The sequence below is a fragment of the Acinonyx jubatus genome, chromosome B4, assembly GCF_027475565.1.
Source record: "Acinonyx jubatus isolate Ajub_Pintada_27869175 chromosome B4, VMU_Ajub_asm_v1.0, whole genome shotgun sequence".
Classification (NCBI taxonomy): domain Eukaryota; kingdom Metazoa; phylum Chordata; class Mammalia; order Carnivora; family Felidae; genus Acinonyx; species Acinonyx jubatus.
This window is the reverse complement of record NC_069387.1, coordinates 98,602,113-99,154,482: the sequence shown is the minus strand read 5'-3', so window position 1 is coordinate 99,154,482 and position 552,370 is coordinate 98,602,113. Positions and strand designations below refer to the sequence as shown.

Sequence of the window (552,370 nt, the reverse complement as noted above, 5' to 3'; positions counted from 1 at the left end):
CTCTGCTGCCTCTCCTTCTTCATTAACCACCAGTCTTTAATATTCTCCATAATCTAACTTCCATTGACTCCATTCTACCGAAACTTCATTCTCCACAATTATACAACTAACTGTAATAAATTATTTCTTATAATAATTGTGTTTTATTTGACCACTGGTTTTTATAGATACTCTACTTTTCTAGTCACATATCTGACAGCTCTTACTCTGTCTTTCCTTACTGAGTCCTTAATAAAAATCAACTCGACAAACAGTTACTGTGCATCTATCAATATATTAATGTTGTTTTGAACTTTTGTGGACTGATAATAATTGTGTGAGGGGAAGTAGATTGGAAGGAAAATTTGACGAAGCAAACATAACTTAAAATTTTCATCTGTTAAAATTGAGCTTTTAGATATACTATTTAAGTGATAATCAGTGGGTTTCAATTTGCTACAATATTTATATTCCACTGGAATTACAAGTGTGTAAACAGGTGGTTGGGTGGCTCAGTCGGTTAAGTGTCCAACTTCTGTTCAGATCATGATCTCACAGCTTACGGGTTCAAGCCACATGTCGGGCTCTGTGTTGACAGCTCAGAGCCTGGAGCCTGCTTGGGATTCTGTGTCTTCCTCTCTCTCTCTGCCCCTCCCCAACTCAAGCACGCACTCGCTCTCACTCACCCTCTCTCAAAAATAAACATTAAAAAATAATAAAAAGTGTGTAACCATTTCATGTAAAAGCAGTATTTATAATATGCTTAAAATCTGATCCTTCTGGAGATACAAGGAAAAATCAAGATATGGATTGTGGTATACTATATACAGAAATAATTCTGAAGAAATAATCAGTCAAAAATGGGTATGACGTACTGATGTTTTTACAAGTTGTTATTATGCAATAAGGTGATACATGGGACTCTGTCCTGACCTCCAAGTAGCTTATAATCAAGAAAGGCATTACCACGGCTTTAGTAGAGACAGTTCATAGACCCTATCTATATTCATATTACTGTTCAGTGGTAGAGCCTAAGAAGCCAGTTTTTCTCATGATTTTCCCTTTTTACTATGCTAGAATGCTTCCATGTGCTGTTCTTTTTTACTCATACTTGGCCTGTTTTGGGGCAACTAAATAGCCCACATAAATCTCTGGCAGATATAAACTTGATTAATTAAGTCACTCTTATTACCCCTAGGTATTTCCTGGGTCTATTTCCAAACCCTGGATTGTCTACAGATTCAGACATTTGAGGACTTTTTATATATTGGATTCTCAGAAATGCATTTGGTATAGACTCAGAGGAAGGATAAAGTGCACGTTAAAGGACTCACTGATAAATAAGGGTTCTGAAACAGCTTTCCCTCTCTCTCTCTCTCTCTCTCACACACACACACACATACACACTCTCACATATGAACATGAAGTATATCCAAATAATGAAGAATATCCCTAATAAAAATCAAATATTAGACCTGGGATGATAAAACGCACCAGCTCACTTTTTTTTCTATTTTTGAAACTGATTATATGTCATATTAAAAAAGGCAATACTGCATGTCAACGGCTCATGTTCTTCCAGTCTGAAGTTACTGAAGTAGAAAACTGGGCTGACCAAAGATAAGACATGAGAAAATGTCAGTTAGAAAAATCAAATTCTGTACCTGTATCAAATCACTATGTTGTATATGTTAAACTTACACAATGCTATAGGTCAATTATATCTCATTAACTCAAAAAATAAAAATAAAATTATGCATATGCTAATATTTTCAGGAAATTATAAACGTAGTTAATGTAAGATGCACAGTGGCTAATGGATAGTGAGGATGTGAAGACTGCTATGGAAAAAGACCCCACTAAGAGGCAGCATTGCGTTTTGGACATGTATACACAACTAGGCTTTTTAAAAATTATTATTCTCCTACAACTCTATGTTTGTATATTACAACATAAATCTTAATTAGAAAAGAACTGAGATTTAAAAACTTCATCAGAGCTTTTATATGGAAAGTTGTTTTAAGAGAATAAATGTCTAAAAAAGAGAAACAGGCAGTATTGTGTTGTAAGGGCTTGTTATGAAGTCAGATGGACCTGATTAAAACACTGGCTTCCCTCTGCCATGTACCTATGATTTGGGATAAGTTACATCAGCCACATAAGCATTGTGTAATCTCTATAAATGAGGTTAATAATAAAATGAAATAATACATGCAAAGTACTCGGCACTCAGGGACGCTATGTGTAGCCTCATCATTGACTGTGAGTTTTTTTTAATTTTTTTTAATGTTTATTTATTCTTGAGAGGGTGAGAGAGACAGAGCACAAGTGAGGGAGGGGCACAGCAAGAGAGGGACACAGAATCTGAAACAGGCTCCAGGCTCTGAGCTGTCAGCACAGAGGCCGACACAGGGCTCAAACTCATGAGCTGTGAGATCATGACCTGAGTCGAAGTCAGAAACTTAACCAACTGAGCCATACAGGCACCCCAACTCTGAGTCTTAAAGTAGCCTTACAAATCAAAATCTGATAATTCAATGAATATATATATATATATATATATATATACACACACATATATATATACATATATATATGGTATAAAACAATTGTGTTAAGAAAAGACAAAGTACAAAACCAACTTTAGAACAAAGTCTCTAACTTTATGCGATAAACAATCCTTAATAATCACTATGGCTGAGCTTAATCATCATGGTAGGCTCTGGATAGTCATATGTCAGGACACTTAGAATCAGGCATGTTGGAGAAAGAGGGATTCCACATCCAGATAGTTAAATCAATATCTTTCTCTCCAATTAAATAGTGACTTTAAAAAACTAGACATTTATATTTAGTTAGCAATGCTAAAACAAAAACAACAACAACAACAACAACAAAAACACTACTCTCCTGGTCAGTAATAGCTCCATACCTCTAGTAAACATTGTCAAAGTTTTCTCAAGTCTCTTAAGCATTCTAAATGGCAAGAGTACAGGGAAGAAAAATATATTTGATGTGGTTAACTTTTTCCATTTATAAATTATTATATACAAAAACAATTTGCAAAGTTGTTAATGGATCCTACTCCCCATTAGGCTCAGACTGCATAGAGTAGCTTTAAAAACACTAAAATTAATTCACTTTAATGAGGCTTGGAACAATTGGCAATGACCTGACAAAAAGGCATTTTTAGAGTTCTCTGAAGCTTACTCAGAGGAGATTTGAATCTTCAGGGCCATTCCAAAAGGCTCTTGGGAAGGGAGTGGGGAAAAAAAAAAAGTCTTAAACTTGTTTACTGGGTGGAAAAGGTAAAAGTAAATAGGAAGCAAAGATAAAAATGAGATATAGAAACAGCAGCAAATTTGTGCAAGTGGGTGTGTGTGCGTGTGTGTGTTTGGAGTGTGATAAATATTGGGCTGGAGAATCTGTCTTTGAAGATGCTGGGTGAACAAAGAGATGAAAGACAGTTAAGAGTTCATCATCATCAATGCAGTTGGAAACACTGATCAGCAGATGGCACACGTATCAGGAAGCCTGTTTCACTGCACAAAAGAATGGCTCTAAGACACTTTACAAATCTCATGGCATGTCGCATAGTGCTTCTTGGGAACATGGTGAAAAGATGCATACATGTTCACACATGTGTTACCTTCAGTAACACATTCATAAAATTAGAAGAATAATAGGATCTACATTAAGCATAAAGTGATGCTTAATAAAAATTATAGCTTCAGAATCTTGAAAAGGAATAATGAAACTGGAGGATTAACATTTTCTGATCTTAAGACTCAACATAAAGCTAAAATAATTGTAACAGTGTGGTACCGACACAAGGCCAAACAGATCAATGGAACAGAGTTAAGAGTCCATTAAAATCCAAATGATTTTTGACAAGGGTATCAATTGTAATTCAATGGTGAAAGGAAAGTCTTTCCAACATATTTTGCTAAACTATATCTGTATGGGGGGTGGAAACTGAACATGATTCATACCTCAGGCCATATGTAAAAATTAATTAAGTCTGGACTATAAACCTAAATGTAAAAGCCAAACCATAAAGCTCATTGAAGAAACCGTAGGAAAATATTATCTCTCTCTCCCTCCCTCCCTCTCTCTCTCTCATATATAAATATACATATACGTATATATACACATACACATATATATACATACATACAGAGAGAGCATGTGTGCATATGGGAGAGAAGGGCAGAAGGAGAAAGAGAATCTTAAGCAGGTTCCATGCTGAGTGCAGAGTACTGGGATCATGACATGAGCCAAAATGACGAACTGGGAGTTCAACCGACTGAACCAACCAGGTGCCCTAAAACTACAGGAAAATATCCTGTGACCAGTATGAAATGATTTCTTTAGAACAGAAAACTAACCATTGAAAAAGTATAATGAATACGACTTCATCAAAATTCTGCTCAACAAAAGACACCATTAAGAAAACAAAAGAGCAAACCATAAAATAGAAGAAGAGTATCTGCAAATCACACACTGATATTCAGGTTATCTAAATTATACCTGCAAATAAATAATGACGACGATGCTCAAACAAGCCAGTTAAAAATGGGCAAAAGACTTGAGAGTCACTTTAGAAGAAAGTGTATCAGAATGTCAAAAAACAAATGCAAACAAGCTCATCACAGTTATCAGAGAAACGTGAATTAAAACCGTAACAAGATATCTTTTCATGCTCATTAGAATGATTAAAATTCAAGAGGGGCATAGCATCTAATGTAGGAAAGAATCCAGAGCAACAGGACCGCTCAGGTATTATTGGGGGAAGCATAAAACCAATCGACACCCGTGGAAAATCATTCAGCAGGTTTTTTTTTAATTATGCATATACCTACCTTATAATCCATTATTTCTACTCTTAATGTATTTACCCAAAATAAACAAATAGATGTCTCCCAAATACTGAACACAAATATTCATGGTAATCTTATTCAAAATAACCTAAAACTGGAAACAGCTCAGACATACATCAATAGAAAGGACAACTGTAACTTATTTATAAGAGAATATTCAGAAATTAAAAAAATAAACTTCTGATCTACAGCAAATGGATTAATCTCAAAAATATTATTCTTAGGAGAAGCCAAACATAAAAGCATACCTAATGTATAATCCATTGTTGCAATATTCAAGAACAAATAGGGGCACCTGTGTGGCTCAGTCGGGTAAGCGTCCAACTTCGGTTCAGGTCATGATCTCATGGTTTGTGAGTTCAAGCCCCCTGTCGGGCTCTGTCCAACAACTCAGAACATGGAGCCTGCTTCAGATTCTATGTCTCCCTCTCTCTTTCTCCCTCCCCCACTTGTGCTCTGTCTCTCAAAAATAAATAAATGTAAAAAAAAAGGAACAAATAAAACCATTCTATAAAGAAAGAAATCAGAAATGTCACTGCTCTGGGGAGAATGGGATAAACTGGAAAGGCAGCAATGCTCTGTATCTTGATTGAGGTGTTAGATGGTTTATATATATTTATCAAAACTCATCGAACTATTCCCAGGATCTTGTAAATTTGACTGTCTTAAATTATACCACCAAAAAAAAAAAAAAAGGAAAAGAAAAAGAATATCCAGGGGCACATGACACCTTAGGTCAGAAATCTATTTAGGGGAAAAAAAGCTAATTTTTTAACACGTTATACTGGTCACTCTTACCTCTTCGCAACTGCAAATGCCACTCAAATGTAGGTGATTAAATCCAGGCAAGATTCTCTTTTGAATTAAATTTTTAAACAGACATTTCTGTAATAAAATAAGCATTCACCTTACTGCAAATTCACTCTAGTTACTGTCCTTATGCGTTGATGCTCTTTGTCCATTGCACTTACAGGACACAAAAGGAATGTCAAGGACTTCCTGCGCCATTCACAAAAAGGTATTTTTTGTGATGATATTTGATATCATCAACATAAATGTTACCTGCCTGCCTTTCACCAAAAGGCATCCAAAGTATGTTTACTGAACTTAATGTTATTCTTCATTAGACTTTAAATGTTATTGTGCTGAAGAGAGATGAAGTTGGGAAATATTTTCAAAATTAAATATTAAATATTTTCAAATGAAAAGATGTTTAAAGTAAAGAGCTCGTCAGAGAGCTGATCAGGCAATCCTGGAGCTAATTACAAGAAAGACAGAAATTCCAGGAATATTTAGATATTCAACAAAACTTCAGAAAAATTTAAAGAAAGGATAGAGAAGATCCCAGGGCCAGAAATCTAGCAATGAATGTCACTTAAAAAACAAAAACAGGGGTGCCAGGGTGGCTCAGTCAGTTGGGTGTCTGACTTCAGCTCAGGTCATGATCTCATGGTCCGTGAGTTCAAGCCCCACATCAGGCTCTGTGCTGTCAGTTGAGAGCCTGGAGCCTACTTCGGATTCTGTGTCTCCCTCTCTCTGCCCCTCCCCCACTCGCACTCTATCAAAAAAATGAATAAACATTAAAAAAAGTTAAAAACAAAGAACAAAAAAACATTATCTTATAACCTTGGTCACCCTGGTAAAGAATAAAAGAGAAAACTATTTTAATAAATTTCCTCAGCTGGATGTAAAATGCCAATCAGTACTCTTCCTATGTGTCCACATTTGTATCACTCTTCTGATTCTACTCCATTTCTAACCCCTCCTCTTAGGAAGGGTCAAGACTTTGTTACCTTTATATATGTATGGAGATATTTTATCTTCAATTATTAACCGCTTTCCACACATCTTAAAAGAAAAATTTGTTGATGGTTGTCAGAAGGGAAGGGGGGGCGGAGAATGGACTAAATGGGTCAAGGGAATTAGGAGATACAGGCTTCCAGTTATAGAATGAATAAATCACAAGAATAAAAGGCATAGCATAAGGAATATAGTCAATGAGGGGTACCTGGGTGGCTCAGTCGGTTAAGTGTCTGACTTTGGTTCAGGTCACAATCATGTGGTTCATGAGTTCAAGCCCATGTCGGGCTCTGTGCTGATAGCTCAGAGCCTGGAGCCTGCTTCAGATTCTGTCTCCCCCTCTCTCTCTGCCCCTTCTCAAGTTGTGTTCTGTCTCTCTCTCAAATATAAATAAACATTAAAAAAGAATATAGTCAATTATACTGTAATAGCAATGTATCAGGACACATGGATGGTATCTGCACATGAAGTGAACATAGCATAACATATAAACTTGTGAATCAGGTGCATACCTGAAATTAATGTCACAATGTATATCAATTATATTTTTAAAAAATCAATAAGGGGCACCAAGGGATACTTCCAGTCTTAATACTGAGCCAATTGAGAAATAAGATTAAGCCAATAAAGTCCAAAAATTATCATTTTTCCTATTGTTGAAGCTAACATTGGCAACCATGGCTGAAATGTAAGACTCAAAGTTCTTAATTGAAAGTTCTTACTGAAAAGAAAACCAAAACCAAGCAGTTTTACCAACTTAGGAACAGAGAGAGATTTCACAGTAGCAATGAATGAAGAAAAGTGGGCTATTAACACCCAGTTTTTCCAGAGTCACAAATTAACTAAATTATGCCTCCCACTTTCCCTGAGAAAATATGGGTAAGAAGGTAGAATGAAGCTTTGTTACTCTAATATTCCTTCCTCATGGAAGAAAATATCACCATTGGGCTGAAAGGAGAATATTTTTGTTTCCCACCCCCCATGCCTGCTGCATCCCTCCCCAATAACATAAAAGTATGTGGGGTCTTTTGTTTTGTTTTTTAATGTTTATTTGAGAGAGAGAGAGAGAGAGCGAGCGAGAGAGAGCGCACACACACACACAAGCTGCGGAGGGACACAGAGGGAAACACAGAATCTGAAGCAGGCTCCAGGCTCTGAGCTGTCAGTACAGAACCCGATGTGGGGCTTGAAGCCATGAACCGTGAGTTTGGCTAAACTGAGCTGAAGTCGGGCGCTTAACCACATGAGCCAACCAGGCGCCCCTAAAAAGTATGTGTTTTGAATTTTATCAGAAGTTCATCCAGACAGTGGATCTCCAGAACCTGTTATTTTCCAGAACCTATATTCTCCCTCCATCAGTTAATCTCCCCTTTCCCTTGTACCTCTGAGTTCCCTTCCTCCTCCAGTATGAGTAGCACATAATCTCTATCGTTAAAAAGGTTTTCCTTCACCCAGGAATCCTCTTATACATATAAATCCTCTCTTTCCAGTCTCAGTTGAGCTTCTGAAGAGCAAATAGTGTGATGTTCACTTCCACACTGCCCATTACTTATATGTCCTCTGTAATGCGGCTTTCCTCCTGCTGATATCTGAAATTACTGTATCTAAAGTCAGCAACTGCCTCTGGGTAACCAAAGCTTATGGGCATGCATCACCTCTTATCCCACTTGACTTCAATGTCAGTTGACAATGTTGACCATTCCCTCTTGAGCACGTCTCTTTGTTGTCTTTTCTGATGCTGTCTTTTCCTATTTCCCTCATACCTCTCAGGCTACTGCTTCTCTACTTAGCACTTGGTCCTCTTTTTCCACTGTGGTGTTCCTCACGGTTGCATCTCTACGTTTTTCTTCTCACACTGTATACATCTGCTGAGCAGGCTCATTCACCACCCTGGGTTGAACAATCACTTAAACGTGGGTAGCTCTTGGGCTATTTTGTTTTTTGGGTCTCTCTCCTGAGCTCCAGACTCCTAAGCTTATCTCCTCCAAGTAAAGCCATTCAACATGACCAGAAAGAACTCATCATCCTGTTCACATGTACTATCGCAGTGAATGTCATCAAACTCCACCCATTCAGTTCCCCTGAGGATTCAACCTCTCATGTATCTCATTTATCTCATCACTTCCAGCTAACACCAAGTCCTATCAAGTCTTCCTCATCTCATCCTATCCTTCAGTTTCCTCAGACCCTCTATTAGGGCCCTAACACTAATGGACATCTTCATCATCTCAGACTATTCAATATTCAAATATATCACTTTGGTAACACTGAAATTTAACAGAGCTAAATATAAAGTGCTGAATTCGGTTAAGGAAGGAAGGAAGGAAGGAAGGAAGGAAGGAAGGAAGGAAGGAAGGAAGGAAGGAAGGAAGGAAGGATCCAGAGCTAGTGAATTGCAAATTCACATGAGTTAACATTGAATAGTAACTGCTTAGCAGACTAATCCCATTACAGAGGGTAAGAATCTTCTGGATCACTCCCTCCTTAACAGACTTTGAAACGTCTTTACGTTTTTATTCCGTTTTATTTACTGGTAATATTTTTTTTTCTAAGAACAAGAGAACAGAAAGCAGAAAGGACAGGCAAAAGCAGTGAATGTTTCCCTAGGTGGTGCCTACTTTTTTTTTTGTATACACACACACACAGGTTAGGGGTTTAAGATGGGTAGCATTGGGGGTAAAGGTTGTGTGGTAAAGGTTATGTGTTAATTTAGGTGTGTCTGCCTAGAAGTAAACTAACTTAATGTTACCTCAGGTAATTGGTATATGTTCTTCAGACAACCATCTTGATATTTTTAAACAAATTGATCAGTTTTAATTAAATCCATTATCTGGGGTTTTATATTATATAGTTTTAGATAGGGAAAGTGCCCTAAAAAAACAAGCTAAGGTTTAAAGGGTATAAAGTTATGAATCAATTTCAGATGCCTTTGGTTCACAGATAAAATAATGCAAATTCAAACTATATGTTTTCTTAAAGTTTGCAATTACTTAAAAGATAATGAGATACTTAAAGAAGCTCAAAGGAAGCAGGACCTTGCAAGGCTCTAGAAACAGAAGCCAGAAAGCCTTCAGGAATCTGGGAACACTCTCTACATCTCTTCTCTTTCCTCCTTGTCCTTCTGTTTACTTCTGATCTCTCTGGGAGGAGACTTCTCTTTCTTAGGGTACCATATGGTATGAGATGGCTAAGGTACTGCTCCTGCTTTTTCACAACTCTCTTAATTCTAACCCCAGAAAGAGACTGATTAGAATCAAATGTATTTAAAAATCCCGAGAAAGGGAGAAGCAGAAGAAACAGACCCACTTGCATCAATTAAGAGTCATTAGGAAACTATGTGGAATTTAAGAACTTAACACAAAACAAAAACAAATAAACAAACAAAAACAGGCTCTTAACTATAGAGAACTGATGATTGCCAGAAGGTTGGGGGGGGGGAGGGGAGAGTGGGGGAGAGGGATTGGGTGAAATAGATGAAGGGGAATAAGAGTACACTTATGATGAGCACTGAGCAATGTATAGAATTACTGAATCACTTATATTGTACACCTGAAGCTAACACTGTATGTTAATATACTTTAAAAAAATAAATAAAACAAAACACTAAAAAAAGGGGAGGGGAGAAAACAGAAGAGAAAACACTTTTAAAGCATGATATTCCCAGGGCACTTGGGTGGCTTAATGTTAAGCACAGACTCTTGGTTTCAGCTCAGGTTGTGATCTCACGGTTGGTGAGTTTGAGCCCCACATCAGGCTCTGTGCTAACAGTATGGAGCCTCCTTGGGTTTCTCTCTCTCCCCCTCTCTCTCTCCCCCTCCCCTGCTCGTTCTTTCTGTCTCTCTCTCAAAATAAATAAACTTAATAAATAAATAAAATAAATAAACTTAAAAATCTTTGCTAATAAAAATAAAGCATGGCCAGTGATGACCTTGAGGTAACTCATTAAAGAAACACATTGCTTAATACATTCTATTTTCTGAATCAGATGTCTGTAATACTTAAGATTTCCATAGAAACAATTACTTTCCATTAAAATATGTTAAAGCAAGCATTGCAAGTTTAAATGTTTAAGCTTCAGTGGTGACAAAAGTTCATTTATCCATTCCTCTAGTATCCTGCATGGGTTAAGTATTCTGTTTCTAATCATTTCTCAAATAGTTTACCCTTTTTTAAAATATAGCATTATTGTTTTATGTCTGTTCCTTCCTCCTAATCTACCACTCCAATTTGTCCATTAGTTCTGTCCTTTTCTATATATAGTTTATGTATAATTTATTTATAAATCTATATTGCATATTAATTCCTTAAGATACAAGCAATATTGCCAAACCCTAACAGCAAACCAGTGCTGAGGCCTAATATCAGAGCCTGCTACCTCTCCTTCAAAAAACCATGTTATTTAGCAATCTTAAAGTTGCAAGAAAAACAATTCTAAACTTAATTTAAATCTGTTGGTGGGGGGAAGGCCTATTACTTGCTATGTAAAAACTAACCAGTGAGCAGTAAATAAAGAGGTTGGCAATATTACGGTAATACCACGGATGTTTTTTAAAAGACTTTATATTGTTTCTACTTTATTTTTTTTTTATATTTTTAATGTTTATTTATTCTTGAGAGATAGAAAGAGACAGCATGAGGAGGGGAGGGACAGAGAGAGGGAGACACAGAATCCGAAGCAGGCTCCAGGCTTCGAGCTCTCAGCACAGAGCTTGATGTGGGGCTCGAACCCACAAACCATGAGATCATGACCTGAGCTGAAGTCAGACGCTTAACAGACTGAGTCACCCAGGTGCCCCTATATTGTTTCTACTTTAGAGCAATGAAATTTACTTGTCACTTTAGTAGGTTGTTCAGACCTGAAACGTAGTTTGGCTCCAAAACACATCCATTTATGTATTAGTGACAGTGGTAGCAGCTGCTAAGGTTTACTGCAAGCTTGGTAACCGCTGAGCAATGCACGAATCACAGCAGTCACACATTTATCTTCTCAGCAATCCTGAGAAGGTGCTGGTATATCCCCATTTCACAGATGAGGCAATAAGGTTTAGTTTAGCCAAGCAACCTAAGTGCTCACAAGTGTCATCAGGATTAAAAGATCAATCCCTCTGCCCTTGACAGGCTACACAATATGCTGGGACCAGCAGAAAATGAAAATGTGGGGACCCTTATTCAAAGATGGAGAACTTTAAGATGGCAGCAGCAGAGCATTAAACCAAGTGTGGTCCCTTCTTTTTATTTTGTATGTATTTTTTTTTTTTTTTAAGTAAGCTGAATGCCCAGCGTGGAGCCCAAGAGGGCATTTGAACTCATGACCCTGAGATTGAGACGTGAGCCAAGATCAAGAGTCAGTCACCTAACCAACTGAGCAACCCAGGCACAACCCACCTTTTTTTTTTTTTTTTAAAGTGTGGGCCCATCTAAGTACACCCATGGAGTCAGCCCTGCCTCTGCTCCAACAGATCACAAAATATGTGAAATCCTATCTTTTTCATCTATCTAAATTACATTCTTCAAAGAATAAGTCTTTGTAAAATGGCTAATTAGTCAATTATAAACGAAGACTCAGATTTCATATTATAGGCTGGATCTAGATACACTCAATAAATATTTGTTGAATAAATAAACTTACTTCTTGGCCGCTAACTAAACCCCTCTCTTCAATAACTCAGGCTGAAAATGCCTTTGGTTAAATGTGGGGATGGATTAAGAAAAAATAAATGAATCATTAGGAATCCGTGCGCACCACTGGTGGAAATACTTCACGTTCATCTGTGCTGGTTTAGGAATTTTTATGGCTGTGAGAAATCATTTTTACAATCTAATTAACATTTCTATCTAGCTGACATTTAAATGCTGGGGCTCTAAGCAAAGCCTTCAAGAATGCACTCCTCACTCCCCTACTCCCACCTCTAATACATTCAATCCTCATCTCACCTCTACGTACTTAACTTTCCTTAACCCTAATGAACAGTTTACCAACAGACGAAAAATAAGTCCTTTCTCCTCAATCCATCCCCAGGTGAAGGATAACATAATCGATATTTGAATTATGCCTTTCAAAAGACATTAAAAGGTTAGGCTTGCAAGCCACACAAGAACAGTTCTGGGAAAAAGAGAGAGAGAGAGAGAGAGAGCGAGAGAGCCCACACCTTTCTAACCCTAGGAGACTGTGGGAAGAAAAAAATAAAATAAAATAAAAACCAAAATAAGATATGCAGTTGGCTCTGCAGGGGAAAGCGCTAAGGATAGCCTACCATCTGCCTAAAAGAGGCCATAGGAGGATACGGCCTTCTTGGCCCCCTTTGTAGAGGGAGGGAGCAACCACATCAAGGTGGTGCAGTCCCGTCCAACAAAGGATAGTCTTAAAGCCAGCATTCGGAAGCGGCTTCTCACATGAAGTGGATATGTTGAGAACCAGTCGGTTTACCACTGACCCCTTCTGGTGAGTGAGGGACTATGGAAACTCCCAGACCAAGGGCCAAATGGCAGGTAAAGAGAGGTCTTGAGGTCTATATTACTAGCTTCTGAGAGGAGTCTAGAACCATTGGCCAGGACCCATATACAGGACAGAAGAGCGTGCATCAACCCCATAAACTGGGAACAAGAACCTGGAGGTGACAAACTCCAGCTAGTGTACACATGTACACACAGACAAGCATGAGAGGGAACTTCACACCTCTCCCCACACCTCCCCACATCTCATAAGGCACAACCTTCCCAGAACACTCACCCCCTGACACCTGGATGTCACCACAGACACAGAAGTAGGTGAGAGGGAGGTAGTTTGAGCACATTTTTTATCTAAATGAGAGGCTGAAATTTACCTAAAAGGACCGTTTAAGTGTTCTAATTGGACAAATTTAAATTGTACTGGTGTGATGGTCAATTTCATGCGTCAACTTGAGCAGGTTAGAGTTCCCAGTTATTCAATTAAACACTAACCTAGGTGTTGGTGAAGGTATTTGGGGGATATAATTCAACTCCATGATCAGTAGACTTTAAGTAAGAAGAATTATCCAAGCTATTCTGGGTGAGCCTTTCAGTTGATAGGTCGTAAAAGCAGAGCTGAGGAAAATTCTGCCTTTGAACAGCAGCTTTAACTCCTCTTCAGAGTTTCATTCTGCCCTGTTTGAAAGCCTGCCTTATGGATTTGCCTTACTTACCCAGCCTGTCCCCACAACTGTGTAAGCCAATTACATGCGATAAATCTCTTAATACGTATCTCTGGCTGAACTCAGATTGATATAATCAGATACTCACAAAAAAGACCACAATAATGATGAAAGATATAAAATACTACATTTTTCTTCACATGTGGTTTGTAGCATGAATAATTTAGTATGTGTAAATAAGCCCTACATACCTGGAGGATTTCATGCATACTCCCTCTTTGCCTGGAATGCTCTTCTATTCCCTCTCCTTCCAAGTACCCATCTAAAGACCTACTTCTGCAGGAACGCTTTCTTGACCACCCATCAAATTCAGGTCCTGCTATTAGATCTGCTCTTGACACCTGTTCTTCTCCTGTAGCTCTTATTACAGTTGAAATGAATGTTTAATTATTCAACATTCATTCGTCTTCCCCTTTAAAGTTTAAGCTCTATGTAGACAGAGGCCAGGTCTGACTTGGTCACCAATGTAGCCTCATCATCAAACATACTGTCTAGGACATACAGTGGATACTCAAAAAATATTAAGTGAATGAATGTGTATGGGCATAAAAGAATATAGATTTAAAAAAAAAACACATATTCCAAAATTGAATATAATTTGAAAATATCTGCATTTGGTAGTTGACCCTTAGCTGTATTGTCCAAAGAAAACTTGTGTAGGATTTAGAATGTAAAATTGAGAGGTAAGAAATACAGGTATTATTAGCTTTGCCTGTGTCGGCAGCCCACTGAATATCACTGTGTTTGTGAGTTTGGGCTGTTATAACAAAATAACACAGACTGAGTAATTTACAAACAACAGAAATTTATTCCTCATAGTTCTAGAGGCTGGAAGTCTCTAGATCAGTGAGATCACACTGAGATCAGTGTGCCAGCATGGTCTAGTGAAGACCTTCTTCTGGATTACAGACTTCTTGTATCCTCGGATTGTGGAAGGGGCAAGGGATCTTTCTACGACCTTTTTCATAAGATTACTAATCCCTTTTAGGAAAGCTACATCCTTCTAATTTAATCATCTCCCACAGGCTCTATCCCCAATATATAACCTTAGAGGTTAGATTTCAACATATGAATTTCGGGGAGCAGGGGGAGAGATACAGTCAGACCATAACAATCGCAAACTCTTTTTTAGTTAATAGGGCCCAAATCACATGAACTAAGACGGCCTAAAGCCAACGCTGCAAGATGAAGACCTAATAAATCTGTTCACCAATTTTACATTTATGTAGAAACATAGATTTTACGGTTCTCTGAGACAGCTAAATGGCACAACATTTTATGACATTCTTAATAGTATTTTAAGATCCCTTTGGAAATAATGATTCATCTCATGACTTGGGATATTAATTTGGATGTTAAAATTAGGTAATGAGAATATAGGGAGTTGTAAATATGTTTAATAAAAGCCTATATTCACAATCTAAGGCTAACCAAATTCTTGTTCTTTTGACACAAAAGGTTGAAAATGAACAGCAAATACCATTTTAAAGAGCACAATTACATTAGGTACTGACTACAGTATATTAGAAAGGAAAATAGATATGAAAGAGAACTTGCTTAAAATTCTTCCATGAATTTCATTTTAAGAAATGAATCTTCCCTGGGGTGCCTGGGTGGCGCAGTCGGTTAAGCATCCGACTTCAGCCAGGTCACGATCTCGCGGTCCGTGAGTTCAAGCCCCGCGTCGGGCTCTGGGCTGATGGCTCAGAGCCTGGAGCCTGTTTCCAATTCTGTGTCTCCCTCTCTCTCTGCCCCTCCCCCGTTCATGCTCTGTCTCTCTCTGTCCCAAAAATAAATAAACGTTGAAAAAAAATTAAAAAAAAAAAAGAAATGAATCTTCCCTGATGAAATCCTTCCCATGAGAAAAAGATCTCCAACTACCTCATCACTTATTTCTAAGTAGCTTAATCTTAGGAGAAGCTGAAAACAAACACACCATACAAAAATACAGGAATAAATATTCACTTCCAAATAAATTTGATGCTGTGTGTGAATCAGATTACTTGGAAGGGTGTTCAATAAATTATCGCATCTTTAATATTCTCTGAGATAAATACCTTCATTGGCTCAAGAAAGATTTCATGCTTAAAAGTTGACATAGGAATGTGAAAATATATGTTATACTTTGGGTATAAAACAAAATCTTAATAGTTACCAGTAGTGTTTATTAATGCTTCTTCTTTCAATGAATCATAATAAATTGCTATTACAGCTATTAAACTCTGTTGAATCATTCATCCAGCACACTAATACAAGGCTCTTGCAATGCAATCTGATTGTAAGAGTAAATTTTAAATTCAATATATGTATAAACACTGAAACTAAAACTCATTATCGATGGAGTTTTCTTAATCTCTAAGAGAGAAACATCCTTCAACAAAAAGATGAGAAAAAAAATTATATTCCCAAGTGCCTGGGTGGCTTAGTTAAGCACGAGATTCTTGATTTAGGCTCAGGTCATCATCTCAAGGTTCGTGGGTTCCAGGACTGCGTCGGGCTCTGCGCTGATAGTCTGGAGCCTGCTTGGTATTTCTGTCTCTTCCTCTCTCTCTGATCCCCCCTAGTGTCTCTCTTTCCCTCTCTCTCTCAAAACAAACAACAAACAAACAAAATCAAGCTTCCTTTTAAAAACAAATTGATGTTCCTGGGGCACCTGGGTGGCTCACTCCACTAAGTGTCAGACTTGGTTTCAGCTCAGGTCATGATCTTATGGTTTGTGAGTTCCAGCCCCACATTATGCTCTTCACAGGCAGTGTGGAGCCTGCTTGGGATTCTCTCTCTCCCTCTCTCTCTGCCTCTTTCCCACTCATTCTGTGTCTCTCTCTCAAAATAAATAAACTTAATTTTTTTAATAGGTCGATAAACTAATATCTGATTTAGTAAGTGTAAAAAATGTTTTTAAAAATAGAATTTATATAGCAAAATATACTTGATTAATACTAAATATAAGAAAACACTTTCAAGTAATAACTACTCATTTGTACAAAGCTAAGAATCATTAATGTTCAAATACATATCAATTTTTTTAAAGTGGGGAAAAGAACAGGAAAAAGAAAAGGCATGCATTTTTTGGAAGTCTTTACTTTTTTTATTACCTTTCAAAATAGTCATAAAATTTTTAAATCCATTTTCACACTAACCACAACTAGTATTGCAAAATTCCTTGTGTCCTCACTTCACATGATCCATGAGAATGGAAACTTAACAAACCCTCTTTGCATTCTGAAAATTAAACTTGAGGTTATTATTTCCAAGTAACTCAGTACTCAATCCTCACAAACTCCATTTTAGTTTACATAATTTGTGCTTAATAAACTCTTCATGTGTACGATACCCTCATTTTAAGGTGACCATTACATATTTTGACTTCTTTAAGAAATTAACTAGGAAACACCCAGAAAACAAATCTACTTCCACGAAAAACCCATTGTTACCTAACCATGACAGTATAGAATATATTCAACAGAAGTATAATGAATCAAATCAACCTTACAAGAATTTCTTTCAAACAGAATCTATCCTCCTATCTGATGTGAATATCAAGGCAGAATTCTATATCAAACAAAAATCCTTAATCCAGACAGAATAAACTTCACAGAAGTACAATAGATATCTTTAAGTAAGAGGATTTAATTCATAATTCAATTTAATACTTTAGCAGAATATTTAGACTTACTTAGTACAAGCCATTTGGTCTACAATCTTTGAATTCAATCTCAGAATACATTAAATTGAAACTATCATTTTCTTGTGCAGTATATTCCTAACAGACAATATTCAAGACGTTTGGCCTCTTCAACACACAACTGTGTCCCTTCATTTAATGTAAGTAATCTGACTTTTTGTGCAATCTAAGCATTATAAATTCATTCATTAATTGTACAATTATTTGTTCTCTGTCTACTATGTATAAGGCATTTGGTTTAACAGAAGAGTTATTGATATCACAAATCAAAGACGACTGTTCTGCCAGTAATTTCAGAAGAAATTGTTAATGGGTAGTTTGAAAGACACAATAAAGAAGTCTCTTAAATAAACTAAGCATGCACGTGATAGGAGCCACCTGGGGTGTGTCTACATGAATATATATAAAAGAATATGGAAATTTGTAGAAAGAGAGATCATTAGAAACAAAAATTGTGCCTACGTTATGAGCAATAAATTATAAACCTAATTTCACAGATTCCTGTTTTTTTTAACTGTCACGTAAGATAATCCAAAAACTAGCTAAATATTTATTGAATAAATGAATTAAAGTGAAATTACAAGGACTTTGAGATATCATATGATGTATATTTCTTTTCTGACTTAAGAAATTATGAAAGTAACATCAATTCGGTAATTCTAGGCAAATCAGTTTAGCTTACAGTGGAATGTTTACAATCCGGGCCAAAAAAATCAGACAAACTGGCTGGGATCCCCAACTGTCCTCTGAGTAACTACTGATTGAGTAATCCTGGGATAGTTACTTCAACCTATCCTCGGTTACCTCAACTGCAAAATAGGAATAATCATGTACACTTGTAATAGACTGAATGTTTATCCCCCCTCTCCCTATTCATTTGTTGAATCCTAAACCTCAATGTGATGGTATTAGGAGGTGGGATCTTTGAAAGGTGGTTAGGTCATGTGGGTGGAGCATTCATTAATGGAATTAGTACCCTTATAAAAGAGACCCCAAAGAGCTTTCTTCTCGCTTCTGCCATGTAAGGACACAGCAAGATCGCTGTGTATGAGCCAAGAAGCTTGTCTTCACCAGATACTGGACCTGCTGGTTCCTTGATCCTGGACTTGCCAGATTTCTGAACTGGGAGAAATAGGTGTTTATTGTTTAAGTGACCCAAGCTATGACATTTTCATTTTAATAGCATGCACAGACTAAGACAATACTTCCAGGGATTTTATGAAAATGAATGCAATGATGTCAAAAATGTGCCAAGTATAAAAGACTGGCACGCAGTCGATGTGTAATAGTTAAGATTTATTTTACAACTTAATTTCAGAACATAGAAGATTTGAAAGATATGTGAACTCTAAACAGTCTTCATTTTCCCAAGATACTGGGATATTTGACCAATAACAAAGACCTCCTCACAACTTCCTGATAGAAAAGCAAATTATTTGCAGATAAGGAAAATATGATTCAGAAAGGATGCTATTCTTTTCCAGAGTAATACACAATTTTTTAATAAAAATTTTAATCCTCAGGGGCACCTGGGTGGCTCAGTCGGTTAAGCGTCTGACTTTGGCTCAGGTCATTATCTCACTGTTTGTGGGCTGGAGCCCCGCATTGGGCTCTGTGCTGACAGCTCAGAGCCTGAAGCCTGCTTCGGATTCTGTGTCTCTGTCTCTTTCTGACCCTCCCCTGCTTGTGCTCTCTCAAAAATCAACAAGTGTTTGGGTTTTTTTTTATTTAAAAAAATAAAAATTTTAATCTTCAAACAAAAAATGAATATGAAATGACACACATCCATAATGATTTGTTCCATCGTACTAAAAATGTAAAACCAAAAAGGCAGTAAAATTTCTGCGATACTGACTAAATACAAGAAATTGTGAATTACTGAAAAATGTCTCTGATTTACACAGAAATAGAATTGGGCTTCATAAAGTACTAAGAAGTATACTATGGAGTATGTCCTTGATTGAGCTTTAAGGGATCCAGTGATGTAAAGTGACGTAAAATTTTATATGCATGCATGTCTATATGCTTGAGAGGAAAAAGTGAAGGGTTTTCACACATTTCTTTCACAGATTTTCAAAAGGGTACACAAACCAACCACAGAACCTCAGGTATCCCCACTCCAGAAGTGCTGACACAAGTTACAACTGTGAAGTACAATACAGCACAGTGTTGAAAACCTGAATTCAGGAACTGTCACTCAATATTTTTCAGGTACAAAGATAATGTGTTATCAGACAAGAATCTACAGAGATCAACAAGATTTCAGGGTGCTTTTTAATTTTTGTTTTTTAACCTAAATAAACATATGTAAGTGGAGACAGTTAAGATATCAAATCTTAACTGATAAATAAGTTTGAAAAAAGATTCATCGAGCAATACAGTGCTTTACTTTTAAAGTTCAACAAAAATTATGAATTAGCAAATACAATAGCACTGTGAGAACAGTGTCATCTGTGACTTTAGCAGAGTACTATTAAAATAATATATTCTCACTAGATCATATTTGCCTTCATTAATGAGACTGTCAAATTACCTATTTCTTTAATATAATTACAAGTGCACATTAAAGGTGTCAAAAAGAAAAAAAGTATTTTAAACTATCCTCAAGAATTGTGAAGAAACACTGGATGCCAATCCACTATTTAGCCAACTCTTCTAAGGAAATAAAAGCAATAATATGTTAAATGGAACTTCATTGTTCACTGAATATCACAATTATTTGGTGCAAGCCTGGAAAATTACATGTTCAGCAGGATGATTTTCATGGGCATTTAAAAATTTTAAGGCTCTTACATTGCTAAAATAACTTGGATCAAAAACCTTCATTAAACATATTACTAGCTATTGCATGTATGTACTTTACTATTGGCAAGGACCAAAACCTGAATAATTTCATAGCTTGTCTATTTGGTTGAATTCATTTCCCATATGTCTACTATCATCAGACTAGCCAAAGGGTTAATTAAAAAATGGTTTACACAGCAGGAACTCTGAGAGATATTACATCAGAGCAACCAGATTTAATATCAGAGCAACCAGATTTAATAATATCTAAGATATACTAATCACTTATTATGTACCAGTAATTGCTATTCAAAACAGTATCTATCTACCTATCTATACATATACACACAGATATACAAGCACATGTATTCTGCATATGTATTGCATCTGTGTGTGCATACATATATACACAGGTATATATATGTATATAGGTATATACACATACACACATATCACATAGGGCTAAAGTGATAAACACATTTCCATCTTCATACAACCTGAAGAGCTAGGTACTACTATTATCTCCATTTTGCAGCTTGGAAACATGGCATTAAACATGGCAGTGTAAATAAACTGCCCATGATTACACAGCCAGGAAGCGACTGAGCCAAAATGTGAACTTCGGTAATACCATCCAAAGTCCTGGCTCTTATCTGTTGTTTACAGGTGCCTCTGGGAGCAGTGGCAACAAATACGTAAGGCAGGTGGTAAGGAGAAATGTGTTGGGAAGTAATGGTGACATGAAGGGATGTGTATCTGGTAAAAGCCCTTAAGTTAATGTTGATTATAGACTGGGTATCATATTAGAACACAGAAGGGATTGAGCACGGCTGTAGGTATACACCCATGTACTCATGGTGTAAGCTCATTCCACACACTTGAAAGAGATGTTGCTTCACAGGTAATACAAGCCTTACTTGTAGTTGAAAAAGATAGCTTTGTATGTTTTTGTTTGTGTTTGTTTACTTTTTCCTTTGTGTCCTTCATTTTCAAATTGATGCAGTTTCAGAGCTGACAAATTGAAAACTCCTTAAACTTGTCTTTGGCTTGAAAAGTGAGGTATATTTTGACATATCTCACATAGTCAGATTATGATGTATGTTAGCATTATACCAACTAATACTGTGTAGAAAACAGATGTTTGTGTTTTATGTAATTAAAAATCTTTAGGCACAACTTAAGAAAAAAAAAGATTATCTTAGTAAAATGTATGATGTTTAAACTAACTCAGGATGTTAGTTTAGGAAAGAAAAAAATCCAAGTGAATAAAAAAGATTTGTACTCAATGTATCCTTAAACAGTGTAATTTATAACATTTAAGTGAAAATTCAATAGATACATTGTTGCTATAAATTGCATATTATGCAATAAACGTGATAAGGCATAAGCATTTTTCTTTCATGAAATCAAAACTTGACAATAAGGAATTCATTCTTAATGCATTTAGTATTGATCACATATGGACTTAAAATGCTCACCTTTTTGGGAAAAAAAAAAAGTAAAAGGTGGCTCTTATCACCAAAATGCTCTTGGATAAAATAAATCTATCTTATTGCCAACTTGCGGATTTTTTTTTCTTTTTTTTCACATTGTCTCTTTAGCCTAGGAATGAAGTCTAACACAGAAAACATATGCAATCTAATTGTCATGAAATGTAAATATATAATCATCAAGCTTTTATGTAAATCTCATTTTTATAAAGCTAAAATACCTATTAAATGTAGTTAGAGAAACCATAATACTTTGGAGAAACATGCAAAAATCCACTCCATCATTCAGCAAGCACATATTCAACAATCAATCACTATGTGACAGACATGGGTATCTGTTCCCAAGGAGCATATACAGGCTATTTCTAAGAGACATTCATATATTTTAAGGAGTCCTAAGGGTTTGACGAAAAAATCTAGTAGGACATTTGTTCTATAATGTAGCAAATTTATAAGATACAAGATTAATGTAAAAAATCCATTTTTAATAATACAAAGAATCTGAATGTAGTTAAGAAAGCAAATTACTCACAAAAGCATTAAAAGAATAAAGTACTTGGGAATAAACTTAACAAAAATGCAAGACCTGTACCTGAAAACTATAGAACATCACTGAGAAAATTTTAAAAGACCCCTAAGAAAGGGAAGTATGCCATGTTCACGAATCGGAAGAATCAAGATCATGGATGGCAATTCTCCGAAGTGATCTCAGTAAAATTTAACTGAATCTCTATGAAAATCCTAGTAACCATTATTGTAGAAATTGACGAGCTAATCTTAAATTTTACATGGAAAGGCAAAGAACTCGGAATAGTTAACATAATTCTGAAAAAGAAGGTTGAAGTCAAAGGATTTATGCTGTTTGATTTCAAAAGTCAATATAAAGCTAGAGTAATCAAGACAGGATATTATTTTCATAAGATAAACATACACATTGATGGAACCAAATAGAAAGTCCAGAGATATATCCTCTAATTATGTCAATTGATTCCTGATAAAGGCACCAAGGCACCTCAAGGGGTGGAGAAAAATAAAAGCTTTTTCAGTAAATGATACTAGGATGATTGGATATTTAGATGAAAAAAATAAACTTAGATTCTAATTTCACATCATATACAAAAATAAACTAAAAATCTACAATAGGGGTGTCTGGGTGGCTCAGTCAGTTAAGCGTCTTCAGCTCAGGTCATGATTCCACAGTTCATGAGTTTGAGCCCTGTGTCGGGCTCTGTGCTGACAGCTCAGACCCTGGAGCCAGCTTCGAATTCTTTGCCTCCCCCTCTCTTTGCCCCTCCCTCACTTGCTATCTCTCTCTCTCTTTCTCTCTCTCAAAAATAAAAAAAAATAAAAAATCAGCCATATATCTGAATGTACAACTTAAAACTATAGGGGCACCTGGGTGGCTCAGTCGGTTAAGCGGCCGACTTTGGCTCAAGTCATGATCTCGTGGTCCGTGAGTTCGAGCCCCGCGTCGGGCTCTGTGCTGACGGCTCAGAGCCTGGAGCCTATTTCAGATTCTGTGTCTCCCTCTCTCTGATCCTCCCCTGTTCATGCTCTGTCTCTCCCTGTCTCAAAAATAAATAAAACGTTAAAAAAATTAAAAAAAAACTATAAAACATCTGGAAGAAATAGAAGAAAAGAGGACAAGTAGGAGAAATGCTTAGATGTGGGATCAGGCAAACATTTCTTACATGTTATACCAATGGCATGATTCATCCAAGAAATAAATTGTTAAATTGAACTTCAGCAAAATTAAAAACTTTTCAAAAAAACACCATTAGGTAGGTAAAAAGACACAAGCTGAATCAAAACACTGCAGCTCATATATCTACTAATTTTTTTCTATCTACAATATATAAATAACTCTAATAATTCAATGAATAACTCAAAGGAGGCGAAAGATCTGAATACACCTTTCACTGAATACAACATATAAATGGCTAGTAAGTACATAAAAGCATTCTCAACGGCATTAGTCATTATATAATGCAACTTAAAACTGCAATAAGATACTGCTATTCACAGGAGAATGGCTAAATCAAAGACTTATAACTAATTTTGTTGAGGATATGGAGAAATTGGAACTCTCATTCATTGCTGGTTGGAATGTACAATGGTACGCCCACTTTGGAAAATAATTTGCCAGGATGGGAAGGAGGACTGACTGCAAATGGGCACAGGGGAACCTTAGGCAAAGACAGATGTGCTCTAAAATTGGACAGAGGTAATGGTACATGACTGTATGTATTTCCTCCAAAGGGTCAAGCTGCAAATACAATGGCAAACTTTATAGTATGTAAGTTATTCTTATCAAAGTTGTTTGAAATAAATATCTTTAGAGCATTCACATAAACCTTACAGTATAAAAATGAGGAGGGGCGCCTGTGTGGCTTAGTTGGTTAAGTAACTGACTCCTTTTTTTAACATTTATTTTTGAGAGAGAAAGAGAGTATGCACACACACACACACACACACACCACACCACACCACACACACACACACACACACACACACACACACACACACACACACACACCATGCAAGTGGGGGAGGGGCAGAGGGAGGGAGATAGAGGATTCAAAGTCAGCTCTGCACTGAGAGCAGCAAGCTTGTTGTGGGGCTGGAATTCACAAAGGGTGAGATCATGACTTGAGCCAAAGTCCAAAGCTCAAACCGACTGAGCCATCCAAGTGTGTGGAGCCAACTAACTCTGAATCTCAGCTCAGGTCTTGGTCTCAAGGTTGGGAGTTCCACCCCACAGCTGGGTTCTGAGCTGCTGGTGTGGGCCCTGCTTGGGATTCTGTCTCCCCCTCTATCTGCCCCTCCCCCACTCATGCTTTTTTTCTCTCTCTCTCTCAAAATAAATCAATAAACTTTAAAAATGAGGAAATATTGAGGCGTTGTAGTGGCTCAGTTGGTTACATGTCAGACATTGACTCAGGTCATGATCTCATCAGGCTCCCTGACAGCCCCCTTCAGATTCTCTGTCCCCTTCTCTCTCTGCCCCTCTCCCACTTGTGAGAGCATGCCCTGCACACGTAAGCTCTCTCTCCCTACCTCCTCAAAAATAAATAAACATTAAAAAAAATCAGGAAATACCTAATCCATTTGAAAAATACAGAACTGGTTCACAGATGTGACTCTTTCCAATTTTCTTCCAAAGTCCCAATATTGTGATATTTATGATATCACAATATTCGACTTAAATTCAAAATGAAAAAATGGGAATCATCTTGGTAAAATTTTTCTATCCCATGCAATAAGCCATATCTTTAAAACGATGGTGATAGCTGACTGTAAAACTTCAATTAGACTTTGTTCCACCCATTATAAGTAATTTCTGATGCATTAATTTTATTTATGTAATTACCATAAAATAAGATGTCTATCGGACATTTCTTACTTCAGGCGACATTTGCATGGTTTTTCTTCACTCAGAAAACTAAAATTTTTTCCAATATACTTCCCATATAAATGCATATACGTGTTTTCAAACATAAAAATGTATGTATGTATGCATAAAGAGCTATAATGCATTTATGCATATGTATTTTGTACATATATTTTGTACAATAAAATTATGTTTGCAAATATAAAATATAAATATTTTAAGTATTAAATGTTATATAAATATATAATTTTTATAAATATAAAATATATACATTATTTAGTATTCAGACAAAAACACTACACCTATTCTCTGGCAAAAGTGCCTTCTGGAGGCTCCTCCCAGCAATATCCCATGTCAAGAAGAAACTCAAAACAAATGGTGCTATGACTTTTGTTTTACACATATCAATAAGGGTGTATGACTATAAAAAAGTTGGTTCTGAAGATATTTCTAATACATGAAAATATCAAGAAGTTTATACATTTTCAGTTAATCTAAATTTTATTATCAAATATAATTAGAAAATAGACTTTCCATTCTCAAATCTAATAGGACAAAGAGAGTAATTTTAATCCAGTTTTTAGTCAGCTTCCTCTTTTCAAATATATGTTAGATCATATCATCAAGATATTAAGTAGCCGATCATTTTTTTTTGGATGCTATTCAGTATTTATCAGTGATTCATACAGCCAATAAATACCCCATGAGTACTCTGTGTGTATCAGATACTAAGCTAGGTATCAGTGATAGAGGAACAGGGACAGCACCTGCCCTAAAGCAGCCAAGGAGTCCAAAACGGAGGGTTAGTATAAGTCCACCTAAGTATTTTGCAAATTTGGTACATAAGATTCTCAAGTCATGGTAGGGTTTGTTTTAGCAATGCTGCATTCTACAACCCTTTTCGAAAATAAACAAAATTAAAGGTTCTGAGTAGTCCTATAGTAAAGAGGACTTTCACCTTTTATGTTCTAGAGTTTCTTAAAATTTGACTATGAATTTTTTCAGCCATTAATCCTAATAACATCCATTGAGCACACTTTAAAAAAATACTAATACCTTGGAATTCCTCATATAAAATCTGTAACTCTTTCATAAAAGAAAAGCGGAAATTTCTAGCATTGCTTTCATTTCTCAGTGTCAAGCTGATTACAGCATTTGTGGCTTGACAAACACTGATTGCTTGCTAATGGGCTCTACTATTTTGCCAGCTGGTGTGGAAGTTACATTGAACAGTCTATAATCTCACAAATCATTCTTTTATCAAAGATGGACATAACATTTACTTTATCCTAGCCCTAAGGTTTATTTCTGATTCTTTTCTAAAATCAAAGATTATATTTTTGTCTCAAGTATTTGACTAATCTTTTAATACAAGGCCTTGAGCCTATGGTTTGGGGTGCCTTTTGATGGGTATGTGTTTTTTACTTGGTATTCCAGACACACATCTTTTTGGTGTTCTAGTTTGACTTTCAATTACTCCTATTAATTGCTCACATCTTGACTGCTTCTGACAAGACTGAAAAAGAAAAAAAAAAAAATTCAGAACTTTGGGATCTGTGGCCTAAAGACATTCATGTATTCAACACCTATTTATTGAGTACCCTGATAAAGTGGTAAACAAATTAGGCAACTGGATTTATCCTCACAGAGCCTACAGGTTTGGCTCCACAACCTACATACTAAATAATCCTGGGGAAGTATCAAAATTAATGTGTTAAGTGCCCCTAGCTGTAAATAAAGATAATTTTAACATGTACCTTATGGATTTAATGTGTATCTTACAGTGCAAGGATCTAGAATACTGTCTGGAACTTCAAAACACATATCCAAATACTACTTTGCTATAGAAGCTTCCATTCTTCACTGTATTCTGGTTACATATTCTTTTTTGAACAGATGCTCTTTTTATTTAGATCGTTCTTTGTTAGTCGAAAGGAAAGGACCCTCTTGCACTTTTCTGTTTTCCAGGAAGCAGTAAAGCTGGGTCAAAGCAACAGGCTCTGGGATAGGGCAGAGCTCAGCTCAAAGCTCAGCTGCCACCATTACTTGCTCTGTGAACCTGACCCACAATATTTAACCTCGCTCAGCTGTTATTTTCACCATCTGTAAAATGGGGATCACCTTACTGGCCTCTAAAAAAGATTGTAATATATGCTATTCACGAAAAATGTTACAATTTGAGGTTGTATGGAGTGAAGGAGTACAATTCAAACTTTTTCTTTATGACAGCTGTTAGAGGCGCTTGGGTGGCTCAGTCAGTTAAGCATCTGACCTTGGCTCAGGTCATGATCTCATGGTTTGCAAGTTCTAGCCCGGCGTTGGGCTCTGTGCTGACAGCTCAGAGCCTGGAGCTTGCTTCGGATTCTGTGTCTCCTTCTCTCTCTGGCTCTCCCCCACTTGTGCTCTGTCTCTCTCAAAAATAAATAAATGTAAAAAAAAAATTACAAAAAAAAATGACAGCTGCTAGAAGAAATACTACAATAAAGAGAAAGTTGACCTTACAGGAGTAAGCTCTCTGGACTTCGAAGCAATGTGGCAAGGTGTTGATGAGTAAATTCTCTGGGTGCCTGGGTGGTTCAGTCAGTTGAGCATCTGACTTCAGCTCAGGTCATGATCTTGGGTTTTTGAGTTCAGGCCCCACATAGGGCTCTGTGCTGACAGCTCAGAGCCTAGAGCCTGCTTGGGATTCTAGGTGTATCTCTCTCTCTCTCTGCCCCTCCCCCATTTGTGCACACTCTCGCTGTCTCTCCCTCCCCTCTCAAAAATAAACAAACATAAAGAAAAGAGTGAATTCTCTGTAATAAGATGGTCTGAATGCCACCTCAACCACTCCCTTAGCGTGACTTTAGGCAGGTTATTTAAACCTCTCTGAACCATAATTTCTTACTTATAAAATGGAGATGATAATGAAACCGAGTGCTTATTATTTGTTAAACACTGTTCTAAGTGCTTCTAGTTTCACTACTGTTAGCAACTCGAGAAGTAAGTGGTACTACTCTTCCCGTATTAGAGACCAGGACATTCCAGAGAGTTTAATCCCAGAAATCAAAGCAGAAAGCTACCGTTTTTGCCTTCCCTGTATCATTCTGCTTTCTTCTGGTCATCACACCCTCATTACTGCTTTGAAAGCCACTCTTTCCATACTAGTACCTGTCCAGCCACAGATAGAGAGCTGACTGAATACAAGTTAACTAGATTCTCCCTAAAGTTAGATTTGCAAGCCCTGGATGTGAGTTGTTAGACATAAAGCCCAGAGCATCTCTGACCCTTTCTTTTTCAAAGCCTGGATCTTCAGCTATTCCTTTTATTACATGAGCTACCAGACATCCTTTCCACAAATTCAATTTTTGTTTAAATGGCCACATTGTATTCTCTTGTATGTAACTGCAGTAGTCTAAAAAATAAATACCAGCTCAGCTGATACTCCAATTCTAGCCCCTGGAGCCTTAACATATGTAAGGAACGCTGGCCAACACTGAAGTGATAGTCACCTGTTCATATGCACATATACACCATCTAAGGATGTGGGTTCAGGAGGTTAAGGGCAAAGGCTTTCCTAATCAGAGACCCAGTTTCAGAGGTTTTTCTTTGGTAGGGGGGAGGTATGTGTATATTTGAAGGTATTTTAAAATCCCTGAGCTATAATATAATCTACTGCAATCATCGCCCATAAGCAGCAGTAACTATTAAAAGAAAAAGCATGGGAAAATATATTGGGAGTAGCAAACTAATCACCAACACAGAGGAGGAAACCCAAGAATCTATCATTCAGCACAGGTATGAAAGGATTAAGGGGTCACAGAGAAAAAAGCAGAAATTTTACTTCAGTATTTTTTAAAGTCAATATAAATATGATGGGGAATTCCCATGGGTTTTAATGGCCAAAATTTTTTAAAGAAATTGATGGAGCTATGTTTGCCAGTATGTAATTATGCAAACATCTGGGCAGAAAAGTAGAAAGGTCTTATGATTCATTTGACTCTAAGGTACTGTGGTCCTCTCAGGCATTCTTCAGTAAAATGTATCAGCAATGTGTAATATATTTGTACTTTGATGTGTCTAAGATGGGACCTGACACTTTTTTTTTAAGTTTTTGACTATTTATCTACTTATTTATTTACAGTGAAAGCATGAGCAGGGAGAAAGGCAGAGGGAGAAGCAGAGACAGAATCTTAAGCAGGCTCCATGCTGTCAGCACGGGACCCAACACAGGACTTGGTTCCATGAACCCTGAGATCATAACTTGAGCCAAAATAACCTTGGCCACAGCAACTTCTTACTAGACATGTCTCTGGAGGCAAGGAAAATAAAAGCAAAAATGAACTACAGGGACATCATCAAGATAAAAACTTTAGCACAGCAAAGGAAACAATCAATAAAACTTAAAGACAACTGACAGAATGGGAGATATTTGCAAATGACATATTGGATAAAAGGTTAGTATCCAAAATATAGAAAGATCTTATCAAACACAATACCCAAAAAACAAATGATCCAGTAAAAAAAATGGGCAAAAGCCATGAATAGACACTTTTTGAAAGAAGACATCCACATAGGTAACAGACACATAAAAAGAGGCTCAACATCATTCATCATCAGAGAAATACAAATCAAAACCACAATGAGACACCACTTCACACCTGTCACAATGGCTAAAATTAATAACTCAGACAACAACAGATGTTGGTGAGGATGTGGAGAAAGGGGAATCCTTTTGCAAGGTTGGTGGGAATGCAAACTGGTGCAGCCACTCTGGAATACAGTATGGAGCTCCCTCAAAAAATTAAAAATAGAACTATCTTATGACACAGCAATTCCAGTACTAGGTATTTATCCAAAGGATACAAAAACGCTCATTTGAAGGGGCACATCCACCCAATGTTCACAGCAGTGCTATCAACTAAGTAGCCAAATTAGGAAAGAGCCCAAATGTCCATGGACTGATGGAATGGATAAAGATGTGGTGTATGTATGTATGTGTGTGTGTGTGTGTGTGTATACACACACATATATATGTATGTGTGTATATATACATACATACATAGAATGGAACACTGCTCATCCATCAAAAAGAATGAAATCTTGCCATTTTTAACAACATGGATGGAACTCGAGTGTATTACGCTAAGCGAAATAAGTCAGTCAGAGAAAAACAAATATATGATTTCACCCATATATGGAATTTAAAAACGCAACACACGAATATAGGGGAAAGAAGGAAAATAAGCTAAAATGAGAGGGAAGCAAACCATAAGAGACTCTTCAATACAGAGAACAAACTGAGGGTTGCTGGATGGGAGGTAGGTGAAGGGTTGGGCTAAATGAGTGATGGGCATTAAGGAGGGCACCTGTTGATATGAGCACTGGGTGTTATATATAAGTGATGTCTGAAACTAATACTACACTATATGTTAACCAACTTGAATTAAATAGATGATAGATAGATGATAGATAGATGATAGATAGATAGATAGATAGATAGATAGATAGATAGATAGATGCAGTCAAACAAAACTGACTGAGCCACCCAGGCACCCCAGGACCTGCCACTTTTAATAACAGTCTTAGTTATCTGGATGAATTTCATCTAAATTTACAATGGCTGCTAAAAATTTATAAGAATATAATGTTTTCAATCCTCAGTGCTCTTACTCAATTGGGTCAGATCACTTGAAAACTGGTGGAAACTTTGGAAGCAGTGCCTATCATGATCAGTACGCTTATTTTCATTTTTAATCCTTTTCACTGGCCTAATCATACGTACTATGAAGGCCATCTCTATGATCCTTATTAGCTTGTTATTAAGCAATACCATAAATGAGAATTTTAAGTCATTAACTAATGCTTACCTATAACTGGTATCATCCTCCAAGAATATCTTCAAGCTTATTCTCCCCCTGCAACTAAATATCCTTTTACAAAAGTGAGTCACAATTTATGTAATTTTAACTTGAAGTAATAAGCCACACTAAACAAGTCATATCAAGGACATATAGAAATACATAATAGTTCATAACATATGACAAAATGTTCTTCTCTCCATCAGAGTTTTGCACTTAAATCTTTTCTCTTCAAATCATTCATTAGATTACTTCAGCATCCCCAGTAACAAGGTTTCCAGCTGTACTTGAAACTCAGCATCAAGTGAAATATCTCCTGACAGCAGAGGAGTGGCAATCAGAGATTCTTCTCATAGGGAGGGTTCTTTATTCTTTCCAATATTCATGGTTCAGCTTAAATGGTTTATCTTCAGGAAAGACTTTCTTGATCCACCCCTTTCTCTACAGCCTAGGGTAAGTTCCCCAATACACCTCTTAGTACACTTCATACTTTTTTCAAGATATTAAAACAAGAAATTAGGGGCGCCTGGGTGGCTCAGTCGGTTAAGGGCCCGACTTCAGCTCAGGTCACGATCTCGCGGTCCGTGAGTTCGAGCCCCGCGTCGGGCTCTGGACTGATGGCTCAGAGCCTGGAGCCTGTTTCCGATTCTGTGTCTCCCTCTCTCTCTTCCCCTCCCCCACTCATGCTCTGTCTCTGTCTCAAAAAAAATTGAAAGATACTAAAACAAGAAATTAAATTACTATATGTAATTAGTTATGTAAGGAACATTGTTTTATCATCAAATCCAAGAAGGGTTTGATTAACAGGTTTACTGCTGTATCCCTAGAATCCAACACAAAGCCTGGACTTAGAAAATAGCTAAAGAGGGGTAGAAACAGAAGGGGTTTTTTTGTTTTTTGTTTTTTTTTTTGTTTTTTTTTTTAAGAATCTCATTATTTAAATTTTTTTTTCAACGTTTATTTATTTTTGGGACAGAGAGAGACAGAGCATGAACGGGTGAGGGGCAGAGAGAGAGGGAGACACAGAATCGGAAACAGGCTCCAGGCTCTGAGCCATCAGCCCAGAGCCTGACACGGGGCTCGAACCCATGGACCACGAGATCGTGACCTGGCTGAAGTCGGACGCTTAACCGACTGCGCCACCCAGGCGCCCCTAGAAGGTTTGATATGAGCCAAATATGGAGGAGACACACTTACAAGACAGACAGGGTGGAAGGATACCAGAGCCATGCCACAGAAATTAAACACCATCTCTAATTATATCTGAACAAAAAGATCTTTGTTTTGGCATATTCCGGCTAAATGATTCATGAAGGAGCCCAAAGTGAAATAAAAGAGGAACTCAAGGTCATCTTGGTAAAGAAAATAAAACTATTGCAAGGGAAAACAAATGTGTAGACTGTCATTTTTAAAAGAAAGAACTATTAAACCATTCATTTTCAAAGGCATATGTAAAAATCTTTAGTCATACAACATAGAGCAGAGAGAAAATGATATAGGGAAAATGATCATGTTGTCATACTACAGAAGACCGTTCACATTCAGTCTATTGTAACAGTCATTTTTAAATAAGACTATAATAAGATCATATTAATGTATAGTCACAATGCACATGAATTTCGCTTTTATTTTAAAACTCATATTGAAAGTTTGTATTTATATTTCTGATTTACTCTGCCTGTATGTTGAATTGCACTTTGTGAATCAAAGATAATCCAAGAACTCAGCTGATAATGTGATGAAAACACTATGTGCTAATTTATGCCTTTTAATTAAACAAGATAAATTAAAACCTGAAATAATAACAATTGAACAAAAGATAACATAGCATATAGTGTATTACCACACAGAGGTTACACTTAACCAATTATCTCTCTCTTATTACTAACACTCAACATAGAAACTAACATATATAAATATCATCAGATTTTGAACAATCTAAGGTCAACAATAACCTATGTTTTGTTCACTAAATTGTCCTCAGTACTTAGAATGCCTCCCATATAGTAGGTGGTCAATAAATATTTGTTGACTGAATGAATGAACGACCTTCTCATTTCCTTTCTCAGTCCACTGTTGTGGCAATGGTCTCTCTGCAGAGCCACTGGTTTAAATAGGGTCTAATCCAAATTGTATTCTGAAATTTATTTAGGAAATTGGGGATGGAACAGCAAGGAGGAAACCCAGATACTGGGGATAATCTATGATTACAACAGATCATCTGAGCCTGATTCTATCTAGACCACCTCCCTGTAATTTCCTAGTTCCCGAATGGCTTACTCTATGACTTGCTGAAAGAATTAATGACCTAAGAGACAATTTATGGTGTAATCAGAGGATTTATAATCAACTCCAAAAGAAAAAAAAATGTATTTCCCCAGTAGACACCATAACCAATGAACCTTACAGCAAAGGTAGAAAGTTCTGGATGCTCACATCAGGGAAAGTAGAGCAGGTCTCGTCAGGTCTACCTTTCGTGCATGAGGCAAAGTAAGATAATTACTGAAAACAAACTGTCACCAAAAGTTTATGACATATATTAGGGGCCCTGATGGGTGTAGATTTCTACAGTTTCTTCATAACTGGATGAACAGTAGTGAGTTCAGAAGATATCTCTTCCACTGAGTGCCATGCTCCTACTCAAGAAGCAGAAAGGCTTGAATAATCACGTTGGCCCTGATCCAACTATTACCATTTAATAACCAGTCAGTAATATACTCTAAGACTCCACTAGCTGTGAAATATAAATACTACTATTAAGTTGCTTGTCTGCAGTGTTCACCACCTTTGATGCTTCTGACTTAAAACACCAACCAAGAGCTCAATTAATTAAGATTAGGGGTGTCTATGTATGTATGCGTGCCTGTGTATATTTCTGAAAAAGTAATAAGGATCAGGTCTCAAACTACAGCTGAATTATAGCATAATTCCAGATCAGATCCTGTTTGATAATAAATTCCAGCAGCTTCTTGGCTTTTATACTGTTCCAAAGAAATTCCTTTGAAATCAGGACTTACTTTTACCGGACAAAGCTGAAACACTTAATGTTATTTAGTATGCCTTTCCAAATAGGCATAATTTTTCAAATAGGCCAAAATCTCTGTTTGGCCAGTGATAGAGAGTCCGACATGAGGGAAAAATCAGGATCTGTTTTCTTCTCTTTGTTATATCATTATTTTTGAACAGCTGCCAGGTTTCTCCTTGGTTGTGGGGGCCCCAAATGTAGTATTATTGCATTCCCCCATCTGTTTTAAGAGAAGCTGGGATGTACACTGTAAATTAAGGTACAGAAAACCACATTTCTCTTTTATATGGCATAGGAAAGGTAGAGCTGTGCCTTTAAATCAAGCAATTTCCTGACTGCAGGCTTTATTTTTCTGCAGTAGTAAAACATAATACAGTAGTAATATTAGTAGGAATAGTGGTGTATCTATATTACTTCGTTCCATCCCTTAAAGTTAGTACAGTTTAACAATAGGACGAGCTATAAAATGTTAATAAATCACTTCATTTTATATCAAGTATAATAGAATCAGAAACAGCACTAAACAAGCAGTGACTTGATTCTGATCACGTGCCTTTTCAAGTGTTTCTAGAAGGATGGAATAAGGGTAAATAAATGTAGATAAAATCTCATGTCCCAAACTTTCTCAAATTTCTGAGACTTAAAAAAAAACTGTCTATCCAGTTTCAGCAAAGAAAGACGTGCTACAAGTCTACAGCTGGTTGCAGAACAGAAGACTAATGACTTCAGCTTACTGTGATTTTAGCTGATGCAGACACAGAACAAAATATAATTTGGTGTACCAGCTAAGACATTTAAAGCCTTCCTAATGCATAGAGGCGCCTCTCTCCCTTTACCAAAAAAAAAAGAAAAAAAAAAGTCATTCCCCTAATTCCTTTTTTTTACTGCAAAGATGTTAAAGACTTAGCCTTTTAACTCTTTTTATTGTATGATTACGCCATAATTTATGTATTCTCTTCTTGACAGCATTTAGATTACTTCCAATGTCTTGCTTCCACAATTGTATTTCTTGCCACAATTCATGGATAAATTTCTCTAAGATATATACCTGTATACAGGAATGTGTAATGATTATGTACCTATCCATTAAGCCACAGGAAACTTCCATTTTTGAAGTTTAAAAGCAGCTACATATCAGCAGGTTCAGACAGTTCAACCTAATAAAAGTGAAACTTGTGGGCCACTTCAGGATCACTGGGTTTTACCAAACTTCTCTCCAAAATGTTTTTGCAATTTATATTTTCTTCATCAGGAGCACTTTGAAGAAAGTTTTGTTTTACTCTAGTCTCCTTTGCAAAATGATTACTCATCTCCCACCAAGGAATTGCTTCTTTCCGTGTGTTGCAACGTAAGTCCCTTTCTCCTCTCTGCTCTGTCTCTGTGATTAGCGTTCCAAATACATCTTTTCTTTTGTACAGTGTACTTGGCAATTACAATCATCTGCTTCTCTGGAACACTTTAATAACATAATGTTTAGTTAAAGGAAACAAAGGAAGCATATCTGTACAATGGGGAAGGTGCCTGCTGTAAGAATCATCAACAAACCTTAATCTCTCAAGATGTGGATCTAAGAATTTAGATGATGGTCTGGAAGATGCTAAACAAGTACCTTTGCCTGTGCCATTCCTTCAGCCATGGGGGTTACTCTCAACTCGTTTTTATATAATCAGAGCCCCCTTTTGAATGCTTGGGTCAAACGGTTCTCCCAGTCTTTTTTATGCCTCCAGCCAGACTTAGTTTCTGCTTTCTGTCTGACATCCGAGCAACTGTGCATGCGCTGCATTTCTATGTGTGCAACTGAGGCTGTATATGGGGTGTGCAGGTAGGGAAGGAATTAACACTAAACCTAGAGTCTTGGATTTTGAGGCCACTGATTGCTTGTGTCAGTCAGACGTCATTTCCTTTAGGAAGCTATTCTTCACCTCTGACATGGGAGCTTATTATTCCTCCTTTCACTTCTCCAGGCACCTGAGTTATTTGTCTGCCATTGCACTTAACCACCTCTCAGTAAGATGCCTGTTGTCACACTGGCTTTCCTAATCCCTGTGGTTCCTATTCATCTTTACACCTGGCACTGAGCACCCTCATACTTAATAGATAAATAGTGATAGATAAATAGCTAAATAGCAATAGTAATGTCATTTTTCTCCTTTGACGTTGTCTTCATATCATGAGGCAGCTACTGTTCTGGCAGTGACATTTCAGCAATGAACGAAGTAGACAAATCTTCACCCTCGCTGAATTACAGTCTGGATGGAGGAGACAGTCCACAGACAAACTGGTAAATTTACAATGTATCAGATCATAAAGAATGCTACAGAGAAAAATAAAATGTATTAATAAGTAAATGGATGAATGAATCATTCAGTTTCTGCTTCAATGTTTCACTGTAAATTGCAAAAGAGCAGAGTGGTTCTATCCTGTTCATTTCTGAGTCACTTGTACCTAGACAGGTGCCTGGCATCTAGACTAAACTGCTTAACGGACTAAATTAATAAACGAAGAAATCTCGCATAGTCCTTTACACATGAAGGTAAACAAAAACTTGTTTACAGATCCTACATCTGCTAGAAATCCACATCCACACGGAGACATGGGATAAAGTTATCCCAAACTTTATCTCAACAGGGGTTTTCGCTGAATCTACCTCAGTGGTTCTAAAGTTTCATTGTGCCATATGCCCACCATGTGAAAAAGTTTTCACATATTTTTCATGTGAAAAAAATTGTTTTCTGAATATTCATACCATTACATCAATGACCTTTAAATAGAACTATGTGGAATATAGTGGAGGTAAAGAATATATATATTTATAGCATTGTTCCAAATCAATATTGTATCCTTTCTAGAGTATGAAAACACTGCCTCATAAGTACATTAAAAAGCAGGTTCAAGGTTAAAAATGGTTCTATTCAAATAGAGACACAAGATTAAACAAGCTCATGATATCTACAATGTAGCCATTGCAGACATTTCTATGGTGATGCACTATAAATATCACTGATTTTGTTGTTCTTTGGAGAGTTTTAATCTATTCAAGTATGGCGGCAAAATTATTAGTATATAAACATGTCTCAAGTTCAAAAAATAGTGTAAGAATCCTCTTAAGTTGCTCTATTTTTCAATCATTATTTTCAGAATATTGAGAAGGTACTTAGTAAATGAGAGAATTGCAGCTCATGCAGTACGGTCTCTAGATTCTGTTTGAAAGATTGAGCACGCTCATTACGCATGTGAGACCCATAATTTCTTATAGGAAGCAGACTCCCACACTACATGCAACAGCAAAGAAAAGGTATGAAGAAGAGAATAGGCGGGAGGTGGTAGTGAGCTAAAAATAAGTATACTACATAGATCCCTGGACTTTAAAGAGAATAATGATGTAGTAAAGCAAAGAACTATCCTTTCTTGGGGCTGGCAAGATGTATAAAGCCAAATTCCAAGAAATTGTCCTGTGCTTTCAAACAAAGCAGGAGAAACAATTCCCCATTATTCTTGGCAAGAGACTGCCTTAATGAAGTTTGGCAATTCATAAAAATCATCCAAAGATCCTATTATTTTAATTAATGCATTTAATTGGGACAAGACATTAATTTCTCTCGTAAGACTTAGCTCTGCTATGCTTTTCAATTAATGATCAATTGCTAAAGAAATCCCCATAGACAAGAAACATTACGTTCTATGCTCTAGTGCACAAATAAGATGACAAATGGCATCAAAGTATATACCACAAAGGTTGCTTTATGATGCAGCAAATAGTGTCTGTTGAGAAACTTTGACTTGTTAATTAAAATGTCAATTCAAAAATTTTCTACAACAGTAGTCAAATAAGGAAATACTATTTAAAAAGCTTGATTCTGCCCTATCACAGTATAATTTAAAAAATAATGACATTATTTGAAATTATAACTGGCATACATGAATTTAATAGAACATAGAACACTGTGAAATATATGCAATATATTTAAAATAAAATACTGACTGAACTATTGAATTAGGTGTTTGGAAGACACATATGATAGGCAGAATTCAGCACAGATTCTGGAATTAGCCTAGATTTAAATCCAATGGCCATACTTACTAGCCATATGAACATGAGCAAGTTTTTTTTTTTTCTCATTTTCTTTTCTTTAAAAGGGGGATAATAATACCTACCTCTTGAGGGTGAATAGGAGGATTAAATAAGTTAATATTTATTTTTAATTATTTTAATGTTTATTTATTTTTGAGAGACAGAGAGAGACAGAGCATGAGCAGAGGAGTAGCAGAGAGAGAGACACACACACAGAATCCAAAGCAGGCTCCAAGCTCTGAGCTCTCAGCACAGAGCCGGACATGGGGCTCAAACACACGAACCGCGAAATCATGACCTGGACCTAAGTCGGACGCTTAACTGACTGAGCCACCCAGGCACCCCATTTTTTTTTTAATTTTAGCGTTTATTTTTGAGTGACAGAGACAGAGTGTTAGCAGAGGAGGGGCAGAGACAGAGGGAGACACAGAATCTGAAGCAGGCTCCAGGCTCTGAGCTGTCAGCACAGAGCTTGACGTGGGGCTCGAACTCAGGGACCAGGAGATCATAACCTGAGCTGAAGTCAGACGTTTAACTGACTGAGCCACCCAGGCGCCCCTAAATAAGTTAATATTTTTAAAGTGCTTAGGACAGTCTCTAGACTACAGAAATTGCTACCTATCCGTATGATAAAAATGACTTAAAGTATCTGCATCTCTGAAAAACATTGTATTTCTGTCAATATTGTAAATTGCTTTGATTCTAGACTTGAATATCAAAAGCTGAAGAAATGTTACAATTTTCCTGATCATTGGGATGTTTTCCTGCAAAAATTCTAATAAATACTTAATCTTTACAACTGAAAGTAGCATTAATAATTTTTTTACATCCTGGTGATGGTTTAAATATTATAATTCTATAGTCAAGTTTTATCACAAGCATAATATCTCAAAGTCAAACATTTATAGAGTTGATTTATTTTACATATTAAATCTATTATGAGTCCCTGCATATTTATAAATTAGTAGAATATTTTTAAAGGAAAAGTATGTCACTATTTCTGTGGTAATTAAGTAGTAGAATAGAGGGCAAGAGGAAGACCAGATTAAACTAAGATTTGAGTATTGTAGCAGCATTATATTAATTCTGTAACTTTGCAAAGTTTATTTAATTCTCATAGCTTTAATATCTTTATCTTCAAAATAGGGATAGTGATTGTTCCTACTTCACACTGTTTTTGTTGAGAAGATTAAATGTGCTTAATTCAAGCATAGTTTTCAATCTCAGAGCCTAGAAAAATTTAAGTGTTCAATAAATGTTAGCTGACAGTATTCGTTTTTACAATCAAATGCTCTTTAATCAATTTTAAGGTGCCTCTTCAGTAAGTTAGAGAAGTTAATCAATCCCAACTTATTCGGAGGTACTAGGTAAAGTCACTGTTATGAAAGCTTATGGCATCTGAGAACATCCTTCATATTTGCTGTTGTTGTCAATGAACAACTGCTATTAACACAAAGCTGTCATATAAACAACTCAGGAGAAAATTTTATTTACATATATTTTCCCAACTTAAATTATATTTCTCATTCTTATAGAACGATTCCTCTCATTTAGAAGGCAAATTTATCCTTAGAATAATATTTGCTAGGGTTAGATTATTAAGATCACTGCTTATAAATCTTTAGATATGAAAGATTTTCTCATTTCTTTTTTTAGACATTTATTGTCTTAGTAAATTTTATCAGTCATAGAGATAATGTGTTCTGTTAATTACTGCTAAAGCCATAGAATGCATAAGAATAGAATAAACAGAATATTTTTAAAGCAAGTCTAAGATAGAAAAAAAGGTCACACTTATTACAAAATTTCACATGAGATTCATCTTACATATTAAAACATATTTTTGTGTACTTAAGAAGGCAAAATTTGTCGCTGATTAAAGGTGAACAAGCTGCAAAGAAAAGAGCATTTCTTTTTCAACATTTTTTATAACCATCTTAATTACACTAGTTGTGGACCCAAGTCAAGATTACTTTACAGATTGGTCCCCCTCATAGCAATGTTTATGGTATGACAGTGACTAGAACAAAGGATATACTGCTCGCGTTACTTCATAAAAGTATAAAAATCATCTATGCAAGAGCAATTAGCATTTAATCACAGATATTCAATAAATGCTATGTAAAATTAAATTGATCAAAATAGCAATGCATGCAACTAATGCTGAATGGGATGTTATATAGATAAGGACCATGCAGTCTGAAAGTGGAACCTCAGGTGATGACAACAGCCACTGTTCACTGAGGACTTGCTCTGCACCAAGTACCAGTCAAGCTCTGTAACAATATATCTCATTTTACATCTCTCAAAAAGTGATTCTTGTAAAACAAGCTGAATTAATAAGGAGATCTGCCAAGGTGGCTGGAAACAAGACTAAAATACACACAAAAAAGTAAGAAACAGAAGAATATTCCATTTACATAAACAACAAATCCATTAAACACTGAGAAACAAGTTTTATAAGACAGATGGGAATTATATGAAGAAAACATCAAAATAATTTAGAAGGATTTAAAACAAGATCTGGACAATTAGAAATTCATTTTATATTCTGGAATGGGAAGATTTACTATGAAAATGTTATGTTTTCAAAATAAATAAATTTGACATGATTCCAATTAGCACTCCAATAATACTGTTTTACAAATAGAAAAAAAAAAGCATATTTTACCTTATGTAAACATATCCTTAGAAATACGTAGCAAATGGAAATCGTTATCTTGCAAACGCTTTCATGAATAAAATAATGGTTTATATTTGAGATATTTTTTTTTTGACAGAACGTCATGTTTACAAGAACTACCTAACACTTTAAAAATAACGGCTCAATGCTAACTCCACAACTTCCAGCCTCGATAAGAACATGTTATTCTGGGATGCAAATTAATTTATTTAGTTTCTCCTTTAAGTTTTTTAAGCAGGTTATTTAACACGTGGAAAGTGCTTTGAATCTTTTAGATTTTATTTCTAGCATAGTGTCAAGAAAAATATATAGTTACCTTTGATGAACATTTTCTATGAACTTCATCAGAATTATCAATTTTTAAAGGAAAAATGACTTATTTTAATTTCTTCATTAAGAATACTTGATATGCAACAATTATAGATTATCTTTAGAAAATGAAATGCTATTCCTTATTAGGTATACACTGGCTTTAAAAATAAGCATTAAGAACAAAAGTGTTTAAGAGTCTAATTCCTATAATGGTGACAAATTCTTTGAACCCTTTTCTCTGCTTAAAAAAATATATATAGTTAAATAGTTTCGGATTCATAGAGTAGTACAATTGGGATCTGGACTTAAGATACTAAATGGAGATAACACAACCTTTAGGAATACAATGAGTTAATATGTGTAAAACATTTAACATACTGCCTAGCATATTATAAAAAATTGATAAATTTCACCTAATAAGTGTGTTTATTCTGATAGAAACATGTTTTCATTTCTCTCTGAATGAACCTCTACATCAAAATTGGAACTCTCTAGAAAAATAATTTTGTTCAAATTAGTATCATTATATAAAAGAAGACCAGTTGCAATGAGCTAATATTTCTGAGTGCTTAGTAGGTTTAATGCTAAATGTTAGTAAAAAAAATTTAAATTATGGGATATACATGTTTGTATTTCCCAAGATATATTCAGTATATTATTATCCAAAAACATTTCTATGTGCCTTATTTTAATATATAAGTCCTCTATTAAAGTATAAAACAAGACACACACAAATATAGTTTATATATAAAGCTTTATAGAACAGGGGGAAAGCTTTATATATTGCTCTTAAAAGTCTCTTCATTACTGGTAGGATAAGGGATGTACTTTAGATTTTTTTAACGTTTTATTTATTTTTGAAAGAGAGAGCATAAGTGGGGGAGGGGTAGAGAAAGAAGGGGACAGAGGATTCAAAGCAGGCTCTGTGCTGACAGCAGAGAGCCCCAGCGGGGCTCGAACTCATGAACCGTGAGATCACTACTTGAGCTGAAGCTGGACATTCAACTGACTGAGCCACCCAGGTGCCCCTAGACTTTTTTTCTTTGAAAGAGTCAGTAAAGATAATAGATACAATAATAAACATTTGACAACGATATATATAAATGTACGGAAAATGTACACTTATTATTGACTTTTTTACAAAGAACATCAAAAGATTACAACCCTTTCGAAAAAACACACATATGTTGCCATCCTTATTACAGTTAGATAAATGGAGGAATAACATGGTTAAGCTCCCAGGTGTTTGTCTTAATGGAATGAGTAGGATACGAAACAAATTTCTCGACTCCCAACACAATCTCAGCCCTTCCACAAAGCTCCAAATCACACAGGCAAAGCAAAACAGATCATTACTTGTGCACTCTTCTACATTCAATTCATGATCCAGCCAATGACTAGAAAAGGACAAAGTGTAACAATTTGGGGGTGACTGCAATGTACCAGGTTATACTGGCTATTTAGACAAACAGGATGTTTTAGTGATTTAGGAGAACAGAATAGGCCCTGGGCCCTGGTATACAATGACTGGCCCTATGACATTAGATGCCTTCCTTACTTGATCTTTCTGTGCCTCAGGGTCTCTCTCCTGTCTATTAAACTGAACTGTATGAAATTACTTTCTTTAAGGTCCAAAATGATCAATTCTGAGGTTCCACCAAATAAAAGCAAGAAGCCAATGGTTCTTAACTCATAATTATTATACCTTGATATAATCATGTACAGGGTGGTATACAGTAAGAAGCTATTCAGGGTTAATATTATTATCCTCACAATGAGGGAAGCTGGTGTTTCCAGTCCCAGCCTTAGCATATGGTTTTAGAATTCTGAGATTTTAGATTCCAAAGTCATTGCTGGCCCTCCTACACCATACTGTCAGCCACAGTGTCTGAGACTCTGCTGAAAATATCTAAGCTGCTTTTCTCTTCAGAAAAATTAACATAATGCAAATCCTGCTTTCCAGGGACATTTAATACATTAAAGCAACACATATTTAATCGCTATGAAATGGCCTTTGTTTCTTTCTTTATTTCTACGCCCCATGATGGATTACTTCCCTGGAGTTGCTATTTGCCAAATGGTACCCTAGTGTCCTGAAAGAGTTAAGGCAGCTTGTATATTTGCATAATTTACAACCAGGGAGTAGCTAGGGACTAGGAGAATCTGGTTCAGTAGGCCATTTAGAAACTCATTAAAATTCATTCATTCCTTATGCTTTTTCTGGTTATGACCAGAACCTGAAAACATTAAAAATATGATTCCAAAAGTAAAGCAGAAAATAACATAAAACCAACAAGCTTATATCCGTAACTGTAAACTCTTAAATTACCCCATTGTTTGGGGGCTTTTTCCTTAAACACAGAAACTTATTCATATATTCACATTAGGCAGTTAATTGAACAGAATTGAAGTTGCTATGGAAACAGTGTGGTATGCCCTAGTACTTAGTAAGGAAATGAACACTACTAATTATCACCAAATGTATGATATTTCTGCTTTTGTACTCTATAGTTTTTAATGTACAATCTGTTTAATGAGCAGCAAGTTGTTCACCCAGCATGCATAAGGTGAATGAGGCCTGAAAATGGATGATTAAATCATCAGGTGTGAATGTGCAAATTTTATTGAAATAAAGCAATAAAAGATGTATCTTTCTCCCATATATCTTAGCATGAATGATAGGCTTATTAAAGCCTAAAACCTCAAAGACCAGCAGTTAAGACAATTTGGAAAATGCGGTCAAGAAAAAAATTTGGTTTTTCCTCACTTTATTAAGATATTTCATACACCCAACACACTCAAAAGTCACGTATTAAGTGCTTGCTATGAGCGAGGTACTGGGGAGAAGTGGAGGCCTGATCTGAAGGTACATGGTTTTATCCTGTTGCAAAGCCAACTCTACTAAGTACCATAAAAGAGGGGGAAAAAGCAGGATCCTGGTAACACAGAAGATAAACAGATGAAATCTAGCCCAGGAGACCGATGCAAACGGTTTTCAGCCGGCATCTTTGAAGCGTGGTAAATCCCCCAGCGGACTGAGGTGCACAGAGCTGCCACAAGTAATGACTCACTCATCCATAGGCGCAGCCCCATCCCTGAACTCCACCAATAAGATGGTACAGACACTGAGTGAACAGGCTCCGTCACCATGAGTGAAAGGAATCTGGAGTTGGATGGCCTGCTGTTCACACTCTGAACTTCACAGAGTATTTGAAAGAGAATCTGGCATCAGCTTCCCTATCTAACCGTGACCCCCATCAGATGAGTCCTAGAGTTGTGTCCAGGTTGTGAGTGTTGCTTTTCTCTCATCTAGGTTCCATAACCTCCTATGTGAAACCTAGGGGGCTTCCTCCAACAACCCTTTCTGGAACCATTGTTGTCATGAGCTGGTCCCAACACAGACTCCCTTAAGAAGACCTTGGTTATGCCAAAATGGAAATTTTTAAGAATACTGGACAATGCTAGTACTATTGTTTGCAACTATCTGTCAAGCAGTCATTCTTTCTACAGTTTAGTTCCTCCTGTGTTCTCCCAAGCAGCTTTGGTCAGCATGGTACTCCTAGCATACCCAAAACTCAGAGTTAAAGCAAAATGTCATTTTAAGCAGAAAGGTGAGCTTTTAACTGATGTACAAAAGTTCATATGGCATATATTTAACAAATATAGTATATAATGACAGTAAAATAGAATATTACTGCATAAATAGCATAATACTTAGAAATGGAAGTTGGTACGTCCTATGGAATATTTAATGTTTGAAAATTTATTCTAGGGAAAAATGAGAGAGAAAGGTATTGCGACAGTCTAAGCAAGGGATCAAGAGAACCAGAGAAGAACCCTATTTACCCACAACTTTACAAGTGAAACTCCCAAGGTCCAATCACAACGCACATTAAATAATGTATATGGATAAACATTGGTAGATGATCCCGATGTTGTCAGGTCAGCTTCAAAATGTCAAACTAAAGGCCACTTACTGCAATTACAACTTAAAAGTCACATTACTTTCTGCTGTTTGTGTGATTCATACAGCATTCTCAAAATTTCTATTTTACTTCATTTAGCACATGAAGTTCATAATTAAACATTAATCAAACTGCAAATATTTATTGAATACTTCTATCTCAGCCACTTGGAATCTTGTGACAAGACTCTAAAGAAAGACAGTATTTATGAGGTTGAAAATAAGCCAGGCCTCATGTTTCACTTTATTATTTCTACGCTAGGATTAAATTATTACTAAGTACTATAGATATTAATAGAGATCTTAAAAACTTGTTTTATGCATTCTTAAGAACTTTCTTTAAAATGATAAAATTATTTTCAAACATATGAGCAATTAAGTTTTACTTTGTACATTCAATTTAGTACTCCCCATGAATTGAGAATGACACTAGGAAATTTAAAATCCTGGAAAATGCAAAAGGTACATTTAGATTTTGGATTCCTGAAAAGCAATTTTCAAAACAAGGAAAAAAACCCAGCAATGTGTAACATAATAATAGTTTAATGATACAAATAATAATTGAAAAATTGTGTCTTTTGCTGATATTGTGTTTCTTTTCTCAGGTTACAAATTTAAACCATGCTGTTAGCACCAATAATCTGATATAATTTCAAACTTTTTGTTTATGACTTTATCTATTGAGTCTGTTTTTTACTATTTTTATGTAGAGCTCTGTTTCAATTTTTCATTTGGCTTTTTCAGCTCATGGATTATTTGTTCCTTTTGTTTCTGAAGCTGCCTTTTTTTTTTATTTGAATCACTACATATCTGTTCTTGTCAGCAATAGTATTAACAGATAATAAGAAATAATTAACACTTATTACGAGCTTACTATGTGCCAAGCATTGCTCACAGCATTACATATGTAGGAAAGCACTAAATCCTCACCACAATCCTCCAATATTATTATTTCTAATTTACAGATGATGAAAAAGAGAGTAACTAATTTCCTTAAAGTTGCAAAGCTCATTAACAGTGATGTCAGCATTTAAACCCAGACAGTCTGTTTCTAGAACTCACACTCTTAACAACTTCACTATTATTTATACTTCATTCCCCAATAAAGTATTTCTTACATGCCTTTTAAACTTCATCCTACATATTGCCTATTTTACTACCAACCTATGGAAAACCAAAGTCAATGGTCAGAAAAATCTTCAATCTAGAAGAGGTCACTAAAACAGCCCTGAGGATTAGGGATGACTGCCTTGAGTAATAGCGCAATATTTGGAAAGGCCTGAGGAAGTTCAATCTGATAGAAAATGTAACTAAGTTAATCATTTTTATTTTGTAATACAGCGTTTCTCAAGTGAGCATCCCATAAATTGAGGGTAATCCCTAAACCTTCAAGTCTTGATTCTTCTCTTTTTTCTACCAGCCTACATTATAACCATCAACATCCCAAAAACTCTACCTTCAGCAGTCACCTTACAACTTTGTCCTTCCATCTGGCCCAGGTCAACCTTCATCATTCATCGGCTACGGTCACAGACTCTGCTTCCACTCTGGCCAGACCACAAAAACCACAAAGACTACAGAGTGATGCATTTGGAAACATTTGTCAGATTGCATCCCTTTTACACTCAAGATCCCCCAGTGGCTTTTAAGGTAACTCTGAATAAAAGCTGTTTTATGGGCTACCATGGAGTTCCTGCATGTTTGGAGCTTGGCTGCTTCTCCAACTTTATTTCTACAGCTTTCCCCTTGTTCTGTGGTCTCCTTACTGGTCCTCACCATGACCAGCTGTGCTTAGAGCTTTCACTAATCTCTGCTGAACTGTGTTCCCCTCACATATTCATTTGCTGGCATGTGTCCTTTTATTTAGTTTCTACTCAAAGTGTCACCCATTCAGTCCTTTCTTGGCCAGCCCATTTAAAGTAATGCTTTCCATCATTGCACTACCTGACATTATTTATTACTGTCTCCCTTATTATTATGTAAGTTCACAGAAGACATTGCTACCTGCTTCAATCCTAGGGCAGTGCCTGACACAACAGATGCTGAGAACACATCTGTTGAAAGCATGGATGAAGTCAAATACAAAATTTCTTCTCATAATCGTTTTTCTAGTGTAGAAGGGAATCCATCTCATTCGTTGTCTTCATATTTTCTTTAAGGAGAATGATCCTTAAACTTCTACACTAAGTTTTTTACAGATATTCTTATCTATAATTTTCCTCTGGAAAATGTCGATATTTAAAGGTTTAACTATCTTAATGTTACTGATAGGAATTATCCTGATTCTCTTCCAACAGAAAACTCAAGGAAAACCCTGGCATTTGAGTATTCTTTAAGGTGAAAACAAGTGCATAAGACCCCTTTGTCTATGGAAATGCTAGACCTTAATAATGGTGCACAGAAAAAAGCAAGAGTGTCCTGACCTTTCTCATCCCTAGTTATGCTGCCGAGTAGACCCTCCAAACCCCCACTGACTCTGTTCCGCCATTCACTGTAGGGCTATGCCTGAACTTGGAATGGAAAACTCTCTGTTCTGCAGGTGACCTCTCCTAAGGGAAGATGTTTCACTTTCCATATTTCCACAGATTCAATACCAGAGGCATTCCCAGGCATTGTAATAACTAAAAATGTCTCCAAACATTTCCACATGCCCACGGTTAAGAACCTGTGATAGATTACAAGACCTTGAGCTTCACTTTTGGCTTTCTGGAATATTCTCCTCCCAGTCTGACTTAATTCTGTTTCCTTTTAATCTATTGTATATATTATCATCAGATTAACCTCCTGAAGCGAATCTAATCAAGATGTCCCTGGTCCTCTGGTGCCTAAAAGACACTGGGTAAAAACAGACCTTTAGTATCTTTAAATTTATTGTTGTTATTTTATTTTTGGTCTTACAGAATTTAGAATTTAAAAAAATCGGTTTTCAGTAACAGAAAAGTACTATACTTTAATTTGAAAAGAACATATTCATGCTAATGTGTTCTGGCCTCAAAGCCCATCCTGTACAAAGACATCTAAAGGAGACATGTTGATGAATCATTCCTCTCCCTTCCTCAATGTTTGCCAAGTCACACTTCCATCAGTATAGTTTTGTATCCATCACTTTCTATTATGACACTGCCTAACATGAAATTGCATTACAAACATTATTGACTAAAAATCACGGTCAGTAAATCACATTCTCTGGCACATACAAATATGCACTTTTGTACCTATCTAGATGATAATAGAATTGCTACATCTGCATCTAAATCTCAGTATTGTTTATAACACCCAATAATGTGGTGGAAAAATAAATTTTTTAAACTTAATAAATTATAGATACACACATACACACACACACACACATATATATATATATGTATATATATATACACACACATACATACATATCATCTAACTTTGTTTCATAAATTCTCTATCTAAAACTTAATGTGATTAATATAACACAATGTGTCAAAGTCAGGAACTAAAATACAAGAACATTATCGCTTTTCTAAATATTCTGGAACTAGTACAACTAGCTGATGCATCATGTTTTCTCAGTGTTTGCATGATCATTTCTCCTCCAACTTCCAATGAAAAATTCATATGGTTGAGTATCATACAAAGCACAATGGACCTTGATCAATGTGATTTGGTGGAAAACCACTGAAGGCTTGAAATTGGGTGCAAGGGTCTCCTGCCTTCTCTATTCAATTTCCTGATCTTTATAATGAAATAATAATAATGACTGGGGAAAGCACTATATACTGCAAAGACAAGGGGGCCAAAATATTATTGTCAGCAGACTATGAACCTTAAATCTGAACATGTCTATCATTCCCCATCCCCATTGAAGCCTGTATATGGTATTCACCCGCATCTTATTTCTCTGGTTCTAAGATATAAAGAATAGTAACAGACAGTGAAATGTGTATTATGTGATTGTAATGGGGGGGGGTCATCTTCTTTTGATAAGCCTTGTTGAGCTCAAAGGTGGCATATGCATTGGAGCTTTGTGGCGAGAGCAAGAAGTAATGATGCTGTATTTGCATACTTCTAGCCTCCTCCTTAGGATTTAAACAAAATGATGATTATACCTGGAGGCTACAGTGGTTCGTTTCTCAGATTTGATTGGTTGTTCTATGTTTTGAATAGGAGGGCATTGCTTATATGTGAGAGTCTATAATCACAGCAACAAAATAGGGCCCAACAGTTGTAGGAAGACTTCTTAACTAACCAACCCCTAGGATTTTGTAGCAATTGATTTATATATATATATATAATATATATATGATATATATAATATATATATTAATATATATATATTAATCTATATCATATATATACACATATGAAACATATATGGAGTAATTTTATAAGTGATAAACTTGTAAATGAAAAAGATTATTGTCTGCTAATACATCTCACAGAGAGACTAAGTTTCAGAATGAACTCAAATACATCAAAAATCCAATCCTTCAAGAACAGCTTATCTATAGAGCCTTGAAAATCTGAGCCATCCATTTCACTCCTCCTCATTTTCTCCAACTTCTCTACCCTTCACGCTGCCACATCTGTGCCTGTTTCAAACTTTTATATGTCACTTATGTCTCTCAACTCTTTTAACTGATTCCAATATTTGATGACTTTAGGTTTTCATAATTTGCTAAATTTTCAACTGTTCAATTCTTTGATATAAATACCAAAATATTTTCCTTTTGTACTCTTTCAACAGCTAACTACCTTCTCCCTTTTTCACAAAATGGATGTTCAAAATCTGAAGTGTAATTTTGGAGACAGAACACAAGCACAAGTATACCTTTGTGTAAATGGATTCCATTTGTATATCTGCACTTTTGACTCAGCAACACCTGCTAATATTATCATGATTAGCAAAAACAACTATATTTATTGAGCAACTAACTACATATGATATTAACATGTGACAACCAGTCTTCATCAGCCATAATCTTCATAAAACCCCATGACAGAGACCAGAAAGATGAGGCTCAGGGAGATGGGGATAATCAGTAAGTTTCCCAAGGTTTCATAGCCAGGGAGTGGCAATGCTAGGAACAGGAGGTGAGAAAGGCTGAATTTCAGCTTTGGACTGTAACGTTTGAAGTGTTCCCAAAATTTATACTTTATTTTATGATATGGCCTAAAAGTTACTTCCTGAATGAGAAACACCCTTAATTTTATATTAAAAATTTTAAATTACAAACAGTAAAAGTAAATTCAGAATTATCTTTCACATCCTTTAAAAAAAATTCTTTACCCAAAAGGGATGTTTAAACATTTGAAAACTTCCAAACCAGATTAGTGTGTGTGTGTGTGTGTGTGTGTGTGTGTGCGCGCGTGAGTGAGAGGGAGAGAGAGAGAGAGAGAGAGAGAGAGAGAGAGAGAGAGGGAGAGAGACAGGAAGGAAGAAGCAGAGACAGGCTGACAGACAGACTTAGGACATTTTTCTTATCCAAAAATTGCAATTCCCTTCTTCCCTTAAAAACTCTTCTACTCCAAAGTCATTTTGAGAATGGAATGCCTCGTGTTTTCTTTTTAAAAAAGAGGTGCACATAAATAAAAGTGGTGATTTAAAGAAAGTAATTCACACCATGACATCTCTACTTACTCATTTTTTCTTTCCCACGTGTTCCCTGTGATAGCAAAAGTATTTATTCCTTCAATAGTCCAAAAACAATTAATGTCATACATCATGTGTGAATGCAGCTGACAGGAACGACACACCATCTGTAGCAACTGTGGAATGCCCATTTAGAAGGCTACGCACACCTGCAATCAAAGCTCAAGACAAGAATCTATGCTCAGATTCACAGCTATATTTTTAATACATGTGCTTTATTTACTTTACCACTAGAGGAAATTGTCGAGGAAGAGGAAATAACGAAATGCAACTGCTCTGGTCAGAACAAAGGACTAGTAGAAAAGACAATCTGATTTTCTGGATCTGTCTGATGTGGTTTATGTGCACTATTTTTAAGTATTTCAGGAAGCGTTGTGGCTTTTAATAGCATTCATAAACTTAAAGGGGTGGGGATAAGGACAGCTTTATTTTCTGAGGAAGCATGAAGAATCATGGTTGGCAGTGATCATGTTGTGCCAGTGTCATAAACCACTTTTTCAAAAGATGGCAAAGTATAATAAAACTCTTTTATAAAGGAAGTGTTTCATGCTAAGAGTATTCAATACACTACTAAACTGATTTATAAAAATGTATTTTCAATGATTATGTTAAGATTCTTATTTTGTGAGGCCATCTCCCGAGTAAAAGTTAATATTCCTTAGGTACCAAGAACACAGTTCTTGGTTACATAACACAAAGCTTAGCCTGACAATACAACTTAAAGACAGAAAAGCTGGGGCGCCTGGGTGGCTCAGTCGGTTAAGCATCCGACTTCAGCTCAGGTCATGATCTCACGGTCTGTGAGTTCGAGCCCCGCGTCGGGCTCTGTGCTGACAGCTCAGAGCCTGGAGCCCATTTCAGATTCTGTGTCTCCCTCTCTCTGCCCCTCCCCTGTTCATGCTCTGTCTCTCTTTGTCTCAAAAATAAATAAACATTAAAAAAATTTAAAAAAAAAAGACAGAAAAGCCTCTTTAACACTAGAAGGTACCTCTTCTAGGCTACCGACAATCGGTTTATTTAGACTCGATGTGCTTTCAATTCTCAATGGGTTGACAAGGGCTGATAATATTTACTGTAGTATCCTTCTTCCTTTTTTCTTCTGCCTGTATTTCTTTTAGGCATTACAAAATTAATGAATAAATTGTATAAAATACTAACATACAAGTAATATTCAACAATTGCAACCATTTTTAAGGGGGGATCTCTTCAAGTTATTTTGTTAGTATTATGAGAAATCCTATGAATACATAAAAACACATTACAAGAGTTTAAAGTGACTTTATTTTGATAGTTTACAATTGTTTAACATTTTTATTGTATAAATGCTTTCCATATATCTCATTTATTTTAAATTTAAAACACTAATGACTAATGATAAAAAAACCAATTTATAGAATCATTGTTTATAATATCTAGCACAGATAAACAAAAATCATATTCCATTTCAAAAAGACAAAATAATCTGCAGAGCACTTAATATTCCACCTGTGTTTTAATAGTATCTGACTATCAAGAAGTTTAAAATCCTTCCATAGGAGTACTATTGCTCAATATAACAAATGATCCCCAAACCTAGTGGCTTAAAACAATAAACATTTATTATTTGGTGGTTTCTGTGGGTTATGACTTTGTTAGTAGGTTAGATGAGCACTTCTAGCTCTATCTGTCATGATGCTACAGTCAAGGTGCAGGCCAGGGTTCACAGTCACTTGAAGTCTGACAGTAGCTGGAGGATTCACTTCCTTAATGGTTCACTTACATGGTCTAGACAGTAGGCCTCAGTGTGCTTCTCTCCACAGAGATACCTTGTAAGATGGCAGCTGACCTCCCCCAGAACAAGGGATCCAAAAGGGCAGGATGGAAGCTTATAATGAGTTTTACAACCCAGCATTGTTCTATTGGTTATATGAGTCATCCCTACTCCATATGGGAGGAAACTGCTCAAGGGCCTAAATATCAGGGAGTAGGAATTACTGGGGAATATCTGGAGGCTGGACACCACGATCACCTAATTTACAAGACGGTCCGAATTTTAAAACTATCTGGTCCACTCTGGTAAATTCAGTAGCCAGTTGTCCAAAGAGCTTCTAATAGGTATGGAACTTGGTGAGAGAATCTATGAAATGTGTCAAAAAAGAAAAGTCACAGATGTCCTCAGGAAGCTCACTAGAATGAGCAAGATACATGATTATTTGGAACTGTGTCAATGTTACAATGGATCCTAACTGTTCTTATTGACTTATAAAGTAATGAAACTAGTTACAAGCTCAAATAATCAGTAGTTTTAGTCCTTCAATAATAGCCTAGCATTATAAAATATAAAAGAAATGAAGAAAAGATATTGAACTGTTCTGCAGAACATCATTCTATCTTCATAGCTAATAAGAGGTCTTTGAAAATGAGGTATACGAATGCATAGAGCACACTTGAACATAACTGCATATGTAATAGGAATAGCAGGCTTTGGGGTCAAGTGGACCTGGTTTCCCTGCCCAGTTCTGACATCGCATCATCCTAGACAAGTAACACTTATGAGCCCAATTTCCTCACCTGCAAACTTGCCCTCACCTAATCCATGGGTTAGTTATGGGTCACAGAAGCCAACACATATGTTGGAGAGAGCACCATGTCATATAAATGTTAGGAAGGGGTATGGCTTGTTTTTGAATATTATCCTTGAATCATGAGGGCAGCTAAGCATTCATCAGCAACTGCCCAATGATGATAATGATGAGGGAGCATAAGGCAAACTGAGGGCAAAGTACAGGCTAACAGCACCTTCCCCCTCCCCAGGTGGGATATGTATGATATTGCTCAGACACTTCTGTTGCTCAAGAACAAAGGGAAGGAAAGAAAACAAAATTGTTGACTGATAGAGATCACAGTCATGCAGGACAGGAGTCTCCTTCAGTTTACAGATAACTTAGGAAACTGCAAGAAAAAGGCAATTTTATCCATAGCCTGATCTCCAGAAACCTACAGACTCCATTTTCTGAAGCCCTAATATCACCTTTATCAAGATGTAAAGGGGTTTAAGTGCTTGCCATGGTGATGTGGGAAAAAAAGGAAAATGAAAAATTAAATTTCCTTAATGCTTACAGTCCATTGACAAGTCCTTGAAAGAGGCAGAGTGACCTTCCTCTAGGAGCTCAGCTGCCTCGATGATGACACTTTGCTAGGGGCAAAAGGGAACATTGGCTTAACATTATCCTGACCGCCGCCCCCCCCCCCCAGGATCCTGTGAGTCTCATTAAACACCTAAAAATTCCTTTGCAAACCTCCTTTATTTTTAACCCCCAAGTATATGTTGGCAATTATACTCCAAGCATATGGTCCCTAATATATATCTAAAGGATCTCATGACTGAGGTTTTACTAAATGACATTTTCCTAACAGCTGGCTCCCTCAAGGTCCTGGAAACCTTGCTTCCAAAATTCTTTAGAGACTTACGCTGTCCCTAACCCTCTCCCAACCTGAAGGTGTATAATCAGCTGTTCTTCACAACCCCATTGCAGCTCTTTTTGCCCATGGGTCCTGCCCCCATGCTTTAATAAAATCACCTTTTTGCACCAAAGATGTCTTCAAGAATTCTTTCTTGACTGTAGGCTCTGAACCCCATCATCACCCCAACACCCACCAATTAGATCCCTTATAGGTTCACAAATAAATAAGGTAGCTAAAAGACAGAAAAACCTCTATCAGATGAAACCTACGCTTTAACATTATTTGTAAAGAAGCAAACAAAAGTAGGAAATAACCAGGCTCTCCTCAGTCTGTAACCCTAGATTCCCCTCAGTCTGAACCTTTAGGATTCAGAAGGAATATTATAATCAGATAAGACTATCATATCGTTCTCAAGGAAAAATAAAGGATTCATTTAAAATCAATACTTCACTGGTGTAAAGAACACTTGATAACACTTTTCTACTAGCAAAATAAACTTAGAAAGAGTTGCAAGCTGAGAAATAAAAGTTGAAAGAAATTACTGCATTTTGAAATATTTCAAAGAAACAAATAATACTCACCTGTTTCTATATCAGATTATGCATAAAAGAAAATGTAATACTTTTGCCAGCGTGCCCTTCACCCTGTTCTTCACTTCCTAATCTTTTGGCTGACCTAGATCTACAGGGCACACCTAAGGGTTTATCTTTGCCAGGAAGCCTTCTGATGTTGCTACCACCCCCGTACTCAGAATTAGGGGCTGTTCTCTTTAATGAGCACAGCACCCTTGATAATAATGCTGTTGATGCAGAAAATGAAAAGGTCTACACAACTAAGATATTTTAAGCACTTACTATGCATCAAGTACTGTTAAGTGATTTATATCTATGTTTTTGTTTAATTTTATTAGCAAGTATATGAAAGTAAATGGTACTACCATTTAATTTACGATTAAATTGAGATAGTCATTGTTGAAGATCATGTAGCCAGAAATGCTACAACCAGTCTTCGAACTCAGGCAGTCTCACTCTAGAGCTTAAGCTAAATGAACACTGCCTATATATTCATCAGAATACTCATTACATAGGACAGTGCTGATTTATAGAGGAGCTCATATATATACATATATATATATATTATATTTAAAATAACTGATTTGAAATATAGTCTACTGATAGATAATTGTAAATATTAATACAAAGTTGCTTCACACTAGTATACTCAGACTGAGGGCAAAAAGTTTCAAGAAGACAAAGGATTGGGGAACCTAGGTGGCTCAGACGGTTGAGAGTCCAACTCTTGATTTTGGCTCAGGTCATGATCCCAGGGTCATGAGACCAAGCCTTGGATTGGGGTCCACACTAAGCATGGAGCCTCTCTCTCTCTCTCTGCCTCTCTCCTCTGCCAGCACTTTCTCTATCAAAAAAAAAAAAAAAAAAAAAAAAAAATACATGGTGTTCCCAGCGTCACAATAAAGGATGACACTTGCATAATGACAGGCTATGTGTTTAAGAGGTACATATGCCCAGACTTACTTTCCCTGTTGACTAGTGGTTCTGAACTAAGGGTGATTTTGCTTCCCAAAGGATATTTGGTCATGACTGGAGACATGTTTGGCTGTCACAACTGGAAAGGTGATGCTACTGACATCTAGTGGGTAGAAGCTAGGGATGCTGCTGAACGTTCCATAATGTGGGGAAGAGCCACCCACAACAGCTCATTGCCCAGCCTAATATATCAGCAGTGTTACAAACCAAGCTAGTCTTGAAATATTTATCTCCTCCTAAACTTTAATACATTTATTAATATTTAAGGAATCTTCACTAATCTCCAAACTCCATACTGTTTTACATCCTAAGTAGTAGTAAAACTAAACATAGTTTCAAAGGGCAAGAGAGAGATAGCAATACTTTGGAAAATATGATCCCTGGGAAGATGAACACTGACCCCAGAGAACACTAGAACATAAAAATCAAAGGTTGATTGGAAGGAGAGTTATTTACTGAATACACCTATTTAGTTCAGGCCATTGGTAAGAAATGCAGAAACATCCCAATCAATATACTACAATGTTTTGTTCAAAAATAAACGGTCTTAGAAAGGCAAAATAGCTTTGCTGAGGTCCCAGGTTCAATAAAGTACAAGGCCCTGACTGCAGGAGCCTGGTCCAAAGCCTAGGCTCCCCTTTATAGGATAATACACTTAACTTATACAGAAGAAGCCTACAGCAGGAGGAAGAAAAAAAGAACCAGGCCACTTAGTTCTTTTGGACACCTATCAAGTGAATAAATAGCTATCAGATCAATTTTATTTGCAGTTAAATAAATGGTTTCTTTGAAGAAAAATCCTGAAGTTTCTAACACACAAAAAGACAACCCCACAAAGAAGTATTAAAACTTCAGCAAATTACCATATGAAATATAAAAACAAATGACAGTGTGTGTGGGTTTATACTGTGAAAAGACCATTTATTTTCCACAAACTACTCTTCCAGCCTCACCCACAAATACTGAAAACAATAATCCTTTTCTAACTTAAAAGTACTGGAAAGATACTGGATGCACTTAATACCAAGAATTTCCCTCTACAATTTTCTGTAAACATCAAATAATAGCAAAAGAAAAAAATGGGAAATGAAATGGCATACTTCAAGAACAGACAATCCCTTTTAAAAAAAAGGCTGCTTACCCCTCCCTGAGGCTAAAGGTTACTAACTCCATTTTCCAGACTTCCCTCTTTACTGCAATGTTCCCAATGCTCCCTAATTAGACACCAATTTAATCAATTTCCTTCAACACCAAAAACACCAGTAAAGGGAAATGAAAGTTATTGAGTTCCTTTTAAACAAAGAACAACTTAAAACAGTAGAAGACTCATATGTGCATAAAATCTACTCATTGCATTCTTTATAAGTCTATTCTGAGCAAAGTATGCAAATAACTAACCAATAAACAGATTAATAAAATCTACTTATTCTGCTCCCAAGCAAGGTAAGTCCAGTGGTCAATGAAAGATTGATCATTGCTGCTAAAGAAGTCTCCTTCAAATTGCAGAGGTGGTACTTTTAAAAATGAAAAGAAAGAAAATATTATTTCTGGAAAACTGTAATTGTATGAATAGGGTCGCATCAGAGAAAAATATCTCCTTGCTCCGAAATCTGTTGAGGTACCTTCTGAATCTACAAGTAGCAATAAGTTTAAATAAATGCATGTCCACGTTAAGCCAAATTACATTGGAAAAGTAACAATGATATAACTAAGGAGATTCCCAGTCTCTCCTACTGCCTCCCACATCCAGGGTGGGTAAGGAAACACTAATTCAGAGGACAAGAGACTGCAAAAGCAAGGGGAACATGACAAGGTCCTTGACCTGTGAGAAGGCACACACTATGCGCCTTCACATAACCACGTCTACCAGGAAGAAAGGCATAATGACAGACATTACTTGTTTATCCAACAGTGGATCAGATACGTAAGTTTCACTCTATTAAAACTCAAAATTGCATATTTTCTACAAGTGCAGATCGTGATTGGAGGCACTATCCACATGAGTGATTGAAAAGTGATTCTTCCTCAATGAGGGTCAAATATTGGCTGTATAACCACCCAGTTCACATAGTCCTGTATATTTAAAATAATACTATAATATGATATGGTTTCTCTATCAATTACGCTGCTAAAAGCCTGTCCATACTTTTTACTACGGGATTATGAAATGATAATGTCTAATCTTTTCTAATATCACCTAAAAATGATTTTTTAATATTTAAATAAGAATCAAAATAGAAATGTACAATGAAATCATATCAATAAATACAATCCAAAATATCTGAGATGAAGTTTCTGGGATCATTATCTCCTTAGCTCATTTACAGCATTTATGTACCTTTGAAAAGCCATGAGTGGTAGCAAATGTCTTTGAATAAATAAATAAAAGCTTCCTGAATCAACATTTTAAAATACGAAAAGAAGCTCAGTCCCTTTTCTCCCAATGGATAAAGTATTTTTAATCTGTTTGGGGTAAAAAAAAAAAAAAGTATACTTGATAAGTGATTCTCAATTATTTATTTCTCCTTTCATTTAATTATAACAGTTTTGTTGATCATTTTTTAGTATGCATTCTCAAAGTATTTCAGGAAAAATCAAGGTTTTGTATGGCATGATTCACTTTCTGCTGTATGTGTATGTGTGTGTGCGTACTACATAAATTGGAGGGATACAAAAAAAAAACCTGTTCACAATGGCTGCTTCTGGAGGCAGAACTGGGGCTTGACAAAGGATTTTTAAAAGACTTTTCATTTTATATAATTTTATGCACTTGCACATATTTCTTTTAAAATGAAATTTAAACTTCTTTAAAGTAAGAAAACATTTTATAGGAGGATAAATAGCTACTACTTATTTTTAGTATTTCACTTTCTTGCCAGTCTCATCAAACTCAATTGAAATTATAATTCCTTTTTCTCTGAAAGCAAATTATAAAAATCTATACATTGCAACTAATTTTCTCCAACTCAAGAGAAGAGCTTTCTGACACAAGGAAAAGATGAACAAAATGGAACATTAAAATAAACAGAAAATTAGAAGGCAAAATTGCTTGTCAAGAGGGAGACTTCACTGGCAACCATTGCCCTGCAGGATGTTCTGGTTAAAGTATTTTGTGTTCACTCTCTGATGTGGGTTATTAGGTATAAGACAAACGTTTCTCACACTGGCATTTAAAATGAAAAATTATTTTTTTAAATGTTTTTAAATGTGTATTCATTTTTGGAGAGAGAGAGGGAGAGAGTATGAGCAGGGGAGGGGCAGAGAGAAAGGGAGACAGAGAAACTGAAGCAGGCTCCAGGCTTGGAACTGTCAGCATGGAGCCGGATGTGGGGCTCGAACACACGAATCATGGAGATCATGACCTGAGCCGAAGTCAGATGCTTAACTGACTGAGCCACCCAGGTGCCCCCCAAATATTATTAAAGTACTCAAAATTACCAAACATGAATATTACTACAAAGCAGAGCTAAAAAATTTAATGACATTTTTAAAAATCATCTGAGGGGGATCCTGGGAAGATGGCGGCATAGGAGGACGCTGGGCTCACTGTGAGTCCTGCTGATCACTTAGATTCCACCTACACCTGCCTAAATAACCCAGAAAACCGCCAGAAGACTAGCAGAACAGAGTCTCCAGAGCCAAGCACAGACGAGAGGCCCACGGAAGAGGGTAGGAAGGGCGGCGAGGTGGTGCGCACTGCACGGACTAGTGGGAGGGAGCCGGGGCAGAGGGGCGGCCCGCCAGCCAAGCAGAGCCCCCGAGTCTGGCTTGCAAAAGCGGAGGGCCGGACGGAGTGTGTTCCGACAGCAAGCGGGACTTAACATCTGGAAGGTTATAAGCTAACAGCTCTGCTCCGAGAACAGGAGGGCTGGAGGACAATGGGAGGGAGAGTTGTTGAGCCCCTGATGACAGAACGCAGCTTGGCGGGGAACAAAGGTGCTCGCCAGCGCCATCTCCCTCGCCCATCCCCCAGCCAAAATCCCAAAGGGAACCAGGTCCTGCTAGCTAACTTGCTTGCACCAGGCAAACACCGAACGGCTGTGCTTCTGCAGATCCATCCCTCCAGCGGGTCTGACTCCCCCCCCCCCCCCCCCCCCCCCGTGCTGCAGGGCCGCTCCCAAAGTGGATCACCGAAGGAAAAGCAAGCTCAGCCTGCCCCTCCCGCCCCTGTGCACCTGGCTGATCCACCCGAGCTAATATGCCAGATCCCCAGCACCACAAGCCTGGCAGTGTGCAAGTAGCCCAGACGGGCCACGCCACCCCACAGTGAATCCCGCCCCTAGGAGAGGGGAAGAGAAGGCACACACCAGTCTGACTGTGGCCCCAGCGGTGGGCTGGGGGCAGACATCAGGTCTGACTGCAGCCTCCCCTACCAACGCAAGTTATTCAAGACAGCACAGGGGAAGTGCCCCGCAGTTCCCCACCACTCCAAGGACCATCCACAATGATGAAACAGAAGAATTCCCCTCAAAAAAACCTCCAGGAAATAACAGCAGGTAATGAACTGATCAAAAACTACTTAAATATTATAACAGAAAGTGAATTTAGAATAATAGTCATAAAATTAGTTGCTGGGCTTGAAAACAGTATAAAGGACAGCAGAGAATCTCTTGCTACAGAGATCAAGGGACTAAGGAACAGCCAGGAGGAGCTAAAAAATGCTATCAATGAGCTGCAAAATAAATGGAGACAACTACGGCTCGGATTGAAGAGGCAGAGGAGAGAATAGGTGAACTAGAAGATAAAATTATGGAAAAAGAAGAAGCTGAGAAAAAGATAAAAAAAATCCAGGAGTATGAGGGGAAAATTAGAGAACTAAGTGATGCACTAAAGAGAAATAATCTACGCATAATTGGGATTCCAGAGGAGGAAGAGAGAGGGAAAGGTGCTCTCTCTTCTTCAAGTATGATTTCTTGAAGAAATCATAGCTGAGAACTTCCCGGATCTGGGAAAGGAAAAAGGCACTGAAATCCAAGAGGCACAGAGAACTCCCTTCAGACGTAACTTGAATCGATCTTCTGCACGACATATCATAGTGAAACTAGCAAAATACAAGGATAAAGAGAAAATTCTGAAAGCAGCTAGAGATAAACGTGCTCTAACATATAAAAGGAGACCTATAAGACTCGTGACTCATCTCTCTACTGAAACTTGGCAGGCCAGAAAGGATTGGCACGAGATCTTCAATGTGTTGAACAGAAAAAAAATGCAGCCGAGAATCCTTTATCCAGCAAGTCTGTCATTTAGAATAGAAGGAGAGATAAAGGTCTTCCCAAAGAAACAAAAACTGAAGGAATGCATCACCACTAAACCAGCCCTACAAGACATCCTAAGGGGCATCCTGTGAGACAAAGTACCAGAGACATCGCTACAAGCATGAAACCTACAGACATCACAATGACTCTAAACCCATATCTTTCTATAATAACACTGAATGTAAATGGACAAAATGCGCCAACCAAAAGACATAGGGTATCAGAATGGATAAAAAAACAAGACCTATCTATTTGCTGTCTACAAGAGACTCATTTTAGACCTGAGGACACCTTTCGATTGAGAGTGAGGGGATGGAGAACTATTTATCATGGTACTGGAAGCCAAAAGAAAGCTGGAGTAGCCATACTTATATCAGACAAACTAGACTTTAAATTAAAGGCTGTAACAAGAGATGAAGAAGGGCATTATATAATAATCACAGGGTCTATCCATCAGGAAGAGCTAACAATTATAAATGTCTATGCGCCGAACACAGGAGCCCCAAAATATATAAAACAATTACTCACAAACATAAGCAACCTAATTGATAAGAATGTGGTAATTGCAGGGGACTTTAACACTCCACTTACAGAAATGGATAGATCATCTAGACACACGGTCAATAAAGAAACAAGGGCCCTGAATGAGACATTGGATCAGATGGACTTGACAGATATATTTAGAACTCTGCATCCCAAAGCAACAGAATATACTTTCTTCTCGAGTGCACATGGAACATTCTCCAAGATAGATCACATACTGGGTCACAAAACAGCCCTTCATAAATATACACGAATTGAAATCATACCATGCATACTTTCAGACCACAATGCTATGAAGCTTGAAATCAACCACAGGAAAAAGTCTGGAAAACCTCCAAAAGCATGGAGGTTAAAGAACACCCTACTAAAGAATGAATGGGTCAACCAGGCAATTAGAGAAGAAATTTAAAAATATATGGAAACAAACGAAAATGAAAATACAACAATCCAACGCTTTGGGATGCAGTGAAGGCAGTCCTGAGAGGAAAATACATTGCAATCCAGGCCTGTCTCAAGAAACAAGAAAAATCCCAAATACAAAATCTAACAGCACACCTGAAGGAAATAGAAGCAAAACAGCAAAGACAGCCTAAACCCAGCAGAAGAAGAGAAATAATAAAGATCAGAGCAGAAATAAACAATATAGAATCTAAAAAAACTGTAGAGCAGATCAACGAAACCAAGAGTTGGTTTTTTGAAAAAATAGACAAAATTGATAAACCTCTAGCCAGGTTTCTCAAAAAGAAAAGGGTGATGACCCAAATAGATAATATCATGAATGAAAATGGAATTATTACAACCAATCCCTCAGAAACACAAGCAATTATCAGGGAATACTATGCAAAATTATATGCCAGCAAACTGGACAACCTGGAAGAAATGGACAAATTCCTAAACACCCACACGCTTCCAAAACTCAATCAGGAGGAAATAGAAAGCTTGAACAGACCCATAACCAGTGAAGAAATTGAATCAGTCACCAAAAATCTCCCAACAAATAAGAGTCCAGGACCAGATGGCTTCCCAGGGGAGTTCTACCAGACGTTTAAAGCAGAGATAATACCTATCCTTCTCAAGCTATTCCAAGAAATAGAAAGGGAAGGAAAACTTCCAGACTCATTCTATGAAGCCAGTATTATTTTGATTCCTAAACCAGACAGAGACCCAGTAAAAAAAGATAACTACAGGCCAATATCCCCGATGAATATGGATGCAAAAATTCTCAATAAGATACTAGCAAATTGAATTCAACAGCATATAAAAAGAATTATTCACCATGATCAAGTGGGATTCATTCCTGGGATGCAGGGCTGGTTCAACATTCGCAAATCAATCAACGTGATACATCACAGTAATAAAAGAAAAGATAAGAACCATATGATCCTGTCAATCAATGCAGAAAAGGCCTTTGACAAAATTCAGCAACTTTCTTAATAAAAACCCTTGAGAAAGTCAGGATAGAAGGAACATACTTAAACATCATAAAAGCCATTTATGAAAAGCCCACAGCTAACATCATCCTCAATGGGGAAAAACTGAGAGCTTTTTCCCTGAGATCAGGAACACGACAGGGATGTCCACTCTCACCGCTGTTGTTTAACATAGTGTTGGAAGTTCTAGCATCGGCAATCAGACAACAAAAGGAAATCAAAGGCATCAAAATTGGCATAGATGAAGTTAAGCTTTCACTGTTTGCAGATGACATGATATTATACATGGAAAATCTGATACACTCGACCAAAAGTCTGCTAGAACTGATACATGAATTTAGCAAAGTCACAGGATACAGAATCAATGTACAGAAATCAGTTGCATTCTTATACACTAACAATGAAGCAACAGAAAGACAAATAAAGACACTGATCCCATTCACAATTGCACCAAGAAGCATAAAATACCTAGGAATAAACCTAACCAAAGATGTAAAAGATCTGTATGCTGAAAACTATAGAAAGCTTATGAAGGAAATTGAAGAAGATATAAAGAAATGGAAAAACATTCTGTGCTCATGGATTGGAAGAATAAATATTGTCAAAATTTCAATACTACCCAAAGCTATCTACACATTCAATGCAATCCCAATCAAAATTACACCAGCATTCTTCTCTTAACTAGAACAAGCAATCCTAAAATTTATATGGAACCACAAAAGGCCCCGAATAGCCAAAGTAATTTTGAAGAAGACCAAAGCAGAAGGGATCACAATCCCAGACTTTAGCCTCTAGTACAAAACTGTAACCCTCAAGACAGCATGGTTTTGGCACAAAAACAAACAGATAGACCAATGGAATAGAATAGAAACCCCAGAACTAGACCCACAAACGTATGGCCAACTCATCTTTGACAAAGCAGGAAAGAACATCCAATGGAAAAAGGACAGTCTCTTTAACAAATGGTGCTGGGAGAACTGGACAGCAACATGCAGAAGGTTGAAACTAGACCACTTTCTCACACCATTCACAAAAATAAACTCAAAATGGATTAAGGACCTGAATGTGAGACAGGAAACCATCAAAACCCTAGAGGAGAAAGCAGGAAAAGACCTCTATGACCTCAGCCGTAGCAATTTCTTATTTGACACATCCCCAAAGGCAAGGGAATTAAAAGCAAAAATGAACTATTGGGACCTTATGAAGATAAAAAGCTTCTGCACAGCAAAGGAAACAACCAACAAAACTAAAAGGCAACCAACGGAATGGGAAAAGACATTTGCAAATGACATATCAGACAAAGGGCTAGTATCCAAAATCTATAAAGAGCTCACCAAACTCTACACCCAAAAGACAAATAACCCAGTGAAGAAATGGGCAGAAAACATGAATAGACACTTCTCTAAAGAAAACATCCAGATGGCCAACAGGCACATGAAAAGATGCTCAATGTCGCTCCTCATCAGGGAATTACAAATCAAAACCACACTCAGATATCACCTCACGCCAGTCAGAGTGGCCAAAATGAACAAATCAGGAGACTACAGATGATGGAGAGGATGTGGAGAAACAGGAGCCCTCTTGCACTGTTGGTGGGAATGCAAATTGGTGCAGCCACTCTGGAAAACAGTGTGGAGGTTCCTCAAAAAATTAAAAATAGACCTACCCTATGACCCAGCAATAGCACTGCTAGGAATTTACCCAACGGACACAGGAGTACTGATGCATAGGGGCACTTGTACCCCAATGTTTCTAGCAGCACTCTCAACAATAGCCAAATTATGGAAAGAGCCTAAATGTCCATCAACTGATGAATGGATAAAGAAATTGTGGTTTATATACACAATGGAGTACTACATGGCAATGAGAAATAATGAAATATGGCCCTTTGTAGCAACATGGATGGAACTGGAGAGTGTGATGCTAACTGAAATAAGCCATACAGAGAAAGACAGATACCTTATGTTTTCACTCTTATGTGAAACTTAACAGAAACCCATGGGGGAGGGGAAGGAAAAAAAAAGAGAGAGGTTAGAGTGGGAGAGAGCCAAAGCATAAGAGACTCTTAAAAACTGAGAACAAACTGAGGGTTGATGGGGGGTGGGAGGGAGGGGAGGGTGGGTGATGGGTATTGAGGAGGGCACCTTTTGGGATGAGCACTGGGTGTTGTATGGAAACCAATTTGACAATAAACTTCATATATTGAAAAAAAATAAAATAAAAAAATAAAAATCATCTGAAAATTGGACATCCTCTATTCTCAAGAGTTTAGTCTTTACTTGTCTCTTGTTCTACTTTCTTGTCTATTTCTAAAAGTGTACAGATCACACACATCTTTGATCTAACATACTTGCCTCTTAAAATATTCTACTTTCCAAATAAAAAGCCAACAAGAGGTGCTTTTCTTCTTCTGAGTCCATGGAGACTAGGATCCCATTTCCAGTTCTATCTGCAGAACTTGACAAAGTTTTTCCATGCTGTCAGGAGGGAGGAAGCCTTGGTTCCAAGCACTTAGGAGATGTTCTTTGAAATTTTCCTCTGAGTCTCAATAAATGGAATCCAAGTGATTCCAGAAAGAGTTCTAGGATGAGATCTCAACCACAGAGTTACAGCTTCGTCATCCATTCTATCCGTGACCAGTGCAACTCTTTCCATCTTACCTGACTTCAGCCTACTTATCTGTAAATGTGAAACGGATTCCATGTCCTGACAGATCTCTTCCAACATTACAATTCTAGCCTTGAGTGAACTGTGTCAGTGATGGCCACTTTCTGTAATTTGTCCAGCAGCAAACAGACTGAACAAAATACCATATAATACCAAAGCTACTTACCTATCCAGATACCTGACAAAGAAAACACAGAGAACAAATGTAAGGTGTAGTTTAAAAGGGAGGGGGGCAGTAGCGGGACCATGGCCAAAAGATAACTTCAAACAAAATGTATTGTAAGTGATGGCACTTGAGGTTAATTAAGAGTGACTAGGAGAAACACTCTTTTTAAAATATAGGCAATAATTAGTGTATCTTAGAAATCAATAATTCAATGGCATAGTTTATCTTCCTGAAAATAGTATTCAGCAGGGCCTTTTAAAATTTTAAACAGAAATATTACTCCAAGAATGCCTTATTAGATTAAAAAAATGAAGCCATGAGCAAAAGAAGGAAAAAAAATGTGGAAAAAGAAATTTTCAAGTGGTTGACATTCATTCAAATATGTATATTGAATTTCCCTCTCGTGCAAATCATTGAACCACAGATATGGGGTTTTACGGAAATGAGATAAAGTTTCAAAGAGCTTACAATCTAAGTATAATCCAAGTATGGTAATACTGAAAATCAAAGCAAGAATAAAGTGTTGGCAGGATATGAGCCAAAGAGATCCCTTCTATCTGGGACTTCAAGAAGTGATCTATGAAGGCAGCATCATGATGTTGATGAACATGTTGGTAGGTAAAGATGTTAGTGTTAGAAAGTGGCATTCTAGGGGTGCCTGGGTGGCTCAGTTGGTTAAGTGTCCGACTTCGGCTCAGGTCATGATCTCACAGTTTGTGACTTCAAGCCCCACATCGGGCTCTGTGCTGACAGCTCAGAGCCTGGAGCCTGCTTCGGATTCTGCGTCTCCCTCTCTCTCTCTGCCCCTCCCCTGCTCATGCTCTGTCTCTCTGTGTCTCAAAAATAAATAAAACATTTTAAAAAATTTTAAAAAAAAAAGAAAGAAAGAAAGAAAGTGGCATTCCAGGGCAAGGGACTAGCATAAACCAGTGGTTCCCACAGTGTGGTCCCCAAACCAACACCATCCGCATCATATGGGAAATAATTAGAAATACAAATTCTTGGGCTCCAACCCTAAGTTACTGAGTCAGAAATCCTAATGTTGACAAGCCTTACAGTCTAAATTTTAATAATCACTCCAGGTGATTCTGATGTGGACTGAGGTTTGAGAATCCTAAGTAAAGGTATAATGAGGCAAAACCAGTTTTCAAACGTTTAACAGTGGATTCACAATGTCAGAATCATCTAGAATGGATTACAAAAAAAAAAAAGAAAAGAAAAAGAAAAGAAAAACACCTTTCAGTTCCATACTGAAGTTCTCAATCTGCAGAGAAAACTCTCCAGGTAATATTGCTATGCAGCAAGGTTCGGGAACTACTGAAGTAGAGGAGGCTTAAATGGAAACTTCAGTTGAGACCAGGTTGCTGACAGCCTCAAATTCAAGTTTGAGGTGTCAGACCTTAGCGGGGAGTCACAAAAAGTCATTTCAGTGTTGGGATTCTTTAACCTTTTTGTTGACATATAACATCCAGGTATAGAAATGTGCACAAATCATACCGGTGCCAACTCAATGAATTACTGCAAAATAGCCAGTATTGAAGATTTTGTGAGCAGATAAGGAAATGCTTCAGAAAGATTTATATGCCATTGGTCAGGAGCCCTGACTTATAGGAGCAGAGATCTGGGCAAAGGTACCAGATTAAAGGTTACTACCACCTGTAAGTGTAATATAGCAAAAGGACAGGTAGGATGTTTGTAGAGGATTCAGAGAAGGTGAGCTGGAGGACCTTAAGAGTAAGGAAAATGAGACCAAAAAGTGGTAGACGACTTAACCAAGGTCATACATCTCCCGGGTATATACCTCATCCCCAGTATTTCACACTACACATCAGAAAAGGAGATGGCCAGGATTTTCAAAGAAAGAACTGATGGTACATGGCCAGTGACTCTACGAAGAGAATAAAACAGAGAATTCCCAGTTTACTCTGCAATCCATAGGTCTATGTGACTACAGACATGCTACTACCAGCCAGGACAAATTAAGTTGGAGACTAGAAAATATCTTTACAACATACAAGAAGGAGTGACCTCAGCTGCTTAGCATTTTTAGACCCAGCAGGGCCAAAGATACTCTTTTTTTTATACCAGCATCTTGTTATGGCCCAACTCTGCATCTAAAACAAAGCAAGTATTTTGCATATAGTACATAAGAGTCTGTTTAAATTACCCAGAAAAGATAATACTGTCTCAACTGACACTTGTGATTAATTCTAATAAGGACTTGCTTTAGAAGGTTTGTGGCGGAACATTCTAAGCTGACAGTACACATAAGACAAGGACTTCGCAGTTTACAACAAATATGGGAACAATAATGACATTGTACCATCTTTCCTCCTTTCCCTGCATCTGCTTAAGAAAAATGTCTGAATAACATTATAGTCTGTCCATATCTCAACATTTTTACAGATTTATGGAAGCAATATAAATGCATTGACACACCCATACAATGTCTTCCTTTATTATCTATTTGTTTGAAAGTCATTAGAAACCTGGCATCAGAAAAGCAATGAATGTATTTTCAATGGTTCCGTTCCCTTTTAAAGCCTTTCAATAGTCTCCTTTCTTATTGGATCTTTTTCTGTGCATGTCAATATTTAAGTTTTAATCAGGGTTTCACAGCGAAAAAAAAATGTTAGGCAAACATTTTCACATCACTGTGGCCCAATCATCTTTGCCCCAATCATTGTGTAATAGATGATATGAGCCAATCCCCACAAGCATTTATTCAGCACCAGTTATTTACAGAGCAACTCTACAAAATGCGGAGTTAATTCCATAGAAAGACAAGACAAAGTTCTTGCTCTCTGAATGTTTACATTCTGTTTAGGGAGACAAAACATGCAAATGAAAACAGTTAAATGATACCGCAAGGCAATGTAGGAATAAGAGAAAAATGGATCAGACAATAGGACTTGCATGGGGTTGAAACAGAAGCAAGAGGGACTGCCATGGAGGCAGAGGCTTGATAAGCACACAGTCTACAAGAAGACGTGTGTGACTTCAGTTTTATATAAAGTTAGCACTACCACACAATATTGATTTTGGCTTCCTGGCTACAATCCCCTCTCTTAGACACTTCATTCATTCATCTATCTCCTTCAAAATGTAAATGCTCACACAAAATCATGTTTTTAAGAAATCAGAAATATCTGGCATGTCTAGGCAAAAATGTGAGTCTACAAAGTTGGATTCCCTCAATGTTCCCTGTCCCAGATTTGCCTTCCCTCATCTAGTTTTATATGAGTTTTATATATATAAAGCATCCCTTGTTGAAGGCTACAATTCCTCATAGATTCAAGGACATAGACTGACAGGAGTTGGGAGCAGTGAAAGGTTCTTCCTAAATTGCAGCATGAAGACAATTGCCCACTCTAATGTTTGCTAAGGTAAGTCTTGGATTTCAGGTAATTACATGCAGGCAGAAGTATTATGGACAGACTGAAATATACTTGTCTTAACAGGGGTGCAACTATTTTAAACGATTGAAGGGCGATATTCTTCAGATTTAAAACTTTTAAAAATTGTTTCCTTCCCCTATACTTCATTAAAATACACTAGAGACTTGGAAATCCATTAATTAATTGTAGTGAATTTTTTTTGATAGCTTTTTTTGCATTCATTTGTCCCCTGACTGCAGTTTTCAGGAGCAGAACACATAATCATGGCAAAGCCGATCAGTGTATTCTGTATCTGATGATAGTTACTGGTTCAAGGACAGCATGTGACCTAAAAGAGTCCAGTTGGAGTGAGTTTTAGGACTGTTCCTAGCAGTCTGGGGCAGACTATGTCTTGCTCTAAATATGGAAGGTCCCATGTTTCAGTCTTTTCACTCCCTGAGAGAAGCCTGCAGAAGACTGAAGTTTTGGCTTGGAGCTGTAAAGGGCCAAATAAACTGCAAAAAGAGGTGGAGGCAGTCCTAATCAAATTGGGCCTCAATTATTAAGTCAAATTATTTTACTGTTCAAGGCATTTTTAGTGGGCTTCCCTTTCCCTGCAACTAAAAACATATGACTAATGAATTCAGTAAATGTTCACTGAGCACATGCTCTGTGCTAGGTTCTAGGATTGCAGCAAGGAATGAGACATAATTTCTGCCCTGAAGTTGCTGATATTCTAGCAGAAAAGTTAAAAAGATAAAAAGACTAAATCAGTAGTGTTGCAGTGAATTAAGAAGGTAAACACTATAATAGGATAATGGAATGCTAAAACGGAAGGGCATCCATTCCAGCACTGGTTCAATAAAAACAAGTTTAAAAACTTGATATCCAAACATCAGACTAAACCCCATCACTGGTTTATGGATGACCATCTGCCAGTTAGCAGTGTGGCTAGTTGCTTTGCACTCAATGTGACATTCCTGTGGCTTAAATGCTAAATATTAATATTTTCACCCAATATTAGCCCCTTGAAATCACCAACTCATTATTGTGTGGCATGAAAGGACACTGCAGTGGACAAAATGCAAAGTACTGACTCTGAGGCCACAACCAGGTAATTTATTTTACCTGTGGTGTGTTTAAGAAGCAATCTCCGAGGACCTGAAAGTCAACAAATTCAGTGAGGCAAAAATTAACTGCTATTTTAAAAAGCGAAGGTGGTAAAACAGTTGGGTGTTAAAATACATTTCTGTATGACAGAAATGTTCCCTGTGGAGTCACATCCAATACAGGATATGAAAGCAAGTTAAAGATTATAAAGCACTCAAGACAAATGCTGGTTATTGCTATTTTTCCAGAGTGCGCACTTTTACAGTAATCAGAGTTTCAGGAAATACAATTATTTCATGCACCTACCTCTAGGCTAAGATTGTATCTTTAAACTTAGAGCACAATATGAACATGTTAAAGAAGTCCCAATACAAATTAATGTGCTACAATAAAGAACTGTAATACCACTCTTCTTATTTGGATTTGTACAAATATAACCAGTTTGGAGTTTTGCTCCCTTGGTTTTTTTGTTTTTGTTTTTGGTTTTTGTTTTTTGTTTTTTGTTTTTTGTTTTTTTTGTCATTGAGAAGGGAATATAATGAGAATCAATGGATTGCCTGACTGAATCTTCTAGTATAACCAGAAAGTGGGGAAGAAAACTAATATTTAGAGGTAATTATCACAGGGTGTTATTGACTATCTTGTTGGAATGATTATTCCCATTTTACAGATGATGAGGAGACTGAGACTAAGCAAGCTCCAATACTTGACCAAATGAATGACTATAAGGCATCTTGCTAGGCAGGATTCTAATTTATCTCATAAATTATTATAATTATTTAGAATTTCTGAATATAGAATAGCTATAGCTAGGAGACACTTCTACAGCAGAGAAAACTGAACTGTTTTTTAAATGATTCATCATTAGTGATGACACAGACTCTTCTCTCTTTCTCCCCTAAGTATTGACTCCTCAATCCATCTTTCATAATTTACATTATAACTTAACTTAAATACTAGGCTCTCAGTAAATGTTGAATAAAGAAGAGCAATATAGGTCAAATCCTAAAGCAAACAACCATTTTTTAAGTGCACAATCTGAAATAGTTAAACAAGCCTTTATTTATAGTTTAAAGGAAGAAAGTTTATGTCTACACATAGTGCACTGTTAATGTAAGAGTCTAGTTCTGTGAGAGATAGTAAATCTTCATAATATGCTACTTAAACATCCCCCAACCTACTTGGAATTTTACCAATAAGCACCATTTATAGACAGAGTTTAAACCTGTCTATCTAAATAAGGGCAACACAAACATAAATGAACTGAGGACCATAGCAGCACAAGCTAAACGGCCTAGTAAACACTCAACAGGAAGGAAATGTCATCAAAGAAAAAGCCACACATAATGCAATGCCCAATGTGCATCTCAAATGCATTCTAGAGAGCTATTTTTTCTCAAAATGCATCCCCCCCCCCAAAATATGTAAGAATAAATTTATGATTCCTAGAGGGAAAAAAACAGTCATTTATTTGAAGAATATTTATTTGTGACTTCTCTGTGCCAGGGACGGTTGTAGGTACTGTATTGACACCTCTGTTTATACTTTTACTAAGGTATCAGTAGGTATAGAACCACAATTTTCCAGCACTCTTGATTCGCTTTCTCTCTTGTCCTTCTGCTACAAACACTGGCCTGCATGCCCTGGAAATTGTTCTGTCCTGAATGCTTGCAATTGAAAGTGGTGCTGGAGAATATCATCTATGCCATTTGGTTGTAGGATGGTTTCTACCTCCATGTAAGCCAAGAGCACTGCTCTGACTCATCACTTCTGTCTGCACTGAGTTCTGCATCTCCTTACAGCCCCTTCACTCTTCTTAGGTTCTCCACTCCAACTGTCCCGTTTACTCACTTGATTAGCCAGCTTTCTAATTCACAGAGAAAAAAAAATATCAAACAGGAACTCTCCCAACTTATCTTTTCAAACTCCATCTCTAAACTTACCCATTACAGATTATTTTCTTACACCCTCTGCTCCTATCTTTCTTATGAAAGACTTCCTCTATATATTAAACATCTCCTTCCTGTACTTTAAGCTTTCCTTTGCACTGGCTTCTTCCTATCAGCCTGTAAATACATGTAAAACTCCCACACGGGGAAGGAACGCCTGGATGGCTCAGTTGGCTAAGCGTCCAACTCTTGATTTCAGCTCAAGTCATGATCTCTCGGTTCATGAGACTGAACTCCACATCAGGCTCTGTGAGGCAGTGTGGAGCCTGCTTGGGTTTCTCTCTCTCCCTCTCTCGCTCTCTCCCTGGCCCTCCCCCACTCACACGCACACTCCCTCTCTAAAAATACATAAATAAACTTATTAAAAAAAAAACTCTGACTAGAAATAAATAAGGGAAGGAGGAAGTCAGAAGGAAAAATATAATTCATTATAGATTTGCCCTCGATTCAACGGTCTATCACATCTCGCCCCCTTCATCATGACTATCCCTCCAGCTTCTGTTCATCAGCAAAATCTATGGAAGCATAACTTAAATTTTCTATTATCAGTTTTTTTTATTTTCATTAATCCACAGTTCAATGTGCATTACTCCCAACAATCCTTCAGCTTGTACTAATCCCAATGCACTAGAGTGCCTTTTGCTGAAATCACCACAGACTTCATGAATGTCATACTCCATTCCGTAGCTTTAGTTCTCACCTTATTTGATCTCTCATCAGCACTTCCTACTTCTCAACCACCACTGCATCCTTGCTTTTCACATGCCAATAAGCTCAAATTGTTGTACTTACAGGTGAACCTGAGGGCCAGTGCCAGTGAGTCATACTGAAGTCTACCAGCCTTGGAAACCACCATGTACAGCATCAGAAGGTCTGGGATCTCACAGCATTGATTCTTCCATTTCCTCAATGACAATAAATGGAAATATAACAGAAGGCAATCTCAACGTAACGTGTACATTCCCTGCTGGGGTGGACTCTGTTTGAGGAAGCTAAATGATAAATTATTGCAAGAAACTGAAAGATATTATATCATTCGATTCTCTGAATTGAGCACTAAGTGCTTCAAAATTTCTTAGAATCACCTGTTGCAGTGGTCTTTGCTTCCATGAATAAAATAAGCAATAGACTGAGGCCATGGATGAAGGCCACTGTGACTGGACCCTCAGATTTTGAAAGCTGCTTTCTGATAGGCAGGAGGCTACAGCGTAGAATCACTTTTATGGCCACAGTAATATGTGCAGGATATTGCAGATTGCTGTTACAGGAATAGTGAAATGGGTTCCACAACTCTGAAAGAGCATCCTAATGAGAATTCCTAAGAAGAATTCCTATCAGATGGTCTCATAGACACCTAAAATATCATATATCCAAATGGAACTCATTATTTCCCTAAATCTGTTCTCCCCTGTTCATCTCAGACTGCTATTAGTGTGGTCATCTGATACTCTGTAGATAAACTAATTGTACCTCAATATCCATTCTCCCTCTCTTCCTTTAACAATGAAACTCCCAATTTTTAGCTAGGTTCATGGCCATCCAAAATAAAGGCAACCATTCCCAGCCTTCTTTACTTCTAGAAATATGTGACTAAGTTGTGGCCAACGGAATATGAGGAGACTTCCTGGCCATGCCACTTTTCCCTTTGCTCCTTCCTACTTCATGAATTATGGAGGTAACTCTTGGCAATGAGACCTCTTCAACCACATGGATGGAGTTTTATCACCCTGAGAGAAGGGAGGGAAACCAACAAAAACATATCTAAATCCGTAATACCACAGAAGCCCATATTATCTCTAGACTGCTAAATCTGGAGTGTTTGGCTGAAAGAGAAATAAATGTATGCATTTTCTCCAATAATTCACAATTAAAAGTATGTATACTAAAGGTATACAACATAGAAATTTGATATATGTATACACTGTGAAATAATCACCACAATCAAGCTAATTAATATATCTATAACCTCATATAGTTATTCATTCTTTTTGTTGTTGTTGTTATGGTGAGAACACTTAAGAATGACCCTCTTAGCAAACATCAAGTATACAATATAGTATTGGTAACTGTATTGTTGTACGTAAGTTCATCTTGCATCGCTGAAATTTTATGTACCTTTACCAACATCGTTCCATTTTCCTCCCCTCCAAACCCTGGCAATCACCGTTCTATTCTCTGCTTCTATGAGCTTGAATATTTTAGTTGTTCATATATAGCAGAGATCATACCAGTATTTGTCTTTCTGCAACTGGCTTACTTCACTTAGCATAATGTCTCCTAGGTTCTTCCACATGGCTCCAAATGGCAGGATTTCCTTCTTTCTTAAGGCTAGAAATTTCAAAGGCACTGTTCCTCAATATACTTCATCCTCTACCTCTAATCATTTATCAAATCTTACTGATTCTATCATAGAAAAATATCTCAAATTCAATTCCTCTTTTCTAACTTCACAGACCCTGCTCGAACTCTAGATATAAAAGGGTCTGGCTTAGAATTTTCTAAGTCTGGTACCTGATACCCTTTACATTGTGGCCTATTCTCCAACAGCCAGTAAGTAACATAATCTTCCTATAAAACAAATCTCTTGATATCACTCTTCTGCATCAAAACTTCTGAAGGTTTCCCAATATGTACCAAATACTATCCTAATCTCTTAGCTTGGCATACACAGATCTTTGAAATCCTTCTCACTTGTTACCATTCCTCATGACATACCACATGCTCCTGCCACACAGAAGTCCCCATTATTTCCATAATTATTACAACCCTCACTATGCCTTTACTCATGGAGTCTCTTCGGCTGAAATGCCCCTTGCCCTTTCTTCTTAGTCATTAAAACACCTACTTAACCCTTACATCCCATTATAAATGTCTTATCTTCAATGAAGACTCTTTGAAATCTCCCACTAGTGATTATTGCTCTATTATCTGTGTTCTGTTATGTAACAGCAGCAATAAATCATATTTTAATTTACCTGTCTGTGTGTCTGACTCACTCTAATTTCTAAAGAAGAGAAAGCATTTCCGACTTACTCTAAATTTCTAAAGAATAGAAAGCATTTCTTATTCATCTTTGTAACTTGGTCACCCTGGCATGTATTGGACAATAATAAATATTTTGGAGTAACTGAATCAATCCTTCAATAGTTCAGTACATCTGCAAAGATTGATGTAATAAACATAAGGAAGCATCCTACCAGTATAAAAATGTACAGTGGTGAGAGCCTTCCCTTACATTCAGGTTGGACTCCTCCCATCATACTCTCTCATTCTGGTGATAAAAGGGAAAAGCATTAACTGAGACAGTGGCCTAAAAGTCATAAAGTGCATGCATGAGCGTTGAAGCCACAGTGCTTGTTTCCAATCCTAACTCTGCCACAAACCAGTAGCATGTCATTCACCGGGCCACATCACTTTACCTTCTCTGTGCTTCAGTTTCCTCATCTGCAGTCAGAATAAATAAGTTTTCTTAATCATATGGTATTTGTGAGGATAACATGACTTTGGATTTGTAATAAGTTATAAATATGAAAATAGATAAGTTTACGTACAATGCAGTTAAAACAGAAACCTCCACACTAAGCACTATAAAAGGGCTAGCTGTTATTACCATTTCAAAAAGAAAAGGGAAAAGAAAGCTAAGGAGGGCCAGGGTGCCTGGGTGGTTCAGTCAGTTGAGCGTTGATCGTCCAACCTCAGCTCAGGTCATGATCTTGCGGTTTGTGAGTTTGAGCCCTGCATCGGGCTCTGTGCTGACAGCTCGGAGCCTGGAACCTGCTTTGGATTCTGGGTCTCCCTCTCTCTGACCTTCCCCCATTCATGCTCTGTCTCTCTCTGTCTCAAAAACATTTTTAAAAAAATTAAAAAAAAGAAAGCTAAAAAGGGTCTTAGGCTACTTGAAGGAACAGCAAGGATGGCTAATTATTTGTATTTTTTTCTCACTATTATCTGATAGGGATACCTTTCTAAAACTGGGTAATAGTTACAGAAATAATCTATTCAGTTTTAAGGGTTACAGGATGGCTGGCAGAAGTCTGCCACTTTAAGGCCCAGCATATGCAAACCTGTAGAGATACCTGTAAAGATACTGGAAGCCAGAGCCCAATATCTGCTAGATGGATCCTGAACTACACATTCATCCCTATCTAAAGGTAATCTACCACCACGTGTCATGGGATAAACCAGAGTGATCTCCCTGGCCAAATTTCTGTCCTTTTCTCTCCAGTTCTGCCATCCAATGGATGCGTTTCTTTTACCTTTCAGTTTACATACTCATTCCCTGATCTATGATGCTTTTTTTCCCCCTTCAGAGATAATGCACCCGCTGGTTGCATTTCTGCTAAATTCTCTGGTCTCTGGTCTGATCTCCAGACCTTATCTACATTACGGCTTCCCCCCATCCCTGAACAGCCCATACCCCATTGTCCTACAAAATTCCTGCTTCACAGGTTGGATCTGAAGCTTGGGAAAGCCTTGAAGGTTGCAGGATTAATTAGAGAGAATAGACAGTTAGGAGGGCAGAAGGACCTGCTTTGGAAACTTCAGTGAAACAGAGAATTGAGATGTACTGGGGCAGCGATCAGTACTAGATCAGAAACAGAGACCCAGTACATCAGGAATCCTACGTAGAAAGCTGAAAGAAGATGAGAATGCCCAAGATAAGCTTTACCAATTCTGCCTAGAGCTGGCCTGGGTACTAAATATTTCAACACAAACATCAAAACTCTAGTTTTGCATTCCCTGGGGTAAACTTACACTTAGGCTGCATTACTTTGACCACATGTATTACACATTTGCTTAAGCATCAATGTTTCTAAATATATTCCGACAGCTAGTACGGCTACAAAGGAGAAGAAAATCTGTGATGTTGTGTAGTTTTTCAAAGATCTGACAGGCTTCTTTAATAATTAAAAAGCTGTTCTACCGGCTTAATGGCAAAATATTTCTGCAAATTGACTTTCTATTCACAGTGCAAAAGGACTGGACTTTAAACTGGATAATCATTAATGTGCCTTCCTGCTCTATATTCCTTAAGGTTTGTTCATATTTGGCTCCTTATAAACTAGAGACTAACCAGATTAAAAATTAAAAATTTCTCTCAAGTGTAAATCACAACATTTTATTAGAGAAGGAAGCCTGATCTGAGTCTTTTTAAAAATAATAGTTAATATGTTTAAAGAAATAAGAAAAGCTGAGAAAGGTATGAGATATGGAAAGTGATGATAAAAACAAGTGTTTAAAAAAAACTTTTAATGTTTATTCATTTTTGAAAGACAGAGAGAGACAGAGTACAAGCAGGGGTGGGGCGGAGAGAGAGGGGGACACAGAATCTGAAGCAGGCTCCAGGCTCTGAGCTGTCAGCACAGAGCCCGACACGGGGCTCGAACTCACAAACTCTGAGATCATGACCTGAGCCAAAGTCGAATGCTCAACCAACTGAGCCACCCAGGCACCCCAAAAACAAGTGTTTTAAAATATTTGAACAAAAATATGTGTCACCACTACCAAAACATTAAATATCCTATCTTGGAATGGTTTTCAGCCTAGAAAATTTTGTTTTGTTTTAGACTAATGAAAAATTTGGGGTATGCAAATTGTATTTTAGTAAATGGAATGAGCATTACCTTATAATTCACCTTACCGGTAAGTATACCAAATAAATTGTCCCATAGTAGAATATGCACAAGTCATGCTTAAATCTCACATCTGGATATATATCCAAAAGAATTGAAATCAGAATCTTGAAGAACCATCTGCATTCCATGTTCATTGCAGCATTATTCACAATAGCCAAGCCAAGGAAACAACCTAAATGTCCACCGGTGGATGAATGGATAAAGAAATTGTGGTATATACATACAATGGAATATTGTTCACCATTAAAAAAGAAGAAAATCTCACCATATGTGACAACATGGATGAAATTCGAGTACATGATCCTAAGTGAAATAAGCCAGTCACAGAAGGATAAATACTGCATATTTCCAATGATATGAGGTATCTAAAATAATAAAGCTCATAGAAGCAGAGAAAAGAATGAAGATTGCCAGGGGCGGGTGGAGAGGAAGGTGTTCAGTGTGTATAAAATTTCAGTTATGGAAGATGAGAAGTTCCAGAGATCAGATGTACAATATTATGCCATAGATAATGAGAATGTATCATGCAATGAAAACATTTGCTAAAATGGGCAGATCTCATATTAAGTGTTCTTAACACATAAACAAAAAAGGTCATGAGTCAACATTGGAGGTATGTTTATTACCTTGATTGTGGCAATAGTTTCATGGGTGTATGAATAGATACAACCTAATTCAAATTGTATACATTAAATATGTACTTTGTACAATATTACAATAAAGCTAATTTTAAACAAATTAATAAAATGTTATGCTTAAAATTGTTATGCAATTTCTAGAGACTAATTAGGCAAGGATATAGTCCTTCAAATATATGTATGCGTTATCACCTAATGATTCCATTTCTACAAATTTATCCTAAAAACAAAGGATATGTTGATATACTTAGCAGATGTTTAGTTATGAAAAATGTCAATGGTATAATACATAATTGTCACAAATAAAAATTGAAACCATCAAATTCCAAACAATAATGAAACGGTTATTAGATCGGGATACGTCCATAAAAAGAGGACTATTCAACTATTTAAAATGATACTATAGACTAACACATATATTTTTTAAATGGCCACTTTATCATGAAACAAAAATTTCCACTGACAAAATAGGAGGTAAAATAACATTCTGGAAAAAATGATTTAATTTTCCACAATGTATGTATGTGGCTATATAACTTACAAAAAAAATAAGCTATTTATAGGAAGATGGTATGATTTTTTATAAAACTGAAAGACAATGGTTACCAGGCATGCATTTCTTCAGTACTTACAGCCTTCCTCATAAATTTATCACATCTGCACCTATCTTGTTCCCACCTTTTCCCTTTCCTTTTCCCTTCTTCTACCTGGTCAGAGATGGGAGGAGGCTTTCTTCTTTGCCAAGCCTAATTCCAACCCAATCTGTCCCCCGCATACCCACCTGAAAACTATTATCTCGCTACTAGGTCAAATGTTACATCCTCTGTCAAAGTTTTCTGTTCCTCTCAGGTTAACTTGGACACAGCTTTATCTTACTGCATTTTGAACACACCTGTTTTCTTACTGTATTTCAATTGTTTGCATGCATCAGAAGGCAGAAACTGGAAACTATCTGAGATCAGAAAACATATATTTTCATATTTATATCCTGCCATTCAGGACAGCACCCAATACCCAAAATCTGTTCAGTGACTTTTGAACAAAAGTCATTAAAATTCCTCCTTGAAAATACAACTGAGTAACTCAAGATTCTCTAAAATGTAATCCCATACATAATGTCTATGCTCGCCAAAATCTTATTCAAGTGATTAAAAGTGATATTTTTCGTAGTATCACTGAAAATTACTAACCCTTGAAGATAAAGAATTTGCATATTTATTACCTGCTCTGTATACTGGAACTTTCAAAACTTCCTGCCTTAGTGGAAGAGACAGGAATAGAAACAAATCATTTCATATCATATGGCTAGGACTGAACAGGAGCCACTGCAATTTGATATGGGAAAACAGAGAAGTCAACAATAACATACCTCAGAAATGTCAAACTTACCCCATAGAGAACAGGTTGAAGAAAGTTGTCACTTTAGATCTTAAATATCATTAACACGGACTAATTGTCATTTCGGGGTTTTTGTATTTCATGTTACATATCACCATCTATCGTGAGCCCAGCAAATGCTCACCAATTTTAGACTAATGATGGACACAGATCTCTACCAGCATATTGCTCTTTGAGTTGAAAAAGTGTTCATCCTTCCACGTTGTTGAATTACAGAACAGAATGGGTGGTTGCACGGGGAAGAAGCCACGCCCACCTTGTCTGAGAGACCCTTCAGGATTTCATTCTTACCAACAACTGTATTTTCTCTCTCTCCACCCCACCTATCATCTTTACTTTCTGGCAAAGTAATACTGCACATGGAGGCACAAACACACCAACCTGGTTCATGTCTCTGCATCTTCAAAAACAACCATGACTGGGGCACCAGGGTGGCTCAGTCAGTTGGCGTCTGACTTTGGCTCCGGTCATGATCTCAGTTTGTGAGTTCGAGCCCCGTGTTGGGGTCTATGCTGACAGCTCAGAGCCTGGAGCCTGCTTTGGATTCTGAGTCTCCCTCTCTCTCTGTCCCTCCCCACTTACTTACTTTCTTTCTTTCTCTCTCTCCCTCTCCCTCTCTCCCTCCCTCCCCCCCTCTCAGTAATAAACATTAAAAAAAATTAAAAAAAAAAACAAAACCTCTGACTTGTATCCCAACAAAATAGCCACCTATGTCCACCCCTTCAGCAGTTAATCACTATTTTCTCTTTGTTACCTCCGTGTATTATACAAGCTTGTCTAGTTTCATTGATTACTCTATTAAATCAGTTTTCTCTCCTCCTCTCCATGTGTGTTGAAAGCTGAGAAAGTATCAATTGCATCCTCTGCTCTCAACGTCTAGTGCTGTATCTAAAATGACTGCTTCATGAGTAGACTGTTTAATCTTTAATTTGAAAATACAAAGACATGCTAAAATACTCTGACTTGCTCTATAGCCTATGAAACTGGAGTAACATGTAATGCTCAGAAATAAATCTGAGAATAAGATTTTATCCAATTTTACTTGGGATCTAAGCTGTGAATTACATATCTTGGTAGCATTACATTTAAATTTTTATTTTACTATTATTTATAGCATAAAATATTTATGATATAACATACCAATCAATAAATATTAAGAATTATTTGATAAAAGGCTACATTTTGATCAAATGAGGAGTCTTTACAAAATAAAACCAGTTTTTTAATCTGCTCAAGTGATCAAAAATATGATTTTTCAAGATGTTGCCATACATCGTGCACTTCTAAAGGCTTAAATGCATTGCCTCATTTATCTAACTAGTAACCATCCACGGATTCTATTATTATGCCCATTGACTGCAAGAGATTCAGAGAGATTAAGCCTCCAGTCTCATGCCAAATAACCAGGAGAGTGGTAGAGCTGGGATTTGAACTCAGACTTGTCTGGCCCCAGAGTCCAACCTTTTAGTCACTAGTTATAGGACTGAAATTACACATTGCTCAGAGATTCCCAGAATGCACCAAGTGAGTAAAACTATACATTCAGTGAATATCCAGTGTCGTTAAAGTAAATTTCCCCCTCCGTGAAACAAATCCTTTTAAAACTCAGTGCATTACCTTCATGTTCCTTATTATTTATCCGCCAAACAAATGTAGCTGTCACAGAGCCAATTAGAGTTATGGGAATATGACAAATATTCAAATTATACATATACCTAGCAAAGCAAATACACTTCACATTTGTAATATGACGGCTTATTTCTTTCACAAACTTTTGTTCGGCATGATAAAAGATGTGCTGAAAATAAATATAAATCATGGAGGAATTTGTTCAATAAGTATTCACTTAATAACTACCATATATCAGCAACTGGGCTACAGTATAAAAATTGGTAAGATACATTCTTACCCACAAGGCAATCTCAATCTACTGGGGAGTCCATCTTAGTAGGTACAATGAATTAACGACTGCAATTTAGAGGAATACAAATAAGGAGGTCATGCCAACATCCTACATTTGTGCATAGCACAAGGGACCATTTCCTTGGAAAACATTTTTTCTTAATGTCCTAGAAGAATATATATGCTACCACATGATCCTTAGAATTAAATAGACAACAAAAATATCCCTAGCAATATTTTATGGTCTGAAGCACAATCTGTAACTTATAGTCTGCTTAAAGAAATCAGATAGGGTGAGAGAGAACATACTGTGAACTTCTTATGGTTGTCAAAATCATACACTTAAGAGAATAACAACTAAACCACAAAAAGGACAGATACACACGCCAGGCGTGTCAGCCAGGAAACAAACCAAATGATGGTGTTTATCATAATCAGTACCACACTGCATTCAACAGTATCTAACATCACAGATGTATTATATTTTGTAAGTATTATATTTTATTTATTTTATCCGTGCTATCAGCACAGAGCCCAATGCAGGGCTTGATCCCACAGAACCATGAGATCATGACTGAACCAAAATCAAGAGTCAGATGCTTAACCCACTGAGCCACCCAGTTGCCCCACAAAGATTATATTTTAATGATAAATTATTCTTTCCCCCACAATTGGGTTTTCCTTACTGGCATTTATTAAAGAAACACTCCCATTTAAGAAAATGAATAGCTAATTACAAATCATATGAAGTAAAACAATTATCCTACTGTATATTTCCTGGTTTCCATTTTGAACTCTAGTCAGGAAGTCCTGGAAAACATGTCCTCTAACCTTTAGTCCATGTGTGCAAAGTGTTCCTTCTCCTCCTCATTTTCTTCTCCTTATTTCTCTTCTCCTCATTTCTTTTACAGCTTTACTTGCCTGTTGTCGTCTATGTGTTTTATGCCTGGTGCAGCCTGATCTGGCACTTTAGTGCCCTAAAACCCAATAGTGAACTTACTCCGGTTGGGGAACATTCCTTCCAAGTAAATATCCAGGCTGTTCTGCCAGATGTTCAACTAACAAAATCAATTACTCTACAGTATTTCTGTCCAGTCTTGCTGCCGGCAGACCATTATTGTACACAAGGATTTTTGACAAGTCAGTGGAAACTGGTTAAAATAATTGGGCACGTTTATTTAAGCACTGGAAGAAAGGCTAAGCTTTTTTTTTTTTCTTTCTTCTTAGCACAGATAGATGATTAGAGAAGATGATTATAAAATTCTGTGTGGCTGTTCTCTTTTCCATGACAATATTTTCAATAGTGTATACCAGCTACTCCCTCCCACCCCCTCTTCCCCTGTGAGCAACAGAAATGATTAAATAAAATGTCTGCAATTGTAAATGTGTGAGACAATACCCATAATTCCTCTTCTCAAAGACAAAATTTACTAGCATCTTTTTATTGTTGTTCCAACAGCAAGGGGACTTACTAAGATTTTCCTTTTATGAATTTGTTAGTCATTGGCATTAAGTAGATCTGCTGAAAATGAGAAGAGATAAAAATTATGTAAAATCTGTTAAAAAAATTAGTAACTAAACATGCAACAGACGCTGTGCCAGTATATATGTAAGTTTTGTGTGCTCAAGCTTACAAAGGTAGAAGAATCATGTGACGTTACAGAGAAGGTAAAATATTGAGAAAAGAGCATTAAGACATTAGACAATTTAAACAAGCTATAAACGCCTAATTTCTATTCCTCCTGCCCCAAATACTCCCTCCCCGCCAAAAAAAAAAAAAATCACACATACAAAAATACCTTTTGGCTTTTTGGGAGAGAGAAAGAAAAGAGAGGGGAAAAGAGAGATGGGGAAGAGATTAGGAAAGAGGGAAGGGAAGGCAAGGGAAAGGGGGAGAGAGACAGAGAGAAGTTAATGTGTTAGAATAAAATATAATCAGCTTTCTACTGTTTAAAACCTAAGGGATAAAAATATACACACATGCATACTCCACAGAGTAATGAGTGTTAATAGCATTGGTGTAACACTGGCATTCCTTTTCAAAAGATCCATTACTTTTAAAACTATAATCATTTCTAGACACCCAAGGGCGATTTGGGTTTCTCTTTTCTCTCAGAGGCCCAGTCTTGTCTGAAAGCTGGCTTCCATCCTCTTTGCAGGCTGGAAAAAAGCAGGGCTGTTTGCATGGCACCGCACCAAGCCCTTTAACTCAGAGACTCAGGCCATTTAGAAGCTCAGTTTTTACCACCTCCATCTGCTACCCAGGAAGAATTAGATCCCAATTGTGTAGGCCACTGAGAAAGGGTATTTGTAGAATTCCTCTGGCATTTCCCGAGCCCTCTGGGCTTTCCATTCAAATGTCAGCATTTTCTTTTCATTCAATAGGCTTTGCTACACAACACATAACACTGTATAAAATAGTCTGATAAAAGGAGAACAAATTCACAATACCCAGTATATGGGCAACCTGGCTAATCAACTGCCAGAGGAAATCACTCAGCCAAAATATTTAGAGGAATTTAGAAAAGTGTAGCAATTTAGCATTTGTAAATAAGCACAACATATGTCCTAGCACCAATCAAGATATCAGACCAAAGACTAGAACAACTGTTAGGCTCCAGGGCAAAATCTGATTATCTTCATTAAGGAAGGTCAGAAAATAAATCAGCCCTTAAGGCTATATTACAAAAGACATTGGGTGGGCATGGTGAGAAAGGGGAAGGATAGGGAGATACTTCAATTAAAATTTTAGAGTAACACAAAAGGAATCTGTTGATTCAGCTATAATAATATTTACATGAGATCAAAGAGTGACCACTCTCTCACTCCAAACCTTGTTCAAAATTCTCCAGATATAACATCTATCTACAACAACAGAACATTCTGAAAACAATCTATTACCTCTCTGGGGCTGCTTTAGAGCAGACACATTATGCAGCAAGTCCTAGGCAGCATTAGAAAGTCTTTCTCTGGGTGACCTTCAGTCAGAGTGTGGACAGTGCCCCATCTGCCCCCAGCCAGCCTCCAGTCCCATGTTGACTTTCACTAAGCTTCCTAATGACAGGCAGCAGCTGGCCTTCAGTTTTCTGATCAGAAAACCTGGGAGGAAAGCCCAATGAGCTAGGCAGGATCCAAAGCTGGTTTTAGAGCCAGACACCATGCAAAGCACCTGCAGAGCCTGCCCAACAAGAGGCCCAGAATGTCTAGTTTCTAACAACAACACAGCAATCTACCACTGAATCTTATTTCAGAAGACATGCTCCCACAGAATGAAAAATGTATATCATAATTCACAAAACATCTCAGAAATTTGTAACATTCCTTTTATGTTACTAAAAATTGGGGAGACTTTCTTATTAGTATTAATATCAAGTATGATGGTGTATTTATATGCATATGAATACATTTCAATACATACAAACACACACATACATATAGAAATAGACATATAACACACACACATAAATCCAAGCTCATATATATATATATATATATTTTTTTTTTAATATATTTTTTATTTTATATTTAAATAATATATTTTTATATAGGATTTCCTCCTGGTGCACTCAGTTTTAGATAGGCAAACCTAGAATAATTTGCTATATGTTTAAATGGTTTTGAAATCAACTGACACATTTGAATACGACTAATCAAATTGTTACATATAAGGCTTCCTGATCACTCAATTTATCTACACTGGCTGCTTCGAAAAGCTAGTAATTCTCTAAGCATCAGCTTCTTCCATCTGTGTAGAGTTTAATACTATTGACTATATATTTTATACATCTTCCTGGAATATCTTCAACTTCGGAGTTGGCACAAAATAATTAAAGAAGGAACATCACAAGTATTTCCCATGCTGTAAAGTTTCCCACAGGAAATAATCCTAAAAACCCACAGAGGAAATCTGGTGGATAAGACTTATCCCATTGTCCACAAGAGTTAATAAAATAGACAAATATCTTCCAAAGTGCTTGAGATGGATGAAAGTAACAGATTTCTAAATTAATAACCGCTTTCCTTTTAAGAAATAAGGTTTCAAATAGAAAATAATTCACTGAGGGACTTTGTTAAGAAGACAGTGATTTAAATGAGCAGCGAGCATCATACAACAGGACTTACATGGCCTGTCACCCTTATTATCACAACCACCTAACGAGGTGGATATTACTAAGCCCCCCTCTTCCAGATGAATAAACTGAGGCTAAAGGAGCTGCGACCACATGGAAAAGATGCAGTAATCTTGACACTCACATCCAGATCTGTAGGACTCTGCAACAGGTTGTTAATCACTGCAAAATCTGTCTATTCACAAATTCCACCTAAGCTTCTATATATAAAACCTTGATGATCAATCTCCATAAATGAGCACACTGATGTGAATAATTAAAACCACAAGTGTGAGGTCTTAACTTCATTCCTCCTGCTGAGGAATCTATTGTTGGGTCTTCTCATCTTAATCATGGAGGTCCCAAGCAAAAGGAAGGCCAGGAGCTTACCCTATCACTGTGGAACCATCCATGGTCCTGTCCTCCAGTTTTGCAGGTCCCGCCATCAGTTGACCTAAAATGCCAGATGCAGATTTGGGTACACAACCTCTTCTGGTAATTCCAATAACTGCCCTATAGTTAATGTTTTCTTCTCCATAGAGCTTTAAGTTTGTTTTAATCTTGTATCACTCAGGAATTATAGTAGCCAATAAATCTAATCTTTACTAAATGCTTAGTCTTTTTCCAAGTTTATGTGAATTATCTCTCTGAATGTCCTCAGCAACCATTTGAGGAAAGGCTATTACTGTCCCTATTTTGTAAATGAGGATGCAGAAGCATGAAGAGATTAAGCCACCTGATCAGGTTGATGCAGCTAGGAAAGAGCATAACCGGTGTTCACGCTCGGCGTGTCGGACTCCAAAGCCTGTGCCTTAACCTCTATTCTTTGTAAAACATACGCAGTAGATGACTAAATTCAGGGTCAGTTTAAGATGTCCTCTATTGTGGTTCTTCATACAGTTTCTGTGTAAAAAAAATAAACTGGGTAAGGCTTCAGCGAAGGACTTTATATGCGTTGATGGTAAACTTCAAACTCATCAACTATGTCAAAACTCTATTCTCCAAAGTCCACTGACCTCTTTGTCAGGGACAGGGTTTTGTGGCTCTTCTCAGTGACCTATGGACAATTCTCCTCTTCCATAATTATGGGACTTCAGCAACAGCAATCCCTCAACACCCTACACACTACTCAACTAAGAGTCACAAGAGTCCAAAAAATAGGAACAAAATTAAGTTCTCACCATGAGAACACCAGCACATGACTTCAAGAAGAGTATAATTTTCATTGTCGTTTGAACTATGACCCCCATATAAGTTAATACTTTTATATCTTAAGGGAGCAGAGTTTTGTAACATATGATATTTCTCTGATTATGAATGTACCTGTCATTTTCGGATATTCCCAACTGGACAACTATAGAGTGTATGTATGTGTATGTGTCTGTGCAGTATGTATGATATCTTTAAAATGTACTTTCTGGACAATGCAGTAAACACTCCCATACCACACGCACTCAAACACTCTGTTGATCCAAGCATGGAGAAATATTATTTGCAAATTTTAAGAAAGTATACTTTTGCAGACTTCTTTTTTCTATGAGGATATTCAATGTATGTGTTGGAACTCCTAATGTCACTTTTGTCATCTATACAATAAAGATAATAAAAGTGATTTAAAAAGAGCATCCACATTTTCCTTATTGAAGATGATGCTTGCTGACTAGTAGTCTCTAAGCAGGCTATGTCCTGGAAAGGGGAACTAACATTACAAACCCATTTTTACAGATGAAGAAAGTTGAATCTCACTACGGTTAAGTCACTGAACTAAATTCACAGATCTGCTAAGTGAGAGAGCCAGGATTTGAACTATTATCTGCCTCTTGTCAAGGCCGATGTTTTTCCTACTATTTCATGCCACTAAGACCTTTCTACAGGGGAAAAATTATGAAAAGTTTCTTCCTAAAGCAATCTTTCTTTCAGTTTTTAGATATTTTATCTCCAGCCTCCTGGTAACCTGGGCTACTTGATTTTGATGGGGCTTGATGCTCCTATACCACCTTGAGCCACTCAGATTCCTGGATGTTGGGCTGTTTACCTTAAAGCGCTGGAGTATCCCCCACATGGACAGTGTCTTTAGCTTGCTCCTACCAATCACCTCGAAGCTTTACTTTGTCGTACGCAATTCTAACTTGTAGCCCAATTCCCACCTCTTCTGCTTAGTGTCCAGAGAGCCAACTACAACTCCATTCCAAAAGGGATTTAAAATTTGGAATTTGTTATAGTTGGCTCTCCGGACATTGAGCAGATGAGGAGGTAATTAAAATTTGGAGAGGCGCGCCTGGGTGGCTCAGTTGGTTAAGCATCCGACTTCAGCTCACTCATGATCTCACGATTTATCACTTCCAGTCCAGCGTCGGGCTCTGTGCTGACAGCTCAGAGCCAGCTTTGGATTCTACGCCTCCCTCTCTCTCTCTCTCTCTCTGCCCCTCCCCTGCTTGCTCGCGCTTTCTCTCTCTCTCTCTCAAAAATAAACAAACATTAGGGGCACCTGGGTGGCTCAGTCGGTTAAGCGTCCAACTTCGGCTCAGGTCGTGATCTCGCGGTCTGTGAGTTCCAGCCCCGAGTCGGGCTCTGTGCTGACAGCTCAGAACCTGGAGCCTGCTTCTGATTCTGTGTCTCCCTCTCTCTCTGACCCTCCCCCCATTCATGCTCTGTCTCTCTCTGTCTCAAAAGTAAATAAACGTTAAAAAAAATTAAAAAATAAATAAACATTAATTTTTTTTAATTTATAAAATTTGGAAAAAATTTTTAAGTATCAAAGTTACTTAATTTTGTTTTTCTCATCAAACAGAAAACAATGCTGTGTTAAATCATAATTTTTCTTTTATTGATAATACATATTTTGGAACAGCACTGCCTGAAACACAAATTTAACTGATGATGCCCTTTGCTGACTAGGTAATATTTTACTTGGTCCGGTTTTAGTAAAATTTCTGTCCAAGAGGAGCTTAGGAAACATATGGCTCTGTTGATCTTATCTTTTGGCAAGAACACAATAAAATATATATGGCCGATTGAACTACAATATAAATGGACACAATCGTGATGTTAAATCATTTGCTAAAATGATAAAGACTACTATGCATGTATTTTTGCAAGTACTTTAAGATTCTTTTTGACCTCAGTACTTTTGCCTGGATGCTAATTTGTTGCCTGACAACCTTATCATGTCCTAAGATTTGAAACCATATTCAATTCCCCCCCGGGGTAATGGAAAGCATTTTTGGAAAGTCTTCATGTTGGCTCAGTAGTGAAAGTTTACTGTCAAATAATTTATTATGGATACTAACTTGTGATAATTCACATTTTTTCTTTATATAGAATACAAAACTGGTTATCCCACTCAGTGCTCAATGTATATTGCTTCTTAAGGTAAGGTGCTTTGAAGCAATCCATCTAAGCAAAAATAAACAAGATAAACAGTTCAAAGATAAACTTGGTAATTGGTCTGACTTTTAAGATCTTTGCAAACACTTTATTCTACTAAATTTATGGCAAGCAAAAAGGTTATTGACGCCTTTATCATTGTTCCTTTATCATGGAACAACAGTGGCTTCCAATTCCAATTTTATGCACTAAAAAGAAGAAAAAATGCCTCCATTACTGCTCTTGTTCCTCTGACAAGAAGTCTAACTCTTGGATTCCCCTAACTTCTTATTCTATGTTACATTCTAACCAGGACAATATTTCAGTAGAAATATTCAACAGAACTTTCTGTAATTATGTAAATATACTTTGTAGTAGGGTAGCCACTAGTCACAAGCAATGACTGAGCACTTGAAATATGGCTAGCGCAACTGAAGAACTGAATTCTTTATTTAATTTTTATTAATTTAAATTGTAATAGTTACAATGGTTAGTGGATACTGCACCAGCAAGCACAGACAGAGCATTCAAATAATTTTTAAGCTCTAGTTTCTATTTTGTAATAGCTGCTCTAACTTTACTTTCTCTTAGAATAATCCTAAATTTATATCAGGTGCTCTCTAAGACTTTTAGAAAAAACTCAACACTTCAGTTAATCAACATTCTATTAGAATTAAGTTCCTCTCCACAAAAGCCTATTTTTAATTATGTTTGTAAACAAGAGTATGAAAAGCCCATTATCTCTGAAAAAAAACAAAAAACAAAAAACTGTGCACTAATGGACTCCCAGTCTTTTTGAATACTGGAAAGAAACTAACCATATAAAACAAGCATAAAAAGGGATAATTATATTTTCTTATCCAGGAAAGTGTTCTCCTAACTGCTGAAAATAAGATCCTTCTTCAAGGAAAGATATTAATACTTTTGGCCAAATGATAGTATAAGAATTTACAGAATAGACTTCATGTACAAGGAGCTGGTGGCCAATATAAATTATAATATTACAGGAAGTTTTGAGAATGGACATGCTTAATACTACAGAGGTAAGTAAATCAACAAACCTATTAACTTGTGTACTTTATATAGTAGCATGGCTAATTAAAGAGTATTTTAATTTAGTTTTTCATATTTGTGTTTTCTCTTCCTTAGCAAGTGAACTGCTGGAAATTACCTTGGCGTCATTGAAACCGACTCCATCTAGGGTCCAAGGAAGTTCTACTAGAACCCAACTACCCAGCTAAAGAGTGCATAATCAAGCAAATTGTGTTTGTTGGTAGGAAAGGAAAATGGTAGCTGATGTCTACGGGTAACTGCCTAGAGAGGAAAGACCCTGGAAACAGATCTGACGCAGGGTCCCGGTGCTGGCTGACACCTGGGAGGTGAGTTTGAATGTGACCTGAAAGGGAGGAACGTCGAATACTACAGCTACAGAAGCAAAAGCACCGTCCAGCTTGGCCCTAGGAAGCAGGATCATATTCTGTCAAAAAACATCCTGAACCACCAATAGGCAGGCATTACCAGTTAGGCAATGAAGAAACACCTGTCAGCACCATCTGGCAGTAAAACACAAAGCCATAGACTGATGAGACTGGGGTTTATCTCTACTTGGGTGGGTAAGGAGGAGTGCCCCTACCCTCCTCCACTTTCAACTGTGCCATCAGAATTCTTGAATACTACTCAGAAGTTGATAACTAGTGTCTGTGATAATATGATAGATAAGGGCATTTATAATCATTTCAAAACTTAAATAAAATTTGACTATCCTTTTACCCTATGTTTGTGAGTAAAAACAATCAAACCTTAAATATTATCTAATGTTAGCCTTAATTTTTGATACTGCTTGGAGATTGTCCAAATATCACATAAGTACCTGTATTACCAGTTTTCAACCATTTTAAGTCCTAGAGATGCCATCTCTTTTGCTTATAAAATATCGTGGATTAACTCATAAACAAATAGCTAGATGATTTGGAATGAAAGTTGTTCAACTTTTAAGCCTATCATTTCTTTCATCTTCAAGAGCTAGAAGGCTTCAGAGAGTTAGTAGAAAATAAAGGAACTGCACAGAGTCATGCTTTGAAAATTCCACTCTTCCTTCATAGAAATAAAGATACAAGGGTGTTTAGGCAGATAATACTCAGACGCATTTACTCTAACCCAAAAGCCCTTGTCGTGAGTTAAAGTTTTCCTATTTTCTTATTTAACAATATACTAGCCTGAGAGCAATACAGGGATTTATAGCTTTCTTCTTTAGCTTTTTATCAAAAATTGTACCCCAATTTGATAAGTACTCATATAGATTTTTCTTCTTTGTTCCACAGCAACAGTTCTTGAGTTTGTATCACATGCAAGGTTTCCCACACAATGTTGACCAAGACAGACAGTGTCCCTAACCTAATAGAGGCAGATTATAAACAAGCAAGCCATTAAGTGGGTAAGGAGGAAACATTAAAAGGATTACTAGAAAGAAAATCAACAGAACACAGTGATGGAGTGGATGGGAAAGCACTTTCTGGAGGAAATTACATTAATACCCTATGCCTGAATGATGAGAAGTCATTCACGCAAAAAATAGAGCAATGAGTACTTTAGGCAGAAAGAGCTGTCAATGCCAAGGCCTGAAAGTGAGAAAATCCTTGATTGTTCAAAGAACTTACTGACAGATCACCAACACACCTTGGACAGAATGAGGGAGAGAAAAGGTGGCAGAGGATGACTTTGGGGGAAAAATGGAAATATTATGGAGCGCCCTATGGGCCATGTTAAGGAGTTCAGACTGTACTCAAAATGCACCAGAAGGTCACTGGAGGGTATTAGGAAGGTAAGTGATAAATCTAGATGTGCTAAAAAGAAAATTATGGCTATACCCATGGATATTCTTAGTATCGTATATTTAGCTGGAACACGAATTTAGCACCTGATAAGGATATGAAAGACATTTCTAAAATGGTAAGTATTACAGAAATGTAAAGGCACATTTTTATTTAACGTTATTTTGTACTCTTCCCCCAAAGCAATGTGGAAATCACTGCATCGGTTCATGATTCTATGAAAATATTTTACAAAGCAAAGCAGATTAAGACATTATGTTGTTTTTCAAGTTTAACCCTAAATCCTTTCCCAGTGTTAATTAGAGAATAACAAGCACATACAAGGTGTTGTTTATCTGTTATTTGCAAGCATTACAATTTGCCAAGACCAGCAACTGTTAAAAGATACAAGCCCTTCTTACCGAGACAGCATGAAGTAAAACTACTACATTGCACCTAACAATATCGTTTAATCAAGCAGCCAGTAAGAGTTTCAGAGGAAACACCTAATTTTAATAAAAACCATAAAGTATAAAGTTAACTATCAGCAGCAAAAAGTGGAAAGTATTCAGGTGAATTCATGTAGTTTCAGTCACATTCTTGCCTCAGAACTAAACGTGCCCATTTGGATTAATACCTTAGAGCCATTAGCATGTGTGAAAAACAGCAACATTAGGAAAATGTCATAACTGTAGCATTGTTGAAAGATATTTATCAAAGTAGAAAGTCAGAAGGGCCATTTGTATAAAACACTATTCTCATCTTCGTTTTGCATCAGATAAATCAAACACACTATAAATTAGATCCAAAGATGGGCAGATAACCATTTTTTTTAATATTCTCTCAAAAATGATGTAGATATGGCTTAAAATGGCTAGCAGGCGTATGTCTGGGACAGACCCCACTTCCCATTCATTTCCACCCTGGTAAGCAGATTCTGAATGTGAATGTGGTCCAACAGAACATCCTGCCTCACTACAGGAGAGCTCGGTGGCTTACATACCTGCGTGTACTCACATGTGTCATTGGCACAGCCAGGGGACCAGGTAGCCAAGCTTTGTGGGTTAGCTGGTGGCTGATGGGCTGGCAAAACTGAGAAGCTGAGAGGGAGTGTGGCCCCACCTGTGTAGACTGGCAATAATTTTTCTCCATGTAGCCTATCAAATTTAAATATGACCTGTGTCCCTTACAACATATTTTCCTAACAATTAAATGAAGCTTCCTAATGTGACTTAATGAAATCAGTCACCTTTAATAAGATAGATGGAGAACCTTGAGTGCAACTTCCCAAACGTGACAAGTCTAATGTGACTAAACCAGGTTATAACTGCAGTTCCCAAATCTGGACCCTCATTTTTCACATCTTTTCAAAGTCATTTGGGAGTAGCTCTCGAAAAACATCTGCTTAAAGAAAGTGTATCATACTCACACCCACCTAGAATAAAATTTAACATGAAAACAAAAAGTCTTCATAGATTTATATTTTTCAAACAGATTTTTAGCAACGTATCAATAAGTTACATGTTTTTGAAGCACCTGGGTGGTTCAGTCAGTTAAGCGTCCGACTTCAGCTCAGGGCATGATCTCATAGTTCATGAGTTCAAATCCCACATTAGGCTCTCTGCTGTCAGCACAGAGCCTGATTCTGATCCTCTGCCCCACCTCTCTCTCTGCCTCTCCCCGGCTTGTGCTGGCTCTCTCTCTCTCTCTCTAAAATAAACATTTTAAAAATCTTTAAAAAATAAAATAAAAAGTAAATCACTGAGCAAAATAAAAAGATGCAACCGGTGAGTTCTCTCATCTGAGACAAGTTCATTGCTAAAATGGACATAAAATTACTGGACCTAAAATTCCACTGAGTTGCGAGGGTGGACAGAAACACAAGTAAAAGCTCTTTGCAAACTACAGATTGCTTGCTATTCAGATATTAGTTAGGAGCCTAACCCACTTTTTTATGCAAAGAGGAGGTGATAGATACAAATGGATACATCCATTCATTAGTAATGCAGTTAACCAAGTAAATTGTATTACTGTTGCCTACCACAGAGAACTAGTAGGCACTCCATAAATACACAAATACACACTGAAGATCGCAAAACATCTCTTAAATCTGTGGTTGATTCTTTGATAATTTCCATCATCAAACAAAATATTATGCTACAATGCAATATATAGTAAAACAAAGAGCAACGTTACTAACCTGAATCCACTAACCTCCATCTCTGTCTCTGAAACAATGACTTCTCAAAACCTGATGAGTTATCAAAACCTGGAAGATAGCAAGCAATATGTAGAACCTTCTACCTACACTATAGAAGTATATCCATTGGGCGGGGGGGGGGGGGGGGGGCGCCTGGGTGGCTCAGTCGGTTAAGCGGCCAACTTCGGCTCAGGTCATGATCTCACGGTTCATGAGTTCAAGCCCCGCGTCGGGCTCTGTGCTGACAGCTGAGAGCCTGGAGCCTGTTTCAGATTCTGTGTCTCCCTCTCTCTCTCTGACCCTCCCCCATTCATGCTCTGTCTCTCTCTGTCTCAAAAGTAAATAAACGTTAAAAAAAAATTTAAAAAAAAAAGAACTATATCCACTAGGCACTAAGGAACCACTTTACCATTATGCAAAAATGCTCATAAGAAATTGCTTCTAAACAAGCAATGTAACATTGAACATTTTTAATGGATCTTTAACAAGTACATGCTCTGCTGTAATATGTGTCAAGAAACATTTATAAAGAATAATTTATTCCAGGGGCTCCTGCGTGGCTCAGTCAATTAAGGATCCGACTTCGGCTCAGGTCATGATCTCACAGTTCATAGGTTCCAGCCCTGCATCGGGCTCTGTGCTGAAAGCTCAGAGCCTGGAGCCTGCTTTGGATTCTGTGTCTCCTCTCTCTCTCTCTCTCTCTCTCTCTCTCTCTCTCTCTCTCTCTGCCCCTCCCCTGTTCGTGCTCTCTCTCAAAAATAAACATTAAAAAAAAAAAAGAATTAAAAAAAGCATTTATTCCATGAAATACGAAAAATTGGTCATAAAGAATGATTCTAAAAATGAGAAAAAGGTATTTATTTTTACTGTATTAATGCTTGGAATGGACATCTCCAGATTCAAATTAAAGCACAATAACTGTGCGTGTCTATGAAACATACAAATGATTGAATATACTGAACTTAGTTTTAAGTCAAGGAAAATCAATACATATGGGGATGGATCCTCTAAATGAGTTTTAAGTTAGTTGTTGAAAATTGTGAGTGCATTTCCTATATATATCATGTAAGAAACACTGCTTAGGACCCAGGCCAATTGGAAAAACTACCTAGTGCAGCTGAAAGACTAATAAAATAGCAGTCCTTAGTCTCCCTCTAAAAACCTCTAAGCTCCCTTGATCCCCAAGTTACACAGAGGAGGATAATCAAGCTCAAGGAAGTAAAGCACAGAAACTATACATATGCTACTAGAATGTTAATACCTTGATGGCAAACATCACTTATTAATATATTTGCCCATGTTGTCTTATATGTATCTTCAAACATACAGAAAAGTTTAAACAATTTTACAGTAAACACCTTTATACATACCACTAGTTGGTACGTATGGTTAACATTTTACCATGTTTGCTTCATCACATATCTTCATTATATACATTTTTACGGGGCGCCTGGGTGGCTCAGTCGGTTAAGCAGCCAACTTCGGCTCAGGTCATGATCTTGCAGTCAGTGAGTTCAAGCCCCACGTCGGGCTCTGTGCTGACAGCTCAGAGCCTGGAGCCTGTTTCAGATTCTGTGTCTCCCTCTCTCTGACCCTCCCCCGTTCATGCTCTGTCTCTCTCTGTCTCAAAAATAAATAAACGTTAAAAAAAATTTATATACATTTTTACACTCTCAAGCTCACATTGGTAATGAAAGAAAGAAAGCCTGCATCAACTGAGAATTTTCCTCAAGTTCAATGTTCTTTATATCCTCTTGAAAACAGAAACAAAACTCATCCTAAATATTTAGGATTTAGAAAATACTTTTTTTATTTAAAATGTACCATGAGCTAAGGATAACTGTATTTATAAATATGTCATGGCCAGAAAATATTTTGGTTTATCAAACTTGTCATCCTAAGAAAATTAAAGCCTTTGAACTCACAGACATCTTTTCTGACTGGCTCTAGGGTTGAACTCTAGTCACACGTAGTTAACCTGATATCCATACTTTCAGATGAAATTCCCTCGGTACCAACTATCCTCAGACTCTCTCCAGAAAACAGGCAAACTAAGCCTTGGACTCACATGAACTACTAACACCAAGTTTAATATAGGTCAAGAAACAATGCTCAGACCCACCACCCACCTTAAGCTCAGTGCATAATCCAGGATTGGTTGGTTCCACTTCGGTGTTTTTGGGAATAGGGAGGGAGAGTTTGTTCCCACTCCCTAATAAAGAAGCCCTTCACATTTTGGGAAGCCTAATGTTATGAGTGCTTAAATTGTTAAACACAGATGGTAGAGAGAAGTCTAAAATGAGTTGCTGTGATTACAACTAACCAGGAAGTCATTCAGGACCAGCATTGCCGGACCTCATAGGAAGTCAAGTGATGAGAAGGGAGGAACACTTGTGCCCATTAACTCACATTCTTGCCTATTCACATGGGAAAATAAACCATGCCCAACTCTTTAGTTCACCCCAAAAGCTACCAATTATTGAGTGTTTTGTAGGTATAAGGCATTGCTCCAAATGCTTTATATATAATTGTTTTAAATATTCTCATTTTATAAAATAACACAAATGAGAAAACTAGGAGAGGACAGAGTTGAGTAATTTCAGTAAGTGCCAGAAATCAAATTCAGGCATCTTATTCTAGATCCTTTGCTTTTCACTGTTTACTACACTACTTTTTACTAGATCCTCCCAAAGACGTTGCTAGCCTGATGGGTGAGGTCATGAGTGAAATATTGGGCCAAGTTTTATTATTGGGCAGTGTTTCTTTCTACTAAAGGTAAGATCATGGGCATCATCACTTTTTTTCCACTGTATTGCTCATCTGTGATAAACTCCCCCCACACGGTCCTCCTCTTTGGGTAGGTTCTCTGTCCATCTTCATCCACACAACTAACATAGTATTTTCAGGTCAGCTCACTGGAGCAGTGATCCAAGTTTTGAGGGTAGGAGGAAACCCACATTTGGCTTTTGGAACTGAAGCACCATAGCATCTAAGAGAAGATCTACTTTTAGGAGAGTTTGGGAGCATTTACATGCATGCTCTTTTCATAAAGCTAGTTCTTTGTTCCCACTTAGACATTGTTTTGTGTATATTTAGTTGCCCCAGCAAGGAACCCTAAAGGAAAAGAGGAGTGAATAGGAAGATTTCATATAAAAACCCATGCCAAACAATAGATTCAGTAAATGTCTCATAATTGTGTTTTGGTTTTTAGTGAATAGGTTGAAGAAGGCAATAGATGGGGAAAGGAGCTCACAGCTCCTTCAACAACTTCTTAGGACAATTTGTGCTGCAGAGGCTGTTGATAATGGGGTGGCAGTGGGGGGTGGCAGTGAGAGGTGGCAGCAGCTGTCCTGTGAGTGGGTCATCTCTTAATTGAGTGTTTATAAGTCAGGGCTAGCCATATTGTACAAGTGAGGGCCAGCACACCACCATTATCTGGGTGTGCACTTAGGATATCCAAAAATAAAATAGGAATAAATAAATGAGATAGAAGAATTCCTGAAAAATTTAAATTCCAAATAACTGTGTTAACTTAGAGTCCAACACTAGCTGATGGAAACAAATACACCATATTGGTTCCAGAACCCCAGATACAGAATGTCTTAGTTTAGGCTTCTGCCAGAGTAGAACCTGAAAGAATGATTCAAGTGCAAGTAGTTAACTTAGCTGATGATGCCAGGAAATACTGGAAGAGAAGTTGGGAAGGGAGATAGGAACCAGAACACAGAAAATAAAGGGCATCTTACTCCAAGAGTGGGTAACTAAAGCTTAATCAAATAATCCAGTGAAGAAATGGGCAGAAAACATGAATAGACACTTCTCTAAAGAAGACATTTGGATGGCCAACAGGCACATGAAAAGATGCTCAACGCCACTCCTCATCAGGGAAATACAAATCAAAACCACACTCAGATATCACCTCACACCAGAGTAGCCAAAATGAACAAATCAGGAGACTATAGACGCTGGAGAGGATGTGGAGAAACGGGAACCCTCTTGCACTGTTGGTGGGAATGCATACTGGTGCAGCCGCTCTGGAAAACAGTGTGGAGGTTCCTCAAAAAATTAAAAATAGACCTACCCTATGACCCAGCAGTAGCACTGCTAGGAATTTACCCAAGGGATACAGGAGTACTGATGCATAGGGGCACTTGTACCCCAATGTTTATAGCAGCACCCTCAACAACAGCCAAATTATGGAAAGAGCCTAAATGTCCATCAACTGATGAATGGATAAAGAAATTGTGGTTTATATACACAAAGGAATACTATGTGGCAATGGGAAAGAATGAAATCTGGTCCTCTGTAGCAACGTGGATGGAACTGGAGAGTGTTATGCTAAGTGAAATAAGCCATACAGAGAAAGACAGATACCATATGTTTTCACCCTTATGTGGATCCTGAGAAACTTAACAGGAACCCATGGGGGAGGGGAAGGAAAAAAAAAGAGAGAGGTTAGAGTGGGAGAGAGCCAAAGCATAAGAGACTCTTAAAAACTGAGAACAAACTGAGGGCTGATGGGGGGTGGGAGGGAGGGGAGGGTGGGTGATGGGTATTGAAGAGGGCATCTTTTGGGATGAGCACTGGGTGTTGTATGGAAACCAATTTGACAATAAATTTCATATATTAAAAAAAAAAGAAATAAAAATGAGATACCAAAAAAAAAGAAAAGAAAAAAGAAATCTTGCCATTTGCAACTATATGGATGGAACTAGAGGGTATTATGCTAAGCGAAATTAGTCAGAGAAAGACAAATATCATGTGACTTCACTCATATGAGGACTTCAAGATACAAAACAGATGAACATAAGGGAAGCAAAAAGAACATAAAACCAGGGAGGGGGACAAAACAGAAGAGACTCATAAATCTGGAGAACAGAGGGTTACGGGAGGGGAGAGAGGATGGGCTAAATGGGTAAGGGGCACTAAGGAATTTACTCTTGAAATTATTGTTTCACTATATGCTCACTAACTTGGATGTAAATTAAAAATAAAGAAATACAATATATTTAAAAAAAAAAAAGCTTAGTCCCACTGAGAAGCTCTCAGGCATGATCTCTAGGGCAGTGCTTCTCCAATACTGCTGTGCATTAATGAACCACCTGGATATCTTGTTCAAATGCACATTCTGATTCAGTAGTTCTGGTGTGGGGCCTGAGACTCTGCATTTCTTATACATTTCTGATTAGAATACTGTTACTGTTCCTCAGAGCATACTTCGAAGACTTGATGATTTTTTGCTTATTTCTCATAAAAATTGCCCAACTTTGCATATAAAACTGCCAGAATTTCTTATGTCCGGTGCTTTTAGAACATATCATTAAATCTGCTTTGCTTCATGTAACTCTTGTCCCAGGCATTTGTGTATTCACTGAATATCATGTCTGGGAGACATCTGGTCAGTCCCCAAGTAGGAAAAAAACAAAAAATGCTGCCACCCTGTCCTCGTGTGATTAAATCAGATGGCTCTGCTCACCAGCAAGTAGCCTGCTGTACAAGACACAAACCAGACAAGTCATTGCACTCCCCGTATCATCCCACTCCCAGCTCATGGCATCCCACTCTGACTCTTCTCTGCTTACACATGTTCTTGCTTCCCACTCCATTCTGGTGCCAACGTGTACTCTGATTTCATGATTAATCTCAAATCTTTGACCCGTGGAAATGAGCAAGTCCCCCCCCCGCCCCCGATTTTGATGTTCAGCACTTTTTAATGGTATTTTTATGTGCATTTATAGGTTTTTTGTCCATGTGGCTACCTCAGGGTAAGCTTTGTAGAATTCTCAGTCTACCCTCTTATAATTACCTGGAACCTCGAAGGAGGCAAGTGGACACAGGTGAACTATTGGTTTAGAATGACTGTGCTATGAGGTGCTTGGGGGGCTCAGTCTGTTAAGAGTCAGACTTCAACTCAGGACATGATCTCACACTTCATGAGTTCGAGCCCCGCATCGGGCTCTGTGCTGACAGCTCAGAGCCTGGGGCCTGCTTCAGATTCTGTGCCTCCCCCTCTCTCTGCCCCTCCCCCACTCACGCTCTGTCTCTGTCTCTCAAAAATGAACAAACGTAGGGCGCCTGAGTGGCTCAGTCGGTTAAGTGTCTGACTTCAGCTCAGGTCATGATCTCACGGTCCGTGAGTTCGAGCCCCACGTCAGGCTCTGTGCTGACAGCACAGAGCCTGGAGCCTGTTTCAGATTCTGTGTCTCCCTCTCTCTGACCCTCCCCCGTTCATGCTCTGTCTCTCCCTGTCTCAAAAATAAATAAAAAAACGTTAAAAAAATTTTTTAAATAAATAAACGTTAAAAAAATTTAAAAATCAACAAACATTAAAAACTTTAAAAAAATAAAATTAAATTAAAAAATAAAATGACTGTGCTATGTTCAAAAGTATTTATTCATATGGTCAAATGGAGGAAAGTCTCAATCCTTTTAGGAACATAATTTTAAAGAGAAACTGACAATGATATGATTGGCCATTCAAAACAGGCCACACAATATTATAATATCTGCTTTAAAAAGTTGTATGTGTATGTATACACACACACTAGATATGAACACATAAAAATATAATAATATATGTATTGAAAGGTAAGAGCAAGTCAGTCTATTGATGTATTCCAAGTTTTCTGTATTGCATGTGGTCACATTTTTCCAATATATTTTAGATGAAAAAATTAGTTTCAGTCATTCCTTTATGGAATGATAAAAGCCAGAATTCACATGTCAATACCAAAACAGAAAAAAGTATTTAAGAATAAACAGGAATTAAAACTTACTAAACTTTATATCTTAGTAATCATTATCATTGAGAACATAATTAATGACAAGTAATAACCAAACAACAACTAACATGTAATTTTGCCTTCAAAATGCTCAAAATGTGTATCACATCACTCAAGTATCATCCATCCATCTTGGGCCTGTTGTATCTGTTTATTCTTATGAAGATTGTGCAGTCATTACACCTGTTGACATCTAAAATTCACCAATCAGGAAACAGAACATGGTCTAGTTTAGAACCAAGGAGTAGAACCATTAAGCATGGTATACAATATTCACTTTTATCTATTACCAATTCTTCCTGTTAGCACAAATACTGTTTACACTGAGAACGTATGTGGTCAGGACCAAAAAGGCAAGTGGCCATATAAACTTTCAGAAGAGGTCTATTTGGGGACCACCTATGATATGATAGAAGAAGCTTTAAAAGAAGTTTTATCCAAGTTCACATCTGAGAGAGAAGTTTCTAGAATCACTGCTCAGCAGAAAAAGAGCCCACCTTATCTAATTCATTCTTAGAGAACTCCAGGTAAAGTGGCTGGGAGACAGCTGTTTGCAGCAGCTTTTTTAAGACACACAACAGGGGCAGAAATTAGGGGCAGTATCACAGAATGCCACAATTTCAGTACTAGTTTCTTTGTGAACGTGGCCTTCATATTTGTGTCTCCACATGGATTCCAGATTTATATAATATCATTGCCGAATACCTGCTCAATGAATTTCAAAAATTAAAAATTTGGCTAATCAGCAACCAGATGACTCATCAATTTTGTTGAAACCCACAGATAATCGATTCATATTAGCAGTCATGCTTCACATTGGATGATTAATAAATGATGTGACTTTGTTTCAGAAACCTCATGCTCCCTTACGGACCTTTTAACATATCTCAGACATACTAACAAAAAAGAAGTCAGGCAGATTTATGAAAATAAAGCACCATGTAATGAGTCCATCCTTCAAGAAGATCAAAGAATGAATGAAAAGCCTAGATCTATTCTAAGCCTTCTCTAGTGACTTATCTTCATATTTTCTCTTAAGAACACAGATTTTTAATCAGCTTCCAACATCAACAATTTCAAGTAGTTCTCAACACCTGTGAGGATAATCCCAATCAGCACACTAAAAGAAAAATAGTAAATGAAAAAGTAGGCTAGATTTAAACTGATAAATTATTTTTGCTCTATAAAGCACTGGTAATCATTGTGAGCAAGGTTTTCAGTAAAATTATTGGAGTAGCCTAACATAGTTGTCTGCAGTTATGAACCTGGACCACACTCTTCTGTTTGATGTCAACTGAAAAACAAACAAAACTCGTCTATGGGGAGAGACACTGATGAAGCCCTCAATGGCACTTGCAGATGATGCTTTTTCTAACCCCTATCTAAACTTGATTTTAAGTCACAACATCACTGGAGTTGCCCTTCAACTAGCAAGCTTTGTCCATATCAGCATCCCCTTTTCTATTAATTAATACAATCATTTCTCTCATTTTACATGACTTTCCACATCTCAGACTCCCATTCACTACACTCAGATCGTGTTACTTTTGAAGTAATTGCCATCTCTTAAGAAGACATGATGTGTTAGAATTTATCTCGAGCTTTTTGCAAGGCAGTGTGAAAATAATGCTGACTAATATGTAAAAGATATGATTTTAGGCAGTAAAATCATATGACATCAGTCTTAGACATTTCCATAAACGTAAATATCTCTGCATATATTCAGTAATACTCTTCATCCCATTCTGCTTCAGAGAACAGAAAAACAAAGTTATTCCAACAGGTCACTAAATATTTATTGCATTTCATTGCCATAATTTCAAAATGTGTGTCCCTGTTACCCTTTTCAGCACAACCTAGCAAACTGTTGACTATGACAAATGCTTTGTTTTAATACACAAAATATTCATGGACCAATAAAGCAGTGTCCCAGGGCTGTCTGAACTGCAAACTGCTGCAGTTGAGTGACAGTAAAACCTACTGAGCTCTGCTTTTCAGTTCAAGTTCACAATTAATTAAATAGAAGTGACGTTTGTACCTATTGGGCTTTCACTGTTCCAGGGGCTTCTGCAGAAAGAATCCCACAAAGCAATAAAATTAGTGGAAAGGAATATCCCGAACTCACTGGCACAAGGAGCAAACATGGGTCAAAAGGTCAAGTTTTCAAAAATAAAACACCTCATTATGGGCATTCAGGAACTTTGAGATGCCAGGATCATTTTCCCATCTGGGACATTCCAGAAAGAGAATGCCAAGTGCAGGATAATGGGCCAACGCTAACTGACCATTCTACTGATAAAAATCACAGGAATCAAAAAGAGAATTGAATTCCACCTACCCCTACACTAATCCAGGTTGAGTTGAGATTCTTAGAAGTATTCTCAGCTCCTATAAGATCCACATCTCCGGTTTATCCATAATGAAGAGTTCTTCAGATAGGACTTGTAGATATGACACCTTTAAACTTTATCTATGTTTTCCAGATTTAGTCAGGTGATGGGGCATTATTTTAAAGAAGCCTAAGGAGTCACACACATTTTGAAAGCTTTAATTTTGAATAATGGTATATATATTATTTTATTTTATTTATATTTTTGTATATTGTATATACATATATATTGTATATATATTTTTGAGGAACTTGTCATTAATTTTACAGGACCAAATTTCTTAAGGAGAGACGGAAAAGGTAAAACCACCTTTCATCTTTATAGAAAGACACTTTCTTCATGAACTGGAAAGGACCAAGCATGCTCCTGGTATAGTAAGCACTCCATAAATTACCTCTTCCCTGACATTCCCTACTCACCAGAGTCGCACACATACAAACTCATGTGCCCAGTATCCTAACGGTTTCTATTTGGAAGTAGAGCACACTAAGTACAAATTCATACATTTTAAATCAAGAACAAAAGCTAATGGGGTGCCTGGGTAGCTCAGTGGGTTAAGTGGCTGACTCTTGATTTCAGCTCAGTTCAGGATCTCGCAGTTCATGAGATCGAGTCCCACATTGGGTTCTGCACTCACAGCATGGAGCCTGCTTGGGATTCTCTCTCCCCCTTTCTGCCCTCCCCCAAAATAAATAAAGAAAAAAAAAGAACAAAAATCTAACGAGTTATTTGTAGACTGAACAAAAAAATCAGCGGGGCAGTGTTCAAAATAGGAGCCTATATTGAAGTCAGTTCCATGCGTCTTGCTTTAAATATCTACCGCAGGCCACAAACACTGGGAGAAGAACACATTTTTTCAGTAGTATCAAAAAGATGCTTCACCTCTGGATTAAGTCACGAGTTGGAATAAATGTATTTTATTTCACTGTTGTGAAACGCTGTGCCTGTTAAATTAATTCATCACAAAGGACTACAAACACTCGAAGTAATTGCATGAATGATTTTATAATCTCTGTTGGCAATTGTGTGGTGGCAGGGCTGTGCCCAGAGTTTAGTCTACGAAGATGTATGATGTTACGTTTCATTTTTCTCCTCAATGCAGACTCAAAAAACTGTCATTGAGACTAGGGGTTCCTGCTAACACTTCAATCTGAATCTTAAGTCCTTATCAATTAATCGATCAACATCTGAATTTCTAGCTGACTCAATGTGAATACTCACACAAATCGGACACCCAGGAAATCATTAGTATCCCATTTTCTGTCTTGATAATGCTCACTGAAAATGTTCATGCCTCCTCCCATCTCCCTACCGACTAGAAGGCTACAGTTGAATGGGGATTCTCTTGTTCCACACTACCACACTGGTCTTTTTAATTTTCCCACAGAGCCATGGCTCTCCATAGTTTGCCTAAACTCTATTACTATTATTTATGAGCTGAACAGTCCTTTGTGAACTGGCCTGGGAAACTAAGCCTCATTAGAGACCATTGGTTAAAGTTTCATACAAGGAATTTTCAGAATTACTTGAAGAATTCATTCCATTCGTCAGCTTGCAATCCCTTCTGTGTTTGCAGAAAGAATCTCTTATTCAGGAAAGAAAATGATAGCACCTGCAGGGGTGCTTTTCTTTCCCGCCAGAAAAGCAGGGCTTCCTCCAAAAGTCAGATTTCTGTATTATCAACCGCTTACCTATTACTTGCTTCCCTCTTAACCAATCTAATACAGTAAGCAAATTACCCATCATAGTTAAGGACATTAAAAAAAAATGTAGATAGAGGGGCGCCTGGGTGGCTCAGTCAAATGAGCGTCCGACTTCGGCTCAGTTCATGATCTCACAGTTCCTGAGTTCGAGCTCCACGTTGGGCTCTGTGCCCACAGCTCAGAGCACCTGGAGCCTGCGTATGCTGTGCCTCCCTCTTTCTCTGCCCCTCTCCCGCTTGCACTCTCTGCAAACGTTGAAAAAAAAATTTAACGTTGAAAAAAATTTTTAAATAAATAAAAATTATAGATAGAGAAAATGATAAAATAGCCCCTCCGTAGTTAAGAAATTTCAGAGCATGGTTTAGATGGAAAATAATCTTGCCATCTATTTGGAATAACACCCTTAGTATCAGCGGAAGAAAAAAATGCTGAACACTTGAAACACCAACAACATTCCTGGTAACACACTTATTTGTGCAGAAATTCATATCCACATTGAAGTCGAAATTGACTCTAGGCATCTTGGATTTTATGCTACTTAGTATTTCCAAGACTTACTTATACTGCAGGTAAACCCAATGAAAGAACCAGTTGGGCATAAATAATCCGTCCATTTCTGCCCGGATTGATGCACAGCAATCACTGTGGCCCCTCATCTAGTGGCACTCGTCAAAACGTCAGAACAAATTAACAAGCTATTGTCTACATGGCCTCTTCGAAACTTCCTACCTCCAAAACTGCAAAAGAGCTAGTTGTCTCCTGGGAGTACAAAAGGACTAGTCAACAAATTTCTAAGACAGATGTAAACACAAACTTTAATCATGCCCTTAGATCCAGGTGTAACTAAAAATATCCTTTCTATTATCTCATTATTCCTTGATTTTGTGACTTAGCCACTGGGTCCCCACACACCTCTCCTATACTAATGGAATCAATGAAAGCACCACAAAAGATAATATATTTTATTAAGAGTGGGATTTCTCTCCTGGTACCATCTTTGACCCTTCTAGTAAGTACTCTCTGGATGATTCTCACTATAGCACAGCAGTTTAGCAGGTAAGAATTTCTAAGAAGGTAGAAAAATGAGGTTTAAGTGCAAACCTCAGATTGAATTCCCAGCTTCTCACTCAGAACCTCTCTAACCCCATTTAAAAATAAATATTACCACAGAACTATTTTGATACTTTCCATTAGTTCCTTTGACATCACACATGAAGAGTCAAACCAAAGCTCACAGCTTCCTCATGACTCTCTTTCCAGGCCAGCTGTAAAAATGAGAAGGCTTAAGTTGATGTGCCCCAAGGACATGAAATCGGAGAATTTCACATGCCAACTACACCTTCTATTGGCAGCAAGGCAGGTGTTCTCTTTTAGGAGCGCTCTAACTTGCTCCATTACTCTAGCAATGCCCCATGACTCATACCTAATCCTGGATCTCAGAAAACTGTTCCACGAGGTCAGGCCAGCAGGTCACTAGAACACAGTCAAGAGTGAGAGAACACCACAGAATCCTTTGCCAACCTATTGGATGGATGAATTCAGAAGATTTCAGAAACAAAACCACCAACTGGTAATGAGATCCAGACCCAAAGCTATACATGGCTATATGGAGGGATTTATTTCCATGAAAAAGTATGTTATTTTATCTCCTAAACCACATTCATTTGCAATTCAGAAAATTCTCGCTAAGCATAAACAAAAAGGACCAAGCAAAAAGAAGTGTATTGCATTACCTTCTTCTGATCTTCTAGCTTGTGACTCACTGGATTCTTCCCATGTCTGCTCATCTCTGAAGAGACATCCATCACAGTGGGTTCTTGCTTTTCAAAATGGAATCTCTTCAAATAGGCAGCAACCTAATCCAAGATGCAATCACCAGGAAAACACTGGCATGCCACATTTCCCATCACACACTGTCTCCGAACTTCCTCAACTCCAAGGAGTGATTAAAAAGTCCATTTATTGAATGGAAAAGATGAATTTTGCAATGTACTCCCAGGACTTTCCAAATCAGCATATCGTTTTTAAATGTTGATGTCTCAAAAAGCAAAATATTCATCCAGGAATTTTAACTCCAACTGCTATCTTTTTCTTTCTTCACAGTTTTCCATTTTAATAAATAATTACACAGTTCCCCTTAACCTGTGATTAAAAAAAAAGTACACAGTTAATTCTCACCCCCGTCATTTACAGTATAATTAATGAAAAATTACCTAAAATGTGCAATTTAGAAAAACAATGTAGGCATGGATTATATTTCACATAAAAGCAATAGCTGGTGAAAGGCATTATTCTTTACCCCTCTGGCCTTTAAAATACCAATTACAACCTGACTCAAAGCAGAATATTAAAACTAGGGATTCACAGCACATCAAAGCTAAAAGTCAATAGGGAATACATATACACTCATCAAACATGTGTATATGCTCCATGGATCCACTCATTAATTTCAGTATTCACAGAACTAAAGAATTTAAAATGAGCCCAATATACTTAGACATGATGTTAGACTGACAGTTCTCATAAATAACTTAAATTTCAAAATGAATTTATAAAGTTGTTATTATTACTCTCTTTTAAGATGAGGAGACTGAGATGGTAAGCAAATTTTTTAAGTCTAGTAAGTAGTAACAGGACTAGAATTAGAATTCAGATTACTTTGAACCCAAACCCATTCTTTTTTTTTAATTTTTTAAGTTTTTTATTTTAGAGAGCAAGAGAGAGCATGTGAGTGGGGGCAGAGGAAGACAGAGAGAGAGAGAGAGAGAGACAGAGACAGAGACAGAGACAGAGAATCTTAAGCAGGCTCCACACTCAGCAGGGAGTCCAACTTGGGGCTCAATCCCACGACCCTGGGATCATGACCTGGGCTGAAATCAAGAGTCAGACACTCAACCGACTGAGCCAGCCAGATGTCCCACAAAACCCATTCTTTGTCCTAGACATAGATGTCTCAATTCATATTATATATTTTGTCCACAAGCATACCATAAATTAGTTTGTCAGGTGCCTTGCTGAATTATGAATGCACAATTTTCTCCTTTAAAAAGTCATATAAGCCAGTGGTTTCCAAACCCTGCTAGAAAATGAAATAATCTGGAAATAATCTTAATTACACAGATTTATTGGGTCCACCCAACATGACTAATGTAGAAGCTATAAAGGAGTGCTTGGAAATGTACATTTTTTTTATTCATTTCCTTGAAACACTCCTGATGTAGGAAACCACTGAGGAATTGAGACCTCCCACTACTGTAGGGCTTCCCAAACTTGTCTCCATTTTGGAGTCATAGGGAAGCTTCAAAAATTACTGATTCTTATGTCCCATCCCCAAAGACTCTTATTTAGTCTGTATATGGCCTGAGTCTTCAAACCACTGCCCTAATGTATAAAATCCCTTAACATAATTGACCAACCACTGCCCAAGTACATTACACAAGAGAAAACAGTTATCTTGGGAGGCAGTTCCTTCCATATGGAAGCAGTCTTTAAATTTCTGGCCTTGAAATAGGTCTTCCTAATTTGGAGATCAATTCTGCATTCCTAAATACTTCTGTATATTTGTGGTTATTTATGTCCTTGTAGTCATCAATGTACACAAAACATTTTTAATTTCCCCTTGTATCTGACAAGTCTTCAAGTAGCACCTTAGCCAGGTTAACCATCCCTACACCTTCACCAATTCCCCATCACCCTGGTTATTTACTTAAGAGTTTCACTTTTTACATGACTCATTAACTACACTATCAAGAGCTGAGCACCAGGGTTCGGCATGATGTATTCCTTTGAAGAACCTCACTGCCAGGTCCCACAAAACATGCCAGGCCAAGCATAAAATAAATGATAAACTAAATAGATAATGTCTGAAAAATCAGCTCCTGACTGCCTTTTGTACCTTTCCATACAGTTTCCTGTCTAGCCATTTTTCCCCAAGTCTTGTTCCTTCCTCAAGTCCTCTGATGTGCTGCAGAGGTACACCTAGTTTATGTACTAATGGGAATGTTACCAGCAAAGAAAACAGCATGGGCCAAGGCTGGGACATGAGAGAACACATGGCCCATATGAGCTCAGAGTAATTCGATGAGGAGTCACTGAAATTTCTTAAGAAGAAATGAAGCATAATAGAATTTGTGGTTTTAAAAGTTCATCTTACCTGCAATATGCAAGATAGATGGGAGGGAACAAAACCTGTGACAGAAAACCTTATAGACACTGCTTCAATCAAATAAAGAGACAGTAGCATCCTGAACTAGTGCAGGAGCTGATGAAATGGAAAGAATGACAAAACTAAGTAATATGATATTTTAAAGGTACAGTTGATGGAAATGGTACCTGATTAGACATGAGTGTGGGTGTGTGATGTAAGGATGTATTATTCCTATTAGCACAGGAAGGATAATATCATTATCTAAAACAGCATATCCCCCAAGAGAAGCACTTTGGATGGAAGAAGATAAAATGACTTGTAAAGCACATAAAAGATGCTTGCTAAAATCCAGAAAATTACAAGCTAATCTCACCGATGGACACAGAAGCAAAATTCCTAAAGGAACATGAACTGAATCCAACAATGTACAAGATGGATCATACACCAATTCCAAGTTGGTCCTATGCCAGGAATAAAGATTGGTTTAAGGTTTGAAAATGAATCAGTATAATTCACATTAATGAAATAAGGAAGAAAAATGATATGCCCATCTCTATTGGTGCAGAAATATAATTTGACAAATTAAACACTGATTCATCACGCAAACACACACACACACACACACACACACACACACACACACACCATATACACACACCCTTGGCAAAGGAGGACTAGAAAAGGATTTCTATAATCTTCCTTTATCTGATAAAGTGTATTCACAAAATATCTATAGTAAACATCATACTTGTAAAAAATTAAAGACTTTCCATCTGCTCAGGGACAGCACATAAATAACTACCAATGTAAATTCTCTTCAATATTGTAAATATTGTACTTAAAGTCCTACCATGCAGTGATACAAGAAAGTATGAGAGAAAGAGAAAGGGAAGGAGAGGGATACAGGCATGCAGTAAAAGCACTGGAAAGGAAGAAATATAACTTTTATTTGGAAATGTTATGATGATGTATACAGAAAATATCAAAGAATCAAGAGTTAAATTACTAGAATTAATAATTGAGTTTGCAAATTTCCTGGATACAAAATCAATGCATAACATCCCTTTATATTCCTTTATAATGGCAACAAATATTCAAAAAGATGAAATTTTAAAAAGATACTATTTACAGTAGCATTAAAAATATCAAATATCTTGGAGTAGATCTCATAAAAGATGGTTGAAAACTTTATAATAAAGCAATAAAACATCAAAAAGTCAAAATATAAATGGAGCACTATGCTATATTCATGGACTGTAAGATTTAATACTGCAGAAACACCAATTCATGCCTAAAAAATTTGTAGACACAGTCCATTACCAAACAAAATTCCCGGTTTTATTTGTATAACATCAGAAGATGCTTCTAAAATATATATGGGAAAGCAAAATACCAGGAAAATCCAAGACATTATGAAGAACAAGTTTCAACTATCTGCTCTGCCAAATGTTGAGAAATATAAACCAACAGTAAACACAATGGGATATAACCGATGCAAGGATAGACAAGTTAACCAATGGATTCAGAAGCCCAGAAACAAACTCTTAACACATATGGGTCACTTGATTCAGTGCAAAGGTAGGATTGCAAAGTGAAAGGAAGAAGTTTTCTCAATAGAGTTCTGGCTCAATTAGACATTCATGTGGGTACAAAGTGAAATTTGACCTCTGCTTCACGTCAATAATCAATTCCAGGTGGACTGTACATATACCTGTGACAAGATAATAATGCCTCTGCAAGAATATATTAATGATCTGAAAGAAGAGAAACAAGAGGTCATAAGCACTAAACATAAAGAAAACATGGTAGCTAAGATAATATTAAAATCAAGAACTTTTATTCATCAGATTACACCAATAAGAAAATATAAATGCAACCCAGAGTAGGAAAAGGTACTTGTTATACATATAACTACATATAAAAACATTTAAAAATTAAGAAAAGACAAAAAAAAAAAACAGACAAAAATATTTGAATAGGTGCTCCAAAAAGAGAAAAGTAACAGACATGGAGAACAGATTAGTGGTGGGGAGAAGGATGGGGAGAAGGATGTGTGATGTGAGGAAGCCCGATATTAATAGAATAATTCTATCTTGATTGTGGAGGTGGTTACATGAATCTATACATGCAATAAATTTATATACACACACAAAAGAGTGCAAAGCTGGTGAAATATGAATACGTTCGTATAACTGTACCAGTGTCAATTTACTGGCTTTGATACGTACTATGGTTACACACAGTGTTATCAACTGGAGAAACTAGGTACAGAAATAAAATTTCCCTGTACTTTTTCCCCCCACTTCTTATGAATTTGAAATTATTTAAAAATAAAAAGTGAGAAGAAAAGAGGATGCACAAATGCCAACAAGCATGAAAAAGTAAACACCCTCATTTATATTAGGAAAATGCTAGTGTAAACCAAGGTTTATGATTTTCAAAAATGGCAATACCCTCAACAAAGGTTTAGAAGAAACATACCTCAACGTAATAAAGGCCATATATGAAAAACCCACAGCTAATGTCATACTGAATGGTGAAAAACTTAAAGGTTTCCTCCTAAGACTAGGAACAAGACACTCTCACCACTTTTATTCAACATAGTGCTGGAATTCCGAGCCACAGCAGTAAGACAAAAAAAAAAAAGGAATAAAAGACATCTGAATTATCACAAAGAAGTAAAACTTTCACTATTTGCAATTGGCATGATACTAAATACAGAAAAACCTAATAATACCAACAACAAAAAACTATCAGAACTCATAAATGGATTGAGTAAGGTCCAGGATACAAAATCAATGTACAGAAATTCATTGCATTTCTATACACCAATAATGAAACAACAGAAAGAGAAATTAAGAAAACAACCCCATTTACAATGGCACCAAAAATAATAAAATACCTAGGAATAAACTTAACCAAGGAGGTGAAAGACCTGTACTCTGAAAACTATAAAACAGTGATGATGTAAGAAATTGAGGATCACACAAATGAAGGATATTCCATGCTCATGGATTAGGAGAACAAATATTGTTAAAATGGTAACAGTACCCAAAGCAATCTACACATTTCATGCAATCCCTATCAAAATATCAATAGCATTTTTCACATAACTAGAACAAGTAACACTAAAATTTGTTTGGAACCACAAAAGACCCAAATAGCCAAAACAATGTTGAAAAAGAAAAACAAAGCTGAAAGTATCACAATTTCAAGATAAACTACAAAGCTGTAGCTATCAAAACAGTATAGTACTGGCACATAAAAGAGACACACACATGAACAGAACCCAGAAACACCCCGTGATTCTATGATCAATTAACCTTCAACAAAAAAAGGTAAGAAAATGCAATAGGGAAAAAAGTCTCTTCAACAAATCGTGTTGGTAAAACTGGACAGCTACACGGAAAAGAGTAAAACCGGACCACTTTCTCCCACCATACCCAAACATAAACTCAAAATGGATCAATGACCTAAATTTGAGACCTGAAACCATAAAATCCTAGAAGAGAACACAGGCAGTAATTTCGCTGACATCGACTGTAGCAACATTTTTCTAGATCCGTCTCCTGAGGCAAGGGAAATAAAAGCAAAAATAAACTATTGGGACCACAACAAAATAAAAATCTCTGTGCAGCCAAGTAAACCATTAACAAAACCAAAAGGCAACCAACTGAATGGGGAAGATATTTGTAAATGACATATCCAATGAAGACCTAGTATCCAAAACACATAAAGACCCACACATCCCAACACTAAAAACAAAAACAAACAAAAAACCCACAAATAATCCAATTAAAAATAAGCAGAAGACATAAACAGACATTTCTCCAAAGAAGACTTACAGATGGCCAACAGGCATATGGAAAGATACTCAATATCACTTACCAGCAGGGAAATGCAAATCAAAATTACAATGAGAAATCACCTCACACCTGTCAAAACGGCTAAAACCAAAAACACAACAACAAGCATCAGCAAGGATGTGGGGAAAAAGGAACTTCCATGCATTGTTGGTGTGAATGCAAACTGCTGCAGCCACCATGGAAAATAGTGTGGAGGTTCCTCAAAAAATTAAAATAGAACTACTATACACTACTGGGTACTTTTTTAAATTTTTAAAAAATCTTTATTTATTTTTGAGAGAAAGAGAGAGAGAGAGAGAGAGAGAGAGCGCGCACGTGCGTGTGAATGGGGGAGGGGCAGAGAGAGAGAGGGAGACACAGGATCTGAGGCAGGCTCCAGGCTCTGAGCTGTCAGCACATAGCTGAACATGGGGCTCAAACTCACGAACCGTGAGATCATGATCTGAGCTGAAGTCAGACACCCAACCAACTGAGCCACCCAGACGTCCCAACACTACCAGGTATTTATCCAAAGAATATAAAAATACTAATTCAAAAAGATACATGCACGCTGATGTTTACAGCAGTATTATCTACAATAGCCAAATTATGGAAGTAACCCTAGTGTTCATCAATAGATGAATGGATAAAGAAGAGGTGGGGTGTGTGTGTGTGTGTGTGTATAAATATTCCATGGTGTCACACACACACACACACACACACACACACACAATGAAACGTTATTTAACCATAAACAATGAAATCTTGCCATTTGCGACAACATGAATGGAGCTAGAGAGTCTAATGCTAAGCGGTATAAGTAAGCCAGAGGAAGACAAATGTCCTATGATTTCATTCTTAGGGGGAATTTAAGAAACAAACAAAGGAAAAAAGAGAGAGAGACAAACCATGGAACAGACTCTTAACTATAGAAAACAAACTGATGGTTACCAAAGGGGAGGTGGGGGAGGGAATGGGTGAAATAGGTGAAAGGGATTAAGAGTACACTTATCATGATGAGCACTGAGTCATATATAGAATTGTTGTATCACTACATTGTACACCTGAAACTAATATAACATCATATGTTAATTATACTGGAATTGAAACTCAAAACTTAGAAAAAATGTTTTAAAATGACAATACCAACTACTGGCAAAGACATGGAAAAACAAGAACATAAATATGCTGGCCAAAATATAAATTTGTACAGTAATTTCACACACACACACTCAAAAATGGTAACAATTTTTTTAACCAAAAATTGTTAATTGCAAATCTAACAAGTTTGAAGATACACATACAGTATGGCCCAGCAGTAATACTCCTAGACCTGTAGTTTTCAAAACTGTACACATAGTACATGAAGAGAAATGTGCAGGACAGTTCCTTCAGAATAGCCAAAAATATGGAAAGAATACAAAAGTCCACATTACAATGGGTAAGTAACTTGTGGCACTTTTATACAAGAGATAAACATACATTAAATAAAATGAGAAAACTAGAGACACTTATCAATGTAAATATCAAAAATTTTAAGAATTCAAAGTCCAAAAGAATATATACTGCATGATTCCATTCATAGAAGTTCAAAAAATTCATAAAACTCAACTATGGGGTTAGAAGTCAGAATAGTGGTTACCTTTGGTGAGGGGGATAAAAAGGGTTTTGACTGGAATTTAACTGGAGTTGCTATTAGTGTTCCATTTTGTGACTTGAGGGTGCACTACATGGATGCTACCTTTGTAACAATTCAGTGAGCTGTAAATTTACATTCTGTGCAGTTTTCTTGATGTCTAGTATGTTTTGGGAGAAAAAAGTACACTGGGATAAAAAAGTACACTAAGAAAAAAATTCAGATACATCCTGTCTTTAGTATTCCCTTTAACGGCGCTCCCAATAAGGAACAAATAAGTATCCTAGACTCATGAAACCTGTTATTAGTGGGCATCATTCTTTTTTAAGTTTATGACCAACTGTTTGATTAGGGCATAGAATTTTGCCTGAGAACAATGTCAACCTTACAAATACATGGTCTATCAAGTGTCAGGAAATGTATGCATCTCTAGATTTCCAACATCTCTCCCATTTTCCTTAATGAGTTATTATAGCCTATTGACCATACTTGTTATGCACATTTCTTGAAATTGATATGAAATAATATTGCCAAAACATCACGAATGCTCTACATTATTCAAGTTTATCCACCTTAGCTAATATCTTCCCTTATAACACTAAAGACATATGAAAGACACATAGCACTGAGTGCCTAATATGCACTCAGCACAGTCAACTTTCAAATTCATCCCTTGTCTTTATGGAAATTACAGTTTAGTAAGGAGTCAGGTATAAATAAAACTAATGAGTATCAGCATACTCTTCAATTTAGTCCAACATCAACACTTTAGAATACTGATGATTTCATATCAAGGATAAAAATCAATTTCATGTGGACAGAATTAATTAATGGAATACTGTACAAATAAAAATTAGTTTGAATATGGCTTTGATTCATTTTAAATGCATAAAGAATATAATATGACCTCTTACTTTTGTGGAATAAAAAATATTTATTAAAAATTCTAAAGGAGTGGAGAGAAAAAGTGAATTTATGTATATTAAAATGATTCAAAAAGGTTATTCTCTTATATGAAGTTAATGGTCAATATATCATACTAATTCTTTGCCATTCTTACTCAATATAACTCAGTGGTTGGATTCGGTAGTGAAATCAAGTCTCTTAATGCCTAAATATAAATAGTTTTATTTTTCTAGAGAACTTACGGGGTTTCTGTATTGTCCGGAGCAACCGATGTATGTTCCCTGCAGCTGACGAGACAAAGAAGTCCAGTACCTAAGCAAGGTAAAGGGACCTGTGGCAGCAGGCTAGAATAATCATCTGAGAAGTAAACCACAGTCTTCTCTGATTGTAGATCTAAGATGTACAAATCTTAGAGACAAGATATGGAATTTGTGGTAGGAATGTTTGCCTGCATCTTTTTATAAAAGGGGCTCTGCTTGAAAGAATAATTTGCCAAGTGAGTGATTCCTCCAGGAGGCAGCTCTAGGCACCACTGGGGAAAGAAACTGAGGAGAGAGGTGATTACTCAGGTCAAGGCAGGGAAGATCAAAGATACCCTACAGTGAAATCTCAAGCAAATAACAATGAGTCAGTTTAAATATCCCCCCAGCCTAGAGAATGAAGCCACCTTACCACAGGATCAGCCAATAAGAAAATGTCTCTCTGTACCTCTCCTCTTCCCCATTTCCTACAGAGACCTTATTGTGCCTGGAGGTGATGAACAAAGGTCCTTTCCAAACAGCAGGAATGTAGTATTAAGAAGCACCTGTAGTCAGTCTTGGTTTGGGTCAAGAGGAAAAAGCTTTTGAAGAAACATATGTTTATAAATATATTGGAATAAATAGTGTAAATTGTAAAGTGAAGTTTTGTGACATAAAGTGATAAGAAACAACTGAAATTTGCATCCAAGGACAGAAAAACAATTGATTCTGCTAAGGAGTCTGAAGACATAGGAGAGGAGTTTGGAACAGAGATGTAGATTTAGGAATCACTGGTCTACAGAGGAGATGATGCATACACGTTACAGTAATAAAAAGCACCAAGGAAAGAACTCCAGGGAGAGGATCCAAATTGCCAAATACTGCCAAAATTAACCCCAATCACACCACTTAATTAAAATCTTCAATGCTTCCCTACCATCTAAAGCCAAAAAATAGTAATAAAAATAAAAATTCCTTAGCATGTCATTCAAAACTTTTCCCATCATGATCCCTTTTAAACTTTCTAATTTCAAGGGTGTCTGGATGGCTCAGTCAGTTGAGTGTCCAACTCCTGATTTCAGCTCAGGTCATGATCCCAGGGTTGTGTGACTGAACCCTTCATCGGGCTCTGCACTGAGCATGTGGCCTGCTTGGGATGCTCTCTATTTCCCTCTCTGTCCCTCCCCTGCTCTCTCTCTCTCTCTCAAATAAAAATGAAATTGACTTTATAATTTAATATATTAACACTTCTCAGCTTCTACATTTTGTTGTGGTTATATCATAAAACTAGTCCTGAGGACAAAATGCCATTTCATACCTTTAGCACTAACATATCTATACATGCTACACAATCCACTTTGTCAGACTTCTATTTATCCTTAAAAATTTGACTCAAGTCTATGTCTTCAGAAGGTTTCACTCTGTTTCACTCTTGCAGTGCCCCCAAGTCCACTGCAAACAAGTCAGGCACTTTTTTCCCCAATGTTCTAGGAGGCATTAAATACTTCCCCCTGCTCTCACACATCCCTAATTACTTATCCTCACTAGATTGTCAGCCCTGATATACTTTCTTAGAATCCCCAAGTTATAACACAACACCTGGAAGCTGCTCACCATTCATTAAAGGATTCATGTGATTCTGAAGAAAACATATGACATGCATACACACATACACACATATTCTAACAATCTCTTATAAACCTAAAAAGGTTATTCCAAAATTGTCTCATCCTATGAAAAAACATATGTATCACTTAGAAGGAAGAGTAAGCCCTTTCTGATTTTAGCCATACTCTTTTGTACTGAGGTATCACATGCATACAGTAAGTCACAAAAATCTTAATTGTAGAGCATATGATATACTGAGTTAATCACCACCCATATGAAGAAAGAGAAAATTTCCAGAACTCCAAAAGACCCCTTTATTCCTCCCTTCCTTAATAGGTAACAACTACTCTGTTTTATCACTGTGGATTTATTTGGTCTTAAATTATCATATTAAGTGTAATTATACAGCATGTACCTGTACGTTTTTTCCTTTTTTTTTTTTCAACATTAAATCTGGAAGATCCATCTGTGTAATTTTAAGTAGCACTAGGTAACTCATTCTTTTGCTCTATGGAGGGGATGGTTTCCTTACAGATCCCAATTCATGTAACTGACCAAAATAAAGCCCAATTCTACAGGGGGATTTCTAACTATCTTAAGCTCAGTATCCTAATTCAGGATTTCTGGACTCTTCACTTTTACAAATAGAAAAATAAGAAAGTCTGCTTTATTTCACATATTTTTCCCAGGCTCTGGAACCTCTATTCAAGTCCAAGAGAATGAAAAAGAATCAACAGTTCCTGTGCCAGACTACCGATGAAGTAACAAATCACAGATCCAGAAACCATTCAAAAAGGACTAGAAATTGCTTTTGGAATTTTAAGTATTAGAGGTGAATGGTCATTGTTTGCTCTTTAAATTCTGGTATTGAATTGTTACATATTCTTTACATGGCTAAATCAGTAGATCTAAAGTGTAAAGAAGAGGATCCAGGCCCAAAGAAAAGGATGGATCCTATAACCCTTCAGGGTAAAAAGTTGTTCCAGCAGAAGAAGATGTTGGGGTCAGAAGTTCTCCTTGCCCTTCCACTAATGTGTCCCAGACCAAAGACTCCAGTGTTACATGTACTAAAGGAATCCAGCACTATAAAAATAGAAACCTATTGGAACAATAGGACTCACAAAAAATGTTAATTGTTTGATAAACATCAATTCCCATTCATGATTAAAATATAAAAAGAAAATATAAATAGAAAGAAGTAGCTCTGACAGAGAATATCATACTTAATGATGAACTATGAGAAGAATACATAGAATGCTATTTATATGAAGTTTACAATTATTACTAGGTAGTATTTATAAATACAGATAAATATAATAAAAGTAATTTCATATATTAAATGATAAACCTCTCCAAGTTGCCTGCAGCAATTTCTCACTCAACACGTCTCTGGAGGCAAGGGAAACAAAAGCAAAAATGAACTATTGGGACCTCATCAAAATAAAAAGCTTCTGCACAGTGAAGGAAACAATCAGCAAAACTGAAAGGCAACTGACAGACTGGGAGAAGGTATTTGCAAATGACATATCAGATAAAGGGTTAGTATCCAAAATCTACAAAGATCTTATCAAACTCAACACCCAAAAAACAAATAATCCAGTGAAGAAATGGGCAAAAGACATAAATAGACACTTCTCCAAGGAAGACATCCAGATGGCCAATTGACACATGAAAAAATGCTCAACATCACTCATCATCAGGGAAATATAAATCAAAACCACAAGGAGATACCACCTTACACCTGTCAGAATGGCTAAAGTTAACAACTCAGGCAACAACATATGTTGGCGAGGATGCAGAGAAAGAGGATCTCTTTTGCCTTGTTGGTGGGAATGCAAGCTGGTGCAGCCACTCTGGAAAATAGTATGGAGGTTTCTCAAAAAACTAAAAATAGAACTACCCTACGACTCAGCAATTGCACTACTAGGTATTTATCCAAGGGATACAGGTGTGCTGTTTCGAAGGGACATATGCACCCCCATGTTTATAGCAGCACTATCAACAATAGCCAAACTATGGAAAGAGCCCAAATGTCCATCAATGGATGAATGGATAAAGATGATGTGGTGTATATATATACAATGGAGTATATTACTCGGCAATCAAAAAGAATGAAATCTTGTCATTTGCAACTATGTGGATGGAACTGGAGGGTATTATGCTAAGTGAAATTAGTCAGAGAAAGACAAAAATCATATGACTTCACTCATATGAGGACTTTAAGAGAAAAAACAGATGAACATAAGGGAAGGGAAACAAAAATAATATGAAAACAGAGAGGGAGACAAAAAAAAAAAAGAGACTCATAAATATGGAGAACAAACTGAGGGTTGCTGAAGGGAGGTGGGACGGGGGGATGGGCTAAATGGGTAAGGGGCAGTACAGAATCTACTGAAATCATTGCTTCTCTATATACTAATTTGGATGTAAATTTTAAAAAATAAAAAATAAATTTAAATTACAAAGTTAAAAAAATAAAGATAAAAAAATAAGATAAAGATGCCTGCTACCATCATTTCAATAAACTGCTATATTATAGGCACTTATTGGCATGGTATGGCAAAAAAAAATCAATAAATAAAAGGATAAGAAAGGAGGAAAAAGTTTGCATATAATATTGACTACAAAGAGCAATTAAGAAAAATTATAAACAAATCATTTAGACTAAACAAGATTATAATTTATAATGCACCAGCAAAAAAAAAAAAAAAACTTTAGATCAGCAACAATAAAACCAGTGACAGAAAACATAATTTCAAAACAAATTCCATTAGTAAGAAAAACATACGATACAATGTCCTCAGATAAACAAACTAGTAAACTATATTTCGATGTTTACATAGAAAATCATTTTAATTTAAAAACATGCAAACTATATAAATGGAGAGATAATACATGTTCATGTGTAGGAGGATTCAATATCTTAAGGATATCAGTTGTCCTCCAATTATTCCATAAGTTTATTTCAGTTCCCAACCTAAATGTCAATATATAACTTTATTATGTAACTTAAAAGCTGATGTTAACTTCATATGCAAGGACAAAGGGGTAAGACTAGCCAAGACAATTTTAAAAAATGGATGCTTTCAAAGATAACAAAATTGATAAAAAAACAATGACAAAGTAAGGGACAAGGAAAGTGACAAATAAATTACTGAGATAAAATATATAGCTTAGAAATAGATATGCCCACAAATATTAACATGCAATTCAATAAAAAAGACTTGACAATTTTGAAAATGATTTTGGAACAATTGGTTATGCACATAAGGAAAAATAAAGCTAGCATAAAAAAATTTCTTGTATAATATATAAAAAATATAAACTCTAATAAAGAGGGTGATAAAATTGACTAAAGCCATCTATGCAACAAAAAGTGGACATAGAAGAGAAAGGCCAGGGATTGGGAAAATATATTTACAACACATATGTATACGTATGCGTGTGTGTAGAAATGAAAACCAAAATTCTTACTAAAAAACTAAAAATCAAAAAGACAGCCAACCTAATAGAAAACAGAACAAAGTATATGAATAGACATTCCCTACAAGAGGAAATATGGATGGCCAATACGCATGAGAAACAGAAAGTGAGAAAATACAATTTTTTTAAAAAGATGCTATGTCCCACGTCACAGATGGTTAAAATTTTTTAAATGTTACCAACAGCAACTTATGGAAAAGATGTGATGATTCTAAAACTTACATGAATTGATGGTGGGTAGGTACCTGGTGTGCTGGTTTAGTGCAAGCACTGTAGTGAGTAATGTGGCAAAATCTAATAAAATTCAACTATGCATCAATTGAATTCCTAGGGAGAAACCCATTCACTAAAAGATCTGTATAAGAATGTTCATTACAGCATCCTTGGCACTGATAATAAATTAAAAATAAACTTAATATCCAGAACCAGATATTTAGATAAATTATGACATATAATTGTATAAGGACATAGTTTGTAGCTTTTAAAATGAATGAACCAAAGCTCTACATATCCACATAGACAAATCTTGGTAGCATACTTATGCACCAAGTAGGGAAATTATGCAGGAATAGAGTGTGATACCATTTATAAGAAATTTAAAACATATAAAGCAATACTAAATACCACTTAGAAATACATGCAAGTATGGTAAAAGCATAAAAACATGTTAAAAGTAATGAAGCCAAAATTAGAACAGCAGGTTTTTTCCTGAGGTGAAGACATGGAAATGAGGTTGGGGAGGATTACAAAGGAAGCTTTAATAATGATGCAGTATTCCACGTACTTAAAAAAAAATGTCTAAAGCAATATGTTAAAATGAAGTAAAGCTGGATGTTGAGTACACAAGAGTTAATCATTATTATTCACTTTGGTTTTCCTAACACTGAAAACAGTTCACAATAAAAACAAGAAATGTTTTTTTTAAAAAGACATTATTAAAGTATTTATTTATAATAGATAAATCGATCAACCAAACAAGTAACTATGGGACTATTGCCAGTAAGTTTCTGCAGAGCTATGACCTCCTCATACGTGGCATCTGACAATGTGGTCGGGGACAAGGGGTTCCTTTTGGTTGTCCCAAGAGTGCTGCTGGCATTTATTGGGAGGAAGGGGAAGAATGATAAATGCTTTACAATGCATTGGTACAATCCAGAGCAAAGAAAAATTGTCCCTACGTCTCCTGTGGACGGTTACTGTCACCATACCAAGTGACCCTGGAACATGACTGACTTGACCACAGTGTCAGCTCAAGTCCCTTCTCATGAAAAGATGGCCTCCTTCCTTGGTATGCTGGCTTTAATAACATTTTTTTTTTCTTTTCCCAGAGCTTCCTAGGTGTCAGAGATTGTTCCTGGACCAGAGAGAGAAAAGATGGGTGAGGTTCTGCCCTAGTCCCAACCCCTAAGTTGAATTCCCAGTTCATCCCCTCAGCCGAGGACCCCATCACATTAACCCCATGAAATCTTTAGGCTCACTTGATTCAGCTACACACAGTTAAACAGACTTGGTGCTACTGGTTGTCCCATAAATGCCCCCAACAAATAAATGAATCCCTTTTTGTGGCATCGTAGCGAAACCGGCAACCAGAAAGTCAACACTAATAGAACATAAATTTTGTGGGTTAGTTTTCAGAAAACTGCAACCCAATTATGTAAGACAAAACAAGCTTCTCTCTCGTGTACCAAGTATTCGGGGAAAGTGTTTAAAGAAACATAACTGCCTTGCACCCTTCACAAATGAAGTTCTTGTAAAATTCCATCTTTCTCACTTGAAATATGCAGAACAAATAAAAACAGCAGGGGAAAACATTATGTTCCTTGCAACATGGCTTCTCTGCTTCATTTCTGTACTGGAAATGGTAGGTTATTTGCTTTATCAGATGAATTGGCTCTGTAGCCCACTTTAAAAGAACATACATGGGTTTTCAGCAGCAGGAAGTTTGGACTTGATTAGTTCAAGATAAAAGTACACAAGGAGGGTTGAATATCATTCTGAGCCAATAAGTGTATGTGTAATGGAGATGAAACAGTACAAAACATTCATATTCTTAGGTACTAATGATAAGTAGGAAAAAAGCTTGCATCTTTTAGCTAAATTGTTTATTGTCTGCACACTCAAAGTAGTAATTCAAGGCCAAGTGACAGGAAATTACAGTTTCCTGGCTGACATCAATTCGATCTTCAGTAATAGTTCTGAAATGGGAGTTTCTAAGCCTTGAAGAGAAAGGAAACACACACACACACACACACACACACACACACACACACACACGCAATAATTCAGGTCATAACCCATATGATATGGCACACATTATGTGCATAAAATGATGACGTATGCTTAAAAATCCAGTGCCTTATTTTATAATTTTAATCAAGCTTTTTATTTAATCAGGTTCTTACATTTAGTCTGTACATGGACTCAGTTATTTACAGAATACAGGCTCGCCTAAGGGAGATGTGAAACAATGGCTGTTTCTGGTTACAACAGCAAATAGACAATCATTTTTTCTAGGTAATCATAAAAGTAAACATACTGAGAATTGGTGAGCTAAAAAAAAGTTTTAATTTTTTTTTCCAGTTTTCTTCTTGTGGAAGGTAGTTACCTACATAATTCCCCCTAGGCAAAAGGAGCATTCCTCATCTTTCCCACCCATGCCCATTCCATCGTATACATAATTACCTCAAACTATCTTGAGAGCAAAGACTGCTGTCATCCAAGATCCACTCTTTATTTATCCTCAAGGTTCTAACTGTAGGCAGCATTGTAACTTTCTATGCAGAAATCAGAGACTGCCTTAACCAGTTTACTTGGTGGCTAGTTCTTGCCGTTCTATGATGCTATGGTCAATGGAATGCAAGCAGAAATTGCACATACCAACTTTCAAACACGGACTTGAAAAGGATATTGCTTGTGTAGTGATTTTTCTCTCTTCTCCTTCCCATGGGCTACAATGTAATGTTGTACCAGTCAGACAGTTTCAGTCATGTGACAAGGACACCACCCTATGGAATGGTAGAGCAATGAAATGGAAGGAATCTGGGTCCCTGGAACAGAACCTCTAACCTGCCCTGGAACACTGACCTACTCTAAATTGTTATGAGAGTGAAAAATAAACATCAATCTTGTTTGAACCACAGTACTTTTGTTACAGCAGATTCTCCTTTACCCTAAATTCAGAAATCTTGGCCTTATAGAGAACATGATAGAGAACTGTTTTCAGTGAATATTCTCTCATCTCCCCTGTCCAAACACTTAGAATTTGTCCAAGTAACTGACTTTGCTCAAGAGAGAGAGAGCGAGCGCACACGAAAGAGAGAATTAACACAAGCAGGGGTTTTATGAATTTGCGTGTCACCCTTGCACAGAGGCCATGCTAATCTTTTCTGTATCATTCCAATTTTAGTATAAGTGCTGCCCAAGAGAGCACTGCAAGCAGAGATTTTAAATCAGCTTGCCTTCTTGCCTTCCTATAATCTTCCATGAGAAGAGCATGCCTCAGGTAGCCACTGGTCCGTGAAAAAAGGGGAAATGTAAGGGAGACCCATATCCATGTATCCAACCATGATGCCAAAACCACACGAGCCCAGATGAGGCATGGCCATTCCATTAACAAGAACACAAATGCTTATTTTTCTAAGCTATTGAATTTGGGAGGAAGGGTGTAGGGTGAAGTTGGGCAACATTATTGAAGCAACATGCAATACTGAAAAGAATACTGATGACACAGAAAACAATGTGGACTTCACAAACTGGGAATTAAAAGTTTTCAAAACTTTTATGTGTAACTCATCATGGTTTCAATGCAATTTTCTGATCTTCAGAATAAAAAAGGTACAATATACAACCTTCAAGGACACCTACAACTTTAATATTCTAAGATTTCATACACTGCCTCCTAATTTCTGCCACTTTCTTAGCCAAGGCTATCTTGATCAGTGCATTGCAACTTTTAGGACATTCTCCTTGCTAAGAGGTGTTCTGAGCCCTCCCTGATTTCAGATCATTAAAACCAGATTTGTTACCATTTTATAGCCCAATGGTCTACACTTTAATTTCTATAATATCCTATCTTTGGACACTAGTGCAACACAAAGGAACAGATGCTATCTTATTAAATATCACAAACTGCATGTTAACTAGAGAATCAAAAGTCTACCCAGCCTATAAAACTGTGGAAATTTTCTATTAGAGGGTCCAATGGAATATTTTGAACAGAGTTATCGAAGAAAGACCAGCACTCAATGGAGAGTCACTCCTTTATGTGATGAGATTTATAAAAGGATGGGAGAGAAACCCTTTAGTGAACAGTCAGTAGTATTTGGTGTCTAGTAAAACCACTTCTTTGTGCATATTTTTTCTTGATAACAGCAGAAAATTTTTGTAGCTCACTATTCGCAGTTGTAGAATCTCTACATTCACAGCAGTTTCTTCTCCTGTGATTACAGGAAGACCACATTTCACAGTCACAGGGCTGGGAATACATTGCTTAGTTTTCACCGATGCACAAGTGAGGTTTCACCTCTGGAAGCGGACAGTCCAAGATGAGTGTGAGTTCTGATCACTCTTTCCCATCCGTGCAATTGACACGGGAAGAGTTTGAATCCCTCAGTTTACAGTTGAAGAACAGTCAACAAGGAAAGTGGCCTGACGCATATCAGACGATGATACAAGTGAGGAAAAACAAACAGACAAACAAACAAACACCTGTGTTTTGTTAAGCCATTTGGAATTTCTGATCACCACATTATCTTGACAGATACAAGAAGGATACCTTGGCTCCATCATCCCATAGCACCACACACTACTCTGCTTCTCTACTGGAATGTCATCACCACACGTTGAAAACCTGTTTTGTTTTCGCATACATCAGTGAAATGTTGTTGAACTGGTAACATCTGAATAAAGAAAACACAATAAAAGTTTCGGCGCCTGCTGGCATATACAATATGCCACTGCACAAAGTAGTCAATAAACTGTATGTTTTATGCAGTTCATCAATTTTCTTTTTAAGTTTATTTAGTTATTTTGAGAGAGAGTGCAAGTGGGGGGAGGGGCCAAGAGAGAGGGAGAGGGAGAATCCCAAGCAGACTCCACACAGCACGGACCCGATGTGAGTCTCTAACCCACAAACTGCGAGATAGTAGCCTGAGCCAAAACCATGAATCGGACGCTTAACCAAATGAGCCTCCCAGGCACCCCGATTTTCAAACGACTTGTCGATTTTCAAATGGTCTAGTTTTACGTTGACTTCTAATCTCATTATGAAATAGCTTTCGATAAACTCTAATAATTCATTTTAATATGCTTATAAACGTTAGGTCTCAAGTCATAAAAAACACACGAAGATACATTCTTTTGTGTACAAACATTCATGATCCATTGAAAACGAATATTTTGAGAAACATGAAATATCATCAAATAAGTATATTCACAATCACTGCAGTACCTCTCTGGACAATGAGTCACTTCAGAAACAGTTAACACTACCTTATTTTCACTCTTCAGGAGTAAGTTATCTTAGCACATAGTTTAACGAATGATTGTGGAAATAAGGAAACGGGAAGGGAAAGAGGAAGAATACATTATCCAACAAAAGAAATTTAATAGTTATTTCTTTTGTAAAGGCCTATGCTACGCTTGTGTTTCTGAAAATATGGCTCTTCATGTAATAGGTCAAGATAATGAACAAGAAAGACTACCTGATAAAGGGGAAACAGAGTGTTTAAAAACTTTTGACTCACCATTAATTCATCCACATGATACAGAATTTATATTTTATAAATTAGAATTATACTGGACTTAATTTTTCTTTAATACTTTTAAAAAAGATTTCAGAGCAAACCAACAGTATAAAAAGTATGTTAGTAAGAACTAGCTGCTTCCAAGCACTTCAGCTACATGTAATCTGTTTACAAGTAATAAATGTGTTGATTACAAATGGTTCTTGTTATTCATAAAAGCAAGTCAGGTATTTCTTCATTCAATGAATGTGCACTGAGCACCTACTAAATGCCAGGAATTAACTTCACTTTATAAAGGCACAATAAAATGAAACGTTCTCAAATGTATTCTAGAAAAAAAGAGTTGAAAATGGTGAAATTAATTCTGATCCCGATTATCTGCATTAGTAACATTTTGGTAAAACCAGGGTAGTTTCAAATGAGAAGAAACCAAGGGAAAGTGTCCATGAAGACTGACAGACCTACAGCTTAAAGAAAGAAAAAGGACATTAACAAGGCTTGTAAAATGACAGCCTACCTGACCCAAAGGTTAAGTATTAGACAGTGTGTGTTGAGGGTGTGGGGATGTCAGGAAGGGTGCTATGGTTTTATTTTCTTGTTTTTTTTTAATTGTCACTAGGCAAACCATGCATTCTCAATTTTCCATAAGCCGGCTTATGCCACTTGCTATTGTCTTAAAACTAGTCATCCACACATTGATTATAATTACTTATTCTCTAAACATGATTGATGCACTTGACATTGCAACCCCTGACACAGAGAGCTAGAAAAAAGGAAAAAAGTTTCCAGTACAGGGACAGGGGCAGAAGGAATTATTTATTTGGACATCAATGGTGAACCTGTATTAACTTATGAATAAATTTATATCTACCACTCATTAAAAAATGAAGCCATCACTTTCCTCATTAAATGGCATGGGTTTAACCCTGACAGTCAAATTGTAGAGAGCAACTAGCATGATACAATATTTAAACAAAACAAAACAAAAAAACAACAACCAAAACCAGGTGACCTTGATGCTATTCTCTGGAGGAAAACACTGGTTCCAATGAGTAGTATATCTAATTGCAAACAAGAAACACTGCAGAAATATCTGCCTAGTTCTGTAAAAATATGAACACACATTCTACTTACATAAATGATTTCAGCAACATTAGCTTACATGGCAGAGTACCATTTTGGTACTACATACATTTTCTTTTGCTGGCCTTTCATAAAGGCAATTTCTCACTCAATTTGTTTAGCAATACTACACAAAATCTCTTTAGCTTGTCAATAAACATAATTCTGTGATTTGCTTCTAAGGACTAGTTAGTGTTCCTCCAGGACCTAAAAACACATAGTGAGCTCAAAGGAAGAAACATAAATTCTGACTGAAACTGTGCTTCAATGGTGATCCTATAGAAGAATATGTACTGTTGCCGCCAGTGGATGAGTTATTTTTCAGCCTTAAGTTCTCCTTTCAAATGGAATGGAGATTATAATAGCTCAAACATACAGCATTTTCTATAAGCCATGCTTTGTACCAGAAACATTACCATCTCACTGAAACCTGCGAATTTGAGATTTTCATTCTCTCCATTTTACATAGAAGGAAACTGAGGTCTACCAAAGGTCATCTGTTTAGTACACGGTACAAACAGGCAGCTTGATTCTGAATTAAAAGTGTGCTTTTATGAAATTGGAGAAGATATGTGAAAATGAAACACCCAATAAAGGATTAGTACCCAAAATATACAAAGAACTTCCAAAACTCAATGTCCAAAAAACAAATAATCCAATTAAAATGGGAAGAAGACATGAGATACACCTACAAAATATTACCTCACACCTGTCAGAATGGCTAAAATCAACAATATAAGAAACAGGAGATGTTGGTGAGGACGTGAAAAAAGGGAAACCCTCTTGCACTGTTGTTGGGAATGCAAACTTGTACAGCTTCTCTGGAAGAAAAGTATGGAAGTTCCTCAAAAAGTTAAAAATATAACTAACCTATGATCCAGCAATCGCACTACTAGGTATTTACCCAGTAATATTAATTACTAATGCTAATTAGCAATACTAATTCAAAGTGATACATACACCCTGATGTTCAGAGCAGCATTATCTACAATAGCCAAATTATGCAAACAGCCCAATGTCCATCAACTGATGAATGAATAAAGAAGAGATATATACATACACACACACACACACACACACACACACACACACAAAATGGGATATTAGCCATAAAAGAGTGCAATCTTGCCATTTGCAATGATGTGGATGTAGCTAGAGAGTATTATGCTAAGCGAAATAGAGAAAGACAAATACCATATGATTTCACTCATATGTGGAATATAAGAAACAAGTGAGCAAAAAAAAAAAAAAAAAAAAGAGAGGCAAACCAAAAACACAGACTCTCAACTACAGAAAGGAAACTGATGGTTAGCAGAAGGGCAGTGGGGAGTGGGGTATGTGAAATAGGTGATAGGGATTAAGGAGTACACTGGTTGTGATGAGAAGTGGGGGCTGTATGGAAGTGTTGAATCACTACACTGTATACCTGAAATTAGTATTACACTGTATGCTAACTGAAATTTGAATAAATTTAATTTTTAATTTAATTTTAATTAACTTAAATTTAAAATTTAAATAAAATTTTTAAAAAGCTTTTAAAATAGTTTACCTTTACTGAATGGTGACAGACAGTAGCTATACTTGTGGTGAATATAGTATAGAGTTGTTGAATCACTATGTATTATGTACAATGAGACTATTCTAACACTGTTTGTCAACTATACTCCCATTAAAAAAAAATCTTATGGGCGGCTGGGTGGCTCAGTCACCTGAGTGTCCAACTCTTGACTTTGGCTCTCAGGTCATGATCCCAGGGTCCTGGATTCCTCTGCGCCGAGTATGGAGCCTGCTTGGGATTCTCTATCTCTCTCCCACTTTTAGTCTCACTTTCAAGCAGACGAAGCATGGAAATATAAGTATGCACACCAACATACATGCACACATATATACATGCATCTATATTTATGTCTGCATTTTTCTAATTACTTATATATTAAAAACCATGAGATCATACTGATAGCTCTGATTCTCACCAAAACCATGGGTTCATATGAGGTGTCTCTTTTCTCTTTTCTATTTTCTTTCTCCAAGAAACCTGGCTCTTATTTATCCACAATATAGTTCTTCACTTACTCAGTTCTAATATACACATGAAGTAGTTCAGAATTTCCAACCCAGATGCCTCTGAGAAATGTCTCAATTAACTGCAGTATAATATTTGAATTATGTTCATTTTTGTCTCAAACCCTGCAGTACATAGCCAAATACTGTTTTCACAATTTGCCTAAATCTTTCCTTCCCCATCATCAGTGTAGTGATGTCATTCATCTATAATACACTTATATTCATTTGTTACTCTTTAAACTCCACTTTGGGTTCTCCCCATGTCCTGTTAATTGTAATTGTTTATCTCAGGGAAGATACATGAAGGATTACCATGTTTCCAAGACTCACAGCTATATAAAATCTATATTCAGAAACGGATCACTCTCATCTCAACCCTGTTTTCACTCATCTTCTGTGGGTAATAATCTCAGTTTCTGCTTTATCCTTTCTAAATTTATTTGGGACAAATAAACAGACACACTATATTTTCTTATACTCCCTATTTCTGATACAAAGAGTTGCATAGTACAGTCTTTTGCACTTTCTTTTCATTTTTGTTTTGCTTTCTGCAGTTGTATAGTGTTCCACTGGGCAAATATACCATTGCTTACTCAACCATTCTTGCATTTGTCAACATCTGGGTCATTTCCAGTGTTCTCCAATTCTAATTTAAGTTGCACTGAGGAACCTTGTATAGGTATTTCCAAAAAGCTGTAGACGTAGTTACCAGGGAGAGTCCTAAAAGTGCAGTTGCTGGTTCAAAAGGTAGTAGCATATGTAATTTTGCCAAGTATTTCTAAATTCTCACTCAGAAGCAATTTACCGGTTTACATTCCCATCAGCAATGTTTGAGAGCACCTACTTACAGTCTCACCAATGGGATAGGTCATCACACTTTTTCATTTTCATTCACCTGATGGCTCAGAAATAGTATCCCAGTACTATTTTATTGGCATTTACCAAATCATCAGTGAATCTGAACCCTTTTTCCTATGCCCAAGGGACATTTTTATATATTCTCTCTGCCCCTCCCTCACTCACACACTCTCTCTCTCAAATAAGTAAAAACATTTAAAAAACCACAATGAATTAAATCATGTAAGCACTTGTCACCTTTTCCTTATATAATATCTTTCTTATTACCTTAATAGATATATTTTCATGTGTTCATTTAGTATTTGTGTATTAGTCATAAAAGCTAGGAACCATGTTAAATTTGTATGCACTAATCAGTCAATGCTTTGGATGAGCCCAAACTACTGGCTCTGATATTATTGGGCCTGAGGAATATCATTTTATCATCTGCTATAATTGGCAGATACAGAAAGACTGCAGTCAGTAAAGTGACGGTGTATCATCTTAATGTAGTGACATAGGCCCCATGGGGGATAACAGCAAGTACAGGTGCCTCACTAGGTTGTGAGTTTCTTGAGAGTAGATGCTGTTGCTTGTTACTCATTTATGTTTCCCATTTTTTTATAATCCCAAACGTGGTTCCTAGAAACACCCAGCAACATCCCAGTATGAAGTTCTTGCATCTGTCATCAAGAGATGTAGTTTGTCTCATTTTCTAGGTTCTTATAATCCCATATATTTGCTCCAATTCCCCTTCCTGAAACTTCCGTAGAACACATGTAAATAAAAGAAAATTACAACAAATCCCTGCCTCCCCAAGGAAACTCAAAGTAATTTTATCAAACAAATGGTATACCTTCCACATCTCTGAAAAGACCTTTCCCAGTACCTGGTCTGAGCAAATTAAGGAGAACTAACTCCAAGCTGATTCTTCAGTAAGTAAGCATGCTCAGTTTTCAAAAAAAAAGTAACAAATGTTTTATTGATTCAAATACAATAAAGTAAAGGAGTTCTTTTAGCCAAGTTGGAGAAATAGAAGGTTTTATTCCTCTATTATTCTGGTTTTCAGATTATCATTTAATCTGGAAAGCAATATTTTCCCCTTGGTAAAGGAAAACCAAATTCAGAAAGGAAGATTATTAAAAGGAAAAGGCCTCAGAAACCAAATTCATGGAAATCAAACACAGAATCCTGAAAAGATGTTTTAGAATTCGACCTTGATGAAAAATCAGTCCTTTTGAGAGCTGAGAGAGTAAGATAGCTGCAGAGGAGGACCCTGGGTTCACCTCATCCCTCAAACACAGCTAGATAACTATCAAATCATTCTATACATGAATATCAAATACCCAAGAAATAGACCTGAGGACTCACAGAACAAACTGCACAACTAGAAGGAGAGAAAAGGCCACATCAAAGAAGGTAGAAGGGGAGACCTGGTTTGGAGGAGAAATGGATCACAGGTGCTATGGAGGGAGGGAAACCCTGGTCAGGGAAAAAGGTGAGAGCAAGTGTAGGGCACAGGGATACACATAAGGAGAACACTTACCCAACAAGCCATTGGCTGGGAAAGGAGTGGGTCTGATTTTCATGAGATTTTGCAAATAGCAGGGCTCAAAGACTGGAGTTTTGGAGGTCAGCAGGCTTGGTTGGCATAAAGCCCTGAGGACAATGACCTACACCTGCAAAGAAGGTAATAAAACAACCCCAGGACAGACACTGCAATCTGAGGTTTGCCTAAGGTGCACAAGGAAAGACTGTTCTCTCTTGTATCTGTGAGAGGTGGTTTTTGCAGACACCTCTCCAGGGATAAAGGAGTCAGTGGATGACATTCCCTAACCCCCCCCCCAACTCCTGTATAGGATCAGAGACACCTGATGAGGGAGGCTAACCTGGACACGAACTGTTTAGCCCGTTTTTTTTAAGTTTTTTTTAATGGTTTATTTATTTTTGAGAGAGAGACAGAATGTGAGCAGGGAGAGAGGAAGACACAGAATCTGAAGCAGGCTCCAGGCTCTGAGCTGTCAGCACAGAGCCCAACGCAGAGCTCGAACTCTTGTGCCTAGAGATCATGACCTGAGCTGAAGTTGGACACTTCCCCGACTGAGCCACCCAAGCACTACTAGCCTGCTTTGTTCCAAATTCCATGCCCCTGTGCTCTGGCAGGACTGTCCTTCTCAGTCAAACCTGCATCCATCCCAATGCAGCAAGATACTCTCCCAGAAGACCAGCACAGGGACCCCCACACCAGGTCCTAAAGTTTGGAGTATTAAAAGTCAGCAGACCTGGTTGAGACAGAGCCCAAATTGCATTGTGCTGCTCCAGGCAGGGAAGCAACCCAGAGACAGACAGCACGAAAACAGCAATCTGAAAAATGCCTGGGACACACAAATCAACCTGGAAACAATGGCATTGAAAGACACCACTGGACCAGACTTAACAGATATATGCAAAACATCCCAAAGCAGCAGAAAACACATTCATTTCAAGTGCACATGGAACATTCTCCAGAACAGACAATATACTAGGTCACAAGTCAGGCCTCAACAGGTACAAAAATATTGGTATCATACCATGCATATTTCCTGACCACAACACTATGAAACGTGAAGTCAACCACATGAAAAAATTTGGAAAGACTACAAATACACAGAGTTTAAACAACATCCTCATAAAGAATGAATGGGTCAACCAGGAAATTAAAGAATAAATAATGAAAATGAAAACACAAAGCTCCAAAACCTCTGGGATGGAGGAAAAGCAATCATAAGAGGGAAGTATATAGCAGTACGGGTCTACCTCAAGAAGCAAGAAAAATACCTCAAATATACAACTAACCTTACACCTAACAGAGCTAGACAAACAAAGCCTAAATCCAGCAAAAGAAGGGAAATAATAAAGATGAGAGCAAAATAAATGATATAAAAACTGAAAAAAAAACAGATAAATGAAATAAGGCGCTGGTTCTTTGAAAAAAATAAAATAAAATAAAATAAAATTGGTAAACTCCTAACCAGACTTATCAAAAAGAAAAGAGAAAGGACCCAAATAAATAAAATCACAGATGAGAGAGGAGAAATAACTACCAATACCACAGTAACACAAACAATTGTAAAAGAATATTATGAAATATTATATGCCACCAAACTTGCAATCTGAAAGAAAGAGAAATTCCTAGAAACATAAACTACCAAAACTGAAACAGAAATAAATAGAAAACTTGAACAGTTCAATAACCAGCAAAGAAACTGAATCAGTAATCAAAAATCTCCCAGCAAACAAAAGTCCAGGGCCAGATGGCTTCACAGGGGAATTCTACCAAACAATAAAAGAAGAGTTAATACCTATTCTTCTTAAATTATTCCAAAAAAATAGAAATGGAAGGAGAATTTCCAAACTCAAAGAGGCCAGCATTATGCTGATTCAAAAACTAGATAAAGACTCCATTAAAAAAGAGAACTACAGGCCAATATCCCTGATGAACATAGACGTAAAAATTCTCAACAACAGTACATTAAAAGAATCATTCACCGTGATCAAGTGGAATTTTTTCTGGGCTGCAAAAGTAGTTCAATATTCACAAATCAATCAATGTGATATACCACGTTAATAAAAGAAAGGATAAGAGCCACATGATCCTCTCAATAGATGCAGAAAAAGCATTTGACAAAGTATAATACCCATTCATTATGAAAACCCTCAAGAAAATAGAGACAGAGAGAACATACCTCAACATAATAGAGGTCATATAGGAAACCCACAGCCAGGAATCAGGAATAAGACAGGGATGTCCATTCTCACCACTTTTATTCAATATAGTACTGGAAGTCCTAGCCTCAGCAATCAGACAACAAAAAGAAATTAAAAGCATCCAAATCAGCAAGGAGAAGTCAAACTTTCACTATTTGCATATGACATGGTGCTCTACAGAAAACCCAAAAGACTCCACCAAAAAATTGCTAGAATTGATATACAAATCCAGTAAAGTTGCAGGATAAAAATCAACGTACAGAAATCTGTTGCATTTTTATACATCAATAATGAAGCAGTAAAAAAAGAAATCAAGGAATAGATCACATTGACAAATGCACCAAAAACCTTAATAAGATACCTAGGAATAAATTTACCCAAAGGTAAAAGATCTGTATTCTGAAAACTATAAAATACTGATGAAAGAAATTGAAGAGGACAAAAGAAATAGAAAAACATTCCATGCTCATGGATTGAAAGAATATTGTTTTTTTTCTTTTAATTTTTTAATGTTTATTTATTTTTGAAAGAGAGACAGAGCGTGAACAGGGGAGAGGCAGAGAGAGAGGGAGACACAGAATGCGAAGCAGGCTCCAGGTTCTGAGCTGTCAACTCAGAGCCCAATGCAGGGTTCGAATTCATGAATTGTGAGATCATGACTTGAGTCAAAGTTGGACGCTCAACCAACTGAGCAACCAAAGCACCCCATAAATAACAAATATTGTTAAAATGTCTGTACTTCCCAAAGCAATCTACACATTTAATGCAATCCCTATCAAAATACTACCAGCATTTTTCACAGAGCTAGAACAAACAACCCTAAAATTTGTATGGAACCACAAAAGATCTCAAATAACTAAAGCAATCTTGAAAAAGACAAGCAAAGCTGGAGTCATCACAATTCCAGAATCCAAGTTTTATTACAAAGCTGTAGTGATCAAGACAGTATGGTCCTGGCACAAAAACAGACACATAGATCAATGCAACAGAATGGAGAACCCAGAAATGGACCCAAAACTATATGGTAAACTCATCTTAGACAAAGCAAGAAAAAATATCAATTGGAAAAAACAATTGGTTTGGGGAAAACTGGACAGCGACATGCACAAGAATGAAATTGGACCACTTTCTTACACCATACACAAAAATGGATTCAAAATTGATGAAAGACCTAAATGTGAAACAGGAAACCACCAAAATCCTAGAGGAGAACACAAGCAGCAACCTCTCTGACATTGCCCATAGCAACTTCTTACTAGATATATCTCCCAAGGCAAGGGAAACAAAAGCAAAAAGAAACTATTGGGATTTCATCAAAATAAAAAGCTTCTGCACAGCAAAAGAATCAATGAAACCAAAAGGCAACCTATGGAATGGGAGAAGATATTTACAAATGACATATGTGATAAAGGGCTAGCATCCAAAATCTATAATGAACTAATATATTCAACACCCAAAAAACAAGTAATCCAGTTAAAAATTTGGCAGAAGACATGAACAGACATTTTTCCAAAGACATCTAGATGGGTAACACACACATGAAAAGGTGCTCAACATCACTCATGATCAGGGAAATATAAATCAAAACTACAATGAGGTATCACCTCACACCTGTCAGAATGGCTAAAATCGACAACACAGGAAACAAAAGGTGTTGGCGAGGATGCAAGATAGGTGAACCCTCTTACACTGCTGGTGGGAATGCAAACTGGTGCAGCCACTCTGTAAACAGTATGAAGGTTCCTCAAAAATTTCAAAATAGAACCACCCTGTAATCCAGCAAGTGTACTGCCAGAAATTTACCCAAAGGATAGAAAGAAAGAAAGAAAGAAAGAAAGAAAGAAAGAAAGAAAGAAAGAAAGAAAGAAAGAAAGAAAGAAAGATTCAAAGGGATACATGCACCCCAATGTTTATAGCAGCATTATCCAACAATAGCCAAATTACAGAAAAGAACCCAAATGTCCAGTGATTGATGAATGGATAAGAAGACGTGATATGCATGTGTGTGTGTATACACATATACAATGGAGTATTGCTCAGCCATAAAAAAGATGAAATCTTGCCATTTTCAATGACGTGGATGGAGCTAGAGTATTATCCTAAGCGAGATAAATCAGTCAGAGAAAGGCAAATACTATATGGTTTCACTCATAAGTGGAATTTATGAAACAGAACAGATGAACATACAAGACTCTTAACTACAGAGAAAACACTGATGGTTACTGGAGGTGAGGTGGGCAGGAGATGGGCTAGATGTGTGATGGGCATTAAGGAGGGCACTAGTTAGGATGAGCACTGGGTGTTGTATACAAATACCGAATCACTAAATTCTGTACCTGAAACTAATATTACATGATATGTTAGCTAACTGGAATTTAAATAAAAACCTGAAGAAGAAAAAGAAGAAAAAAACCAATCCTTTTGAAATAATGGAAATTCCTTATTTCCAAGAAGTAATTCAATCAAGCGTTTACTTTTAGTAAGCTACCAGCTTAATGCTGGGAATAGTCCAGGTCTGCTGGCCTCACAGGATCTGGACAAAAGAATCTGGCAATAATTTAAAAAAATATTTTGCTACATCTTACTTGGGTCCAGGAATCAGTAAAAATTTTCAACAGAAATTTAGTTATTGTATAACAACTGAAAATTCAAAGTACATGATAATTTTACTAATTTCTTACAGGGTTTCAGTCGGAAAATTAAAATACAAGTAGACAAAACAATCACAACATTAAATGATATTTGGAGGAAACATTAAGATTTTTACTAAATGCTGACATATCTTACTGCAATTACAGCAAAAAATATAAATTATGATAGAACACTACTAAAACACACTTCGTTTTTAGTTGTAGTCAACCAAGCACAGATTTTTAAAGTAGGCATTAACAAAAAAAATCACTAATCATAAATTCTGGTTGTTCACTGATGTCATTTAATAGTCCCAAGCCACAAACCAAACTAACCTGTGAGTATAATTCATAATAAATCCAAATCTAAAAATATAGGGCTTTTAAAACCCAGGTTAGGATTTAAAATATTCTGCTATTACTTAAAATATCCTAAGTTCTGCCCTATGCCATAAACAAACATGGGTCACTGACTTTGTTAAAGACACACAAATCTTGTTTGCTCCAAAATTCTACAATGCAATTCACCAATGCTTTTGCAGTGTAGACTGTTCCCTTAGCATCATATTCCCCATTTCTCTTGTGTCTTGCCACCAGAGCTCAGTGCCCAGAACTGCTTCACAAGCGCTACATCAAACCTTATCATCACAGTGTAGAAACACACAAATTTAGTAAGGGTAAATGTTTAAAATAAATAGGCATGAGGAGAATTCATGGTATCTGGAATGGTATACTTGCATGGTGAGAACTTTATATTTGCCTAATGTACTGAAAAAAGTATTCAAGAACGAGTACTCATGCAGGGGCGCCTGGGTGGCTCAGTCAGTTAAGTGTTCGACTCTTAATTTTAGCTCAGGTCATGATCTCACAGTCCTGTGATTGAGCCCCATATCAGGCTCTGCTCTGAGTGTAGAGCCTGCTTGGGATTCTCTCTTTCTCTCTTCCTCTCTCCCTCTCTCCCTCTCTCTCTCTCTCTCTCTCTCCCCCTCTCCTACTCATCCTCTGTCTCTCTCTCTCAAAATAAACATTAAAAAGAAAAAGAAACAAAGACTACCCATGCCTACCCATGCAAAGGAAGGCTAGTCCTAGGAACAGGAGTTCCACTGAGAAAAGGCTTTTAAAATTATGCAGCCATTTGCATCATGAATCAAAATGAATTTCCCATAATCAATGTGATTCTTTTCCACACCTGGACCTAAACCTTCCTCCAGTGTTCTGCAAATTAGCATCGATGAGAGCCAAATATACTGAGAATGCTTCTCACATACCTCCAGAAGATAAAACCATTCATGCAAAGCATGAACTGAATGTGAATATGTTCCAAGGAGCTAAGTTAAGATACTTTAGATACTTTTGAAGCAAATGAAAGGTTTATAATTAAATGTCTGTATAGGGATTATCATTTTGGAAGTATCAGTAGCACCTAGAGGATCCCTTGAGTCATGTTACCTAGATCTGTCCTGGAAATGTTATGTTTCAGAAAATACTTTTTTTTATTGCCTGGACTATGTAAATGAACTTGACACATGCTGGGGCTTGGGGTGGAGGATATGGAGGGGCTGGGGAAAGGCGAAGCAGGTCGCAGTCTAGTTCTTTCATACCTTGCTCTCAGAGTTAAACCATTCTAAGGTTCTACTCAGTTTCCCCTCCATTTCTTTCAGAGGAAGAAGGAGTACACAGTACAAAGGAAGAGATGATGAGAATGATGAGGTAGCCTCCGTGCTTTTTAATTTTTTCCCACATATCCTATGGAAAATACTCAAGCTGTCTAAATGCAGTACCAAACACAAGCAAATTCTAAGTTTTTCCAACAGTTCACTGTCAATGTATGTAGCCATTCATGGTGTTTTAGGGCTGAACCCACAGAACTGAATACACAAGTCACTCGCCAAACCTGACCATCCAATGACAAGTCACAAGCTTCAAATGAATGCTCTGTACACAAGACTGCCAAGAACATTTAAGAAGAGCAACCTGATCTCTACCAGACTCAGAGTTTCTACTGGAGTCTCTCCTGAATATACCACCCGCTGAGGGAGCAGGAATCCAATTTTGTTTAAATTGCAAACTGTGACTATGTATAATGTGCTTTTATGAAGGTGTATATCTGCAGAAGAAACATTTATGTCTGAGAAATGGGACTAAAGGTGCTTTTATTTATAGTAACTTTCAAAGGATACAGAAGTAAAGCAAACAGTATAATGAATCTCTTTGTACCCAAAATTTATCATGGCCAATACAGTTTCAACTAGATCCCACTTCTTTTCTCATTTAAAATCATTTTGAAGCAAACTTCATCATTTATCATTTTCCTACAAATGCTTTTCATTAATTTTTTCTTGTAAATATTTCCCAAAGTTTTTAACATAACAATTTCTTTCTTTTATATTAGTGGAAAAAAAAAACAGTAAATGCTATCAAAAAAAATACGGAATCCAAGGCAGTACCAAGAGACCATTAACAACTAAATAGAAATTGTAAACCAATATTAATAAGAAATATAGTGCATGATTATAATACTTACTGACTTGGCATTAGAAGATCTCTTACTAACACTGCTTGTTTCAATTATCTTTCTGTTTTCAACTTGGGAGAATGGACAGGCCTTCCTCTGACAGTAAACAACACATGAAATAAGGATTAAAATACTGATTTCTTCCTCAATACCTGGCTGTTTAGTTTCCTTCTGTCTTCTCGGTTTTCCCTGTTTTGTATCACCATTAGCATCATTAGCACGTCCTTGTGCAATCCAAAAAGAATTCAAATGCTGAAGGAGTTATGATCTAACGTATTTACGTATTTAAAGACTAATGAAAATTATGCGCAATTCACAGTGTAGCTTCAAAATATGTATTTTGTTAAAAAGTGCTTATTGTTAATTGAAATATACATTATTTTTTAAAGGTTATAATGCCGTGACCCTTTTTTTAATGCTTATTTATTTGAGAGAGACAGAGAACAAGTGGAAGAGGGACAAAAAAGAGGGAGAGAGAGAATCCCAAGCAGCCTCTGCACTGCCAGCACAGAGCCTGACATGGGGTTTGATCTCACAAACTGTGAGATCATGACCTGAGCCAAAATCAAGAGTTCGATGCTTGACCAACTGAGCCACCCAAGCACCCCAGTGCCGTGACCCTTTTCATAATCATGTTAAATTTGTGATCTTAGGGGCGCCTGGGTGGTTCAGTCAGTTAAGCATCCAACTCTTGATTTCAGTTCAGATCATTATGTCATGATTCATAGGTTTGAGCCCCATGTCAGGGTCTGTGCTGACATTACGGAGCCTGCTTGGGATTCTCTCAGCCTCTCTCTCTCTACCGCTCTCCCACTCATGCATGCTCACTCTCTCTCCCAAAATAAACTTAATTTTTTTTTTTTTAATTTCAGGTCTTAAGCTGAAAGTAAAATGAGCTTTTACTTAAAACTACTATGTAAATCCATTATCAGCCACCTGTCGGAAAACGAAAGGTGATTTGTAGTAAGTAGGGTCCCAGGGAGGCCCATCATTCCAAATGCACCTTTGAAGACATGTGTTTTCACTGTATTCAATGGTATTCTTCCAGCTTGGGCCAACCTGTGTTAAGGGTCAAGTATGGAATATAGTAAACTGAGGTTCTTTTAAGATTGAAGGATCATGGGGCACCTGGGTGGCTCAGTCAGTTAAGCGTCCCGACTCTTGGTTTCGGCTCAGGTCATGATCTCACAGTTTGTGAGTTCGAGCTCCACATCAGGCTTCATGCTGACAATGCAGAGCCTGCTTTGGATTCTCTTTCTCCCTGTCTCTCTGCCCCTCCCCAACTCGCTGGCTCATGTGCCCTCTCTCAAAAGTAAATAAACTTAAAAAATAAAATTAAACTAAAAAGTGAAGGACCAAGTGGGATACATTAATAAAAATGAACATATTTTCTCCAAAACTTTGAGAGCTAACAACAAAAATCTGATCCCTAGTTTAATGCAATCAGTGTAATACAAACCACATACCCTTCTCCATAAGCAGCACTCCTTACCTGAAGAAAGGCTTGAGATGGGGCATCAGAAGACCTGACATGGGTGTGGTACCTCCCATTTAAATTCGTTTTCATCGGGTAGTTCCACTGTTCACAGTTTCAAAGAGGAATGAGCTTCATGAAATAACCAAAGATGCTTTCTAATCTAATCCTGACTTCAATTAAATACTCACTGAAATCCTACTATCTGCCATTTTAGAATTGTATCTTCTTCAGGCACTTGGGTGGCTCAGTAGGTTTAGCGTCTGACTGGCTCCGGTCACGACCTCACAATTTGTGTGTTTGTGCCACACGTTGGGCTCACTGCTTTCAGTGCATAGCCAACTTCAGATTCTCTGTCCCCTCTCTCTCTGCCCCTCCCCCACTCTCCTCCGCGCGTGCCCACGCTCTCTCTCTCTCCCAAAAATAAATAAAACATTAAAAAAAAAGAATTTAGAATCGCATCCTCTTGCCTTCTTTTTCAATCCAACTGAAACTATCAAAAAGTGACACTGCTAGGATTTCTAATTAAAACCAAAAGGAACCATTGATGAAATGTATGAATAACCCTCTCTGGAAAGACCTGTCTTGTCACTCATCTTCTGGATTATGAAAATACAGCTGTGTCACAGCCATGCTCCCTGTTGAATCAAACCATGAAACGTGGGTCTCACTTGCAAAGCTGCTTTTACATCTGGTTGCTGTCAGGCCCGGTTACTGATCATCATTCTGAGGTGATTCCATCGATCGGCTACCAGGCACGCACGACAGGCAGAGGTCAGTTACCATCACCACACATCAGCCAGGGACAATACAAGCAGCACATGTCCACAACATGGCCGTCGAGTAAAGGGCATTCAGCTACTGACCCCAGACCACCTTTATTATCAAAACCTGAATTCACATCACATAAAATAATTAAGAAGATCAGTCCTTACAGCTGGTATGCAAAACGACAGAGAAGCCAGAACAGTGGGCTATAGAAACACCTGTTTTATTTCAAGCCAAACAAATTCTTAGGTGGCACCATGTACAAGAGAGAATGTATTATTTATTGAACACTCATACTACAAGAAAGCAAGAGGGCAAAATGATGTCTTAAATGAAATAACAAATCAATAAAAATTCACTCCATTCTACTTCAATAAGAATCTCAGAGGATTGTTGCTTGATTCTGTAATAAAAAAGGTATATTGCTTTGTGCTAGCACAGCAATAAATAGTTTATCTCTATACTTCTTGCTATTTCAGTGGAAGGCAAAGGATTCTTAACATTTAAAAATGAAAATGATTCATGTGACGTCTCAGTTGCCAATGCAAATAATATAGCCACATTTCAGTTCATACACCTCCGTATTTTAATATTAATGTAAAATGGACATTAGTCCGATCTTGCTATGCCTTTGCAAATCTCATGATGCTTCAAGATAAAGTCTGATTTTTAAAAACCCTATATTTAAACAATCTTACAATCACATAAAACTTCTAGCATAGCTTAACAAACAGACATAAAAGTAAAACATTCAAAATAATATAGAAGTTGCCTGCACATAGTAATTTTTTTTAATAAAGTGCTGTCTTTGGTCAGAAAAATTCACAACCTACAAGTTTATTTCTGCTAAAGATGAGTACTTACAGACCTCTAGAGGCAAACTTTACTATAAAGAACAATGCTTTTAAGCTGGGAGTTGGGTAGCCTTTCCCCAAGAATGTATGGGTCTGCTGACAAGAATTTTAGTATTTCAGGGATATCAAATGTTCTAATCTCAGATTAGACTTCACATATCACATCAGGTACAATGACAATTCATCTGCCCTGAAAACCAACACCAGAAAGAACAATACTGCCTACATTCACGCATGATGTCTTTTTCCTCCAGGGTGAACAAATGTATTTCTTCATGCATAGTATTCTCAAAAACCTCACATATTTCTATTGTGCTCCAGCATTAACATTTTTAATTTTACTTTATTTATACTTAAAAAACCACTAACACAGAATACATATCAGACATTGTACTAAGAGCTTTACTGACCCTTTACCTTTATAATAACCCTATAACATAGATGATATTATCATCCCTATTTCACAGATGAGGAAATTGAGATATAGAGTCTAGTATTCTCCCAAGGTCATATGGCTGTTATGCGGCAAAGCTGAGATTAGAACCTAGGAATCTGACTCCACAAAAGAGAATTCTACGACTTTCTACTAATTATGAATATTGATGAGGTGCAGCCACTTCGTGCATCTTTTCAGAAAGCTTAGACTGAGAAAATGATTCTAAAATTCCCCTGAAGGTTAAATATATACAAATAGTAACAAACCTTCAGGAGAAAAAAAGGTGATGCTTTTCCCTACCAGGTGCTTAAAATACATGAGCATTTAGTATACAAAGATGATCATTCAATTCAAATAAGAAGAAACAACCCGATAAATGGTATAGAGGTGACTGGCTAGTCCTCAACCTGGGAAAACAATTTAAGATGTCTGGAATATTTATATCTGTCATTTTAGTATATTAAAATACATTGATTAAAACATGATATTCTCATACTCTATATTCTAGATTCTGCCAAAGCAGACAATCATACCTCTAAAAAAGTTTTACCATCAGAAACACAAAACACAAAACACTATCTGCTTTATACACCCAAAACAATTTCTTTTAAATAATCACTGGAGCACCCGGGTGGCTCAGTCGGTTAAGCCTCCAACTCTTGGTTTTGGCTCAGGTCATGATCTCACGGTGTGTGGGTCCAAGCCCCACTTCGGGCTCTGCATTGATAGCAGGGAGCCTGCCTGGAATTCTCTCTCCTTCTCTATCTGCTCCTCCCCTGCTCATGTGCATGCTCTCTAAATAAACAAACAAATAGACTTTAAAATAGCCATTAATTTCCTAAGTGCTCTGGTTGAGACGTCTAGTGTTACTCACATCTAATTCTCCACTCTTTCCAGGTACATATAGTTTGCTGGGTTAAGTGCCTGCTTCCAGCCAATGAGACAGAAAAACTCAATCACAGTGCTATGACGGAAAATGTAATATATCCCAGATGGTGCGGGTAACTAGCAGTAGGGCTCCATCAGCTTGGGTCATGGAATGGCTATGTGAAACACAGCACACTGCCACCTTCAGATAAAGTGCAGCAAGAGAAAAAAAAATACACTTTTTATTTTCATTGATCTACAGACTCACAGGTTTGGTTATTTATTCCTACTGCATAGGCTAATCCATCCTAATTAGTATAAATGCTAACATGGCAAAATAATGTACTCACAGGGCTAGATAAAAGAATAATAGGTCATTTATAAAGCCACAGTGGAATTCAAATGAACATTAGAGAAAGTAAGTAATAAATGCTGTAAAATTCAAATCAACAGCTATCAAATTTGACAGGCTTTCCAAAAATGTAAAGGAAAATTACAAAAGTTGACTACAACAAAGAGTTAATGATAAAATTAAAGATAATTTTTAACATATAGATGAGACTCATTATGGTCTTGATGAAGAGACTAAGACAAATAGAACAAATACAATTACCTAACACATTGTTAAACAAAGCTAAATAATGACCTGCAGGGTCAGTTGAAATGACTCAGCACATACACGTCAATAATAAAAGACAGAACAATGGGGCTGAGTTGGATAAAAGAATCATTCCAATAAAGATACATTCAAAGAAAAAATAAGAGCAATCTGGCCACAGACACTGGCTCTGAGATAATACATTCAACAGATAAGAAATAAATAAGAAGGATAGCAAATACGGCCTTGCGGCTCAAAACTTTAAACACTCAGCCAAACGGTATTCATAATGCAAGTTTTTCTAAAAATGAAAATATTCATAGGATTTATAGGAAAGGAAGAGTTTAATTGCTTTCTTTTTATGTATTTTTTGTCAAAAACTTTAAAGACCATAAACTCAGTGGTATCCCAGGTACCTTATAAAAACCTGAACAAAAAAAGAGATCCTCAAAAGAAAAATGATTGCAAAACTTGAGAACCTAAGATTCGAAGGGTTTGAATACTAAATCAGAGCATGGAAGAGCTTGTGTATGTAGGACACAACATTTATGCTCAACTTAGAAAATTGAAAGAATTATCATACATTTTCTTCATAACGTTTTTTTGATGCCACAGTAAAATTTTTCACAGCTGACAAGAAATTTCAAGATCGCCATCAGCAGCATGAAACACCTGAGTGAGATGAGTCTGATAGGCTTGGATTTATTGATAGAGACCTGATTTTATTTCAGAAAGTTCTCTCCATTGCAGTAATGAGAAAATAATTACTATGCAAAAGCCTTTATCAACAAATACTTCATTCAACAAGTACTTCCACCAAGGTCCTCTGTATATAACTGGTATGTAACAAATAATTATGCATGCAATAATTTTCTGATAGCTTCTTTACACATTAATGGGAATAGAAATAATTTCCAGCATATCTCACCTCCCAGGTCTGGAGTGTAAGTTTGTTCTAACTTTACATAATGTTTATCCTTGCCAGAATCCACACTCATATTCTATATTATAGATATTTTAATTGGTCAAAACCTTTACTAAATCAATCAATCAGGTATCTTAACAAGACACAGAAAGAATACAAGATAAGGCATTCCCAAGCGCCTAATAATGAAGGCAATAAGGACAGATCAAAAACAAAGACACAAGAAAATATAAGCAAAACCCCAACACAATTCAAAACTGACATAGCTATGGGGCAATACACAAGTGCCAAAGAGAAAGTTAATAATTGTTTTTTCAGTGACAGAAATCAGAAGGGCTTCAAGGAAGGTTTGAAAAGATATGTATGAATATTTTTTTAATGTTTGTAAATTTTAGCAATACTGACATAAAACTGGAAACTTAAGAACAAAAAAGATACATAATGCAAAATATATCACTTGGCCCATTCATGTTTATCTTCAAGTCCTAAAGATACCACTGGACTGGGAAGGATCCATAGGCATCACTCAATTTATGGCCATGACAGTGGCCAGCACCAACAGCTACACAGTTTTCCCTATCAGACACCTGTGCATTAATCCTGCAAGGCTTCCTCTTCCCAAATTACTATATCCACTTAATCACAAAGGCTTGCTGAGTCAGTCTCTTAAATTCCTCTTCAGCCTAACTTCTTTATGGCTCTGCTGCCTCAGACTGACCTTAAGCCCCCTTCGTTCCTCACAGGGATCCCTAAGAACTTTCCAAATGGTTTACCTAACCCTTCTGAAATCCCCTATTCACAGAGAGTCACCTTTGAAAGCAGATTCCAGGGGCACCTGGGTGGCTCAGTCGATTGAGTGGCTGACTTGGGCTCAGGTCATGATCTCGTGGTGCAGGAGTTCAAGCCCTGTGTCAGGCTCTGTGCTGACAGCTTGGGGCCTGGAGCCTGCTTTGGATTCTTTCTTTCTTTCTTTCTCTCTTTCTCTCTTTCTTCTTTTCTTTCTCTCTCTCTCAAAAATAAACATTAAAAAAAATTTAAATACAGATTCCATAACAGCACTTCCCTTTTTAAGTGGCATTCATTGGCTCCCTATTTGCCCCAAGATGAAATCCCTAAGAACGTTCCAAATGGATTACCTAACCCTTCTGAAATCCACTATTTCAGATGAAATCCCAACTCTGCAGTGTAACTTACAAAGGTTCTTAAGAATCTGGCACTGAGTATCTCTTCACCCTCATCACTGGTTACTCCACACCTTAACCTATTCCATCTCTGCTCCAAACACACTGACATGGTGAAATGTTGAATGCCAAATTCCCTTAACTAAACCATGTTGTTTTTGCCTTTTTTCCCCTGGAAACTCCCTATTCTATCCCTTCTTACCTAAATTCTGCTCAAAGGTCAGGCATTGGTTTAAATTCACTCCCTCCAGGTTCCTGACACTGACCTCTCACTCTTGGTGTGGTGTTCCTAATGCAACTTCGACAGCACCTGCTGCTTTCTTCCTATTATAGCAATTACATTATACTTCATATGTATTAAATGTGTCTCCACCCCTCAAATCCATATATTGAAGTCCCAACTCCCAACATAATGGCTTTTGGAGGTGGAGGCTTTGGGAAGTAATTAGGTTTAGATGAAGTCATGAAGCCCCAATGGTGGGATTAATGCCCTAACAGAAATACTAAAAGACAAGATTTCTCTCTCAGTACATTCCCCAACGAAAAGCTTTGTGAGGATATAACCAAGATGGGGACTTTTACTAAGAATCTGACCATGGCAACCTGATCAAAGATTTCCAGACTCTAGAATGGAAATATCTATTATTTAAGCCACCAAGTCTGTGTTGTTACAGCAGCCTGAACTGAAACATTGTAATTACTTGCATACATGTGGGAACCCACAACTGAAAAGCACACTCCATGGGCACAGGGATTTGAAAATCCGGGTTCAACACCATAGTCTTAGCATTGACAAGGTCTCTGCCATATCAAGAGTCAATAATGAAATTTAATAGGAATAGCAAGCTGGTGTGATATATTAATTAAATTTCCTAATGGAACCTTTGTTAAATACTGTTAAAACTCTGGTGCTTTCTTACATATGGAAAACACTTTAAAGTTTGGAGTTTACATTGTTACCCTGGAATAAATTTACCAAGCATAATGTTTGGAAAAGGAACAAGAATGGTAAGAGTAAAGGTTTCGAGAATAGAGATACACTACTATTTGTATACTTTCAATCAAAAATTAGGTTCAAGAGAATTTTTTCTTTTCTTAAACAAGGCATTATTAGCTTTGAAATGCTACCACATTTATTCCATCTTTGCCCACTGAGTAGTAAGTAAGGCAGATCATGGATCTGACTTCAGCTCCAAGTCTAAGAAAGAATTAGTATACATCAATCATGGTAATTCTATTTCCTCTACCAATAATTATTTTAGAGATGGACCTGGGACCCAGTTCTGGCCAATAAGATGGGAAGTTTCAAGAAAGGTTAAAAGTATCAAAGGAAGTGACTGCTGAGTATGAATGAGGAAACATGGCAAATGTACCATCTCGCTCCCCTACGAGAAGCATTGTGAGATGTCACACAAGGAGAAGTAAAAATCTCAGTGACCAAAAAGAATCTGGGCTGGGGCCCTAACTGAACTGCACCTCAAGCTCACTGTACCTTTGAATTTCCCTTTACATGAGACAGCAAAATTTCTTATTGTTTAACCCAGTGGTAGATGTGTTTTGCCACCTGCAGCCTTCCTGATAGTCACTTACTCTCCCTAGTCCACAGTTTTCTCTCTTAAGTGCTTGAAAAGATGAGCTCTAAACTGGTATTTTCTCAATGTGGTCCAACAACCACATGCATCAAAATCAGTTGGGCACATTTAAAAACTGCACATTGTGAGGCGCCTGGGTGGCTTAGTCGGTTAAGCATCCAACTTCGGCTCAGGTCATGATCTCGCGGTTCTTGAGTTCAAGCTCCACATAGGATTCTGTGCTGACAGCTCGGAGCCTGGAGTCTGCTTCGGATTCTATGTCTCCCTCTCTCTCTGCCCCTGCACTGCTCATGTTCTCTTTCTCAAAAATAAATAAACATTAAAAAAAATTAACAAATGCACATTTAGGGGGCACCCTGGTGACTCAGTCGGTTGAGCATCTGACTTTGGCTCAGGTCATGCTCTCACAGTCTGTGAGTTCGAGCCCCGCCTCGGGCTCTGTGCTGACAGCTCACAGCCTACAGCCTGCTTCAGATTCTGTGTCTCCCTCTCTCTCTGCCCCTCCCCTGCTCACACTCTATCTCTCTCTCTGTCCCAAAAATAAATATTAATTTTTTTAATGTAAATTTAGTAGGCCTCACATTTGACCTACTAAACCAGATTCTTCTGAGATGGGTAAGAACCTCCACTTTAAAGCAGCATCCCGGGCTCGGCACCAAAATTGGAGACTTGCCCAGATACAGGAGAGGTCTGAGTGCTTTTAACAGTTCTAGGATCTTCTGACTTACAGATCAAAATCATTTCTCTTCCAATTGTTATTCATGTAGGAATACACATGCAAAAATAATTGATAATTTAAAGAAATTATAAATTATTCTGATGAAGCAACAATCAAGTTTATACATGCATCTTATAAAATTACTATTATGAGGTTAGCAACATAAAAATGTAAAACTGGCACTTTTATCTTGCCTAACAGCTGTGGCAAGAGATCATTTTATGCCTATTACTACTTTAACGTGTCACTGGCAGGACTAATGTTAGCCTAGGGTTACTCTGGCAGACTTAAAAACACTCAGTACACCTGAATCAAATTTTCAGTATTCAATTTTGAGCTTTTTGTACCTCCCTGAAAAACAAATACAATGCTAATAGGAAAGATGTATTAAGTACTTAATAACTACCAAAACTCTGCTGTGTGTGGATGTGTGTGTATATCTAAAATGCAAGGTAATACAGAAAAGCAAATTGATGGTGACAGAACAGTATAACTTTTTATTTAAAAAAACAACACTTACTGCTATTTTATCATTATTCCAATTAAAAAGTATAAAAGCGGGGCGCTTGGGTGGCTCAGTCGGTTGAGCGGCCGACTTCGGCTCAGGTCATGATCTCGCGGTCCGTGAGTTCGAGCCCCGCATCGGGCTCTGTGCTAACAGCTCGGAGCCTGGAGCCTGTTTCAGAATCTGTGTCTCCCTCTCTCTGACCCTCCCCCGTTCATGCTCTGTCTCTGTCTCAAAAATAAATAAACTTTAAAAAAAATTAAATAAAAAGTATAAAAGCAAAAAAGATCTACACATTGAAGTCTGGTCTTCAACCAACATGCACTTCTTGGTTTTGGGTATTGATATCCTTCTCCTCTCTAACATGTAAGTGATAGGATCAAGGCTAATATCATCTCTGGCAATGAGAAAAGGAGGGAGAAACATGAAAACAAACAAACATACAAAACCTAACAGTTTTATTTTGCATGTAACATGTTGGAAAAGTTACCTGCTGTCAAACCAAGATTTAAAAATCCTTGGAAGTTTCATTTTTATTTCCTGCTTATTTCCAACTTCCATTCTATTTCCTCCCTGATACTTATTCCTTAACCAACATCCCTCATCCACACACACACACACAAAGTCGGAAATGAAAGATCATTGTATTATACTAGAAACCGATTTTTTTTTAAACTCTCCAAATGTCAGACTCAGCTTGGTTCAATGTGCTCTTGATTTAATGCTGCTATTGAATTTCTTCTTTTTGGTACCTGCCTAGACAATCTCTATGAAACAAGAATTCATCTTCACATCTTTTTATTTTTTAAGGAAAACAGAACTGAGGGCCACTATGTGTTCTAGAGAAGAGTTTATGATATACATTATCAGCCAAAATAGGGAAACTCTCTTTTTAAAATTTCACATCCAATGTAACTTCATTACATGCAATTTATTCTGGAGATATGTTGCTGTGTTCCTCAAATTGTGTTAATTGCCTGGGTTTCTCAATAAAAGCAGACTTCCTTGGTCCTTCTCTGGACCACTAATCAGTATGGCCTCAGAAATAGGATTCTTCTCAAACACAATTTATTGGTACTCAAATTAAGAATATACATACAACAATTATAACTTGAATAATCAAGAGGATTTCTTTAAAGCTTGTGGAAGTATCTTATAAAAGGTATACAACTTCTATCCACTGTCAATAGGTTGTTCATACCACTGTTGAGAAACTATGTTGCAAGAATATTTTCACGTTTCTGCACATTCAGAACCTTTTGAGTAAAAATTATTGGCAGCTAGGCTACAGGAAGCCTGAACAGTAACCACACATTGGAAGTTAGAGATAAATTTTTCTAGAGAGATTTAAGGGCTTATCTCCCTCAGAGCCACTTGCGTACATTTAAAGGGTAATAAAAATCTAGGGACCTTTCCCTCCCCTCCCCACACAGGACTTATCTCTCTGTGGGGGACTAAGGGCTGATATGCTTGCTGCCCTACATAAACTCTGAGTTTCATGATTTGGGGGGTTCCTTTCCTCTGGTGCAGTCCCTGCATGCACAGATACATCTAGTCTGCATTTCACTGCCCTATGGAGAATTGCAGCATGAGGAGTGGTGTTGCTAAAATGCTCTGTGAGGAAATGGTCTTCTCTCTCATTCAGAGGTATCGTGTTTCTGTGAGCATATATATATGCACACATTACCTCACAGGCAAACCTCTTAGCTTCTAAGGAGAGTGACGTCTCAGAACTGTACCATTTTTAGATTCAACAACTTCCCACCAATGCTTTTTATTCAGACTCACGATTTTCCACCTGCATTACTGCTGTAACCTTCCTTTCTTCCAGGGCTTTCTCCACATGATTGCTGCAATACCTTCCAAAAACACATCTCACATTCACCTACATTTCCCCTCTTTAAATACTGCCACAGAAAGCTGTCAAGCATTATATAATTTCAGAACAGAATCTTTGGAATTTGACACTATGTGGCTCCTAACCCGGCTCTCCAAGTCATCTGTTACGTGACATTAAATTACTTAACTTCCGGGCACCTTAGCTTCCTTGTCTACCAAATGGGAATAAGATAATATATGCAAATAACTTAATTCTTTGTCCATGGTTAGCCTTCAGTAAATGGCAGCTATTATAGTCACTGATAGCACAGTTCCTCAACACCTAAAGAGCAAATTATGAAGTGCACAGGATATCCCATTGGAGGGCACTATACTCTGGCTCCAAATGTTCTCATTTCTGCACCTCAAACTCTACACACACTGCACCTCTCATCATCCTCAAGGCATGATCTACTTTCATGACTCCAGGGCTTTACCTAAGGGCATTTTTTCCTCCCTACCATGGAAGAGACTGCTCATTCTTTCAATCCCGGCTCTACCATAATGACTCTGTTGCCTGTGCCTTGAGCAGAGTCCATCACTGCGTTCTCTTTGCTCCAGGACTGTATCTCTATCTGAGCTCTCTGTGCCCTCGCTGCGAGCACCGTTAATTGTTTAGGCATCTGTTTCCCCACACTAGATTGTGTGTTACTTAAGACAGAGTCAGTCTGGAATTCTACCTGTCCATCCATATCCAGTGTTTTTAAACATAAAGATATTACCTATTGATCAGACTTTCATAACAGAAAAATCTCCTGGATTAATAAGCATAGCAATTTTTACTTTCTGGCCGTTTCTCTATAAAGTAAAATTTTTCCAGCTCAAAATTTGCAGTTCTAAATTTTCATAATGAAGTTGTTACTCATATACCCTTTTTATTGTTTACCTATAAAATATCTCATTTTATCCAAGTTTCCGGAGAAAATATCCCTACCACCCACCATTAAAAAGAAAGACTCTAAATACAAGGTCATACCTTTTCTGTGTGCTCCAGATGTATATTTATTTTAGAATTTTTTGTGTGTGGTAAAGAAACACATAAAATTTACCACCTTAACTATTTTTAAGTATAAAATATTTAACTACAGTTAACTATGCTGTTAACTATATGCATATTGTTGTACAACAGATTTCTAGAACTTTTTCATCTTGCAAAACAAACTATGCCCTTTGAATAGCACCCCATTTCTCCCTCTCCTCCAGTCCCTGGTAACCACATTCTACTTTCTATTTATTTGAGTTTGACTACTTTAGGTATCTCATATAAGTGGAATCATGCAGTATTTATCCTTCCATGACTAACTTATTCCACTTAGTCCTCCAGGTTCATTCATATTTCAGCATATAAAAAGGCTTCCTTCCAATATTCCATTGTATGTATGCGTGTGTGTGTACACACACACACACACACACACACACACACATTTTCTTTATCCATTTACCCATTGATGGACACTTCTTGGACATTCTAAATAATGCTGCAAAGAACATGAGTGCACAAATATCTCTTCAAAATTGTTTCCAATTCTTTTGCATCTCCAGTAAATCTTGATTATATAAACAGTAAAAAAAATTATGAATGGGAATTTAGTAATGTATTGCTTGGTAATCAGAAATTTTACAATATCCATGTTTTTACCTGAAAATAGTACGCCAATTGTGGCAAAGATATGCAGTAATCGTGGCATAAGATTTTTCTTTACATTATGCACTTAAATAGGTCATAGTATACCTTCTTTTTCCTACCAATTATTTTCCAATTTCTAGGTAAAGCAAATACAAAAGTAGGACTATACTCACCTCCTCTTTCACTTTTATGTTGAGTGTCAGTGAACATAAATATTGCTGAACATAGCTGGTCGGACTAAATTTTTTGGCTTCTACCAAACATTATATCAAAAATTATAATAAGTTTCTCTTACAGCCACATGTAGAGTAGACATATATTAAACCCAAATGAAGATTTATTAGCAAAATCCGTCTTTCTCCTTTTCCTTCAGTCTCTGCTTCTACATCCTTTCACTCTTATGCATGTGCACTGACGTTGAAAAATATGTTAATTTTTGAAAGAGAGAGAGAGTGGAAGAGGGGCACAGGGACAGAGGGAGAGAATCTCAAGCAAGCTCCACTCTCAGTGCAGAGCCCAATGCAGGGCTTGATCCCACAACCCTGGGATCATGACCTGAGCCAAAATCAAGAGTCAGACACTTAACTGACTGAGCCACCCAGGCGCCCATGACGTTGAAAAAATATTAAGTATTTTTACTTAACTCCTCACTGTAACACTTTTAAATTCAAGCATAGCTGACACACAGCATTACATTTTAACATTTTGTGATACCTTATTGCCATGATTTGAATCCAAGAAATTATACAACACATGAATTAAAAATACAGAATGACATTTACATCCCTCTCAAAATATTCAAATAGATATGCATTCAAACTCTCTTTGAAAAGAATCTCAAGCATGGAGCCTTTATTATTGGCTAAACTCACTTTTCATATACACTTTTATTAACATGTAATTCACACACCATAAAATTTGCTCTTTTAAAGCATACAAAAGTCAGTGGTTTTTAGAATACTCATGGAACTGTACAATCATCACCAGTACATAGTTCGGAACATTTTCATCACTTCAAAAAGACAAAAACAAAACAAAACAAAACCAAAAAAAACCTTGTAACCATAAGCAGTCATTCATTCCCCATGTCCTCATCCCTCCGGTCTCTGGCATTCACCAATCTACTTTTTGTTTGTGAGCATTTGCCTAACGTGAACATTTCATATAAGTAATCATATAGTATGTGGCCTGTTATGACTGTCTTCTTTCACTTAGCATGTTTTCAAGGCTAATCTGCATTGTTGTACATATCACTAATTCATTCCTTAATGCCAAATAAACTTCCATTGTATGGTTCATATAATATTGTGTTATCCATTCATCAAGTGATTGATATTTGAGTTGTTTCCACTTCTTGGTTACTGTGAATAATGCTCCCATGAATATTCATGTACAGTTTTTTGTGTGGAAAATTCCTTTTGGGTATATACCTAGAAGTGGAATGGCTAGGTCACGTGGTAACCCTTTGCTTAACATTTTGAGGAACTGCTAACCTGCTTTCCAAAGTGACTGCACCATTTTACAATCCCACCCACAATATATGAAGGTTCTAATATCTCCACATCCTCACAATACTTGTTATTGTCTATCTTTCTGATTTTAACCGTCCTACTGGGCATGAAGCGGTATCTCCTTTTGATTTGCATTTCTCTGATGACTCATAACATATACAGGTGTTTACTGGATGTCTGCATGCCTTCTTTACAAAAATATCAAGTACTTTGCCTGTTCTCAATTGGGATATTTGTCTTATTGAGTTGGAATAGTTCTGTGGGAGAAAATACAGTAAGTAAAACACACTGTAGGTTGTGGATTCACTTTCTTGATGGTGTTTTTTTTTAAAAAAAACACAATTTTTAATCTTGGTAAGTCAAATTTATTTTTCCCTTTGTTACTTATACTTCTGATGTCATATCTAAGAAGCCACCACTTAACCCAAGATCATGGAAATTTACGCCTATGTTTTAAGAGTTTTATAGAAAAAAAATTGTATAGTTTTCACTTTGACATGTAGGGCTAATGATCCATTTTGAGTTAATATTTGTATATGGCATGAAACAACGTTCAAATTCATTCTTTCATATGTAGATATCCAGTTGTCACTGCGCCATTTCTTGAAAAGGCTCTTCTTTTCTCACTGAATTATCTTGACACCCTTGTTAAACACTATCTTCTTAGAGGCAAATGTATCTCCTTAATAGAGAGAACAAACTGACATTGTAACTGAGTTTTCTAATTATTTTATCAAATATATTTACAATTATAGTTCATTTGTATAAGATTTTTTTGTGGTTCTATCCCTAAATCTTCTATTTAAACTGGTAGGAACCCTAAAACAATTTTCATCTCAAAGGCAAGGCTTGTTTTAAAGTCTAATTTTTTTGCTAGGTATTATGCTAACCATAATATATTGACTCTTCACAACACTACTAGAAAGTTCTAAAACGCATGTATTCATTTACTTATAGGTTCTACTATGGCGTTGACTCTTTTAAAGGGGATCCATGAGCAAAAGCAGGACTACTTATGCAAAGCCAGATTGCCTTTAAGCCCTCCAATTAAAAACAAACAAACAAAAATGTCTCTTAAGAAGTTGCTGCAGCTGAGGTCACAGAGGTTGCTGCCCGTTTTCTCCTCTAGGATTTTGATGGTTTCTGGTCTCACATTTAGGTTTTTTATCCTTTTTGAATGTAATTTTGTGTATGGTATAGGAAAGTGGTCTCATTTCATTCTTCTGCCTGTCACTGGCCAGTTTTCCCAGCATCGTTTGCTGAAGAGACCCTCTTTTTTCCATTGGATACTCTTTACTGCTTTGTGAAAGATTAGTTGGCCATACATTTGTGGGTCCATACTATGGAAGGAGACCAAATGTCCAACGACTGATGAACGGATAAAGAAGATGTGCCATATATATGCAACAGAATATTACTCAGTGATCAAAAAGAATGAAATCTTGCCATTTGCAGCAACATGGATGGACCTAGAGTGTATTATGCTAAGTGAAATAAGTCAGAAAAATACAAAAATATGATTTCGCTCAGATGTGGAATTTAAGAAACAAAACAGATGAACACAGGGGAAGAGAAGCAAAAATAAGATACAGAGAGGGAGGCAAACCATAAGAGGCTCCTTAATAGAACAAACTGAGGGTTGCTGGAGGGGAGATGGGTGGGGGATGGGCCAGATGGGTGATAAGCATTAAGGAGGGCACATATTGGGATTAGCACTGGGTGTTATATGTAAGTGATGAATCACTGGCTTCTACTCCTGAAATTAATATGCTGTACGTTAACTAACTTGAATTTAAATAAATAAATACAAAACAAACAAATGAAACAGTATAGTGAATAGCTCTTGCCTTGAAGCTGTCTGAAAGGCATCTGCTTTGCTAATAGTATCTAGTTCATTTTAGGAAACAAGTTTCCTTCCCTATGTGATATTTCAGTGGAACAATAAATCAAGGTGATTCTTCCACTATGGACTCCCAAGGTATGCCTCAAGGTCTCATCATTGATTCTTTCTTCTTGCCATCTATATACAGGTAAGGTGTCAGGCAAACTAAAATTCTGTCTCTTAGACATTCACGTAAGGGAGGGCCACCTAGCTGGCTTAGTCGGTTGAGCTTCCAACTTCAGCTCAGGTCATGATCTTGCAGTTCATGAATTCAAGCCCCACATTGGGCTCACCTCTGTCAGCCTGTCAGGGCAGAGCCTGCTTCATAGCATCTCTCTGCCCCTCCCCCACTTGCCCTCTCCCCAAAAAATTTAAATCTTAAAAAAAAAAATTCACATAAGGGAGTACAAGGGCAGGTAAGCAGTTTAAGTTCACCTATACCATAAAGCTGCCAGAGAAAGAGGATTGAAATTTTGCTGTTCCCATGAGCCATATAAGTATGCCTGGTTCTATCTAAAGCCTGGTTTATACTATCACTTTCGATATTGGGAACTATACCCTAAACTTCAAATAAATGCATTTATTTACTGAGTTAACCACAGTAACTCACTGCTTGAAAAAAAAAATGAACCCTCATTTATATAGTTAATTCCAAAGGCATTACCAGCGATTTTGATCTTGTTTTCTAGTATGATTTCTCCATTAATAAAAACTGATCATCTTTGAGAGTCTGTTTAATAGCTGGGTTAAGACAAATTACAGAATTGCTTGATTTAGTGAACCTGTTTAAGCAGGTGGTTTCTAATATCATTAATATCATAACTTATCTCTTTATCTGGGACACACCACCCCACTAACTTTAAGAGAACTCTGTACATGTGTACATTACTTAGACACTTCTGATTGAAGTTAGCCAAACTGCTTTGCTAGCCCTTTTCAAGGGAACATTAATCATAGAGGATAACAAAACTAAGGGGACAAATGAATATTGGCATGTGTTTTCAATTTGAAGATAAGAAAAAATTTTGAGTTAACAAGTTTTTTTTTCCCCGCCCAAATACTGTGAATGGAGGCCCACTATGCAGGAACTACGACATTAACCTGAATAAGTGACCTATTGCCATAAGATTACAAGTTCCAAAGTTATTAAAGATTCAAATTCCTTACTTCCTGGAGCCACATTTCTACAAAAGAAAAAGAAACAATCACCACCGTATAGTAAACATATTCTATGATTACCAGTTAATGAAGTCCTCGAAGTTGACTTAATCCTTTAGAAAGTTTAGCTTCAATCTATTCATTTAGTTTTTAAATACAAGTACTAGTCTACTTGGGTTGTCATCACAAAACACCAACAACTGGGTGGCTTAAACAACAGAAATTCATTTTCTCAGTTCTGGAGACTTAGAAGTCCAAGATCGAGGTGCCATCTGTCTTGGCTTCTGGTAAGCCTTCTCTTCCTGGCCTGTAGGTGGCCGCTTTCTTGTTTCGTTCTAAGCTCTTTCCTCTGTGCATACAGACATAGCTATCTCTCTGATGTTTCTTCCTCTTTTTATAAGAACTCTAGTTCTATCATATTGGGGTCACCCCTTACACCTCACTTAACCTTAATAACTTCCTCAAAGGCCCTGTCTCCAAATACAGTCACAACGGGGGCTAGTGCTTTAACATACAAATTGGGGGCAGGGGGATAATTCAGCCCATAACATAATCTTAAAACTTCCATAGTGTTTTATGTCCATTTTGGTTCCTCTCTCATTTCATCTTTTCCATAAACTTACACTTGTTATATTTATCATATATTCTCACTACGTCTTATGTATTTAATTTTTTTATAGACCAGAGATATCACAACACATAAATGAGCATGCCTCCCTGGGGTGTTCACAATAATAACTCTGACACATCATTGCTTCTCATTACTAGTCACTGAACATATCTGTTTATTTAGAGAGATAACCACTGAAAATCTCTGCATTTCCTTAGATGCACAAACTTGTTTCCTAGTCTTCATAGCTCATTTTTTTCTGGTACTCCTTCATAAGAATTGACATTATTCAATACAATCATGATACAAACATTAAGTGCCCTGCATTCATTAAGTACCTATTATTTGTTAAACAATGAAGCAGAATGATGATGAACAAAACATATGTGATAACTTAAAAATATGGCTACAAATTACTTGACCCTCTTTTTTTTTTTTTTAATTTTTTTTTCAACGTTTTTATTTATTTTTGGGACAGAGAGAGACAGAGCATGAATGGGGGAGGGGCAGAGAGAGAGGGAGACACAGAATCGGAAACAGGCTCCAGGCTCCGAGCCATCAGCCCAGAGCCTGACGCAGGGCTCGAACTCACGGACCACGAGATCGTGACCTGGCTGAAGTCGGACGCTTAACCGACTGCGCCACCCAGGCGTCCCAACTTGACCCTCTTTTTATCAACGAGTGAATCTATATCCTCTTGCCTTAACCAATGGAGGGGAGAATATAGTCTCAGGCTCTGATCTCTTCAGAGCGATGATTCAGTCTCTGTGTGAGTAAGGACTTTGGGTTCATCCATGAGAGGACTTTCTGACCAGTGCCAAGTCTCAAAACCTAGTCCCTGTTGGTAAGAGTCACCTTGAATCTGAGTGGGATTGACTGCAATAGTCCCCAAAGACATGAACATTCCAATTGCCAAAACTTATAAATATGTTGTTATATGACAAGGGGAAATTCAAGTTGTTGGTGGATTAAGGTTGACAATCAGCTGGCTTTGAGATTGGTATGCAGCTTCTACTTTCTTCTGACTTGATCCTGGGGCCCTGAGAGGGCATGTAACATATCTGGCATTCTGAAGTTGAATCTCTGAAGATACCAAGAACAAACTGAGAGGCCACAGGTAGGCACTCTGGTTGACAACCCTGACTGAATCACATCTTCAAGTCTTCTCAGTCTGGGTACCAGACACATGAGGAAGGAAGCCTTCACACAATTCCATCCTGTACTCCCTGCCCTTCTAGTCTTTCTAGTTCATGCTTCAGACACTGTAGAGCAGAGACCAGTCATCTCCATAGCTGGACTATGCCCTGTCCAAATTTTTATCCATGTAAGCCATGAACATATGAAATGATGGATGTTGTATACCACTAAGTTTTAAGGGTTTTTTGCTTGTTGTAATAGTAACTGGAACATATTTGGGTTCCCAGAAGTGGGGTGCCACCATAACAAAACTAAAACATGTGGCAACAGATAACCAGAACAATAGATATGGTCTCATCTCTTACAGTCTATTGGGAGGTACAGACAACTAAAGACACAACAGCAGTGAAGAATAAAAAGTGCCACGATATGGATGAAATGGTTGCACTGGGTATGCGTAACATGAATACATAATCTTGTCTGTGTTGCTCAAGGAAAATTTCCTCTGTGCAGTGACACCTACACTGAAGGCCAGAAGGTAGGAAGACAGTAAACCAAAGGAAGATCATGCGTGAAGATGGAGTTGCCACATAGGCATGTAACATTTGAGAACATAAACTAAGTTTCTGTAGGCCTGGAGCTTAGAATGTGAGGGAATAAAAAGGGAGTCTGAAGCTGAAGAAACAGGAGGTGGTCAGGCCTCAAAACACTTTATACAACATGTTAAGTAGTTTGTGTCTTCCCCTAAAGGCAACATCACTGATGTTTTAGCAGGGAGATGGCATGATTATACATCATGCTGTCTAACGGAGAAAAGATCAGTTGAAAAGTAGTGGCAGAGAGAATCCAGAAAGCCGCTGAAACAATGTAGGGCAGAGGCAGAGGGCTGAATTAAGTAGGAGCTATGAAGACAGAGAATCTGAGCAGATTCTAGAATGAGTTAAGTATAGAAGAAAGCAAAGTAGGAGTCAAGGATGAAGCCCAGTTTTCCAACTTTGGGCAAGGGACTGAATGATGGCACCAGATCCCAAGAAAGGGAATCAAGAGAGCTGTTAACTCATACGAGATGTATGGCTCCTTCTAAATATAAAATGGAAAAAAATGTATTATAAACCTGAGATATTGACAGATTTTTCATACAGAATACAGTTCTTCAGGGGTGTTTTTAAAATAGGTAAAGAAAAAATTTAATAAACATCAAGTATCTGTAAAGATTAAAACATTTAAGAAATTCACTATGTAGGTAAGATATCAAGTTCTTCAAAAAAAAAATCAATCATGGCTATTTCCAGTTTTAACATTAAATACATAAATATTCACATCAGAAGGAAGAAACCATCCTTTAAGAGACTGCCTCTTCAAAAAGAAAAGATACCCAGATTCAGCTCTCTAGTCTTCCAGGAAATGGGAAATCAATGAAAATCTTCAATCTGGTGTGTTTGAAATTATTTAACAAGCCATCATGTGGCCAGTCAGCCAAATTATCTCTCATCTCACAGCCCAACCACCCTATACTGAGAGGCTAGATTAGTTATACTCATCGACTAAAAATAATCGCTTCCTTCCTTACCACAATTTGCCACTTAACTGAGCTGGGTAAAACAACACAATATTTATTTTGATTGACAAGATACTTTCAGATCTAATTATAATTTCCACCAGTTTCTAAATATGTTGTGTTTTCCATATGAATTCCGACACAATGGAATGATTTGGACATCAGTATGATTCTCAGGCACTGGTGATAACAAACGTCTGTATTGTTGCACATGCAGAGTAATAAATCAGTAGGATCAGTTTGTTTATTTTGTTACAGAATAATGTTAATAAGACCAAGGTTAAGAGCATAGACCCTTTTTAGGGAATTCAGAATTGCTTTCTTTATCTAGCACCCCTAGCAGAAGCTAACACGTCCATAAACGCATACCACTGATTATAAGAGCAGCCTTGCATCGAGGCTGCACTATGAAAAGTCCACTGACACTTTTAGGAAATCGAATCAATGTTTATGCCTGTTGACTGTGTATGAGGTGTTCTCATATTGGCCTACACACTGTTCAATCACCACAATGCAAAAAAAAAATGGTGTTCTAATACCCCAGCAGTTTTATGTCTTACCACTGAAGCGTTTACCTTAGTTTGTTTTTTGCCGCACTTTCTTATCTACTAATTCTGCAGACCTGTGATTTTCTGATTAGTTTCTGCATTTGAAGCTCCACTTTGACCCTTGTACCCGGCAGTCGGATCCACTTCTGCAGCTACGTCACTCTGCCTCGTTACACAAGGACCATTCAGACCCTCCTTCTCACCACTTGGCCTGCAGCCACCATGATTCCACATGCTATATAATTCAGCCTGGCACATGGGCCACTCAGTCTTGGTTCAAGCCTTCCTCACACTTCCCCATCAGCTCCGAAAGCAAAGCCAGCCAAGATCACTCTAAAATTTAGGGCTGAACTGCCAAGGGCCTATTTAATATGCTACTTGAATGTCTTCCAGGCATCTTAAGTTGGAAACTACATTTGGAGCCTATCCCCCAACTTCCCAACCATCTTGATAAATAATTCCTTCTTCAAAATGGTTGCTTACACAGAAGTATGGGAGACATGCTTGGAACTCTCCTTTCCCTCACCTCATCAAGGTCTGTCCCATCAATAGTACTTCCAAAACCCGGTAAAAGCACTCTTAACTATTCTCCAGTTACTTGTGAGATTTACTGATATTCTCCATTACTTCTATAAAAAGACACTGACGAATGGCCATGGCACATGGAATGTTTGCACCAGTACAAAGTTAATTTCTAGTATCACCCTACATTATTATTCCCTCCAGTCAAATGATATCAGTGCCAGAAGTCAGCTATACTTTTTTTCCAAACCTGCTTATATCAGTATGTACTTATTACTGAAATCATATATTCTAATTAAATACTATATAAACTGGTAAAACTTTAATTTTAAAGCGTTTAATTCCACAAAAACTATGTAAAATATTTTGAAAAACTTCCAAGAAAAATTATTTTATGAATTGTTTTTAAATCACACACTGGAAAAAAAATAGAAAGTTCTCTGTTCTCATCCTTGCTTTCTAAAGACATCTACAGATGTCTTTAAATTCTTGCTGGACCATCAGTGAACAATACCGGTAAATCAGAGGATATATCCACGGGTTTGCATCATACAAAACCAAACCAAATGAAATCAACTGAGAACTGCAATTCACAGATTTATATTCAGCAAATGATCCCAACACTACATTCAAAGATTAGCAATGAGTATTTGTATATTTTAAGTTAAAATACAGAATGTGTTTATGTATTATTTACTATTTTCCTTCCTTAGCCAGCTTTTTCAATTAACTAATCAACTAGTAAAATTCCACTGGATAACACAAATAACAACAAAGCTACCATTTACTGAACCTGGAACCCTGTACCAGACACAGCAACTATCCCCACCTTACAGATAATGGAACTGAGGACTTGGTCTGTGCATCTTGGCTCTGTCCACTTATGCCCATCATCACTTTCGCCACCCTTCTGTTACTTCCATAGCCTCTCTGCCAGTCTCTACACTTCCTCACACCTTCTCCAACTTCCATTAATCAATGAATAGCAGAGAAGAAAATTTTTGTTTTTTTTAAACTCTGGTGATGCCATCCCCTTACTTAAGACTCTTCAATGTCTTTACACTGGGGAAATATTCAAAACCTTTCCAATGGCCTCCAAGGTTCTTCACAACCCATCACTGACACACGTGTCCATCTCTATCTCATAAAGGATACTCTTCCTTGCTCACTGCATTCCAGTTTCCTGGGCCTTCTTTCAGATCTCACAATGGGCCAAGCTCTTTCTCATCTCTAAGAGTTTTCCCACACTGCTTCCTCTGTTAGGAGCATTGTTTTTTCTAGTTTCTCTTCACCTGTCAGATATCAACTTGATCACCAACTCATCTCTAAACTGCCAATCTAAATTACCTCTTCTTGCTAATATTTAAGCTCACAGCACCCAATACTTTTATAAGACTTATTACAATTGATAAATATGGATTCTTTTATCCGATTATTTTGCTCCCCTTTTCAGAAGGGCAAGGGCCATATATGTTTTAGTTACCTCTCCAGTACCTCCCACACTACCTTTAATTGAGTAGATAAAATCATGAAAAATCATTGAATGAATCAATCTGTCAACGTTCATATCCAACATAGAGAACAAAGGCAGAGCCAAAAAGTTTTCAAATAGTCATCTGACCCATAAAGCCTCCACCACCAAAGTGCTGGCTAAAAATAACAGACAGTAATTCTTGAGTTATGCCGTGAAATATCTCCAGGGAGAGGGACTCCTCCAGAACATGTATTATACCTGTTCCTAGTTTTAGCATAATTATATTTAAGATGTTTAATTTACGAATTCAGAATTCTGTTTCTCTTATTTACAGACTTAGCAAATCTACTCAATATATGTGTAATGTTCACATTTATACTCAAGTTCATCACTTAGCCATCTATTTAAAATATAAATCAGGGGGCGCCTAGGTAGCTCAGCTGCTTAAGCATCCAACTTTGGCTCAGGTCATGATCTTGCAGTTTGTGTGTTCCAGCCCCGCAATGGGCTCCGTGCTGTCATCACAGAGCCTTATTCGGATCCTCTGTTCCCCCCTCTTTCTGCCCCTCCCTACCGCACGGGCGCGCACTCGCGCACGCTCTCTCTCTCTCTCTCTCTCTCTCTCTCTCAAAAATAAAGAGACATTTAAATTAATAAATAAAGGTCCTCTGGTTGTATGTTAGATAGCATACCAGACATCAAAAGCTGTTTTTCCAGCAGAGCTCTCTAAGGGAGCTAATATCTCCTCTACCTACACTAACACCTCATCCTATGAACTGCACTTGAGGAGAAAACATCAAGTCCTTACTCAAGCTCTATTCTAGCATTATTTTAGACACAATTCCAGATAGCATGGCTTATAGTCAGAACTAACAAATAAAGAGGACTGGCTTTCTAGAAGTTAGCATATCGCCAATGGTAAGGAAAAACAGTAGACATGAGAATTCACAAAAAGACAGCTGTCTGGACTGATTTAGTACATGGTCAAGCAGAACTACATATTTTAATATATCCTGAGAACAGTGTTTTGTCACTGGGCAGCATAATAATAAAAATTTCTAATGATGACCCTGTATTAAAGGAAAAATTTATATTCACTGTACACTGCTTCAGGAGACAAGGAAAACAGGAAACATTAAAGGGGAATAAATCACCTTAAAAATATGTGTATCTAGAATACATCATTTCCTAACAACATGTTACAAAATCAAGGTATTACCATTTCTCAGAACTCTATATCATATACCTAAAAATAGACTACATAAGGGGCGCCTGGGTGGCTCAGTCACTTAAGCGTCCAACTTCAGCTCAGGTCATGATCTCATGGTTCATGGGTTCAAACTCTGCATCAGGCTCTGTGCTGACAGCTCGGAGCCTGGAGCCTGCTTCAGATTCTGTGTCTCCCTCTCTCTCTGCTCCTCCCTTTCACTCTCTCTCTTTCAAAAATAAATAAACATTTAAAAAAAATAGACTCTATAGGTTTCAAACATACAACTTACTTTCCTAATATTCCTCTAAAGAGCAGTCATAAATATGAAAACATAAATTACCAAAATAAAAGATTAATGATTCTAGTTCAGTGATTTTATCATTGTAAAGTGCCCATCTATTAAGGACATGACTAAGATTAACAAGGAAAATAAGAAAATAATACAGCATACAGTTTTAACAAGAATTTCCAAGGGAGGCACTTTAACCTGAAAACCTTGCAAAAAGATGAAATAGGCTGAAATAGTTTAACATTTCCAATTAATACAATATGACTAAATGATTTCATGCATGTATATATGTATATTTCTATTTGGTATTTGATCTTCATGCACAATACCTTTGGAATGTCTCAAAAAATACTCTTTACAAATTGTTGAAATAAGATCTCAAGTAAGTAAATGAAAACCTGCTAATCAATAATCCAATAGTCTAATTCAAATACTCTGATTACTAGAAATATACTTACCAATCAAAACCAAATAGAAACTATTAAACTTCAAAGACATGTGATTATATAGTGTTTACTATGTGGCAGATATTGTTCTACATAAGCACATTATCAAAAAGATCTCATTTAATCCTCAGAACAAGACTAGTGAGTAGGTACTATTATAATCTCGTTACAGTTGAAGAACCTAAGGCACAAAGATGTCTAAGTTGCTTAAAAATCTCACAGCCAGTAAATGATTAAAGTTGTATAAGAATTCTGAAAGCTCAGCTTCAGAACATACATACTTTTAACCGCTTCCAAAACATTATTAATGAGGACCTAATGCCTTTAAAAGACATAGCCTTATTTCATTTTCATAAAGTTATTAAGTTGAATAGACATAAAACTGATACAAAAGAAAATTTGTGAGAACACGTTTTTTGTAAAGTGTTTGTTATTACATATAAAGAAAGACACAAAGAAAAGTGCCAATGATTTAATATAAAATAAGGTACATTCAGTGATCTTCAAAAAAAAAATCCTCCTTCAGCAATCTCAAATATTTACTGATTTAAACAAGAGGTTATAGAAACAATAGCAGTATACTCTATTCATAAACTGCCTCAAATCCCAGAAGCCAATGGTCTATAAACAGTGAGCTACTGTATAAATTAACAACATAACACAGCATCATAACCAATGCTTTAGAATCAGCACAGTCAAAAGGCATGCATTAGAGATGTAAATGAGGACAGGGTAAATTTAATTTCTTCCAAAATCTCAGATAAATATATGTAAAAGCATTACTGCTTACAACAGACATATTTTGCCTAGCAACTGAAATACTGTATTTCCAGCTAACCAACTACAGTTCTCTAACAAATGGGAAGTAATATTAGACCAACCTTGTTAGCACCAGAACTCTCTTGGGCTGCAAATCTGCAAAAGATTCTCCAAGAGACAAAAGCCTCTCTCACTCAACAAGTCATTCAAAAGCACTCTCAGAGTGTTGGCTACTTTAGTTTTGCTTCCATATTTGATTCCATCTAATTATCTAATATCTTAATTAGGCAAGTTTTCAGACTCAAATATGAATTATTAAACTTCTAGATGATGTATGGTCTTTTCTCTTCTTCTACTTTCTGGCCAATTTGCCTTAGCAATTTCTAGTAAAATAGCAGAAAGACAAATAGAAGGATCAAAATTTAAAGTTACCCAAGTGTGATGATAAACACATTATTCTCTGCCGGAAATGCCCTTTTCCTGTCCTTGCCTATCTCAGTCTTTTTTTCGGACCTGCCCTATTAAACACCCCCTGATTCCGGTACCTTCCTGGAATTGAATTTAAATAGGCCACTCTTCTTGGAAATTGATGTTTTGATTTGTGAGCTCCCCAGGTTTGGACAGTTAGCCAGATTCTGGGCCAGACAAAGCAAAGAGCAGAATTACTCTTTGGAAGCTGAACTCACAGAGCACCAAGAGTGATGTGGGCACCTGACAGAATGACCATTCATTCACCACCTCCACTACTATCCCTACCCAGTTCCTTGGTGATAAAATATTTCTGAGCACCTTCGGAACATGCTCCCATATCTGAGACACAGAGAGCTCCCATATCTGTAGCTACCTAAGAAGGCTGGCCTCCACAGTTTGAGCACATTCCTGGAGTCCAACGGTCCCACTGTTTTTTTGTTTTGTTTTGTTGTTTTGTTTTTGACCTCCACAGATGCTCTGGATCTTAAGAACAAGGAACCAGAAATCAAAGCCGTCTTCTACACAGTGGCAAGCACAATTCTCTAATTCTAAGCAAAGGTAGCCTAGGGATGGCTGAGTAATAAATACAAATAAATAGGGCTAGAGCAATGTATTCATTCACTCACTCTTCTATTATTTTAACCATCGGCTCACTTGCCACCATGAAATAGTGCAAACATACCTGGCCTTGAAGCTGTATATAGTTGAGCTCAAATCTGACACTATAATTACTAAATGAATGGCATTGTGCAAGTTATTTACTTGTAAGCTTCAGTTTCTCCTTCTATACAAGAGAAACTATAATAGACCTGTTCAGGATGGTTCTGAAGGTGAGAAAAAGTTTTGCCTTCTATGTCCCAGTGACTCTGCCGAAAGTGGTGATATAGTGGACATGATCCCTGACGTTAGAGTGTTTGCAAAATGCCTGGGTGACTTTCATAACCACATGGTCTGGGTTCAATAAATGGCTGTTGACGCTGCTACTATTTTTGATATATATTAGTATTATTCTTGGCCCAGCCAAATGCTGACAATACTGAGCTTAGAGCTAAGCACCTCTCTCCAATAGGAATATATAATTCCATTTCTCTGTACAATGTGTCTTGAAATAAAGAAGTTTAAAGAGGGATATAATTATGAGAGAAGAAAGGGAGGTAACCACTGAGCAGACCCACTAGGACCCTACAAACATAGATACAACTTCACTGTGAAAAGCACCTTGGCTTTATATTAAAGATGCACAAGTTTCCCATTATGAGTCCTTATCTGGGCCTGGGGAAATTTTTCTCAACATAAGGGCTGACCAGAGAAAGGCTCTCTAACATTGCTTAAAAACCCTACCCTGTTAGGTCTGGTTACTCTTTATGCTTCTGTGACCTACCTTACTTTACCTCCACTATAAGATCTAGGATACAACTACTGCCTCATTTTTAAGTATTGATGTCTTAGTTCAGGTGACTGAGCTTTCCTAGGAAAGAGAACAAGGGGGCTATTCTGGGAAGAGAATATATAGCTATTCTGGTATACTCCTCCTGGTCCAAAACAAGCACACATTTGCCTTTGGGGACCCAAAGGGGAAAGTGGAAAGTGATATTGTTGTTGAGGACTAACCAAACAGGCCCCAAAGCAGTTACTAAAATTATCAGTGGAGGACAAAAAGTTCACAATAATCAAATATACATTGCAAAAGCTGTGACGCTGACTATACCAGATATTCCTGTTTTATTCACATACATGAGTAGGTACCACACAGAAATGGGGGAAACTAGTCATTACAAATTAAACAAATGAGGAAGGCACATTTGTGAGAGGTATTTCTATATATACCAATATTTTATGGAGAGTTAGAAGTTCCCTTAACACCCAATCAACTGATATTTATTGAATACACACCATATGTCAGTAACTGTCAAAGTCCAGTAGGAGAAAGCCCATCTGATTTGGAAATTAGAGATGTCTGGTGGCACAGACAAAATAATTTCAGCAGAGAGAATACAGTACAATTCAGAAAGTGGGTTAGAGATGGCAAATAAAGACAAAGAAGAGATGAACGTAACCTCTTGTTGGTTATGTTAGGTTTTAATGTGATACAACAAAATTTACCCTTTTAACCGATTTCTAAATGTACAATTTAGTGACATGAAGTATAAATGTAACCTCTGAAGAGATTCAGGAGAAGAATGAAAAAAGTAGAGATACAATCAGAGACAGAGACAGACAGAGAAACCATGGGATGTTAAGCCTCAAGAGACGTGTGTGTGTGTGTTCCCGAGAGTGCAAGAATGCATGTGCGTGCATGCGTGCGCACACACACACATATGGGCACCCGGGCACACATGTTCATTTTAATTTTTTTTTAATGTTTATTTATTTTTGAAGGAGAGAGACAGAGCATGAGTGGGGGGAGAGCAGAAAGAGGGAGACACAGAATCCGCAACAGTCTCCAGGCTCTAAGCTGTCAGCACAGAGCCCGATGCAGGGCTTGAACCCACAAACTGTGAGATCATGACCTGAGCCGAAGTCAGATGCTCAACCGACTGAGCCACTCAGGCACCCCCACACATGCTCATTTTAAAGCTGAGCCTTCTTGGAGAAGGAAGGAAGGAAGCAAACTAAGAGGAATTAACCTTGTATAGGAGAAGTCCTGCAGGTTTTTAACACATCATGTCTCTGGGACAAAAAATACAATTTTTTATGCAGGACTTTATATTATAAAGTGCACGGAGTAAATTAAACTGAAACACTCCCATTTTGAAGAACAGAATTCCATAAATGGAATGAAAAAATGTACATGAAAATTAGAGCTACCTATCTACTCAGTGCAAAATGCCATTTATGGTAGAGTGTTTTTGCCTTAGTGTTTGTATGAAACAGCGCTCACAGAAAAGCTTTTGTATTGGATTGCCCTAAAAATATATTCCTTTTGGTATAGGAATTTTCATCTTATATTAATATCTTCACTGTCACTTGTAAAAAAACTACCCAACTTAGAGTGGAATCTTCATGTGTTATGAAAATCAAAATTCACTTGATTAAGAAGCACTGTAATTTGTCACAAAAAGGATAAGATGTTTTAAGTAGGGATTTAAAAAAAAAGAACCACCCTACCGCACAGATTCAAAAGACATATTGGGGCCTAAATAAAATACAGGGGAATAAAAATGAAGCAGTCCATTTATCATATAAAACTAGGTTCCTCACTTCCCAAGAATAGGATACGGATAGGGAAAATAGTAACTTTTCAGTGAAGAAACCCTACAAACACTACGTTAGCCAAGGGATCAAGATTACTACACCACCAGGAGTAAGTCATATTGATGCCATGTATCTCCAGACACGAGGTGACCAGGAAAAAACTTCACCTCTCTGATATTCTTCCCCAACCCTCGTCACTCAGAGCTAATGACGATAAAAAATATGTATCAGAACAAACTAAGTTAAGGAATACTCTAAAAAATGACTGACCACTACCCCTAAAAGATGTCAAGCTCATGCAAAAGACAAAGGAGAAACTAAAAAAAATGTCACAAATGAGAAGAGACTAAGAAGACATAATGACTGCAGGCAATGGGGTAACCTAGATTGAAGCAATGGCAAAAAAAAAAAAAAGGACTCCATGGAAAAACCCTGAATTCCGAATAAATTCTGGAGTTTAGTTACTATCAGTGTGCTAGTTAATACTAATTTCCTAGTTTTGACCAGTACTTATTCCATGGCTAACCTTAAGGAACATCAGTAAGGGTTTAAGGAAACTGTCCACTCTCTTCACAACTGTTCTACAAATATAAAATTACTCCAAAAAAAAATGAAGTTTATTTAAAATTAAACTTACTGTTTTTAATGATACGAAAACCCCAATGTCTTTTTCCAAATTACCTCAAATCGCAGTTAAACTATTGGCAAGACAGAAGCAATTAGTCCCCAGTTAAATTATGAGAACAAAATAAAAAGTTAATTTTGAAGTTATAAAAATCTTGGATCAAAATTAGCAACATGAGATGTACTGTCTACATTGTGAAAACAATTCAGTTTACAGTTTCTGTCCTTCTGCTCTTGAGCTATTTTTGCCATTTTATTGGAATTAGTTTTAAATATCCTTCTGAAAATATCATTTTTTATTAACTGCTCTCTTCTTATGCATGCAGATTTTATACAAACTTGAGCCAAACTGCTATGCTGAATTTTCTCTTTACAATGTGAAGGCACCTTGAGCAAGGGCTCTACTATGAAAAACAAGTAGGCAATATTCAAAAACATAAAAACGATCACTTGATTCATCAAATGATACCATTCATTTCATACTTCCACTCAGTTCTAAAACATGTATTTCCTTTTTCAACAGCCTTATTGAAGTATAATTCATATACCATAAAATTCACCCATTTAAAATGCACAATTCAGTGGTTTTGGTCTATTACCAGAGTTGTGCAACCATTACCATGATCTAATTTTAGATCATTTTTGTCATCCAAGACAGAAACCTCATATCCCTTAGCTGCCACTGTTCATGCCCCACCCTACCCTCAGCCCTGGCAACCATTAATCCACTTTCTATGTCTATAAATCTGCCTATTCTAGGCATTCCTTGAGAAGGAAATCATACGACATGTGGCCCTTTGTGACTGGCTTCTTTCAGCTGTCATAATTCTTTCAAAAGTCATCCATCTTGCAGCATATATCACCACTTCCTTTTTTTTATTGCTGAATAATACTCCATCGAGTGAATATACCACATTTTATTTATCACTTGATGGACATTTGGGTTATTTCCAATTTGGGGCTATTATGAATAATGCTTCTGTGAACATGCATTTGTGAACAAGTTTTTGTGTGGACATATATTTTCATTGCTGTCAACAGTATACCTGGAAGTGGATTTACTGCACCAAATATTAAGTCTACGTTGAACCTTTGGAAGAAGTGCTGAGCTGTTTTCCAAAGTGGCTACACTATTTTACATTCCCATCAGCAATATATGAGGTTTCCAATTGCTCAATCTTCTCACCAACACTTCTCTCACTGTCCGTCATAAAACATGCATATTAATACTCATAATTTCTCTTGGTCATTTTACTCCCCATTAAAATTGTTCACTGTGTTTTACCCTCCTTCCCATGGACCTTCCTGTGTTGTCAAACAACTCTACCAAACACATTTTAAATGAAACAAAATATACTAAATCCATAATCCATCTTTAATCCTATTATTTTCTAAGTGTTCTACTTCATTCCCCTCTGACCTAATCATTATCCTTTTTTTCTTAATGATCACTTTAATATGACTTTTCAAAATATAAATTCCCACTGAAGTAATTCTTAGCAAAGCAACTAATGTGACATGCATGTGTAAGGATAATAGGAGCAAAATTAGTAATTGAGCCATGTTCATAGACTTCTCTCTTTCTCCAATAGAAGATAATTGTGTTAAGCGAGTTTCTTACTTCTGCCCATGACCCACTCATGAATCATAAAATCAAGTGGATGGGTCATAACCGAAATTTTTAAATAGGCGGGGGGAAGGGGATAGAGAGCAGGGTAAGGGTGTAGCAGAATGGACTGGAATAACATAGAAGTGTTAAAGCCACTGCACTACTTTCCAACGCTTTTCACTTATTATATGCAGTCAACAAAGTTTGCAAGTCACTGCTGAAATCACAAATTTGATTTTCCCTTACCTCTTTCCTAAATATAAGGAATTTTCTCCCAAACTGAAAGAACCAAAACAGAAGAGAGGGAATATTTTTAAAAGGCAGGTTGTGACAAGGAATTTGGGGGATTTGGAGAAAAGAGCTGTAAGAGAAAAGGGAAAGTGAATAAATTCCATGGGCTATATCTTTAGTTCTTTCAATGTCTGTTGAAGATCAGAGCAAGTTAAGCAAGTTAAGAGTAGAATGTATTGTTAATGATCCTGGGCCATACACTTTGTTTTATGCCATGCTGTTCGGATACTAAGGAATGGGTGTCTAAGTTATCAAGGGCCACATAATATGTGCATATTATAAAAATATGCTCACTTATATAAACAAGCATTTATTATGGTTGGAAAAGATGACTTACTAGCTCTCTGTGGGAAAAGAATTGGTCTTTTTCAAAGATGACAGTAGCTTATAGTTAAGAGCATAAACTTTAGAGTCAAGCAGACTTTAGTTAATCTCAACTTTACTTCTAACTATACATGGTACACTAGGAAAATTATTAAATCTCTATAATACTTAAATTTATTCTGGAAACACATTAGGCTGTTATAAAAATTAAAATTAATTAATTATAAGGCATATTTTTAAAATTAGGTACAATATCATAGGACCAAATAAGGTACAATATCATAGGACTAAGAACATAGTAAGTAATCAATAAATTGAAGTTACTTTTATTTAAATAATTGTATCACTCTTAAAAATGTTTTAAAGCAGATAATCCAAAGACATAGTCAACTTTAATCAAGAGAAAATAATTGGACACAAAAGAAAATATCACTGGTGTAAGCTGTCAGACAAGGACCGGGAGCATTCAGTAAGCTCATTATTACTGCCAGTTCACATAACTACGTTCATTATAATTTTTTAAATTGAGAGGTGACAAATAAAAGAAGCCACATCATTCCTTGTGTTCCAATTTCCAATAATTAAAGGTAATTTAAGCTGTGATCAACTATGTAACAGTCCACTAACAGCACAGAAAAACTCCAAAGTGTGTACCAGCCAGGTAAAATTATTTGGCAGCAAAACATATACAGGACTAGGATACTGAAACTCAATTAAAACTTATGCATTTTTATAACACTGATTAAACTATACCACACCTTTGAAAGGTAAGTAGACTGTCATAAACACCATTTGTTAAATGCAGGAAAATTGGGGGAAATGGAGATCAAAAGATTTGATCAAGCATGTCTAGGAAATCAACAGCAAAACCAAAACTTCAAACAACTACTCTGAATTCATGGTCCTGTTTTAACTTGGCTAGATCCTTTATAATCAGCTCATCTAGAAAATGTCACTGACCAAGGTCCTCTAATGCTTGTTCACACAAGGGAATTATATAATGTGAGAAAGATTCCACAGTGACCCACAATCATCCCCCAGAGCTCCCACCAAGGGTGTAATTTCTGAGACATCTCTAAATTATGTAGTAAGTTGCACAGTCTAGTGGTATTTGATTGTAAATAATTCACAGATATTATAACCAAAAGTAAATCTGCAACAAAAATAGTAGCTAGCCTGTTGTCTAGTACGTGTCAGAGTGTGTCTACTGGATCCAAGAAAACAGGCACAAGATCTACTGTCTTAAGTAACAACTATTTTATTTCATCCCCTAATAAACTCGTACCCAAATTCTAAAACAATGATTATTCCTTTAATTTTCAGGGGAAAAAAACCCACAAATATCCATGGCTTATGTACAAAGCTTTGTACTGAATATTAGAGCCCCATGCATTTAAAAAGAGATATAGGCATAAAGGTGCTATTAGTTCATAATAATACTTATGGAAGAAAATAAATAGGAAGGATAAAGAAAAAACAAATTAAAGTTAATTAGATACCACCAGAGAATGTTAAGGTACTAAATTATTTCTCATAGAATTAATGATTGAAGAGGAAAATTAAAATCTGTGCTGCTGATCTTGTTTAAATTCTATTTCACAGTAACCACGATGCAAATTCTATATAAAGGAATTTTACCTAATAAATGCAAACAGAAGAATTAGACTGCCAACATTTTAAAATATCTAATTAACTGATTCACACAATGCTCTTCAGTGAATGGTAAAACCATTAGATGCAAAGTTGATAGGAAAGTTTATAAGGAAGATATCAGGTTGTCACCTGTCACCATCCAAACCCAATTTAAGCATCATTAAAGGTTCAGCAACCACACATTGTTTACCACCTATATGATGAACTGTGAAATACACAGCACTAGTTATAAATATAATTGCAAAAAAGATACATAAGTCTAATTAAGTTGTTCTATCTAATATCTAGTTACAAGGGAACATGAAGAATAGAGGAATAAGTTAAGTACCTAGACAAAGGAGCAGTCAGAAATCTAAACTCCAAAATATGGGACTTTCTTTAGGACGACCGATGGCTTCTACAAAACAACAGAATGGGAGAAAGAGAAGAAGAATGAAATGAAGAGCGAGATGAAGAGGAAGAAGGGAAGAAACGATGGAAGGAAGGAGAGAAAATGAGGGATGATGGAAATAAATTGGTCTTTAGATTAAAAGAACCCAAAAGACTTACAACAGACAAAGGACATAACCCAATACAAAGAATGGATCTTGTTTGAAACCTGATTTGAAGAAATTATCTGCTTAAAATACACACATTTTTTAAGGTAAATAAATGTGATTTTGCTGTGAACAGAGCATGACTTTTATGTCTTGCTCATTTTATCTGAAGTGACAACTCAATTGTATTTAATGGCCTTAATAATGGTAAACTGATAGTTCTAAGTGCTACACAACTCTAAGCTAACTCCAGTAGATACAGATGGGAAGCTCCAAGAGTGAGGGACCACGTTTATTGTATTTACTGCTGTAATCCTCAATGCCTACCATAGCGTCCACACACTGAGCACTCAGTGTTAACCCAAGTACTGTAACTAGGATAGTGTAAGAGGACACCTCAGAAGACTGCTGAGAGTTTTAACAAATCAACAATAAGAAATACTTGAAAGCTTTCAAGAATATGCAAATTGCTTAAAGTAACTGGAGTTTCACCGCACATATGGCAGAAGAATGAGAGGTGTTGCTGAAGTAGTAAGATGGAAGCAAATCATAATTATACTCTACATGCTATGAACTTTGTATTTTACCCTACTGGCAGAGACCAGTCATCAAAAGGGTTTGACTATACATAAATTAGAAAGAAGTTTTAGTAACCTTCTCTAGAATAGTGTTTTCCAACATCTGCACTGCTGACATTTTGGCCAGGTAATTCCTCATTTTGGGGTGCTGTCTTGTGCATTGTGGGGTGTTCGGCAACATCCATAGCCTCTTTCAACTAGATGGCAGTAGCAAATCCCCAGGTGTGACAACAAAATAGGTCTTGTGACATTGCCCAATCTCACCTGGTGGGCAAAATTTTCCCCAGTTGAGAAGCACCACACTAGAAGCTTCATGAATCAGAAGCTGACTCAAGTCCAGACAACAGATCAGAATGTTACCACAAAAGAGGAAGCACTAAGTGCCAGAATTAATGCAGTAGCATGGGAAATGAAGGAGAGGAGGGACAGATTTGAGTAACATTTGAGAAGTAAACATAACTTGGCCAATCACGGGCAATCAATGAGGATGAACAATGGATCAAAGATAATCTCCAGCTGTCTTGATTGAGCAACTGGACGGTGAGACTTACCAATCAAACATGGACCATAGAGGAGAGTGGGCTCATTTACTCATTCATCCAACACCCACCTAACCACTCTCTAGATGCTTATGTGGTGAACAAGAAAACCAATTTCCTTCTCTTGTTGAACTTAGAAGCTAACTGAGGCAGTAGGTGAACAGATGCAGGAATAAGGTAACTTCTGAGAGTGGATTTGTAACTGCTATGAAGGGCTAAAGCTTGTGGAAATGTTTAAGGAAACTGGAAAGGAAATGTTTAAGGAAGCTAGAGACCTAGTTTATTAGCCTCATTTGGTGATTTTATCATGCAGCCTTGGAATTGGAAGATGTTAAATTTGATACCACTTCTGCTTTTAATTGGTTGTGTTATTTGGCCTAAGTCTCAGTGTCCCCAAACAAGGCAGGACAATAATACATAATAACAATTATTTAAGATGATTATTATGAGTTGTAAAGAGGAAGTAACGTACTTGTATTTCTGGGTCCCTATGTGTGCCCATGTATGTAGGTGTACATATAAGTTAGTGCATTGTCCAGTATATGTAAAGTCTCGGTAGTAACATTTATTATTATTATTATTATTATTATTATTATTATTATTATTATTGAGTAGTATGGGCGGAGGCTGACAGATAGTACCTAAAAGCCTTTCCCAAAGCCATTAAGCACTTAGGTTTTTCATGCTTCATGTCTTCCTTCAACAAGTTTTCATCATGTGCCCACTCTGTGGTTGATACTGTTCTAGAAGCCAGGGACCCCACAGTGAACAAGACAGACCAGGTTCCAGGCTTCGGAACCAAAAGCTGTTACTGGCAGCTTCATCCTCCTCAGCAGCTGGGTCTTTTCACTTCACAGCCTGTCTGGGCGGCTCCTTGATGTAAAATCACCAAAATTCCCAGCATGACCTCATAGTGGTCCATTTCAAGGGCAATATATAATAGCTAAAAAGCTACATCAGGGTCTGGGGGTAGAAAGAACATTAGACAGCTGTTTCATCCTCACCATGCTGCAATGACACTAAGTTTTGAGTTGTTTGAGAGAAAAATGGCTTGGCTCTATCGCAAGTAATTCTAGTCAATAATGGCAGCCAAGCTGGAATCTTGCTAAAACTGCATCCTGGGGCCAGTTGTGCTCTAAATAATGACAGTTACATCTTCTAAGTGGGAGCAATGGGAAGAACAGTTGAGAGCAGAGAACAGAATAATGGTGCAGACATTTGTGAACAATGGGTTCCAGGAAATGGACGGTTACTAACTGCCATCCCAGAGCCCCTTGGGAGTGATTCCACTGTCAGGATCTGCCACGTCGGTACTTCCCAACCTTGTCATACATTAGAGTCACCTGGACAAGTATTAAAAGTAGTCAGGCATAGGGGCGCCTGGGTGGCTCAAGCAGTTCAGCTTCCAACTTCAGCTCAAGTTATCGTCTCACAGTTGTGGGTTTGAGCCCCACATCCGGCTCTGTGCTGACAGCTCAGTCTGGAGCCTGCTTAGAGTTCTATGTCTCCCTCTCTGTCTGCCCCTCCCCAACTCAAGCCCTGTCTCTGTCTCTAAAAAATATATAAGCGTTAAAAAAAGAAAAGTAGCCAGGCCTAGGGGCACATGGATGGTTCAGTTGGTTGAGCATCTGACTTCGGTTCAGGTCATGATCTTAGTTCGTGGGTTTGAGCGTCACATAGGGCTCTATGCTGACAGCTCAGAGCCTGGAACCTGTTTCAGATTCTGTGTCTCCCTTTCTCTCTGCCCCTCCCTCACCCTTCCTCCTTTCCCTTCCCTGCTCATGCTCTCTCTTTTCTCCAAAATTAATAAAACAGAAAAAAAAATTTTTAAATAAAATAAAATTTTAAAAAGCAACCAGGCCTACCCCCCCACCAAAGATTCTGATTTAAATGGACTGGGTGAGGGGCGCCTGGGCGGCTTAGTCAGTTGAACATCTGACTTTATCTCAGGTCACAGTCTCACAGTTCATGAGTTCGAGCCCCATGTCAGGCTCTGTACTGACAGCTCAGAGCCTGGAGCCTGCTTTGGATTCTGTGTCTCCCTCTCTTTCTTCCCATGCCCTACTTGTGTTCTATCTCTCACTCTCAAAAATAAATAAAAACATTTTAAAAATTAATATAAATAAACAAACAAACAAACAAACAAACAAACGACTGGGTGAGGTCTGGGGATTAGAACTTTTATCAAGTTCCCCAGTTGATTCTGAAGTTTTTGTGAACCATGGGTCAGAGTAAATACTGATCAAGGTATAATTTAAACTGAAATGTTTGCAATAAGGGCAAGATATAAGAAACCCAATTTTATCCAATCCTCCATGAGTCTTCTTAAATTCAAGTCTTGACCTAAAAGTACTGATGACTGAACAACCCAAATTCAGTAACAAAAATTCAGAGTAAACTAATAACTATTTTTAAGAAGCTGCCTTATTTTTTGGTATATGTTACAAATAATCTAAATATAAGTAAACTATAATTAATAAATATAATTAACATAAATAAGAAAAGGAAATCCATTTTTTAAACTTCCTGAAAATAACCTTATCCTTCAAAATTTAATTTCGTTTCTTGATCCCTATCATCCCTCTACCACACTGGTAAACTGGATGCCAGGTTCTAAATTATCTTTTTAAGTTTATTGATTTTGAGATAGAGACACAGAAAGCAAATGGGAGAGGAGCAGAGAGAGAGTGAGGGAGGGAGGGGGAGGGGGAGAGGGAGAGGGAGGGGGAGGGGGAGAGAGAGAGAGAGAGAGAGAGAGAGAGAGAGAGAGAGAGAGAATCCCAAGCAGGCTCCATGCTGTCAGCACAGAGACCAAAGTAGGGTCTGAACTGTGAGATCACGACCTGAGCTGAAATCAAGAGTTGGACGCTTAACCAGCTGAGCCACCCAGGCACCCAATGCCAGCTTCTAATTTAGTATAGAATAGGTGCTCTGTATTATAGGATAATGTTACCAAAAGCAGTCAATTAAAATATATAAATAAATTTATATTTTAATTAGTGATTAAAAATATTTGGGGGGGGGGAAATAAGGAAAATAAGTCCTATATTTTTAATTGACCAAAAGTAAATCAGATATAAATTTCAGAGACATTTTTTTCTGAAAAAAAATGCGTGAAAACATTTATAAAGCATTGTTCATTTCTGATTCACTTAAAAAAAAATGATCATTTCCATTCCCAAGAATTCACACTGAATTTGCATTAGATTTCAGCAACTGCCCACTGTAGAATTTGACACCAGGTGTAGGGAAAGATGGCATCATTAAGCATAAGAGATGTTTGAATGGAGACTACTTTTTAAGATAATGATCAGTAAAGAGCTTAATAGTATACCAATTTTTGCTCTCGACCCAACTTTATATATGGATATCAAGCACTCTCTGTGTATTAGGACCATAAAGAAAAATAAGCTGATTAGTCACTGAATCCACAGATGACCAAATTAATGTTACTCCAAAGACCATATTAAAGATGATCTCACATGCAAAATGGCCACCAGCCCTAACATCAATTGATCTCGAGGTCCAGTATTATTTTGAAATCAATTATTGACCTTAAAATAAAATAGAACATACAGGAGATACAAAGGCTTTTGTTTTACCTAGAAACCTAACATTCTACAGTCCCAGTTGGTGCCAAGTAGTATTAAATGATAACTGTGTGACACTGTAATGCTTTACATAGTGTCGTGCAGTTTATATAAAAATAATATCTTATTACCTGACTTTACAGACAGTGAAAATAGAGGCTCAGGAGTGCTAAGTAACTCATCTAAGGATGTTTGGTTAGGAAAAGGTAGAGATGAAATTCAAAGCCAGATTTTCAAGGCTCCAGATAGAAAAGTTTTAGTTTTCTAAACAGTGCCACTGTGCCTTTTAAAGAATATCCCTAAGCATTTTTTTTTCTTTTAGCAAAAGGCCAAAGAAGTAGCTTTACTTATTTTATGGGATGGAAACACTTCTTAGTTATGGGACCAGAAAGACAACTTTGTTTTCTTTTATTTTCTAAGGGGGAAAAGTGGGCAGATTTGTCATAAAAATGACAGAATCTGCTAAGAAACACCATTTTTAAGCAATTTCATCATGCTTCAGTCACAGCTGTCCATGAAAATTAATATGAGGAGCAAACTCTTCAGAAGCACTCAAAAATATTTCATTATAAAATCCCTATTTTAGCTTCTTTCTTAAGTTTACCTAGTCAGAATCTTACAATTTTTCAGATCACCCCCCAAACTCCTTGAAACATGTTAGTGACCTTTACACATTAACCACAGTAGAAACCATCATCTACCAATTTAAATTAACCTAGGCCTGGCACAAAGTAGGTGCTTCTATATCTTTGTTAAATCAAGTTATTTTCTCATTACATGCCTTTGTGTCTGAGATGTAAGTTCACATTTGTGTGAACATTTAACCAGTCTTGAAACTAGAAACTCCTAAGGGCAGCACTGCACATTTTTCTATTAATATTTACATCCTCAGCACGAATATGCTACTTGGCACACAGCTGCTCCTCAGTCCTGTTATCAAAGATTACTGAATAGGAGTGTCTGGGTGGCTCAGTAGGTTAAGCATCCAACTTTGGCTCAGGTCATGATCTCACCAATCCTGAGTACGAGCCCTGAATTGAGCTCTGTGCTGACAGCTCAGAGACTGGATCCTGCTTCAGATTCTGTGTCTCCCTCTCTCTCTGCCCCTCCCCTGCTCGCACTCTCTCTGTCTCTCAATAAACATTATTAAAAAAAAAAAAAAAGGACTACTGAATATATAGTCCTTAAAGTAGTGGAACAGCTTCAGGCTAAAGTAAGCACCCTAAGCCTTTGCTGTCATGTTGTTTGCTGAAAAATGAGTACATCACTGGCAACCTTACCACAACCTAATGTGGCAGATAAAGAACTCTGATAGTCTAGATTTCACTAGCATCTTTTTAAAAACTTAGAGAAATAATATAAGCTGATCAAAAATACTTGGCAAGGATGTATGCTATAATGCCATCTCATAGGGATTAAATGAATCAGAGTAGGATCTGATTAAATAAGGGAGACATATCTAATCTTGGCAGTTCCTAAAATATGAATCAGATCAGAAACTTGAGACCATAAGGAGCAGACAAACCAGCCTCCTGGGCGTATCTCAGTCCTGACTAGCATCCAATTCCTTTCTTCAGCTTGGCAGATTGTGTTTTTCAAAGATCGTGGTAACGGTATCTTCCCACCAGCATGCTTTCCCTGCAATGTGACCTATTCACTCTTACACCAACAGGTGAAGTCTACTTCCCCTTCCCTTCAGTCTGAGCTGGCCTTAGTGATTTTTCTGACTAAGAGAATATGGCAGAAGTGAAGTTCTGGAACTTACAAGACCAGATAAAAAGTCCTGCAGCTTCTACCTGGGCTTCTTGGAACCACCCAGCTGAGCCCAGTCAACTCACAGAACCCTGAGAGCTGATTAATAAAAGGTTAATTATTTGTTAATAAGGTTGGGAAAGATTTATGACACAGCAATAGGTAACAGGTAAAACACATGCGACCCCTACAATATGCAGGTACTGTGCTAGCTTATACTATGTGCTACAAAACTACTTGGGGCAAGGATGGAATTCAGAGCTACCACAACTATTAACTAAAAGTGTCTGATGGCCCATGTAACCGTGATCCTCTTATTCTGGCATCTTGCAACCTACCAGATGTGTTGCTTATTTCCATGTGGCTCTTCTATAACTTATCTGGACCCTCTGGCTGGAATGCTCAGCTCCTCCCACTCCCTTCATTCAGCTGACCACTACTTAGTGTCAGACTTCTTACATGATCATAACATCCTGTCATTCTCCACTACAGCATTCATCACACTTCTAATTAATGAATTAGCTATGTGATTATCAGCTTACTAATTTATCCCAATAAACAATGAATTCATTGAGAAATGAGACCATGCACTTCTTATTACAGTATCTTCAGGGTGCTGTAATATGGCACAGTACTCTGCACATAGTTAAGATTTTTTTTTCTTCTAAATGAAGGTAGGAGAGGTCGCAGATACAGGCCATTGGGAGAAAGATGGCTCCTCTTAAATCCAAACCTTCCTAACTTTGTTTCTCTCAAAGATGACTAGTATGCTTTCCAAAGAGCTTTGACAGTTCTAATGAGGGCTGGCTGGCTCTGGTAGGTAAGTCTTTATGCAGTGAAGTATGGCTTGGTGCAACAGATCTGTAATACAATAGCCAACATCATCAACTTCCTCCCCACAAGCTGCCTAAAGGCCTCAGATGTCCAACTCAGCTACCACCTTACTCTAAAGGACAAGTGTGCAGTCTCTGGAATCAGAGGAAATCCGAGAGCTCTACAGTCACATTAGAGTTGTAGAAATTCCTAGTTCTGCCTTGTCAGATCAGGCAATTTATTTCTCCAAGCCTCTTTTTCCAACACATAAAAACTAGAGATAATATATTTTCATGAAGTTATGAAAACTAAATAAAATAATTTATGGACAATTCTTGATGGACAATTCCTGACAATTCAGCACATGCAGTACTGAATGAAGTTATTTCCCTCTCTTTCGGAAAGCATAACCACTATTCTAAGTGTTTCCTAATGGATATCGCACTGCAATCCACCATGAAAATTCAAGGAAAAAATGTACATCAGCCTCTCTTAAGATTACAGACAACTTCTCACTGAATTTTTATCTGTTTTACTATAGGTCACCATTAAAAACCTAAAGGAAACACTCATATGGTCATATGTTTAAGATGCAGGTAGGTGAGGTAACACCAGGCTAGCTGGAGGCTCCCTTCGGTAGTATTCTCAAGACACATCAGTTTTTGTCCATGCATTTTCAAGCTGAACCCAGGATTACTCTTCACGTTTGAAATCACAATTTAGAGAAGCAGCTTAAATTCCAGAGAAGAAAGAAATAATACTTCACACTTCACACTGACTCCAAACCGGAGGAAAAAGAACGACAGCCTCATCATCAATGTCTCAGCACCTGGAATTCACACATACCCCAAGAAGCTAAGTCATCCTCATCTTCCTTCCTTCCTTCCTTCCTTCCTTCCTTCCTTCCTTCCTTCCTTCTACTAGTTGGCACAACCATATGAGAAAAATGCTAATGACGCAGATACAGGAGGTGCCAGGAAGGAAACGCACGTAACTTTGATTTGAGTATTACCCAACCTCTACAAGCTCATCAAAATGTTTCTCTACACTCACAGCTCTCGTCACGCAGTATCTACTATTTTTTGACTACTTACCTAAGTCAACCTAAAGCTTAAGAAAAGGATAGATTTGAAAAATTTTAAATGTCAGAACATTTAAAATGGAATAAGAACAGTTAAAATACAAATTTCTGAGATATCAGAAACCATTTAAAAGAAGTGCAATCAGACAACACAAAGAAATAAAAGGCATCCAAATCGGCCAGGAGGAGGTCAAACATTCACTCTTCGCAGATGACATACTACTCTGTATGGAAAACCCTAAAGATTCCACCAAAAAAACTGCTAGAACTGATCCATGAATTCAGCAAAGTTGCAGCATATAAAATCAATACACAGAAATCAGTTGCATTCCTATACACCAACAATGAAGCAACAGAAAGAGAACTCAAGGAATCGATCCCATTTACAGTTGCACCAAAAACCATAAAATACCGAGGAATAAATCTAACCAAAGGGGTGAAAAATCTATACACTGAAAACTATAGAAAGCTGATAAAAGAAATTGAAGAACACACAAAGAAATGGAAAAAGATTCCATGCTCCTGGATAGGAAGAACAAATATTGTTAAAATGTCAATACTACCCAAAGCAATCTACATATTCAATGCAATCCCTATCAAAGTAACACCAGCATTCTTCACAGAGCTAGAACAAATAAATCATCCTGAAATTTATATGGAACCAGAAAAGACCCCGAATAGCCAAAGCGATCTTGAAAAAGAAAACCAAAGCAGGAGGCATCACAATCCCAGACCTCAAGCTATACTACAAAGCTGTAATCATCAAGACAGTATGGTACTGGCACAAAAACAGACACTCAGATCAATGGAATAGAATAAAGAACCCAGAAATGGACCCACAAACGTATGGGCAACTAATCTTTGACAAAGCAGGAAAAAATGTCCAATGGAATAAAGGCAGTCTCTTCAGCAAGTAGTGCTGGGAAAACTGGACAGCCACATGCAGAGGAATGAACCTGGACCACTTTCTTATACCATACACAAAAATAAACTCAAAATGGATGAAAGACCTCAATGTAAGACAGGAAGCCATCAAAATCCTCAAGGAGAAACCAGGCGAAAACCTCTTTGATCTTGGCCACAGCAACTTCTTACTCAACACGTCTCCAGAGGCATGGGAAACAAAAGCAAAAATGAACTACTGGGACTTCATCAAAATAAAAGCTTCTGCACAGCGAAGGAAACAATCGGCAAAACTAAAAGGCAACTGACAGAATGGGAGAAGATATTTGCAAATGACATATCAGATAAAGGGTTAGTATCCAAAATCTACAAAGATCTTATCAAACTCAACACCCAAAAAACAAATAATCCAGTGACGAAATGGGCAAAAGACATGAATAGACACTTCTCCAAAGAAGACATCCCGATGGCCAACTGACACATGAAAACATGCTCCGCATCACTCATCATCAGGGAAATACAAATCAAAACCACAATGAGATACCACCTTACACCTGTCAGAATGGCTAACATTAACAACTCAGGAAACAACAGATGTTGGTGAGGATGCAGAGAAAGAGGATCTCTTTTGCACTGCTGGTGGGAATGCAAACTGGTGCAGCCACTCTGGAAAACAGTATGGAGGTTCTCAAAAAACTAAAAATAGAACTACCCTACCACCCAGCAATCGCACTACTCGGCATTTATCCATGGGATACAGGTGTGCTGTTTCAAAGGGACACATGCATCCCCATGTTTATAGCAGCACTATTAACAATAGCCAAAGTATGGAAAGAGCCCAAATGCCCATCAATGGATGAATGGATAAAGATGATGTGGTGTGTATGTGTGTATATATATATATATATATACACACACACACACACATATACATACAATGGAGTATTACTCAGCAATCAAAAAGAATGAAATCTTGCCATTTGCAACCACGTGGATGGAACTGGAGGGTATTATGCTAAGTGAAATTAGAGAAAGACAAAAATCATATGACTTCACTCATATGAGGACTTTAAGAGACAAAACAGATGAACATAAGGGAAGGGAAACAAAATATAAAAACAGGGAGGGGGACAAAACAAAAGAGACTCATAAATACGGAGAACAAACTGAGGGTTGCTGGAGGGGTTGTGGGAGGGGGATGGGCTAAATGGGTAAGGAGCACTAAGGAATCTACTGAAATCATTGCTTTGCTATATACTAATTTGGATGTAAATTAAAAAAAATAAAGTTAAATAAAAAAAATAAAAAAGATAAATAAAAGAAGTGAAGAAAGATACTTGGAAAATGGTACAAAACGGTTCTGCCATTCACAATCAAATGTAGCACTTGGCTAAAATTTTGTGATGGATTTTATAGTACTCTTTGCAGGCAAGTTCATTTGAGAGGCAGATTTTGTTGGCATTGAATCCTAGGAAGAATGCATTTTGTGAATCCTTATATGTAAGGGGGATGTTGAAAATGAAATGAAAAAATATCTTTTGAATATGGGATGGGAAAACTATCTTTTTAAGGCCATTTCTTATAAAAGTGTTTGATGAAGACTAAAGACATACAGTAAATAATTTCATAAGTTTCAATAATATATTCCTTAGGATATAACCTGATGAAGAGGTGTCTGGGTGGCTCAGTCAGTTAAGCGTCAGACTTCGGCTCAGGTCATGATCTCGCGGTTTGTGAGTTCAAGCCCCATGTCAGACTCTAGTGCTGACAGCCCGGAGCCTGGAGCCTGCTTTGGATTCTGTGTCTCCCTCTCTCTCTGCCCCTCCCTTGCTCATGCTCTGTCTCTCTCTCAAAAATAAGTAAATGTTAAAAAAATTTTTTTTAAAGATATATGATTAAGAATTTACTGAACGCAAAGAAATATTGTCTGTAGGTACTTTTGACTTGTGATTTCAAGACACTAGGAATTTCTACTGAGTAAATTCAGAAAAGAACACAAGTAGAAGGGGTTTCTGTGTGTTACTTTTGACAGGGATATTTTTATGTCTATCATGATTACTTTAAAAAGAAAGGCTATTTGAATTGAAAAAAAGTATGAATATTAAGTCAAAAGGTTAATCCTTTAGTAAATTATATCAAATGTTTGATCACCAAATTGTTCTAACATGTGTTTTTCCTATTTGCCATAACTTGTAAAAGTTTCGCTACAGAATAGCACCAGAACACAGGTATTTGGGATCACTACCTCAGATAATTTTTCTAAAATCAGGGCCAGCTTCATGGATAAGTAGCCTGTGCAATCTCATAAGAGCCTGCATTCAGAAATACTGCCTAAAATACTGTGGGTATCCTGTATTTTCAAAGTAACCTACCTATCAGTACTTTCAGGATTTCGTTTCTAGTGAGTACCCAAAGAACAAACATAATACTATCCATTGGAAAGAGAGTAAAAGCCTTCAGAAACAAGAGAGGGAAGAGGCGAGCAGGCACTTTACCCCAAAACTGTGGCATCTGATTCCACCCAAATGAAAGGTCACTTCAGCTCTCAACAAGCTGTCAAGATGCCTTAGGAGAGAAGGCTCAAGTTTTTCTAAAGGAATAAAAGTAGGAATCACTCAAGTGACGAGCCCAGTACAAAGCTGAGCCTACACAGTTCTGTACCAGAGAACTCAAACAAATCTTGAATTGGGCCAGGAAAACGTTAACATCCTTTATTATCACCCCCCTAGCACACAATACCACCTCTTGAAAGGCCTGCCAGAACGAATTAGTCCCCAAAATGATATTCAAGTTGTCTTCCCAGCTGCACCGTTGAAAAGAATTATTTAATCTTATTCATGTGAATTTGGACAATTTATACGCCAGAAACAATAACCTACACTTGGCACCACTGAAGTAAAAAATGTTTTTCCTGAAAATAATTAACCAAAGTGTGGTATGGCTTCAGAGCAAATTCAATATGGAATTAAGCCCAGTGGGTTCCACTTATGAGCTATATGACCTCAAGCAAGAAGTCATACTTAATCTCCGTAAACCTCAGGTTTCTCTTCCTGTAAAATGGGTATAGAATACCTGTAGTTGTTAAAAGGACAGTTTAATATTATGGCTAAGAGCAGGGACTCGAGTAATCCTGGCCCTACAACTTAATAACTGTGTTACCTTTGTCTTGTTACTTTATCTCTGGGTCTCAGGGTGCCTACTCATCAGTTTTAAGTCCAAAAAACATGGCAGGTAGCTACCTCACAACTCTCACTAGTTCCCCTGTACTGGGTATATGTCCCAATACTATTATTATTCCAAGGCCATAGGGAATGCCATTGGGTAGTTCTGATCCTTCATTCTTAACCCTTCTTCAGATATTGAATAACATACCTATATCTGCTGATCTCAGTTTTCCCATTCTGCAGCACCCAAATTGCAGAATATCCCTTTAAGACACTAACCATGGACAAATTACTTAGCCCCACACATACGCATTCTGATGAAATACGATATCCCTGACTTGACTTGGGCTGCGTCAGATGTGTCTGGCATGTGACCTCCTCCTTCACTTCATATAGATCAATAGGCATGGATTAATATTCTTGTGGGACTGAGATGTTACATTTAAATTATCCCTATCTGTCCCCATGAGAGTATAAAATCCTTGAGGGCAAGGGCAGAGGCCTGTTCATCAGCTTTGTTCCACCAGTCCTCATCATACAGCACACCTACCTCTCATGGTCTATAGATTAAATGAAACCGTTTCTAAAAAATTACTAGTAATGAACTCGGCCCAAAATAGATCCTCAAATTATATCATTCTTTTCTTTTCCACAAAATAAGGCTGGGCTAAGCTTTTAGCCGTTTATTTTGTGTTAAATATTTTACTTGATTTTTGCCTTTGAACATTAAGTCATATATGATACGTGAATACTTCAGTTCTGCAATGTGTTGTTGTTGTTTTGTTTTTCAATTCAAGCCTAAAAGTGGTCACTAGAACAATGGTTTCCAAATTCCAAAATGGTTGCTTGATAAGCAGTTGATGGATGGATGAATGAATGCATGAATGATTAAGGGCTTTTCAATATGCTCTATCATCTCCTCTCCCCATCACTGTAAATATAGTTAAGAATTTAGAGCATACCAGTAGTTCTAAACTCATAAAGACCAAAGCACATACACACAAATGCTTCATTCCAAGTCTTATTCCCACTCCCAAATACAACATTGAGATTTCGCCTTTATGGTGCAATAAGAGAGGAAACTTTTAGTCTGGCAATATACGAAGTTAAAAGTCTCTGTCATTCCCCCATCTTCATTTAAGAGCTCAGCTTAACAAACCTGTCCATTAGATATATTTCACGTAAAGTAAGTTGTTATGACTCTATAAAGTCCTGAAAATTAAAGTCATATAAACATGAATAAGAATCACATAGAGCTATGCAAAAGTATGCTAATACTAATTTGCTTCTCTGTAAAATGAAAATACTACATAATGGAGAGTAGTTCACAAAATTTTATATAGCATGGATCATGTTTTACTACAGAGATAAATATTTTCTAAAACATAGTTTAACCTCAAATGTCTTTTGTCACAAAGCTCCAACTTCATAATACTTAATAACCTGATAAAATATGATAATGGGTAGTTTTCCACAAACAAAAAATTCCTTTTAATGGACATCAGCTAGCCAGAAAATGAATTTCTGTTGGAGATGTTTTCTCTCCCTCCTTTCTTCCTCTTTCTTATCTCTTTTGTCCTCTTAGAATTTTGGATATTGTAAATGAAATATTCAGTAATTCAAAATGAAAAACAGGGCTTACTAAATTGCCTGGAAGAAACAGAACACAATATTTAAGGTGATGCTTCCAACTTACAGGCTTTCCCCAGGCTACGGCTAAAAAGAGGGGAGAGAAACCAAAATGTGTTTTTCCACTTCTACGTTTCCCACAGCCCCAAGACGACCTCCTGGCAAAGCTGTCATATCTCATCTTATCTTACATTCCTGGATGCCCTTTACTAACCTCTTAGTTGGTTTTCAGCTGACAATCTGAAAAGCACAACTGCAGTTTCCAGTTTTGACCGTAATCTTTTTAACTCCAATCTCAACCACAGACTCTACTGTCTGATCATCTCCTTACCTGAACCCATTTGACACCAAAGTGCTTAGCAGCAAGCGGGACCACACATTCACCAACCACCTTCAATCTCTCCCCTCCTTTCCACTCAATGGCCAAGTCCCTCAATACCTTGACAGTGTCAGACAAGGCCCAGGGATACAGAATCAAATTGTCACAGACCTGTACTTTAAGAACACTGAAGCTGGGAGAGAATTTGTACCTTTGCCCAAATCACACACCTTGCAAGTACAAGAAAGAGGATTTGATCCCAAGTCTCTCTGATTCCAGAGGTCCCTACTCTTAACATTTTGTGCAATACTTCCTCTATCTTTAAACACATGTGAAATAGGAATTACATTTATTTTCTATATCTCTTGAAATCCTGACTTAACAATTAAATTAGTTTTTAGAATATAGTAAATATTTACTCAAGTAGAAGTCACCCAGTCATCTGTTAGAATTTGTTTGGATAAGAGACTAGTATCTTTTTTTTTACATTTTATTAATTTTTGATAGAGAGACAGAGCACAAGTGGGGGAGGGGCAGAGAGAGACAGAGACACAGAATCTGAAGCAGGCTCCAGGCTCTGAGCTGCCAGCACCGAGCCCGACGCGGGTCTCGAACTCACAAACCATGAGATCATGACCTGAGCCAAAGTCAGACGCTTAACCGACAGAGCCACTCAGGTGCCCTAGAGACTAGTATCTTAATCCTGAGAGATACTAGTCTCTTTTATATATTTCATTCTTTATATTTGCAAATGACATACTTGACAAGGGCTAGTATCCAAAATATATAAAAAACTGAAACAACTCAACATCAAAAAAACAACCTAATTTAAAAATGGGCAGAAGACAAAGAACAGACATTTCTCCAAAGAAGATATGGCCAATAGACACATGAAAAGATGCTCAGCATCACACATCATCAGAGAAATGCAAATGAAAACTACAATGAGATGTCACCTCACACCTGTCAGAATGGCTAAAATCAAAACCACAAGAAACAACGAGTATTGGCGAGAATGTGGAGAAAAAGGAATCCTTGCGCACCGTTGGTGGGAATGCAAACTAGTATAGACACTGGAAAACAGTACGGAGGGTCCTCAAAAAGATAAAATAGAACTATCATATGATCTAGTAATTCCACTACTAGGTATTTACGCAAAGAATATAAAAACACTAGAAAAAGATATATGCATTCCCATGTTTATTGTAGCACTATTTACAATAGCCAAACTATGAAAGCAACCCACATGTCCATCAAAAGATTAATGGATAAAGAAGATGGCAAGAGAATGTAACTCAGCCGTAAAAAAGAACAAAATCTTGCCATTTGCAACAGCATAGATGATAGTAGAGTATATTATGCTAAGTGAAATAAGTCAGAGAAAGGTAAATACTAGATGATTTCATTCATATGTTGAATTTAAGAAACAAAACACACAAAGAAAGAAGGAGATAAACCAAAAAACAGACTCGTAACTATAGAGAAAAGCCAATGGTTACCAGAGAGAAGGTGAATGCAGGGACAGGTGAAATAGAAGAGAATTAAGAGAACACTTATCACAATGAGCACTGAGTAATGTCTAGAATTGTTGAATCACTATATTGTACACACATCAGCGAAACTGATGTAACGCTGTATGATAACTACACGGGAATTAAAATTTAGAAATAAATATTTAATTCTTTAAAAATCCATGTCTGAGGTAAATATTTCAGAATCAAGCTTAAATGGAAAGTAAGATTCCAAGGCAAAGGAAAAAGTAGGGAAGAGGAGAAAGAAAATACAAGGTGGAAGAGAAGGTATTATATAAAGTTTCTCAAGAAAACACAGCCATGACTCCAGCATGGTAGAGAGATGCCCTCAGATATGGATACTGTGTGGAAACACAGCCCCTTACGTCAATCAGATAGGAGAGCATTTTGTCTACATATTTCTTCCAGTCATTTTTCCCTCACTGGTCTGAGTCAGCCCCAAGTCAAAACCCTCTAATATTTCCTGTTTCATTTATCCTGCCCTCTGCATAACTGCTGGAGAAGCCAAAACCTAGGAATTGTTTACATAGCACCTCTTCTAAGCCTGGAAGTTTTATGAGAACCCTCCATAAGTCTTGTTAGCCTGGACCCCGAAGTCAGACCTGAGTGTCAGGACTACTGTGGCCAGGCTTTATCCCAGCAGACTATTATGAGATAAAGTGGTGACAATGTGCTGAGACCTTCCATTAGGCAAGTTAACAAGGCCTGGGGAGGCACAGAGCTGCGTCCAATACAGCTGGTTAGACAAGGATTCTTATGCTCCCTCCAATTCTAATGGCCTTTGATACAAAACATCCCAGGGGGGTTAATAACCTGCTGAAGATCAAACAACCAAGTTAGTAGAAGATCAAAATATGAACCCCTGAGAGCTTATCTGGTGTTCTTTCCACTACAGCACAGCCTCCCTAAAACTCCCTAGAATCCACAAAATGTCCTCAGGGTCCCTTAGACATAGGTAGCAAATGCCCAGAGGGCCCATACAGGAACCACAAACTAATAAATTGTGCCAGCTATCTGGATAGTAAATCACAATGACACATCTTTTTATTTTTTGAAACATGTAGTCTTTTGAATTGTCTTTTATGTTTCCAATTTTGATGGAACAAAGAATAAAGAAGTATTTCTTTACTTTAAGAAAAATAATCTAAGTGTGATACGTGAAAACTACCCATGGTATTCTAGAACCAGCTCATACCAAACTGTATGGCTGTCTTCCCTATTCCTTGTCAAATGACATAGCATTGGTAACCTAAAATCCGCCATGTTGGAAAATCATAAAATGTTATAAATCAGGTTTTTTTATTTGTGAAGAGCCAAGTAGGACACATCAGCAAGCACACCACTACACACAGCCTCAGTTTTAGAGAAACTACAGAAAGTTATGGGGCATGTTCCCTTTAAAAATGGCAGTAATATTGGGGCGCCTGGGTGGCTCAGTCTGTTAAGCATCCAACTTCAGCTCTGGTCATGGTAGCGCAGTTCGTGAGTTTGAGCCCGCATCAGGCTCTGTGCTGACAGCTCAGAGCCTGGAACCTGCTTCAGAGTCTGTGTCTCCCTCTCTCTGCCCCTCCCCTGCTCACACTTTCTCATTCTCTCAAAAATAAACATTAAAAAATTTTTTTAAATAAATAAAAATGGCAGTAATACTGAGTTTCAGGAAAATATTGCCATGTAGGAATGCAGGCTCTGCATGGTTCATCTTCCAAGTCTTCTAGGAAGTCAAAAACCCAAGTATTTAAATTAAAACCTCTCATTTTCAACTGTCAGCTTACTTTTTTTCCCTAAGCATCTCTGTAAGACAAGCTGAATCTCTTGGCTTCAAGTTTGCAAATTCTGGTTTAAAACAAGTATGATCCCAAAGGGTGCCATCCTACACATCTTCAACTAAACACCAGTAAGAAAGATTTGGTTAGAATTTTCTTTTTCTGGAAAAGGAGCAAAAGATACTTCTTGGACTCATCCTACATGACATATCCCTTTAACTTAGCAGCAGCATTTGGTATTTACCTGGCTCTCAGATCTGGTGCACCGACCTAATAGGAGGGTGACGGTCTGATGTCTTACAGTTCCTCTTCCAAATTTCTTTGTTGGGCCAACTCTACTCATACTTCTTTACAAAGCTGCAGTTGACTTGCTGGCTGATTTTTTCTTCTTTTCATTTTTTTTTTTTAACATTTATTTTTTGAGAGAGAGAGAGAGAGAGAGACAGAGTGTGAGTGGGGGTTGGGGCAGAGAGAGAGGGAGACAGAATCTGAAACAGGATCCAGGCTCCAAGCTGTCAGCACAGAGCCCGACGCGGGGCTCTAACCCACAAACGGTGAGAGCACGACCTGAGCCAAAGTCAGACAGACACTTAATGGACTGAGCCACCCAGGCGCACCCCGCACTGCTGCTGATTTTAACATTAGCATTTACCTGAGTAAGCTGCCTGTAGGGTAATTGGCAAGACATGAAAATATTTATTCTTTTTAAGGAAATATCTTTATTATCTAAAAATGATAATAGATGGAAAATACTGGGAGGAAATCTTGTTTCCAAATTCCAAGTTATATTCTATTGGAAATGATGTCATTTGTTAAAAGAACATAATGAAGTTCCAGAATCTCTTATATGATCCACACACATTTAAAGACAGGCCCAGGCGGGTGGTCCCTTGCCTCGTGGCAGGAGCTGCAATTTGTGTAGCTTACTACGGTTTGCAACTTAGCTTCATAGACTCCTGGTGAACTTGAAGTTTGTTTCTTCCTTTAATTTGGCAAGAATCAAAGATTTCACTCTTTAAAAAAAATTAAACTGTATACATTTAAGGTGTACAACATGATGTTTTGATAGACATAGTGAAAAGATTACTATAGGCAAGCTAATTAACTTATCCACCTGCTTCAATCATTCTTACCGTTTATGTACGTGGTGAGAGCACCTGAATCTACTCTCAGCTAATGTCCAGTGGTGAGTACAGTATTAACTATACTCATCATACTGTACATTGTGTCTCTAGATTTTCTCATCCTACCTAACTGCAATTTTGTACCCTTTGACCAGTATCTCCCCATTGGCAACTATCCTTCTACTCTCTGCTTCTATAAATTCAACTTTTTTGGATTCCATATACAAGCGAGAACGTGCAGCGTTTTTCTTTCTGTGTCTGGCTTACTTTGCTTAGCATAATGTCCTCTGGATTTATCTGTTATTGCAAATGATAGAATCTTTTTTATTATTAAATTCAAGTTAGTTAACATACAGCATAGTCTTGGCTTCAGGAGTGGAACTCAGTGATTCATTACTTACATATAACACTCAATGCTCATCCCAACAAGTGCCCTCCTTAATGCCCCTCACCCATTTGGCCCATCCCCCCACCCACCTCCCCTCCAACAACCCTGAGTTTGTTCTTTATATTTTAGAGTCTCTTATGGTTTGCTTCCCTGTTTTTTATCTTATGTTTCCTTCCCTTCCCCTGTGATCATCTGTTCAGTTTCTCAAATTCCACATAGGAGTGAAATCATATGACATCTTTTTCTGACAGACTTATTTCACTTAGCATAATACCCTATAGTTCCATCCACTTTGTTGCAAATGGCAAGATTTGATTCTTTTTCATCACTGAGTAGTATTCCATTGTTCTTATATATACCACATCTTCTTTATAACACCAGCATTCTTCACAGAGCTAGAACAAACAACACTAAAATCTGTATGGAACCACAAAAGACCCTGAATAGCCAAAGTAATGTTGAAAAAGAAAACCAAAGCTGGAGGCATCACAATGTTGGACTTCAAGCTGTATTACAAAGCTGTAATCATTAAGGCAATATGGTACTGGCACAAAAACAGACACACAGAACAATGGAATAGAGAACCCAGAAATTGGCCCACAGATACATGGCTAACTAATCTTCAATAAACCAAGAAAAAGTATCCAATGGAAAAAAAGACAGTCTCTTTAGCAAATGGTGCTGGGAGAACCGAACAGTAACATGAAGAAAAATGAAATTGAACTATTTTCTTATACCATACATAAAAATAAATTCAAAATGGGTGAAAAACCTAAATGTGTGATGGGAAGCCATCAAAATCCTGCAGGAGGAAACAGGCAGCAACCTCTTTGACCTAGGCTACAGTGACTTCTTACTTGACATGGCTCCAGAGGCAAGGGAAATAAAAGCAAAAATGAATTATTGGGATATCATCAAGATAAAAAGCTTCTGAAAAGCTAAAGAAACAATCACCAAAATAAAAGGCAACTGATGGAATGGAGACAGGATTTCTTTTTTAAGACTAAATAATATTTCATAATATCTTTATTTACATACACACTAATATAGACATTTATAAACATTTCTATATCTAATAACATTCTAGATTTATATACATATATATGTCTATTCATATCTATATACTTATATTTATATAGACATATATAAACATTATAGATACACAGACATAATAGATGTATCACAATTTCTTTATCCATTCATTAGATTGCTTTCATACATTGGCTCTTGTGAATAATGGAACAATAAATGCAGGAGTGCAGGTATCTCTTCAAGGTACTCATTTCATTTCCTTTGGGTATATCAAAAGAGGCACAAAAAAGTGGCCCTCTCCCTAGAATTTATATTCATGCCCAGAGAGCAGGATGCTTCTTTAATTTCTGACTATATTCTTTTTCTGAATTATCTCTGGCTCCATAAAACCTACTTTGCTGGATGTCTTGCTGTCAGATGTTCTGTGTACATTTATAGACCAGAGGAACTTCACTAGTAAGCACAGCCATGGGGATGTGGAAGCATCGCACTGTAGGAAGTTAAATGGTTTTGAGTAGAACACGCAGGAAATATGGATGCAAGTATATGAGCGATTGGATACAGAAGAAACACTCCTTTAGATGCTACCCCAACTTTATTTAACTTAGGGTCAGTCTAAACCTGAATTCTCTTGAAACCACTCTGTCTGCCAATCCACAACCTCTTTGGACCTAAGTTTTTAAGTTTCTATTTATCATTCACATACTATCTAAATCAGTAGCATTCAGTTGTATCTTCCAACTTTGCAGTACCAAGAAACATACTTGTATTTATGTACAAGACATATGTTGCATATATGTACAAGTTGTATAATATAGCTGTGTATATATATATATATATACACAGCTATATATAATATATATGTATATAATGTATATAATATAGCTGTATATATATATATACACAGCTATATATATGTACGCTTATACATACATATATACATACATATACATGTATATATGTATATATACATACATATATATACATACATATATACATACATATATGTATATACATATACATGTATATATATGTATGTATATATACATACATACATATATATACATATATATATATTTACACGCACACAACATAGTTGTATATATGTAAATGAAGAGTTGGGAACACAGGAAAAAGTTACTTCTAAATTGTTAGTTACTTTTTAAAATATAGTATACTCAATACATTTCAACTCCTAGAATACATTTTGGGTAAGTGTCTCTAAATTTACATCGGCAGATACGATTGTTAATATGCTACGCCACATAAAATATCTGGAAACACAGAAGAAAAGGTAATTTTACTTTTTTTCTGATGAGCAATTGTTCAGACCTTGAGTACAATCAATATGTTTTTCCCTTATTCAGTGAAAAGAAGATTGGATAACTGATCACACAGTTTTCTGTCTCAATTAGAAGGAGAATGCCATCCTTAAAATTCGTTTCAGCCCTTTATCTACAATTGGACATGCAAAAACAGTAGGTCTAAAGCACTGCAAAATGCACACAAATCCAACTGGTTTGAGATACCACATCCAAGACCTTAGCACCATTAATATATTTTTTGACTGAGCTTGTAAGTAACCAAACACAGGAAGAAATAGAAGACAATTAATAAAATAAATGGGCTGTTTCTCAAATGCAAATATTTTGGCTGAAGTTGAAGCATCATATTGTTTCTAGACACACAATATTTTAAGACAACAAAGCCAATATTCTCTTAAAATATACCACATGCAGAGGAGAAAATATGTAACCTACTGAAATATTGAGCAGAAGAAAATCCTTTCCCAATGAATACAACCATGTGTATGAGGAAGACTAATAAATATTTTACTGTTGACAAGGTTACTGGAGAGAAATTTTTTCTGTTGGTAAACTTTATTACCCAGAATAAGATACACTGATTACCAACTTTCATTAATCTTATTTATTAAGATTCTTTATATTCTACTAAGATTCCATTTTCCAAGTAACAAGAAACAAACAAATCCCCACGGCATTTACTTAGTATCTTGAAGTAAAGAGGACATAGACAGGTTTTGCATTTTATGGCTTAGATCACCATTTAAGTTGATGCACATTACCTGGTGACATCAGGCTTTGGGACCAGGGGAAAAAAAACAGTTTCTGCTATGTCAGAGGTCAGTTATTCCTGTGTGCCAGGAAATGTGAACTTGTATACCTACTTTGTTATAATGTTCTTAAAAACCATAGACTTCATCAGCACACATTTTCCTTCTTGAAAGGCCAGATAGTAGCTAAAAATAAGACACAGCTTTATTATCCCCCCGGGACATTCAGTCAAATATATAAACGGTGGGTGGAATGACTGACATATCCATGTTATAGTAGGCAATTCAACATTGCTCCAACTTCCAGAATATGTGGAGTCTGTATTTCGAAAAAAGATATGCAGTTAGAAAAAATATATAAATAAATGACAAAAGAAAGAGCCCCAAATCAAGTCATCTTGTTGTACACCTTAAATTTATACATTGTTCTGTATCAACTGTACCTCAATAAAACTGGAAAGAAAAAAAAAAAAAAGAACTCAAAATGTAATCATGTACTTACTCTAAAACTTATCGGTTACAAATGTCTCTAGGAAGTTGTGGATGTAAGAAGCCAGGTCGATTAATGCTAAAAAGGAGCTGTAACAAGTTATCTACTTATCTTGTCTCTTAGAATCTTACTGCAGTGGTCTTAGAAGTACTACAGGCTAGAGAAGATTCTCATGCTTGTAGCAGGGAGGAAGAAGTTGATCAAAGTTTTGTTGAGAACTTTCAGTGCAGAGCTTCAGAACAATTTATTGAGATCCCGGATGAATTCCTTTACCAAAAGGAAGCAAACCAGTCTTTGCAATGTAAGGGAAAGGCCAATACTACTGAGCTTTTGACAGCAGTCTTCCTTTCTGTCTACTCTGGAGCACAAAGCAATTTCTGACTGCTCTTGCAGGAACTGTCTGGATTCAGACTTTTCTGGCTCTACTTCTAATACATCAATATTTGCTATAAAAAATATGGGCATCAGACCTGTTAAACGCCTTCTAATAAATCAACTTTCAAGCAGACTGTCCATATATCTAAATGTTGGCTTAGTTCAAACGTAGCAACACATTCCCCTTTCTGAGCCATTATTTATTCTACATACACCATACACACGCGCGCGTGCAAGGAATGGTCAGCAGGAGAAAGACAGTGATGGTGTTAAAGATGTTTAAACTATCAACCAACCCCATCTCCTTGTTAATGATTCTGGCCACCTTACAGTTAAATTCCTACCCATAGCCCCCATTCCATAAACCTATCTGCTTGAGTTACAGGAAAGGCCCTGACACATCAGCTTCTGGACTCCTTTGAAATCTGTCAGATTCAGGCATGGCAGCACTACCAAGGTGATGCGCACCTCCAAGACATTTAACCCCTGAAGATTTTAGTCTTGTGCATGTGACTGTGCACCCACATATTCAATGTGATTTCCAAACTTAACCCCTGCAGTAGAATCACAAGAAAGAAGGAAATTGCTATAGACCAACAGTGCCCCCCACCCCATTCCTATGTTGAAACCTAATCTCCAATGTCACATGAGGAGGTAGGGCCTAGAGGCGCCTGGGTGGCTCAGTCGGTTAAGCGGCCGACTTTGGCTCAGGTCATGATCTCGCGGTCCGTGAGTTCAAGCCCTGCATCGGGCTCTGTGCTGACAGCTCAGAGCCTGGAGCCTGTTTCGGATTCTGTGTCTCCCTCTCTCTAACCCTCCCCCGTTCATGCTCTGTCTCTCTCTGTCTCAAAAATAAATATACGTTAAAATTTTTTTTTTTTTTAAAAAGGAGGTAGGGCCTTTTGGAGGTGATGAGATCACAAGGGCAGAGCCCTCATGCATGGGATTAGTGCCCTTATAAAAGACCCCAAATTACACTCCCATCTCTTGCACCACATGAAGACACAATTATAAGACACCCATCTGTGAACCAGGAAGTGGACCCTCAATAGACATGATATTTGCAGGCACCTTGGTCTTTTACTTCCCAGCCTTCAGGACTGAGTAATACATTTGTTTTTTTATAAGGCACCTATCCTATGGTATTTTGTTATAGCAGCCCAAACAGACTAAGATACAATTACTGTTCCAAATCCGTTTCTCGTAATTACGACCATGACTTCAGCCTCTATCCTTTGGAGGTTTGGAGACAGATGCCACCTGAAGAGAGCTCATCAAAACCTCCTGACAGAGCTCTGCTTCAGGACAGCCGGCTTTGTCAGGTTGTGGGGCTTAGCTCCACTCTTGAATTTTCCCTTTTTTATCCTGTGTAATTTCCTCCTTTCTTCACTACTACAATGATGTCTACTACATTCTAATTCTTCCCAAATGGCTTTGTACTAGATTTCACTTCTCATCTTTTGATCTGCTAACTGGCTTGTCACTGTCCTCCACCTCCCTGGCAGTCTGTCCACACAACCTGGACCCTTGTCTCTACCCATTCCTCACATTCACACTACCCAATCCTTGGGCTTTGCTTCTTGTGTCTCCTTGCATGGGAGATAAAACCTTTGCTCTTGTTTTCATTTTCAAAAAAAAAAAAAATTGTTACCTCTAATCTCATTTCCAGCTCTTCACATATCTCACATTTTCTTTCATGATTAATTGATGTTAATGCTGGGATTTATTACAGTTCTCTCCAGCCAAGTCACCAGGGAGCTTGTATAATATAAAGGTAATCAATTAATAATTACAGATTGCTAAAAAACCTTTTTCCAGTCTCTGCAATTCAAATGCACTTACAAATGGGGAATTATTCAGAACAGGAAAAGGGAAATAAAGGGATAAAGACTTTAGCGCCTGACACCTCTTGCAGGAAACTGGAATACAGACCTCGCCTCACCCCAAATTCCATCAAGGTGGAACTATAATTCTGATTTATTTAAGTCAAAATAAGAGATTTTGGAACACAGATGATAGAACTAGAGAATTACAATTTTTCTCCCACAGGAAAGTTAGATTGAAAGCATATAGCTTACGCTAAATCAGAAATGAAGCATCCTGGACGAACTGAAGTTACTTTCATCACGCTCTTTGAATAGGTAGCCTTGCCAGAAATGTGTCATTAAAGAACAAAACTGTGGATCCCTCAGATAAGTTATGTTAATTAATGTGTCATTTACAAGTTATGTAAATACCTCATTAAAAACTGTAAAGGATTAAACAATTACTTGTCACATTTTAATGATGAATACAATATTGTAGAATGTCATAATTTAATTCGTTCATTCTGTGCATCAGACCCATAGACACCTAATTATGTATTTGTTATAATGTGTATAAGAGTCATCACAGCAGGCTTTCTAGCCAGTATCAACCACAGTCCTGATTTTAATTTCACCAACTTCAATTTACTATTTGGTCTCTTTACCTGAAGCAAATAAACACGCAAAAGTTCTTAACTCTTTTTGGTGGGGTGATGGGAGTATAACAATCCCTTTGAGAGACGAATAAAAGGTATAGACCCCCTTCACCAGGAGAAGTGGATGGGAACTTTTGCATGTACATATCATACATCCACATGAAGAATTTCAGCTATAATTTCAGGGATTACCCAGAGCTCCTAATTATTCATGGCCAGGGTAAGACCCCAAGGACACAGTATGACCTCAATAACACTGGGCCTATTCTGTTAAAATTTATAAACTTCCATCCTATATATGAAAGTATCCTAAGATTTTAAATGGAAACATACAAATGTGAAAAATGCCCAGAAACTGTACACTTCCGTTTTTAGAATATAAGAAAGAACACATTTTATTTAAAACACACACACATGTACCTTCACTGTCTAGTATAGTCACTACTAGCCATGTAGAGATACTGAGCACTAGGAATGCGACTAGTCTAAATGGAGATGCACACTGTTAATTGACCAGATTTCTAAAACTTGGTATAAAAAATATATAAAGTAGTTGACTAATTTTCATTTGATTATATGATGAAATGATGCTTTGGAAATATTGGGTAAAGTAAATTATATGACTAAAATAGATTCCTCTGTTTCCTTTTGCTTTTAAGACACAGCTACTAGAAGATTTTAAATTAGATATGTAGCTTGTATTATATTTCTCCTAGACAGTGCTGGTCTAGATAATGTAAATCAATAGCTATTCATTATATAGCTAATCCTACAATAGTATTGTATTGTCATAATCTTTCACCTACAGGCAATACGTACCTGACTTAGAGTGCATTTCCGATCTATGGATGTGAAAAACTACTATTACTCACTGCCTTGTTTCCTTCCTCCTCCATTTATACCACTAATGCTGCCTCTTCTGCTTTCCTGATGTGACCTTTTCTTCCATCACTGCCCCTGTCACTAATGTCCAGCACTGGAGACTGGAATACTCCTACCCCAGAGCCCCTTCATTCTGGGCCATGTGGCCTTTTGAAACAGTGTTGGACTTGGTATTTGTTCTCTCTTTTCCTTTCTTATTCTCTCTCAGCAAGACACAATTTGTATTATTGAGCACTGGCCTCAGAAAAGCTGACAATTATTGGGATTTTCTATGATCCCTGCCCTGAAGAAGTTTACCATCATTTATAAGACATTTAAATATAAAACATAAGACCAAATGTAAAGGAAGAATACAATCAAATAATGACATTTGTGGGATGGGCCACAACCACAAACCATAAAGATTTCCTTTAAAAACATAGTAAAAATTATTGCCTATCAAGTTTTCCATCCCAAATGTCACTGCTAGAACCAGAGTCAACAAGGTTATCTCTATATTGTTCTAATACATTTGACTAAAATGTGAAAAAAAAATGGGAAAGTAACAGTTTACAGAAAAACAAAAGAAAAATATTTGACTTAACATTTTGATGATTAGAAGCAATGCCTTGAATATCTCAGGTATCATATAATCACATACAAATTCATGATTATTTTTTTATTGCTTGCAAGCAAATACAATGTTTACATATGAAGGATTTAGATTCCTGAGAACTTAAAAGAATCCTGAGGAAACTTCAAAGCAGGAAACTGGAAACTTTTTATTTGATATTTAGAAGGATACAAGCCAGAGTTCAAACTGTTATCACCCTGAATGGTTGGAATATTTTCCCAGTATTTTGTTCGGTGTATCTTAAAATTGGTCAACTTATGTCAGTTCACAAACTTTTGTCAGTAATATGTATTGATCACCAACTATGTGATTGGTTTTTTTTGGTAATTATTTTTTAACCACCTTGTTTACAATTCAAAGGATAGCATTTAATAAGAAGGTATGTCTGCCTGTTACCACCGATTTTTAATCTTGGTCAAACAAATGTGTTCCGTGTAACAGAGCAAAGTTCACAATCTCTCCAAGTCTTCAATCTCCATCCTTTCTGAAAAATCCATATGTCATACAGTATTCTGAAAGCAATTCACTTTCCAGCTTAACCTTGGCCTTTGCCCATAATTATAAAAGGCCTGCATAACAGCAGTAATTTGGTTTATTCCTGTTCGTGTGGCAGGGCAATCGATACTGCTGCAGCATTTCACACATCACCTCCTGTTTTCACTATATTCATTTGGAAGTACCTGCAAGAGTCTGCACAGGATCTATATCTGTATACTCAGAAATGAAACAGTAGTTGTCAAGAGACATACACTAAAGCAACTGAAATGAAGGCAACAACAACAAAAACTCTAGACCTTGCAAGATAAATAAAAGCACATAATAAATTATTTCCAGTTTTTGAAGCCTATGTGAAATGTGTAGAGCAATATCATATATATACATACATATGTATATATATATATATATATATATATATATATATATATACACACACATATATATATATGTATATATATATTAGAAAATTGCTCGACAGGAAAATGTGACAGTACCATAGTACTTGTTACTATACACATGAATTCTTTTCTATATTCTGTGTTGCTGTATTCTAATTTCTGTATTTTTTCACATATAGGATATACCTGAAAGTATGTTTACTGTATTGTACACAAATCTAGAATGGACACACTGAAAAGAGTTTCAAGTAGTTACATTCCATAAACAGGATTTTATCTATGCTATACCTATCTGAACACAGGTATTCAGTAATTCTTTGTTGAATGAATGAATGATAAACAAATGCCAAAGTACAGGACTCTGGATTTTTCTTTAAATAGTGTTTATTAAAACTATGAATTATTTGTGCTATAGATTCTCACTGGCCTCTTTGTCCCCAGACAATGAGATGTGAAAATTTCCCAAATTATATTCAATTGAAGATCAATGGGTGAGAAAAGGTAGAAGAGACTGGAAGGGTGGAAAATTCATCAAGTCGGTTTGATAATATCTGTTTCCTGTAGCAACAATCAGCTCACTGGGCAAATCAGCCGTGGGTCTGTTGTTTCATTTTTTTAATTTAATGATTTGGAAGGAAAACAAATTTAGCATATGATACTTTCTAGAGACACTACAAACACCAGTGAGGTCACAAAAATAGAAAACTATAGTCAAGTATCAATAAGAAACAGATTGTCCCTCAACTGAAATATGGTTGAGGGGAATCCAAGACAAAGTGTTTGAGTCAACACAAATACATACATATGTGTCCACATACACACACTCACGGTAGCAAGAGAAAAATTAGAAATAAGTATGTATATAATCATGTAGTAAATCTTTTTTCTAATAGTGGTATTACTAAGGTATTCTCCGCCATTTCATTTAATCTACTATAGTATTACAAAATTAAGAACATGTCTACAAATACCTAATAAAAGAGGAACAATATTTGTGAAGAGTATACGTATCCATAATTGACCAAGTTGAATTTCTTTCCCAAATGTAGCTAAAGAAATATGTGGCAACGCTTCGCAAGCTTTTTCTTCTTCAGACAGCCATAACAAAACGAAACCGTTATTTCCCAAAGCTTCTTGGATTCTCTGCACTGGTAGAAAAATGGACTACTACTGTTTAATGCAGTGGCCTCAAATGATATTCCTAGTGCTTATTCATTCAAGGAAAATGGGTTCTTGTGACCCTTGCCTTTAGAAATTAAAATGACTAATTGGAGAAGTTATTATATAATTGAAAATCGTAGCATGTGTATTGGCAGCTTAACCACAGATAATTTCACCTTTCATTTACACCTCACCAACTCTCTGATGAACAAGTGAATTAAGGAACAATGATATAGAGTTTCATAAGATGCTTAATAATGACACTAAGAACTTTCCAGTATGGAAGACAAATTCACAAGGGAATAATTTGAGTACGATGACCTAATGGCTGAACTTCTGGGTTTGCCCTTGTTACAGTCAAAGTTTTACACAGGGAAATAGGCCTAAGTTTCTTCATTTTTATTTAGTTATCAGCAGGAGGAGAACCACATGAAAGGTTTTACCAGGATGGCTTTAGGCTTTAACTGGTCATTAATCAAGAATGTGGATCTGTGAGAATCTGCTTTGCTACTCTTCCTCTGGTAGAATAAAGATACTGGCAACCGTGTATCATGCTTGCCTTTTACCTCTTCATCTACTACTACTCTTCACATTTTTCTTGCTCTAGTTATTACATATTAAAATACTACCCTTTTTAAAAAATTTTTTAATGTTTATTTTATTTTTGAGAGAGCATGAGTGGGGGAAGGGCAGAGAGAGAAAGAGACACAGAATCGGAAGCAGGCTCCCGGCTCCCAGCTGTCAGCACAGAGCCCAACGCAGGGCCTGAACCCACGATCCGTGAGATCATGACCTGAGCCAGAGTCGGACGCTTAACCAACTGACCCACCCAGGCACCCCACTACCCTTTTCTGAAGAAAGCCACGATTGAACACTGGCTCACCAAGACCAATGCTTACAGTTGAACACATTAACAAATTAATATTCATAATCAAGTGTGAAAAAGTGGAAGGGATCTGGATCATTCTCAGCCATGGATAGGTAGCAGAAAAGAAGAAGGTGTGGTCCACCAAACAGACTGTGCACCCACTGCAGTCTGGGGTACGTCTACACAGATTTCCCATTTGTGGCTCTAATGCTCCTTCACCAAGTGCTACAGCGAGAAGTAGCCTGAAGGACTTGGCAAATCTTGGCAAGAACAGGGTTATGAAATATGTTTCCTTCTGGGTTGATGTAACTAGTGACAATTTATTAGGATCACGTCATGTATCAGGGACATAATATTCACTGAATCGGTAAAACCGAGCTACAATCCTATGAAGTAGATACTATTTGTTTTCTTATTTTACAGATTAGAAAACAGTCATAGAGAGGTTAAGGTACCTGATTAAAACCACACAAACTGGAAGTGGCATGAACAACCAAAAAGACCTCCTTTCTTTCAACACATACACGACCATCAAAAGTTAAAATTATACCAGTAAAATAATAGCTGAGAAGACTCAGGAAGGCAGCCTCAGGAGTGATAATCCCGTCTGTGAACAAATTATTCTTGTTTTTAATGTTTATTTATTTTTGAGAGAAAGAGAGAGTGTGCGTGAGCAGGCGAAGAGTAGAGAGAGGGAGACAGGATCCAAAGAGGGCTCAGCTCCAGCTGACAGCAGCGAGCCCGCTGTGGGGCTCGAACTCACAGAACCACGAGAACGTGACCTGAGCTGAAGTCAGACGCTTAACCAACTGAGCCACCCAGGCACTCCCCGAAATTATTTTTTTATATACTTCCAACATTCCCAGTGTAAGAATCAAGCATTGAGGTAGATTGGGTCCTTGCTCAAGCCAGACAGCCTTCTCATTCAATAAAGCGAATACAATGCATTACCTGGCATTATCAATACCCCCTCATAAGGATTTAGTAGATAGCATCAAAATGTCAAATTCAAATTTCTCAGGAATGAAAAGTGATGTAGATATAGTATGGTATTTTAGCAGGCGTGCAAAACAAAGAGACTTAGCTAGAATGAATGACAGTGGGAACTGGGTCAGGATGTAAGGCCACTTTTGGCAAAGGAGAAACGAGGATCTTATAGTAGCAGCAGCAGTAACAGCAGCAACAACTACTACCACACATGTTCACAGTCACAGGGTGCCTACCATGTGCCAGGCATTGCTCCAACAGATCTAAGTGAATTGACTCACGTCCTTCTCACAACAACTCTATAAATAGGTATTAATATTAGCCCCATTTCTTAAGATACAAAGTCACTGAGCCGGCAAGTCGTTGAAGCGGGGATTAATACCCAGGTAAGGCAGATTCTCTGCGTGTGCTCCAAATTACAACGACCATGCCCATATAGCAGTCCCTGAATTGTATGCGATATTTCCAGGTAGAGAACACAGAGGCCTGAGCCTTATTAGTCTATTCCTCCAAGCACCTCTCATAAGCTGTCTGAAGAAGCCAAATGAACCTATTAAATTTCCAGTGAATGAGTCCATTTCTATGTGTTATTGAAGGTTTCTGATGATAATCACTTGAATTATTACCCATGCAAAAACTATAGAGAAGTACAGTGTCTGAAAGTGTGTATATGAAGCAGAAGGGGCACACTTCAAAAAGAAGAGAATCCAGGACTGAGGAAAACACAAGAGAAATTAGGAGTATTACTACTGTTTCTGCCTTGCATTTTAAGAAGCCCTTCTCTCCAACTTACTCTAAAATCACTTTTTATGCACAGTATCATCTATTCTTTCATTTTTAGGGCCAGAAATAAAGGAATAAATACAAAGGAGTATACACTCAAGTACAGAATTAGCTTTAATGACACAGCAGTTTTACCAACAGTGAAATTAACTCCAGATCATTTTAAAGAAAAGTGCATGGGTAGTATGATTGTTTGAATGTTTTAAGCTGTGTCCTTAACTTCATCTTCCAAGTTTTTAGAAAACGAAGAGTGAGTCTATATGCAGCTAACTTGAAGGAAAAATAGAAGAAAACTAATAAATTACTAAGACAGAATGTAGAACTCTTATCCCTCAAAGCCACCATCTGAAAAGCATAATGAAGCATTCACATTTCTCCCAGAAGGCGTTAATCGCTTTAACTTCATTATGTTTAACATTTTTCCAACTCAAATCACAGCCATGAATCTTGCCACGGATCCTGGCTCAATATTCTCCCAGTCGTTCAGTGCTAGTCAGGTTTTGCACCTGCTTTCTGATTGCCTGCACCCATTTCCAAGTTGAAATCAATGAAACCCATTAGCATGTTCTCTACTCGGCACTTCAGTTTTGGATAGAGATGTATTATTAATGTAATCATCCCAGCAAGCCTGGTTTAGCACAGAAGTAAAATTGAAGGGTTTGCAAGAGAGAACGTTAATAAGAATACTTATTAAGTTGTATTGAAATCTAAATAATTGAATGCATATTTGATACAAATTTTAAATTGAAGTGGAGAGCACCAGAGTAGAGGGTCATCATTAGAGAACAGAGATCCTTTATACCTTTGAAAGACAAAGCATGATTACAACCATGTACCACTGCATTCATGATTTATAGCAAAGATCATTTATTTTTATATTGAAACATAAAGCCTCCTTTTATGTTTTTACTAGGCTGAGCATTTTCTATGCATAAAGCAACCCTCCTTCTCCAAGTCAGGTAAAGACAGTGTAGAATCTCTAGTATTTCTACCTCACTTCGGATCACTACATGCCAGGTAACAATTTCAGTCAGTAAAATGTAAAGATCCAGAAGAGGAAAAAATCAGTGAAGGTACTGATGAATTCATTCATTGCCCAAAAAGAGGAGAACTTCAACGTAACACTTAACAAATTAAAAGATACTTGGTTAAAGGCACTTGGGTGGCTCAGTCAGTCAAGCTCCTGACTCTTGATTTCAGCTCAGGTCATGATCTCATAGTTCGTGGGATAGAGCCCTGTGTCGGGCTCTGAGGTGATGTTGAGAAGCTTGCTTGGAATTTTCTCTCTCTTGCTCTCTCGCTCTCTCTCTGCCCCTCCCCCAACTCATGCACGCATGCACCCTCTCAACATAAACATTAAAAAGAAAAAAAAGAAGATACTTGGTCAATTTTTTACTCAATGTTTCTCACCAATTACCTTCCACTATTTGAAAATTAATGTTGCTTTTCAAAGTGTTTGCCTTAAGGTTAATATGACATCATCATCATAATTTTTTTCAATTTCCAACACACCCCATGTTGTTTAAACAATTCACTTTCAATATTCTAGGCACTTTTAACTTAAATAGTCACCAAAGCAGACATCGTAGAAGAGGAGCAACAGAAAGGTATTAACATAATGGTTGTGGTATACATAAGCAGCTGCCAGTGGCAAAGAGAAGAGCAAAGCCTACATAAAAATGTTTGTAAGTTTTGTTGTAAGGGGAAAAAATGCACTCAGAGTCACTTTACTGGGTCATGAGACTGGAGAAACCTGCCTATCTTCTGATTGGATTGGCAATTCGAGGCTAGAGATTAATGATTTGATACAGCAATCCATTCCACATAAAGCACCTGCCTTATAATAGAAGCATGTGCTTCTCCGCTCACACAGTTATAGCCATCTCTCATAAGCCTCATGGCTTTTGGTTTTTTCAACAGTCTGCCTCTATTGCTTCTCCTATACAAAGCATCAGTCACCGGAGGATACATGTGAGAGGTACCAAATGGGAAACACACTTGGAATGCTGTTACAATAGTTCAGGTAAAAAAAATTATGAGTGCTCAAACCAGGATAGATGTGGTGAGGATTATAAAGATACAGTTGAAATGGAATTGTAAGATCTGACTACTTCTGACGGACTTGTTACGGGCATGAGCAAGAAGGTGGAATCCAGTATGATATCAGGTCTCTAGTTTGGGTGAATCAACAGACAGTGCATTCCTCCAGTGGACATAAAGAACACTGGAGCATCTGACTACGAAGGTGACAGGTTCAGTCCGAGGCCTCTTCAGTTGGCCAGAAGGATACCAGCAGGGTTTTCATGCTTGAAACTCCATCGAGGGGTCTGGACTGGAGACAGAGATTTGGCAGCCATCAGCATCTTCTTGTGCTCTCAGATAGAAATATAATGCATCTCACATATGAAATTTCAAATTTTCTAGTAGCTACATTTTTTAAAGTTATAACATATTTATAACAAATAAAGTTATATTTTATTTTACCAATGTATCCAAAATATTTTTTCAGCATATGGCACTAGTTATATTTCAACCGCTAAGTAGCCATATGTGACTAGTGGCTACTGTCTTGTACACTACAGAATTGGGGGTGGTTGAAGACGTGAGAAAGTGTGTGTTACATGGAAAGTATAAACTGAATAAGAAGGGAGAACTAGAAGTGGATAATGCCAATAGAGATGATAAGAAAACAGCCTGTATCTCAGATGGGGAGGAACTTTCAACAAACCACACTAACTGGGAAAAATACAAACCAAAGCAAAAAGCTTTTCATGAAAAAGAGATTAATCAATAGTATAAAATACAAGGAAGCCCAGTTAGGCAAAACCTTAAATCCTGTAGTTACTGATAATGTTAGCAACCACGTTTCAGTAGTATTGGCAATAGAACTTGGGGCATATTCAGATCTTGTGGGGCATAAATATTAAGCAATTTTAGAGTCTCCTTTAAATGAAGAAAATTATGGACCCTGCTTCAGATTCTGTGTCTCCTGCTCTCTCTGCCTCCCCTGCTCATGGTCTGTCTCTCTCTGTCTCTCAACAATAAATTAATGTTAAAATTTTTTTTTAATTCTTAAAAGAAGAAAATTATGGGGCACCTGGGTGGCTCAGTCAGTTAAGCGTCTGACTCTTGGTTTCGGCTCAGGTCATGATCTCATGGTTTCATGAGTTTGGGGCCCCTCGTGGGGTCTGCACTGGCAGTGCAGAGCCTGCTTGGGATTCTCTCTCTCTCCCCCTCACTCTCTACCCCTCCACCGCTCATGTTGTCTCTGTCTCTCTCAAAGTAAATAAATAAACTTACAAAAATAAAAATAAATTGTGAATACACTATTGTGTAGGCCCTTATGAAGGCCTAGGTAAAGGCTCATACAAACAGGAGGCCCTGATGTTTAAGCTTTGGTAGTTTCACGGAAAATCTGCCTTCAAATGGATGCACAGTTTCAGTGAAATTTAAGAATATGGAAACTTTAGGGGCGCCTGGGTGGCTCTGTTGGTTAAGCGTCCAACTTCAGCTCAGGTCACGATCTCGCGGTTCATGAGTTCGAGCCCCACATCGGGCTCTGTGCTGACAGCTCAGAGCCTGGAACCTGCTTCAGATTCTGCGTCTCCTTCTCTCTCTGCTCCTCTCCCACTCACACTCTCTCTCTCAAAAATAAATAAATGTTAAAAAAAATAAAAAATAAAAGAATATGGAAACTTCTTTTAACACATTTTAAACAAACGAAAGAAAAGAAACCGCATGGTAACCACAGGTATATTCTGGTTAAGATGTAAGATCAGATAGAGTACCATTCAGCAAAAAATTTAACGTGAGCCGAAAGGTAAGGGAGTAGGGATGCCACAGAGGCAAGAACAGAGCTAAAAATATAACAATGTCACTGAAAGGCAGTCCATTCTGCACCTGCAGAATGTACTCCCTCTTGGTTATTCAAAACGTAAAAGAAGTCTGAGTGCTAGCTCATCTTTCCAAGTAATTTGGATTGTGCTTAGAAGTGTCCTCAAGTTTAAATTTCTTTAATGTCTAATTCTTTAATGTCTCATTTAAAGATTCATTAAAGAAAATGCAGATATCTAAGAATCCGTCAGCCTTGACCCCGGGCTCCTCACCATTTCTAGCCCATGTAACTTTCCTGCCATCCTTTTGCTCTTAGTTTTTCAGAGTTCACAAAAATAAGATGAAATAAAAGAAAACGTTCACTGCTCCTCCAACAGTAAATACAGGCTTACATCATGTAACTCCTCTGCAATAATTCATTCTCAGAATAAAGCCACATATCCTAATTCTGTATAATTGAGAAATCCAGGCAAGCATAACCATCTACAAATTTCTGAGTAAAGCTTCTGGGGACTCACATGAGAAAATGAATGAGCGATTAAAAATGAAGATTCTTTACAGTTTCAAAGATAAAGCTTTCATTTAGAGTGGTCCTTTGCCATATGGGACCACCTGGCTGCTTACAGCAAAATCATGTCACCATGACTACTGAGCTCAAACTCTCCATAATGTCTTTGGGATTCTTATGACATCCCCCAAAATAAACTGTTAAAGCTACACTTCACAATAAACTAGTCCTACCCAAAAATAGAAAAAAACAATTATCAGATTGTCCTTTGATGAACTAGAAGAGTACCAACACAGAGAATAAACATACTCTACAAAGTTCCTCCAGTTGAATCAGAATGGCTATAGACTTCCGGGAAATTTTAATAGCATTCAAACACAAATGGGAGGGTAAAAAAACTGTATTGCAAGAAACACTTTAGAAAACATATAACAATTCTATGTAAATCAATTTATTCAGGTCTCAGCCACTAAGAGGTAGGAGCCATTTTCTTTATTTTATAAATGAGGAAATAGTGGTTCAGGGAAACAAATAACTTGCCCCAGTTTTAGAATGATGAGAACAACAGAATAAAAAACCTACTGGCTCATTCGTTCGTTCACTCATTCATTCATTGGTCCTGAATTTCAATGAAGAGAATAGATTTGTTTTTACAATGCACAGGATTTTACAGCCACCAACACAGATTGGTACTTATGAATACAAAAGTGATCTTCATTTCCAAAAGTGACCAACTTCCTCATTAAAAAAAAAAAAGTCAAATGATCGCACCACATTTATTTTTAGCTTATTCTTCTTCATGAGCAATTTTCAGGTTGCAGGTTTTCTCACTCTTCCTTTTAATACATTCAGGCATTTGGTCTTCAGACTGTTACAGCTCATTAACACAGAATTTCAGAAATCCTAAGAGAATAATTAATGGGATAGGATCCTTAGCTATCTCATATACATTTTTAATTTGACATTCAATGAACAGTAAAATTATTATAGCCCTACCAGTTGTGACATGTAATACCTATGTAAGCTTAACCAAGAAAAACATATCAAAGTCACTGCGTTGGGTAAATTATAGTATTCAGTCATCAGAGAAGGCCCCAGATCAAAGCAAAATTAATTCCATTCTCATGTGCTTTTCAAAGTGAAATTAGAAATAAGGCTTAAATAACAGTGGAAGCAAGGCAAGAGAATAGTCACAAGTAAACAATGTGACTGATACTAATTCTTATCCAAATGCCAAACACATCTGACAATATTTAGAATGCTGTTAATAAAAAAAAGGGGGGGGGAAGGAGATATTTTCTCATCAATTGTACATGAATACCAATAAAAACCCGTCTTTCTAGGTATGTTTTATATGACTCTATAGCCAGCTGGTGCTTATGCTATTATAATGGCCAAATACCTGCCAGCCTTGCCTTTTCAATCCTCTAAGTGGGAGAAATTGCTCCTCCAAGGAATGGAATTTCTGAGGAGACCAGAAAGGGTATAGTGGTGCTCTCCTTCCATCTTACCACCCACCTGCTCTACGACACATGTCACTGAGTTCTGTGGTTCAGTGTTACTACAGAATGTTTGCCGTTTTGAATTCTTTAGTTGTCTGTTCACTCATGGAAAGAAGGATCAACCAAAGGAATATGGGAGCCACAAAGGCCTTCCCGGTAAAAGAAACATGCTTTCCTTGGTTTGTTCATTGGTGTTTTCGTGCTACCCAATATAACTTCCCTCATGATGAAAACAGGGCTCCTATGTCAAGAGCATTTTTCAAGGCAGTATCTTGAACCCTGTTCTGAACAATTGGGGATAAAAAACCTACTAAAATCTCCATCCTAGCTATCACGTAGACCTCAGCTTTCTCTTCAAAATGGCTCTTTTGTTATATAAAGTCGGTGGACATAAGACACACTGCTTCCTGGGATTCACTTCCTAGAAGGTGTTCAGTTTACTGTGACAAAATGATCCACTGAAATACTAAATTAGGTGTGTTCCTTTGTAATTCCTTATTCTGGAAATACGGATTGGCCCATTGAAAGTAAATGTGAGAAGACCTGCAGTGGGGAAGGAAGATTTCCTGAGACCGAGATGGGGACAGAGGTCTGGTGGCTGGCAGCATGTTCTCCGTTAGGGACATGGCAGGGTTTAGTAGGGGAACTGCCATGCCGGGACATAAGAAGAGAAGAGGCCTGTGTAACACGGCTGCTGGATTCTCAACTTTGCTTAAGATTCCTAAACCCCAAATTACAGTATGGAATTCATGGAGTGAGGATCCCAAGGAAACACGTGCCTAGAAATGCGGGTATCCCTCTAATTACTGCCACTATACTAATCGCCAGTGTCAAGAGGGCCTACATCATTATCTTACTGGCGTACATAACCTTGGGAGCTCTGCACAACTGTGGAGACAGGAAAGCACATAGAATTTTTAAATGAGCTAGAACTTCCCACCCCACCACTGCATTCCACAAATGGGAATTCTGTTCATTACAGAATATACACCATCCTTACATTTACGAAGGGAGACAGAGGAGCTACCTACTTTGATGTTTTTCTGAGAGTCCATCCCATACCCGCCATGTTAAGCCCCCTTACCACCCTAATCACAGAATATCAGGGCAGTGATTTTACGGGTCAAATGAAGGTACATTTTCCATTCCACAGTATCGTTCTTATAGACAGCAGGGTGCTGCGACGTATATCTGACGCAAACCTGGCAAATGTCTCAACAGTGAGATCTGAGGGATTTTTAACAGAATATATTACCTGTGTTCGGGTTATATATGAAGATCACAGGTAAACTCTTCCTAAAGCTCTTGGCTGAACCCCATTTGACTAAATGTGGGAACAACTAAAAAGCTGCTTCTAACCATTAAGACCACTACAAGCCTCAAAAAGCACAGGAGCATCTTGTTATGCAAATCATTGATACATGCGAGCAGAAAAATTTTGCCAGCAGACAGAAGACAGAAAACATTTGCTTCAAAATACGCCCCAAACAATAAAAATCACCATTCGCACAGTCTACAAAAGGTTAAGAACGTGGACTGCAGTGTCTATATGGGAACAAAGAGCCACTGTCAGAGACCCTGTCATTCAGTATAACTCAGAATGAAATTCTGAAACTATTATAGCACATCATGCTGCCAAGCATCAAGTATTCTTAATTATTCATATAAAAGCAAAGCTCATAAACTGTGTCATGTTCTAGAGAAAAATGCCTCTGGACCTGAAATATGCAGTTAGCTGCAAAGACTTAACCAGATCCTAGCTTTGCTGCTTACCAGCTACAGGAGCTTTGCCAAGTGGTAGGAACCTTTCCGTTTCTGCTTCCATAAAACAGGAGTAATGACGGTGTCTAAATTTTCAGATTATTTTGAGGTTGACATAAGAAAATATAGGTAAGGCATTGTGCTGAGTCATAACGCCTGGCACGCTGCCCTCATAATACATTAGAGAGTGTTGTTGCTAGTGCTATTCATGTTACTCATAAAAAGCTGCAAACGAGGGCCACCTGGCTGGCTCAGTCAGTGGAGCACACAACTCTTGATCTCAGGATTATGGGTTCGAGCCCCATGCTGGATGTAGAGATTACTTGAAAACAAAATCTTTAAAGAAAAGCTGCAAATGAAAACCCTGAGGTGGCTCTGTTTTCCTTGTGTCAACAACGCATTCAACAAATATTTTTAAAGCACCTACTATACAAATATATAGGGAACGCAGCACCAACTAGAAAGGCAAGCTCCCTCCTTCTGGATCTTTCATTCTAGCGGTGACATGGAGAATGATAGACAATAGACACACAAACAGTGACAGTGTTCTGCTAAAACATGTTTTGTTACATTTTAACATAAAGCTATATAAAACAGAGCTGAAGTGACAGAGTGACACGGAGAGCCGCTTTTGTCTGGGGCCAGGAGTCTGAAAAGTAAATATTTGATTTCCAAACAGCAGAAAGCTACCAGCCTGGAGAAGATCTGGGTCAGCAGCTTCTGGGAAAGAGAATATTAAGTTCAGAGGCCCTAAGGCAGAAAGGAGCCCCAAGGGCCTTTGGAATAGCTCCTCCCCCAGAATTATCATAACAGAAGAGTAGGTACCAATAGAAACTATTTTGTTAATATGCGACATGAATCTCAGGGAGAGGTTTCTGCTTCTCACGGCTGTAAGAAGCTGTACAGAAGCTGTAAGGCTCAGTCAAGAACATCCATCACTTAGCACAGGCATTCTTTATTGTGGTGGAGTAGAGAAAAATGCGCTGCCATATTTGTCTATTCTCTCAAACCTCTGCAACAATCTCACCTTGCTGACAGTTAATATTTGGGTTTTTTCTCATCATGGTATGTAGCTATCACATTTAAGTTTAGACAATCATCGTTCTGGGACTTTATCCAAGCAAATAATGGGGTGGAAACCACTAAGTTTTCCCCCAAGTTCATTGTTAGAGACAGTTGTCAAGAAGACTCCTGAGGTCAACAGCAAAAGCCAACCTGTGAAATTATTTGCAGGGTCACTATATCTGGACATTGTTGTAAAAAAATAGAAAGGGAGAGAGAAAAAGAGAAAGAGAGAGAGAGAAAGAGAAAGAGAAGCAAGCAAACAAGCAAGCAGGCCAGCCAGCCAGATTAACAGAAATAGATTCTACTCTATCTACCCTTTGATCTTCTCCCCGTTTGCCTGCTTATTTTTAAGCAGGTAAATTAGTCCTTATTCAAGACTATGGACCCCAACACCAGAGGGTCCCCATCATTAAGGAGTCATAATGAGCCACTGATAAACTCTAAACACGTTCTGTACAGAATGACTGCCTGGTTGTAGAACAATTAGATGCATCCTTTCAAGAGTCAGCAGGCACTGTATCTAAATCTGTATCATGCCAGTCTCTGAGTAAGAAAGCAACATTCTTTTTGGCCAAAGACAAAGCAGAATGAACTGGGCATCTTACTGACTACTGACAAAATGGAATCAACTGGGAATCCTTACACACAAATCCCGTAACACAGAGAAAGTCACAATAGGGCACCATATTGCTTTGAAGAGAGAGAGATTGGGCATTATATTTGCTAGAAGGAAACTTTCTTTAGTAACAGGGTCTTCTTTTTTTCCTTTTCCCTTCCTACAGCTGTTTACTGAAAGAATTTTCAGTAGAAGATTAGGCAGACCTATTTTGCATAAAATAGAGACTGACAGAAGAGCAGGATTATTATTAGCCTTTTGTTTAAGATGTTGTGGGTGTTTGTTTTTGTTTTTACTGTTTCTCTTTATAATTTTTCTACCCTGGTTTCCTCCATGTAAGACAGTGACATCTCCATTCACTATATCCTATTGTTCTATTTAAATAGAGAGAGATCCAACCTGCTAAATGGAGTCAAATTTTCAATATTTCATCCCTGCTTCTGACTTTTTTTACAATCCACAATCTCAGTATTAGCATGATTCTGAAGGTCCAAAAACAGCTTCGGTAAAAATTATTATTGTTATTATTATATATAATATTAATATATAATTAATATTAATATTAATAATTACATTATAGTTGATAATAATGTAACTATTATTACATGAAAGATTAAATTCAAGACCGGCTTGAGCATTGAAAAGGTACTAAAAAACAATGAACCGAATGGAATAAAAGTGAATGTTTAGAAGCCCGGGTTTTGTAAACAAGTCTGGGGTGGGGGGGAATGTAGATATAAGAAGTGATTAATTATCAGATGTCTTCTGATTAAATGGTGTTTTGTTTTAAATTATTACAATTGCATACAAAGATACATGTTACTGTGTGATTATAGAGAACCAGACAAAATATGTTTCGTTATGGTTGCTGCGTGTTTGTACACAATGTTAGTTAAATTACATCTTCCAGGGTCCATTTCAAGGTCTTGAAATAACTAGATGCTGTTTCAGTGATGAGAGATCATAAAACATGGACAGCTTGACAAATAGGACCATTTCCTCTCCTTTTTAAAAAATAACTAGGGGCGCCTGGGTGGCTCAGTCGGTTAAGCATCTGACTTGGCTCAGGTCATGATCTTGCGGTTCGTGAGATTGAGCCCCACGTCGGGCTCTGGGCTGACAGCTCAGAACCTGGAGTCTGCTTCAGATCCTGTGTCTCCCTCTCTCTCTCTGCCCCTCCCCCACTCATGCTCGCTCTCTCTCTCTCTCTCTGTCAAAAATAAACATTAAATAAATAAATAAATAAATAAATAAATAAATAATAAAAAATAACTAAAATAGAGGCATCAAACTACAGTTTGAAAAGTGTGGACTTCAACTGAGTTCTTCCAAATGCTAAGGTAAATGAATAAAACCACCTCCTGGTCAAGTATATTTTTGATCCAGGAGTGCTCTATTGGGTCTCAGCCTTAGAAAACTCATACTAATGACAGGTACATCCTCTCCTGACAATAGTTACGTCTGGAGCAAAACAGAGTCATTGCTCAAATTCCCTCATGGATACCCACATTCCCAGGAATCCAGGAGTTAAGAAGGATACTCCTTGTCTGCATGGATGAAATGGATGATTTTAGATTCAAAACAAAATACACACACACACACACCCCTGACATTACCTCAGGTAAGAATAAAGCTCTAAAATATCAACAATACATTAGACATGGTCAGTCTCCTGAGAAGATTATATGTAACGGAAAAATATACTCATCATATTGATTATTAAATTAGATAAACTATTGTGATGGTGGTTAATTTAAGTTTCAACTTGATTAGGCCATGAAGTGCCCATATATTTGATCAAATGCTATCCTGGATGTTTCTATGAGGGTGTTCTTGGGTGAAATTGACATTTAAATGGGAACACCTTAATATTAAATTAACATTTTAATCAGAGTAAAGCAGATGGCCTTCTATAACATGAGTGGGCCTCATCCAATCAGTCGAAGGTCTGAACAGACTGTAGGCTGAGGCTCCTCCAGGTAAGAGAGATTTCTCCAGCTAATTGCCTTCAAACTTCATCTGCAACATTGACTCTTACTGCCTGACAGCCTTTGAACTGGATCACTGCCTCTCCCTGAGTGTCCAGTACCACCAGCCCACCTCTGAAGAAATGGGACTTCCCAGCCTCCATAATCACATGAGCCAATTCCTTACAGTAAATTTATGCATACATACATGTATTTATTTTCTTCACAATATATTCATATATAAATCTTAATTAATCAGTTATAATATATAATATAGAGATATATATCCTATTGGTTCTGTTACTCTGGAGAACCTACTACAACTGTGACCATAATATTAATAACCAATACTTACTGAGTACATATTTAGTGAAAGACATTACTATAAACAAAATCTCATTTAATCCTTACCATATTACTATTACATGAATACTATTATTCTCATTTTCCAGTTGAGGAACCAGAGAATCAGAGTTTCAGTATGTTTGGTTTCCTCATTTACAAAATGGGGAAAATAATAACGCCTACAGGATAGGGTTGGGAGCGACAATTGAAAGAATATATGTTAAAACTTACAACAGTATCTGACACACAGTGGTAGGTGTTTGCTCTTAAAATTACTGGTAACATTGGTCATAGTATGCTGATCAACATCCCATAGCTATTACGTAGTAAAACTGAATCTTGAACCCCAGTCTCAAATAGACCAACTCCTAAACTCTCCTCTACACTACCGCTCATTATAAACAAGGGGACAGGGTGTAGGAAGAGTTCATCAAATAAAGTATTTACAGAACCTCCCCACATATGAGGATATGAGGATGATGGGCCACGATTAATTGTGGTGATGGTATAAAAAGCAGCTCATTTCTGGGGCGAACAAGGCCTAGATTATTTAGGGCTTGATAGAGCATAACCGGCTTCCTGAATTGCACTTGAAAGCAAATTGGCAGCCAGAGCTGAGTGAGTGAAGAGCCTTTATAATGTGCTCCCTGTGGCTCACTCACTTAGCACTTTATACCACCAGAGTTTGTTCTATTTGCTTAGTTTAGAAGTCAATAAAACTGTGCACAGAGCTGCTAAGCACACATAAAACACAAAAATACAACAGTCGAGAAAAAAATAAATCAAAGAGAAACAACACTGCCATTCTTTCTGAATCCTCAGGTTCTAGACAAGGTTTAGAAAGGTCCCACCAACAAAAACATGCCCTTGACATCTTACTGAATAGTGAAAGTTTCCTGCTGATAAACAAACCCCTTTAAGATGATCTTAGTTACACAGAGTTGGTTGAAACAGCTCCTGGATGTGGTCACTAAATACAGCTGAATAAAGAGCTACTTGGATACCATGGATATAAAAGCTACAATACTTTAACTTCAACTTCAGCCCATTTTTTAGGAGTTCTTGGGACCCAGAATATGAAAGAATATGGCTTAGAGGGAAATATATTCAATCATAAGAGCCTTTAATCCTAATATTATGAATCCTAACACAAAAATATTCACCAGGCACACTGCAGTTTTATGATCTCAATTGAGAGCTCTCTAAAATCAAGGAGGAGAAATTTTAAGGCTTGCACCCAACTCTGGTGTGCTTCTTGCTCCCAGAGCAGAAGTCCCACAGCAGGGGATTACATCAATAAAAGCATGTGTGTCCCTAAGAGGAAGAAATATTAACATAACCTTATGACCCAGATCTAAGTTTTCCCACATATCACTCTAACTATCAATATATCACATATACTTTTGATGATATATAAGAAAAGCACTTAGTCAGACTCAAAGGTACACTAGCCAGTTGCTACAAATAGTTTCAGTGATTGCAAACGTTCAAGGTGTAGAAGCAGAGTTTCAGTTCCATTATGACTCAGTCTAATGCTGCTACTTCTCAGTGTTTAGAAAGGAAATGTCCTACTTAAGCTGTCACTGTCCTAGTTGTTTTATATGTTCTTATGATTTGGAGTGTGCAAGTTATTAAATTGCCTTGAGCTTTACGGAGTTGAAATGCATCTGATAATCCCTCAGGTTTAAAAGCAATAAGGAGGACACTCAGCCACTTTTGTTTCTTAGCTTGGGGAATCCAAAACCCTCTTCATCAAATGCAGTAAGAATACAGAGAGAATACAGAATGACTAAAAATAATGCCAACGAGCCTGTGGATGTCAAACTAACATGGTTAAATGCCTTAGAGTAAGAATTAAGTACCTCTACTTGGTGGAGTGGAGATAGTATCTGACCTGTGGAGCAAAAGTTATAGAAAAGTAACTGCTAAAAGCATATTATATATATATATATATATATATATATATATATATATATATATATATATATATACATCCATATCCACACACACACACATATATATGTACATATGCATATATATATTCCTACCAGATAAAGCTTTAGATTAACTAGAATCTCAAAGTCAAATATGAAGCTGCTAGAGCTTATTAATGTATAAAATGGGATCTATGTAAAACTATGGTCAAAGGAGAATTGAATGGTAAATCAATAAGACATCATAAAGATATTTCTCTGCAGCTCTTATGATTTCCAAGACACAAAATGGCTTCAACAATTTCATGGTGCCTGTTTGGAGGCAGGTCCCCTCTTTTTTCTAGCTTTCCTACTGTTTTTCCAGCTGTCAAACTGAATCTGCCCATGGCCAGGACATGGCCATACCAGGCAGTCTGTGAAAACAAATGGAATAAAAACAACAAGAGGAACATCAACAAAACTAGATTACATTCAGTAAAAATGATATTACTTCAAGCTAATTATGGATATTTGATGATTATTAATAAAAGCTTGTAGTAGAAGCACAGGGAGTTCCTCAGAGCATTTCCTAGGTACCCAAGACTCCAATCTCCAGTACTCTTGCATCTCCAGGGGGCTCTGTAACTGAACTCTAGCCAAGAGAACATGGGTAGAAGAGAATTCTGTCACTGCTACACTTGGCCCCTACATCGGCCTGCTTAGTCTCTCTCTTCACTCATCAGCCAGCTGCATAGGGGGATGCAGCTAGAATTCCAAGGAGGTTCTAGAGAGTAGACAGAACCATGAGAGAATATTCTGGTTCCCTGAGTCATCACTTGAAGAAAAACAGCCCAGGTAAGCCTCTCACCTTCCAATTACCACTGCCTGTCCTAACGTAGGTATTAATATTCCAACTGATTTAAGATTCCCAAACTCTGATCAAAATATACATGTGTGATGCTATGTTCCTAAAAATGAAAGCTAATATTCATCGACCATTAAATATATGCCAGGCACCTTCTAAGTGCTTCTTATACATTATGTCATTCAGTTCTCCCAAGAACCCTCTAAGCTTTATTACCTCCATGAGGAAGCTGAAGCTACGAGAGATTCAGTCAACTTCCATGGCTACACAGCAAGAAGCAGCAGAGCTTGGATGAAACTAGACAGTCTCTCTCTGGAGCCTCCCAGAACACAAGTCCATGGAGTCACTACTCTGTATGTCCTAGGCACTATCCCAGGTAAATGAGACACAGAGAATAAGAGTGCCTGACTTGGAACAGCTTGCAGAGACATGGAGAAACAATTGAAAGTAAACATTTTGTTTCACTATCTAATCAATTCCCTAAACTACCTTAATAAAAAAACTAGAAATGCAAGTAAAATGAAAAGAACTTCCAGATAAATTTGGAATGGCAGCTTTGAGTGAACACTATCACTATCGTTCATTTAACAGAACAGATCCAACTCCTAGGCATCACCAGGAGGCCTTCCCTACCCAGAACCCCTTGAGGAACAGAATCATCCAACATCCATTTCCTGTACCTGGCAGGACAGGTCTTTAAAGGACTTCTCTATTAACACTTCCAGTAGCCTGGGATTTAGTTACGTATTAGGTCACCTCTTCATTAACTGTTGTCTGCACATTTGGGGAACTGCTGTGGAGTTCAAGGAAGCAAATTCTATACTCTTCAAGCTTAAGCCCTGTTTCCCTAAGTGATGCAAAAGTCTCTTTGGCCCACCTTCATTGCTTCTTTGTTAATCATGCCATCCTGTATTTTACTGGGTGTCTTATGACTGGATCTCCTTTCCTGACCAATCAAGCTACAGCCAACTATGGTGAGCCACATCTGATGCATGAGCAATTATTGCCCAACAGCTTGACACCAATACCCTTTCCAAATATTTAATTGTGAATTAAAAAAAAAAAACACTAATTAACTTAATAGATATTTACTGAATACTAGCCACTTCCCAGACATTGTTCTAGGAAGCTACAGGAATATAAAGATAAGCAACAATAAATGCATTCCCAGCCATCACAGAGCATATAGTTTAGCAATGACTTGACACTAACAGAATTCTAATAGATGCAAACTGAGACTGTGATAAGTACTATGAAGCAGTACATACATAACACCTCAAAAGTACAAGATCTAGTACAATAGGATAATGGGGATGGGAGAGGATAGAGTTAAGTATGGACTTAAGTTAACTTAAGTTACATATAACTTAAGTAAGTTATGTGTAAGGCCCAGCTGGTGCAGGGGCTATGTATGAAGAGAGAGCATGGCAAATACAGGAGAATTAGAGAATAGAGACTGAGGGAGAAGCTAGGACAAGATAAAGCTGGTAAGTTGGACAAAGGCCAGATCACATAGGATTCAAAGAATCTATTAAATATGGGAAGCCACAGAAGATTCTAAGCAACCCTACAACTGCCTCTAGAAGCATACCATTAGAGGGGTGCCTGGGTGGCTCAGTCGATTAAGCATCCGACTTCAGCTCAAGTCATGATCTCATGGCCCATGAGTTCGAGCCCCATGTTGGGCTCTGTGCTGACAGCTCAGAGCCTGGAGCCTGCTTCAGATTCTGTGTGTCCCTCTCTCTGCCCCTCCCCTGCTCATTCTCTCTCTCAAAAACAAATTATAAAAAATAAAAAAAAAAACCTTCAGAAAACTGCTGAAATCCATATTACCTGGGGGAGTGGCCAAGAGGCATAACTGACATGTTATTTATGCACACTCTGGGGGCAGTCTTCCCAGGAGCCATCAAATTAGAAAAAGTGCTGTGAAATGTATCTTTAACTTGAGCTGAAGTGATCAATGATACCAACTAGGCCCCTGAAAGCATTCAGGTCAGTTTCAGCTCACTGGCCAAGGTTGTTATGGGTGACAGAGCTACCCTAGACTTACTCATTTTGGGCTAAGGCACAGTATATACAATCACCAATACATCCTGCCATGCCTGGATCAATGCTAAATCAAGTGGAAAGGTCAATACAGAAACTTAAGGAGAAAGCACAAGGTTTTCATTTACACTGACGTTTTATGGGATTTGTTCAGCTAGCTAGGTTTCAGACCCTGTAGGGTATGGTTGGACCCCTGGACGGTGAGGTTGCCCTACTTGGAATCCTGTTCAGAGCAGACTTAATTAAATACCACATAAGATGAATTAAACAGATTTGCGGCAACTTCTGTTGGCCAGATTAGAATAGCCCATGGTGCAGCATTCTCATGGGTCAAGTCTCCAGAACCTGAGAGAGAGCAGAAATGCGGGATAGATATTATTGGGAAACAATTTTCCACAGGTCCCTTACATTTACGCATGTCTTGCGAGCAGAGGCACTAACAGCTTTTGTTCTAGACTATTCTAGCAGCCTTTGTTGTATATACTATGCCTTAGCCCAAAATGAGTAAGTCTAGGGTAGCTCTGTCATCCCTAACAGCCTTGGTCAGTGAGCTGCAGCTGACCTGAATGTTTTCCAGGGCCTAGTTGGTATCATTGATCATTTCGGCTCAAGTCAGACATACATTTCACAGCACTTTTTCACAGCATCTTTTCAAGGATGCTTGTATAGAAAACAGCCTTAGAAGACAGAAACATTATCTCTCTGTGGAGCAAAAGGCAGGTTTGTTTTCCTGTCCAGTATAATAAGGATAATGACTCTGTCCAAGGCAAAGGTCAGGCAGTTTGCTTAGAGAACATAATAAAAGATTCAGTTTCCCTAATTTTGGCTGGGGTGTCCCTTTTATATAATGCAACCCACTGCATGTGCAGGTATCATCTGGCCCTCTTTGCACTGCCCTGTGGGAACAGGGTTTGAGGTAACTCGTGCAAATCCTAAAACTCCTCCACTGCTATCATTGTAATAAAACCCTTTGTATCTGATTCAGGAGTCTTGTGCCTTTTTCCAGCAAACATGAATTGTAGCAGGCTAACTTATCAGCTGGCCAAGTAGGGTAGAATCTCAGATTGTTCACATTTCTTAACACTCATAACCATCTGAGGTAGACATTTTTCTGATGAGAGTCTACCAAGTAAAATGTAGGGTCTTAAACTATTCATTTAATTTGATTTCAAATATTCTTGCCCAGACATTCATTGTTAAATATGCTAATTTTACTTATTTATTCAAAGACAATTGTTTTATTGATGAGCACTAATCCCTTTATAAGCCAACTAGTACATGAGATTTCCTTAACCACAGGGGTTGGCACATAGCCTAAGTCGTTCCAAATAAAATAAATTCTAAGACTTCCATTCTAGGGTTGAGAAAGAGCATTTTGTACTTTTTCAGACTGCATGGTATAGGGTGTAAGGCCCAGAACTAGGTCAGCCATTTTCCTACACAAGAAAGTATTTCAAAGAAGGCACTTCAAAAATAAGGATACAGATAAGACAATCACAGATAAATGGTGCTATAGCTGAGATCAAACCATAACCAAGGAGAACATATTACCAGACTTTTAGTTACATGAGTAAAAACAAGTGCCCTTAATTAAACCAATCTGCAATGCATTTTCTGAAACTTGCAACTGTCAGGATGTGGATTCATATAGTCCATCTGGCTTTAGAACACATCTTTATTTTTTTTTTTAAAGAGAGAGACACTGGGTGTGCACAAGGTGGGGAGGGGTGCAGAGGGAGACAGGGAGAGAAACAGAGAGAGAGAGAGAGAGAGAGAGAGAGAATCTTAAGCAGGCCCCAAACTCAGCATGGAGCCTGACACGGGTCTCAATCCCACAAGCTTGGGATCATGATCTGACCGAAATCAAGAGTCAGACCACCCAGGCGCCCCTAGAACACATCTTCATAACCACTAACTATACTGGCTCTCACGTTTCCCATTGTCCAGCACACAAAAGTTATGATTTGTGAAGCACTGCAAGAAATCAAGAAATGAGAAGAAAGGAAGAAAGGGAGGGAGGGAAGAAGGAAGACAATGAGCAATAAATAATTATCCCAAAGAGTCTTTTACTTGTTATGAAAGAAATACTCTTCCATTGCCCAAAGCTGCTGACATGAAAACTATTCAAATCTAACATACAGATGAATAGCTACTAAGAGTAAAAAGTGAGGAAACAAAATCATTGAAAGCTACGTAAAGCATTTGGCAAAGGCATAAAGTTTTCTACCTATTAATATGGCCATCAGACATCTAGAAATAGCTATCAGGATCCTATAAACTAATCCAGAGCTAGCTTCAGTGGATAAGAACAGAATGTTTGAGGAATTTCAAGTAGTAAAATGTTAATGCAGGATATAGTGGTAGGAAATTGATCTGGAGAGGCAGGTATCTAGGGATCAGATCATAAATGGCATCCTGACAGGATCGTGGGCTAGCCAGTTCCGTTTTTCTCCTTCAAGTCAGATGTTTTAATTTGGGACACACAGACCCTACATGTAGTCTCTGAACACTCTGAGACTATCATTACATTGTGTGTGGGGGGGGGGGGGGGGGCGTGGGTGTATGTACACACCCACATATATACATACTGGGAAAGGATCTACAACTGTTTTTAAATTTTTTATGTTTATTTTTGAGTGAGAGAGAGACAGAGTGTGAGCAGGGGAGGGGCAGAGAGGGAGGGAGACACAGAATCTGAAGCAGGCTCCATGCTCTGAGCTGTCAGCACAGAGCCCAATGCGAGGCTTGAACTCACGACCCGTGAGATCATGACCTGAGCTGAAGTCACACACTCAACCAACTGAACAACCCAGGTGCCCCAGATCTACAACTGTTTTTAAATTCTAAAAGGGTCCATGAATTAAAAAAATGTTATGAAATCTGTTGGGGATATCTGCAGGAGGAATTTCTTCAAGGTATGCTTTGGAGACATGACTCTGGCACCAGGACTATGTATAGATTGGGCAGACAGTGCATGACACTAAAGGAAGGGAAATCAGATAAGAGACTATGGGAAATGCCAGGCTACAAAAGATACAGACTTCATGTAAGTCAGGAAGCACAGGAAGAGTTCCTGCTGAATAAGACCAATAAGCAACAATGTCCTTACTATAATCATGTATACAACCATAATAGGTCTATGAATGTATATATTTCAAATCACCAAGGAGGCACTTTCAAACAATAGCATTCTATAAGAAGTAGTTTTCTGGTAAATCTCTGGATTAATTTCAATTTTCATTAAAACTGAGATTGGTTTTATTTTTCATCTTGATGAATGTCTTACTGTTCGCAGATTATGCTAAGTATTTCTGGCTAGTAAACTGTCAATCACAGAAATAACCTGCAAAAAGATTGCACAAGGCTATGTGAGTGCAAAGAAATGTGAGCCAACATTCTTAGCCAAAATATGGGGCACCTTGGTGGCCCAGTCAGTTAAGCATCTGACCCTTGATTTTCAACTTGTGATCTCATGGTTCGTGAGTTCAAGCCCCACGCTGGGCTCGGTGCTGACGGCATGAAGCCTGCCTGGGATTCTCTATCTCCCTCTCTCTCTGCTCCTTCCCTGATCATGCCTGCTCTCTCTCTCTCTCTCTCTCAAGAAAACAAAAGCAAAAACAAAAAAATATCTTAGCCAAAATAATTCAAACTATACTTGTAAGATAGTGATTTATAATATAAGAGAATGATTACACAATATATCACTAACAATAAAGAAAATATAAAGTCTTTTATACCAAAAAGTAATAAAAATATTAAATTCTGATAAGCTAGTTGTTGACAAGGAATGTGACCAATTCTTAAATGCTAGTGGGAGAAAAACTTACCTGAACAATTTTCGAGAGCAATGTGTAACACCTAGTAAAGTTAAAGACATGTATTCCCTTGATATCAAGGCGGAATAATGGCCTCCCAATGATATCTACCTCCTAATTCCTGAAAACTGTGAATATATTACATTACATGGCAAAAAAGATTTTCCAGATTTGATTAAGGATTGGAGATGGGGAGATTATCCAGATGGCCTGATGTAATTACAAGGGTCCTTACAAGAAGAAAGAAGTAGAACAGTCAGAGTCAAACAGCAAATATAGCAAAATGCTGAGATTTGTAAAGTTGAGAGGTGAGTATGCAACATTCTCTTTCCTTTGCTCGTTGTTGACTTGAAGAGTTGCAGATCCAACATTGTGCTAACTCCCCTCCCCATTACAACTCCTGAAACCAGTCAGATATTCCTGGGGATCTATCAGAAAACAGAGCATTGCCCTTCTGATCTTTTTTTTTAGATCAGAAAACTACATAAAAGTATCAGACACTAAAGAGAAAATATTTATAAAGCCTCCTATATCCAAGTGCTAGAACTCAAAATAATTCAAGGAAATGCAGGTTTAGGAGGCCTTATGAAAGTGTATAAGGCAGGTCCTTCTCAAATTTTTGGTCTCAGAAGCCTTGTAAACCCTTAAAAGTTGTTAAGGACCACAGCAATCTTTTATTTATATGGGTTGTTATCTATCAACATTTGCTATAAATATGAAAAGTGAGAAGCATTTAAATATTTGTTAATGCACTTTAAATAACAATATTATGCCCACTGCATGTTAAAATGTAGATACGTATCTTTTAGGGAAAAGTACATTTTCTAAAACAAAAATAATTAGTGAAAAGAGCTGTTTTGTTCTACATTTTTGTAAATCTTTTTACTGTCTGGCTTCATAAAAGCCAGCTGGATTCTATTGAGCTTTATTGTTTTCGTTGAAGTATATGAAGATAATCTAACCTCACAGAGATATGTAGTTGCAAAAGGAAAGCTTTTGTGGACCTCAGAAAAATTTGGGGGGGGGGGAGGGGAGAAGGGGCCTCCAGGCATCCTCAGGCCAAACTATGAGAACCACTGGGGTAAAGAGGAGTGGTTCTTTATGCTCAAAAACTGAAGAAACATCTGATCAAAAGTGTAATGAATTATCTGGTAACCTGAAGACCACTCAAATCATAGAACACCAGAACTCTAATTTCCACCCGTACTACACACGTATCTTGAAGCTTAAAAGATAAAGGTTTTTGGACAAAAACAAGAAACTGCTACTTTTATCATTAGATGACAAACTTAAGCTTGAATATACAGAAGGTGAAAAAAATAAACATTTTTAAAGGAATTAGATAATTTTGATTCAAACGACATTTTGAAATACTAATAGGTGATACATTCATGATGGCTAAGAGAACACAGCAACATTTCAATCCCCATAAATGTTCTGTACCCAAAAGAAGTGAAAATGTTCTGGACAAGTAGCAAAAAATATTTCTTCATTGTACCTACTATTTGCTTTCTATGGAAAAGAAGTCATCCAAGAAAAGGAAAGTCAAAATATCAAATTATTTACAATGCTGTTACAAAACTTTATGATTAGTCATATTTTAGACAATAACCATTTGCCACAGAGGGTATCGTTTAAAGGAGTATTTGTATATCCAAATAAGGTTATTTCAGTCTAGAAATCAGTCAAGAGGTTATTTGAAAAATAGTAACAGGGCACCTGGGTGGCTCAATCGGTTGAGCGACCGACTTCAGCTCAGGTCAGGATCTCAAGGTTTGTGGGTTTGAGCCCTGCATAGGGCTCTGTGCTGACAGCTCAGAGCCAGGAGCCAGCTTCAGATTCTGTCTCCCTCTCTCTCTGCCCCTCCCCCACTCATGCTGTTTCTGTCTCAGAAATAAACATTAAAAAAAAAAAAAAGAAAAGAAAAATAGTAACAATAGCAACCATGCCACTATCCCCTTCCCTTAGTACTCTGAGGGGAGGACAGGGAGAACCATAACTAAAACGCAGCAATCATGGAGAATCATAAATAACAAACTACAAGTTCATAGTCCATTCTCATCCTGTAGTCTGTACCTCATGGTATGCAAGCAACATTCTCAGGACCAGATCCTAATAAATCCTGATAGAAATACAAGAGCCCGAGGCTTATAGATAACAAAACTAACCTGGAGCTTATCAGATAAAATTCCAGTAAGGATAAGGGTGGGGGCAGGGAATTTTTACATATCAGTGGCCTTTACTCTGGGAGATATTTAACTCTGTGTCAACAGCTCCAACATACAAGATTCTAGGCTTAAATATTAATTGTGTAACACTGCCAGAAAATAAATGCAATTACTTATCTGCAAACCTGGGTAGCTCAGTTGGTTTAAGCGTCCAACTCTTGATTTTGGCTCAGGTCATGATCTCAGGGTCATGGGATCTAGCCCCACCTGCTTGAGATTCTCTCTCTCTCTCTCTCTCTCTCTCTCTCTCTCTCTCTGCCCCTCCTCCAAGTGTGTCTGTGCACTTTCTGTCACTCTCAAAATAGATCAACTTCAAAAAAATAAAAAAATATATAATAAAAATCAAGTGAAGAAATTAAGTAGATGAAGGGTTAGCAGTAGCTAATACAAGACAAAAGAATAAGCTAAAGAAAAGCATTATTTTCAACATCCTAAATGAAACAAATTAGTAAATTAGCAAGACTGCTATGTATACACAGTAAATTTTCCCATCACAATTTTTATCTAGCACAGGAGAGGTCCAGTGCATCTTATGGCAATCTACCATGATTAGCACAATCTTCCAACTTTCAAATTCATGTGTGGCTATCAACACTGTAAATTTAAATTCTGGAACAATGCCCGAATTTTTTGTTAACTGAAAATCAAGCGTATCCCTGAAAGATAAAGATCCCCTCCCCTCCATGGTTTATTGCACATTGTGTGTCTCAATAGTTTCTGGCAACAGACTCTTGGAGTATTTCTCTGGCCTGGCTCTGTGGCATTACTTCTCAAAAGCAACATGTGTTATTAGCACAAGGGGTGGGCAATTTTCAGAAGTAAGTTAAACAAACACAAATCTGATTGATTTTAATTTAACACAAGTATCTGACACCTGGCATCCTAAAGAGGGAAAGAAGGTCATAACACCACATGGCATTCTGTGGCAACACAGGACTACTGCACCCAATAAGCTGTCATTATCCAAAATGATGGGAGGTCAGATTGTTGTAGAACTCAAAAGTTTTCAGATCTTAGGAAGGTAATATGGTAATATCCTATCTATTACACAAGTCTTGGCAAGGTTAGAGTATCATGCTACAGCCAAACACATTAATATCCTATAGCAACACTTACAACATACATCAACTGGAATAAAGACTATAAAGAGTGTCACATCTGATTCAGGTTAGATATTACAATTAAATGATATATGAAGAAAAAAAAAAACCTTTTACCAGCCAAGAGTCCCTTGAATTGCATACAAACACTAAAGGAAAAAAAAAAAAGGCAAAGGAATGTGAAAACCAATATAATAGAGAAAATAAAATGGTTTGAGCAAAAATTTAATGATATGAAGGAGAAAAGAAGAATAAAGAATGAAAGAAGGCAAGTGGAGAGATAGGTCCACACTTTCATGGTGTAAACAACTAGAAGGGACTTTTAAGAGTTCATGGCATAACATACCCATAAGCAAACTGAAAGATCAAGTTCATACAACTGGCTAGTGAAGGAGACTGAAGAGAACCTAAGGTAGTTCTTTGGTTTGTTAGTATTGTCATCCCACTAGGCAGAATGACACTCAAAGAATGCCCACACCCTAATCCCTGGAACCTGTGAATATGTTACATGGCAAAGGAGATTGTGCAGATGTGGTTAAGGTCACATACTTTAAAAGAGAGACATTAAACTGTATCACCCAGGTGAGCCAAATCTAATGATACAAGCTCTTAAAAAACAGAGAAGTTTTTCTGGCTAGAGTCAGAGAGATTTGAAGTATGAGACAGACCGGACCCACTGTTGCTAAGAAAAGACACCTGGAACCCAGAAAGCACATGAAAGAATGCTGACAGACTCCAGCAGCAAAGACTGGCCCCTGGATGATGGCCAGCAAGGAAAGAGTAACCTCCATCCTACAATTCTAAGGAGAGCCAGAGTGAGTCTGTAAGTGGACCCATCCCCAGAAAGGAACAGAGCCCACCTGACACACAAGGCCTTGTGAGATCGTAAGCAAAGAACCCAGCTGAGCCATACTGTAACCAGATTTCTATCCCGTACAACTGTGACATAATAAATGGATATTGTTTTCAGTCACTAAATCTATGGTCATGGGGTATGGCATTAATAGAAAACTAGCACAACCATCTCTGTGAAAAGCAACATTGACCATCTCCAATGGGTGGCTGGCCATCATGAGTACAGGCATACTCACAGTGAAGTAAACACAAGAAAGCAACAGGGATGATTAAATTTGGCTATAGTAAAGTGCAATTTGAATGTACCAAAATATTTTTTCTCATCTATTACATGCTGGCAGAGAGTACACTAAAATTTATATAAATGATTATTTCTATTATTCGAGGTCAAAGCTCCATTCTTCTAATATCTATGGTATTACCATCAGTAGGCATTAAAACATCATGATTCTTTTACACAAACTGATTTGTAAAATTAAATAAATGGGGAGAAAATGTCTCAGTGAAAAGCATGTGTTTAAGTATGTATCAAAGCATATATCAAAGATAAACCAATGCAGGGGCGCCTGGGTGGCGCAGTCGGTTAAGCGTCCGACTTCAGCCAGGTCACGATCTCGTGGTCCGTGAGTTCGAGCCCCACGTGAGTTTGAGCCCCACGTCAGGCTCTGGGCTGATGGCTCGGAGCCTGGAGCCTGTTTCCGATTCTGTGTCTCCCTCTCTCTCTGCCCCTCCCCCGTTCATGCTCTGTCTCTCTCTGTCCCAAAAAAAAAAAAAAAAAAGATAAACCAATGCAGTATAAAGGCAAAGGGGGTCATTCAAACTGACTTACATTTTAGCAAACATTTAAATATCATTTAGCAAATGACTATTTAAGTATATTATTTATGAATACTAAGATTATCTAAATGAGATGTTGACAATAATTTGGACTTCAATGCATAACTAAGTTATGTCTCAACAAGCATGAATTGCCTAAAACTTTGTTTTCATTTAATGAATTTTTTTCAATGTTCATTCATTTTTGAGAGACATAACATGAGCAGGGGAGGGGAAGAGAGAGAGAGAGACAGACAATCCAAAGCAGGCTCTCTGCTATCACCAGGGTTTGAACCCACAAACGTGGGGTTTGAGCCCGCAAACCTCAAGATCATGACCTGAGCTGAAGCGGGACACTCAACTGACTGAGCCACCCAAGTGCCCCTCATTTACTGAATTTTAAAAGACACATAGAACATGGTGTTGATAATTACCTCATTATGTAATAGCCCCAGATCATATTACTATAATTTAAGTTATACAAACCCACACAGTTTAAGAATATTGATCTCTCCTTTGATTCTAGATTTTAGAACCCAAAACCAAAAGAAAAAGGAAAAATACATTTTTTTATACTCCTTTGGCTAATTGTTTTTCTAAAGAAGACTCTATATGGGAAGGAAAAAAAAAAAAAAGAGGTTAGAGTGGGAGAGAGCCAAAGTATAAGAGACTCTTAAAAACTGAGAACTGAGGGTTGATGGGTGTGGGAGGGAAGGGAGGGTGGGCGATGGGTATTGAGGAGGGCACCTTTTGGATGAGCACTGGGTGTTGTATGGAAACCAATTTGACAATAAATTTCATATATTGAAAAAAAAAGAGTCTATAAGCATCATTTAAGCAAGATGAGTATTACTCTGTAATTGGAGACTGCACTTATGTTCAAGGTTCAAATGCCTTTTTATAGAAATGACAATACTACATTTAACCATTTTCAGTAATATAGAGCATAAAAAATTTCACACAAGTAAAAACTGCAGTACCCAATCCCATTACATATCACTTAATATTACCTGGGGGCTGTTTAACCGCAGTTCTATTTCTCATCAAGTCTAGTGCCGTAAAATTCATACAAGACTCTTCAGCAATATTTTGAAAAGTATATCAAAACAATGTCAGGCCTCTTAAGAAGTTTTAAGACTTTTCCTGGGCATGTTTTACTTTCTTCTAAGTTATAAATTCCCACAGAGCAAACCTACACTCTCCAAATCAAATTATCGTCTTTTTTCAAGCATATTCAAAGTAGGAATGGTCTTCCCAAAACTGACTATGCAATGTACAGAACTCCTGAAGTTTGCCAAGTAGTAATGTGACTGTGAATTTTTAGTTACATTTCTTTTTTATCTAACCCTTTAACTTTTGTTGAAGTAGAAGGTGAGAAAATAAAAATAGAAAATTTAAACCTAACCATAAACCATACAGGCTGATTGTATTAAAATGTTTTAATATTTATTCAGAATAGGAGAGAACTGTCATAGTCATAATATTAAGGAAAACATTCAATTGGCAATATGTATTGACATTCAAAGGATATTTAATAACTATAGGTGTGTATTCAAGAAGAGTGTAATTGATAAAATTCAGCAAGCCATTTTATTCTAACAGCTAAATTTGTGTTAACCTCACATTATCACAGCGTGTATGTTTGGCATTTACAATAGATTTCTTCTGAGTTGATGCACCTAAAAGAAGGGTCACCTACTTCACTCCATGCTTTCCTAAGTCATTTGTCCACCTGCATTTGTGATTTTCTTGAGTAAACCTAAAAGGTTTAAAGTATCTTCCTGAGTAATGGTCATATTCTTTTCCCTTAAAGACTGGGTAAAGTCAACCACCTAAAAGTAAATGTACATTCCCCTGCAAATGAGCATTGGTCCAGAGATGAATTTGGCCAGACTTGAAAGAAAGCCACAGAAAACCGAGAATATTAATAAAAGATGATGACCGCACCTTCCCCCCACTCCCACCAGCCCTAGAGCTAATGCATATGCCTCAGGACACAGACATTCTCTGCTTCTGATTTGGAAACATAAAAATTAAATTTTTGCAGACTGACCTTTCTCTAGGATTAAATTAGTTTAAAGCAATCTATAAAGTTTGGGATTTTCTGGGCCCTCAAGGTGGTTTACAGCTGTAGTAAATGTGTACTTTTGCTTAAAGCAAATGGTAGCCTATCCTAGATAATGGAAAACCCACTGGTTTTAAATTGGGAGAAGTTTGTATCACATAAATCACAGTCTTCCCGGAGAGCAGGCCCAAAGGGGAGTTGCTTAGGTATAGCAACACATTCATTAATCCTGGTATCGAACACAGCATCAAATGATAACCTGGCATTTATCTTTCATTTCTTGCTATACCATTAAAGCAACAGACACCTTTACATTGTTAGTATATAATTTTTTCCCATGACAATGTCTTATAGAGAAATGCATGTAACAGCAAAGAAGAAAGGAACAAGCTTTTTTGGCATGAAGCTGAATGACAATGAAATCTAGCATTTTGCAAATAAAAAATAAATGCTGGAAAAGAAACTGGAAGATGATTACAGAAGTCGCAGACGCTTGCCTCCACATTTCATCATGTTGTAGCTCATATATGTGAAATTTCATGCGGCAGAAGGTTAAAAATGGGGGTTGGGACTGTGAGAAGTCTCACTTGATGAAGCTATTCAGAATCCAGGATGGTTGGATAAATCCAAGATTCTCATGACCCCTGGCAGCATTCACATCTCATCACAACGAGGAATGACCCGTTGATGGTTTGGAGAGCATCGATCACGTCAGCACAGTCTGCCCTTGCTATAAACCATCTCTGTGATTTATAGGCATCGGCAGCCTGATGGTGCCCTTTCAGCTCTGCTGGGCGCGACAGCAGCCTCCCTCATCGTTTCAGTGAAAGAAACCTACATTGGCTATTCAATCCCATCTTTCTGTGAGCTGAATTCTCATTATCTCACACACCTCGAAAGGATTTGTCTGTAAGGTTTCAGTACCTTTCAAGACCCATCTCTTCCCTGCAAAACATCATAAAATGATTTTGTTGTCTCCTCTGTAGACCTGTGTGCATAAGGAAGTTTAGAGTTTTATTCTTGTCGAAAAACTTAGAAAATCCAATCTATTTCATAGATTACCATTTCTGACCGACTTCCACTAGGTACAGCACTCCCTAGTTAAAACTACAAAAAATTCAATGGCCCCCTAATACATATGGGGTAACTTCTAAGTCATTGAATGGACATTTTGGTCCTCTGCAATCTAGTTCGGCATTTCTCAGCCTCACTATTGACATTCTGAGCCAGAAGATCATTTGTGATGTGGTTCTGTTCTGTGGACTGCACAATATTTAGGGGCATCTTCATCCACACTAACTAGATGCCAGCAGCCCCATCTCTCCCCTCCAGTTACAACAGCAAAAACCTCTCCAGACACTGCTAACTTTCACCCACAGTTGAAAATCACTGCTCTCGGCCCAAATCACCTTTCTGGAAATCTTCTCTCAACAGGCCCCAAAGTAAAGCTTCTGATCTACCTCGACTCGCAGCTGTATTCTAGAATATTACTCAGAGTTTCTCATTTTCATATTTTGGCAGAATATCCTACTTGTATCTTCTTCAAGATCCACCTTATATTCCCATTTCTAAACGTTTTTTGCTGCACATGTCAGTCTGAACACTGAAGTTCATTTTTTAAAGATCTTGAATTGACCCCTGGTACTACATTTAGTAATTATGACTTCATGTACATCTCCTTAATCTCAGGCCAACTTATTTTATTTTATTTTATTTTATTTATTTTTTCAATATATGAAGTTCATTGTCAAATTGGTTTCCATACAACACCCAGTGCTCATCCCAAAAGGTGCCCTCCTCAATACCCATCACCCACCCTCCCCTCCCTCCCACCCCCATCAACCCTCAGTTTGTTCTCAGTTTTTAAGAGTCTCTTATGCTTTGGCTCTCTTCCACTCTAACCTCTTTTTTTTTTTTCATTCCCCTCCCCCATGGGTTTCTGTTAAGTTTCTCAGGATCCACATAAGAGTGAAACCATATGGTATCTGTCTTTCTCTGTATGGCTTATTTCACTTAGCATCACACTCTCCAGTTCCATCCATGTTGCTACAAAGGGCCATATTTCATTGTTTCTCATTGCCATGTAGTACTCCATTGTGTATATAAACCACAATTTCTTTATCCATTCATCAGTTGATGGACATTTAGGCTCTTTCCATAATTTGGCTATTTCTCAGTCCTACTTATTATCTAATGAAGATAACATCGAGCCTGTATACCTGGTAATTGTGAAAAGCAAACAAGATGACGTATGCGGAAGTAGTCCGACAATTACAAAACACAAAAGAGATGTAAGGTGTTATCAATAAATCGTAAAACACCTTCTGCTATTTTTCATAGTTCTTGTTATTTAGCTCTTATGTTGTGATTTACATGTTCACATCCCCATCACATCTTCATTATATGAAGACAAAGAGAATGCCCAGATTTTGAGTTTTCAACAATGACCAGGACAATTTCACATTTAATAAATATTTTTTTACTTGTTTAATTACTTTACTTCTTAAATCACAACCATTGTATGAGAGGTTAATTCAGCTTTAGATTCAATATCTTCCTACAGCCATTAATTACACAGAAAAATGTTCTTTTCCCTTAAAGTCTGGGTAGAGTCAACTACCTAAAAATAAATTTACATTCTCCTGCAAATGAGCATTTGTCCAGATGATGAATTTGGTATGAAAGACTGTTTGGCTACTCCATCATTCCCACTTCTCCCCCCCAAAATAAAGCCAATCTGGTATTTCATTAGGAGATCTGAGACCAATTCTGAGAATTTAGGCAACACCATTAAGAAATTCAAAAGAAGGAAAGAAAGTGAAAATAATCAGAACAGGGGTAAGGTAACAAGTGCTCAGTCAATATCCCCCTCTCCTATCCTATCCAGCAAAAAGCCAACTTGCACCCTTTCCAAATTCTGGCCTCCTTGAACACTGGCAAAGCTGTTTATATTTATAAAAGTCTCCAGAGTCATCAATAATTATGGCCCCAAAGCTGAACTATCTGTAGAATCCATATATCACTGTTGCATATTTCAAAATGGACTTAACATTTGGTTACAGCCAAGTCATTCAAACAAAAGTTCATGAATGAGATTGGTACCACAGCTTAGTAAAAAGTTAATCAGTTCTATGAAGTTAACTGGTATACAAACACTAGGCAATTCCAAAACACTGACAAAAACATTTGAGATAGCAACATTTGTTGAAAAAGTGTGTGGCCTTCCACGTGATAATTATTTTAAAGCCATATTCATTTGTTTGGTTTTTGACAGTCCATTATAAAAGTAGTTGTATTATATAAAGCCAGAGTTCACATGGGAAAAGGCAACAAGTCATAAGCATCACTTCTGAAATATAAATAAAATGATATGGAATCAATCCAACTGTGTTATGCATTTTATGTATATGTTTATTTCAGAATAAGGTATATTTTAAGTAAAACACAAATATGATTGAGTCATTAATGCTTTTGAAAAAACTTTTAGTAAATACTATCACAGAACATAGATTCTTTTTTTCTAATTTGGACTATGAGTAACCTAAAATACCTGTTGAATTAATTTATTCAGACAAGGACCAATAGAGATTGTAAATAAGCAAAGTGGATTTATTTTAAAATCTTTACTATCTCTAATCTTGAAATGTAGCATTCAAAAATAAATGCCCACTATAAATATGGTGCCTCTATTTCCTGCTTGCATTAAGCAATGAATACTCATGGGTGGCCCATTGAAAAAACAGACCATAGTTCACTGCAAATTGTACTCCAGAATCATATTGGCAAAGGCTGGAAAACCATCTGAGCTACAGATCAAGTCTGTACATAAATATATAGAGATACTCTTGTGGTTTATAAGTTCTAACTAGGATAAGAGCCTTTTTAAAAAAATCAATACATTTCCTAATTGATCCACTAGAAGTTTCATTTTGACAGTGAGGAGTAGAGTCAGTGGTTGATTTAATTCGGCACTTCAGAACAGTGGACCATGATTCAGATGTGGTTAGAAAGAAATCTATTGAGATTTAGAGTTGGATTTTAGAGGCTGTTTGATTTCTAAAGCAGCAAACTTGACAGTTAATTGATAACTTGGCATCATAGATGAGTTGTAAAGTTACGCAGATTTCCCTGGAGTTAAAGAGAAAGGCCATACAAACCCTAGTCCTCATAATGGATCTGAATCAATTCAGTTCAAAAATATCAGGATATGAAAACTAAGTCATTTAAAATGTGTGTAGACCCAATGGGGGAAAAAGGTACTTTTTTAACCTATAAAATCTATTTCTAAAATATTCAACTAATGGTCTACACAGGCCCTTAGAAGGTCATGTTTAATGGCTTTCTACAGTGCTTGGCTAAATGTTATCATGCTCACTAAAGCCAGATGAATTCCTTTATGATACCTCAATATTAAGAATTAAGAAAGATCAAATAGTCTAAAAGTGCTTAAAAAAGAAAAGAGCAGGCTGCAGTGCTCTTCTTGTAGAAAATAAACTGTTTTAGCTAAAAAGAAAAACCCCAAACTCCTTTTTCATGAAAGCAACAACAATTCCTAATCTTCAAGTCTAAACTGGTTACATACTAGTATTATCAAGGGTCATATCAACTTATATTCAATGAAGTGCTGGAAAAACCTGGTGAACATCAGGAATGTTCTGTAATTTAGCCTGTCTCCTCTAAACATAAATATTATTATCCTTCCTGGGAGTTAAATCTTTAGAGAAAAAGGCTTCTGATAAAGAAAGGAACCCAAGGTCAAGGAAATTAAACACACTGCAAAAGACTCTAACTAGTCTAAATAAAAAGGCACTTGCATTTCCAGACAATTTTTCCAATAGCTTATAAAAGTAAATGATGGTCACAAACTCGGCTTTTAAAAGCTACTAATAAAAGCTAACACAGGGGCACCTGAGTGGCTCAGTCAGTTGAGTGTCCAAATCTTTTGGCTCAGGTCATGATCCCAGGGTTGTGGGATCGAGCACTGTGGAGGGCTCCAGGCTTAGCGTGGAACCTGATTGAGATTCTCTCTCTCTCCCTTCCTCCCTCCGCCCCTCTCCCCTGCTCAGGCACTCTCTAAAATAAATAAAATTTAAAGAAAAATCTTAAAGCTAACACAAATAAAGTCATAACTGTGTACCAGGCTCTTTTCTAAGTTATTTACATCTATTTAGTTCTCCCAACAACAGGTTAAGTGCTATTAAGACCTCCAAGGTCATACAGCTAAGTGACAGAAGCAGGATTAGCCTATGTTCTCAGCCACTACTGTATACTGCCTCTGCTAAAACAAGCAACTGACTAACCATAAGGAACAGAGTCCAATCCTTTCGAAATTAGAAAAGGCTAGTAATCACAAGCAAAAGGTTTACACCCCAACAATGGAGGCAGATGGGAACCCCATTTACCACAGATACCTTAAGAAAAAAGTTCTCTTGGGATTAAATCTAAGTAACAGGTATCCCTAATTCCTCTTTGAATAGTTGGAAAGTATAAATGATGAATTAAATACTTCCTGAACACCTACTAAGTGCCCAATACTGCCAGGTACTGTGGGTAATGAAATAGAAATCAAACACATGTTATGTAGCCCACAGGACATTAATAAGGTTTATTCCAAATATCTTGCTAGATGCAAGAGGAAACAACACCAGAAATAATCAAGAAATAAGCTCATAGGTAAGGAACTGCAAATAATTGCAGCACAAGCAGCAACTCCTCTAAAAAAAAAAAAATCTAGCTTCTACTTTGGAAGAGCATGAAACGTTGTCAAAGTTTACATTGACAAGATCTCACACAAGCTGCATTAAGATATCAAAATATCTCCTTGAAACCAATGTTAACAGTCCATCACAGAGAATTCCAATCATACAAATCAACAGGAAAAGAACATTCTAAGTTTATTTTAAATGTTTATTAATGCAAGATAACTTAATAATGGTTATTTTCATGGCTTTCCACACCTCTTCCACCCAAACGGGACAAGTAGGGAGTGAGTGCAAAGGATAGTAAGTAGAATTTAGTGAGCACCTTGTTTCTATAAGGAGTCTACAAGCTGCTGGAGGAGGTGGTGAAAATAGAGCTACTTGTTTTTTCTTTCTCCTATCACGCAGACCACTTACAGTTTTGCTATAGAAGAACCATAGAAAAATTAACTCCTGCCTGAACTGTTTCACTTTCCCCATTGAGTCCACAAGCCAGAAAACTCCCACTTATTCTCTATTTCTATCTTACTTAACCCTATCCATTGTCTCCTGGGCCCAGAGAAAAACACAGACTCATGGATTCCTCCTGCCCAAAGTAAATGCCAAATTTACAGTTCTTCACCAGAGCAATTTATAGTGCAATGTTTTGGCCCCAAAGCAATTATGGTGATACAGGAAGCTACAGAGTTTGCATAACTGTGTAATGACTATTGTCAATCCTCAGGTACAACTGTCAATCCTTAGCTCACTGCATACTCTTCTCAGTGTGTCAACATCCAAAAACTGGACTTTTGTTTGAAACTCAATCACGAACTCCAGATATGCTGAGTGAAGCTAACAGTTCTGCTGTGAACTTTAGGCAATGATTACCATTCAAAAGTGAACACTTGCAAGGGCGCCTGGGAGGCTCAGTCGGTTAAGCGTCCGACCTCGGCTCAGGTCATGATCTCATGGTTCCTGGGCTCATGCCCCCATGTCGGACTCTGTGCTGACAGCTCAGAGCCTGGAGCTGCTTCAGATTCTGTGTCTCCCTCTCTCTCTGCCCTTCTCCGGGTCGTGCTGTCTCTCTCTCTCTCTCTCTCTCTCTCTCTCTCTCTCTCTCAAATATATAAACATTAAAAATTTTTTTAAGAAGTGAGCACTTGCAAAATTTATACTGGCTTCATTCTTTTTTTGGACCTACTCTCAGCTCTTACTGATGACACCAGCACTTTGCGCCAGTGTGGAACAATTAACGTATCAGTGCTCCAGAATACGTGGGGTATGAAAACCTTTACATTCATTTCTCCTTCATTTATCAACTATAGAGTTATTTGCCATCACGTTTTACTTCTGAAAATTATGGTAAAAAAATAAAAAGATGACAATCCAGTTCTGTATCATTCAAAATAGTTGCATAACTGAGTACTCCTTAAATGTGATAGAAATGCTTTCATAGTCAGAAACCTTGACCTCAATGTGGAGATGCTTGAACTTCATAAATAACTTGGGCTTGTAAATACAAACTCCTTCTCAAGGACTGCAGAGATTACTTCCCTTGATGACTCTTCATTATGAGGAGTGTGAAAATAAATTATTTTCTATTGTATAGATACTTGTAGTGTTGTCTGTCTTTTCTGGTATTAAAGAATAAAGGATGTTCTCATTGAGGATAACATTAATGATAAAGGCTAACACTCATATCTTTTTAATATGTGAGTGCCTGGCATTGTTCAAAGCAGATTCCATATATTAAACTCAGGTTAACCTCACCACAACTATATGAGGAGACGTGCTGTATTATCTTCATTGTACAGGTGAAGAAACTGAGGCACAGAGACTAACAGCAAAGAAGTGGCCAAGCCAGGATTCAATCTCAGGCAGTGTGAGACTCGAGTCTGTGTCCTTAATACCATGCTGCCCTCAAGTGCACCCCATGCATTTGAGGGGCAGCATGGTACCTGGGTGGCTCAGTCAGTTAAGCGTCCGACTTTAGCTCAGGTCACGATCTCACACTTCATGAGTTCAAGCCCCACACATAGGGTTCTGTGCTGACAATGCGTAGCCTAGATCCCACTTCAAGTTCTGTGTCTGCCTCTCTCTCTGCCCCTCCCCTGCCCCTGCTTATACTCTGTCTCTCTCTCAAAAATAAACATTTAAAAAAATTTCAATAAAGTAAAATTTCTTTAGAACTAAAAGTGTTCAGTATTTATTTCTCAACCTCTTTCCTGAAAATACATTTTCTGTGAGGCGATTTAGCAACAGTTCTACAATAAAGTTGAAGCTTCAACGGGGTACCAAGGTAACAATTTCTTATAATCAAAATTAGGAGCTTTTTGGGTCACCCAGGTGGCTCAGTCAGTTAAGCATCCAACTCTTGATTTCAGCTCAGGTCATGATCTCACAGTTCGTAAGTTCGAGCCCCAAGTTGTGCTCTGTGCTGATAAAGATTGGGATCTGTCTCTCTCCCTCACTCTATGCCCCTCCCCCACCCCACCTCAAAATAATGAAATAAACTTTAAAAAATTAGGATCTTTTCAGCAACTTCTATATGTACTGAACTTATGGCAATGAAACACACATTTCATATAAATATCGATGGTCTTACCTCCCCCCACAGGATGTGACGATATCTATGGGCAACAAGGTTCAAAATGCTTGATGAAAGCAGTAAGTGCTGCCCAGGTCTCTTGATTTTCACATAGAAGTCAAAGTACATGCAAGGATTTTTTAAAAATGCAATGGTAAACATCATTTTTTGTCTTTTTAAATTTTAGTGCTATATTTACATTCTACTAAACTACTTTGGTGATGAACAAGGTCTAGCGGAGAATTTCCTGCTAGAATGTAAGAGTTAATTGTCCAACTTCAGCTGCTAGAATTCTAGCCCCCTTTTGTAAGGTATCTTTCTTTATAGAACCTACAAGCCACTATTATTGAATGGATTAACTAATCAAGATATTAATTGGCTCATCACATTATAGGCAAAAGAGGTACAGTGAACACAACTTCCTAACCTCAAGGACCAAACACTATAGTACTTAAAGCTACCTTGTGTCAAAAAGTTCAGTAAATGAAAAACTAGGACAAAAGAAATGCTGTACTATTTTCAACGAAAAACTAACAGCAACAAAGACTTTGGAAAACTTACTTAGACCCTCTCTTTACAGGGACCACACCCTCAATGAAGAGGACGCGGGCAGGATAGGAAATGAGGTAGGATGCTAAATGCACATCTTGACTACATGTATCCAAACTTGAAGTTTTTTTAAACAACACGTTTGATGTAAACGAACACCTACACAGACTGAGTTCAGTTCATGTACCCGTCAATTCCTACCTCCTCCTGCAATTAGTCTTATCTCCTAGTTCCTCAGCAAGGTCTTCCCATTTGTTCCTTTCCCCCTTAGATCCTGTATTTCTTTTTTTTTAAATTTTTTTTTTCAACGTTTATTTATTTTTGGGACAGAGAGAGACAGAGCATGAACGGGGGAGGGGCAGAGAGAGAGGGAGACACAGAATCAGAAACAGGCTCCAGGCTCTGAGCCATCAGCCCAGAGCCCGACGCGGGGCTCGAACTCACGGACCACGAGATCGTGACCTGGCTGAAGTCGGACGCTTAACCGACTGCGCCACCCAGGCGCCCCAAGATCCTGTATTTCAAAAGAATTTGCAGTAATTTCAGCCCAAAGGATGTTTAAATAGTGTATGCAGCAGTAACTTTGATAAATACATAGTTCCCCTTAGAGTTTTGAGAATAAAAATGATTTACACACGATTTAGAGAGTGCTTAAAAGCAGGCTCTGGGAGCAGAACCACCTGGATATGAATCTCAGTTCAGCCACAATCACATACCAATCAGGCATATGATCTTGGACCTGTTTCTCGACCTCTCTGTATCTCTGTTTCTTAATCTATAAAATGGGTGTGACAGCAGCACTTACCTCGTTGGACTGTTGGGAGGGATTAAATGAGCAAATATTGATAAACCCAGCACCTGGTGAGTCCTCCACAAAGATGAGCTACTACAACTATCTGAACACAATAGACCCCTAGAGGTCTGGAGACTGGCTACGGATGAAACCACTACATTGAGGTCTTCCTTAAAAAAAAAAAAAAAATCCCAAACAAAACATCAGATTAAGACATCCTTCCACAAGTCTATTATGAAACACAGTGCTTCCGTGAAATGGTGTATTAACAGTTGGCAATCCTTTGCAGATATGGGTTCATTTTCATTTATGAAAAATAGGCTAATCAGAGTTTGCTACAATCTTGACAGATGTTGTCTTATATTGACATTGAGCTTTAGTCCTCCATTTGCAGTTACCATGGTATCTTCTTTACTATTTCATTATGGCAACATATGTTTTAAAAGTGTTCTACTGCATTTTATACCACTTTTATTACTTTATGTCTCCACGTGGAAGAGCCCGGGTCCCAGCTCCCGAGATGTAACCTGGACAGCTTCTCCCCAAGCCACAGAACCAGGCCTATGACACCACTGCTATTTCACTTCTCAGGACCAGAATAACCAGATGGACAGAATGGGCATGTTTGGGAGTGAGTGACAGCTAACGTCTAGTTTATTGAACAATCACTGTATACCAGGCCTGGCAGTAAACACTCCCCATGCATTAATGCTTACAAAACTCCTATAGGTTAGACATGATTGCTACCCACATTCTACTAAGAAACTGAAAACAGGGAGTTCCATAACCTGACAGGTCACATGGTCAGAAAATGGCAAGCCTCAGATTCAGATCCAGGCTTATTCCCAGAGCCTGTGCTCTTGCCATGTGTGTACTAAGAGAACCCGGCTAGAAGCAGTATTTAAGCTCTGCATCTCAAATTATAGTGTATGAGTAGATCGACACCCAACTCAGGTTGTTACAAAGTCTAAATAACATGTATGGACTATATAGTATAATGATGACTAATACAGAATTGGCATTCAATAATCCTCTTTTTCCTCTACTGTCTAAATAACGATGGGGCTAAGGTATACCCAAAGCTCACCCTCCAGAATATTTCCTCAGAACTTTGCAGAAAACATCTAACAAAAATGCCATGTTAAAAGTTTGTTTTTTCAAAAAAATAGTGCTGAAATAACTGGACATCCACATGCAAAAAATAATAATAACAATCTAGCTATTACATTATACCCATCACTAAAATTAAAGTGGATCACAGACCTAAATGTAAAATACAAAACTATAAAACTCCTAGAAGATAATATAAAAACAATCTAGATGATCTAGGGTTTAGCAGTGACTTTTTAGAATGTACCACCACAGGCATAATCCATGGGGAAAAAAAAGAATTGATAAAGCTGGACTTCATTAAAATCACATTTTTTTTTTTTTTTTTTTGCAAAAGTCACTGTCCAGAGAATAAAAAACCAAACCAAAGACAGGGAGAAAACACCTGCAAAAGATGTATCTGCTAAAGGACTGGAACTGTTAAAAGTCAAAAATAAGAAAACAACCCAATTAAAAAATGGGTCAAAGATCCTAACGGACACCTCACTGAAGAAGATAGAAGGATCACAAATGAGCCTAAGAAAATGTTCCCCATCACACGGCATCAGGTAAATGCAAACTGAAGCAATGAGATGTGAGTACACACCTGCTGGAGTGGCCAAAATCCAGAACTGACAACACCAAATGCCAGCAAGGATGTGATGCAACAGGAGCTCTCATCGACTTCCGGTGCGAATGCAAAATGGTACAGCCACTTGGGAAGACCACTGGGTGGTCTGTTACAAAACTACACATGCCCTAACCATACGATCCAGCCATCACCTTCCTTAGTATTTACCAAAAGCAGTTGAAAAATTCACATCCACGCAAAAACCTGAACACGGATGTTTATACAAGCTTTAGTCTTAACTGCCAAAAATCAGAAGCAGCTAAGATGTCTTTCAATAAGCGAATGGTCAAGGCTTATAAGTGCTGGAAAGAACTGAGCTATAAAGCCATGAATAAGACACGGAGGAAACAAAAATCGTATTAGTAAGTGAAAAAAAAAACAATCTAAAAAGGCTATAAATTATACGATTCCAACGATATGATATTTTGGAAAAGGGAAAACTATGAAGACTGTAAAAAGATCACTGGTTGCCAGGTATGGGGGGAGGGGTAGGAACAAAGTAGAGCACAGAGATTTTCAGGGCAGAGAAACTATTCTTTATAATATTACAACATGGGTATAGGTCATTATATATTTGTCCAAAACCACAAAATGTGCTACTCCAAGAGTGAATCCTAATGTAAACTGTGGATTTTTTTGTGATAATGATGTGTCAGTGTAGGTTCCCCAACTGCAATAAATCTATCACTCTGATGGGGGATGGTGATGATGGCGGGGGGGTGGCTATACATTTATGGGTGCAGGAGATATATGGGCAATCTCTACACCTTCCTCTAATTTTGCTGTTCACCTAAACCTTCTCCAAAAAGTAAAGCCTGTTTTTAAAATGAAGAGGGGTGTGTGTGTGTGTGTGTGTGTGTGTTTATTTCTTTTAAAACATCAGCTCCTCAACAGCAGGGGTAATATTGTCTGTATGTTCTATTGTGCCTAGTACACTGCAAATGCTTAATAAATATTGATGATGAGAGGCAGTAAGTCTTTAAACAATTTTTTTTTAACATTTATTTATTTTTGAGAGACAGAGCACAAGTAGGGGAAGGGCAGAGAGAGAGGGACACACATAATCCAAAGCAGGCTCCAGGCTCTGAGCTGTCAGCACAGAGCCTGTGTCAGAGCCGAAACCTACCAAACCTGAGATCATGACCTGAGCTGAAGTCAGCCACCCAACCAACTGAGCCACCCAGGCCCTCTAGAGGCAGGAAGTCTTGATAAGGGTAAAAATATAAATCTCAAGACTACAAATGTAGCTTTTAAATGTGTATATACACATATACGCATACATGTATACATGCTATAAAAGTACATAAGCTTTTATATGTTCTTTTTGACTAACTTTACAAAAAAAAAAAGTCAGTGAAGGCCCCCTTGCCTCTGGTGATTCTGGGGTATGAGGGAAGATGTCAGTAGGGGGTTGTGGCAGATGGGATTTCTGTTCATCTACATGTTTGCTCTATGGCACCCTCCGTGATGCCCCTTCGTGCAAAAAGGTTTACCAGTTTAACTCATCCACAGTTACATGATCTGATTTGGCCAATGAAATCTAGGCAGAAGTGACAGACACCATCTCTAGCCTTATGAACCAGCGCACTGCACATTTACCCTTTCTCTTGCCCCAAGACCAGCAATATTCTCCTGCCTTTCAGACAGGGAATCAATTGAAGACAATGTGGAATCATGTGGCAGCTGAATCACAACAGAAATTTTCCCTAAGAAATAAACTTCTATTTTTAAAAAGAGCTAAGATTTGAGGGTTGTTAGTGCAGCATACAGTAGCCTATGCTGATACAGGATGCTTCCATCAGAGCTTAAATTTTGGAGGTTAATAAATATACAAGCATCCTATGGTTCTGTCACCCTCTTCACAACATACACACATGCTCTACAGCCAGAATACTGTAGCAAAGAAGTCTGACTCCATTTCTCTGCTCTTATGATGTTTTTATTTAACTTTCCTAAGTTTTATTCATGTTATTTATGAGGAGAGGGAAAAATCAAAGAAAAAATAAATCCTATTCAAACTTTCACACCTAAAATCTTGAAAGCTTTCAAATATCTAGGTCCTATATTTTATTTAAAAGGATGATCAAAATTTAAAATTCTAGGATCCATGAAATTATTCAAAGTACTTCAAATGAATCATTCATCACTTCACTTTTACCCCAACTACATGGGAGGGAGGCCTTGACTTGGGATGAGAAAGCCTGCAGGTGGATTTTGGTCCTGCTCCAAGCAGCTCTATTGTGACATGCCAATCCTATCCACACTCCCTTATTTGGAATTGACCTCATCTTACTGCCCCTACAGCCATGTTTGTGACAAGTGAATGGTTTACCTTTATTCAAATAACTTGAGACAATCAGCTACCAGTCTGCAAAGCCAGGCACAGGATCGTCCAAGTGGACTTCATTCCCGAGCCTTCAGTGTACATGAGGTTGCATCACCACAAACATCTCTTATGATAGATTGAGAGGTTTTTTTTTAATTAACGTGGAATCAAAAATACCTAAATTAAAACATATGTGCTGTAAATGAATTACTCTCTGAGCCTGAGTCTCCTGAACGGTCAAAGGGATTAAAACATCCTCACGTGGTTGTGAGATTTAAATAATGTGAATACGTGCAACCAAATGGGAGTGACCAATTTTAAAGAAATTTCAAGGAATCAAGTCATATCACTGATCATTCTTCTAAATGCTCAGGCAAGGAAATCACAGGCAATCCATTATTTAACAACTATACCTGCTAATATTTACCTTAAGTATATCAAACTTCATGCATGTATTTAATTTATAATGTATTAAAACTCCCTACACAATAGAAATATGGTTATTTTAAAATCCAAACCACATGCTGAAAAGTGTAATTTTAGTATTTTAGACCATAGTGTTTTAGTTTAAACTCAATGTTATTACATCCTTGTTTGCTACACCTATCTAGTCCTTGTTTAGAAACTCAACACACTTTGAAAGCATTGTTTCTTTGGAAAAGTATAATGTGCTGTAAGTTTCCTGAAACTGTTTAGAGCAAAAATCTAAAACTGCTAGGAACCCACCCTTGGGGAAAAGAGAGGGTTTAAGCTTGTCTTTTAAGTGCCTGGAGGAGTTTTATTCTCTCTTCCTATATGTAGCCTAGAGAACAATGATTACTGGATGAACTGTCATTCTGATTACCTACTTAACGCTGCAAATGTGGTGTTTACGAAGTACCATCCTCATGCAAACAGTGTTTTCTTTACAGAAAAACATTGACCTTTTCCCCCAAAATGGCTTGAAGAAACTTAGCGAGCATTTCCAGAAAATTTATTTTAACATAATACATAAATTCTAGCATATGGCTCTGCTTTTAAAAGCAAAACAAATATTAACTGCTCATTAAACCATAAATCTCATTTTAGACATGATCCTTTTAGTTCCCTAATACTCTCTTCTTCAGGACCCCAAAGGTTGTACTTACCTATCTACATTGTGAACTGCCTGGCCAAAGACATTTTTCAACATAAAACATTATCTTACTCATCTTTCTCATCTTTTTGTGGATCCAAATTTGTGGAGTTTTGATTTGCTCCATTGGGCCACTTTTAATAAAATTCCTAATCTTAAAAATATTTTCAAGTTATCTGATGCTTCTATGTGTCTGAAAATTGCTTGATAGTGCAAAAATTGTTTGGATGTCTTCTCTGAAAGGACATTTAATAAAGTGGCATCCACATGTTGTAGTTTAATGACTAAAGTAGCAGTGATTCCAGCTTAAGCTTGATGTATTTCAATCTCAGCTACATAGGGGCAAATAAATAGAAAGCATTTACAACCATTCTTGGAGCCATTTTATTATATCCTAAATGTTATTTACTGCATAGTTTTCTCAGTTGCCTTTTCACATTAAAATGCTCAGCTCATTGCAATTTTCTCAGGAGTCAACCTAAGAAATTTAACCAACACAATACTGATCAAATGGAAGAAACTAAATATATGGGATCATCCAAAAGAAACTAGAAAAATCTTTGGCTCAGACTCCAAAAATAAATATATCATAAAGGTAAAATTCTGTACCAATGGTGAAATATGAATGGCTTCCTATTTCTGTAAACATCCCAGAAAGTAATTCTACTTGCAAATATAGCAGGCATTTATATAGCTCATTAGAATATTTTTAAATCAAAATTAAATTATTTGTGTCACTTCCAAAGCATTTGAAGTTCTAAACCAGTGATTATCAAAATATGGTCAAAGGATCATTGGTGGTCTATTGATATCCACCAGGTGGTGTTTAAACAGACATGCAATACTATTCATGTTTTGAGTATATTAATGAGTGCATTAAGTAATTTGTTATAATTGCTGCTGATGAGGCATTAAGAAAGAACGCTGTCCATCACTCCACTTATAACAGCCAACATCTCTCCTGTCTTTGTCTCATCTCAATTACAGCAGAAATATATGACATGACTCCCCAGTTCTTTTGTCTGGAGTAGTGAATACTGAAAACATTAACAAAAAGATCAAATATCAAAAGTATCCTTCAAAAAAACAAAAGTCCTTCAATGGAAGGACAGTCTGACTTGGGCCAGTGAGGATAAGCAAAGATTTGATCCTCTGGCTAATGGGAGAGACTTGTTCTCCTGAAGGAGCCATAGCAAGGTCTACACCCCATTTATGGAGTAGTGCCTATACAAGGTCTGCTCCTGCTTATATGGATTACATGTCGCAATAACTAATTTTAATACTTAATACTTGCACGTACATTAAATTCATATAAATTGGGAGTGTTTTTTAATACATAATGTGGCTTAGTTGTCAAGATATCTCAGCAGTATTTTTAATGGTAGATAGGAGAAGTAATTAAATATCTTACAATATTCAACAAGAGGCAATAATTCAAAAGGAAAGGTTTACTTCTATTAGTATGGATAAATCTGTACTTAAGCTCAGAAATTTAGATGTGTAATTATGAGGGGAAATATATGTTGGAGAGAAATTAGGAATTTTAAGCATGAGAACACACAGTCATTTTATCTTATAGTTTTCCTACACTTTTGATAAAATTAAAAGACAGAAAAACCAATCTCTGAGCAGCTGTTAATTAAATAAATTACTCACTTTAATAATGAATGATACACACATATCAAGAGAGAAATTATTCACTTCATGTTTAAGTTATCTAATGATGTTTGAACTTTGCCTAGTGCAATATAATAGAATTTTTAACTCTATGTTAAAGTTGCAAGATCTTAGCACCTTTTTAATAATTGATTGGAAGAGAGAATTTCATGTTCATGCTTAAGAATGTTGCGTACTCAGTATCAAATGAAGTGCTATTTCAGAAAAAGCAAACACAGGAGTCTTGGCTCCTCTGACCTTGTAATTTTTGAGGGTCCTTGTGTAGAAAAAATAAATAACTCAAATACAGAAATCCCATAGACCTCATAAGACTCCACAGCTTTTACAAATGACTAATATCAGCATAGGCTACGTTCATGCCAGAGTCTTTCTGCCACCCAATTAAACTTTTTAGAGATTCTATTTACAAGGATATAAAGAAAAATATGTATCCTGAGAAAAGAATTGCATGAATTCATGTCTGGAAAAACAGAAAGATTAGCAACACCTCTTTAAAAAAAAAAAAACTGAAGTTTTATTATAGGGATCAGTCTATTTGTTCTACCTTCAATATGATCATTTTTCCTTCATATTTCTCTACGTAAGAGTTCTCTGGATCTTCAAGAATCTAGAAAATAACACATTAACAATAATAACAATTTCCAATAAAGTATCTACCATATGCTAATCACGATGTTAGGTGATCTATGTGTATTTTCTCCAGTTAAAAAAACTCAATGCAATCCCATTTTACAAGCAATGAAATCGCAGGCTTACGAGGTTGAATAGCCTGTCCAAGGTCATTCAGCTAGTCACTACAAGAGCTAGAAATCAAATCAAAGTTAGCTTAAAGCCCTCACCCAAAGACCAAGGGGTTAGACAAGTTTTGATGTGGGCCTAATAGAAGAAGGCAGAAAAAGCAACGAGAAGACAGATCTTCTCTTCCCTGCACTACCTCTGTCCTGATGCTAATATCTCTTCAGCAGCAGCATCCTCTACAACAGGCCCTAACAGCACACCTCTCTGCCACGACTGCCACAGGCATCACTCAATCCTGGTATTAATTAATACCAGCATGCTGGTTAAGAGTGAGAGAAAAATAAAATCTACAGTATAGTGTCACTGCGTGTAAGAAATGCAAGAAATTAAGTTACATGAGACTCCGCTTTTGAAAAGGAGCTTCGAGAATCATTAATATCTTTTACCTTTTCTTTTATTTTAATAACTAAGAAAACAATACAAACCCTATAGACTTTTAAAACACACTTCTTCGAGACACATTCTTACCAGAATAATCTATGCAAGGTGTTAAACCCCATATTTTGCTCTTTATAAAAGTAAGTGTGGGGCGCCTGGGTGGCTCAACCGGCTAAGTGTCCAACTCTTGATTTTGGCTCCGTTCATGATCTCCCACTTCATAAGATCAAGCCCAGTGTGGGGCTCTGCCCTGACAGTCTGGAGCCTAGTTGGGATTCTCTCTCCTCACTTCACTCCGCTCCTCCACCACACTGCCACATGTGTACATATGCAAATGCTCTCTCTCTCTCAAAAAAAACAAAAAAGTAAGCTTATATGTGTTAGAACTAGAACATAAGAGTGTTCATGCTATGAGTGACTGCATATAGTGGGTATTTCTCCCACAGAATTTTTATCATTTTTCTCATGCAAACCAATGTCAGTACAAGGACTTGGTCATTAATGAAGCCAGGATGGTCCCTGGGCACCAGCACTATCCACAGGTAGCCAGTATTCCCAGATGCCAACACAGAGTTCACAATCATGTTTAAGTATCAATTCAGATTTCTTTCCCTTAATATTTCTTATAAAGAAAATTTCTCACAGGACATCTTTCATGCCCTAGTTTATTAAGTTTCATTTTTTATCTTTTAATTACCTAAACAGAAGTTACTAGGGATGCTGAACTCAAAATACATAATAATACCAATTAATAATAACTTGACTCCAAAATCACAAACCCTAAAATTAAAAAATTCATAAAATGGACTTAAAGCTAAAAAGTTTTTCACTTCAAAAGACACCAGTAAGAAAATGAAAAGACAAACCAGACACTATGAGAAATTATTTGTAAATCATATCTGATTAACAACTTGTATCTGGAGTAGACAAAGAACTCTTAAAACTCAGTAAATAGACAAACAATTTAAAAATTGACAAAATAATTCAATGGATAGTTGACCAAAGAAGAATGGCTAATAAGCATATGAAAAGGTGATCAACATCAATATTCATTGGGAAATGCAAATTAAATCCATAATGAAACACCACCATACATCAACTGAAATAGCTAAAATCAAAGACGGACAATACCAAATGTTGATGAGGATGTGGAAATACTGGAATCACTTGTATGTTTCTGGTGGAAACTGATCTAAATACTTTGGAAAATAGACTGGCGTTCCTTAAAAGTGCAACAGACATATGATCCAACAATTCTACTCCTAGGAATCCAAGAAGGATGAAAACCCGTGTTCACACAAAGACTTGTACACAAATGCCCATAGCAGCATTACTCGTAATAGCCCCCAAAATGGAAATAATCCAAATTTCCATATGTAAGTGAATGTGACATATCCATAAAATGAAGCAATACTTAATAATAAAATAGGAATAGGGGCGCCTGGGTGGCTCAGTCAGTTAAGCATCCAACTTCAGCTCAGGCCATGATCTCACGGTCTGTGAATTCGAGCCCCGTGTTGGGCTCTGTGCTGACAGCTCAGAGCCTGAAGCCTGCTTCGGATTCTGTACCTCCCTCTCTCTCTGCCCCTCCCCCATCACACTCTGTCTCTTTCTCTTAAAAATAAACAATTTTTTTAAATAATAATAAAATAGGAATGAATTACTGATAGCATTATGTTTGAGGTAGCACTAAGTGAAAGAGGCCTGGCACAAAAGATATACACATTCCATGATAACGTTTATATGAGATATCCAGAAAATGCAAATTTATAAAGACAGAAAGTCTATCAGTAATTGGCTAAACTGAGATGGGCTACAAGAATGCCCATAGGGATTTGGAGGTTGATGGCAATTTTCTAAAACTGAGTTGTGGTGATAGTGGCCCAATTCTATAGACTTATTAAAAAGCACTGAATTGTACACTGCAATGGATGAATGCATTAGGGTCTAGACAGTTTACCTAACTCAGTTTTTAAAATAATAATGGCTTACATGGCTGTATTTTTTATTTTCTAATTGGAAAAAACATAAATAAATCCAGAGAGGCACAAAAGCTACTATCAGTGTTCCAATCACCTAGAAATAAGCCATGTTGACATGCCTTATATTTTTCCAGTTGTTTTCATACACATTATACCTCACTTACTTCAATTCTGTAAAGGAAGTAGAACTGTCATCCAAATACTTCATAAGTACAAGCAGGCAAAAATATCCAGAGAATTAACTAAATCAATACGTAATTAAACTTACCAAAACTGAAACATTTTTAATAAAATTCCTATTTGGTGTCTTTCTACTTTTCCAAGTTTTAATACATTTAAAACTGGTAAGCCACATGGAATTCATTTCTTATAGTTCACAGGTAACTGCAAAGAATTAACGACTGTTGGAAAGTTTATTCATTTCATAAAGTGTATGAGGTCAATCAGAGTGGTAGATTCTTAGAGGTAAATCATAGCTGCAGCTTTGAAAATACCACGCACCCTCTTTGTTTCTGTTGCTTTCCTCTTACGAAACACGGAGAGGAAACTATGTCTTTCTCCTTTCACAGGGTTGTGACTGTCATCGCAGTCAAATTATATTCATACCCCTTCAGTCTGTAACTAAGGTTTTAAAGTTGTAATGAATCAGATGTAAAACTTCACTAGTTATTGAGAAAGCCCCTCAAAATTACTGAACATGTTGTTCAACCTGAACTACTTGAGTCAGCAACATGAGCAGTCTCTGACATCCCTGTCCTCAAGGAACTCATGGCCTGAAGTGACAACAAATCATTCAGACGTACTATGGTCAGCTCTTTTTTTTCTATCCCCTTAATATTTATAGGCCACGTCAGAATATATTTTTTTCTGGTAAAAATTTCTGTATGTGTAAATGGTTTTAGTCCTGCCAAACAAAAGTGCTATCTCACAATTTGGTATGACTTAGAGTACTACCTCTCCACAGAAGTCACTTTGGAATGTTTCAAGACATTCTGGATTGGGCAGAAGACACATCAAGTCGCCCACGCTAAGCATCTTAATTCGCTGCCCAAAATGACAACTGCCTTGGGTAACGATGAGTTACACATACAAAATGGAAGACCTAAAGCTTTGGACATCACCGTTTAATGATTTGTATTCAAAATTACAAGTCCCGTCTCCCTCTCTCTCTGCCCCTCCCCCGTTCATGCTCTGTCTCTCTCCGTCCCAAAAATAAAAAAAATAAAAAAATAAAAAAAGTTGAAAAAAAATTTTTAAAAAAACAAAATTACAAGTCCTGATTTAAGGGAAAAGGAGCAATTCCAGTCTTCAATGGGATTCCTAATGAAAAGTTTGCTCTAAGCTTAGCTGAGTGAACAAAATACATTTCCACAGCTGTTCCAATTAAATGAGGATAACTTAAGTAAACAAAAACTTATGCATATGATCTCAATAAAAACAACAGTGTCTTGTGGAGTCATGCTTGGGAATGAATCAACTACATGGTCATTCCTCCCAGAAGCTGAATGCACACTACAATGGTATTCTTCAATAAACCCCCAAATCTACCTTCTTTTGCAAAATGTCAGAAAATGCCTGTAATCCATAAGTGTTCCACCCAGTCACTACTGTTTGAACACTAGTCAATGTTGTGCATTTTTGAAATGAGCTGCATTTCCATTTATCAGCCAGATATTAAGAACAATCTGTTACTGGAGCTCAGTAAAGAGGAAATACTGGTTTGTCACAGCGGAGAGCAGTTTGCATCCATGTCCTCTGCTTTTCCCTAAGAAGCTTTTTAATGAATAGAAAGTTCTTGGTTTTCTCCCTTTACAGGGGGTAGCTTTGAGTAAGATGATCATCAATAATAATAAATGTTTTACATTTCTATGCTGTTAATCTGAAGAGACAGACTTAAAAAAAAAAAATACAGGAGTCTTAGCTCAGGTCAGGCTCTGGCGATTCACGAGATTGAGCCCCACCTGGGGGTGTGCGCTAACCACACAGAGCCTGCATAGGATTCTGTGTCTCTTCCGTTTCTCACTCACACCTGCTCTCTCAAAATAAATAAAATAAAACTCTTTAGAAAATTCAGAAGTCTCTACATTCATTTTTGAAACTGAGACATTATTAAGGTGGAACAGAAGAACCCATCAAGCCCTCCAGAATTACTCAGCAACCAAAGAACACCAAAGGCTGGATGACTCAATAGAAGCCCCAAGAAAGCCACCAAGAACCATTGTCTACTATAGTGGCTTTCAATTTCTGCAACATTGTAACCTTTGAAACTGCTGTCTGACTCCACAGAGCACTCACATAGCTTTCCTGTTGGGGGGGGGGCGGAATATATATAGATATATCTATATATATATATAGATATATATATAGATATATATATAGATATATAGATATATATATATAGATATATAGATATAGATATAGACACACACACACACACACACGCACACACACGCACACACACTTCCTCCTCTCTCTCCCTCTCTCTCTCCCTCCCTCCCTCTCCCTCTCTCTCTCCAGGAACTTTTTCCATTCAATTCAACCAACACTGTGCCAGCACATAGAATGTTTTGACCATTATGCTGTTGACTACAAAACAAACATCAATGAGGAGGATTTTTTTTATTTAATAGCAATGATGTTCACAAAATTCAAAACAGACACATTTAATGAGATATTGGAGTCTGGAAGTTTGGAAGATCATTACTCCGGGGCTTAGACGTCAAAAGAATTCATGTTTAATCCTGCAGTTATTTGACCCGTGGTTAAAGAGAAGGTATGTTATCTCCTCTTTTGTAGAACCACTGAGGTGGGGTGGCCTCACTAAGCTCTATGCATAGGTATGGAACACTGAAGATAAAGAATTAGGGGATAGGAAATATGATTAAGAAACCATGCGCAGAGCAGTTTAGTGATTCTTGGGGGATTCAGTCCCTGGGAAGCCATACAAAATTTTCACCATCAATCCCATATTCTGGGAGGGTAATTAGGTCTCAGAGTCTCCACTATTCCTCAGATTGGCCATAACTTCATGACTCCAAATGGGTTTCCAAAAGGTAGGGGGAAAAATTTAATAAAACAATTGTCTCTAAGAGCTAGAAACATCCCAATCCTATCCCATCCATAACTCCTATCCCATCCAAATTGCATAGAGCCAGGCTGCTCACTTAAGCATCTCTCAGCCTATCTGTGGTTCTAATGCTGTTAAGATTACCACTTAGTCAACTCATTTTCCAAAATTATCCTAGTGAATAGGAGTTCAGATATTGTTCCTGCTCTAAGTTGCTAATAGAAGTGTATTTGCTGTAAGATTTTCCTAATATAATTTGGTGCACAGCTTCATGTTTCCTCACATTGATATAAACAGTAATGTGGTATTGTCTCAAAAGTATACAAGACATACAGGTTTTCAAGGCTCGGAATAATATTTAAAACATCATTAAAGAAGTGTAGTAATCTAATAGTTACAAATATAATTCAGAGCCCTTGAAACCAGACCAAAGATTTTCACAGAAATCTACAAAACTCTCATGTAAATCTACTCAATTTTTGTGAAGAGAGTGCAAATTCTTTCATGACAGATTCAAGAAAATACTTACTAGTGAACAAAATTCTGTCTTTGATCCAGAAAATTTGATGTATTCCAAAATCCAGTTAAAAGCAAGTGATCTGCTCTCTAAACTAAATTTTGGTTTGACACTAAATTAGTTTCCAGTGTTTTCCTAGGAATTTAATTCCTTGAGATGATTGATAATATGGAGTTATGTGATCAAGTAAGTTTGAGAAACACTGTACCCTCCTGCTGGATATTCTCAAAGCACAATAGCATAGTCGAGGCTCTGAACAGTCTTTCAGTAAAGAACCCTTCGTCACCTATTTAACCCAGCATTCTATAGATTTATTAGGCACTGAAACCTTTTTCATTTGATACCATTTTTCGTTTGATTAGTTCATGGTACCGGTATTCGTAACACACACACTTCTGCTAACTCTGCTCCCACTTTAATTTATGTGATTTCTCTATCTTATTTAAATAATTGAATAAATAATGAATAGTAATAGAGATTATTCAGAGGTTTGTTTACAACTACCTGGCTTATCGTCTGTATCCTATAACTTAATTTCAGTAAACAGTTTCTAAATGAATAAACACCATCCACGTTTCTAGCAGCAGATGGTTGAATCATTTCCTCTCCCCCCCCAAAAAAAGGTATGCTGAAGTCTTAACCTTCCACTATACCTCAGAACCTGACCTTATTTGGAAATAGGGTTAAAATGAGGTCACTAGGGTATGCCAGTATGACTGGTGTGCTAACAAAATAAAAAGTTTGGACAAATAAAAAGACATGCACAGAAAGATGAAGTAAAAACACATAGAAAGGGCGCCTGGGTGGCTCAGTCGGTTAAGCATCTGACTTTGGCTCAGGTCATGATCTCGCGGATTGTGAGTTCAAGCCCTGCATCAGGCTCTGTGCTGACAGCCCAGAGCCTACAGCCTGCTTCAGATTCTGTGTCTCCCTCTCTCTCTGCCCCTCCCCCATTCATACTCTGTCTCTCTCTCTCTCTCTGAAAAATTAAAAATTTTTTTTAAAAAATCACAAAGAGAAAAGATGGCCACATGACTAGAATGATGCATCTAGAAGCCAAAAACACCAAGGTTGGTGGCAAACACCGTAAGCTAGAAGAGTCAATAAAGGATTGTTCCTGGTAGCACTCAGAGATAGCACGGGCCTGCTAAAACCCTCATTTCAGATTTCTACTCTCCAGAATTGCTAGACAATAAATTTCTGGTTTTGGTACTTTGTTTTTGATACTTGTTACTGCAGTCCTAGGAAACTAACACAGATGGTACATCTACACATGGTTTATATCTTTTCTTAATGTTGGTTTGATATAATGAACTATGCCAGTAATAAATTACTTTAACAGCATCTTTCATAACAGGATCATTTATATATTGTTTTTACAAGTGGAGTTTTGTTTTGTTTCAGAGAGAGAGAGAGAGAGAGAGAGAGAGAGAGAGAGAGAAGGTATGTGCACACACGCATGAGCAGGGGAGGGGCACAGGGAGAGGGAGAGAGAAAATCTTAAGCAGTCTCCATGCCCAGCACAGAGCCCAACACGGGGCTCAATCTCACGACCGTGAGATCATGACCTAAAGCAAAATCAAGGGTCAGAAGCTTAAACACCCAGCACCCCTAATAAGTTGAATTTTAGATTTCATTTAGCAAATCCATATCTTTTGGGGAATATATAAAAATCAAGGGAAATAATAATGAAAATATATTTATCAATGTCTGATGAGCATTACTCTGAAATGGAAGAACTCTACAGAGAGGATCTCACAACATTCTTATTGGATTTACTATGCTTGATACTCTACACATCTGGAAAACTTACGTACAAGAATTAGTCTTTCCATATTTCACAGTAGCTACTGCAGAATGCTGATAGAATTATCCTTTTCTGAAATCCTAGGTCATGGTCAGCTTGTTTTAAAGCCAACAAATACAGTCACAAGAGTAAAACAATTATATATCGAACCACAAGTGTGCATATGTTTTTTAAAGAGATACTACTCTGTGTTGATTGAGGTTTTTCTTTTCACTTTCTTAATGCACAAAATGCAATTCCTCACAGGGTGAACAAAGGGCATGAGTTATTAAGAAGTCAGAAAGGTACATAGTAGCTGATGGATCCATGGATCCATGTATGTGGACAGAAAAGTTGATTCTACAATTCAGAAATAAAGAGGCCCAGAAGAAAAACTGCTTTTTGAATTTGGTTACCTTTCCATGTAATCAGATATCATCAAAAGGGCAGTATTCCTCTTACCAGTCCTACCTCAGAAGTAGTGACTTCCACCCTTAGGGAGACATAAGTTAACTAGGGGCCTGGTCATCATGGCTATCCAGGGCCCATACCCACTAGGGCCAGAAAGTACTCAGATGCCAATGGGGAAGCACACATCTGGTTGAGGAACCTAGAGGGCAATTTTCCCAAGAAGATGTTGTACAAATGTCTAGGCCTGGTGGTCACAGTCAAAAGTTAGAGAAAGGATGAGCTTTTTTCTTCCAGTTCAATAAAACAAAGTTTAAACTAATTATCTATACCCAACACATTGAAGTTATTACTACTAATACAATATTGATAACATTTATTGTACAAAGGCAGTGTCTATGAGTGTATATACACACACATATTATCTCATTATGATATATATCCTACTCGCTCATAAAAATATAAAAACTATGGGGCGTCTGGGTGGCTTGTCAGTTAAGTGCCTGACTCTTAATTTCGGCTCAGGTCATGATCTCACAGTTCATGTGTTCGAGCTCCATGTCGGGCTCTGGACTGCCTGCTTAGAATTCTTTATCTCTCCCTCTCTCTCTGCGCCCCCCCCCCCCTCGCTCGCATGTGCATGTTCTCTTTCTCAGAATAAGAGAAAAAAACTTAAAATCTAACAACTATGTAATTCTTGTTGAATGCCCAACCATCATTGGGTGATAGTGACAACATGAATGTATTTTTTTAAGCAGACATAACCAACCAAAGAACTTTTAAAAATTGCAGAGATTGGGGCACCTGGGTGGCATAGTAGGTTAAGCATTGGACTTTATTTCAGCTCAGGTCATGAAATCAAGCCCTGCATTGGGCTCTGTGCTGGGCACGGAGTCTGCTTAAGATTCTCTCTCTCTCACTCTCTCTCTGCCCTTCCCCTGCTCACATGCTTGCTAACTCTAAAAAAAAAAAAAAAAAATGCAGAGATCTAAGGAATAATTATTCCTGAGTGGTTCAAATAGATAAATGAAACATTTACCAGTAAAGAACAGTAGAAAGATTTATATGTTAAATGGCTGATTGGTTAAGACTGTCTTACTATTTACTCCCTATCTTAGTACTGAACTATTAGAAGAAGAGCATCTTTACTGTTTCCGTATAGTCTGTCCCATGAAGAATATACATTTTAGGGCCCACATTTGGATTCAGGTCCATATATCAATGGGTCCTACTCTTTAAGTCTTTATTTGTTCATTTAAGTTGCTTCTAAAAACAATGTGGGGCTCAAACTCACAACCTTAACGTCAAGAGTCACATGGTCTTCTGACTGAGCCAGCCACGCACCCTTGGTTCTACTCCTTTTAAGTGGGCTGATCAGTCTAAACCCCATAGAGGCTGGCAACGGTTTAAGACTATGAAGACAGGAACTGCTTATTTGGTAAGTATTTGCAAGACATCAGCCATATTTACAGCTATTTCCTGATGCACTAAGGCGAAGCACAACCTGTATTGAAAAATACTGCACAGTGAAGAATAAAATTCCAATACTCTAGATTCTACATCTCATTATTTATTAGAGATGCATATCTAATGTCTCAGCACCACTGAAAATGCGCTAATGCTAATGAAACAAACACTGTGGCTTGTCAGTGGTGGATATTTAAAAACCTAGCTCTGGAAAGTGAGTCAGTTCTGTCACCAGCATTGTAATGACCTTATGACCTTGGGCTCAGAAACTACATTTGTAACAGTTCACTTTGTTTAAAAGCCAAGAAATCCCAATCTACTTCTCCAATATCACTGCGTTTGAAAATAATACAAGAACTAGGAAGTGCCAAAATACTTTAAATTTCATGCTGCTATTGGCTTCTCGGGATATTACCACTTCAGACAAAATCAGGAATGTCTGAGTACAGAGAAATCCAAGCAATCTTTGATGTTCCATATCAGACAGGGAAATGCTACAGACTGTCTGCTCGGTAAACATCAAGCTGCATGGCCTGGAACAATGCCAAAGAGAAACAGGCATTAATGAGTTATTTTCTATTGTTACTCACTGTATGGCAGTGCCTTATAATTATGCAAACTACTGAAAGGGCAATTTAAAATCTAATCAGGATTAGGAAAAATCCTTACATTATTGTATTTTTTTGCAAGCCACATTTGTTTTAGCATCTACTTAGCTAAACTCATTCAGAGTATGCCCCTCCTATAATAAATCAATTTGAATTTATTTTGAATTTCCTTTTTCTTTATGCAGTGCAAATAAAATGAGTTAGAAACTGACCTCTGGAAAAATGAAGTCAGACCTCGTTAGTATATATTACATTGATGGGTGAGGAGAAACTGAATTGATAGGACTTTTTTTAAGGCTGCATTTTTCGCATCCACTTTAATCATCTGAATCCTTGCAAAATACCAAATTAAGTCATTACAAAAATGCTTGAATCACAATGTAGAACACCGGGTTGTTTAATATAAAAGCTCCAGAACAATCACCCCTAGACCAAACTTGACACACTGAATCAACTTCGACAGAGTACACAGGCTTTTGAATTGGTTTTTTAGTTCTCGCACGGCAAAATTTCAAAATTACTCCACTGTAATATTGAGCTCCCTCCCCCAAATTGCCTTTTCATCCAACAATCAGAGTACTTAGCTAGAAGGCAATACATTCCCTATTACAAATATTGATATAAATACTTTGGAAAAGTAATGCCTGCTCATAACAAAACTCTCAGACCATACAGAAGGGATAAAATCAAGTACTCCTCTCTTCTAGACCCCATTTCTATTTCTCAGGGGTGACCCACTTAATAATTGCATATTCTTTTATATATTTTCTGTGCAAAAAAAGAGCATCCTGCAATTTCTTTTCACTTAATACGTTTTGGACATCTTCCCAAGGGTCTCTGTCAGTTGTTGTGATGTCTGTACATCTCACTGTAGGGATCTGCCATAATTTAATCAGTTCCTAATGTACTGGCAGTTCGGTTGTCTACAGTTTTAGACTTGCTATCTAAAACAATCCTATCATGAGCGCCCTTGTTCATAGATCCCAAGAATGTACTCTTCTGCTACACAAGTACATGAATGGCAATACTGCTATGTCAAAAGACTGTCAAACTGCCTTCCAAAAAGCATGTTCTGGTTAACCTTCTACCAATCCTTGGTATGTGAAAATTCCCATTTCTCTCTCCCTTCCTCAGGAAAAAGCATGGATAACTAATTTCTGTTGGCCCAAGTATCTTAAAACATATTGTTTCATTTACTCCTCTCAGTTTAATCCTGGAAGTTTTGTATTATCCTCCTTTTAACAGATCAGGAAACTGAGATTTTAAAAAGTTGGTTTGATGGAACACCAAGATTAAAACCTGAGATGCCCAGAGTTCCTAGATTCAATCTTTTTCCAATCTGCTACATTTCCATGTGAGTCTACAGCATAGTATGTTTTTTTTAGGTCTATTTATTTATTTTGAGAGAGAAAGAGAGAGAGAGAGAGAGAGACAGAGCGAGCAAGCGCGAGCACGCAGGGGTAGGGGCAGAGAAAGAAACCCAAGCAGGCTCCATGCTGTCAGCATAGAGCCCGACAAAGGGGTCAATAATCACAAAGCAGGAGATGAGCACCTGAGCTGAAATCAAGAGTTGGACACATAACTAATTGAGCCACCCAGGTGGCCCATAGTATGGGTGCTTAATCAAAATCCCACCACCTGTCTTGGGAGATTTCACTGAATAAAGCAAGCAGTAGGTAACAGATGCAATAGTAGCTGTAGAATTTCTATTTAGAAGGCACACAGAGGGGAGCCTCGGCAGCTCAGTCAGTTAAGCATCTGACTCCTGATTTCAGCTCAGGTCATGAGCCCATGGTGCAGAGCCTTCTTGTGATTCTCTCTTACCCCTCCCTCACTCATGGGCTCCCCCTGCTCTCTCAAAATAAATAAATAAACTTAAAAAAAAAGAGGTGCAGAGAGTCGATATTCTGATTTTATGAGCCTCATAAATAGAAGTTAGGGGATAGTACAAGAAATAATTTATATTTTCTCTTGATTCTTTCAGAAACCCAATCAGCACACATAAGGAGAAAATAACTAAGTACTTGTCCTTCATGCTCTTGTGCTTTGAGACCTTGTAATTACCACTCTCACACAACCTGTGGTAATGAATTCTGTAGATAGAGCATCAACCTCAGCATCCTGTGGTTGTTCTGTTGTCCAAGGACACTCAGGTTTTGTATCTCCTGGACACCAGGAATCAACCGTATTTTTAATCACACTGGTCCACGTGGTATAGAAAAGTGCTGTGATTTATAGTTCATTTGACTAGCTGCTTTCAATTTCCAAATCCTTCTCTCCACCAAACTTGGAGAAAGAATTTCTAGAATGGAAAACTATCTGACCAATTTTCCCAAGGTAGATTTAAATTACAAATTGTAACAACAACAAAAAATATATAGTCAGGGAATTATCAGAGGGGCAAAGAAATAATATAAAGTCAGTCTTGATTATTTATCTATTTAAAGTTGAACTTTTTCCAGGAAGGATTTAAAACAGACTTATGAACATTTGGCAAAGGGGCACCTGCGTGGCTCAGTCAGTTAAGCATCTGACTCTTGATTTCAGCTCAGGACATGATCTCATGGTTTGTGAGATCTGAGATTGAGCACCGGGTCAGGCTCTGTGCTGAGAACGTGGAACCTGCTTGGGATTCTCTCTCTCCCTCTCTCTCTGTCCCTACCCTGCTCATGAACAGATGCTTGCTCTCTCACTGTCTCCCAGAAAAAAAAATAAATAAATAAACATTATTTTTAATTCTACTGAAAGCACGTAAAGAGACGCACAAAAAAATAAAAGAAAATAAAAATATAAAAGCATTCAAGAGCTAAAGAGAAAGTGGTAAACCAAGGAGTCAGAGACCTGGTTCTAAGTGCTGTTCTGTCAAAACTACCTATCCTACTACACATTATGAGGCAGCAATGCAGCTGGTACATAGCTGGCCTTCAATCAACATTCTCTCCCAACTCCTAAGCAGATATCATGCCAGGTCCTGAGCTGTCCAATACAGATAGCCACAGGCCACATGTAGCCATTGAACACGTGAAATGTGGCCAGCAGGAATTGAGATGTGCTGTAAGTGCAAATACCCAAATTTCAAAGGCATGTTTTGTAAAAATATTGAATATCTTATCATCGTTACATACAGACATGCTCAACTTAAAATTATTGGTTATCTGTGAGTTAAATGAGATATATGAAAGTTAAAAAAGTAAAAAATATAAAATTAACCAGTCTACTAGAAAATTTAAAATTACATACATGGTTTGCATTCTACTTCTATTAGAGCACAGTTCTAAACTCACGTTTCCCAAATTTTAATGTGCATGGACTCACTTGGGACCTTAAAATGCAGATTCCTGAGTCAACACGTATGGGTGAAGTCCTGAGGTATGGCATTCCAACAAACTCTAGGTGATCCCAATATGGCTGGTCTGCAGACCTAACCTTAAGTGAGGCTCTGGACACACACTACTCTAAGTGTACTATGATGACCGGTGCTGGTCTGCAAGTGTGCGTTACCAGTCTAAAATGAGGGAGGTACAGAATTGAGGAAAGTAACAATGAGCATTTAGAAAATATTACTGTGACTTGACATTGGTGTAACATCCAACTACAGGATCACTGGAGTCATCGTATTAAACAGCATATAAGCCAGTTCAAATACTGTCAGACCCATGTGGTAGAAGCTATATATATATATATACTAGTCATCACCAGTTGTCTACAATGACAGATTAGAATGTTAAAAGTTGACACTTAAACATAGTAGTTTCAGAAGCACTACTCTAGAACTTAAATCATCCCGGCCAAAGAGGGTTCATAGAATACCAGAGTGCGGCATATTAGGAAATGTAAAAACTTCCTAGATAAATAAGTTTAAGAAACATTAAACAAAATTGAAATTGGCCTCTTTACTGCATGACTTCCCAGAGCCTTCAAGGCTTGTATGCTTTTGGATCTCCAAGAGAACATAGCATATAGTATTTCCCAATTATTTTTGGTATCAAAACCCCTCACTATACATCACCACCATTACCACATCTCAAGAAATAGTGCTTTGTAGAATACCAGTGTACGAAATCACTCTCTTAAAGCATTTAATCAAGAGATCTTGCTTTTTCAGCCATTTGAAAAATACCGTTAAGTACTAAGTAAAATTAACCTGCAGTACATTTATTACAACTACTACGGAATAGTTCAAGTAATTTTCATTTGCAAGAAGTTATTTATGTTTCTCTAAGATGAGACTCAGTCTATTAACAGCAGAATGGTTGTTTTGCCATTCAGACACATCAGTATAAGACATAATTTAAATTTAAAAAAAAAACATTGACAGGACACCACAGTATTTTAAAGTCTTACAGCAATACCATTTACAATTTTATTATAAAGCTAATTTAGAATTTAATTTAGATAAGTTTCATGATTGGCAAAGCTCTCCTTCTCACCACTAATGAAATCCATGATGAAATACATCACCAGTCTACTTGGTATACGAAATTACTAATTAGGCTCGGTTCTCTTTTTACAAAATCATACTTCCTTGCTTAAAAGCAATCAGAGATTTTTAAGTGTACACTATGCCTAAGTTAGAAGGTAGATCTGTATATTCAAGGTCTTGACAAGGTTAACCTCCAGGACTAAAATTTCAGAAAGGAACAAGGCTGAATTCTACAAATAAAACACTGAAAATAAAAGATGGTTCTCCACATCTTTTAACCACCACTAACAATAGGAATACCTTTGGCCATAAAAATCACAAGTCTGTAGAAAATACCCATGTTCATTTTGTGAAGACAATAAAAGTAATAGCCTTTTTGCGTGTTCATTAGGGAATGGCTGCTAATCGGTGCAGCAAGTTCACTAGAGTTATATAATGTTGACAGGAAAATCAGTTGTTATTTCACATGCCCTTAGCACTTAGAACAGAATTGGCAGATATGAAGCATTCAATAAATGTTTTTAAATAATGTGAAGGGCTCTTAAATGAAAAACAACATTTTAATACCAACTGAGTATGCACTTACTGTAAAAAGATTAGAAAAGATAGGGCACCTAAAGACAAATGCAAAAAATGCTCATAATCCTCACGGTTCACATGTAATGTCCATTTGTACCTTGGTGCATGTACTTCAAGAGGCTTGTTTTTTCAATAAACATAGAATTATACTCTAGGCTACATTTTCCCTAATGTTATTGGTATAAATAAGAATACACAGCTTCATAATGAATGGCTATGTGGGCATTCATTTTATAAATATGGAAAAATTAAGAAATGGCTCTACTATTAAAGAGTTAAATTACTCTTCCTTCCCTCTCATTTTCTTCTCTGTCTGGAGAGACATTCTTCTGGTCAAATCTTTGTGCATATTCTTAAAAGTTCAGGAAATATTTCTGAAAAAACCTGGATATTTTAAAGCCTTTCCAAACTGTCCTTGAGAAAAGCTACAACCTCTCTTACCCCAAAAGTAGTGTAGAAGACTAATATACAGACTTTTAACTACAAATCTGAAGTTAGTACTCAAGATTCTCATATTTTTACCTTATACCTCAACATCAACAAATACCATCCATTAAATAACAACCTGGTGCGATGGCTACTGAGAGCGATTTTCAAAATTTAACCTTTTCTTCACGAAACCAACCATATAAACAAATAACATACAACAAGGATTTGTTCTCAAGTACCCAGTAAGGTAAAAAAAAAAACAAAAAAAACAAACAAAACAAACAAACAAACAAACAAAAAAAATAATAATTCCAGAGCTCAATACTAAAGAAAAAACACAATGTGTGAAAAAACTAAGAAAAATGAGTCTCATCAGGTAAAATTTTGGTCTTGTAATTAATACTGTACTAACAACAGTATTAATATGATAATGCACTGAAAAGTTACTCATTTATCTTACTCAGAAGTCAGGTTCTAAGCAATGTTTGAAGGGCTAAAGGTGAGGTGCTTGAGGAAAAAGGCAATATGTTCTTTCTTTTCTGAGGTGGAAGGACCATACAATGGGTAATATTCTTAGCAAAGATTACTAGAGAATATTTCAAAAATATTATTATAAATAAAAACGTAGGCAAATCAAAAACAGTCATATCATATTAATTTAACGGGCAACAATCCCAGCACAGTAAACAAGGTTCTTTAAGATTCATAAGATCATCAATTTTTAATGCATAAATGTATACAATGGATGGTGAGCTCATTCATGTCAGTGGAAATGACAGCTCTTTAAGTAAGATATGATAAACAAATTGTCAACAGAGAATCTGTGTATTAGTGGCCACTGTACCTAATGTCAGTCATCATCTAACAGACATGACCTTAGATTCCCCCAAACAACTTGTCTACCCAACTAAGTTACTGACAGTCAATTACATTCTGATTTATAAGATATTTCCAACAGACCCTAGTCTAGGTCACGCTCTTGTTAAAAATATAACCGTTTGCAAATCAGGAGGCCAGCAAGGTCTTAAGGGAGAGTCTCGGAGGAATGTGATGAGCTTTTTGGATGGGAGGTAGGAGGGAGGGGTGGGTGGGCGATGGGTATTGAAGAGGGCATCTTTTGGGATGAGCACTGGGTGTTGTATGGAAACCAAGTTGACAATAAATTTCATATATTAAAAAAAAAAAAAAACTGGATTTCAATGAGACCTTGGTGGTATTAGTCTGCTTGAGCCTAAATGAAAGGCAGGAAAAGGGGGAAGATAGGTACATTTGTCTGTTTTTGTTGGGGTTTTTTTAGTCTAATTATCTTTTCTGCAAAAGTCATGGCCTCTGCCTTGAGAGAATACATCCACTCCTATGACAACATGGTCTAAGGCTCCAAGAGGTTCAGGCACTGAAACACCCATTTGTGTGAGGACCCTTGCATAACTGTGACATCTGCAACGGATATAATAGTGGCTGGTTTCAAAAATTTGGGATAAAAAATGTGGAGGAGAAGGAATGTCAGGAAAATCATCTGCTGATGACTTCTTTCACATAAGTATTCAAAATGCAACAAATTTCAATACGGAGTTTTCGTTTAAACAGTATCTGTAACTCCCACAATAACAAACTCTTCAAGCATTTTTCAAGACATATAACATATGTTTATTTTCCTTTAACTATAATTGGGCCTTTATTAAAAAAAAAAAAGAAAGAAAGAAAAGAAAAGAAACATTGGATCACTTCTCTATCTTGGTCAAAGTTCCCAGTCATATGGTTATAATCAAGGGTCAAATTGCTAATGACACCAAAATCAATGAGAGCCCTGAAATTAGAGGGTGGAGTCCACTGGACTCCCACAGCCACCTTAACTCCTCTTTTAGGATAAAAAGAGACTTGAAGCACTCTTGTTTTTTTGTTGATTTATTTAGAACCATGTGACCAGTGCTGGGCTCCCTATTCCATGTTCAAATTTTTCACCACCACCCATTACACACACACACACACACACACACACACACACTCACAAACTCACACACAAACACACAGAGGAGCAAGTGGGGGGAAGGAGAAAGGAGCAGGAGAAAAATATCTCTGACCTCATCATCTAGAAATAAGATATAAATTGGTAGGTTTCATGTAAAAATGTGCCAATTTCACATTGCTCAACTAACTGCATCATCTTAAAGAGACTTTTCTGAACTGTGTTTTCTTAAGAAAAAAAAAATCAAGTACATGTTATGCTGCCTCTAACAGAGATTACATAACTAAATTTTGATTTTTATTACTGTTACCTTTAAAAAATATCTTACCTGAGGGGTGTCTGGGTGGCTCAGTCGGTTAAGCATCCAACTTTTTTTTTTTTAATTTTTTTTTAACATTTATTTTTTTTTGAGACAGAGACAGACAGAGCATGAACGGGGGAGGGTCAGAGAGAGGGAGACACAGAATCTGAAATAGGCTCCAGGCTCTGAGCTGTCAGCACAGAGCCCAACGCGGGGCTCCAACTCACGGGGCTCGAACTCACGGACCGCGAGATCATGACCTGAGGTGAAGTTGGCCACTTAACCGACTGAGCCACCCAGGCGCCCCTAAGCATCCAACTCTTGATTTTGGCTCAGGTCATGATCTCATGGTTCTGCAAGGTCTAGCCCAGCATCCTGCTCCGTGCTGAGGGTGCAGAGCCTGCTTGGGACTCTCCCTCCCTGTCTCTCTCTGTCCCTTCCCCATGCACTCACATGCGCGTTCTCTCTCATCCTCAAAAAAAGGACTTAAAAAAATATTTGCTGACAACATTTAGTGAAATAAAAATTATCAGAAAAATGTATAGAGTTCAAAACAATGTTGACATGTGATTTTAAGGACAGAAACAATTCCAAAGTCTGCTGGTTGTGGAAAGCTTAAAAGTTTACTTTAGAGATTGTGTTTCATCCTGGACATATATTTTTTCTTGATTATAAAAGGGTATCTTCTCTGGTTATTCTGCTACAACTTCCTCTTTGCTTTCTACCATGAAGAAGCTAGGTTGAAAACCTTTGTTGTAACGGTAATCTTTTTGTCTGTATTATAAAATGAATCAACTAATAAATTCAATAAAATTTACTGAGCACTGTTTCTGCCATTTTGAGAACTAGAAGCACAACAGAGGCAAAAATCTCTACCCACACAGAATTGTCATTGTTTAGACGAAATTGTGATTAAAAGTCTTACCGTGTTCAAACACTCAACTACAGCAAATATAGAACATTAAATACAGAACATTAAACAAATCTCATCCTCAAGTTGCAATTGACTTCTGGGTTTTGTTGTTGTTGTTGTTCCTGATAACTATTTCTGTTCTTTTTTTTTTTTACTTTTATAGAAAGTGAGTCCTAGACTATTCAGACCTGAGCTAGCCTAACAAAATAACTTAACAGATAACAACATGTACTACACATCAAGAATTTCCATTTGTTTAAAAACGTGTTCCCACTTCATTAAGCAAAACTTCAAAGTTATCTAGAAGCAAGTGATAATGTTGATAAATCTGACTCTATTAATTTCTACATGAAATAGTCACCTGAATTTTTAAACTATTCTTGTCAATACCTCTTCCCATTTACCTTCCTACACCCTTCCCCTCACTATCTCTATAGAGGCTGGATCATTGTCAACATTTCTGGATTTCGATTAGGTGATACTTGAGTTGAACTGCCTCCCTTACCAAGGCCCAAAGTAGATTTTCTTTGATTCCTACTTAGAAAACACATTAAAAGATAAGCCCCAATTAGATTAGATTCAAAATGATGCAAAAAGGGATTTCATTTAATTACATTTTGAGTGTAAATAAGGGTGTATTTAGCATAAGGAGATGAAAGTTGGACTCTAAACAGAGTTACACATGTTACCGTGTGACAACTAAGTCATCTCTGCTCGTACCAGAGAATTTGAACACGTAAAAGGATCATATACGCAAAGCACAAACACGAAAACAATGACAAAATTTGAACACGTTGTATAAGAAAAGTAGAGATGAAAGCATGCTGGTATTCCTCTGTTACTATTTTGATGTTAAGATTGTAACACTTAACAAAACTATCTGAAGAAAGAAGTTTTTCTCAGAAATTGTGACTAACCAGGAGTGTATTAATCAAGAAGCCTGTTATTTTTATGCTGGCACGTGGAAGAAAACTAATAACCCCTTGAAGTTTTATGTTATACTGGGATTTCACAATACCTAATTAGTTTTAATATAAAAGCAAATTAAATGTGCGTATTTTCCATCATAAAGACCTGTCTTTTTGTCACGCAACTGTAAGAGTCTGAGATGCTGCATCTGAATCCACCAAAAATAAAGAAATCTAACTGCAAATAGACTATCTAGGAAGCCCAAACAATGCTCAATCATGACACAATGATCTTAGTTTGCAGATGTGAACATGTCTTTACTGAAAGGGTTGCTTCTTAAGATGGGTGCAACAACACCAATTACTCTCCATTCCTGAACCTCCACGTGCACAATGAGGGGATCAGGAAATTGAACCGGTGCCATGAGTAAAAGGGAAATGACGGAGAGAAGAAATGGGTCTGGGATTAAAGAGCTGGCATACACACCACGGCCTTAATGGGCAGCGCTGACAGGGTTCAATTATAGTGGAGCGTGCAGCCTCATTACTGCCAGTGGCTGTCACTTAGGGCACTGGTGCAGAGGAGAATCCAAGGGACTGCACACAAAGGGAAAGAGAAATACATGAAAACAAAAGACATTTACAAAGCATCTTCAGGAGCAAAGACCCTCCCCTCCCCCCAACAGATACACGCACCACACACACAGTCAAGGACATACATACACCCATATCCATGCTCCACCGTTCCACTGATACACAGGCATGTAGAGCACACACAGAGACACAAGCTCTTTGTATTTACACACAGCGAGGTTTCCTCCAGCTTGGCCTGCTAATTGATTATTACATGAAGGGCTTTTAGGCAGAAATATAATTGAATTAAGAGCCAGTGTCAAGGCAGCTTTTAAAGATGGGACCTTAAATATTCTCTCTCCAAAAAATAAATCCACATTAAAATCGTTACTCTTTGTACCGGTCACTGGTGCCTTAGAGTTCCATTACTCCACACTATCCTGTTAACAAATTATCACCTTTTGCCACCTAATTTTCATTACAAGGTCAAGTAAGAAATTTTTAAGGAAGTATCCTGATTCCTTGAATAGATATATGTAAATTTTCTAGGCTATTTAAATTCTCTTCATGTCCTAACGTTTAAATGGAGGGATAAATGTGCTAAATGGAAATTTGGTAAGGCTTGACTAATAAAAGTTTCAACAATGTGTCGGATAAAGTCTTGCCACAGAAAATCCATTTCTAAAATGCATTCCATGAATTCACTTACAAAAGACAAAAGGCTATGTGCCTCTTTCCCATGAACAATCATCTGTCTCTAAAAAACAAATATACATGTAACTAACTGATTCAAAAACAGTGGCTCAAAGCATGAGCACCAAAAATAATCAGAGGTATTAATATAAAACAATTGTATATTCATATGCATTTAAACAAATTTAGTCTAGACATTTTTAACATACAAACATATGTTTAGTATGTAATGTGCAGTATATTCTTAGGATACTTAAATAGCAAATTTAATGCTGACATGTTTGTTTGTTTTTTTTCTCTTAGAAAACACCACCAGGTAAACCTTAACAAAGCCATCTTTAAGTAACAATTGGATTACTTTTCAATTATCTATAACCAGAAACAAAAGCCAATCCTAGTGGAGATAATTTAGGATATGTTTTAGTGTCTTTTAAAAAGAAAAAACAATTTAAAAAAACCTCTCAGGATTATTCAGAGGATAGTCTCCAGCTCCCCTTCCTGAACCTATAATAAATGTGTACAGTTGAGATTGATTTAAACCTGGGACTGTACCTCCAGATCAGAGGGAATAACAGACAAATGCACAGGGCACAGAACACTGGCTCAGATGAAGCTAAAACAAGAAACATGCAAGAAGAAAATGTCTCAAATGGATGGGCAATTTTTTTTAACATTTATTTATTTTTGAGAGACAGAGCGTGAGTCGGGGAGGGGCACAGAAAGAGGGAGACACAGAATCCGAAGCAGGCTCCAGGCTCTGAGCGTCAGCACAGAACCTGACACGGGGCTCAAACTCAGGAACCGTGAGATCGTGACCTGAGCCGAAGTCAGATGCTTAACTGACTGAGCCACCAAGCACCCCTGGGTATATTTTTCTTTTATCAACCAATCTATCCCTTTAAAAAGATCAATATCAGGGTGCCTGGGTGGCTCAGTCAGTTGAATGGCTGACTCTTGATTTTGGCTCAGGTCATGATCTCAAGGTCATGGGATCGAGTCCCGCATCAGGCTCCATGCTTCGCATGGAGCCTGCTTAGATGGTTTCTCTCTCCTTCTGCCCCTCTCCCCACTTGCACATTCTTGCTCTCTAAAGTTAAATTTGTTTTTAAAAAGAAAAAGACCGATATGTTTTCACATTTAAAAAAATAGCCATTTTCTACAAGGGATTCATATTATGACCTTTTCTGATATAATCAGGTCCCAGAAACAAGGCATAATTATGATTCTGAATGGAAAGCACAATAAAATCAACCGTAAGATGAACATCTCCATTTGTTTTTATATCACCACATGTATTTTCTCATTCTAACACTTACAGGTAATTAGAACACAAACAAGATTCACTTATCTCAACAAAGCATCCTTTACCAGGGATGGTTACACTCCGGTGATAAATTTTCCAATTTTCCAGTTTTCCAATTTGAAACATTAACTTACCTAAGGCAGCCTCCCAGTCATCCTACATAGTCATAGTCCAAGAGCTCCTATGGCCATATTCTACTGTGGCATCCCAAGCAGTGAGCACCAGAGAGGTGGAGCCATCATCTGCCTGGTCACTAATGATCTAAGAGTCAGCCACCATGTTTGTCTGGAGTCTTACCCACAGTCTCCTCACTTCTCCATATTTCTCTCTCAAACCAGACTCCCTACTCCGGTCAATTGAATGACCTCAGTAGTTGCTCCCTAGCTACACTGTCAACAAGTTGCACCATGGGCACCCAACAAAAGAATTACTCATGTAACACCCACCATATACCTAGAAGAGTGAGAGGTCACTGCCTCGGAGGACTCCATACAGCACCGGGTAGCCCCCTGAACATGAACAAAGGCAAGACACTTAGTCCCATAAATCCACAGGTAGAGAAATTAAGGCAATCTTTACAGAGTTATAATAGGCTATAAAGGCACAAAGAGTGAAATATATCTGAAATTTCTATGTGAAGGGCTTGGCTATTGGGAAATGTTGATTTTCCACCTCCCTATCCTTGATTGTAATGTATGACTTCATTTTGTCTTAAGAACCATAGCCCTTTGTGGCTTACATCCCATCTCAGATCTGCCAAGCTAAACCACAAGAGTGTAGGATAAGGACTGCCACAGCCTAAGTGCTGTGCAACCACTAAAAATATATTTTATATATACCTCTGATCTCATTGACATAATTGGCACAGACCAAACTATACTGCAACCCAGCTCCTCATTTCCTGCCGACACTGCTAGAAGTTCATAGAAAGATCTCGACTTTTGGTCCTTATTACAGTTTTAAGAAGTCCTGTACATGTTTTATTCAAAATGTTTGTTGTTACTAAAAGATTCCTGTGTTCTCTTTTGAAAATTTCAAATGCTATCATGAATAAGATTCTTTTTCCTCCCCAAATATGGGAAGCTACATACAAAGCCTCAGGTATGGTCACCAATGGAGAGGAAAAGTAAATGAAATTTAAAGCAATGTAGATAAAGAGGTAACAACCCACTAAATATTTTCACACTATAGTACAGACTGATTTAAATTTTTACTCACTATTCTTTCAATTTCTTTATTAACATGTGTGCATTTTTAAGCAAAATTAACAAAAACCAACATAAAAATTACACCTTTATTTTAATTAAAATTTAAAACTATAAAATTAAAAAAATAATTATTGACATTTCTCCAATGAGGAGATGGATGGCTTCCTATTATTTCCAACAGAAAATGTATGTCCTCTTGTTTCTTATGTATCAACTTAGCAAAACCTAATTCGTGCGTTACTAGCGTTTCCATCTTTGGACCTGGCCTCAAAGTCCCAGGCTTACTGGCATCTGGTGGGAACACGTGCATGCAATAGTGCCTCATCTGACCTAAGAGATGGACACAGCTAAGCCAGACTCAGGAAACATCCCACCAGTAAAATGCCTTTTCTCTTGGGAGTAAGATTTGATTGGTTTTCTGCCCCCAAGAGGCTGCCTCACCTTCAGCCAACAGCATTCATTTCCCCAAACTTGAATCAGCTGGGGTCTTCTGCCCTCACTAGACTTCCAAGTCTCTGATCTATCCTGACATTTAATAACTGCCAGACTCCATCATCATCCAGTGTGTGTTTCACCCCTATCTGTAAACAAGGTCCCTCATGCACACTCCATAAAACCAAATGCCAAGCAATAATGGAGGTTTTAACCATGGCAATCACTCAAGATACCATCTTTTCCCTTAACCCACCCTCCCCACCACTAAAGCAAACAAATCCAAACACACATACCCTCCCTTTGATCCTGATCCTAGGTTCAAGATGCCCCACTCTGTATACACTAACTTCAGTTTCAATTTAAGGCCCATTCCATCTGAGGGATTCTGTAGATCACTGTTCCTCAAAGTTGAATGTACATATTACCTTAGTCCAGGCTGCTATAACCAAATACCATAGACTGGAAGGCTTATAAATAACAAATTTATTTCTCACAATTCTGGAGGCTGGGAAGTCCAGGATCAAGGCAGCAGATTTAGGGTTTAATGAGGATCTGCTTCCTGATTCATAGACCAGCATCTTCTCACCGTAACTTCACACAGCAGCAGGGGCAAGAGAGCCAGTTGGGGCCTCTGTTACGAAGGCATTAATCCCAACCATGAAGGACCCACCCTCATAACCTAATTACTTCCAAAGGCTCCCCTTCCAAACACCATGACAAGGGGGGTTAGGTTTCATCATATGAATTTGGTGTGTGGGGGGCAGGTGGTGGGGGGGGGGACATCATTCAGTCTACACAGCACATACCAACAACCTGAGGAGCTAAATATGCAGATTTTGCAGGGCATCTGGATTCGTCAGTCGGTTAAGCATTAGACTTTGGCTCAGGTCATGATCTCACCGCCTATGGGTTCGAGCCTTGCGTCAGGCTCTGTGCTGACAGCTCAGAGCCTGGAGACTGCTTTGGATTCTGTGCCTCTGTCTCTCTCTTCCCCTCCCTTCCTCTCTCAAAAATAAACATTAAAAAACTTTTTAAGTATTTATATTTATATATATATGTATATATATATACATACACACACACACACACACACACACACATATATATAAATCTGCATGCATATGTGTGTGTATGCAGATTTTGAATCACTATGTCTGGGTTGTTCCTCAGATTCTGCATTTCTAACAAGCTCCCAGGTGATGCCCAGGCTACAGGTCTTGCTCATTTGAAGAGCATTTTCCTATACATCCTTTAGTTTCCTGGACCTTAACAGTCCTCTAATTGTTAGGCCTCACTTGCTCTTCTAGTGTCTACTCTTCCGACTAAATGTGAGATGCCCTTGTCCCTTCCCACATGTTACCAACAACATCCCAATACAAATGTAAGGCTGTGATTATGTAAGATCAAGGCAGCTATTCTCTATGCGAAAAGTTCAGATATTTTAGGTCATGAAGCCCCATTAAAAAATCTTCACTCTACTCATCATCTATAGCTGGGCTATTAGAAAACCTTAAATTGCCCAGTCATTTCAATTAAAGTAATTTATGTTAGGTATATACACTGAGAGATATAATCTGGGTTCCATTCTCATACTATGATCTCATTTATGCCATAATACATCGGTCACATATTTATAGGCATGATTAAGGTTTCTTGCAAATTTCCTAAATGGTACAGCCCTTGGACTTTATGGGAAACATCTCAGTATTACTTTACTCCATGGCTGCTTCTTCCTTTAACAATTGCAAAGGTTACATAATAATAAAATAATCCCATATGTGAGCAAACCACATGCCTCCTTCACTATCCTTTAAGGGCTCTTTTGCATGAACATAAAAAATCTGCTCTTTTCAAAGGATTTAAGGGAGAGGAGTATCAGACAATGTTTAACACCACAGTTAGCAGCTCAAACTGCTCTAAATCCTTGAAGCACACATAAATAAAGCTAGATTTCATTGTGGGCCTGACAGCATTGTATAGCTCTAAATGTTTTTATTTTATTTCAATCCCACACAAAAGCATAGAGGAAGAAAAGAGGTGCTTATGGAATAAAAAAAAGTGCATCATGACATATCATCCTAAGAAATAAAAAGAATGCCATTAAACCAAGAAATATCTTCAAGGAGTTTAACATTTTCTCAAGAATATACGAACATTGTGTCCAACACACTGCTCTTGATACATTTTAATTTGAGCTCCTAACGTGTACCATATTTGTAAGCAGTGGAAGTCTGATTACCAAAAAAAAAAAAAAAAAAAAAAAAAAAAAATACATTTCCAATGATACTTTTCAAACCAATGAATTCTCTTTGCCCACAACTCCTCTACATCAAATTATGCCTCCCTTAGTTGCATATTTTCATGCCTCATGACATTAGTGACTGCTTCTAGTTACAAACAGCTTACTGTGGTTTACTTCTTGCCAGAACACCTCCAGCATACTCAGCTCAGGACCCAAGAGAATATCTGACCCCTGAAATTTGTATGCTAACACAACCATTCTATGTACCTCAGATGTGCTTCCAAGAATACCTGATCTTTATCACACCTGGGCAGAATAATGGATACAAGTGATACAAATGTTGGGGCACCTGGGTGACTCAGTAGGGTAAGCGTCCGATTTCGGCTCAGGTCATGATCTCACAGTTCATGGGTTCGAGCCCCGCATAGGGCTCTGGGCTGACAGCTCAGAGCCTGGAGCCTGCTTCAGATTTTGTGTCTCCCTCTCTCTTTGCCCATCCCCAACTCAGGCTCTCTGTCTCAAAAACAAATCAACATTAAAAAAAAAAAAAGGCGATACAAACGTTAAGGAAATGGGTTATGGGGACATGTTTACCACTTCACTGATAAATGAAGAAACTTTTCCAACTGATCTTGGAAATAATTTTGTCCAAGATCAAATCCTGATACTTTATTAATAGTTAACTATTGGTCTTTTTTCTAATGCACTACAGTAGTTAACATCTCTCTGGGCCATTGCTACAAATCTTCGTCTTTAGTCCTAATACAAATTTCTCCTAATGTTATGTATGTTCTTTATTATTTAGAAGAATAGATCACATTTACTGTCCTTCTTCCAACTGTTCCTCATAAACTGACAATTTGTATTTAAATCACCATTTATTTATCCACATGTGAAATAATTTTCAATTCCTGTTAACTTTTACTCATAGGTCCTATTTCCCAAACCATTAGTCATATTCCAGATGTTTCCAGCAAAAACTACTGGAGAAGGATTACTCGTGATTACTGGATGCTACATTCCTGTTTAAACATCCCTATTTCCATTTCAGTCGTCGGAACAAGGTAGAAGTAAAACTGAGTTTAATCAAGGGCTAAGAGATGTGTCTCTTGGGAATGGTTTCAACTACATTAAGTCTGGGAACACTACTATTTTAAAAAACCGATAATGGTTGGCATTCTGATTGCAAGTAAAAAAAAAAAGAAGAAGAAGAATCAAAATATCACAACATGTAAGGTTTCTACTGCCATGAAGAGAATAAAACTCAGATGACCCAATTTTAATTGGTTCCTATGAACTGTACAATTATAACTCTTTCAAGTATGCTTAGCACAAAAGAAAATTCCCACATTTCTAATGTAGAATTAGAAACCTTTCTAATCACTGTTCTGGAAACTCTCATTCTTAAAGTAAATAAGTCATTCATGATCCTCAACTCTGGAATTTTCTTTCTAAAAATGATAGCATTGCATTTATTTTTTTCTAAATAAGAGGGAAACAGAAAAAAAAACTTTACTGAAGTTATAAAATTGGATGTAACTCAAAAAATGACAAATTAGGTGGGGCAACACGTACACTCCCTTCATGATTTTGTTCTTGCTTTTATAAATCAAAATCTGGGATGTAAGTGCCAGTCAGACATATTCCACCTGGGATCTGAAAATACCGCTATATTCTTCCTGCTTATAATACTGCCACAATAATAGAAGTTCTGCAATCATAATTTACATCACTGACAGCTTTGGAGATAATGCAAGAAAAAAAGATTCCAGCTCTTTAAATTCGATTGCTTCTTTGATGCCAACAGCAATGTGTACTTATCTTTTATTTTTCCTGTAAAAGAAAAGGTATGCATCAAACACTGGCTGATGACAACTTCAGTCAGAACTTACCACTTATACATAATCATTTCTCTGGACATCCTGGTGTTTTCATCTCGAACCAGTCCTGCATTTTCTCAAGTTGGATACCATTCCCCATTTTTACCCCTTTATTTCCACACAGAAAGAATAACTTGTTGATATCATTCATCATATCATTTATAATCTTGTCACAGTCCCCTTAACGAAGTTAGGTTAGATTTCAGTGAAAATTATTATTCCAGAGTAATTACCCCAGAGGGGGAGCAGGTAACTTTTTACTACACTTAGTATGTAGGGTCCGGAACTGCGTGCAAGTGAGGTGTGCCAGCAGTATGGAAATTTAACTGAATTTAAAGAAAACCAAAAAAAGACGAATGCACAAACTTGCTGCTGCTTAGATCACTGCAGCTTCTAGAACCCACTTTCTTTTACGGATTTAAGAACAAAAAGAAAAGAAAAGAAAAGAAAAAAATAATAAAGTTGTGCCTGAAAAAAAATTTATCTCTAACACCTCTTATCCTAGCTGCATTTTCTTCACAGTTCTGGCAACAATGACAAGACAGTAATAAATGGTATCCAGGAACTCTGAAGCCATACTCCTCTGTCTGCTCAAGCAGAAATAATAATTACCCAATTCATTCTTTCCCATTTCATCACCACTATTCTGGATGCCAGTGATAAGAAGAATCAGTGAAGAGTCAAGAAGAATCAAGAAGAATCTTGCTCTTTGCAGTAGAAACTGATTGATGTACCTTATGGGTGCTCGTTCTCATCCTGAAAGGCTACCCTCTTTAGTGCAAACAAGTAAAACTTTTACAAGCAAGATTCAGTATAGAGTCCTAGGAGACAGCTTTAGATCCATTCCTATCCTTTCAAAAGAGAATTACCAAGAAGACATAGAATTAGAGGTACTTCTCCTTTGATCAACTTTAGAAATTTTCCTACTCTAGCTCCCTTACTTTATAGATGTGAAAACAGTCCTGGAGAGGAAGTGTGACTTGCCCAAGGTCACAGAGGGGCTGCAAGACAGAGAAAGAAATCAATCCCTTTGCCATTTAGACATTTTGCTACCAGGTTAAAGATTGACTATATTAAACCATCATTAACAACTGCATCTAACCCTCCTGTCCTGAGCCCCTCTCCCAACCTTGGCCCATTTGGGATTGCCAGAACTTCCTTGAAGATTGAGATGGGTGGACTTCGGCCTGAAAAACCCATAAGAGCAAAAGCATGCAGGTGAACCACTAGTCGGTAGGAGGACCCTCTAGGACAGCAAAGCCTGCCCCAGAATTTTCATCTGTTTTTGTCAATTCCCACATTCCAGAGAAGATCCAAAAACCACACCCCTCGCATATGGCGCTTGAGCCCCCAATCAAGCTTTCCGAAAAGCTTAAATGGGGCAGGGTTCCAAGAATCTATCCAGAACAACATAAAATGAATCCAGAGGCATTCGAGGCCACATGGACATAGCAGTTTCCGCTTCTCCTGCCCTCAGTAACTTCCTCTGCAGCTGACCCAATGTGGAGAGATGTCCAGAGCAAAGGGCCCTCACGAGCATTTGTATTCCAAGCCTCAGGGTTTCTAGTATTGTGCGTTGGTTCTATTCTAACTAATCACCATGCTTTTGCAAACTGAGAAAAGCAAACTATAATTTGGAAATGGTTGCTGTTGTGTTTGTTTGATTGTTTGTTTCCTCTTTTACAGCCCCAGCACATAGCAAAATGCATCGCATGTTGTATGCACTTAACAGAGGGTTTTTGAAGAATTATTTTTTTTTAATGTAATGTTCCATTCGTGATTGTAGGCCATTCTGTCTCTGTACCCACTCTGTTGCCATGTTCCTGAAGATAGTCCTATACAAATGTGAGAAATAATGAAAGGCAATATTGATCCTAAATGTGGCTATATTATTATAGGCTAGTTTAGGACATCCAGAAATAAAGCAAGACCTAAGAAACCTCATTAACCCATGAAAACACTGTAAGTGACAGATTCACTTTTGAATTTAACTCGGATATGTGCAGGTCTCAAGTCTATGAGCACAGAATATACTCAAGCATAGACCATACCCAAGGAGAGGAGGAAGTAGGCCCAGGTTTTTGGTCTAAGGCAACTCTCATTCTGCAGTTCTCTCTGCTACATAATTGTTGTTGTAATGAGGTACAGAGAGGAGAGAGCTCCTACTGCATTTTGGGTATTAAATGGCAAACACCGCCCCTTTCCCAGCTCTTCAAGAATGTCATCTAGTAATAACAGAGTGCTAGACTCAGAGGGCAGCAGGCCAATACTCTCTTTCTACAGATAATACATAAATCTTCATAGACCTCTTCTTATACGCAAGGCAGCAAATGTTTGTCTAGTCTACCCCCAATCTTCTTCCTTATAATGTCCTCCACTCGGCCACATATATTTTTCCAGCTGTCTTTTCTCCTCTAGAGTTATTTAAATCTTCAGAATAAATTCACGCATTCCCAGAACCAGAACTGTACCCCTACCCTCTACAAAGCCTGCCACATCATTTACATACAATTTTAAAATTTGGTTTTCTATCTTCCAGCAGTTTGCATGGATATACAACGTGTCCCTCTGTTCAACATCCTTATCTACTCACAGACCATGAACATGGAAGAGCATTCCACCACCAAGAGCAAAAAAAAATACTCCCAAGAAGTTACAGGGATAGCCAGAAAGTGGGACAACTTCTATTTGAAAACTCTTGAAACGTATGTTGGTTGTCTGTATATAGAAAAAAAAAAAAAAACGGTGGTTGAGGAGACATGACTTACTAAGTGCAGGGAAGACTCATATCTGAAAATATCGTCCGCTGACAATTCTTCGTTTTATTATGGCAAAGCCCATGAGACTTAAGTTAGCAAGCTATACTTTTAAGAAAATGCAAATGTTAAGAGGCCCAATACAGTGACTCCTATGAATTATTTCCAATTGCAAACAAATTTGACTGATCATCTGGCTCTCCTAATCATTAACTGATTTCCAATACATATGGAACTCCTTATATACTGAAGATGGACAGTAAAATGTTGTACACTACAAGAAGCAAGCAGGATTAAGTTTGAAGTTTTGGAAAGGGAGCACTGGGAAATAAAAGAAAGAACAGAAAGCAAGACAAACGTCACTTGCCTCCATGTTGACAAAATGTTATCCTTCCTTCAAAAGGACAATATCCTTTGCTAAAGAGAAGCAGAAATACTTACTACTTTTACTTTCTGGGAAACATGACCCTTGAGACTTATAATCACTGAGCATTTCTGAATTTAAAACCTTTGCACTCACAGAGAGCACTTTAGTAATTCCCTGAACCTAAGCAAATCGGTACTCTTAGAGGGAAAAGAAGTGAGCTGAGAATGAATGACAGGAAGAAGGAAAAAAATTAAAGGAGAAAAGTCAGTCATTAGTTGAAAGGAGACAGTATCTGGCAAGACACTAACATAGAAAGGTTTACATATGGGGTTCTCAAACCAGGCTGATTTTTGTTCCCTGGGAGATATTTGGACAATGTGAAGATGTTTTTGGTTGTCACAACAGGGAGGGGAGGAATGCTTCTGGCACCTAGCAGATGGGGCTAGAGATGCTGCTAATCATCCTACAGCACACAGAACAGCCACCCACAATAAAGAATTATCCAGCTCAGAACGCCAGCAATACTGAGGTTGAGTAACTCTGGCCTAGACTTCTGTAAGATACGGAAAACGATTGTAGGAACAATCAAACAAGGTTCTCTTACCAGGTACAAAAAGGTTTACCAGAGATTTCACTTTGCTTCTGCTCATCTGCACAGCCCAGAATCGGGCCTATGTTTTCCCCAAAATTTTGTCTTTACCAAAATGTAGATACTAGTGTGAAAGGCTCTAGTTGATATCCAAGGCTTCATCCTCAACTGACCAAAGAAAATGAGCATGAGTCAGTACAGTGGCACTCAAACATGCAAAGTGATTTGACACAATGAATAATTATGGGTTGGACTGATACTAAAATCTTAAGAACCATATTTAGAGATGTAATAAAAGCGAACATTATAACCTTGGAATTTTTAGCCCATTCTATGAGAAGTATGGAAGTCCAAATGAATTCAGATGATTATGACAATATCAACTAGCCTTGATTTAAAACTTACTGTGTACCAAGTATGTGCCAAATTCTTTACATGCACAGTACTATGTGGTCATTATAAACTATCCATTCTACAATTAAGAAACCCAAGGCTCAAATTTGTGACAACACAGGTGAACCTCAAGGGTATGATGCCAAGTGAAATAAGTCAGAGAATGTCAACTACCCAATGTTTTCACTTATATGTGGAATCTACACAACAAAGCAAATGAACAAACAAACAGAAAGCAAAAACAAACCCATACACACAGAGAACAAAGTGATGGTTGCTGGAGGGGAGAATCAAGATGGGCAAATAAGCAACATGGGTGAAGGGGAGTGGGAGATACAGTCTTCCAGTTATGAAATAAATAAGTCACGAGGATGAAAGGTGCAGCATAGACACTATTGTCAATAGTATTATAATGGCATTGTATGGAAATAGAGGATAGTTACGCTGTGGTGAGCAGAGCATTATGTATACAGTTGTCAAATCACCATGTTACACAACTGAAGCTAATGTAGCATTGTATGTCAACTGTACTTCATTCGAAAAACCTGAGAGAGGTTTTTCTAATCAGAGGTTTTCTGATCAGAGGTTTTCTAATCAGAAGGACCACAGTTAGGAATCAAATCAAATCTAAGTATGTCTGACTCCAGAGTCTAGCTTCAACTCCTGTGCCCCACTAACTTCCTAATGAATCAGAGCACTGATCCAAGAGAAAGAAAACAACCAAAGTTACTTCACGTGTCACTCAATTATTTGAGTGTCTCCTAAATGCTGAGAACACAGCAACCAACAGGACCCACAGATGCCCTGATCTCAGTCAACTAAGAAACTAGTGAGGATACAGAATCTGCAGTATGAGACTTTCCTAAGACTCCAACCAACGCCTGAAGTCCACAAGGCTGAAACAGAAACAAAAGCCCAGTGCAAAGCATGGTTTCATCACGTGCTGAGTCCTCTGCTCTGTCAAAAATCAAGATGAAACCTCTCTCTCCCTTTCAGATAGAAAGGGCTTCCCTCTCCCTGCTAAAAATCATTGCCCGGCAAATTCTAAACAAAGATTCTGTATATTTAAGGACTTGTCACTTTCTATGCATCTAACTCTAAGAACAGATTTAGGACCTTCTTGACAAGAATTTGAAGCCCTCAGATCCCAGACCTCCAGTAATACAGAAAATAATGAAGTCATCAAAATACTACAAAATAATAAGGAAAAGAAGCTTCAAAAGCAATTGTCTGAAGCAGCCGCTGCCTGCACATACAACAGTCTCACGCATTATGAAAAACACAGTACAACAGGAAAATCCCCTGGATTAGGACACAAAAGATTGTATATCAAGTCACAGCTTTATCACTTACTGGTTGTGACCCTGGGCAAGTCAATTAACCCATTTCCTCACCTATTAAGTAAGAATAATAGCTTCCCTGCCTACCTTACAGAAATGCAATAAATAAAATAATACATATAGAAGGGCACTATAAACTGCCAAGGTTACCCAGTATGCTTGATATCTAATTTCATCATCTCTACCTCTTAGAAGCCCAACATTTGGTTAGAAACATAGGTGCTCAGCACAGGCATGCCAGGACATCCCCATCCACGTGGTAACAGCACCCCATCACCACACTCCACCAGCAGAAGCACAGGCAAAGGGGCAGAACCTGACTGCAGCGATCTCTCCACAAGATGGCGCTAGAACTTCCTTGTTTTCAGTTTCCATCTTTATTATTTTGCTTATCAACACAGAACCAAGTAGTTGATTTAGTTCTAGTTATGAACTCCCCTATTTCATATCTGAGCACATTTCTTATGATTATTTTGCACACATGCCCCCAACCCCACCTCAGCATGTACATTAGGGCTTTACGCTTTGATACATGAAAGGGCTCTATAACCCATAATAGGAAAAGAGGTCATGTTTCTCCCCTCACCATCTATGTTACCACTACAAACCGAGTTTAGTTAACAACAACAACAAAAATGCTATAAAAAATGCAGGTGAAAAATTTAGCCAATAACTATTGAAGTACTATTAAAATATTCTAATGAATGCCCAACATATAAAGTGATAAACGATCCATCTATGTAACTGAGGGCAGAGACTTAGCTGCTACTAGATTTGATTTGTAAACTATCCAAGTATCATGGTCCTTTACATTGAGGTAGGCCTTCTTCCCAGTACAAGCTCAAGGTGCCCACAGTAGTGTTTGACAGAAACTAAGTCAATTACGCAATGATGGTTTAAAGCATAGGGTCTAGATCAAACTATCTATGGGTTCTTATGGGTACTCTACCATGTGACCTTGAACAAGTATCTGTGTGACCTTGGATAATTCACTTAACTTTCTGCGTCTCAGTAGCTTTATGTGTAAAAAAGAAGATAATAAGACCTACGTCCTAGGACCACTGTGAGGATGCAAGGAAAGTATCCAGGTAAACTATGTGACGCTGTGCCTGTCTTTACACTACACATTCAGGAAAGGTTTGCAACTACTTATTGAAAATTAAATGAAATTAAATGATCATCAGCTGACAGAGATGCAAGGTTTCACTTTTTCTACATAGGTATATGATCTAAAAGAACTCCTAATTCCCCTCAGGTCCACTGTCATTGCTAAGCACAGCTTCAAGCGGTGAGCACATGAGGGTAAATTTTCAAAAAGCACGAAACATACCAGCAGCGACATATTTAAGTACAAGTAACCAATCTGCACAGAAACCAAATCACAGCAAAGTGGTCACTCAGGGGAAAGCAGGATCTGGGTGGTGGTTGTAGGACAGAACCAAATTCCCAGCAGCCCTTGCACTAATGTAAAAAAGGCCTGACATGAGATGATGGAAGGCCAAGGAAAAAGCCCAGCCACTGACAACAAAGTGGGCCACTCTCAGGAGCGACAAGGGTCAGAAACAGATAATATGATCACAGTAAAAATTCCCAGTGGGGTGCAAGGAAGATACTGAAGAGAAAAGAATGGACAGGAAAGCCAGTAACATCATGAAAGATCATATGATGAATTTGCTAGAGATTTAAAGAAACCACAACAATCTTCAACTGCAAATATTAAAATGATGCCGCACACAGAGATGGAAGCCCTATGCCAGAGCCGCACCCTACCTTTCTGGCCACTGCAGACATCTGTTGTTACCCTCCCCCAGTACAAGCCAGTCACTTCTGCAACAGCACTGGCTTTGAAAACACGAATTTGTCCCAACATGACAGATTATATTAGGAAATAATTTAGCATAACCAAATTTTGCATTTGCTTCCGTGCAATTTCATCTTTGGGAAAGACTGGGTGAACAAAGAGAAGGGTACCCAATTAAACCAAGCCACACAGGAATACAATAAATAAAAAACCAACCACCCCCCCCCCCCACACACACACACACACACGCACACTTCGACACCCACCACCCCTTAGCTGCCGTCTCACGAGCCACTTGTCTGGTATTACAATTCTCACTCCCGGGCAGAAGCCCTCTTGCCGTGGCCTCACCATCATTCCCAAGCTGCGGCTCTTCTCAGGCCAGCTTCAAAAGGCAAATTTCAGATCTTTCAGATCTTCTGCAAGGCACTGCACCAGGTTTGTTGAAGTATTCATACAATTCTGAACCATTTAACGTGTAAAAACAGTGCTCAGATTTATTAGGTTCCAGCTTTTTTTCTTCCGTGACACAAGGTTTTTTTAGTGCTTTGTCCCTGACCCCTTTTTTCCTCATAAGACCTTGGGGCTTTTCACTGTGTAATTTTGCAACAGTGATTTTTAAGAATGCATAGGTCCCATTATAGCAGAAATAACTGCATCCTGTAGTGACCACATATATACTCTCATGTTTTACACAACTATGTAAAATCATTCCCATTGACTAGAGTTCTGTCCTACATCTTAGGCTCAGGCTCATTGCTTCTCTCTAGTTAAATCCTAGTCCTCCTTAAGACTTAGCTTATCCAGACAAGCCTTTCCTGGCTGACCAAGCTGGCTACATGCGCGACCTTTCTCTGAGCTCGTAGAGCACGTGCCACATGTTTCCATCGTTATAATTACCATTGTGTACAGAAATTCTACCTTTACAGAGATCTCCACCACTGTTTTGAACCTCAAAAGCAGGGACCTGTCTTTTGTATTTAGGTAACCTGGCACAGCATAGGCACTTAATAAATGTTTGCTGAGGTAAATGAAACAGCAAAACAAAGCACTTCCATGTTTAACAACCCATTTGATATCTCACAACTCAGCAACAATATCTATACTCTACAGAATCTCAGGAAGGAAAAAAAATACTAGAAGAACCAAGGATCATTCAAAATAAGCTGAGTGTGTTCAAAGCTGCCAGATCAATAAAAAAGGTATAAAATTAAGGGGACTCAACAGAAAAAGTCCATACCAAGGGACGCACATAAGAATATACTTATGTGGAAGGGGCCAGTATCTGAAAACATTGGAGAAATGAGTTTATAAATAGACTGTGAGTTCCATTATACACAGAAAAAATGAGACTGTATTGTACCTACATAATGAACCCTTACCAAAATTTTCTTACTAGCTGCTACAGAATGTTTTCCCTTACTAAGAATCCTTTTAAGTAAGATTTTCCATATATGCCATGGGAAGGACATTATAGGGAAAGCTTAATAACTTTGATCTGAGGTGTGTTTAAGCCAACCATAAGGGCATATTTCTTGGTCTCCCCTGAATAGAGACCAAAATGACACATAATAAAAAGTTCCTTTTAGTTTAGGCAATATATATAATGAGACATGGACATTAAAAATTTTATCATAGGGGAGCCTGGGTGGCTCAGTCAGTTAAACATCTGACTTCAGCTCAGGTCATGATCATGCAGTTCATGAGTTCAAGCCCCATTGTCAGGCTCTGTGCTGACAGCATGGAGCCTGGATCCTGCTTCAGATTCTTTGTCTCCCTCTCTCTATCCCTCCTCCACTCACGGTCTGTCTCTCTCTTTCAAAAATAAATAAACATTAAAAAATTAAAAAAACATTTATCATACATTCAGAACCCATATATAGAACAAAGCACTCAGTAAAGAACCTAACCTGGTGATTTTAAAGAACTTTTGTAGTGATGAGGACTACAGTCAAATTTCACCAAATGGCAATTATGCTTTATACTGCTTTCAAAGCTGCACACCACATGCAATGCAACAATTGTCCTTGAACCTGAACTTCACTCACTGCTCACATGCGAACACAAGAACAAGACAATGTAAAAACCAAATTACGTTCACTTCAAGACTCATTTTATTACTGAGAGAAAAAATGTTCCTCCAATTGGTAAAGGAATGAGACAGGAAAAACTCGAAGGACAAAATGCATCACAATGCAAGGTTATAAACAAAGGGAGAACTTCAATTCACAAAACATACTTCAAGCAAAAAGAAGAAGGCACTCCAAAGAAATTACAGAGTAAGTACATAAATAACATACAGGAGAGGGCAAACAAACACTCTGCAACAAGCTTTATTTTATAAAGCCTGTTTTAAGAGGAGACTCTTCCAGAAAGGCTGCCACAGGCTACCGCTGGACAAACACCTCAAAGGTGATTCCAATTAATTTATATGATTACTAATGGTGATAAAGGAATGAGCTATTTCCAAGGGACAAAATGCTTCCTTGGATATGGAGCAAAGGAGGCTTACGTGAAAAACCAGAATGATAGCGGTGGATAAAGAAACTGCTCTCAGACTCCAGTATTTTTTCAGAACATGTATACAATGCCTCCCACAAAGCAACCCTGAATGGCTCTGCAGATCTTTATCACAAAACCCTAAGCATTCCCACTGCTTTTCATTCTCTGATGCCATATAATTCAGTGTTCGTTAATTTTTAATGATTTCTAATGGCACTTGAGCACTTTTCCAGGCCAGGTAATATTTTAAGTGCTTTATATATTCATGTATTTAATTCTTACAAGAAGTCATTATTACTGTTCCCACCTTACACATGAGTAAAATAATGGACTTATCAAGGATACACAGAACCAGAATGTGAACCCAGATAATGTAGATCTACAGTCTACACTACCACTGACTATACCAAATTATGAACAGATTACAACTGTCTAAATGTACCCCCCCAAAAAAATTATACTTAAGAATCCTTTTTAGAAGTGATCTACACGGCCAACATACCCTCGCTTGTTTAGTGATGTCAATTCCTATCGTACTTGTACGGTTCAAGGGGAGAATGTGTGGTCAACATGGCACTTGCAGCTAGCCAGCCAGAACCATGGGAATGGATCTAAAAGCCTCACCCCAATTTGCTGGAGTGCTACAGAGTGTCATTCACCCAGCGAGGAAGGAAAAATATACACAGCTACTAGGCCCAGCTCCAAAATGAAAAACAGCATGCTTTAAATTGTAATTTCTCTAGAGACAACACTTCCTCCTGTATTCAAAACTGCTGACAAAAGTTCCCTCTTTTCCCTCTGAGTAATTTAAACTACAACTTGTCAATAGCCAAAGAGTTAGCTGGGCCTCACATAACCTCACCTTAACAACAAGCCCCCTGCAATATTCCTCCTGGCAATTGCACTTGGCAAACACTGATGGCAATACTGTTCCCACTAGGCCTAAAAATACAGAGAGGGAGGGATAAAGCTAGGTGCCCTGCATAAATGCGCCTTATGGATTTCATTACTTGTTCCAAGAAGAGTTCTTCGGATGCTCCATCGTGTTAAAGATACAATGCCAGGAAGAGAGAGAGGACAGATTGGTAGAGTAGTAAGGTACAGACTAATAAGGACATACTTGGAAACCCAGTGCTAAGAGCTAAACACCCATATCCAAAAGCACAGAAGGATTTTTTTTATATATCCCAAATTATAACTCAGTAACATCAACATTTAGTTCTCACTGCCTCCAAGAAATTATTCCTGATCCACCAAAGTTACTCTAGATGCACTCAAAGAACCTTCCATTCACTCTTCTGCCAGTACATTGTACATTACAGTGTCATCTACAATTGCCCGTTGATTTGGTCACTTCATCACTGGGCTGCTTCCCATGTGAGCTCCCTAAGAGCAGACCCTGTGCTTTTTCACCATGTAAAACAGGAATGGACACTTTTTTTGTGTGTGAATGAATGAATAATACAGACCAAACCAGCTGGTGGATGCTAAATCTAACCTCACCTTGGGGTCCAAAGATAACAGGAGCTGGAGTCCATGCCTAAAGAACTCAGGACCACCTAACACCAATTCCAAGCTCACATAATATATTTTAGGAAGTGGGCAAAGAAAACAGTACATGTCTGTCCCATGTTGGTGTTTCTGGAAGGATGTGGAAGGATAATTATCAATAAGGGAAAATGACAAACAATACCAGAAAAAAAGGAATAGTGAAAATGACAATTCCAACTTTTACCTTACAGTCCATATTAAGGGGTTAAGATCCAAAGAAAATGCATGTACTGGGACAGTCAGGTGAGATTTGTTCTCACTTTACTCCTGCTTTATATTTTGCTTTATTTAATTGCCTACATTTCATTTTATGGGATGTTTACCTTAAACTGAATACCTATTTGAAAGTATGAAAATCTGTATTGAATGGAGTTTGGGTGGGTCCTAGTGAACTAAGGAGAGAGAAAAAAATCAGAAAGCCTAAGTAATATTTTTACACGTAAATAATTTTACAGTCTCAAACGCCCTTCCCTAAATAACCACTTACACATTTTATAATTTTTAATCTGTTTTTACTTTGCAAGAGTGAAACCAAATGGTTCTCATAGCTCTTTAACAGACTAGTTCTAAAATAATTTTAACCATACATCCTGAAGTTTTCACAGACACAAAATATAGAACTTGAAGGAGGGGGAGTGTGGAGAAAAAAAAAGAGAAAAACAAAAAGCATTTACTCCATGGCACACAACATCAGTTAACACAAAATATACAAAGATTTGTGTACTGCTGCCATATTCCAGAGCCATAAGTGCTCAAGAATCGGTCTCCATTTGAACTTTGTGAATCAAGAACTATGTTCACAATGGGGCAATGCTGAGAGGGCTCCTCATGTCACTGACCATCATCGCCAGTAACAAATATTCACACGTGAGAACGAAAACAACAAGATGTTCTTCTAAAGCACTAAATAAATGTGAAAAATGAACAAAAATAAGGATATTTCAGAGCTATTCATTCATTCATGCATGCATGTATGCATTCATTCAACTAATCAGTGTTTCTTAAAGTCCTAGCATCCATCAGGTATTGTGCTGGGTTTTGATAGTATTAAAAAAAAAAGTCTCTAGTTTACAGGGTTCATGATCTACTGAAGAGGAAAAAAATCTATAGGCAAATAATTTGAATACAGCTTAAACAAACATATATACGACTGTAGTGAGTGGAGTGGAACAGAGGTTTGTTCAGGAAAAAAAAAAACACTCTGAAGAGAGAAGTGACACCCCAACTAAGTTATACAAGACAAAGGAACTTGCAAGTGTGTGTGTCTGCTTCTATTTGTGTGGGATCAGAATCATGTGGCAGGGTAGGGGAAGGAAGAAGGTGGCAGGACATGGGAACCAAGACCATGAATAAAGATACAAAGGCAAGAAAGAACATACGAACAAACAGTTGAGTATGCCTCAAACCAAACTTGTGATGCAAGGATGGTAAGAAATGGAGCATCACAAATAAACAAGGCTGATAGTGAAATGCCTTCTGTGCCATGTTAAGAAACTTGGACTTTTTCCCATCGGCAACAGAGGACTAATAGGTTTTAAAAAAGAAAGTGAGGTGATTACAGTTGAGCTTCTCAAGTGACTGTCTCAAATAGCACAAGTCTTGCATAAGTCATTATGGCACCAGGGCAACATGTGATAAAGTTTTAAGGCACAGCAGTAAGACAGTGTTCAGAATAGGAGTGTTCGGGGGCGCCTGGGTGGCTCAGTCGGTTGGTTGTCCGACATCGGCTCAGGTCATGATCTCACAGTCCGTGAGTTCGAGCCCCATGACGGGCTCTGTGCTGACAGCTCGGAGCCTGGAGCCTGCTTCGGATTCTGTGTCTGCCTCTCTCTCTGCCCCTCCCCTATTCACACTCTGTCTCTATCAAAAAATGAATGTTAAAAAAAAAAAAAAAAAAAAAAAAAAGACGGAATAGGAGTGTTCCGGATAGTGAATGGCGTCTTGATTAAGTCCATAAGGTTCAAGGGAATGGACAGAGCCCCAATAAAGACTTCTAGAAGATATGTGGGGCTACCTCAATTGCCAGGAATTAGGCACTCTTAAATACTGCCAGCGGGATAGTTAGTATTGTACAATTTACAATTAGGTAACAAATCCCTCAAAAACATTCATATTCTATGAGTTTTTAATTATACATCCAAAAAGCCAACCTAAAGAATGATCTCAATTTAGGGAAACATTTATACACAAAGATGTTAATCACAGCAATTTTACGGTAGCAAATACTTCAAAAACAAATGTCTAACAATAGGGAAAAAATTGAATCAACTATAAGGGATTTATTCAATGAACTCATTGTAAACTCACTGTAATTTTTATAACATTTAAATCTTCCTTTGTAATAAGTGAAAAAAGATACACAAGTGTATAGAATATAGTCGCCTCTGAAAAACAGCTACCTATACATTAAAAGTGAGCAGATAGGGTATACATAAAAATGCTAGGAGTACTTAATTTTAAGTTGTGAGATTATGGGTAGTTTAATTTTGTATTTCCCAGATTTCCCATATTGTTACTGTAATTTGTTATTTGATGATTGGCAAATAAAATAACATTTAATATTAAAAACATTCTTTTGGGCTCCTGATACCAGCTAAGATAGAGTAAGTCCACTATACTCTCTCTCTCCCCGCCATTGATTATAACTAAAAACTCTGGACAATACACAAAATGCTACCTGACAACTCTGAAAAATTAACAAGAGCAAATGATTTAAGGAGCGAAGTCAAAACTTAAGAAACGACCAGTACAATGATGGTTTCTAGATCTTCTATGTTCTGGCTTTGACCCAAGGCTAGGCCTGAGTCCCTGAAATATACAGTGGATACAGATGGCAGAGAACTTCAAGAAAAAGCCTCTCTTTTTCTCTCCAGAGGACTGGAAAAGGGACTCCTGGGAACAGAAGAATGTAGAGGGAATCCTTCCTTTTCCCTCCCCCAGTCCTGCTTACAGACCACTTGCAGCCACGATGTTGCACTACTGCCACACCTTTGACACACGTTTTCTTTCCAGATTCTAAATGCCTATCTCTTGATTCTAAGGAATGGAGCTAATGAACCCAACCAAGTGATCTTAAGAATGTGAGAATGTCAGCATCTCTCTTCTGGTCCCTGTCTTCCCCCAAACTTCCCACCACACCCCCACTGCTCAATCCCAAAGGCAGCCCAGATAGTCAGAACTGTACAACAGCAAAGGGTGGTAAACTGAGAGAAACACTAGCCTTTTTAGCCAAAGAAACAGAGATCCTAGGAGTCCGAAAGTACTGGAAAAGTCCAATGAGGAAAGACCTGGAGAGGAGATCCCCTAATGCGGTATGTAAATACGAGTCCCAGGTCCACCCCAACCAGTGCTTTCGTGACACAGACACAAAGAAACCTAACAAAGGCTTTGAGAATTAAGCTAAGATTAAAATTACCACCCACATCCCCAAAGAATGGGAAATGCACAAAATGGATCCAAAACAGTACAGAAAAGGCTCAGAAAATGGAAAATAGAGCAAATCACCCAATGAAGTGGTACAACTTTAGCAGGACTGACTGCCTGCTAAAACAAAGAAACAAAAGAAGTCACCAATCTCAGGAGGATTTTAACAAGATGCTGAGTCTCATCAAATATTCCAAAAGTCCAAGATTTAATCCAAACATATTCAACATATAAAAAACCAGGAAACTCTAATTCACAAGGAAATGAATGAACAATAGGGGTCAGCCCAAGACGATCCTGATCTTAAAATTAATGAAGATTTTAAAGAGGCAATTATAACTGTGGTATCTATGAACATACTCTTGAAATGAAATTGAAAGAAACCATAAAAAAGAGCATATTTACTAGTTTTGTTTTTCCTTCTTTATCTCCTTATGTTGACCCAAGAGAAAAAAAATTTTTTAAACATCCACACACAAAAACCCTGAAATGTAAAATTCTGAAATTCAAAAATTCAGTGGATTTTATCAAGAGTAGAATCAAGATGAAAAAGGAAATGGTCAGTGAACTTGAAGACAAAGCAATAGAAATTATCTTCTCTGTTCTTCAGACTGGATTTTTTTTTAATGAACAGATCTCAAAGACATGTGGGACAACACCAAAAGGGCAAACATTTGTGTCACTGGACTCCTGGAGGGAGAGGAGAATGATAATGATGCAGAAAAAAAATACTGGAAGAAATAATGGCCAAAAGCATCCCAAATTTGGTAAAATGCATTGATTTGCAGATTCACTATGCCCAGTGAACCTCAAATAAGACAAATTCTAATAAAAGCAAAAATGAGATGGATAATTCCTTGAGAGACAAACTATCAAACTGAAAATGATAACCTGAAGAGATCTGAAACTATTTTTAAAATTCCATTCATAATCAGAATCCTTCCAACAAAGAAAACTCCAGGCCCACATGGTTTTACTGGAAAATTCTACCAAATATTCCAGGAAGAAGTCCTAACATCCACAAATTTCTTTTAGAAAATGGAAGAGGAAAGAACACCTCCCATCTCATTACAGGAATCTAACATTACACAGAGACTAAAACCAGACAAAGACATGGAAAAAAAGTACAGATATTCTTCATATGCAGAAATTCTCAAGCATATATTAGATTTTATGTGTGTGTATCTGCACACACACATACCCTATATGTGTGTGTGTATGTATGTATGTGTGTATACACATTACTTCATAATTACTTCATAATTAATTAGGGCTTCTTCCAACAATACAAGCCTACTTCAACATTCTAAAAATAAGTAATCTACCTTATTAGCAGACTAGTAAAGAAAAACCATTATTACATCAGCAGATACAGAAAAAAAAATTGACGAAATTTAACACCCACTCACAATTAAGAAAAAAAATCATATTAGCAGAATATGAAAAAAGGGAATTCTCTTAATCTAACAAAGAGCATCCACAAAATAAATATACAGCTAGCATCAATCTTTCTAAGAGACTGGATGCTTTCCTCTAAAACTGAGAAAAATATAGAGATACTGGCTCTCACCATTTGTGCTCAACATCTCATTCAGAGTCCTAATAAGTGCAATAAGATGGAAATAAAAGAAAAGGCATACAGATTGGAAAGGAAGAGATAAAACTATTCCTATCTGTAAACAACATGATTGTCTATGTAGAAAAATCTCAAAAAATCCTAAGAAGCTTCTAAAATTAGTGAGTTTTCATAAGGTCACCTGAAACAATGTAGAAATGCAAAATTCAATAATATTGGTATTACTGATAGCCTAAGTGACAATGAGTAACTAGAGTCAAAAAAATTTTAAGTACCATATATAATAGCACCCTCCACAATATTTAGACGAATGAAAGTTTAACAAAATATGGAGTATCTATGTGCAGAAAATTATAGAACACTGATGAAAGAAAAATAAAACATTTTTAATGAGATACAACATGTTCATGGATTGAAAGATTCAATGTTGGGGTGCCAGGGTGGCTCAGTCGGTTAAGTGTCCGACTTCAGCTCAGGTCATGATGTCACAGTTCGTGGGTTCGAGCCCCACATCGGGCTCTGCACTGACAGCTCAGAGCCTGGAGCCTGCTTCAGATTCTGTGCCTCCCTCTCTCTCTGTCCCTCCCCTGCTCATGCTCTGTCTCTCTCTTTCTCTCTCTCTCTCTCTCTCTCTCTCTCGCAAAGAAAGAAAGAAAGAAAGAAAGAAAGAAAGAAAGAAAGATAGATAGATTAAAAAGATTCAATGTTATTTACATGTAGACTATCCCAAATTTATCTATAGAAATTACATTATAGAGTCAATGTAATTCCTATAAAAATGTCAGGAGGAATATTTTTTTAATTTTTAATGTTTATTTATTTTTGAAAGAGAGACAGTGACAGAGTGCAAGTGGGGGAGGGACAGAGAGAGAGACACAGAATCCTAAGCAGGCTCCAGGCTCTGAGCTCTCAGCACAGAGCCCGACACAGGGCTCGAGCTCACAAACTGCGAGATCATGACCTGAGCCGAGTCGGACGCTTAACCGACTCAGCCACCCAGGAGCCCCAGGAGGAATTTTTTTATAACTGTCTAGAAGGTGATTCTAAAATTTCTACGAGAAGACAAAGGAACCAAAATAACACGAACAATTTTGAAAAGCAAAGTTGGAGGACTCATAGCATCCGATTCATAGGCTTTCTCTAAAGCTATAGTAATAAAGAGAATATCACACTGCAAAAACAGACACATTTAGGTGGAACAATGTAAAGACACCAGAAGTAAAACCACACAAATACAATCAATGTTGATCAGGATGCAAAGGCAATTCGAAGAAAGAAGAGCCTTTTTGACAATTGGTGCTGGAACAAGTGAACATCTACATCCAAAACAAAAACAAAAATAAATTTAAAAAGCCTTCCCAAAAACTTGACACCTTATACAAAACTTAACTCATAATGGATGATCAGACCTAAAGGTAATTTATAAAACTATAAAATACTTTTAGAAGAAAACATGGGAGGAGTTTGTTTTTTTTGTTTTTTTGTTTTTTTTGACCCCAGGTTAGGCAAACCGTCCTTAGATATACCAACAAAAGTACAATTTAAAAGAGAAAATATGGTTAAAATGGACTTCAAATTTAAAACTTATCTCTGCAAAAGCCTCTGTTAAAAGAATTAAAAGACAAGCCAAGACCGAGAAAAAAGTATTTTCAAGTCACATAACTGACAGAGGACTTATATCCAGGGTATATAGGAGCAGCACTTGTTAAGAAAATAACTTTGTTGTTTTCAAATGTGCAGGTTTGCACAAACAATTCATTGAGGATATACAGATAAGAAGCACAAGTAAAGCACAAATGTAGATTAAAACTACAATGAGACACTACATTCCCAGTGGAATAGCGAAACTGGAAGAGAGGAAAGGAAGGGAAGGGAGGGCGGGAGAAAGGAAGAGAGGGAAGAAGGGAAGGAGGACCAAGTGCTGACAAGGAGGCAGAGAAACTGAGAAGTTCATTACTTTTCTGGTTGGAGTAGTTCAAAATGTTACAACCACTTTGAAAAAAAAAAGTGTCAATTTCTTACAAAGGTAAATATACACTTACCATATGATCCAACGATCTCACTCCTGGGTATTTATTCAAGAGAGATACCACTTACATTTACATACAAATTTATATACAAATGTTTACAGCTGCCTTATTCATAACTGCCCCAAACTGGAAACATCCTAGAAGTCTCTACTGATAAATGAGTGAACAAACTATAGTACACCCATACAGTGGAATATTACTCAACAATAAAAAAGGAACCATTGATACAACAGCTTAGATGAATCTCAAATGCATCATGCCGAGTGAAAAAAAGCTCTAACTTGAAATACTACATATTAGTCCATTTATGTATCACATTCTGAGAAAGGTAAAACTATAGGGAAGAACAAATCTATAGTTACCAGGGATTAGGAGCAGGAGAAGGGTTGAACTACAAAGGGAATTTGGGGACAGCATAAGGGAGTTTGGCGAAGCCAGGAGCTGTTCTGAACCTTGACTGTGCTGATGCCATTTGTCATAATTCATAGATCAACACATTAAAAAAGTGACTTTTAATATATAGAAGTTTCAAAACTAAGTAGCTTTTATATCCTAAGCCTCCTGTTGCCTTTCATTTAAGCTACAGTTCTCCCAAATCTTATAAGGAAATGTAGTAATTACATTTGAAACAAGGAAGCCAATAGGCAAGCACACACACATCAAGCACTTAATCACAATTCCCTAGGTCATCAATTATGTATATTTCTGTTTCAACTTCTTAGAAAGCAGGGAAGCAAAATGTATGTATTAGTATAACAAGGATCAAGATGCCTAAATTTAAAAGGCCTGTTTTAATCTTAGTCTGGCTCTGCAAACAGTAATGCTTATTTGTTTACCACTGGAAAGGCAAAGCCAAGGTAAATCAAACATTTCAGAAAAAGGGCGAGTTCTCATCTAACAGAGAACAAGAATTTCAAGCACTGCCTGTTGTTGAGAGCCGAATAGGGATGACAGAAGAAAAGTCAATGTCATCAGAATTTCTACCCAAACATGACTTACCATGGCAATTCTGTTTTAAGCATTACCTGAGATAACAAAACCTACAGAATTTTATCTGCTTTCTACACACATCCAGAAGCCTTTGAAATAAAAAGCACACACACAAAAAACCAAAACAGTCAACTGACAGCACTGAACAAATAAGAGTTATTGCAAAATTGAAACCTTTTAAATATTGTTGTAAAAAAAAGAAGCCACTATTGACAGTATTGAACAAATAAAAGTTAATACAAGATTGAAACATTTTAATATGCTTTTTGGAAAAAAAACTAATCCTTTATTATGAGAATGATCTTTCAGTTAATCAAATGATTGCCATTATTGCAAAAGAACACGAAACAGTCTGGCAATGACATGATTGTAACCGTAACGCCTCCATGTAGCGGCCCTCAGCAGTATGCTGGCTGCCTCTGTCCACACCAGGGGAGAGCTGAGCCCGTATCTACAGGCTTCCCGAATTGCACCAGGAGCTGGGCTGGACAAATCAGGAGGCTGCCATTTATAAGGCCAACGTAACAGTACCAAACCAGATGAAATGACACAAGTGCCCCTCCCTGGATAGCAAGGTTTATACTGCATTATTGTGACAGAAGGTACAAAGTACAAATCTTAGGATGTTGTTCTGCAGAGTGAGAGTGACAGGAAAACAAAGGCAAGCAAATCAACAAAAGCAGACACAGAGGTATGACCAATTCCTGGAGAAATACTAGAGATTAGCGTGTTAGCCTCTGTCTTCCTGACTCTGATCAGCAGGATTCTCTTCTTCACAGACACCAGGATCGATGGTGAAAGACCCTCAGGGCTCTAGCACAGATTTAGATTTGGGGAGAATTGTGCATTCTCATTTTCTTTTCCATATTTGCATCCAATGGTCAAAGTAATAGCTCAGTTTTAAATGCATAAATGAAGACAGCAATTAATCTCTAATAGGAAAGAAGATATAAATATCATTAGTATGAATGTCACCTACACTATCACTGAATATATTATATACATGAAAGTGCATGAAAATGAATACTAACCTTCATCTAAAATTTTTTGGCTTACGAGGCACCTGGGTGGCTCAGTCAGTTGAGTGCCTGACTTTGGCTCAGGTCATGATCTTCTTACCCCAGTCTGAGTCCATTAAAGTACAGAGGACTCAATTTGGACAGATTTTTCTAGCACCAGACACAATGTCTGAATGTAATTCTAAGAACTGATGAACAGCAGAAACATCCAAATACACACTAACAAAGCTAAAAGAAGCTTTTCCATTTATTCTTGTCTTCTTCAATATCTTTCAGTTATGCAGTTTCAGTGTATAAGCCTTTAATCTCCTTAAGTTTATTCCTAAGTATTTCATTCTTTGTGGCGCTTAGATTGTTTTCTCAATTTCCTTTTTGGATAGTTCATTTTTAGTGTATAGAAACCCAACTGATTTTTATATGCTGATTTAGTATCCTGTACCTTTACTGAATTAATTTAACACTTTTTTGTAGAATCTTTGGGGATTTCAACATACATATAAGATCATGTGATTTGTAAGTAGAGATAATTTTACTACTTTCTTTGGCTTTGGATGCCTTTTATTTTTCTCATGTTCTTGAATTAGAAGACTTCACATTGTTGAAGTGTCTATACTACACAAAGTGATCTACAATCCTTATCAAAATCCCAATGACTTTTTTTTTTACAGAAATAGAAAAGACAATTCTAAAATTCATATGGAACCACAAGTGATTCTGAATAGCCAAAACAATCTTGGCTATGAAGTATGAAAACATCATACTTTGAAAGTATGAAAGTATGAAAACATCATACTTTCTGATTTCAAAATATATTACAAGGCCATAGTAATCAAAACAGTATGACACTGGCACGAAAACAAACACATAGCCCAACTGAAGAGGAGACAGAACCTAGAAATAAACTCAGGCCTACTTATCAACTGATCTTCAACTAGAGTACTAAGAATACACAATGGGGAGAGGACAGTTTCCTCAACAAACAGTGCTGGCAAAACTGGACATCTTCAAGCAAAGGGATAAAAGTGGATCCTTATCTTACACCATACACACACACACACACACACACACACACACACACATGCAATTTACTTAAAATAGATTAAGGATTTAAACAAACTGAAACTGTAAAATTCTTAGAAGAAAATATAGGGCAAAAACTTTATGACATTGGTCTAGGTAGTAATTTCTTGGATAGGACCAAAAACAAGCAATGAAAGCTAAAACACACAGTGGGACTACATCAAATTAAACAGCTGCTTCAGGGGTGCCTGGGTGGCTCAGTCAGTTACGGGTCTGACTTCAGCTTATGTCATGATCTCACGGTTCAAGCCCCACGTTGGGGCTGTGCTGACAGCTTGGAGCCTGGATCCTGCTTTGGATTCTGGGTCTCTCTCTCTCTGTCCCTCCCCCACTCATATTCTGTCTCTGTTTCTCTGCCAAAAATAAATAAGCATTAAAAAAATCTTTTAAAATAAATAAATAAAAAGCTGCTGCATAGCAAAAGAAACAATCAACATAGTGAAAAGACAACCTATGGGAGAAGAGAAAATATTTGCAAACCACGTATTGGGTAAGAGGTTAATATCCAAAATAGATAAAGAATGCCAACAACCAAATAGCAATCAATCAATGACCCAATTAAAAATGGCCAAACACTTGAACAGACATTTCCCTAAAGATGACATACAAATGGCCAACAGATACATGAAAACATGCTCAACATCACTAATTTCAAGGGAAATGCAAATCACAACCACAATGAGATATCATCTCTCACATCTGTTAGGATGGCTATTATCAAACCAATAAATAAGATTTTTTTGGCAAGGGCATGGAGATACTGGAACCTTTGTGTGCTGTTGATGGGAATGCAAATGGTGTAGCCATATGGGAAACCATATGGAGGTTGCTCAAAAAATTAAAAAACAGAACTACCCTATGATCAGCAATCTCATTTCTTGGTATACCTCTAAAGGAATTTAAATCAGGATCTTGAAAAAAAATAACTGCAGTCCCACATTCACTGCAGTACCATTCACAATAGCCAAGACTTGCAAGCAGCTCGAGTTTCTGTTGAGAGATGAATGGATCAAGAAAATGTGATACATACATACAATGGAATAATATTCAGCCTTTAAAAAAAAAAAAAGGAAAGTTTTCCACAGAGAACAACATTAATGACCCTGAAGACATTATGCTGAATGAAATAAGCCAGTCACAGCACTACAATTCCACTTATTTGAGGTATCTGAAGTAGTCAAACTCCTAGAAGCAGAGAGTAGGACGGTGGTTGCCAGGGACTAGGGGAAGATTGGAATGGGGAGTTGCTATTCAACGGGTATAAATTTCCAGGTGTACAGAATAATGAACTTCTAGAGATCTGGCATACAATATGGTACCTGTAGGTAACAATACTGGAATGCATACTCAAAAAACTGTTAAAACGGTAGATTTCATATTAAGTGCTCTTGCCACAATAACAAAAAGAATATAAAAAATCAATTGGAAGAAGTTATGCCTTCTTGAACATTCATGCAAACAGGACAGGAAAAATAGAAGGAACATAGACTCTGGCACCAAAGAATATCGTGTTGCAAATCCAGCTCCGCCACTTCCCACACATTTAATCTCTCTTAGGCCCAACCCTCTTATCACTAAAACCGGGAACTGTAACACTTCTTAAGGTTGCTCTCAGGATTAAAGTGTGGATGCAAATACCTACCATGGTACCTAGCACACGGCAAGGGAGAAGTGTTAGTCTTCTTCCTTTAGAGTGTGTAATTTTCCTGGACTTCTTCAAAATGTATAAAAATGCTAGAGCAAGTGCTTCTGAGTACCTAATGTAATAACGTAATAAGAATAATGGACACGGAGACCAGGAAAAGTGAACTCAGTGAAGATAACAAATAGGACATAACTGCTGCCTTTATAAACACTTTCAGACAGAGCTTCAGAAGCTAGCCGACTGGCCCTAAGTCTTTCCTCTCCAGCCTACTACTTTAACTCCAGCCCATAAATGGTGCAAAGTAGTTCCTATCTGCCAGCTGCTCAGCATCCCACATGAAACAGCAGCACTCATGATCTAGTTCACACTCTACTGCACAGGCCATATCACCGAGTTGCACTACACTTCAGTAGCAACAGGCCCCTGCCGTAGGCTGCCGTTCATATAAAAAGAAGGACGGCAGGAAAAAATCTTTTTTTTTTTTTTGAAAACTGCTAAATATCTGCAGTGCCTCGTCCTCTACTAGTGATTCCAAACTCCTGCACTGTGCAGCAAAGGAGACAGGAAATGTTCAAATGTCCCTTCCCTCTGTCCTTCATTTCCTCCTGCCTTCCAACACAGAGAGCTAAGTACTATCCTCAGAACAAACTTTACAATGTGTATCCTTGGATAGGGAAGTTGGATTGGAGGCTTTCAACATGTTATGATGGATATGTGCCTACCAACTTCATGTTCGATCACTCTTTTAAAACAAAGGAGAAGGAAGAAAATTCAAAACCTTCTGAGGAATGTGTAGAAGTGACTACCTTATTATGATCTTAATGAGTTTTTGTCTTTCTCGCAAGGGAATTACCATAGTTACTGCCTTTAACATTTAGTAATGCCCTTTTGGTTCAGTTTGAAGAAAGATGTTCAAATGCAGTAATAATTATGAAAATACTAACAACTTTATTATAATAATGCATGTGAGGTCCCCCCCCCAACTCTGATTAGCTCTAAATCTATGTTCCTAAATGAAATGCTAAAAAATTTCATGGTAAAACTATTTTGAGGAATCACCTTCTATTATAAGTAAATGTAATTGAAAAATTCTGCTCTTAGAGAATGTATGTATTTATTTAAAGCTGTCATGATTTCAGGAATGCACAGTTCTTATAAACAAAAATAATTACCTTTCAGGATGTTGGCCTTGTATTCTAATGGTTCCCAACTTCATCAAGATGCTACCTATATCTAAATGTCATGTTATAAAATTTTAAAACACAATTATGTGCATGAATTTAAAAATAAAGCATAAATCATTATCGCAAGATCTCATGTTTATAAATTCTGAAAATTATGACAAAGAAATTGTGTCAAATAACAGTGTTGAATATTGTTTAAAATGTTCGAATTAAGTGATCTGAATCAATGTGGATACATAATTACATAGGTCTACAGGTTCAGCTCAGCATGAATGGTCTCATTAGAAAAAAAACGTTTAGTTTCACAATGTTGAAAAACTAGGTTTTACCTTTAAAAACTACATACTATTGTATTAAACCAATTGGCATTGACAACCAGATTCAAATCTACAGTCATAAAATGTTACCTGAAATATGATAGCAGTCCCTTTCAATTCACAAAGACAATAATGTGGTCATATCAAATCTATAGTGTCAATAGGTTTATGATCACAAACACTTGATGAGCTGAACAGTGAACCTACCCTTCAATAATGCCTGCAGTGTGACAGGGCCTGACGGTTACCATAGTGATCATGTGGCAGCTTCTGATTTATTACCTTGTTCTCCAAGACTGTGATGGCTCTTCGGCTATACCTTCAGCAGCAATTTCAGATTTGAGAGCTACACTATGATAAATGTCCACTATCTGAAATATATACTCAACAGAATGTAACCTTGGAGAGCAGTGCTTTAAATGCAAATTGCCAGTTCTGCCTTCCCCTTAGAATATGAAAGAGTGATTCCAAAGCCATGAAACAGAGAGACCTCTGCCCTCTGACACGCAGATTCTAATCCTTAGGGACTGTCATTTTCACGGATACCACCCAGTGAATAGTTAAGCAGTCTGAAACAGAAAATGAGGCAATAAATCTGCTGAGGTTAGCCCAAGTAGCGCATTGATTACGAAAGCAGGCATGCATCTGAGCAATTAGCAAGGCATTCAGTTATATGGCGCCAAATGTTCAATGTATTTAGGAAGTTATCACCACAGGTCAATAAATTATGTCATTTCATCTCAACTAATTGACACAGCTAACGCTTTCACATGGAACTCTGAAAAGAGCATTTCAGGAAATGAATCTCATAGTCAGTGTCTATTTGCCAATGCTTTCCAATTATACATGCCAAAGAATGAGGAGTTCTTATTAAAAAAAAAAAAACTACCAGGTTTTATCTGATTTTTGCTTTAGGAAAACACATCACACGTTATACCAGTGATTTGTCTCAAGAGTTTGCCATGCAACTAGCTAGTACAAAGATATCAGCTGTCGTCACTACACATGTGAATTAACATCCCTCAAAGATTATGATACATATCGTTTCATCCCCTTACATTGTTTCTATCTAATGTTTCATTTGACTGCATGGCAATAAAGGACCAAGAGAATATGGCCTTTCAAGCTTATCAAGTTCATAAGCATCATACATTAATTTGTGTATAAGCAAGTCCCATACGGCAGCCAAGTTATTGATTCTTCCATCTAAATCCCTTGCTCTAACAGGAAGAATATTGCTTTTAGGGATAAATAAAACAATCTCCACAATCACTTATGTTCAGTTCTTAGAACTCTGTTTGCAGACATATTTTCTAAGGATGAAAATGCACACAGTATTTTCACAGCATAATAGATCAGCGCAAGTGAAAATCTGTTTCTTTTTTGTAGGACTGATATTAAAGCATGACCATGGCCAAGGATATATTCTTCCTCACTTAAAAATTCAGGAGTGGAATGTATTTTCTATTTTCTGCTTTGTTGATTCATCAAATCTGTATAATTCCTGTCTGTGCAGTACGTTAATGAGCTCCCCATAAATCACTGCTAACTTAATCAAATGCTTACTTGATACTAAGTTTCATTTTTTTACTGGTGAATGTGACAGAGAGGAAGATCAAATAAACCAAAAGACTTTTCATTTTTAATAATTGGAATAGAAATATTTCCAGAATAGTTTCAGGAAGTATTTTCAAATTTCAAATCATATATCCTAATCAAGTATTTGGAGGGGGAAGGGGCAGAGGGACAGAAATTGATTACTTATTTGATTTTTTGCTGGATAAAAAACTCATTGATTACAGAAACCTACCTACTTACCCACTATGCTCCCAGTTCTTTATAGAAAATGGTTACCTATTGGGGCATCTGGGTGGCTCAGTCTGTTAAGTGTCTGACTTTGGCTCTGGTCATGACCTCGCAGTTCACGAATTCAGGCCCCACATCAGGCTCTGTGCTGACAGCTCAGAGCCTGGAGCCTGCTTCAGATTCTTTGTCTCCCTCTCTCTGCCCCTCCCTCCCTCCTTCCCTCTCTGCCCCTCCCTCCCTCCTTCCCTCTCTGCCCCTCCCTCCCTCCTTCCCTCTCTGCCCCTCCCTCCCTCTCTGCCCCTCCCTCCCTCCCTCCCTCTCTGCCCCTCCCTCCCTCCCTCTCTCTCTCTCTCAAAAATAAATAAAAACATTAAAAAAAAAAAAAAAAAAGAAAATGGTTACCTATCAGTAAGCAGTATTTAACTGATACTGGTCTGCCTGTTGCCACAACTAGGAATTCACAAGTACCTTGCAGGACAGCTTGTAGTAGCTTTTTATTTTGAATCAGGTACACAAGAGAGAGAATTCATATTATAAGGTATTAAGAAGTCACAAGATATCAGCCTCTAGAATGGAATCTTTAATTTAAAAAAACTGTATCCATATATTTGGTAGTAAGAATTCCCAAAGTTAGAGAGAAATTTTGGTATGCCTCATAGCAGGTTCTACTGTCAACGGGACTAAGGGAAATACATAATTGGCAAAGCTGGCTTAACTTTACTCGTGCAAACAGTGAACTCATATTTTCTTAAAGGTCTCCACTCTGCTCCTCATGTCCTTGAAGTTATGGCCTCAGCCCCAACACTCCCAGAACCAGGTCATCCAAACCCACCCTCCAGGTCCCAATTCTCATCACTTATATAGCAGCTCCACCTCCACACCCAAAACCAGAAACCTTTCTCCAAAGACAGAACAAGAAAACACAAATGGTTTTTCAGCACCTCTTTATCCTGTTCTCGTTCCTTTTTGCCACACGTAAGGCCTTGAGTGTAGTGAAGACATGTGATTAAAAGCAAGACGGAAGGCACATCTACCGATCCCTTCCTGTTATTTAATTCTCAAAGAATTACATCACCACCCACCCAGACCCAGTGCTAAAAAAGAAAAAAAAAGTGTTGACAGAGGTCCCCCGTCTTCAACACCTTCTGTTTCAGCAGCTCCTGTGAATTCTATCACATCACTTTTCTTACCTACATAGCCCACTAGGAGTTAACAACTGTCATCCAGGCAAGAGTCATTGTGGCCCAGAGGTCAGCAATCTTATTAAATCCCTATGCCACCACTGGGACAAAGTAATACCCACACTGCTCAGTGCAAGGCAGGGGGAAAAAAAGGATTGAAGAGAAAGTTAGAAAAGCCAGAGGGAAAATGAAAGAAGACTGGGAACTAGATGCCAGCAAGTGGTAGAGAGAAAACCACCAAATACTTCCCCACCTAAACTGTTCCTATCTTTCTTCTAAGAATTCACCAATCAAGAATGCATTTGCTATCATCAAATAAACTTCCCATCGGGGAAACTCCTTTAAGGCCAAGCACAAGCTTACATTTTTGTAATCGAGGTCATTCCTCTGTGAATACACTGCCCACACCCAGAAGTACTGGTGTAGTCATCCTTTGGCATTTTGTAGACAAGCGCTAAAACTCTGCAAGTACGCAACATATTGACATTTATTTTTATAATGGCAATGCTCCAAAATAGACTGAACCATTTTTCATTTTAACAAACAAGAATTGGGCTGGAGCAAACGCAAAGGATACAGCTTCTCATTTTTAATCTCATTTATGTATGCTAAATACATTATTAAACAATCTTTCCAGCACTAAGTCTCAGCTATTCAATTTCAGGTTTATGTCCCTTCTGTTTGTAAATGTTTATATTTGAGGGAAAACCCATGATCACGGAATTGTAAAGATCATAAGAGTAGATACAGAGGCCTAGAGACCATTTTCAAACACACTACAAATTGAAGAAAAGGGATGTTTGCTTCATTTGTTAAGAGAAAATTTTTACTTCATGACACACAAAATTTCACTTATTTCAAGAAAAAGCCTTATGATTATATCCAAGAACATAATGACTCTGTGCTCATGTCGTCCTTTTTTTTTAATCACCTATAACAGAAGAGATATACCTAATCTAAAGATACTAAGAAACTAAGGGGGTCCAGCGAATGAATGTGAGAAGTAGCTGGAGGTCTGTAGTTGGCTTCTCCAGAAACCAAGAAACTCAAGGAAGGAGCTATATGTGAGGGGAATTAGACAAGCTCTTGATAGCACCAGACATCGGACTAGTAACAATGGGTAAGAGATTTATGCAAACAAATGACAATGAAAATAAGGGAAATTTTTATTTTGAAAAATTAGCATTATTTAAAGACAGAGAAAGCTTTGCAAGTTAGTGTAGAAGGATCATCTCGAAAGAACACCTGAGAAGAAGGTTATAGAGAAAATTCAAGCTTAAGAGAAATGACTCCATAACACTGCAGGTGTTTCTGGACCAGACAGACTGTATTTCATCACTGGAAATGTCATTAACCAAGAATAGAAAAATGATATACTCTACTCTCAAACACTCTAAGAACTAATTAGCTACCCTGTTACTTGGTGCCAATGCCAACTGGTCAACTACAAAAGTTATTAGTATTTATTTCCTTTTTTCTAGAAATATGGTTTTAATCAAAATAGGGCTAAACAAACAAACAAAGCAAATAAATGCTCCAAATATTCAATATGGCACCAAACACAGCTCAAATGTTTCATATCCTTTTCCTTCTCCTAATCCTGAGGCCATTTTCCACTGGCAGAAAAGATGGAACAGAAACAGAATAAACACAACAGAAGAAGTGCTTCTGATCTCTCAAATCAGCAACAAGCCACTCTTGTGCACCTTTAGCGGACATCACAAATCGCTTTAATATAACGTAATTTTCTGTAGTCCCCATATAAACAATCCTTTAAGTGGGGGGCACAGGGGCAAAGTGCTTGAGGAATTGGTCTTTCCTCACTAGTGTCACAGTCCTAGGTTTCCAGTAACAATTTCTGAACTAAATATTCTACTTACTGACATGTATGATACTCACTTGTTAGCTGATCCACAGTAGAGAAGCTGGACTATATATAGCTTTAAGTTCCCTTCCAAACCTAAGGGTCTATAAACTCATACAACCTGGAAATTAAAGCTGAATCAAATTGTAAGCAATATATGAAATCTGAAGAATTTCCGAACACTGATTTTTTTCCTCTCAGGAAAGCAGAGATTATTATAATTATTTATTCACAATTTATGGGCCACCTACTAGTCAATAGTTGAGTACCTAGGTATTATTCCAGGAACTGAGCATGTAGAAATAAACTAAAAAAGCCACTGCCCTCATAAGCTTATATTCTAGTGACACATTTAAAAGGTACTTAAAGGGACGCTTGGGTGGCTCAGTCAGTTGAGCGTCGGACTTTGGCTCAGATCATGATCTCACGGTTGATGGGTTCCAGCCCCATGTCGGGCTCTGTGCTGACATCTCAGAGCCTGGAACCTGCTTGGGATTCTGTGTCTCCCTCTGTCTCTGTCCCTCCCCCACTTGCACTCTGTCTCTCTCCCTCTCTCTCTCTCAAAAATAAACATTAAAAAAATTCTAATAAAAAAATAAAAGGTTCTTAAAGTACTTAAACTCTGAAAAGCTTAAATCATTTTAAACATGCATTTATATAGAAAGGCTATATAACATATATACTTCATGTGTAAATCATAGGTAAAATATGACCTCAAAAGTTGAAAAAAAAACAACCAAACTCTATTGAAAGTTAACAAATTATACACTAGATGGATCAAAAATAAGCAAATAGTTAAAAGCTAAAGAGCACCGTTCCAAAATCCAGACATATGGCCCGATAAAAGCACAGATCATGTGATCAAGGACCACTTCCTATGAATGCTTTTCTGTTTATTACAAGCTTTTAGTCATCAGGTAAACATTGGGTGCCCAACAGTCATTAACTCTACCCTTTACTCATTCTGCTTACTACTACATGCAAGGTACTATGGGGGGATCTTTTTTATCTTTTATATATAAAAGACATGGTCCTGTGTTCAAGGGGCTCAGAGTATACTAGACAAATTTAGACAAAGGTACAAACACAAAAGTCATAATACAGTAAAAACAAATTACTGTAAAGAAGTTTGATAGTGCCGGGTAGTGCAAACTGTTGGAAAGAAAAGTGAGAGACAGATTTTGGAAAACCTTGAATAACTAAGATGGATCTATGTAGTATTCAAGGCATGGTCTCGGATATCTGAATCAGAGCCCAGGGTAGGTAATAGAGAGAACAGAGACCCAGACCCCATCCACCAGAAACAGGGCCAGGTAATCCCAGAGGGGCTCCCTAGGCAATTTCCCAAAGATAGGCAGAATACGGATCCAAGTATTCAACATTAGACAGCAGGTCTAGATACAGGAGACACAGCCCTTAGTCAGGGAGGATCAAGGCAGGCAGGCCCTGGATCCTGGAAGATTCAAAGAACCATTACAGAAGCTCCAGCATAATGAGAAAATGTAGACTCAAGCTACTTATACTAGGTTTAAAGTCTGTTCACAAGAGAACCCAGTGAACAGAACACAGCCACTGTAAACAGCAAGACCAGAATCATGATTAATTTTATGCTAAGCCAAACAAGATAATTGCCTAGGTTTCTGAAATTCCCTCTAAGAAAGAGAATCCCCTCAGAGACTAGGAAGAAAATAATCTTACATACAAGAGCTGAGGAGTCCCAGCTATGGAATTTTTTTTTTTTTTTTTTTTTTTTTTTTTTTTTTTTTTTTGAGAGCGAGAGCAAGAGAGATTGAGAGAGCATGTACACACAGGCAATCGGGGAAGAGGGGTAGAGGGAGTGAGACTGAGAATCTTAAACAGAGCATGAAGCCTGACGTGGGGCTCGATCCCAGGACTCTGGGCTCATGACCTGAATCAAAAATCAACAGTTGATCAATCAACAGCTGTTAATCAACAGCTTAATCGACTGAGCCATTCACCACCCCCCACTCCAGCTATGGAATTAAGATTGGAATTGGAGGAAGCCAGGGTCCAGGGCTGTCAATCCAGCTGTCCTGAAAGAACTCTTCATCTTCTAATAGAGTTGAAGGACAAGACTACTATATTGTATTGTGTGTGGAACATCTGCAAATACAAACAAGGAGATAGAATTTCCCCCCGGAAAACTACATCGTTTAAATTCATATGAAATTCAGAGCAAAACTCATCAATATTTTCCTTTAAAGTATGCAGTCTTGGAGAATTACTAGAAGATTTGTGATCTTGCTAAGAAAAAAACTGTATATATTTCATGAAGAAAATAATTTAAACCACTAAAGAAAAAAATGACCTTCAACAAGTAACTTAATATCACCAAATCCTCTATAAATTAAACACAATTCATAAGGTCATTGTAAACATTAAATGAGATAGTAAGAAAACAGCTCATTCAGGTACATATTAGTCTAGCTTTTACAATTGTATTTCAATGAATATTCGGTGTCAACCATAAAATGTACTATAATATTATAAGAAAAGAGCAAACAATATAAAAGAAATAAAATACTCTAACAGGAAAGAAAAAAGTGCCAATTAAGATGCATCATTGAGTGCAATATACATCTTGATTTCAGAGATCTTAAAATGTGGGAAAATGTGTTTTGGCATTAAAGAAAAATTATACTAACAAAGTAATTAAATTAACAGCTTCCTTTAAATTTAGGGCCACACCTGAAGGTAAATTATCCATTCCTGTAGTGAAGATTAACTCCATCATTTCTTTAATCACAGGACACAACTATAGCATGACACAATATCATTTTTAGCAGCACATAAAGTACCATATTGGCCTTGAAAACGATCTCCAGAGAATAACCTTCTTGCCAAGATCCTGATGCTATACCTTCTCTGATCCCCACCCCCTAAGAGACAATTACTCCCATAACAATCGGCACATTTGTTTGTTTCCTTCCAGTTAAGAAACTACAGCTGTGCTTTAAAAGCTTTTAAGGGAAAAATTATCTTATTGACTTCTGAATCCTAGCTCTGTAACTATCCGATGAATGGCTAATGAATGACTCTTTAAGACATCTTAAACAGCCAACACAACCAGCTTTAAGACAATCATCAAGGCAAATCTGTAAAAGGTAGAAAGTAAATAAGGCATAAGAGTTCCAAACACCCTAGTTCACATTTCTGAATCCCAGTTGCTATGAACCGAACTGTGTCCCCACCCAGTATCTGTACATTGAAGATATGTTGTGTGTACCCCCCACAACATAATGGTATTTGTAAATAGGCCTTTTGGAAGACCTAATTAAGGTTAGATGAAGTCGTGACGGTGGGGCCCTCATGAAGGGATAATAAGAAGGAAAGAGAGGGCACCCTCCTCTATGTGAGGACACAGGGAAAAGGCAGCTGTCTGCAAGCAAGGAAGAGAGTCGTCACCAGGAACAGAATCCCTGGATACCTTGATCTTGGACTTCACTGGGACTTCCTACCTCCAGAACTGTACAAAAGAAGTTTTTGTTGTATAAGCCAGTCTATGGCATTTTGTTATGGCAGCCCAATTACACTAATTCACTAGTTTTACACCAAAAACATCCTGTCAAAGAACTGTTCGCCATAACTACCAACAGAGTTATGAATAACCTCATCTCCTAACTTACTAAACTGGAAGAAACCTATCTGAAATAAGAATGAAAATCTAACTCTGAAGACATGAAGGGAAAGAAAGTACTTTCAGGATAAAACCTCAGACAAATAATCAAATAGGACTGGGGGATTGGGCCTTTCTCCCTTAATGACAGCATAAAGGTAAACAGATGTGCTCCACAGTTGAGCTGGATTTCAAGCATGCACCGGTATTACTGCCAGGTCATCAGGTAAAGTGAATACAATGTGGCCACAGTCTCGCTAACAAGCAAAAAATAAGAGTATGAAATCTGCTAGCGTGCATATTTGGAGACGGGACTATACAGAGTAGAAGCCCTGTATTATTGTTACTAGAAACAGGAACCTCCAACAGGTTTCTTATTGTCTGTGTTGATAACAGAATTACAAGTTCTCATTTCCTGTGTGCTTCCCATGTGCCAGGTACTGTGTCAAATACATGAAAAATATATATATTATCTCATTTAATTCACACCACAATCTTTCACTCCCCCTTTCTAATACATCACGAAGTCTTTAGAATCACAGCACCCAAATTTCTCAGTAGCCATTCCCTCCCTCTCCATTTCCACTGCTATGACCTTAGCAGTGGAACTGCTTAGACCCCCATCTCCTTATGTCATTACTAAACCCCTACTCTCAAGCCTCAGCCCTCTTTGGATTCATCTCCCAAATTTATCTTTATGAAATGCAGGCCTATCACTCTCTCTCCTATGCTACAGACCCTAAATCCTTAGCACAGCAGGTGAGACCCTGCATTGTGTGGTCCCTGTCTGCCCTTGGAGACTTCAACTATTGTCCTTTCCAACCATGTGCTCTAGGCTCCAACAATTTAGCACTCCCAACACAATTTTAGTACCCTACACATGCCTTCCTGCTTCACCTCTGCTTGCCTCCTGAAAACTCTGACAAATCCTACAAGAGTCAAGTATCTCTGAAAACTACTATGGCCCTTACCCACACCCTAGAAACCACCACCTATCAAGAAATGACAGTCAAAATGTAGGCTTTCCCCCCACCTCTTCAGGCCCCCACAGTGCATACCCTTTCTCTGGAAGTTATTGGGAGAGTATGGAGTGTTGAAAAGGAGAGGCTGGCTACCCACCCAAAGGGCATACTTTAAAACTCAGTGAATTTCACCACAATCCAGGGTATGATTCTTACTAGCTCAATTCTATCAGTGACAAAAAATGTTGATCAGACTGGAAAAGCTAAATCATATTCCTACCAACCAAAGATTAAATGACAAAGATTCAATGACATACACACAAAGATGTAATGACATACATCAGATGCTTTCTCCCAGCATCTAATCAGGAAAGACAAAAATAAAAATAAAGTATGTGAAATGACAATGTAACAAATTCTTTCTTGTCTTTATTACATCTAACTGACTCTCACTGGGTTCTGATCCTACTCATGCCCACAGCAAGTCTTATTTTTATAGCTTCATTGAAGCAACATAGAGAATTTCTTTGTCTCCCGTGCCTTGGGAGATAATTTCCAAGAAGCCCAATCCTTAGATCTCTTTTCCTTCCATTTTAATCTTCATGAAGACATACTTGCACCACATCATGCCAGGAAATGAGTAACCCTGCTAACAGCACCTAAAAAAATATGCAAACTACTAACATTCCTGAAGCCAAGAAAGATTTTTAACACATTGTCTTTATCTGATTTCCCTCCTAAAAATAAAAATTGAGTGACTGTATCAGGAAGCATATTTTGGTGGGTAAATATATAGGTCTTATGTACATTCCACTTTACTCCAGCTCTTCCAAATTTCTTCCAAGAAATTATGTACTCATATGAAACTAGTTATTATGTTTATTGAGAATAAACAAGGTCAGCATTTCAGCAGTCACACACATGAATGGCTATTTCTTTTCCCCGAGCTGTGTATAATAATCCAAATATTTCAAAACATCTCGGGTTAACACTTTGGGTTATCATCCGTTGATTGTCACTAGCTCTAATTTTGTATCACCAAAGGAGAAATTACTTGAAATTTTTCAATGGAAGTATACATTTGGGTGCTCTATTATCAAGTTACTCTAATGTACAATTCTTCTGGCTAACGATATAGACAGTGCTGGAAGAATCCAACCCCCTTGCTTAGAACCACAGCCATTTTTCTAACCAAAATGCAAATGCAAAAATCAATTACCTAAAAATGCCAGACAATGCTGTTGTTCAAAAAAAAATTAAAAAGGAACAAAGAGGCACATTAAATTCAAACAAATGAGACATAGGGAAGCTTCATCAGACAGAGATTACCAATTGCCTCAAAATCATGGTGTGGCATTGTTATTTGGATAATGTGAACCATGGGTAGACAACACAGTACACAAAAGCTGTTCTGAATTAGAAAAGCTACTGACTCTGCTAAATCACATACAATACACTGACCACTAGCACTCATGGGATTGTGGTCAATTAATCCAGCAAGCCAGCTGGGCCAGGAATGGATCTCAGAACATCTATGAAGTAAATAGTAGACAACAACTTTGTTCCTGCATACCCAGTTACTCAAATATGCTTTTTTCCAATCTTTTTGGATTGAAACAAAAAAAAACTAACACTTGGATAGGCATATACACTGAAAATCATCTTAAAAACTCCATTCCTCAATAAAAGATATCTTAAACAGTCAACATATTAAAGAGTCAACATCAAGGAGGACACAGACCTTTCCACCCTGTCTCTTCAAGAAAGGATGCCATGAAGAGGGTTTTCATATGTCTTCGCTAAGTATTTTTGCTTTAGTTCAATTGCTGAAAATTACCAATAACAAAACAAGGAAATGCATTCCTCAGAAATCAAGAGTTCCAAGTTCTACTGCCAGTCTTCCTACTTGATGACACTGAAGAACTCCGGTTTTTAGGTAATGAGGTTTTTGCAACATTAGAAGACAGATATTAACTAACTTATTGAGATTCTCTCCAAAGCACAGAAAGCTTAGGATTTATTACTAACCATTAGATTTCCAGGTTTTTACATGAAATCATTAGGATAAAAATACAGATTTCAGTAGATGTATTACTTGTTTCTTAGAAGCCTCAACTCTAACCATCCCATAAAAATGGTCAGTACTTTTTCTTGGAATTCTCCCAAGGAAACTTCATAATCTTCCTTAACAATAAACCTGCATATTTAGAGAAAGAAAAGGTGAACAGAATGTTACACAAATTGCTCAAAATCAATGCATATATGGAATCCTGAAAGGCACAAACCACAGGAAAGGCCATTTTAAACATGTGGAGAGGGGAGTAGACAACACATCAGCTCATAATGAAGAATAAAATTATTGAGTCTGCCCCATAGCTGAATCACTACAGAAATGGTTAAGAACACAAGGTGAAATCCTGGCTTTGGTTTCCTCTTTATCATTATTGTTCTAAAGCACCATTTTCTCCGTGCTCTAGGAGATATTCACAGATGCTCTGCTGGAAACGGGGCCCCTACAGCCCCCACAGCTGAATAAAACAGTTAATTAAATAGGTTTCTCTGCTGCTGGACTTTTCAGAGCCTTGGAATGTGAATATAGATTCTGTATCTCCCAGAGAGGAATAAAGAATGCTTCATTACTCTGCCTTTTCCTCCCCACCTCTCCAAGGAATACCTATTAATCCTTCCTGAAACAGAGAACACTCTCCTACCTACTAGAATACAAGACAAAATCCTTATGTCTGCTTCCCCTCAAATTCCCCCAGCCCATCTATTTCTCCTATGCAAATTTAAATTCTGCTACAGGTTACTGATTATCAAGGCAATACTAGACATGAATGGTTTAGTGCATACGAAATGCTTGAATGAAAGAAATGAACCCTCTCTTTGATTGTATTGCCCACACCTTTTCCAGAGGACATCAAATTTACTGCATAAAGAATGAGATTAAATTGAACATTATTTCAAGCTTTTTTCTTTTTCTTTTTGGCAGATGACATAAAGACACTGCTATGATTCTACGATAGTCTGCTCCAAGAATATGAACACAATCATCTACTTATCTCACTCCTTATCCCCCTCCCCCACCACACGGACATAGGATTTTGTGAGAAAATAGCTCAGGAACAAAAAAGCAGCACAATCATGGTGTGACTCCAGCAGCTTCTCTTTATACAACCTGAAGCTTAAAGGGAAGGTCAGCAACATAAAAAAAAAAAAAAAGTGATGACTTTGAAATGTGTCATGAAACAGAGCTATTTATCAATATGCCTGACAAGAATAAGGTGAGAGCCCATTTCAGCTGGCCAGAATGACTGCTGTACATCACACTCTGAGGCAGTAAGCCAAGACAGAAGGAGTATTACCAAGTTGTTATGGTAACTAAATTGGGGCTGGTTCCATAAAACATTAGCTTTCCATTGCAGAGACGGTGTTTAAAATTCAATGGAAGTCAGGGTCTCTGCTCCAAATGAGGCAGCAGTGGTCACCTCAACCTATAAGCCAGTCCGAGAACTCCACTTGAAGAGAGCAGGCGGCAGCCACAAACCAGGATAGCTCAGCGGCTTCAGGCCAAAGGCCTTTGCCCAGTAACTGTCAACACCATGACATCATGACCTAAGTGACAACCTTCTCCACCTGACTTCACCGATAAATAAGCACAATCCGGAAAGGAAAAAACAAACAAACAAACAAAACAAAGGTCATGGGAACCACAGCTAAAAGCAAAAATCTCGGTAGAACAAAGGTATAATATCAGCACATGCCAACAGCATTTCAGACTGAGGCTTTGGAATCCAAGAGATCCAGTCTGAATAGTGACCCTGTTTATCGACTACCTGGGTGAGCCAGAGAAAACACCCTGTTTTCACTTACGCCTGTCTGTACCGAAAGGTAATAAACGTGGAATAGCGGAGTGGTTAAGAGTATGCACACCGGCATCAAAGAGCCTGGACCACAATCCTTTGCCTGCAGCCATGTGGCAAGTGGCAAGACTTTAGACAAGTCACTTAACCTCACCAAGCCTCGGTGCCTTACCATAAGATACCATCCTCCCATGGTTGTGATGAAAATTAAGTAAGATGAAGAGTAGGAACTTCATACTTGTAAACTACTGCTACTGTTCCAGTGGTAGGACCTCTTTCCTCCTGTGACAGTATAATGGTCCCCCAAAAAGGGCCACATTCTAATCCTGTGGTCATTTATATGTCAAAAGGGACTTTGCAGATGTGATTAAATAAAGGATCCAGAGACGGGAGGATTATCCAGGATTATCCAGGTGGACTCACAAGGGTCCTTCTAAGAGAAGGAAGGGGAAGGAGAACCAGAATCAGAGAAAAAGAGGTGAGGACAAATGCAGGGGTCAGAGGAGAGATTTGAAGATGACCCACTTCTGGCTTACAAGATGGAGGAGGGGCCATGAGCCAAAGGAATGTGGGCAGCCTCCAGAAGCTGGAAAAGGCAGGCACACAGACTCTCCCCTAGAGCTTCCAGGAGGAACAAAGCCCTCCTGACACCTTGATTTTAGGACTTTTGACCTCCATCACTAGAAGAAATTTGTGACCTTTTCAATTCCTAACTGTGACATATTATGGTTGTTTTAAACTACTATATTGGTAGTATTTGTTACAGCAGCAACAGGATACTAACAACAACTGATATCGATATATTAAGTGGGAAAGTATGTGAATAAAGCATGGCACACATTAGACACGGAATAAATGATGGCTGCTGAATTATTGTGGAGAGATGTCCATAACCAGGGCAATCTCATGCCTCTCCAAGAAACCAGTTATCTAATTTTCCACTGCAGATCATATCTGTTACCTGTAGCAATATGGATGCCTCCTACCACATATCAAACAGTTATAGATAGGGATCATCCTCTAGCCGTTCATTCTCAGATAATCGCACCTGCAATAGTCCAGACAACCAAATGCACTGGAAAGGGAGGGAACATCAACCAAGAAGCAGCTGAATTCCAAAGATGAGCAAACCTAGATGGGAATACTATTAGCCCAAGGCAGTGCTAGAACTTAAATCAGAAAAAAAAAAAAACAAAAACAAAAAACAAAAAACAACCATAGTACATTAAAAAGAAATAACAGAAAAAAAAAATGTCCACTTGCCTCAGGTCAGGTCTAAGACCACTGAGCCTACGAATCTGATGACATTCATGTGAAGGAACCTCCCAATGATCACTGAGAAGGGAGGGGACACAAAAATGCAAGAGCCTGCCCCAGTCAATAATGAGGGAATACAAATACAGGAGTGATCAGAAGCTGGTTTCTGCTCCCCTTTGTTACAGCTAACGTCCAGTGTGGATGGAGTGTTACATTCATTCTCAGCCACTTGTCTGCTAGTACAACAGTGATGTGGTGGGGGGGGGGGGTGCTTAATTCCCCACCCTCTGCCAGGACCTTGGATTCCTACTGTCTGGATGTTACAGGCATAGAGGAGAGGCAGCTTTAATTGAGAGAACTGTCGAGACACAGCGATTAGGGTGATCTTAGGAACAACACTCCAAATGATGTGCAGGAAGATGGAGGAGATGTCTGCAATAAAGAGACTGGGAAGGGAAAAGAATACAGCAGAGAAACAAGGAGATAAAGAGCAAATGATAGAATTAATTCATTAGTTGCACTGGGGAAATTAGTAGGCAAGTCAAGGTTGTTACTTTTCTTGTGTACCCTCATACACCTCCCTGAAAATAGCCTTATGCTTACTTACATTGTGTCTGACCTGTGGTCTCAGCACTGGAATGTTCTTCTTGATGAGTATGGAGGGTCAGGGAATGGCCCAATCACTTTCCTACACACACAGAAGAATTCCTCATTTAATATCTGTTTTCAAAGGCTTTATCTATGTCTCCACCCCTAAAATTACATTTTGAAGGTTCAGGTCTTTCCAACAAAAAACAGTAAGTTTAGAAGAAACAAAATTCGCCCAAGCTCCTACCCCTGAGAAAAGCAAATAGTTAAGGGGAAGCAGAAAAAAGACTATGAAGCCCAAAAGGAATACCTTGTTGCCTCAGGTGAGATTACATCCTTTCTCTTCCTAGGATTTGCACTGGCCCAATACTTAGATTTGGCGTTTGCCTTCCTGTCCTGAAGATGGGGCACAGGAAACCAGTGAGAGGTGAATGATGGGTGGGATACACTGGAGCGTGAGAGTTTTCAAACTGCTCCAGGGATCCCTCAGGATCTTTGGGCGGAGTATGCAGGGGCTGGAGGGTGGGGAACTGGATCCCTGCCCCCTACCCATGCTTCAAATTGAACTTGCCTCTTATTTGTTTTATAATTGGGCTTCTTGAAGGAAAAACTGCTTAAAAACATGTAACCTAATCCACCCATCTCATTTCACCAACAAACATAAAAAAACTGAAGCAAGGGTAATCAGTTTGCCCAGGACAGTCCTGGTTCATGTCTGATGACTCACTGTAATTTTGAAAAGCACCTCCACAAAAGGACAACAAATGATGCAGTCACCCACAACAGAAAGGTCATAGATCTGCCTAAGACCCCACATTTTCACATGGTTCAGCCAGTATCAGAACGTAGCTCATAAAAGTCTTCCTCCTGTATGGTACTATTCTCTTATCAAATAAATGTTTTATTTGCTTTTTGTTTTAATATGTTTCACCAACAGGGGAAATGATTCCATTATAACCTAATAATGGGCATAGAAAAAATTTAAATGGAAATTTTCCCTTATAACACACAGACTCTTCACCCTGGGTATTAACCAAACACCATAGAGCCTGCATGTATGGTCCTTTCGAAAAGTTATGCCAGGTGTTGGATTTTTTTTTCAGTAGAGTTAGGACTTAAGGTATAAAAACTGTCTGAAGATGATCCAGAAACATGCACCAAAGGATAGGAGAATTCCAGTATCAACAGTTCTTATGTCTACATTTTCAATTTTATGTTTTTGAGTAATGTAACCAATAACACAAAAATTATGAAGTTGAATGCAAAATCTGCATTCAGATTTTGGATGACAGGTGAGATTTCATAGCACTTTCCTACCGGTTTCATGAACCTCGGGGCACACATTTACTACAGTCTTCTCCCATCTTTAAAAGTACTGTGAGTTGATAAATGTTTCTGCAGGTGCACCACTCTGTATGGCTGATAGTCCTGACATGCCACATGGTCACTATCCTTGCCTTTCAGAACGTGACCTCATATGTGTATGGGGCGTCCCTTATTTTGTGCCTCCCTGAAAAGGGATCAGTTTTTACACCCAATCCTTAGGAACAAGTCCTATGTGGGCCATTAACATCCCAACAGGACTTCTTGCTAGCTAGGGGAAAGAGACTTCTGAACCTCAGTCAGGATGAAATCATGCAGTACCCTGGAAATGCTGACCCAGCCGTATCACCTCAGCATAGCCCTGCTACCTCCAGAGGCCTGCCTAGAAAACACAAATGCAGAGAGAATTGGACAAGGGTTACAAGCCCCTTACCAATATACTCCCAATACCGTACATGCTCAGGTTCCCAGCAATACTCTAACATGCTGATGTGAAAAAATCTTGTCAATCTCTACTCATCTCCTAATATTCACCTGAAACCTTACTAGTGACAGAAGAAAAACTCAACAGTAGAAGTAGGCAATAAGCAATGGAGCAGTGATGAGAAAAGCTCTGGCATGTTTTTCAATAGACCCTGCAGTGGAACAATAGGTTACTTTCCCAACTCTCGCAGCTTTAGAAAATATTTATTGCATGTGCTCAGGGTAATAGATGCTGGAGACAGGACTTCTTATTGCAACCGAGACCACACTGCAACAAGGAAGATGAATAGGTTATTTCACCCTGGCAATTGTTCTACCTTTGAATTTCCTAGTTTAAATGCTAAGATCAGACCAGCTCTCCTATCTCCACTCCAAATGGCTTCTGCAAATCTCTTAGCCTCACTGGGCCTCAATGAGGTGAACAAACATATGACTAACTGTGTAAACTGCATAAGGTTTTGTGACTATCTAAAGCCCTATGCAAGCATATGGCTTCGAAAAAAAGAACCACAGGAAGTTGAAAACGGTTTTCTAGGAGACACAGGATACTGTCCCTATGACAAACTGATGTTGCCACCAAGGAGAAGGTTGTGTTCTTGGCCTTCTGAGCCTAAGGACACCTGGAAGAATTGGAGAAGAAAGGTTAATACAGAAAGGGAAACATGGAGACTCAAGAATCTAATGGCAGGGATGGTGGGAGAGAAGGGGCAGAATGCCCAACTAATTTTCTTTCCTAAATACAATAAAATGTTCCCATGGTCCTTCTAAAGTAATGAGTATTCCAAAATTTAAGGCATATACAACTTTAACCTTGTGAGCCTTGTTTCCTCAAAAAACTATTTTGTTTGGGGGAGGGGAGGCATGCAGGACTGTCCACTTACAGAATTATTCCTCCCCAGTCATTTGTTTGGCAGGAAAACCTGATCTCCTTTATGTAATTAAATGATTAAAAGTGATATTTGACTGAGCCCTAGCTATACAAAGTGATCTTGAGTTGACTGAAGGACACATTCAAACTCTTTCATTGACAATGTTTATGTTTGGGATAATATAGCTTCACTCAAGGAGGGGATAAATATTTCCTATTTAAACAATTTCAACACCTATAATAATGTATTTATTCATCCCAGAGGCAGGTTTTATTAGCTCCTTTCAGGAATGGAAAAAAATGATAATATTAAGTCATATACTCGTGGGGAAATTGAGCAAAGTATCCACAATGATCATTTTCAGCAAGAATGGAAACAAAAATTGTCAAATTTGATCGATTTATGATGTATAGAAGAAAGAGACTGCATTGTGTAACTATAATTCACCATTCATTCAAACTACTGACTTTACAGAAGCCTATGTCACAAATGAGACACACTGATCCCAAAACACAAACAGAAAAGTGTTTTAAAAGAAGAGCTCCTTCCGTTTGTGCCTAGTAAAATAAGCAGATCAGGCTTCTTGTTTTCCTCCTTCCACTGTCATTACTGATTTTAAAATATGTTTGGCTTCCCTCAGTGCTGCAGAGGCATAACTAAAGACCTATCATGGTTGAGAAGGCCCCAGAAATAATTTGTAATAGAATCCCTGCGCCATTGCCTGAGCAACTAACTACATGCCTTGCTTAATCACAGTCGCGAATTCAAAAGTCTAGACATTTGTGAAACAGGGTTCTAATTCCACTGTAATCACTTCTGTGATTTCAAATAAACCATTGAATTGTATTCTGAGCCTCAGTTTAGTTGCCTATAAATTGGGAACAAATACAGGTACTATATCCTTCCAAACTTTAAACTATTATATGCCAAACTAACCATACAAATGCAACAATGCAACAAATACAAACTAGGTGATTTCCTGGTAACATTAAACCGCCATGGGAACATATTTTTTTGTATACTTCCTAAAGATTTTTTTCTAAACCAATTTGTAGAAAGAGGAAACAATTTATTGTACCTCACATACTTTAAAGGCTACCATTTTTAAAATTGTTTTCAACCAGAGTAGAAAATAGAATTTGAGCACTTTGAGTCACCAGGCCTAAGGGACTCTACTGTTACCTCTCAGAGATAGTCTGACCTGGCCATAGGCTATTTTAATTTACCCCCCATTGTCAACAGCTAGCTATTATGAAGGTGCAGTCCTTGGTCAAATCAATCAGTCCCTCATGAAGAATAAAACCAATTTGAACAGATAGCAAATGAATCTGGTTTCAAAGTCAGATAAACTTAACAACAACAAAAATTAAAAAAATAAAAAACCCACAGTTGGCTGCAATTGCATGTAATTGCACACCCTTATACCTAAAGCTCATCAATTAGCAGTAAATTGTTAGAACCTGCTATTTGGTTTGATCCTTTTGAAGCTTCCAAAGCCTCCCCTTCTAGCATACAGCCATGAACCGTATTTCTGCTAGAAAAAGACACGGGCAGTTCCACTCTTCCATCCCCCTCTATTTTATCCTCTCTCAGTCCTGCAAAGCTTCAATACCTGAGCAAAACACCAGACTTTACACTACTTGGCTACACACACAAGAAATAAAAATCCATATAACCAGCATTCTAACCATAAAACCATTTGCCCGCATGGTATTCCCATCATGCCCAAACAAAGATGTTTGGAGGCTGAAATGTAAATAGAATTATTTGCTGAGAATGACAGGAGGGAAAATGAAATGCAGTACTACAATCTTCACAATTAGAACTCAGTCAATTTATTGTCCACTGCCTGGGTGCTGAATTTCCATCTATTCTTTTGATGTAACACACACACACACACACACACACACACACACACACGAAAGGTTTAAGCATGAGGCACACAACACAAATTCTAATATAGTGGAAGCAGGGAAGACATGTAATGAAATCTTTTTCTGTCTACAAGGTCATCGTTCTAATTCATGGAATTCATTTAATCCTAAATCCAATTCAATGTGTCCTCCTCTACAAATAAATCTACACCCGCTCCAAACAAGAGCCCTAAGAGGGGGTTAAGAATGCAAATGAGAAAAACAACCATAACATGGCCACTGGTAAATTGCTCCTTTTGGGTAAGCAACACAAAAGAAGTATTTTTCTAATTTAAATATGTTTTAGAGGGCAATAAATGGCTTTATCAAAAAAAATTAAACTGTAGCTCTAGGCAAAAAATCCAACTAATAACACGAGCGAGAGGTTAATTTTCAAGGGCTTGGATCTGTAATTTACCACCCACTTCTTTTTCATTAATGGCACCAACTCATCATTAAAAACTTCTCTAGACTGTGCCTTCCTTGGGTACTGGTGATTCACATGACCGAGAGAGTAACAATCATTCATCATTCCATCTTTAGTAAACTACTCAACAAAAAAGACCAAGGTCTGACTTCACCTTTCTATTAGATTATATAAGAAGTTACAAACACTTAAAATTAAAAAAAAAAAAGTCCTGCTGTTTAGAAACAGAATGTTTCAACATCATTTGGAAAGTCAGTGAAATAAAACCACACTCAGCCAAAGAAATTATCATGGTAATTACCTTAAAAATCTTGCTACGGTAATAGGGAGATAACTCAAAACACTTTTTAAAATAGCAAGGAAAATATAATTATCAATTAATAAAACCATAGATTGATACTTCATAGCCTATCTTGTAAAAATATCATTTGGTATTTTACTAACAGAAAGACCAATGTTATATATAATACATCTTGGTATACAAGAGTACTGATATTGTGAGAATGTTTTTGTTTATGAAATACTTTGTACTCACTGATACACACATTTTTACCAACAGAACCACTAAATCTATGTCTTACTCTTTCCTAAATATTTTTTATTACATTTAAAAATGGTTACTATCTGCTGACCCATAATGTGAATGATTTTTGAGTGAATATTCAAACACAGTTTTGTGGTTATCCACAAGTCACTGACAATTATTCAGCCTTAAAAGGCCAGCAGAAGCCATGACCAACCTTTATACCATTTTGGTGCCCTAGGCTTCAGCTCACATTTCTCTGGACCAACTGAGTCATGGCAGAGGAAACTCTTTCAACCTTAAACATCCCCTGTTTTTTGTAGATTGCCTCATGAAATGACTCTACATTACTGATACAGGGACACAATAATGCTAATTATGGGATGAGATTGCAATAACCTCACTCAAATTTGACTAATTCCAGTCAGGGTTCCACACACCGTTGGCCACATTAGTGATTCCTTTTTAATTTATACCACATCTCATTTTCCAATGCTCTTTCCTCAGGCAGGTAAACAGGACAATCTCAGATTTCAAAAAATATTTAAAATTCAGCTTATGGATTTTGGCCTTTGTTGTGAGGTTAAAATAATACACACTGCATTTGACTTCTAATGAAGCATTCTGTTTCTACATTGCCAACCTCTCGCTGGACACCTATTCACTATTCTTAATAAAATCAAAATGCATAATAAATGTAATTTAATTATTATACACTTACTACGCAGTTGGGTTATTTAGCAACAATAGTCCACCTAACTGCCATCTCAATTCTTAGACAAGTGCTATTATCATTCCCACTTACAGATGAAGAAACTAAGATCTGGAGAAACTGAATCACTTGTCCACATACACAAAGTCTCTAAGAAGTGTTATCATATTCAAAGACTAGGCTTTTTATATGGTACTGCTCTGCGCTAAACAATTTTATCATCTTGTAATTGTGATATCCCCTCTCAAACAGAATTCTATACATGGCATCCCTGGTCAATACTCTTCAATGATCGCTTCTACCTCCAGAATAAAGTACAAACTCCTTCATCTAGAATTATACACTTTCTGGGCTGCCTCCCCTTCCAGCTTCACCATGTTGCACCTGACCCATGCGCGCATTTTTGCTCCTGGGGACTGACTGTTCCCAAACTTCTCATGTTCCCCTAGGTCTTTCTCCACTTGTGGAGTCACATGCTGAAACATCCTACTCCCTTTTGTCCATCTGGTAGGTTCCCACTCATCTCTCATGACTCAGTTCAAGCATCTCCGCTCTGGGCATCCTTCCCTGACGCCCTGCCATCAGGAGGAATGGTCACTCCCACTTGTGCTTTCCCCTGCATCTTCTTCACACATCTAGATTGGCTATGAAAGTTTCACATTAAAACTACTGTTCAGGGTCTCGCCAGCAGTGAGATCCTTAAGAGCAGCTACTTTGCCATCAGTGCCTTTTCAGCAATAGACGAGCTTCAGGAAAAAACAAAGGAACAAATACATAAAAGGCACTAGTGGTGTTCAACAACAAACATCCCTTACTACAAACTCTGGAACTCTTAAACTTTGTAGCTGGCAAGACTGAACAACTATCAAGATGTGATTTACAGGGAGTAATGCCTACATCTTAAGGGGAGTTCTTTAAAAAAAAAAACAAAACTCAATATGGAAAGCTCACTGTACAGCAACTGTACCTGTTAGCACAGATCCAAAGTGGAAAGAGCAGGACACTTATAGGAAATTACAAATAGCTCAACACGTCTTCAATGGGAGATAAAGATGACCCGACGCAAGAGGAGGCAGGGCCAAATCCCAGGGATCCGTATGCCATGGAGCAGATTCAAGTTTACTTGCATACTTTACTACCCCATTTCCCAATGACAATATCCATCCTTGTACTTCTGCATGTGTTCATGGGTCAAAAGCCACTTAATCCATCAAGCATACTGCATTTTCCCCATCCAGAAGCAGCCTTCCCCTCCTTTATCTGTTCCCCTCCGTGGATCCTTATACTTGTCTACAGAACTTGCCACGTTTTCCTTTCCACAAGTCTTCCCTTCCCTTCCCTTAAGGGCAAAGGCTACATCCTTCGCTCCCCAGTCATCTCTAGCACATATCCCAGAGCCCAACACATCGTGGCATGAAGAATAAGGCACTCTCTAGGTTCTGAAACTACTTTTAAATATACACTTGAATTAAAATTCAGTATTCAGTAAGTGTTGAAACAAACTTATGATTATGTGTCATAGCAACTACAGGATAGATTTCAAGGGACAAAATTTCTCTCCAGAGTTCCCAATGTGCCGGATTTTCACTTAGGCCCTGATCTAAATAAAACTATTTAAAATTGTGCATAAATAGCAAAATCTTATTATTGATTACATAGACATGAGGTCTCAAAACAGGTACTTGTCTAGAGCAAGTTGCAAAGTTGTATTTGAATCGCAATCACTTTTGCCAAAAGCTAAGAAAAGATTTAAAATGTCCTACTGAAAATGTTGATGAAGAAAAGTCTTGTGTTATTGATAAGGGCAATGTAGGCACTGGGGCAAAAAGGAGATATGTCTTTACTAAGGAATAAAGTTTGGATTCACACATTTGATCATTAAGTACAGCTCAAAACCTACCAATTTACTGAAAATGAAGATCAAACAGGAACACAATCTCACACAACCACACACATACACCAGGCACCTAACAAAGTAAGACTCACTCTCCCAGCACTTGGACATCAAAAGAATCAATAGGACAATTGATGATCCTAAAGATTCAGCTACAAATCAAGGACACTGCAAGGGACATGCTCGAAGTTAAGCATCTTAATTTGACTCAGATCTAGTATCATTATTCTGAAAGATTTCATGGAATAACCTTCAAACATGAATCCGACAACTACAATCATTTCATAATAATGGATATAATACAACAGCACAACATCATAAGAAAATAAACAACGTATTTTTACGTAAACTGCTGCCCCATGTTCTAAAATGCACTTTACATACCTCGTGGGAGATTTTCTAGAAACCACCTACACATAGACTTTGCCCTGGATTCTGCCATGAGAAGAAGCAGAATATGGAGAGTTCGTCTACTTAAAATTTTAATGTAATTAAAGGTAAATGGCTGACAATGAGGTACATGGATGAGCCCAAGGGTATCCACCCTTTCTGTGATAAGACATTCATTCCAGGTGCCGCCTACCTTGTAGCCACACACACTGTAGGCAACTTGAGGTATAGTAGAGGGGAGAGGATTTCTGGCAGCCCAGAGGAAGAGAGAGTGCTGCTGCCACATTCACAAAATCATCCTGCAGTATTTCTTCCCCTCTAACCCCCAACCAGACTAGAAGGAAGGAAGGACAGGAGGCAGGTGCTCAATAATAATGAACACAATCAACAAGGACCAATGTGCATTTGCATAGTACCTTGGAGTTTGAGTTCCTTCACCTACATTACCTTGATCTGATTGACAGTGAACCAGAGTCATCATCATCAACCATCAACCATTGTAAGATCCAGGAAGGCAATAGAAATGAATACAAAGAAATTAGCAAAGGCTCAAAGATTAGGATGGTAACAATTAAAAGGCTTTCTTCTAAGAAGCTCTTCTTCCCACTGCTAAAAATTCAAACACCATTAAGTCATCCAGTGGAAACCTCAAAGTCAAGTCATCCAGTAAAAACATCAAGATTCCTGGTTATCTCTACTGGTCCACAATCCCTAAATCCAATTCATATAGTGAAAGCTCTGAAAATCAACAAGGTTTTTATAACCCATTTCACTTTAGAAAGTAAAATAAGGCCATATAGTCTCTCTCACCATATTCATTTTCTATCACTGCTATAATTAATTACCATAGTTTTAGCAGCTTAAAACAACATAAATGTATTGTCTTTAGGTTCTAGAGTTCAAGTCCAACCAGGGTCTCACTGAGCTAACTGCATTCCTTTCTAGAGGCTCTAGGTGAGAATCTGTTTCCTTGCCCTATTCAGACTCCACAGGCCACCTGTGTTTCTTCACCCATGCTCCTCTTCCCCATTTTCAAAGACAGGTCACACCTCTTTGACCCTGTTCTCATCATCACATCTCCTCTGACCACAGTTGGGAAAAGTCCTCGGCTTTCCTAAGGACCCATGTCATTAGATTGGGCCCACAAACCCCTTAAACCTTAATTACAGGTGCAAAGTCCCCTTTGCCATGAAAAGGGACATATCCACAGGTTCTGGGGATTGGGATGTGGTATTTTGGGAGAGGGGCATTCTTCTGTCTACTATTCCCACTTATTCTGATTATTTATGGATTTCCTTACAGAAATAGTCATTTATTGAACCAAGAGACACTGCCCCAGGCCATGGTCAGATTGTTACATAATGCACTGTGTGCGTGTGTGTGTTTGCGTGTGTGCACGCGCGTGTGTGTGTACACTACACACACACTATTTTCTTTCTAAAATACAAGAAAGTCCACATTCTGAAATACTTATCCCTAGGGTTTCAGTAAGAGATTCTGACCTGTGCCATAATTTATCCATACTGTTTGTTCTCTCCTTCCTCAGCAGAGCCACCTCTGACCACTCCTTTCAAAGGAGGAATTGCTCTTCTATTAGGAAAGATCCAAAAACAGCGACTTAACTTTATTAGTGGGCAGAGTGATTATGCTTTAAAGAGCACAAAACCAAGGTCTACTCCCTCTCACTCTCCTTTGACTTCTGGGTTTTATATGGCTATTGAGTTAAATTAGGATCCCTCTTTCTCTTTTTGACTTCCACTCCCTAAACTGTGTTGAGACCAGAGCATATCAAGACTAAATATATATACATATATGGATTCAAGACTAAAGTATGTATTCTAAACCATCTTCCAAAGAAGCCTGCATCAAGGGAAAATTGCACCATCTCAAGGTGTTAATAAAATGGTATTCTGATTACCATTCGGCTGCTATTCCATGCAAAGATCTTCCCTGGGGTCCTTGCACAGGGATGGAGGGAAGGGCAAGGACGATTCAGATATTTCTGGGACCCTAACATACTACCAAAGAAATCCCACCTCAATTCTTAAACTCTACATTTAACAAGCACTAACATCAGGAAGTTTAAAAGTTCATGAGATGTATTTTTTCCCTACCAGAGTGGAAATGCATTTCCAAAGTATGATACAGACATTTGCCCTATAGGGAATACCCTGAAGAGACATTATTAGTTAGTTCGCAAAAAAGGAAAAAGCTATAGGTAATGGCATAATTTCTAATGCAACTTCCTGTGACATTATTGAGAGTTTATCTGCTGGAGGCAGAAAAGCCTTTGTGGTTACTGAGGCCATATATAGGAGACCTTCAAAAGAGCATTAGCATTCATTAACAGTGTAGAACTCAGGATAACTCTCAATTATGGTAACATAATTCAACCTGATCTTAGGTTGAGTGCAGCTTCACCATTATAAATTGTGAAGTCTAGCTATAAATAAGCAGCTAAACACTCTGAAAAATAAAAAAAAAATAAAATAAATTCAAATTAAGCACATTCAACTGCCTCTAAGGCAGGGCAGGGACCCTGTCTTACTCATTTCTGTACCCCTGATATCCTCATCACAGCATAGAAGCCAATTAATGTATATCTATAAACTTTACTTTTGTTTAAACATCATGTTTACATCATGGGGTAGGGTAAATTAATGCAATGCCACATGTGCATAGCACATAAAACAAGCACACAAGATGGGACACATTATCCATCAAATACACAAAAGCACACTTATCAAAAGACATCTAAGAAAACACTCCCAGACTTTATACACATCTGCTGTAGATCCTTTTTACTGGCAACATGGAGTGGTTGAATTTCTACACATTTCACAAAGAACAAAAAAATCAGATCTGTTTGTTTATTCTCGATTCTAAAGGTAGTTCTTACTGCACACTGTGCTCAAACATAAAAAACTAGTAACTTCATTAACTTTCTCCTGAGGCTGGTGATGCAACTTATTTCCAAGGGCCTAAAAACTAATTTCTGAATGGCTGCTTAGTGGTTTTCGGAGTCCTCCCAGGTGAGGTTTGTTCAAATAGCCAAGGAACCCCCCCCCCAAAAAAAATCAATTTCAATTCCCAGAGAGCATGATATTGGTGTAGGTCAGTGAACACCATTACTGTTTCATCCCAAGATAACCACGGATCTGAAAAATTCTCAGGAGCAAGAATCCTATTAATTACACTACCTAACAAATCACACAGCAGAAGTACTAACACCTGATGCTCCAGACCATAAGACTGGTGGCTTATTTATGAAAAGAGCCTAACACTCACACCAATCTAAAGTCTTAAAAACTTTACTTCCTAGTATTTATTCTCCAAGGTTCCTAGCACCAACTTATACATATTAAGGATTCAGTCACCTTTTAAATTTTTATGGATGGTAATTTACATAGATAAAACAGATTAAGTAAAAAGTGACGGAATTGTCTTTTCTTGGTTCTCTAATCCATACATTTTCAGATACATCAAAACCTTGCACTCACATAGAACCTATTCTACCTATGATAAATATCCAAGTTTTAGAGTTCATTAAACTTTTAATGAGATAAACAATGAGAAGAACAGATCGATACATATGATCCAGAACCACACTTAAGAAGGGAAGGAAACCCAAGGGCACCTGAGTGGCTCAGTGGGTTAAGCTTAAGCGTCTGACTTAGGCTCAGGTCATGATCTCACGGTTCATGGGCTCAAGTCCTGTGTCCAGCTCTGGGCTGACAGCTCAAAGCCTGAAGCCTGCTTCAGACTCTGTATTTCTCTCACTCTGCCCTTCCCCCACTTGCTCTCTCAAAAATCAACGTTAAAGAAAAAAAAAATTTTTTTAAAAAGGGAAATCCAGCAGTACACACAAAAGCCTGAAATACAAATTCATAAAGAATGGCTACAAGAGACAATGTCACCAGGCTCTCATTTGGGGCATATTATAGTTTGGGCACTTTAATCTTACCTTATTTAGTAGGCAACAGAAAAAAAGTCTGTAGGACAATGAAAGCTTACATCATTAAGGACTTCGTGTGTGCTGGGGGTAACCTGAAGGTAGACTATGATACTATCTCAAAATTTACCTGAATATAAGCTAAAACATGTCCCAGTACTCAACCCCCAGCCCTGATTCCTTTCAAAATTCCACAACAGTGGAATTGCTAACATATACGATTGCCAAAAGGAAGGGCTGGGATTAAGTTCCAGGTTAGCAACTAGTGAAAGAAGAAACATCGTGTCTTCTGCTCCTTTAATTATGGATAATGTCCACAAAAGAGTCACTCTGAGGAGTTAAAGTATAAAAGGGTAAGATGCCAATAACTCACTGTGGTAAGTGTAGACTTTAAACAGCATTCTGTCGACCAGAACTCTATTAGCTGTATCTATAAAACAGTAACTAGTATTTATAAGAATAATCCTAAAGCAGTTTAAGGTTTTTATATTGCTGCTGATTAACAAATTACTCCAAAATTTAGCCATTACAAATAGTAAACATTTAATAATTCATGCAGCTCCTGTAAGTTACAAATTCAGAAGTGCCTTAACTAGATGGTTTGTGGTCTTTCAAGAGTATACAGTGTGTTACCCAGCACTGCAGTTATCTGGTACTTCCCCAGGGTTAAAGGACCCTTTTCAGATGGCTGGTAAACTGAAAAACTGCTGGCAATTAGCAAAAGACCTCACTTGTACATAATTCTCTATGGACTGCTTGAATGTCATCACCACATGGCAGGTGGTTTCTCCCAAAGTGAGTTATCCAAGAGAACAAGGCAAAAGTGGCAATGGCTTTTATGACTTCGCCTCACAATTCAAATGCCATCACTTCCGTCATATCCTATAGATCACACAGAACAACCCCGGTACAATGTAGGAGGAAACTTCAGAAAGGCATGAATAGCAACAACCAATGACCACTGGGGACCATCTGCAGGCTGGCTATTATTGCAATCTTGAAATAAGCTTCCAAATGAAAGATAACACTCAATATAGTTTCAGACTGGTTTTATATAGCCCAATTCCTTAATAACTATTCTTAAATATGATATGTCTATTATTTTGACTTGCCATTAAATGCTCAGTCCTGTAATCTAGTAACTTTTATCTCAGAATTCATATTATTGATAGTAGTAACAATATTATTTTAAAATCAAATATTCTAGATTCTCAAAACCTGAGTAAGTTAGTTTCCATGGTCAGAGAATCAGAGAATCAGGAAGGATCTTAAGAGGTCACCTACTTTGTTGAAGCTGAATGACAGGTCCTTGGGAATCCAGTATACCATCCTTTCCACTTTTGTGTTTATTCAAAACAGTCCATAATAATAATAAAAAAAAAAACCTTAAGCATACTAATCCAATACATTCATTTTACAGATGAAGACATTCCCTTAATATATAAAGAAACTTACCTATTCAATGCAGCTGTTAATATTGGAACTCACAAAAGATAAAAAGCCAAGATGAAACATGACATCTTTAAACTTTAAACATGACATCTTCTCATCCATAAGACCTTAAATAACTTCACACACAAAAACTGTCCAGCAACTCTCTTTAGCAAAAGCTTGTTGCTTTAGGATTACATTAGGGTAACAGTAGTCTGTTGTCGTTGTGACTAAAAAGCACTGTATACCAAAGGTAGGAATTTTATGCTTGTTAAGTTGTTTAACGGACGTACTACTACTGGAGCTAATCCTGATTTCAAGTTTCAAGTACTGAATTTAAAAAACCCATGGATAATCTTGATGCTACATATAAAAAAAAAAAAAAAGAATAGGATAAACTTTTCTGGAAACTACAAGAATGGATAAAAAAAAAAATTGTATTATTTTCTCCCAGGCACCTGGTCAGTATTTTCAGTTTAAGACTATGGGGAAAAGCGAAGTTGGGGTTGGGGAGAAGAGGGAAAGAAACAGAGTGGCACAGCTCCTATGTGGGTAAGTGTTCTGTATGCGTCATATCAGACTTGGAAAGAAAAATAAATCTAATAAAAATAACTACAGCCTTCTGATACATTTCAGCCACAGCAGCAGCAACACCAATAATGATAGTGAATGTGCAATGAAGACTTACTACATGCCAGGAACACTCCTAAATATTAAATTAATAGAGGCTCTCGTTTAATCTTCACAAAAATCCTTCTAAACAACTATTTTACAAATGGGGAAACAGATTCAGATTAAGAAAATTACCAGTGACAACCTACATAGTAAGTGGCAGAGCTGAGATTCGAACTCAAGCAGTTGACTCCAGAAGCTACATCTTTAAGTGCTGTGTAGTGCTGCCTTAAAATGGGGCAATAAAATCAAGTAGCCATCATGTTTGGTTCCCTATAATAAGGTAACGTAAGAAGGTGTTCAATAACAATGCTTCTTTTGATTGAAAAAGGTGCTCATGGTCCGACTTTGCGGTCTCACTTGTATTTGCAACATTAGCATAAAAAAAGGTACCATTTCTTCCTCAGTGCTACCCCTACAAACCTACCAAAAGGTACCAAGTAAGGTTAGAGACTTCGATGTTCCCCAGTAGAAAAAACTGAAAGCTGGATAGGAGGCCCATGGTTCAACATATGAATGGACTACATAAAAATATATACAAATCAAGACTAAAGAAATACACGAGTCCGTTTCAAATCCTCCCGACTACACCTGAAGTGTTACAAATTACTTCTTGTCAAAACACGGATTTTCCCTTCTTTTCTCAAAAAAACTTTGGCCCTGTGCATTGGCAGTGTTTCCAGATCATGAAATCTCGAGGTCCCCATTCTGTCAAGTACTTATCCAAACAAGCACAACTAGCAATTGTCCCAACCGCTATGCTCTTATGAAAACGTTGCATAGTTTAACAAAAAGTATCATTGTACAAACGCTGTTTAATCTAATGACATGAACAAGCAGCTTTTGAATCCCTACAGGGACCAGGGTTATTTTCTCTGAACACTGTAAAATCATTTTAAGATAAGAGAATAGTAAACACGTATAATTTTTAAAGACTTGGAGTATTTTTGGGTTTTTTTGTGTGTGTTTTTTTTAACAAGACTGCTGAGTTACATAACCACCTTGAATGATGCATTAAATTCAGAATCTATGCTACTGCATTGCTTGTCCTGAGACTTCATCTGGGACAGAGAAGGATGATGACCTACGGAAATATCACCACCAGAGGCTCATATCAGATATTATTGTTGACAGTCAGACTTGGGAGGAAAAATGAAGTCTGGGCAGAAAGATACCTCTGGGGATTTTTTTCCTACCCGGAGGTCCACTTAACCTTACAGAAAATTACTTTTCCTTACAAAATGGGAGGGTGGGGGTTGGTGTTGGAAGAGGAGATCTTACACTGTTTTTTGTTTTAAAGTGGGAGAAGTTTATTACTTACTTGCATTGAAGTAAAAGGGTGGTACCTGCTAGGATTGTTCAGTTCTGGATACCAGGTTATGTGATTAGCCATTAAGCATCTACTACCCATATCCATAGAATATAGAGAGTAGTCACCTTCTCCTGAACGGAAAGAAATATTCAGCATCATTACCCATCTGTCAATGGCACAGGTAAAGATTTCCTTTATTCAGAACACTTGTCTGCTGCCTCTCAATGTGTGCAGTGTGTATCTTCTGGCATCCACCAGGCTGCAAAGGTACACCTATGTATATATGTCATACATGCATATACTGGAGAATTCAAAAATAGGAAGAAAAGATTATTGTGCCCATTTTTCCCCTGGACAAAACAAAACTAAGTAATATCTGTGAATAAGGAGACGATCCCAAGAGTAACGGTGATCCGGTGACAAGTAGGAATATATAACCTTGGTCTCTTGGCTTCTACTTCATGTGTAGCTCCCTGACTCCCAGCATTTCTAAGGTTCACAGACTCTCATTTGATTTGGTGATATTCTCACCCTAATGATCCCAGTTACACACAAAGTCAGACACATAGGCACATGTCTCCATAAACTCTTCTCTCTTACAAAAGTAACAGGAAACTCGTGTTTTCTGAGAATTTTCGAGCACTCCTCAAGTAAATAAGGAGCTAAGGAGCACTGTAAACCTAGGCCTGGGAATCAGTGTTCTGAGTGAAGTCAGAAAGTTTACATCAGACTATCCATAGGAGCCAACACACTTTTCCTATCAAGTCCCTGAATGATCACAAAGTGTGGATTTCTGTCCACACGTCGGCTTGCACCCAGGACAACCACTTCCTGTTGCCACGGGTAACAAGGATCAGTCCCTTGGAGCCCTCCAGACAACTTGAAAGAGGTCTTATCTTGTACCATTTTCAGAATTAACAAAATATATTCTCGGTAATTAGCAGTGCTCAGCAATACAGTCTATTAAAATATCAGATCAAAAACATCTGTTAATCCCTCTGCAGGAAAATGGGGGACTTGAAGTAAGTAAACGTGAGGGATTCTCCCCCTTTCATAAAACAGGTAACTCATTATTACCAACCTTTCATTAAATGACTCACATATAGATGCAACCACAAGGAGGAAAGATGGTTTGGGGATCAATGTATTCAAAATAAGTAAATAATTTATGATGTGTCCCTAATACACCATTTAACTTCAAAGCATGCAAGGATTAATCAGAACAGACTTCACGTTAAATCCTTCATGTACACATGCAAAAAGAGGAGCGGTCACATGAAAATATTAAATGTACAAGAGGGCATGGCATCTCTTAAACCAAAGGCAAGAAAAATGAACATTTCATTGAATCTATAATTAACTGTGCATTCAAGTGCCATGCAGTCCGCCAGGAACATCTTGTACATACGTCAAGAGAACCCACTCAACCAGGAAACACCAAACATCAGAAGTCAGGTGAAAACAACAACGTAGGACCATTAATTACTACTATCGCTGCTCACTAGAAGGAAGAAGAAAATGTTGGAAGAAAAAACATGCTTTTTTGGATTTCACTGGCAAGGGAATTTTAAGTCTTCTGTAAATATTCATCTGAACTGGATAAACATGACCTACGGTATGAAAAGTATTAGATGTAGAATTAAGAAGATGAAAATACATTTAAAACCTACAGCTTCTTAATTGGGTAAAAACAAAGCCAACAGTGTGGAGTGGCATGGCAGTAATGATCTTTTCTTGATTAGAATTATCGGTTATATTTCCCAATATATCAGTAGTTTCTCTTCTTCCTGATCCATTCTCTGCCCCAAGATCCAATGATAGTTGAATTTAAAAACAAATGTGCAGACAAAGGAAAGGAGGCAAGGGGACCTCACTAAAACAGAGACCTTTTTCTATATGAACTATATACCACTGAAACAGACCAGAGGAAAACCACTGATTAGCATTGTTTTCACCCATGAAATCTTTTGACCTCAGGAAAACTTGAGAGCGTAACAACTAGATCTTTCGGGAAACAAAAATCCACAAAATTTCTATTTCTGGTTAAAAGGAAGCTGTCCTGTCTTATCCCTTTGTTTCCACATGATACAGACATCTCATGTTTCAAGGAGAAATAAAACCATAGTGAGGAAGTACCTCAAACATAAACAAGGCAGAATGGGTTCCATACTAGAGCGGCTCCACTTTTAAATAAGTTTTAACTTAGACCTACCTAGTACAGCTCTACACATGCTAAGAACCAAAGCAAAAGTCGGGTTTTATTGTACTATCGTGTCCTCAGGACTAAAGTCTGAATCTAGTCTTTAGGTCTCATGTCTTTCACAGAGGAGTTGCTATGCCTTCTCTATTCCTTGGCATGGTCTGTCTGAACCCTCTACCCGCTTGACTCTGTTACACCTTCTACCAGAGGATGCCACTTCAGCCAGCTGGGACTTTAGGAAGCAAGGTTCTAAACCTTAATTATGATCCACTCATTCATGTAACTGGAAAGTGTAAAACTGAATGAGGGTTAAAGAGGAGATAATTAAGGCAACAGAAGTTGCATGTTCCTCATAAACTGGGGGAGGGGGAGGGGGGTATCTCTCAAGTGCCCTAAAATTAAAATTCAAAGAAGAGTACGTATAGATCAATAATTTGAGACTTTCTGTAGAAGATCGTATTTTTAAAAACGTAAGATTTCTTTACATCCATGGCTTAGGAGGATTTAAAAACATATTCAGCCCTTACAATACATGTCATACTTGGAGCACGGAAGCGAGCTGCAGAACTCTGATTCTGACATACAGCCCAGCTTAGAATACATTTCTGCAGAATCGAGGGAGATCAATAGACTCAGGAAACAAATATGTTGATGGATGAGGACAAGTCTGAAAACGACCTGGCTGAGGTGGCCACGCTGCAGGTTTCACGGCTCTTCCCATGTTGGCAGAAGGGAAGGGTTACCAACGATTCCCTTTCTTTTAAGAGGGAGACGAAAAAAGGAACCGAGGGGAGGAAAAAGAGGGAAGGGAGGGAACAGAATGGAGCTGATGATGAGAAAAGGAAGAAAGAAATGAGAACGGGGAAAGAGAAAGGGAGAAACCCGAAGAGGGGCGGGGGAGTAGGAAGGAAAGCTATGATGTTTGGACGCTCGCCAGCCACCCAGCCGAGCGCTCCATCGCCCCCAAGCCTGCCTCCCTCGCTCTCTCGTCTGGAGCCGTGGGGTTCCCCCGGTGCGCCGCCCTGGTGCAGACAGCCCTCCCCGCGACCCCAGCCCAGCGCAGGCCACGCCGAGATGCCCCAAGTAGCCCCCAGCAGCCCGCCCAGCCGAGCCCGCCACTCCCTGGACCGCGCTAGCCACCCCCGCCCCGACTGCTCCCGGCGCCCCCATCACTAGTCTAGGGAAAAGCCGAGAGATGGGAAAATCAAAAAGGGAAGGGAGACGACCAAAAAAAAAAAAATTTTTTTTCTTTTTAATAATGTGGTCATAGGTCCTGGGGGAGCACAGGGAAGAAGACCCGTGGCAGGCACCTGGGAAGGAACACGCTGTTGCAAATACCCCGGGCTGCGTCGGGCTGGGCGATTTTCCACAAAAGGAAGTTTGGAAGGAGCGCAGCGGTTTGCAATGGAAGAGAACGGGAGCCCAGCGTTACCTGACTGAGGTCAAGCCGGCGGGCCGCGGAAATCCTCAGGTTTGCGATACTGAGCCACTTGATCAGGTTACTATGGAAATCGTCTTGAGAAGGAAAAAAAAAAACCCGCAGCCCAGGCACATCCTCGTCACCCCGAAGGAAACTGCTGGGGCCGCCGAGCGTGGGCGCGGGACCGGGCGCGGCGCCTCTCCCGGCCCGGCTCGCTCTTTCTTCCCTCCTCGGCCGGGCCGCGCCTCCCCGCCCCGCGCCGCCGCCGCCGCCGCCGCCGAGCAGCCCGCGGGCCGAGCGAGCCCTCCGCGGCGCGCAGCCGGGAGCGAGAGCGCGAGCGAGCTCGAAGCCACCAGCCGGCCTGGGCGCCGAGTGGCGCTGTTTCCCGACCGCGCAGCTGGAATTTAAAGAGACAGACGCCTCTCGGGGTCTGGGGCCCGTGCCCTCAGAGGGGCACGCTGGGCGCCCACCGTCTCTGCCCGGGCGGGAGGGACAGAGCAGGCCGGGAGAGAAAAGTTTCGTGCGGGGACGGCGGCGGGAGTGCGTGAAGACCTGCCTCGGCCTCCTCTCCAGAATGCAGAACACAGGCTGCAAGGAGAGAGTAAGAGGGCTTTTTTTTCCCCCTCCCTTGGAGACTAAGGGGGAAATGATTTGTATGCTCAACAAGTCATGCACCTATTTTCAGCTGCGCTCGTTTTCGTCCTTGTGAACCGACTTTTTTTCATTGAAAGCACAGAGACAAATGCGGGTTCATTCCTTGTTTTATGTCAGACACCAAGCAGAGAGACACATGGGTTTGGAGCGAAGGTGGTGGCGGGAAGATACAGCTGTCAACTGTCTTGAAAAATCTTTCTCTCTCTCTCTCTCTCTCTCTCTCTCTCTCTCTCTCTCTCTCTTCCTCTCTCAACCAAGGAAGCCTCTCCTTTTCTCTTCCCTCTCAGCCCTGGAGAACAGGCTTGAATGTATATTCCAGCCTCTAGTTAAGTGTCCTCCGACAGATCACTCTCCAGTTGGCACCTTTTCTCTACAGCCATGAATGCAAGCTTGCTTCTGTTGCTGCGAATAAGCAAGAATCTAGCAGAAAGAAGCATCGAGTCTGGCCCTTTGCTATCCCTAGCTACACCAGCTTTCAGTGGCCACTTCTCTCACTGCCGTTGCAAATGCGGCTCACATTTGTGCTGTTCCCCACATATAGCCCAAAGAATGTGTTTATAAATGTACACATATTTATTTGGAGTATCAAATTATGATCCAATCAATTTATTTTGCTGTTCAAACAATCACCTTTCACTGCTTCATATACTAAACAGCCTTTTTTGGTACCAGTTCAACACAAATTTCCTGGGGGGGGGGGGGCAATAAGGAGGCTCTCCCTGTGGTGTCAATAAATGTGAATGACACTCTTTGGGGTTGATAGAAAGTATTCTCAGAAGGAATAAATCGAAGTCTAAATTACCAACATCCTGTGGGCAGGAGTCATATATTATTCCTACATCTTAGACCTTATATATTTTTATGAGCCCTACACAAACACGGAGGCTACATTCTAACTCAAGTGTCTTAAATTTCTTCTTTACCTCTCCAGACGATCTTACCCCCAGGACTCACACCTGCTCCATACATGCATCTTGTCTTTTACCTGACTTCCAGAGCAAGCCTTCAAAATATAGTAGTCCTATCTAAAATTATAAAATTCTTCTATACTTTGCCATTTCCTCAAGGAAAATGGCCATTTTTTTATTATGGAATAGAAGAGTGTTTCTCAAGTTTTTGCATACATCAGAATCACCTAGAGGCCTTATTAAAAGATTTCTAGGCCCCATACTCATGCTCAACTTTTCCCTTTCAATAAGGAATAGGGTGAGGCATAAGAATGCGTAAACCTAACAAGATCCTAGGTGATGTTGATGCTGTCAGTCTGGGACCCACACTTTGAGAACCACTGGCAGAGATCTTTGATGATCTGGCCCCTGCTTATTTCTTCTGCTTCATCCCTCACACCTGCCCCACAGTTCCCAAGCAAGGTGAACTTACTAACTTATGCTATGCTTTCCCAAATAGCACCTGCTCAGCCCCACCTTGCATAGGCTGTTCTCTGCCAGGAATGTTCTCCCCTCCACTCTCCCCCATGCCCCCAGTACAGCATCTGGGTAACTTGCTCAACCCCTAAAACTAAACAACTTCAGGGTGCCTCCCCAAACACTCCAGGGTCCCACATCTGAGTTTAGGTCTCACTCTTTGTGCTGCCTCTGTACCCACTTTTCACACCTTAAGTATAATACTTACATATTTATTTGTCTCCTTCCTCATTAGACTGGGTAAGCTAAGGGCAGGGACTGTAGCTTATTTATCCCTGTATCCCCAAGTGCCTAGCACATTGGTCAGAAAGTTGCAGCTCAATACATGGGGGCAGGGGAGAGAGGGAGAGATGACATTTTTCATCACTGATGATTCTAATGATGTTCAAAGACAAAAGAGTGACATAAGGGAAGTAGTAATAATATTAGGACAGAGGGGAAGAGAGAATTAATATTTATTGCATGTATCAGATACTAGGTTAAACGCTTTGCATGCTTGCTATAGACTGAATGTTTGTGTCCCTAGAGGGATGTTTGTTTTCCTTGAGTGCTGTGTCCTTTACATAGGACTATGCTAACATCATGAAATTCTGACAGTTGGAGGGTATCTTTAAGGGACGTGGTTCCTAATTTTAGCTGCATACTAGGACCACCTGGGGAGTTCTCAAAACTTTCAGTGCCCAGGTTGCATCTCAAAACAACTATATCAGAACCTCCAGGATTGGCATCTAGATGTCGGAATTTTTTTTTAAGTTTGTTTGTTTATTGAAAGAGAGAGAGAGAGAGAGAGAGAGAGAATCCCCAGCAGGCTTCGCACCAGCAGCCCAGAGCCCAACACGGAACTTGAACTCACAAAATGCAAGATCATGACCTGAGCTGAAACCAAGAGTCATTTAACCAGATGAGCTACCCAGGTGCCCCTATGTGTCAGGATTTTTTTAAAGATTTCCAGATGATTCTCATGGGCAACGAGTACCGAGAACCACTTATTTTGAGATGATGTGCAGTGGGACATAAAGCTGACTATTCATTAGATCACCTGAGAAATTTTAATGGCTACCACGCCCACACTCACTGCAGAGGTTCTTATTGAGGAAAACCTGTCTCAGAGCAATGGTTCTCAAAGCAGAGTCCCCACAACAGCAGCACCATCTGGGGACCTGTTAGAAACGCAGATTCTGACTCCCTCCCACCTCAGACCCACTGAATGAGAAATGTTTGTGGTGAGTTCCAGAACTCTGTATTTCAACAAGTCCTCCTAATTATTCTAATACACACTGAACTTTGGGACCCACTGCCTTATAATGCGGTATTAGTGGCATCATTCTCCTTTAGATTTAAGAATTCAGCATTACCTTTAGCAAACTTCTATTGAGCTCTTAAATATGGTGGTCCTGACCGTCACTTCTAGTTTCTAGTGATGAGGATGCTATGGTTCCAGGGATCACACTCTGAGAACCACTGTCCCATTATGAGTCAATCCCTATAATTATTAGGAATCTTGAAATTTGTTTCATTTTCTTGTTTTCAAAAGCGACTGCAGGGGTGGAAAACTTCCTTTCTTTCCTTCTGGCTTCTTAGGTGGGTCTAATAATCAAATCGACCCAAGACAGATTAACAAAAAAAACCAAATTTCGTATGTATGGGAGCCCCAAAGGTATAAGACCCCAAAGACAGGCACTAGCTAAGGAGAAGCGGTTAGGGATCTGGGGCTTCAAAGGGGAAGAAGACAATTCACAGGAAAATGAGAAGAGCAAATGTTTGGTAAACAAATGTTTGCCATGCCACACAGATAAATATTTCTAATGTAAAAAGTTATCTTTCATATACAGTCCTGGTACAAGCTCTCTATCTAAATTATTTTCAATTAAAAAAGAGAAGCAAAAAAAAAAAAAGTTTTCCTTGAGTCTGCTGGGTCTTAATTACCTTCAGCTCAAAATCCTCCACATGCCAAAGTGGCACATTTTGGGGGCATGTATTCTGCTCTCCCTGAGAACTTATCCCAGAATGAAACCAATGTGTTGGGGCCGCACCAAGCTTATTAAAAGAAATTTCTTGTACCTAATTCCCCAAAGTATAAAGTTATGGGATGATTTTGTATGCAACATGTTTTGTTTTGTTTTGTTTTGTTTTGTTTTGTTTTGTTTTTACCTACTCTTACATACTGGGTAAAAAAAAAAAATCAGTATTCAGAACTAAAAGGTACAGGCACCACAGTTATAGATACGGCTGTGAAGAATTCAGTGATTGTACTAAATTGCACAAAAACTTTAGGGAAAAAAAAAAACATGATCCCTTCCCTCCTCTAACCAAACCACCAGATCTAGAGCATAAAAGCCGATGAAGAGTTTGCCCTCTCTGGCTACACCAATCAGCCCATTTACCTTCCCCAAAGAGGCTACTCTTCCTGTAGTAGCTTTAAGAAGAAAGAAAACCCTGGTCATTCTCAAAAAGTAAATACTGTTTCTTCTTGGTGCCTTGGTGTGAATGTAGCTATGTAAATCCTGTCCATCCTAACCTACAAATGTTAAAAGCACCCCCGTTCCCACAGCCTGGGCTTCCTTCCAGGGAAAAGCATAGAAGCACAGATCACTGAAAGCAAGCACTGTGTCACTAATCTTTGCTTCTAGTCAGGCAGCCAAAGAAAACCCCCAACCAGAGACTCAAAAGAAGACACCCCGGACCATGAAATCTCCTTTCATCCTTTTAGCTGCTTGAATTGATTTCAGGCTACTAACCTGGATCCTTTAGGAGAGACTCTTTTGGGGATAAGCTCTTTTTTTAGAGTAGGAGACCCTGCCTCTCTACTTGGCAATTGCTTTTGAAAAGTTCTGAAATAGACTGTTAAACTGCATTTTCTTTCTGAGACTTCTTTAGGATCAGTGGCATTTCTGTGTTTAACCGATGAGAGCTCCTGGGAGAGGGTCGAAAGAGCTGCCAGCCACAACATCAGGTGCCGAGTTGCTGACAAGAGAAAAGGCTTTCTAAGGGTGATCTACCAGCCTGTATTTGCCTGTGCTTTTTCAAATAGCCACAATGTTAATTACTACATCAGCTACTGAACTGCTTACTCTGGAAAGCTCTTAAAGTTTGAATGAAGTCTCCTCCTACCCAGGCTGAAGGAAATAATAGTCACCGCCAAACTGCAAAATGTCACATAGATTTCTTTTTATAGGCATATACACTTAAATAAGCAAGGCAGTTCCAAGAAATGTAATTAAGTTGCTTAGGTGAATGGAGAACAGCAGTAAGTAGCCTTTAAAAATATCAATTGTGATGAGGAAATGTAGAAGGAAAAAAAAGTAGATAAAGATAATGACAAGAAAAGGCATGTAGGAATATTGGGGAAAGAGATTGCTGTGCATGACAAGGTGGGCTTCATTTGGACAGTGTCATTTATAGACACCTGGGGTTGTTTCATTTTTGAGTTGATCTCCTTGGAAAAGGTAATAAAAAGCTAAATTTTCAAATCAGACGACTCTTAAAAATAGAATTTGAAAGTAGCAGTGAGGTAACATAAGAAAGTGTTCCTGTTCTTAAGAGAAGTCAGTTGAACTTACACGGACATGGCCACAACAACAAATATTTAATAATAAGAAGGTTTGTTTCTTATTTGTACATGAAAATAAGAAAGCGTCTCACCATATAGATAGATAGATAGATAGATATAGATAGATATAGATATAGATATAGATATAGATATAGATATAGATATAGATATAGATATAGATATAGATATAGATATAGATATATAGATTGGATATAGATATAATCAGGAGAGAAAATGCAAATGTGACAAACGTTAATGAAAGGTAACATAGGGGAATAGATGTGAGTTGTAATAGACGTCACATTTCCGTGGGTTTAAAATTTTTTCAAACTAAAAAGCTTATTTGAAAAAGAAGTGATTAACAAAAGTGCTGCAAAATACATTAGCCAAAGTCACAATAGAAAAAGAGCTCAAAATGAAGGTCCTGGAAATAGGTTTCGGTCTGTTCTGAAGAACCATTAACAGGAGATTGGCGACATGTCCCCCTCTTGTGTAACAATTATTGTCATTAAAGATGTGGCACACATGTCTAGCCCATCATATCTTCCAAGTATTGCAGCATATTTCTCTGCACCATGGTGACCTTTTTAATATTCCGCAAATTGATTTCCAGGCCATTCCCACTCCCCCTTGTTTATAGCCTTGGTTGCCCAGAAGAAAATGAGCAAGACTGGCCAGCTGTGAGTCCTGCATTTCTGTGCTCATCAGTGCTCAGAATCACATTTCTCTTTCCCAGAGGCCTCGTAACAACCTTTATTGTTGGTCTGGAGACGAGCAGCACCAAGAACCTTCTTTAAGGACAGGTTTAAGAGCTATCGGCAGTTGTGTGAGTTTCTCAGAGGTACTCAGTTGAATACCAGTATCAGATTTATACTTTTCTGCACTGCCAACTATGACAGTAAAATTATCAACCTCTAGAAAATGTAGAGTGTACACAACCCTTAAAACCATATTAAGTTCACGGTATTAATGTATTTTTCCATCGTTAAGTCACCTTTACTTGTTCTCACGAATTTTTTGACCCATAAAAATGTCCTTCTTAATGCTACATTTGCATGGATGCTGATCCTACTAACCCATGGTAAGGTTTCCTCTAAAAAGCCCTGCAACAATCAATCCCTACCCCTGAGTCACACCCAGATCATGAATAAGAGGAAGTTGGCACCTGCCTTAAGCTTTATGACTTAGAATTCCCTAGCAGACCCACATTCCCATAAATAACAAATAAAAAATGGAAGCAAAATAAACCAGGTGTATTTAATTTCTTCAAGGCACCTGCTCTGTTTCTGTTAGATTTTCTAAGTAGGAGGGAGGAAAAAAAAAAAAGAGATTCTGATTTCCAGTATTTGGTCAACCCTGACTTGCACACATTTCTTATCTTTTGGAGGAAACAAGCAAAAATGGAAGAATTAGGTAGCATGAAAATCAAATGGAACAGAGAGTGATTTTTTTTCTACATGCCAGAGGATATAGAGAAAAGATAAAGTTAGAAAAAGTTCCCCACTTCTTGCCTCACACTAACAGTGCAAATCAAATCTCAAGATGTGTTTGCAAGGTAGACACACCAAGAGAAGAGTGTTCTCCTTTCCTTTCAGAAACAATCAGGTAAGGGAATTTCTGTTTGAGTAGTTCAATATATAGGGAGAGGAATCATACATTGAATTGCACTTATCAGTGAATACAGAGCCGCATTCTCAAGAAAAGGTCAATAAGTACAAAATAAGTCCTAAATGAAAAGGTTGTGTCACCCCTTAATTATTCAGCCCTATAGAGAATCTAGTTGAATATGTCAAAAGCTCAGAAACATGAGAGTGCTGCCCTTCAAATCGACAGATCTTTTGCAAAATTCGTTTCCCCTAATGGGAACCCTGTTTATTTCTATGTCTTTAGAGTTCCAAGTCCTACTGGAAGTTATATGGAATGGGGGCGTAGGGGGTGGGGGGTGGGGGAAGAGTCCTGAACCTTTGTAGTAACTGAGTGTGGACAGATATTAGTAAAATTGTACTCAGTTTTATTCCACCAAGCATGGTGACAAGAGTATAACTTTTTCTAATACCAAGGGATTGACTAAGGCCAGTTTGGGGAGGAATTTCATTAGCTTTCATTTATGGGTTATTGGTTTTTTTCTGATATTTTTGGCAAGGTGCCTTTAGGAACTAAAACACCAGCACAGACCAGCATATTGATTTGCTCCTTCCACTCACAAAATGCCCTCTTAACCATAGCTGTTAGGAAATCAAACATAGGAAAATTAACTTATTATTAAAAAAATATGAATAACAGACAAATAGAGGATACAGCCCTCGGGCAAAATAATAAGTTAAATATAAGATGAAGACATCTTGTTTCCTTAACTTCATCTACTCCACAGCTACCTGTCACTACATGCAATCCCAAAATAGTCAACCTACATGTTACATTTTATATAGTATAGATTAGATATAAATCTGACTTACTGAATGAAAAACTTTTAAACCTGAGTTCTAATATATTACACGTGGAGTTCAGTCTACATGGTTGGTGAGAATGAGCTATATTTCTGATTTATATATTTCATTAAAATCCACTATTTAAATGCTTCCTTATTGACCCCCAAATAGGATCATAAGCATGTGTATGAGAGAATGTATGTACACATGGGCTTTGACTTCCTGTTCTCAAAAAATTCTTAAATATTTCCTCTTTCTTAAAAGGAACATATTATTTAACCTAATAAGTACCCCACTTCTGCTTATGACAAACCCGGATACTTCATTTTGAAACTCCGGACACTTCACTCACAGCATAGCTCTTCTGCACAAACACTTGGTTCAAGTCACAATCTGCAATCCGAGATCCTAAAAGGATGGATAGGGACTGAATCACGTGACAGGGAATGAGGAGTCATATCTCAGCTCCTGTAATAACTGTCATAGGAGAGCAGATGTGAAATGCTAATGTCTGTCTCCTTGATGTTTTGCAGACTAGTGAGGTTTTTCTAGTAATTTATAAACTTGAAGTCATAAGCACTTATGAAGCCAGTTTTATTCCCAGCTTAATCAGGAGTCTTACCTAAAAAGGTGGCAGTTACTCCTGTCAAACAACTATGTTTGTTCTGTGTTAATACCAGTTATGATCAATCTGCATAAGAATCAAAGTTTATTCAAGTCTCCCACCTTTAATTGTATACAGTATCCAGTTAGAATGATGGCTTCTGGTGCTGGTGAAGATAAATGATTATCTCCTTTACAATAAATCTGTACTAATATATCTGAAAACATCTAGAAAAGAACCAGTTCTTTCTTACCAATGCTACAAACAGGGCTCGAGTGCAGAAATATAAATGGACTGCTGGCCATTCTTATGCCAAAGAATATTTGGCACATGCCCAAGGAATATTCATTAATTTAAAAATGAAGCAAAATTGAACAAAAATCTCATAGAGTGTGCTGTATAAATGATAAGAAAATATGTCATTCTTCCAATTTATTTCCTGAACTCTGAGATCCTTAAGAAGTGATGAGGAAAAGCTTAAAGTTATCACAGACAGATATTTGTTCTACTGAAGGCAAGTGTAAACCCCTGGCAAAGCACTTATTTTGAAACACATATATCCATGAAATTTACTCAAGAGCATCTGACTACCTTTGAGAGTTATAGGAAATGACTCAATCAATATATTCATTTGAAAACTGAGATCCAAAGTCTGTAGTCAGGATTTATGGCCATTTTATTACTTTTTTTCTTTTTCCCTAAACTTTTCACCAGCCCTTCTACAGGCTGTTATATCCTGATGTCTGTGGGAGGTTTCCAACTCTGTTTCAAATTCTAAAAAGAAGAGAGTTTACATGTTATTTCTGTAGACCATCTAACTATTGAAATCCTTCAAAACTCTTTAACAGGAACTCCATAAGGATGTGATCTACCCACACAAGTTGATCATATTTGTGTCTAAGAATCAGTTAAAATAATTTTGGAAATAATCATCAGAATTATAACCTATAATTTCATGATTTGTGAGTTTTCCAGAGTGCATATCAAGTAATCAAAGCAATAATACATTAATGCATACTTTCCCCTAACCTTGTCCATTAAGCCTATTTGTTTGTTTTGGTTTTGTTTTTAAAGTTTATTTATTTATTTTGAGAGGGCGAGAGAGTATGTAAGTGAGGGGGAGAGAGAGCATCCCAAGCAGGCTCTGCACTGTTAGTGCAGAGTCCAACGTGGGGCTCAATCTCAGGACCACGAAATCATGACCTGAGCAGAGATCAAGAGTCAAATAATCAGCTGAGCCACCCAGGTGTCCTGTTTAAAGTCTATTTGGACTTATATTATCTTTAATATAACAAAGGCCTTTACTTCTTGCATAAGCATTGTAATTTAATAATTCAAATACACATTTTCTTCTGTATTCTGATATTTCCTCATTTACTATAGTTTATAATTTGGCTTAAAACATTTTTTGTTGCCAAAGTGTAAATTTAAATATATCTCAGGAGTTCTCACGGGATGGAATGGTAAGAAGGCATTCCTTAAGGATGATTAATCAATCAGCAAATCTGTTGTGGACCTACTATGTGGGAGTGTGACCCCCACTAGAAGAGATTGCCAAAGTTACAGAGAACAATTCTTGCTGTAAAGAAACTTTTTGTCTACCAGGGGTGACAGCATGTGAAAATGAAGCACTTAAATAGTAATACTTGAGAAGATATACTACAAATGAGTAGTCTGCCATTAAGAACAACCAAAGACAATTTTGCAACACTTAATTTGAATGTTCTGAGGAAATGGGCTTAAAATGAGCTTTTAATTGGGCTATATACGGCCTTGATACTCCAAATGTAGTACAGAGGACCAGGAGCAAATTCATTACCTGGAAACTAGATACGAATGCAGAATCTCAGGCCTCAAGCCAGACCCATGAATCAGAATCTTCATTTTCACCAGATCCCAAGCTCAATTCCATGCCCATGAAATTTGAGACTGTACTGGTAGGAAAAAAGCAATCTTTGATCAGGGCCTATAATAACAAGATAGGTGAGATTATGGTCATAAACAGAGTCTAAATAGTAGAGAGCCCTGAAAGTTCAACTGAATTCATTTTACATTTGCAGTGATCAAGCATAGACTATATCAGAAAAGAGATATATGGGGAACAAGGACACCAACAGAAAACCATAGCCTGAAGAACATACACCATGTATTTTGGGGACTGTCCATAAAATTTCCTCCTGTGAGGAAAAAGAGCTAAAGGCAACATTCTTACATGTACCCAAAAAAGAGAGAGGTGAATCCAGTTGATGAGAGCCTGAGATTCATTGAGCTGTGTCTTGCTAGTGGGCCTTAACTCTGTTTTTCAAAAGAATGAATTATCCTGCCCACCCCTTCACTACAGAACTATCCTATACTTCTTGTTTTTGTGAAATAAACACCTCAGAGCAGAGTTCACACATCCCACCCATTGGGTGGGATGGAAGAAGCTGGAAACCTGCTTTCCTTCTTTGCCTTGCCTAAAAATGGACGTGTGAGGCAGCCACCTGGTCCTTGGTGGGAATCTCGTTAATTAGGTAGGTTTTTGTTGGTCAAGTATAACTTTTTCATCATGCATGCAGACTCAAAATATACAAGACATTTTTTGTCTGAGGACCGAAGTCCCAAGATCTAGAGACTTTATGGGATGTAAAAAGCCACTCCTCAACCCAAGCCCACAGAATTGGAGATTTTTAGAGAGGGTAACACTATATCTTGCAATGTAGGAAATCTTTGAAGGTAAAAGAGAAAATTATTCAAAACTACACCAGTTTAACTGTTGTAAACTAAGACCATCCTGAGCAAACCTGTATTCCTGATAAATTATAGTGTGCTTGCACAAGAAACTAAAATAAAATGCCCTAAAAACTTGGAATGTAAATACAATAAAATCTCATCCATTTTTCCAAATAATATCTTGAGCCCTTAATGTCTTTATTTATAGGTAGTCATGTACCTTCTTCAGAACCCTCCCTTGCCCCATCAACCATAACCCCCAGTGTTCATACAACCCAATGTGCACACCTAAACAGGAAGAACACTAAAGTCATGTGCATTGCTTCTTGCTGCTATATGGTTGGCCCAGTTGAAGCTAGGTTCTACAAAATTCCAGAGTCAATGCCAATCCACCACTGAATTAATGACAATCCAGATCCAAGTGCAAGCCACTGTGGTTCTGCAAGGAAGCAGGAACCTACCCCCTCAATGCTACACGAGAATAAAGTGCCCTCACTTGAGCTCCCACCGCATGTAGCTTTCATTTCAACATTTTGGTGTCCAGATTGGTTCAATGTCAGCCACCCAGAGACCACTTCAGTTTCCCTCCCCAGGTGTCAGGCGGTTTTTCATCTTATATTCTCCAAACACAAAGCTAATACTCTTCTGAGGAAGGTAACACTGTGAATCAAAGGTGATTTTACCCTACTACTGAAGAACCCTTATATCTTTGTAGGAAGATGAAGCCTGTTGACACCTTTTATGATTCCAAGGCAAAATTTTGGCACCTCTCTTGAAAGAGATTTAATAAAAAAGTAAAATATGATATTATATTCTGCACATATTAACATAATTGAAAGGTGTCTCCTATTTGTCAAGTGTTTTGTGATTTAACAAATACTAGAGAAAGTATTAACGTTGGTGTTGGGGGTGGAAACGATGGTATATCGGCTCTAGTTGATATAGAGTCATTTCTCAAGAAAAGCTTTACTGAACCTAAAAATGTATTAGACTTCTTAATAGACCAAAAAATAAAAACAAGGAAAGAAAAAATTAAAGTCAAGTGTGAAATAAAATTTTAAGTCTGAGCGATGAGAGTAATGCTGAAGCTATGAATGAGTGGGAGTTAAGTAAATGTAGCTGATTTAGGATAAGAAATTATTAATTCAGTTGGAGAAATACTACTTTTGAGTTAACAGTAGAACTTGCAAGTGGGAATATCTAATAGACAGTTTTAGAGCATGGTTGAGGATTAGAAGTTACTACACAGAATTGGGAGTATTTCACTTTTAGAGGATTATAGCCTCATGGATGAGCTTATTTAGGGTAAAGAGTAGGATGAAAAATATGGGTCATCAAAGAGGTCAAAGAAAGTATGGGCGAAAAGACAGGGCAGTGTTGACTTGGAAATGGAAATGAATGCCAGTTAAACACAGAAATCTGAAAAGAGAGATGACATGGAAAACCTAAAGAGAAATTCAACCAGATGGAAGTCAATAGCATTGAATGTCGTGGGGGGATCAGAGAAGACAGAGTCTGAAAGTAAACCCTTGGATTTTATGCAAAGGAAAAGGTACAAATGTTTGAATGCCAACTATGTGCTAGGTGTTTTTACTTACATGAAATGTTTCAAGAAAAATTTCCGGCAGTGTCCTAGGGTGTGGAAACCAGACAGAGAAATTTGGCAGGGAAAGAACTGAACAGTATAAAGCGGTACCTCGGGAAACAGTAGGGTCAAGCTAGGGTTTTTTTTATTTTGTTTTATTCTATTGTAAAAAGGTGGAGCAAAGTACTTACTTAAAAGTGGGAAGAAACCTAGAAAGAGAGAGAGATTGGAGGGGTTATGATAGAACCTGAGTGATTACAATGGTAAGTGTTAAAAAGTTGAAGTTTTGGGGCACCTAGGTGGCTCAGTCGGTTGAGCATCCAACTTCGGCTCAGGTCATGATCTCACAGTACCTGAGTTCAAGCCCCGCATTGGGCTCTGTGCCAATGGCTCACAGCCTGGAGCCTGCTTCAGATTCTGTGTCTCCCTCTCTCTCTGCCCCTTCCCCGCTTATGCTCTGTCTCTCTCTGTCTCTCAAAAATGAATAAACGTTAAAAAAAAAAGTTGAAATTTTAACATTAATTTAAAATAATTTGCAATTTTATATTCTCTCTCAAAGAGTTAATTTCATATAATTATGCATGGAATGAGTCTATGGTCTTTATCAGCTCTCCTTGTCTCCCTGCCCTTTGCTTTTATGGCTTTGCATTTGTAAATCATAGTCTTTTTCATTCCATTATACCCTTGTGAACAGTTAACTGGTTTTACAAAGAAATATAAATTCTGAGTAATCAGCCTAATTGTTGACCCATTTCTATGTGTATAAATTATTTTAAAAACTCCACCAGGGAATTTCAAATCTTCTCTAAAAAACAACCAGATGTTGTTCACATCATTTATTATAATAAAACATTTTTAAAGGTTTGGTCTCATAGCAGCGATACTCCTACTCCCCCAAAATCATTTTGCCTCATACCACACTGATGTATGCTAAAAAGTATAAAAATCTATCTGTGAAGTAGAATAGCTACCAACAAGTAATTTCCTCATTGCTTGCATTACTAAGCTCTTCTAAATACCAAGTATTATAATGCAATATTCTAATTTTTGTTTACATGTATTCATTTTTGAGAGACAGAGACAGAGCACAAGTGAGGGAGGGGCAGAGAGAGGGAGACACAGAATCCAAAGCAGGCTCCAGGCTCCGAGCTGTCAGCATAGAGCCCAACGCGGGGCTTGAAATCACAAACCATGAGATCATGACCTGAGCCAAAGTCGCTTAAACCAACTGAGCCACCCCAGTACCCCAATAATGCAACATTCTAAACTGGCAGTTTATTTCCTGTATGCAGAGGAAAATATTGCCTTATCTAAACCAAGACAAGTACCTTCTCATCCTTGTCATCCCCCTAAACACGAGCAGCCCAATTCCCTAGGACAGGGAACCAGTCTCAGCTGCATCAGCTGCTCCCTGGCTTCCCTGGGTAACCTCCTGAGCCTAAATGTCCTGTGGGCAAGATAAAATTACAGTGTGACAGGCTATGATTTGCTCTTACAACTAAATCCTATCCTAGACGTACAGATATAACAGCAACTCCATCTCTGCCCAATAGCCAGTCACTTTTGGGTGATAATTACTAAGTATGGTTACTTCCCCAGAAACCAGAAGCAGAGATGCCACTGAATCACACGTGGATATATCCCTATTGCACACCGAAAGGAGACAGGTAGACTGAAAAGGAAGGCAGCAATTTTTGGTTTTGTTGCCACATTAAATATAAAGCAGAGTAGAATTCACTCAACAACAACAAGCCAGTCTACTCTTGGTGGGCCGCAGAACTAAAAAGAATTGAAAATAATAAAATTATTCAAACAGTGTTAATAAATATTTATGATGCTTAAATTCAAGCTGACTTTTTTGACTTAAAAAGATGAAAATACAAGTGAAGGAATAATTGTAAAAGTATTTCAGAAGACATACCCTATAGCTATTCCACAAGTTTACGGAAAGAATCTCTTGGGCTATTGATGTATGTGAAGCTGATTTAAAAACAATAGAGTGCTGTATGAGTGTTATTCTTAGCATTGGAAAATTCAAGATATTATTAGTAAATGGTCATGACTATTGGCCACACGTCATCATAGGCCAGTTATGAAATCTACTCTAAATAAATGTTAAAACATTTGGAGGTACCTAGACTGATATCTGTAAGGTTTCTTTGTAAAACAAATTTCAGACATCTTCTTGTTAATCCTTAAAGATAAGCAGGTGTCCATTGCAGTGTATTATTATTTCAAAACTGATAAATCTAGAAATTTTCTAAGAATAAAAAATCAGAGATCATTTTTTAATGTTTATTAGTTTATCTTGAGAGAAAGAACAAGAGAGTGAGCAAGCTTGAGTGGGGAAGAGGCACAGAGAAAGGGAGAAAGAATCCCAAACAGGCTCCACACTGTCAGCACAGAGCCCAACACGGGTCTCGAACCCACAATCCGTGAGATCATGACCTGACCCAAAATCAAGAGTTGGACTGTTAACTGACTGAGCCACCCAGGCGACCCTCGAAGATAATCTTTTTCTTTTTTGCCATTGCAAAATTGCTCATCAAATCTTATGTAGAATTCTTTAAAAAAAAATTTCTTGTTACAATCCCCCTATTATGTCTCTCCTGAAGTATTAATGTCAAATAATTATAAGGTTCTTTTGTACTCTTCTTCAGTAACACAAATTATAGGCAAGACTTCAAAATATTCTAAAGAAGTGCTTCTCACATTTAATGTGCATACAGATCATCTGGGGATCGTGTCAAAATGCAGACTCTACTTCACTGGGTCTGGGACGGGGCCTGAGGGCTTGAGATTCTGCATTTCTAGTAAGCTCCCAAAGATGTCAATGCTAATCCAGGGCCAATCTTTGAGTATCAGGAACATATATTATATATATAAACATTATATTATATATATAAGCAGTGATTCTTGGTTATTTATGTATGTAAACATATATATATAACATATAATCATATATATAATATATAATCATATATATGTTATATATAACCCATATATATATAACCCATATATATAACATATATATATATATAACATATATATATTCTTGGTTATATATATAAACATATATATAACATATATAAACATATATGATATATTGTGTATATAAACATATATATTATATGTTATATATCATATATACATACATACATATATGATATATATATAAGAAAGAGGGAGACATAGGTTATAAGAAATTGGCTCACATGATTATGGAGGCTGAGAAGTCCCAAGATCTGCAGTTAGCAAGTTGGAGACCAAAAGCACCAGTGGTATAGCTCCAATCTGAAAGCCAGCAGGCTCAAGACCCAAGAAGAAGGTCTTCTTTCAGTTTGGGTCCCAAGTCAAGAAAAGACTGATGTCCAAGCTCATGTGGTCAGGCAGCAGGAGCCTTTGTACTTGTGGGAGGGTCAGCCTTTTCATTCTATTCAGCCCTTCCACTGATTGGATGAGGGCCACCCACATTAAGGAAGGCAATCTGTTTAACTCATTCCACCTATCCAAAGGTTAATCTCATTCAAAAACATTCTCACAAACCCAGAAGAATCTTTGACCAAATATCTGGGCGCCCCATGGCCCAGTCAACTTGACACATAACATTAAATATCACAAGTGCTATTGCTACTCTAATATATATGTTCTTTTATTTCGGCCAGGTATTAATAATCTAATTAAAATAATTTCAAATAACTTACTTCAAACTCCTAATTTATTACAAGCCTGAACCATAATAAATTAAGGAGACAAATAGCATTGATTGATTTTAGTACTTGCCTTTAAAGTTAATAAAAATACTCCTTCTTACTTAAAGAAGGCAATATTTATCTCAAAAGTGCAGTTTTAAGGGGCACCAGGATGGCTCAGTCAGTTAAGCATCCAACTCTTAATTTCGGATAAGGTCACGATCTCACAGTTTGTGTGATCAAGGCCCGCATCAGGCTCTGTGCTGACAGTGTGGAGGCTGCTTGGGGTTCTCTCTCTTCCTCTCTCTCTGCCCCTCCCCTGCGCACTCTCTCTCTCTCTCACACAAAAATAAATAAACATTTTTTTTTAAAAATCCGGTTTTAAAAGTTAGGTAGGCCTATATTGCATGTATTTTTCAAAGTTGTATTACGACCTGATAGGAAAACACAAAATTAAGTCATCCAAGATGTAAGTTTTATAGAAAAAGGAGAGGTATCATAAAATATATGTGAAAATTAATTTTTCTACTATAAAACTTCTTAGAGTCTTTAACATACTAATCATTAGCATCTCTGTATGCTAATAGGTAGAAGTATATACCCTTCTATATATTCCAAGAGGGAAATATATCACATTTCATTGAATCTAAATGCCATCTAATGCTAACACGTATCACTTTAGGTACAACTAGACAGGTAATAATAATGCCAAGTAAATAGGAAATGATGTTTTTTGAGTCACTTATGATTTTTAAAATACTGAGTTTTTCTAGATTTATAGGTAGCCTTGATCATATATCACTCATGTGCATATATAAAAAGGAAAGTATAAGGAAAAGTCACTGATCACATTATTAACAAAATTTCTTCACATTCAAAGTCTGACTTTTCTGAAGCACTTTTCAACTGAGTTTCACTATCATTTTTCCAGACAACATTTTCTCCTAATGCAATATTTCCTAAAAGTGTTTCACTATTATCTCTAGAATATGCTTCTAAGACACTTATACCTATTTTGGAAGTTTTTAAGTTGGCATGTTCTTTATTAGATGTCAAAGAAATTTTTAGCAACCAGCCAAGAATTCAAATATATTGCATATCTAGAACCTGCTAGTCAGCTGATTGTATTTGTAAGACACATCTTGAATTCAGAGATGTTAAAACTGAAAACATACAAACACACACATACACATGCACACACATTTCCTCTTAGGATCAATGGCAAAATATTTAGTCCCAAATTTGTCTAACCAAAGAAGAATCCTTCACTTTTTAAAGAACTATATCTCAAGGTATAAGTCTCATGAATCTTATTTTTGAAAAATACCACCTTAAATGTATTCATTCTCTATATCCCATTCCCTTTTGGCCTAAGTTGATCTAAATGATTTTTTTTGTTAGTATATAACCCTTCTGAATAAAAAATTGTGCCTATTTCTTCTCCCTTCTGCCCTTCCACTGTGTCTGAGACACTATGCATTACACTTTAGGTGTTCACTAAACGTTCTGCTAAGAAGGTCCAGAACTGGTCATCACAGAAATTTTCCTAGCCTGCTTTCAAAACAAGGTTAATTATTTTTCTGTCTGTCTTAATGACTAAATCTTTCTTCCTAGAAATGTCTATCAAATAATTTCTTGCCTTTTATTCTCAGGTAAATATCCACCTTTCTGGACACACTTCGTGATCATTATCATAACCATATTCTAAAGGGCTGGTGTTTACGGATACTCTGTAGTGGAGTAAGGATGAAAAAACCTGAGTTCTAATTATAACTCCGCCATTTGCTGACTATGCACATTACTCCCCCAATCCTCAGTTTTCTCATAAGTCAGATAAAGATAACTCTTGTCCAACTAGCTTCTCAGGACTGTTGTAATAATCATTATTAGAAAGAAATATACCAAAAAGCACTAAAAGCTACATAGTGCTATCTCTGCTTTTATTATATGCATTACATTAAAATTCTGTCCAACCCTCAATTTGGCTTTGCTTTTGTTATTCATCTGACATAAACTGTAAGCTCCCCAGAGAAACTTTATGAGCACTTCCAGAGTATCTTTTCCACTGAAAAACATCATTAAACAGTAATAGTCATGAAATTTCTGAGAACTATTCTCTTTGAGATAATAACCATAAACATATAAAAGTGAGTCCCCTGAGGCCCAGTGAATCCATTCATTGTGGTCTTCCTAGCTATATTAATTAAAAATCAAAGGTTTATTTTTGTTAGTACGAAAGATATATAGGAACAATAATGAAATCCTCTCCATTACTATTAAAGACTTGACATTATTTCATTGGCACTTGATACAGCACTGTCAAGTATCAATATCACAGTGTTTCACAGATGAGAAAAACAAAGCTCCAAAAGGTCTACTACCCGGAGTAAATCATCTTGCTCACATATTCAGAGCAGAACTAAGGTTTTAATCTCAGAATGCTAGGCTTTCTCATACATGAGGATTTCTCAGTCTTAGCACCCTGCACATTGTAGGCTGAGTGATTACTTGGGGAAGGGGCTGCCTTGTGCATTTCAGAATGTTTAGCTGCATTCTGGCTCTCCCCACTAGATACCAGCAGTGCCCCTCCCCCACCAAAACAAAAAAAAATGTCTTTAGATGTTGCCAGATGTCTTTTAGGGGCAAAATCAACCCCGACTGAAAACCTGTCATACATCATACCACCTTTATAATAGCACTTGTATAGTTTTTCCAATAATTTTCACATGCTTAATCACTACTATATGTCAGATAACAATGATAACTTAGGACCAGAGGTATTGGTTTCCTGTGTCTACCATAAAAACTACCACAAACTTGGTGGCTTAGAGTAAGAGATTTATTCTCTCACAGTTCTGGAAATAAGTAGTCCAAAATCAAGGTGTCAATAGACCTACACTCCCTCTGAGGATTCGGGAGAATCCTTCCTGGACTTTCCCCAATTCTGGTGGTTCCAGGTATTCCTTGGCTTATGGTTGCAGAACTCCAATCTCTGCCTTTATCTTCACAGTCTTCTCTGTGTCCTCTTCTTTTTTTCAAGTTTACTTCTTTATTTATTTTGAGAGAGAGAGAGAGAGAGTGAGAGAGAAAGAGAGAGAGAGAACAAGTGGGAGAGGAGCAAAGAAAGAGAGAGGGAGTCCCAGGCAAGCTCTGCAAACACAGGGCTTGAACTCCTGAACCATGAGATCATGACCTTGGCCAAAGTCAGTCACTCAACCAACTGAACCATCCAAGCACCCCTCCTCTTCTGTCTTTTATAAGAACACTTGTCATTAGATTTAAGGCTCACAGCAGAATCCAGGATGATCTCAAGATCCTTCATTACATCTGCAAAAATCCTTTTTAAAAATAAAGTCTCAGGGCACCTGGGTGGCTCAATTGGTTGAGAGTGTGACTTTGGCTCAGGTCATGACCTCACAGTTCATGGATTTGAGCCCCATATCAGGCTCTGAGCCTAGAGCATGCTTCACATTCTGTGTGTCTCTCTCTGCCACTCCCCACTTGTGTGCTCTCTCTCCGTCTCTCTCTCTCTCTCAAAAATAACTAAACATTCAAATTTAAAAAATTAAAAAATTAAATCTATTCATAGGTCCTGGGTGTGGATGCATCCTTTGCGGGGCTACCATTCTACTTACTTCACAGATCAGACCCTTTTCCTAAGAATGTAAAACACTTCCTGGATAATCTGTCACCTCATTAGTTTCACAAATGCTCTGGAAAGGGCAGGGAAGAAAATGAGGCATCAGGAGATTAGGTTGCGAATCACAGATTTACTAAAATAATCTTCTAGTCCCTGTCCAGGGCCTTCCCCACTGGGTCTATAGCAGACTGGTGGAAAGATCCAGCTGAATCACATCCTGCTTTAGGAACCATACAATTCACAGTTGAGTTCTGGTGGAAAATTGAAAAGCAAAAAAGAACACAGCTGGATATTCAGATCCTTTTGTTGATTTAAAAAAAAAATCAACTGTAGATTTCTAAAATCAAGATTTTCTGGAACCTAGTGACAGAAAACAAACATGACACCCATTTAATAAAGTTGCTCCTGAATGTGTAAGTGTTCTTTGAAATTTATCCCTGTATATGTGTTGCATGTTAATTTTTTTTAAATCTGGGGTTATGGAGTCGTGAGCATTAGAGATACACAGCATTAGCTTTCATAATGCATGATATTAATCACGCTCATACATACTGAGACTGATTCCACAGAAAGCTATGAGATCATGCTCACTTAACAGAGCTTGGTCAGAGAGTAATGGTCTGCTGGTTTCCCCAAGATATTGCAGTTCTCTTTTTGGTACCACTGCATTTTCATTCTAAGCAGTGTTGACATTTTAACCAGAGTATCCAGTAAGTTATGAATCACCAGTAGACACCAAATGACTCAGTTATAGAATTACAACCATGATTTGCGTAAAAAGCCTTTTTAAATATAATATGTCATAAATGAACAATCCCCTTCTTGATTTCTCTAGCAATAGTCATACTCTTTCTTCTAAAGGTTAGCATGAAGATGTCTAGTCACTTATTCATTTTCCTGATCTCCATTTACAACTGTAAACGGAATTCACCAGAATTATATCTTTATTACATCCTTTGTTGCATGTCTTAGATTTTATTTGAATAGTTTTTTTTTATTTAAAAAGATATTCACATGGTTTCTGTTTTTTCTTCTCTTTCTTTCTTTCTTTCTTTCTTTCTTTCTTTCTTTCTTTCTTTCTTTCTTTCTTTCTCTTTTCTTTTCTTTTTTAACAGCAAACAGGAGTGTAGGATGCAAAGTATAAATTTCTTCCCAAGCCCAGGTCTCTGTTTCAGTCCTCAGAAGCACTCAGCATTAATAGCTTTGAGGGTACCTTTTCAGAAATATTTTACATAACCTCAAGTCTCCTTTTAAAGAAAGCCCTTTCTATTAAAGCACAAATCATTCATACTTAATAGGAGAGTTCTCCCATTTTTCTTTTAGACTACGGTCTCCAACAGGATTAACCCTAACCTGCTCCAAATCTTCTGAGTGGATTTAATCAAGTCATTTGACTCATGTAGGTATCATCTCACAGCTTGGAAAAAGAAGCATATTTTTAAAAATAGCTTCCTAATGAATAATCTTCAGCAAGCCCTACTCTTAATGTTCTGTGTACCATAATCAGCTCACTCAAACTTTATCTTATGAGGGCCTTTTAAATTTTATTCTTGGAGAGAAATAATGTATCTTATTTTATATATATATATATATATATATATACTATAATTATAAAAATAATTATCTTTTAAGGAAAAAATCTAGAGGTATGCATAAGCCAGATTTAGATTTATTTTATGAGGGCCTTTTAAATTTTATTCTCAGAGAGAAATAATGTATCTTATTATATATGTACACTATAATTATAAAAATAATTATCTTTTAAGGAAAAAATATAGAGGTATACATAAGCCAGATTTAGATTTACACTAGCACATAATAAAAGTACACAATACAACTACATATGCTAACACAGGACCTGAAAGAAAGCAGGCAAAATTTAAAACAGGTGAAAGTTTAGCTTTAATTAAATATTATGAATGGCCTAAGAACTGTTTTTTAGCTGTAGCTTCTCTTGGCCTTCTGCTACAGATTTATTGTAAGAAAGAGCATGAGAGGGCTTAGTGAATGTTTTATAATATTGTCACAGTGTCTGAAACTTAACGATTCTGTTAACCTGTGGGTATCCAACAGAAATGGGCCAGGAGGTTGGGAATGGTTAGAAGGTACCACAAGATTTTGATTCCCTCCCTCCACCCATACACACACACAACACACATGCTTTTGTCAGATCTTTCAAGAAGCAGACACCATGACAGAATGGCATATTTAAGAAATTTATTAGGGACCCACCTGTAAGAGAAAATGGGGAGAGGCTGAGAGGGCAGTGAGACATTGACATAGGTGTGCCCTAGTGGAAAGAGAGCAGAGAGAAAGAAGGGAGGAGGGTAGGATGTGTCTTAGCAGGACATTCAAAAAGAAGTTTGGAAAGGTCATGGGAGATGGGTGGGAAGGTCCTCAAGCCAAAATTGCCTATCAGAGGAGACCCATCGCTCCCAGGGAGATGCCTGTCTTAACATCCCAGGTGTGCTTAGTTATTGGCTGAGCACAGCCTGTGGGAGGCATGGCCTCAGCACAAACTTGGTGGTGAATATCAGAGCCTGACACCTGCGACCCTCAGTTAATTATACTCCCTGTAATTGGCAATCCAAAAAGCTCACATGCTTCTAACCTATACGCACCATCTCAGGTGAGACCTGTCGCTCCAAACATACCTTAGGATGATCATTAGAGCCATATACATATAAAATTGAAAATATTTGTTTTCAGAGTTTCAGCATAACTCACCAACTCCAAGCTTACTCTCAACAGAAGTGTTTCAAGTTCTAAACTTTCTCTTGGTCAACAAAACCAATAAAACTAATAAAAGCAATAAACTAATAACAATAATAATAAAAAGCAATAAACAATAACAAAAACAATAAACTAACCCACACTAAGAAGGGAACGATTCACTCTGCTTCTCGCTTCCTGCTTCCTCTTCTTTAACTTGCCAAGTTGAATGGATCTTTACTGGTGGATACATTTTTATTGAGTAAATTTTACATGCAGCAAAATACACAAGTCTTAAATGTAAAATATGAAGAGTTTGGTATTAACTACATTCATGTGACTACCATCCCACTCAAGATTTAGACTACCCCAGAAAGTTTCATCAGGTTACCTCTCAATCAATTCTAACCTTCCTTTAAGTGACCACTGTTCTAATTTCTATCACCAAAGATTAATTGCAGCTATTCCTGAAGTTTGTATAAATGGAATCATACAAGATGCACAAGATTTTTTTGTGCATCTGACCTTTTTACACTTTGCATAGTATTTCTGAGATTTATCCATGCTGTTGCAAATGCATTCAGTAGTTCATTCCTTTTTATTGCTGAATAGTATTCCATTGCATGGAATTACCATAGTTTATTTATCCATTCACTTGTTGATGAACATTTGGCTCTCTCCAGTTTGGGGCTTTTATGAATAAAACTGCTTTGAATTTTCATGCAGAAATTTTTGTGTGGACACATGTTTTCTTTTGGGGGATCAATCTGGGCCATAAGGTAGGTGTATATTAACTTTCTAGTAAAACAGTTTTCCAATGTTTGTACCATTTTATATTCCCTAACTTGTGGAAGTTTGAGAAATATCAGATGATATTTAAACATTTTTAAAAATATTTATTCATTTTGAGAGAGAGCATGAGCAGGAGGACAAAGAGAGAGGGGGACAGAGGATTTGAAGCAGGCTCTGCACTGACAGCCACAAGCCCAATACAGGGCTCAAACTCACAAACCACCAGATCATGACCTGAGCCAAAGTCGGATGCTCAACCAACAGAGCCACCCAAGGGCCCCTCAGATATTTTAGACCTTCTCCCAAATCATACTACCCAACTAACTTTACCTAATAAAAGATTAACCCCAGCAGAGGTAAGAGAAAGAAATCGTTTCTTTTTCTTTTTAATTTTTTTAAATGTTTATTTATTTTTGAGAGAACCAGAGCATGAGCAGAGGAGGGGCAGAGAGAGAGGGAGACACAGAATCTGAAGCAGGCTCCAGGCTCCAAGCTGTCAGCACAGAGCCCAACGCAGGGCTTAAACCCACAAACCGTGAGATCATGACCTGAGCTGAAGTCAGAAGCTTAACTGACTGAGCCACCCAGATGCCCTGAGAAAGAAAGCATTTCTATATCTCTTTGCTTTAGCTAAAGCATACAGATGTTCTAAAACCCCATTATAGTGATGGGAAAACAAAGTTCAAGAAATATTGAAGCTTGCTCAAGGTCAAACAGCTGATAGGTACAACCAAACTTCAAACTCAGCTCCACTCCTTTTACAGTAAAACCAATAGTCCTTCCCCCAAATAAACTTCCAAAGTGTGGAAGAAACTAGAGAAACCTCAGCTTTAGCCAGAGGCCAGAGGCTAAGAGATGCAGTTGCAAACTCTTCTCTACTTATTGCAGAAAGTAGGGTAGAAACCACCAGCTCTTTTTTATCAACCTTGCCCTGGGTCTCTGTCAGTGCCATCCGCTGTTTCAGAAACATAGGGGATTTGCAAAGGACCTTTTGTCCACCTTGTTTGTTTTTCCCTCCGACCCAATCTGGCCACAAGGGATTATTATTGTTATCGCCAATTAAAAGATAAAGAAACAGAGTCTCTGTTTACATAATTTGTCTGAGATTACACAGATTAGTGGGTCTTCCCATAATATGCTTACTGCAAAATATAGTACAGATTAAAGGCCAAGCAACAGTGCACAGTGAATCAATGGATGAGTCATAAACAACTATTCTGGCTTCAAGTTCAGCTATCTTTTCATTAGACTGTTTATACCAAAAACTTATTTTTCTCAAAAATTTAAAACCAAGAGGCTGGATGATATGACTTCTAAGATTTTGTTCAATTTAGGAAGGCTAGGATTCCATGTGTTTGCACTTAATACAAGCCTTACAGGAAAAGAACCAGCATTTTTCTCTGGAAGCACCTTAAAATTACCAAAGACAGAAATCTGAATCCTTGAATCCATGAGGTGTACTAATGAGTAAAAAATTCCCACGGATGAAGTCTGTCAAAAACTAAGAGCCTATCCAAACACCTTTGAGCACATTCTTCCCTTCTTCCAACAACACAAATATCAGATTTCTACTCTTAGTGGGAGAGAAGTTCGGGGAAAGTCATTTTCATGGAAAATATAAGTACCCTAATTGCCTATATAACAGCATTCTAGGAAAAATAGAATCTAGAAATATAAATTAGTTTAGAGAAAAACAGGAAGAGAAAAAACTATGTACCACACATATAAATCAATGCTCAAAAAATAAGTCAGGAAAGGCCAATCATCTCTTGGTCATGCATACAACTCCAGGTTGTCCCTAACAGTGTCACGCTCTTCCCTTTGGTTCTTTGTCAATCTCATTGCTGTTGTGTTCCCAAGCATTGGAGCTTTGCCACTCACCTTGTATCAGAGTAGGCATTAGACTGAAGACATTAGTTTTGCCAGGTTGCTGTCCATGATATAGCCAAGAGTCCTTTTCTAGGGTAGAAAAGAAATGAAACTCTCCACTTCCTCTTCTGAGTAGAAATCCTGCCAATCTTGTCTTTCCAATCCACATTTACATTTTCAGTTCAGACACTTAGACAACTGTTAAAAGTCCCTCTCTTTCTACGGGAAATATCAAGAAATAATTGATTATTCAATCTCTCCATTCTATTGCACATATATCAACAAAATTTAATCTGTGAGTATAGATCGCCGTAAAGAGTGAGCTTCCCTGATATGTTTTACATAATTTCATGGACACTGCAGCTTTAAATCCACTGGGAATATAATATTACCATCTTCACAGTATTTTCTTAGGCACAACACTCAATCTCCCATCAAACTGAATGATCTTACCCAAGATGATAATGAAAAGACCTTAAAGGTCCTTCGAGTAAGCAATAATGCTTTTTAGAATAGACTGGCTTATCTCTGCTTTTGGTAAGGTTTCAGTATGCACAAATTGTGCCTTGATTCTTCAATTCCGAATCCTGTTGTTTCTGAAAAAAGAATACTCTTGCTCCTGTGGAGAGTGAAATTGACCCTATTTTTATGTCTGGGGTAGCTCATGTTTGTGTGTTTCACTATATATTATGACAGGAAATACTATTATTAATTTTCTAAAAGTAATATCTTGAACTGAGAAAATAAGCTAAAGGCAAATTATATGGTGGACCCCCACCCCCAAGTTTTAATCATATCAATGTTTTTTTTCATTCATTATTATTGGGAGGTTGGGAAACAACTCTGTGCCTCCATGTTATGAAAATGCCTTCTCCAGAGCCTCCCACCTTCTCTAGCTTTCTGTGATCTACTATATGCCCCTTCCTCTGATTTCTCCAATCAGTTCTTGTTTCCTTCCACTTCAAGGACTTAAAACATGGTGAAAATCTGTCTGCACCCCTGACTCCCGAAGTACCCTACCTTGCAAGTGGTTAAGGATACTCTATCCCTTCTTCTTTCAGATTTCAGCTGTGTGGTCACATCCTTCAGGAAAGCACTCAGCTCACTCACCAGCTCTCATTTTTTCATGTGTTTCCCCTTCATTATACTTATCAAAGTAGTCATTTTATTTATGTGACTATTTGATAAATATCATCACCCCCATTCCATGAGGAAAAGCCATAGCATTTTTAATGATCACCAGCACCCCTCCTGGCACACAGTGTTAAATAAAGATATTTATTCAAGGAATTGAATTTTTAAATGCAATCTACATAAAGAACATAAAACAAATTTTAGTGAGGAAGATCCTAAGCAAGAGTAATTACAATATATAAAGAAATGTTTTGTTTTGTTTTTCCTGTGTAGACATTGGAGGAGAGCACTAGTAGAAGCTAAAGGGAAATTTAATTAATACTGACTCTAAAGAAGAAAAATTATGATATTTTCTTGGTGGGGAGAAGAACTGGTGTAAAAATTGATTTGGGGATTCTGTATCAAGTTTCCTGGTGTTTTGCTCTGTTATTTGTATAAAAATGACTCCTTTTCAAGCAATAAAAGCTCAATCTCACATTCAAAAATGTCTGCAGCAAAATTGTTGCTTCAACATTTGAACTTGAAAGAAATCATTTACAAACTTGCAAATGAAAGATATTATCCTCTGACTTGCATTCTTACTCAGGAACAATAAACATCCTATTTGTATATCATATTTGTGTACATCCTAGAAAGCACAGGTAACTGAGCTGGCCTCTTTTACTCAAGTAAGCATAATAATCTAAGGGGACTAATAACATGCAGAAACAAAAAAATCATGATGAAAACTGGGGTTACCAATCTTTACTTGGCTTTTCACTGAAGTCTTGTCTTTTAGGATTTATATCCTTTGTTTTCTATGAAACTGCTGAGTGTCAAAGACATGGGTATCGCAGAGAAAAGTGAACAAAATTACTGTCACTGACTCAGAAGCAGCCATTCAAAATGCTACATTGAAATGAAAAAGTGTACTAATAATGGGGTGTGGAACACAGGTGGGGTACTGGGGCCACCACCCTTCTCTCCCACCCACTCAGTAATTGTGCCTGGAACCTGTATTCCTCATTTCTGTTTGTTGATTGAGTGAATGAATGAACAAATGAATGAACAAATGATTTTGATGGCATCTTAGCATGCATTCATAATGCATACTATACCCGTATGATATTTCTACTGGGAGCATCAGAACCTCACTTCAGGGAATTTCCACTTCTGGTAGAATTTAATTATTTAATAAAATCTGGAGAGGGTCTTCAATTTGGAACACTTTAGGGAATACAAAATGTCAAGTGAGAATAAGTAAACCTAAAAGTTGAATGAGAACTTAATAAATTTGATGAAATTTTGTGGTTAGTGATTGTGAACACTATCCAAGGATTTCTGCTAGAAAATCCTTATCAGGTAACTCTCCGGTCTATTCTAGTTTCTATTCTGTATTTTTGTCTGAACATCTCTTCTTGCATCTTTCCAAGTTCTGCTAGTCTGTGGTTTATTAGTTAGATTTATTATATTAAATTTAATAATAATATCAAATTATTAATTATTAGATTTATTATTAGGCTGATTGTTGCAATGAACAACCCATAGGCTGTAGTGTCTTAATCCAAGAAGGGTGTCTTTCTTTCTTGGGTCACAATTAATACGGATTGAATGAGATGGAAGGGTCTTCCACTCCACACCATTATAGGCTCCTTCCAACTGGTGGCTCTGCTGGGCTCTATCTAGTAGTGACTAAACCTCAGAGCCCATCAATAGAATTTCTAGATGCACACCAGCTAATGAGCAAAATTTGAAAGGGATCTGCACATTCTTATTATAATGGCAGGAACCCCTTTTATCCGCATGCGTTGATCAGAGCTCAATCACATGCAATGGGTAGAGAGATTTAGAAAAGCAAAATACCAAGGAAAGAATTTGAAACAGCTGTATCTAGTCAGTTTCTGCCACAGCGTCCTGCATCTACTGGTCCACATTGCCCTATTCTGGGATGTCACCCTTTTGCCTTGAGGATATTATTTTCAATCTCCATTTGTGGACTTGCTGAAATTTGCCTTATAATTATTTACCCATTTTTTTTTTATTCCTAAGTATATTTTCTCCAACCAATGTGCTGTATAAAATGCTGGCCATGAATTAGTTATTAACCTGGAATGGCTTTTCTCTGTTCTAGCTTTGGCGACCTTCTGCCCTTCTGCGGTCAGTCTGCCTGATACATATTCTTGCCCTGCAGTGACTAAAGGGTCTTGAGACATTCTCTGAGGCAGAAGAAAAGGAGCTAAATAGGGCCTTTATCTTCCATTGAGTGAAAAAGCCAATTAAAAATCCCCACAGTGGCAACAACAACAAAGCATTCCTTCTTAATCCTTTTATCACCTCATTTTACAAAAAGTTATTAATATTTATGTTTGTTTATTTGTGTTTATCTGAGACATCTGGGAACCTTTACTCTTCAAGCATGATTCTTCCTTCCCCAATGTACTGCTTCCCTAGGCTCAAAAAGTACTGTTAAAGAATAGCCTCAAATGAATCTCTGTTTCCTGGATGAATCGCCCCCTAGCATCTTGAAAAGCTTCACTTGCATTTGTGTACATTCAGCTCAGTAGGGTGGTTAACCCAAACCCTTCGCATTTTTTTTCCAACCAGAGAAATGAGAAAAGAACTCCACTTTAATTTTATTTCAGTGATAAGAAAAATTATAAAGTTATTTTATACTAAAAACCTTAATATGGTTTGAAAATCCCAACAATTTTTTTTTATCTAAAATGACTTTAATGGATTTTCACTAGTATGCCATTAATACAAATCCATTTTGTTTTATTGAGGTCAAACTACAGTCCCTTGTCTTGCTCCCTGGGAGAAGGAAATTAGGTAAAAATTAGCTCATTGTGGTTATATTCGCTCTGTATTGCTGCATAAAGGAGAAGACTAACTAAAGGGCAAGCTGATACCTCACAAGGATGAAGCACTTTACATTAGGCCAGAGTTCCTGTGATGTAAGGGGGAAATGAGAGTGGGAAAGACAATCTATAAATAAAAGACTCAAAGAATCATTGAAGGTGGAGGTTATTGACTTTTGGAAGCTCTTCTTAAAAAATTAGCCTGTTTTATGTATAAATGCATTAGTTACTAAGCCACACAGAAGGTCAACTTTGCTTCACTTCTCTCTTTAGCTACAAATATATATTTTTTTCCTATAGGTGTTATTTTACTCAAAAATCATTTCAGTTATAGGTTAATTAAGTACTACACACATACACACAGAGCACAAGCATATAAGGCATAGTTAGGCTTCACATGGTACAAATGATACATCCACATGACCAAATATGTATACATAAATACGGATAGGTAAACATCACAGTTATGTGGTATTGGAGGTTAGCTTTAGCTTTTTCAAGCTCCATTCTATCTTCCTTTTAGTTGGAGAAGCTGGAAAACTTAAAATATTTAGACTCCTTTGAATCTAATATTCTTCATGCAAATTCAGTTATGTCAATTGGATGCTCCTATGTGAAATTTGGGAGACAAAGTCAGGTGAAAGAATTGTCTTGTTCCTTCTTAGGTCTTTTTATTGGCAATCAATGTCTCGGAAAAGGAAGTTACTTTCTGCAACAATGATTCAGAATCTGTTTACCAGCTGTGCAGTTGTTAAGAAATGATCATGTCATCTCATTCTAATCTTTGGATCAAAATTGTGGGCCCATTCTCTAGATCCCTGGATAGTGAGAGAAAGTTGTCCACAGCAGCAGCTTCATTACAGAACTGGTTCATTATAGATGACTAATCTGGTATCAAAGTTATGGGGTGTGTTCTTGAACTCATAGCACCACTTACAATATTAAAGGTGCTATCTCCCCTAAACAAATTATGAAATCTTCCAGAAGTTATTCCTGGAGGCCCATCCTAGAACCTACTTCTTCTCTCCTTCTAACAACCTTGAGCATCATATGTATTTCATAGATTGCTAATTAAAGGGATGTAGTGTTTAATTCCTTGCACTGAATGAACCCTAACTGATCAATGGATGACATTTTATGTAATTTTTCAGTGTATTCAATCGTTTTCTGTGTAGTCCATTTGCCTGTATCTGCTACACCTAATGCAGCTTCCTATGAGTCTGCCCACAACTTCCCTCAGGATAATTTGGTCCCCTCCAAAGCTCTACAACCAACCTTGTGTCATTGTCCAAGAAATTCTAGGGACATCTTTGTCCAAGAGTCTCCTCTCTGAAGTCGAATTTTAGCTTAGTCTCTCATGCTTTTTGCTCTGTCTCAATCCTGATGTCACTTTTATGTTCAAGATATTTTGTTATATATATTTTCTGCAATTTTGATGAAGTTATAGTTTTCTTTTTTTATCTTGGATAAATATAAATTTTACAATAAATCCTTCTTCTTTGAGTTTATGGAAGAAGAATAACAATAACAATACAGCAGCAAAAATAAGGTTGTTCAGTATGGTCTCTATTCCCTGTGTTGGAGAAATCAACGAATCAAAAAGGTGAATCAATGATTCATAATTAGATCCAAGAAGGACTATTAAAAAAAAAAAAAGAAGTCTACATTTCTTGCATTTCATCTCTCCTTGGGAGGTCATCAGGCATTTTTCTACATTTTTATCCTTCTTTTGTATTGGATAGTATAGTGGAAAGACTGGCAAATTTTCGCAATGGATACCCTGGCAAGATTCACGGGGACAGAGCCTTTCATCGCCATGAGCTAAGACTCTTATGACAAATTAGGAAAGGAAAGTCTACTGCCTTCCAGCCCCCATGCCACAATTTCAGAATAGAGTTTCAAGACCAATACGCTATCTCTACAGCAGAGTGAGAGTAGCATCTCCAAGGAGCAGTGATGGAGTAGAAATGTTATTGCTGCCCAAAACTTTTATGATGATCCTCTATTTGTTGTTGTTTTTAGGCAATGAACTCCTTTCTTTAAGGAACTTCCCCTTACCCACTCCATTATACTTTGTTGGAAATATCACTGACAATATTCCACCATATCTTATGCACAAGGTGGTTTTGATTCAAGTTAGGCCAGTCATCCTCCCTCTCCCAGGTGTCTGAAAACTGAATTAAGACCCACAGAGACTGAAGACATTAGAGCTGGGGCACCCATTGTTAGAACTCTCGAAGATCTTCCATGCACCTTTGCTTCTTTCTTACCTGGTTATTTTTGTAAGCCTTTCTTTTGATTTTGTGAGTGCGGTAGTGTAGTTTTGATAAGCTCTACTTTATTTAAATTTTTGAGACTGAATTTTCTTTCCTTCCAACCAGAGGACCCTAACTAATCCTATTTCCTTTTCATTTCACACAGTCTAATAGACTCCTGACAGCCAGCAAAGTCCAGCTTAATATTGCTGGACAAAAGCATCCTGTCATTTATTCATTCAACAAATATAAATGGAGATTTTCTAAGTGACACTAGTAGGAATACAAAGATGAATAAAATATTGCCCTCAGGCAGCTCATATTCTAGCAAGGGACAGATTCGAACTGGGAAGTGATGGAAAATTGCACTGGAATGGGAAATCGAGCCATATTAGTAAAGCCAGGGTATTACCTCAGAATACAATGGAGAGAGAACAAATACCACTAGTTGCCCTCTCCCCCATATTCCTTCTTCTTTCTCATACTATTAGCATGCACGATTGTAAACTGGACACTTCAATGCAAAGAATAAAGAATGTATTTGCCAGCTTCCCTCAATAGCTAGCGGTGGCCACATGACCAAGTTACAACCAATGTGAAGTGAACAAAAGTAATATGTGCAATTTGAAGTCATGCTTTTAAAAGGAAACTTGCCCTCTCCTTCCCTTCTTCTCCTTCCCACTGGGAATGTAAATTTAGTGATGGTGAAGCAACTTGGACCATGCAGATGAGGGCAGCACAGTGAGGACCAACTAGAGTGAAGATGCCTGGGTCCCCAGCTCCATAGGGCTTCCACACATACCCTGGCCTAATTACACTTAGACTGGTACACAAAAATAAATATCAACTTTAACCCCGTGTAAGCCAATGTATAGCGGCCAACTGTCACAGCAGGTGATTTAATAACCTAACTTACCACTTAAAGATAGAAAGTCAAGAAGTTATAATTAACTTTGCTTTACAACAGGGATCAGCAAACTATGGTCTACCAGCCAAAGGCTGCCTGCTTCCTGTTTCTATATGGCCCACGAGCAAGATGGGTTGTTTACATTTTTAAATGTCTGGAAAATATCAAAAGAATATTATTTTGTGACACATGAAAATTATATGAAGTTCAATGCCCATAGAAAACATTTTATTGGAACACAGCCGTGTTCATTCATTTATGTATTGTCTATGCTGCTTACACACTACAACAGGAGTTGAGTTTGCCAGTTCCTGTTTTAGATGATCACATCAATGAATGCAGCAAATTTACTGAAGAATGAAAAAAAGAGAATCAAATAAGAGCCAGTCAGAAGGCTACCCAGTGATCCAGGTAAAAGAGATAAAGGAGGACAAACCAAAAGCAGTGTAGACAAACATAGTCACTATATTAAAGAGCTATTTGGTAATATTAACATGATTGAGACATTTCAATCCAACAGAGGTATTGACATCATGGTGAAATATGAAAATGGTCCTTTTCCCCAAATTCTATGTGTCTGACAAACTATTAAATTATTAAAATAAAAATCCTTTATTCTATTCAAAGTTGATACTCAAACCTCTGCTGGAGATCTATGAGGGATGCCCAAATCCATGACTGTTAGCCTCTCTGAGCTTTGCCAACATTTATTTTCTCCCATCAAATTTAAATCCAAACTTGATCCTCGGCAGGAATTTCTCCTGCCTTGGCTTAAGTGATACGAATTCTAGAACGTGTCTTCCCACCTCCTCTTACTCAGGCAGCAAGGCATCCTCAGATGGCTTTGCTGATGCCCTATTTATTTCAGACTTAACAAAACAAACAAACAAAAAAAAACCCTGTTGTTTTCAGTTTTAAAACTTCTACTCATTGCCACAAATGCTCAATATTTGTGGAAAATTAGAACTGCATAAATAACTCATACCATCATTCACGTACATCTTACTCTTTTATAAATAATAACCAAGTCATCACATAGATATTTTTAATCAGCCTGTAAAGTCCCATTTTAAGGCCTCCTGGTCAATGGTTAGACCAAAACAAGACACATGGACCTTCCCCTGCCATTGCAGCTCTGATGTTTTATCAATACAGATGTGACTTCATGATTGAAACAGGGCTGTATTTCAACTCCAGGTTAGATGGTATATATGTTGTTGCAGTTCACTCATTCATTCATCCATTTAACAGGTATTTATTATATGCCTCTTATGTTCTGGTAGGGATGCCAGACACCGGGAATATCAGACACATAAGGGCTCTTTTCCCTGAAGAGGGTGGAAAAAGATTCCAAAGTGAAGTAAGCATTGCTGACAGAGTCATTTAAAGTAAGGCCTGGGGGCGCCTGGGTGGCTCAGTCGGTTGGGCGGCTGACTTCGGCTCAGGTCATGATCTCGCGGTCCGTGAGTTCGAGCCCCGCATCGGGCTCTGTGCTGACGGCTCAGAGCCTGGAGCCTGTTTCAGATTCTGTGTCTCCCTCTCTCTGACCCTCCCCCATTCATGCTCTGTCTCTCTCTGTCTCAAAAATAAATAAACGTTAAAAATTTTTTTTTTAAAAATAAAGTAAGGCCTGGAGGACAGTGAAGCCTATCTACAGGCCTCTTCACCTATCCTGTTTCAGTTTTTGGAACACCAGGGATGTTTGACAAGGTACTAGGATTTTCCAAAACAAGCTGGAAAAACATGAAGGAGAATTTGCATCATTGCTTTTTTCAATCACGAGACAGCATTAATAGGAAACTAACCTAGTTCACCTAATTACATTTCCTACTTTGTATTCAACTTGAAAGGAAAAAAGAAAAACACGCATCATTGTTACAAATATTATTGTGTTCAACCTGTTTTTCCCTTCTGTCAACATTTAAATATTCTACTTCCCTTACTCCTACCTACGATACAAAGATTTGTATTGTTCCCGAGTGAGATATTTCCCAAAAATAAGAGGAGGAAAAAACATATATTAAGAATTTCCTCACCAAGGATTTTAAAATAACAGAATGTTTACTGAAAATTGGTTCACATTTGCCGGCATCCTGGCAAGTCTCATTCAGGCAACAGCTACAACATGGGAAATTGTATTGATGACTGTTCTTTGAACTTTCTCAGCAGCTGCCAATTAAATACCATTTTCACTTGATGGATAGGTGAGCTCAGACTCTAGTGAGTTGATGTGGAAAAAAGCAGCTTCCTGCTCTTAATAGTTTGAGACAACCTAAGTGTAAGTAATCAAAACAAATATTCATGGGAACTTTCAAGTGGCATCTTCATTTGGCAGTGCGTGGACAACACACACTGGAGAGCAGACAGACATAATTTTTCATACGTAGCAGTCATTAGTCTGCTTTCAATTCTATCCCATTGATTTACCAACTAAAAAGGGTGCGGGGGAGGTATGAACATGTTGTGAAGTCAGTAAGGAGAAAATTTGGAGTTATTTTAGAATCTTGATCATATTGTAAAAATGAGGTTTGTCCTCATCCCTTGATAAAACAATAAATTACCTTTTGCTTTTGTCTCTTTCTGCTCACAACACCAAATACTAGGTTTGGGTAAATGCATGTCTCCCTAAAAATAAAAAAAAAGTACTACAAAAGTGCAATAAAATATTCTGTGTCTATTTTATGTAATAATGCTGTGTTCTCATTTTCAGTTAAGTATTTCACGTTATGATTTGGAAGAGCTGGTCAGACCATAGTTTTGAGTAAACACGTTGTATCGATCTATTCTATTTATTGATATTGAAAATCGATGCCTCTATAATTAAACCAGTCCAGATGAGAATAAAAATTATGAGTATCAAGTTTTATGTGAAAAAAAAAGTTATAGAAGCCACAGATATGATATACATATATACACACCCACCCACACCCTTCACCCACACACACCCACCCACGCCCTTCACCCACACACACCCCTACCCACACATAGGCATAGCGCTAGAATTGCCATATTTTAGAATAACAAAATAAGTGTATATTCTGAGAAAAGAAGCCTCTTTGACATCAGGAAAAATCAAGATTATAAAGTATTTTTTAATATATACATTTTCATAAATTTTAGGTACAGTTGACAACCAGGACAGTTATTTTGGTCCACTTTAAATTTTTAATGAAGAATGATAATTATTATATGCATTATTTGTAAACAATGTTTCTAAGAAGGTTTAAAAATTGTAGGAAAGATAAGCATCTGGCTGAGTCTTATTATAATTTTTATGTCCATAACAAATATCTTTTCTATAGAGTCTAAGGCCTTCTAATTGTATGACAACTATCATTTATAGACATTTTTACCTACATGTTCTCATTTAAACCTCACAATAATGCTGTCTGACATTTAATTTTTCCTCCTTTTTATAAATCCCAAACAGAGGCTCAGTAGTTAGGAACCTAGCCCAAGGCCAACACACCCACAGAAAGGTGACAGAATCAATATACAAATCCATTTCTTACTCTGTAGCTTTTACTAATGAAATAAAGTATCAGCCCAGATAAATAATTTATCACTAATTATTAATTAGTGAAATGAGGTAATGAGGTTTTACTTTATCATTCATAATTCAGAGATGCCACTTTAAGACCAACACAAAAATGGCATGGTAGCATTATGGTAAGACACTTTTTACCTGTTGTTATTTTTAGTTAAGTATTTTGTATTATGATTTGAAATATCTGGTTGGTTTATAAGATGTTTCGGGCCTTCAAAAGATTTTAGAAGTGAAAAACTCAGTTCACTGACCTTTATTTCTAATGAGTTCTCCCACATCCACCTCAACCTCACACTCTTCCTGTCATCATGAAAGCATGACTCAGAACATGTCTAATTTGGGCATCCTGATCTTTGGTTACAACTTTCCCAACTTCCACGTTTCTTGATCAACTATTCCTGCTAAACTCTCTAACCCTTTAAAGTCCTTGGTACTCAGTAACATTCTTGCTAATACTCTACAGTCTCTGGCCCCACCTGAGAAAACACCAATCCCAATGTACTATCAGATTTTCCTGTGTCTTCCCATTTATCTGAGTATCACTGGAGAAAGTCATTCAGCAGAGCAATTTGTCCCACTCTAAGTTCATGGTTATCATTCTCAAATTGATTCTCAATACCACCTGGAACTCCTGGATTATATAGTCTACTCAGTCTCTCACCGACTGGACTAGCTAAAACATTCTCCACTCTTCAGCAAATCAACATCCTCAATTTCCTCTGACCTTTGGTCTTGGAAGATGACTTCCCTTACATACTTGGAGAGAAAATAAAATCTAGTGGAAAGAAACCCTTCCACCTCATCTCCCTCTATCGAATATACAAACAGATATTTCTGCACCCATTCTCTTATTCTTTCCTTCAACAAATGTTTATAGAATGCCCACAACACTCCAGCTGCTGTCCTGAACTCTAGAGCTATAGCCGTGAACAGGGAAGTCTTTCTGTCCCATGGTGTTCCCTGACAGTGGGCAAATACCCAAGATACCCTCAGAGAGGGAAAAGTGCTGTGAGGAATAAGAGATAGGGTAATGGATGAGGTTTTGATCAGAGATGGTGAGAGAGGATGGCAACATAAGATATAGTGTCAAGGAAAACTTCTCTGAGGAGGTGGCATTTGAGTTATGACTCACATGACACCAGTCATTCATGGGAAGATCAAGAAGGAAAGCAAGAACTAAGGTCCTGAAGAAGGACAACTTTATTACATGTTCAGGAACAACAAAAAAGTCCATGTGGCTTGAACAGAGTAAGCAAGAAGGAGAATGGGATGAGACAGTGTCCTCTACTCATCCGTAAGCTATAAGAAAGTGGATCTGAATACGGTCTTTCCATCTGTGCTTTGGAACCCATACCCTTTGCCTTCTTAAGAACCCTCATTACTGATATACTACCTCTGTCTCCTCTGCATTCTCTTTCAAGCTGATCATTTCACTCAGCATTAAAACATGTTCGTGACACTAATATTTTAAAACACATCTCCACTTTCTCCTCCAGATTCAGTCTATCCAAAGTTTAAAAAAAAAAGAGTTGTCTATACTTATTCCTTTCTTCCCCTCTCACTCATGCTTCAAAATCTCTCCAGTATATTTTCATCTCAATCTTTGATTGAAACAGCTTTCTCTAGAGTCAAAAGTATCTCCATTTCACTTGATCTCCCAATGACATTTGACTCTGTTGAATTTGATCTTCTCCTTGAACTACTTTCCTCCCTTTTCCTAATGGCTCTAATGACTTTTTTGGTTTTCCTTTTATCATCTGTTAAGCATCTCAATCTCAGTAATATTTACAGACATGTCTCCTCCACCCTTCCATTATTAGTGGTTCTCAAACTTCATCAGAAACACCTGAAGACATGTTTGGGGCATGTTGTTGAACCTCACCTCCACAATTTTTTATTTGTATTTCCAATAGATTCCTAGGTGATTCCCATGCTGCTGGTTTAGGGATCACGCTTTGAGGGCCACTGTATCAAATAATACAATTCTTCTAGACTTGGTCATAGCCATATTCTTTTTTTTACTTTCTACTCTTTCTATTGATGATTTCATGTACATCCCTAACTTCAATTACTAGCTTCATTTCAATGACACACAAATTTATACACCCAAATATCTAATAGGAATGAAAAATCTCCACTTATGTGCATCAGTTACCCCCAAACTCAATGTATTTGTAATAAACTTATGAACTTGTAATGAACCAGTTACTTTTCCAGGGATGTCTATTCAAGGAAATAATATCTTGTCTATCCTATTAAGGAAGTCAGAATCTAGGATTCATCTTCAACACTTCCCTCTCATTTACTACCTCTCATATCTAAAACTTTAATTCCTATTTTAATTCCTAAATATCTCTCCATGAATTGTTCATGGCTCTCCACATACTTCATTACCATCTCTGTCCAGACTGCCATCCTCTTTCTTGAGCCACTGCCTATAGCAATCTTCTTGATTTCTTCCATCTCATTCTTCACACTTTATTCTAAGTGATCACTCCAAAAGGCTCACAACAACTATCTACCTAAGTTTCAATGGTTTCCCATTGCTGTAATTACAGGATAGAATATTCTTATGCCCTGCATGGTCTGGTGCCTACCTGTGTGTCTCCACCTCATTTTACATCTTACTCTTCGCTCTCTGTCCCCAAATGTCCTATCTTAGTTTCTTAAAGCATTATGCTCCTTCAGGCCACAGGTTCTTTGCACATACTTTCCCTTCAAACAAGAACTCTCTTCAATTCCTCTTCTTCTAGAATTCCTGGTCATCCCTCATATTCCCTGTTCACCCTTCATAGTCAAGGTCAGTGTCTTCTGTTAGATGCTTTTATAGCACCAGGTACCGTCACTTCAAAGTAATTTCAGCTTGTAAATATATACTTATTTATGTGAATGTTTCATTGAAGTCTGTCTCCCTGTAAGTTTAAACTCCTTGAGGTCAGGGACAGAGTCTGTATTTTCTCACTATGACTTCTCTGGGGCCTATCCAAAGTGATAGGAAGAAGGCCCTCGATAAATATATGTTAAATGAAAAAATATATGAGATTGGTTGTTTACTGTTTAAATAAGAAGTTTATCCCTATTGTCCTAGAGGCCTTTGTTCTGAGCCTTTGGGGCCCTTCTTCAGCATCAGAATTTCATTAGCTGGTATCAGCATCTTGGTTATTGTTATGCAAAAGCTACTAAGTGTGTATCCCCAAAGGCTGGATTTTGCTTAGAGTCTCCTAGGAAATGTGAGTGTGTGCACACAGGCTATGGATATTTAATATTAACTGACCTCCTACTGTGTTGCTCAGAAAGCAACTTGTGATTTGCTACCACTCTAATTTTCTTACTAATATTGTATCATGACTTCCAAATCCTCAGTGGGTTTAGAGCAGCTGTTAGGGGATATAAGAAGTGAAATTTGATTGTGCATGGAAAATTGGCCTGCATCTGAGACAAAGAGCTTTGGCTTCCTTATTCCATTTACTGTACTACAATTATCTGAAATCTCAACCTCCTTGGATTGCAAGGAACTGCAACAGCTTTAATTAATGCCTTTGCCACTGTTCCTATTGATTATTGCAAATGTCTGTATATCTCTCCAAATGTTGTCTTCTGAGGGTTCTGGGTACTTCAAAGGACCTCTGCTGTTGCTGCTTTAAGACAGCTCATTAAAGTTCGTATAATAAGTGACCCCTCTGTTCTTACTTCTTCAGGCTTAACGCTACTTGGACCCATGCTGCTTTCAGATACCATCCCTGTTCCTTGTTTGGAGAATCTCTGCTTTTCTACAACTGGCTTTGCGTTTCTAGTGATCAATTCAAATTTCTCTTACAACTTCATTGTTTAGGTGATACTTCACGTAAGCTTCTTGAGTGCACTATGCTCAAGATACTATTTTAAAATTTTGCTAAGCCACGTCATCAATGGCACAGAATAACTCAGTGAGGTTTAGGCTCTGTTTTGAAAAAGCAAAATTACACTGTTTCACAATATTTCTCTTTTTTCCCCTAAGTTCTCGATGAAATGTTTAAGAAGAATAAAGGAGAATAAATACATTATTTAAATTCCAGGTTGTCTATAGCAACCCTTTTTCAGTCTAATTAGGACCAATAGGTTGCAAAATGCCTAAAGCAAATCCATGAACACTTAACTGCTTCTCTTCTGGATCTATACAGCATTGACAGACAGAAGATGCAGTCACCTCCTATTTGATGGGGGCTAACGATTCGATAATGCATTCATTGTGTCAGATGTCAGGTGTGCAAGAGAACTGTGAGAACTACAAAGAAGAAGCAACTCTTGCTAATAATGTCTTCCTCCCTCCTTTCCCCAAGGTAGTGTCACTAGCAAAGTGGTCTCCAGCTCATGTAGGTGGCGACAGAAGAGGGACCTGCAGGATCAAGGGCACCTTCGCAGTGATTTGCCTAGACTGCAGTCATAAGGGCTCTTGTTCATCTGCCTAATGTGTTAATGGGGATGTGTGTCGCCATAAGCTTTGTATTTATCAGCTGCACCCTCATCTTTGTCTGCTTAGGTGGTCAGAGTTTCCAAGGGAAGGAAAGCAAGTGACTATATTTATCCTTCTTGTTCCCAACCGGAAGGTAAGGGTTTCTCATGCTGTGATATATGGCAAGGCAGATGACATTTAATGAATGAATATGGCAACCTTTTAGATGAGTTAGTGTTGCTTCTCACATGAATTGATGATAGAGTCAAGGTTATAAGAACCAAGATAGGTTCCTCCTTTAGAGTAGGAGGTAAGGGGATAGAACTCCCCAGCTGTTCAAAGACAATGAAGTAAAAGTCTCTGTCTCTCTCTCACACACACACACAGACACACCCACACACTTTTCCTATGAATTATTATAATTTAGTTATGCTAGTTAATCTTAATATCTTTATTTTTTAAGTTTATTCATTTTGAGAGAGTGCGCACACGTGCGCGCGCGCACACACACACACAAACACACATGCAAGCGCGTGCAGGGGAGGGGCAGAGAGAGAGGGGGAGGGAGAGAGAGAATCCCAAGCAGGCTCTGCACTGCCAACACAGAACCTTATGCAGGGACTAAGCCACCCAGGCACCCCACTCTTAACATCTTTAAATTAGAAATTACAGTAAATAACAATTATGAGCTGTAACTAAAAGTGATAGGGCTGAATTCTAAAAAACATAATGGAATTTTTATATTATGTAAACAGGCTATGTTCTCTTTAAGGAAAGAAGCTGCATGTTTATTGCAAGGATTCTATTTTCTAGTCTTTTGCAAACCCTCATTTGGGAATGGGCTTCAGAACCTGGGCATATTCTTTTGAATATCGTGCAGACTGGCAAAGCTTCATCTTTTCAGGGTGTGTCTAATTTGTGAAAATTGACAATAGTCATTCAGAGCTAAGTTCAGTGATCAGAAGTAGATGACCAAACTGGGTGATATGCCCCGAGCTCCAAAGTGAAGTGCAGTTCTACAGGAGTGTGTCTAATTTTCCTATGCTGGCTCCTTCGTTTATCCCTCGCCCATCCACCAGCACACCTAATAGAGCAACAGACACCCTACTGGTGTTCATTATTATCTAGTAACATTAGATTACTTAGCTTGTTTGAGTTCAATAGTATTTCTCAACTTTCTCTAAATCTCCACCCTGTTTCCAATGCATAGATCTTGAATCCAGTACTGGATTCCACTTCTGGCTCTTTGAACTGAAAGTTAGCAATGATTTCTCCAATGTTTGAACTACTCTTTTTCCAAATAGACTCTGACTTAAAAATCCCCTCTTACCTTTGGATGCAGTATGTTTGCTGACAAAGGACTCCCTCCTGTACCTTGCTCCCCCGGGGAACCCCAGACCCTGACGTGAGCTATGTGGGCCACATACTGAGAATTCCACTGTCATGAGCACATTTTCAAATGACGCTTTTCAGAGCTGTTTTAACTGGTGTTGTTACTGCTGGAATAACTATTTAATAAGCATACAACCTTCCAAGATGACTTTTAAGATAATACTCCCTTGAATATGTATATGCTGACATGAGTGCTTTTTTTTCCCCCCAACTTTTCATTATGGAAGATTTCAGATGTTTCTGCTCGGCTTTGAGAACCAACAACTTTCTCCTGTTCTTGCTTCTCAACTTTCTTCCAGATTTTTTTCTGGAGTATTTTAAAGCAAATCTCACACACCAAATCATTTCTTCTAGAAATACATCATTACTTATCTCTAACAGATAAGGATATTTTTAATCACTATTTTATTATGGTACCCAAAAAATTTAATACAGTCTTTCTAATGCTGTCTACATTCTAAACTATGTTTAATCTTCCCAGTATCTCAAAGTGTCCTTTCAGACCTCATTTTGAATCAGAATCCAAACAAGAGTCACACATTACATGTAGTATGTCTGCAAAGTCTCCTTTAATCTTAATAGGTATTTTTGCTTTACATAACATATATATAATTACATGCACTACTATTATAAAATTTATTTTCCATACCTAAATTATAAAGAGATGTTTTACTTTGTTTATATATAAGTAAAAACCTTCTGGTTGCATGGAGCATCAAATCCTATATAAAGCACTGAAATTCCTTCAGCAAAGACTAACGAAAGGAAGCAAGTTCACCCGTTGTCTAACCAGGGCAGGCATATGAAGCAGTGACCCTGATTTTTTGATGGCCTCAAATTGTTCCTTTTTGGCCTTTGATTTTGATTCCATAAAAATGGTAACTCATCATTTCTGTAAGTCCAAGGTTTATAGATATTGTTTACATCACTCTGCCTCAGATTTTCCAATATGAGCTTTCAAAAGGAGAGTCTATTTCAATGATAGATGGCTCTTCATTACATTATTTTTTACTCCTTTAGTGCCACATAAATCTGTTAACTCTTAATAGAGACATATTGTAGGAAACAGACATTTCAAAAAAAGTGGTAAGCATTCTCCAAAGTACGATTCAAATGATAACAATGTCCATTAATTTATAAAATAAAAGCACAGTAAAATCCCAACATCTTTTCATTAGCTCCATAAAAAAGGATACATATTTATACTGTCTTATTATATCTCCAATTTGCATAGCTCTACCTGGGTCTTTATGTTAAATCCATTTTTTTCATTTAGTGCAGTTTCTTTTCAGTAGCATAAATAAATATGAAAATAGATACAGACTAAAAATGTGCTGTAAAAGTTTATAGTTAGAAAAAAACTTAATTGAAAGATAATTAAAAGATAATCCTGGTTTAAAAATCAGCATTCATTTAGCCACATATTTCAGTGCACTAATGGTATTACTTTATGTCATGATTTGCAAATTCACTATTGAATCATTTTAAAACTGGTATATGAAATGTACAAATGCAGCCCAAGAAACAACAGGTTAAAAGTCTTGCTTCAGATGGAACTAATTCTATGTTCAAGTTATGCTCCTGGTGGGGGTTGAGGCGGGGGGCAGGGGGGATGTGGGGGGAGAGGCTGAAGAATTTAATTGAACATTTGGAATAGCAAAAGAGAAAATTAATGTATTTAGGAATAGACTGACGCAAATAACATTCCATTGCATTAGCATTTATTTGTGCAGCAAACAGTCTCCAGTTGAGCTCCTGTGCCTTAGATTCTTAAGGTAAACATCTTCTTTTGCCTTAGAACAGATTTGAACCTGGCCTTAGAAAGCATTCCAAGCCAGCAACTGCTATTAAAAGACCCAATTCTATAGCTCACGTTCCCATGTGCATACTTCATTGATGTCAATATTAAGGTTTTAGATATGAAAATCTCCTACCCTTATTTTTTTAACTGAAGGAACATAGCAATTTAACACCCACTCTAATGACTATACAAAGTGTGTGTGTGTGTGTGTGTGTGTGTGTGTGTGTGTGTGAGCACATGCATATATGTAAGCCCATGAACACAAAAAATAAAGACAATTACAATTCAGGGTGTAGTAACTTATAGGAGACAGTAATGTTTATAAGAATAGCCATCCAATATTCTACAGGTTTCTTGATGACTTTTCACATTATAAACCAGTAAGTCATTCCACTAAAAAGCTATAACGATCACTTTCCTAGACCAAAACCCTTTGGTGGTAATGGAAGCAATCCAGCAAAGAAAGAAATATTAATAAATATTTAATATCTGGATTTAAATTCCTGCCCAAGATCTGAATGACATAAAATTATAAGGAATAACAATTTTGAGGATCTCTTGAGTGACAATCAATATTCTCTTCCTAAAAATGCTTAGAAAGAATTCAATTTACTTACTTGCTCAGTAAGTCCTGCTGAAAATTCTGCCCAAAAAAATAAAAAATAAAAAATGTAGCAGTCAGTTTGTGTTTTATTGGACACAGGAGATTGATTTTTTCAGGAATCACAAGGTAACTCCCTTTGCAAATCCCAACTGCCCCAAATCCTCTATAGTGTGAATAATGATCTGTGAGATTGCCTTGTGAGTTTGTCTTTGTAGTACAGGTTTTCCTAAAAGAAGGCTATAATGATAGGCTCTACAGTGTCCACAGATGGAGAATGAATTCTGGAGATAATTTAGCACAGCTGGGCAGCTGTGGCTTCCCCACCAGAGCAGGTTACTAGGCTATGACAGCAGGACAAAGCACCAACAGAGACTAGGATCAAAGAACAAGAGATAGGAATGACCTTGTTTTTCTAATCATGTACCTTAATGCTTCCCAAAGGTAAATACAGTTTATTCTTACACATTCTATTGTTTAAAAGATCTAGTCTAATTTGGCCACTTTCCACAACCATTTCAATCAATATTGACAAAAGAGAGAAAACCACAATGTGTCCAATGGCACATAGTGTTCTCATTAATTTAGTTATCTATTAGGCTTCAAACATTTGAAGTGTAACATTGAAATTTAACATTTTAATCTCCCCAAAGTTATAGAGGTTGAGAGACATTTACGGAAGATTATGCATATTGTTTATAGTACGCAATAAAGATTAAAGCAATTGAGGGATTTGTAATGCTAATATTTAGGTTTTTTATTTTTACTTGAGAAAGTTAACCATATTTTTCATAAAAACTAGAAAACATTAGTCCCCACAATTCCACAAAATAAAATAATCTCTTTAGCAACCAGACAGGAATGACAATGCAAATTGATTCTGATTATTTTCTACTATGGTTTGTATAAAATATGACCTTTCTCGGGGTACCTGAGTGGCTCAGTCACTTAAGCATCTGACTTTAGCTCAGGTCATGATCTACTGGTTTGTGAGTTCGAGCCCCGTATGGGGCTCCACGCTGACAGTGAGGAGCCTGCTTGGAATTCTCCCTCTCTCTCCCTCTCTCTCTCTCTCTGCCCCTCCTCCACTTGTGTGTGCTCTTTCTCTCTCTCTCAAAATAAATAAACTTTCTTTAAAAAAAAAAAAGACCTTTCTTCCTACTATTCTAATATTTGTTGTTTGTTATTTAAGTTCTCATTATACATGCTGTCTGGGTGGTTCAGTTGGTTAAGTGTCCGACTTTTGGCCCAGGTCACCATTCACACGGTTTGTGAGTTCAAGCCCTGCACTGGGCTCTGTGCTGAAGCTCAGAGCCTGGAGCTTGCTTCAGATTCTGTGTCTCCTTCTCTCTCTACCCCTCCCCCACTTGCACTGTCTGTCTCTCTCTCAAAAATAAATATTAAAAAAATTTTTTTAAGTTCTCATAATATGTAGAAGAGGACTTAAACATAGAAGGTGCATAGAAATAACATTTGTATTTGTAAACAAGATTGCTTAATCAAGAGAACAGTTTCACAGTATGGCCTAAAACCCTCACCATCCATCCAAGTTTTCAACCACATATTACTTCCTAGGGAAGAACAAAGAAATAAAAATAAATTGACATTATCCTTTCCCATTTTCTCTCCTTCTATCAATGTCCTCTGGATGAGTGGCTATTTGTAATTTCCATCAGATATTAAAATATTTTCTTAAAGTTTTTCCGGGAATAGCAATTCTAGGTATATAGCTACCAATTTCCTGATCCCATTAAACTTAACTTACATGAAAAGGTCATTTAATAGAATGTTGCCAACGTACAACCACCCATAAGAGAAAATCTTCATTGCAGAATCATGAAGCCATGCTTAAGCAGGCTTTGGTTTTATTGTTCAATGGAGCAAAACTCACAAAAGATGACTAGAATATCCTAAGGAGAACTCCTCTCAGTGAAAGACCATTTCGCTTTCAGTTGGTAACACTTCTTTCTTTCTGCTGACAGATGGCTAGGCTTTCAGGCCTTCCTGGTGGGCTGGCACTAGCCGTGTCCAACATTTGAAAAGGGACAATATTATTTTGTCTGTAAAGACTCACCCCAGAATACTTACTGCATTCCCATACATAATTCAGGAATAAAAATATATACAGAAGTATATAGGAACTAACTGTTCCTATATATATGCTATAAAAGCTATATTCTTAGAGATGGCTTTCTGGGGACTGTGCAAAGCCAGTGTTACTTGCTGTTCCACTTGTGTTCAAGGAGCTTAGATATAGGCAGTTTCCATAATACCTCAACATGACAATGCACAGAACAACCGAGGCAGAGCAGGGTGTTGACTACAAACCACATCATTATATTATTCAAATGTTACCTCCTAAATTTCTGAACTAACTTCTTAATTCTCTAGGTCTACATGAAAGCAATAGACTTCCCTCAGGATCCAAATGTGGTCTTGCATATATGGGAGTGGCTTTACTTTCAAATTCTGCTCAAGGAAACGCAAACTAAATGTCTTTGTAGGAGAAAGGAGTAAGGTGTTATGTATGATGTCACACAAGACATAATTTCCCAAAAATGTTCCACATGACAATTGTACATAAAGACAAAAGTGCCATTTTGAAATATTAAGTCAAAACCGTGCTAGTCCAATGGAGATAAAGGCACTTTAACAAGTGAAGTTATTTCAGCTGGTGTCTTCTTCAACTAAGGCAGCTTGTTAAATTAGTTTTAAATTTAAAGACTCTGAATTCCAGCTTAAAATAACGTCTAACAAACCACCCTTAACACACATTGCACCATCACCACATGAGATTACGTGAAGGTAAAGAACAAGGCAAAAAGAAAGAGCAACACCAAGAACAAGTCCTGATAATCACTCTGCCTCCAGAATCAGGGAAATTTATTCATTGCAAGGTCAACAGAACCAGACTGATGAAAGATCAAATCAGTGACCTACCCCTGTTACACCACAGGAAAGGGCTGGGCTGACTCATACGTAGATAGATGACACTTTTCCATCTTCTGTCATTCCCCTGGTTCAGAAACAACAGTCTGTACCCAGCAGAAAACCAAACATCTATCTTTCTATCATATGGGTAGACAGAGGAAATCAAAGTGTCATTGTCCTTGTTCTCATTTTCTATACATCCTATCCCATATTGAGCTAAAAATTGTTAATAACGAAACACAGAGTAGAATGTTATGGACAGAGGTCAATATTGAGACAGTTCAAATAATAGCAAAATCTAGAAACCAAGGAATGATAATAAAGCAGATAGGAACTGAAACCAGTTTAACTTAGTGCCATGTAAGCATAATAAATTTTGTTACAAAACTGAATACAAATATCTGTAACAGTACTTCAACAAAAATATATGTTATTAAAAAGTAATTTTATATGTATAATTTGTGTTTTAAACCCTAGATTATATAAACAAACAGGGAAGTGAGAGCAATTGCTTAGACCCCCAAAACTTGGAAACATCCTTGACGCCTCTCTTTGACTCGCATCCCGTATTTAATCCATAAGCAAATGCTGTGGCCCTACATACCTTCAAAATGTACCCAGACCCTGACCACTTCTCATCCCCTGCACCTAGGCACCTTCGTCTCACACCTGTCTTATTGCAGTAAGCCTACTAACCTATCTCATCGTATCCTATTTTGTCCCATTTTGTAGTCTCTTCTCACACTGTAGTCAGTGTGGTCCTTTTCAAAAATGTAAGTCAGATGTTATCAGTTGCCTTTTCCACATCTTCAAATTGTTTCCCATCTGACTCAAGGTAAAAGTCAAAGTCCCAATGTGGTTACAGGACTCTATAAAAGCTGGCCTCTACTGACTTCTCTGACATCCCCTACTACTTCCCCCCCCTACTCACCCTGTGCCTTGAGAATGCCAGGTGCTCACCAGAATCAGTACCCTTGCATATGATGTACTCTTGCCTAGACCCTACTTCCCCTTGATATCCATATGGCTCCCTCCCATAGGCATCGAACATAGCTGTAAGGCTCTTCACATAATCCATATGAATGGTAATCATGAAAGTAAAGCAGTGTATGACCTGCACAACTGCACGCAGTGGTCCTACTCACTCTCTCATCTCTTTAAGGTCTTTGCTCAGAAGTCACCTTCTCAGGGAGGCAGGCATCCCTGATCATCCTACTTAAAAATGCAACACTTCTCCAGAAATGTCCATACCCCTTCTCCACCTTCGTTTCCTCCACAGCATTTATCACCATTGGATATACTATAATATTTCATTTAATATAACACATCACTAATTATAAGGCTCACCATTTCTTTTAATGTTTATTTATTTTTGAGAGAGTGCAAGTGGGGGAGGGGCAGAGAGAGGGGGACAGGATCCAAAGCGGGATCTCCCCTGACAGGCTGATAGCAGTAAGCCTGATGCAAGGCTCCAACTTACAAACCATGAGATCAGACATTCAACTGACTGAGCCACCCAGGCGCTCGAGTCTTACCATTTTTAAAATATTCTACCCAAAAAAGCACAGCCAATTGAACATGATGAATCATCCATTGTAAAGACATCCTGATTTCAAAGACATTAAATTGTGGGGGAAAAAATATACTTCTTTGAATCAATGAAATATGGTCATTTACTTGCTTACTTATTGTTTATTATCTGTCTCTCTCCACTAGAATTAAACTCCAAGATGGCAGGGACTTTTATACTTATTTTTCACAATTGGAATAGTGCCTAGGGAATCATGATAGGTATTCAAGAAGTATTTTTTGATTGAATGAATGAAAGTGGGTAAAGGTGTGTTAAGTTTCTCATTTTACATAAAGAAAATATAAAAGATGATACCTTACTTCTGATATTTACAATTGGCTATAAATATAGGTTGAATATTTGGGGTGGGGGGGTAAAATACTATGTAATTCAAGATTTAAAAATCAAAAGGTATAATATTCGGGATGCCTGGGTGGCTCAGTCGGTTGAGTGTCCAACTTCAGCTCAGGTCATGATCTCACAGTCCATGGGTTCGAGCCCCGCATCAGGCTCTGTGTTGACAGCTCAGAGCCTGAAGCCTGCTTCGGATTCTATGTCTCCTTCTCTCTCTGCCCTTCCTCTGCTCGTGCTCACGCACACTCGCTTGCTCTCTCTCTCCCCCCCCTTCAAAAAATAAATAAACATTAAAAAAAATTTTTAAAGGTACAATATTCAATAAAGATATAAAAATCATGAACCTTAACAGACTGTAAACTATGGTCCCAGATTCACAAATACACACACCCCACACATCAGAAACGGGTTGCAAAACAAGGAGAAAAATACAAAAATATAGTTTTTATGGGAGACTTTAATATACCTTTTCCTGCTTTGACATATCTACAAAGATAGAAAGTCACATATAGAAGAATAATATAAATACATTGAACAAATATATAGTTAGCTATGTAAAATCTTTATTTTCAAGTGTCAGGAGAATATTTCTAAAAAGTGTTCATATTCTCGGTCATAAAATACAATCTAAATAGTCATACTAGTTTAGCAAAAAGCAGAATACAAAAACCAGTAACAAGGCAAAAGCAAAAACAAAGAACAGAAAGCATGAAATATATCAGTTATAGGGCTCACCTGGGTGGCTCAGTCAGTTAAGCACCTGACTCTTGGTTTAGGTGCAGGTCTTGATCTCATTTTGTGAGTTTGAGCCCTGCATCAGGCTCTGTGCTGACAGTGTGGAGTCTGCTTGGGATTCTCTCTCTCTTCCTCTCTTTCTGCCCCTCCCCCACTCACACTGTCTCTGTCTCTCTCAAAATAAATAAAGAAACTTAAAAAAAATTTTTAAAGAAATACATCAGTTATAAGTTATTTAAACTTCTATACTAAATAAAGATTCAAACCATTCCCTATTCTATAACTGGTAGATAACAAATGTTTTATTCCCTTTAATGAAAGTAGGTTCTGTGATTCCTTTCACTTACTGTTTTAATCTTTTGTAACATAAACTATGCTTATTAGTTTTTATCTTCAGTTACTTGAACAATATATATCACGTTTTAATTCCACTAGTTGTTGACTTAAAGATGTGCAACACGTGCTAAGTGAAGATAGCCAATATATGCCAACAAAATGTATCCAAAACAGAATGTGTGGGAAAGCTTACAAGTAAAAGTGTGGAAATAATTAATAAGAAAAACAAAGAACAATAACAAAGATAAAAACAAAACAGAATAAAACAACGAAAAGCAGGATAAAAAATTAAGTTTTAACGTCAGAATACAGCAAAACAGTGGAATCTTAAAAAGTCTGAGCTGATTCTTGGGTCAAAATAATGAAACAAATAAATCTCTGTCAAAAATAAATTTATAAAGAGAAAATAAATCAACAATGAGATATAAAAGGAACTAGAAGGCCTCACAGACCAGGTTGCTGGAAATCAGAGTGGCAAGATGGACTGATGGTAAACCAGGGTTGATCTTGTACCTTCTCCTGATCCTGAAACCAAGAGGCTAACGTTTAGCAGCCATGAGAGGGATAGGAAGCAAGCAAGACCTTGGGGACTAGCCAGGAGGGACATGCAATTGAGATCAAAGCACAGATGTAGGAAGGCTATATCCTCAAGGAAACAAGACACAAACCAAGACTTCCTACTACCAGCAAAAGAAGGCAAGAAAATGCATGAATCCCAACCTGGGCTCTGAGCAGGAGTATAACATGACTGTCAAAGAATTAATAGCTCAAGCCTGCCTTCAAAGGAGTTTGGTGTTGGATTTTATACACATATAATCCCAGAAATCCCAAAGCAACAACACTTAAAATAGCCCAGACTGGTAAATGGCCACGCTACCTAAAAGAGGAAAATAATCCTGCATGAAGGGATGTCTCCCTCACAAGACTCCCATATATGAAGCCCTGCTACCCATATTTCACCATCCAAAACACATGAGAAAAGAAGGTTGACCCATGAACAAGGGTCAACAGAAACAACAAAAGCACAACACAGAGAATTAGACTGTCAAAAATTTTAGATATAAGAATTATTGGATATAAACTATAAAATAATTATGTTAAAAATACATGAGAAATAAAAGATGGAATGAAATCCATGAGAAGGAACAAAAGATCATTTTATTTCCTAACATTATGACAGATAAAATACACTGAATGATCCACTAATTGAAAGCATTTAAATGCTGGATACTATATAAAGAAAATATTTTTAGCACATTATTGCACTGACACAAAAGCAAAGAATTTGCAGGTCCTCAAAATGCACTGAAAATTGAAATCCTAAAAGGAAAATGACACCAAAACTGGCTGTTGCCCTGAAGATTTCTGTTGCCCACCTGGAGACCCTGAGGTTTCATTTCAATTTCTACATGAGACTCTTCTACATGAGGTAACAGAAGTTGGAGTTTTGGGCCCACCTGAGTTAGGAACCTAATAAGGGATCTTAAACTGCAACACACACACACACACACACACACACACACACACACAGCCTACCTCTATCAGTGTAATAATGAATTAGAAATAAACCCGCTACATAGAAGGAGAAAGCCAGGAAGTTGCCCTAATGCAGCCTTTCCATTTGATGGAGGAGGAAAAAAATCCTCTTCAAAAAATTTGTATCCATAAACCAATACACCTGCAGGTTTTGTTGCACATTCATATTACTTATATGATAAAAAAAATACCTAAGTGGAAAAATTAAAGTGGTTCTGGGTTAACAATGTCCCCCAGGTGGCTGGCAAAAGCAAATAAGAATCCTCTTTGATGATTTTACCTTTAGTTTGAGTTTCAAAAAATTCCTAAAGATGTAGTCCTAGGAATAATGCAGCTTACACTTAAATTTCATAAAATACATTAAAAAAATGTTTTAATGTTTATTTTTGAGAGAGAGAGAGAGAGACCCAGAGTGTGAGTGGCGGAGGGGAAGAGAGAGAGGGAGACACAGAATCCAAAGCAGGCTCCAGGCTCTGAGCTGTCAGCACAGAGCCCAATGCGGGGCTTGAACCCATGAACAGTGAGATCAGACCTGAGGTGAAGTCAGACGCTCAACTGACTGAGCCACCCAGGTACCCCTCATAAAATACACTTTAAGAAAAAGAAGATAACATGAATGAAAACAAGTAGAAATAACAGCTGCAGAAACAAACCCACAGAAATCAGATAGTGACAATGTCAGATATAGAAAAATATTATAATTAACATATTTAAAGAGTTAAATGAGAAGCTTGAATATATGAGCAACAAATGACCAAAAAGAACCTAACAGCACTTCTGGAAGTAAAATATACAATAGATGAAATAAAAATACTCAGTGTTGATTAAACAATAGAGTAATAGAATGTAGCTAAGAAAGATAAATAAAAACTATGAAGAAAAGTGAAAACACATGAAATCTAGAAATAGATGGTCTCATGTATATCTATTTAGGGTTCCAAAAGGGGAAAAATAGAAAGAATGGGAAAGAGGATCTCTGTAAAGAGATACGGCTTGGAATTTCCAGAATTATTGAAAATCACAAAACCTCAGTTCAAAGAAACCTAATATATTCCAAGTAGGATAAATAAAAAGAAATCTACATCTAGACACAGCACAGGAGAACATCAACTTAAAGGAGATCTTAAAACTATCGAGAGGAGGGGCGCCTGGGTGGCTCAGTCGGTTGAGCATCCGACTTCGGCTCAGGTCATGATCTCATGGTCCGTGAGTTCCAGCCCCGCGTCGGGCTCTGTGCTGATGGCTCAGAGCCTGGAGCCTGTTTCAGATTCTGTGTCTCCCTCTCTCTCTGACCCTCCCCCGTTCATGCTCTGTCTCTGTCTGTCTGTCTCAAAAATAAACGTTAAAAAAAAAAATTAAAAAAAAAAAACTATCGAGAGGATAATGAATGATTGTTAACATAGAAATGGCAACTAGGCTGAATGTTTACTTCCTGAAGGTAACAGTGTAAGCCAGAAGACAGTAGAATGGTGTATATCTTCAATGTGTTGAAAGAAAATAAATATCAACTTAGCATTCTATACCCAAAGAAACTATCTTTGAAATATGAAAATAAAATAGACATTTTAGACAACATAGAGAGCTTGTCACCTTCAGTAAGGGAAATTCTAAATTTTATATATATATCAGAGAGATGGAAATCACATTGATTGGAGCAGCACTATTAATAGAAACATATACGTAATCCTATATTCTCTGGTAGTCGCATTATGACCATTGAAAACAAAAGGTGAAAAATTGATGTTAATAGTTTGTTTAGCCAAATGTATTAAAAATATCATTTTAAAAAATTACTGAGTAATACAAATTACTGATGAGATAGTTTACATTTATGTTTTCATAATAAGTCTTTGAAATCCAGTGTGTATTTTATATTTACAACACACTGAAATTGCAATGCTGATATTTAAAGTGAAATGGAGTCCTATGACAATAATACATGCGTGTTTAACAGAAAATGATTTTCCACTCCTTTTTTCTAAATATAAATTTACACTGACTCAGAAAAAACAATATTTAGTTCCTCAGCCTTACTAACCACATCTCAAGTGTAAAATAGCCATATGTGGCTAATGGCGACCACATCGGACTGTGAAGATATGGAGACTTTGTGATTTACCATGGAATAATGAGGAATTATGTTGGCAAATAAGAGAAAATTTAATTAAGCATTGTAACAGTCATCATCATCCTCATTGCCATTATCATAACCATTATTATCATGGAAGATATATAAGCAGCCAAAAACTAAGATAATGGAAGAAAATAGCCTGTAAGTTGGGCAGGAGGAATTAGAATGAAAGCATTTTTAAAACCTTATATTTTTGAGAGAAGGGTAAAATCTTTTAGACTTTGTTAAATTTGACATGCATGTCAAAATATATAGGGTAGAGTGATAGAAGAAAATATGGCAGAGTATGGACCTCCAGGAGCCATCCTGCCCCTAAACCCCTAAATGTTTGGCAAAACAAAACTAAACAAACCCTGTTATAATCACAACCCTGGAAGAGAACAGAAGGTCTACAGCAACCAAGCACAGACTCAGCCAGCAGAAAAGCCTCCAAAATAAGGTAAGAGTTCTTTGTGATATTCTAACTTCTAGCTCCATCCTCTTTCCTGTCATGGTGGCATTCTTGAAAATGGCAGCCTGCATTCCCAGGGTGGGTACCTGGAACCAGAAGAACAGAAAGGGTCTGATTCCCAAGGAACTGTGTTTCTCTGTTTTGACCTTGCTAGAGTTCCCTTCAAAGACTTATGCAAGAGTCTCCCCTTTGTTTTGCCTAACTCTGAACTCTATCAGAGTGGAGTGGCTATGTGGTCCTCAAAAACAATGAAAACAAATAAAATGAGCAGGTTGCTGTTGCCTGGGGGTAGGAGGCTAGGGGAGAAAGCTGGGACAAACAAAAGAAATGCCAAAAACCTAGGAGGGAGAGCTAGGGAGTGCAATTTTGCGGGGGGAGTAGGGTAGAAGAGAGGCTTTATAATTGATTTTCAGCAAGTTCCATAGGACTATTCAATGGTGAAGAGTCTCTTCAACAAATGGTGCTGGGACAACTAGATATTCACATGTAAAAGAATGATGTGCAAAAACTAACTCAAAATAGTTAACAGATCAAAATTTAAGCTCTACAGCAATAAAATTCTTAGAAGAAAATGGGAAAATTTTCTTGGCTTTGGCAATTGTTTGTCAATGGTTTCTTTCTTTCTTTCTTTCTTTCTTTCTTTCTTTCTTTCTTGTTTACCATTTTCAGAGAGAGACAGAGCATGAGCTGAGGAAGGGACAGAGAGAGAGGAGGACATAGAATACCAAGCAGGCTTCAGACAACTCAGGGCTCGAACTCATGGACCAGGAGATAATGACCTGAGCTGAAATCGAGAGTCTGATGCTTAGCAGACTGAGCCACCTAGGTCCCCCTTTGTTAATGGTTTATTAAATGTGACCCCAAAAATACAAGCAATGAGGGAAAAAATAGATAAGCTAGATTTCATAAAAATTAAAAACTTTCATGCATAGGGGAGCCTGGGTGATTCAGTCAGTTAAGCATCTGGCTCTGATTTCAGCTCAGGTCATGATCTCACAGTTCATGATATCAAGCTCCATGAGGCTCTGCATGCAGACAGCACGGAGGCTGTTTGGGATTCTCTCTCTTCCACTCTCTCTGCCATTCCTCTACTTGTGCTCTTTCTCTCTCCCTCTCTCTCTCTCTCTATCTCTCTCAAAAAATAAATTAATAAATAAACTTTAAACATTTGAAAAAACCCTTTCATCCATCAAAGGATACTCTAAAAGTGAAAAGACCATCCAGAAACTGGGAGAAAATATTTGCAAATCATGTATCTGATAAACGTCTAGTATCCAGAGTATATAAAGAACTCTTACAACTCAACAGCAGACACAAACCCAATTTAAAAATGGACATTTCTCCAGATATCCAAATAGGGAACAAACACATGAAAACATGCTAACTGAATTAGTCATTTAGAAAATGCAAATGAAAAGCACACTGAGAAACTATTTGTAGTAAAAAAAAAAAAAAAGAAAAAGGAAAATAACAAGTATTTGCAAGGATGTAGAAAAACTATAAATCTTATGGATTTCTGGTAAAAATATAAAATTGTACAGTGCTGTGGAAAACAATTTGGTGCTTCCTCAAAAATGTAAACATGGAATTACCACATAACCCAGTAATTTCCCTCATAGATATACACCCAAAAGAATTACACATAGGTGTTCAAACAAAAAGTTAAGAATGTTCATAGTAGCTCTATTTACGATAGCCAGAAGGTAAAAACAACTCAAATGTCTATCACCAGATAAATGAATAAACAAAATGTGAGATATCCATTCAATAGAATATTATTCAGCCATAAAGACAATTATTGCATATGTTACTGATACATGCTACAACATGGATGCACCTTGAAAACCTTACACTCAGTGAAACAAGCCAGATACAAAGGACCACATACTGTATGATGCCATTTACATGAAATGTACATAATAGGCTAATCCATAGAGACAGAAAGCTAATTTGTGGTTGCCAGGGGCTGGGGGGAGAGGGGAATTGGGAACGACTGGTTACATTTCTTAAAACATTTATTTTTGAGAGAGAAACAGAGCACAGGCAGGGGAGGGACAGGGAGAGATGGAGACACAGAATCCAAAATAGGCTCCAGGCTCCGAGCTGTCAGCACAGAACCCCACATGGGGTTCAAACCCATGAACTGTGAGATCATGACCTGACCTGAAGTTGGACACTTAACCGAATGAGCTACCCAGGTACCTTGGGAACGACTGCTTAGTGGGTACAAGTTTCCATTTAGAGTGATGAAAAATTTTGGAAATATATAGTTCTAATTGTACATTGTGTGCAATTTGGGCTGGCTGTGCATTGTAAATATAGTTAATGCCACTGAATTGTACTTTAAAATGATTATGATGAATGTAATGTCATTTTACCACAATTAAATGTGTGTTAACCACTAAATGATTAGCAAGAGGACATATAATTTCTAAACACAGGAAGTAGACAGAAAAGAATAAAAAACTGAAAAAGTAGCACCCGAAAGCAACCCACTGAAAAATATATTCAGTATGATTAATAAGCTCTACACTCATATGTATGAGTATTTCATGTTTTCTTCAAAAAAACAAGATACCATATAAAAAACTCAGCATACAAAGATCTTTATAAATGTTTATTTTAAACATTTTTTATAAGGTTTATTTATTTATTTTGAGAGAAAGACCGTGCGTTCACAAGCGGGGAAGGGAGAGAGAGAGAGAATCCCAAACAGGTACTGCACTGTCAGCACAGAGCCCTATGTGGGACTGATCCCACCAACTGTGACATCATGACCTGAGGCGGAATCAAGAGTGGGTGACTTAAGGGACTGAGCCACCCAGGCCTCCCTTTCACAAATGTTTCTTTTTAAGCTGTATGGGTTACACAGTAGATTAAGCAGAGCTAAAATAATAAATAATTAGTAGACTGAAAGATGGATCTGCTGAAATCATCCAGAATGCAGCACTCACACACATTAAAGACAGGACAGAGGTGCCTCTCCATGCTCAGCGGTAGAGCTTGCTTAGGATTTTCTCTCTCTCACACTCTCTTCCTTCCCCTCCCCTTCCCCCTCCCCACCCCTCGCACCTGCTAGTGCTCTCTCCCTCTCTCTAAAATTAAAAATATATACATTTAAGATACATATTTTTTAAAAGTTTTTTTTTTATGTTTATTCATTTTTGAGAGACAGACAGAGTGCGAGCAGGGGAGGGGAAGAGAGAGAGGGAGACACAGAATCTGAAGCAGGCTCCAGGCTCAGACCTGTCAGCACAGAGCCCGATGCGGGGCTCAAACCCACAAACTGTGAGATCATGACCTGAGCCTAAGTCGGACGCTCACCCGACTGAGCCACCTAGGCACCCCAAAATATATTTTTGAGAGATTAAAAGTCATAGAGAATTGGTTAAAGTCTTTATCATTGGAATTCCAGGTGGAGAAAATGAAGAGAATTGGAAAGAGGGAATATTTACTTCCGAGGGATAATTTTCCATAATTGATGACGATTCTTGCTTTTCATCCTCTCATTCAGAAAGTGCCACAAGCCTGCTGTCAGCCTATTTCAGTGAGCTCCTCCTGCACCTGTCAGTGCCTGTGACCTTCATTCACTGTGCTTCCCACAGACACATTGCTCAGATGCGCCCCTGGAGGCCTAGGGCTGCAAGCTTAAAAGCTCAGTTTCAATCCTCCTATGAAACCTTTGCCTACAGCCAGTTGAGTTTCCATTTCAGGCTAGTAACAGAAGGAGATGCACCTGGACTTTCCTGGAGCCCTCTGCGTTTTCAAGTGTCAGGCAGAATTAAGGGTTCTTTGACTGTAAACTGCACTTGTTTGACCAGTCCTGCTCCCCTCAGCAATTTGTCACCTACCAGAAGTGTCTCCAACTGTGGGCATCCCACCCTTATCCTAGAGTTGTTCTTTAAGCCACAAAAAAGCTGCATCCAAGCTTATTTGACCTCTGTTCTCTCAAGTGTCCATGAGGCTGCGCCCCGAGGGAGGTGAAGGCTTTGTGGTCAAGCTCCATGGCCTGCCCTGATCCTGCTCTGTTGAGGATGTGCAGAATTTCCTTTCTGACTGCACAATACATGATGGGGCTGCAGGTGTTCATTTCATCTACTCTAGAGAAGGCAGGCAGAGTGGTGAGGCTTTTGGTGAGAGTGGTAAGGGCCATGTAAAAACGGCCCTTAAAAAAGACAGGGAAAGCATACCACAGAACTGAGATGGACTGAGTGTTGAAGCCCCGTGGTCCAAACGGTGCTGACACCGCCAATGATGGCTTCGTGCGGCTTCAAGCTCCCCCATTTGGAGGCACCGAGAAAGAAATTGTTCAGTTCTCAGGGTTGGAAATTATGCCAAGCAGGATCACATTGCCTGTGGACCTCAGGGACAAGATTAGAGGGGAAGCCTTTGTGTAGTTTTGCCTCACAGGAGTTAGCTGAGAAAGCCCTAAGGAAGCATAAGGAGAGAATAAGGTGCAGGTATGCTGAAGTGTTCAAAAGCAGTCAGGAAGAAGTTAGGTCATACTCGGATCCCCCTGTGAAGTTCATGTCTATACAGCAGCCAAGGCCCCAAGATCATCCTGGCAGAGCCAGGAGGTGTATTGGCATCATCAAGCAAGCGGGCCTGGAGAGGATGAAGTCTGGTGATTATAGTGCAGGCTATGGGGGCTCTGAGGACAACGGCAGCCTCAGCGATGGCTACAGCTTACCACTGATGTGTTTGGGAGAGACCTCAGCTATTGTCCCTCAGGCACGGATGACCACAGGTATGGAGACAGGGAGTTCACTGTCGGGAGTAGCACTGGACAGTGTCCACATGAGAGGGCTGCCATACACACCCACAGAGAACGACACTTACAACTTCTCTCCGCTCAACCCTGTGAGAGTGCATATTGAGACTGGGTCTGATGGAAGCGTGACCGGCGGAGCTGATGTTGAGTTTGCCACTCACGAAAAAGCTGTGGCAGCTATGTCCAAAGACCAGGCCAACACGCAACACAGGCACATAGACCTTTTCCTGAATTCCACTCCTGGGGCCAGCAATGGGGCATATAGCAGCCAGATGATGCAAGGCATAGGAGTGTCAGCCCAGCCTACTTACAGTGGCCTCGAGAGCCAGTCTGTGAGTGGCTGTTATGGGGCTGGCTATTGAGGCCAGAACAGCATGGGTGGATATGATTAGTTTTGTAGGAACATTTGCACTATTGCAATCAAATTTTCACAGGCATACAACAAGCAGTGAAAAGCAATTATTACTCTTAGAAGAAGCTGTGGGACCCATTTTGCACCATGAGTTTGTGAAATCTGGATTAAAAAATTACCTTTGCAGTGTTTTCTCATGCAAACTTTCTTCTAGCATGTGATAATGAGTAAACTAAAACTATTTTCAGCTTTTCTCAAGTAACATTTTGGTTGTGTATTTCAGAGTGATGTTATCTGAGTTAAAGTGGTTTTAAGTACATTGAATGGATCTTTTACACCACATTGCCGTGAACACATTGGGGAGACATACTTTTTTGGACAACTCAAGGTGCTAGATCCCTCATTCAAAGACAAACATTTCTCATGTTTGTTCATTCTAGTTTATTTTCCTTTAAAGTCTTTTAGGTTAAGTTTAAGCTTTTAAAAATAAGTGAGTTTTGAAAATTGAGACTCATTACTAATACTGTAGGAATTGGTGAGGATTTGACTTAAAACTTACCTGTACTGTAATTTCCTTTTGGGTATACTTTGCTAGGTGGGACTTAAGTTTTTTTTGTTAACTACATTTTTTTTCTTAAAGATTTTTCCACAATGAAAAAAACAATAAAGTGCCATAAATTATAAGACAAAGAATCTCTATTTCTGTTGAAATTTAATATATGTGAGTCAATACAATATCCAGCATTCCTAAATTCTGTCATAAATATTTTCCTCAAGGTAGCCTGGCAAGTATTCAGTACTCATAATACATGCTAACATGTATATACCTCATTCAACACTTGTGATATGACTTTCCCAGTTCAGAAATGGTATCAATGTACTCTCTCTTGTAGTTAAGGGATAACAATCTAAATCCATACCAGATCCTGGTAAGCAAGCATGGTGATAATTTGGAGAAAAAATGACATTGAACATAAATATTTTTTTCTTGGCTCCAAATTCTACCTTATGTGGGAAAATTTCATGACCACTGGATCTAGCTTGGAAACTTTTCCCAAAGTTTAAGTGGTATTGTTTGTTGATTTTTGAGATAGAAATAGATATATCTTAGACATGGAATATGCTTATTAAGCCAAAAGTGAGGTAAAATGGAACAGGAACAGTTGAACAGGAACAATTTTGTGGAACATGAAGTCATTATAAATATAGTCAGGTTGAAGAGTTACTTGGTACCTATTGATTTTATGCATTAGTTTAAAATATAGGCCTGTCCCATTTACTCTTTCCATTTAATATATGTACAGTGCAACCCAATAAATTTGCTTAAGTAATTGATCCACCTAACTAGCTTTAGATTTATTTCTTAAAAAACATAAAACCAACTTATATGTCTATTGTATCTTCCCCATACTTCCCCAGATTTGCAGTGATTCAGAACCAAGCTCATTTCTTGCCACAACTTTTGGGTATTGGTTTATACTAAAATTCTTTTTTCATGACCTAAATAAAACAAGTGTTAAAAGAGGCCATTTAAAATAAGCCAAGATGCAGAAGTCTTTCTCCAACTGTACCTTTATTGATTACAATGTGTATAACATGCCATTACACCAGGAAAACAACACCCTACTAATCACTTTGAAGCCTACTGTTGTACTTCCAAGACCTTGAACTTTCCCTTGCTGCTACTGGGTATGTTGTGAGTGACTGTATTGACTTTAAATCATTATGCTTTGGAATTAAGGGTAAGGATGTTTAGCTAAATAATGTTGGGTACCTGAAATTTACAAACATGAGTTATGTGTAAATTCAGTATAAGTAACATACATGAAAATAGTCTACAGTAAAGCCAAAATTCCCTGTAGCCTGCTTACACAACCTCAACAGATAATCTTGTCCAATTTCACATGGTAGATCCAATTTTATGTAGTCAGGCTGAGGACTAAATTTGTCAAGGAATGCACTAGGAAATCAGGTCTCTATTCAGATTTTTATTATTATCATCATCATTATCATCTTGGCTTATTGACTAAATAACTCTCGCTTGCCTAGTAGATCTGTGAACGTATGTGCCTATTGAGCACTTGAAATGCAGTTAGTCCAAATTAAGATGTGCTGTAAGTATAAAATCCACACTGGATTTTTAAAAATTAACATGAAAAAGAGAATGTGAAATATGTCATTAAAATGTTTTATATTGATTACATGTTGATAATACTTTGGACACACTAGGTTAAATAAAATATATTCTCACAATTAATTTCACTTGTTTTTGATGTGAGTAATAGAAACTTTTAAATGACATATGTAGTGCATATTTGTGAGTTTCATTACATTTCTACTAGATAGTGCTGTAGCGGATTGTCAAAGATAAAGTTCTTGTTCAGTCATGGCTGTACTTTTTGACTCAAGAATCCCAAAAAGGGTCACTCATTTGGGTTAACGCCCCAAAACACTAATTTAAAATGTTAAGTATTAGGCCAACAGAGCTAGCACAGGGATCAGTGTTAGGTTTATCTGGTCAAAGTATTTTTTCAAAGACATGTATGATTGTGGCACTACAATTTCCTAAGATTTAATGACACCTTGAAATTTTAGGAACCAACTTTTTTGGATGCAACTTACCTGTCTTTCACATTTATAACATATACATTATTTAAAGTATGTAGTATGTGTATTTTATATGTATATATATATATGTGTGTGTGTGTGTATTTTATATGTATACATATGTATATATATACATATTTTATATGTATATGTATATATGTAACTTAATATTTACTTGATAATTCAGTATACAAATTATATACTTTATCCTACCTTATATTTAAAAAATAACACTAGGGGGGCACCTGGGTGGCTCAGTCGAGTGACCGACTTCAGCTCAGGCCATGATCTCATGGTTTGTGAGTTCCAGCCCCGCATCGGGCTCTGTGCTGATAGCTCAGAGCCTGGAGCCTGCTTCTGATTCTGTGTCTCCCTCTCTCTCCGCCCCTCCCCCACTCATGCTCTGTCTCAGAAATAAACACTAAAAAAAAATTTTTTTTAATAAAAGAATAGCACTAGGGGAGCCTGGGTGGCTCAGTCCACTGAGCATCTGACTTTGGTTCAGGTTGTGATCTTGCAGTTTGTGGGTTGGAGCCCCACATCGGGCTCTGTGCTGACAGCTCAGAGCTTGGAGCCTGCTTCGGATTCTGTGTCTCCCTCTCTCTCTGCCCCTCCCCTGCTTACACTCTGTATCTCTCCCAAAAATAAATAAATAAAAAAATTATAAATAAATAAATAAATAAATAATAACACTAAGTCTGAGTAACACTATGAAAAACAATTCTTGGTCTTATTATTATCGGTCTTATTTTATAATGCCATAATAAAAACTGTGGCTATAATCTGGTTTACACAGGAAAACATTAAAGATACTAGAGAGTAGAATAAAATCAATTTGGCAGATTTTAAGTCATAGTAAGCTAACTCTTCTGCACTTCACTATTTGCAATGAATTATGCCGTTACAGACATTACAACTTTTTTCTTCATTTCTAACTCAGTAACATGTCATTTTTTTTTACTTTGTTCTTATATTTTACTTTATCTTTCAGATTTCTAAGTGAGAGTGTATTTCTTTGATAATTTAGAAAAATACTTAAAGTAATAAAGTTTTATGAGAGCTCAAAGGAAACACAGTGGAGTAGACATCCACAGTTGGTCACTAATTTTCCCCCTTCTTTTGGGTACAGCCTGGTTTTCCTTCAAAAACTCTCCTCCCCCAATCTTAGACTGATGGTTTGGATGGAGTTGGATTCCGTCCTCAGTACTTACTGTATCACAGCCCCTTGGCCACAAGATGGACACTCATCAGAGTCAATTCGAAATTAGTCCCAAGACTTTTACCAGACAACCAACAGAGATACTCATTTTTCCTAAGGAAATAGGAGCCATTATAAGTCATCTTGCACCACAAGGTAAGAGCCCTTCTAAAACTGGAATTAATACAGAGAAAAGAAGAACAAAGAGAAAGAGACAACATTGTTTGTGCTCCTGGATCCTGTTGTGTCTAAAAACAGTCCACATTTGGACAGCCCAGATGTGTGTGTCAAAAAATTACCCAGAATTCCTTAACATTGTTTGGGTTGGCTTTTCTGTGGCAGGTTGATATTTAGCTAAAACATACCTACATGGCTATGGCGTTTGTTTGTAGAACATCCTGACAAATTGGTACCTATTCTAGTAATCAATTTGATTAGTTATTGCCCACATCATTCTGGTTGATAAACAATTTAAATATCACCCTTCTTTTTCATCAAAATAGTTTTAATAGTAAGGTAGGATTTGGAAACAGCCATATATAAAGAATAAGGGTAACATTTTAGTTAACAGAAAGAGAATGAGGGAGGGCAAAATACAAACCTATGCACAAAAATATAAAACAGGTACTTTTACCATAAGGTTAGAAAAAGATATCAAGAACTTTTCAGCCATAGCAGATCATCTGCTCTCTTCAAGCACGTTTCCTCTTTCATTAAAGGAACGTTCAAAATAACTGCTCTGCTGTCTTATAACATGTGGGATTCTACCTAGAGAAGCACTTTCTGTGTACACCATTCTATGTGAAGAAACAGTGATAATGAAGACAAGAGAATGCTTCCTAACTATGAAGTATTATTACTCCATTTGATTCATACATCTGATTTTTGGGTTATTTATATTCCCCATGTGTTTCTAGTACAGTATCAACTGAGTTTCCATGTAAGAAACTAGGTACTTTGTTATTATAGACAATATTGTTTCAATCTTATCACCCTTAACATTATTCCAATGATACTTTCTGTTTGCGAATGCACGTTGTTATTCTCGTCTCAACATCCTCTGTCACACCAACCAGAAAAATATAGTTACTTTTACCTCCACTCTCTTTAAAATTCATCCAAATTTTCCAAGCCACAATATATTTTCATATGATTTGTTACCTTGAGCAGAGAGATGTCCTTTTTTATGCTTTAATTTTTACACTCACCTGGTATTTTTTATTTTTTTTAGAGTTTATTTATCTATTTTGAGAGAGACAGAAATAGCACAAGAGGAGGAGGGGCAGAGAGAGGGATACACAGAGAGAATCCCAAGCAGACTCTACACTGTCAGCACAGAGCCGGACCAGGGGCTTTGTGAACCCATGAACTCTGAGATCATGACCTGAGCCGAAACTAAGAGTCAGACGCATAACCGACGGAGCCACCCAGGTACCCCGGCTATTCTTTTAATGAAAATAATATTTTATGTTTTTCTTGTTTAAAATGGGACTCATTTTAGTAGAAATTTTGAAATATACATATAAAATATATCTAAATGATTATAATCTCAATACCCAAAAATAATGACTAGTAATTCTAAAGGGATATTTTCGGGGTAACTATTTTATGAAATATTTTTCACACTTAAAATATCCTTCCACGGGCGCCTGGGTGGCTCAGTTGGTTGAGCGGCCAGCTTCGGCTCAGGTCACAATCTCGCGGTCTGTGAGTTCCAGCCCCGCGTGGGGCTCTGTGCTGACAGCTCAGAGCCTGGAGCCTGCTTCGGATTCTGCGTCTCCCTCTGTCTCTGCCCCTCCCCCACTCATGCTCTGTCTCTCTCTGTCTCAGAAATAAATAAACATTAAAAAAAATCCTTCTATATTATTAAGTGTTATTACAAGGGAATCTCTAAGTCATATCTTAAAGTAGCATTGATTACCCATCATTGTTTGTACTTTAACCTAGAGCATATCCCATTTTAGAAAACGGGATCAAAGGATCAGCCACACTAGACGGTTCCTAATGTCCACCAGGTTAGACACATGATACAAAAGTATGAAGTGGGCACACATTCAACGGTATTGCAGCTATGTAAGTGGTACCAATGATAAGCAGGGGTCCAACGGGAGTTGTGGCACTACTTACCCTTCAGACCATTTCGTAAAGGATTCTCAGGAAAGTGGCAACTTTTAAAAATGAATTTAGAACATGAGAAAATTAAATTTATCGAATGATAAATACAGATGTAGATATTAAAAACAAAAGAGACCATCTATTAATTGTAAATCTTTGGTCAGCTGTATTGATGATACATACGTTCCCATGTTTGCCATTTTCTCTTGCTTCTGATAAGACTTGACACAAGAGTTCAAGAAATCGCTCCGCAAAGACAAGATCAAATTCCAGCAAGAGGTTCTCTTTGACAGGAAAAGGGTGGAGGGAGAGAGAGATGGAGTCAGAGAGAGAGACACAGAGAGAGACAGAGAGAGACAGAGAGGGAGAGAATCCATGGAAAATTCTGAAATTCAATTACTTTAAAGTTACTCATACTTTGAAATCCCTATAAACACTATCCTTAGATCTGGTGTAGGCATTAGAATTGCTCTGCCATTTGCTTTGTAGACCCAGGCCACTCATTTAGCTTCTTTGTGTCTCAGTTTCCTCATCTGTAAGCTGCAAAGTTCAATTAGGTGGTCCTTTTTAGCTCTAAAATAAACACAATTCTAGGATACTGTTACTGTCATTGAATAGGGATGGTTGACAGTACTCAATATTTATACTATTGAATTTCCACTAAGTACTCACTGCTACTCAATAATTCTTGTACGTACCCCTTAGTACATTCTTCCTCTTGTGCAAAACCAATGCCACACTCTCTCAATCTCTCTCTATTTCTCTCCCTTTTGTCTCTCCATGAAAAGTGTTCTCTCCCCTCTGTGCCACCGCAATTTTTCTCTCCCTCAATTCACTTCCACATACCTCGCACCTACCATGCTGTCTCCCTCGAACTATCGAAATCCTTCTGCCACTTTGCAGACACTTTGGGTGTTCCAAGTAATCTGACCTCAATCCAGCTCTGTTTGAGGGACAAGGAAAGCCTAGGGTTCCCCTACTTCTCTACCATCTTAACTCCTCCCCCCCCCCACCCCTTAGAACATTCTGCACAGTAACTGGCCCAAAACCTCATTAATCTCAAATCCCCTTCCCATCCCACTATCCACATTGAGCAAATGTGGACCCAATCAATGAATTCTTCAAGTAGACACAGATCAGCTACCAGTGACTGGTCTGTAAAAAGCAACAACATAATGAAGATACCTCCTGGGATAGTTTTGGTAATACCTACTTGAAGCTGAAGAGCCATCACATGCACACTGATAATGAAAATCACAATTTGGAATGCAGTGTTTTCTTCTACATTTTGATTCATCTGTCATTTTTTTCCCACATGCATCTGTTTGATGACCAAGTGTTGGAAATATACATAAATGTCACAAAAAAGTTGATGATGTACCCATTATGTTAATTAAATTCTTCCCCCTTATTTTTGTTCTTCTAAGAAATTGCTAAATGATTTAAGTACTAAAATTAAGTGGCTGGTCCTGAGAGTAGGGCCATTTCACAGTAACAGTTGAATAGAGAGAATATGTTAAAATTAAAATAAGCTTAAGAAAGAATTGTACACTCTGACCAAGGTGGGAAAATTAGCTGAAATATCTGCCAAGGGAAAGTGGAAAGTTCTAAGATACCAGATGTCTCTGTGGGTTCCAAATTTGGAATTCTTTGTCGCCTCTTAAATCTTCCCTCAGAAGTACCAAGCCTTACAATGCATGTGGTTTGGCATATGGGCTGTTATTTTGCATTTCTAGACTCTGAGTCTGCCTCTTCAATCAGTATCCAAGCTATTTTGCTAAGTTCTATGATAGCTTGGGATGCATGGCTCTGAAGAACATGAAGGAAAGAAATAATGACTTATTCTTTCCTCCATTTCATTGTAAAAATCTGCAGGTAAGATTTAGGGTCCAAGAAACCATAACTGCTATCTTTCTTTTCTTTCTGTAAGTCCTTTTGAATTTTGTATGTGGAGGGTGAGTAGGTGTGTGGAGAAATAGGGGGTAAAGATGCCTCCCCATATTTAAAAAGCCTTAATTTTTTAAAATAATAAATTATCAGAGAGGGCAATTGGGATCTTCCTCTATAGTCCTATGTATCTCTTCAACACCAGCCACTTTTTGAATCTTCCTATTAAGAACTAACTGTGACACCTATACCTGATTTCAGGTGATCAAGACAATAGGGACAATGTAATATGAAAGCCAGTCATTCTTTTAGCAATGAAAGTCAAATTGAAGATGAATAAATAATGGGAGAAGAAAGAACAATTAAATCCAATTAAGAAAGCTCTAATATAAAATAGTAAAAGAAACACCCATTTCAAAACTAAGACATTCATTCTCATTCACATCTCATTTTTCATTTTATAATTTTTTAAAATTGTTTAGAGACAGCAAGAGAGAGCACGATCAGGTGAAAGGGGCAGAGGAAGAGAGAGAGAAAATCCCAAGTAGGTTTCATGCTCAGCACAAAGCCCAATGCAGGGCTCCATCTCACCATCCTGGGATCATGACCTGAACTGAAATCAAGAGTCGGACGTTCACCTGACTGAGCCACCCACATTTTTCTTCATTTTAGATGGCAAGAATATTCAGGCTTGGTCACTAGATGGAATGTATTATGTTGATGGCAAATCACTGATTTGTAAATGTTACATAACACCCTCGAACATGAATAACTTACCAGCTATTTTCAATTATTTAAAGAATCAATTGTTAAAAATGTAACTAACACCTAAACGGATAATTTCAAACCTTCCAACTTATCAGTAACATGAATAATGTAAAATACCTTTAAAAAATCCTTTTTTCTATCAGTGAAAAAACTGTTGCACAAAATTGAGTTTAGAACTGACTTTTATAAACATGCTAAAATACTATTTTAAAAATAGTGACAAACCTCTTTGGAAAATGGCCTCTATAATGAAAAATCAATTCTGGCAGGATCATTACACATATTAAACATTCATGGGAAAGGTAGAACAGCCAGCAGAGTGTTTAAAAGTAGAAACAAGAAAATATAGATGACCTACATCACAAGCTATCTCCTGGCAGAGGCTTATGGGTCCTGAAATTAGAGGAGACAACCAAAAGTTACCAGACACACAGACATTTTGTCCCTTTTATTTTGTACCCAGACAGAAGCAGCCATAGCTGCGGGCAAAAAAAAAAAAAAGATAAAGGTGCATTTTTGAAACTAGACCTCTTAGGTTTAAAAAAAATGAGTTGAGAAAGCACATAAATATGAAGTTGTGAATTATGTGATGAGCTATGGAATGATGCGTTAGACCTGTTTTTCTCTCTGAATCAATAATGAGGGGGTTTCCTGAGTGGAGGGCTAGAACCCAAGGTGAACATCCAAAAGACTCCCATTGCTGAGTCATATCAGACAGAGGGAGATGTCATGGAAATCACAGCTGGGAAACTGACAAAACGTAATTACTCAACAGACTTCCCCACTTCTTCCTTGCCAAAGGAATCAGAATGGTGCAGGGTGGGGGCGTGTCAATGTGCCCAATGTCAGAAGATGACTCTGGTTTGTCTAATCCAATCATAGAAACCCTGTTCTCCTTTGCTGGCCAGCTATTTCGCCAATATTCTGTGCAGCTGTGGGGGTAGGAATGGCAGAATATGTGATTTCATTCTTGCCAATGAGTCATGAAGGAATGCCTAATAATGAACCTCTGGGAGAAATGTGTCTTCCTGAAACAAGAAGAGCTCTTTTCCCCAGCCCGTGCTCCTAATCAAACATCATGTCAAGAGGCCATGATGCTTTTTCAGTAGCCATCTTGTAGTTTAAGAACCAAACATAAAGTTGAGGATGACAGAGAAGAAAGACAGGACTAACTCCTTGTTCCTTGATATAAATTTTGGTCTTCTTTACCAAATCTAGAACCAACTATTCCCAGACTTCTCACTCTGTAGGAAAATTAAAGTCTCTTTTGTTTAAAAAGTGTTACTTGCAGCTGAATGATCTTAATAGAGAAACTTAGATTGTAAAAGTAAGAAAATTCCATGATTCTAAGGTGGGACAGTCACTGCCCTCTTTGTGATGGTGACTATGGAGATGAGAGAGGAAATCCAGACTAGGTTATGCTGATAAACAAAGGAGAGGGAATCCATGTCCATAGGTTCATCTTTGTGCTATTTCTACCTCTGATAATGAAGTTTTCCACCACTAAGTGTAAGAGGACACATGTTCTTCATTAATAGAATCAACACCAGACATGGAAAAACCACTGGTAAAATAGTCAACAAACTCCTCAATGAGTCCTGCATCTTGCCTGTGACATTTTATTTCATTTGGCATTCATATAAATAAGCTTATTAGAAACAGATATTTTGTTTCTAAGAGATATCAGGGAATTCAATAATGCCTAGAAAGTTCCTAAGCGACGGTTCGTATATGTTTGTTTTATATGTATGTCTTATATATAAGGTATGTTTTAAGCTTTCATTTAAATATGTGTGTGTATATATACACATAGACACCAAGAAATACAGGAGACACTGTATTTAAATCTCTACAGAGACTGTGGTTAAATTTTAAATTTCCCTTATTCTAAATTTCTCAAAGGCACTGTCCCACAGTGCAATGCGCTTACTGGAGAACTAATATTAATTGACCAAAAAACCACTTTTAAAACTTGATAAATACTCATTTTGTTCATTGCATATATTGTATTTTCTAGGTCTTTATATAACTTCTTACTCATACTCAATATAACTTTTTGTGTGTTTTTTTAAATTATCTGAGAGGCAAAACCAGGGTGATGCTAATAAAAATGTAAATTTAACTATAATAAAAATGTGGTTCCTTGCATATCTTGGAGTGTTAATTTGTCATCAGTCCTCTGTTCTAGCTTTGACTGTGATATTGATTTGGGATACAAATTTTTTCAGCTCTTCCTTTCCTTGCAAAGTTTCCACCAATGCCCAAATTCAGTCTTTATCCTTTTGCCTTTATTATGAGTACAAAAAAATAGGCTGGAGCATCTTTTTTTAGAACTAAAAAAGTTTTCACACTTGCATAACTCATGCAGTTGAAATGGCCTGAAATCAACAGTCCCCAGAAAAGCATCTTTGAAAAGACACCGAGGCTGAAAATCAGTAACTGCAAAGAAGTGCTTTGAAAAGAACGGTAAGGAAAAGCTACCGCGAAACTGTGCTGGAGAGATAAAAATATCTAGAATGAGAAGACATTCACCTTGGAAATGTTCTTTATGGTTTTGAAATTTTTATATGTCTCAGTTTTTTTTTTTTTAAATCCCTAACGTTGTCCTGGGATTACAGATGTTTGAAGCTCCCAAATTGGCTCTGCAATTCTTGGGAAGAAAATTAGATTTCTAGAATAGCTTTCTCACTGAATAAAATATTAAGATAATTACTTACATGGCAGAAGAAATGAGCAAGTATTGAGTCTGTTGAAGTCCCCCAAGAAAGGTAAAGGAAAGGTATGGAGACAGGAACAAAATTTGCTACAGGAAGAAGCAAATTTCGAGGACCAGGGCCTTGCTTTGGAGGAGCAGGGAGAATAAGCAGGTATGCAACAAAGAGGGGTCAAGAGAAAGGGGGTGATTTGAAGAGACTGCATAAGAACTACAGAGGAGGTTTTCTCTTTAAGGAAAAGAATGAAGTCCTGAGAAGTTAGAACTCTGACCTCTCTCCATCTCTCCTTCATACACATTTTCATTCTCACTGTGTGTCTCTATCTCTGTCTGTATTTTCATCTTTCACTTTCCACCTCTCTCTCTCTCTCTCTCTCTCTCTCACACACACACACACACACACACACACACACACACACACAGGTAAGGCCATGGAAGTACCCTGTTCTACAATCCCTATGGGATCTGGCCTAAAACAAGGAAGGCCCGGAGTGTCTGTGTGTGGGCAGATAAGGCGAGCCTCTGTGTAAGTGAACATTCCCAAGAAAGCATGATTGCTAATAGGCTCATGGACTCCCCAGGGACAAGGCCTTGACCATGTCACTATCCAAATTTGGCAGTTGTCTCCTTCATATTTCCACACAACTCTCTCACGACTTGTGGGAATTTCATTTTCCCTTTTTCTCTCTGTCCCATCTGGAAACTATTGCAATGTCTGTGTTCACTTCCCACAGTCCTTTTCATCCTGAGGCTGAACTAGGCTTTGCTGTTCTTTCCTTTCACACAGGCCTGTAAGGTATGTCTTCACCTCTGCCTTCTTCCCTCTGCTGATAGTTGTTTAGGACATAGAACCTCCTATCCCTTTGTTATCTTCTTTATTGAAAACAACTTTGTTGCCTAGACTTGCCTAAGTTCTTGGTGTCAGTCAAACATCCTATGAAATGCTGAGCCCTCACTATCCAGGATATGGTACAATTTAGGTGTTCTCATGTATGAATACAAGCAGGGTAGTCAGTCATTTGAACCCCTCTAAAGCAATGCTTTGTCCTTGGAACTTTTGGGATACCAGAGTGGTCATTAGCTCTGGGCTAGGATACGTCAGTAAAGGCCCTTAGCTGAAGTGAATTCTGCCCAACTTCTACATACGAATGTATTGTAAGAATATGAGGGTAGGATTAATATACTCACAGAATTGATAGAAGATCAGAATAAGTTTCCACTGTGGACAAGAGAGTTTGGAGGGCTGGGAAAGAAATCTCAGCAATGGCTTCGTAGTAGAAACATTTATGTCCTCATGAGTGAGTGCCAAAGATCACTTCTGTGTTTGATTCAATTAATTCAAATTCAAGGCCAGGACAGACATTCGACTAGCTGAACAGAGGTTTAATGCGTTCTCTTGGGCAAACAAGGGGGGGGGGGGACCAAAAGCATCTAGCCCCACTGAATTCCATAGGAAGAGGTACAAATCTGGATTTTCCTGCCCTTCAAAACTACACACATGCGAGAGAGGTAACTCTCTAAAACAAAATTATGATGGTGCTGAGAACTACGAAGAAATGCTAAGTAGCCCAAAATTATACAGGTACACTACACAGAGGTTCCTGTTGCCTAAGGCTGTACCATGTCTGGTACATGGTAGGTGCTTAATAAATATTTGTTGAACGACTGGAATATTCCAGCCTTTCAGAGGTCCTGATGAAGTCTCATCCTAGGCCAGATTATGCAAGCAATTAATGATTTTCAGATAAATTCTTTCTGGAGCCTCAGTCTGGGACTACACCAAACCAGTCCCTGATGAGAAAGGTATTAAGTAGGATATGGGTTAAAGGAATAACCAGAAAATATGGGGACCAAGGCCAAATACATCTGTCCATTTCTCTCTTTCTTTTTCTGTCTTTAAGTGACTATTAGATCCTAGTTTTATTACCTGCCTTTAAGGCAGAAAAGAGTCCTAGTGTTATTGACTGTGGACTAGTACAATATCACAGGTATTTGAAAGATCATAGCAAAATTAGCACTAAAGAGTTGAAAGGAATGATTCACATGCTCACAACATCCATTGTTTGAATGCAATTCATCTGACCAGTACAATGAATTTTCTCTAGGGTCCTTCAAAAAATATTGTTTTATTCTTTCTGCTCATTGGAACAAAGAGTTTTCACTCAGAAAGTGAAGACACAGCAAGCTTTTGTGGATCTAGCATTTAAGGAAGATTATGTACCCTTTATTTCTATAGTATCCTTCCATTACTTTCTGAACAATCACTCAAATATGTAACCCTTTTATATAAGAATAGTTGTAGATAAAGAAAACCTTCCTAGTTTTGTGGCTACCCTTGGCCATAAATAAAAAATAACCCTTTCCTCTCCCAAAGAAACTGATAATAATTAGTAAGTATTGTTTTCATGTTGCCTTTTCCTACTGCAAATTCTACAAATGTTGAAACAAATGATTGAAAGAAATGTTTTCAACAAGAAACAATACCTAAGGCATCTTTGATTCATAAGCAATGCTATAATAACCATTAATGATGAGTGCAGGAAAAAATGGAAAAGTATAATTATTATATTTTAATTATTTAATAGTAATAAATTTTGAATTCTAAAACAATTTGGAGAATTATTTTGGCTTTAGATTGATCTATGTATGCTATAATCAACTGATAAAAATAAAGAATATGAATTGGCAACCTGATTTAAAATTTTTAACAACTCCAGGTAATATAATGCACCTTATGGATGTCTGTATACTCTGTCTCCTTCAGAACTAAATTCACCTGTTCACTCAGCTCTTACAGTCCTTGTTTCAATTCAATTTAACAAGATTTAGTGAGCGAAAGTTTGGAGTTGGGTCTTATGTTAGAACAAGATATGCGAAGGAGAGTAAAACCAATTCCCTGCCCTGTATCAAAGTGAAGTACAAAGTTGTGTCTTCTGGGGTGCCTGGGTAGCTTAGCTGATTGAGCAACTCATGTTATGATCTCATGGTTTGTGAGTTTGAGCCCTGCATCAGGCTCGCTGCTCTCAGCACAGAGCCCACTTCAGAACCTCTATCCCCCTCTTTCTCTGCCCCTCCCCCTCTCAAAAATAAATAAAGATTAGAAAAAAAGAAAAACAAAAACAAAATTGTGTCTTCAAATATATAAAGGGTGATTCTGTGGGAAAGGATAGAACGTATGTTTTCAAAATTGGCCAGTCTGCAATGACATACAAACCCATCCACTGGCTGGTTAGCTGGGAGAAACCATACTGTACAAGTCATTTGATTATTGCCCCTGGGAAGCCTCCGGTTTCAAATCTTTGTAAAGCTGAAGGGGTATTGCTTACAACCTCTCTGTTTTACAGGCTTATTCTGTTGATAAACTGTATGTTAGTTTTAAAGGTCCAAATTTCATGAGGACACAATAAACATGCAATTTGATTAGTCAATCTAACCCTTTAGGATACATAAAAATGTGATTAGTGCTTCCACACATTTGTTTGTATAAAAATCATCACAGAATCGAAAATGCCACCCTATATTCTCCATAAATTCTATAAAGAACACTGTAAGCCTAAAGAAAAAAGTGTCTGCTCTCAGGTACAGAATCAAAGTGGGCAGAACTGGTGACATAAATGAGGATAGACCCATGTGCTGAGTGACCTGTGGTCCTTTCCAGACACAGAAAGGGAAAATTAGCCTGAAGGATCACTAAAGGTCTTAGAAATAAAGACAATTACATCGTAGTATATAAATGTTGATTAAAAGCATTGATATCAAGTTCATGTCAGTTCAAAGGTAATTTGAAAATTGGTATATCAAAGTTGACTGAAGGAAATTGGGAAGATGGGCACCTGCGTGGTGTTGTCAGTTAAGCATTGGACTCTTGATTTCGGCTCAGGCAAACTGTAACACTGAGCCCTGCGTCAGGCCTCTTAAGATTCTCTCTCTTTCTGGCCCTCTCCCCCTCATGCTCTTTCTCTCTAGGAAGAAAGAAAGAAAGAAAGAAAGAAAGAAAGAAAGAAAGAAAGGAAGGAAGGAAGGAAGGAAGGAAGGAAGGAAGGAAGGAAGGAAGGAAGGAAGGAAGAAAGAAAGAAAGAAAGAAAGAAAGAAAGAAAGAAAGAAAGAAAGAAAGAAGTTAGAGGAGAATAGAGTAACATAGGGTGCATGATAGCCATATTCAAATATACAAAGAGCAGTCATGATCTGAGAGGTCAGAATTTGGACAAAAGAATGTCTAGAGATAAAGTGAAGCAATTTCATGTTGACTAGGAAGAAAACTTTCTAACCATCATAATTTTACAAAATTAAGAGTGGGCTATCTTGGAAGGGAATAATTTTCCATCGCTGTCAATGCTCATTGAGTCTGAAACCACATAGTACCAGGAATAATGAAAAGAAAGAGGTGGAGGGGCACCTGGGTGGCTCAGTTGGTTAAGCACTCAACTTCAGCTCAGGTCATGATGTCATAGTTCATGAATTCAAGCCCCATGCTGGGCTCTGTGCTGACAGCTCAGAGCCTGGAGCCTGCTTCAGATTCTGTGTCTCCCCCTCTCTGCCTCTCCCCTGCTCATGCTCTGTCTCTCTCTCTCTCTCTCTCTCTCTCTCTCTCTCTCTCAAAAATAATAAAACTATAAAAAAAGTTTTTACACAGAAAGGAGGAGGAGAAGGAGGAAGAGGAAGAAGAAGGAAACAACCACCACCATCACCATTTGTTGAGTTCCTGACCACGTGCCAGTGCTTTACATGCATCATTTCATGCAGTCCTCACCACAACCCTATCTTGTATATTATTATTTCCATTTTAAAGAGAAGAATCTGGGAGCATAAAGGGTATAAATAACTTTCCCAAGGCCACACAAGTAATATGTAGCTAATCAGAGATTTAAATTTAAATCTGACTCCTAAATCTATCACATCACATGCCTATCACATCCCTATTATTGGAGATATTGAGTAAAAAATTAAATAGGTTTTTAACTTTTAATTTTTTTAACATTTATTTATTTTTTGAGAGACAGAGAGAGACAAAGCACAAGAAGAGGAGGGGCAGAGAGAGAAGGAGACACAGAATCTGAAGCAGGCTCCAGGCTCCGAACTATCAGCACAGATCTCAATGTGGGGCTCGAACCCACCAACTGTGAGATCATGACCTGAGCTGAAGTCGGACGCTTAATCAACTGAGCCACCCAGGCGCCCCAAACACGTTTTTATTTTTTAAAGGATGGGTACACCGATGATCTTGTGCTGTTGTCATTCTCTCTGAAACTCAGAGATTCTGCAACTCTACAAATATAAGGCACAGGCAGAATCCATGCCATGCAAGTGTTATTATCAAGCTGGCTATGACTGGCACCATGACTGGAACCTACTTCCCGGATCTCAGTCAGTCCCGTGCCCTTTTCACAGTATCATTCTGCCTTCCAAGTATGAGTTCAGGTATAGGGAGAAGGAAAGCATGGACATATGATATGGAAAAATTCTCTCCAACTAAAGCTGAGAACAGGCAAGACTAGAAAGAGGGTATTTGCCCCTCACGTGATAGGACAACCTGTAAAAGAAAAAGGATGCAGAAGACAGCTTTGTGTTTCACAAGCAAGTGAGAAAACTCCTTAAAGCTTGAGAAGGATTGAGATGCCGAAAGTGGAAGACATGTATGCTAGCTCTAAGAGCACTTACAAAGTAGTAAGGGTAATATGGTAACTCTTCCTTGGACTTGTTAAACTCTTCAGTACATGATCTGGCTTACATCCAAGATTTCTTATTTCTTTCCATAGTCTGTTTGAGGTAAAGTACTTTTCTATAGCTTTTCTCCTCCAATCTTCATAATAACCCTGTCAGTAAATGGGAAATATATTAACAGCCTGCACCCTTTTATTTTTTTTAAATTTTTTTTAACGTTTATTCATTTTAGAGACAGAGAGAGACAGAGCATGAATGGGGGAAGGTCAGAGAGAGAGGGAGACACAGAATCTGAAAAAGGCTCCAGGCTCTGAGCTGTCAGCACAGAGCCCGATGCGGGGCTCAAACTCATGGACTGCGAGATCATGACCTGAACCGAAGTCGGTCGCCCAACCGACTGAGCCACCCAGGCGCCCCGTTGCACCCTTTTATAAGTGAGGAAACTGAAATCCATGAAGGGGATGTAAATGAGTTAGTCACACAGCTGGTACATGGCCCAGCTGAGATCATGCACATATGCCAACGTGCAGAGCAATGCTCTTTCTCTGACAGTATATTGACTCTCTTCTCTAGGCTGCAAGACAGGCTAACACAGAGGACTTCAAAAGCAAGTCCAATAGCTATATGCATGTCTTATACTACATTTCCTTCATATACTACTTTATTTTTCAAAAGAGAACTTGGCTTAAAGTACTATAAATATCATGTTTACTAATCCACCCAAGTAGAATTTTTATGCCCTAAATGTATATCTATTTAAGTTAACTTAATGATTTAAAAAGCCATATTTAGAAACTAGTAAATATGTAGATCAACTTAGGGGTTCATTTGGAAAAAAAGGAAAAAAATCACTAGGAAAAGCAGAGCAAAATCCATTGACAAGGAATCAGGAATAGACATATTTGTAATTTTAACACAATTAAATGGCATATCCCAGTAGAACATTATTTTTAATTCTGTTTTTTGTTTTTATCGGCATTCATGTTTTTCATGTACCAATAATTGAGAGTGCAGAAAGTGATTTTCTCAAGGGCAATGAGGTGTATACATCATGTATACCATATATTTGTAGAGCTTGGGGCCAGAGGAAATAAACAGATTTAACAATGAATAAACATTAAGAAGACTAATACTGAGGGTTTGAAAGGCTATCACCATCTTTTTACTGAGAACAAGGAATCCAGACTCCCCACAAAGCAGGATGGTAAGGAAAGGAAAAACAGGCTTAGATAAATTGAAGATAGCAGGTTAAAATTTTCTTTTCAACCTATTTCATTGTTTGAGCATACTAGAAACTCCAGAGGGAAAGTCTCCCCACCTACTTTGAATTGCTGAAGCAAGCATGCTTAAAAGAAGGGAACATCTTTGGATTATTTCTTTCATCAACAGAAAATACACTTCTTGGTCATAAACACTAGAGACTACAATGACTAGCATTCAGAGAAAAACTGTGCGGGAAAATTCTGCTTCCACGCCAACAAAGAAAGAAAAATCTAAAAAACAATTTATAAATGAAAAACCATATCAGATTTTTTAATGTAGGTAACAGATTGCTAGAGGTTATAGGCCAATTCTAATATGTTGGATGCTTGCTTTCTTGAGGGTAAGTAGGTGATGGAATATAATGGACAACCTTGGGACATTCTAAGCAATAGTGTAAAGGCTGGGTTTCCAAGGAAACAGCACAATACATGCTCCAGACAGCTAGATTAAACCAATAGGGAAGAAATAATTTAAAACAAAATAGTGCCAATATGAAAGATATTCCTCAACATGGTCATAATTGTATATAGGACCCTCTCCCCTTTAAAGTAAAATACTGTAAAATACTTGGAGACTGAAGAACATCCTACTAAAGAATCAATCGGCTAACCAAGAAGTTAAAGAGGAAATTAAAAAATATATGGAAGTCAATGAAAATGATAACACCACAACCCAAAACCTCTGGGACGCAGCAAAGGTGGTCATAAGAGGAAAGTATATAGCAATCCAGGCCTTCCTAAAGAAGGAAGAAAGATCTTAGATACACAACCTAACCTTACACCTTAAAGAGCTGGAAAAAGAACAGCAAATAAAACCCAAAACCAGCAGAAGACAGGAAATGACAAAGATGAGAGCAGAAATTAATGCTATTGAAACAAAAAAAAAAAACAAAAAGCAAACAAACAAACAAAAAAAACAGTAGAACAGATCAATGAAACCAGAAGCTGGTTCTTTGAAAGAATTAACAAAATTGGCAAACCACTAGCCAGTTTGACCAAAAAGAAAAAGGAAAGGACCCAAATAAATAAAATCAAGAATGAAAGAGGATAGATCACAACCAACACAGCATAAATAAAAACAATAATAATGGAGTATTATGAACAATTATATGCCAATAAAATGGGCAATCTGGAAGAAATGGACAAATTCCTAGAAACATATACACTACCAAAACTGAAACAGGAAGAAACAGAAGATTTGAACAGACACATAACCAGTAAGGAAATCGAATTAGTAATAAAAAATCTCCCAAAAAACAAGAGTCCGGGGCCAGGGTTTCCAGGGGAATTCTACCAAACAATTAAGGAAGAGTTAACAACTATGCTTTTGAAGATGTTCCAAAAACTAGAAATGGAAGGAAAACTTCCAAACTCATTCTTTGAAGGCAGCATTACCTTGATTCCAAAACCAGACAGAGACCCCACTAAAAGGGAGAACTATAGACCAATTTCCCTGATTAACATGGATGCAAAAATCCTCAACAAGATATTAGCCAACTGGCTCCAACAATACATTAAAAAAATTATTCACCGTGACCAAATGGGATTTATACGTGGGATGAGGGCTGGTTCAATATCCGCAAAACAATTAATGTGATTCATCACATCAATAAAAGAAATGACAAGAACCATATGATCCTCTCATTAGATGCAGAGAAAGCATTTGACAAAATATAGCAGCCTTTCTTGATAAAAACCCCCACGAAAGTAGGGATAGAAGGATCATACCTCAAGATCATAAAAGCCATATCAATGACCCAATGCCAATATCATCCTCAATGGGGAAAATCTGAGAGCTTTCCTCCTAAGGTCAGGAACAAGACAGATGTCCACTCTCACCACTGTTATTCAGCATAGTATTGGAAGTCTTAGCCTCTGCAATCAGACAACAAAAAGAAATAAAAGGCATCCAAATTGTCCAGGAGGAGGTCAAACTTTCACTCTTCGCAGATGACATGCTACTCTGTATGGAAAACCCTAAAGATTCCAACAAAAAACTGCTAGAACTGATTCATGAATTCAGCAAAGTTGCAGCATATAAAATCAACACACAGGAATCATTCCTACACACCAACAATGAAGCGACAGAAAGAGAAATCAAGGAATCGATCCATTTACAGTTGGACAAAAAACCATAAAATACTGAGGAATAAATCTAACCAAACAGGTGAAAAATCTTACACTGAAAACTATAGAAAGCTTATGAAAGAAATGGAAGAAGACAAAAAAAATGGAAAAAGATTCCATGCTCCTGGATAGGAAGAACAAATATTGTTAAAATGTCAATACTACCCGAAGCAATCTACATATTCAATGCAATCCCTATCAAAGTAACACCAGCATTCTTCACAGAGCTAGAACAAATCATCCTAAAGTTTATATGGAACCAGAAAAGATGCCCAATAGCCAAAGCGAACTTGAAAAAGAAAACCAAAGCAGGAGGCATCACAATCCCAGACTTCAAGCTATACTACAAAGCTGTAATCATCAAGACGGTATGGTATTGGCACAAGAACAGACACTCAGATCAATGGAACAGAACAGAGAACCCAGAAATGGACCCACAAACATATGGCCGCCTAATCTTTGACAAAGCAGGAAAGAATATCCCATGGAATAAAGACAGTCTCTTCAGCAAGTGGTGCTGGGAAAACTGGACAGTGACATGCAGAGGAATGAACCTGGATCACTTTCTTACACCATACACAAAAATAAACTCAAAATGGAGGAAAGACCTCAATGTAAGACAGGAAGCCATCAAAATCCTCAAGGAGAAACCAGGCGAAAACCTCTTTGATCTTGACCACAGCAACTTCTTACTCAACACGTCTCTGGAGGCAAAGGGAACAAAAGCAAAAATGAACTACTGGGACCTCATCAAAATAAAAACTTCTGCACAGCGAAGGAAACAATCGGCAAAACTAAAAGGCAACCGACAGAATGGGAGAAGATATTTGCAAACGACGTATCAGATAAAGGGTTAGTATCCAAAATCTACAAAGAACTTATCAAACTCAACACCCAAAAAACAAATAATCCAGTGAAGAAATGGGCAAAAGACATGAATAGACACACTTCTCCAAGGAAGACATCCAGATGGCCAACTGACACATGAAAAAATGCTCCGCATCACTCATCATCAGGGAAATACAAATCAAAACCACAACGAGGTACTACCTTACACCTGTCAGAATGGCTAACATTAACAACTCAGGCAACAACAGATGTTGGCGAGGATGTGGAGAAAGAGGACCTCTTTTGCATTGTTGGTGGGAATGCAAGCTGGTGCAGCCACTCTGGAAAACAGTATGGAGGTTCCTCAAAAAGCTAAAAATAGAATTACCCTGTACCCCGCAATTGTACTACTGGATATTTATCCAAGGGATACAGGTGTGCTGTTTCGAAGGGACACATGCACCCCATATTTATAGCAGCACTATCAACATTAGCCAAAGTATGGAAAGAGCCCAAATGTCCACCGATGGATGAATGGATAAAGAAGATATGGTGTGTATATATATATATATATATATATATAGTATATATATATGGAGTATTACTCAGCAATCAAAGAGAATGAAATCTTGCCATTTGCAACTATGTGGATGGAACTAGAGGGTATTATGCTAATTAGTCAGTCAGAGAAAGACAAATATCATATGACTTTACTCATATGAGGACTTTAAGAGACAAAACATTAACATAAGGGAAGGGAAACAAAAATAATATAAAAACAGGGAGGGGGACAAAACAGAAGAGACTCATAAATATGGAGAACAAACAGAGGGTTAGTGGAGGGGGTGTAGTGGGGGAATGGGCTAAATGGGTAAAGGACACTAAGGAATCTACTCCTGAAATCATTGTTGCACTATATGCTAACTAATTTGGATGTAAATTAAAAAAAATAATTTTAAATAAATAAATAAAGTAAAATACTCTATGAAGAAAACATAAAATCTAACAACAAAAGAATATATGTAGATCCTGGAAGCATCCATTGGGCTAAAAGGCAAGAAGTAAAAAGGGCATATACATTCTCCCTATCTTAAAGATGACCAAGTGAAAGTTTTCTGGGGTTAAGTAACTTCCCAAGGTTATGCAACTGGCAAGTGGCAGAAACCATCTGACATAGCTGTCAGGACCAGTATGTGTACACTTCCACCAAGAGGCCTCCACCTAAACTTGGGGCTGAAACTAATCAGGGGCCAAATGGGCCCCTGTGTAAATGGAAATTTCCCTGTTTGTTTCAATAGCTACAGTTTAGTTCCACCAATTCTGTTTAAAGCCTTTTTTGCTCAACCTGCCATGATTGGGTATATAGACCCAATAACTCAGGAGAGGGGTCAGGCTTTGGAATAGATTTGCAAGTCATATGCCTATAAATGGTGCTTTAAGCCATAGGTTTGGCATGTCCTACAGATCATTAAAAGATAAGAAGAGCAAAGAGATAACATAGTCCTGGGACATAGGGATAGTTAAGAGCTTCAAAGAGGGAGAAATGTTTTAAGTTTTTTTAAAGTTTGTATTCATTTATTTATTCAAGAGAGAGAGCGAGCACACGCACACAAGCGGGGGAGGGAAAGGGAGAGAGGGGGACAGAAGATCCAGAGCAGGCTCTTCACACACAGCAGAGAGCCCAACATGGGGCTCCAACCCATGAACCGTGAGACTACAACCTGAGCCGAAAGCAGACACTCAACCGACTGAGCCACCCAGGCACCCCCAAAAAGGGAGAAAACTTAAGGGGAAAAAAATTGGCTTCCAGAAAGAAGGATCTGAATGGTAGGAAGAAAACCAGGAGAAAATGGTTTTGTGGAAGCCTCCAGCAAGGAGACAATTTCAAGAAAGAGGGAGTGGTCAACTCTATAAAATATTATAAAAGGTCAAGTATTATGTAGTATTTATAGGTTAGACAGTATTCATAGGATAAAGGCCAATTTCAGAAACAGTTCCAAACCTAAACAACCAAACTCTCTAGAATATAAGATGGCCCATTTTTCATCCTAACATTTATAACCATACCCCTAAGTCTGGCCATAATTCATTTTGTACAGATAGGAAATAAGATCACAGGGGCGCCTGGGTGGCGCAGTCCGTTAAGCATCCGACTTCGGCTCAGGTCACGATCTCGCGGTCTGTGAGTTCAAGCCCCGTGTCGGGCTCTGGGCTGATGGCTCAGAGCCTGGAGCCTGCTTCCAATTCTGTGTCTCCCTCTCTCTCTGCCCCTCCCCCGTTCATGCTCTGTCTCTCTCTGTCTCAAAAATAATAAAAAAAAAATAATAAACATTAAAAAAAATGTTTAAAAAAAGGAAATAAGATCACATAACTCTTCAGCTCTCTTACATCATATAATCCAAGAATCCTAACCTTCCTCAACCTCCTTTCCTCAATTTATAAAACCTTTATGTGTGACTCACCTGAACCCCCAAAGCCAACCTTTCATCTCCCATGCAGCTTACCATTTTCCTCCTCCCTTGCTCCTCGTTCCTACAATGATATCTGATAACGATGGTGATGATATTAGTAGTAATAACAATTCCCACTTATTCAGCCCTCACCTATATGCCAAATATGATGTTGAGTACTCCACACGACCGATTTTTAATTCCTACAACAACAGGGTCAGAGACGTAAAGGAAGTTGCCCAAGGCTACAAAGAAGGAAGGAGCAGAGCCAGGACTCCAATCCACCTCTGTCTGGCACCCCAGCCTGAGCTCTCCACCGCCACCCCATACTTGGAAGCCTCTGCAAAGGCACATCACAGCCAGCTCTGTTCCCAGTGGAGAGGACGGCATAGCTGATGCTGATGCTGTATACACGTGGCCTCCTTGCTGTAAGCCAGGAGACACTACTATCCTCCATGCCTAGATGTAGGCTAACAGGCATCTCCCTAAAGGCTACTCTATTTGCTTCATTCACAAATAATAACTGTAAATGGCACTCTTATATCCTACCTCTGGCATTAATGCAAGCACAGTTCTTCATCAAAGACTTCCCCACCATTTTATGAAATAAGGCACCAGAGAGCCAGCCCCAGTGGACCCACAAACTTGTCTAGGCATGTCTTAATCCAAAAGAGAATACAAGTTAGACCTCAACTAAAATCTCTAACATGTAGACATCTGCTTAAAATTGAGTTTGACAGTTTTAAAATGCTGAGCTGCAGAGAGACTTGATCTTTTAAGAAACAGAGACAAGGTCAAAAAACATAGCTGCAGGACAAAGAGAAAGATTGGGGCTCCCATAAGCAAAGAACTTAGGCCCTAAGTTTGGAACAGACTGGGAAAAATGGGGAAGGATCTCTCTTTTTTTTTTTTTTTTTGAGAAGGAGAGGTCTTCAAATGCTCAAGGAGCACTAAGTACCCAAGGAGATTTGCCCTGAAAGGAAAGTTGGTTAAAAGGGCAATTTAAGGTTAAAGGGAAAGATAAACATAGCTTTACCAACATAGCTTTACCAGCACAAAAGCTAATCAGAGCTTTAAACATAGCTTTACCAACACAAAAGCTAATCAGAGTTTACAACTTACGAAAATTTCTTTGTTTTCTCTGATAAAAAGAATTAGGTAACTGACCTAATCTCATTTTTGCTTTGGCTACCCAAAAGTTTGGCACTGACTTTGAGGCTTAATTATAGCACTAATAATTACAATGTGGGTCTTTACAAGCTACATACTATTTCTTTTCCCCCTTCCAAAAAATTTTTTAATGTTTATTTATTTTTGAAAGAGAGACAGTAGGTGAGCAGGGGAGGGGCGGAGAGAGAGGGAGACACAGAGTTCAAAGCAGGCTCCAGGCTCTGAGCTGTCAGCACAGAGCCTGATGTGGGGTTCAAACCCTCAAACTGTGAGAACATGATCTGAGCTGAAGTTGGACGCTTAACCAACTGAGCCATCCAAAAGTCCCTATTCCTAAATTTTTATTTGTATTTACATTTAACCACTTAATAATATGTAAACTTTGAGAGAAAAATTTTCATCATACACAAATAATGGAAGATGATTGATATATGATGATACATAGATATGTAGATACATAGATACACAGACATAGATACACAGGTGATGACTGAAAGATCATTGATAAATTAGTATAAAATAGGAAGAAATTTGGCAGGCTTTGGTGATTCACTGTGAGAATATAGGAGATACAAGAATTAAAAGAGCAAAACATGACTACCAAGTACTCTAACCCTAGTGGCTAGGGAGAAAGTGGTGTCATTCGAGACTGAAAAATACATCCTGAGAAGCTGGGAAGGATAATGAGTTCAGTTTGTACAAGTTCAGTTTGAAAGGCCTGGAAATATACAGGAGGTAGTTAAATATATGAGTCTAAAGTTTGGAGGAACGTTCTGAACTGGAGATATACTTTTTTAGTTTGTGTTTGTTGTTGTTGTTGTTGTTTTATAATAGCAGTGTAAAGAATGTAGTTTAACGTGGGAATAAAAGCAATCACTCAGGGAGAACGTCCCCTTTTCCTGGACTTAGCCATAATAAGAGGTGAAACAATTCAAGGACAAAATTCTCATTAACACCAGCAATAAAAGGCAAAACAAAATAGGAAATAGGCCAAAAGTTCTGAGTGGAACCAGCAAAGCACAGAGTTTGGAAAATAAAGGAATCAGCATGTCAAACAAAGCAGAGAGATGCAGTGAGAAAATACTGAAAATACTAAAAAAAAAATTGGGGGCAGTTAGATTACTCATGACCTTATGAAAAGTAGTCTTAGTAACATGGTGGGAGCGGAAGCCACTCACTTGAGAAGTATAGATGAAAAGAAAGGAAGATACAAAAGGCATAAATCCCCACAGAAATCAGAGATTTGAGAAGTTAAAAGCAGAGGGAGGCTTGTGTTTTACCTTCTGGCTGGAAGTCTTATGGAGACCTTGTGACAAGTGATGAGAAAGGGCAAAGGAAGGTAAAAGAAGTTCAGTGGCACACTCTCCAGTGTGGCACAGAGGAAGCATCTGAGGCCTCCCTAATTTTCCCCCAAAGGATACACAGAGGTGCTGACAGAGCCAGAGAACCAGAAGTGGGCCTGGGCTAAGGATGAGAAAATCACAGAATGTAAGACCCATGCAAATGGAATCTGTTTTGGGCACCAATGATTTCCATGAATGCCGGGATACCTTCTGCAAGAACTAGATGCAGTCAGCTGCACCCCAGCCAACACCAATGCCCAGAGGTAAGATCAACTTAGGCACACTGCATTTAAAACTAGAAATGGCCTTGGGAAAGCTCAGACCAGGAGCCCTTGCCTCCATGCCAGAGAGTCTGTTAATATCTGCGATCTTAAGAGGAAAGGAGAGAACTGGTCTTAAGAAAGGGAAGGAATTGGAGTGCCTTGATGGCTCAGTCGGTTAAGTGTCCAACTCTTGATTTCAGCTCAGGTCATGATCTCAAGGTTCATGAGTTTGAGCCCCATGTTGGTCTTTGCACTGAAAGAATGGAGCTTGCTTGGGATGTTCTCTCTCCCTCTTTCTCTGCCCCTCCCCTGCTCATGCTCTCTCTCTCTCTCTCTCAAAATAAATAAATAAACTTTAGGAAAAAAAGAAAAGAAAGAAAGGGGAGAAATTGCCCTGGTAAGGAGTATAACTTTGACTTGAATGATCATTTATCCAAATGACTCTGAAACAACACAAAAATTACTATTAAAAGTTTTAAAAGACTCCATACTTCAGAAGGATGCACTTAAGATTTTGACAGCATTTTTTTCTGGTTTTATTTTTCCCTCTACGAAGGCAATGAAGGTTAGAGTGCAAAATGATATCACTTGCAAAAAATAAAAACACATTCTAATATTTACATGTTATCTATAGTATATAAGCTTTCATTTTTCTGTGTTTGCAAGCAAGAGGATGATGGTAAAATAGTTGCGTGCATTTTTAATTAATACAAGGGACTACCCAATAGGAAAGTAGAAGACAGGGATTAAGAGGGCCAGAGGACGCCGTTCCAGATGGCAGAAAGCTCCGAGTGGTAGCAGCTTTTTTCATGAAGGTAAAAAAGAAAAGCATGGAATTATAGGTGCTGTTTTGTAGAGAAGGCAGAAAACTGACAACATCCTGCAATTCTGTGGTTCTCTGCATTTGAAGGGACACAGTGGAAATGATAAATTAATGGAAAAGCCATATTTTAGTTCTGGGAAAGAAGTAGCAAGAACATTCTATAAAGAGAGTGAGGATCTAGGAGAGCTAGTTTATGATGGAATGAAGTTTGAATAGGGTAAGCAGTGGAGTCTGGGTCCCCTTTCATAATAAGAAGCACAGATCATGATGCTAGGCAAGAGATAACCACAGAATGAATATGTGTGGTTATGGGATGAGCCAATTTTGACGTTTCAAAGGGAACCATGCCGTAAGTGGCTTCAGTGTGAATACAAGAAGAGGTCCCAGCTATAGTTGGAGGCCTTGTGAAACCAACAATATTTGACCTAATTTGAACCCACCCAAGGTCAAAGCAGGCCAATTCTCAAGGATGGTGGCCTGGTCTGTGGGTTCTGAGGCCGATTCTGGTAAAGGTCCTGGTTAGGCACTGATACAAATTTGAAGAGAAATCAGCCCAAGCTACCTTCAACCCTCACTATCCTGGAGGTAACAAACTCCCTCACTGACCAAAGCACAGGCATTTTTCAAATCACCAACCCTTTCATCAGCCAAAGTCTCTTGTATTCTCTTTCCTCAGAAGACTGTTATCTACTATTGAGAGGCAAACATCGATCAGAGAAGGAAGTCAAGTGGTCAAGAGGTAGGAAAGTCATCAAAGCATTAAGCTTTCCCCGTAAATTCTGGGGAAATTTTGTAGATCATCTGCCAGAATTTCTAGAAAGCCTGACCTGGTGGAGCAAGAAGAACAAAACAAAAAGAGCAAACTGGAAGAAGTGTGGAGAGGTTTGCGTTCTTTTAACCTCAAGAGTGACAGACAGCAGCCAAGAACACAGAAAGACATTTTACCAAGTAGAGGCAAAAGTCTTAAACTCAGCTGTACATGTTCCACTCCTGGTTGCCCCCACCCAATCATAATGACATTACATGAGGAAATGCAAATTAACAATTAGATGATAATTAGAGGCATGGTTACTCTTGGCCTTGTTAGCTCAAACTTGGTAGAAGGACTAGGGCAATAGAGCTCAACTTGGCTGCGTATTGGAATTACTTGGGAGATTTTCAAAGGCTGACTTTTATAAGTTCCCCAGGTGATTTTAATAAGTACCCCAAATTATAAACTATTATTCTTGGGGTATTCTGAGGGAAGTTTTACTAGAGGCAAAGAAGGGGGAAGAATATGACTTATATGCAAAGGAGATAACTTAAACATGTGCACATCAGAGTTTCTGAGTTCCATGGAATCTTCGTTTCTCCTGCTGGTCCAGATCAAGTAAATAAACCATGCAGTTGCCTATTGCATGGGTTCACATGATGTATACAACAGGAAGGGAACTGGAGAACCCAGAATGAGAAATGATGGGTGTCCACGCTCCTGGAATGCAGACATGGGGAATGTCATTGTCGGGGGTGGGAGGGATATGGAGGTTATGGCTTCTCTCCTGCTCATCTCATCTCTCCAGAAGACCAGGCTCACTGCAGGAATATGATAGGGAGTCATCATGTAGTGGGTAAGTGTTGATTTACTCATGCATTCTAGTTTGAAGTCATAGTATTAATTCATGATAAAATAACCAACATCCCACTGGAAAGGGGATAGAGAACTGGGGCTAGATAAACACACTGAAGTGTCAGTGTCAGAAAAGGCAGTCAGAAATGATAGGGTATATTGGAAAATGAAGTTAAGGGCAAACATGCAAAGCTTTGTCCAAGATAAGTTAAGATGTTCTTTCTGTTCCTACACTTTTGAAAACAATTCTCTGACCCTGCTAGATCATACAAGAGCCTTAAGGACCCAGATAACCCAGGAAGGAACAACTGCTCTCAGAGGAGATAATCACTTGCACAGCATAGTCAAAGGCCCACTTGTTTAATTTAATGCCAGTCTCAGGTCCCTCCACAATAACAGTGTTTGGCCACATTTCTAGTGCTCTTTCCCTTTGTGACTTGATTTCTTATTTGTTTGTTTATAGCTTGCTATTTATTCTTACCCTGGCAATGTGACTGGTTATATTATGTCAGATATGTCCTTCTCTGCACGGAGAAAGAAAATTAGCTGCAAAGACTTCCTGTGACACCACATCTAAATCATACGGAACTAAATTTTCAAATATTCCAGATGAGACAAACTATTAGGCAAATATTACACACAAGAGGACTTAGGAAATTTACACATGGCTTTTAAACTGTGGCAATACAAGTTATTTATATGAAATTCTACCTCAGCCAAGATGACAATGTAATCCCTAAAAGAATTGACATATGTGCACGTACCAGCCCGGCACCCAGTGAATAGCTGACAGCCATGTTAATGAAATAGGAATCTGAGTCTTACCCTTAGAAGGATGCAGTGGACATGACTCTAACCATCAGAAGTGAAAGTGAGAACATTTGGGAGAAGATGACTGTTCACTTTAAAATTAGAAATGCAAAAAAAAAAAAAAAAAAAAAAAAAAGGCTGATGGTAGGTTTTCTCTGATCTGATCTGGCTGTTTCAAGCATGGCTTGAAAGGCATATGCCAGAATGTGTTCAAGAGATTGAATACAACCTACCGGTCTTCAGTCTACCAGCCTCATGTCAGACAGTTTTATTTTGACCCTACCACTATTACCTTTGTTTATCTCACTTCCTGTCTATTTTACCTTTCCACTTTTGTGAGACTCTAAGCTCCAGACACTCCTGTCTCATCCCTAAATTGCATTTTACATTTCCACCTGACATATACTGACACCTGTAGTTCTGGTATTTGATAATGTACCTTACTTGGCTAAATCTTGGGAAGCCTCATTATATAAGAAACGGCCTCACAACCAACTAATATGGATCTGCTTCACAGTAGTGGACCAAACCGCTTGAATCAGACATGTTCTGTAGACTTTAGACAGCAAATTTTTCAAGTTCTAAAAAGAGAAAACCATGTCCCATGCCAACTCCAAAATAAATAACGACAAGTGATCAATAGGATAGGAAACTCCTTAATATAAAATTGTATTAATACATTTAAATATTTTTTTCCTCTTTCTCTTCCTGACCTTTACATGTTGGAGCACCCTAAGTTTGGTCCTTAGCCATTTCTCTTTTTTCACAGCACTCTCTTTTTTTATTTTTTAAATTTATTTATTTAAATTCAAGTTAGTTAACATACAGTGTAGTACTGGTTTCAGGAGTGGAACCCAGTGATTCATCACTTGCATATAACACCCAGTGCTCACCCCAACAAGTGGCCTCCTCAATGCCCATCACCCATTTTGCCCATCCCCCCACCCACCTCCCCTCAAGCAACCCTCAGTTTGTTCTCTGTATTTAAGAATCTCCTGGGGAGCCTGGGTGGCTCAGTCGGTTGAGCGTCCGACTTCGGCTGAGGTCATGATCTCGAGGTCCGTGAGTTCGAGCTCCGCGTCGGGCTCTGTGCTGACAGCTCAGAGCCTGGAGCCTGTTTCAGATTCTGTGTCTCCCTCTCTCTCTGACCCTCCCCCGTTCATGCTCTGTCTCTCTCTGTCTCAAAAATAAATAAACGTTAAAAAAAATTAAATAAAAAAAAAGTCTCTTATGGTTTGCCTCCCTGTTTTTATCTTATTTTTCTTTCCCTTCTCCTATGTTCACATGTTGTGTTTCTAAAATTCTACATATGAGTGAAATCATATATTTGTCTTTCTCTGACTTACTCCGCTTAGTATAATATACTCTAGTTCCATCACATTGTTACAAATGGCAAGATTTAGCTTTTTAATGGTGAATAGTCCATGTATGTGTGTGTATACGTATGTATACATATATACATACACACACACACACACACACACATATATATATATATATATATATATATACACACACACACATACCACATCTTCTTTATACATTCATCAGTCAATGGACATCAGTGTCTTTGGGCTCTTTCCATAATTTGGCTATTGTTGATAGCAGTGCTATAGACATTGGGGTGCATGTGCCCCTTCAAAACAGCACTCTTGTATTCTTTGTATAAATACCTAGTAGTACAATTGTGGGGTCACAGGGTAGTTCAATTTTTAAGTTTTTGAGGAATCTCCATACTGTTCTCCAGAGTGGCTGCACCAGTTTGCATTCCCACCAACAGTGCATAAGCATTCCCCTTTCTCTACATCCTTGCCAACATCTGTTGCCCAAGTTGTTAATTTTAGTCATTCTGACAGGTGTGAGGTGGTATCTCTTTGTGGTTTTGATTTGTATTTCCCTGATGATGAGTGATGTTGAACATCTTTTCATGTGTCTGTTGGCCATCTGGACGTCTTCTTTCAAAAAGTGTCTATGTCTTCTGCTATTTCTTCACTGGATTATTTGTTTTTTGGGTATTCAGTTTGGTAAGTTCTTTACAGGTTTTGCATACTAACCCGTTATCTAATATGTCATTTGCAACTAGCTTCTCCCATTCCATCAGTTGTCTTTTAGTTTCGTTGATTGTTTCCTTTGCTGTGCAGAAGTTTTTTTATCTTGATGAGGTCCCAATAGTTCATTTTTGCTTTTAATTCTCTTCCCTCCAAAGACATGTCTCGTAAGAAGTTGCTGCAGCCAAGGTCAAGAGGTTGCTGCCTGTTTTCTCGTCTAGGGTTTTGATGGTTTCCTGTCTCACATTCAGGTCTGTCATCCATTTTAAGTTGATTTTTGTGTATGGTGTAAGAAAATAGTCCAGGTTCATTTTTTTCTGCATGTCATTGTCCAGTTTTCCCAACACCATTTTCTGAAGAGACTGTCTGTTTTCCATTGGATATTCTCTCCTGCTTTGTCGAAGACGAGTTGGCCATATAGTTGTAGGTCCATTTCTGGGTTCTGTATTCTGTCACATTGATTAATGTGTTTTTTTTGTGTGTGTGTCAGTACCATACTTTTTGGGTGATTACAGCTTTATAACAAAGCTTGAAGTCCAGAATTGTGATGCCTCCAGCTTTGGTTTTCTTTTTCAACATTACTTTGGCTATTCAGGGTCTTTTGTGGTTCCATATAAATTTTAAGATTGTTTTAACTCTGTGAAGGATGCCAGTATTATTTTGATAGGGATTGCGCTGAATGTGTTGATTGCTTTGGGTAGTATCCATATTTTAACAATATTTTTTCTTCCAATCCATCAGCATGGAATATTTTTCCATTTCTTTGTGACTTCTTCAATTTCTTTCATATGCTTTCTACAGTTTTCAGCATATAAATCTTTTACCTTTTAGTTAGGTTTATTCCTGGGTATCTTACGGGTTTGGTGCAATTGTAAATGGGATCGATTCCTTGATTTCTCCTTCTGTTGCTTCATTGTTGGTGTATATAAATGCAACCAATTTCTATACATTGATTTTATATCTTGCAACTTCCCTGAATTCATGTATCAGTTCTAGTAGTTTTTTGGTGGAGTCTTTCACGTTTTCCATGTAGGGTATCATATCATCATCTGCACTCACTCTTTAAATGATTGCATTGAATCCTGTGGCTTTACACATATTAGTTCACTGTTGACTTTCAAATTTATATCTACAGGCCAACCCCTTCCTCTGGACTCCTATGTTATATATCTTGCATGTTATCATCTTCACATGGAGATTTGTAAACATTTCAAACATGATACATCTACACTAAACTTTTTGATTTCCCCTTCAAGGACTACTCTTTCTTTCAGTCTTGCCCATCTCAGTGGATGATACCACCATCCATCATGTTGGAAAAAGGGGGAAAAGGCAGGCAGGAGGGAAGAAAGGAAGAAAGAAAAGGAAGAATGAAGGAAGAGAGGAAGATAGGTAGGTAGGTAGTAATGGAAAGGGGTTGGGGAAACAACCAGTTAATAGGAATATAATGTGGTATTGAGAAGTATGTAAGCAGAGACAAAATTTTAAATAGAATTTAGGTGCACAAAGCACTTTTAAAAACTGCCTTTAGGAATTGTTTGTTTTATGTATTGACCCAGATTTTAAACTCAAATTTTAAGAATGAGAGACAGGCATCACAGAGGTCAATATTTTAAAACATAGATGATAGGGTCAGCAATGCCATTTTAAAATGACCTAACATGCAATCAAGCTCATCGATATTCTGCCAATTAAAAAAAAAATCTGCTGAAAACAATACTAGCTGTTCTTGAAACACGATTGTTGAGATACAGAGACTGAGTAAAGTCCAAGAAAATGGTTTATATTAAGTAAAGTAACTTTAGGATACAGCCATTTGTGAAATATTATCTAAATGCATACTGGGTGATGTTTGCTTATTTGAAAACACATTTTAAAACCAAATCTAATGAATCGGAGCTCCAAATTTGAATAAAAACATGTACTAAGAAAGAAGAAAGACAAGGAAAAATCTACACTTTTTCTTTATCTCCTTCTCCATGGGTGTATAATCATCACTGAGCGTATATCCTTGCTCATGAATTTAACCCCACATGATCACCAACATTTGGTTATGATTAGCATTTCTACCTTCAATATATCAAGACAACAGAGGAACACTTTAATTCCCTTAACTTCTCTCATTCACCATCAATCAAGTCTACAAATATTTTTTGGGTGTTCTCTAGTACAAGATCTTGTTCTTCATCCTGAAAAACACTTCTCTAATTTCATCTTTACCTAGAAGTTGGCCTTCTGTATTGTTACTGCATTACTAAAATCATCATCATCATCATCATCATCATCATCATCATCATCACCATCATCATCATCCCTTATTAACTTTTAACTAAAAATCTGCTGCAGAGCATGAGTTTTATCAGACCATACATTTTAAAAGAGAGAATAAACTACTTGAAAGCATAATTAAGGCTTGAAAGTGGTGCTTTCAAGGCTCACCTCCTTTAATTTCAGGGATATTTTTCTTCCTTCTTTTTTGCTCTGTCATGCAGTTGGAGTGCAAGCTGACTCTAGCAGTTTCACCAGATACCACAGCCTAATGGCTGTGGGACTGCTGCCAGTTGCCCTGTAGACATGTGCTTCCCATCGGCTTATCTTTACTCATTATTCTGTTCTTAATATCATTGTGCAAAGAATCTGAAGATTACGAAATAACAAGGTTTTCCAATATGTTGCTGTGTTTAAACATGTGATAAATTAACAAGGGGATAGTGCAATGAAAGCATTTGCATTTAATTTCCATTCAAGGCACAGAGCTAAAACAGCACTAGAGAGAGAGAGCCATTTGGTTTATTCTCAAGAGTTTGGGTGAGCACAAAACTAAATAAAGCTGAACCACAACACGGTAGGATTTATTAAAACTGCACAACCAAGCAGTAACACCCTAAATAGTGAACCAAACTGCTTTTTCTCCTCTTTGAAAATTGTCAGAGCATAGACGCAAGACTTCCATAAATATAGCAATATATCACAATGAAAAAGCATTTTGTATGCCAGTGTCCCCTGGATAAATACTTGTTAAGGAAAACTTTCATTAAGAAAAAAAGGTTAGTGAGATTTACACAAGAAAAGAAGAGGAGAAATGTTGATCCTATGCCAGTTTTTTTCATTTAGTCATCTTGGTCAACTCACGTATTTTGCAATGTTCTATTTTCCATTTGTAAAAATATTATAATAAAAGAAAACTATCTTCCATGGTTAAAATGAGAAGTTTTCTGAGATGACACTTATAAAGCACATTTAACTTTTTAAAGAGCTTTTTAAAAAGAAGTATAAGAAGAATAAAGTAATTTTTCAATTATGTATTTATAATTCAATTGGAAAATCAACATTTCTGTAGATAGTCTGTATGAGATTTGTTGGATAGATATTGCTGTTTTGCTAGAACTAGGCACAGGTCCAAGAACAGAGATTTAAATCTTAAATATGAAACACTCCTTTGTTTTGCTTTTCTCATTCTTTGCAAAGCTCATTTTGTGGCTTTCAAGATATTTACTCAAGGGATACTGTCCTCAGAAACTATAACCAAGAAGTTGCCAACTTGATATTATTTGAGGGGATGCCAACAATACCCTTGCAAAAAAAGTCTCCCCATTTCCTCCTTGATGCCTGAAATCTCAACAGTTGTGATTCACTCAGTTCTCTTGGTGGTTGATACCTTTTTATAGGTGAGGAAGGGAGGAAGAAAGTATGACAGCTCACATAACCACAGGATCACTGCACTGTGCTATCATTCAGCCTATATTTCTCCATATTAGTCACAAAGACATTCTGATGTTTTCAAATGGTTTACTGAAGCCTACCTGTATCATCACTATACCATGTGTTTCCAAACTTATTGAAAAGAGATTTCTTGAGAAGTCCTTGGATGAAGCTGAAGGGATGTTGGCAGCTAGAGTTTTGAGCAGAGCAGAGAAAATAAAGCAATGCTACTAACTATATTCCCCTATACACTGTATATTCTGGGAATCCACGGAGAGAAAAATCAGACTGGCTTTTAGTGACCACTCATTTGCTTCTAAATGCTCATGAATTTGGAAAATCCTCTTAAGAATTTAACCAGGCATTTCCCTCTTTAAAAAAAATTAGGACATTTACCTATCATAGACCTACTCTTTCTCCATATCTCTCATTCTCTCACTCTCCCCTTTTCGGTGGTTACATGGAATTTCAAAGAATTCTGAAATGAACATAAAAAGTTTCTTCAGCATCCTTAGATATAATTGTTAAGGCTTTAACACTTGAATTCATCTAAAGTAGGCTGTTATTTTCTCTTTGCATCTTAACCTACAATAGATTATATTTTTCATGTTATTTAATAAGTATGTTCCCATTTTAAAACCATTGTTTATGTTAGAGAAAATAGAAGCAAAACAGGAGTTAATTAGCTCTGCCTTCTTTTATCAACTGTTATCATCTATTAACATAACCAGCTTCCCCCAAATATAAGGGGGGAAATGAAGTCTTTGCTTACCTTAATAAATCTTATAGGATTAATTGATTCATTTAACTATGTGCACATATAAATTTGATTTTTAAATGCTAATCAATGAGGAAATAAAATAGTAGTCGTCCCAATTTTACATCATTCTGTAGGCACAGATCCTATTATTTGGATAAAAATACTTTATTTGAAATCCATAATATTTTTTCAGGTTTGGATTAATTTTATTCTTGCAATGTTCATTTGGCTCTGGGTATGTACAAATTAATAGGATATTTTCTAAAATCATCTTGATGACTGTAACTTCCCAGGTGTCATTATCAAAAGGTCTCATAAAATTATTTTATGTAAAAAAGTACTGCTGTAACAATACCTAACCATGTGGAGGCAGCTTTGGGACTGGATGATAGTGATTGGAGGAGTTTTGAGGCACATGCTAGAATCATGGATTTTAAGGGTGATTCTTGTCAAGACACAAATGAAAATGAGGAACACATTACTGAAAATAAGAATGTGAAAGGAGCAGGGTCATCCTGAAGAGACATGGGGGTGACCCTGCCAACCCAGTGGACCTGGAAGGTGGGACATGAAGCCAAAGAGGATTACTCTCAAGCCTTAAGATCCAATGAAATTTGTCTTGCTAGGTGTTGGATTTGCTTGAAACCCAGTCCCTTCCTTCTTTCCTGTTTCTTTCTTTCAAAACAGGAATGTCTATCCTATGCCTGTCTCACCAGTGTATTTTGGAAGCACATAACTTGTCTAGTTTCACAGATTCACAACTGGTGAGGAATTTTGCCTTAGGATGAATCATACCTCAGGTTTCATCCATAACTGATTCAGATGATATTTAGATGAGACTCTGGACTTTAAAACTAATGCTGAAATAAATTAGGACTTTAAGGGCTGTGAATATGGAATGAATATATTTTGCATGTGAGAAGGACATGCATTTTGGGGGTCTAGGGTTTGAATGCTCTGGACTGAATTGTGTCCCTCTTTAAACTCATATATTGAGGCCCCAACCCCCAATGTGATAATATTTGGGATATGCCTTTTGTAGGTAACTAGATTTAGATGAGGTCATGAGAGTGGGGCCCTCATGATGGGATTGGTGCCCTTATAAGAAGAAATACCAGAGAGCTTGTTTTATGTCTTTCTCTCCACCTGCATATACTAAAGAAAGACCATATGAAGACACATCAAGAAGGTATCTGTCTGCAACCCAAAGAGATGGTTCTCACTAATCAAACATTGACCCAGCTGGCACCTTGATCTTGGACCTCCAGTCTTCAGAACCGTGACAAATAAGTTCCTGTTGTTTAAGCTGCCTAGTCTATAGCATTTTGTTACGACAGCCCAAGCAGATAATACAAGCATCAAAGGGTTATTTCTTGGGGTTCTTATTCTTTTCCTCAAGAAAAAGAGGGATAAAACTTAAAATGATAGGGTTATATAATATTCAACGGTTGATAAAAAGAGATTCATTTATAATTTATTAATTTACACTTTATCTACAAGTAAATTAAATAGCATGTTTCCCTTATGACACAATAGTTACCCACAAAGTACTAAACCATTTCCTTTTGTCATCAGCAGAAAAATAAAAAAAACTACAACACTAGTAGTGATTGCTTTTTCCCTTCACCAAAGGGAATTTTCATTTATCTCTGCCTCTCTAGCTTGTTCACTGTTCTCTGTGGCATGAAAATCTGATGAAATCAGAAGGGATAGCAAAACTTAACTTCAATATTTTCCTGCTGAGTTTGAGAGTGCTTTGCAGACCCTAGCAAGATGAAAATCTTAGCTATAGTGTTGGAAAGGACAGCTCACTTTATCCCTTCCCAAATTCCTATCTCTGTCAGGGAAGAAGCTTTACAGAAGATACTGATTAAGAAATGTGAGGTAGGTTTTCCTTCAAGCTTAAAAGGATTAGCTCTGAAAATAAGTTAATTTGTTTCCTGCATCAGCTTTTTGTAGGCCATACACCTTCACTAGAATCAGTTTTTTTTAATCCCCTTAATTTGGAGATCCTGAGGTATTGACAACTTACCCAAAAATGGGCCATAGTGAAATATTGTTAATGATTACATATGCAATAAATATATTACCGTGTAGCTTTCCCCACTCAGGTTTTTCTCTTTAAAGGAAATAGGACTATTTTGGAACTATGCAAATACTGAACACCATGGGATTTTGTTGTAATTGTTTTTTAATTGCATGTAAGAGATTTCACATGATTTATGCATAAATAGCTTTGGGTGTTTTCTAAAGGCTTAGTTTCAACATTATGACTGTTCACTCATTCTCTTCTGGATGGCTTTGGTACTATGGGATCTCAGCTAGGACCCTAAATCAGTTTTAGAAGAGATCTATGATGATTCCAATATGGTACAAAGTTGAATACAGGTCACCTCAAGTGGACATTAGTATAGTTTGATCCTGGAATTGGAAAAAGGGGATTACTGAGCAGTTGTTGAAGCAGAAGAAAGTAGGCTAAAATCCAGTAACAAAACAAGGATCAAGATATGAACCTGGGCTTAGAAATAAGGCAGAAATTCACAAAGTCATAGTGGGACTGATAGGAAGGAACCGTCAAGTTGAGTCACCTGCCAGGCCCTTGAATCACTCCTATCTTAACTCAGGATTGATCTCAGAGCCCAGGTGTAGCTAAGTCTACAGGAAATGTCAAGGAAGGGGCACAGCACAGGTTGCAAAGCAAACCCTGACTGCCCTAAGCTTTCATTCAGTGATTATTGATACCAAAATCTCAAATGAACACCCATGTAAGGATTTAATCTGAGCTCTGCTTAGCACCAAAGCCTTAGGAGAACTTCATTTAGGCTCAGAAAAATATATAAAATATTTGTTCATGCATTTGACAAGTGTATTGAGTGTCTACTCTCATGCTCAGAACTCTGCCATGGATAAAGTGGTGAGCAAATCAGAAAGCACTTGTCTGGGGTGCCCGGGTGGCTCAGTTGGTTAAGTGTCCAACTTGGCTCAGGTCATGATCTCGTGATTGATGAGTTTGGGCCCCTGTCAATGCAGAGCCTGCTTGGAATTCTCTCTCTCTCCTGCTGTCTCTGCCTCTCCCCCACTTACACTCTATCTTTGTCTCAAAATAATAAATAAACTTAAAAAAAATTTTAAAAAAGAAAGTACTTGTACTACTGGGAGAATAGAAGAGACAGAGCTAGAGGGGAAAAGCAGAGGACAGATCATGCAGGGTGTATAGGCCAGGTTAAGAAGACTTCTTCTAAAGGCAGAGACTTTTACATGGATCAGTGATTGGTTCTGAGTTTGTTTGTTTGGTTCAGGAAATACTACTTGGCCACTGAGTGGAAAATAGATTGTAGAAGGGCAAAAATAACAATGAGATAGCTTGAATTATTGAACTTAACACACACTTGACATTTGGAGGTTACTGCAATGATCTCAATGAGAGGTGTTGGTGCCCTACACTAGGTTGAATGCAATGGAATATCAAAAAATTCTACTTACATATTTAGAAGTAGAACTAACAGGATTTGCTGAAAGATGGATAAATGAAGGAAGGAAAATAAAAGATGAATCCAAGATTTTGGCCTAAGTTATTGGATGAATGGTAATACCACAGTCCAAGATGAAGAAGAGTAGTGAAGGAGTAGGTTTGGGAGAAAATAATGATAGGTTCCACTTGTAACATATTAAATAGAGACACTAGACATCCAAGCAGAGCTCACATATAGGTCTATAGTAGGATAGGTCAGGGTTAAAGAGAACTTAAAAGTATGTCCCAGTTTTCTTTCTAGTTCTAGTCTAACTTTGAAATGTCATTTAAATATCTCCTATTTATTCATCAGTAAAATAGATATTTTAAAAATATGCTTAAAATAAAATTTGCCACCTATTTGTCAATGCTTTAAAATCCTTTTGAAAATTTCTTTTCCTAAGATATTTGAAAATGTGACGTGGAAAATCTTTGTTTTTATAAAAATAACTAAGTAGTGCAATGAAGACAAAAGCATAGCCTTCTTAAAGACTTCTAGTTAAAAAATAAAATCATAAAAATTAATTATATTACCTAATGCTAATACATATTTCTTATTATAAAATTAACTTGAAGTTACCGCACATAATTTTCTTACTTGTATCAAAAGCATGTTTTCACTTTAAGACAAAAATAGTTACTGCCAAAATTAGACAATTATGGGAATAGAGCAGAAAATAAACATTTGAAAACAGTGTGGCATATGCCTATGTCCCAAATTTATATGAGCTCTGAATATTTCATGCCTCCTTAAGACAAATACAAAGTTTATGTTGAATTATTCTTTCCTTACAAAGGTGCCTCTATATTTAAGCCCAGATCTGATAATATATATACCTCCCATGTGTAATAATGAATATTCATATGAATCATGCCAAGGAGGCTAGAAAAGAAATTACATCATTCTTTTTTTTTTTCTTCTCTTTCCTCATGAGATTTTTCTCTAATTGACCACATGGAGATAAGAGTAGCCTGGTTGAGGCATGTTACTCGATTTGCCAAGATTGATTTAACTGTTCTAGCTGAGAAGCTGTGGCCTCCTCCCTCTCTCCTGCCTGTTCATTGACCCATTGTAGAAAAGTAGGCCCCTGCCCGGGGCCTTAGACAAGGGAGATCAGCTTTCACATCTCAGATGCGGAAAATGGTACTGTTTCTATTGATCAGTACTGAGTGAAATATAGTACTCTAGCAAGCTAAAAACTCCTCTTATTGCTGGTAAGGAAGTTCTGCAGTGTTTGAATAAGCGTGAGGGAGCATGAAAAATGTTAGTACTAAGAAATGCCTGCACCAAATCATGTGTCAACCATCACAGATAGCTTGCATGATTTAACTCACCACACACCTGACTCAAGGGAATCCTCCTATCACCTTCATTTGTCATAATTCATCTATACATTATGATCATGCATTCCCTATACTCTCTTCCTGTGACTAAAAAGATATTTCTTTCTTCTTGGTAAAGAAAACAGACAATCTTTTGAATAATATGTCCACTCTTAACTTTTCTCTTGCTGTAAGATGTACCATGTGTTTGTTCACATTTTAACTTGGAAAAAGAAATTGCTATATCTAAGAATCACATTCAGAGATATTCCTGTTCAGTAGTTTCTAAATTATTTAAGGCATTAAGTTTTAATAACCAGAAGTGCTCCAAAACTCAAAGTCCTATTTTAATATAACTAATTTTTTAATATTGAATTATAACTGTACACACAATTATACATACACTGGTATTACACACAATCACATATGATGAGGTTAGAGAGATTTCCCCATTGTCATTGTCAGGATAGATCACAGGGGGTTTCTAAGATTCACCATTTCACTTACCTTGGAGTGGCCTAAGGGCCTGAATAGCAAACATATCTTTTCTGTTTATAGAGCTTTTATTAAGTTGCACTGTTATCTTTGTGGTCCCAGGGGCCAAAATGATGGGGAAAATGGAAAAAGAATGATATGGTGCAATTTTCCACCCTGCTTTCTTTCTCAGTCACCACACATCCACTTCCCTGTTCCCCTTTCACGCTATAGTCTCACCTTGAATAATCTCATTCATGCCTAAAGATTTACCTGCTGCCTATGTATTGATTCCCAAATGTGTACCTCCAGATCTTTTTCCTGCATTCCAGGCACATATATCTGATGATCTGTAGCTCATCTCACCTTGGCTCTCCACAGGCAACATGAATGTAACCTCACCAAAATGGAAATCATTGTCTTTCCTTCTCCAAATCCTTCGCTCTATATTCTCTATGACATACAATATTCTAATTCTGAAAGAAACCCAGAAGTGATTCCACACTTCAAATCCTTCCTCCCTCCACATCCGTTCTCTGACTGAATCTTGTTGATTTGACTTTCTCAAAATCTCTTGTATCCATCTCCATACTAAGCTACAATAATAGTATTTGCACCTATAGATAAAGTTAGGCATAAAAAAGAGTATGGCCAGATCCACCTGGGGGCAAAGGGGGTTGGGAATGCCATCATGGAGAGGGTGATCTCTGAGCTGGGGGTTAAAAGGAGGTAGGTATGGAGGCCATTCCAGGCAGTGGTGGCAACATAACCAAGGGTTGGACAAGACAAAATCGCAGGCTTTTTGGTATGGCTAGGACAGAAAGCTGACTGTTATGGGAAGAATCGGCAAGAATTGAAAGCGAAGCAGTAGGCAGGGCCTAGGGAAGGTAGGTTTGTTCCAGGGACATAAGCAGTGAAAGGACAAAATCAGATCTGCCTTTTAGAAAGCTCTCTAAGCAGGGTGGAGGGGAGATGAGAGAGATGTTAGAAGAGGAAGTTGTTGCCATAATCCCTGTGACAGAGAAGGCCAGTATGAACTACCAGGGATAACAGAAAGGAAAGGGGCAGTGTTGATCTGTAGAGTCAATTATGGCCATAGAGTCCTTAGTGATATGACCTCCGAGCAGCTAGTCTACCTCTTCTCTCTCCGCCCTGTGCCTCACGCTCCACATCCAGTTATGGTAACTGCTTGTGGTTTGCCACACACACTGAGTGTGCTCTTTTTTAGTGCTGTGCCCTCTGCTTGAAATGCTCTTCCCCTTACCCCAATTTTTTCCCTAGATGAAAGCCATCATCTCTTCTAAGGAAACTTCTCTGATCCCCCCACCCCCATATCCTAAACTTCCTTCTCCACTTATGTCATCTGATGTCATACATCCTCTGATATCAGAATCTTCCCTCATCTTCTCGCATCACAATGAATCTCTGAACATTAACTGTACTTCTTTTCTGATCCAGTTACTCCGTACTTAACATATATGAGCTTTTCTTTTTAATGTACTTTTCATTTGGATGGTTTTTAGTTCTTAGCTCCTCAATTAAATTCCAACCCCCTGAGGGCAAGGTAAATATCTTTCTGGTATTTGTTTGTTTGTTATTATAGGGGAGAAAAGCTATTATCATCCCTGACTATACACTGTACTTAGCAAATTCTTATTGACTCTGTCTCTCTTACACACACACACACACACACACACACACACACACACACTTTTAACTATCCTAATTATATTGGATATTTTATGTAGTCCATGTCACAAGAGTAGATCACAGGTAAGATCATGTTATAATGAAATTCTTTCCCATTCCTTCATTTATATGTATCTGAAAGTCTGCACAGGGTCCAGAACAAACATATGCTATACTACTATGGAGTGAATTGTGTCTTCCCCAAATTTCTGTGTTGAAGCCCTAACACCAATGTGACCGTACTTGGAGATGGGGCTTTTAGGAGATGATTAAGGCTAAATGAGGTCATAAAGGTGAAACCCTCATCTGGTAGGACTGAAGATGTAAGAGGAAAATTCTCGCTTTCTCTTTCTCCATACACATGCATTATGGAAAGGCCATGGGAAGGCACAGTGAGAAGGGGGACATCTGGAATCCAGGAAGAGAGCTCTCACCATAACCTGACCATGCTAACGCCCTGATCTCAGACTTCTAGCCTCCAGAACTGTGAGAAAATAAATTGATATTGTTTAAACCACCCACTCTATAGTATTTTGTAATGCCAGCCTGAGCTGACTAATACATATGCCAAAGTTAGGGCTGTCAGAAAATTTCAGTATAAGGAATCCCAGACTGTGCAGAGCCTTTGTCACAAGGAGTTCGTTTGAAAAATAATACTGGATGTTAAATGTTATCACATTTTCTCAGTATGGCAATTCACAGCTTATACATTCAACACAAATAACAGCAGATAATACGGTCTTAGATGAGAAAAGCAAAATTTTAAGTATAAACTCTCAAATAGTAGTTAATGAGCATGCTTGAGGAAAAAAATGACAGAAAGTTCTTGATAAGACAGTTAATTCAAACGTACTCTTTCCTTGAATGTCAGACTACGGTTTCATTCTCCCTAAACGACAGCAATCAATTCCCAGTGGATAATAGGACATTTTTTTTATGTTCAAGATATTGTAAAAGAGGCCATAGTTCTCATGGAAGAGCATCATAGATATAGATATCCAAGGCCACACAGAAAATAAGTGATACTGGAAAGCCGAAACTCCATCTCAGCACTAATTAAAACCATTCTCTTGGGTGTACTTCCACAGGGAAAAAGAAAATGAAAGAAAAGACATCTCAAAAATTTTCTTTCTATGGACCACTTAAATTCTTGGTAGAATTCTTGGTAGAATTTCTGATGTAAATGTGCCATAGAGGTTATCTAGCCACAGAAAACAGAAATGCTTTTTATAATACTCCCGTCAGATACTGCAACATCCTTGTCTTGAATATGCCCATGACAGCCAACTCCTCATCTTCTAAGTCAGCCAATTCCATTGTTAAACACCAAAATCTTAGGATCTTAAATATAATCAAAACATGTTGCAAAAAGAAAACAACCTTCTTCTGCAAATTCCTTCTGAAGCAAGATAAAATGATAATTAAGTGGCTGCTACATCTCCACAAATGCCCTTCAAATGTTTAGAGAGTGCAACAACAGTAATGCCCAGGTTAAACAGCCTATTCCTTCTCTACCCTCTTGGCCTAACTCTTTTGTATACACTTTTATGTTCATTTTGTAGTTTTATTATGGTAGGGAAAAATTAAGCCTATAAACTATCACTTTAATAAATGAGACTATAAAAATGATTAATAGCTTTTAAAATTGTCAGTAGAACTCAGCCCCCTCCCTTTTTTTTAAAGTAAATTTGCAGAGAAAAATGAGAAACATGCAATGGACTGCCGTGGGAGAAGGGAGAGTCTTGCTTTCTCTTCTTTCGAGCTTTTCCCTTGATCATTAATTTCTCAGATGGGCTACAGAACAACTCCACATGAGGGGTGGGAACAGGGGAAGAACAAAGATCCCCTGCAAAATGAACACAGCAGTGAACTATCCCACTGGATTCTCAGAGGAGTCCAGGAATCCAAAAAGGTTAAAAATCACTGAGAGAAAAAGCCTTCAATAAACCTGAGACTCTAGAATGGAAAGGGTTAAATGTATTAACCGTCACCTAGTTGGTTTAGAAATAGAAATAAGGAGATTTCATTGGACTTTCAACCTCTGTAGACAATGGAAGGTGTTCGTTTAATGGTTCTAAAAACCACTTCCTGACAAGCAGTGGGCTGCAACGCTTGCTCACAATAGTCTCCATTTCCCACACAAGCCGCTGAGAAAATCCTGATTTCCGTGGACTGTTTCTGAGGAGTGCCATTATATTACAGTTGAGAAAAGGAGTGGGAGGGAGGAGGAAAACACTGCTTTCAATTCTCTTACAATCTATTTTTAACACGCCTGAGAAGGTTTTGAGCTATTAATGTAATGAGTCTAGATTCAAAAACAAAACAGAGCAGTAGGGCAGGAAAGGCACAGTGTGGAGGGAGCGATGGCTGGTTCCTTCAGGATGCCAACAGCTGTTTCAATATCAAATGGATGTTTACAATAATCATCACCATATACTTAATCGGAGGAAATCTTGATAAAAAGCAAATGTGTCATATGAATCAGCTAGCCTTCCCCTGATATTATTTTTTCACAGTCTATGGTGGTGTTTCATAACTCTCTGCTGCCCATCCACTGAATTTTATGTTTTACATGCTTATCAGGGGAAATTTCTAGATCCTCCAACCCAGTGGTGCTCTAAGTTTTTTTGGTGGTATTTTTATTCTTGAAAAAATAAAATATGTAGATTTGATCACCCTGGTTGGGATTCAGGAATGGTATTGCATGCTATAAGTGTCAAAGAATACTTGAGCCAGTGTAGCACTATTTAAGGTCAAGATGTACCAAATTTTATGACGTTGTAGTATCTATACAGTAATGCTCTGATGTTATATTTCAAAATGACAATGTAATCAACAGCCATCATTTAGTAGAAAGCTGAGAATCTTAGGCATAATAGTTTTTAATTATTTTTTGCAAGTTCTCCCTCTCTTCATTTTCCAGAAGTCCAGCATGCCAGCCTGCCTACTAGTTAACTAAACAAGTATTATGAAAATTTTAATGATAGTATTAGTAGTACGAAGAGCACCAGCTCAATTTGTTAAGTGCTCAATAGTGATCCAATACTGAACACTCTTTAAAAGACATCTCATTTAATTCTTGTTTTTTTTCCATTTAAAAATGATAAAAGTAAGGTTCAGAAAAGTTAGTTACTTAACAAGGCAATATTGTTAGTAAGTGGAAGAGCTGCAATTCAAATCAAATTCATCTTACTCCAAGTCACCATGTTCTTAACTTCTAAGTTATATTACCTTCATCCATAGTCCTGGTACAGCCTGTGAGTCACAAGAAACTCATATGGAGCAAGATAAACTACTTTCCTCTTAGAAAAACTGACCTGGTGCTGGGACTCAGAATTTACTGCTCAGCCTCTCCAATCTTCCAATTGAGGTGAAAATGGAAAGAGAAAGTGGGATAGGTGAATGGAGGAAACACATCATCCAATGGCTTTCTTCCATGCTGCATAGCCAGCATCTTCTTTTTTCGTGGTCATTTTAGTCTTGAAGCTATCATTCACTCTAGGGAGAGAAACTTCATGCAATTACTCCAGCTCCTCAGAAAGGTGTTTAATAATCTGCCAAACACCCAACCATACTACTAGTATCATGAATGCTATGATTGTATCAGCATACTGACTGGTACCATAGAGAACAATGACACTTCTTAACCAAGGTTTATTTATCCGATTCTTTAACATACCTTTACCATAAATGTATAGGTACAATAAGGGGCACCTGGGTTGGTTCAGTTGATTAAGCATCCGACTCTTGATTTCAGCTCAGGTCATGATCTCATGGTTTGTGGGGTCAAGCCTTGAGTCGGCTCCCCGCTGATAGCATGGAGCCTGCTTGGAGTTCTCTCTCTTCTCTCTCACTGCCCCTCCCAGTGCTTGTGCACTCTCTCTCTCTCTCAAAATTAATGAATATTTTTTCAATGTATAGGTACAATAAAATAATTCATTAAAATGTCTTAAAAGTGAAATAAAGGATGATTTGAAAAAATGAAGTTTGCTCAGATTTGTACAGAGACTTATGAAATGGATTTCTGGGTTGTGAGTCTCAGTTTTTGTGTCCAGTGTGTCCCTAGATTCTGGCTGTTATACCCAGACTCAATTCTCAACTCTCAGCTTATCAACATTCTCCTCTTGACCCACTTGCCTTCTTTTTTGAACCATCTTTTCCCTATAGATCCTATGCTAGGACAAAAATCATGATTACTGATAAATGGACGATCTCAATAATACTAAAATGAGCAGGAAAAAACCCTGAAATATCTATGTCTAGTGAAAACAATTTTTTGTTAAATAAAGTTTTATTTTTATGAAATAAATCATATATACTTATTTTGAATAATTTGGAAAATACAGAAAATATAAAGAAAAAACATCCATAGTCGCAGAAACTAGAGATAACTATTAAATTTTTCTGTACTTATTTTTGATATTTTTATGTACATATTAGTTCATGCATTCATTTAACAAAAAATATTGAGTACCTACTGTGCCAGGCAACGTTCTGGGTGTTGAAGATACAGCAGTAAAGAAAATAGCAAAAAATTCCTACTTAATGGAGCTTATATTGTAGTTGGGGAAGACAGATGATAACCCCACAAATGAGTAAATTATATGGAATATTAGAAGATGGCAAATACTCTGGAGAAAATACCAGGGAAGAGGGAGAAAGTGTATTGGGCTGGAATGAGAGTTGTCATTTTAATTAGGGTGAGTCAGTCACTACGAAGATGACATTTTAACAAAGGATAAGAGACAAAGCCATACAGATATTTCACAGAACAACCTCAAAGTAACATGGAATACAACAATAAGCCTTTTTTTCTTGCTCAGTTTTGGTGGTGACCTGTAGTAGCTTTGTTTCAGATAGCTGTCACTGGAGTAGTTATCCGCCATATATCTCCTATTCTTCTCCTGAGACCGGTGGGAGTATTGAGGGCCTGCCTTTTTCATGACAATGGCAGAAGCCTAAAGAGCAAGAGCCACAACTCAAGCATATTTTAAGCACTGGCTTGCATCGTGCCTGCTAACAGATCACCAGTCAAAACAAGTCATACGGCCAAGCCCATGGTTAAAGTGCAGAGAAGTACTCACATGGAAAGGTAAAGATAAGGGAAGAAAGTGAATCTTTTTTTTTTCAATATATGAAGTTTATTGTCAAATTGTTTCCATACAACACCCAGTGCTCATCCCAAAAGGTGCCCTCCTCAATACCCATCACCCACCTCCCCTCCCTCCCACCCCCCCATCAACCCTCAGTTTGTTCTCAGTTTTTAAGAGTCTCTTATGCTTTTGCTCTCTCCCACTCTAACCTCCTTTTCTTTTTTCTTCTTTTTTTTTTCCTTCCCTAAATGTCCATCAACTGATGAATGGATAAAGAAATTGTGGTTTACATACACAATGGAGTACTACGTGGCCATGAGAAAGAATGAAATATGGCCCTTTGTAGCAACGTGGATGGAACTGGAGAGTGTGATGCTAAGTGAAATAAGCCATACAGAGAAAGACAGATACCATATGTTTTCACTCTTATGTGGATCCTGAGAAACTTAACAGAAACCCATGGGGGAGGGGAAGGAAAGTGAATCATTTTAAACAATAATATAATCTATGACAATACTCTCTATTTTGTTTACAATTATTCATATTACTCTCATATGCAAGTAGTACTCATATGTCATGTCAAGTCCCCCCCCACCAATCTCATCCATTGATAACATTAGACTCAAAGTCAAGGATCTTATGACCTACATCAGGTCTACACATGCCTTCTCTTGATTCAAAGACCCACAATCTAAATAGACAAATTACCTCCTTTACCTCATCCAAAATACAATAATGGACCAAGGATTGGATAACTACAATAAACAGTCCCATTTGAAAAAGGGGAGGATGAGATGCATAAAGCAATCAGCAGTCCATTAGCAGTTCTTGAAAGCCCATGTACATGTATTGCCATGTCCCTCTGAGGGAAGATGTTGCTTGATTCGGCCTAAATCCTGATTCTTAGAAGTTTCTACCTAGTCCACTATTCTCAAGAACTGCTGACAAAGCCCTCTGTGGGTGAGACTGAGATCCTTTCTTTTACATTCTCTTCCTTGGCCATTTCTCAAAAGGACATTGGAGAAGATACCATTCTTGAATCCTGACTCACTTTCTCAGCCTGCTTCCTGCCTAAAGAAAGTTGAGAGGTCACTTTGTATCTCATATAGTCTCAGTCTCTTTTAGTCCAGGCTGGGGTTGTTTTACCAATACAGTTTTCTCAAAGATCGGTGTATTTGACTCCAACCAAGGCCAGTTGTCAAAACCACATCCACAGTTCTTTCTGAGATGCATCTTTCTTCTTAGACTCAATTATATATACTTTAGGCACATTGGCTTCTGTGAAACATACTTAATGCAATATAATAATAATCATTTATTTCTCAATCATAAGATCTCAGGTCGGTGAGGCAGCTCTGCTTCATTGTGCAGAATCCCATTATGGGGAAGCTGGGGTGGCTTTGCTCCATGTATCTTTTATTCCCCTCCTGGAACCAGCAGGCTACTAAGAGGTCATATTTCACTCATGACAATGGAAGGCAATGCAAGCATGGCCTCCAAGTGCAACTTAGAAGGGAATGAAAGGGTGGAAAAGGCATGCAGATACTTAACCTCTTTATCCCAGATTTGGCAAATTGCTTCAGCTCCTGTTCTGCTTCACCAAAACCAGTGATGTGGGTCCACATAGTTGAAAAAGAGTTGAGTAATCTCTGGCTAGGAAGCTGTGTCCCAACAAATCTACTCTGGGAAAAGGAGCTCAAATCTTTGGAACTTAGTGAGCCTTTTCTGCCACAATGAAGAAATGTTTCATTACACAGCCTTATGTAGAAGAAAACATGTAATAAATTATATAAGGTCTGAGGTCACTTCCATGATTTATACAGAGAACTCATTGGTGGAAGGAGACAGATGTAGATGCAGTTCTAGATCTAAATAAATTAAGAAAAAATCTGCAATTCTAAAACAGTGGTTATCAGTTCATAGTAAGGTTGCAGGTAGTTTTATTTTTTCATATTATACAGATATGAAAGATTTATTCTTTTTGAAATTAAGTGTAATTTTTATGATGAGAATATAATAAAGTTCTATAAAAAGATCAAACAAATTTCTTTTTTAGAATATGGTGATATTTGCTGCTTTCTCTGAAGATCTATAGAACAACATTGCCATTATTTTTTCCCTTTTTCCTTTAAAAAATTTCCTTCTGAAAAAAAAGTACCCATTTTTAATTTCTGTAATCTCTTTGGGAAAGTTGATCATGGTTCGATTTTTGCAAAATTCTCACAGAACCCTACATTACTCTGGATATATTGATAGTTGAGGGCATTACCTTTTGGTACACAAAAAGAGCAGGGATACTAGGTTTTTTTCCCTGTCATTTTAGAAGGAACTAATTCAGGTGGCCTTGGTGTCAAGTCCTATGTCAGCAGATATGCTCCCAAGAGACAGAAGAGTTCAAGGCACGTGGAAATTAATATTCTAATCTTTCACTGGTAGGTCTCTACTCTGAGTAGATTCACATTGACAGTCACTGTCAACTTACATTTAGTCATCCCTACTCACAGAAAAGACTGCATGTGTTCCACCCAACTATTCGCTTAAGTTGTTTCTCATGAGGGTAATTTGTAAACTATACTTCATGTATTTTTTTTATAAATCATTTCTCTGCAGTAGTGAAACTGAAGGTTTCAATCATAAAAAGCCTCAAATAAATAATTAATGGTGTTTTTTTTGTTTTATTCTATATTTTACTTGCCCAAATCTAATGTTTTAGGCCCAGTCTTATTTTTCTGTCCCAGAACACTTGCCAATGATCTCCTATAAGAATAATTATTTACATAGTATTATGAAGTGTGAGGGTTGGGACAGGTGGGGGTTTAAAACAAATTAGCAGCAGTCCATTAGCAGTAGGAGGTTAACATCTAATTGGGAAAATAAAGCATTTGTAGAAAATTACTTAGAAACTATAATAATACAAAGAAATAAAAGGCATCTAAATCGGCCAGGAGGAGGTCAAATTTCCACTCTTCCCAGATGACATACTACTCTATATGGAAAACCCTAAAGATTCCACCAAAAAACTGCTAGAACTGATCCATGAATTCAGCAAAGTTGCAGCATATAAAATCAACAAACAGGAATCATTCCTATACACCAACAATGAAGCGACAGAAAAAGAAATCAAGGAATAGATCCCATTTACAGTTGGACAAAAATCCATAAAATACCAAGGAATGAATCTAACCAAAGAGGTGAAAAATCTATACACTGAAAACTATAGAAAGCTTATGAAAGAAATGGAAGAAGACAAAAAAAATGGAAAAAGATCCCATGCTCCTGGATAGGAAGAACAAACATTGTTAAAATGTCAATACTACCCAAAGCAATCTACATATTCAACGCAATCCCTATCAAAGTAACACCAGCATTCTTCACAGAGCTAGAACAAATCATCCTAAAGTTTATATGGAACCAGAAAAGACGCCCAATAGCCGAAGCGAACTTGAAAAAGAAAACCAAAGCAGGAGGCATCACAATCCCAGACTTCAAGCTATACTACAAAGCTGTAATCATCAAGACAGTATGGTATTGGCACAAGAACAGACACTCAGATCAATGGAACAGAACAGAGAACCCAGAAATGGACCCACAAACATATGGCCGCCTAATCTTTGACAAAGCAGGAAAGAATATCCCATGGAATAAAGACAGTCTCTTCAGCAAGTGGTGCTGGGAAATCTGGACAGTGACATGCAGAGGAATGAACCTGGATCACTTTCTTACACCATACACAAAAATAAACTCAAAATGGAGGAAAGACCTCAATGTAAGACAGGAAGCCATCAAAATCCTCAAGGAGAAACCAGGCGAAAACCTCTTTGATCTTGGCCACAGCAACTTCTTACTCAACACGTCTCTGGAGGCAAAGGGAACAAAAGCAAAAATGAACTACTGGGACCTCATCAAAATAAAAACTTCTGCGCAGCGAAGGAAACAATCGGCAAAACTAAAAGGCAACCGACAGAATGGGAGAAGATATTTGCAAACGACGTATCAGATAAAGGGTTAGTATCCAAAATCTACAAAGAACTTATCAAACTCAACACCCAAAAAACAAATAATCCAGTGAAGAAATGGGCAAAAGACATGAATAGACACTTCTCCAAGGAAGACATCCAGATGGCCAACTGACACATGAAAAAATGCTCCGCATCACTCATCATCAGGGAAATACAAATCAAAACCACAATGAGATACCACCTTACACCTGTCAGAATGGCTAACATTAACAACTCAGGCAACAACAGATGTTGGCAAGGATGTGGAGAAAGAGGATCTCTTTTGCATTGTTAGTGGGAATGCAAGCTGGTGCAGCCACTCTGGAAGACAGTATGGAGGTTCCTCAAAAAACTAAAAATAGAACTACCCTATGATGCAGCAACTGCACTACTAGCATTTATCCATGGGATACAGGTGTGCTGTTTTGAAGGGATACATACACCCCATGTTTATAGCAGCACTATCAACAATAGCCAAAGTATGGAAAGAGCACAAATAGCCATCAATGGATGGATGGATAAAGTAGATGTGGTATATATATATACACAATGGAGTATTACTCGGCAATCAAAACGAATGAAATCTTGCCATTTGCAACTACATGGAGAAAGACAAAAATCATATGATTTCACTGATATGAGGACTTTAAGAGACAAAACAGATGAACATAAGGGAAAGGAAACAAAAATAATATAAAACAGGAAGGGGGACAAAACAGAAGAGACTCATGGAGAACAAACTGAGGGTTGCTGGAGGGGTTGTGGGAGTGGGGTTGGGCTAAATGGGTAAGAGGCACTAAGGAATCTACTCCTGAAATCATTGTTGCACTATATACTAACTAATTTGGATGTAAATTTTAAAAAATCAAAAATACAATTAAAAAAAAGAAACTATAATAATATTATTAGCAATGTGTTCACATTCCATGTGATACAAAAGAAATCTCCCTCATTGAGCTCCCAGTCTGAATTATCCAAAATTCGTGAGGTTCACATAGTGCCAAAAGGGATCTGTCTGCCTTCTCCTCCCTGCTGAAGAGATCATTTATATCTGCAACATGTATCGTGGCTAATGATGTGTACTCCAGAGAAAGACTACCTGGGTTTGAATTCTAGTTCTGTCACTTTATAGATTGAGTAATTTTCTACCTTGCTTGGCTTCAGTGCCTTGCCTATCAAGTATGTAGTGAGAATTAAATAAGTTAACTCATGTAAGAGCTTAGAACAGTGAATCATAATAAGTGTGTGATCGATGTCAACTATCGATAGGTTGCTTCTAGCTGCCACATGGTGTTATTGTTGAAACTTGGGGCACCAGCGTTGCAGCTTTGACTTAACAGCTCTTCAAAGATCACTCCCAGTCACCTCACAGAAAAACAGCCAGCATTCACAATGTTTGATTAGAAATGGATCAGATAGTTACCCTTCAAAGACCTTAACTACTACCCCTCTCCCTTCCTACAACTACAACTGACCCATGCAGAGAATGAAGACAGCTTTTTTTTTCTCTTAAATCACAAATTCATGACACATGAAGGGTGTGATGATAGCCCTCTTTCCTTGGAAGATGGGGTTACTCACAAATCCTTACAGAAAATCACTATGTCATTCAGGCTATGGAGACTTCAGAATGGGGCTGTCTTCTGTGATACAAAGATTACTACTCCCTAAAGAAGTTTCCCCTAAAGATGCTTCTTCAAGCACCTCATACTTTCATTTATGGAGTGAGGAGCAAACAGATGAACTGTCTTTGGTGATTGTACCATTGTGCTACCTCTCATGAAAACAAAACAAAACAAAAACAAAACAAAACTCAAGTTCAGTCTCTGGTGAGGCATATCACTACTGAAAGAAAAACATTTATTAATTAAGTACTTATCATTTATTAGCAACATGTTAAGTAGTTCATGGGTGTCGTCTCACTTAATCCCACCACAACTCTCTGAGGTAAGCGTCATTATTATCCTATTTAAGAAAAAGAAACTAAGAAAATAACTTAAAATCATATAGCTAGTCAGCAGCAGAGATGATATTAAATGCCATAATCTGTCTACTCATCCAATCTGAGACATCCACAGAGTAAAGGAGTGGGGCTAGCCTATTTAAATTAATGAAAAATGGTTTCCTTTACAATTAAAATAGATTTTGAGAGTGGAAGAAAGATCATTTAGGAGAAGATGGCCGTATTAAGGCTGAATGTAATAGGCATTATGTATATAGAAAAGGATCCATGTTCATTTGGGAAATTCAGGTTGAATTATAAAATTAATCCCATAATTTCCATAGATGCTAAATAACATACTCTTTTCTCCTCCTTAAAAATTATGTGAAAATAATTAGCCAGAACTAGAGATGGTAATAATTATCCACTTGACCAAAGCCTCCAGGACTCTGAACCACGTGACCTGCCTCCTACCCCTGGTCACAACTGCTCACCCAGAAATGAACAACTGATCCAAAAGGAACAGGTCTTTTGGTTGCATTCTTCTTATCATCTTATATGTTGCCCAGTATTTTCTCCAGGAAAACTAGGGCTTGCACTTCTCATCTCCTGTATTTCTGTATATTGTAAGTTCATTTGTTGCCCTGAGACCTCAAATCTCTGATGAAAGTTATGAATTTCATTTTAAAAACGAATCAATCAGATATCTACTCTTAAAATATGAAGAAATACGGCGACAGAATCAATTGGTAGTTGAGTCACATTAATCGTAGAACACAAGAATAAAGACTGTATTCCAGCTAGAGTGACTCTGCTCCCCACCCTTCCAAGGGAGGCCTGATTATTTAGTTCTCACAATAAACTCTGTATTCATTGGTCACAAGAGGCTTCTATTATTGTAACCAAATAATCTCTGACCAAGAAAATATCACCTGTTACATAGCAAGGTGGGTCTGTAGTATCCTAAAAAGCACTCCATTCTATAGGTACTTCTCTTTCCATTTCCATAAAGATGAGAAAACTTGAGATTCAGAGAGAAAAAATATTTCCAAAATCATATAGCAAGAATATGGCAAGCCTAAGACTGAAACCCATGTTTATCTGATTCCAAAGCAATAATCTTGATAATAATACATGTTCCAAGCATCCCTAATTATACTTATTGTAAATTTGTTATATATAGTATTATGTAATTTATTATATATGATTATGTATCATATTGTATATGAAATAAAAGTAAACAATGCTGAAATCAATGCTAACATGACTTAATAAAATTAAACTTTGCAAAGTCATATTAATATAACAAGAAACTCTTCTTGCATAATAATAACTCAAAATAAATTGAATGTAGGCTTCTATTTATAATTTAGAAATCTGGAAAGAGTAGTGCTCCCATCCGTTCAACAACAAAAAATGTCAAGTAATCTGCAAATTTATAACTTTCATCAGAGATTTGAGGTCTCGGGCAACAAATGAACTCAAAATATACAGAAACACAGGAGATAAGAAGTGCAAGCCCTAGTTTTCCTGGAGAAGATACTGGGCAACATATAAGATGACAAGAAGAAAGCAACCAAAATTTTTAGCAAATTGCTAAAAGCCACCTGTAATCTATTTAGAATGAGAGTATAGAAACCTTAGGAGCCACAAACACAAAGGGAATTTTCTTCTCCAGGTACATCATCAGGTACTCACAAGAAAGATTTGGGACAAGAAAGAATTAAGATAAAGCCTTTCTTGTAGAGAAGGCCTGAGGGAGGGAAATATCTACTGGAACAATGGATTCTTCTCCTCATCTTCCCTTCCTTAAATCACTAAGGGAGAATACAACAAACTCTGTCACTGGGACAAAATGTCAAGACTTATTGCAGCTGTAGAAAGGAAATAGAAAAGAATTAATGCTGTCCCTTCAGGAAGGGCAGGAAGTCACCCTGGGCTCATATGTTTAGTGACCCCACCGGAGTGGATGAGGGAAAGAATCATTGAAAATGTCCCAGCCAAGCTCAGGGACAGAGTACTTGCCTATGATTGTGGCTGAACTAGGTCAACAGAGAACACCCTGTACATTCACCCAGAACAACTAAGCTAGCAAGGGCTGAATAACAAGTAACAGCAGTCTATTGCTGAAAGGGTGACAGAGATTGAAAAGTGAACAGGCACAAAGGGAAGACCTAAAGCTGAAGGTGGAGTATATATTGAGAAAAGTTCCCCCAACAAACCAGCTGTGACCCTAACGACAAGGAATTTAAAACCTGTAGTGTGCTGAGGATCACAGCAGCAATAAAACCACACCCAGGGCAACTCCCAATTAGACTGACTCAATATCCCCCCTCCCTAAAACCAAGCAAGAAAAAGAGTGAACATTTCTAAGCACAAATAATAATAATTTCAGTCTCTACTGTACTACCTTAAATGCCCAACATTCAGACCAAAAAAAAATATATAAATCACTAAAGGCAGCATCTTGGTCCTTCAGCCTTTGACTAGCCACCACCTGACAGCCACAACTAGTCAGAGAAGAGACATACAAGTTGAAACAACACCAAGTCCAAATTCCTTTGGGAATTAAGCCTCCAGAAATTAACATATCCTGACCTGCCTACCTGTCCAGTAAAGTTATCTTTGGTCCTTTCTCTGCCTCCTCCAAATCTGCCCTTTCTTCCATGCCCAGCTCTGTCTCTACTTCAACCGTAGAGCCTTCCTTCAAACATTTGGGTCCGTAATGAATACTCACTTCTGTGAGCTTTTATTCCACACATAATCAATACTACATTTTAATACTTAGCCTGTCCTCCTTGGGTGCATAAGCTATGACTTGGATGCCCCAAATTAATGAGTATCCCATCTTATGATTATTGTATTGTCTTCCCTCACAGAGCTAAGAGCAAAAGAAGAGCTCAACAGCTACCATAGGGGGTTTGTTTTGTTAAAATGGGAATGCCTAATAAAAAGGACCCTGCTGAGTGTGTGTAAATAAAGAACTACTGCTGTTTAGTGTTCACTAAACATTAGAAACACTCTGCAACAACTTGCTCATAGAGTTCTAAATCATGTATTTTTTCTTTTCCAAGCAATTTCTCATGTTTTCCAAATTTCTTCACAAACATCATTTTGATGGATATTCTGTATCATTATATATGTATGTCAGAAAATTAAAAAAAGGATTGGAATGGAGTGAACCAAAATGTTAATGATGATATTTATTTGCATCTTTATTTTTTTGCATTTTACAGGTTTTTAACAGCGAAAATGAACAATTTTTATATTTGATAAAGGAAAGTTAATTTGTCAATTCCTCACTATCTGAGGGCTCAGCTCCTTATAGTTAACAGTGTCCTACAATGAATCCTTATAAGGATTCTGCAAAACTTCTATTACTTCTCGTGGTGAGAATAAAGAGCAAGATGAGATGCTGGTCACTTCACTAAAAGAAAGAGTATCTACCTTGCACTTTAACCACACACAGACACACACACACACACACACACACACGCACACACACACACACACACTTCTACTTTAATTCTAAAATTCGGGTTTCTATATGGAACAATTACAAATCAAGTATTTTTTGGCAAACCCTCCTTTGACAAATTATATATGTTGCCTTTTTCTATTTTATAATCTTTTTATCTTTTCTTTCATTTTATAAATGTCACATCACTTTTCTTCTGCTTGCTCTTTGATGACAGGGAAATATATGCTAGGTTTACTTAGGTCAGTTGGCAAGTTTCACCTAATGAATCTAAAGAAAAATAATAAAATTAATTTTAACTTGAAAATATATAAAAGAAATATTCATACCACTTACTCTTTTGTTCTGTAATGCTCAGAAGTGATAATTTAAATAGTAGTGGACAGTTCTAATTTATAAAACACTATCTGTAGCACCTTAAGATAGTCTTGTATTTATTTTTTAAAAAGATTTCATTCTTATGTAACCTCTATACCCAACATGGGGCTCGAACTTACAACCCTGAGATCAAGAGTTGCATGCTCTTTGGACTGAGCCAGCTGGGCACTCCAATATATTTTCATAATTCAGGTCATCTGTGTTTTGTGTTAATTTTACTCAAATAGAAGTTTTGACAAATACTGATCTGTCCTTTAAATAAAAACGAAAATCGAACAAACAGAAAAGCTTAACTTCATTTGACTACATTGACTTCACCCCTTTATATGCATGGATATAATATATAAGTCTAAGACCCCTAAGAACTAAGGTCAAGTAAAGAGATATTGATCCTATTTACCCAAAGAATTCTTTCCAGTTCTGTCTTTGTCTGGTTCCCTGTTCCACAACTGAGTTTATAATTTAGTTTATAATTTTTCTATTAACAGCAGAACCTGCAACTTTTTGAATGATCACAGTAATCCCCTAGAGCCATTGTTTACAATGATTTTTTTATTCAAATGCTGGCACCGCAGGGAAGTTTTCTTCTCTAGTACATTGAACTTTTGACAGTCCATATGGTCTTAACGAATTTTCCAGGTGCTGAACACCATCCAACCTATATTTTTGGCAGCTTGCAGAGGTACTTAAGCCTGCCTTTGTCATTCTTCCTAATTCTGCTTAAGACGTTTTTCAGAGGAGAAAGTTTGAAGTGGTTGGTGGAAACAATCAAGTTTTAAATGCTTATATTATCAGTGCAAAAGTACTGTCAAGGAGAATTCACTTTTGAGAGAGGAAAACAAAAGCTGTTTACTTAATATCTACAGAGAACTATAATTGCTATATGTACTTGAGTTGTTATTATTTGTACTTCTAGATTGTAGGGAATAGCTTGCTGTCTTTAATCCACTACAGAAAGCAGTGCACAGTATTTTCCTTACCTAGTTTATAAATCTGTGTAAGTTTAGGGTGAGCACCAAATCAACCCAATTGTCAACCAGGCTTATTAAGGGATTTCAAATTGGTTTTAGAACGTCAGCTGAATTGAATAATGGCTAATTAGTTACAGATATGGATGGGTGGATAATATTAAGACTGACTAGACAAGAAAAAGATATTTTTAAAAATCTTCAGGGGCGCCTGGGTGGCTCAGTCGGTTAAGCCTCCGACTTCAGCTCAGGTCACGATCTCACGGTCCGTGAGTTCGAGCCCCGCGTCGGGCTCTGGCCTGATGGCTCAGAGCCTGGAGCCTGCTTCCAGTTCTGTGTCTCCCTCTCTCTCTGCCCCTCCCCCCTTCATGCTCTGTCTCTCTCTGTCTCAAAAATAAAAATAAAAATGTTAAAAAAAAAATTTTTTTTAAATCTTCAAATTATATTTAAAAGTTAGTGTGCCTATCTTTCCTGTTCTTCCTCAACTTATTAAGCATCTACTTTACATATATCTTCCACAAAACCCTAGGAGGTAGGCATTATGAATACCTTGATTTTACAGAATAATGACTAGTACCCAATTTTCTCTAACTCTAAAACCACGCACTTAAGCACTTACGCTATGCTTGCCAATTTGAAAACTATGTTAGTAATTATGGTGCACAATTTGGGCATTAAACAAACAAACAAACAAACAAACAACGACCCCTTTTCATGCTTTGGGTCTACAGTTGTGTAAGTCAAACTTGTGGGAGACAGAATTTCATCTCCCATTGCTGATGTCGACAAGGCCAAATACTTGTGCTCCCAAACTCCTGGCAGCTAGGATGCAGCCTTGTGTGGTAAGCTCAACAAATTGGTGCCTGCTCCAACCTGGGATTTTGAGTCTGGCACAAAAATTCAAAGAAGGAAAGACAGTTTAAAATTCATTTCCATGTGGCCACTAGTCTAAAATGGAGTGCAGGAAGATCCTGAACTCAGCTCCTCCCACAGACATATCAGATCTACAGCTACATATGGAATATTTCCTACTGAAAAAGAACTGAAAACTAGCTGGACAGCTATTTCACAACAAGGAATAAAAGGGCTACAGTGAGAGAGATGGGAGAGGCAGAGATGCGGTCTGACAAACCCCAGCCCCAGTGAAGTGACCCATGATGGTGGGGGAATATCACTGGTCAGTAGCGTCTCCCTGAGAAGTGAGGGATTTGTGCCCCACATTGGGCACCTCAACCCTCTGGACCTGCACCAGAGAGATGAGGGCCCCAAGACATCTGGCTCTGGAACCCAATAGGGCTTTCAGTCAGGGGACCCAGGAGGCTGGGGGGGTCTGAGATACTCCTTTTAAGGGGATTACACATGAACTCATGTTCTTGGGACCCAGCACAAAGGCAGCAGTTTGAGAATTGAGTGGATTATTTGTGAAGAAAATTTATTTGCTAATCTTAAAGCATCTTTCAGAGGGGCAGGGACTAGTTGGGATGCTCTTTGGGGACACAGGCACTGTTGAGGGCAATTTTTGCACTTTTCCTATACTTTGCTAGTGCAGGTGAGAACACACAGACACAGCCTTGCTAAAGCTACAGGCATGCCCTGCCTAGGGGCCACCCCTTGACTGCCTGACTCTGGTGGCCAGAGGGGCTTGCATTTCTTGTCCCCATGGGACTACAACAATCAGAAAGATAGGTCTTGGCAGGCTACCACACCCAGGACACTGCAGAGACAGCAGACAGAAACCTCCCCCAGCCTACCTGTAAAAGAGGCCCATCTACTTGTTTCATAGCTTCAACCCTAGAGATAGGATTCAGGTCTGCCACACTTCTAGGGCTACACAGAGCTCTCAGGGAACACAGGCAGAGACACACCACCTTTAAGTCCTCCTTTGGCCTCCACACAACCCAATGATACCTCCCAGAAAGGAACTTATACACTTACCTAAATCCCTAAATTTAGTAACTGTTGCCCAGAGGACACCTCCAGGTCTCCCAGTCTTGAGGCCAGCAGGGTTTACAACTGTGGTCCCACAGGACTATATATATTTACATACTTTAAAAAGCTGCTTGGGGCACCTGGGTGGCTCAGTCAGTTAAGCGTCCGACTTCAGCTCAGGTCATGATCTCATGGTCCGTGAGTTCAAGCCCCGCGTCAGGCTCTGGGCTGATGGCTCAGAGCCTGGAGCCTGCTTCCGATTTTGTGTCTCCCTCTCTCTCTGCCCCTCCCCCATTCATGCTCTGTCTCTCTCTGCCTCAAAAATAAATAAATGTTTAAAAAATTTTTTAAATAAAAAAAGCTGCTGTCTGAGGATCTGGCTTCCAATCATCCCGAAACTGGGTGCTGATTGGAATCACTGCCATGGGAACATTGACTGGTCTTAGCACATCTTCATCAATGGAGACCTATGAAAAATAAATCAAGCTATTTAGACAATCACAGACATTTAAAAAAATAACCCAAAACTAGGGTAAGTTTGAACAATAAGGTTCATCTCCTACATGACACCACTCCTTTATGACTGAGAGGTAACTATTTTACCCAATACATGGAAACAAACACAAAGAGTCCCGCAAACCAAGAAAACAGAGAAATAGGCTACAAACAAACAAACAAACAAATAAGACAAAACCTCAGAAAAAGACCTTAGTGAAGCAGGGATAAGTAATTTATCTGATAAGGAGTTCAAAATAATGATCATAAATACCCTTACCAAACTCAGGAGAAGAATGGATGGGCACAGTGAAAACTCAACAAAAACAGAAAATATATAAAAGTATCAAACACACATCACAAATCTGAAGAATACAATAACTGCACTGAAAAATACACTAGAGGGTTCAACAGAGGATTAGATCAAACAGAAAAACAATCAGCAACCTGGAAGATATGGCAATGGAACTCCCCCAGTCAGAGCAGCAAAAAGAAAAAAATTAAGTGAAGATAGTTTAAGGGGCTTATGAGACAACATCAAGTGGAGTAGAATTCTCATATAAGGGTCCTAGAGAGATAAGAGAGTGAGAAAGGAGCAGAAAGCTTATCTGAAGAAATAATAGCTGAAAGCATCCCTAACCTAGGGAAGGAAACAGATACCCAGGCTAGAAAGCACAGAAAGTTCCAAACAAAATGAACCAAAGAGATCCATACCAAGAAACATATAATTAAAGTGTCAAAAGTTAAAGAGAGAATATCAAAAGAAATGAGGAAAACAACTTTTTTTACGTACAGGGGAACTCCCATGAGACTATAAGCTGATTTTTCCAACAGAAACTTTGTAGGCAGAAAGGAGTGACACAATATATTCAAAGTGCTGAAAGAAAAAATTCTCAACCAAGAATACTCTACCCAGTAAAATTACCATTCAGAATTAAAGGATAAATAAAGAATCTTCCAGATAAGCAGAAGCTAAAGGAGTGCATCACCATTAAACTGGCCTTAAAAGAAATGTTAAAGGGACTTCTTTAAGCTGAAAAGAAAAGGTACTAATTACACAAGAAAACATAATATGGAAGTAAAAATGTCACTGGAGAAGATAAATATATAGTAAAGGTAGTGGATTAACCACTTATAAAGCTACTATGAAGATTAAAAGTAGTTAACTATAACCACATTAACTAAGTAAGGGATACACAAAATTTGTAAATGTAAAACATGACATCAAAAATATAAAATGTGGTGGGAAGAGGAGCAAATGTGTAGTGTTTAGCATGTGTTCAAATTTGAGTTGCTATCAACTTAAAGTAGATTCTTATATATATAGGCTGTTATATGTGAACTACATGGTATCCACAAAGCAAAAACTTACAGCATATACACAAAAAATAATGAGAAAGGAATCTAAATATAACACTAAAGAACAGCATCAAACCACAAGGGAATGGAGCAAGAGAAGAAGAAAGGAACAGAAAGGAGCTATAAAATCAGCCAGAAAACAATTAACACAATGGTAATAAGTACATACCTTTCAATAATTATTTTAAATATAAATGGACTAAATGCTCCAATCAAAAGACAGGGATAGCTAAAAGGATTAAAAAATAAATAAAAAGACCTACCTAGATGCTGCCTATAAGACTCACTTCAGATCTCAGGACACAGACTGAAAGGGAAAGGATGGAAAATGATATTCAGGCAAATGGAAATTAAAAAGAAAGCTGGGGTAGTTACACTTACATCAGTTGAAACAGACTTTAAAACAAAGACTGTAATAAAAGACAAATAAGGGTATTACACAACGATAAAGACATCAATTCAACAAGAAGATATAACATTTATAAATATTTATGTACCAAACATAAAACACCTAAATATGTAAAGCAAATATTAACACACCTATCGGGAGAAATTTACAGCAATTATGGTAGAAGACTTTACCACCCCATTTACATCAAGGATAGATCATCCAGACAGAAAATCAATAGGGAAACACTGGCCTTAAATGACACATTAGACCAGATGAACTTAACAGATATATATAGAATATTCCATCCAAAGGCAGCACAATAAACATTCTTCTCAAGTGTACATAGAATGTTCTCCAGGATAGGTCACTTGTTAGACTACAAAACAAATCTCAATAACTTAAGAATGAATATCAAGAATATTCTCCAACCACAATCATATGAAACTAGAAATCAGTTACAGGAAGAAAACTGGAAAAATCACAAATATGTAGAGATTAATCAATATGCTACTAAACAACCAATGGGTCAATGAAGAAACCAAAAGGGAAATCAAAAAATACCTTGAGACAAATGAGAATATAAATAATGTAAAATCTATGGGATGCAGCAAAAGCAGTTCTAAGAAGGAACTTCACAGCAGGCCTATCTCAAGAAACAAACAAAAAACAAAAGTCTCAAATAAACAATCTAAGTTTCACCTAAAGGAACTTAAAAAATAATAAAGCCCAAATTTACTAGAAGGAAGGAAATAATAAAGATCAGATTAGAAAGAAATGAAATAGAGACCAAAAAACAAAAAAAGAACAAAAAATTTCAATAAAACTAAGAGTTGGTTCTTAATAAACAAAATTGAAAAGCCTTTAGCTTTAATCACAAACAAAAGAAGAAAGAAGGCACAAATTAATGAAATCAGAAAAAAAGAGAGAAGTTACAACTGATACCCCAGAAATACAAAGGACTGCAGGGAACTATTATGAACAATCATATACCAACAAATTGGACAACATAGAAGAAATGGATAAACTCCTAGAAATATACAATCTTCTGAGACTAAATCAGGAAGAAATCAGAAATCTAAACAGTCTAATTACTAGTAAAGAGATTAAATCAATAATCAAAAATCTCCTCCAAATGAGTCCAGGAAAAGAGACTCTCATTGGTGAATTCTACCAAAAATTCAAAGTAGCATTATTACTCTCCTCTCTACATCAGAAACAGACAAGAACACTACTAGAAAAGATATTACAGTCAATATCCATAATGAATAAAGATGCAAAAACCCTCAACAAAACATTAGCAAACCAATCCATTAAAAGGATAATACACCATGGTCAAGTGGGATTTATATTAGGGATACAAGGATAGGTCAACATTCACAAGTCAATCAGTGTGATATACCACATTAACAAAATGAAGGATAAAAATCATGCGATCATCTCAGTAGATACAGAAAAAGTATTTCACGAAATTCAACATCTATTTATGATAAAAACTCTCAACAAAGTGGATATAGAAGAAATGTATCACAAGATAATAAAAGCCATATATAACAAATTCCACTGCTAACATCACACTCAACCAAGATCAGGAACAAGACAATGATGCTCATTATCACCACTTTTATTCAACATAGTATTAAAAATCCTAACTACAGAAATTAGGCAAGAAAAAGAAACAAAAGACATCCAAATTGGAAAGGAAGATGTAAAACTGTCACTATTTGCAAGTGACATATTATATATAGAAAACACTAAAGACTCCACAAAAAGCTGCTGAAACTAGTAAACAAAGTCAATAAAGTTACAGAACACAAAATCAATATGTAGAAATTGGTTATATTTCTGTACACTAATAATGAACACTCTGAAAGAGAAATTGAGAAAACAACCCCATTCACAATTGCATTAAAAAAATACCTAGGGATATGTTCCATCTATTCCATTTCTTGGTATTTATCCAAAGAAAATAAAAACACTAATTTAAAATGACACATGCACCCCTGTGTTTATGCAGCATTGTTTACAATAGCCAAAATATGGAAATAAGCTAAGTGCCCTATTGATCAATGCATAGATAGATAAAGATGTTGTGGTACACACACACACACACACACACACACACACACACACACACACACACAGAGTGGAATACTACTCAGAAGTAAAAAGGAATGAAATCTTGTGACAACATGGATGCACCTTGAGGGTATCAGGCTAAATGAAATGCCTGACAGAGAATGGCAAATTTCTTATGATTTCACTTATATATAGAATCTAAAATACAAAACAAATGAGCAAACAAGACAATACAAAACTCACAGAGAATAGATTGGTGGTGATCAGAAGAAAAAGGGGATGGGGGTTTGATGAAAGAAGGGGGTCAATCGTACAGTAATGGATGGTAACCAGACTTACTCTGATGATTGCTTTGTAGCTCATACAAATATCAAATTATTATATTATACACCAGAAACTAATATGCTATATACCAATTTTACCTCAATTAAAAAAAAAAAATTTCTAACTTTGGCAGCATCTAGTACCTGATTTCCAGTAATGAGATTGGCAACGGAATTGAGAATCTAAGAGTCCAGGTGTGATGTCACGAGTGGCACTATAATAAGCAGATCATTTCATGATATGATGTGCATATGTTTGTAGCTTCATTGTCTTCAGCTTCATTCTGTGCCTGGTTCTCCAAACTTTTCAGTTAATTTCAATTAACCACAATTGGTCTCTGTGTCTTAGATACTTATAGGTTGCCAGAGCTAAAGCATGTTCACCTACTTATCCCTGTACCATGTTACTTTGCCTCTCAGTTTTCACCAGCAGTGAGTATAGCATTATCAGTTATAAATCCATTCTTCCCTTTTTCCTTTGATTGTAATATCTCTGGTATTTAACTAGGCAGATGGTCACCCAATCAAAGACTACATTTCCCAAAGGAGACATGATGGTGAGAGTTGAAGCAGATACTTTAGACTGTAAGATGGAAACCGCAAGCTGAGAATAGCAGAGAGACAGTATAGGAGCATGGGTCCTGGATGATGTGCAGGCTTTGGCCCTGGTCTGCTTACCCTTGGACCATTATCTGGACTTTGTTGCAGAACCAAACCTACATTCTAACTAACGTGGCCATCAGCACTTTCAACTGCATTAACACAACTTCTTGCTAGTCATCCTCAACCTTGGGTTATGTTGAAGATTTCTCATGCAAAAAGAAACACTGCTTCACGCTCCTCCCTCCCAACCGAGATTTTTTAAAAATTCTTTTTTAATGTTTGTTTATTTTTGAAGGAGAGAGAGAGCGCATGCGTAAGCGCACACGCGCGGGGGAGGGGCAGAAAGAGAGGGAGACAGAATTGGAAGCAGGCTCCAGGCTCTGAGCTGTCAGCGCAGAGCCCGCCATGGGACTCAAACTCATGAACCGTGAGATCATGACCTGAGCCGAAGTGGGACGCTTAAACGACTGAGCCACCCAGGCGCCCCCACCCCCAGTCAAGATTTTTGACATTCAATCCCTTTGTCAGACAAATATAATAGCTACTCAGCAGTAATAAAGTGAGAAGAAATGGCAGGGGGATTGCTTGGCCACTTTTGCCACAATGGCAGAAATGGGAGCCCTAGGGTTGCATGAAGAAACAGCAAATTCTAATGAGCAGAGAAAGGTCAGGTCGTAGTTTTACATGCTGCTTGGAAAGTAGTATGAAGCCTTTTAGTAGTACTTAAATAATACTGTCATGCTGGTTTTCATTCTGAGGCTCATACCACACTACCTAAGTAGAAGCACAAATAAAATAAAACAGCTGGGTTGTGGTTTCTGATACTCACATTTGTTATTGACAAAATTGCAGTTGAGGTTATTTTTTTTATTAATCACACTGAACAAATGTTCCAAAAGTAAGTCTCTCTTTTTCCAATTAAACATAATCCCTATTCCATAAATTAAAATTAAGCAAGTCAAATGCAATGCAGTTATGAAGATCTTCCTTTCTTTTCTCAGCTCACAGTTGACCATTCCCATGTGCATAAGATGAAAGGGTAGAGAAACAAGTGGCTTTGCTAAACGTTTTGGTATGTGAAGAAACCATTACAGCACTGATGCTATGGGACTGCAATCACAGTCACATGCCCATGAACCCTGCTGACTATAATAAAATGCTGTGCATGTTAGAACCTTGATTTGACCCAAAGTGCTCCATAATGGGTGTTTTACTGTGCATATATCTCTACTTTGGGAGGTGGGGTGGGAGGGGGGACAAAAAGAAAAACCTGGAATCTTTTCTAACTATGGTTCATGTTCCATAGCTACAGGGAGAAAAAAGGAAGGAAGGAAGGAAGGAAGGAAGGAAGGAAGGAAGGAAGGAAGGAAGGAAGGAAGGAAGGAAGGAAAAAAGAAAGGAAGGAAAGAAGGAGATAGAGTAAAAGAGAAAGAAAGAAAGAAAGAAAGAAAGAAAGAAAGAAAGAAAGAAAGAAAGAAAGAAAACTATTTCCTATTTCTATTTTTGCATTGCTACAAGAATATAAGTTTACTGCTACCAGGAAGTAAAATCAAGTCATTAGTAATTACAAGCACTAAAATAACTATTACTGTTAATTTTCTTTATCCACCCAAAATACTAGAAAAATTTTAAGTGCAGTTGAAATTGTCAGAAAAAAATCACATGATACATATGATGTATCATAGAGCCATCTTCTTGAACCATATCAATTTCCTTCCATACGTATTAGAAATCCAAGAGATTTGATAACTTCTTCCCTCTGTTCTGATACTTATCTGGACAAGTACGTATCTCTTAATAGCATGAAGATGGCCTGCTAAGAGCTCAGCTGCCTAAGATGATTGCTTTAAAGTTCTTGTAATGTCAGCCTAAGGCAGCCTAAGAGATGAGCAAAGGGATTAATCACAGACCTTTGAACACGGGTAAGCAAACCACAGCCAAATGGATAATGTTTCACAAAGAACGTGTAATCTTTGGATGCTGGGGCTTCTTCTACCACATACATTCCATAATGGCTATAAATTCCATTACCACTAAATACCCACTGAGCTCTAAGCCAAGAGGAGAAATGAAATCCTGTCTATACAATGTCAAGACAGCCAATTGATGCAGTTTGTTTCAATAAGTATTTAAGAGTAGTCCATATGCCAGCCAGTAGGGTAGGGAATAAGAATACAACAGTGACTAAGTTACAGTTCCTAAAGTCTACATACTTACAGTCCTGTGATTATGGACCTTGAAACAAATCATTTTAATGTGTAAATAGCACAGCAGTAGCACACAGACAAGTAGTAAAAGTGCCTGAATACAAATTCTAACTCCTCCGTGTATTTACACGTCATTTAATTAAATTCCCAGTGCCTCACTTTCCATATCTGTAAAATGGGAATTATAATTGTACCCACCTTAAAGGGTTGTTTTGAGGAGTAAATGAGAAAACATAGTTAAATCACTTAAAAGGAACTTGGTTAGAGTAAATACTCAATAACTGTGAGCTATGGTGATTTTTTAAAATTGCAGAGTTCTTTGGAAACTCAAAAGTGGAAAACTTGACTACACGTGAACATACAGGAACACTTATGGGGAAGAGGATGCCAAGCAAAGAAGAGGGAGGTTTCTGGTAGAGGAAATAATAATGACAAATGACATGGAATGTGAAACCACAGGACTAGTACCTCTTGGTATTTCCAAAATGTAAATTCAGAGGAAGGTCCTCAAAAGCTCCATCTGACCACTTGCTGTTCTATGTATGAACACTGGATGAAAGATTTAGCATTTACCTGGGTATTCTGGCACCAAGACAGAGAGGAGGAGGGGCAAATCCAGACCATGCAGACCCATAAGCAATGGGAATCCAGTGAAGCATTTTATGAAGTAAGTTGTATGATCTGATTTGTCTTTTTAAAAGATCACACTTACAGGACGTCTGGGTGGCTCAGTGGGTTAGGCGTCCAACTCTTGACTTCATCTCAGATCATGATCTCATAGTTTGGTTCATGAGTTTAACCCCTGCGTCTGGGCTCTGCACTGACAGCAGGGGGCCTGCTTGGGATTCTGTCTCCCTCTTTCTCTTTCCCTCCCCTGCTTGCTCTTTATCTCTCTCTCAAAATAAATTAAAACAAACTTAAAATAAATAAATAAATAAATAAATAAATACAATACAATACAATACAATACATTACAATACAATCACACTTCCTCTGTGAGGACAATGGATCAGAGCGGAGTACGAGTAGAAGTAGAGGTACCACTCAGCAGACTATTGTGAAGACTCAATGTTTGATTAGCCGTGTGGAGTAACGGAGAAAGAAGTATTGAAAATGAATCCCAGGGTTTATCTTTGAGAACCTGAGGGTATGTCCTATTCCCATCTTTTGGAGGAAGAATAGATTTCAAGGGAAAGATCATGCATTCAGTTTAAAGAGTATAATTTGAGATGCTTATAGGACATCAAAATGGAGACGTTAAGTGAGCATTTGGACAGTTACATGAGGTTTTCAGGAGAGAAGACTGGAATAGAGTCTTAAACATACACATGATATAGGATGTCCTCAGAGTGAAATGAAATTGCCCAGGGAGACAAGACAAGAGCATTCTAGGATACAGCCATAAAGAGCTTTAGCATTTAAAGATTAGGAAGATAAGGAGAAATCGCCAAAGAAAAATGAGAAGCAGCTGAAAGTGATAAGCAAATCAGGGAATTTGAGTTTCACAGAAGCCAAAGAAAAACTATGTTTGTCAACAACGGGTTGATAAAATACACCAAAAACTAGAAGAGTTCAGGTAAGGTAGGAACTGAATATTTTTCTTTGAAGTCTTTAGGTCCTTGGTGGTCTTGACAAGAGCCAACCAATGAAATGGTATGAGTGGAGGTAAATAGTGCTGAAATGAAGATTCCATGGTTGATGAGGAAATCTGGCTGTGAAGTAGAGGAACCTGATGAGGCAATAGCTGAAAGGTCTTAGAGGAGCCCAGGAAGACTTGGGTGGCTGCCCTTTTAAGACAAAGGGGACTACAGTATGTTCAAATGCCTATGTTTGGAAAATGCTGGAATTTTGAGCACAGCATTCTCAACTTTTGAGGCATAGATCAACTATCCCTACTTGCCAGGAACTTTTCCCAATACTCTAAGTTAGGTGATGTGAGCATAGACAACAGTCTGCAAACCTCTACTGAAACACTTATTGTGCTATAATTATTGGTTTATTTTTTGTTTTACTCACTAAAATATAATGTACTTAAGTGCAGGGATTACTTATCTACTACCATGCCTGACATATTCAATTCACTAGTCCAACAAGAAGGTCCAGCCCATGAATAAAATCAGTTTCATTTATTTGTTAAATACAAATTTCAAATTCTCCCCTGTTTAAAAAAAAAAAAAAAAGTCTGGCTAGAGAGAAATAATATCTGGGCTTTTTAAAAGGTCTAGATAAAAAATATTTCTAACCTATATTTGAACTTAATTTATTAAAATGTGTTAGAACAGATAAAGCTACATAGACTAAATTTCTCCTCTAACTTTCCTGTAAGTACCACACTTTATGCATTTTTGTATCCTCCACTGAATCCAGCAAGGCGCACTGAACATAAGCTAGGGGGTTCAATAAATAATTATTGATTGATATTTCATTTACCTACATGAAATTTTGTATATACAAAGCAAAAATATTGCCAGTGAATATTGTGGAAAAGTGTAATTTCTCTTCGGTGTTAGTGGAACAGCTTGTGTCACCCATCAATTTGACAAAAGAATGTGTACACAAAACAGCAGGTAAATGAAACATGGTGAACAAGACCATCCATTTGCCACATAAAATAGATATATTGGTCTCCCTACAATATGTAATCTTCTTTAGCTGTCAGGTGATTAAATTACCAGCTTAAGTTCTAATTGTTCAAATTTGTTGGTGTTAGAAACAAATAATAAAGTTAATCTGCTCTCAGGAACACTTCTGATGGGCACAGAAGCTGAATAGCAACATAAAATCACGATCTTTCCTAGTAAGAAAAATTTACAAGGTGATCAATCTATTGTTCTCTATGATGAATCTATACAGGACATTATCCTCCTTTACAAAGTACAGTTATTTTATTTTGTTGCTGCCCCTATTGCCTAGGCACAGATAAACTAACAGAACTAAAAAGTCAGAAAAACAGCTAGAACCCCAATGTTCTAATATTCAATCTTCCTTGACTAGAGAAATCTAGCAAAGTATGTCATTTCCTTTCTCAGTACATCATATAAATGTCACTAAGTGTACATTTCTGTGACAGAGGTCAGTGATTCATCTATCCCTGTATTTTCAGAAGCAAAATAACAGTTTGTGAAAGATAAAAAAAATGAATAGGGCACATTTCAAGCTATGAATCCAGGACAATTCTTGGTTAAAAACATGAGCCACATACTTAGAAGAATGATACTTCTAGGTTTAAGGCAAAAGAAAATCCTTCTCTCAGTCATTCTGGCATGACTGGGGACCCAACAGAATTGAGAATGGAGAATTGCACCCTTATTTCAAGCTATGAAATAAGATACTGTACTAAACTAGGGCATTTAAAATCTATGTGACTTCTGAGGAAGATGGCTACATGAGCACACAAGTCTAGCGTTCCTTCCCAAATCTCACTAAAGTGACCAATAGAATATGCAAATTGAAAATGTTGCCTTAGCACTAGACACTGGAAGAGATCTCCATTGCTCCATGCCAGAAATAAAAAAGGGTGGAAGTCTCCCATGGGAATCAAAATATTAGATACTAAACAATAAGATACTTCAACCAATCCTTATTAACTAGAAGACACATCCATAGACAAGGATAGAAAATATGACCATGGTAAATTTCTTCTTTCCTGCCCTTGCAGTCTAAGGACCACACAACCAACACTGGAAGGCTCCATGGTTTGCTTCCAGCAAAGGTAGAACCAAAGCAGGCATGGAATTAAGCACATGGAATATGGGAGACAATCTATAATATGGCACAGAAACATAGCTCCATGCCATGATACCTCGCAGCATCATCTCCCTCCCTAATCCTCTAATACTGGTAAATTACTGTGACATTTTTGTTCAGTTGGTTGTTTGCTTCTTCCCTACTTTCTTCTATCTAGACTCAAAGGACCTCTGTGTAACATTTGGTAAGAACAAGAAGCATACCAATTTCTAACAGAACCCACTCAACTCCTACAAAGGCTGGCAAGCATAGGCAACCTTCTGGAAGTAAAAGAAAGCTGAAAAATCATGAAGCCTAAAAAAATTTGAAGTATAATTTAAGGGAAACAATTAGAAAAGTTACACTTATCCATTGACTCAACAGGTATTTTTTTGGGACACTTATCACATGCTAGGCATTATAATAGGTTAAAAAGAGAAAACAAAACAACCCTGACACCTCCTTCTTTTGTGAAAGAAACTGGTTGCTCTACTACTGATTTACTGCCAGAATTAAATAAACCTTTAGAACATCACTAATCCATGTATCAGCAAGATTTAGGAGACAACTGAGTTGACAGTTAAGAAGGACAAATCAAAGATTAAGAATTAGTTGGAAATGAAAACATACTCACTAAATTAAATCCACCACGGAGGCAGTTAAAAATAGAAAATCAGATCAGTAAACTCTAAGATAACTTTGAGAAATTTACCCAGAACTCACATGAAAGCCCTAAAAAATTTCTGTAAGAGAAAATAAGAAAAAGAGAGAAAGAAAGAAGTGGTTCAACCTATTTCTTCAACCTTCCTTTCCTATTAATCACAGGTTGAAGCATAGGTGGAAGGAAGGAAGGAAGGAAGGAAGGAAGGAAGGAAGGAAGGAAGGAAGGAAGAATTAAAGCAAATAATAGAGGGGAAATGCTGAAGAAAGACCTTACTTCTTTGTAAAATTGACAAGCTATTTATAATATTTATGTGAAAATTCTAAGGACCTAAAACACCCAAAAAATGTTGAAAAAGAACAAAGTTGGAGGATTAACACTATCTGATCACAAGACTTCCTTTAAAGCTTTACTGTTCAAAACAGTGTAGCATCGGTGTAAAGATGGACATAGAATGCATTGTGACAGAATGGAGAGTCCAGGATGGACTCACCCTTATATGTTCAAAAGATTCTGACAGAGGGGGGGAAAAAAGTCAATTCAGTGGAGGAAAGGAAATTAAAAAAAAATAGAGCAGAAATTTAAAAAACTGGAGCAGAAATAATGAAATATTCATATGGAGAAAATGAATGTTGATTCTTATGTGCCATACCATCCCCAAAGTTAATTCAGAAGAGATTACATGCCCAAGTTTATAAGCTAATATTATAAAACTTCTACAAGAAAACATAGAAAAATCTTTGCAAAAGTATATTTGAGATTAGCCAATATTCTTTACAAATATAAACCATTAAAAAGACTGAAAAATTAGTCTTTATCAAAATGTAAAACCACTGTTCAAAACACCCTATTAAGTAAATGAATAGGCAAAGCAGAGGCTGGGAGAAAATATTCACAATAATTTATAACAAGGTATGTATAACCAGAATACATTAAAAAATCCTATAATTCATAATAGAAACACAAACAGTATGATAAAAATGGGCAAAAGATTTAGATACCTCACAAATACGATACACAATTGGCAGTAAGAAGAATTTTGTTCTATACCATTAGACATGAGGGAGATGCAAAATAAAACCAAACAGTAGGTATATACTACATATTGGAATAGCTAAAATAAAAAATACTGACACCAAATGTCATTGAGGATACAGAGCAACTAGAATTCTCATATATTTGTGACAGGGGTACAAAATGGTATAAGTGCTTTAGAAAATAGTTTGGCAGTTTGTCACACTGTTAAATATATACCTGCCCATTCTCCAAGTATTTTTCCAAAAGAAATAAAAATGTGTGTCCATAAAAAGACTTGTATAAGAATGTTCATAGAAGTTTGGTTTATAACTGCCCCAAACTGGAAACAACCCAAATGTTCATTAGCATACTTTTGCATTTCACTGTATATAAATTATACATAAATAAAATTAAAAGTCATAAAAGGAAGAAAGTCCTGAGTCTGAAAATTCATGATGTACTTCCTGTTCTAAGGAAACTCAATTAATAAAATCATACTTAGTATAATTTTCCAATCACAAAAATGGATAAGTCAGCTAGCCCAAAATGGAATAAAATCAAGTTGCATACAGTTTTATTTCAATAACAATCATAGAACACTATGTAACAGCATCTTTGCCATTATAAATTAAAAGGTAATGGTACCAGAATTTAGTATCTGGCAAAGTTATAATTAATGTATAAAGACAACAAAAAAGACAATCTCAGATATGGAAGGATTCAGAAAATATACCAGGCACCCAAATATTCTTCCAGCAAAAGATTTACTTTAAGCCAGTGCAAAACAACAGGATGGGAATGAGTGGTTAAGGATTAATTATGAGAAAATTGTTATAAGAACCAATTAGCTGAAATTAGTTGGAAATAGAGTGATCCATCCAAACACCAGTAGTTATTTTAGATATACACACAAAACTGATCACCAAACACAATGTTTTAAAGTAATAGGGATAATTTACATTGAAATAATTGAACAGGAAAGAAAGAAAGCAAGAATCTAGGTTTATAATACCAATCTGAATTAACAAATGATTGGGAAGAAAGAAATAAAAGCACCAACCTCCATTTTTCCAGGTAAATTAGTTACAATTTTAAGGTAACCAGCAGTTGAACTAAAAAGTCTACAGGTCTTTCAAATCACAGACTGGATTCCAAATCATTGTAGAAAATAACCTAAAACAACTTGTACAAACAACAAAAAAAAATTTTTTCTAAAAAAGTCAAGAAACACATACACATGTAAAGGAGATATGACAAAAAAGGTAAACAACTCACAATCCCTTACTAAAAGAGATTCTATGAAGGACTGAGCAGCTGGCACATACAGGAAATGTGAAAGGTAGCTCTTATTGCATAGGAAAAACAGAAATGCATACTAATTTCTTATTTCCCATTTCCACGTAATGTAAACAAGATTCTTCCACTGTAGACTGTTGCTGTTCCTGTCCTTCATAAGGCTGACCCTTGAATGTTGTGAATTTGACCCTTCAATATCAGTTTCAATATCTTTTTTCTGCCTTTACTTCCCCCAAACACTCAACTTATATCTCATTCCCAGAGAACCTTACCTTCTCTTGGTTGTAGATTGTGATATAGAGGAAAGAGAATGGGTTCTGGGATTCAAGGAAATCTGAATGTCAGTCCACTCTCCATCATTTTCTAGCTTATACTAACATGTATGCAATTCTAAGTCTAATTTCTTCCTTTATAAAATTAAGGTAATATACCCCTCAAAAAGGTGTTATGAAAACTGAATGAGTGATATACAAGTATCATTTCTCACATATTGTGGTTAATGAGAAAATGTATTAACTAGACATTGGTCTGTTGTGAAGAAGGCAGAGTAGGAGAACCCCAAGCCTGTCTTATCCCACTGATACAACTAGATAACACTCACATCAGTGTAAATAACACAGAAAACAATCCGAAAACTGACAAAACAAACTCCACAACTAAAAGTAGAGAAGAGGCCACATAGAAAAAGGTAGGAAGGTAAAGATGCAGTTTGGGAGAGAAATGGACTGTGGCTGTCCCTGGTGGGGAGGGAACCAGGGGTGCAGAGAAGGGCAAAAAACAAACTTTCACACTGAGGAGCCCGTGTATGGAAAGGATAAATCCCTATAATATTTGTCTTTGAAAGTGGGAGGATCCAAATTTTGTGAGTTCTTACAACCAGCAGGACTTAAAGCCTAGAATTTTAAACATCGGTGGGCTCAGCTCTGGTAGAGTCTTGAGGGTATTAGGAAGTTGAATACCTGTCCTTAAAGAGATACCATGGCAAACAGCCCTCGAAGGTATAGTGTAGAACCAACAGTTTGAAAAACACCAGGAGCAGGAGGGAAGGAGAGTGATTTGCTCATCTCAGAGCATGATTAGAAGAGATAGGGACCACTGGGAGATCCCTCCAGGAACAGAGGAGCTGGCAGGCACCATTTCCTTCGCACCAGCCCCACAGCATAAACAATGGCCACCTGCAGGAACCAACGTGGTGCCAATACTTGCTACTTAACTTGCTTATACCTACCCCCTGCTCCACCCTACATATTCAGCAGATCTGCCCTTCCCAGTCACACTTGCCTTAGTCCCCCCCACTGTGGCCTCCTCCCCCAGAAGACTGGCACAAACCCTGCCAACACCACATCTCCTGACCTACACATTTTGTGGGATATCAGTTCCAGTGGCAGCAGGGGCAGACCTCATTCACAAACAGACCACTAAACACTTTGTTAAAACACACCTCACCCCTGTTGGGGACCAAACACTACCCACAGTAGGCAAAAAGAGTCTCTGCAGATAACTGGACTGAAGGAAAAAGAGGCCAGGACTCAAGAGCGGAGTACATGCAATACACATAGGAGATACTCCTTGAAGTGCTAGGCTCTGGGGAATAGGGACCACTGCTCTGCAAGGAACTACAGGACGTCTTCTTCATAAAGCTATTACCGTTGAGATTAAGAAAAGTAACTGATTTTCCTAACACAGAGAAACACAGATGGTTAGACAAAGTGAGAAGATAGAGAAATATGTCAAATGAAAAAACAGGACCAAACCACAGCAAGAGACCTAAGTGAAATGGATATAAGTTATAGGCCTAACAGAAAATTGAAAGTAATGATCATAAAGACACTCACTAGACTTGAGAAAACAGTAGAGGACATCAGTCAGACCCTTAACACAGAGGCAAAAAAGAAACAAACAAGCAAACAACAAACAATCAGAGATCAAGAACACAATAAATGAAGTTAAAAACACTCTTGATAGCAGGCTAGATGAAGCAGAGGAACGAATTAACAACCTGGAAGACAGAGTAATGGAAATTAACCAAGCTGACAAAAGGAGAGGAAAGAAAATTATGCAAATTGAGAATTGGCTTAGGGAACCAATTGACCCCATTAAATGTAATAACATTTACAGTATAGGGATCTCAGTAGAAGAGAGAGAAAAGGGGACAGAAAATTTATGTGAAATGTATAATAACTGAAAATTTCCCTAATATGGGGAAGGAAACAGATATCCAGATCCAGGAGCCACAGAGATCCCCCACAAAATTCAATGCAAGGAGATCCACATCAAGACATATAGCAATTACAATGGCAAAAACCAGTGATAAAAAAAAAATTTTTGAAAACAGCAAGAGAAAAGAAGACAGTTGCATGTTAGGGAAACTCCATGAAGCCATCAGTAGATTTTTGAGCAGAAACTTTGAAGGCCAGAAGGGAGTGGATGATATATTCAAAGTGCTGAAAGGAAATACCTGCAACCAAAAATACTCTATTCAGCAAAGCTATCATTCAGAATAGAAGGGAAGATAAAGAGTTTCTCACACAAACAAAAACTAAAAGAGTTCAAGACCACTAAATAAGACCTACAAGAAATATTATAAGGGACTGGAAATATTAAATAGTAAAGGGGACTAGAGTGAGAGTAAAAATAAGTATTTCTATAAAAATCAGTCAAAGGATTTATAAAATAAAAGGATATAAACTATGACATCATTTATCTAAAACATGGGAAGAGGAGTAAAGAATGGGCTCAAACTTAACCAACCACCAACTTAATATAGACTGCTACATGTAGATGTTATATACAAACCCAATGATAACCACAAGTCGAAAACCAGTAATAAATATGCAAAGAATAAAGAAAAAGGAATCCAACTATATCATTAAAGAAAGCCACTAAACCATGAAAAAGAGCAAGGAAAGAATCACAGAAAAACAATAGAAACAACCACAGAACAAGAAACAAATGGCAATTAATAAATATCCATCAATAATTACTTTGGTTTTTAAAAAAAATTTTTTTTTGAGAGAGAGCATGTGTGTAAGTGGGGGGAGGCAGAGAGAGAGGGAGAGAATCTTAAGCATGGGGCCCAAGATGGGGCTCAATCTCACGACCTGAGCTGAAATCAAGAGTCGGACACTTAACCAACTGAGACACCCAGGAGCCTCTATCAATGATTACTTTGAATATAAATGGACTAAATACTCCAATCAAAATACATAGGGTGACAGAGTGGATAACAAACAAGACCCATCTATATGCTTCCTATAAGTGACTCATTTTAGACCAAAAGAAACCTACAGGCTGAAAGTGAAGGGATAGAGAAACATTTATGATGCAAATGGATGTCAAAAGAAAGCCAATACTTATATTGGGCAAAATAGACTTTAAACAGACTGTAACAAGAGAAAAAGGACACTATATAATAATAAAGGGGACAATCTAACAAGATTATATAAAAATTATAAATATTTATGCACCCAACATAGTAGCACCCAAATACACAGAGCACTTAATAACAAACATGAAGGAAGTAATTGATAGTAATACAATAATAGTAGGGGACTTTAACATCCTACTTACATCCATGGATAGATTATCCAAATAGAAAATCAACAAGTAAATAATAGCTTTGAATCTTTGAATGGCACACTGGATCTAACAGACATATTTAGAACATTCCATCCTAAATCAGCAGAATACACATTATTTTCAAGTGGACATGAAACATTCTCCCAAATAGATTACATATGAGGCCACAAAAAAAAGCTTCAACAAATTCAAGAAGATCATAGTCATACCATGTATCTTTTCTGACAACACTATGAAACTAGAAATCAACCATAAGAAAAATATCTAGAAATTAAATAATATGCTACTAAACAATGAATGGGAAAACCAATAAATCAAAGAAGAAATTAAAAATTACATGGAAAAAAATGGAAGTGAAAACACAGAAGTCCAAAATCTTTGGAATGCAGCAAAAGTGGTTCTCAGAGGAAGTTTATAGCAATACAGGCTTACATCAAGAAGCAAGAAAAATCTCAAATAAACAACCTAACCTTACACCTAAAGGAGCTAGAAAAAGAACAAACAAAACCCAAGCCCAGAAAAAAGAAGGAAATAATAAAAATTAGAGCATAAATAAATGATATAGAAAATAAAAATACAATAGAACAGATCAATGAAACCAGAAGCTGGTTATTTGAAAGGATAAACAAAATTGATAACCCTCTAGTCAGACACATAAAGAGGGAGAGGGAGAGAGAGGACCCAGATAAACAAATTCATTAATAAAAGAGGAGAAATACCAACACCACAGAATAAAAAACAATTGTAACAGAATATTTCAAAACCTATACTGCAACAAATTGGACAACTTAGAAGAAATGGATAAATTCCTAGAAACATATAACATACAAAAACTAAAGCAGGAAGAAATAGAAAATGTAAACAGACCAATTACCTGCAAAGAAATTGAATCAGTAATCAAAAAAAAAAAATTCCCCCCAAAACAGAATCCAGGACCAGATGGCTTCACAGGTTAATTTTACCAAATATTTTTTTTCATTTTTTTAAAAATTTTTGATAGTGGGGAGGGGCAGAGAGAGAAGGAAAGAGAGAATCCCAAGCAGGCTCTGTGCTGTCAGTGCAGAGCCCAGGATGGGGGGCTCGATCTCACTAACTGAACCATGATCACTAACTGAGATCATGACTATATATATACTACATATATACCATAAAAAGGAAAGAAATCTTGCTATTTGTGGCAATATGGTTAGAGATAGAGAGTGTAAAATTAAGTGAAATAAGTCAGTCAGAAAAATACAAATACCATATGATTTCACTTACATGTGGAATTTAAGAAACAAATGAGCAAAGGGAAAAAAAAGTGAGAGAGGCAAACCAAGAAACAGACTATTAACTATAGAGAACAAACTGATGGCTACCAGAGGGAGATTGTTGGGGGATGGGTGAAATAGATGGGGATTAAAGAGTGCATTTATCATGATGAAAAGAAAAACAATAATAAAATAAATAAATAAAATAAAATAAAATAAAATAAAATAAAATAAAATAAAATAAATGTATTAACTGAAAATGTTTTGGTGGCACCTAGGTGGCTTAGTCAGCTGAATGTCCGACTTCAGCTTGAGTCATAATCTCACGGTTTGTGGGTTCAAGTCCGGCATCAGGCTCTGTGCTGACAACTCAGAGCCTAGAGCCTGCTTCAGATTCTGTCTCTATCTCTCTCTGCCCCTTCTCAGCTCATTCTCTCTCTGTCTCTCTCACCCTCTTTCTCTCAAAAATAAATAAACTTAAAAATAAAAAAAATGTTTTAAAAGTTAATTTTCTGTGGGACATTTGCTTTTCAACTGAAGAGTTTTGGTGTGTATCAGAAAGCGTATTAAGGCATTTCATATATATTACATTATTTAATATAGTTACTCAAAAAGGAATAAATTTCTAAAGGCAGAACTTCAGTTTATGAGTGAGTCCTAAAACTTGAGTCTCTCTATGATATTCCATGTTCTCTTGATTTTTGTAAAATCACATGGCATGGAATTTGGGCCTTGAGAGTTGTCCAAAAAGTACAACTAAATATGAAAGAAAACTAGAAAGAACCAAGTTAGTGTGGACAGAATTCAGCTGCTCCTAAGGGAAATAAAAAATGTGTAGATTTTCTTCACTTTTGTCTCCACTATTACTTTCCTACCAATCTTTAGCATAATGATACAGTTTAAGAACAATCAAGTGTTTTGTTTACACATCTCAATAAAGGAGATTGTAAAGAAAAATATTGCAATTAGAAATAAAGTGGATTGGTCAAAGGATCTTGGAAAAAGTCACAATATTCCCACACTAACTGGACTTCAAGAAGCTCCTTTACTTGAATTTATACCACTATGGTAACATTTAAAGTTAGCATTTAGAAAAAGTTTCAATATTCCATTGTCCCAGTTCCTGAAAGTTATTCAAGTAAGGCCCAAAGAGGCTGCATTGGGCAAAGTGTTGAAAACCTCCCTTTGATCATAGTAACATCTCTTCACTTATATGTTTTTCTTTTTCTTTTTTTTTAATGTTGATTTATTTTTGAGACTAGAGACAGAGCATGAACGGAGGAGGGTCAGAGAGAAAGGGAGACACAGAATCCAAAGCAGGCTCCAGGATCCAAGCTGTCAGCACAGAGCCCGACGCAGGGCTCAAACTCATGAACCAGGAGAACATGACCTGAGCTGAAGTGGCATGCTCAACTAACTGAGCCACCCAGGCACCCCTGCTTATATGCTTTTCAAAATACATTTGAGCTCATGCCACTTCTAGCATTTGTGATCCAGTGAAAAATCTCTCAATGTCACTGTCCTTAATTTATTTCTTTGTAAAAAGGGAATTTTAATACTTGTACTTCTCACTTCTCTGGGTTATTTGGGGGGATCACAAAGGATAATGTGAATGTGAGCACTTGATAGTAACACACAGTTGCAAACTGCAAAAATGTCCACAATTTTTTCCTTCCCTGTATCCATTACTGTTTACTATATAAATTTGTAGCCTCCACCATCAAGAAGTACATTTCCCCATCTCTAGAATCTGGGCTGACTTGGTGGTTTGCTCTGACCAACCGAATGTGTCAGAAATAACATAACAATTCTGACCTACACTTCGATAAACCCTGCAGGTACGTAATCCTTCTCTTGGAGATCACACGAGAGCATGTGGACCAGGGCAGAGTCATCCGAACCAGAGCCATCCTGAACAAGTGAGGGGAAGGGGTACAGGGAACATGACAGTCACAGACCCCATGAGCCAGGCCAGCTGAGAGTAGCTGAACCCAGATCTGCAGAGCACCAGTTCGACTCTGACACTTGAGCTCAACATGGCATCTACAGAGCTGATGACAGGAGAATTCTAAGTTTTTGCTTAGGCTTTTTTTTTTTTTTAATTGTGAGTTCCATCACCAAGAGGTTAAGTATGAGTCTGTAGAAGTTGAGACACACAACAATTCATGGGATAGAATCTGAGTAATTCATTAAATTACAGACCTTAGAAGACTTTTTGGTAAGCCTTCCATATAACTCCCCCTAGTCATAGCCTTCTGCCCTTAAGATATTGTTGATAACTCAAATATCTTCTCTGGGAAAGAGTTCTTTCTCCAAAAGCACCTAAACTCATGTAGTAGAAGCTGGGGTTCCATATAAAGACTTAACTTGTACTTTTTCTCCCTGCTTGGTAATGAAGTGTCAGAAATTCCTTGTCACTATAGAGAAACATACAAGATAGCCTCCCAACGAGGAGAGAGTAAATGTCTTTGTGTGGTTTCTAATGTATTTCCTTTTTCTGATAAATAGATTAATTGTTAGAGAAAAGAAAAAGGATGAGCATTGTTAATGAGTAAGGCTTGATCGGGAGTTGGCATGGTGGTAGCCAAGGGGGAAGACAGGAAAAAGCAAAGAGGGTGGTGCCCTGGGTCTGAGAGGCAGTACACAACCTAAGCCCAGTTGTGGGATCCCTCAAGGTATGGGAGATGTCCAGGCCATGAACAATGGGAAGGACTGCCATGAATAAGATGCTGCTGCAGTGACCCCAGCTGAGGCCAACCTCAAGGAACCATCCTGTGCACTAGTTTAGAAAAAGCAACAAACTCAGTCAGGTGTCTGCCTCTTACACAGATTCTCTGGTCACTGCCTCGAGCATGCTCCATCATCATCTTTTAGACCCGGAGGCCATGCTGGACACTTAATGGAAGGCACGTATCAGAGTTGCTGCTCCACTTGTCGGTTAATGAGAAAGTCCAGGACCTTAGGACCAGACTCAGGACACTGGTGTACTCCAAATCAAAGGGACAAAGGGGTGAAACCCATGACTATACTCTTACAAATGGACACTGGAAAGTAATCTCTCCCTTCCTTATACCCAGTAAAGTCCTCTAAGCCATTCAGGACAACCTTGAATACTATGATGAATACAAGCTACACTCAACCTGGTCTCCCTACCTCATATTCAATCCTTTTTGCAGATGACAGGCTTTAAAATACTTGATGGCAGCTATCATGCTCCTTCTGTCTTCTTTCCTCTAGGCTAAGTTTCCCTTGATCCTTCAATTAGATAATAAGTATGCCTGAATGGAGCCATTTGAACAAAATTCCCAGCAGCCTCATTGAAGCAGGGGACCCCATCTGTAACCATCAGCATAAACATTAAATAAGGAGATCCCTTTGATACTGTCTATAAGACAGCCATGAACACAGTGGGCCCTCTTAACCAAAGTCATCAATGTAGGAGTGATGAGGATTACACAAATTAAAAAGCTGCACCCAAGTGAAAAAAAAAGGGGGATTTTTTTGTTTTATAAGTAAACTGTCTGGACTTGGTCACAATGGTTTGCTAGGCACTGGTCTCACTATCCATGAAATCGTAAGCTCTTAGAGGCCAGAGCCAGGATTTCTTATTACTTCCCAATCACTTTCCTATGACTTTCCTTTCCTTCAGACTTCCCAATTTCCTACCACTTTCCTACCTTTCTCAGACATGGACACACAGTTTGCACTTAGTACATCCCTAACAAGATGCTTATGGATTGAATACATAATTTATCTTTATTCCATCATCTTTAATAGCCAAAGGACAGAAGTGTCTACCAAAGCCTGTGCTGGGGTATACAGTTTGTGCTAAGAAATGGACAAGCTAAATACTGGAATTCCAACATAGAATAAATTCATTTTTTGGGGGGGGGGGAGGCACCTAGGTGGCTCAGTCGGTTAAGCATCCGACTTCAGCTCAGGTCATGATCTCGCAGTCTGTGAGTTCGAGCCCCGCGTCAGGCTCTGGGCTGATGGCTCGGAGCCTGGAGCCTGCTTCCGATTCTGTGTCTCCCTCTCTCTCTCTGCCCCTCCCCCATTCATGCTCTGTCTCTCTCTGTCTCAAAAATAAATAAATGTTAAAAAAAATTCATTTTTTTGTCGTTTATTTATCTTTGAGAGAAAGAGACAGAGTGTGAGGGGGAGATGGACAGCGAGAGAGGGAGACACAGAATCGGAAGCAGGCTCCAGGCTCTGAGCTGTCAGCCCAGAGCCTGATGCGGGGCTCGAACTCCCCAACCGTGAGATCATGACCTGAGCTGGAGTCGGACACTCAACTGACTGAGCCACCCAGGCGCCCCAGAATAAATTCATTTTTCTGCATAACAACCCAATTCAACTGTCACACAGCCCTAATGAAACTACACCCCTTATTTGATTGACACTGGTTTTATAGATCTGAAAATGTGAATAAAATTTAATTGAAGAGTATCTTCAATCCCTGTTTTCCAAAAAGATATATCTGATCAATGTGGTAACATTTTTAAGGAAATCTGACATGTCCTAATACAAGAGCAAATAGAAGGAAACAGTACAAGTTCAAATGTAGTTACCTACCATAAAACAAATTTAACCATTAGTATCTTTATTTATTCAACAGATGTTTAATACCTGCTGTGTGCCAAAATACTAGCCTGAAACCCTGAATAAGATTATTCAACTATTGACTAATTATTGCTAATTATAATTAGTAAACTATTAGTACAATAATTCCACATTAGAAAAATAAACTCAAAATCTCAGTTAGTTACAAAAAAATATGTATTTTGCATGCTTACAGTTCTGGATATTACTAAGGGTTCAGCTGGGCTTGAATCTAGGTTGTGTCGAGTTGTGGTTTGCACCAAGAGTTTTCCTTCTGAGACAAGATGCTACTCATAGTACAGTCTTCACATAGAGCACTGCAAAAGGGGCAAGCAGAAACATCATGTCTTTCAAGCCCACTTTCTGTTGGCCAAAGAAAGGGAAAAAGCTGAGTACAATGTCAGTGCAATAAGAAATAAAATCTGCCTACTCTAGTGGAGGGGCTGAAAGCTCACACAGCAAAAGACACAGATGGATAATTCCTATGCAAGGAGGAAGAGAGAATTAGGAAAAATACTCCAATCTACCATAAAGACTCATGCTCATGAGTTCAACTTGGAGGAAAAAAAAGTAAACCAATAACTTAGTGGGAATTAACTAAATGGAGTTACATATACTGAATATATTTTAAGGTCATATTTGTTGCTATTGGAGGAAGAAGGGGAAAAAATGGCTTCAGACCATTTAGAAATTTGTAACAATTGTCTGACTAAGAGATATGGTGGTCTGGGCTACGAAGATGACAGAGATGACCAAAGGGCAGTGGATAGAATTAAGGTATATTTTAGCAGACTTGGTCATTATTAGACATTGTAAGTAGGAAAGAGACATGTTTGACAAATGTCACTTTAGTTTGTGGCTTGAATAATAAGGGAAATGATGCTGAAATGGGGAAACATGAAGGAAAGAGTGTCACACAGTCTTTGTGATTAATCCCCCCAATTCATTCTTTCAAAATGATTAATCTAAGCCAGTTGTTCTAAACAGGGCATGCTCTCCCCACTGTGGCCTCTTGGGAAATGTCAGATAGGGACGTTTTATTTTTTCCCAGTGACAGAGAGGTATTTTTCATTCAGGATCTCAAAATGGTGAACATCTTGAAATGCATGGAATGGTCTCACAAAACAAAGGTTTGAAATGTCCTACCTGAAGCACCAATATACCCCTATTGAGAAATCCTGGCCTAGGCCTATTATGATAATCACCAATGATTGGGTCAAGAATAGACATGTGACTCTGTCCTGATAGGTAAGACATAAGGATAAATATCCTAGAGAGCTTCTATGAAAGATTTCCCTAGTCATAAGACACAGAAATGGAAAGAAATAGTCCCTTTTTCCCCCTGAACACTGTTTGGATGTGATGCCTGGAATGTCTGCAGCAGACATCTTGTGAACAAGATAGAAGCCAATCTGAGGATAAAATCATGGAGGATGAAAGAACAAAAGAGTGAAAAAAGTAAAATGGAACCTTCCCACATTACTGAGCTGCTGAATCAAACAACTCTGGTGCCTCCTCATCCCCAAACTGGATATTAGATAATATATCCTCATAGTTTAAGTCTGCTTTTGACAGATTTTTTTTTTATTACTTGAGTAAGAATGCACAGGTTTAGGAGACCAAAAAAATACAAGTCCCATTTTGTGTATTTTAGTCTAGACCTCTCAATGTGTGGATTTGGAGTATATAAACAATACTGGACCTACTCTGGGTATCTATACTGGTGGACTGGAAGTAAAGAGTATATGTTTTGTGGAAAGTGCAATGAACAAGACCTTCACAATTTGCACCATGAAAGATTGCATACCCAAAATCACTGAGCACTTTGATGAATTATTCTGGCCTTTTCCTAAAGTGCAGGCAATATGACTCCTTATCTCAAAGTCATGTAGTATATACTATTTTATGTTTTCTAGTTGCTTCATGGATATTTAGTCACTTCTCCATAAGTAAATTGTAATCCCCTAGGATTATTTATTCCATATCTACCATAGCATCAAATAAAATGCAAAGCATTCAAGCAGGTACTAACAAGTGTTCACTGAATTATAATTATTGAAAACACATTTCATTTTTACAATTGTTGGTTAAAGAATAATTTCGTGGACTACATGTCTTAATCCAAAGTTTACAATTGGAAATCCCACAGATATGTATTGGCATAATGTTTCAAAATTTTTGAATTACGTAGTTGCCAATATTTTAAAATTGGGAAATTTTACATTAAGACCTGGATTTCTGGGTTCACTTGAAGGTATTATAGCACTGGTCCCCTTTTCCTACCTATAAACAGCAAGCTGGAGCTGAGAAGAAGGCACTGCCCTCCATCCTCCAGGCTCCAGTAGCCAGCACCACTTGCTTTTTGAGTGAGTGCCCTTTAATCCCTCTCGGATTAGGGTTTACCTCAGTATAATCAGTCAGTTGAACCAACTGGCCTGGTTCCAACATTATGTGATCCTGAAGTCTGACATTTACAATGATATAGCTAATTAGTAAAATTTCAGATTGTTCTTTCTTTCCTGTTAGCCCCGCCTTAGTATTTATCCATCATACTGGCCAATCCTAATTTTAGTCTACATGTACTCTCTGGTGAAAATAGAATAGTCAAAGTTGTTCTGTTCAGCCTCCGTGTGGTTTTGGTTAAAGATAAACCTACAGTTTTCCCTGTTTATCAAAAGAGAGCAGTTTCCATTAGTAAGGTAAAAATCTAACAAACTGGGTAGTCAAATGATGCTGTTCTCTAGTAAAATGACTCAACCAGCAAGAACACTGACTCACCATTCATCTTAATACAGAAGAGCTACAGCTTTAAAAAAATTTCACCTGACTCTGATCCATTCAAAACAGACAATTATTTACATTTTAAGAAAGTAGATAATAATAATTTCTAACTGGATATCATGAACTTCATTGACGGTTTCTTATTTTCTTTCTCAGTAAACGAATATTACCTCTTTTTGACCCCATCAAAAATGCATTTCTCAGCTCTTGTGGCATCCTGTTGTTCTATTGACTCTGTTGCACTAACCAACAGACCTCCCTCATTTAATCAATTTGAAAGCCAAACAAAGAGGTTAGGCATCAGAATTTCAGCTTATTTTCCCTTCTCATTTAAGGTTTCCTAAAATAAATGGACCACGGACCCATGGTCAATAGCTTATTAAGCAACAAATGTAAATTTTGTACAGGGTTACATAGAACTACACTCTTCTAAACTCTAGAAAACATGTATCTGAAGTAGGCTTCTGCAAAGCACTATATTTAAAGGCTTTGTATTGATACCTAATGTAAAATAGCCAGATTTTGCGTCTCCAACTGCAGAGAAAATAGGAAGCTGACCCTCCTGAGAGCAGTGAATTTGGCAAATACCCTTTATGTCATTCAACCAAGGCAAGAAATGTAGTCAAGAAGAAATGTAAATCAGACAGTCATGGAAACACCATGACTGTTATGGTTAGCCTATAATAAGGATGAAAAACGAGATCACCATCCCATTTGTCTTCAAAAGTTTCCTTTTCTCTCTTGAACATATAATATTCTGATGCTTTTGCTGCACAAATATAATGCACTCCTTCTTATCATCACTCAACAATGTGTTTAAAGAGAGTGTGCAATTAGAGACAGACAGGCAGCCATATGTAGTAATGACCTTTTATTCATTCAAAGTGTCAAAGAAAAGATGACTTAAGTTTTAACATTATGTTGACTTGGGAAGTCTTTTTCAGCTATAAAGGAACATAGTTAAAATAGTAGAGTACATTTAAAAGTTCTCAAATGTGATTACACAAAGGACCAATTATACAAAGCAAGTCTCAACTTCCATATATAGGGAGAGATACCTTTTGCTAAGATATTTGGAAAAGATGCTTTAGGTTCTGCATTTTCTATGCCACACAGCTAGTATGTGATGTGATTCATGAGTATAACAGCATCCTGAATAAGGCTTCACTATCTATATACCACTTATTCTCTCTCTTGAAGAGACAACAGAATTCTCGTAAAGCTTGAATCAATATAATAAGACAAATTAGCACTGGCCTAAAGTCTGCCTGCCATTGTTTCAGAAGTAGATAGCTTCAGGATGCTTACTTTATCTACATTTTGATAAATTCTATTCACGGTCATATTTTTTACTACTTTTGGCCAAAGTTCCAGTGTTGTCTTTAAGCTTCAAAAACAGAATTTGAATTCCATTATCCCAAATTGATTATTTTAATCTTTTCCACTTACTAGAAGAATATAAGTATCTACCCTGAGTATAAATAAAGCATATATTATTATATATCAATGATGTAATCTAGAATCTAGGAATGGAGTCTATTATTATAACTTTATTCTGGAACAAATTACCATATGGCATGTATAGATACATGTGTTGAAATTAAAAACTTGTCCTGTGAATTCTTTGGGTAAGAAATTTCTAAATGTGAAATTGCGTGATTTAATAATATCAAATGTAGATAAGAGATCATTTAAAACTTAGGAAGTAGATTCAAAAGTAAGGTTATATAATTATAAGACGGCGAACAAGCCCGTAAGTGTTTAATTCTTTAGATAATATGATATAAGTCAAATACTTAACAGCTTTCAAACTTATTTAAAAGATAAAATGGGGTAAAACATCGAAACTTAGAGAATTCCTTGTGTTGGTTACTTAATACTTTTATTTCTTCACACATTCATTCATTCATTCAATATTTATTGAACCCCTTACTACATACTAGCACCTTATAGAGGTTTCAAAAGTACTAAGTGAATGACATTTTCCATAATTATTATGTATATATAATTATATATAAACTATATACCTATAAAACACTATTCTGATACTCCTTATATTCCTATGTCTATTCATTAAAAACATAAAACATATATTGATCTAATTAGTCAGCTGGGGAAGTAAGCATGAATAATGTCTGGCCCAGTACTTCTACCTAGGAGAAAAAGCTTTGGGGCTGCAATCTCCCTGGGGGAGACGCTGTCACATATGCCTTTCTGGGAGGGATTAAGAAAGCCAGAGCAGCTGGGACCCATTTTCAAATATAAAACTGACATGAAAGGCTTTACATGAATGACTAAAACTCTAAGTTCAGATAAGCTGGAAGAGCCTAAGAAAGGGATGCATTAGTCTTGGTGTTAAACCAAAGAAAATTGATTAGATCACAAAATGGGCAGGTTTAACTTATGATCCTACTAGGAAAATGAAAAACAAAGATCTGCACCCTTATTTATCAGTCCTCTTGCATATCACACTTAGAAGATGATAAGAATTAAATGTTATAGAAGAAATGTCACAGGCTGAACTAAAATAATCAAGACTACAATTTGTGTTAAAATCTCTCACTTTTCAAAATCTGAGACAACTTTCTGTATATGCCATTCTTGAAACGTAAAAGATCAGTAGCTTTCTGCTAAAACAAGGTAGCATTTGCCACTTTGGGTTCTTTTGTCATCTCTTGCTGGGAGTGTCCCTTCATTGGTTAAGTGGTACTTTTTCTTGAACATCTTCATACATAAGAAGAGTTTAATGCCAACTTAAAATAGGATCTTATGTTATATTCTTAGGTCTCAAAGTGTATTGGTTCATTGAGTAAATTTGGGTTATAGTCACATGAGATTATAAGAGTCTTAGGAGTTTAGAGTAGGATCAAATTAAAGTGAAAATAAAGAGCTAATCCTGTTTTATTTCTCATCTCCCTATAAAGAACATCAAGTGATGATAGTGATGATTAAGTTTCTAGACATATGGAAACATAGCACCTGTGCAACAGCACTTTGATGTTTCTGAAGTGTCAATTTCTAAAACAAATATAGAAACCTACCAATGTACACAAGCACTTTCCAACATTACATTGCAGAAGTGTATAGAATTAGTAAAAGTAAAAAGAAACTGTATATTGCTTAATAGTTGACGGCCAGGAATGTTTCCTTGTTAACCTTTTGCTGACTCTAGACAAAGACAGTCTTTTCCTGAGCCTGGCTCCAGATTTCACATGGCAGGAATACTATCTAACTACAGATATTATTTATATATCACAACTTCAGGTTCTGAAGTAGAGGCATTTCTAAATTCCACACATTTCATTTACTTAGAAAAATTGTTATTACGCTGTTGTTCTTTGATGGTAGTAACATGCAATTCTCATATTCTCCACATTTTTCTTTGTTTAAAAAAACCAAAGAAACAGGGGCGCCTGGGTGGCTCAGTCTGTTGAGTGCCAGACTTTGGCTCAGGTCATGATCTCAGAGTTCATGGGTTCAAGCTCCACATCAGGCTCTGTGCTGAGAGCCTGGAGCCTGCTTCAGATTCTTTGTCTCCCTCTCTCTCTGCCCCTTCTCAGTTCACACTCTGTCTCTCTCTCTCTCAAAAATAAATAAACATTAAAAAAATTAAAAACAACAACAACAAAAAAACCAAAGAAACATTCTCCTTCATGAAAGAAATAGAATTACTGGTGTTAGCATTTTTAGAAAGCCTACTCTCTTACCCTTTTCCCTGTAGGTTTCAATGAGTTTGAGAAATAGGTAGAGCAGACTAAATGGGGATCAAAATAAACTATGGAATATATTTGGAACTCTCTGGTATTGGCTGCATTAGAGCAGTAGTAAAGATCCCTAATGGTGTTCCACCCTTTCCCAAAATTTAGACCTTGGGGCCTATCTGGGGGAAGACTAAATCGACAAAACCCTCTTACACAAATACTTGCATGGACCATCATGGGTTATAACACCCCTGGCAGAATGCCAGAGAAGAGATGTGCACGGTTACTTCACCCACTAAATACCATGCCTGCCCTCATAAACATGTCATTCTCCTTCACACGGAAAGAAGCCAGTGAGGGGTACAGAGTAAATCAGCACATTTTCCTTTCAATACTGTCTTTCTTTCAGGGTTTAGGGCGCAATCCCTCTCAAGAAATTCAAAGAAGAGATGACTAAGTATTCCCCCAGAAACTAATTTTGTGGAAATGTATTATAATGCTTTCATATTACTCATGTTCTTTAAAAAGAAAGAAAGAAAGAAACTCTATTGTTTTGCAATAAGACTTTCCAAAATTAATAGATCACACAAGATCATTTGGCCAGTTTCTCTCTGCCCCAGTGAAAGTCACTAACAGTTACACTGATAAAACCAGCCATCTGTTCTATTGACTTGATAGAAAGTAGGAATAGGATGTGCAAATTTTAGCAGTTATATCACCTCACATGTGCTTTTGAGTATTTGTCTAATGACAACCTTTGTTAATGGCAGTAGAGATGATCCTGAGGGATATTAGCCCCTGTCATCATGTTGGAGGAAGCTCTCTTACAAAGTTATTTTGGGCATGCATTCACCCACCACATGACAGGCAGTGTTCAAAGCACTGGAGCAACAGGCAAGGCTCTGCTCTCATAGACTTCCATTCTGGAAGGTTGTTATAATCATCAAGCAAGATGGTTTTATGGAGTGATAGGTATAATGGAAGACACTAATGCTACTTGATGTGATAGTTACTGGAGAGCCCCAACCAGAGACAGGAGATGGGGAGGACAGTGGACTAAGTAGTGAAGGAATGTTCTCTGAGGGCAAACCATTTGGTCTGAGACCTAAGTTAGAAGGAGCCACACAGACCTAAAAGGGAACATGTTAAAGGTAATAAGATGCAAAGTCCTAAAAATGAGAGGCTACAGTTTCTGCTTTTATAGAATATAGCCTATTTCGTTCCAAGAAAATTTTACGATGTCATTACATATAGTTCAACAGCTTACCTCTTTATGAATAACACATGGTAAGCCAGTGGGAAATGCCATACAACTAATGATGAATCCTGTGGTGCCGATCCATGACAAGGGAGGAATGAATGTATACCCAGTGCCTACTAAACGCCAGGCATTGACAACAGTTCTTTTATATTCTGCTCACTTCGAACAAATACATCTGTTGTTCATTTAGTGAATTTGTATCAAGTTCCTCTATGTGCCAGGCACTGTACTTAGCATTAGATTCAAATAGGAACCTGGACACAGTACTCCCTGCAGGGTGCTTACACTCAGTTGAGGGAAGTTGACAATTAAACAAGCAATGGTCATTTGGCTTAATCAGTGCCATCAAAAGAATAAAACTGAGGCACTACAGGTGCAAATGAAGTTGCTTTTAGGCTACTTGAGGAAAGGCATCGAGAAAATCTTCCCAAGATGAAGTGACATTTAAATGAGATTTTACAGATGTATAGGAAATAGCCAGGCAACAGGGCTGAAAGTAGCCTAGAGAAGAAAAAGAACAAGTTCTTCTCCACGCCTGGAGCCATTGAAGGTGAGGAAACTGTCAAGAGATACCACTGCAGAATCAGCAGAGGCACATCTCACAGAACCCTGTCTGCTGAGCTAAGAAATTTAGACTTTGTGGCGGCAACAGGGAAGCACTAAAGAGCTTTAAGCAAGGGAATGACATGACAGATTTGTGAGGTTTTTTGTTTTTTTTTTAATCTCTAGTGGAGATTCCAAGGTGGGGAGGGAAAAAGCAGATTGAACACAAAGAGAACATAATCCATCCAAGAAGCTTGCTGTGAAAACTGGAAAACCCCCAATGAAACGGATTTCCCATCCAAATCTCACAGTTGCACTGCTTTAAATGAGCTTAGACCTTACTTACAAACTTCACTCACATTTTTAATACTCAGGTGGTGAATTCAATCACAAGGGTGCATTGTATTACTTACTTCATGTATTTGGAAATGCGAGTTTTTTCACTGAGTCAGCATGGCCATATAGCTTAGCTCAGGAAAACATGTCAATCCTTATGCCCCCTCAAAACTGCCATTGACACGCATGACATCAAATCAAATCAAAATTTTCTAGGTGATGTGAAATTAAATCATGACTCTTTGCAATGTATTCTAATCAGCTACTCCATTAACTGTCTTCAAGCGGTAATCAACTCGGCTCCAAATGAACAGCTACATATTCAGCTTGCTCCATGAATTCTATGAATGCATAAACCATAACAAGTTGTAATTATATTACTTTCAGAAGTCATTTACAGCAATTGAACAAACTAAGAAAAATTCTAAGATTCTTGTGTGACAGCGCAATTAAACAATATGAACTGTAAGACTCCACTTCATATTCTAAAATTTAGTTATGATGTATTTTCCGAGAAAAGATCTCATTGGAATATAGACATTGTTCAGGTTAGGGATTCATAACTTTAAATTATGTACCACCAAGCAAAGTTATCAGATAATACATCATATTTTGTCACATGCCATATTAAATACATTTCTTGAACAGAGAGAAATCCTCTCTTTTAATAGGGAGGAAGGTGGAAATGTCTGCGACAAAAAGACCACTGGGAAAAGGAAAGGTACTTTCACAGTACCCACTATGTGCCAGGTGCTGAGCTAAGAACTTTACGTATTTTGACCTATATCATGTGTTTCATGCCGAATATTTGATAGAACCATCCATTTCCCTCTCGTCAGAATCCTTCAGTTTCAAGTAGTCAGGTAGTTCAAAGAGACTAGTACCATTTCAATTACCCATTGCTGCATAACACACCAGCCCAAAACTATAGGAGTTTAAAATAACAACCACCATTTATAATCCTTCATGGTTCTGTGGGTGACCAAGAAGTTCTGCTCTGTGGCGATGGCTTGGCCACTGGGTTAGCTGGGAGGTTTACAGTGGCCTTCCTCCCATGGCAAGGAGTTGGTGTTGGCTGCTAGCTTGGAGCTCCACTGGGAGTGTTGGCCAGAGGCCTTGGTTCCTCCCTATGAAGCCCTCTCTCCATGGTTGCTTGGACTCCCTCACAGCATAGGAGTTGGGTTCCAAGAAGGAACATTCTAAAAGTGAGCACTCTAAGAGTAAAAACCCAGCATGCAAACACTTATTGTGGTAGGTAAAATAATGCCCCCCACAAAGATATCCATGCTGTAATCCCTGAAACCTGTGAATAGGTTATTTTTATGGCAAAAGAGACTATACAAATGTGATTAAGTTAAGGTGAGATGGAAAAATTAGTCTGGATTACCCAGAAGGGACCAATATAATCCTAAGAGTCCTTTTAAGATGGAGGCAGAAGTAAGACAGACTTAAAAATGTTATGCTGATGGCTTTGAAAAGGAAGGAAGGGGCCATAAGCCAAGGAATGCAGGCAACTTCTAGAAGCTGGACAACAAAAAAAAATAAATTCTCCTCTAGGGCCTCCAGAAGAATGTGGTCCTGCCGACACCTTGATTTTAGCCCAGTGCAACTTCTGACCTACCGAACTATGAAGCAATAAGTTTGTTTTATTTTAAGCCAGGAAGTTGGGGTGATTTAAAACAGCAATAAGAGGGTGGCTCAGTCGGTTGAGTGTCCGACTTAAGCTCATGTTATGATCTTGCAGTTCGTGAGTTCAAGCCCTGCACTGGGCTCTGTGCTGACAGTTCGGAGCCTGGAGCCTGCTTGGGATTCTGTGCCTCCCTCTCTCTCTGCCCCTCCCCCACTCACGCTCTGTCTCTCTCAAAAATAAATAAACATTAAAAGATGTTAAAAAAAAATAAATAAAACAGCAATAGGAAATGAACACATTTGTAAAGCTTCTGCTTTTAACCCACTTGTTAATACCCAATGGGTAAAGCCCAGAATCATGGACTAAATTCACAGAGACGTGATTCATTGTAACAGTATACCACCACAGTGACAATTCAACATGAGTACTATTTCCTTCAAAATATTTCCTGTGATTTAGTTTTCTGTTGCTGCTGTAACAAATTAACACAAACTCAGTGACTTAAAAGAACGCAAATTTCCCTCTCTCTCTGCCCCTCCCCCGTTCATGCTGTGTCTCTCTCTGTCTCAAAAATAAATAAATAAACATTAAAAAAAAATTAAAAAAAAAAAAGAAAAAGATAAAAGGGGCGCCTGGGTGGCTCAGTCGGTTAAGCGTCCGACTTCGGCTCAGGTCACGATCTCGCGGTCCACGAGTTCGAGCCTCGCATCGGGCTCTGGGCTGATGGCTCAGAGCCTGGAGCCTGCTTACGATTCTGTGTTTCCCTCTCTCTCTGCCCCTCCCCCGTTCATGCTGTGTCTCTCTCTGTCTCAAAAATAAATATATAAACATTAAAAAAAAATTAAAAAAAAAAAGAACGCAAATTTATCTCACTGTTTTTTGCAGGGCATCGCCTGACATGGGTAGGCAAGCTAAAATCAAAAAATGGCAGGGCATTCCTCACCAGCGGCTCTGCAGAAGACTCTATTTCCAAGATCATTCATGTTGTTGGCTGAATTAAGTTCCTTGGGGTTGTAAGACTGAGGTCTCCATTTCCCTGCAGGTTGGCAATCAAAGGCTGTCCTTCACTCTGAAGGCTTCTGTCCAGTCCTTGCTTGTGACCCCTTAGATCTCAGAACCATCAACAGCACACTTGGAATTCTTTGACTTTTCCTTCTGCTACATCTTCCTCCAGATATAGAAAGTTTTCTGCTTTTAAAGGATTATGTGATTAGATCGGGCCCACTCATGATAATCTCTCTATTTTAATATCTATAACCTTAATTATCTCTGCAAATCTCCTTTTGCCATACAACATAACATATTCACAGGTTCCAGGGATTAGGGCACAGACAACTAGGGGCGGAGGGGGCATTATTCTGCCTACCATAGTTCTCTAAAACCAAAATCTTTGTGACAAGGAGAGTTAGAAGTACAGCCTCAGTCTATTCTGTGCCCTGTCTATGAAAAAAACCCTCAAAGGAGCAATTAGCACAGATAAATTCATCATCATTCTGCTGTTCACTGGCTCCAACAGCATTTCCAGGAGACAATTTATTTGAGATGTTACTCCTCCAAAATTAGTCACAGTTGGGTATTTCATAACCAGCTCTGCTCTATCATTAAAGGGAAAGGCTTCTAAAAAGAACAACAATGCTGTTTTTATAATAACCACATAAACTGCCTTCCTAGACAATGAAGAACAAACTGAAAACCAACTGATTCAAAATGATTTCATGACATCATATAATGGACTGTATACCCACAGTGTTGGACCCGTCTTCACATCCCTCTTTACTCCCCAAAGATTTTGCACTTTTTGTGTCTGTTCTGAATCTACTAGTGGCTTTTTCACTGCCAAAAGCAATGTAATTAGGGCTTTTGTGGCAAATTGTGATTATCCTATGTATTAAACATGTGTCTCTTACTTAGCGATAGAGACTAAGATAAATAGGTAGATAGAGACAACTATACTTTTCAAAAAAATCCAAGTGCCTTACTGTTTATGTTAAAATATTAATTTTTAAAACATTATATTGGACTTGGGGTACTTGACTGGCTCAGTCCATAGAGCATGCAACTCTTGATCTTGAGGTTCTAATTTCAAGTCCCACATTAAGCATGGAGCCTATTAAAAAAAAAATAGGGGGGTACCTGGGTGGCTCAGTCAGTGAAGCGTCCAACTTCAGTTTAGATGATGACCTCAGGGCTTGTGAGTTCAGGCTGACAGCTCAGATCCCGGAACCTGCTTCAGACTCTGTGTCTCCCTCTCTCTCTCTGCCCCTCCCCAACTTGTGCTCGCTTGCTCTCTCTCTCTCTCTCAAAAATAAATAAACATTAAAAAATAAACTAAACAGAACAAAATAAAACACTATTTAAAAATACTGTATTGGACAACCTTGACAAAACAAAGCCATAAAGAAAACAAAGCTTAAGAATTAAGCTAAGGAAGCTTGCCATGTCCCAAGTGAGGAGAATTTTATCCCAACATCTTTGTTTATTGTCATTCCAGTAGGAGAAAAATATCGCTAATATGAATGAGCTGGTCTAAGGAAAGGGCACTTTATACTCACTGAAACCTTCTTATTCATGATGCAAGTTTAGATTCTGCTCCCAAAAGGAAAATTTCGGAGTGCTACTCCTACGGCCATCAGTGATAGAGACAGCCTGGGGACTATCAGAACCACCTGGGAAGAATTAAGTTTGGAAGCTTTTAGTCTAACTTCACTCAGTGAGGTGGAAGGGAGCCTCCTTCTGGTCAATTACATAGAAGAGAATTTTGGGTTTTACTGAAAGTCCTTCTTTGCCTATTGTACAGCTGACATTGCAACCAGTTTCTCTTATTGAAAAATATTCTGCAGTATTAATACAAAAAGACCAAAGAAGATAATCACCCTCAACTAACTCAGGAGAAATGTGCCCAAACATATATGCACTTCAGAGTAAAGGAAGTTCCACATGTTTCAACCAATAAATAATCTTTTTACACGGTAGTCAAATTCTAAAGAAAACAAAGCCTACACATTAGATGTGTTCTCAAATTATGGGTAGACTGAGGACAAATCCTATCAGCTAAATAATTTGCCAGTGAAGTTTTAAATGACCTTTGCTTTATTATTAATTTAATGTAGTCTAGATGTAGACTGTTTCACAATTTTGCATATCTTCCTTGCAAGAGGGCCATGCTCATCTGTTTTAAAAAATGTTTATTTATTTTTAAGAGAGAGAGAGAGAGAGAGAGAGAGAGAGAGAGAGCATGAGCAGTGGAGGAGCAAAGAGAGAAGGGAGCAGAGGATCCAAAGCAGGCTCTGCGCTGACTCAGCCCAATGCGGATCTCACGAACCGCGAGATCATGCCCTGAGCCAAAGTCAGACGCTCAACCAAGTGAGCCACCCAGGCGCCCCCGTCTTTAAGATATCGTTCCAATTTTAGTATATGTGCTGCCAAAGCAAGCACTGGACTTTAGTATTTATTATAATAAATGAATCATAGGAGCATAAATCCTGATTCATATATTTTAATGTACAAATCCGTCAGTTTGATTACTGGGGTCATGTGTTTTTTTTTTTTTCCTTCAGTCATGTTAAATTACATCCATAGCCAAATCTCTGAAGTAAATTATGAGCTCATTCAGGAAACATCCTGCCAAGAGAGTATTTGGCACACAGTAGGCAGTCAATAAATATTGAAAATGGTAAACATTTATTCCATCAAGACATACATAGTAGTATAGATTTTTAACCGTGTGTAAACTCTCCAACTGAAATGTTAACAGTCCGTCAGTCCCTCATCCAACACACCTGAGAGTTGCTTTCCCTCCCGTTAATTGAAATGCATTCAGGAGAGAGACATTAATTAATATTAATCAAGCCTACAATGAAAGTAAGACAGGGCTATAGGCAATGTACTCTGAGTCCATATAATAATGATTTTAGAGGCACTGCATTCCTTGTTCCTTCAGTTTACGCTGATATGTAATTGCATGTGATCATGTAGAAATAATCACTGATCAAGAAAAGTCAGGGTGGGTGCAGTTCAGGTGTATCCTTTTCCATAATCTGGAAAGGCTTCCTCAATTCCCTCAATTTGCAGATATTGAATGGGGATTTGCCCTGCATCAGGTGCTGTACTAGGCACCTGATACACAGAAGTGAAAAGAGATGTGTTTCCTGTCCTCAAGAAACTTATAATCTAGTACCTGTAAGTTCAGACTTGTAAGGGCAAAAGTATTATAAGTGTTGAGATAGAAGAATGAGAACACAAATGAAGAAGTTGTCAGTTTAGAGTCATGTCTAGGGGAGAAAAGCTGGAAACCCTTCTCCCATTTGACCTGAACATATCAGTTCCCTGCTGCAAAAGGCATTTGAATGACTATGTCTTCCTGTGACAGCTGTAGGAAATGTCAAGGAAAACTGAATGCAGGAAAAGAAGGCCCAGGGACAAGGTGAGAAAGAGTCACAATCAAAGCATTGTTCGCAATAGGTCAATCCTTAACCAACAGGTATGAACCTTCAGATGCCTGAAAGCAAACACTAGAATGTATCTTCCTGCTGACTGCCACACACAGACACACCTATACACACTGATATACCGCCTTACACTGTAGATAACTTTTTCACCTTGGCTTTCAGTCACCAGCCTTAGGAATAAACAAGGGCTTGGGAACCTGACTCACCAGGGCCAAAGCCCTCCGTTTTCCCCAGACAGTTCTCCAAAGAGATTTCTATGCCCTGTATAAAGAGGATTCTTGGAGATTTGTTTATAATTCCTAAATTATCTGAGTTCAAGGAGCCAATGAGCCCCCTTTCTCAGCAGTGCCTCCCTGAAGGCCATCCCCAGTCAGCTATGACCATTACTCAGTGGGCATGTCATCTGCACAGGGACTATGTCTCCTACTTCCTCCTTGGTATCCCGCACAGTTCCCGACACAGTGCCTCACAGATCATTAGATGATCGATAATAATGATGACGATAAACAACAAACACAGAAGCTCTCCAAAGATGATCAGAATGGTAAAATCCCAAGATTATGCCATGTGTTAGAAGTTATGTATGGTCGATCGACAGAACAACCTATTAAATATATTCTATGCATTTGGGGTGCCTGGGTGGCTCAGTCGGTTGAGCATTCAACTTCAGCTCAGGTCCTGATCTCATGGTTCACAGGTCTGAGCCCCCAGTCGGGCCCTGTGCTGAGAGCTTGGAGCCTGGAGACTGTTTCAAATTCTGTGTCCCCCTCTCTCTCTGGCCCCTCCCCTGCTGACGCTCTGTCTCTCTCTCTCTTTTAAAAATAGACATTAAAAAAATTAAATATATTCTATGTGCTTTATATTCCCATTCCCTCTTCCCCCACAGTATCATTAATAACAGAGCGTACACTATCATGTGTGTTCTTTATTTGTGCTGCCCATGAAGAAATACGGAGGCTCCTGTTGATGCCAATAAGGCATTTTATCTGTTTAACATAAGTCACCATATGGAGCAGGTTCTACCTGAGGCCTGCCTGGGTGAGGTCCAAGTCATTGTGTCCAGTTTATCCAGGGTTCTGATTTACCAAGTAATGTCCCAATGTGCTGCCATAGATGCCACGCCTGTGTCAGTAGAAACAAACCTGTGTCCCGTAAGCAGAAGGAATCCTTTGATCTCACTGGGAGGCCCCAGTTCTGTTGCATGTACCCTCTTTTGGACACGTCAAGCTCCTATTTGTTGCAAGAGCGTTTATTTGGAAACATTAAGACAGTCTTTTAAGAAAAGCAAAGGACAAGCTCAATAATTTATGAGACATTTTATTTGACTACTGGGTCAGTGGTATAATTTTGCATATGTTCTCATGAATGTAACTGCTGTGTTTTATGTGAGGATCATCTTGTAAACCAAATGTGCTGGCGGAGGAGAATCAGTGTGCAGCACCCAAGACATTAGGAAAATGGGCGGCTGTGGAAAATACCTGTAAGGCTTTCCTCCCCAACTTCACAGCTAACCACAGCAGAAAGGAATACCCTTGCTCAACCACTCTCCTCTCCAGTGGTTAGCTCTTCTGTTGACCAATTACCTTCTGGCTAAGTTTCAATGTGAAGTAGAAGCTGGAAGTAGCGACTGACCAGCGACTGACTCTTACCCTGGTGCTGTTTTGTTGAAGAACAATATTCTCTTCGTAATCAGCTTCTCATGTCTCATGTGCCCCTAATCAGTGGCAAATTAATTAAGAACGAAAAGAGAAATTCTCTAGGGTGTGTGTGTGTGTGTGTGTGTGTGTGTGTGTGTGTGTTCACATGTGTGCACGTACATGTGCAGGTTGACATGCTTTGTTTTTAAGTGGCCAAGACCTACACATGAAAGTGTATTTATAGGAAATTTACAGCCTCTATATTTACCTCCATCCCACTAGGGATGGAAAATCCAACAGTGCAGACAATCCCCATCTGAAGTTGCTATTACGATGCAAGTGGATGTTGTCATTAAACTCAAGACAGCCTTCTTGGTTTTGTAAGCAGTCCTGGACACTGCGGTTCCCTCACACGGTTATCAAAGGCTTGTGATAGCACTTAATGGCTGCAACTACCTGTGATTAGAACCTACCAGATGACACTGTACTGGGCATATTCCCTTTAATCTCTTTCCCATATTGCTGAAACCTTGAAGGACATATATTTTTATCCCTATTTTATAGATCAGGAAACGGAACTTCAGAGAAGTTTAAAAGTGGAAAACATGATATGTGAACCTAAATTAGCCTGGCACAAAGGTCAAGCTTTTTCTACTGCATGCATAGCCACCTATTTTATATACCTCTAGGAGTATAGCCAGCCCCCAACCTTATTTTCTAAGAAGCCCTGCTTTTCTGAGTGTTTAACATTTTTGAGAGATGAATTCTATGATATGGCTTTCTAGCTAGAGGTAGACACAGTCATTTACCCACTCTGCTGAGCTAAGGCCCAGAAAGTACCCCTCTACCCATCTGAGATATCAAGAGAGTAGGAACAAGGTTTATGGGACACAATACAAATAAAGCTTCTCTTAGCCACTCCTATGAAAAATCTGATGTGCATCACTCATTCATTCAACAAATATTTACTGAATGACTCTGTGCCAGGCACTGTATTATGTGCTGGACTTAAAATAATGAGTAAGAGATAGTGTCCACTCTCAAAACACTGGCAGTATTAGGGAGACAGGCTAGCAAAAGAGCAATTTCTAGGTACAGTGATTAAAAACTACTACCGAAACAAGCATGAGATTATTAGACACAGATCAAGGGCAACCACTTGTCTTGGAGTGTTTAGAACAACTTCCAGGAGAAAAATAGCATCCCCCAGAGTTCTAAAGAATAAATACTTGGTGAGCCTGGCAATTGAAGTGAGGCAGTTAGGAGTTTTCCAGGCAGAAAGGACAGGATATACACAGATCTAAAAGTGAGAGGGAATCTGCAGGTTTCAAATCCTGCAAGGTCTCCTGTGTCACCAGAGGGGATAAGAGTAGACAATAATGACCCTGGACAGCTAAAAACAGAACAGATCATAAAGGTCCTGGTAAGAAAGGTTAGGACTCCATCTTAGAGGGAAAGTATTCCCTAAACAACAAGCTATGGCTTAGATCTCTTAGACATCCAAATAGAGTCTCAGGGAGCCAGAACATTGCTCACAAAACCCACCTTAGGAGCAAAACACTATACGTGTAAGATTTTTTTCCCTTTGTGCTCCTCACTCAGCCCTGAAGAGTGATTGTGTGTCTTTCCCCTTTGCAGGGACGTGATTCTCTAGCAGTCTTATGAATACTCATGAGAGAACTGGAGGGACCAAAGCAGGGGAGGGCTGGTGCCAAAGGGGGTGTCATTCATTCATTGTTTGTTCAGTCATTCATTTAACCCAGGCAATACAGCAATAATCGTTTAAAGCAGGGGTTGGCAGTCTACCACCTGTTAAGTCAAATGCGACCCACCACCTATTTTTATAAATAAAGTTTTATTGGAACACAGTTATGTGTGTTCATGTATGTATTGTTTATGACCTCTTTCACACTACAAGAGCAGAGGTGGTATATTGTAACAGAGACAACAAACTGAAAATATTTACTATATGGTCCTTTACAGCAAAAGTCTGCTCACCTCTACCTGGTTGATTTCAGTACCAACTCTGCCATTTGGGCTCTGAAACTCAGTTTCCTCGTCTGTAAAGCAAAGAGATGATAATAATGGTGTTACCTAATAGATTTTCTGTGAGGATTAAATAATTTTTATGTGTGAAGTACCCAGCACAAAGTAATCACTGAATGAATATTTGTTGCTGCTGCTATTGTTGTTATTTATTCCTTCACCAATATTGCAGGAATGGCTTAGAGACTGGAACAAGGACTACAGTGAACACTGTATCCAGTCTCCATGGCTGCTGAGCTGTTTGAAACGCCTTGTAGGTGGCACAGAGAGAGTAGGATATCCAGGAGCAATTCATGGAGAAAGAGTTGAGGCTGGGTATACACATTTGGGAGTAAATTGCATATGATATATTTAAAACCACGGACCTGGATGGATTCATTGGAAAAAGTGTATGTGGAAAGTAGAGGTGGGCCAGACAACAAGTCCAGTTGAGGTTTGTGATCGTAATTTTAAAGTTAGCCTAGTAAGCACTGTTGCATTTTTTTTCCCAGCTACATTCAGCTGTATTGATGCAGTGATGGAATAGGAACGAAGTTGAATATACTGAAGGTTGAAATTTTCCCAAGCAAACACATTAGGGGGTGGGGCAAAGAAGTTGAATATGCATACATGGAAATTATTTAACAATAGACTGAGAAACGTTAAAGACAAATGTTGGCCAGTGAGATAACAGTAAAGTCAATGGACTGGGCTTCCTAATGGTGCCCAAGAATTACTGGAATAGAGTAATTCTCTACTTGTTTACACTAGAGGAGGTGAATTGGAGAGAGAAGAAGAGGTGGTCAAAGAATAAACAGAAATAGCGATGGTGAGCAATTTAGTAAACTAATGGCTAAAATCCATAATGCATGGGGAAAATGAGGGAGAGGAAAGTAGATTACTGTAAAAAAGGGGAGAAGGGCAAAGTGTATAGCCTAATTCCACGTGCTTCAAAGACCAGAGGGATTGAAGAGGAAACAGAAGTAATGTTATAAAAGCAGCCTTAAAGAAAAAGGTGGGCACCAACCCTAAATAACTTCAGTAACAGATAAGCACCCAAGAGAGAAATGCATACACAGTAGAGGCTACATGTAAATAATATAAAGAGAGTAGATCACCAAGGGAACATTAGCTGCCGTAAGAAATAGATAAAACCCAAATGCTCAGCGGCCTAACTTAATAGAAGTTTATTTCTTGCTCAATAAACTCAATAGAAATGATCTCTTAGAACAGGAAGCACTCCTTTCTATGTAGTTATTCAAACACTCAAGTTGATGGAGACCCTCCCATACTCACATGTGGTTTCTAAGGCTGCCATGGGTGTTGACACCAAGAACAGTAAGAGAGGGGGAGATGAGCATTGCATTATGGGCCAGACCAGGAAGTGGCCAACATCATCTTCTCTCATTTAGTAATGTGGCTAGAAATGGAGTCTGTATTTTGTGCCCAGAAATAAAAGGAAGTAAATTTGGTGACTTGCAGTAGAAGTCTAGGGGACACTTTAACCAGTATACTTTCATGGAATTTATCAGTATACTAAAAAATATCATAGACTCAGAAGTATTTGATTTAAATGTATAGCTTTATCATATATAGGAACTTGAACAAGCCATGTAAACATTAATCCTTATTTATAAAATTGTGATAAATAGTAGTGCTCTTGCCTTAAAGTATACCTAAAAATATCAAAATAAGATACCATGTATTTAAAATGTTCTTAGAAATTCTGAAGCACTGCATAAATTTCAGCTATGATCATTACTACTGAGAACATAACAGGTATATGCCCCATTCTTGCTTCTTTAAGTTAACTACACATCCCTGTGCAAATTGGCAGTATAATTCTATAAAAAGCCACTTCAAACACCTGTGTTCCCTATCCAAAATCCTCATACATGCTTTCCATTTATCCACCTAAGTCCTGACTTTTAGCAGCCCCAACTCCCCGCTTCTCCCGCTTAAGTTTTATTATTATCATACTTAACTTTCATTTTCTGCCTATCTCATAATGTGAAGATCAAAGTTTTCGGTTTTCAACTTGTTTTTGCCCTCTGACACATCTACAGCAAAATCCACACCTGTTAACACCTACAACTTTACAGAAAGTGGCCCATGTGCACTGCTCCATTTCCTGTTGACTATCATTGTGCTTTTGAAAAACTTTTACATAGAGATGTGCAGGCTGTATCTGCATAACCCTACAGATCATCGTTCATATGGTTGACCAAATTATTACAATGTTCTAACAGATGGCAGCAGATATCTCCAAGACAGTATTCCATTAGATAGAAGTTATATGTCTCGAAGAAAAGGTCCCTTTTCCTAATTCACACTAAGGTACCACATGGACTTGTGGTGGTCCTTTATGTGAGGTCTGTTCCTGTCCAAATGTGGAGAGTCATGTGACCTGTCCAGTAAGATTAAGCACAAAACTCAAGAAGACACTGCACCTAAAAGGCTCAGAACTATTTCAGAGCCTTGTCTCTTGCAAACTGTAGGTAAAAACTTTTTTTTACCAGTTCCTGATGACATGGAATTGTTGATTAAAAGAGCGCCACAACAGTAAAACACATGTTGAAATTTGTTATACATGTGCCTGTGTTCATTATTATATAAACTTGTATGTAGATTTCCTATCTTCATGGATTGGTTCTTTAAAAAAACAAACAAACCAAAAACCTTTGTTTCAAAGCCAAATCCAAATACTCCATTCCATCACAGTTAAAGTAAAAACAATGAACCCAAGCATCCATGTTTTTGGACCTAGGTGATTTCTTATCTTCTGGACTGCAATTTACATTGATGAGTCCATATAACCGATGCCCAAAGATCCTCCTTGAGTTGAAAACCACAGGTAAAGTCAGATATAAATATATAAAGTGAACAGAAGCCAAAATATCCATAACCTAAGAGGAACTGCCCCAAGGTAAAGAAATAAAAAACATGGTGCCTCAGCTTCTATCCCAGTACCTGTTAAGGAAATATACCCTTTTCATGCTTTACTAATCCAGGTACCTTATGTACCTTATGACTGCCTGTGCAGTCACACTCATCTTTAAAGACACAGCTCAAAATCTACATTCTTCTTAAAAAGACAAATACTGTATGACCCCACTCATATGAGGGATCTAAGGTCGTCAAATTCACAGAATCAGAAAGTAAAATATGGTTATCAGGGGCTAGGAGGACGGGAAATGGGGAGTTGCTGTTCAATAATTACAGGAGTTTCTGTTTTGTAGAACAAACAGTCCTAGAGATCTGTTAAGCAGTAATGTGAATATACTTAACATTATTGACCATACACTTAAAAATGGTTCAGATAGTAAATTTTGTTATTTTTTTACCATAATCCCAGACTTCAACTTATATTACCAGTATGGTACTGGCACAAAAATGGACACATATATCATAGTACAGACTAGAAATCCAGAAATGAACCCACAGTTGTATGGAAAATTGATCTTTGACAAAGCAGGAATGAATATCCAAAGGGAAAAAGACAGCCTCTTCCACAAATAGTGTTGGGAAAACTGGACCACTACATGCAAAAGAATGAAACTGGGCCACTTTCTTACCCCAAACTCAAAAATAAATTCAAAAGGGATTAAAGACCTAAATGTGATACAGGAAACCATAAAAACCTCAGAAGAGAACACAGGCAGTAATCTCTTTGACATCAGACATAGCAACTTCTTTCTAGATATGTCTCCCAAGGCAAGGGAAACAAAAGCAAAAATAAAGTATTGGAACTTTATCAAAATAAAAAGCTTCTGCACAGCAAAAGAAATGATCAACAAAACTAAAAGGCAACATAAATATTGGGAGAAGATATTTGCAATGACACATCTGAAAAGGGATAGCATCCAAAATATATAAAGAATTTATAAGACCCCAAAAGTGAATAGTCCAAATTGGATAAAAAAATGGGCAGAAGACATGAATAGACATTTTCCCAGAGAAGACATACAGGTGGCCAACAGACATAAAAGGATGCTCAACATCACTAATCATCAGGGAAAGGCAAATCAAAACTACAAGGAGCTATCACCTCACACCTGTCAGAATGGTCAAAGTAAACAACAAAAGAAACAACAGGTGTTGGCAAGGATGTAGAGAACAGGGAACCCTCTTGCACTGTTGGTGGGAATGCAAACTGGTGCAGCCACTGTGGAAAACAGTATGGAGGTTCCTGAAAAAGTTAAAAATAGAACTATTCTATGATCCAGCAACTGCACTACTAGGTATTTACCCAAAGAATACAAAAATACTAATTCAAAGGGATACATGCACCCTGATGTTTATAGCAGCATTATCTACCAAATTATGCAAATAGCCCAAGTGTCCATCAACTGATGAATGGATAAAAATGGGGTGTGTGTGTATCTCAGCCATAAAACAGAATGAAATCTTACCATTTGCAATGACATGGATAAAGCTAGAGAATATTGTACTAAGTGAAATAACTCAGAGAAAGACAAATACCATATGATTTCATTCATAGGTGGAACTTAAGAAACAAAACAGATGAGCAAAGGAAGAAAAAAAGAGAGGTAAACCAAGAAACAGACTCTTAGCCATAGAGAACAAACTGATGGCTACCAGAGGGGAGCGGAGGGGGGAATTGGGCAAAATAGATGATGGAAATTAAAGAGTATACTTGTTGTGATGAACACCAGGTGGTGTGTGGAAGCCAGCAGTCAGGCAGGCTCTGTGCTAACAGCTCGGAGCCTGGAGCCTGGAGCCTGCTTTGGATTCTGTGTATCCCCCACTACCTCCCCTATCTTCTCTCTCTGTCTCTCTCTCAAATATAAATAAACATTAAAAAAACATTTTTTAATGAAAAAAAATGAAAAGGACTTTGGCTTTGGTCATTGTCAGAAACAGGATACCAATAATTCTCTCTTCATGCATGCATTTCCAATTACAATAGGTAGGTTCGCGAGGGTTAAAGGCCCAGGGTCAGGCAAAGTGGATGAGCAAACCAAATAAAAGCAATCAAATTAAATATGCCAAGCGCCATGGGCAGATACCAACTATCATAAGATGGTGCAAGAGGCCATATAACATAACCATTAACACAAATACTGATGCCAGAATTCCTCCGCTCAAATTGCAACTATGTCAGTTATTTGCTATGTAATGTTGGGCAAGATAAGGATATGCCTCCATTTTCTCATCTGTAAAATAGGAACAATAATTATACCTGCCTTGCAGGTGGTGTTACAAGGATGAAATGAGTTAATTTATGTAAAAGGTTGAAGAGAGTGCCTAGCACATAGTAAGCTATATAAAAGTGTTACCTATTAGGAGTTAAAAGCATGAATGATCACTTCCAGATGCAAGGGCCAGGAAAACTTTGTATAGAAACTGGCATTTGAGTTCACTGTTGAATGACAAGTACAACCTGAATGCATGGGGAGGGAGTACAGGGGGAGGTCAAAGTGGCATGAATGCTCAAACTGTGTTTAGAGAAGAAAGAGAGAGAAGAGAGAAAATGGCTGAAATATAGGGCACACGTCAGAGTATAATGGGAGATAGAACTAGAAAGGTGATTTGCAGCCAGGTAAGTTGAATGCCAGGCGAAGCCATCCACAGAAAGCAATGGAGGACCACCGTGGGATTCTGAATAGGGGAGTGGTACCATAAGAGCAGTAAGATGGATTTGGAGGCCCTTCGCTGCATGGACTGGATCGAAGAGACTGAAAGCCACGTGCCCAGGCAAGGAGTATAATATTGCCCAGGTTAAGGTATTAAGGGTCAGAGAAGGGTTAGTACCAAAGGCAACATTATAGCCATGCAAAATGTAGAGTTGTAAGAAAAGTATCAAGAAAGAGAAATGAATAAAATCTATAAAACACACAATCTATTAATGTACCAAAAAACACTCTGTATGTTCCACTGTGACAACAGAGAATTAGAATCCCTGCTCACGACATTTTCTATGTATGTGGATTGTTCATTTCTATGCATATTCCTTAGGAAAGAACTCAAATTCCTCCAAAATATTATCTCAACCTGGATCCCCAACCTTCTCTCTCTCCAGCCCCTGCACGCCCCATGCTACAGCCAAATTGCATGGTTATTCCCAATCAGTGAAAAAACATTGTAAATCATAATGCACCATGAAAACTTGAGGATTTATTTATTATTTTCATATCTTTTGCTGTCTTCATTTTAGGCCTTGGCTCACCCAGTTTTCTCCCCCTGGAAGACTCTTTTTATCTCCAACTACCAAATTCCTATTTAACCTTTGAGGCCCCGCTGAAATACTGCTTTCCTCATGAAGCCTTCTTCAGTGTCTCCACCAGGAAATGATCTCTCTCTTGTCTGTTCTCTCAGCACTTTAAATCGTATCACTATGATTTAATGCAAAAATGCAATAAATGCTATTTGTGAACATGTCATAACTATGTCATTACTCATCAATTTTTAAAAATTGTAATGGTGCTTGAGAGGTTACAGTCATATCTCATCTATTGCATATGTATAGAATAATCCTTTTAACCACTTGTTATAAAAAACAGGAAAATTATTATTACTCTCACTCTTTACTGCTGACAAAAGAATAAATGAATTACCCAAGGTCACACCACACCAAGGCTTGAACCCAGATTCAGGGAATTTGCTACCACATGTTCTCTCACCCATTAAACTCCTCTTATACATTCCCTACATGAACCCTTGACCCCCAACCCTCCCAGGCAGTGCTCATGATGTGCTTGTGCCACACCAATGAGTGGGATCTCCACTGTGTGTCATCCTCAAAGGCAGAGGCTCTATCGCTTTTACTTTTGTAGTTTCCAGGTCACCATTACTCCACCTACCATGATGAACATCTCTGCATTCACAACACGCTCTGCCTCCAGCCCATTCATTACAGTGCCCCAAGCAGCCGGGAGCATCTGCTCAGAGTTGCAGTCAAAATGAAGCCAGTTTGTCATCGTGGATACAGGAAACATGGAAGAATCATGTCCATCCCAGAAGAGCAGACTGGATCAGACTGCATTGGACCCAGTCACTACTGACCTAATACAGCTTTCTTAATACCATGTTCAGCAATACAATAGATATTCTGCCCCACTGCCATCCAGTGCAGGAAAAGGGAAAGAGGAGTCCTTAGAATTTTATATGAACTTATAATATTCTGTGACTTCTACTTAAGCATCTTACTTTTCCCATTACTCAGTTATAATAGATAGCTGTTATTTTTTTTCATTTGCTAGCTTCTGAGTTAGACCAAAAGGGACAATCTAGCAAAGAGGGAGAAATGATTGAGCGGTACAAGGCACCAATTCTTGAAGTATAACATTTCTGTCTGCCAAATCCTTTCCCTTGTCAAATTTTTGCTGGAATCAATAGTTATTTTTGGAATTGTGAAACATAGTACTGAATCAAGCAAATTATGTGACAAATAATATCAGAAGTACTATTCAAAGAAAGAAAATAATAGATGATTAAGTGCCTCCATGCAGTCTTCCTAGGATAATGTTTTCTAATGAATTATATGATGTATATATTTAGGAAACTATTTTCCCTTCAGAGGAATGCTCCTTTATTGATTGAGAAAAAAATCCAACTGATGGCCCCACAAATAGTACAAATTCTCAGTTTTCAAAAAGTGTTTTAAATAACAAAGGTACAGGGAGAATAATATTCAATAACCTAATTTCATATTTTGAGGACTTTTCTCACTCTGATTTTCTTAAATCTTTGCAGAAATCCAATGCTTCATTACATCTTTATTTTTTTAAATTTTTTAATGTTTATTTATTTTTGACAGAGAGAGAGAGAGAGAGACAGAGACAGAGACAGAGCATGAGCAGGGGAGGGGCAGAGAGAGAGGGAGACACAGAATCCGAAGCCGGCTCCAGGCTCTGAGCTGTCAGCACAGGGCCCGATGCAAGGCTCGAACCCATGAGCTGCGAGATCACGACCTGAGCCGAAGTCGGACGTTCAACCGACTGAGCCATGCAGGCGCCCCATTGCATCTTTATTTTAATCTTTATTGCTTTTTCTGATTAAAACAATAATTCCTGCTATCATAAAAATTCAAATATTTCAGAAAAGCATTACACGGAAAGCAAAGAATCCTGCAATTACTCAGAATTGCAGCATTTCTAAAGTCTCTAGCTATAGCTTCAAATTTTCTCAATCTGTTAACCCTCTACTTCCCTCTCTCGAGATCAGCCCAGTTCCTTCCACATTACAGTCCTACCTCTCCAGCCCTTGTGCACACATTCCTCCTAATTTTAAAAATGTCCTTTGACCCTTCAGTCTCTTTTAGTCCGACCATTGACTCTCATTCCTTTCTCTTCTGACCATCTCAAGAGTAAGTTTTATCATTTCTCAGATCACTGTGATCTGGTTTCTTTCCCTTCAACTCAACTAAAGCCATGAGATTCTAATGTCAAAATATAATAAACACATTTGTTATTTCAGAAATCCTCTCTCCAACTTTAACACTGCTGATATCTCCCTCTTTAAAATAGGTGTCTCACTGGTTCGATTACATTTCTTTGTCCTTGTTCTCTTTCTGCTTCTCTGGTAATGCTTTCTTAATCTGCTTTATTATTCCATCTTCCTCTGCTTGTCATTCTTATGGCGGTGCTTTGTCTTTGGTCCATTTTCCTTCTCGCTCTACATGAGTTGTCTCATCTGAGTTATCTAACTATCTCAAGGTTTTTACAACTACCTATTGCAGACTGATAACTCCCAAATCTCATTCATCTCCAGTCCCTCCCAATGTCTTCAGGTTCCATACTCACACATGGACTTTTATTTCCCAAAGGCACCTTAAAATTGACATTGTCCAGATTGAATTCATCTTTGCCTCCCCACTTCTCCCAATCCAAGAGACCGCCTCCTGCTGTCATCTGTGTGTGAGCCATTGACACCATTGTCCTCCTGCTCACCCAAGCAAGAAATGAGGCAGTCATTTTTCACTTTTTCTTCTTCAATTTCCTTATGGAAATTGAACATATTTTGAGTCTGTTCCCTTTTCTCTAATTTAGGCCCTATCTTTTCTTTTGTACCTTTTCATGATACTAATTTTCTAGAGCCCAGCCTTGGCCCCTCAGATACATTCCATACTGCTTTCAACATAAATTTTAGAAAATTAAAATCTGATCCTATTATTTCCTACATTAAGTGACCAATGATTTCCCTCAGCTTTCAAATAAAAATCCAAGCTCTTTAGAATGGCATTAAGGTCTTTTATAACATGGCTTCTATAATTTTTCTACCACCATCTCATAATTTATGATCCAACAATGCTAACCTACTTATGATGCCCTGCATACATTGTGCCCTGGTATTTACGATGCTATTCCCTCTTGTTTTTCCATTTATACTCACTTGCCTGTCTAATTCTTACTCATTCATTTATTTTTTAAGGATAATAAAATGAAAGTTATCTTTTACTGTTTCTAAGGCTCAAAGGACATCCAGACTGGACTTCTGTTCTGAATAACAGTGGGTTAGACTTCTGCAGAGCAACTTCGTGCTGGGGCAGAGGAGAACTAAGAAAGGTAGACAAAATATTTTTAAAGATTTGATTTAAGGCATATGAGAGATTCCAAAGCAGTGAGGGTTTAAGGGACAAATACCCGAGAAAGAAGGAAAATGTGGAAAAGCAAGCCCAATTTTCCTCTCCAAGCATTTCCTGGCAGGAATGTAAGTTAGTACAGCCACTTTAGAAAACCATTTGGGGAGTATCTGCTAAAATGGAACTATTCACACCCTATAACCAAGCATTCCATTCTTAGATACCTGCCCCACAGAAATGTGTAGCAAAAGCCAAGTCGAAGAGTGTGCATAACCACATTATTCATGATAGCTCCAAACTAGGAACAACTGATATTTCCATCAAATATTAGAATAAATAATTAAATTATCCTTGTACAATGGAATGCTACACAGCACTGAAAATTAATGAACTACAGCTATACCCAGCAACATAAATGCATTTTCTAAGCAAACTTTGTATGAAAAAGCCAGATACAAGAGTATATACTATAAGACTTCATTTGTATGAAATACAAATAGATAAATCAAATGCATGATGCCAAAAGTCCAAATAGTGGTTTTCTTTGTACAGAAAGGATTGGATCCTGGTAATCTTCTAATACTTGATCTGAACAGTGCTTACCTGGAGGTGTTCACTGTATGTCCATTTGTCCAGCTGTACATCTATAATTCATGAAAAGTTTGGTATATATGTTATACCTCAATAAAATAAAACACCTTTCAATACAGGAAAACAGGACATCTGTATCTAAATACAAAATAGTATTATGTACAGTTGAAGAAGGACTAATAGAAATATGTCTCAATATGCACCCCTTCAAAGCTATTACCGTTAAATTACTGGAGAACTACCAACCATAGGTTAAGTGTCTGAGATATACATATTATTTACTACCACAAAGAATTTATGCAGAAATTTTATTTAGACACAATAAGAAAGCTTCTCTTTCCACAAAATATGCTTTACTTTTCAAAGAAAGCCAAAATTGAAAATGGTTATCAATTTTTTTCCAGCTGACATCACCTGGGAGATGCTATTAAATTTCATTTGTTTTAGCATCTGGTGAATGGTTTGGATTGAGGTTTCTGGAAGGCTCTTCCTAGCCTTTGTGATAGGTCATCTGTCCCTTTACAAAATGCTTCACTGTGTATGAGTACTTAGAAAACATCCCAGGTTTTTCACCTTCATGTTCTGATATAGAGGGGGACTGCATCGAGAGTTCTATGCTTTTCCAAGTGCCAGAAAATATTTAAATAGCTTCCAAGGTTTTGTTTTTTTTTTCTAGTTTTGGAGGTTAAAAAAGAGTGTGTATTGAAAGATCTTTATTTTTAAAAATAGGAGCAAGATTAATTATCAATGTTAGATCAGTGCATTTAAATGGTAAAAATGGTGAGCAAATGAGCCACTTTCAGCTTGTGGTCCAGCAGGCATAGCAGAGAGATATGAGTTAAGAAAATGCAGAATTAAGCATCCACTTTCTGGCTACCTGTTACCTCCATCTGGGGTTACACAGTGTAGCGTCAGTTGCTCCCATTTTTGACTACCATGCTTCCTCACACCCAGGTACTACATGGGTTCCTTGGACAGCCAAGGCAGGGTGGCCTCAGCCAGGGGCAATAAACAGAGAGCCCATAGGTACTTTACTTCCCAGAAAGAGGGAAGCGCCCCACCCTCTCACCTCCTACAATCAAAATCTGGCATATTCATTGATAAGTCCATAGATACATTCTCCCTGACCTCACAGAATTTTAATTCTAGGTGAGAACTTAAATATTTTTAAAGTCCCCTACTCTATAATTCTGGTAAATGGGCCTTTGCTTTGTTCCCCTACATATGAGTTTCTACTTCAGTAAATTCAGATCCACAGTTCCTATAAAAATGTGGTTACTCTGGCTTACTCTTGTCAGTGTCCCTCTAGGAACTCCCAGAACCAGCATCTACATCTTACCTCCCATCAGATTTTACTGAAACATTTCCCTGAAATCAACTGCTTCCTGGATACCTAGAATTCCAAATGAGTTGTGCATTTTCCACTATAGCATTTCACCCATCAGTTGAGAATTGCTTGTCATCTTGGATTAGACTCCCACTCCCACCTTTATATCAAATGCTTCCTGTCACAGGGACTATGATCAGGAAGAGAGGCCTTATCCTGAGCTCTGGCAATTGCATCTAATGTTTCTGTGATGGACAGATACTAAGATGTCCTCAGAGCAGCCCTGTTTCCTGGTCATACCTTGGTGTAATTCCCTCTCTTCAGTGTGAGTGAAAATGTTGACTTGCTTGTAACCAGCAGTATTTAACAATGGGGATGCTCTGTAATGTCTATGATTTCATTAGCTAAGATTGTAACTTCCATCTTGCTAGCCAGTCTCTCTCCATTGACTCTCCTTTATTAGATTTGATCAAGCAAGCTTCCGTATAGAGAGGCCCACGTAGCAAGGACCTAGGGTGGCTTCCAGCAAATAGTCAACTAGAAATTGAAACTCTTAGTCCAAGAGATACTCAATCCTGGCAACCAACAATCATGTGAACTTGGAAGAGGCTCCTTCTTCAGTCCAGCTTCAGATGAGACCCCACCCCTGGCCAACAATCTTGATTTCAGCTTTGAGGGAGCCTGAAACAAAAGAGCCAGCTACGCTGTGCCTAGACTCCTGAGTCACAGAAACTGTGAGACAGTAAATGTGTGTTGTTTTAAGCCACTAAGTTTGTGGTAATTTGTTACACAGCGATAGATCAATAATACAGTTTCTAATATCTGCTTCACTCCCAAAAGGTTACTGAAACTAAGTGGGTTAGTCCCACACTTTTCCAAAGAAGACATCCAGATGGCTCAACATTGCTCATCATCAGGGAAATACAAATCAAAACCACACTGAGATACCAGCTCACACCTGTCAGAGTGGCTAAAATTAACAACTCAGGAAACAACAGATGTTGGCAAGGATGTGGAGAAACGGGGCCCCTCTTGCACTGTTGGTGGGAATGCAAACTGGTGCAGCCGCTCTGGAAAACAGTGTGATGCTTCCTCAAAAAATTAAAAACAGAATTATCCTATGACCCAACAACAGCATTACTAGGAATTTATCCAAAGGACACAGGAGTGCTGATTCATAGGAGCACATGTACCCCCAATGTTTATATCAGCACTATCAACAATAGCCAAATTATGAAAAGAGCCCAAATGTCCATGAACTGATGAATGGATAAAGAAAATATGGTTTATATACATAATAGAATACTACTTGGCAAAGATAAAGAATGAAATCTTGCCATTTGTAACAACGTGGATAGAACTGGAGGGTATTATGCTAAGTGAAGTAAGTCAGGCAGAGAAAGACAGATATCATATGTTTTTACTCATATGTGGAATTTGAGAAATTTAACAGAAGACCATGGGGGAGAAGAAGGGGAAAAATAGTTTCAAACAGAGAGGGAGGCAAACCCATAAGAGACTCTTAAATACAGAGAACAAACTGAGAGTTGATGGGCGGGAGGAGAGGGGAAAATAGGTCATGAGCATTGAGGAGGGCACTTGGGATGAGCACTGGATGTTGTATGTAAATGATGAATCATGGGGATCTTACTCCCGAAGCCAAGAGCACACTGTATATACTGTATGCTAGTTAACTTGACAATAAATTATATTTAAAAAAAAGTGAGTTAGTCCCAGAGCAGCCCCAAATCATCATATTTTTAATAATAAGCCCCAACTTGATAGGTTTTTGAATGTGAAAAAGAGCAATATATTTAGAGATCAATTTTAATGTCATTAAATTCTGCCATTTTGAGTATCTGAGGTGAGCTAGTGAATAGTTAGTGAACTTCTAAACATTTCTTTTATTCCAATTGGGAGAGACATTGTAGATTTTCACACCCTACATGGCAGACTATATTTCCCAAAGATGGGTATAACAGTATCCTCCATGCTATGTGCTCTCATGCAATGTGATCTTGCCACTCTTCCATCAGAGGCACAGTCTAGTTCCCTCCTCTTGGGCCAGACTATGTGACATGTTTGTAATCAATAAAATGTGTAGAAGTGAGGCTTCATGATTGCTGGGGCTAGGCAGTAAAGGCCATGCAGCTTCTGCCTGTTCTCTTGGCAGTTTTCCTTCAGGGCACTTCCTTTCAGCTTGCTCCTTCCAAGCTACCATGTTGTGAGAAGCCAGAGCCAGATGGAGAGGCCATGAGTAGGAGTTCCAGATGACAGGGTCAGCTGAGCCCAGTCTTTAAGTCCGGTACCAGACCCACAAGTGAAGAAGTCTCACACTTCCCCAGCAGTTTGGATCACCCCAGGCATGGGAGTTTTCCCAGCTGAATTCCCTGACACTATGGAGCAGAGACAAACTATGATGGTCAGTTTTATATGTCAGACTTGCTAGACTACGGTATCCAGTTATTCAATCAAACACAAATTAGGTGTTGCTATGAAGGTAATTTTGTCATCATGATTAACATCTAAGTCAGTTGGCTTTAGATAAAAGACATTATGCTGGGTAATCTGGGTTAGCCTGATCCAAGCACCTGAAAGTCTATAAGAACAGAACTGGAGGGGTGCCTGGGTGGCTCAGTCGGTTGAGCGGCCGACTTCGGCTCAGGTCACGATCTCGCAGTCTGTGAGTTCGAGCCCCGCGTCGGGCTCTGGGCTGATGGCTCAGAGCCTGGAGCCTGCTTCCGATTCTGTGTCTCCCTCTCTCTCTGCCCCTCCCCCGTTCATGTTCTGTCTCTCTCTGTCGCAAAAATAAACGTTAAAAAAAAATTAAAAAAAAAAAAGAACAGAACTGGATTCTCTAAGGAAGAAGAAATTCCACCTGTGGACTGCACTGGCAGCCCCTTCCTGGGGCTTTCCCTTCCTGACAGCCCACCGTGCAGATTTCAGACTAACGTAACTAGCCCCACAATCACATAAGTCAATTCTTTGCAATAACTTTCTTAATATACATGTATCCTCCAGGTTCTGTTTCTCTGGTGGAATACTGATACATAAGCCATCTGGCTATGCCCTGTCTGAATTCTTTACCCATGGGAAATTTAGCTTAATAAAATGATTGCTTCTTTATACTACTAAGGTTTAATTATTTTTTTATGCAGTGATAGACAACCAGAATTCATCCTATTATTTAACCAACTTATAAAGAATTCCCTAAATCACAAGAAAATGCTGACTGTATGTACCTTGCAGCTCTCTCATACTTGAGGCAAAATAAAGGGAGAGTAGACTACTGTCCTTGAATCTGAAGACATTATTGGTCATTATATCATTGAGATTGAAATTTAAAAGACACCTATCTTTAGTCAAGAATATATTAAAAATACACAAGAGCTTCCTAAACTATTCTTAGAGAAATCAATTAGATTTTTAACCTGGAATTTCCTTTGTTAATATCAATGTGCCAGTCACATAAATAATAATAATGATGATATAACATTAATAGTGATTAATAACATTTCTTTAGCTGTAGCTCTACCTTGTTTTACAGAACTTCTATTCTCTAAAACCTCCCCTTCCTGATCCCCCAATTTTTCTGAGAATGCCTATTTAAGGTTTTAGTCAAACCTTGTTTATGCTCATAAACTTTTTTTTTTTTCTACTTCCACTTGGTGCCCACCAGATTTCCCCACACATCAGCACCCTTTGATGGTGGTGCCCTAGCACACAGCCATCACCTGCTGTCCATGGTGCTGATTTTTGTGCCAGGGGCACTGTCTAATGACAAAAAGCACAGCTTCATGCTACTGTTGAATCCATTGACCCCAGACATCAAAGCCAGAGACTCAGACTTGGATTTTGCCAGGCACTGCCATGAAAGGTTTTGAGTATTCCCATGGTGCTAAGGACAGTGTTTGGCTGAAATTTCAAGTGCTCCTAATATGTCAGTGCCCTAAATGTATCAAAGTTTCATATTCCTTGCACACACCTTATTCATAATTCCATTTTTTGTACCATGCTCCTTTGTACCATGCTCCATTTTTAATGGACACAGTGCAATGCTGATTACTCTCTGGGTATATAAACTACTAAGTTTTTTGTGAAAGTGGATTTTTCCATTTTTATATTCAGCCCTCAGTTTCCTAGAGATGAATTGATAAGCATCACACTGGAAAGCAGATTTCAATAGCAAAAAGCATGTTGTACTCAAAATTGGTTCTCATTTCTTATTACCAAGCTTGCTTGTTAATTCTCTCTCCTCGTAGAATAAGCTCATTCTCAAAGAGGTTTTTTTAGAACTTCTTTCAAACAGACGTTGAGTAAACCTTCCCTGATATGTTTAGTTCTTTTTTAATATATTTTTAACATTTATTTATGTATTTTGAGAGAGAGAGAGAGGGAGAGGGAGAGGCAGAGAAAGAGGGAGAAAGAGAATCCCAAGCAGGCTACGCACTGTCAGCCCTGAGCCTGATGCAGGGTTCAGTCTCACAAACCGTGAGATCAGGACCTGAGCCGAAATCAAGAGTCAGACCTTTAACCGACTGAACCACCCAGGTGACCCTGATGTGTTTAATTCTAAAAGGTAACTAGCACCTAGGCTTTAGCTGGAAATGCCTGCTATACCGCATTTCTTTAAGAATTTAGTTTAGTTGAAGGAAAGGTGTGAGTTCTCATTTCATTTTGACAAGTGAAAAACCCAGAACCCCAATTTTAATTAAAACATCTTATCTGGGTGTGGTGGCTTATTTGTATTAACTGATTCTAATCTTGCAAAGAGCACAGAGTTAAGGGATGGGCTTTGGAACAAGACTGTCTGAGTTCTTCTCCATTTTGCCAATTACTGGCTGTAGGACTTTGGAAAAGTTACTTAACCACTGTCTGTGCCTCAGTGTTCCTAGCTGTGCAATGAGAATATTGATAGTTCATACCCCATAGAATTTTAGTGGAGATTAGTTCACATTAATAAGAAGCACTGGCAAAGAACAGTAATTGGTATACAGCATGCACTATATATTGATTTGTTAATATTATTTAACAATTGTTTAGCTATTGTCACTTTGCCAGTCATCACCCAGGCAAAGGGCTTCTCATTTAGTGACACTCGATGAGTAAGAATTGATGTGGTCTGGGCATGTGTCAAGGATTTTACTTATTTCAACACTTCCATGCATTCTGCACAAAAGGAGATGAATTAGAGGACATTGTCTAAATATTTGTATTTATATGTAATAAGGCATTAAATTCTAGTACATGTCACAATTAGAAGAGTGTTTTTCTTGGGAGACGCTTTACAAGCAAATGTGTTTTACTGCCATATAGACATCTTTACTATGTTAATACAGCCGTGAATTTTCACCAGCAGCTGGCATAGTTATATGATGCTAATACATTAGATACACATGTAGCCAACATGTGAGCTCCTAGGTGTCAGGCTATATCACTTAATTATAGTTCATTGACATAAATGTCAGAATTATTCCTGTTTTGACCAATAGGATTACCTCCAAAAGGGCCAGAATCTCTATTCACTACTGATTTGTAGATTTTCTTTATCCATTAGCTAAAAATACTGAGTTAATGGATTAACATAATGAATCATCAAAACAAAAAAGGTGTAAATGAAAATTTAGATTCTAAAACACACACACACACACACATACACACACAAATATGTACACAAATATTCATAGAAGCTTTATTTCTGATAGCGAAAAACTGGAAGCTACCAAATTCTCTTTCAACGAGTAAAAATGTAAACAAACTATGGTACCTCCAAATCATTAAACACTACGCAACAATAAAAAGTAAGGAACTACTAATACACACAACAACGTGGATGCCTCTCAAGAGAACTGTGCTGAGTGAAAAACAGACCATCTGAAATGATTAAATAGGACATGATTCCATTTATATAAATTTCTTGAAATGAGAAAATTGTAGAGATGGAGAATAGATTAGTAGTTACCAGAGGTTGAAGGAAGGAGTTGAAGTGGATGTAGCTACAAAAGGGTGGCACAAGGAATCTCTGAGACGAGACTGGTATGTGTCTTGGCTGTGCTGGTTTCCCATGAATCTACACATACAATAAAATTGCATAGAACGACACACACACACACACAGGATTGCATGTAAAGCTGGTGGCAAAATATGGAAAAGATTGGTGGATTTTTATCGACAGCAATATCCCAGGTGTGATACTACATTAGTTATGTAAGATGTTACCATTAGGAACAACAGGGTCAAAGGCATACAGGATCTCTATATCTTCTTATAATTACATGTGAATCTACAATTATTTTAGAATTAAAGGTTTACAAAACAAGATACACTTAAGAACTTTCATAAGATATTGTAGAAAATATAAATTTAAAAATGAAAAGTATAAATCTAAAAGTAGTGATTTCGTTACCAGAAGTTTACAAAATCTGTTATTTTTAAAGGAGCAATTACATGATTCTGACTCAGTAAATATTTATTGACAGTCTACTGAGCTCTAGGCACAAGAGCAGGCATTTCAGCAAAGAAAATATTAATTGACCTTTAAGGATACTCTTGTAAAATAGGAACTACAGTACCTACCACAAATGAAGACACATTCAGTAGATAGCAGGTCTGGAACTTGCCCCCAGCCCCAGTACTTTACCTAGCACTATATCAGATCAGCCTCTGTCATACAGAAATGTCCTAAACAGTACAAAACAACAGCTATCTAGGATGAATTTAGAAGCTTACATGGTACTTTTTTTTTAATTTTTTTTTAACGTTTATTTATTTCTGAGACAGAGAGAGACAAAGCATGAATAGGGAGGGGCAGAGAGAGAGGGAGACACAGAATCTGAAACAGGCTCCAGGCTCTGAGCTGTCAGCCCAGAGCTCAACGTGGGGCTCGAACTCACGGACCGTGAGATCATGACCTGAGCCGAAGTCGGACGCTTAACCGACCAAGCCACCCAGGTGCCCCTTACATGGTACATTTTGCGTAAGTTTTTAAAAAATATTTATTTATTTTGATAGAGAGAGAAAGAGAGAGAGAGAGAGAGAGAGAGAGGACAAGCAGGAAAGGGATAGAGAGAGTGGGAGAGAGAATCCCAAGAAGGCCCCCACCCTGTCAACACAGAGCTGGATGTGGGGCTGGATCCCACAAACCATGAATGAAATCATGACCTGAGCCGAAACCAAGAGTCAGACATATAATCGACTGAGCCACCCAGGTACCCCTATATTTTTTATCACAAGAAAGGGGTAACTAACTTTTTGTTGAAACAATCCCTAAATTTTATTTTACTTTCCTTTTGTCCTCAGCCACAAGAAAAACCTGATCATTCTCCTACCCACATCTACAAAGAGCTTCCTACTTCCTTCCCTACACTCATTCTATAAAAACATCAAATCTGACTCAACCACTAAATCCTCTTTGTCTACCCCAACCACTGAACTGCTGAAAACAGGAAAACAATAACAGTTTTCTTCAAGGAAAGAAGATGGTCCCTCAGGGAGATTTATAGGCCAATCTGTTTACATATCAAATCTGGATCTGATTTCCTAGGTCTAAAATTACAATTTATGTATCTTATTCTTTCAGTGTTTGCTACATATCATTTAAGGTTTTTTTTTTCCCTTAAATTTGCTGGTTCCCTCACAATGCAGTAGCATGTCTTGCTTAATATTTATATTTTTCCAAGATATTACTTCCTAGTGAAAAAAATCCATTATCTGAATTTTTTTAAAGGTTGCCCTTGAAATATATTATGTTGAACTAGAATATAATTTTAATAAATAGCTCTTGTTTATATATTAACCAACCCCAGGAAATATATAGACCTTTCCAGAGGCAGCCTCAAAGGAGTACAGAGGTGTAAGTGTTATCATTATTCCCGGCCTTCCCCATCTCAATAATGGCCCCTCAGTCTACCAGTTACTCAAACCAGAAACCCGGGAGTCATTCTGGACACCTTTTTTTTCTCTTCATCCCCACAGTCAATTTATTAATGACTTTTGTCCATTCTGCATCCATAATACATGCTGGTTCTTTCCCCTTCTGTCCATTTGCATCACCAGCCCCAAAGGAGAGTCCACCACCATCATTGTCAGGTGGACAATGTATCAAGTCTCTTATTGGTCTTCTTCCCTCCTATTGTCTTCCTTAAATCCATTCGCCACACAGAGACCTGAAAGCTCATGTCACTCATCTAAAACTCCTCAATGGCTTCCCATGTCACTTACAATAAAATCCAATCCCCTGAACATCACTGTGGTTTAAGAGTCTCTACACTAATCTAAGCTTCTCAAACTCAGCCTGACCTATGACCACTCTCCTCTTGTTTCTTACGCTACAACCACATCAGTTTCCTCTAGCTTCCTCAAACATGCCACATTCTTTCTCACTAGGGTCTTACAGGTGTTGTTTGCTTGTCCTGGCACGGACTTTCCCCTTTCTTTTCTCAAAACTGGCCATCTCTATTCAGCCTCCAACTCTCTGCTCAAATGTCACTTTCTCAGAGTCTTTTGTAACCAGCAAACTTAAAAATGTTTCAACATCATCCCCTTGGTTCTCCATCACAGCATCCCATTATTTTCCTTTAAATACCTTTCACAATATGAAATCATATTTTTATTTGTTTAGTGGTTTGTCTCCTATTATATAAATTCTAATAAGGCAAAGACTGTTTCTGATTTGATCACTTTATAACCATGCCTATCACACTGTAGTAGGTCTTCATAAAGATTGTTGAATGAATGAAAGTACAAATGAAGAAATCAAGGCTCACACAATATTTGTTCAGGGTAGGAGTTAATAAACTCCTAAGCCATAAATAGAACCATAATTCCTTCAGCTTTCACCTAGCACTTGAGCCACTGTATCATACTTTCCTTAATTGTGTATAAAGTATTGTTTTATTGTGAAGTGTAAGTGTAAAAACTAAAGACATTCAGAATTCAAAACCCTAATTCCAAAGCTGCTACATTCTATGACTAATGTGAACCAGATACCATCTCTACTACTGATTCAGTTATTTCAATGTAACTATTAATTCTTAATTCGTAATTGTTCAGTTATTTTCAAATTGAAAAGTACCCAGAGAATAGTTTCATTTCAATGTATTTTTCACTAATGTGTAACATCAATATGATGCCTTTTTTACTGTTAAGTTCAAAATAATGAAAGTAAGTTCTAATGAGGAGTTAATATGAGCAACTTTTATAATATCATAAATATTTTTCTGATAATTCTGTGTACTGTTTCATTTGTACTTACTAGCCTTCTAGTTATCTTTTTGTTTAAATTTGGACAACTTTGAAAAAGAATGAATTTTATATGCTTTCAAAAGATGTCAAAGATTGTATGCTAAAATTGGTTTGAATTGAAATTTTTCAATTTTATAATCACCTATTAATCACGGACTATACAACTTGGAAAAATAAAAAGTCATAATGCTTGTAAGAAGTCATAAAAATGTCTAATGAGCATTTGAATTCAACAGACTTCTTTGATTTACAATTTTATAACATTTCTTTAAAACTGTTCTCAGAATTGACTACTTTACCATATTGTCTATTAAGAACACTTCCACTTAATTCGGGCTATTTTTACAGTCTCTAGACATGTATCTATCATTGTTATAATAATTGTTTTCCAGTGATGCATATGTGATCTCTAGCGATAGTCATATACATATATGTGTGTGAATATCTGTAGTTTTAAAGATATATCTATATAGATATATATAAATATATAACTATCACTAGAGAGTGTGTGTGTGTGTGTGTATATATATATGTGTGCGTGTGTATATATATATATATATATATATATATATATATATATATATATATATACTTTTGTTCTCCTCTATTCTTATATATTTTGTTCATTTTCTTCATTAGATCATAACCCTCTTGTGATGGAAATCACATCTACAGTTATTTCCTTTGACACTTTCTGCAAAGCCTCCCAAAACACTATGCCCATTGTAGCTACTTAATAAACATTGGCTCATTGCCTGAAGGAAGCAATTGACAACTCAGTCATAAAGAATTCATAGCAGTGCATAAATTTATTAATTTAATTTTTACATCCCTGTGAGAGGTGATGTACCAAAATATTTTCTAATTTTAGGTGAGATCCTCTTGGCAATCAGAAAAGAAAAGGAAAAATAATGTGACATTCATGGCTGGCTAATTTCATGATAATAGTCTTTTCAGTGTGTAAAAATTAAACTGCATGAATGAAAGTGGAAAAGAAGGTGTCTGTTGATGTAGGTTTCTTTAATTTCCTCCTTAACTTACTTCCCAGATTTGGAATATTTGATGTCAACTTGGGAGACATATATTAACAATAATACTTCATAAGAGAAGAAAAGCATTTCCTAAGATAATACAAAAATACAAAACAGCATTTGTTGGAAAAAGAAGGGGCTTTGAACCTAGATGTTTCTTGGTTCAGATCTTGGTTCTGCCACCTACTCATTACGTGACCTCACATGGGTCACTTGTCCTCTCAGAGACTTGGTCACCTCAACTGTAAAATAGGAATAAAAAAATCTACCATATAGCATTGTTATGAGGATTCAATGAGTTAGAACCTGTAAAATGCCAAGTCCTGCTGGCGTGAACAAATGCCTACCTAATATTTTTCTTAAATTTTCCTCCATAATACCTCCCCTTTTGTTACCGAGAATGGTTGCCAGAAGGGGAGCTGGTGAGGGGAAGAAATGTGTAAATCTTTTAGGTGATCAGATAGTTGCTGCAACAGGTAACAATATTCCCCACACTAATTTCTTCCTCTCCTGCTGTTCTACCTCCTCACTACATTACAGCTCACTACAAGCAAAGTTCATTAGCAACAGCCGTCTCCTCAAAAAATCAAACTGTTGAAGGCCCTGCACAACATTTCTCTGCCTAGTTTTCCTCTTTCGCCATCATACTTTCATTCTAAACTGGAAGATAAGGTTATGGAATCTGAGGACTGCCCACCAACATTTTCAATAACCATCCGAGACTTGTCAGTCACAAGTCTGGTCAATGCAGCCCACCAATCTCTCCCCCACTACAGTCCAGTCCTCATACATGTCACCAGAATTCTTAGCTTACAGTTTAGCTTTGGTGCTCTCTTTCCATGCTAAAGAATATTCTTGAGCTCAACATTTCCTAAAGTGGAACTACTTACTGTGGGTCTCATGGCCTTCCATAATGGAAACCCACCTGCCTATCCACTCTTTTCTCTCAATACATCTTGTCATGAGGTCAAAGAGTTATTGGTAAGTCTCAAACATTCCCTAAACCACACACCTTAATTATTACTGTTCTTTCCACCTGCTATACGCACTTTCCATTCATAGCTATTAAAATCCTATCCTTCTGTAAAATACAATGAACATTTCTCACCTTCTTTAGTCTAACCTACCTTAAACTCTCTCATCCCATCTTCCTTATCTGAGCACCTAAAAACCATTTAAATTCCAAAAGTGGGAGCTACTCCCTCTTTGAAGCCCTCTAAGACCTCCCCACCTCCCTAACCTCAGGTAGAATTGATCACTGCACCACATTACCTGGCACATATTCCTTTCAGAGTCTCTATCACACTGCTGGTCTCTCTTATTCACATTTCCCCCATTAGATTCCAGGTTCTTCCTGGGTGCCAGGGTGGCTCAGCTGGTTAAGCATCTGACTCTTGGTTTCGGTTCATGTCATGATCTCATGGTTCATGGGTTCGAGCCCTGTATCAGCTCCACGCTGTCAGTGCAGAGCCTGCTTGGGATTCACTCTCTGCCTCTCCCCTGCTCATGTCTTCTTTCTCTCTCAAAATAAATAAACTTAAAAAAATAGAGAGAGACTCCAGATCCTTCTGAAATGCCTGATCAAAACAACATCAATGTTGGAAACTGCTGCTCTATATAGTAAAATTGAATAAAATTGCTAAAGCTTGCTATATTCCCTATTAAAATCCTACCTTAAGGTTACAACTATTAGTTTTTCAAAAGAATGTCAATCATAAATATTGAATAGAAGAAAATCTTAAATATCTTCACCCAAATATGAGACTGAAGTCAGAAAGAAAATAAATAAGCAGGGGAGAAGGCAGGAAAGAGGGCACGTACATTTGGAAAATATTAAAACGAATACTGCACTCAGCAAACTTTTTTGAGTATAGACTATATTCAAAGCTCTGTGAAAAAGTTATTTTAAGAGCCTAGAGATTATGATGGTGTCAGATTTGAGAGACTTTTTTTTTTAATAAAGGCAGACTGCCACATGCAGCACCTCATCTGTATACATCTGGAGTCTTAGAAGCTTCACTACCATATGTTCCCCTACAAATGGACTTGGAGAGCTTGTTTGGAGGTTCTAGCAGAACTATACCCTCTACTGAAGGACAGTCCTGCTCTTTCAGGGAAGGTCATCTTCTTTGACCAAGTGTGCAGTTTTGGGAAGAACACTCACAGAGCAGTGAGGGAGGAAAGAGACACCCACTAGTAAGCTAGATTGACCAACTCAACCCTGGTGATCAATGGAATGACAGACATTGCAGCCAGATTTCCCTCACACCTGAGAGACATTTTTAAACCTAGAATGAATAGGAATTGGTGACTAAATATGAAGTGGAGGGTATGTGAGTCATCAGAGATGATGACTCAGAAAGCAAGAGGAGGACCATGGAGTCATTAACCAAGACAAAGGAGTCTATGGGAAAGAGAAAAACGTGGTATGGAGCATATAATGGAATGTGTTGACAAGAGAGGAGGCGTTCCAGAGGCCACATTGGACAGATGGACAATCAGTAAGACAAGAGCCAGATGGGATAAGGTCAGCATGGATAGGGATGAAATGGCAATGAGGGTTTGGGAGAGGACGGCAGGCCAGGTATCCTTGGCTTCTGGGTGATAGCCATGAATCACAAGGAGAAGGGACCTGGAGGGACATGGTAATGAAGGAATAAAACAATGCAGTAACAGTCTGGTTCCAATATTCCAAATAGTACAATGTTGTCACAATTCAATAGCTTCCTCATAAAAATACTTTCCTAGATGCCTTACCCTGGATGAACTCTCACTGTGGTGCAACTTCATGGAATCACTGCTTGTAGCTTAAGATATAATTAAAGGCATTGGGTTTTCACATTGTGCTCTGCAAAGCCCCAAGGACTTTATGGAGGGGCTGCATGGTCTTCAAAGAACACAGAAGGGATTGAGTTCTAATCCAATCAGTGAGATTCCCTTTCAATTTGTTTTACATGTTGGACTTTTCAGAAACAGGTCCCTACTAAGAAGAATTCCACTGTTAAGAACTTAAAAAAAAAAAAAAAGATTTAAAATTCACTAATGTGTCTCAATCAATAATGAAGTGTAACTTAAGTAATTTGTTATGCATCATAAACTAATGTAGTTTATACATTTTCCATAAATTAGAGTGGATTTAAAAGTATCCCATTAATAATGTCACTCTAACATTTCCAGTTGCATTTCTGAGAGATAGAAAAAAGAATAATGATATTACTAGTATAGTAGGAATTTCACATTATCCAGCTCCACTTATGCGAATGTGTTATTGATGTGAAATTATCCTTCATAAGTGTTGATGAAAGTAAAGGTTGAGAACTGGTGATCTCCATTATATCCAAAGTCCTTAATACTTGGAGAATGTCCAATTTATCCACTTCTAATCCAGAACCAGGGAAGAATGGATGGATCACCAAAGGCTCCAAGAGCGGGGTCCTTTCTAAGGGCCACAAGTCAGACCTGTGGACACCTTTATACAAGAGTGTCATTTAAAGGTTTCATCGAGATAAAGGGTCAAACTAGGCTAAAACCTATTCAGAAAAGCCAACCAGAGCAAGAACATCACATCTAGGAAAAAAAAAAAAAAGGTGAAAAGCAAATAAGTAGAAGTGAAGGTAAAGGTGGTGAGGAAGGAGAGTGACTCAAAGCAAATTCAAGTCCTTAGAAGTGTGGAGCGTGGGAATGAGGAGCTACCTTCAGCAGCTGGGGCAGGCAAGAAGATGGCTCGAGTCTACTCAAAGAGCATTTACTTCTTTAAGCCTCAGCAACAATGGCTTTTTAAAACTACGTATCAACTTACATAAGAATTCATTGTGGGAAGCCTTTGAATAAGCATGAATAAGAGAGAAGTACATTTTGTAAGATTTGATTAACAGTATGACTTCACTGTACCCTCAGCCCCAACCGTCTGTGAAAATCACAAAATGTTTACTGGTATATCTTATGTAGGGTTGTGTTTCCACATATGTTGTCTCAGCCCATCGTCTAGGCGTGATGGGGTTTGCAAAGTAAATAAAGACTTGATTCAGGGAACAGTCTAGGGGGAGAAAAAAAGGATGCCTGGCCACTGGGAGTTGAAACTGAACTTGGCTGACAAGACACAAATTTAAAAATCAGAAGCAGCATCTTTGGGGGGGTGGGGGCAAGTCACTGCATACAACATAGAGTTCCCTGGGAATGCAGTTGTTAGAGGGCATGACACAGTGATAAAGCAAAGACAGAGTAAGCAGACAGCTTCAACCACAGGCAGTAACCACAGGAGAGGAGTTCTCTAGAGTGCGAAAGAGATAGAATTGGATACAGCGCTCATTTAATTCCAGGTTTAGAGTGGAGGTTTATTAAGCCTATTGTAGAGACACCATGACCTGCCTGTCACTTCAAGAAACCCTTGTTCCTCTCTGTCATATGTCCTTCATTCAAATACCTGATAATAAAAATATTATAATAATTTAATACCATCATTGATAATGCATAGAATACGTATTACTAGGCCTTATGTTAAATCCCTAAAATAAATAATTTTATTTAGTTCTCATAACAAACCAACCAGTGTTATTAGGAATGATGGTGCCAACGAGTATCTTTAACTCTAACTCTCTCTCTCAGCCACTCTCTATTGTTCGATTTGAAAAGCTGACTTTTTTGGAATGTGCTACACAAACTCAGTGCAAGTTCTTTTTCCAATCAGATTGCCAGCAAATCCACTTCTAAATAGAAATTCTGAAACTACCTCTGATTATTATCCCCACCTATGAGGAATTAAGGGTGAGGAGTTCAGTGATAGGCCCAAGGTTGCACAGCCAGGATTCAAATTCAGGTGCTCTGACTACAGAGCACACATTCCTACTCATTATATGCCTTACTGGCCTATAGATTGGGGATTTGTAAAGCTTTTAGCCTAACATGTATAACCTGCAGATTTTACACTTTACATTAATTGTTTCTGCTAATTACACCTTCTATTATGTGTATATGCTAAGGTCCTTTGGGCTACAAGATACCAGTGGTATCTTGGTATCCCACCACATGGTAGTGGGAGTTCAGTTGGTGCACAAGAAACTGGAGAACCCAGAAAACTATTTCAGTAGCTATTTGCCCTCATGAACCTGGTTAAGTCATTCATCCCCACTCAGACACCAAGCATCCCTTGAAATGCAGTCATCAGCTGCTACTCATTCTTATGACTCAGCTTCCCTTTGTCTCAGCACCTGTTCCATTTTGTTCTCCTCTACCACTGCTACTACTCTTGCTGTGTCTCATCTTAAAAATTCCCAAAAAGCAAGGATCCAATTTGGTTGGTGGGTCATTATCCAAAATGCAATCCCCTAGAGTATATTGTAAAACATTAGAGGAAATCCTCTGATGTGAAAGAAACAAAACAAACTATTGGAGGAAAGCAAATTGGAGCAACTATGCAGGGAGAAGAAAACCTCAAGTGTATTAATATATTCACAGAGATAAGGAGAAAAAAATACATCCATGAAACAATAGGTTGGAATCTTAAAAAGGATATTTGGAAATAAAAAAAGAGTTCTTGAAAAAAAAATTTTTAAGATGATCATAGAATTATAATGATTAAGCCAATAGTGGAAATAAAATGAAATACTGAAAAACATTCAATTAATCCAAAAGAAGGCAGAAAAATATGAAAAATAACCAATTATTAAATGAGACAAATAGAAAGCCAACAGTATAATATCAATTAAACCTAACCAGATAGATAAGTACACTAAATGAAAATGGTCTAAACACTCCAATTAAAAGGCAAAGATTATTAATCTGTATTGGGGAAAAAAGATGCAGCGATATTCCATGTACAAGAAGCCACTTTAAATGTAAAAATAGGTTAAAAGAATGAAAAAGATACATAATGAAATCCTACCAAAGTGCACAAAAAAAGTTTTGGTATAATTGAAATGGTTCATATATTGATTAAATATACATTGTCAAAACTGACTATACACTTAAATGGTGTGGGTTTTTTTTTTGTATATAAGTTATATCAGCATAAAGTTGATGTTTAACAATTTAAAATATGATTGTAAAAATTAAACACACAACAGAAATCCTGAAATAAATATTAAGGAAATCGTCCAGAAAGTAGAAGGAAAACAGAAGTGGTCTATAGTTGAGAAATAATAGGAAAATCAGGGGATTAATTCAGGAGATCTAACTTCATTATAATAGGTGTGTTCCAGAAGAAAATGCAGAGAGAGCAAATAAAAATCAATTTCAAAAAAATGTTAACAAACTAAAGGACTTGAGTTTCTGGACTGAATGCCCAACATAATGCATGAAAATAGACACATAAAATTTCAGGCCATTAGGAAGAAGAGCAAATATAAAAAGTCTTCCAGACACAACAGGTTTTACAGACCATCAAAAATAATGAGAGAATTTCGGCTTCTAATTAACAGAAGAAGCTATGAAACAACAGAGCAATGCTTTTAAAATTGCACAGGAAAATGATTTGCTTCCTAGAATTTTGTATCCAACAAACTATCCATCCACACTATAATTAAGCCTGAAGTTGGAATAAATACATTTTTGAATATGCAAGTCTCGAAAACTTTGCTGCCCATCCTTTCTTTCTCAGGAAGCTACGGAAGGATGTTATCCAATAAAATGGGGGAACAGAGGAAGAAAAACACTGAGAACTAAAGAAAACAGAGGCTGCCACACAAGAGAGAGATGAAAAGGAAATCCCAAGATAAGATCCTAGGACAGCTTGGCAGCAGGTCTTGAAAGCCACTACCTAAATTTAAATCAATTAGAAGTTCCTGGGAAAGTTATTTCCAAAAGATGAAGCTGGTAGAATATGTGATGTGTTAATAAGAGGTTTACACAATTGGGTGAGAATTTGTGTTTAAATTTGTGATAAACACATTAAAAGAATAATCATCAACAAAGAAGATAATTTGGAAAAATCAAATATTGTGCAGGAAAAACAGTTATAGTATATTACATTACTCAAGTATAGGCATCATTTGAATAGTTTTAATTATTTACGTGCAGACTATAGACCCAATGAAATTTTTCAAGAGAATAAAACTCTACGGAGGGGATGGGAGAATGGATGGATGGGAAATGTGTGGGTGATTGGGATGGGCAAGGAGGGGAGGGAAAGAGAGCTATATCTTCACCTTTCATGGGAAAGGGGTAGATAATATCTAAAAGTGAAAAACTAGGAAGTAGTAATCCATTAAAGTTGTTGGTGCTTTTCATAATGACCTTACAGAACTATTTGACTCTCTACACAATCTGAATGTAGTCCTTTGATACAAGGGAAATTTTATTTTTAAAAATGCGGAAAAGCCTAAGATATTTTTTAACAAAGCTAAAGCAAACCGGGAGAGCAGTAGTTGAGAAGATTTATAGGAGTGGCTATCACATTGCTTCTCCCTGAATCCTTCCTCATTCCTCCTACTGAGTACATGCATCACATAAAAATATGACCAGCAGTAGTAAAGCAAGGCCCTTGCATAACTCATTATATTATTTGTGAGATTGACATAGTATTTCCTCTACGGAGCACAGCTGCTCTACTGAGAATATTAAGCATGGAACATTTTAACTCTAGGAAATTAAAAGCAAGGGAAGTGTATGGAAAGAGACATAAGAATGAGAGATTACAAGAGCAAATGAAATCAAATCTTCATTAGAAGATAATTAAGACCAAGCCCCTGAATAATTCTGTAGCTTCCCCAGGATGTAATGATAGAAATTGGTAGCATTATTAATTTTTCTCATGAACCATTCTCACAGTATGTCACTATTCCCACTATTTATCACTTCTATCTTTTGTTTTACTGAAAACACTCAAATATTGTTTGCCCTCTGAAATTATCAAAAGCCAATCTACGCCACTTCATTTTACTAAGATTGACTGAGCCTAGTTAGAGGAAATAAATGATCAGAACTCCCTGTAGCTTGATCTCACTGTTCCTGGTGCTTTGCCCTGCCCCTTGGAGGGCCAAATAATAAATTAAAATAATCTGGCCTGGCTCAGTCCTGCATTCCTGGAACCTTTCTTTCTGATTTGGCCTCTACTAGATATTCAGTCATGAAACTTGGGAAAAACTGGGAATACCTGGTTATAACATTTAACTCTTTGTTTGGGCTCTAAGTTTGTCTACTATTGAACGGAACTGGCTAAAATTCATTAGCAGAATCAAGAACATCTCTTCATTCTCATTATGAACTGGTCTGTTGATCTCCTGCTTTAGGACTCCCTTTGAGAATTTAAGAAATAAAAAAAAAAAAAAAGCAGGGCTTGGAAGGGAAAATAGCGGTAACTAATTTTATCCTAACTTTAACTGTAAAATAGAAGAACAAAAAGAATTTAATCAAAGAGTACCTGACATTAATTCCCTTTCACTGTCTACTTCCTCCATGTTAACGACCATGTTAGACCCTTTATATAATATTATCTCTAATCATCAATATAACTCTTTATGATAGCTATTATATCTGCAAATTACAGGTTGTGCACACAGAGGCTTTAGGCAACAAAGTCTTCCCTAGAGCACCTGACAGGCCACAGAAGCAGTGTAATCAGCTGGAAACCCATCTTCCCATAGCTATGATCTTCCACTCTAAGAAGGTGTGCCCTGCTAACAAAATTATACCTATTCCAAAGTTGTTTCAATAATCAAATAAATAAAAAATAACAATACAACTAGAGCCCTGAGACCAGTGCCCTAAACATAGTGAGTGTTTAATAATGTTAGCTCTCAATACAATTATTACTGTCATTAGAGATTTAATAAGCCTTACCTTCTTTTTCTTTTTCTTTCCTCTTCTCCCTTGGCCAAAAGGAAGTAAGAGATATGCCCTTAAGGAGAAAGGGGTGGATGGCTCCATGACTTAAGAGACTTAAGTAAATGGTCTTCCTCCAGGAGATCTTCTCTGTTGATTAGTACACGGTTCCTGTAGGACAGACCCTGTTCTGAATGTCATAATCTGGGTATTTAACAAGAGTTAGTACCCAGTATGAAACCTATCGTCCTGTCTGGTTTAGTCCTTGGGCAGGACTGCTACTGAAGGATTTATACTACTTCCTGAGAGTTCCGGGGCCAGCGTCATAAAGCAATACTTATTTCTCATTCCTGTCTCTCACCCTCATAGAGTAGGGGTGAGCCCAAGATGCAGTTTGCATGGATTTTTAACACTCTTTGATTAGCTAACTCATAACACTGTTCTACCTAGCCACAATAGCCATCCTATTTCTAGGAGACAAAGGGCTGTAGCTATCAGCTGCGTTCGTGTAATTATTCCTATCAAGAGCCTCTCCCAATGTTGCTTTATACTCTCAACCAATCATATTTCATGTACTTATCTTACAATTTCCCCTATGGGCTCCCTCCCACATTGCTACATATTCTTAACATTCATATAAATCTCTTCCCTTCATCCTCTCCCAACAAATACCAGGCAGTTACAGGTGAGTCTTCTTTCTTCCCCTCACATGAGCGTCTCCACGCCTGGGTCTTTAATTAAATCTTGACTGCTTTTCTGAGTCAATCCTTCACCTCCCACCTCCAGGCTGTTGGTGGATACACAGCTGCTCATCTCCACCTCCTTCTCCTCCTCTCCTCTTTAGGCTTCTCTTGGAGTTTCTTCTAACAATAACGTGAGAATTGAGTTCTTCGGTCTCCTCCTCAAGTGTTTGCCCATAGGAAAGATTAAAGAAAAAAAAAACTCAGAATCTGTGAAACAACATTTAATTTCTTACCACTGTACACAAATACTTGCCTTAATCCTGATGGTGCACGAATGAGTAGATATGATTCTCCTATTATTAGAAAGGAGCATAATTTTTTTTTTTTTGAGAGAGAGAGAGAGAGAGAGAGAGGAGGAGGGACAGAGAGAGAGAGGGAAAGAGAAAATCCCAAGCAGGCTCCATGCCTAGCACAGAGCCCAACATGAAGCTTGATCCCACAACTGTGAGATCATGACCCAAGCTGAAATTAAGAGTCTGACGCTTAACCAGCTGAGCCATCCAGGTGCCCCAGAAAGGAGCATTATAATAATGACTCTCATAAGACCCACGTGTGTGTACATTCATTCATCCATATATGAATTCATCCAACAAAAATACCTTACTTGCCTGCCATGTGCTAATCGCTGTGGTAATGCCAGAAGCACAAAGGTGAATCAGATGGAAACTGGATCAGGGGACAGAGGGCCAGACTATGACCAAGGAAGACAATAATACATTAGTGTAGTAGTTCAGACAAGTAATAAGGTCCCGAAGGAACCCAAACAGTGGCAGTGAAGCTAGGAGGCAGGATAGAGACACGAGATATAAGGAGAGTCTATCAGAAGGATGTGGGTATTTTGTGAGTGTGAGGAACAAGGGGGGAAAGAAACAAAAGTCTAGGATGCCTTCAAGATTTCTTGATGAGACTGGGTGCATAATGTTATCATTCCCAGTCAGAGCATAGGAAAAATCAGTTTGGAGGGAATAATGGATGCAGTTTTGGAAACCAAGATACCTGTGGGATATCAAGGTGCAGATAACTACCAAGTATTTAGATTAGAACTAGAAATACAAGTTTGCTAGATTAAATACTTGTCACAGAGTAGAATCTCATGCTCAACGTCCTCAATAGGTGTCAAAAGCTGTTTTATGAGACAATTGCTTGCAAGACAAAATTATCTTCAAGATTCTCTAAAACATTTCCTTAGGAACATAAACCATATTATACTGGTCTGTCACAGAACTGCTTTAACTAAATTGAATCTTACCCTGATGCCACTGTCTAAATGGAACGTGTTTATAAAACAGCCCCCGGGAACTTATGAGTTTATCTTCTGGAATAATGACATTGAAGATTTGATTCATGTCCTTTGGAGGCCTCCTCATCCACCCCTGAGAGCTTTCCACCCAGTGGCACCAATGGTTGGATTTCTAAACAACTGATATCTTACAGGCATTTTGGATTGCATAACCATAATGAGATTTCACCCTCTTCTCACTGGTTTCTGAAAAGCTTAAGACTAAATTTGGGACTTATAGCATATTTAGCCTCATTCCTCCTGGGTGACATTTTTTCTCCCTTATTTCAATTTGTTCCTTTTGTCTCCTACTTATTTTTTGCTTCTCAGTTGGATTTTCCTGTATCCTTATTAGCAGTTTTAAATCATTCCTGAGACAATATGTATTGTTTAGAAAGTAATTATTTATTCATTCACTTCCCTTTAGAATTCATGAATCCTCAGCCTATAGATGGGAGTCAGAGAAGAGAATGAGACAGGCAAAGAGCACACAAAAAGAAGAGAAAAATGAATCATTCACATTTTAGGGTGGAAATAGGAGGAATTGGCAAAGGAGACTGGAAAGAAATCATGAAATGACCCTGAGAGAACTGTGCCAGAAAATCCAAGGAAGAAAAACTGACCGCAGAGAGTCAAATGCTACAGAGAGATTAACTATAATGAAGTCTGAACGCAGTCCATTGGATTGGATAATTAGATGATGGCCAGAAATGGCAATTTCATTGACTTGGTGGAATCAGTTGCCTGACTCCCAAAGAATGAGTCAAAGCAGAAAATAAGGATAATCCTCCAGTTATAGAATGAATAAGTCACAGAAATAAAAGGCACGGCTACAGGGAATATAGTTGATGAAATTGTAATGACATTGTATACTAACAGATGGTAGCTACACTTGTGGTGAACACAGCATACCTGTAGAGATGTTAAATCACTATGTCGTACACCTGAAACTGATGTAACATGCCTGTGAACCATACTCAAATTAACAACAACAACAAAAAAATCTTTCAGATAATTCTTATGAGGCATTTGACTCAGAAGGGAATAAGAGACATTAAAAGACAGCTAGAGGTTGACTTGTGATCAGGGATGAAGCTGTTTTTTATACAGAAAGGATTTTGTCATGTTTAGACTGCAGGGAAGAACCGAATTAAGAGAATAGGAAAGTACAGGGAAGAGAAATATGAAGCAGTGTGTCAGGTTTGGGTGACTGAAGGTTAGGGGTAAAGACAATGTTAAAGATTTCAGAGCCCAGCAGGCAGCCATTCAGGTAGCTGAAGAAGATTTAAGGCAAGTTCAAGAAGATTTAAGACTAAAATGTTGAATTTTTCATCTATGTAGATACTATAGTCACCCAGGATCATGGCATGACTTGGAAGACTGTGATCCAGATGCCAAACCCTCAACACATTTGGAGTTTGGATGACAGCCAGAATAAGGTTAGATGGTAGTACGGACAGAAGGCAGTGTCCAAAACGGAAGGGGGTTTTGCTTGAAGCTAAAAGAGAGATGATTTGCCAGGGCTAAAGGCGATACTGGGAATAGTCTAGTGCTGCCCTGGAGCTCCATTGTCTGGAGTCTGGACAATATGAGGCAGTTTTATTTTTTTATTTTTATTTTTTTTCAATATATGAAGTTTATTGTCAAATTGGTTTCCATACAACACACAGTGCTCATCCCAAAAGGTGCCCTCCTCAATACCCATCACCCACCCTCCCCTCCCTCCCACCCCCCATCAACCCTCAGTTTCTTCTCAGTTTTTAAGAGTCTCTTATGCTTTGGCTCTCTCCCACTCTAACCTCTTTTTTTTTTTTTTTCCTTTCCCTCCCCCATGGGTTTCTGTTAAGTTTCTCAGGATCCACATAAGAGTGAAAACATATGGTATCTGTCTTTCTCTGTATGGCTTATTTCACTTAGCATCACACTCTCCAGTTCCATCCATGTCGCTACAAAGGGCCATATTTCGTTCTTTCTCATGGCCACGTAGTACTCCATTGTGTATATAAACCACAATTTCTTTATCCATTCATCAGTTGATGGACATTTAGGCTCTTTCCGTAATTTGGCTATTGTTGAGAGTGCTGCTATAAACATTGGGGTACAAGTGCCCCTATGCATCAGTACTCCTGTATCCCTTGGGTAAATTCCTAGCAGTGCTATTGCTGGATCATAGGGTAGGTCTATTTTTAATTTTCTGAGGAACCTCCACACTGTTTTCCAGAGTGGCTGTACCAATTTGCATTCCCACCAACAGTGCAAGAGGGTTCCCATTTCTCTACATCCTCTCCAGCATCTATAGTCTCCTGATTTGTTCATTTTGGCCCTCTGACTGGCGTGAGGTGATATCTGAGTGTGGTTTTGATTTGTATTTCCCTGATGAGGAGCGACGTTGAGCATCTTTTCATGTGCCTGTTGGCCATCCGGATGTCTTCTTTAGAGAAGTGTCTATTCATGGTTTCTGCCCACTTCTTCACTGGATTATTTGTTTCTCGGGTGTGGAGTTTGGTGAGCTCTTTATAGATTTTGGATACTAGCCCTTTGTTCGATATGTCATTTGCAAATATCTTTTCCCATTCCATTGGTTGCCTTTTAGTTTTGTTGATTGTTTCCTTTGGTGTGTAGCTTTTTATCTTCATAAGGTCCCAGTAGTTCATTTTTGCTTTTAATTCCCTTGCCTTTGGGGATGTGTCAAGTAAGAAATTGCTATGGCTGAGGTCAGAGAGGTCTTTTCCTGCTTTCTCCTCTAGGGTTTTGATGGTTTCCTGTCTCACATTCAGGTCCTTAATCCATTTTGAGTTTATTTTTGTGAATGGTGTGAGAAAGTGGTCTAGTTTCAATCTTCTGCATGTTGCTGTCCAGTTCTCCCAGCACCATTTGTTAAAGAGACTGTCCTTTTTCCATTGGATGTTCTTTCCTGCTTTGTCAAAGATTAGTTGGCCATACGTTTGTGGGTCTAGTTCTGGTGTTTCTATTCTATTCCATTGGTTTATGTGTCTGTTTTTGTGCCAATACCATGCTGTGTTGATGATTACAGCTTTGTAGTAGAGGCTAAAGTCTGGGATTGTGATGCCTCCTGCTTTGGTCTTCTTCTTCAAAAATACTTTGGCTATTCGGGGCCTTTTGTGGTTCCATATGAGGCAGTTTTAAACAGTCTCCTGAGAGACTCTGTAGGGGAGGCATTGGAGGAGAGATCCAGAGAGGGAAAGATGAACTTCAGTCAGGACAACGAGGTAGGAGATTGACTGCCACTCTGTTTATTGTTTGGAGAAAGATTAAAGATGGGGTTAAAAGAAAACTCACATCCATCCATTCCCCATTTCTTTGAAAAAGTGGAGATGCCCACAACACACAGCAGCCTCCAAATAAATACCTACATGTCAATTCAAAGATTTGAGTCTGGAAAGCAGATCTGAAATGTTGAAAAAATGGAAACTTCTCCCAACACAAAACAGTAGGTAGCAGCTGTCACAGTGTTTACCATGATGTGACCCTTTCTATGAAACTTCTATTTATGTGGAAGAGGAAAAAGGAGAGAGAAGGGTAAATAAGAGGACGACATTGCCAGTGAGTGTCTAATTTGTCAGGGGCTGGGCCGGGGGTGGGGGGGAGGAGGAAGGTGGGTAGGAAAAATAATGCTTTTAGGGCATTAATAAATTAACAGTTCCAATTAGAGACTCAGTCGCCCAACCCCTTCCCTTTAGAACTCATGGAAAATGAATTGTTCGAAGAGCTCTCCTTTTGTCCTGGGGGAAGAAATCCTGTATTTGTTTGCATCCTTTCATAAATCAAAGGATATTAAATATACTTGACTTTCTTGCTTATAACTTTTATTTTTTGAAACAAATAGTTTCTTTCATGTGTACAGCTAAAGAAAACATCTATTAGTGGCTACAGTCACTTTGATTTCTAGTGATTCTCAGTGAAAAAATTTAAGTGAAATATAAAAGCCCATTAATGGATTTCACATGGGATTCAAACGCTTGGGCATGGGGTCAGGGGGGAGTTCCAAGTAATCAGATTTTTCTGTTAAGATCATTTTGTATTGCATGTTATCACACTTAAATCTTACAGAGTTTTAACTTAGAGCTTTGAATACAGCACAGTCCGGGTAGCAGCCAGATTGACACACTAAATCTTAATGTTTCTAAATTAAAAAGTCAGTACTATTTGCCAACTAAATTTTCAATCTGCTGCATCAATTCTCGCATAAAAACTATACCCTCTGGAATTCTACATTTTTATAGCTCTCTTCCTCATAATGAATAATGTATATTCGACACAATATCAAGCTCTGCCCTTTTTGCTTTAATTTTTTATATTTATGTAATTTTCTAAGTATGTAATTATCTATAAGGCTAAAAAAGGACTGTTGCAATGGTTATTTCCATCATATTAAACGTGCACTATAAAAACAGTGATAAAAATTTAAAAATATATATTGCTGTTTTCCTTTCGCCAAAACAACCCACTTCCAATTTAGAATCTGGACCAGCCCAACTGCTCCAATATTGCTATCTTACACATTTGATTTACAATAGTTATGTTTTACCCATAATTGTCATCTAATTTTTAAAACTATAAGGATCTATTGAATATCCAGTTCCAAGTAGAAGCAATCCTTTCAAATGAGCTGGCTTCAAGTAAATATTCCCGAAAGTTAAAAAGTGAAAGCTCTTACGTTCACTGATATTTTCTGCTACCAAAGTACAGCACTTTAAAACAGAAACCTGAACCATATAGGTAGCACAGTTTACAAAAGAAATTGGACATAGAAGTTTTTATTGTATTTAAATAAGCTTTTTCAAATCCACCATCTCTCACCTGACCAACCACTGTCTCACACTACCATCACCCCACCCATCACCTTATCTCAACTTCCTTTTAGATTGGCAGTAAAATCTGACCATGTTTTTTTCTTTTATGGCTTATTGCATAGCTATCATGCTAAAAATAAGAATGCTAAAAATAAGAATCCAAACTCTAAGAATACCTTTACAATTCTTCCTCATTTTTCTAACACTTTATAGGAATTTTTATAATTAAATATTTAATCCATACCATTTAATTTATAATGTGAATTAGAGTTCTAATTTCCTTCCTTGCCTCCTTCCTTCCTTCCTTCCTTCCGTCCTTCCTTTTCTTTCCTTTCTTCTTTCTTTCCAAATATAAGCCAATTACTCTAACACTATATATTAAATAATACATTCTTTCCCCATTGATTTTAATAGCAAGTTTTAATAGCAATTGATGCTGGCATTAATAATAGTTTACACTTTCATAGTGCTTACAACAGGTCAGGTATTATAAATACTTTACACATATTACCTTACAGCAACTCTATGCAGTATGGACTAGTTTATTCCCATTTGATAAGGTATGAAATTTGAAAAACAGAAGGTTTAAGAATTTGCGCAATGTCACATACTGTGGTGGTCTCTTATGCTGCATATACCTTGTCCTGAACCCTGTTCTGACCCATTATTAATCAGTCCGTTGGTATGACACTTTTAATTATAGTAGCTTTACAGTACATCTTGACATCTACTAGGGAATATGACCCTCATTGTTCTTTATCTGTTTTCTTGGTGTTCTTAGTCAATCTTTCGCTAACATAAATTTCATCATTAGCATGAGAAGTTTAAAAAATATATTTTGAATGAAACTGTATGAAATTTACAAATTTGAAGGAGAACTGGTATCTTGAGAACAATGAATCATTCTATCCAGGAACATGTGAAGACCCTTCATTTACCCAGATCTTCTTTTTATGCCCTGTAATAAAATGTTATGGTTTTCTTCATATAAGTTTCATATATTTCTTGCTAAATTTATCCATTGGCATTATATTTTCCCACATTTTTTCATTATGTTTCCTGTCTCTTACAAGTTAAAACATCAAATGGAAAGTTCTTGATTCTTGCATATTTCTCACATCTTACTGAATTCTCTTATTCTTTTTTAATAGATTTCCAGTTAATTCAGTTGGATTTGAGGCATTTAATTATCTTATGAAGAGAAAAGTAATTATGTCCATTTCTTTCCCATATCTATACTTCTTTTGTTTTCCTGTTTCATTGCTTTGATTAAAACCTTCAGAACAATATTAAACAAAGTGGTAAGGCAGAAAGTATTAGTTGTGCCCCAGTACCCCAGTCTCTTCTTCATCCATAGGAAACCCTAATTTTTACATGAATACATGAATACTCAGAATGAAGGCTACAGTTTCCAGCAATCTTTGCATCAATGTGTGGCCATGTAACCAATTATTAGTCAAGTCAGCAGCATTATCACATGGTAACATCTATGAGCATTCTTTAAAATCAGCAAATACCACATGGTCTCCTTTAGTCTTTACTCATTGTCATTTACTCCATCCTCTGCCTTAAATACAGATATGATTGATATCTGTACAGATATGATTGATATACAGATATGAGCTGTCACTTAAAATATGAGAATGAAGACCACACCCAAGGGGTAATAGAATGAATCTGGGTACCTGAGGAGGCCATGGAGTAGACCCACTTTACCACTCTTAACTGCCTTTCTCCAGTTTTCCTGAACAAGAGAAATATAACCAAATCTAATCCTAACAGATACAATTGTGATAATGATGAACACTCTTTTTCCTGAAAATAATGAAAATACTACTTGTGTTTCACTATTTAGTATGGTATTTACCATTGGCTTCTTACGTATACCACTTCTCAATTTAACGAAGTTTCCTTGTAACTCTAATTATGGAAAATTTAAAATTAGAAATGACTATTACTTTTATCCAATAACTCCAGCATTTATTTAGATTAGCACTGTTCAACAGAACTTTCCACAATGATGGAGATGTTCCTTTCTGTGCTCATTCCATAGCCACTAGCCATATGTGGCTACCGAATACTTAAAATGTGGCTAGTGGGAATGAGGAACCAAATATTTAAAATAACATAATTTAGTTATTCAAATTTCAATTAGAATAGTTATATGTGGTTAATGCCTACCATGGAGGACACAGCAAGTCCAGATGATCATATAGATTTTCTCTTTTAATTAACATAAGATATTGAAATAAGAGGTATAGTAATGTGAACCCATCTTTTATTTCTGGAACAAAATCTACTTGGTAATGCTAGATTTGACTTGCTAATATATTATTAATGTAATAACATGGAGAAAATGCATTCACCAGAATTCCTAGGGAAAGCACTATATTTGTTCAGAAGAAATGCTTCATAAGTCTCTTGGGGTGGTATACAGACCTTGAGGGAATGTGCAAATAACAAGCATAATAGAATTTTCTCTCTGTAATGAAAGAGTATGGAATTTTAAGTCCCAAACAGAAAAACTGAGAGGGATAGAGTGGAGCCTGAGAGGATGAATACTGCATGATGGAAGAAAGAGAGAAAAATAAAACATTAATGACACCATAGAAAAGGAACTGGGAAGAAGAGTAATTTCAGGTGGAGATTTTTCTGCAAGATTCTATATACTATGTGATAATTCCTGATTTGGTCTCCACAAATTTTCAGTAAAGTCCATAAAGATCATTAATGTATATGTACATATGTATGTATGTATATATGTGTTTTATTTATTAGATGTCTCCACAGATATTCTATCTCTCTGTCCTTCTAGACATGTGATAGGATTTAATTTCCTCAACCTCTTAAAATTACTTGTGGCTTGCACTGACCAATAAATGTGAGTGGAAGTAACATGAGTCATTTCTAGACAGAAGCTTTTCCCTGCCATGGCTATTGGTCATGTTCCAGATAATGGAATATCTGACACAAATGACCTTGAATGAGGACTATATACAGCAGAGCGCACAGCCAACCTATGGAACATGGTTTGAATGGGAAATAAATCTCTGTTGTCTTAGACAACTACAATTTTTAGATTGTTACTGCAAAATAACCCATTCTACCCTAACCAATATCGAAATTGATAGTATGGAATGGAGTGTGACTGTATAAAACAAACAAACAACACTAAAATATTTGGCACTGGATTAAGGAATGGAAGATAGGTGGTGAAGAAAACATTGTTAGAGCATGAAAAGATGAAAATCCATTTTATGCAGTGAGAAATCATTCGACACAAGGTAAGTAAAACAAAGACATATAGCAAATATGAGAATTATGTCCAGAAAAGAATTATGGTTATACTGTTAACATGTGGTTATACTGTTATAACCATAGTAACATGTGGTTACTCTTCTAGACTTAAGACAACCACAGGTCCCAATCTTCTCTGGAATGAAAAGTGGGTCCATAAACCTTCTTGCTCCAATCAAGGACATAGTTCTTGATGCCCACTTCAGCTATAACCAAAGGGAATCAGAGAAAAGGAAGAATCTCTTAGAGGTAGAAGCTAGGAACAATGAAGAATAATGAATGGTCAAGGGAGCCAACTCAGGGCTAGCTCAAGGAAAAATCCCCACATCCAGAAAAGGGGCACTTTTCCTGTTACCCAATTCTTGTATATATTAAATGTCTGAGAAGCAGGTAACATTTTAGTTCAGAAGCCTCCAGAAGTTATATCCAGGCTTGACAGAGACTATTAGGCATTACCTCCTTCTTGGTGAAGAGACTCACACATTACCCAGAGATCCTAGTCATTAACACTGGTTTTGTTAGACTATGGAAATTTTGAGTAGTCTTCCTTGGATAGGAAAAGTTTGTGTTTTAAATGTAGAAAGGAGAGTAAACCAAATAATTGGCAACCAGAAAGGACTTCTCTAGAGCCAGAATATGATTTCCTATGTTTCCTTCCTCTGCTAGCAGTCACTAAATAATTTTCCAAATGTCTGACTCTCTGAAAGCCTGTATCCATCCCTATGTAAGGAAGTCCCCAGCTGACCCTCAGAAGAGTAAGCAAGAAATAAGCTTTCATTGTTTTAAACCAGTATGAATTTGGCATTATTTGTTACCACAGAAAAACTTGTGTATCCTGACAGATATAATGTGATTGGGTTTTCTGAGTAAACCAGGGAAGGAAGTGAGTTCTGTACTCAATGGCAGAACCAAATGGAGTCCTGTGGGGACAAGAAGACAGATGTCTTCTGGGTTACATTTAGGATGTATTCATGTACATTCACTGTTTTCTTTTTATGCTATGATTTTTCAGTTTTTGTATTACAGTTATGCTAGCCTTAAAACATGGGTAGGCAAATTTTATGAGTTTTTTCCCTATGATTTGGAATAGTGAAAGGAACAAAGGAATTACCTGTCCCTTAATTACTCTTTTAAGTTAACCTATAAAAGCATTTTGATCAGAAGTATTTCACTTACAGGTAAAAGATACCTAAATTAAACTAGCTTTAGTAAAAAGAAAGAAAGAAAGAAGCAGGAAAGAAAGAAAGAAAGAAAGAAAGAAAGAAAGAAAGAAAGAAAGAAAGAAAGAAAGAAAGAAAGAAAGATAGAAAGAAAGAACGAACGAAAGAAAGAAAGAAAGAAAGAAAGAAAGAAAGGAAGGGAGAGAGAGAGAGGAAGAAAGAAAGAAAGAAAGAAAGAAAGAAAGAAAGAAAGAAAGAAAGAAAGAAAGAAAGAAAAAGAAAGAGAGGAAGGAGGAAAGAAACTTATTGCTTTACATGTAGGAAAGACAGCAGTAGCACCAGGGACTCAAGCGATGTTGGGATCTTTCTCTTCTCTTTTTCTTTTCCTTGATTTCCATATCTGTGTCTGAGTGCTGTATGTGTGTGTGCCCGCCTTACTCAGTCTCCATCTCTCAGTCAGGAAGTTTCTGACCATATGTCTGTCTGTCCTTCATCACTGTGTCCCTGCCCACATCCCATTTTCCTCCTCTTCCTCTCTCTCATCTTTCATTGCAGATGGGCTTAATTTGCGTGGGAAGAGATAGCTGTGACCATTCTCAGTTATAGGTTCGCAAATCCCCATCAGCAACCCAGAAGAAGAGAACTTTTCCACAGACACAAATACAAAATTACAGGAAAGAACTTCATTGAACTCTGTTCGAACCACATACCCTACTTTGAACCAGTAAATACAAAGATATTTGAAAATATGATTCAACAAGATAGATTAATTTCTGTGTCCAGTAATTGGTATACTGTGACTTCCCGCTATCATAGTCTCACATAATTGAGGTGGAGGAGGATCCATTCCCAAAAGAAGGAGTGGTAAAAGGGAGGACAGAGACATAAATGTTAGGCACCATAGATATCTGCTCCCAAAAATATGGGCTTAGCTCTGGAGGGGAATAAAATCTTTGGCAACACTTTTCAATTCCCTCCACCATGACTGGTCTACCTAGGTTTTCCTAACTGCACTTGAGTCAGCTTTCATAATTTATATATTGTTTAGAAAATGTAGATTTTCTTTTTTTTTTTCAACGTTTATTTATTTTTGGGACAGAGAGAGACAGAGCATGAACGGGGGAGGGGCAGAGAGAGAGGGAGACACAGAATCGGAAACAGGCTCCAGGCTCTGAGCCATCAGCCCAGAGCCCGACGCGGGGCTCGAACTCACGGACCGCGAGATCGTGACCTGGCTGAAGTCGGAGGCTTAACCAACTGCGCCACCCAGGCGCCCCTAGAAAATGTAGATTTTCTAATTTATTGGCAAAAAGTTGAACAGGCTTTTCCTTATAATGTCCATCAAAATGAAAGCCAATGGCATAATGCCAAGGGCAACTCTGTAAAAGCAATTCTCTGGGGGACAAAAACCAAAGTATTTCAGGCTGCAGCTCTCTCCTGGTTTGGCTTAATCCAGGAATAAAATTGAGTGTCTAGAGAATGGATGGACTGCATATCCTTCAGGCAATTCTCCATATATATTACTTTTCACAATTGAGCTTTTGATAGGTACTGGGCAGCAGAAATTTCTAGGTTATAACCTCTGACAAGAACTTGGAGCACAAATTATTTTACGATGCTCAATTTCATATGTTTCATTGGTCAGTCAAAATGGAGAGAGTTGACAGTCTCATATGAAAGTTGAGACAACTAAATAGGATATATTTCTGAAGAGAAAACACAAAATAGGTCCATGGAATAAGAATTCATAGATAGGGCCAAGCTCTTCTGAGAACAAAACAGCTGAACAAAACACAAGACGGAATGACATTCTTTAAGATCTGAGAGAAGCTACTGTGCTGCCATCAGAGGGTATGGATAAAGCAGGTTGAAAAGAAAAGTTTTTCTTTTCATCATCTTTCTTTTCATCAAGAAAGTGGTAGTGGAGGGGCACATGGGTGGCTCAGTTGGGTAAGCACCCAACTCTTCATATTGGCTCAGGTCATGATCTCATGGTTCATGAGATCAAGCCCTGCATTGGGCTCTGTGCTGTCAGCACAGAGCCTGGTTGTGATCCTCTCTCTGTCCTTCCCCCACTTGCTCTCTCTCTCTAAAAATAAATAAACTTTTTACAAAAAGAAGAAGAAAGTGGTGGTGGAGATGGGCATGGTGAGATGAGAGGGATTTTAATGGGCAGATGGAAAGCAGAGGAGCAAGAGAGAACTTCATGAGCATGTCTGTGAAATATATTTCACAGGGTTTAGGGAATGGGTGAAGGGATAACACCAAGGTTGGATGAAAGAGGAACCAAACTATTGTCCAGCCACTGTAGTGTAAGGAAGTCCAAGCTAAACACTGAATGATATGGAAAGTGACCCTAGATACAATCACATGAAGCAGAGGAAAAGTACAGTTGAGCCCTGACCAAATTCAAACCAACACTGAAAAACATTATAATGTCTTTAGCTACTGCTTCTGGGTGTGGCCTATCCCATTAGGTATGTAGTCTGGTCTGGAACTGCTTGCCTGGCCTTGGGCTGCCCTCATACTAATGTGAGTGAAATAATGGGCAGCATCCTGCCTAAACCATCCTTCACAGAGGACATATGAACTGTTTTCTTCTTTCAGAAGGAAGAGCATAGAGGTGTGCGTATTGAAGCAAAAAAGTTAACCCAGTGCCAATGTTGTTAACTATACTGTGCCTATTAACATTCACCTTGTATGCACTTTCTCCCCCAAATTATAAAATGCTCCCCTTAATTAGGATTTTCAACAATGCTTTGAATTAATAGATGTTCTAAATCCAAGGTTCTACATTTTTACCATTAAGGTGTACATGACTGCTGGCGTTTACATGAGTGAAACCTCACGTGGGCTTATCTCCTGGGCTCTGGAAGTCCACTCCACTAGCTATTCAATATACTTGCCTTCTTTATGCAATGTTCTTTTTTAGTGCAGCCCAGTTAGGAGGTGTTGACTCTGTAAATATTTGTGAAAATCTAGAATGCAACTTGAAAATGTCATGGAAAGTTTGTTGCAATGACTTGTTCCTTGATTTAACTTTCCCAGACAATGAGAGAAAAAAATACCCGTATTTTTTGCTTACTCCACTCCCCTCTATGTAAACTGCCCTTCCTTTCTCTTTCACCTCTAGATAATTCAGCCTTTGATAGCCACTTGCTGTCTCTAATTCTCTCTCAAAAGGCAGCATCAATTGTTCTTTCGACTGATTTTGACAGCCTTTGGAAAGTCCTTCTATGATGGGGGACTGCATTTTATCAAATTACTTCTTTATATGTCTCTCTGACTCTGAGGACAGGTCCAGTTACCACATTTACTCTACCAGTTCCAGGATCAGTGCATGGCAAATAGCAGACACTTGGTAATTCTTGGCAGAACTGAAATTAAATATGAAAACCAAAATGTTACCTGTTTAAGAAAATGTAAGCAAACTCTTAAGTTTGCTTTGGAAGAAAATATTCTCAGAATTAATTTTCACAAGACCTTTTTAGAAAGAAATGAATTATGAATGTAATTAATTATAAATGAATTATAAGAGCAATGGTGGAGAATAATAGAAAAATGAGAACCAGGAACAGCTCAAATAAAAATGTAAAAAATCATGATTAATTCTAAAACATAATTAATAGTGGAGTGACAAATCAATTGCTTTTTTGGCTTTCTAATCTTCTCTACTCTTTCTAGAACTTGAAATCTGGTTTATAATTTGACCCTAGAAACAATTACTATATTCTAGGTCAGTATATTACTTATTAGGGGATCCTTCCTCATCAATTTCAATGCAAGGTCTTAAATTGCAGGAGAATGGAGAAAGGGAATAACAAAATGACCTGTTAGAAATTTCCTCCTCCTACCTGTCCTTATGTCTACAGACGAAATAGAGATAAATCAGAGATTGGAGACAACCATTATAAAATTCCAGTTAGTATCTTCGGATAAATCGGGAGATATTAGTCACTGAAACCAAAACAGATGTTAATAAAAAGAACAATCAGTGAAATTTCTGAATGGGAGTAGCTCTACCGGTAATTCCAAAGACTGCCTTACTGTAGCACCCAAATTAGTAGCCATATTTCCAGGAAGACACCCCACTGGTTGTGCAGAACAGCAGTGTTAGACTAAGCTGAGAGCTGACATTGATTTTGACATCCATCTTTTTAATGACCCTTATTAAAGTATAATTTATATATGACAAATTATACTTATTTTAAGTATACCATTTAAAAGAGTTTTGACAATTTGTAACTACCACAGTTTGTAACCATCATCACTCTCCAGATATAGAACATTTCCTGGGGTCCCTGGGTGGCCCAGCCAGTTAAGCACCTGGCTCTTGATTTCAGATCAGGTCATGATCTCGTGGTTAATGGGCTCGAGCCCCACTTTGGGCTCCGTGCTGCCCCTCCCCCACACACTCTCTCTCTTCTGTCTCTCAAAATAAATAAATAAAAACTTAAAAAAAAATTTCCTCACCAAAAAATGTTCAGTGGCTCTTTTTAGTCAATCCCACCTCAGTCCTGGACCTTGGAAACCACTTATCTTCTCTCTCTCCTGGGGGGGGTAGTTTTGTATTTTCTAGAATGTTAAGTAAATAGAATCACATGTATTATTACATTAATAATATATTAGCAAGTCAAATCTAGCATTAGATTTGCTAGAACACAGTACATGTTCTTCTTTGGCTTCTTTGCTTCGTATATTTCTGAGATTCTTCCACGCCATGTGTTCTTTTCTCTTTCTTACTGAGCAATATTCCACTATATGGCTATGCCACAGTTTATTTACTCACTTGCTGATGGACCTTTGAGTTGTTTCCAGTTTAGAGTTATTATGGATAAATTTGCTATGACTTTCATGAGCAAGGCTTTGTGTGGACATGTATTTCTCTTTACCTTAGGTAAATATCTAAGCGTGGAATTATTAGATAATATGACAATGGTATGCTTAAACTGCAAAACTGTTTTCCAGGTGTATGTAATATTTTACACTCCTTCCAGCAATGTATGAGTTACGGATGCTTCACATCTTTGCCAAAACTTGATATTCATTCTTTCTCTTTCTTTCTTTCTCTTTCTTTTTTCTTTCTTTCTTTCTTTCTTTCTTTCTTTCTTTCTTTCTTTCTTAGGCATTCTAGAGGGTGAGCAATTGTATATCACTATAGTTTTAGTTTTCATTTTACTGATAACTGATAATGCTGAGCATCTCTTTATGTGTTTTCTTGGCCATTTGTATATCTCTGTTTGCCAATTATCTGTTCAGATCGTTTGCTCATTTTATTATTGGATTGTTTGTCTTCCTACTTTTGACTTGTAGGAGTTCTTTATGTATTCTGTATACAAGTAATTTCTTCATAAATATTGAAAATAACCTCTCCCAGTCTGTGGTTTGACTTTCATTTCTTTAATGGTTTCTTTAAAAAAAATAAAAGGTTTTAATTCTGATGAAGTACAATTTGTCCTTTAAAAAAATGTATGGTTTGTACTATCAAAGAAGCTGTTGCCACTCCAAGGTCACGTAGATTTTCTCCTATACTTTCTTCTGGAAGTTTTATAGTTTTGACTCTTACATTTCGGACTGTGATCCTTTTCAAGGTAATCTTTGTATATAATGTGAAGTACATGATGTGATTCATTTTATTTCTGTGGATTTCCAGTTATTTCAACACCACTTATTGAAAATATTACCACTTGACCCATTCAATTACCTCAAAATCTTAATCAAAAACCAATTCATATTCAATTTATGTGTATAATTTAGCTCTGTATATAATTATGATTATAATCAATTTGTGTACATATTTCTGGATTCTCTATTCTGTTCCACGGACCTATGCATCTATTCTTACGCTAATATTCACTATCTTAAGTTCTGTAACTTTAAGGCATCCTGAAATTAGATAGTGTTAAGTTTTTAACTTGATTCTTATCTTTCAAGATTGTATTCAATATGCTAGATTTTCTGCACTTCCTTAGAAATTTGATAATAAATTTGCCGATATCTACAACAGAAAGGCTACAGGAAATTTGATTAGGATTATGCTGAATCAATAGAACAATTTGGGGAATTTTGAAATTTTAACACCACTGATTTCTCCAAGCCATGAACCTGATACACATTCATTTGTTTAGCTCTTCTTTAAGTTTCCTTAGCAATGTGCAGTAATATTCTAGGTGCAAATATTAAATATATTTTGTTAAATTTATTTTAGGTACTTTATTTTTGTGCTATGTACATAATATTTATTTCTTTTAATTTCCAATTGTTCATTGCTTGTATAAAAAATTCAACAGAGTTTTGTATATTGAAGTTGTATCATGCCATCTGGCTAAATTTACTTATTCTAGTAGCTTTTTTGCAGATTCATTAGGATTTTCTACATCCACTATCCCATATTCTGCAAATAGAAAGTTCTGCTTCTTTCTCTCCAATCTATATACCTGTTATTTGTTTTTCTTGCCTGTTACAACAGCTAGGACCTCCAGGAAAATGGTTAATAAAGGTGGTAAAATCATATACCCTTGATCACTCCAAAGGGAAGGCATCCAGTCTTTCACTAGTAAACATGATGTTAGTTGCAGGTTCTTCAGACTCTCTTTATCAGGGTGAAGTGTTCTTTTATTTTTAGTTTCCCCAGGATTTTTATTAATCATTATCGTGTGTTGAATTTTCTAAGTACTTTTACTGTACCTATGGCTAATCTGATTTTCAACCCTTTACTATTCTTTTAATGAGGTGGATTACCTTAATTGATTGTTGAAGGCTAAGGTCAAACCAATCTTGCACATCTGGGATAAATCTCCTTTGGTCATGAGGTGTTATCATATTTATATATTGCTGGGTTTGATTCGCTAATATTTTTTAAATGTTTTTATTTATTTTTGAGAAAGAGAGAGAGCACCAGCAGGGGAGGGGCAGAAAGAGAGAGGGAGACACAGAATCCAAAGCAGACTCCAGCTGTCAGCACAGAGCCCGATGCAGGGCTCGAACCCACAGACTATGAGATCATGACCTGAGCTGAACTTGGACACTTAACTGTTTGAGTCACCCAGGCACCCCAGTTTGCCAATATTTTAAGCATTGTTCTGTGTTTTGGGGTGCCTAGGTGGCTCAGTTGGTTAAGCGTCTGACTCTTGACTTCTGAGTTCGAGCCCCATATCGGGCTCTGTGCTGGCAGTGTGGAGCCTGCATAGGATTCTGTCTCCCTCTCTGTCCCCCGCCCCCTGTTTGCTGTTTATCTCTCTCTCTCAAATAAAAATTGTAAAAAAATAAATAAGTATTTAAAAAAAGAATTTTTCTGTGTTTCTGAAAGATTTGGGTCTTTAATTTCATTATCTTTTAATATCTTTGTTTTCAGGAGAATTCTAGCCTCATAAAATGACTTGGGAAGGGTTCCTTCCTCTTCTGTTTTCCAGAAGCTTTTATGCAGGACTGTTATCATTCTTCCTTAAATTTTTGGTAGAACTCACTAGTAAGTCCATCCAAGACTAGAGTTTTCTTTATGGGAAGGCTTTTAATTATAAATTCAAATTATTTAAAAGATATAAGGCTACTCAGATTTTAGGTTAATTTTTTTGAGTATTTGTGACTTTCATTATATGGCCATTTTTGTTTCTATCTTAGCAATGCATTTCTGTCATTTAGGTCTATTTCACCTAGAGAAACTATGTAAGAATTTCTGTAGGGATATATACTTAGGCATGAAACCTGAGGCTTTGTTTATCTTAATGCTTCTATTTTCTTTTTCACTAATCTCTGCTTTTATTATATTTTTATATTTTATTTTCTTTGGTTTCTTTGGTTTTATTCCATTGTTTCCCTAACTGCATACTTTGCTTCTTGATTTTCAGCCTACATTCTTTCTCTTTTAAAGAATTTATTACTATAAATTTATTTTTAAATACCTTTTGCCCATCTCTGAAGTTTTATCTTTAGTATTTTCTTTACCATTGAGTTCTAAGTATATTTTAATCATCGTTATTTCTTTTTGACGTAGAGTTACTTAGAAATACATATTTGCAAATGCTCAAATGTATTATGTTTGCTTTTTTTACACTTTTGTTATTGATTTTACACTAGATTGCATTGTTGACAGAAAATATGAGCTGTATGATACATACCCTTTGAAAATTGTTGGTGCGCCTGGGTGGCTCAGTCGGTTGAGCATCCAACTTCGGCTCAGGTCATGATCTCACTGTGCTTGAGTTCGAGCCCCACGTCGGGCTCTGTGCTGACAGCTCAGAGCCTGGAGCCTGCTTCAGATTCTGTGTCTCCCTCTCTCTCTGCCCCTCCCCCGTTCATGCTCTGTCTCTCTCTGTCTCAAAAATAAAATAAACATTAAAAAAAAAAAAAAAGAAAGAAAGAAAATTGTTGAGGCTGGAGGCTGGCTTTATGGCCCTACCACATGATTAGGTTGGTTCATCTGTTCCTTATGTTCTCAAGAAGAATGTACATTCTTTAATCATTGGTTCTATATACCAATGGTTCTATATGTATCCATTAATCAAGCTGCTCAGTATATGATTCAGGTCTTCCATATATTCATGAAAACTTTCGGTCTACAATTCACATATTGTATTTGTCCACTTTTTGTATTATTACATCAGTTTTGTTCTCTAAATTTTGAGACTTTATCATTTTTATACTGTATTTTATATCTTTTATTGAGTTCTGTAAGGTTAGAATTAGAATTTCCTGTTGAAACGAGCTTTTTATCATTACGTTGTGAGTCTCCTTATCTTTGACAATACTTTTTTGTCTTGTATTCTATTTTCATTAATATTATTATAGAAACCCCAACATCTTTTGGCTAGTATTTTCCTGGTATACTTTTCAAAAATTATTTTTATTTTTTCATGTTCAACCTTTCTTAGTCCTTATGTTTTAGATATGTCTCTTATAAACATGCAAAATCCATGTTTATAACAGTCTATCAGTCTCTGTCTTTTAGCTGATGAGTCCAGCTGCCTTATAGATATTGTTACCTGGACTAGTTTCTATCATCCTTCTTGTGCTTTTTCCTTTGTTGTATTTTTGTATGATTATTCTTTCTTCAGGAAAATTATTGGTTTGGTTCAATTTTTTAACAATTTAGGGCAAAAAAATATATATCATAAATTTGCCTCTTAAATCATTTTAGCATGTACAATTCAGTGGCATTAATTACATTCCCAATGTTGTGCAACCATCACCACTATCTATTTCCAAAACTTCTTCATCACTTGAAACAGAGACTCTGTTAACTGTTAAGCAATAATTCCTTTATTCCTTTATAGCCCCTGATGACCTTAATCTATTTTTTGTGTTTATGAATTTGCCTATTTTTGATATGTTACATAAGTGGAATCATACAATCTTTATCCTTTTGTGTCTGGCTCATTTCACTTAGCATAAAGTCTCCAGGTTCATCTATGTTGTAGCATGATCAGAACTACATTCTTTTGTGTGG

The 552,370-nt window shown here is 37.6% G+C and overlaps 1 protein-coding gene, 1 non-coding gene and 1 pseudogene across 2 annotated transcripts; 1 reads left to right on the top strand and 2 right to left on the bottom strand.

The window, feature by feature from the left end:
- Positions 1-93,753: 93,753 nt before the first annotated feature.
- Positions 93,754-340,662, bottom strand: LOC128311028 (translation initiation factor IF-2-like). The gene is made up of 3 exons (XM_053199632.1): positions 340,597-340,662; positions 338,545-339,207; positions 93,754-107,270 (listed from the first exon to the last, which is right to left on the bottom strand). Exons 1-3 carry the CDS (start codon positions 340,660-340,662, stop codon positions 107,241-107,243), a joined length of 759 nt encoding a protein of 252 aa, XP_053055607.1. The 3' UTR covers positions 93,754-107,240.
- LOC113602951 (U6 spliceosomal RNA) lies at positions 124,316-124,422 on the bottom strand. Its single transcript, XR_003424464.1, has one exon. It is a non-coding gene; the product is annotated as a U6 spliceosomal RNA (small nuclear RNA).
- A 56,317-nt stretch (positions 340,663-396,979) lies between the features above and the next one.
- Positions 396,980-398,308, top strand: LOC106967432 (heterogeneous nuclear ribonucleoprotein F-like; annotated as a pseudogene).
- The last annotated feature ends 154,062 nt before the right edge of the window (positions 398,309-552,370 follow it).

Coding starts and splice junctions, on each gene's coding strand:
- LOC128311028 (XM_053199632.1), bottom strand. CDS start 340,662: ATGGGGGAGAGTGGAGGGGAGAACATTCCTGGCAGAGAACAGCCTATG. Junction 339,208..340,596: donor TGCAAGGTGGGGCTGAGCAG/GTGCTATTTGGG, acceptor AGCTGAAAATAG/GTGCATGACTTGTTGAGCAT. Junction 107,271..338,544: donor GCCGGCTTGACCTCAGTCAG/GTAACGCTGGGC, acceptor TTTTAATCACAG/GTTAAGGGGAACTGTGTAAT.